Below are 507978 nucleotides of genomic sequence, written 5' to 3'. Positions count from 1 at the left end.
TAATTTTTTTTGTTGTTTGTTTTGTCGTATAAGTTGTTAAAATAGCTAAAATGACCCCTGTTTTGGCCCTGTAATATTTTTCAATGCAAAAATAGAAATCCATAATTTCTGCATCATTTTCGTGCTGTTGTCTTCAATATTTGATTCATGTTCAAAGTATTTTAGAATATGAGTTGGGTTTATGAAATATTAATCGTAATTTTTACATTTTTTATTTCGCCTTTTAAAGGTTGAATATGATTGTTGATGAGCTGAAAAATGACATGTCTGCTTTTCGACGGGGTATGTATTATTTCAAAATATGCTCTACTCCTTTCTACAGATATGAAGGATAGCATAGTTTTGTTATCTTGGACAGATTAAAAATGTCTCTGGGTTTTGCTTCAGGAAAGCACAAAGGCGATTTTTTTTGTTGTATTGATATGCCAGTCATGAATAATGGCCAACTCGTCAGGAAGCACATGCATCCTTCATGACTATAAGAGTGTCCTTTATTTTGTGGTGCACAAAAACTGACCCTCCCCAGTTTGCACCTGGCGATGGAGCCCAGATAATGTGGAAGCAAAGCTGCAGCGATGAGAATAAAAGGCAGGGGCAGAGACAGGGAAAGAGATAGTGATAGCTGGCGCTGGATGCACACAACAAGGAGAGAAAGTAATATCCTGCTTTCAGAAACAGTTTGCTAGATCAAACCAAAGATATCCTTAGCATTTTAAATTAAGCAATTTATCACACAGTATTTTCAAAAGATTACATTTCTCTAGCCTTAGTTAAGATACGGATTCATTTTTTTTTATTATTATTCAAATATTTGTTTGTTTATTTAACTGGGAGTCAACTTGGATAAAGAGAAAAAGACAACGGGGAAAGTATATGCAAGCATATGTATTTCCATATGTATGTGCTCGGAAATACTGCTGGATGAATCTGCATCACCCTAATAATTAAAGTTAAATCTCGGGAAAGCAAAGGTTGTTCTAGCCTGAGTTGGTTTAGTGAGAAGTCCATGGACAGGGACAGAGAGAACTAACCACCGACATGCCCATTAAAATACTAATAAAATAATGCATTTCTGTTTGAAAAACAGCGGATCCTCAGAATGACCTAGATAACAATTAGATTGTAGTATATTATAATAATAATGTCATGATTTAAGGTACATAGTTCAAGATTTACAATCCTGTGAAGGCGTATAGCAAAGGGTAAAAACTTGAAGATGCGGTCGATAAAATTATAGATCTAAGGAAATACGTTTAATTTTAATATTTACTGTGCTCTTTGAGCTTCTCAGTTAAGACACAACAAAGCAGGGGACGACTAATGTAATAACTGTGAAAGGGGCTCTGAGATCTTTAGCGAGAGAGCACCTCCTTCACATTTAAGGCCCTTTCAAAATCATGCACGCCTATGCAGTTAGCGCTGTTAGACGCTAGGACTGGGGGATTGGGCCAGGACTCTTCTAGCACCGGGATAGAACCGTACAGTGCCGTGGGAGGGGGGGGGGGCTTCGCAATCACCAGCTTTAGAGGGGTAAAGATCGGCTTCAATCAAATATTTCTTCTAAAAAGCAGCAAATCTGTGGGTACCCAGCACACAACGAGACCTCACTGGTTACACCTTTCATTGTAGGTGATCCACCACTTCTCTGGGTGAAGCTCTTTGGATTCCCCTCCCCCCCTAGATGATCAGACTGCAAAAAATGCTAAAAATCGAAAGACGTTTATCAATAGAATTGCAACCTAGCGAGATTCTGTTGAAATTCTGAAACAAAAAAATATATTGCACAAGAGGAGAAACTGATACACATCTTATACCTACCCTATATTTGCATGGCGTTTGAAAATAAAATATGGAGTCAATTATCTGGGGCAAAATTCCCTATTGTAAGGACAGCGATAACAAATCAATCAGGTATCCCGTGAACTGCAAAAAATGAGAGGGAAAGAAAATGGTACTGTAATTATTTCAGAAATCCTATAAAACATATATATTTTTCTTTTACAACTGTATCCTAAAGAGAATACTATCAAACAAAAAAACAACCAAACAATGGAAGCACACACGGACCAGACGAAATGTAGTCTGAGGTATATTTTGGAAATGTGTTATATGACCACCAGGACGAAGGATTTTCTTTTTAAAAAAGTGTCAGCTATTTCCATAGGTACTTAAAAGCAGGCCCTCCAGTTGACTACAAATCTTAATAACGTATCCTCTCATTTTGGCAAGCGTTCCTCATGCACAATTTCTTAAAGCCTTTTTCCTACCCAGGCCCTAATTACTCAGCTTTCCTTGCCATGGGCACACGATTGGAGAAAAGCCTCATGCCTCATTGGATGTAGAACCGTAAGAAATATTTGTCCTTTGACTTGAAAAGCAGGGTACCCCAGCTTCACGCTACTTTAGCTCACAACTGACCAGGCAGAAAAGCGGGGGAAAGAACTGAAGCGAATCGATGGACTGTGAACTGTAACTAGTCGGCTTCTTTTTTTTTACAGTTGAATCTCTGACATCAATAAAACCCAAATTTTGAGGAGGCGGAAACTTGCAGTACTAAACATTTATGTCTGGCTTAACTTCATTATCTTAAATTCATTTACTACAAGTCTTTTAAGTTGCATGTTAGGATACATAAAAGATCCATTATCCTATAAGAAAAAAAACGGCTAATGGGTGGGGAAGGAGAGAGGAATTTAGGATTCCAAATAAATGTGACAAAAATCGAATGCTGATTAATATTGATCACCTCACTACAAAATAAACAATATTCCGCATTTCTTCAAAGTGTGTGTTAGGCATTAATAGGTGTCGGTACACCAGAAACCATTCTATATTCTTCCAATAAGGGACACATTTTATATGGTGGGACGTCGTGATTATTAACATTGGGCAAACACTTTTTTTTAAACTGCGGGTGGCACATGGAAAATATATATTCAAATTTCCGTTTGGGAGAAAGTGCAGCTAATAATTTATATGACCAATTGACGTTTTAGAGAATAATTCATACCTTAATTTCATTTTTTCCAATACTGCTTATATACCTTTATAATTTGAAAAGAAAACTATAACTAGTGAGCTGTGGTGAAACGACTATAAGCAATGAATTGGATAAGAGCAAACAAATATTTGTTAAAAATATATAAACATCAGCCAATACCACAAAACCACTGCTGTTAAACTTCATAATTATTCTAATAAAAAAAACGATGGGCACCTTTTGACAATTACTTTAACTTACAAAATTAATGTCCTTATGCATTGCATGTGTTATAATATTCCTATATTGTTACTGCAATGCCAATATCTTACTGATTTACTGATATTTTTGTAATAATTGATGAAAAGTGCAAATTATATATATATATATATATATATATATATATATATATATATATATATATATATAACTTTTCATATTTAATACCTCCGTTTAATCAGTTCATTTCATGGCGACCTATTGACGAAGATATTGGAAGAATCTTTCCATGTTAGAAAAGCATTGATATTGAATAATTATACACAAAGTTAATGCTAATTACATGTTGTACCTTCATGTGGATTTTTAAAGATAAGTGTCTTCCCCCTTTCAGCACAGAAAATTGTTTAAAGGAATCTGATTGTTATGGAATTTTACCTAAATATTTTGGCAAGGGTTTCATAAATCTATCTTGTTTGATTTTTTTTCCCCTTGGCGATTTAATACTGAAGTCCTTTGTAGTTAATACAGAAACAATAAAGGTATGATTATTTAACTGCGGGATCAAGATAAAAGCTGTTTATATTTCAGAGTTCAATAATCTAAGCAAAAGCTTGAATTTTTACATTAATGTTTCATGATTTCCATTTTCAGGGCAATGGTTAAATTCTATTAGGAAGCTGTTTTTATTTAATGTTGTTAGATCACCATCAGTCACCACACAGAAGAATTATAATTATTTCCTTCACTTGCAAGTCAAATTAGAGTCTTTTACCAGTTAGGAAGGAACAGTATGAGCAGCTTCTAATAAAAACGCCTAATTGTACTATTATAATTAAAATTGAAAACGCCCACCTTTAAATCATCATACTCTTTCCAAAATTCATATTTATAGCTAGAATATTCATAATTTAGTTCATCTTTATTAGAAGGACTAGTTAGTGTGAAGTATATGTTACGGAAATACGCAAAAATATAGCTTAATGTCCCCACTCCTAGCCCATTTTATTACCCTTTTTAAGGAATAATTGTTGCTACACTTTATAGAATTCAACGTTTAAATAAAATACACAACATTACAAAATGATCAGAGGGTGGATGAATTACAAAAATGTTAAAATGCCATGCATACTCTTTAAAATCAGTATTTTACCACAACAATTTTACCAGAAAGAAGTGTCGTTACAAATACATTATTAAAAGATCCAAAAAACCTGGGGAGCATTTTTTTTTTCAGGGGGAATCTTGGAAGCAGGTTATTATCTATAAATGGTGCAACATTTCCTGTGCGTGTATGTATTAGTCCAGAATCTATTTTGCAAGGGTACCCCGTATAGCCGAATGCTTTGTATTGGACTTGGTCTAACATACTTGTGTTTAGACTGCCCTCTGCTGACCAAATTACAAGTTTGTTTTATTTTTGGAAAATAAAAGATCGACCAGCATAACGATATATAAAGCGATACCTTTTATTGAACCAATTTAATGCATTTCTTGACTAGTTCTGGGCAGTTAACACCGTTCCATAAAAGATTCCAATAAAAAAGTATATCACCTGCTAGGGATTTGGTTGGTTAACCTTTATTTTCCTACATTTAGGTGGACTAACATGGATATCACTCTAGGATTTTGTGTGTGTGTGGGGGGGGGGGGGGGGGTGGTGCAGGGGTATTTTAGTCTATATAAATTTCATTTTTCCTGATAGATTCTTGCACATTGAGTTAAAACTGAGGATAGCCTAGTGCATGTATTGAATTCGGCTCTGAAGATCTGAAATTCAGTGATTGCACCAAGACTAGAGGTGTCGGTTTGGTTTGCCAGTACTCTTTAGTTTGTATATTTCAAATAATCGATACAGTGGTCAGAAAGGAATCCCACAGGATACTTAACAAATGAAAAAGACAAAGACAAGGGCATGGATATAGCACTTACTAGCTTTCAACTTCACAGTGGGAGAGAGCGAGCAAAAGTGTTGAATGGAGTCTCAAAATGCAATGCAAAGTGTTGGAAATAGTTAATAGCATTTCATTTGTTATTTTAAAATATGTAGTCCCATTAGAATTTTTCCATACCTCAGAACTAGGAAACAAGAGTCATCTAGGTGAGCCTTAATTTGCCTAAAAAAGGATTGTCGTGGCTCAGTACGTTTTGGAGCAGTTTTTCTTAGTAAGGTATTGCAAATATGCATATTGAGAGAACATTTGAAAATACTGCCGGGCAAGAACGTTCTATAGGTTTCCTTCTTCCACCCACAGAGAGAAAGACGGAGCACATATGTACTAGAAATCAGAACGTGAGAATAGGTTTAACGTTTAATAATAAAAAAAATAGTAATATCTAATATAGTACCCCCTCAAAAAAAGCCCTGCTAATATATCAACCTAAGCGTTTATTGTACTTCTGTATAATGTACAAATTCTACAAATCTAAATTTTGTAACCGCCTTTTTAGCAATACAGTGGGGGAAATAAGTATTTGATCCCTTGCTGATTTTGTAAGTTTGCCCACTGACAAAGACATGAGCAGCCCATAATTGAAGGGTAGGTTATTGGTAACAGTGAGAGATAGCACATCACAAATTAAATCCGGAAAATCACATTGTGGAAAGTATATGAATTTATTTGCATTCTGCAGAGGGAAATAAGTATTTAATCCCTCTGGCAAACAAGACCTAATACTTGGTGGCAAAACCCTTGTTGGCAAGCACAGCGGTCAGACGTCTTCTGTAGTTGATGATGAGGTTTGCACACATGTCAGGAGGAATTTTGGTCCACTCCTCTTTGCAGATCATCTCTAAATCATTAAGAGTTCTGGGCTGTCGCTTGGCAACTCGCATCTTCAGCTCCCTCCATAAGTTTTCAATGGGATTAAGGTCTGGTGACTGGCTAGGCCACTCCATGACCCTAATGTGCTTCTTCCTGAGCCACTCCTTTGTTGCCTTGGCTGTATGTTTTGGGTCATTGTCGTGCTGGAAGACCCAGCCACGACCCATTTTTAAGGCCCTGGCGGAGGGAAGGAGGTTGTCACTCAGAATTGTATGGTACATGGCCCCATCCATTCTCCCATTGATGCGGTGAAGTAGTCCTGTGCCCTTAGCAGAGAAACACCCCCAAAACATAACATTTCCACCTCCATGCTTGACAGTGGGGACGGTGTTCTTTGGGTCATAGGCAGCATTTCTCTTCCTCCAAACACGGCGAGTTGAGTTCATGCCAAAGAGCTCAATTTTTGTCTCATCTGACCACAGCACCTTCTCCCAATCACTCTCGGCATCATCCAGGTGTTCACTGGCAAACTTCAGACGGGCCGTCACATGTGCCTTCCGGAGCAGGGGGACCTTGCGGGCACTGCAGGATTGCAATCCGTTATGTCGTAATGTGTTACCAATGGTTTTCGTGGTGACAGTGGTCCCAGCTGCCTTGAGATCATTGACAAGTTCCCCCCTTGTAGTTGTAGGCTGATTTCTAACCTTCCTCATGATCAAGGATACCCCACGAGGTGAGATTTTGCGTGGAGCCCCAGATCTTTGTCGATTGACAGTCATTTTGTACTTCTTCCATTTTCTTACTATGGCACCAACAGTTGTCTCCTTCTCGCCCAGCGTCTTACTGATGGTTTTGTAGCCCATTCCAGCCTTGTGCAGGTGTATGATCTTGTCCCTGACATCCTTAGACAGCTCCTTGCTCTTGGCCATTTTGTAGAGGTTAGAGTCTGACTGATTCACTGAGTCTGTGGACAGGTGTCTTTCATACAGGTGACCATTGCCGACAGCTGTCTGTCATGCAGGTAACGAGTTGATTTGGAGCATCTACCTGGTCTGTAGGGGCCAGATCTCTTACTGGTTGGTGGGGGATCAAATACTTATTTCCCTCTGCAGAATGCAAATAAATTCATATACTTTCCACAATGTGATTGTCCGTATTTAATTTGTGATGTGCTATCTCTCACTGTTACCAATAACCTACCCTTCAATTATGGGCTGCTCATGTCTTTGTCAGTGGGCAAACTTACAAAATCAGCAAGGGATCAAATACTTATTTCCCCCACTGTATGTAAGCCACATTGAACCTGTCATATGGTGGGAAAATGTGGGATACAAATGCAATAAATAAATAAATAAAAATAGTGCAAAACCCTTTACTCACCTGCTACAGTTTTTGTATTTCACAGTTTAGAATGTCTTTTCTACTTCAAGAGCATTTAGAAAAGTTCTCAAGGGGAAATTCTAAAATAGTGTATTTGACCAAATAGCTATCAACACATTTTTTAAAGTAGTCGGTAGATAGATGTGGGCGGGACAGTATGGGAGACTAAGGAATTTGTGAGCGCCCTCAGCACATGGTCTTACAGTTCTTTCATGGCCCTTTGTGACATGAATGTATTATTATTATTATTATTATTATTATCATCATCATTTGTGGTCACTTACAGGGACTCTGGATAGAGTGTGTTCCTCGGAGGCAAGGAATGAGTGCTCATTAATAAATAAATATTTATCACACGATCTGAGAGAGTGTTCAATCTTATTCAATCATTATCCCTTCATTTTTCTTGGTACAAAACAGACCAGGAACTTCTACCAGAGAACTGTCCATCTGTGTACCCATACAATAATGATTCTTCTCCCCCCCCCCCCCCCCCCAAGGCCTCAAGCCTGCACCTCTTTCTATGCTATTCTCTTGCCTAGCCAAGCCCTTTTTGCACAGATGCTAGTTGTTGTCCAGTGTCCAGTTCTGGTCAGTGTCAGGTGACATCTGATACAAGTGCACAAGTCACATCAAGCCCTTAACACTCCTTATATAGAGAGCACAGTAACTGGCTGACCTAAGAATCCTCATGCATAAAGGTAAATGGTGTGATCTGAGGTAATGACATATATACCCCCCCCCCCCTGATTCTATATAGCGCACTGAGATTTCCATGCAGAAATCAAAGCATATTCTATAATAATGTGCATAACTTAATTAATTAACAAGCTAATTGGATGTTAAGCAATTATCAGCACTAATTGGCATTAATTAGAATTTATGGGCACTACCCACTAAGCATATTCTGCAAAGCAGTCTAATGCGCACTGTTGAAAAGGGGGTGCAGCTGTGGGCATGGAATGGGTGGATCATGAGCATTCCGGAAAACTACACGCAGGGTTATAGAATACACCTGTTCTATGCCTAACTTAGGTGCTGGCATTTACACCAGGTTTTACTTGGCATAAATGGCCACGCTGCATATTCTAGACACTTTGCAGAAATTTAGGCTTATTCTATTAAATACACCTAAATTAAGGCGTACTTTACAGAATGTGTTTAGGCTAATTTCATTTTGGTACCGAATTTTTAGGCATGATATACAGAATCTAGTCCATAAAGGCTTTTGATATCCAGAAGTAGAAACAGAGTATAATATTTGATAAGGACCTTATGGCCCATGCAGTCCATTCACCTTCCCCAAGCAGTTGAACAGAGTGGGCCACTCACCAAAGCCAACAAATTTTTGCCCCTAGGTGAAGGTTAATTTGTTTAGTCTTGCCCAAGGTTGAAAGGGGCTCCACTGACTCTACCATCCATGTCAGCTGATATCAGCTTTCCCTTCACAACCAAGAAGACTGTTTGTCCCAGGTTTTCCTGCATTCCCTTTCTGATGTTTTCTCCATCTCCACCAGAAGGTTATTCCATGCACCAACCATCCATTCTTTTATGAAATGTTAGCCATCAGCATAATTCTGTTGAGCCTGCAATCGTGACCTTTTCCAGATTACTCATAAGTGTATATAAATTACATGCAATAATATCATTTGAATATTAACAAAGATGAGAATATGTCTAAGTGCAGATTCATGGAATTTTATTTGGATGCTAGATTCATTTTTCATCTGTTCCACAAATGAGCTCAAGGTGAGCTATGTTCAGGTACAAGTTATTTCCCTGACCAAAGGGCCTCATATTCTAAGCTGCAGCTGAAGCAATAGAATTATAGAGGGTGAAATGACTTCTCAAGGTCACAGAATGTGAGTAGAAGAAGCAAGACTTCAATCCTGGCTTTAAAATCTTCTTCTCTAACCACTAAGCTACTCCTCCACTCATAGTTTTCTAAAATAAATAGAGGGGAAAGCCAGCAAGTTCAAAAAGGGGTTGGTAATGTCACATGACCTGGCAGAAAACAACAGTAAAATCACATGCTTCAACTATTCATCAATTATAATTGCCTCTGTATTTATGTTCAAGATTGTTTTATTGGTAATTAAATGTAACAACTTGGTTCATAAATACAGAGAACAATATTAATATTTAATCCAATATCAATTAAAATATATGTTATGCAACTGACTTTAAAGATTGTATTACCTACTCTCTCTCTTCCTCCCCCCCCCCCCCCCCCCCGGTTCTCTCTCAAATTATATTGAAATTAATTGTCGGTGTAGAAAGAACTGTAAATATTAATAATCACCCTTCCACCTCCCTACCATCTTGGCAAATAAAAAAGGTAAGTTATAAAACATGTCACAAATTTGACAAGTCTCAGCTGTGTAATTGGCAATCATTACTACAATTATATGTTAATACATTGTCTTGAATACGTTTTTGGGAATTAAGTTAGTGCAATAAGGGGCCCTTTTACTAATCTGCGGTAAAAAGGGCCCTGCACTAGTGTGGGGGGGGGGGCATTTTTGCTGCATGCTGAGGCCCTTTTTACCACAGCAGGTAAAAAGGCTGGAAAAAAAACATGGCCATGGAGTAAGATTGCTCCTACCATGTGGCCATGTGGGGAGGGGGGAGCACTTATCGCCACACACTGAGGTGGCAGTGAGGGCTCCTACAATAACCCAGCTGTAACTGGATAGCACATGGTGCTGCCCAATTATCACCGAGTAACCCCTGCAGAAATATATTTTGAATATTTCCGCAACTGCCGGCAATGCTGCATACTGGGGTGGAACTACCAACAGTGCCCACATTGGGCCGGTGGCACCTCTGGAATGGCACACAGTAAGCCCGGAAACAAAACAAAAAGCACCAGGGGCCTTCAAAAAAAGTCTTTAATGATATACTATGATGAAACAATACTTGAATGGACCCGACACGGTCGGTGTTTCGGCGCACAGCACCTGCGTCAGGGGTCGAAAGAAATAGCTGACAACATGCGGCAGTATTGTGAAAGCAATACAGTTGTAAGGAGCAATATACTGCAACGCCGTGTGTTCCCCTTCACAAAAGATAAACAGAGAAATATTCTTGTGAACAAACGCAGTCCTTCAGTTGCGGACTCAATCAAAGTATATGATTAAAGACTTGACTTCCCCTTTTTTTGAAGGCCCCTGGTGCTTTTTGTTTTGTTTCTTGGCTTTTTGTTTGTGCTTTGCTCTCTCTCTCTCTGTTATAACACAGTAAGCCCGACCACCACTTAGTAAAAGGGCCCCTAAAAATATATTATGTTATATTTTTTGGTTAGTTGTGGTATTTATTTCCCTGCATTCAAGAGTACTAACATAACTAAAACACTATTTTATCAACAAATATATAATCAAGAAACTTGATTTTATGCTCAGAAAACCTCTACAGCTGATCTCTGCACCTAATATAAGTTTACACACCTTAATCAAAATTTACATCCATTTAAAAACAAATGTTACACATCTCTTGCATTTGTATGTTCAAAATCCTGCTTCTCTTCTAACCACTAAGAAACTGCCTCCTCAAAGATAATCTGAAATTTCTCTTCATATAGCATGAAATAATAGCAAATAATTAGAGTTTAAAATGGGAGTGGTTTAGAGGGGATTTTAGTAATTAGATGGGAGAAAATTGGGGTGTTATTTGCTGTTCTTTACATGATTGTTTCAGATGTTGTAAATCACTGCTTCTCAGCACTTTCCTGGAAGGACACCTACAGGTCCTTTTACCAAACTGCAGGAAAAGGGCCCAGCGGTAGTGGCAGAGGCCGTTTTTCCCGCACGCCATGGCTCTTATTACTGCAGCAGGTAAAAAGCCCCAAAACAAAATGGCCATGTGATAAGAAAACTGTTACCGTGTGGCCATGTGGCAGAGAGCCCTTACCACCACCCATTGAGGTGGCGGTAAGGGCTCCTGCGGTAACCCGGTGGTAACTGGGCAGCGAGCGGCGATGCCCGATTACCATCGGGTTACCATTGCACTAAACATTTCTGGGGGTTTTCCCCAAAAAATGGTGCGCGCTCAACTAAGAACTGCCATCAGCGGCCCCATTGGTAGTCCCGGAATAGCAAGCAGTAAGCCCCCATTGGGCTTGCCCACTGCTCTGTAAAAGTGCCTCCTAGCCAGCCCAAGAGACCAATTATATGCAAATCTATCTCATGCTTATTCATTGTGGAGATCTGGAGCTGTGCCTCCAGAAGAGGACTGAGAAACACTGTAGTAAATCACTTTCAGGCTCATTTTCGAAAGAGAAGGACGCCTATCTTTTGACACAAATAGGAAGATGGGTGTCCTTCTCACAGGGTCGCCCAAATTGGCATAATCGAAACCCGATTTTGGGTGTCCCCAACTGCTTTTCATCGCAGGGATGACCAAAGTTCACGTGGGCGTGTCAGAGGCATAGCGAAGGCGGGACTTGGGCGTGCCTAACACATGGGCGTCCTCGACACATAATGGAAAAAAAGAGCATCCCTGACAAGCACTTGGACGACTTTACCTGGTCCTGTTTTTCTTACGACCAAGCCACAAAAATGTGCCCAAACTGACCAGATGACCACCGGAGAGAATTGGAGATAACCTCCTCTTACTCCTCCAGTGGTCACTAACGCCCTCCCACCCTCAAAAAACATCTTTAAAAATATTTTGTGCTAGCCTCTATGCCAGCCTCAAATGTCATACTCAGGTCCATCACAACAGTATGCAGGTCCCTGGAGCAGTTTTAGTGGGTGCAGTGCACTTCAGGCAGGTGGACCCAGGCCCATCCCCCCCTACCTGTTACACTTGTGGTGGTAAATGTGAACCCTCCAAAACCCACCACAAACCCACTGTACCCATATCTAGGTGCCCCCTTCACCTGTAAGTGCTATAGTAGTGGTGTACAGTTGTGGGTAGTAGGTTTTTTTTTGGGGGGGGGGGGTTGGGGGGCTCAGCACATAAGGTAAGGAAGCTATGTACCTGGGAGCAATTTATGAAGTCCACTGCAGTGCCCCCTAGGGTGCCCGGTTGGTGTCCTGGCATGTCAGGGGGACCAGTGCACTACGAATGCTGGCGCCTCCCATGACCAAAGGGCTTGCATTTGGTCGTTTCTGAGATGGGCGTCCTTGGTTTTGATTATTGCCGAAAATCAGAAACGACCAAGTCTAGGGATGACCATCTCTAAGGACGACCTAAATTTCAAGATTTTGGCGTCCCCGACCATATTATCGAAACAAAAGATGGACGTCCATCATGTTTCGATAATACGGGTTTCCCCGCCCCTCCACCATGACATTTTGTGAGGACGTCCTCAGCAAAACCTGGGCATCCCTTTCAATTATGCCCCTCTTTGGGTCTGCCCATAGGGGCAGTACAGTGCTTCTCAACCCAGCTCTTAGAGCACACCTAGCCTGACAGGTTTTCAAGATTCCCACAATAAATATGCAGAAGGTAGATTTTTATAAAATAGAGGCAATGCATTATGGATATCCTGAAAACCCAACTGACTAAGGGGCCCTTTTACTAAGCCACGTAGACACCTACGCGCACCCAATCCCACCAATTTGGAGCTACCACCTGGCTACCATATGGCCCATGCAGTAATTTCATTTTTTATACGTGCCCACTATGCACGCCAGAAAATATATTTTATTTTCTGGCTCATGGCGAAAATTGGGCAGTAACTCTAACTTGACATGCACAGGCAATTACCGCACAGTTAAAGCGAAAAACCTTACCGCTAAGTCAATGGCTGATGGTAAGATCTCAGGTGCGTGACAATTTTTATTTTGCTGTACATCCATTTCAGCAAAATTTTTTAAAAAAAGGGATTTTTTGCAGGCACACTGAAAAATGGATCTGTGCATGCCCAAAACCTGTGCCTACACTACCACTAGCCATTTTTCAGCGCACCTTAATTAAAGGACCCCTGAGTGTGCCCCAAGGACTGGGATGAGAATCACTGATGAAACTAAATAAATACACACACACAAAGTTTCACTCATAAAATACAAACCCTTTGGGGTTGCTCTGTTGAAAATTTCTGCCAATATTTTCCCCCATTAAAATAAGAGAATTTTTGTATTTACATTTCCCCTCCCCTATGGTAAGGGGGGGGGGGGGAGGGGATAGATGAATCACAGTCATCTCCTAAGAATGTTGTCTAGAAACAGGATTCAGGTCTCATGATTGCAGGGCTCCAGAGGGAATTCTGTTGCATGGCCCATCCCAGGAGCATCATTGCAATGATTAGATTAAGTATTCTTGAGGAAGGGGAAAGGAATATAATAAAGGGGAAAATCCCTGCAAATTAAGGCTCCTGATGCCAGATATCAGCCCTGCTTCCCAATGAGCTGGACCTGAAAAGGGGCAGGAGGAAGTTTTGGGTCAAAACATGGAATATTTTTTCCTAATAGATCTATTGTAAGATTTATACTGGAGCAAGATTTGGTTAAATCTTGAATTAAACAGTCCCATTTAATGAATATTGCATCATCTGTGAACAGACTGGGAATATGCAGAATACACTTTGGAGTGAAAGGGAAATTAAAATATGGATTGAATTAGAGAGGTGTGGTAGCCAAGTTAGTCCACTTTTAAAGGTAATCAATAGAAATAAAACATGGAAAAGAAAATAAGATGATACCTTTCTTATTGGACATAACTTAATACATTTCTTGATTAAGAAAGCTTCGAAAGCTTTGAAAGCTAATCAGGAAATGTATTAAGTTATGTCCAATAAAAAAGGTATCATCTTATTTTCTTTTCCATGGATTGAATTAGAAATGTATAAACAACTTATGATGGGTATTGTTGGTAACAGATAACAGAACCTTTTATGGTCACATGATATTTATAGAAATTAGTGTTTCTGGATTCAAGATTTAGGGGTCCTTTTATCAAGGCATGGTAGGGCTACCACGAGAGTAGCATGTAGCAAAACAGCACTACCACAGGGAACGCCCAGGTGCCCTGTGGTAGTTCTGGGTTTGCCATATGCCGTTTCTCATGCTAGGTAATAGTTTCTAGTTTGGGCATTCCTGGCAGTAATCAGGCAGTGCAGACACATTGGCACACGCTGCCCAATTACTGCACGAGTAGGATGTGAGCCCTTATCACCTTCTAAATAGGAAGTGCTAAGGACTCATGCGGTAATAGCCATGTGCTAATCTGGAAATTAGTAAATGGCCGTTAATGGAAAAAAATTGATATTCAGACATTTTAGAGCCTCACTAACAAGTGGCCAGAGTGCACGGGAAACCCACATGCTAAAACTACCGCCGGCCATTTTTTAGCACGGCTTAGGAAAAGGACCACTTAAAGAGAAGTGTTATTTATTAAATTATGCAACCTTATAGACTGCCTATCTGGCAAACCCCCATCTAGACAGTTAGCAACAATACATACATAGCCAAAATAAGACAAACCTAAATTTAAAACAAAACATCACTACTACTACTTATCATTTCTATAGCACTACTAGAGCATCAAATGATACCTAAAAAAATAATGTTCGTCCCCTTTCATAAAATCCACCCAAACATTATCCATAAGCCAAATGGTCTTTCAAAAGTCTTCAAAATCTAAGGTAATATTTTTCAATTCACGGTGCCAGCAGTTAAGCATTCAACACTATAGGAACCGCAATTGAAAAAGCAGAAGTCCGAGGCCCAGATGCACAAAAATTAACGAGCCATCAACATGCATTTTTTACTAGCTGTAGCTGGTTAAGTGAGCACAGAGGTCAGCGAGACATGCGCAAAGGGGCTCTGCGGGCTGTTTTCCTGTCATGGTAGCAGCTAATAATAATTTCATGCTAAATTATTTAAATGAGCTACTTACCATGCAAATGTGCATTCTGAGTAATGCACAGCCATTTTCCTAGCGATGTACAAAAAGTACTGCCTCCCCTAATGATGAATTTTTAACGGGTGGTCAGGAGCTGCCGGTACTGCCTGGTGGCTGGCTGTGGAGAGCTGTCAGAGCTATGTCCTGCCAGGGAAACATTCTATCCTTGATCTCCCACTGCTGCCCCTGCTCCTGCCAGTACTATCCCCACCAAAAAAGTCACACAGATCATCAGTCCTTTAGTCAGCATCTGATAGGACATCTGAGTGACCCCTAAGCAGGGATGCACTGAAACATTGGGCTGGAGTTCCATGTATCTACTGAAACCATCACCCAAGGAATCCACTGGTCAAAGACTTCTGTTCATGGGCACCAGTACTGTTCTTGAAGCTGGTGAAGTGTGCTCAGAAGATCTCTGTTGATTTTATCTTGAGTTTGCAGAAGCGGAGCAAACTTGCTGGCTTTCCTCCTGATTATAATTCTGGGAGCTACTTCCCAAGATCTCTGACAGGGTGAATCTTACATCCCTCTCCTTAGCGTTTACTAAGTGTGGAATGAGGAAAACAAAAAAGGGCTACAAACTGCTTTCATACACGCAGATTGTAAGCATGTATGAAAGCCGTCTGCAGCAGCATGCGCAGAGCAGCCATGCTTAGCGACTGGCTGTTCTGCGTATGCTCAGTAGACCAATTTCGCTGTCTTTGCGAACAGCTCATTTTCATGCGACTTCCTTCATGCATGGCCATTTTTTTTCCAAATTGGTAAGCTGGATCGGAAAGGTACGGGCTTTTTGCCGGGAGTGTAATGCATCTCCCTGTAAGTCATAGTCAGCCTCCTGACCCATACAGAAGAGATAATAATCAAATTTATCCTAAATTATTCTAAAGAGTGTCAGATACTATAGGGAATCAGCTTCTTTCTTAAATAACAAGGACCATTATAATTTAGAGCCTTTAATACTACATAGCCAACATTAAAACTTAAATCGTACAGCCAACAAGTACAGTGAAAACAGCAGTGGAGTGACTTGGTTCCATATCCTACTACTACTATTTAGCATTTCTATAGCGCTACAAGGCATACACAGCGCTGCACAAACATAGAAGAAAGACAGTCCCTGCTCAAAGAGCTTACAATCTAATAGACAAAAAATAAAGTAAGCAAATCAAATCAATTAATGTGTACAGGAAGGAGGAGAGGAGGGTAGGTGGAGGCGAGTGGTTACAAGTGGTTACGAGTCAAAAGCAATGTTAAAAAGGTGGGCTTTCAGTCTAGATTTAAAGGTGGCCAAGGATGGGGCAAGACGTAGGGGCTCAGGAAGTTTATTCCAGGCGTAGGGTGCAGCGAGACAGAAGGTGCAAAGTCTGGAGTTGGCAGTAGTGGAGAAGGGGACAGATAAGAAGGATTTATCCATGGAGCGGAGTGCACAGGAAGGGGTGTAGGGAAGGACGAGTGTGGAGAGATACTGGGGAGCAGCAGAGTGAGTACGTTTATAGGTTAGTAGAAGAAGTTTGAACAGGATGCGAAAACGGATAGGGAGCCAGTGAAGCGACTTGAGGAGAGGGGTAGGATGAGTAAAGCGACCCTGGCGGAAGACGAGACGGGCAGCAGAGTTTTGAACTGACTGGAGAGGGGAGAGGTGACTAAGTGGGAGGCCAAGCAAGAAGCAGATTGCAGTAGTCTAACGAGAGGTGACAAGGGTGGGATGAGGGTTTTGGTAGAGTGCTCGGAAAGAAAGGGGTGGATTTTACAGATGTTGTAAAGAAAGAAACGACAGGTCTTGGTGATCTGCTGGATATGAGCAGAGAAGGAGAGAGAAGAGTCAAAGATGACCCCAAGGTTTCGAGCTGAGGAGACAGGGAGAATGAGAGAGCCATCAACAGAAATAGAAAACAGGGGGAGTGGGGAGGTGGGTTTGGGGGGAAAATGAGAAGCTCAGTTTTGGTCATGTTTAATTTCAGGTGGCGTTCAGACATCCAGACAGCAATGTCAGACAAGCACGCTGAAACTTTGGTTTGGATGCAAGGTGAGATATCAGGGGTAGAAAGGTAGATTTGGGAGTCATCAGCATACAGATGGTAGGAAAAGCCATGGGATGAGATTAATGAACCAAGGGAAGAAGTGTAGATAGAAAAGAGGAGGGGACCAAGAACAGAACCCTGAGGTATGCCGACAGGCAGAGGAATAGAAGTAGAAGAGGATCCACCAGAGTGAACACTGAAGGTGCGGAGGGAGAGGTAGGAAGAGAACCAGGAAAGGACAGAGCCTGGAATCCAAGTGAGGACATGGTATCGAGGAGTATGCTGTGATCGACAGTGTCAAAAGCAGCGGAAAGATCAAGAAGAATGAGGATGGAATAGAGACCTCTGGATTTAGCTAGTAATAGGTCATTGGAGACTTTAGTAGGCACAGTTTCGGTTGAGTGGAGAGGGCGAAAACCAGATTGTAGTGGGTCAAGAATAGCATGTGAGGAGAGAAAATCAAGGCAGCGGTGGTGAACAGCACGCTCAAGTAATTTGGAGAGAAAAGGGAGGAGGGAGATGGGTCGGTAATTAGAGGGACAAATAGGGTCGAGTGAAGGCTTCTTAAGGAGAGGTGTGACCACAGCATGTTTAAAGGCAGTAGGGACAGTTGCAGTGGAAAGTGAGAGGTTGAGAATGTGACAGATAAAAGGAATAAGAGCAGGTGAGATGGCATTATGAAGGTGGGTGGGAATGGGATCAGAGGAACAGGTGGTACATTTTGAGGAAGAAAGGAGAAGTGTTGTTTCCTCTATAGTAACTTCAGGAAAGGAGGAAAAGGAATGAGGGGAAGGAGAGAGAGGGGAACGGACTAGTGGAGGGAGAGGTGGCGAGGTAGAGAATTCAAGGTTTATCTTTTGAACCTTGTCATGAAAGAATTCAGCAAGGGTCTGAGGAGATAATGAAGGGTGAGTTGGGGGAGGGGCACCTTGAGGAGAGAGTTCAATGTGGTGAAGAGAAGTCGAGGGTTAGAGCCAAGAGAGTTGGTCAGTTGGATATAATAATCCTGTTTGGCGCGTAAAGGAGCAGATTGGAAGGAGGTCAGCATGAACTTAAAGTGTAAGAAATCAGCAAGGGCCCGAGATTTCCGCCAGAGGCATTCAGCGGAGCGGGTACAGAAACGCAGGTAGTGGATATTAGAAGTCAGCCAAGGTTGGGGTTTTGTACGCCTTATAGGGTGGGTCATCAAAGGTGCAAGAGATGAAGGGTCAATATTGTGAAGATTCCTAGATAAATTAGATAAGATAGGACGGGACTGGGAAGGAGGAGATTTAAGTGTGAAAGTTATAAGATGGTGATCAGTGAGGAGAAGATCAGAGGTAAGGAAACTAGAGGGTGAACAGACAAACAAGAGTTGCACAGAAGAATTCTGCACTAAGAGGTGGAGGAGTAGCCTAGTGGTTAGTGCAGTGGACTTTGATCCTGGGGAACTGAGTTCAATTCCCACTGCAGCTCCTTGTGACTCTGGGCAAGTCACTTAACCCTCCATTGCTCCAGATACAAAATAAGTAGCTGAATATATGTAAACCGCTTTGAATGTAGTTGCAAAAACCTCAGAAAAGGTGACATGTCAAGTCCCAGTTCCCTTTCCCTATTTGAGATTCTACATGGAATGTTGAAACTATTTGAAGATTCTACATGGAATGTTGCTATTCCACTAGCAACATTCCATGTAGAAGCCTGCCCTTGCAGATCAGCAACACGACCGCGCAGGCTTCTGTTTCTATGAGTCTGTCATCCTGCACATGCAGGACGTCAGACTCACAGAAACAGAAGCCTGCGCGGCCGTGTTGCTGATCTGCAAGGGCAGGCTTCTACATGGAATGTTGCTAGGTACAAATAAGTACCTGAATATATGTAAACCACTTTGAATGTAGTTGCAAAAACCTCAGAAAGGCAGTATATCAAGTCCCATTTCCCTTTTACTAAGCCATTGCAAAATATGGACTGCAGTAGTGTGGGCGCATGTTTTTGGCACTCGCCAGGCCAATTTTTTACAGTGTCTGGAGAAAAGTGCTTTTTTTCAAGGGGCCGCAAAAAGGGCCTATGGTAAAAAGGAAACCAGCGCACACCTATTTACGGCCTTAGCCCTTAAAGCCACCCACTGGTCTAGCAGAAAGAGCTCACACACTACATGCGCAAAGACAGGTCAGAATGTGCCAGCTGCTGATTAACGCCAGAAACATCGTATGCGGTAGGAAATAATTTGTCCCGGTGGTATGGGCATGTGCCAAATCTGAAAGTACTGCCAGAGGGGGGGGCGTGCTAGCCTGGTGGTAGTCTCGTTTTGGTGCACACTGCACATGCGTAGAGCCTACCATGCCTTTGTAAAAGGACCCCTAACTGCAGTGAATGCATCACATATGCAAGCAAACCTAAATCCAGAGCATTACAGTAATCTAATGCCGACAATGCAAACAACGGAAGCACCAAGCAAAAACAGCAGTGATGCGATCTGGTCCTTCATCCCACAGCCAAACAAGAGCCATGCAGCACAATTCTGGACTAAGGGGGTCCTTTCACTGAGCTGTGGTAAGCACTCAAGTGTGCTCACCACAGCAAGAAATGCCTTAGCACAGGGTACAATCAGGCATCCCACAGAAACTTTTGCATGTGCGCAAACTATCCATACGCTAAAAGATATATATATATTTTAGCATTGGGGGCAGCTCTGGAGATGGAAAAGTAGACATGTTGTTTGCTAATCGGTTAGCGCAGCTTGATTGCTGCATGCTAAACTGATTAGTTCGTGCTTAGAGCATGAGCCCTTACCACCCACATAATGGGTGGCAGTAGGGGGCTCATGCACTAACGGCCATGTTGCTAATGAGAGAATTAGCACCTAGCCATTAATGGGGGGAAAATTTAAAAAATCGGCCATTTTACCCCAATGTGGCCTTAGCATGTGGGAATAACCTGTGTAAGGACAAACTAAGGCCTCTTTTTTTTCCACAGTTTGGTAAAAGGGCCCCTAACTGCAGTGAACATATCACATACGCAGGCCAACCTAAAATACTGAGCATTACAGTAATCTACTGCATTCAGTATAAGCTATTAAAGCACCAGGTAAAATTATCTCGTGCAAGATAACACTGCAACAAAATAGGACTCTACTTACTAAGCTGCATGTATGCAAGTATTTATTTATAAGATTTGTATACTAGTATTATGAAAAAAACATATCCATTCAAAATGGTTTTAACAATAATCAGAAAAACAAATAAAGCAAAAATACCAGAAATACAGGAAGCGAGGCAGAAGGCATACAATATACATCAATCCAAGCCCCTATGGCCTTGAAGAAATAATATGGTTTTCAGTCCCTTCCTAAACAGATATTAATGACTGTTGAGTTTTCAGTTCCACGGTGAGTCAATTCCCAATTTCTGGGCTGTCCCCTAAAAACACATTTCTTCTATCGCACAAGTCTCATATCCTCCAGCTTGGCACCCTTGAAGATATGCCTAGCTTCTGATCCAAAGAGATCATGGTAGCAATAAGGTTTCAACACTTCCTTAAGATACAATGAGCAACATTTAAGAAAAGGAGAGACCAACTCAGAATATGGACACCAAGTCACAATGCCACAAATGGAAGTCCTTCTACATGTTCTTTAGAGTCAGAATATATTAGCCAGTTTCTAAAATACATGTGTGAGGAGCATCCATGTCCTGAAAAACGTCTAGCCTGAACATCCATTTTACAAACTAAAACATTCAAATTCAGAACGGGGAAAAACAAGGACATGGATGTGTGTGTGGCAGCATAGGAAAATCGATCTTAGAATGGCCACACAGATATCCATAGAGAACAGAGGGAGTAGCCTTACTGGTTAGAGCAGCACATTGAGATTCAGGGGATCCAGGCTCAAATCCTACTTTGGTTGTTTTGTGTGTGTATGTGTGGTGGGGGGGGGGGGGGGGGTAATCGTGAGCTCTCCAGGACCAGAAACATACCTACTGTATCTGAATGTACACCACTTCAATAGCCTTCAGTCTTGCAAGTATCTTATATATTCAGGTACAGTAGTATTTATCTATCCCTTGTGCTCTCACAATTAAAAAAAAAAAGAGCTAAAGAAGGTCTTGAACCTGGGTCCCTTGGTTCACAGTTCACTGCACTAACTGTTAGGTTACTCCTCATATCTGTATGCTGTGCTATTAAGAATATGCATAATAACTTGAAACTGCCATACAGCCTGGTATCTGTTGCCTGTTCACAGGGGAGAGGGAGGGGGGACAGCAACCACTGGGGGATTAAGGAGGTATTGTGCTTTATCCCTCCAGTCAACAGCTGCGTGGTCAAGCATTTTTCTGTAATTTGGACATGACAAGTTGCAGGTCTAAATATCAACTTCCACCCTTCCCCTTCTGTAATCAGTGTTAGATGTCCATATTTTGCACCCTCCCTAGCCCAATTCAGAACACCCTCAGACCATGCCCCCTTTCCATATGGATGTGCTGCAGTGTTCAACATCCGTGTCCTGCCTTTGAAAAATTGGGATTTGGACATCCATACAATATGGACATCAAAATGCCAGTTTTCAGTTGTCCAAAATAAGAATAGAGCTAAACATTATTGCCATAGGTTCAAACTGACAGCATTCCCATACGGGAAGCCAATGTAAACATACTAAGAAAGAATGAAAAATATCCCACCTATATAAAGTACACTGCAATTATCTAAAACACATGCAAAGTGATTATATGGCTATCCATTCAGCTACATCATCCAAATATGGTTAAATGAGGCACAACAATTTCAATTTATTTAGATTTTGCTCATACCTTTTTTCAGTAGTAGCTCAAGGTGAGTTACATTCAGGTACACTGGATATTTCTCTGTCCCAGGAGAGCTCACAATCTAAGTTTGTACCAGAGGCAATGGAGGGTTAAGTGACTTGCCCAAGATCACAAGGAGCAGGCAATGGGATTATGAACCAGCCACCTCTAGATTGCAAGACTGTGCTCTAACCACTAGACCACTCCTCCACTCCAATTAAACATAGCACCTCTGGTAACTCAGGAGCCTTTTTACTAAGCTGCAGCACCCTTAGGTCTTTCCTGTACACTAAAGTAATTTTTACCGTCGCATGAAAATGGCTGATTTATTCCATTAATGGCCACGTGCTAATTTCCCCATTAGCGCATGAGCCCCTACCTCCACCTATTGTAGGCAAGTAGGAAACTCATACGCTAAACCTGTGCTAATCGGTTAGTGCATGGCAATGCCAATGTACTAATTGATTTGCATAGATGTGCCCACCTCAGCCCCCAAACATGCTCCCTACACCAAAAAAATAAATGTTATTTTTTCAGCGTGTGGGTAGTGCATTTGTTGGGCAGCCTGGATGGACCGTTCAGGTCTTATCTGCCATCATTTACTATGTTACTATGTTACTGTGGAATGCTTGAGTGTGCCTCATGTTATGCCATTTTATGTTGCCAGTAAGCATGCGTTAGTGCTACCGCAGCTTAGTAAAAGGACCCCCATAGTTAAGCTATTCCTAGCCAATGCCATATTGCCTCAGCAACCCCCCCCCCCCCAGTCTTTTTATCTCAGAAACCCAGGAGATACTAACATCACCTAACCAAGAAAGTACAGTTAACTCAGTAGAAATTACCCCCCCCCCCCCACCCCACACACACACACACCACCACCTCTGCTAGTCCTAGAGGCATTGCTAACAACCCAATGCCAGCCAACGATGCCCTAACCTTAGAAAGTCAACCATTTAATGAACCTTATGATCACAACTCGATTTTCCTTCAGAGGAACTGCCATCTGAATACTATCAATGTAGGAGAATATGAAGACCATAGTTACAATTTACACCAATGGCTGCAGGTAGATGTTCAATAATAGTGATAGGTGCACTACTACCCAAAATGCACCTCAGGACAAACATTTCCCTCCCTCACAGAAATAAAGTGGTTCCTGCATAAAAGACCTCAACCTCTGTAAATCTTTACCCTGAATGTTAACACTCATAGGGATGTACATCTGTTAGAAACATTTTCTCTGTTTCATATCAGTTTTAGCTCAAATAATAGAGGAAAACCTGAAATGTTTTTTTTCTCTTTACTGTACATATTTTGCACTATTAGTGACTAGTGCACACCATAAAGAATGGAGACTATGTGGGAAGAGCATGAACTATTTCTTGATCATGCACCCATGTGCACTTTTTGAAAATAGTGTGCACTCTCTCCTAAGAGAGCACATTATCTATAAAGACAGTTTTCTATTGAAAAAGAGCATGCACTTTTCACAAACAGTACATACTCATCACTATTTATAATATTGCCCCTTGAAACAAAAATGTTTATACAAATTTCCATTTTGTTTTGTTTTTCAAATGACACAGGAAATAAAACAAAATGACATTTTTTGACCTGCACACCATTAAAATGCTCATTAATGCACATTAGGATGCATTAATTCAACTCAAGCACTTTGGGTGCCCAATTTTACCCTTATCCCCAAATTCTATATATAGCACCTTAAGTTGTGCATGCTAATGTGGCCACACGGCCAAACTGCACACACAACTTAATTAACAAGCCAAATGGTGCTGATAATTGGTACTTAACCAGTTGGTTTTAATTAGAATTTACATGCACAACTTTCTAGGAATATTCTATAACGCGGTGCGCATAAATTCTCATGTGCTCAGTTGAAAAGGGGGCATGGCCATGGGCATGGAATGGGCAGGTTGTGGGCATTTCAAAAACAATGCGCATTGTTATGGAATACACCCGATCTGCACCTAAGTTAGGCCAAGGTATTTAGGCCTGGTTTTAGGTGGTCTAAATGAATGTGCCTAAATTTTAGTCGAACAGTCAGCACATGTGCTTATTCTATAAACTACATGGAACTTTAGGCATAGTTTATGGAATCACGCTAACCAAGTGTTTTTTGGCACCGATTTTTAAGGTGTCATTTATAGAATTTGGCCCGTAGCAGGCACCCAGTTTATAGAATAAGGTCAATTGGGCACAAATCTTAATTTAATAATTGGCTGTTAGAGTTAATGGCCTATTATTGGCTTAAATTGGAGTAGAGGAGTGGCCTAATGGTTAGCGCTGCAGGCTTTGAAACTGGCAACCTGGGTTCAATTCCCACTGCAGTTCTTTGTGACCTTGGGCAAGTCATTTAACCTTCCACTGCCCCAGGTACAAAAATAAATTTATATTGTGAGCCCTCTAGGGACAGAGAAAGTACCTGCATATAATGTGTACAGTGCTGGGTACATCTAGTAGTACTATAGAAATGATTAGTAGGGAATTGGTGCCAATTAATGCCAATGGCCAATGCCAGGACAACTGACCTTAATCATTATTCTAGATCTGTTCATGCAATTGTCATGTGCAGCTTTTAGGAGGTGTGGCCATGGGAGATCATGGACAGGTTAGGGGGTGGCTGGAAGTTAATACTAGGGGCTACCGGACTAAGCTATCAACAGTGAGCACTTACACCAGCCTTTGACACAGTGCTTGTGCCTAAGGTTTTGAAACTATGAACTTACACTAGTATTCAATAAAGGCAGCTCCCTGCAGAACTGCCATTATAGAATTTGCAATCAGTACACATCACCCCCAGCACCTCAGTGCCCTGTGTGATCTTGGACAAATCTCTCCAATGCTCCAAACACAACTCAGAATATAAACCCACTTTGGGCAAGGAAATAACATGGCTACACCATTCTTACCTATTGACCCCAATGTTATTTGAAAGTAGTAACCTTTTCTTCTTTTTAAAATCGATAGATTATAATCAGACTTTCTGAGGTAGGGGAAAAGAAGGGAAGGGTTAGTGGGGTCTTTCAAATGATTATTTATGCAGTAAGCGATCAAGGAAGTATCACATTATGAAAGCTTAGTGGGTTCGGGCTTTTTAGAACAAGGGGTATTGGTACATTCCTTTGATGTCCGTGGCTGCCTCCTCCTGGCTGTCCTGAAGATTGTCACCTGAGCTTGTACTTAAACCGTGGCTCTGTAGGAGCAGCACATTGCCTGTGTGTGCATGTACGTCTTCGTTGTTTGAGAAAATATTCTTGTTTTTCTTTCAAAATTGTCTTGCTTGAGGTTGTGGGCTTTCTTAACCAGCGTAGACAACAAAAATAGAGGATATCTGATATCACAGATACAGCACACAAGAAAAAATATTTTTTTAAACAAAAACCCCGGTTGAATCTTTAGGTCTGTGTTTTAGTTAAAAGTTAGTTTACCTTCCAGTTTGCATTTTAAGGACTCCATATTAAAAACAAAACAAAACGAATAAAGGAGTACAAGTGGAGTAGGCATCTAAATTATTAGAAACGCTTTTAAAAAAGAAGGTGGCTTTATTTAAAGGGACAATTCAGTCTTTATTTATGTTTTAATAATTTGTGATGTCATGCCATTTTTATGTCTATTTATTGTCAAAGATAAGACAATTTAATATATTTACCTCTTCTATACCTCCCAAAGAGGGAATGATCGTTTCAGTTGAACTAAATATTCCATAAAATTGCAAAATTGCTGTAGCGATTATATCTGTTCTCTAGTAAGAAAGGCAATTAAAGTACTACTGTAGCCTAAAATCCATTAACCTTGGGAAATATGTTCTCCTTCTTCTAAATTAAATACATGCCATTATTCTCCATTTATTTTTTATTAACCACTGGTTATCACACCGGTATCAATGGTTAAAAGAAGCAGACGGATTACTGTAGTTCAATGTCCTGGCTTCCTGTCTATAAGAACTCTTTAATGAGATCGTTCTTTTCTTAATTAAGTCATTTGAGTTGCTGATTGCTTCTTTCTTTTTGTTTTTAATTACACTCTTCTCAGGATTGCTGGCAAAAAAAAATGGCACACACGTTTTGGACATTGTACACAAAATGCCAGGTGCAAGGCTAGAATTCTGCTATGCTGGGACAATGTTTATAAGAGTTTTTCCTAGTGAGAATCCTCGGGCGCTCCCAACTGCATGAACTTACCAGGAAACCGAATTCTGAACGTTCTGTCTTTCATCTGTTACTGGTAGGTGTGTGTAAAGCGTGTGAGATATGCGAACACGGGTATCTGCTGCTTATCTGTCACTGATTTGTTTTTGTTTTTTTTGTTCCCCTGTCATGCTTCCATTTCTCTTTGCAGGGCTCGATGGCAGCAAACCAGAAGGTTGAAATTTGCCGTGGGACTTTCCAAAGAGCACAGCGCTTCATGACCCTATCAAAGTTCGCTACAATATTAATGTAAATATTTGCAAGGAGCGCATTGGTTTCCAGCACAATTTCAGCCTGGAGAGATATATCCTGATTACAAGTAAATGAGACAGAGGAAAGGTACGTAAGATGGATCAAAGGGAATTTAACAATAAAAGTCTTTCAAGCTTATTGATTGTAATAAGCGTGCGTTTCAGAAAGTCGTCTGGTGATCTATGGATTCCAGATTAAAAACAGGATTCTGTTTTTTTTTTTTTTTTAAGGCGAGAAGTCTTCTGGTTTCAGCTCCAACAAGGAACAGGTGATTAAGAACTAATATAGTTTACTTGACTTTAGAGGCCGAAAATTGAAGAGACCTTATACCAAATTTTCAGTTAAATTATGATTTTCTTTTAAGCAAACAACGCTACTACTTAAGTTTGGGATCTACTCACTATAAAAGACGGCAACTTATTAGTGGTACAGTCAGGTATGGACACATATGTAATTTTAAGGAGGTTTACTCGGTTTCATAGCCAAATTAAGTAGTCCGAGAAGATTAAATCCACATTGATTTATGTCTGACTTTTTAACTCGAATAAGTTTAGTTTGAAGCAATAGAATATTATTCGAATACTAAAGTCAACATGCAAAACCCACACACGAGATCTGATTGTCTCTCCAAAAATGTGTATTTTCTAGCATCTTGCTAATTGTTGTCGCTTACATCTGGCAACCAAGTTTGCCTTTCAATACTAGCAATAGTCATGTGTGTTTTTAAAATTATTTAGCGCCTACAAGATAATCTAAGCGTAAACTTTGCTTTCACTGACTTTTAGCAGATATGTCTATTCATTCTAACTATACAAAGCTAAAAATAATTGGAATTTCTTCGAGAAAAATTTATTGGAATCCTATCCTCTGTATCATAGAAGGTGAAAAATGTTCATTAACAGATCATTTTAGCAGAAATCGTTTCCAGAGATACATTTTTAACAAGTAAACTAAAAGACTCATACGCACAACTGTTTCAGACACTAGCATTTGTTTAGAAGAGTCAGAACCGAAATCTTAACTTTTAAATGCTTTGTGGAGGTAATGACATTCAGCCAGTTATCCTCGTTAATGTATAACCAAGTCCTTATCAAACTATTACAATATATATATAGGGATTTGAGTCCTTCACGTGATAAAAATATGTTGTCTGTTATCATGTGTAGATTTTATTTTCCTCTGGAAAATAAAACTACACATTATAACAAAGACAAAGTATTTTTATCTCGTGACGGATAAAAACACAGGTAGAATCACAAATACATTTTCGGTGTTTACTTTGATTGCTATATTTATTTTAAAGATCGTTATTGTCAGTGCATGCGTATACTTATCAAGGAATTGCAGGTATATTGTTAATTTGTTTGCCTCACTATGAAGTCTTCTTATACATTTCCCGCTCGTTTGAGTGATGATAGTTTTAAGTCAGAACAACACAAAACCCATCTGTAATACAGGCATGAATGAGCTAAAGCCCAAACCCAACCCCTCTCCTCTCGCCCGATATCTTTTTTATGAGAGATAGATAGATGAGATAAAGGGGCATTTGGATTTTGGATTTAGCTCACGCCTGTATTACAGATGCTGTTGACTGAGATTTGAGCTGGAGATTAGCCCCTCTAACCAAAAAGATGTTCTGTCGCCCCTGCTTTGAGCCTTCCTGACATCACGATGTTGTTTGCTGCAGTTTGAAAAGTTTGAGCCTTTAAGCGTGACACATGGACAATGATCAATTAAAAGAAAAAGCGCAATTACTAAAAACATTCTGAATAATAAAAAGGTTAAGTATATTAGTGTAAACTATCAGCTCACCTACATCAGGAGTTCTTTTCTTCTCTTCAGCCTAACATTTTTATCCCATATAGGAAAAAAAATGTCGAGCATATTTACAGGATTTTTAAAGCTCAATCGGCCTTTTGTTATCCTGAATGTACATATTCTGCAGGAAAAGAGTGGAAAATACAGCCTTCCTTCCAAGTAACATAGTAACATAGTAGATGACGGCAGAAAAAGACCTGCATGGTCCATCCAGTCTGCCCAAGACAAACTCATATGTGTATACCTTACCTTGAATTGAATTTGTACCTGTCCTTTTCAGGGCACAGACCATATAAGTCTGCCCAGCAGTATTTCCCGCCTCCCATCACCGGCTCTGGCACAGACCGTATAAGTCTGCCCTCCCCTATCCTTGCTTCCCAACCACCACCCCCTCTTCCCCCCACCTGCTCCGCCACCCAATTTCAGCTAAGCTTCTGAGGATCCATTCCTTCTGCACAGGATTCCTCTATGCATATCCCACGCATGTGTATCGCCATAGGTCTCTTACACACCTACCAGCTAGGAAAATTTAACCACAGCAGCATTTCCTTTCGTTACTGTTTAAACACAAGACTCAGCTCTGTGAGGGCCGGAGGGTGCTGAGCACCCCAAATATGGAGCAAGCGTCTTCATTTTATCCAGGAAGCGGCCATCACTGTTTTGTTTAGCACCCCCAATCATTTTGAAATGTTAACACCTATGTATTTAAGTGGGGTGTTAAGTCATTACAGAATTTCTCTTAGGCCATTTTGAAATGAAAATTAAGTAAGGCCCGTCCCATTATGACAAGACTCAAAATAAAAAGCATGCTTGTAGGAATAAAATCTAGGGTTTTCCGCCTTACGTTTATGTTGTTTTTGTGCTTAGAATGTGTAGGTCAACATATGGGAGCCATCTTTTCAAAATGATTGAGGGTCATTGGATTTTCTTTTGTAAAATTTGCCGGTATGTCAAATAATTTGAACCCTCCCTGAATACACTCAAGGAGATTGCTTAATATTTGGGGTGCTCAAGTACCCACAGCACCGGCTCTCATGGGTCAGCATGATATTTGGCGTAGCATCAAGTAAGATATCAATTTATTGTTAAACGATTTTACTTTTGTAAGCTCCGACTCGAAAAATTAAACCACAACTTTTCCTGTTCACCGAGAAACTTCGGAATACGCACTCTCTCTTCTAACATCGGAATACCAAGTTCACCAACTGGATCACAGCTGAATTGGACCAGCCTGTTCTAGACGAATTAAGACGTGCTCGGTTTCAAGCTTTTGAGGGTGGTGTGATAACAGTTATTACACATAGCAAGAACAATTTAGCTTAACTTTTATTAGAAAGGAGAGTTTATTAGTACAATGTTCTGCAGGGTATAGATTTGCTAATTCCTGGATCAGGCACGTCTATCTGAGAAATGTGTTTTCAGAGTTTTCTTAGGGAAAAAAGTGAACTCTTCTGATTCCCATACCGTGAAACAGCTGACCTTTCTAAATAACTGTTTATTTAATAACATTAAAATAGTAATAGATTATAGCTTATCTTTTAGCATATGAGTTGTATAACCTGCTTCCCACAATAGAAAAAAATAATCTTTTCATAAAACTAAGAGCTTAAGGTTGCTTATAGGAGGCTGCATATTAGATGTCAGTCGTTGATTTCTGTGGGTAGCTGCTGTGGGCAACCTCCTAGTAATCCAGCAAAGCAGTGAGGGTTTCCTGTGAGGGTGAATACCGATTGCCAACAGATAGGTGCTTACATCATTTCAGAGATTTGCATGGTGTACTCCCAACATACATAGCTACGGTATGAATGTGATTTCAGTCATTATCCCCCAGAGTCTAGATATGGCACCCAAAATTTATTTATTTATTTGGACTTATTAACCGCCTTTATGAAGAGATTCACCCAAGGTGGTATATAACAGGTACAGTTTAACATAAAACTTACAATTTTGTTAACAGCACAACAATAGTAAAATAGCCAAGAATAAACTAAATATAATAAACTTGAAAACAGTAAATTGAAATTTACTAGAACTACTGTGAAACAGTATTAAAAATATACACATTTAACAGCACTTGAATTTAAATGCTAGAGATATAACTCAATGAGGGGCATTTTGGCTATGACGTCTAAGTCCAACTTTAATTCAAGTGGGGAATATAGCCATTTTCAAAACAGAAAACCATCTATCTTTTCTTTTCTTTTTCTTTGAAAATGGCTATTTACTAGATATTGTTGTGCTCTGTGCATTTATCTTTTTGGTCCATTTTTGAAAAACAAAATATCCAAGTGAAAAATGCACAAAATCAAGCCACTGGGATGTAGGAGGAGCCAGCATTTTTAGTAGACTGGCCACATAGACATCCAGGAGAGCAATGGGGTGCCCTAGGGAGCACTTCAGTGGACTTCAAATAAATGCTCAGGTATACATCTCACTGTTGCTCCCTTATCTTGTCTGCCGAGCCCGCCAAAACCCACTACCCTCAACTGTGTGCCACTACAGTAGCCCTTATGGGTGAAGGGAGCACCTATATGTGGGTACAGTGGGTTTCTGGTGAGTTTTGGAGGGCTCACAGTTTCCACCACAAGTGTAACAGGTAGGGGGAGGTATAGGCCGGGGTCCACCTGCTGGCTGTGCACTGCACCCATGACTAGACTACTCCAGGGATACTGGGCTCGATGGACCATTGGTCTGACCCAGTATGGCTGTTCTTATGTTCTTAAATTCCCACTATGGGGTCCCCAGCATGCGCTAGTGGTAATTAGGGACAAAATATTACCACAGAGGGTTACCCGGCGGTAATTGGGTAGTGCCACAAGCTGCCCAGTTAGCACCAGGTTAGTGCAGGAGCCCTTACCGTCACCTCAATGGGCGTCGGTAAGTGCTCTCTATGAAACGGCCACATGGCAAGTGCAAACTTACCTCACAGCCATTCATTTTTTTCCCAATTTTCACCCCCTGCAGTAAAAGGGTCCCCGACGCATGACAGAAACAGCCATCACCATTAGTGCAGGACCCCTTTTACCGCAGCTTGGTGAAAGGGCCCCTATATGAATAATGCCTGTGACATTTCTTTCTAAACTGCCCCCTCTCTCTCTCTGGATATTGTTGGGGCATTCTGGCTAACTGTATGGGTAGCCAATGCTATTCAGCCACTATCCATATAACTATGCAGTTTAATTTAAGACAACAGAAATTCTTTGCTAAATAAAATAGCATAGCTATATGCAGATGGCTAGATGTCACTGCTGCCCTTAAAGTGGGTGGCAGTCAGTGATCTATACATATATATTATCTGGATAGTGGCAGTGAATATATGTGGATTTTTTAAACACCAAAGCAAACATTTAAAAAAACACATACCAAGCTGGCTGAATATTATTATTATTATTATTATATGCCATGCAGGAATGGAACATCATAACTGTTGGGGTGAATAGTTATAAGAAGTCAACTATAATTGCTTTCTTTCTTTCTTTCATTCATTCTTTTTGTAGATGACAAACCCCAACATTAATATTTCAGTTGTTTGGCCAACATAAAGCCACAGAATAATCAATCAGACTCTATCAGCTCTATGGCTTCTTCCTGCTGCCTGCTTCCCAGGTTTTTATTTCCTCTCTCATTTGTCCTACTGTATTCTTCTTACAAGTTGGCACCTCAGGGAGAATGTAAGGTATGCACCTTGAATTATGGCTGTTTATGGTAGCTCTGATGATGAACAGTACAGAACCACCCAGATAGACTGACTTGGATTTATAAAGGCTGGCAGAGCATCTAATAATGAATTCTTCCTGGGGTGTGAATAAGATAAACCCAGGACTATCTACAGTATTTCCAAGTTTATTTCTAATCACAGTAATAGAAGAGGTTTACCAGATGGAGCTTTCAAAAATGCATAAACAGAAGAATCTTCTCAAAAGGACATTAATTTAATTTAATCATGTATTTATATCCTGTTTCTATCCAGTAAAGTTTGTGGTAGTTTACAATTAAAAAAAATGTCAATACATTAAAAATGCCTGGAAAATGCAATTTGACCTAATTTGAAAAAAATTCTAAAGTAGCAATTGAGTTGATCTCAGCCACCATCCTGTTTTTATAGAATCTTTATCCTTGCAACAGTCTTTAAAAATGTATAGTTCAAACAGCTGAAAATTGTGTTCCCTTAGCAAAATATATTCAATAATAATTTCCTTGTCCAATCTATTTGGTAAAACAGTCATGTGTTTAATTTTTTCTCTAAAAATATTACGATTCTTTTTTATTTTAATTATAGGAAGTTGTCTCCATACTTGGGCGTTTTTTTCTAACCAACGGCGTTTTTTCAAGAGTGTGGATTATAGCGTTTACTTCTCCTTGGGAGATACATCATTGCTGTTAGGATTTTGCTTTCCTACTTTGTGTGAACACTGTGACTTTGGACCCCTTAGGCAGTCCACTTCTAAATTCAATCCTTGAATCAGTGTTGAACTATAGGAGCTGATAGTACCCTGTTCTTAATACAGGACTTGTGTAGATTGTGTAGATGACATTCAATGGCATATTTTGGATCACATTCAGTTGGGGTGGGAGGGTGGTAATGCTGGATTTTTGTTAAATTATAAAGAACAGAGATGGAGTTTTCAGCTACATACGCTGCAACCTCAAGGATTGAATTTAGAAGTGGACTGGTGGTCATTGATTGGTAGTTGCAAGGATAGAGCAGCCCAATCAGGATGTGAGTTTTACAATCAGCTGTGACCTATTTAAAACAGAGCGGCTGTGGAGGACGCCGCAGACATTTTTTCTCTTTGTATGTAGGAACATACACAGTAATGGTAGGACCCAAAAACGTTTTTCTGGTTTAGATAACGATATGCTCTGATGGACAATTGTTTTACATGATATTGTACTTTTCTCTTCAGCATGCCTCTTCCCTGCAGAAGATTTTCGAAACCTGGCCAAGTTGGCGGAGGTTTGAACTGGGAGGAAAAGTGCTGCTGTAACACATTGAAAAGCTAAGTTTTAGTGTATAATTTATAATGAAATATGGATTTCAGAAGCATATTGGAGTTACAGTTATGAGAAGTTATAATGAAAATGTGAAAAGAAACAAAAAAAGTTTTTGTAGAAAAATAGAAAATCACGGGTTGATCGATGACGAAGTAAGCAACACCATAAAAACTACTGAGGCTTAGTCCCTGGATGGTGGAAGTACTTGAAATTCTGAAGATCCCCGTTTGATATAAGTTGATTATGAATTAGCGCATTGTGGGAATACCTTGTGAAATTGTGATATGACAGAGTGTTTGGGATAGTTTGGAGTCAATATTTAGTTGTTAGCAGCCAATTATTAGTGCCGATTGGCTTGTTAAGCAATTAAGTTGCACGTGCAAATCGGTTATGCGCACAGATTTGTATGCCCAATTTTCATCGCCATTTATAGAACCTGGGGGACAATATACAACAGAAATGAAAATACTGGTCCACTTTTTCCATTTTCATCCTAAACATGTAAAACGCTTTCTCCAAGGGGGCATAGCAATGCTTACTAGAGACTGACATGAGGACAGGGACCCGCAGTAACTGCGGGGATGGGGACGGGGACAGAGTCCACGGGGATGGGGTGAGATTGCACGGGGACAGGGTGGGGATGGCGAAAGAGCCCATGAGGATGGGAACAAACTTTGTCCCCATATCACTTTCTACTTTGAAGCCTGTTAATGAACTGGACTGTTATTTATGTTTGTTTGATGCAGACAACAATATTTTTATTTTTTTGGGAAAAACAAGCAAACATGCTGGCCAAAATTTGCACGGGGAATCTTATTATTCCTGCTACCAGCACATCTTCTAAGAAGACGTCTTCTATTCCAGGAAGGACTGTGTGGAAGATAGGAGAGCTAGATTGAATCCTGAGATTGTTGATGACTTCTTATTCATCCACAGATTAAAAAATCATAGCAGTGCTTCATAGGGCATATTTCTTCACACTAGGGCATATAGAATGGGTTGTATTTTGTATCCCTGGACATTCTAACAGGGTGGATTAGGATTCCTTGGGGTAGCAGAAGTCACCTATTGTTGGGGTTGGAAGGGTAGAGGGTGGTGGTGGTGGGAAGGAGGTTGTTATAGCTGCTCATTGTTATTATTGTTTTCTATTTGTAATTTATATACAACAGTTGCACAGCATATTGTTCCTTTTTATACTTTAATAAAAAGATTTAATTATAAAATCATAAGTGTTCAAGGCTTCTGCAGTTGAGAACAGAGCCCACGGGGATGGGGACAGAACCTGCGGGGACGGGGAGGGTACAGAGACAGGGGCTGTGGGGAAAGGATGGGGATGAAGATGGGACCTGAGGGGACGGAGACAAATTTTATCCCCGTGTCATTCTCTAATGCTTACAACTCAAGTGGGAGAGAATGGGCATCCTAGCTATCATGTTACAGTCACATCTATAGGCTAACTGAAAAATGCAGCTCTTTGGAAATTATAAAAACTGGGACAGGGAAGACAAAACCTTTTGTAGTCAGAAAAGCTGAGGAGCAATGTTGCAAAAGCAAACCCAAATCCTATAGCTCAGACAGCTGGTTTAATAAAACAGGGGTTCCTTTGCTCTGTCTTACACATTTCTCACTCCCCACTGTGCTGGAGGCTATATTTTTCTTAACACCTGTAGAGTAAACTAAAGCCATGTCATCCTAGGAGAAGCTAAAAAATGCATGCCCTCTAAAAGATTGCTTCTTTATAAAGGAGCCAATATGGTCTGGGGGCACAAAGGTTATCAAAAAGAACATGCAAGCTTCACCTCTAGCCTATTTCAGACAAAGACAGATTACATTCATTAACATAACCTGTACTTACAACATATTAGTCCTACTCCTTTCATGATAAAAGCACTTGAAGTAGATCACTGGCATTCCAATGTACTCTCCTGTGGAGGAGTAGCCTAGTGGTTAGTGCAGTGGACTCTGATCCTGGGGAACTGGGTTCAATTCCCACTGCAGCTCCTTGTGACCCTGGGCAAGTCACTTAACCCTCCATTGTCCCAGGTACAAAAAAGTACCTGTATATAATATGTAAACCACTTTGAATGTAGTTGGAAAAACCACAGAAAGGTGGTATATAAGTCCCTTTTCCCCTTTCCTTCACATGCTTTGCTAGAAAACATATTCTTCACAATTTAATTTTGTAGTTACATGGATTTATTTATTTTATTTTTGCTAATGGCAGAATTCAACTTTTGTCATTTAACCCTAGAATGCATGACGTTAAAAATATACATATTAACGTCATGGGGGCCTTTTAGGCCCCCATGCACATAATGTAGAAAAACACACTTAAATAACTTTCACAAGTTTATTTCAAAATTGCTCAATAAAATATGAATAGTGGACAACATTTTAATTATAATTTTTCACAGAAAACACCAAAAAATCTTTTTTTTCCCAAATTTCACGCAAAGACATGAAAACACACAAAAATGCATAGAAATCTATAGCAAATTAGCTGCAGCTACATTTTTATTCTAACTTTCTTTTCTATTATATTAGTCTTCCAAACAATTCTGACATGTTATTTTTTCAGAAGAGTGTTCTTTGCAAACAGTTTCCTTACAAGTGGAACAATATCGCTCAGTTTTCCTCTCTATGTTTCTTGGACACATGAAACAACGCTTTCGTTTTCTTTCTCCTGGCTCTGGAGTAATCTGAAACTGTACGCCACACCGTTTCATTGCTTCTTTAGTTTTCTTTGGCAAGCATTTCAAGTCGCTTCGCTCTATCATGTGAGGTATTACAAGTTCAATCCAAAGGTCCTTCAAGAATAAGCGTCTCCTGTCCTTCCTCTGTGCATGAAATTCAGGATGAGTTTCTGTATAAATAATGAATGAATTTAGGGCTGCTACATCAAGCATATTTGAAAATAGTACTACAGGCCATCGTTTTGTTTGCCTCTTACACGAATATTCTCCCACCATCTCATCCATTTTATCTACACCTCCTTTTGTTGCATTGTAATGCAGGATGATTTCTGGTTTCAATTTTTGGTTATTGCTGTCAACACTGCAATCGTGATGCATGGTACTGAGTAAAATTACAGATTTCTCCTTCTTTGCCTTGTAAGATACCAAAGTCGCTTTGTTATTGAATCCAAAGACACTCTCATAAAGTGCTCGCTGACGATTGTGTTTGAGTGCTGCTGGAATTTCTCGTCTGTTTTGCTTTATAGTACCAACAAGTGTAATAGCTTTTGCAAGCAGAAAATTGCCTAGTTCAACATTGGTGAAATAATTGTCCATGGTGATGTTTCTACCTGAATTGAATATTGGAACAGCAAGAGTTTTGACTATTTCAGACCCCAGATCCTTCTGTACTGGTGCACCAACCTCTTTGCCACAGTAGATTACGCCATTTATGCCATAATAATTTGCAGAATCACACATCCAGAAGATTTTTATACCGTACTTGGCTGGCTTGCTGGGCATGTATTGTATGAATTTGCAGCGTCCTCTGAACGGTACAAGTTGCTCATCTACAGTAACATTAGTACTAGGATTGTAAAGTTTTGTGCAATTTTTGATAAATATGTTCCAGATATAACTGATAGGGGCTAATTTGTCTGTTTCAAACCTCGCTGCACGAGTTCGCTTATCATCAAAGCGAATGATCCTTCTAATTTCCTCATATCTGCCCACTGACATTGTCGCCTTATAGTGTGGATCAGAAAGTGGGTCCAGAAATAATTCTCGTATTGGGACATCATACGATTTTTGACTCCCTGCCAGCAGGAAAAGTCCAATATATGCATAAAGTTCCTCTTTTGAGATATTTTTCCAGGACTTATTTTTTGCTGAAGTGATACATCTTCCTTCTAGGTTTGAACATAATAGGACCTCTTCTGCAATATTGTCAGAAAAATAAGTACAGAATACATCTTTAGGGGTAAAGTAACTGGGACTTCCCACAGCTCCTTGAGCCTGTCTCACAATATTGTGTATTGGAGTACGTCCGACTAATGTAGGATTACTGTCCCAAAAAACATTCGTTTTGGATGTTCTACTTATCACTTCTTGAGGATCCACAAGATTCACTTCTTCATCATCAGAAGAATCACTGGATAAGGATGTTTGATTAGCTGGTGGCAGATATTCTTCATCAGACAAAGATAGTTCACTTTCATCATCGCTTTGAAACATAATCGCTTCAATCTCTTGGTCAGTCAGACACTTGGAGGAAGACTGTGCCATTGCTGACTAGATGTTAGAAAATGAAACAGATTTCCTCTCAACAGCTTATCTTATCACAGGTCCTTCAGCAATTAGCTCACAGTGTATACTGTCCTCAGTGTTCAGAGGACCTGAGGTGATGTCATGGCCTTATCACTCCCTCCAAAAATCACATGACATCCTCACATGTTATTATCCACACCCTGGCCCCTCCACCAGCATTACTGAGTACAAATAAAGTAACTTGAGACACAAACACTTCTGAGAACATGATAAAAACAGCGGGGGCCTAAAAGGCCCCCAATTCGTACAGATGTAGTTTTCACCAAACAAGCATTGTTACACCATAATGCCTATGAAAAAAAATTATATGAACAACTGGATATTATCAACAATGACATACTTGAGGAATACCTTGAGTTTCAAAATTCTAACTAAAGTAATTTTGCAGATAATAGCAAAAATGTAAGCATGGGGGCCTAAAAGGCCCCCAATATGCATTCTAGGGTTAAGTAAATCTTAAATCAAAGGGCAAAGATCAAACAGGCATATGAAAATGATCTTCTCTTTCAGAAACATGACTGCCTACTATGATCCCAAGCAGTTATTTTTCCCTATTTTTAGTTGTTGTTGTTGCTTTGCTTTCTGCAAATATGTCACAAATTACATCACATGTCATGGTATGCAAAACATGGATGATGTAAACAGATTTTGGAAATCTTGTTCTACGCTGACCACCTGTGCTTACCGAATGCATACTATGCAGTTATAGAAACTACTTAGGATACACACATAGGGACCTTAGGAGCAGACTAAGTATTTCTCTCACTGGTATGGATCTTACCACCCTTGTATAAGACTCTGGTGGGACCAATTCGCAATGAGTCTGCAATGAGAGGTCTCGGAAGCCATTTTGCGAATTGGAACCAGCATGGGCAGGACCAAAAACCACTGACCATTTTAGAAACTGCCTTCTGAACCGCCTCTATTCTGTTTATATCTTTTTGAATGTACAGTCTCCAGAATTGTGCACAATATTCAAAATAAGACTCTGGTGAGACCAGGATACACTGGGCAGGGCTGGGCACCACCATTTTGCGGTGTCACAGGAAGAGGAGGGAGGCAGGCTACCCTCCCTCCTCCAACACACATGGTAGGGGGGTAGGGGGACTGGACCACCAGGGACCCCTTGCTGGGGACTAGGGGGGGCTGGAGACCCACCAGATCTCCAGTCCTCCCTGAACCTGGGAGGGGGGATCGTCAGGGGGAACCGGAGGTCCAGCGGACCTCCAGCCCCCCTGTCGCTGGGGGAGGGGTTGGTTGGTTGGTCGCCCACTAGGCCACCAGTGACCCTTTGCTGGGGGAGTTAGGGGGGGCTGGAGGCCCACCAGATCTCCAGCCCCCCTTTCGCTGGGGGGGGGTTGGTTGGTCACCCACTAGGCCACCAGGGACCTTTTGATGTGGGATTTAGGGGGGCTGGAGACCCACCGGATCTCCAGCCCTCCCTGAACCTGGGGGGGGGGATCATCGGGGGACCACAGATCCGCCGGACCTCCAGCCCCCTGTCGCTGGCAGGTTTGCTGTTGGGGGGAATGGGGGCTTGCCAGCATGCATATTCCTCCCCAATGATCTGCAAACCCTAACGCCGCAGCCAGCGACCCAGTCTTTGGTTCGCTGGCCGCTGATCATTGGGGTTGAATATGTTTAGCCCTGTTTAGCATGCATTTGCATGCTAGTTGCGTTCAGAACCCTTGAGCACATTGCTTCATGTGCTAGAGGGCTCTGATCATGGGGTGTTAGCAAATGCCAGTGCTAGTATGGCGTTAACAGCCTCTAGCACTGGCGTTTGCTTCTGATCATCCCCTTGCTTGTGACTCTGGGCAAGTCACTTAACTCTCCATTGCCCCAGATGCAAATAAATACCTGTATTTACTATGTAAACCACTTTGAATATAGCTGCAAAAACCTCAGAAAGGCAGTATATCAAGTCCTATTTTCCTTTCCAACTAGTGCCTAAATTTACATGCATAATTAATGCCAATAATTGCGTGTTAAAAAGTCAATTGGTGCTAATTAGCTCATTATTCAAATAAAATGTGCACACATGGCCAAATTTGCATGTGCCCTTTTTACAGAATTAGGGGGTATGTGCTTATAGTGTGCCACTCTTCAAGAAAAGTGTACACTGTTACCACCCTGTTTACTAAGCTGCGCTGATACAGTCAATTCAAAGTGAACGGGCTGTGTCGGCATTAGCATACTGCAGCCGCACTAGCAGCTTAGTAAACAGGGGGATTAATGACTTAAAAAGAAAAAAATGAAACAGAAATTTTCTGGCTACCCATCCCAACTGGGGTCCTCAGCATTTGAACTTGGAATGAAGAGGCACTTTATTGCTGAAATGAAGCTTTGCCAATAGGAGCGTCTACTTAACTTTTGACAACTTGCTAAGGACTCATTCTCTTCTGTCACAGTCCCTAGTGGAGCAAAAGACCATCTGGTAATGACTGGAGGCACAGAGAGGTATGCCAAAACAAAACCTACCTCCAAACAATATGGATTACTACTTTTTCCATTCACCTTGTTTTAACAGATACAGACATGCAGTATCAAAGAAAACAATATATTTTACCCACTGAGTAAATCGGTATGCATTTATAGAACTTTACTGTAACAAGTTCCAAAAATAGCAAAAAGGATCAATTTATTCTGACAATAAAGTAATGATATTTGAAGTTCAGAAGTGAAACCTGGGAATGATTGTTTTTATTATTATTTTTGTAAAACATAATTGAAGGATAGCGAAGTGAAGTCAGACCCAGATTGTTGGTAAACTCTGATCCTGAACCTTGATGTATAATGTTATTTCTCAATAACTTTTTTAAATAGTGTGCAATATGTTCCTAATATATTTGATTGTTGCCATAGGATGCAAGTTATGCTATCAGTACCATCTTCTCAATGCACAGAAAACGGCATTTCTCAAACGGAAGATCACCTGATTCTGATGGATTTTACCCTACTTTCTGAAATGAAGAAGGTTTATGAGACCTTCATGTCTTTGTATGTGTCCTTAAAAACCATTGTACTTGCTCTAATTTCCACACCAGATTTTCAGAACATATCAGAAAATCTGACAGAATCTTCACAGAGATGTTTTGGGGGAGGGGTGAAGGAGGAAGAGGAGATTAGAGAGATAGTATATCAAAAATGTGTGCAGGTGTGTATGTAGATAAAGTGGGGAGGGGGGGAAGATATATGAAGTACAGAACACATAAAAATAATAAGAATGAATAGCATAATGGTGATAGAACTGAAATGTATTAAATAAAATAAAAAGAAACAGCCTCAATTTTATTGACAGATTTTATTCCAAAAACAGATTTCACAGGGCAAAATACAACAATGCCATTTATCCAGAACCCAGATTGATACCTCCGCCTGATCCAGGGATGTGATGGCTAAGCTGCAAGAACTGCCACCCACTTCTGACCTGTCCAGTCATAAAACCAAACCATGTTCCATGAGAGCTACAAATTCTTCAAAGTTTTTGCAATCATTAAAATAACCAAACTGACTCCATATTGTTTCATTTAATGTCAAAGTGGCAACAGAAGCAAGGTCTGGTAATTCAGTGGTCAAGCAGATTATGTGGAAGGATCTGGATTTGATTTCTGGTGCAGTTCTTCTCTTACCTAGGTTGGCCAGTGTAAAGGATGCCTGCTAAGGCAGAAATCATAGTCACCCAATGCTGATACCTAGAGGACAATTCAGTAAAAAACGCCTATTTATTATTATTATTATTAACATTTGTATAGCGCTACCAGATGCAAGCAGCACTGAACACCTGACACAGAGAGATAGTCCCTGCTCAATAGAGCTTACAATCTAAAAAAGAACCTAGTCTGTCAATGTAAGTAGATGCCTATGGTTTCTTTTTGTGGCTAGCAGCTGGCTGCAGGACCTCACAAAATATAGCATACACAGGTTGCAGGTGTAACCATGGTCCCCTCCTGACATATCCTGGATGCCAGCTAAGCTCTTTGGGTAAGGATCCCCTGACCAAGACATATAAAACATAAAAACTCTTTTTGAGCTGGGCGCAGGCCGGGGCCAGGTTAAATCCTGGTAGGCTGTGTGGTTTTAAACCACCATTTCCTTTTCTGAATCATACTCCCAGGAAAAAAATGCTCTCTCACTCCAATGATGCTTTCAACTCAAGTAACTTTACTGAAAAACCTATAAATGGGCAAACATCAGAAATCTTGCAATAACACTCAAAATAACTGTCACTCTTAACATCACTCTCAAACAGGTAACTCCCAAAGAGCTGATGTGCCATCAAAATCCCCATTGGTCCACTATTTACAATGTCTAACCAGTCTGTTATTCTTCACCCATCCCATCCAACAGGACAATCTGGGGTTGTAGCTTGTCTGCTAATTTACTAGGCAAGCATCCTGCTGGGCTTTTCCCCAGCCGCCAGACTGCATCAGGACCGGACTTCTCTGTCTGTCCTTTATTTGCTCAGAGCTGCGGTTCCATTCACCCACCTCTGACCCAGAACAGGTTTTCCCCGGGAGGGATTTCCTCTTTCCTACTCCCAGAGCTCTTCACTCAGTCTCCGCTCTTATAACAGAGACTCCCGTCATACATCAGCTCCTGGTTTTAATGCCAGACAGGATACCCTCTCTCCTCATGGGTCCTGGTGGGGGGTGGGGGGTCAGGCAACCAAAAACCTCTTGCCCCCCAAACCAAGCACTTTTATTTCCTCCTTACTCCTCCCCCAAATGGAATCCTCTGTCAATCATTACAGCATTAACAATTCCCGCTCATATCTATCCACCCAGTTAGGTTAATTAAGCCACTCCCATTATTACTCCAAGCCCCTGGCTAGGAGCCAGACACATTTAGTAAGCCCCTGGGGGACTCACCCAGATTCAACTCTAACCTTGATATTCCAGGGGATTACACAGGTAAATTTCAAAACACTTATTTGGATTGGATTGGATTTATTACTTATAACCCGCCCTAATCCAGGGTGGCGAACAAAAATAAATATATAAAATCACACAAAACACCTTTATTTATGTACACAAAGGGACAGTAATTAGCTCTTTTTCCTCACAGCCTTGGTACATCTAATAAAGCACAGTCCCAGTTTCAGTAACCTGTCCTTGACATGGCTACACATTTTAATATGCAATAACTTCCTCTATCATAATCATTGTTCCAATAGCCAAGGGGCAATTGGTCTACCTTGGCTGTCTTCAGTTACCTGTCACAAAATCCCTGGAATCCCTGGAGGCATAGACTCGGGGCTTCTTATAACACAGGATGCAAGCGTCTGAGCTAGGACCACTGCTCTTCCCTGGAACTCGTCTCAACTACTGCAGCCAAGCCAGAATATTCTTAAAGGATCCTTGCTTGAGGCAGGGGCATAGCCAGAACTCAATTTGGAGGGGAGGGCCTGAGTCCAAAATGAGGGGCACATTTTGCCCCACCTCCCCACTGCTCTCTGCCCTGCCGCAACTCCACATACCTGGGCTGGCTCCGCCAGCAGAAACCTTCCTCCCATAGGTAGTCAGTGACTCGGATGTTTGGGGAAGCTAAAGTGGGGTGGGGCATGGCAGGACAAATTTCCATCTTTAGGGTCACAGCACCTGTACCTGTGGGGGCACTTTTAAACACAGCAGAGAAGGGCCCCTTCACTGCGTTGCTCTGGTGAAGTTGCACCAGCTGCCTCCGTAAACACCCCAGTTACTGATGGTAACATGAATGCTGAACATACTCCAGTGAATTATGTGCAACAAAAGTCAAAATAAAGCACCAAAATAGAACACTTTAGACAGAATAATAATTTGCAGCATTCAGAAAATACATGCTGGGACATTAGCACTCCCAATCCAGTATCTTCCTTTTGGCCAGGTGAACAGTGAAGTTACAAAGCACTGGACAGAAATCCAATGGTTACCGGCAATGACAAAATCAATTGCCCATTAATGTCTTTGTTTCCAAATGGCCACCAGGTTTCAGATCTGCTGCCCTTTAGTGCTGAGTTACTTACAAATAGGTGGGAAAATGTGGGATACAAATGTAACAAATAAAATAAATTATCTGTATTAGCTTTGCCTTTAGTTAGAGCAGCAAGCTGAGAACCAGGGAACAGTGGCGATCCTAGGTTGGCTGCCACCCGGGGCGGATCGCAGCTGCGCACACCCCCCCCCCCTCCCGGGGGTGAATTATGTGCATTAACTAAGTGGTGATAAATACCAGTAATTGGCATTAATAAGCACTAATTGGCACTAATTTGTCATTGCATGCATAACAGATTTATACCCCTATTCCATAAACAACGTGACTAACTTCTCTCGCATGCAAATGCAAGGGGGCTTTAATGTGGGAGGGGTGTTCTGACTATTCTTGAGTGCAATTGATAGAATAGTAGAAGATAATACAAAGAGGCAGATCTTGTAAAATCAACAGCAACAACAACAAAAAATCTTTCAAAATTATCAGCCTTTACTGTGGAAATATTTAAAGAAGAGCTGACAATCTGAGTCTCTGGAGGGCAGCCGTTCAAGTATAAAATGCTATGAGCTAAGGATTTCCAAAATACACTCCTATCTCTGTATCCTTCTACACAGAAGTGCAAACAAAATGTTGGACCAGATACATCAGCAATTCTATCTAAAAGTCTGAAAAGCTCAATACAGTACTTGCCTCATTTTTGGACCAGTCAAGGTGACATCTGCAATTTTACACCAGCTGGATATTTTGCCCCTGAAGCAGCCAGTGTCATTGACAAAACATGGCCATGTCGGGCACAGATGGTTGAAATCCTGGGAGCTTTTTACTGAATAAAGACTGCAAACTTTACATACTTGAGAGAAACTCCTGAGGCAGGCACAGTGGGGTGCCAAAATGCCATTAAGGCATTAAGGGGCCCTTTTACTAAGATGCATAGGTTCCTGTGTACGTCACACATGCGTCAAATTGGCACTACCACCTGGCTAATGCATGAACCGAGTGGTAATTCCATTTTTGGTGCGCACCCAAAACACATGGTAGAAAATGTTTTCTCTTTTCTACCGCAGGGCACTTACCCGGCAATAATTGGCAGTTGGCTCATGCTGGACACTTACCACCCAGTTAGCGTGTGAGACCTTACCGCTAAGTCAATGGGTGGCGTTAAGGTCTCAGATGGAAAATGGACACGCGCTGGTTTTCATTTTTCCACACATCCATTTTCTGTCACAATAAAAAAAATCCCTTTTTCCAGGCGCGCTCAGGAAATGGATCAGTGCGCATCCAAAACGGATGCCTACACCAGCGCAGGCCACTTTGGGGCATGTCTTAGTCAAAGGGTGCCTAAGGCTGTTGAGCCTGGCTTTTTGGCTGTGGGCATTGAGTGGTGTCCATTCCTGAAACAGGCAGTGGTTGTAGCATTGTTACGCTAAGTGCTGGTTTTTTAGATCGCTTGCATTTTTGGCATTTCCATGAGGAAGTCATTTAAATTGAGGAAGCAATTGTTTAAGAAACACGTTTCTCTATATTTCAAAAACTTTTAATGGTAATTTTCAAAAATTAAAAGAAGTTCAGACAGCACATTTAGAAGAATAAATGATTGAGGATAATGAGACCCAAGGTTGTGGCATGAAATGGGATGTCCCATAACAGACCCAATAATCTATTGTAAATCTAGTTTGGAATTCCGATACTCTTCAGGTACATGTAGATGAGAATTTGTAGGAGTAAGAGTGTTTTTTGGGATTTTTTTTTCTGTGAATGGCATTAGAGCCTGATGAGCTCAACCTTTTTTTCCCCCTTTTTTGGCATATGTATATGTAGTTGGCACTCCGACTTTGCATAAACAAGTGGATTTTGCATTTCAGGTGAATTATATTTAATTTGTGGTGTAACTTACTGTTCAATCATTATGGGTGGGTGATCTATAAACTTTTTTGAAGTTTGCATTTGATTTAAATTTTAAGAAGACATATAAATGTTTACATCCCATGCTTATGTATGTATGTATGTTACAAAGGGTTTTAGAAACATAGAAACATGATGGCAGATAAAGGCCATATGACCCATCCAGTCTGACCATCCTCTGTAACCCCTAATTCTTCCTGTTCCTAAGTGATCCCACATGCTTATCCCATGCCTTTTTAAATTCTGGAACAGTCCTCGACTCCACCACCTCTACCGGGAGGCCATTCCACACTTCCACCACCCTTTTTGCAAAATAATACTTCCTTAGGTTACTCCTAAGCCTAGTCCCTCTTAACTTTGTCATATGCCCCCCCCCCATTCCAGAGCTCTCCTTCATTTGAAAAAGGCTCTCTTCCTGTATATAAATGCCCTTGAGATATTTATGTTTCAACAATTTTTATTATGAAAATTCAACATAATTCAATAATAAATTCTGATGTAGGGTATAGGCAGAAATTTACAGCCTCCGTTATTCTGCTGTAAGACAAAGTCATCAATTAATATCCTTCTAATTGCTATTTACCCTCAATTATTTCATCATCTATCTATTAATTTCTCCCCCTTACCCTACCCCCCTAACCCTTCCATTCCTGCCTCCCATCTTTCCTATTCTCCGATTAACCCATATGACATGTATAACATTTCTATTATTATACAATATCTATAATTATACAATATCTTCTCATAAGGTATTAACAATAAGACTGCGTCCCTTCTGTGTCATTTTATCTAAGTAGCATCCCCATATTTTAAGAAATCAAGTTTTCCTTTTACAGTATCCTTTAGCATCCTTCGCCTCCCAAACCAACAATTGATGCACCTGATTACGCCAATGCCAAAAGGTCGGCGGATTGGTCGTAGTCCAGTGTTGCATAATGCATTTTTTCGCTATCAGGCATAATTTTCGACACAGCAGTGTTCTATCAGCAGTCAGTCTCAATTGTGGGTCTTTCACATCTAATATTAGCTGTAGAGGATTCATAGCTATTCCCTTGAGATATTTAAACGTTTCTATCATGTCTCCTCTCTCCCTCCTCTCTTCCAGCGTATACATGTTGAGGTACCCAAGCTTTTCCCTGTAATTTTTACATTCAAGACCGCTTACTAATTTTGTAGCCGCCCTCTGGACTGACTCCATCCTGTTTATATCTTTCTGTAGGTGCGGTCTCCAGAACTGCATGCAGTACTCCAAATGAGGCCTCACCAGAGACTTATACAATGGCACTATCACTTCCTTTTTCCTGCTGGTCATGCCTCTCTTTATGCACCCAAGCATCCTTCTGGCTTTGGCCGTCGCTTTTTCTACCTGTTTGAAAGCTTTGTAGTTGTCAGACACAATAACCCCCAAGTCCCGCTCTTCCTTCACACACTGAAGCACTACACCCCCTATACTGTACCGTTCCCTCAGAGTTTGGTGACCCAAGTACATGACCCTGCATTTTTGGGATTAAACCTTAGTTGCCAAATATCGGTCCATTCCTCTAGCTTTGCTAGGTCCTTCCTTATATCATTCACACCCTGTTGCAGAGTTTAGTATCATCCTCAAAGAGACAAACCTTACCAGACAGCCCTTCCACAAAGACGTTAAAAAGAGCCGGCCCCAGGACTCATCCCTGTGGTACTCCATTGACGACATCCTTTTCTTCAGAGCAAGCTCCATTTACCACCACTCTCTGTCTCCTACCATTCAACCAGTTTTTTACCCAGTCAGTTACTCTAGGTCCCACACTCAAATGGGGCATAGCTATGGGTGGGCCTGGGTGGGCACAGGCCCGCCCAATCTTGGCTCAGGCCCACCCAGTCTTTTGTGACCCTGCCCGGCCCGGAAGTTTACCTTAGAAGAGGCAGGACTGCTGGGCTGAACTTGCTAAAAGCACACTCTCGGCTTCTGGAAAGAATTGTTGCTGCCCTTCCCGCCCTTCCGTTGAACATTTTGTCCATTTTCAGTTTCCCTCTCGCATCCGCTCCTCCCTCCCTCAATCTCGTTCCCCCCCCCCCCCTCCGGAGTCCGGACCGGACCGGACCGAACCGTCGTACCTGCAGGCAGTGGGGAGAGGATGCCGGCGTCCGGGCGTCGGGGTCCTTCTGCTGCCTGCCACATCTCGCCTACTCTGATTCAACTTGCAAGACGTGGCGGCAGTCAAAGGACACCGTCTGTGACCGTTGGGAGACTCAGGAGTCGGGACCAAGCGATCTAATCCACGGTAAGCAAGGAAGCCAATTTTGTTAATCTCTGTTTTCACTCCCCTACATAGCTCTCATCTCCTCTAGTACACTCAAACCAAAGGATGCAAACCTATGAGCTGCTGCATCCACGTTGTCGTTCTTTACTGTTTGTCCATCTGTAATGTAACAAGTCTAAAGCTGTTTCAATTGGATATGTAGTGCCTTAAAAGGTAGAGGTCAAAAGTTTTTGGGGTTTTTTTACTTATTGGACAGCTTTTTAATTTATTTGAAAGCTTCCCATAAATATCATGAAATAACAATTGAATATCACTAAAACATCTTTAAAATTATTATAGCTGGTAGAAACTGCAATTTTAAACTCTGTATTTTGTGCTCATTTTTGTACACTAAAAAATAAAATAAATAAATACACTGTATACAATACAGATGGCCAAATTTCAGTGAGGATATCCTGTTTCCTGATGGGTTCATCTTAACTGTTGTTCTAATCTACCTTGGGAAGCCTGGTGTTATAAAGATGATGGAATATATATCAGGGCTTTTTTTGAGGGGGTACTTGGGGGTACTGAGTACCGGCACCTTTTTCATTGTCCGCTAAAATTGACCCATGGTCCCCAAGTTTTAATGAAAGAGCTAAGGCTCTGTATACCAATTCTGCCTTGTCATAGGTTCTGCGACTGGTTGCAGGGGGCCTGGCTATTGTGGGGTGGGTCCCTCAGTGATCACCTCACCCCTGAAGGGTGGCCTAGCATTTGAGTACCGGCACCTATTTTGCTAGAAAAAATGCAGGGTTAGATGGTGGGGAAGGGAAGGATAGAGCTGATGCTGGGCTGTGAGGATGGATGGGGGAAAAAAAGAAGGGAAGGGTAGGGCTGATGCTGCGCTATGGGGATGGATTTGGGGGTAGGGAAGGGCAGAGAAGGTCTGATGCCATGCTACAGGACAATTTTTAATTTTTGGTCCTCTTTTCTGTAATTGATGAGGGTTAGTATGTGTTCTGCATGTGACTGAGGTAAGAGATTCTGCTGGCATGTAGTTTGTGTGGTATGAATCTGACATCTGAATTTTCCAATGGAATGTATTGCTGCTATGTATATTCACCTCTGCCTTTATAAAAGTACTGTTGTTGATAAACGTGATCAGAATTGATGTTAAGAAGCTTCTTTGCAGCCTTTAGTATTACTTCACAAAGTACCTGGCAGTGAAGGGATTTTGTATTGCTATTATTGAGGTGCTACCAGAATTTGAATACATTTCTCCTATGTAATTATATTGCAGGATCATGCCATGTGTGTTGAGAAGTTTGCCGCTGTAGTAGACATGCATGGTCAATTTTAAGATATGGGATAATGTAATCATATTTAAAAATATCAAGTTTTCCATTAAATATGTATGTGGTTATGTTGATTTAGGGCAGCTGTTGGACAGACTACTTAGAAATCCATTATCAAGGGCATTCTAAGGCATTATTTTGTAGTATCACAAGAAACACTACTATACACACAGTGCCCACCCATATTAGCTCTGGGCCCACCCAAAATCTCAGGTCTGCTACGCCACTGCACTCAATATATTTATCATTCGCCTGTGCGGAACCGTGTCAAAGGCTTTGCTGAAATCCAAGTATACCACATCAAGCGCCCCTCCCACATCCAACTGTTTGGCCACCCAGTTGAAGAAAACAGTCAGATTCATCTGACACAACCTGCCACTAGTGAAGCCATGCTGCCTCGGGTCCCGCATTCCATGTAGTTCAAGAAATGTCACAATCCTCCTCTTTAGAAGCGTTTCCATTAGTTTACTCACCACTGAGGTCAGACTGACAGTTTTCTTGGATGTTTGATTGAATTCATAGATTAATGCACATTACATTGAGCCTGCCATGAGTGGGAAAGCGCGGGGTACAAATGTAACAAAAAAAATCACATTGATTTAGGGCATACTACATTTTTCGGGCATACCAACGAATGCACAAAATCAAAACAGTCTGGACCATTCTGAGCTGACTTCTATAAACTGAACAAGGAGAAAGTGAAGGGTCAGATTGAGAATTTAAAGAGCTGCATTTTCGAAAAAACATGCAAGTCAGAATTGGGATGTTCTCTTAAGAAGATGGTTCCTGATCCCTAGTAATATGCTGGGAACATTGAGAGGAGTCAAGCACTGGTATTTTTCAAAATGGCTGTCCCAGGGCAGCTAGAGCCAGGGAGAGGAGGAGGATTGGGGATTTGGGTTCAAACAGCAGGGTAGACACACTTATTTTTTTCAATTTGAGCACCAGTTTGAGGCTGGAAGTTACTAGTTCACCAGTTTGATGAGGCCAACAGGGGGAGCTTCTGACATAGGACCAGTGGCCCCTTTTAGACCTGCCATCGATGCAACCACACAAAAAGGACCCTGGGGCTACTAAAAAAAAAGATTCAATTCTTTACCCACAAAAAGGGGCTTTATAAAACTGCTTATATTTTATGCAGATAACGTTACCCCCCCCCCCCCCCCCCCCCGTATGCATGTAGGCAGATCCAAAAGTAGGGTGAGATAAAATTAGCATTTATGCTTGCACTTTTGAAAGTTCAAACACATGCCTTGTTTTAACCAAGTGAATAAGTGTGCTGGCACAGTTTTCCTGGGGTAATTTTCAATGCAGCAAATCATACTTTTTACCCATGCAGACAGTTATAAAATTACCTACTTAGAGGCGTTTAAAAACAGATAGCAAAAAATTAGTGAGGCATTACCTTAAGAATGGAATATTCTATGAGGAATGTAAATATAGAGAACCTCTTTGAAAAGTCATGAAATGTTTTCTTTCAATAAGTTGTAGGAGCATGACTTGATCTAAACAAAATATTGTCTCCCATCTACTACTGGGTGGGTCACATGCTTTCCTGAACCATTCAGTCCATGTCTATATGTATGGTTCCATTGTAGCTGTTCAGGAGATACTTCTCACTATACTCACATACAGTCTGTTTTCTGTGTAAATATTGCATCTGTATTAGCCATAACACTGCTGCCCTCATGTTACAAGAAAAATGTAACTTGATAGTATTAGATCCCTTTCTTTATACAGTAGATGGAACTCCTTTCCATTCAACTTTTCAACTCTCACAAAATGCATTTTGAGATCACTACACATGACTTTCACATAGAAGGCTGAACTGTACCCTTGAGTTCATAGACAACCATAATGGTATTAAGTGTCCACAAGTTCATTTCTTACCTGGGGTCACGTTCCCATTTCAAAATAATGAGCAAGAATGATGAGTTAGGCCCAATACTGTATTCGTATGGAGCACAGTCTGAGCTGAGATCTTTACCACAAAAGATCAGTAGTAAAATAATTGAGCATTTATAATTTCCTTCAATGCTATTCCTACAGAACCCATTTTCAGCACTTGCACAATATTCATTTACCCAGACTGATATACACTTAATCGGTACAATATTGAAACATTACATATGAGAGGTGTGCATCCAGATATTTTCTTTTTATTTATTGTCCCATGTGGTTTATGGGAATTTACTCTTCTCTCTCTTTGGATTTGGTTTTTTTTTTAAACAAAATATGTATTATGGCTCATGTTTTCACCAGACTCTTCCATGTTAGTTGAGTATGTTGGCTATAACCTAATGCAGTGTTCCCAAACCTGGTCCTGGAAGCACCCCAGCCAGTCAGAGTTTTGGGATATCCACAATGAGTATTCATGATAGATATTTGCATGCAGTGCCTCCACTGCATACAAATCTCTCTCATGAATATTCATTGTGGGTATCCCAAAAACCTGACTGGCTGGGGTGCCTCCAGGATCAGGTTTGGAAACTACTGATGTAATGAATTAAGGATAAAAATTCATGGGTCCTTTTACTAAGCTGTGGCAAAAGGGGGCTTTGACGTGCACTCATGCCCCCTTTTACCACAGAGTGTAAAAGGCTATTGTTTTTTAAGAAATGGCTGTGCGGCACTGCCCGATCACCACCTGGGTAAACGCCAGTGCTACAAAAATAAAAATATTTTTGTAGCGCCAGAAATGGTACTTGCTGGGGGTGGGAACTACCGCTGGGTTACTGTGGTAGCCCAGCAGTAATTCCTGTTTAGCGAGCGATAAGCACATGTTAGGCTTACCGCCGCTTAGTAAAAGACCCCCCCCCACACACACACACACATGCATTCAAGTGATTCTGATATGATCTAAATCAGTGTTTCCAATTCCAGTCCTGGAGTACCCTTTGCCAGTCATGTTTTCAGGATATCCACAATGAATATGCATGAACTTGATTTGCATACACTGCCTCCATTGTATGCAAACCTCTTCTTGCATACTCATTGTGGATATCCTGAAAACCCGACTGACAAGAGGTACTCCAGAGCCGGACTTGGGAAACACTGATCTAGATCAGTAGTTCTCAACCCAGTCTTACAGGATACCCAAAATAAATATAAACGAGACAGATTTACATACAATGGAGGTAGTGCATGCAAAATTTTCTCATGTATATTGATTGTGGATATCCTGAAAACTTAACTGGATGTGGCCCAAGGACTGAGTTGAGAACACTTGTTCTAGATGTATAAACAATGTAGAGCAGGGGTGGGCAATTGCGGTCCTTGAGGGCCACAACCCAGTCGGGTTTTCAGGTTTTCCCCCACTGAAAATGCATGAGATCTACTTGCATCCTGAAAACCCGACTGTGTTGCGGCCCTCGAGAACCAAGGTTGCCCACCCCTAATCTAGAGGTTCTTCTCATCTAAAATGACAATTATCTTTCAGTGGAAAAGTAGTTATACATAAAGGGTTCATGAGGTGAGGCCTTGGCAGCATTATGCAGTGTTGCAAATTACCCAGTTCCAAGAGAGATTTTAAGCCAGTCCTTGGTTTCTGTTAACTCTATTATGATGCATTATGGGATTTACAGTAGAATCAAAGACTATAAATACCACATACCTTTGGGGTGTAAGTTCAAAACTGGGATTGGGCAAAAAGTCTCCCTTCAGTTATTGGGTAACTCGGCAGCTCTGAACATAGGGGGCTGAATGGAATGGCCTCCCAGTGAAACAATGGGGACAAAAACATTGACAGAGTCAAGAAAGCCTAGAATAATCACAGAGTAGCAGGGAAAGCTAGAATAAAGATAAGGATTAAGTGTCATTTGTGGTATTGCACTGGGCAAGAAAAATGGACAAAGAAGATAGAACATAATGACAAATAATGATTGCAAGGACTCTCAGCCTAATATTCAGTGGAACTTCTCGGGTAGCAGGTGCTGATACCCAGATACCCCAGATTCTATATAGCAAAACTTAAGTTGCACACACTAATCCAGTCGTATTCTGGATTTGTGCATGCAACATAATTAGTTAACAAGCTAGTCGCCACCGATAATTGCCACTTTGCTTGACAATAATTGGCATTAATTAGAATTTATGCACAGATCTGTCTAAGCATATTCTGTAATGTGATGCACATAACTTCTAAGTCGCATAGTTGAAAAGGGGGCATGACTAATGTTGAATGGGTGGGTCATGGGCGTTTCTAAAATCTATGCATATTATTATAGAATACACCAGGTCCGCACATAATTTAGGCATCAGCCTTTACATCAAGTTTTACTTGGTGTAATTGCCCATGACTAAATTTATTCTCATGGATGGGGACTTGGTGTACCCTATAAACCACTTGAAAATTTAGACATACTTTATAGAATACACCTAGGCATATTTTGTTTTGGCACTGATTTTTTAGGCATGATATATAGAATTTAGTCCATAAAGGGCAATGATTGGGACCATCCCCAGCTTTTCAGAGTCATTAATCCGGATAATGCCACTGACCATCTCTATAGATCATGGATAATGTTGGTGTGGTCTGTAGGCAGAGCCTGGATGGAACTGGGGGTGAGTCCAGTGATATTCAGTGCTGGGTTATAAATGGTTAAAATAAAATAACCATCTGGAAAACATAGGTCAACAAAAGAGAGGTACGAAGTTATCCAAATGGTTCGTTGAGTGACATCACTGAATATAGCAGTTATACATGTAATTTCCAAAGCTGCCTATCATACCTACAGTAGATAATCAGCACTGGTCAATACCCAGATATTAGTGGTGAATATCCAGGTGCAACTTATCCAGAGTGGCTGGAATTTAGAAGAGTAGAGGCTGGCCAAAGGACAATCCAGCACAGAAGATGGTGCATTAAGAGATGCTTTATTCTCTGCTTGGACACAAAAGATCAGGCACGGTCTGTGTTTCAGCGTTAAGAAACACCTGCCTCAGGGGTCACAATAGTGTTCAGAAAAGGACACTAAGAAACCAACAAAGCCACAAGGCAATCAGCTCAGAAAAAATGCTGACAAATTTGCACACTCTCCTGAGCTGTGCTGGTTTGTCAGCATTTTTTCGGAGCTGATTGACTTGTGGCTTTGTTGGTTCCTTAGTGTCCTTTTCTGGATACTATTGTGACCCCTGAGGCAGGCGTTTCAGAATGCCGAAACACAGACTGTGTCAGGTCCTTTGTGTCCAAGCAGAGAATAAAGCATCTCTTAAAGCACCGCCTTCTGTGTTGGATTGTCCTTCGGCCAGCCTCTACTCCTTTACCCTTGTTCTGTACACATAGAGGTTCTTCCTGTTTGTTTGCTGTACCTGGAATTTAAAAGAAACACTGAGCACCATGGCTGAATATCAGACCATATGTTTCTATGTTCCACTGACTGTCTTCATACTGTCAGCAGATATAATCCTGTTTAACCCCAATTGTATTGTTGTTTCTTTTTGTTGTGGTTAATTTGACCTCATGTATTATTGTTATTGATTGATCTGCAATCTACCTTGCTCTGGCTTGCTGGCTACGTGGACTACATAGGGCTGTATTTACTAGAAAGTGCTACTGTATGCTAACACGCATTAAGGCATGTTATGCAATGAGACCTATTTATTGTTAATCAAATTAGCATGTGGTAACAAAATAATGCATATTAATAAATCCAGTCCTATAAGTACTATATTAAATTAAATTTTGAAACACCACCTACTGTAGTGAGCGTGTCTTTGTTTCAGGAGCCTCAAATAGTGTCCCAAGCTCCAAAGGCCTTTAAGCAAATCTTCTCTTCTATTAAAAGAAACTTCAGGAGCACCATGACTTGCATGACAACACAAAAGCTCACTTGACTTGTTCAGATGTAGAAGGGGGGGGGGGGGGGGAGAAGGAGAATGCAAATGTGTGATAAAATCAATAATATTGGATATACATTGGATCCATGATTGCCTGGTTCTGAAAAGGAGCTCAGGTGCACCCTGATTGAGAACTTTTGCTGCAATAACTGTACTAAAATAAATTGGCAGAAGGATATATATTAGGGGAGAAATGCAAGGGTCATTACAAACGAAGGCTCCAGATCCCAGCTTTAGCTCCCTATACCAGAATAACGAATGATGACTGCTGTTCTAATGCACAGAAAGGAGATGTATATATGCAAGACAGTAGACACAATATTTGCTAAGAAGATGAACCCTGTCCAAGGTAAAGCAGTCAACAAAAGATAATCATAAAGTTGGATGCTACCCTTAAACCACTTACAGAAATTCATGATTACAGCATGCGCTTAGGAGTTTCAACACCTACAAACCTGCCTGCAGTGCTAACCTTTGCTCTGAAGATAATGAAAAAATCTCAACAGTAAAAATTAGTTCTCTGCAGGTATGTCTTTAGAAATATGTGAACTCAAGAAAACAAATCCCATAGGCTTTTATAAACTTGTATTAGAGTCTCCTTTTGACCATTAGCAAGTTCCGGATTTGCAGAGGCTTGCTTCCAAGTGAACAAATTCCTCCTAAAGTGAGTGAGTACAACCTTGTAAAAATCCCATTTTTATCACATCCTAGGTCACGAACAAGCTTTGTTTGCCAGTCTACTACATAGAAAGATGGGGATATGATAAAAGTTTTATGGATTGGTTCACCCAAAGTCAGAACTTTGAAAAAGATCTTTAGGCTATAATATATTCCGAATTTGACATCAAAATGTTTTGCCAATTAAAGGCAAAAAAACCCTATAACTCCCTAACCCTTTCTGGCAGGGGTGTAGGGAGACTCTTTCAAGTTGGTGGTGCACTACAAAAATCTGGTGCCATGTAGCTGAAAGTCAAGAATTTTGAGATGTTCCTCTCCCAGCTTGATAAAACAAATGCACCACTGCGCTACACCCATACCTCTTGGTATTCAGGCTTTCAAACCATCCTCTGCTCTGTCTCATTAAATACATGAGCAGCTTCATTAGAAAATTCATAGCTTTCATTCTCCTCTTTTCAGAATGGCAGAAGTCATTTTACCTGTAACCAGGGCTTTTTGTTGAGGGGGCACATGGGGGTACTGAGTACCGGCACCTTTTCCGTTGTCTGCTAAAATTGACCTATGGACTCCAAGTTTTAATGAAAGCGCTCAGGCCCTACACACTAATTCTGCCTTGCATTGGTTCTGTGACTGATTGCAGGGGGCCTGGCTATTGTGGGGTGGGTCACCCCGCCCTTGAAGGGTGGCCTAGCATTTGAGTACCGGCACCTTTTTTGCTAGAAAAAACACACTGCCTGTACCAAAAGCCTGTGCTAATCTTGTTCTCACACTTATGTCATAATTAAAAAACTAGGGAGAAAAGACCTGAAAAGTCCCTAGTGCACAGTGGCTAAGCACAGACAATTTAGCACTAAATGGGCAGTGACTTAATCATAGATCAGAAAAACTTCCGTACTGCTTATGTCCATTTCATGCTTGCATTTTTTTTTAAATATAATTTTCAATTTTGCAATTAAAATATCCAAACATTCAATAGGTACTTAACTTCAGATACTTATCTTCAGGCACTTAACGTTGAGCACTTAACTTCATTCCAGTGCTCCCAATGGGGACCCATTTCGCCCTCCAGCTTTATCAAGGGAATTGCACTGTCTAACATGCCCACATGCCATTTGTCATGCTTAAACTGACAGTTCAATGCTGTGTAGCAGAAGTCATTTTACCGACATCGCCAATATTAGGTCACGATTATTAGGAAATCCATTGAGGCATTCCTGCTCAAAATGTAACCACTCAAGTTTAGAGTCTCAAAGCAAAAAAAAAAAAAAAAAATCCTGAAATACCAGGGTTTTAATGTACTGACGGGGGGGGGGGGGGGGGTCTTTCACGTAGGTGTGCTGGCATTTTTGGCACACGCTAGATGCTAAAGACTCCCATAGAAAAACATTGCATCTTTAGCATTTAGTGTGCACCTATTTTTAATGCAGGTTAAAAATGCCAGCACGTCTATGTAAAAGACCCCCTGAGGTTGAAAACCTGACACGATGTCTCCTCAGCTGGCAAGAAGAATTTCACATATTCTTGGAAACCAACTGGAATGAAAGTAAATTGTAAAACTCTACTGGTATATTTAACATCATGGGTCCAAAATTTCCAAAGCAAGTTTGAAAATTATCCAACAAAGATCACTACCAGTGTTTTGTATACCTAATTTGTAATCTAAACTCTTTTTTTTTTTTTTGCTATCTGGTTTTGCCGCAATGTTTGGCACGGCTTGTATTTCATTACCTCCTCTTCACACCTCTTGATCTACTTTCCTTATGTTCCTTTCTTGCATGTTTTTCTCTTGTCTTGTTTTGCAACATAATCTCTCTCTCTTTCTTATGAGAATAAAACAATTTTTTGTCCTTTTTGTAAGAAAGAGGATATTACAGTTGTAACTTTTTGTGCAGGAGAGCTCTGTAATGCATTTTGGATGGATGCTGTCCTAAAGACAGAGCTGGCCCCTCAAAGTCTGGCCTTGGAGTTGAATAAACACAGTCTGAAAAATATTAATGTTTTGAATGTCTGCTTCATTGCTGTTTTGTGGATAGATGATTTTGTTTTGAGAACTATTAATCCCCTAGGGCTTGAATCACCCAAATTTGGGACATAGAAAAAAATACCATCAGAAATATAGCTTGTTGAATTTAATGATAGAGGTGTGTATATAACAATTTTTCTTTTTGTTTTACTTTTTGTTGTTGTTTCAGGTTCTTTCATTAAAAACAAAAGAAATAGTGACTCGATGCATTAGGGTCATAAAATACCTCTGTTTCTAAACAGGCATCGAGTCACTATTTTATAGAAGGCGGGATATCTTCTTATTTGATTAGGGAGGAATTTTGATTGCTGTATATAACATTCATTTCCTGGAAGAGCTAAATTGACCCCTGATGCAGGCGCTGTGCGCTGAAACACGGCCCGTGTCGGGTCTACACTGGAATATCTATTTTTTCAATAAATAGAATTGTGTCCCATTTCTGAAGGTTCCTGTGCTTTTTTGCTGTACTTTGCAGTGTGTTTTGTACTTTGGACCCTCTCTGTACCGTTATTTCAAATCATTTTCAAAACATGATAGAAAAAATTGTTTGTTTTTTGTTGCCACCAATAGTGGGAGTTATTCTTACATATCATGTGCTAAATAGAGTAGCACAATTCCCATAATAAAAAGCATACTTGAAGCAAAACATTTCTTCAAAGAAAAGAAATGATATGAACAATGTAACAAAAATGTTTCCAGATCAAACCTCGAGGGTCCAGGGGGTCCATGAGGGAAGAATAGGGAAGAGCCTATGTGGCCAGAGTGGGTTTTATTATTTTTTTTTTTTTTATGGTGGCCAACATTTCATTTGCTTGTCTTTCATTTCAAAAATTAAACAAATTTAAATTAAAAAGAAAATTGGTGCTGACATTTCTTTTAATATTAGGCAGCAGCACACTCCTAGCCAATGAGTTGCATAAGTTGCATAAGTTGACCTCTGAAAATTGCCCTCCTTGGCCCCTACTAAATGTGCATGTGAGTTTCCATAGTGTGTGTAGCTCCATAGAATATTTGGACAGTGCCCCTTTAGATGGAATAATTTTAAAAATCAGCTCAGAGGCATGGCAATTATTTAAAGGGGAAAGGGTATGGGATTTGATATACTGCCTTTCTCTGGTTATAATTAAGGTAGTTTACATATTGCAAAGAACAAACCTTAAAGAAACTCCAGACCGCTCAAAGCACGGCAGCAAGACTCATCTTCGGAAAAACACGATTCGAAAGCGCAAAGCCCCTCCGCAAAAAACTACACTGGCTCCCAATCAAAGAACGCATTGCCTTCAAAATCTGCACTATGGTTCACAAAATTATATACGGTGATGCACCGGGCTACATGACAGACTTGATCGACCTACCTACTAGAAACACATCCGAATCAACAGAATGTACCTAAATCTCCACTACCCAAGCTGCAAAGGACTCAAATACAAATCAACTTACGATCCAGTTTTTCCTACATCAGCGCACAATTGTGGAACGCACTACCAAAAGACTTGAAAACTACATACGACCACTTACACTTCAGAAAATCACTTAAGACCCACCTGTTCAAAAAGGTATACCCTGACCCAACGTAAATGCCTGATCTCTGCGACAAAACTACACTAAAGTTGTACGATTCTTCACGTGGTCCTACCACATGAACCTTATTCTACCACAACATCACCTTGTATTTGTTTACTCTGGAGTCTGCAAACAGCTCTCCGGCACTATGTAAGCCACATTGAGCCAACAAATAGGTGGGAAAATGTGGGATACAAATGTAACAAATAAATAAATAAATTATATAGAGGTACTTATTTTTACCTGGGGCAGAGGAGAGTTAAGGGCTCCTTTTACAAAGCCACGGTAGTGATTTGTGGTGGGCCAAATGCGACAAAGCCTGTTCAATTTCTATGGGCTTTGTCACATTCGGCACACGGAAATCACTACCGCAGCATTGTAAATGAAGCCCTAAGTGGTTTGTCAAGAGTCACAAGGAGCTACGGTGGAAATCGAATCCAGTTCCCCTGGTTCTCAGGCCACTACAATAACCGTTAGGCTAATCCTCTGCTCCATTTAGTAGGGGAGCGGGGACTTTACTAGGGTTTCTAAAGCTTCCCTCACTTTGCCAAAAATGGGGCACTTTTTTCTAAGCCGTGTAAAAGTCTATGTGCGCCCAATGCATGCAAATTTGGAGTTAACACCCGGCTACCGCATGGCTCTTGTGGTAATTTCATTTATGGCTTGTATCCAATATACACATCTGAAAAATAATGTTTATTTTCTGGCGTGTGTCCGCTACACGCTTCAAGTGGCATACGTAGGTCATTACCGCTTGGTTAACACATGAGACCTTACCACTAAGTCAATGGCTGGCAGTAAGGTCTCAGAACCCAAAATGGACGCGCACCAATTTTTATTTTGCCGCACATCCATTTTCAGCAAAATTTTTAAAAAAGGCATTTTTTGCAGGCATGCTGAAAAATGGATCTGTGCACACCCAAAACACATGCCTACACTACTGCAGGACATTTTTCAGCACACCTTAGTAAAAGGACCCCAATATTACCTGTTTCAGCTTAATGGCAATATGCACAATCTTCCTTTCCCTTTCCCAATATGCAAAGTCACTCTGCTGACATCACTAACATCTGAAATTCAACAGAGAAAGAATACAGAGCGTGCTCCCACCACAGGGTCAATTTGAACTAAGTGGAAGAAGCGAAAAAAGTCACATCCACATAATTTGATCACTACATTGCCTCATTTCAGTTTGCTCAAAAACACTGAAGTGGCGCTATTCCACAGAAGATGAGGGACAAAGCACAGGGAAAAGGAAAAAAAAGCCTCCGCTATAAAGAGGGGCATTTTCTAAAGAAACGTCTAGGTTGGGATTTGGACATCTTTGTAAAACGTCCAAGTCCGGAGGCAGGGAAAAGCATATTTTTGAAAAAAGATGGATGTCCATCTTTCGTTTCGAAAATATCAAGGACGTCCTTAGATTTGGACGTCTGAGTTTCGACGAGTTTTGAAACCAAAGACGTCCAAGTCAAAAATGTCCAAATGTAAGCCATTTGGACTTGGGAGGAGCCAGCATTTCTAGTGCACTGGTCCCCTTGACATGCCGGGACAGCAATTGGGCACCCTATGCAGTGGACTTCATAAAATGCTCCCAGGTACATAGCTTCCTTACCTTGTGTGCTGAGCCCCCCAACCCCCCCAAAACCCACTACCCCCAACTGTACACCACTACCATAGCCCTTACGGGTGAAGGGGGGCACCTATATGTGGGTACAGAGGGTTTCAGGTGGGTTTTGGAGGGCTCGCTTTTTCCTCCACAAATGTAACAGATAGGGGGGCAAATTTTGAGTGCTGCCCCCCCCCACTGCCATGCCACACCTCGCCTCCTCGCCCCCCCCCCCCCCCACCACCTCTCCTCTTCGCCTCCTTGCCACTTCCCCTCACAAATACCTTCGCTGGCGGAGGTCCCCAACCCCCGCCAGCCGAAGTCTTTTTCAGCACGGTCTCTGGCGCAGCCGCGCTCGCTGCCTGCCCCCTGCTCTTCTTTCTTCTTGCTCATCAGTCACAGTAGAGCATCCCTGTCTGCAGCCGAGACCGTGCAGCCTGTTCACAGTCAGTTTCCTGAAGAAGCTACAGCGAAACAGGTCCGTTGGGACCAGACTGAGCAGATTTCTAACACTATTGCTGCTATGTGGGCACTATAGGATTCAGATAAATTCCCATTTTTTTGTGGGACATTGCTAAAAGGGGCTTTAGAGTGTGTAATTGTTATGAAGTATGAGAGCGATTTTGATATTGAATACAGAACATAATTGATTTATACAAGATTAATTTGCAAAAAAGTTTTTTTTTTTTTTTTTAAACCTCAAAAAATCTCTATTGGTAGGTTTTGGGGATTGGTGATTACTTTTTCATTGTGGTATGCTAAGAAATACAGTTTCCAGTTGCCACAATAGGATGAGATCCCTTTCCTCCTTCAAAAAAGAGTAGCCTTGAATCTTCACATGTGTTGTGTGAGTTTCCTCCTAATTATTGTGAAGTAGATCTGTGTGGGTGTTCTCCATACCCATTTCTCTTGACCAGTTTCACTATGTTAGGGGAGGGCAGTCAGGTTTTGTTTGGGTCTTGGTGGGGCACTCAAGCCAGGAGCCATTATGGGTGAAGATTGTATGCTTAGTTGACGTTTTGGGAATAAGTTGGTGGAAAAGAATTCATTTGGCATGGACTTGGCGGGCTCCAAGCCTATGGGTGTTCATATTTTGCAGATAGTATCATGCCATGAACTAGGTTCAGAGGGCTTGAGCTGCCATGGTGGGATACTGGGTGGCTGGAATGGTATATGACCACCTAGTTATTGATTTTGGGGTTGTGATACCTAAGGTTATGTATTGTTATAGCTCAGGCTTGTTGGTTTATCTGGAATAAAGTTGTGGCCAAGTTTAAAATCATGTTTTGTGTCTGTGCATTTTGCTGGGGTAAGCTGATGGAAGACTTGGGGAGGGGGAGGGAGAGGGATTGCATTCTGGAAGGAGTGATGCCAGTCACCTAGGTTAAGACCTGTTACGTCTGTGTTACCCACTTAGTGTGTGCTAATGTGAATGCGCTAGCTGGATAACACTTCCACACCCATTTTGCCCATGACATGCCCTGCCCCTTCCTGAAAAAATAATGCACGATTAGCGTATGCTGATGGACAAACTGCCGCAAAACACTTTAACGCATTTTGTGGTAAGCCTTTTTTCCCTGTGTTAAGCGCACATTAGCACTTAACATGGTTTAGGAAAGGGCCCCTGAGCTGGCTAACACTAATTTTAAGCATTATCCATTTGTTTTCCCTGTGCACATCCCTTTCTACAGCTTTAGCTGTCAATCAAACTTGTAGGCTTAGAATCATTTTAGTGGCAACCTAGCCTGCTACATGTAAGTCACCGCTAAGCATAATATTCAAAACTCATCTTTGAGGGTCCACATGATTTTTATTTGCTGCAGTAGACAGTCTCCTCTAAGTCCCTAGTTTGGGTGAATCCACCTCCAGAAGGTTTTAATTCTATAGGAAATGAAGAAGGCTCTCATCTCAGGAGCTGACTCTAGCCTCTGGTAACAGGAACTGGTTCCAAACAATGCAAAGCAATTCTCACTTAATCTTGTTTGCTTTTTGACAAGCTTTCTTTTCTCCTTCTCTTTGTGATTCTTGTCAAATCATGTACTCCTGCAATTATCTTCCATTTTAAAATGGTCCAAATTTATTGGCTGGAAATTACTGTAGTGTATCAAAAATAAAAAAAGACAGAACATGATCAAAGAGATCTTAGAAGCTAGTAGTAACTCCTCCTAGTGGGAAAATGCCCCCACGTTGAAGGTCTTGAATTTGTTTTTCCAAAAGTACATTCCTTTTCAACTCACATAATTGGAGTCATAGGCGACAGCTGTAAAAACAGTAAGGCACTTTTTTTTTTTATTTTATAGGTGAAGGAGTTTCTTAGCAGCACATTTCTGCCGAGATGGGGCACGAAATCATGTTCCAAACTTTTTCCACAATGGAGGTTATTTCACCTCAGGCATATGGGTTAAGTGGATCATGGTTCCAGATTGGATAAAAAAAAAAACAGCATATCCGTAATTAACATTCCAAGGCCTGAGATACCTATATATCTATTATCTTGATTTATAAATATATTATTTTTTTAGTGTAAGAATAACTTCATTTTTTTTAATGCGTATGATATCATAAAGTTATAAAATTCAGTGTCTTCCCAGCTGAAATTCTAAGAAAAGGCCTAAATTTTAAATTACAAGCACTAACGTATAGAAACTATTTTATAATCATTTACTCCAGGGGTGTCCAACCTTGGCCCTCGCCAGAACCGGTTTTCAGTATTTCCCCAATGAATATGCACGAGATCAATTTTCATACAAATGGAGCCAATGTATGCAAATAGATCTCATGCATATTTATAGGGGATATCCTGAATACCTGACTGGATTGTGGACTCGAGGACTGAGGTTGGACAACCATGATTTACTCTCACATCTAAGTTCAGAAATAAATATATTTTACTATCTCATTTCAATGTCATTAATTTTTTTTTTGTTACATTTGTACCCCGCGCTTTCCCACTCATGGCAGGCTCAATGCGGCTTAGATGGGGCAATGGAGGGTTAAATGACTTGCCCAGAGTCACAAGGAGCTGCCTGTGCATGAAGTGAGAATCGAACTCAGTTTCTTCAGTTCCCCAGAACCAAAGTCCACCACCCTAACCACTAGGCCACTCCTCCTTTGATCTGCATGTCATTAATTCAGTTGACCAGGGAATTCCCCAATGTGGTACAGTTTGTCACAGTGTCTTCTGTAGTAGCTAATCACTTTCTGAACTAAAGATCATTTGAAATTGGGCCCTGCCTGTCTGAAGTTTTAATTTAAGAGCAGGGCTTTGCAGTAGGGATGGGCAGTAATTTGCAATGGCATGGGAAATGTCAAACCACATATCTCATATTATTGCATGCCGTTAAATCCTGAAAATGGTGAGAAAAAAACATGGGGCTTGTTATTCAGCTGGTGGTGATCAGCATTAAACCCAAAATTTCAATGCCAGGCCTTTTCCAGGTACCTGCATTGAATTTCTTGGTTTCTGGAGCCAGCTAACACATAGCCAGTTCATGACATGTTCAGCACTTAACAGTGTACGTGGGTTTAAAAAACAGTTTGGACAAGTTCCTGGAGGAAAAGTCCATAATCTGTTATTGAGGTGGACATGAGGGAAGCCATTGCTTGCCCTGCGATTGGTAGCATGGAATGTTGCTACTAATTGGGTTTCTGCCAGGTACTTATGACCTGGATTGACCATAGCTGGAAGCAGAATACTGGGCTAGATGGATCATTGGTCTAGGCCAGTATGGCTATTCTTATCTTCTTATGCAGTATATAATTTATGTGTGCTAAGTAAGCAGTATTTATTTTTGTTGTATTTATTTTCTGGAGGGGGTGTGTTGGGGTGGAGAATGGGCATGGATGCATTATCCAGCTAGCATATCCATAACACAGGAGCTTAGGAAGTGTAAGTGCTCCCCCATCAATTTTTTTTCAGGTTACGCACCTAATGCAAACATTAGCATTTGTCTTGAAAGAGAAATATGAAAATTGCCCTATTTCCTGCTAGAAATGGGATTAGGGCCAAATTCTAAATATGGCGCCTAGATTCCGCACATGTAACTTAATGGGTGTAACAAGGTAATCAGCATTTTAACAGCACTAAACAAGCAATAAAGAGCACTAATCGGCAATTATCACAATTTATGCGCAGAAATCGCTAAGCTTATTCTATAAAAAAAAACTGCACCTAAATTGCAAAGTACGCAGGTCAAAATAAACGCATGTAGCTTAAAAGGGGCATGTTTATGAACATATTTATGGGGATTCCAAAATTTCCACATGGATTTACACCAGGTTTTTACTGGCATAAATGGGCATGCGTAGATTTAGGCGCTATGGTATTGACTAAGCATATTCTATACACTGCACCTAAATATTACAGAATATGCTTAGTTCCAAGTGGATTATTTAGGTGCCATATATAGAATCTGGGGGTTAGCGGGTGGGATAGTTCCGTGTTAGCACATGTGAAGCCCATTTACTAGCGCACTTTTAGTAGACATGCCCCAATATGTCTTTGCTCCCATGACAAAAAATGGCCAAACCAAAATGATCGAAATGCATATGGGAAACAACATGAACTTAATATTTTTTGGCAATCCCTCCATAATTTACAGACCTGTCTTGGTAATCCTTGAGCCAACTGGGTTTTTACCCTAACCACAATGAATGCACACGAGATCCAGCATATGAAAATTTATCTTATAGATATGCCTTTTGAGTAGCCTGAAATCTTGACTGGTTGTGAGGTCACCTAGGTACATTTGGGAAGTCTGTAAGATTTGATACTGGCTTAGTGGCTGTAAGCCAGGTCATCATTCATTCCTCCCTGCAGAAATTCTGCAACATGATGATCCTAGGAAAAATTAGGGCATCACACCTCTTGCTCAAGATCTAGACTTGCCAATGACTCATTTAAATTTAAATGTTCAAACACAATTTGTACAGAACAGCTTTGGAAAAAAAAAATCGTGTTTGCTTCTAAAAATCATGGCATTTGGCCAATCTACTGTCCCAAGCGTAGTGTTTTGCACAATCCTGTTCACATTCGTGTTTGTACAAGATTACCTGGGAATTAGCCAGCATGATGTCTGGGCCAACAGGGAGCTGGTGTATACCAGGATGGGCAGCCGATCTGTACTTTGAAGGCTGCAGCTGGGCATTTGCCTTTGATCCTCTAGGGGGTGCTACGTTTCTGTCCTTGCCTTGGCTGAATGAGTGCTTTCTTCCTGTCTTCTTTGCCTTTTGTGTGTATATGCTTGATTATATGGCCTTTGGGTGTTTGTTAATATGATAGGATTGTATATTAGGCTTACCTTGTTTTTCTTTATTCCTCATGTGTAAAGCCTTGTTATCACTGATTGTCTTTTATTATCTGTCTTATTTTTATTTTAACTTTATTTTATCAGTAACTGTAAACCGCCTAGATGTAATTTTTTTTAATGATTGGTGCTATATCAAGAAGCAAATAAACTGTAAACTGTCTAGCTCTGACTGGTCTGCTGCACAGCTGCCAAGGAGGCTAGCTTTTCCAGTGAGATTTTTAGGACATGCCTCCAGCCCACCCATAGATCTGCCCAAACACACCTCATTGATGCAACCGCAACACCAGCAGTCACCTCCTCTTCCAGTGGTCTTGATAAAACATCATTTCCTACTGCCACGGGACAAGTCCCACAGATCTCATTGATGCAACCGCAACACCAGCAGTCACCTCCTCTTCCAGCAGGCTTAAAAAAAACATCATTTCCTGCTGCCACGGGACCACAGCTCTTATCACGAGACTGGTCCCGTGGCAGCAGGAGATTATTAAGGCATCTCCTGCTGCAACTGGATGGGGAGGCTGCTCAGCAGGAGATCCCAGCTTACCAGCGGGAGATGACCTTCTCAATGCGAGAGACTTGGCAAATCTGCTGCTGGGTCCAGTTGAGAGAGCTGAATGCTTATCTACCCTGCTTCTGGACTGGTTCAGTGGTGCATCATTATTTGTGTTTGATGATGATGATGATGATCCATATTCTCCATGTTTCAGATTCTAGCTGGCCCTGTTCTGTTGTATTCCTACAGGCCTTCTCTTGCGATTCCAATTGGTTCCATTTGTTTTGTATTGTAGGATACCTCATCATAATGTACATCATGTTGCATGGATTCATGCTTCCTGCTTGTCGGATTAATAGTGTACTGCATGGGTGAGTGCAGTCAATGTGCCCGTTGAACCAAAGGTCAGTATTGTATTGAACCTGCTGTCTTGTTTAGGTCAGTGTGATTAAACTTGCCTTTAAATTGCACTGGGAGGCTGTTGTCATTGCTCATCTTTAAGAGAACCCCTTTCCAATGGTCAACCTCACGCTGACCAGGTTCACCCCATACATAACTTAGAAGCAAATATTATTCACTGTAAAGGGAAAAGTGATGACTCTTGAAAGAGAAAAAAAGGTCTTCAGTCGAGTTAACCTGAGTTTGGAAAATTCAGAAGTTGAACTAAGTAATGTTGCTCTATATCTTTCACATCCAGCAATATGATCACCTTGCCAAGTACGGAAATATGGAATTTTTCATTCTCAAAACCAAATTAAGCATACCTTTGAGGAACAGTGCTTTCAGTGTGCCACAAGAATTCTGAACTAAACGTATAGCTTATCCATATAGTAGTGGAGTATTCTCGCTATACAGATAAGGTTTGGTTGCGAACGATCCTCATTCCACTTTCCCCTACTGGGGCTGAGAAGACCCAGCTAGAGAAGTTATACAGTCACTGATAAAAATATAGGGGTCGATATTCAAAACAATTTAAGCAGACAGGAGTGGCTCCTGGCCAGTTAAATCACTTGTGCAGGGCTATCCACAAATATTCAGCAGCAGTTCACCAGTTAGTGGTCCATAGGTGGAGTTGGCATTTATGTGGTTAAGTGCCAATATTCAGCACTTAACTGCTTAAGGTAAACAGACAAAGCAGACTGCATAAATCTCAGTCCTATTTTTATCTGGTTTCACTTAGTGCTGAATATTGCACTTAACTAGATAAGAGATAGCCAGATACACAAACCCAGGTATTCAATGCCAGTGCTCAGACATGGCCCAGCATTGAACATCCAGGCATAACACTGCCAACAAAACTCTGACCACCATTCTCTGAATATCTACCCACCATTTCCTTTGGAGATTGATTCCATTATTATTAGCATTTTTATAATGCTACTAGGTGTCACACCCCTCAGCTGGTTCAGGATACAGCATTCTGTGAATCTTTACTTCTTGGTTGCTGCACTTCTCTTTTGTAGCCTAGATGGACCGCTGGCAGATGATCTCACTTCCTGTCTAAAGGATACTTAAGGAAGTGCTTTACACACTACCAGTGCTTCAGCAACAGGCTTCTAGAGTTGTGCTTACTCTAGTGTGTGTTGCCTTGCCAGTTCCTGTCTTCCAGCCCTGCTGTTCCAGCTCTCCAGCCTGGCCCATATCTACTTCCAGGCCAGCCCTGCCCGTTCTGGTGTTCCTGCCTTTCTTTGTTCCAGGTTTCCTGCCCTGTCCTGTTCCTGCGCTGCACTAAGCACTGCATAGGTAGCATTTACTCTGCTGCCCCCAAGGGCTCTTTTAAGACCCCCTCTAGACTGTTCCAGTCAAGTTCCAGTCAGTCTGCTAGGTGCTGCTTAGTCCTACACTTCAGCCAGTCCGAGTCCAGCTCAGCCTTCTCCAGCTGCTGGACTTTGTGGTGTAAGTGCAGTGCAGGTCCTCGTCAACAGTTGCTCATGGAACTGCCTGTCACAGACAGAGCCAACCTTGTCACAGTCCAAGAGCTGACCTTCCCCAACACCAGGTGTGAGGAGCTGCCAGCTGATTCTCAGTTCCTGATTTTTCCAAACATGTAAAGGAGGCATAAGTGCTTATCAACTTCAAGACTGGCTCTGGATCTCAACTGAGGCATGAGTGAACATCAGGCAGTCTGACTACTTCACTTATTATCAGGTGAAGGATCCTCAACCTGTTATTGTACAGTTTGCCAAGTGTCTAAGTATGAACCTGAGACTCCGGCTAATTTACAGACAACTGCTGCACCAAGAACCCCTTTTTGAGCTTCGTTTGAGCAAACCTGACGAAGTAGGTGCTGCACCAGAAGTAATACTAGAGGCTTTGCCAGGACCAGCACAATGCCAATATCACCTGCCTTGTCAGGAGTCAGTAGTGCAGGCACTGTAGAATGAGGACAAACACTCAGGCCATTGGGGGTGAGTAAGAGGGAGGTGGACTTATCTCCCCTGGAAAATCCCACTGTCTCTCTAGTTCTCAAAGAGTCCCCAGCTAAAGTAAACTGCAACAAATACAAGAATAGGTGCAGTGAGGGGATTGACTGTCCTCAAGAGAGGCCCCATTAGCAAGCTGCAATACACCTATCTAAAGGATGGCGAGGCCTAATGCCCTAGAGCCATCGAGGAAGGAGAGAAGCCACCAGACTAGAAATCTCAAGGTTTTTGCTCTTTTGTTAAATTTCTTTTGCAGTTTATTTCTTAAGTTTTAAAGAAACAAAACCAGGGCTTTTTTTGAGGAGGTACTTGGGGGTACTGAGTACCGGCACCTTTTCTACTGTCTGCTAAAATTGACCCATGGTCCCCAAGTTTTCATGAAAGAGGTCGGGCTCTACACACCAATTCTGCTTTGTCATAGATTATGTGACTGGTTGCAGGGGGCCTGGCTACTGTGGAGTAGGTCCCTCAGTGAGCACCCCACCCCTGAAGGGTGGCCTGGCATTTGAATACTGGCACCTTTTTTGCTAGAAAAAAACACACTGAACAAAACAAATAAAAAACCAAAACCAAACAAGTTGAAAAGTGCACACTTACAGGTTGACAAAATGGCACGTTACCCCTTTCTGCATTTGCAAACTAAACTGATGCATGCCTGTTTGTGGAGTGGGTGTGAAAAGACATGGTAAGTGTGTCTCATTAGGGTGACAGGGGCTCTGTATGACATAGGGGTGTTGCTTGGGCAATACATGTCTAATAATGTTCTGTACGCATCTTCAGATGACATTTGCAAAGACTAATCAGGTATCAACAAGGGCATTCCAAAACTTTATTTCTACTTCTACATGTTTCCATAGTACTATCAGCTGTACACAGCACTGTATAGACACAAGAGTCTCTGTACAACAGAGCTTACAGTCCTGCCATGGCAAACACACATGACCAAAATGATAAAAAGGATGGAACTCCTCTCATATGGGGTTCTTCAGCTTGAAAAAGAGTTGTCTGAGGGGGGGATATGATTGAGGTCTACAAAATCCTAAGCGGTATAGAACAGGTAAAAGTGAATCGATTTTCATGCTTTCAAACAGTACAAAGACCAGAGGACACTCATAACAAATAGGAGGAAATATTTTTTCACTCAAAGAACAGTTAAGCTCCTAAACTCATTGCCAGAGGATGTGGGAACAGCGGTTAGTGTATCTGGGTTTAAAAAATGTTTGAACAAGTTCCTGGAGGAAAAGCTCACAATCTGCTATTGTATGCCCTAGGTTTGGTACCATGGAATGTTGCTACTGTTTGGGTTTCTGCCAGATACTTGTGACCTGGATTGGCCACTGTTGGAAACAGGATACTGGGTTGAATGAACCATGGATCTGACCCAATATGGCTATTCTTATGTTCTAACCACAGAAAGTCTCCAGCTCCAATAGCCCTGAAGTAAGCCTTCCCTCTTTGCTGGATGAACACAAGGAGCCCTTTGGCTTGTATAACCAGCTCAGATGTGCTCCCTTGTCCTGTAAGGGACTGGGAGAGGGATGTTGTGAATAAAAGAGGGAATTATTCCCTTTTAAAGAACGGCTAAACAGGTTAGGGTTCTTTAGCTTGGAGGAAAAAAAAGACAACTGAGAGGAGATAGGACAGAACTAGCAGACTGAAAACAAATCTACTAAATAAGTTTTTTTTTTTTTTGGGGGGGGGGGGGTTGTGTTTTGTTTTTTGTTTGATTTTCCATGTAGCACATTAAGCTGTAGAATCTGTTAGTGGAGTACATAGTCAAGGCAATTAACAGATGAATTCAAAAGAGGTTTGGACAAGTTCCTGGAAGAAAAGTCTATTACAAATTATTAGCCAGGTAGACTTGTAAGATTCATTGCATATCACTGAAAATAAAATTTATAAGAACTAGATTTACTTTTTTGATATCTACTGGGCATTGGAGTTTATATTTTAAAATGATTGGGGTGCTAAATGAAATCCAAACGACCCTGCCCTGGACACAATGAAGGAGTATGCTCAATATTGGGGGCACTCAGCACCCACAGAGCTGGCACCTAAGCTGTGAGCTGGACTAGCCACTGTCAAAGCCGGGATACTGAGCTTAATGGTCCTTGGTCTGACAGCATAACTTTCCTTACATTCATACAGATAAACTAGAATAAAGCTGGCAAAAGCATATGGTATACAAATTAAAAAGCCACAGGTGACACTTTGGCTGCACCCACCCTATTTAGGAATAAAGTAAAGCAAAATTACTCCTTTGGTTAATCTTCTTTTGAACTCTCCTAAAACCCAAGCATTTCAAAGTAGCTGTATAGTATAGGAATTAGAGCTCATGGTCTAGAGTCTCTAGTAGTACATGATCAATCTTGTACATAATTGTATAATAGGATAATAAGTGTTACCCTTTCATCATCATGGTTGCAAGAAAAGGGGAATTCTTAAATGAAAAATTAGCAATCTGTCAAATGAATATAGATCATAAATTTGGATAAAAGACATATACATTTATGTGTCTTGCGGGTGATATATTAGAATAAACACAAGAACAGATTCTGGTTTGCAAATTAGTGCTTAGATCCTTGTATGTTGAGGTTTTTTTGTTCATCTTGCCCTCATCAGAATTACCGTTCTTTTGGTGTGGTCCATGTGGAGGTTTTTTTAAATTTAAATCTTCATTGTTTTATTTAATTGTAGGAACAGCAAGCCAGAATGCTATTCATTTAATCATGACAGAATGAAGTAGATTACAAAATGGCAGAACATCAATAAGACTTCATCAAGTGGCTGGGTAGTGCTACTACTAACCATTTCTAAAGTGCTACTAGACAAGTGCTGTACACATTATATGCAGGTACTTTCTCCATCCCTAGAGGGCTCACAATCAAAGGGGCCTTTTTACTAAGCCACGTAAGTGTCTACATGTCCCCCTCCCCCACAACATTATCTTTTACACATCTCTTTCCCCTTCCAGACATGCAGTTCATGTGGGGAGGCAATGCTCCCCAAACTAGGTTTTAACCTAATTCATGTTTAGTCTGGGATTTAAATGTCATAAATATGTAAATAAATAAATACAAAGTGCAGCTACACCTCCCCAAACTAGGTCCTTTGTGTACATCCACATGCTGCTCTAACCTCCTTGTTTCAGACGCCGTAAAAAAAGCACCACCAGGACTTATGCGACCCCATACAAGAAAGAAGCTACAGGCTACAGAGGGTGGGAAATATCCGGGGGGGGGGGGAGAGAGTCCTTGGGAATTGTCTCGGGGGGGGGGGGGGGGTAATTGGTGGGTGGGAACTCGCCTGATACTATTAGCATACATTGAGTGTTTCCCATATCCATTCCTAGAGTATCTCTTGCCAGTCACATTTTCAGGATATCCACAATGAATATGTATGAAGGAGATTTGCATATGATGAAGGCACTATATGCAAATCAAGTTCATGCATATTCATTGTAGATATCCTGAAAACCTGACTGGCAAGGGGGTACTCCAGGACTAGATTTGGGAAACACTAATGTAGTAGATAAAGATTGTTCTGTTGCATATTTATTTATGTATTTATTCATTTATTTATTGCATTTGTATCCCACATTTTCCCACCTTTTTGCAGGCTCAATGTGACTTACAATGTATCGATCTTGATGGAAATAGATTAGAAAATAGACAATTACTGTTACATAAAGACCTTGAATAACATAGTAGAAGATTTAAACAAGCAGATATATGAGAACAGTTCTAAATATAGATGTGTTACATTTACATTTGTTGATCTGTGTTGTATGCCTTATTAAAGAGGTGGGTCTTCAGAAATTTGCGAAAGTTAGTTCGTAAATCGTTTTTAAGTTACGCGGCAATGCGTTCCATAATATTCATTGTGAATATCCTAAAAGCCCAACTGTCTCAAGGGTCCCAAGGATATGTGTAAGAAAATAAGCTGCACAAATTCTCCTGACTATCCAGTTCCTGAAAGACTTGGCAGTTTCTTAGTTCAAGCACTATCATCCATGAAATTATGCTGCCATCTGATGGCCATTAGGTATAATGATAGTACACCATTGTAAGTATTTCCTAGCCGTGACAACATGTTTGTCTTAAACAAACAAAAAACAACAACTCCAAGCTGCTTTCATAGGGGAGCTTTTAACTGGGCATAATATGAGGAATCTGCACTTTACAAAGCTTGCCCAGCACCATGCACAACTTGAGTGAGATTAATTTTTTTTTTCATTTTGATTTTGGTGCTGATTGCTTAGTTCATCTGTCACCACTGATTTTTCTAGATGTGAAGATCCAGATTACAGTTGTTCTTCAATGTCACCTTAATTTAAAAGGTGCTAAGTAAATGAACTCATTTAAAGGTAGAGCTGGTAACATGTTTAAACAGAATATTAATAACACTCTAGGTTAATTAAAGCAAGTCACAATACCATTAATACTATCCTGAAACTCCTTAACGTGTGCTTCTGTCTCTTGGCACAACAAAATATCCATACAGAAAGGCCTGGCAGTAAATTACAATCAATATTAATGTTATCAGGCTACTAGAAGGATAATTAGGTGGGTCATTTGCAAAGTGCAATGTTCTAGGCCAATAAACTATATACTCTGTCCTCTCATGAAAAAGTACAGCCACCTTTGAAGAAATAGGAGGATGCTACATATTTTATATTAGAATAAAAACACTCTGCAAGGGACATGACTTAGAAAAAAAAGTGTTTCCACACTTTAGGAGGCAAAGAAAGGTACATTGCATGTGCTAGATGGTTGAATTCGTACAAGTTCCAGCGGTGGCCTCATGACCTCAGCTCTTGTTACAATGCCACTATTTAATAGCTCCATGACAAAAGCAATGCCAACAGGCATCAGTATGTGCCCCCAATGGTACTGTAGCAGTTCATATGCTGGGAAATAACCCTAGTAATTCACTGTTGACAGTCCAGCATAGGGATCAAAATGTTAGCCTGAGCATGAGAAAATCATGTTTATCTATCATAACGTTCTTGACCATTTTTATTGCTTATGTGTTGGTTAGTAGCAACCTTCTATGTGTAAGATTTTGAACCAACCCATGCCTCCAACGCCTCCACCACTTTAACTTTCCAAATCTTATTCTTTCGGGTGGGGGGGAGGTGAGACAATATGACCTTTCAGAGTAGCCACTTACATGTTTGTTTTCCTTTGGGGTTTGGATCAGCACTGATCTTGACATTCTGACTATTATTACGTGTGGGTCTGCAAGGGGTGAAACAATATTTTCTTTTGCTTGAGAAAAGGACAGAGTTCAGCCATTGTGCTTGGCCTGTTACGATCTTTATTTTTCTTTACAGTTTTTTTAAATCAGGCATGCCCCATGGTTATGTATACACCGGAATCTAGACTTAATATGGATGATGGACAAACCAGGGACACAGCATACACTTCATCACTGGTATTCTTTGTTTGAAATACCATTTGTAAATGAATACTCATTTTAATTCACATAGGGGGCAGAGGATTTAATCCAGCTAATTATGGACAGGTAAATCAGTCCTGATCTGTCCACTCATATATCAACATCTTGCATTTTTTTAAAGTAGCACTGAACTCCCAAAACACTTTGAAAGAGGAGTCAAAAATCACTCATGTACCGGTTTCTTACATAGATATAGAATAAAATACAGGAGTTGAAAAGCAACTAGTATTTTTTGACATAGAAAGTTATGAAAATAAAATATGTATTCTAAATACATAAAGAGTATTTCATTTACCTGTTTTCCAAACCAGCCAAAAGAATGCATTGTCAATGTACTATGTCATTTTGAAAACTTGGGAATGCCTAAATATGTAAACTGGAATAAGGAGGCTTGAAATAAAAAGTTTAGATTAAAACCTGAATCTGGATAGATGTTTTTTCTTCTGTCATGAAATACCTAGAGACAATTTCTACCAGATCCTTCCTCAAACTCCCTCCTCCCCCCCCCCCCCCCAAACATCAGAAAGAATGCATTTTCTATTTGGGGAGCAATAAACATGCACAATGCATAGAACCAAGGTTGAAATATGCATCTATTTCAACTTCTATGACTTTGCAGGGCCCCATTTACTGAAGTGTGTCAAGGAGTCACGTGTAATGGAAATTATTTATTTATTTAAAAAAACAAAAAGAAAATGACTTAAAATCAAAAACATAACTCAAAGTAAGGTGCATTAAGTGACAACCTCTGCGTTAACTTTTAGGGTGTTCCCAGTACTTTGGAGCAGTATGTGTAGAGAAATTATCACTAATGGGGGAGTGGAGGAGTAGTTTAGTGGTTAGAGCACTGGGCTTAACATCCAGGGGGGCTGAGTTTAAATCCCACTACTGCTCCTTGTGATCTTGGGCAACTCACCTACTCTTTCATTACATCAGGTACAAAATTAGATTGTGAGCCCTCCAGGGACAGGGAAATACCTAGAGGGGCATAATCGAAAGGGACACCCAAGTTTTGCTGAGGATGTTCTCGCAAAACGTTCCGATGAAGGGGCGGGGGAACCTGTATTAGCGAAACAAGATGGACATCCATCTTTAATTTCGATAATATGGTCGGGGATGCCCATCTCAGAAATGACCAAATGCAAGCCCTTTAGTCGTGGGAGGAGCCAGCATTCGTAGTACACTGGTCCCCCTGACATGCCAAGACACCAACCATGCACCCTGGGGGCACTGCAGTGGACTTCATAAATTACTTCTAAAAAAGGAAGCCATACGAAGTGTGGAGGTGCACTTAATCCCCACGAAACAATATAGAGAGAAAAAGAGAAGAGTGGGGGAAAATAGGCTCTTTCCAATCAATAGGGGAGACGTATATTTGAAAAAAGTATAATATTTATTGTAACAGGTTGACTCAACACAGCCGTGTTTTGGCACCGTAGCGCCTTCTTCAGGAGTCTTCCAACGGTATAGCGAGTGCTTGAATGATTAATACTCCAAGATAAACCAATTTCAAAGAAAATGCAGTTCCTTCTCTTCCAGAGCAGTGGCAGAGATGTATACAGCAAGCGTGGCCGCAGTAACACGTCGAAAAACAGTGGGTTTCTGGTGGGTTTTGGAGGGCTCACATTTACCACCACAAGTGTAACAGGTAGGGGGGGGGGGTGAGCCTGGGTCCAACTGCCTGAAGTGCACTGCACCCACTAAAACTGCTCCAGGGGCCTGCATACTGCTGTGATGGACCTGAGTATGACATTTGAGGCTGGCAAAGAGGCTGGCACAAAATATTTTTAAAGATATTTTTTGAGGGTGGGAGGGAGTTAGTGACCACTGGAGGAGTAACAGGAGGTCATTCCCGATTCTCTCCGGTGGTCATCTGGTCATTTCAGGCAACTTTTTGTGCCTTGGTCATAAGAAAAACAGGGCCAGGTAAAGTCGTCCAAGTGCTCATCAGGGACGGCCTTTTTATTTTTCCATTATGGGTTGAGGACATCCATGTGTTAGGCACGCCCAAGTCCCGCCTTCACTACACCTCCAAACCGTCCCATGAACTTTAGTCGTCCCTGCAACGGAAAGCAGTTGGGGATGCCCAAAATCAGCTTTCGATTATACCGATTTGGGCGACCCTGTGACAAGGACGCCCATCTTCCGATTTGTGTCGAAAGATGGGTGTCCTTCTCTTTCGAAAATGAGCCTGCTAGCATAGGCGGTCGGTGGCCCAACTGTTTGGGGAGGCTAAAGGGGGCGGGGTAGGGGCGGGGCCAGGGGTGGAGCTTAAATCCATAATTGTCTGATCACACACAGAAAAAAAAAATAAATGTCACAATTAATACCTTTTATTAAATTTAGATATTAGCTATGTATCATATGTCAAAGAATAAAGTGGTTGCTCAAAGCATATACTAACCACAATCGCTCAACTGCAAAACACTATGCACAACTTTGTGCAAAAACACACTCTGAACCTTACTGTTCCATAAATATTACACTGGGCAGAACCTAATACACCAATATACCACCCATACGGAAAATGTAGACCGTCAACAGTATTGAAACAAGGGATCATAATATCACAATTCTCATGTAGAGCCACAAAACATCCTAATTCATGTTTAATGTGGGATAAAATGTCATAAATAAGTAAATAAACTTTTAATGTTGAACACCTAATTCTCAAAGTGGACATATTCCAAACACTATAATGAAAATAAAATGATCTTTTCTACCTTTGTTGTCTGGTGACTTTGTTTTTCTGATTGTGCTGGCCCAGTATCCGATTCTGCTGCTATCTGTCCTCTTAACTCCGTTTCCAGGGCTTCCTTTCCATTTATTTGTTTACTTTCCGCCTTTCTTCTTCATTTCTTGTCCTACATCCGTAAGTAAAAGCTGGGTCCTCCGCAAACTTGACTGTCCAGTGGATCCAGCTTTTGCCTATTTTCTTCATCCATGTGCAGTTTTTCTAATCTCTTCCTTTTCTGTTATCTCATCTCCTTCCTTACTCCTCCCTCCCCCTCCATGTCCAGCAACCCTCCTCTCCCCCCCTACGCTCCCCTCCCCTCCATCCACCCATATCCAGCAACTCTCCTCTCCCTTGCCCTCTCCTCTCCCCTTCTTCCACCATGTCCAGCAACCCTCCTCTCCCCTTCCCTCCATCCAGCAACCCTCCTCTCCCCTGCCCTCCATCCAGCAATTCTCCTCTCTCCTTCTTCCACCATGTCCAGCAACCCTCCTCTCCCCTTCTTCCACCATGTCCAGCAACCCTCCTCTCCCCTTCCCTCCATCCAGTAACATTCCTCTCCCCTTCTTCCACCATGTCCAGCAACCCTCCTCTCCCATTTCCTCCATCCAGCAACCCTCCTCTCCCCTTCTTCCACCATGTCCAGCAACCCTCCTCTCCCCTTCCCTCCATCCAGCAACCCTCCTCTCCCCTTCTTCCACCATGTCCAGCAACCCTCCTCTCCCCTTCCCTCCATCCAGCAACCCTCCTCTCTCCTTCTTCCACCATGTCCAGCAACCCTCCTCTCCCCTTCTTCCACCATGTCCAGCAACCCTCCTCTCCCCTTCCCTCCATCCAGCAACCCTCCTCTCCCCTTCTTCCACCATGTGCAGCAACCCTCCTCTCCTCTCCCGTCTGCCCTGTTTCCTTCCTGCCCCCGCCCCCGCTCCCGCCGTACCTTTAAATATTATAGTTTTGCTGGAGTCGCGGGCAGCTGGCATTGAAGACATTGGCAGGCTTACGCCGGTTCCAGCAGCCTTCCCTTCCCTCGTTGCAAGTCGTATGATGGCTCCGCCCTCGTAGAAACAGGAAATATGTCAGAAGAGGGCGGAGCCATCATCCGACTTGCAACGAGGGAAGGGAAGGCTGCTGGAACCGGCGTAAGCCTGCCAATGTCTTCAATGCCGGCTGCCCGCGACTCCAGCAAAACTATAATATTTAAAGGTACGGCGGGGGGGCGGGGCGGGGCAGTGGCGGGCTGGGGAGGCTTAGCCTCCCCAAGTCTCTTATACGGGGCGCCTATGCCTGCTAGTGTACCTGAATGTAACTCATCTTGAGCTACTACTGAAAAAGGTGTGAGCAAACTCTAAACAAATATGTACGATAACTGATCAGCTCCTAATGCAGAAGGAAGTTTAGCTACCTTTAAGGCAAAATTTAATGAGTGGTTAACTGCAAAACCTCTGTGTTAACTGCTGGGGGTCTTTCTCACAGTTTGCCATTCTGTTCAGAGAAAATTTCTTCATCGTACCTCAGCTGAATGACAGATAAAGGGATGCCGTTAGCTATCTTCTTGAATTGATGTTAACTGCTCCACATTATCTGTTACATTAACCATGTTAACCAACTCCACGTTAACTGTAAGGCACATTCCCTACCTGCTCCATCCCTCTTCTATGTTAATTGTTAGCACAGGCCTGTACTGTTAGTAAACAGACCCCCTTAGTGGCCAGATCAGAAGCAAATGTGAGCGCTAGAGACCATTAGCGCCGGATTAGCGCCCGTGTTTGCCTGTGCCCCAGAATCAGAACCAGCCAGCTTGTGAAATAATGAGCTCACCGGCTCTGACCGCTAAATGAATGTAAATACATGCAGACAAGGGTCTCCCACATTCCTCCCTTATGATCAGGGGGCAGCGCCAACCAAGGGCACTGCTCCCGCTGCAAACCCTACACTAGCTTGGAGTTGGCGTTGGGGGTTTGCCAAGCAAGGGAGGAATGGGGAAGACCAGCAAAGGAAGTTTGATAGGTCCGGGATTTTCTCCCAGACCTGTAAAACTTAAGTCCGCTCCTCCCCAAACACAAGGCCTGGAGGTCCAATGGATCTCCAGGCCCCCCACCCCCCAAGTACTAAAAAGAACCTGGTGGTCCAATGGGACCACTAGCCCCCACCTCCAACAGTGAAGAGACACTGGTGGTCCAGTGGGACCGCTAGTCCTCCTCACCCCTCACTGGCACTATCTCATGGCCTGCCTACCTCTTAGTTGGAGGAAGGACTAACACTTCCTCCCTGCTCTGCAGGCTTAAATTTGCATGGTATTATCTTCAATCATAGGGGTGTTTCTCCACGTTGTTCCAGTGTTAATTTTAGAGTGCTATTCGGATCAGCGCAGGGGATTTGATCATCTAGTCCTTAATGCTATTAGCACATGTTAAAAGCTGAATTAAGCATCTAATGCAACTTAGTGAGTGAATAGGCTTCTATATCTTTTATATGGATGTAAGAGAGTCTACAAAGTCCCTCAGCCCCATTTCCCAGAACCTGATGTGGTGAACAGCAGCTCTGAAAGGTCAAAATCTTTGGCTATACATAAAACACATCCAGCACAATACTTTCAGACAAGATTCTGTATATGTCACTAAATAAGTTCTTTCACAGGAAATCAAAGAAATATACCACTAGACAGAATTTGGATGTTCCAACACTCTATGATTATTAATTAGGGAATTTCAATAGATCAATAGCAATGAGTCCCAGTCAAACAAAAGTTGAAGCAATTCATTCAATGCAAATTGCATTTACATACTTTGTTCTGAGTGGGATGCCTTACACATATTTTCCAAAGGAAACAACTGAAGTTGGCCCTGAAGTGACTACACAGGGCACCTCAAGAGAGTCAAATTCATGGTTTCAAACAGGGAAAATGTGCAACCTTGTTGGAGCATTACGAAAACGTTAAAGTGTCATCCTATGGTGTGAAGCAATATGATTCTGTGAGAACCCGGGCAAGGGTTATGGGGCAACCCTGGAATAACTCAGCCAGATAAGGTATATAAATGTGAAAGTAAATGTTTTTATTGAACTGAGCCCTGGGACCTGTTCCCTCACAGGACAGGAACATCAAATGCAACAGTTTCTCTTATTTAGTAACAGTCCTGAGTAGGCCTCTTGACTAGCAGGCCAAGCAGTCTGTGGCTGATGGGGCTGCCCCACCCCAAACACAGCCTGTAAGTTCTCAGGTCTTCTGAAACTTCAGTTTGGCCCCAGCCAGACCTCAACAAGGCATGCAAGTCTTAACAAGAAACAAAATTGGCTTACCTCAACCAGGTTACAGCAGTTAAACGCATTCAGTGAAGGTATAGACTTGGGCTTCAGTTCTACCTTCCCTGGCCTTCTCTAACCTTAGCCTGGCCCTGTCTTTTAAACTTCTAGGTATTGACTCCACCTCTCTTCCTCTTGGGGCAGGATCAGTGCTCTTAATGTGGCCTAATTAGAAAGGGACTTTTCTTAAGGGTAAGGGGCAGTGTTCTATAAATCCTGTCACAAACTTCTAAACACAAATGAAATGGGCAGAATGAGTGTGGATTAAGTGGTCCTTATCAGCTGACATTCATCTTTGAAAGATCTACAAAGGAATGTCATTTCAACCTATGGAAAAGAAAAAAATGCTATTACAATGTTTAGCAAGAGAAAGTTGTGCATCAATGCACCAGTTGCTCATTTTTTTATGATTCCAATTCCATTTGCAAGACTAAGCAGGTCTTTAGGATTTCTAAAAATCTGCCCTCACTCTCTCTCTCTCACTTTCATCTTTAAACCCCTCTCCAAGTGGCACCACTCTTTGCCACAAGGAGCATGCATTTAAGTAGGAACGCAGATTAAACAGTCAACGAGAAAGTGAGTTAAATAGATTTCTAAGAGGGGGTTGGGTAGGTGTACAATTATTGCAGCATAAGGAAAGCTTCAAGCCTTTCAATCAAAATTACTTAAAACAAATACGGTAAAATAGTTTTGACATGAAAAGAGATACAAGAATAAGTCTCTCATTTCTGCTTCAAGACTGCTGGACTGACACATTGTTGGCTTGTCACTACTTAAAGAATGTTTCACATAAGGACTTTATATCACATCTGAATTATGCTATAGGTAGGCTACATTTTTTTAAATAATAATTGAAGTTAATGATGAGAATTGTGTTTCTTTCATATTATTTGAAATGTACACATAAAAGATTGGGTTTCATTGTTTCACTAACTTTAATTTGCCTGAGCCATTCCACTGAGAACATGGCCAACGTAAGCCTACACCTCTGGGGGTCAGAAATTGCAACTCTATTAATGGTACAACAAGCAGGTGGGATCAAATCCAAATATTTTCCCCCATCCCCCAAAGATTTAGCAGTAGAGGAAAATTAATTTTCTCTAATTTGTATAATTATTACAGGTGCAGTTTTTTAATGGACTAGACCAGTCAGAAATGAGTCTGAGGGAGAGAAAAATCAGTGCAACCCTATAAGTTATGTACATATATTTTGTAATAGGATATCAGAATACGTGTAGTTAGAAAAATATCCAGGATAATTTCCGTTCAGGTTCTATGAAGTGTTTTGTTTGCGGATTTGTCAAAAATGGTGATTTTGTAATGTTTTCCTTTAAACTCACAATTATGTAATTCGTATACACACGTATGTGAAAATTACTTCATAACAGCTGTTCAAATGCTGTAGGCCATGAGACCTTTTCACCCTTAGGTGAATGGAGATTGAAAATGGAATTAATGTGAGTTCCAGTGTCCAATTATTTCTGGCTAAATCACAGCTCTCTGGTTAGTACTCACCAATAAAGTTAACAAGTTAATTGAAATTTCTTCTTTCCCTAGTTAAACTGCCATGAGGAAACATCAACCTATGGCAGGTTTAATCATGGTGATTCTTAACACCTTTATAATAACTGGAAGGCTCATTTTGTCTGGTCTGTAACTACTACAATGACATTGGATTTGATCTTTACTGCTTTTATTGAACAAGACAAATAAAATCTAGTAGCACTCCAAAATATGTCTAACAATTTTTCACTTCCAAACCAATCCACTTAAAGATGACCAAAGTCCAGTGGTAGTCACTTGAGAGGCTCGGATGGTTTGGGTTTTCATGTTGCTTCTTTTTTATGTTCAATATTTTTACAATACAAAACAGAAAACAAGTCAATACAACAATATTTCCTGTTTCTGGAAGGGTGGGACCAGAGGCAGAGCTGAGACAGATGGGAAGACAGTCTGAAGCACCGCTCGCCTTCACTGCTGAAGCCGGACTCTGAGGTAAGAATTTTTAAATTACAGCCAGCACGCAGGAAGGCGAGGGGCTGCTGGAGGACAGGTCGTGCTTGCACTCGGAGGGGAGAGAGAGAGAGGGAGGGAGGCGCGGGGACGTGGAACTCAGAGGGAGGGAGGGGGCGTCCTGCAACTGAAAGGGGAAGGGGGCGTCCTGCAACTGGAAGGGGAGGGTCCTGTAACTTGGAGGGGAGGAGAGGGAGGGAGGTAGGGGGCATGGAACTTGGAGGGGAGGGGGCTGGAACTCGGAGGACAAGGGGGAGGGAGGGGGCAATTCTCTACTCACCTCCAACATTCTGTGGCTGGCTGGTGCTGGCTTCCCTTCCTTCTCACTGATCCGCCCTCTAATGTCATCACCAGGGCGGACCAATGGGAAGTGTGTTACGAACCCAGGCATCCAGACGGAAGTGCAAATTATTATATAGGATGATTACTCTTTTAATTAAAGTGATGATTTGATTATGATTTGTAATACTTTTAAGGTTTTAGGAGCCAAATGTATTAGTTTTAATGTTACCCATTATTTATTCATGTTTTTATGTGTTAAGGAATGTTATATGAAGCTTACTATATATATGTTCTGATTTTTTATTTTGTAGTTCTTTTACCCCTGACACAGCCTGAGGACGAAATGTGGCCATGTCGGGTTGCTCTTTATTAAACCACTTCTTTTTATTTACTCGTTTTGATATTTTGTATGTGATCTGCTTTTACTTTGTTCATATCTCAGTAGGCAATCAGTGCCTCTTGTTTTTGTTTTTTATACCATCTGTAGAAGAGCATCGAAGTAAGAGCAATAAAAGGACAGAATGATTGACCAGTAATCCAACATGCAATGATTTTTTTATGATTCAGTATTAATCTATGACAAAAAAAAGATAGGACTCAATGCCATTCAAACAGGACTGAAGTGAAGTTAAATCCATATCAGATGGCAAAGGATAACAGATCAACAAAATCAGAAAGTACTGATCCTGAAACATTGAGTAAGAAGAGCTAACGGACTAAGGAATACATTAGATAGCATGGAAGAAGGAATAGAACCTTGGGGTATGCCACACTTACAAGGATAAGAAGATGAAACAAACGATGATATCACTACAGAAAAAGAACATCAATGAAAAATGAATCAAACCAATTAAGGACTGAATATGCTAGTTCAACATCTGATAAATGAGACAATAAAAGAGAGTGATCACCTATATCAAATGCTGTTGAGAGATCTATTGATACAGCAAGAGCCAGGCATCCTTGGTTCAATATTGAGTGGATTTCATTTAAGAATGGGCTAGGACGGTTTCAGTGCTAAACCCTGCATGAAATCCTGACTGACAGGGGTGAAGGACCGACATTAGTTCCACAAAGGAATGCAGTTGGTTAAATACTGTTTTCTCTGTTAACTTTGATAAGAAACAATTATTTAAGACAGGTCTGTAACTGGTGGGGTCTGAAGGGGTTAAGTGAAGAACCCTTCAAAATAGATGTACCATAGCACTCTTCCAAGAAGATGGAAAAGATCCAGAAGCTAGGCTTTAAACAATTAATAACAAAGCTGATGGAAGAAGAAGAGGGAATAGGATCTAAAGTACAGGTAGTCATTCCAATGTTAGAAATCAACTTGCCCAAGGACGTCAAAGAGAGTTTGAATGAATACCATGGAGCAGCAGTAGAACAACCAAAAATAGAAGTACTATTTGAAGGAAATTCCTCCACACCTGGTGGAATAGATGGTAAAAAAGGGGCACACTTTTCTATTTTAAAATATAAATGTTGTGCCAAATCTACAGCAACTGGTAAATTTTCCAAGGTATGAGTCAAATAAAAAAAAAATGTTTATTTAAAATTTGATATATTGCCTTTACATAACAATGGATCAAAGAGGTTAACAATATAAAATATTAACATAAAATCAAATCAGGAAAAAGGAATGCCATTATCAATAGGACAGAAAACAATCAGTCAAACAAAATAAAATAAAAAATGTAACAGTTAAAAGCCACTAGCTACAGTGTGTGCAATCCAAACAGGAACAGGCTAGGAAAAGCTTAGCAAGGACTGGGTTAAAAAGATGTGAAATAAATGAGTTTTGTTTTTCAAATTTTGTAAAAGAAATTTCAGACTTAATATCTAGGGATAAATTATTCCAAAGGGGTGGTGCTGAAAAATAAAATGCAGAATTTGGGGTCGACTCATATCAAGCCTGCTTAGGAGATGGTAATACCAAACGATTGGCATCAAGCAAATGAAAGGAATGGAATGGAGTATAAGGAATAATTAAGGAAAAAAATATATAGGACTACCAGAATATAAAGCCTTGAAAGTAAGAAGCAAAATTTTAAAACCAGATATGATCAGAAACTAGCCACTACTCAGTTGCCCTCCCCTTGTCCCTTCCTTCCTTCTCACCCTGTACTTCCTTCACCCGTAACTGTCTTGTCTGTCTGTATTATTTAGATTGTAAGCTCTTTTGAGCAGGGACTGTCTTCTTTGTGTCAGGTGTTCTATGCTGTGTGCTTCTGGTAGCGCTATACAAATGCTAATAATAATAATAATAAATGTTTTGCCTTATTAATATACAAATTGAGTCAAAATTGAGGAAGGCCTGCATAAACAGTATTGCAATAATCCAGATGAGAGATAACAAAAGCATAAAGTAATGTGTGTTTTGAGCTGAAATCTAGGTAATTTCTAATGAAATGCAAAAAAAAACAAAAAGCACCAAGGGCCTTCAAAGAAAGGGGATAAAGTCTTTAATTGTATATGTTGATGATTTTTGACGAAAATAATGGAACGCAAACGACATAACCAAAAGCAACCAGATTTTACAACCTCAGAAATGATATGAACTCCTAAAAAGTGAAATGACTCAACAGAAACAACTTGATGATCAAAAAATATCAATGGTATAGATGGCGTACAAAATGAAACCATTGTCTTTGCAGTATTGAGTACAAGTTTATTAGACGTTTCTTAGAAAAATTAGCAGAGGCATTAATAATATGAGTAAAATAGGATATTTTGCAATCTTTAAGTGATGTTTATAGAACTGCTGTGCCTTTCTACATACCGAGAGGTCAGACGTTTTGATATTATACCCATAACCCCTCAGCTCTTCAAGCCTATTGATTTCAAAGAGTACTTTATTTATTGGAACAAGGTTGTTTATGAACAGCAGATTGGGATTGGGAAGAGGAGGTTCCATGAAGCATCATTTATCTTAGTTTAGTTTACTTTCTTAATGCACCACCTTTCAGACTGGACAGTGTAGCAAAGCAGATTACAACACTAAATGAAAGCAAGAAAAGAGACACAGTATTCAAAGAGCAAGAAATATGAGTAAAAGAATGAGGACTAGAGGAAGGAAAGGAGATGATAAATCCATCCATCGGGAACCAGCAAGGGAAACCAGTGCAGACACTCATTGTAAACTGGTGAAAAGGTAGGTCTTTGTAGTACTCTAAAATCAGTCATGGTTTAATTCACCCAATAGTTCCGGAGGGAGGGGGGAGGGGGTTGGAAAGAAACTTCCGATACCCAAATTGTGGACAGAAGATGAGGGAAGAAATAGTTGATCAAGGTAAAATGACCATGTTGATCTTGAGGAAAAGACTGGAGTTAACATATTGGATAGGCATAGTGGGCAGTCTGTGCGATAGGCCTTTTGAACCAGGAGGATTTTGCATTGGACATTTATACCATAGACACTTTTATAAATCAAAATAATTTAAACTGAATGCGATTCTCCAGTCTCAGCCAATGTAAATTATTCAGGAGACGACTAACCAGAAAACCTACTCAGTTTAAAAATCAATCTAGCAGTAATATTCTGCAAAAGCTGTAGTCTTCTCATTTGTTGTTTATTTATACCACAGTATAAGGTATTACGATAATCCAAAAATGGCATCAAAATTGCCTGAGTGATAGTACGAAATCCATGAGGACTCAACAAATCCCTAATCGCTCTCAATTTCAGTAAGTTAAAGAAAAATTTCCTAACTCCCCTGTTTACAAAACCACGCGGCCATGCCAGCACAGTCCATGGCGTGTGGATTAGTAAACAGGAGTGTTATATCTTTTATTTGATATCCATAAGAGAACTTAGAATCCAGAATTATAATCAAATTTCAGAGAGGTGCCTGATGAAAGAACAATTGTTGATGAAGAGACCTTCTGCTGATCTCCAAATCATACTACTTTCGTCTTTTGTGTATTAAATTTAAGGAAATTAGCTGAAGCCCAATCCTTGGCTATCTTCAAAGTACCTTCCAAAGAATTCTGTTCAGGACATAGAACAAATATGCTGTCAACATATGATACCGAGAATATGTTTAAAGACTTTAGCTATCCACCCGGATAGCTCATATAAACATTGAACAATTGAGGTGATAGGGGAGACCCCTGAAGGACACCATAAGTCTATCTCCAACTCAATTAGTTTCCCCATTTTCAGAACCTTATATTGTATTTCCTAAAAATGCAGAGAACCATTTAGTAACTAGCCTCCCAATCCACAATTCATTTAGTCTAGTAAGTAATAGATCATGGGCGACAGCATCAAAAGCCGCCGAAATATTGAACTGTAAAAGAACAGCTTCCCTTCCCATAGCTAAGTAATGCTTTATTTCAGTTGCAAGAACAATCAGCATCATCTCCATACTATGGTTTGAGTTAAAACCATGTTGTAACAACATAGACTCTTCCAAATATAATGAAATTTGATTATTAACTACAAATTCCAAAAGTTTTGCTATCCAGGGAATGCTGGCTACTGGTCTAAAATTATCTACTTGGGTAAAGTCACCTTCCATATTTTTAGGTATCGAAGTAAGTGAAGTAGAAGAGATTTCATCAGGATAAACACCCTCCAATAACGCACCATTAACAAAAGTTATAAGCCAGTCTAAAACTTGAGTAGGAGTAAATACTAAAAATAAAAAGGACAAGTATCTAAGGGGCATTCCTTTTTTGCCACTCTGTTTAAGATTTTCTCAATTACAGTTACAGTAGAAGGAATAAGAGGGAATTTATTCTAAAGCCTGTTTATGTTTATTAGGTATTTGATAACTCGCCAATACTGAAACAGATCTCAGCAGTTTACAAACCAATTAAAAAAAAAGTAGAAAGAAAAGAATACTATAATAAATAGGGCAGAGTACACAACCATACAGTGCATATTCCAAGACTAAAACTAAAACAGGAACAAAGGACTAAATCCTAAATTCTAAACCTGACTGTTGATTGATGCCGAGCAGGTTCACTGAGCCCACCACAGACATGGTTGGTTGAATCCCCAATGCTAATTCGGGCACCCTAACATGGTAGTGCCTGTTACTAACTCGACCGTAGCAACTAGGAAGATGGCTTCTGCCATATAAGGATGGATGAAACCTTTAAAGATCCTGAAGAAGATACACACGTCATGATTCTAAACTGGATCCTTCATTTCAATGACAGCCAGTGTAACACTGGCTTTCAGTGAAGTGGAGATGGGCGTAATCCCATTTTCTATGGTGGCGGAGTATTTTAGAAGTGGTGCCCAAGCTTTTTAAAATGAAATGAAACACAAAATGTTGTTCTCTCTTCTTTCAACTCACTACTTGAGTTAGAGCAGCAGAATTTGTATTTCATATGTGCCTATGGTGTTACACAATAATAAATTACTAAATACAACTACAGGATATATAGAGAACTAAATTTAACAAATAACTATTAAAGATTCTCTATTAACACCAAGCAAATCACCAACTAATTGTTCTAATTTGAAAGAAGGAAAAGAATCTCAGAGACTCACTCAGAAATTCTAGCTGAGAACTAGAGGACATGAAATGAGATTGAAGGGGGGCAGACTCAAGAAAAATGTCAGGAAGTATTTTTTCATGGGGGGGTTGGGAGGCTCAGCACCCAAGGTAAGGGAGCTATGCACCTGGGATCAATTTGTGAAGTCCACTGCAGTGCCCCCTAGGGTGCCCGGTTGGTGTCCTGGCATGTAAGGGGGACCAGTGCACTACAAATGCTGGCTCCTCCCATGGATTTGGCCGGGTTTGAGATGGCCGCCATTATCAATGAACACCAATGGCGGCCATCTCTAATGCCGGTGATCTCTAAGGGCAGCCCAAATGTTGAGCCCCGACTGTATTATCGAAACGAAAGATGGCCAGCCATCTTGTTTTGATAATACAGTTGGGTACGCCACTTAACGGGGCCATCATTAGAGATGATCGCCCTTATAGATGTGCGCCCCCGTTCGATTATGCCCCTCTATGTTACTATATTCCCTGGGATTCTATATATGGCTCTTTAATTTCTACACAGAAATTGAAACGTGTTCTATAACAGTGTGCATATCTTAATTGGTTAACTAGCTAATCAGTACTGTCAATTGGATGTTAACAAGCAATTATCAGGACTAATTGGCAATAATTAAGATTTACACGCACAACTCATTAAGGGCCTTGTTTACTAAGGCGCATTATAGGAGCGTTAGCATCTTTAACGTGCATTAACCATGTACGCACCTGCAATATCCCTATAAACGCCTACACGGTTAACACATGCGCTAATTGTAGGCACGTTAAAAATGGTAATGTGTCTTATAAATCAGGGCCTTAAATGTATTCTGTAACGTGGCGACAAATTCTTAGTTGAAAAGGGGGCATAGCCATAGGCGGGGCATGGGTGTTTCTAAAATCTATGCATTTTGTTATAGAATACACCTTGCTCTGTGCATAATTTAGGTGTCAAGATTACCCCAAGTAAATTTTTCATCACTTGAAAAATCCATTTTTTAGGTTTTTTTTAGGATCAATGATTGAGACTTTGACCCAATATACACAGATAATCAGCTAGAATTTCTGTGTGGGTCTCTGAAATCCTTTTCTTCCTTTCAAATTAGAATTAATTGGTGATTTGTTTGGTGTTAATATAGAATCTTTAATAACTGTTCTATGATGTTACACCCCCAAATACAAATCACCAGTTTTGGAAGTCTAAGATCAGTCTGGCAAGCTGCTAGCACACTTTTTATGAGGAACAATTCCTTGCTCTCAACTAGATTTTGCCCTGCCCTGACTCAAATATATTTATGTGGAAGACCAAAGTACATTTCTCGTTATCGTCCCTGGTTGGAGCTGTCAAAAGTTGTTATGTTTGCTATGGAATTTGCCAGTGATTGATCATTCACAACTATTTGACGAAAGAGCTAGAGGAGACAAAGTCTATAAAACCTTCTTAAGCCTCATCTCTCAAAATCTCAAAAGAAGTCTGACCTTGATTGACTTAGAAGCTTGCCAACCACTGGAGGATGTTGATCTCACTTTTATTCTCGTTGTGTTAATTGCTTTCTTTGTTTAATCTCAACAGCACAGTACAAAATAGTCATGTATAGTCATGAGCATGGTACTGAGCATTACTCCATTCTCCACATTAAAGGATGTGCATGAGCAAATCGTTTGTGGTTTGTCTGGCTTTATTTCCTGATTTTCAGCCATTTCAATACATTTTACACATTCATTTTAACAATTTCCAAAATGTGCTTTAAAATGTTAAGGCATTTATATAATTGTATGCTCATTAAGTCATGGGTTAATGTACATTAAATTGATTTTGTATACAGTAAAGTTTTTAAGTCTTTCTAATGAACACACATCCTTACTCCATATGCTACATGCTCTGTAATTAATAATGAAGAAAAAATATTGCTGTCTGTACCATACGGAAATGTCTCCATCGATAGAAATACCATACACAAGTGTACTGCTCCACTCTTGTAACAAATGGTTTCTTACAGCAGAATTTGACAGCTATAACAATGTGCAAAATAATACAAAATATTTTAATGCCTCTGTATTGCTCCATGGTGTAACCACACCTTAAGTATTGGGTGCAATTCCGGTTGCCATATATTTAAAAAAGATATAGCAGAATTAGAAAAGGTTCAAAGAAAGGTGACCACAATAATTAAGGGGATGGAACTCCCCTCATATAAGGAAAGGCTAGAAAGATTAGGACTCTTTGACTTGGAAAAGAGACAGCCGAGGGGGGATTTTATAGAGGTCTACGAAATACTGAGTGGTGTACAATAAGCAAATGTGATCAATTTTTTTACTCTTTCAAAAATTACAAAGACTAGGGGACACTCAAGGAAGTTACATGGTACTACTTTTATAACGAACAGGAGGAAATATTTTTTCACTCAACGAATAGTTAAGCTCTGGAACTTGTTGCCAGAGGATGTGGTAACAGCAGTTAGTGTATCTAGATTTAACAAAGATTTGGACAAGTTCCTGGAGGAAAACTCCATAGTCTACTATTGAGGTACTACTACTACTACTACTTATTTCTAAAGCGCTACTAGACGTACACAGCGTTGTACACTTGAACATGAAGAGACAGTCCCTGCTCGACAGAGCTTACAATCTAATTAGGTCAGACAAACAGGACAAACAAGAGATAAGGAATATTAAAGTGAGGATGATAAAATAAGGGTTCTGAACAAGTGAATAAGGGTTAGGAGTTAAAAGCAGCATAAAAAAGGTGAGCTTTTAGCTTAGATTTGAAGACGGCCAGAGATGGAGCTTGACGTACCAGCTCAGGAAGTCTATTCCAGGCATATGGTGCAGCAAGATAAAAGGAACGGATTCTGGAGGAGAAGGGTGCAGATAAGAGAGATTTACCCAGTGAATGGAGGTAGACATGGGGAAAGTCACTGCTTGTCCCTGGGATCAGAAGCATAAATCTTGCTACTATTTGGGATTCTGTCAGTTACTTGTGACCTGAATTGGCCACTGTTGGAAGCAGAATACTGGACTAGATGGACTAGTGTTTTGACCCAGTATAGCTTTTCTTATGTTCTTATGTATGGAACAGTCTGATCTACCATTAGATGTTTCTACTATTTTAGAGTCTTCACAGGAAGAAGTCCAATCTAGATCTACTTGGTTAGTATCTTTTGTGTCTCTTCGAGGTAAAGTTGCTATATTGAAATCTAAACTGCAATAGGACTACCACATGGGTAGCATGTGCCAAATTGACCCTACTGCTGGGGAAGCGCAGGCACCTGGCGGTAGTTCTGAAGTTTCCCGCAGTAGAAAATAATTTTCTATTGCAGGGGTCGTTCCCAGCAGTGGCATACCAAAGGGGGGCGGTGGAGGCGGTCCTCTCTGGGTGCACGCCGCTGGGGGGGTGCCGCGCGCCTGTTGGCCGAGTCCGCACGTTCCCTCTCTGCTGTTCCCTCTGCGTGGAACAGGTTACTTTCTGTTCCAGGGCAGAGGGAGCAGCAGGGAATGAGCGGACTCGGAGCCGACAGGTGCGCGGCACCCCCCCCTCCCCCAGCAGGTGAAAATGCACCCGGGGGGGGTCGTGCTGCACCTGGGGGGGGTGTAATTTTGCCAGGGGGGGTTGTGCTGCACCCGGGGGGGGCGGATCGGCGATCTGCCCCGGGTGTCAGCCAGCCTAGGAACGCCACTGGTTCCCAGCAGTAATCAGCAGTGTGGCCACATCGCTGCATGCTGCCAGATTGCTGCACAAGTAGCATGTGAGCCCTTACCACCTTCTAAATAGGTGGCAGGGCTCAGGCAGTAAATAGCCATGTGCTAATTTTAATATTAGCACACATCCATTTACTGCCCCATTTTTAAAAAAGGTTTTTTTCCCACCAAGGAAAAAAAAAGGCCCAGCGTGTGCCAATTTCACATACCAAAACTAGCGTAGGCTAGTTTTTACCACAGCTTAGTAAAAGGGCCCCTTATTTATTGTGGGATAAAATTTAAGTTTTTCCTGATGTTTTTAAATGGATTCAACTTTCTTGAACTTTAGTAGGCAGCAATTTTTATTGGCGAGACTTATCAGTTGAGATTTCCTTGTAAGTGTGTAATATCCTTTCAGAATATTTATGATGTTTTCTATGATGTATCTCAACTAAGATTTTTTTTCTGGTTAAAGTTATGCTAGAGACTCTTAGGTCTCCTTTTACAAAGCCACACTAGCAATTCTGGTACGGCAAATGCAATAAAGCCCATTCAGTTCCTTATAGGCCCTTTTCCCACCATGGTAAAAAAAAGGCCCATTTGCCAATTTCACATACCAAAACTAGCATAGGCCAGTTTTTACTGCAGATTAATAAAAGGGCTTCTTATTGTCTATGGGATAAAATTCAAGTTTTTCCTGATTGTTCCAAATGGACTCAACTTACAAGAAAAAACTTCTTGAACTTTAGTACGCAGCGATTTTTATTGGCAGACTTATCAGTTGAGATTTCCTTATAAGTGTGTAATTTCCTTTCAGAATATTCATTATATTTTCTTTGATGTATCTCACCTAAGATTTTATTCTGGAAGGCAAGGGTGCCCAGTTTGGTTAAAGTTATCCTAGAAACACTTAGGTCTCCTTTTAAAAAAACACGCTAACAATTCTGGTACGGCAAATGCAATAAAGCCCATTCAGTTCCTATGGGCTTTGTCAAATTTGCCACAGAGGAATCGCTAGCCTGGCTTTGTAAAAGGAGCCCTTAGTTATTTTGGGATCTAATCTAATCTGAAATTTATAGGTCGCACTAGTTCCAGGATGAGGCTCAAGGCAGTTTACAACAAAAAAGACTCAAAACAGCAACAGAAAATACAAAATGAAAAAAAGAACAACCAGAATCTATCAAATAAAATGTCTTTTATTTTTTGTGCAATTGAATACTGAAAGGGAGCGCATTCCAAATCATAATAGCCCGAAAAAACCCATAGCCTCAAAATGACATTTCCATTGAACACCAGAAAATGAAGGAAATTTTAGTATAAAATTATCCCACAACCAAGAAGAAAAGAAAAATAAATCAGAAAAAGATGAAAACAACAACTCTGAGGTACTATCATTTAAAACATGAAAATTTAAGCAAATGGATTTAAAAATAATATGAGCCCTAATAGGAAGCCAATGTAATTTCTAACATATTGAGATACTCTGTCATATTTTTTCAACCAAAAAACCAAATGTACTGCAGTATGTTATCTCATCTGCAACTTATATAGCAATTTGGCACTCAACCCAACTTAAAGAGAATTACAGTACTCTACATGAGACAATACCATCATCTTGACCAATACTGAAAAATGTGACTCAGAAAAGTAGGGCCTAAGCAGTCACATACATTTTAAACTTGAGATTTATAAACAAGCAAAGAGTCTAGTATTACACCTAAAACCCGGGATTCAATTCTGTTCATTTCTGGTCGCCACATCTCAAAAAAGATATAGTGGAATTAGAAAAGGTGCAGAGAAGGGTGACGAAATTGATAAAGGGGATGGGATGACTTCCCTATGAGGAAAGGCTAAAGCGACTAAGGCTGTTCAGCTTGGAGAAAAGGCGGCTGAGGGGAGATATGACAGAGGTCTATAAAATAATGAGTGGAGTTGAATGGGTAGATGTGAAGCATCTGTTCACGCTTTCCAAAAACACTAGGACTAGGGGGCATGAGATGAAGCTACAATGTAGTAAATTTAAAACGAATTGGAGAAACTTTTTCTTCACTCAACGTGTAATTAAACTCTGGAATTCATTGCCAGAGAATGTGGTAAAGGCGGTTAGCTTAGCGGAGTTTTAAAAAGGTTTGGATGGCTTCCTAAAGGAAAAGTCCATAGACCGTTATTAAATGGACTTGGCGAAAATCCACTATTTCTGGGATAAGCAGTATAAAATGTTTTGTACATTTTTGGGATCTTGCCGGGTATTTGTGACCTGGATTGGCCACTGTTGGAAACAGGATGCTGGGCTCGATGGACCTTTGGTGTTTCTCAGTATGGCAATACTTATGTACTTATGATTCTCATTCCACCAAGTTTTTCCATCTGGCAATAGTACTATATAAGGAATAGTCAACAAAGAATTAGAAAACTGAGCACTTTAATTTTGGTGGGATTTCATTTAAGCATATTTCCCAGTGCCCAACGCTGAATTTTATCCATACAGCCTGAGACCTGGTCAAAATGTATCTTCGAAAGTATTACATACTGGTACCAACATCAATATGTCATCTTCATAGGAAAACAATTGTCCCCATTACTGAGAGAAATGGATCCAAGGCTACTCATAAAAAGGTTGTATAACAGATGATGGTAGAGAATCCTGGGGCACTCCACAATCTGAATGCCAGCGAATGGACCAAACACCGCTTGACCACAGTATGAAAGGTTACACAAAACTCATTAAATCAATTCAAAACAGAACCCACTAGGCCAAATTCACTCAATCTTATCTTATCATCAACAACCCATGAGCCACCGAATCAAAAGCAGCAGATATATCATATGGTAACAAAAGTAACTGCTTGCCCTTACATAAATAGCTACAAACATCTAATGTCAAGGTCAGTAAAAGAGATTTAGTGCTGTGACGGGTTCGAAAACCAAATTGTGATGAATATAAACATGAGTATGATTCAATATAGTATGGTAATTGCTTTTGTATGGAACAGTGGGCGGAGCTTGCTCCCACACCCTGCAATACAGTCCAGTTCAAACAGAACAAGCTGCCAACATTTCTGGCGCTAAGAACCAGATGATGCTTTTAAATACCCGCTGCTCAGAGATGGTAAGAAGGTGGGCAGAGCTTGCTCCCACACCCTGCAATAGAGTCCAGTTCAAACAGATGTTTAAAGAAAGAGAATGTAATGCTCTTTTGTCCTGATTTTTTTTCTCTTTGTGTGGTCATCTTACTAGGTTGTTTCTAGAAGACCTCTCCCCCCTTGTGGACTGAATAATGTGTACGTTGCTCTATTTGTTTTCCTCAAAGTTGTATCTTTGATGTATATTTGAAATGCATAATTAAAAAAATGTTTTCTGTTGCAACTGTATACAAGTATGGACAACACAGAACAGTCCACCAACATGATATCATAAGAAGCTGAAGAATGGGGAGAAGGTAAAACAGCTTTTCTTCATAGACTGGATAATAGATGAATGCAAGTGCCTTCCAAGGGAGCTGATGGAAGCAAAAGTAGTAACTGGTTTTAAAATAAGGCGTGGGGTAAACCAGGATAAATAAGGATTTGTGGCAGTGAGAGAGCCAGGAACAAAGCTGGAGATCAAATATGGACAGAGTATTCAAAAGAAGTTACACAGTTTATCACCAGTCAGTGAACACAATTTCTCCATCCATATATTTTAAAAACATAGGAGGTCTTTTACTAAAGCTTAGCTTGAGTTATCTGCAGCAGGGCCCATCTCAAGCTAAGCTTTAGTAAAAGACCCCCTTATATACCTACTGTACCTGAATGTAACTTGCCTTGAACTACGGAGAAATGTATGAGCTATATCCAAAACCAAGATCTCTCCCAGGAGATTGGAGATGCATAAGTAATACATAAATCATGAGAGATGTGGGTAGAATTATAGAAGTGCATCTTTAAACCATAGTCAAAAGTAGCTACATAATCCTCAAAAAAAAAAAAAAAAATCAACCATGTCCTGCCATAAAGGCTTAAAAGTTACAATATATATTGACTGTGGGCACAGTGCACCATCTAGAGGAAAGATCAAAAGTTGCAGTGCTATCATTTCTACTGTTAGTCCTCTGCTATCATGGCACAGACTTTGTGTTTCATATGGAAAGTTCTGAGCTGCTCACTGCATGTTCGGAGCACAAGATTTTAAAAGTACCAAAATAGAGGGAAAAATATTGAATGGCTGGCTAAAACACTCACATTGAAGTATGTTCTAGACTTAGTCTAGTCTGCCCACAGCCAATGAGTAAGTCGTGCTGGAATTTGATTTACAACACTGTTACAATGAAATTTTTTCTTTCCTTTAGAATCTCTCATAACATGTCAAAAAGACTCCCTCATGAGGTGAGAACTTAACAACAGTGGGATCTTGCTTGAGTGAGACATCTGAACTAGAACTATATACATAACTGTTCCTCATACAATGGTCAGTTAAAACACTTTTATTTTTAATCATATCAGTTGGAATGGCTGTGAATCTATGGCTAGCGGGGGTATGTTATAAAAAACTGTTTTTTTATCATTTATTTTCTTTTATATTTCTCTTATTTTAGTTCACTGTTTCAATTTTTGTTTTAGTATGCACTAAAATGATTTCACACACACAAAAACATTAAATAAAACAAACATTTCTGTTGTGAATTTTTCAATGGTCTTTTAAATAACACCACCTATTGGCTGGTGATAATCTTTGACGGACTAGGATAAGTCCTGGCACTGAAATCTCAATTTAGTCTTTTCTCAAAGGAAAAGCAGGACTCCTTGCACTTTATGATTCGAGGTATATGTGACACAGGACTGAGCCAGCTTTGACCATGCTGTCCCATTGTCTACATAAAGTGAGCAGAAGCATGACTTGACAAAGTATCTTTTCCATTTCTTTTGTGGAAACACACACATGCGCACAGATGTCAAGTGCACAGCAGAAAGAGGAAAAAAAAATCCTACCAGGAATGGTGACTGACCTAAGTTCTTCTTGTTCCAAACCAAATGCTTTTGAAGCTATTAGTCTAGGGCTTCTCAAACCTGCCTTGGGGATATCACAACCAGTCAGGTGATCAAGATATCCACAATAAATATTCATGAGATAAGTTTGCATACAATGAAGGCTCACCATGCTTCTGCCCACATGTTGGAACAAATCCGCAAACAAGCGGAGAACTCAAACGACCCACGGGAGAATACAGGTATAGGAGAAAGTGGGATGTTTGACCACGGAACACCAAAAACTGAATAGAATGATCTTACAAACACTTGTTTATTGGTGAAAAAAGACGACACAAACGTTGTGTTTCGGCCGTTAGGCCTGCATCAGGAGTCTCAGTCGATGGAGAACAGCTGATACAATTGTTTAAATCTATGTGGTACGGTGATCCATATAAAGGGTCTGTTGCTCAGTCACCGGAGAACAGCTGATGCAAACGTTGAAAGACACGTGGTGTGTTGATCTACGAGGTGGGTCTTTAAAAAGCTGGCACTCCAATTGTCAACGAGCAAGTTTCTTTGAAAAGGTCTTTTTAAAGACCCACCTCGTAGATCAACACACCACGTGTCTGTCAACGTTTGCATCAGCTGTTCTCCGGTGACTGAGCAACAGACCCTTTATATGGATCACCGTACCACATAAATTTAAACATTTGTATCAGCTGTTCTCCGTCGACTGAGACTCCTGATGCAGGTCCCTGGAGCAGTTTTAGTGGGTGCAGTGCACTTCAGCCAGGCGGACCCAGGCCCATCCCCCCTACCTGTTACACTTGTGGTGGTAAATGTGAGCCCTTCAAAACCCACTGTACCCACATGTAGGTGCCCCCCTTCACTCTTTAGGGCTATGGTAGTGGTGTACAGTTATGGGGAGTGGGTTTTGGAGGGCCCAGCACCCAAGGTAAGGGAGCTATGCACCTGAGAGCAATTTGTGAAGTCCACTGCAGTGCCCCTAGGGTGCCCGGTTGGTGTCCTGGCATGTCAGGGGGACCAGTGCACTACGAATTCTGGCTCCTCCCACGACCAAAGGGATAGGATTTGGTCATTTTTGAGATGGGCGTCCTCGGTTTCCATTATGGTCAAAAACTGGGGACGACCATCTCAACATTTAGGTCGTCCATCTCTAAGGTCGACCTAAATGTTGAGATTTGGGCGCCCCCGACCGTATTATCGAAACGAAAGATGGACACCCATCTTGTTTCGATAATACGAGTTTTCCTGCCCCTTCGCCGGGACGTCCTTAGAGATGGGCGCCCTTATAGATGGTCATCCCCGTTCAATTATGCCCCTCCATATGACCTAACTAGTCTGTCCATCCATGCCAACAACTCTCCCTTTCACTCCCATAAAGCTTCTTGAATTCATATACAGGTTTTGTCTCCACTACCTCCACCAGGAGGTCGTTCCATGAATTCACGACCCTTTCCATGAAGAAGTACTTCCTCATGTTACTTCTGAGTCTATCCCCCTAAGCCCCTTCATTCCAGAGCTTCCTTTCAATTGAAAGACTCCCCTATGCCACAGAGCTGTTTAAAGGTGTCTATCATATCTCCCCTCTCCTGCCTTTCTTCCAAAGTAAACATATTGAGATCCTTAAGTTTGTTTCCATATGCTTTATGATAAAGACCACTTCCCATTTTAGTAGCTGCTCTCTAGACTGTTTATATCTTTTTCAAGGCGTGGTCTCCAAAATTGTGCACAATATTCTAAATGAGGTCTCACCAGAGTCTTATACAGAGGCATCATCACCTCCTTTTTACTACTGGCCATTCCTCTCCCTGTGCACCCAAGCAACCTTTTAGCATTTGCCATTGCCTTTTCTACCTATTTGGCCATGTTAAGATCAATCCATAAGATCAGCACCCAAGTTCTGCCCCTCTTTTTTTAGCATTAAATCTTAGCTGCCAAATTCCAGACCATTCTTCAAGCTTTGCTAGATCCTTCCTCATATTATTCACACCAATAGGGGTGTCTACCCTATTGTAGATTTTGGTATCATCTGCAAAAAGGCAAACCTTACCAAGCAGCTCTTCAGTAATATCACTTACAAAAATGTTAAAAATAATCAGCTCAAGAACCAAACTTTGCAGTACAACACTGATAACATCCTTTTCCTCAGATTGAGCTCCATTTACCACTAAGCTCTGTCACATTCCACTCAACCAGTTCCTAACCCAATCAGTCACTTTAGGGCCCATACTGAGGGCACTCAGTTTATTTGTTGTCCATGTAGAACCATGTCAAAGGCTTTGCTGAAATCTAAATCTAAGGTGGAAAACTTTAGGCTTATATCCTCTCTCCCATTTCTGGCAAAAGTCATTGAAAAAGCTGTACTATCCCAGCTAGATGAATTTATGAATGATCATCAGGTGCTGGACCAATAGCAATTTGGTTTCAGGAATAAACATGACACTGAAACACTAATGCTATCCATGTGTGACCTTATCATTACAGGATTTGATAAATAAGAATCCTTCCTCTTAATCTCATTAGACATCTCCAGTGCATTTGACTCTATTAGCCATACGATCCTGCTGCAAAGGTTGCAAGAGATTGGGATTGCAAGAACACTTAGAAAATGGTTTTCCTCATTCCTAGATGGACGACACTATTGTGTGGTGCAAAGGAAAGACAGTTCTAAAACGATTGGTTTGACCACTGGGGTCCCCCTGGGGTCAGCTCTGTCTGCCACTTTGTTCAACATTTTCTCCTTATAATGTGTATTATTCTAACAGACTTATTCTTCTTTTAAGATAGAGAATTCAATGAATGAAATTATCCAGCGACTATGCTCCTACCTTAAAATAATTAAGCAATGGATGAAAGAAAACCAGCTTAGTATCAGTATGGAAAAACACAGGCCATCGTCTTATCTGGCTTGGCCCCAGTTAATGTCCCAGATTCTTTCCTAATAGATGAGATCAAGATTGTGCTCAACAAAAAAATTTGATCCCTGGATGTTCTGACAGACTCATCACTGACTACGAACGTGCAGGTTGTCAAGTTGATTAGTACTATCTTTTCCAAACTAAGACTTGTGAGATGGCTGAAGTACTATTTAACTTCCGAGAACTTTTCCTTAGTGATCAAAAGAATAGAATAAAAAAATGGAAAAAAAAAACGCCAAAACTCGGCACCTCTGGATTGAGCGATTTTGCACTGTGCCCAAGAGCACCTTTAATTCCAGACTTTAGGTGGGATATCTTTCAAGTTTGGTAAGACAGCATTACTCCTGGAGAACCTGGAATCTAATTTGAGGTTTCAACAGTGGTATCATTATAAGGACTATTGATACAGGACTTTCTTTTGCGACCCCCTAATGCAGGTGTTTGGTCGCTGAAACACGGCCTGTGTTGGGTCTTTGCAATAAAGTTTTCTTTGGCCTGTTCCTGGAGGCCCATTTGTGCTTTTTTGCTTGCTTTGGCTTTTGGGTGTACTTGGAACCCTCCCTTTTTTACTTTCTCACTCCACTTTGATTACTGCGATGCATTACTGTTAGGTTCACCAAAATACATCCTTTAATCATTACAATTTGTACAAAACACTGCAGCCCGTGTTCTTCTGGGACTGAACCGTTCTGAGCATATTATGCCCGCCCTTGTCTCTGCACTGGTTGCCCATTGCTCACAGAGTGCAATACAAGATTCTGCTGCCAGTGCTTAAGGTGATGACCAACAAACTCTCCCCGGTGATCTCAGCGAATCTGCATACACATCAGCTAGGTCCTTGAGGTCTGTATCCTCTAATCTGCTCGTTCCCTCTTTTAAGACTGTTTTTCTAGATAGATACAGGAATTTGATCTTCCATATTGCAGGACCTATTGTGTATCTGGATTTTCAGAAGGCATTTGACAAAGCACCTCATGAAAGACTCCAGAGGAAATTGAAGAGTGATGGGATAGGAGGTAGTGTTCTATTGTGGATTAAAAACTGGTTAAAAGATAGAAAACAGAGAGTAGGGTTAAATGGTCAGTATTCTCAATGGAGAAGGGTAGATAGTGGGGTTCCCCAGGGGTCTGTGCTAGGACCGCTGCTTTTTAACATATTTATAAATGACCTAGAGATGGGAGTAACTAGTGAGGTAATTAAATTTGCTGATGACACAAAGTTATTCAAAGTCATTAAATCGCAGGAGGATTGTGAAAAATTACAAGAGGACCTTACGAGACTGGGCGTCTAAATGGCAGATGGCATTTAATGTGAGCAAGTGCAAAGTGATGCATGTGGGAAACAGGAACCCAAATTATAGCTACATCATGCAAGGTTCTACGTTAGGAGTCACAGACCAAGAAAGGGATCTAGGTGTCGACATTGATAGGTCGAAACCTTCTGCTCAGTGTGCTGCTGCAGCTAGGAAAGCAAATAGAATGTTAGGTATTATTAGGAAAGGAATGGAAAACCAAAATGAGGACGCTATAATGCCTTTGTATCGCCCCATGGTACCACCGCACCTCGAATATTGTGCTCAATTCTGGTCGCCGCATCTAAAAAACGATATAGTGAAATTAGAAAAGGTGCAGAGAAGGGTGACGAAAATGATAAAGGGGATGGGACAACTTCCCTATGAGGAAAGGCTAAAGTGGCTAGGGCTCTTCAGCTTGGAGAAAAGGCGGCTGAGGGCAGATATGATAGAGATCTATAAAATAATGAGTGGAGTTGAATGAGTAGACGTGAAGCGTCTGTTTAGGCTTTCCAAAAATACTAGGACTAGGGGGCATGTGATGAAGCTACAAAGTAGTAAATTTAAAGCGAATCAGAGAAAAGCTTTCTTCACTCAACGTGTAATTAAACTCTGGTATTCGTTGCTAGACAATGTGGTAAAGGCGGTTAGCTTAGCAGAGTTTTAAAAAGGTTTGGACGCCTTCCTAAAGGAAAAGTCCATAGACCATTATTAAAGTCATGGAATCGGAGGTAGGGTATTATTATGGATTAAGAACTGGTTGAAAGATAGGAAGCAGAGAGTAGGATTGCGTGGCCAGTATTCTCAGTGGAGGAGGGTAGTTAGTGGGGTCCCGCAGGGGTCTGTGCTGGGTCCGTTGCTTTTTAATGTATTTATAAATGACCTAGAGATGGGAATAACTAGTGAGGTAATTAAATTCGCCGATGACACAAAATTATTCAGGGTCGTCAAGTCGCAGGAGGAATGTGAACGATTACAGGAGGACCTTGCGAGACTGGGAGAATGGGCGTGCAAGTGGCAGATGAAGTTCAATGTTGACAAGTGCAAAGTGATGCATGTGGGTAAGAGGAACCCGAATTATAGCTACGTCTTGCAAGGTTCCGCGTTAGGAGTTACGGATCAAGAAAGGGATCTGGGTGTCGTCGTCGATGATACGCTGAAACCTTCTGCTCAGTGTGCTGCTGCGGCTAGGAAAGCGAATAGAATGTTGGGTGTTATTAGGAAGGGTATGGAGTCCAGGTGTGCGGATGTTATAATGCCGTTGTATCGCTCCATGGTGCGACCGCACCTGGAGTATTGTGTTCAGTACTGGTCTCCGTATCTCAAAAAAGATATAGTAGAATTGGAAAAGGTACAGCGAAGGGCGACGAAAATGATAGTGGGGATGGGACGACTTTCCTATGAAGAGAGGCTGAGAGGGCTAGGGCTTTTCAGCTTGGAGAAGAGACGGCTGAGGGGAGATATGATAGAAGTGTATAAAATAATGAGTGGAATGGATCGGGTGGATGTGAAGCGACTGTTCACGCTATCCAAAAATACTAGGACTAGAGGGCATGAGTTGAAGCTACAGTGTGGTAAATTTAAAACGAATCGGAGAAAATTTTTCTTCACCCAACGTGTAATTAGACTCTGGAATTCATTGCCGGAGAACGTGGTACGGGCGGTTAGCTTGACGGAGTTTAAAAAGGGGTTAGATAGATTCCTAAAGGACAAGTCCATAGACCGCTATTAAATGGACTGGAAAAATTCCTCATTTTTAGGTATAACTTGTCTGGAATGTTTTTACGTTTGGGGAGCGTGCCAGGTGCCCTTGACCTGGATTGGCCACTGTCGGTGACAGGATGCTGGGCTAGATGGACCTTTGGTCTTTCCCAGTATGGCACTACTTATGTACTTATGTACATTATTAAAGTGGACTTGGGGAAAATCCACAATTTCTGGGATAACCATTATAAAATGTTTTGTACTTTTTTGGGATCTTGCCAGGTCTTTGTGACCTGGACTGGCCACTGTTGGAAACAGGATGCTGGGCTTGATGGACCCTTGGTCTGTCCCAGTATGGTAATACTTATGTACTTATGCCTGACCTGCTCCGATCCTTACACAACTTAGGCAAATTCAAAACAGCTCTAAAAACTGTTCTTTTCCAAAGATTCTTTGAAACTCCCTCAAGAGTATTCCTCGAACCTCTCAAACCTTCTGTACAATAATAATACTGACTTGATCACGATGTATGTCTGAAAAAAAATGTCTCGAAAACTGTGAATGTGTATTGTTCCCCACTCAGGATTGTAGATGTGCGTGCTATAAATGTTTAAAGGGTCCTTTTACTGAGCTGCAGCAAAAAGGGGCCTCTGCTGGTGTCAGTGCATGTTTTTGATGTTCGCTGAGGTTCCCTTTACCACAACAGGTAAAAGGCTGCTTTTTTTAAATGGCAGCACTTGCTGTGTGGCCATTTGAGAAGGGGAGCACCACCGCCACCCAATGATGTAACGGTAAGGGCTCCCACACTAACCCAGCAGCAGTGGCGTACCAAGGGGGCGGGCGGTAGGGGCGGTCTGCCCCAGGTGCACGCCGCTGGGGGGGGTGCCGCGGCGCGCGCCTGTCAGCTGAGTTGAGTTCGCTGACTTCGCTAACTTCGCTGCAGCTCCCTCTGCCCCGGAACAGGTTACTTCCTGTTCCGGCCGGGGCAGAGGGAGCTGCAGCGAAGTTAGTGAAGTCAGCGAACTCAGCTGACAGGCGCGCACCGTGGCACCCCCCCCCCCCAGCGGCATGCACCCGGGGGGGCGCATCAGCGCTCCACCCCGGGTATCATGCTGGCTAGGATCGCTACTGCCCAGCAGTAACCGGGCAGTGATTACCGCCAGGTAAACACTGGTGCTACAAAAATTAAAATATTTTTGTAGCACCGGAAATGGTGTGTGCTGGGGCTGGGAACTACAGCTGGGCTGCTGTGGTAGCCCGAGTGATAAGGCCGCATTGGGCTTACCATCGCTAAGTGAAAGACCTTCAAATAAATAAATACACCACATCTAGCACTCTCCCTCCCAGTACAGAGATAGGATAGAGGCAGTCCAGAGGATAGTAACCAAAATGATATATGAGATCAACGTCAAACCACATGAGATGAGACTTAAGGACCTACATATATGTATACTCTAAAAAATAAATGATAGGATATGACAGACTTCTAAAATACTTACTTCAAATTACCACTAATTGCTCAAACTGTTTGTTTAAAGATCACTGTTCAAAAATACAGTCAAGCTCCCGGAAACATTTGTTATGGTAAATGTAAAGACCTCAGATGTACCGTCAATGAAAGAACTTCTACACCAGCATCGTCATTGGTCCTTTTAATATCTCAGTTTGTATTTATGTTTAATTCTTATTAAATAAAATTAAATAAATTCTTATGCACTTACCTTAGTTGTCAGCTCAGGCGTATGTTGTCTGACATGATCCATGTTTCGCAACTGCTTTTTCAAGGATGAACTTCCTACAAAATCATAGAAACATGTTTAAACATCCCTATAAACTTATATCTAACTAAAAACCTATCTGCTAAATACTTGCATACAGTATGAGGAAGCTGCAGCTTCTAAACACAATCATCTATCCCAGATTTTTAAAGTTTGGGCTCCATTAGACTCATTTGTCGATCTATGTAAAAGGTGAAGCGAATTTCAGCTCTAACCTATAAATGCTCAGCTACAGTGTCTTATTCTTAATTGCTGACATTGCTGTTATTTGTTTTCTGTTTATCATAGTTACAGTGTGTTTTCCCATTTTCAGCTTGTTGTAACTCACTGTTCAAATTGTACTCTTGTTTGTATGTATTTTAAATTTCATAAAAATAAACTGGACAAAAATGCATAAAAAAAACAACCTTTCTTCACAAAAAAGCAACAGTAAAATGAAGAATCATGATATGAAGCTCCTGTGGAGAAAACTCAGAAACAAAGTCAGGAAATAACTTTTTCATGGAAAGGCTAATGGATGCCTGGATTGCCCTCCATTTCTGCTATCATTTCCTAGGTTACGTGTGAATTTTTTCTGAGGAACACAATGGAAACAGAGAAGCATGCCACAAGTTATATCATTACTATGGAAGCTTATGTCATCACATTTTTTGAAATTTAATAATTTAATGAAGATCAAGAGAAGATGTGTGAGAAAGAACATGGAGAAATCCATTCAGAATGTGGTTAACAAAATCTGCCCACAAGTTTTCCAGGATGGCTTTGACTAATTCTGTATTTTCCCTCCAATTTACTGCGCCAAAATAATAGCTGTAATTATACTCATCCTGCTTGATCTCTTCAGACAAGTGTAGCTAATCTAGTTGGTCATGCTTATTAGCATTGGCAGAATCCCAAATAGACTAAAGAGTTGTATCATTCAGCTACCATCCACAACAAAGAAAACTACAATTATACCTTCCCAGATGTCCAAAATCTCACAATTTATGGCACTTTTGTTAAGTTAGAACACTGTTCAATTGACATGTCCGACAACACGCATTGCAATACAGAGGCTGATATTCAAACCACTTATGAGGTCAACAGCAGATACCACCCACATAAATGGTTTATATCAAAAATGCTGCACTGGGACTACTTCAATTATAAATTTGCTACATGGCCAAAATTTATCCATATAAGTGAACAGAACTGTAGAGAGTTATGTGCAGGCAGTGCGGCCACACAGGGTGCAAGGAAGGCAGGAGGTCTAAAATTGCATCCTGTCCAGTGCCAGCTTGGGACAGTCTTGTAAGTGAAGATCAAGTTAGAGCCATTCCCAGGGGTGAGGCCTGTAAGTTTTCAGGATATCCACAATTAGTATTCATATAAAAATCAATCTCATGACTCTTCCAGAACAGGTTTGGGAAATCACTGGCTTAACATGTGCTACAACTAGGGTTGCCAACTAGATCCAAATTCACCCAATAGGATTAATCCAGTCCTGGATTTACCCCATTGCATGCAGAGACATGTAGCTCTGATTTCCCTAAAGCATTCTCTAAAAGCAAGAAGCATAAGTCCCTGGATGCAATAGGGTAAACCCAGGATAGGAACAACCTTGTTGGGAGAATCTGGATTCAGTTGGCAACCCTAGCTGAAACCCAAGTTAAATACTTACCAGCTGATATTCAGCCAGTAGCAATTAATGTTTTTTTGAACGCTGATCGTCGCAGGCTAACTTAGCCACCAATATTTACTATCGGGCCATGTCCAGGCACCGGCACTGAATACTGGGGGCTAAATGTGGGTGGGAAGGCTGCTGGATCTTATGTGGACCTGGCCAATATTTAGCTGGGGCCTGCATAACTTTTTTTTATCCCCCCAATCCCCTTACAAAGCCTCCCTCCCTCAGCTTGCTACAATAAATATGACCTCTCTCTCCCCTCCCCCACAGTATTTGAAGGCTCCTGGTCCTACCCTAAGCCCCTGGTGGTCTGTGGGGTCAATGGGGGCAGGAGCAAAGGTCACTGACTCCTGCCTCTCATGGCTGCTAAAAGAAAATGTTTACCGCAACCTCTCACAGCAGCCATTTTCTTTTAGCGGCCACAAGGGACAGGAGCGAGTGGCCTTTGCTCCTACCCCCTATGACCTCACGGACCACCGGGGACATAAGGTAGGCCTGGGGTGGCCTACCTATACCGTGGAGGGGGGAGGTGGAGACAGGTTGTACTCATTGCAGCAGGCTGCAGGAAGGAAAGTAGAGGGCTTTGTAAGGGGACTCTAAATTAGGGTGCTTAGCTAAGCGGGTGCCAGCATTGAATATTGTCAGCACCCGCATAACCCTGGGCTCCTCCCTAATGCTGCCCCTGACCTGCCCACTTTTTTTGTGGTGGTCAGAGGCGATATTCAGTGGCACTTGACAGTTTATGTCCACTGAATATCAGGGGTTAGGCGACCATAGGGGATTTACGTGGACAGGAGCCTCTCCTGTCTACTTAAATCCCTTTGAATATTGGGTGGCTAATGAATAGCCCCCTAATTGCAAAAATAACACAGGATGAGTTGTATCAGATTACAGTCTGATCCAAAAGGATATAGCAAAGTATATAGTCTAGTATAAAGAAATACAAAGGAGCATACCCATGTTATACCTTTGTGTTTCTTAATATACTTTCTACTGATATTTTCATATACCTCACCAGCTTTTAGGCAGGAAGTAGCTATGGGACATTCTCACCATGTCATCTTTTGGCATTGGTTCCTCCGTAAGTGCTAAGAGCATGGCTAAAGTTTGTTTTACTCCTGTTGGAAAAAAAAATATAACACTACAGGGAAAATCTCCAGCTAAACTCAACCAGTGCCGATAAACACAGTAAGCTCCACATTGTTCAAGTGTAGAGTGAGTGATAATCGTTTAAGAATAAAGACTGACATTTGGAAACAACATGATCCCAGTCTGATATTCCACCCACCAAGAAAACTGTGTCCCACAGTGTGGTTCATTTAATTCATATTTCATCAGTTACTCTGAGTTTCAACAACACCATCTCAAAGGTCATTAGCTCCACTGCATGCATCGTGCAAAACTCTTTGGTTAAATAGCCCGGGTGCTTTATATTACAAGAAAGCAGAGGAGGATCATAAAACAATATTAAAAAACATTAGTAACCTCATTTGAAGCTAGAAGAGGGTGTTATAAATGAGTTGCAAATGATTTGTAAGAAACGATACAAATCATTTGTAAGAAACGATACAGGAATCTGTGAAGCTATGGGTCCCAAATAGACAAAGAAGTAAATGGACTTTCTGTTTTTGGAACCCAGAAGACTCGCACTAATCCATGAGTTATGGCTTAGCTTTTTTTAGTTTGTTTAAAATAAACCCATCTTACTTGATGGATACTCATGTCACTTAAGGAGTCAGTGGAGAAAAGGAAGTGACCAAGCTGGCCAAGATTCATACTGACTCTCACTATGGTTATTCAAGAAACAAAGGTCATGTAAAGATGGAAATGGATCTAGTTGAACTGGATGAAACTAAACCAAAAACAAAACCACTTCAGATCAGCTTTCCTCCAGGTCAGTGGTTCCCAAACCTGGTCCTGGAGGCACCCCAGCCAGTCAGGTTTTCAGGGTATCCACAATGAATATTCATGAGAGAGATTTGCATGCACTGCCTCCACTGCAGGTAATTCTATCAAACAGGTACTGATGTTTTCATGCTGATTTTGCATATAAATGTTTAGAACAGTGGTTCCTCAGCCAATCAGGTTTACAGAATAAACACAGTGAATATTCATGAGAGGGAACTGCATGCACTGCCTCCACCTCATGCAAATCTATTTCATGAATATTCATTGTGGATATCCTGAAAACCTGACCAGCTGGAAAACCTCTGGTTTAAAATGACAACATATGCATGGATAAATACCAAGCACTATTCTGTAAACTTTGCATATCTTACTACATAGTGCATATTTTACAAATGGGCGGATTCTGGGTGGGGACCCATACTTATGGATGCAACATATAAAATACTACAAGTTGTGCGTATATCTCCTGCATTTGTGTGTGAATTCTTAAACAAACTCTATGGCTGGAGTTGGTGTTTGTGCCTAACTGCAGGCATGCATATATATACCCCGTTACTCTAGTATTCTATAAAGAAAAGTAGGTGTGTGACACATGAGCAGAGTTTCACAAGTCCAGTCCTGTAGTATCCCTTGTCAGTCAGGTTTTCAGGATATCCACAATGAATATGCATGGACTTGATTTGCATACACTGCCTATATTATATGCAAATCTCTTCATGCATATTCATTGTGGATATCCTAAAAACCCTGACTGGGAAGGGGTACTCAACAAGTCTGCTCAACAAGACATGACTGCAGTATAGGTAACATTCATTCTTAAATATCTAGGTGAAAACACGTCAGCAAAAAAAAAAAAAAAAATGCGTAAACAATCTGAAGCTGAAGATTGAACAATATTTGTACATCTTATAATCTATATATTACTCTCATCCATAAAATTGCAAAATTATCAAAGGAGAAAAAAAGACCTCAAATGTCCCAGCATGGCAGCAAGCTGTAAAATCTTTATGCCAGCATATTTCGGACTCCAATCATATCAATGGTCTAAAAAAAACCTCCTTGCAAAATATCTTGTTACCAATTTTTGTATGATTTCTATTATATACCGTGCACTCAATCTTTTTACAATCTTCTTGCAATATATCTTTATCGTATTCTATTTGAATATACAGAATTAAATATTAAATCAATTAGCTCTTCATTCTTTCACCAATGAGCATCTCCGTTTCACTTATTTATTTATTTATTTATTTTTATTTATTTGTAGCATTTGTATCCCACATTTTGCAAAAAGCCCATGATTTTGATTCCTTTAAATGTTTTTGATCAGATTCCTCTGAATATCAGGGGAGGTGATCGTGATAATGTTTTAATACAGTGTGAACAATGATGAATACATACCCTTCAATCCCTGGAACTGCGGGGATTGCACTCACATAGTGAATAGACAGCATTTTTTTGAGGAGAATGACACAAGTCCCTATCCCTCCCTGCGCTCCAGCATCTTCCTTTCCCTAATGCCCCCATAGACCATCATCTTACTTCCCCTCCCCAATCAAGTGGCATCTTCTCTCCTCTTCCCTATCTTCCCATCCCATGTCCAGTATCTCCTCCCACCCCTCTTGGTTGCTGCCCTACTTTTTCCCATAAACCCAGGCCAAAGTTGAAAGCAGATTCAGCACTAGTGTGGGACCTTTAAACATAGTCCCGTACTGAAGCTCTGCTGTGTCCTGTCCTCCTCAGACACAAGAGTGCCTGTTGGTGGGGAAGAGAGGGACAGAGGGACACGGCAGCGCTTGAATGCAGCCTGTGTTTAAAGGTCACATGCTGGTGCTCAGTCTGCTTTTAACTTCAGCCTGAGTCTGGGATTCACGTAAATATGACCATGTGACTCTTTTTAATGCAACTTTATTGGCTTCCAATTTTTTTTTTTATAGAATACAGCTTAAAGTTCTGGTACTTGACCATAAAGCACACTATTTTGGCCTGCCATCCCATCTGGCATCTTTTCTTACTCAATATCAGCCTTCCAGATTACCCCGTTCAACTTATGCTTGTTGCCTAGTGATCGCTTGGAACACAGACAGCTTACCCCACACTGAATTTCAAGTTTATTTTATAACAGTCTATTTAAAGACCACATCTCTTCATCAGCTTGTACCAATGTCAATTGACCTTTAGATGGTTTTACATATTTTATATAAATATAAGCAGGCCTACTGCTGAAACATAGTGCTGTGTCGAGTCTTTACAAATAAACGGTTTACCATCATTTGAAGTCTCTTCATTTGTCCCTGGTCAGCTATTTCCCACTCTGTTTGTTTTTCTGTTGCCTAGTGATGCCATCATTTTCTAAGGTTCACTTGGACTCATCTCGATCCATGGCATTTTGTTGTCTGGCTCTGATTTTGTGGAATCTACTCCCAATAGATATGATAAAATTTAAAGCAGTCGTTAAGACATGGCTTTTTCAACATGCCTTTTCCAATTCACTTTGACTGCCTCTTCTCTGACCATTTTGTTTGAACAGATATTTTTTTGTTCCTTATGTGTTCTGTTTAATAATCTATGGCTATTTATTGTTGGGCTCTGCATCCCTTGCCCTTATGTTTTAGTATTTTAATTAGTTGTGTGTTTTGTCGAGGTCAAAGTTTTGGTGGTTATTTATTCAGCTTTTTAAAATTCTCTAGTGTGCCCTACTTTGATGGACTTCTAAATGTGCAGGTTATAAATCTGGCAAATAAATATATAAAATAAAAAGGACAGGCAGCAGGGGTAAGGAATGTAAAGAGGTAGGGTAAGTAGTGGCATGGGGTTAGGAAAGGGAAGAAGAGATGCTGCTCTCCTGCAGTCCCCCATCCCCAAATGCTATTGCCCTCCTAGTCTGCCTAGTGGCAGGGTGACCCGGTCTATAGAAACAGAAACTAAAATGCATTTTCTCCTGTATTGTGCAACGTACAAAGATATCCGGGATGTACATTTCCCAAAAGTGAGAGAGAAAAACAAAGGTTCTCACAAAAGAATAAGGAGGGAAAACATTGTATAATTTTAAAGAGGAGAAATAGAAGCTGGAGCAGCAAAATAAGTTGTATCCTGCCACCAGGCAAGAAACGTGACCTGATCAGAGAAATAAACGGCCTGTTCACAAAAATGCAGTAAGCAGTTACAATGTGAATTAACAAGCAGTAAAAGGAATGCTCGGCAAAAGGATGTCTGGCACTAAAAATAGTGCTGTATCTGCTTACGGCAATAGGAGGCAGGAAAGGGGTGGAGAACGGATGGGTTATGGGTGTGGACAGTGTTTATAGTTACTATGGACTTTCAGTGCAGAAGATAGCGAGGTGCAATTAACGATTCCCTAAGAGGAGGTATTACATGCAGCCACACCTTAGGAAAGAAGTCAATATGCCTGTTGTGTTAAGAAAAAAAAAAACCTTCTATCTACATCCCTATCCATTGATGGCCTCCTCAATGATCCTTTGAACTTACCCTCCACCCCACATTCCATCAGCATCCTAATTCACCTCTCCCACCACCACCTTCAAATCCCTCCACCAAAAGCACTTTCCAAGGCTGTCACTGGTAGGTTAATAGCAGGGCAGGAGCAATGTCTGGACGCTCCTACACCCCATTGGCTGGTAACCAATTATTATCACTCGTTGGCAATTGGAATTTACACATGTTTCTTTTTAGGCATATTCTGAAAAGAAGTACATGTAAATTCTAATGTGTGTAGCTGAAAAGGGACACAGTCATGGGGGGAATGTGGGTGTGTCACTCAAATTTACGCCCACTATAGAATTCAGGGGGATGCGGGTATTTATGCCTATGCGTTATTCTACAAGCCGTGCCTAACTTTAGGCGCAGCTTATAGAATAGTGCTAAGTGCTTTTTTGGATGTGTCTAGATTTTAGACACCATTGACAGAATCTGTCCCTTAGTGTGTGTGTGTATGTACAAGTTATAGAATGGTGTAATAATTAACTGCTAATTCGCATCAGCGACCAGTTGTCTATAGTCAGTGTTAATTAGTGCTAATTTGCACTAATTAGATAATATGCAACTGTCCTTAGACAATGTGACAAAAGGGTTTTAAGCCTGTAAACTATTTCTTGAAATGTATTTCTTTAGTTTGGCCAGCAGGTGGTGCATGTTTATGTTTAAAGCTATTACAGAGAAAAGACTGTGCCTTCTTTAGTTAGTACACAGAGAAAAAGTAATTTGCAGTGATGTGGCCAGCTACTTTTAAAAAATGTTCTGGGCTCTGATTGGCCCAGGAGCTCAAATTCAGTCTGGAAATACTGAATTTTTCTCCAGTCTCAGATTGGGATGGAAGAGAGAAAGATCTCTCTTCATGGAGACCCTGTGAGCAGTTATATTCTACTAGTAAAAAAGGCCCGTTTCTGTTTTAAAGGAAATGGGCGCTAGCAAGGTTTTCCTCAGAGTGTGTGGTTGACAGGCAGTCTCGAGCGATTCCTATGCAGGGGGAGGAGTAGGCAAACACGCTCTGTGTGTTTCCCTACTCCTCCCCCTACCTGGGTCGTTGTTTGCTGCTGGCTGGGTCGGAGGAGTACCTACTCCTCCCCCTCCCACTGTACTCTCGCCGCAGCTGATTCGCTGCTCCCTGCATCGCAGCTCCTCCCCTCTCCCTGATGTCACTATTATAACTCCTCCCCCTCCCACTGTACACTCGCCGCAGCTGATTCGCTGCTCCCTGCATCGCAGCTCCTCCCCTCTCCCTGATGTCACTATTATAACTCCTCCCCCTCCCACTGTACACTCGCCGCAGCTGATTCGCTGCTCCCTGCATCACAGCTCCTCCCCTCTCCCTGATGTCACTATTATAACTCCTCCCCCTCCCATTGTACACTCGCTGCAGCCGATTCGCTGCTCCCTGCATCGTGGCTCCTCCCCTCTCCCTGACATCACTATTATCTACTCCATCTAACTCTGGCCGGAAACCACGGTTCCAGGCAACCTCAGAATGTTGGAGGTGAGAATTATTATATAGGATAACCTATGAGCAACTATATTTACTACTACTACTTTACATTTCTAAAGCACTACTAGGGTTACGCAACGCTGTACAGTTTAACAAAGAAGGACAGTCCCTGCTCAAGGAGCCTACAGTCTAAAGGACAAATGTACAGTTAAATAGGGCAGTCAAATTGGGGCAGTCTAGATTTCATGAATAGGTATAAAGGTTAGGTGCCGAAGGCAACATTGAAGAGGTGGGCTTTGAGCAAGGATTTGAAGATGGGTAGGGAGGGGGCTTGGCGCAAGGGCTCAGGAAGTTTATTCCAAGCATAGGGTGAGGCGAGGCAGAAAGGGCGGAGTCTGGAGTTGGCGGTGGTGGAGAAGGGTACTGAGAGGAGGGATTTGTCCTGTGAGCGGAGGTTTCGGGTGGGAACGTAAGGGGACATGAGGGTAGAGAGGTAATGAGGGGCTGCAGACTGAGTGCATTTGTAGGTAAGAAGGAGAAGCTTGAACTGTATGCAGTATCTGATTGGAACCCAGTGAAGTGACTTGAGGAGAGGGGTGATATGAGCATATTGGTCTAGGTGGAATATAAGACGTGCAGCAGATTTCTGAACGGATTGAAGGGGGATAGATGGTTAAGTGGGAGGCCAGTGAGGAGTAGGTTGCAGTAGTCAAGGCAAGAGGTAATGAGAGAGTGGATGAGAGTTCGGGTGCTGTGCTCATGTAATGGTATCAGTTTATTACTGAAATATGTAGCATATTTGCTGGATTATATATACACCAATATATTTGTGTATCTTTTAAAAATATATATTTGACACTGCAGCAGAGAAAATAGTCTCATTCCAAAAGCCCTCTTCCCTCTCCCTTTGGGGCCTCACCTTGCCTTTTCTCATTCCTCAAAACAAAAGACTTAAGACTGCTTTAAAGTTTTAAATTGACTCTATTCCTCTGATCAACACAACAAAGATTGGACCTAACCAGAGGATGCAAGGAGACAGAGAGTCTGGAGAACCCATTGAAGACAAAAGACTTCAGAGGGGAGACCATAAACAGGACATTTGCTTGTCAAAGGTATACCTGCCCCTCCGATCAGCTTTCAGACATGTGCAGAAAGGAAGGACTTATAATGTGGTCATGTGAACAGACTACATTAACCATAATGCCTTGCAAAATATCCAAGGCATGCACACACCATGCTTCTCTGCTAACATTATAAAAGGCCTGGAAACAGCCCAGCTCGCTCTCTTGGAACCTGCCTCCTCTTGGAACCTGCCTCCTCTTGGGACCTGCTGCTCTCTTTGGGGTCTGCTGATGCCTTGCTCCTGAAACATGTGCTCATCAATCAGCTGGACCACAGCATGCTTGTAACAAGGACTTGTAAGTTAACCTACCTGCTACTTTGTTCTATTTTAAGCACAGATTACCTGTAAAGATCTCTTAAAACCTACCTCTCGTGTGCAATTGTATATTAAATCAACCTTTTTGAAGCTAAAACTACGGTCTCTTTGTGTTCTGAGTATACTTAATTTATTTAATTTATTGCAATTATCACCTTTGGTGATTGGTGGAGAAATCAATATAAATACAGCACCTGCTCTTAAATTATAAGCAGTGGCGAGTTGCTCTAGAGCTATTTTCCCCAAAATAAATCATTTCTTGTAACATATTAATTGGTGCAGAACGTGGGCAGGTATTCTGTGCTAGTAGAATGAGGTAAATAGGTAAATTATATTTTTGTATTTTGCTGCTTTATAGAGAACTGAGTATCAGGTTTCATTAATTAAATTTCCGATTGATAAACTGATAAGGTTTTCAGGTATTCAGAATGCTGTGCTGGATGGATGTTTGGTCTTATTTAGGTACTTATGCACTCATGTACTTTATGTATCTCATAATCAAATCTTTAGGCATGCTCTGGCATAAAATAAAAAACAATTTTGCAGTTTCTTTTGAGGAGGACATAGATAACCCCACTTTGCCTAAGCAATGCGTAGAATCCTCTGGCCCTAATCCTTGGACCCATAATGTAACTGATGATATTTCCATCCCCTCTGATATTGAAACAAAATATGATTTATATTCAATTAAGGAAGGGAGCAAGAGGAATTCTGCCTGTCTTTGGTTAATGTGGACCATATATAAGAAAGCCTTAAGAGAACATGCAGAATTGAATGAGAAATTACTAGCCAAAGAGAGAGAATGTATGCAGATAGAGAAGGAAAAGGAGTTCTTAATCACAATGAGTAGTTGCTTAAGTTATCAAGTAGATTCTCTTAAACAGCAAGTCCAACAGCAGGTAGCCCAAGAAAATCAGATGCAGACCCAAATTTTAGCTTTAGAAATGCAGGCCAGCCAGGTTCCAGACTTGAAGCATTTAATCAGGGAATTAACACCGCAGACGCCACATATAGATGAGAACATTGATCATGTACAGGATTCACATTTGCAGGGGTCAGCCATTACGGGTCTCCCATGTGCTCCTCCAGACCCAAATACAGCTACAGCCATGCCTGTTTCAGCTGTGGTAACAGTATCACAGTCCACACCCGTAGCAGGAGGTTCAACTAGAACCACTAGTTCCCAGGCCCCCTCACAGCATCCAAAACCTCAGCACATATATGCACAACCTGTTCTGCAGTCTAATTTAAATGCTCATGATTCAGCTCCTCAGCACACTGGGCTGCATTCTGATCTAAGCTCCCATGGAAGGGAACCTCTAATAAAGAGATCAACTCCTCAGTATGTAGCTACTGAAAACCGCCAGCAAGCATGTGACATTTTAAACTCTCATGTAGCCTTGCAGATATTGCAGATAGCTAACAATAAAAAGAGAAATTTGCCACCAGATAAACAGAAACTTATAACTGCAAGTCCTGCTGGACCAGAAACTGACACTATTCTGTCAGCTCTTCCTGCAATTTAATTCCTAATAAACATGAGGAGACGCATCCAGCCTGGACTGGACTTTTCCACAGCATGACCCACTCTGCAGATGGCAGGGAAATCCAGGTGCTATTTTTAGAATAGGTGACAGGAAAATAGAAAAAGTTTATTGTTCTAAAGATTTAAAATGTAGCTTCTATTGTTCTTTCGAGTGTGTAAGATTTAGTAATGTCTCTTTGCAATAAGTCAGATTTAAAATGTCTCTCTGTGATAGCTTCTGTTGTAATTTGTTTTTGATATAATATTGTATAAGGATTTCAGAAATGTCTTTTTTTTCTGATGAGTGACTCCCACTGGAGTTGAAACTAAAATACTGGGTAAGAAGTTTTAAAAATGCCTCCTTTATAATAGGTAACTCCCGCTGGAGCTGAAACTTAATATTGTGCTTTAATGTGAATTAACAAGATATGCTATTTTTATAGAAAAGAAACTAAAGCTTAAGAAAATAAAGCCTGTCTGCACTGCACGCTGCTCGCATACAATGGTCTAAGATTATGGGAAGGAACTGTGAACAAGAGAGGGATCCAACACCAGAACCAGCCATGTGACCTGCTAAAATTAATGTGAAAGTGTCTTTCTGTCTTTTTCAGAGTTCGAGTTCTACGTACGAGATTAATATTTTTATGGTGCTAGTAATTTATATATATATATATATATATATATATATGGCTATCTCAGATACCTGTTCTACATTTTAAAATAGATCTATGCCTCTTCTACATTTTTAAATGAATAGATCTATGCTGTTCTACTTATGAGATAGTAAATGAAACTGCTGTGGTAATCCAAATGGATGCCGCAGATGATGCTTTTGTGCTTTATTAATTTTGCTAATTGTTGCTTAGTTCTAAATGAATGAAAATGCTTTGACAAATCCAAGATGGATGCCGCGTACGTTGCTTTTGTGTTCTTGTGCTTTATTTGCAGGTTAAGCTCAATCCTGGATCTGGAATGGACGATCGGAGACCTAAAGGCCTAATAGAGTTCTTTGTTTGTTTGTCATGTGGTCTCCATGTTACATGTTTGTGTTATGTTATGGGGTACCCAAGAAACTATACACAGACATTCATAGACCCTCCCTACTAACAGTCCAGTCCCTCCATTAGTTCACATTGTCCAAGAAAAAAAAAAAGAGACCATTTTCACTGGCAGGCGAGCTATAGAAAAGAAAACCATGTTCACTATTATTCAAGCTATGGCTCACATATAATAAGTCTACTAATTGCTATCTAAGGTTATATATTTACATGTGTATGTGAAATTATGAGCAAAGGTTTCTCTTTACATGATCTATCAGGTACAATCAGTACAGGGAATGTTTCTGACCTTTTTAGTTTCTTCTACATCCCAGCCAGTACGTGCAAAATGCTCTCTCTGGAATGAAATATTGGCTGTGTGCAAAGCACAATTAACATATCTTTTCTAAATTCTTTACAACATTAAACACATGAGTATTGTCTATTAATTTGCTACATTAAACACTGCTAAAGCAGATAAATATGGTAACATTTTACCACACTCATTACCCATAAAAGGTTTCTCTCTGAAAAATAAAAAGTTTCTCTCTGAAAGGTAGTTCATGGCACTATACCATGACTCTGTTTTTTTTAATTTGGTCAATGATTAAGTAAATATTATTGCATAGGATTGATAGAATAATTATTTTGTGTGTAATAGTAACCTAGGAAATTATTATAATTGCATACATATGTCTTTCTTGTTTCTAATGAAACAGTAGTATAATAGCTCCACATTTACACTCTTGCTTATGTATTAGGTCACTGATGTGAATACCTCAGTTAGCCTCTGAGATAGAGAATATAGGGAAACATTCATAGAATATTTTTCCTTGGAATGTCAAACGCTGAAAATATGACTGAATAGATTGTTCCACCCCATTGCGGTGGTAAATTGGTCAATTGTGCACTCTCATGCTATTGATCTGGCTAGCATACTGGGTAAGATATCCTGTGGCATAAACTTGGGAGCAGCCTATGCCCCTGAGCAGGTGACACAAAAAGAGGTGGTCTCTGGAAATAGAGCAAAATGACGCTTGTGTGGCTGAAGTCATATAAAGTGTACTTGCAATCCTATTTTAAACCAGAGCAAAGCCATACTCTGCCACCTGACTGAATGGAAGCCTAATGAAACTGACCACAGAAAACTTAACCCTAGCTACCTAAATGTAAGTCATGAGCAAACAAAAGTAATAATGATGAGTCTTTTTGCTTATAACAGTCATATTCCAGCTAAGGACATATTCCAAGATTCATAGTGATGTGACATAGTAGATGACGGCAGGAAAATACCTGCACGGTCCAGTCTGTTCAATGTCCATTATTAAAAGATTCACCTCTTCCAGTACACATGCCCATGTAAACAGTTCAGTACCTTTGCTATTGTTCTTTTGAAATTATGCTACTATACTAGGTTAGAGTTGTTTTTTTAATTTTAGCTTTTATAGTTCATTTTATGGCTCCTCATTCCAATATATTAAAAATTTATTTTCACTCGGAGCCAAGAGAGGGAATGTAATGGTATCAGTTTATTACTGAAATATGTAGCATATTTGCTGGATTATATATACACCAATATATTTGTGTATCTTTTAAAAATATATATTTGACACTGCAGCAGAGAAAATAGTCTCATTCCAAAAGCCCTCTTCCCTCTCCCTTTGGGGCCTCACCTTGCCTTTTCTCATTCCTCAAAACAAAAGACTTAAGACTGCTTTAAAGTTTTAAATTGACTCTATTCCTCTGATCAACACAACAAAGATTGGACCTAACCAGAGGATGCAAGGAGACAGAGAGTCTGGAGAACCCATTGAAGACAAAAGAATTCAGAGGGGAGACCATAAACAGGACATTTGCTTGTCAAAGGTATACCTGCCCCTCCCATCAGCTTTCAGACATGTGCAGAAAGGAAGGACTTATAATGTGGTCATGTGAACAGACTACATTAACCATAATGCCTTGCAAAATATCCAAGGCATGCACACACCATGCTTCTCTGCTAACATTATAAAAGGCCTGGAAACAGCCCAGCTCGCTCTCTTGGAACCTGCCTCCTCTTGGGACCTGCTGCTCTCTTTGGGGTCTGCTGATGCCTTGCTCCTGAAACATGTGCTCATCAATCAGCTGGACCACAGCATGCTTGTAACAAGGACTTGTAAGTTAACCTACCTGCTACTTTGTTCTATTTTAAGCACAGATTACCTGTAAAGATCTCTTAAAACCTACCTCTCGTGTGCAATTGTATATTAAATCAACCTTTTTGAAGCTAAAACTACGGTCTCTTTGTGTTCTGAGTATACTTAATTTATTTAATTTATTGCAATTATCACCTTTGGTGATTGGTGGAGAAATCAATATAAATACAGCACCTGCTCTTAAATTATAAGCAGTGGCGAGTTGCTCTAGAGCTATTTTCCCCAAAATAAATCATTTCTTGTAACACTCAGAGAGGAAAGTGCGAATTTTGCTGATGTTAAAGAGAAAGAAGCAACAGGTCTTGGCTATCTGCTGGATATGCACAGAGAAGGAGAGGGAGGAGTCGAAGATGACACCGAGGTTGCAGGCAGATGAGATGGGGAGGATGAGGCTGTTATCGACTGAGATAGAGAGTGGGGGAAGAGGAGAAGTGGGTTTAGGTGGAAAGATGATAAGCTCGGTCTTGGCCATGTTCAGTTTCAGATGGCGGTTGGACATCCAGGCAGCAATGTCAGATAAGTAGGCCGATACTTTGGCTTGGGTTTCCGCAGTGATGTCTGGTGTGGAGAGATAAAGCTGGGTGTCGTCAGCATAAAGATAATATTGGAAACCATGAGATGAGATCAGCGAGCCCAGGGAAGAGGTGTAGATTGAAAAAAGAAGGGGTCCAAGGACAGAGCCTTGGGGAACTCCAACAGAGAGCGGGATGGGGGTGGAGGAAGATCCATGAGAATGTACTCTGAAGGTAAGGTGGGAGAGATAAGAGGAGAACCAGGAGAGGACAGAGCCCTGGAACCCAAAAGAGGACAGTGTGGCAAGAAGTAAATCATGATTAACAGTGTCAAAAGCAGTGGATAAGTCAAGGAGGATGAGGATGGAGCACCTTTTTTGTTTCACTGTTCTAATTTTTCATGACAATAAATCTTTAGTTTATTGCCTCTGCTTGTCTGTAACTGACTAAGAATCCTGGTGGTTTGTGTGTTGGGTCTGTGAGTGCTTTCTAGGAACTGTGGGAGCACTGGGAGGGTGAACCCAGTAACCTAGAAATCACTGGGGAATACCTTGAGAGTGAAAGACTTGCCTAGAGATGGTTGGGACCCAGTTGGTGGGAGGAGGACGCTAGTGTAGAGCACATGCCCAGGTGCAGGCAGACCTGATCTGTGCTGGGGATAGACCCTCTAACTGGCTGCAGGGTTGACCCCAGGCGGCAGGGGCATAGCCACGGGTGGGCCTGGGTGGGCCCAGGCCCACCCACTTAAGCCCAAGGCCCACCCAGAAATAGTGCACCCCGACCACCCATGATCCCTTCCCTCCACTCCCACAGATCTGGCACTTCTTTTTTTTTCCTCCCTGTTTGCACGGTGCTTCCAACTTACAGGATTGGTGCTACTCAGCAGTGATTCAAACACACAGGCCGGCTCCGGTGTTCGCTCTGATGCGTTATGCCCTCACTGACACATCACACGGCACGCCCTCACTGACGCAACTTCCTATTAGGACGGGACGTGGCGGGAACTCCGGAGCTACTGCGAGGTGCGACTCGTGCGAGCCTGTGTGTGTAAATCGCTGCCGGGTAGTTCTAGTGCTGTAAGTTGCAGACACTGCATTAGAAGCAGGGAGAAAAAAAAGTACAGAGGTGCCAGAGCGGAGACTGGAGGCAGGGAAGGGAGAAAAGTGCTGGACCGGTTGGAGGAGGGGAAGGGGAGAAAAGTGCTGGACCGGGGAGGGGTGGAAGTGAGGAACAGCATGAATGCTGAATGGGTGGGTGGGTGGGTGGGGGAAGAGAGAAGTTGGCTCTGGGGGGGGTGGGTGGGTGGGTGGGGGAAGAGAGAAGTTGGCTCTGGGGTACAAGGGAGGGGGATAGAGAGATGTAGGACATGGGATTGGATGAGAGGCAGGAAGAGATGCACAGGTGGAGAGGGGGGGAGAGAAGAAGATGGATCCAGGAGCAGATGAAAATGATTTAGAGATGCCAGACAATGGGATTGAGGGAAGTGAGAAGGAGATATGCTGGACCATGGGGAACAGGACAGGAGGGAAGAGCGGGCAGGATATATCAGGCTACAAAGGTGGGGATGGAAGAAAGAGAGAGCAGATGCTGGGCTAGAAAGGTGGAGGGAGAAGGCGCTGGGAATGGTGGATGTGGGAGAGGCCAGGAGGGGAGGAGAAGAGTGGCAAGAAAATGGATGAGAGGATAATGATTACAGAGGGTAGAAATATGGTAATGGAGAATAGATTAAAGATGGAAGGGAATGGAAGCCTGGGGAAGGAGTGAGATGGGGAATGAGAGAGCTAGTGGGCGAAAGAAGAAGATAGAAATCTGATAGCTGAAAAGTAAAAAGGAGAAGGATGAGAAAGAGGGTGAAATTTGAGTTGACAGAGGTGGAAAAGAAAAAAATGAGAGGACAGAACTAAAAAGGAATGATCATTATATCAGAGGTAGGTGTAGGTGTAGTGAGGGAATAGACAGCAGAGAGAAGACATATGTACAGCAGCCGCTTGAAGGAGAATTAGTAGATGACAGACAGGAAATTGGAACCAACATAATGGAAAAATAAAACACCCAGGCAACAAAGGTAGAAAACAGTATTTTATTTTGAATGTTTTAAATGGAATATATTAGCTTTCGGAAATGTGCATAGCAATTGTCTTTGCATTGTGTTCAATAGAAGGCAATGCATTTCTGTTGTTATTTCTCCAGTGTTGTAGTACATGTTAAGTTTATCTTCTTGGGATTCTCAATTCAATTTTTGTGTAAATATTTTAATTTCTAATTTGTGATCCCTTGGCCTGTATTTGGTGAAGGTCTGTCAGTGTGATTAGTATTGGCAGGTGGGGAAATTGGAGGTGAGGCAGGGAGGAGAGGGGATCAGAGAAAGTGCCCTCCTTTATTTTCTGACCTGGGCCATAGCATGTCTAACACTGGCCCTGACCCTTGCTTTATAACTGGTGGGGAACCCCAAGCATCCCCAGCTGAGAACCTCCTCCAAAGGCAGCCAGAATTCCCTTCTACCAAACTCTCCAGTCAGTGACAGCATCCTTGAGCCACCGACTACTAAGCGTGCATGAGGTTCTGGCATTAGTGGCTTAGGGACATTGCTGCTGCCTGCCAAGCTTGGTAAAAGGGAGTTCTGGCTGCCTTCGGAGAAAGTCTTCAGCTAACAGAGCTTGAGGATCCTCATTAGCTAAAGTATTTATAAAGGGGGACGTGGACCCTGGAGGGGAATGGGTCAGGGGTGTCCAGCATTTACGCGCACATGTTATAGTTAGGCATGAGTAATTTACACTAGCCTTTGTGCTAGCGCCTATAGTTAAGCATGAAACTTCAGACTTACGCTAGTATTCAAATAATGCACAAAAAAAAACAGCACAAAGGGCTGTCAAGAATGGGATAAGCAAAAGTGCTTTATTATAAGACCTGACCCGGGCCGTGGTTCAGCGTCAAAATGCCTGCATCAATGGTAAAAAAAAAAAATCTGAAAAAAAAAAATCCAGAATATAATGCTTGAGTGTTTTTTTTCCAACACTTTATAATAAAGGACTTTTGCTTATCCCCACTCTAGACGGTCCTTTGTGCTGTTTTTTCTGCATTTGAACTGTGTACTCTGACCCTCTTTCTGCTGTACTGCAGTATTCAAATAACAGAAATTACATGTGTAATTGCTTATACAGAATTTGTGATTAGTGTGCATCATCCCAGTGCATAACTTTATGTGACCTTCTGAGAAGTACCCCCTTAGTGTATCTTCATTAATTTTAGAGTTTCATTCACCCTCCAGATATATTGGGATCAGGGCTGAGATGCTAGACCCATGAGCCTTCAAGTAGGCAGAGAATCCCCCCTCCCCCACTGGGTTGTGCATTCATTTTACAACAATAAAGCTGGTATTTAGTGCACATTATATACACATAGCTCTCAGAATACTTAAATTCTGTGCACCCTTGCCGCATTTAAGCAGGGCCGGTACTAGACATGATGGGGCCCCAAAACTTGCTTTCAGGCTCTCTTTCAACTTCAGGCAGGTTTTGGGCCCCCCCTTTAACATGGGGGCAGGGCAATTGCCCTGTTTGCCCACCTCTAACTCCGGTCCTGTATTTAAGTAATTGCAGTTACATCAAGTCTATGAGCTGGTTTAACCGCAGGCACATAAACATTAGGCTCAACAATGCTGGGCTAACGCTAGTATTCTACAATGAAATCTGAGTGCTCAGATACTGTTACAGAAAGAACCAGGCACACCCATTAAAGGGGGGCCGACCACAACCGGGCTGAAGGCCAGCGAAGACAGAAGTGTGGGGGAGGGTACAGGGAGGGCCTAGCTAGAGAGCAGAGGTAGTAGTGGGAGGGAAACAAGGGGTAGCAAGGGGAGGGGCAGGAAAGAAGGGGAGGAGCAAGGGAGGAGGAGAGAGGAATTTGAACTGCACAGGAAGTCCTTTTGAATTTGGAAGCAGAAGAAGAGCAACGCCCACCCACCCACCCACTTGAGAGGCAAGATTTGTCGCAGCGAGGCGTTAGACTACAATGTTTATGCACAGCCAGCAATGGGTACACAGCAGCTTGACACATAACAGTTACAAGTTTGGGGTAACTACTGCTGCAGAAAGAGTTGTGTGGAAAATTATCAAGTTGATGCAAATGGTAGGCTTGCATGTGAGCAGCCTTGTTATAAGGCAACAACGTGTATACAGCTTGTCTCCTGGCTTGGGCGGCCGGGAGGCCTAGAACGTCATTTTGTAAATGTGGTAGGTGCCTCCTTCAACGGGAAACAACGTGTATACAGCTTGTCTCCTGGCTTGGGCGGCCGGGAGGCCTAGAATGTCATTTTGTAAATGTGGTAGGTGCCTCCTTCAACGGGAGACACCAAGTGACGTCGGGTGCTTGGAAAACAGCACAGGGGGCCACAGGGGCTTGGTACGGCTTGGCCTGTGGCCCAGAATATGCAACTATGTGTAGAAGCTGTGTACCCGGGTAGAAATGCATGCTGGCATAATGATTAGTAGAAGATGTAATGTAATTTGTTTAAGTTGTAACAATTTTGATGTTCCTGGCTGCGGCCAAAATAAATCCAATTCTATCGAAGATACGGCTTGTAGTGTGGTATTGAAGGGGGCGGGGGTTGATACGTCTGAGTGTGTGCCGAATGCCCGAGTTGTAGGCTGTCACCACATGGTAGAATTGTTTCCCTAATATTAACATTAACAAAACAACTTGTATTCCGCTTATACCTTGCGATTCAAGGCGGATCCCAGTAACAAGAAGCTGGACATATCCAGGAATTACAAATTAAGATCAACAAAAAATATACATACTCATTTAAAAAACTGTTATTTGTTAGATTGGAGAACAAATTTCTGAAATAAGCAAGTTGTATGTCTTTCCAAAATCCGAACGTCCTTACTAAGACAAATAGCTTGAAAAGAAAAAAGGTTATCTAAAAATTGGAATTTTTTCACAATTTTTAAAGAAGGAAAAGTAAATAGGGCCATACATCTTGTAGCAAATGACCCAGAAGATACAATGGTGCTAGTCCATAGATTAAAAACAAGACAATAAAATTTAAATTGAATTTTAGCATGAATGGTAATCAGTGACTCTTTTGAAGAACTGAGATATATACTATCAGACTTTTTCAAATGAAGGGCAGTATTTTGCATAGTCTGTAATTGCTTGAGAAGTAATTTAGGAACACCCAAATAGATAATATTACAGTAGTCTAACATACTGAGAATGAAAGATTGCACAGGTTCATGATTGCTGTGTACAGTCTCTTATATACATGGCTCAGTGCAGCCTTGGGACTGAGTAAAATTGTCTCTTATATAGAGAAGTCCACTATAATCGAGTCCACTAGAACCAAACAGAGATGTCCTATTCTCTCAGCCAGGACTAAAAATTTAGTCCACTATATCCAAGTGTCCCTTATAACAAAATTCTACTATATTCTATTTTAGTGGATCTGTTCTATTTGTGTTTTTGTCTTGAGTGTAATATTTCAATGTTTTATTATTGTGACCTACTGAGCACTGTAAGATCAGTGGGATATAATAGGTTTTAAATAAATAAGTCAAACCTGAAACAAAAATGATTAAAACAAACTTTTATTCAACAAATTATATTAATAGTCTAATAACCACACAAAAGAACAGCCCTTTGTAAAATATGAGTTGTCTAGAATAAATAAAAAACATATCAAAAGATTAACATACATAAAACAAGAACCTCCAAAATGCATAGATAGCATCATAAAACAGTTTAAAACTGCATAAGTTATTTGTGTTCTTTCCTCCTATTACATTTGCAAGACCCCATAAACATTTCAGTCTTTCCATCTCAACTGAAATGGGAAAGGATGCTGAAAGTTAATTTCACAAGGCTCACCCTCCTACCTGCAAGTCAATTATACTTTCACAAGATTTGAAAAAGCAACCTCAGTGTGCGAAGAGGTTACCAGGAAAAGCTGTCGGCAGCTTTAACCATCTCCCACATTACTTTGTGGAAATCAAAAATCATGTTTTAGGAATGTGGTTCACACCTACTGATACACCACCTATTACACCAGTGGAGAACTACAGAAACATAAGCAAAAGGACTGAACTGTGCTTCAAGTTCAAAGCTTTTTATTTTCCAGTTTTGTTTTTCTCGCTCAGGATTTTGAGTGTGTACTGCAACAAAAGATGGGAGACAGTACTGAAAACAACCTAGAGTTTATGGGCCAGTTCTTCTCACTATATCCAGCAGAGATCAGGGTGTAGAAAATAACAGGGATCACACAAACCCCTGGATCCTGTATATGGCAACTAAAGTTGTGCACACAAATTTGGAAGTGCGGCCGTATTGCACGCACAATATAATTAAGAAGCCAATTGGCACTGATAATTGGCCAGCAAGCGGCAATTATCGGACTTAGAGTTTATGCACGCAACTTTTAAGCGTTTTCTGTAAAGTGGTGCTCTTAAATTCTAATGTATGAATCTCAAAAGGGGTGTGGCCATGGGAGGGTTGTAGGTGTTTCTAAAAATTATATGCAGTTATAGAATATGCCTGATTTGCATCTAAGTTAGGCATGGACATTTACACCAGGTTTTAGTTGGTGTAAAATGGTCACATCTAAATTCAGTTGTGAGTCTGGGCGCTACGCAAATTCTATAAACCATGCCTGCTAGGTGTGGTTTATAGAATAGTGCTAAATGTGTTGTTTTTCTGCGCCAATATTTTTGTTGCCATAGAATTTGGACCTATGAGGCCCTTTCACTAAGCAGCACAGGCATCTACATGCGTCCATGAGCCAATTCAGAACTACCACATGGCCCGGGCAGTAATTTCATTTTTTATGCATGCCCACTATGTGTGCCGGAAAAGATATTTTATTTTCCAGCACATAGCGCTAACTGGGAGGTAATAAGCACTGTATACATGCTGACGATTACCACCCGGTTAATGCATGAGACCTTACTGCTAAGTGAATGGGTAGTGGTAAGGTCTCAGTCCCAAAATGGACATGTGCCAATTTTCATTTTGCCAAGTATCACATTTGCCCAGTGTCATAATATGTGATGTCTTCACTTTACATTTGCATTTTGTATTTCTTAAAAAACTGAAAATCTTAAGGTTTTCCACAACTATACCAGGACAACTTCAATAATCTTAATTCACTAGTGGATCTCAGCAGCTCAATGTGTAGACTGGCAGCAATTCATTTGTCCAGAGACATAAGCTCCAAGCTCTTATTGTGCCATTGGCTCCTCGTTGGTCCTTCCATCAACCTTCCCCAAACCATATCTTTTTAATTTTTAACATATTAAATTAAAACTTAGCTTTCGAAGTAGCCTGACAGCAAATACTATTAATGGTGACAAAAACCGACATGTGGCATGTTTCGCAGGTGCTGCGTCAGGGTCGTCTATTTTAACACCACCATCATCCATTCCTAACTCTGCTGAGGTCCACTAGTAAATTAAGATTATTGAAGTTGTCCTGGTATGGTTGTGGAAAACCTTAAGATTTTCAGTTTTTTAAGAAATACAAAATGCAAATCTAAAATGTAAAGGGAAGACATCACATATTATTTCGCTGGGCAAATGTGATACTGAGTAGATGATTCTATAAAGCCCCCGTCGTTCATATGAGATTGCAAGCATTTTTGAGTCCATCAATTTGAATTTTCATTTTGCCACACATCCATTTTCGGCCAAAAAAGGCTTTTGCAGGTGCGCTATAAATGAACCTGCACGCGTCCAATACACATGTCTACACCAGCGCAAGCCACTATTTGGCGCACTTTAAAGGAACCCTTAATGTACGTATGGAAAACTCAGCACTGGATGGTGGAAACGATACGAAAACATGGACCACTCACAAATTCACCACGATCAGCCCGCACAGCTGACACCCTTGACAGCATGCCAGTGTCCACATTCTCTCTTCTATCATTCTGATACTCTGTAATGTCCCTATGAGCTAACCACTGTAAACTGAACTGAGCACTGTTCCAGGGAGTTTAGCAGTATGTAAGCCCTAATTTGATGAGACCAAAACTAAATTTTGCATATAAGTATTAGAAATTAAGGTGGAATTAAAAAAAAGGGTAACAATTTTTATAAAACCCGTGGTGTTTTTGTTAAATAATTGGATTAAACCAAAAATGAAAGACCTCGACCATGTTGCAGGAAATACAGCCAGCAGGTAAAAAAGCTCTAAACAAAATCATGTGCATTTGCTAGTGTGCATTCAGTTCACTGGTGCATATGAAATTGATTTAATCAACTGTACGTGCCTTAATTCTTCAGTTAGTGCACATTAAAATCAACTTAGCATACACTGAACATTCCCTATCAAAATTGATGCATGAAACTAACCGAAAAAACCCATCCAAAATTGAAAAAAAAACTGTGAAAAAAAGACACAAGAACCCAATTTTTCTTGCTGGCACACATCCCTATTACATAATAACTCCTTACTGGCTACTGATCAACCCACTAGGGCGCCAACTCAGTAGGAGAATGCTCCTTCAGAAACTATCTTCTTTGAAAAAAGTGCACAGCCAAAATGCTGAAATGAAAACTGATGTGTTAATGAACTAACTAAAATTCAAACAAAAAATAAATTTTACTTTGTATGTTATTAACGAATCTAATATTTTACAATCACAGCCTGTCATAATCGCACAAAAGATTTTTCACATTAACACAGAGCTAAGAGGAAAGTGAGGATGAGAAAAGGTGACGGAGAAATAAATTTCACATACCTATGTGATGTACCCTCCTTAGCAGGAACATCAACTGCTTTTACAATTAACGAAGAGCCAACACTGGGCACAGTGCTTACCGTCTACTGTATGCTCCAGCTCATTTTATTACTCATGCTTCTCTGCACAATCTGGACTTCTGTAATCTATGCAATTCTACTGCTTACAGGTCTTTCTTTCACTGTCAGTACTTCGGAGTGCAATTTGTTAAAACCAAACAGGTGACAGAAATTGCGCATCTGATATTTCATAACTCAAAAAAGAAAACCTCAAAAAGTAGAATATCAATTTCATGTAAGAAAGCTAGTTGAAGCATCCTGTGGACCAAACGCATCAGGACATCTTTAGAGGCCTTCAACATATTCTGTTAATTTTACAAAAAAAAAAAATGTATTTCCACACACAGGAATCATAATGGTTGTACCTACACTAATGAGCATCATTGTCAATTGAAGTCCTTACAAAATCAAATGACTCTGTGGCAAACACTAAGAGACCTTGGGGAGACAGAACACCTTACATTTTCTTGAACACACAGAAGGCTTAAATTTTTTTGAACATGCAGAAGGGTTGAACATGTTTATACAACAGGAAGCTTCAGGAATTATACCATCATGGAACAGAGAGGCCAAGGAGAAGACAAAAAGGTGCATGCATTTGAATTTAAGAAGCACATGTGATGCAAAGTGGTCTCAGGCCTATGTGAACCTCTGTTGAGGTAAAGGAGATAAATCCCATCAGAAATCTTCTCTAAAAATGTTCTTCAGAGAGACCGGAGACAAGATCCACTGATACAGAGATGCACTCTGTTACAGATCTGGCACATTGAGGTAATTCTGGATGCACATACATCTTACATGATAAAACTGTTAATTTTTAAGGTTGAATACAGCACTCATTTGATGTCATCCCTGTTCTGACCGACCACCACCCTTGTGATTCAACATTTTTCTATAGTACTATTACTAAAACCACACTGAAGTAGGAGAGAATTCTAACAGAATAAAATCTGAAAATCTATGGCCATAAAACTTGCTGTTATAGTGCAGACTATGAAAAAGTAGCAGATTCCTCTGGGTAACAGAAGGCCAAGTCTATGGAGACCACGGAAGGTGCCTCCAGAAATCTGCTAAGTGTTCAGCTATACTTTTATAGAAATGCAAAATAGTAATTTTCCTGAGAACTGTCAAGTCAACACTGTGCGTTGACAGATGAATGAAGACAGATAAAAAGAAACCACCTCGACCTTGTGTTAAGTCCTGTGGCTTCCAAATGGATCTTGACGGTTTCCATCTTGTCTTCTTGTAATCACCAGTCTCAAATAAGACATACATATTTGGAAAAAGTTCTTTATACAGCTTTAACACTCTATAAATACTAAAACCTAGATTTATTCTGTTGTTAGTAAGGTGCAAGTTAACCATTGTAAAACAGCTGTTGCATACAAATCACAGGCTCAAAACTGAGGCACAGGTTACAGAACTGGGTGTATAATATACATGCTCTATGGGGATAATTCACCTCCATTTAGGGGCCCCGAAGCTACACGTTACTAGCCTGTTCTACAACAGAACCAAGGCGCATAGATTCCATTACAGAATAACTTGGTATTGGTGCTACTAACATCTAAGCATCTGCACTTACGAAAACGTAGAGCTGGTATAAGTGCAAGCACCTAAACATGGCAGCGATGTACGTATTCTGTAAGTTATGCACCTAAATGGCAGCCTCGCCTAAACCCTGCCCAAGTGTACGCTCCCTTGCAAATAATTTGCTATGCAAGATAGATGCATATTTACAGAATACTGCTGATGTAGAATACTGGCATATATCTATGTATGTGAGCATGACTCACATGGATATGCTAGTATTCTAAACATCTATGTGCATAATGCGCATGTAAATGTTAGCACCTAGTTTTATAGAATTGCCCTTGCAGTAGCTAAAGAGGCAGATGGATGAACCAGGGACAGCTAAAACTTCACCAGACCTGGGATTCTGCCAAATAGTAGTGGAGTGGCCTAGTGGTTAGGGTGGCGGACTTTGGTCCTGGGGAACTGAGGAACTGAGTTCGATTCCCACTTCAGGCACAGGCAGCTCCTTGTAACTCTGGGCAAGTCACTTAACCCTCCATTGCCCCATGTAAGCCGCATTGAGCCTGCCATTAGTGGGACAGCGCGGGGTACAAATGTAACAAAAAAACAAAACAAAAAGTACTTGTGACCTGGATTGGCCATTGTTGGAAGCAGGATACTGGGCTAGATGGACCATCAATCTGACCCAGTATGGCTATTCTTCTGTCCTGAAGACATCGTCATCATCAGTCTACTGAAGACCTCATCCAAAAAAGGGGAGCCAGTGTGTGTGGAATTGCTTCTGTCAAGGCCGAATCAACGATAACCAAACAAGTTCTGAATCATAAGTTTAGCAGCACCCCTTTGGATGTCCACTGAAAACACCCTATGGGAACACACAATGATCCGGAAGCAGATAGCTTTCTGAACAAGCGATCACCCCTCCCCCCCCCCCCCATGTGCATGCTAACACAACACTGGATTTTATATCAAAATAAAAATTATTCAAATACTGTTGTCTTGAAAAAACTGTAAACTACAATCACTGAATTGTGCTTGGTAATGTTCCACTGCGGATATGACTGCCTAATGATCACTTTTTTTTACAGCAATAAAAGCTATCCAGATAGATGTGATTAGAAGCTGAGGTCTAGGACACCACTCAGCAGCCCCGATAGCTGATGGACTGGGGCTTGTTTTACTTGTGCTCAGAAACTACACGCTGCTTTTTTTTTTTTTTAAACTAATGACTAATATACATTATTGCCTAATGTATATTATCACACATTGTTTGTAAATGTTTTATCTTGTTTTACTGTAAACCCCTTTTAAACATTTGTAATAAGCAGAATATCAGCGTATGCTATCTGCCATTAACCCATAGGAATAAAATGGGCTTTGGAGACAGATGTGCTAATACATTAGTAGAAGAGGCTCTTAGTCAGCTCTCTCCTCTGTCCAAACCATGCCCAAAGAACACTTCCTTTAATAGAAGAGATATACTCACCCCATGAAAATGGGCAACTAGAGGCATCTTCAATTGAGAAGGAAAATTAAGTTTAGTAAAAGTCATCCACTTAACGCCTATCAAATGCTAAGTATTTGCTCTGCTGGTGTTCCACTTGCAATTTATTTAGACATTAATTCTCTTGCTGCAGGTTGCTTCCAAATATTTATTTGACCTTCAGGCACTGTGACTATTTAGTTTAAAAAAGAACCCTAAAGCTCTGATGAATATTGAAATAAACGACTAATGGTAAAAGCAATGAGTTGAAAATTAGGAAGCCCAGGTCAAATCCCACTGCTACTCCTCGTGATCTTGGGCAAGTCACTTAACCTTCCATTGCTTCATGTACAAACAAGATTATGAGCCCTCTGGACACAGAAATACTATACCAGAATGTAACTCAAACTACTGAGAAAAGCAGAAGCTAAATCCAAATTCCACAGAATAAGTTACCAACACCTATGTTACATCTAAGGAGGGTGGGAGACCATGGAGACGTCCTCCCGTCCATTGGGCAGTTTGCAGAGCAGCGGCGTGGGCCTTTCGGACTTCAGCAGGGACTGGCAGTTCGGGATGCATACCTTTCATGGTGGAGTGACCAGGGAATGCACTGGTAGGACCTGGTCCCTGTAATTTAGCATTTCAAGAGAGAAGGAAAATCTACGGATGTTCTTCTGATTCATCTTGATGGAAATGACATGTCTACTCTCACCTCAAAGCAACTTATCTATTTGATCAAGGACAACTTGAAAATTATCCTAGATTGGTCCCTCACATCACATCATCTTTTGTAGTCAAATATTATTCCCCATCCATGCTGTGCTACTGATAGGCATCGGACTAGAGGTGTAGCAAAAATTAATCATCAAGTTGGATGATCGCTTACTACCCATGGTGGTCATCAATCAAGCACTTGTGGGCCAATGTCACCTGCTTGGATTTATATGGACATGGCGGGGTCTATTTGTCTGCTGTGCGTTTGGAGCTTTTGTTAAATGATTTTCAAGTTATAGAACTTGTCCTGTGGCCTGCAGCTTTGTTTGGAGTGGAGGAGTAGCCTAGAAGTTAGTGCAGTGGCCTGAGAGCCAGGTTTGATTCCCATTTCAGCTCCTTGTGACTCTGGGTAAGTCACTTAACCCTCCATTGCCCCAGGTACAAAATAATTACCTAATATGTAAACTGCTTTGATTGTAACAATAGAAAGGCAGTATATCAAGTCCCATCCCTTTCCCTTTTCTGGTTGGGGGGCGGAAACTACCCTTCAGGGGTTCCCCCGAGTAGGGGGTACCCAAGCTAGCCTGTTCAGAAAGTCCTTCTGGACAGGCCCTCAATGTTTACTAGGAGGTGAGTATTAGGCCCAAGCTTAAATATAGGCATGGAGGTCCACGGCTATAACCTTACCCTTGCTGCTATGGCAGAAAAACATTTGTTTACATTATTTGACTTTAGTTGTACTTCAACGCCTTGCCGATATTGGCAGGTAGTCTGGTTACTGTTTGTAAAGAAATAGTTTTTCATTTGTGTTTGTTAGCTTGGGTTTAAAGCTTTCACCAATAAACAAAGCTGTGTTCCGTTTTTATGCCATCAAGTTCCCCAGTCATAATTGTTTACGCTGAACTAACTTGTTTCACAATTTATGGTTTGGTAAAGGAGAAAAGAGTGTGTGTGTGTGTGTGTGGGGGGGGGGGGGGGGGGGGTGATTAGTTTCGTATCCCTCCATGGTCTGTCCTGTGAAGGACTGCTGCAAACTAGAGATTACCTCAGAGGAGCAAGGAATGTGAACAGCAGAGAGGAAAATGTGCACTTGTCGCTGAAGTTTTAAGCGTTTTGAAAACTCTCAATTTCTTTGAATATATAGAGCTAAGTTGTGGAAAGCAGTGGAGTTTTTCCGTTGAGGAATTCTGCTGTTCGGTTCAGTTTTTCTTAAGTCATACAACTGCATTTCAATATTGTCGCCAAACATTTGGTATGGCCCAAAAGGCTGTCTGAATGCTGGTTCTGTTCAGATTAAAAAATGCTCCTGCAAAGTTTGGACAAACCGGTCAGTTTCAATTAACCAGCTTGAATTTCAGCCATTTGACCCAGTAGTTTCTAATCCTCTTCCAGTAGCACATCCTTAATGAGTGTTCACGACAGATCTGCATATGCGGGAGACCATAAGAGTGCAAATCTATCACATATAAACTGACCAATACAACCCACAACCCCCAGGGCCCATACCGTTCAAGTACCTGACAACAACACCAACAAATGTTTCTGCTAGAGATCAATATTCTCTTACAAAGTATTAAAAAGCGATGAAAAGCAATTGTGCCTTAACTGTCTAAAATCAATACATGACAAAGTTACAGCTACAGAAGCACCACCATGACAATTAAGTATTATGATACGCTTGGCCTTTCTACAAAATAATCATCCACAATTTAACACTTGCTTGAAAGAAGTGAAAATATGTGTGTGTGTGTATATATATATATATATATATATATATATATATATATATATATAGGGTGTTTTTTCAAAAATTTCCAGCCGAACTTGAAGCCGTATTGTACACAAACATACAAAACACATGTGGGAAAAATTTTTTTTTTTTTAAAGACCGCTCAAATTATAAACAGCTGGTTCAAGGATAAAGAAAAAGGTGGGGAGAATTATATGCTGGTCAAAATCAGAAACAAGCCAGCATTTCTATATGTGTCTTCTACTAATTCTATCATCATGCAATATGTACTTCAGGGCCCACCGCCCATAACGAATTGTGTCCTCTTGAAAACACCAGCAAACACACTGCTACAGTTCCTCCTCTCCTTTTCAGCCAGTAGATTACTGTAACTCCCTCCTTGTGGCATAGGAAGAGCCCTTTTGGAAAAAAAAAAAGTCCAGATGATTCAAAATTCAGCAGTGAAAACTTAGATATCGGGTAACAGGTTCAGCCATATCACATCTTTATTCTGAAGACAACACAAGCTCCCTGTCCATTTTAGACAAGTATTTAAAATTCTCTTGTAGACTCACTGTTCATTTTATACAAGGCAGCCTTAACATCCTGCCTTATTAATGTCCCCTCACATTTCTCTCTGGCCAATTAAATCGATGCATTACAGTTCTCTTCACCTTTGGCAATCTAATGTGGCATCACATATAAATCATCCTTTTCATACACGACTTCCTCGTTATGGAATTGGCTCTCCCCAAATATTACATGTGAACGCTGTTATTTGAAATTTTAAAATCATTTTAAAAACTCATCCTTCTACGATTATCCCTAATATCCACCTCCTTCTGTGCAGGACTGGTAAGCCAAGTTTATGTTGAACACTGACAGTGAGACCCCTGTGATCACCTTTTTGGTGGCAGGGAGATTTGGAGGTAGGATTTATAGTGAGCGCTCTTGCATTAGACATCCTATTGCATAAATACCCCTTCCCTTGATGTTTTAAAGTTATTTGCTTCAGTGCCGTACTAAAGACTATGTGAGCAATGCAGTCACACAAGATGCAAATACAGGAGTGAAAAACTTGTTTTCAGCCCACCGTCTCCTCTCATTGACGATGGTGGTGGGTAGGGTAGGAGGTGCAAACCATAGCTCACTATGGTCCTGATTGATTTAGAAGGATTCACTTTATTTTTTGGTATGAAATGCAATATATGAAATGCAATAAACCTCAACCCTTATTTATTGCTGAAAACCTGGCTGTTTTCTCCTTGTTCTCTTGGGCTTTCAGGGCTGGGATCTAGTGTCACGAGCCTTAATTATTTATTTGTTACATTTGTATCCCACATTTTCCCACCTATTTGTAGGCTCAATGTGGCTTACACAGTACCGGCGAGGCCTTTGCAGGCTCCAGTGTGAACAAATACAGTGTGATGTTGTGGTAAGATCAAGTTCATGTGGCACAGCCACATTAGGGAATCAGAGAACGGAAGAGTTGTGTTATGTCCATTACGTGCTTTAGTTTGGTTGTGTTGCAGAGATTAGGCATTTAAGTTGGATCGGTAGGGTATGCCTTTTTAAACAGGTTGGTTTTTAGTGATTTCCGGAAATTTAGGTGGTTGTACGTCATTTTCAAGGCTTTTGGTAATGCGTTCCATAGTTGTGTGCTTATGTAGGAAAAACTAGATGCGTAAGTTGTTTTGTATTTAAGTTCTTTGCAGCTTCAGTAGTCCAGATTTAGATAAGATTGTATTGATTCGGATGTATTTCTAATTGGTAAGTTGATCAAGTCTGTCATGTAACTCGGGGCTTCTCCGTAAATGATTTTGTGAACCATGGTGCAGATTTTGAAGGCGATTAGTGAACGGAGAATGACTAAAAAGGGAATTGTGAGACTGTGATTCACAACTTTTGGGGAATTTCAAATCCTCTTTAGAATTAACTTGCCACAAACACTGTGGCCACAATCCTCCAGATCTCCTTCCAGGATCCTGTACTAATGAGACCTAAATCTCACCACCAGGTGTTGCTGTTGTGCAGTAAATAGAACTTCTACAGGCTGTGAATGCTGCCCCTGCATTTCATCAGTCAGAGCTGAGCCAGGGTGCAAGAGTCGACCCAGGAAGTGCAGCTGAGTTGGCTTCCATTGTTAAACACATTTCTGATACTAAATCAGCCATTAGCTGACTTAGTAACAAAGTTGACCGTCTCAACATTAACTTAGTTTTTCAATAGATTACTCCTCTTGTGCTTATACCATCCTGGAAGTCTATCATCACCATCGTTCTTGCAGGAGTCTCGTATAGATATTCCAACTGTTTGGCATTTTATTTCTTTCACATAAACCCTGAGCAGCTGCTCAAGTAGCAGGTAGATCTTTGCTAATAAAATTACAGTAAACCACAAACCATGAGATCAAAGGGAAACTGGAGATGCCACAGGGGATGATGCTAAATAAGTGGATCTGGATTTTGTGTCTGTTTTCCAAACCCTAAGTCAAGAAGAGTCACATTTCAGATACTAAAAGAATTTCCCTGTCCCAGAGGGCTTACAATCTAAGGGGCCCTTTTACTAAAGGGGAGTAAAGATTACCCCAATTATCAAGTGGTAACCGCCAAGCATCTGCATTAACTGTTAGGGTTGTTCTCGGCATCTGCCTATGTTGTTAAATAGATGGAAAATACATCATACCATATAACAAGGTAGAATTAAGTGATCTGCGGTCTCTGCTAGGCTGGCAACTATTGCATAAGTTACTGCATATTAATTGCAAGGTGCAATCCAGAACCATTTCTTGCCCCAATCTTTGCTGTGCACTTAATACAGGAATTATCACATGCTATGTCAAGCCATATCACACACAAATTCCCACATTAAGTACATAACACTCTTTAATAAAAGACCCCCTCTGTCTTTAACCAAGGAAATGGAGGGTGAAGTGACTTGCTCAAGGTAAGAGGGAGTGCCAGTGGGATCTGAACCCTGGCTTCCCTGGTTGTCAGCCCACGGCTCTACTCACTGCTTATCAAATATTTATTTGTAATCACTAATAGATAGAATAATGGCCCTATAAGCAGACTCTGAGGACCGCAAAGGGCATTTCTCAGTTTCCCCTTTTCTAGAGAGTAACACTTAAGCAGCATGAGCTGGAATTACAAATGTAACACTGCAAATCATTAAAGTATCAGGCTCCACTGGGTGTCTCCAGTATACACCCTTACATTACAGTAGTCCAATACAAATTTCTATACACAGATTGAACTGGGACCAAATGATTTTTCTTTTGTATGGAGAAAGTTAAAAAAACAGTCGTTACCTTACCTCTGCCACCTTTCACTCACACAAGGTAAGCTGACATTAAATTTGTATGCAAAGCCTTACAGAGTAAGGTGTCAGACCCACAGAAAGGAAGAAATCATGCCATAATATCGGAGTGTCAGGAATCTATTTTTTGCCTTATTTTTCCCAGTGAGTGTCCTGATTTATAACCAGCTTTAGCGTCACTGTTAGGTTACAATAATCGCTAAGAACATCTTCTCTGACAGTCTCTTCTTCCTCCGCTCCACCAGCTCTGCCTCATTAGGAAGTCGCTGTGACAGCCACATAACAGAAATTCAAGGAGGGGGAACCCCCTCTCCCCCCCCCCCCAAAAAAAACTACCAAAAAAAATTCCCAGTGATACTACCTAAAACATCTAATGAATATACACAGGCCAAGGCAATACCTGGGGCTGATGACAGTTATTTTCATTACAACAGTACAGCACTCTAGAATCTCTTAACAACTCAGAGCAGCCTTCCATTTAAAATGTGGGCACTGTCTATGGCAGAACCAAAGAACGTGGCCAGGGTGGGGGGAAGGTAATAGCCAGAAGTGGAACATGTAATGTTTGGAAGGAAAAAAAAAAAAACCGAAGGAGACCCTTAGGTTCCATGGATAAAACCAGGAGATTTAAAAAATATGGTAGTTTATAGAGGAAAAAACATCTCCTTCCTCCCCCCCCCCATTGACTTTTCAAGGCTGAACACACTGCTTTTCTGACAGCTTGTTGAGACACAAGAACAAGGAGATTCTGGGAAAAATAAAGAGTAGTGCGTTAACACAACCTTATTGGTCAAATCGCCTGACAGAAGCAAAATGGGACTGTGCGTTATTTCCAGATGCCCCTTCAGGTCAAGATTTGAATCTCGTGTGTTGGGTTTTTATTGACAGCACTAGAAATTTCAGCTCATGAATTCAGTTTTGTGATCATTGGGAATTACAATTTGTAGCTTGGCTTGCGGTCATGAAGAAATGTTGGTGTCAACTTTTTACTGAGGAGCCAGAGTTATAATGTGTCATCGACATTTTGGGGGAAGGGGTGGGGAGAAACAGGGTTAAACCTGTCAGCCAAATTTTTTCAGAGGTTACCAATCCTGGCTGAATCAAAGTAACAGAGTATAAATTTAAGGCCACATGGGTGTGATTCAGCAAAATGTTCAGAGTCATCACAGACCAGACAGCTCAACACAGTTTGGACAAATCATTTTAGGGTGGGTGGGGCTAGGTTTGATTTTTTTTGTTTTTTTTTTTACTCTAATTCGAACACAAACACATCATAAGACTCCCAACGTTAACTGTGTTCTATATTTTTCTCTCAGTTTTTGCTATGCAACGCTTGTCAAAAGAATTAATTAAATACTGCAGTGAAGTTAAGTTTTGAGCCCTCCTTCTCTTCAACTGTCTTAACTTGGGGTTTTGGTTTTTTTTGTGTGTCATCTCTGTTCACAAATAAAAAGTTCAAAAATGCAGAATATGGGCAGATTTTTGTGAGGAAGAGGGGAGAAGTCTTCTTTCCTGGTAATGGACGTTAGCGACGCATCCAGTAACACAGATCCTCCTGGGCCGAACCACTACTCAGCAGCATGTATGTATGTCTCTGGTCTTCCTTCTCAAGACTGGGGAAGCTGCTGGCACCTGGTGGGGCTCGGGGGGAGTCTCGCTGCAGCACTCTGTTCTGTCCTGAAGCTATAATCATACTGGGTGGTAAAAGGAAACAAAAAGAAAAAAAAAACAGAGAATAAGTTACTTTCCTGACACAGACAGAATGACAAAAAGGTAAGGGGGGGCTGGTTGACTTCATGTTTATATTAGTCAATTCTGTTATGCAACTCAATTACTGACCTCTCTTCTCCTCTCCCTCATCCCTCACCCCCTCCAGCAGTCCCCTACCAACTTGTTCGGGACTACCCCTGCAGAAGAATGATTCTCCATTGGGATGTGAACATAGGTCCAACTTCAGTTGCTGGCCTCACAGAGGGGCCGATGCAAAGACATTTTTTAAAATTATTTTTATTTAATTTTTTTTTTATTTAAAAATGTCTTCTATCCCACCCATCTACAAATATAGGCAGTTCATAGAATCACACACATAATAATTGATTTCCAATATGTAATAAATTTTCCAAAATTTAAAATAAGCAGCTAAACAATGATACTTCAAAAATAAGTCTGCCAAAACAGAAATGTTTTTAAAGGTACACTAGGCATCTCGGCTTTAGCGCACAATTTTGAGGTGCTAAACGTATAAAAAAAAGTTTTGCACACGCTTGTGAAATATTAGCTATTCAGCACAGATGAAGACTAGTGCACAGAAGGCTGAGCATAACCCCGGGGTTCTAATGCAACCTTTGAGGAGGAGTAAACGGCTTCCTCATTCTGCAGAATTTTAAGCCCACCTTTTTACTTCAAGCAAACATTTTCTGGTTTCACCGAAGAAGAGGAGCTGAGGGGAAGTGTGCTGGACCAAAGAAATATCGGACTGGTGACAAAATTTGGTATTTGCAAAAATTGTTTATTAGAACCATGACTTGCATGTGAGTGCGCTGGCATATAGATCACAGTACTGCACAGCTGTACACAGAGAATAACATTCCAGCACATACAATGTCAGGTGCCGATACAGGGGTCCTTTTACTAAGGTGCGCTGAAAAATGGGCTGCGCTAGTGCAGGCGTGTGTTTTGGGAGTGTGTAGATTCATTTTTCAGCGTGCCTGTAAAAAAGGCCTTTTAAAATTTTTGCCGAAACTGAGTGTATGGCAAAATGAAAATTGGTGCGCATCCATTTTGGATCTGAGACCTTACTGCCAGCCATTGACTTAGCGGTAAGGTCTCACATGCTAACCGTATGGTAAACGTCTACATGCGCAGAACGACGATTACCACCCGGTTTCTGCCATGTGCCCGAAAATAAATTTATTTTTTTGCGCACGTAGCGGACGCACGTCAAAAATGAAATCACCGCCAAGGGCCACGCAGTAGCCAGGTGATAACTCCAAACTGCAACGCGTTGGGTGCACGTAGGCGCCTATGCAGCTTAGTAAAAAGGTCCCACAATTTTCTTGTTTGTCAAATATAGCAGCACACCTCTTCCTCAGCACCTCCTCTTCAGTGAAACCACAACATGTTATAGGCCGCTATGCTTGCGGTAGAGAGACAGGCAGAATATTCTCACTAGCATGGGCATATGAAAAGACCATTTGTATTTAGTTTAAAATTTATACCCAGCCTAAAACTAAGCAGCTTCCAATAAAACATACATCAAATAAGAATACCAAAAATACTGTATCTTCAACTAGCGATGGCTAGACTTGTAGCTGGGATTCCTAGGTCTGAACACATAACACCCGAGTTGAAGGGGCTGCATTGGCTGCCAGTGCTTTTTCAAATTCGCTTTAAGGCACTGGTTTTGATTAATCAAGCCTTGTATTCAGTGGTTACGCTTTATTTTACTCAAACTGTTCATATGACAATCATTGCGCTCAGAAAGCACAATGTGCTTATCTTTGGTTGCAGTAGCAAAAGTTCATTATGTTGATATGAGCTTATCTGTTTTCTCTATTGCTGGGGTTTGTTTATGGAACGTCCTCCCTGGACAACTTTGTTTATGTGGCGATGTGGTTCAGTTTAAGACATTGTTAAAAATGCAGCTGTTTGTCAAAGCTTTTATATAGGAGCAATCTGTAGTTTGTGGTTGATTTTGTGATAAGTGGTATGTTATGATTGTTTTAGGTTTTTTTTATTATGTATGTTTGATTTGTAAACAGCCTAGGTTACAGGTGATAAATACATTTTAAAAATTAATAAACATAACTCAGACAGACAGAATACAAGCTTTCTCTGATGTGTAAGATGCTGCTTTTCTACTTGCGTACTGTGGCAGGGAGCTATTTTCTTCTTTTAAGTATGTGTTATGAAACCCTGTGTGCTTTCTGCATTGGCTCTGTAGTAAGAGTCTACCTAGAGAAGACAGCAAGGTCCCAGGTCTGACAGTCAACAAATAAAAGCAGTGGATTGATGGAATAAGTGAGTGATTATCACTACAACTCAGATTCCACCTGAAATTACTTCAAAGAATAAACATCCATAGATGGATGTTCTGCTGCATCATTCTGGGGGGGGGGGGGGGGGGGGGGGCAACTTTAAAAGTCATTTATGCATTAACTGGTTTGTTCTAAAATTTAAGCGTCCCTTTTACTAAAGTGTTTCCATGCGGCAACCCAAAAGTACCATCGGCCCAACTCAGGAGCTGGCGGTAGTTCCACCCCCAACACGCGCCATTTCCAGCACTAGCACAAATATTAAAAAAATATTTCCACAAAGGGTTACCCAGCCTCACAATATATATATATATATATATATATATATATATATATATATATAAAGAGAGAGAGAGAGAGAGAGAGAGAGAGAGAGAGAGAACCAGGACCCCAAAGGATACACTTGTGTTCCCATTTTAGAAAGGGAATGCATGTCCGCTGAACTAAATCAATGTCAAGATTTACAGAACTTCACAGGAGGGATTCATGGAGGTCACCCCCTTAATTCCCCAGTGGCCTTCTTCGGGAGTCTACATAAATATGACTAAAAACATGTGAAAAACATATTGAATGTATATCAATAAAAAAAAAAGATAAGCACCTTTAATCTTACATATCTGCTTCTCAATAAGAGAAAGATTTTTTTCAATACCACTGGTTTCCACCCTTCATTTAAAATAATGTAACTGTCTAGATTTTAGAAGGAATGGTTCCCATGGAATCTTAGCGGAGATTGGGTGGCTGTTAATCTGTTCGTGAGCCCTTGAGCCTAGGCCAAGGCTTAAGAAGGATCTTGGCCAAACCTAGGGTGGACCAAACAGGCGCTATCAAATCCGCAGCCACAAAGCCCCGCACACTCAGGACAGTCAACCAGCACCAGCAGAAAAGGGAGATAGACCACTCAGGCGGGCCGAACAGCCACCCACTCGCACAGAGTCCAAGCATACGGGCCTCACGGCCGAACTGGAACCGAGTCACATACTAGGGAAGGGAAAAAGAACAACAAGGGGTCCCAGGAGAGACTGGAGCACATGCAACGCACACAGTGCTAGCAAGACACAAGTGAAGGGTGACAGACAAGAAGCTGGCAGGTGCAGGCTATGACCAGGGGAAGAGAAAGACAAGGACAGAATGGGACACAGACTCTATAGGAGCGAAGCTCCACAGCAACACTCTAGGTTGTACCATACAGCACACAAATACACTACGGAAAAGGGAAGCCCTGTGCTACACAGCACTCAAGGGTCACGGGAAACCACACACAAGGCTGTGCCACAGAGTCAAATAACAGACACTAGAGACAAAGGGAAAAGCAAGCAAACAGGGAAAGCTGCCTTTACATACACCCGAAAGATAAGGAGCAATGCTTCCAGGACTCAGGAGACAACCACAGCAGACAAAGAGTTAAAGCAGGCTAAAGGGAAGGGCTACTAACAACACTCACGTCAGAAAGCAGGGCTTACACTGTAGTCAAAGGTTTAAAGCTAACAAAGGAAAAAACACAAACAACGTTCCTACCAGAACTCAGCAGCACACAGAGACAGAGCACCCACAGGTGCAGGGAAGCCAGGTAATCAGGGAAAGCAGCTTAGCTAGGGAAACAAACAAGCATATGCTGGGAACAACCAGCACACAGAGAAACTATGAGCAATGAGAGGAGTAAACAACTCCCAAGAAAGCACGGTGTGCTACTAGCACAGAGAGAGGGTAACAGGCTTCAGCTGACCGGGATCGAACGCTAAAGCATAGATTGATGGGAGAGGCAGGCTTAAATAGATCTGACCTCTGCTGCCTCAGACGTCAGCTCAGGCCAATCAGAAGCAAGTCATCAATGTCATATCTCTATATCTATCTATCTATCTATCTATCTATCTATCTATACACACACACACATACATACATACACAGTGCACTCCATTTAAGTGCACACCATACTTTGGTCCCGTCTTTGGAGCAATCCATTTCTATAGGGACAAACCGGTTTAGCACACCACTGATAAGTGCAAGATTCACTTATATGCATGGTTTAAGACCGCTCCTCTGCAGGAAAGACTCCGAATTAGCGCACGCACGGAATATGGAAGCAGATTGGTGCGTGACAAAGGGACGGTAAATTTCAAATCTCGTTGGTTAACTGCCACAGGCAGAATAAGCGAAAGAATGTTGTTAGAGTGTACACTGGAGTCGTCGTCGTCATCGCGCAACTGCAAGACTTTAACACTGGCTGAACGAATAGAAGTTCTTTAAAAAATTAGAAAACAAAGTCAAGCATCTATTGCTAAAGAATATGGTGTCAATCCCAGTCAAATTTCACATTTCTTGAAGCAGAAAGACCAGCTTCTGGAAGACTGGCAAAACAATACAAATCCACTCCAGAAACCTAAACGGGCGGGAAAAGCTGAGGATGTAGAAGATGCTCTTCTTCAGTGGTTTTCTCAAGTCAGGAGTAGTTTCCTGTCAGTGGTCCACTGCTTATGGTGAAAGCTAATCAGCTAGCTGAAAGTCTTGGACTAACTGAATTCAAAGTCACTGTTGGATGGTTGGAAAGATGGAAGGAGAGGAACAACATAAAATTCAAAAAACAGCATGGTGAAAAACAAGACGCTGATGACTTTGGTGCTGAAAATTGGGTTGTTTCAGTTCTTTCTACCATCTTGAACGAGTTTGCACCTCGTGGCATTTTCAACGCAGATGAAAACGGTCTCTACTGGCATGCGATTCCTGATGGAACACTTGCATTCAAACAAGCCGAAATTACAGGAAGTAAAACATTGAAGGACCGACTGACGATCCTCCTTTGCTGCAATATGGATGGGAGTAAGAAGTTGGAACCACTCATCATTGGAATGAGCAAACAGCCCCGTTGCTTCAAGAATGTTAAGCGACTTCCTGTGTCATACGAGGCTAACGCAAATTCATGGATGACTGGGATAATTTGAAAGCAGTGGCTAAAGAAGTTGGACACTAGAATGCGGGCACAAAAGCGTCAGATTTTGTTGTTTTGTGATAATTGTGCTGCACACAGTGATGAGGTCAGGCTGTCTAACGTCAAGGTGGTCTTCCTGCCACCAAACACTACCTCTCTGATCCAACCTATGGATCAGGGCGTAATAGCCAATTTGAAACAACATTATCAGGCTCTTGTGCTACGTCGTCTGATGAGCGTTATGGATGACCAGACTCGCAAGGATAAACGTGCTGTTGAACTGGCTCGTAATATATCACTGTTGGATTTCCTACATATGCAGAAAGAAGCCTGGACTCATGTTACATAGGCAACCATTGTGAACTGCTACAAGCAGGCAAGCTTTGTTAGGGATGTGGAGAGGGACGAAATAGATGCAGCTGTTGCAAACGTGTCAGATGAACAGGTTATTGACATCCCAGCCAGTGTTACTGAAGAGGAGTTTCATCACTATGTAGCTGTTGATTACGATTTACAAACTGCTGACGACAGCACTGATGTCGAGATATATGCCTACACGCAGGCAACGGCTGATGATGAAACAGATGATGAAATGAGTAGCGAGGCACATGCTGACGAAATTCAACAACCTCCTGTCACTTTTGCAAGGGTGCTGGAGAGTCTCAACACAGTGCGGGCCTATCTGGAGGCCACTGGATGTCAGTGCTATGACAGTTACCGTCTAGCAGACGTAGTCTATGGAACTCACAGACACAAGAGTGTACAGAGGACTATGACTGATTACTTCAAGTAAGCCTAACATCAGTTAACGGAGACTGTATAACATCATTTAATGGAGACTGTATACGACATAGTAACATAGTAGATGACGGCAGAAAAAGACCTGCACGGTCCATCCAGTCTGCCCAACAAGATAACTCATATGTGCTACTTTTTGTGTATACCCTACTTTGATTTGTACCTGTGCTCTTCAGAGCACAGACCGTATAAGTCTGCCCAGCACTATCCCCGCCTCTGGCACAGACCGTATAAGTCTGTACATATGTTTATCAGATGTCAAGCTTCTTTGGGTCACAACGGTTAAGTGCACGCTCCGGTTAACTACTATTTCTTTGGTCCCAGACCCTTGCACTTACGCAGACTGCACTGTAAGCCCTTAATTTTCAATGTTTATGCTTTTATCTTTTTTACTGATATACATTCAATATACATGCTGCATGTTTATTGCTGCTGGCACTAATTCATGCTCACATGTTTGATACTTTTTGCCTATACAAATATCTTAGTGTGTATGTTTCACTTTGCGTGTTTATTAATTTTACATCTGCTAATGGTTGGTAGGTTCAGTTAACGGTTTATCAATGACCTAATTCATTTTATTGAATGTTGGGTAGATATTACTGCCCATATGCACTTTCTATATAGCACAATCATAACTTTGTTTCTCTTTGGGTCTTAAAAAGTGGTGTGGAGTTTTGATGCATTTTTTCTGACAATTTATTGTTTAATTCATTCATACTGTTTATGCATTTTGTATGGCCAATAATTTAATTTAAATTTATTTATATTATGATTTTTGGAACATAATTTGTTTTTGTGGTTTCTGGGTGCCAGGCATATGAGACTCTGGTACTTACTATTGTGGGACTTTGAGTGGAACGCTTTTGAGACCAGTAATTGCATGCTTATTATTTTCTTATGATCTGTGATTTGGTATTTTAAATATGATATCTATGCTGTAGCGCTGGCCGTATTGGGTCCCTTTAATAAAGGTGTTCCTTCTTGAGGCCGACTGCTTTTTTCCCTCTTCTGTTTATTCATCAGCATATGCACAAGTAATTCAATCCCCTGTGTAATCTGTTGAGCAGGATTTGGATTATTATTTTGTCAAATTATTTTTTATGAGGTTTTAGTAAATAGCGTCTTTATAAAAATGGGCACATTTTTATAGTGTTACTTCATAATGTACACACCTTTCATTACAGTCTAATCCTCTGTTTAAAAAAAAAAAACATCTTTTCCTCAACCCTCTTCCTCGTTTCAGTGCGAAGCCTGCATGAGCTCCTGATAAGTTTACACAGTAGTAACCCACCCTCGCTCCTAGGTTTACTGATGCTGTAAATGGATTGGATTTTAATTTTAGATTTGATGAGTCAAGGCAATTTCCAATTGGGTATGGCATGCAATTATTTCCCTGCTGTAACTTTGCATGTATGGTTGAAAACATGTGTTCTTCTATAAACTTTCCCCTGCACAGGAACAAGCAAATTTTCATCGTAACAAAAGTACTATCACCCCTGGGAATGTAAGGTCTTATATTTACACCTGCTCTTTTCCATGTACACATCATCTAAGTTAATTTATGTACATATTCTTTATAAACATGTATATAAAAGCAAACTCTTTCCTAACCCAGCTCCAAGAAATACCTCCGCATGTATAGGGCTGCCTGCATATAACATTACATGAATATCAGATACAGAATTTTCCACGTATCTGCTTCCGTTGCTTTACTTAGAACTGTCATCTGAGTTAGTGCCTGAAGAAATATACCTAAAGCCACAAGGAGCAACAGTGGAAGAAACAGAATTTGAGCCCTGCCTCTCTTGGTTCACAGCCTGCTGCTCATCACTAGGTTACTCCTCCATTCTGATGACAGAAGCGTTCAGAAGCCTTAAGCCAACTGTATCATATTTAACTAAATCTCGCTAGTGCCAATACTAGACCTATTCTGGACAATGATTTCTCAAAGGTGGAACTGAATCAATTTGTAGAGCAACACTGCCACCCAGTGGAAGCAACTGGAAATCTTTTTAACAAATAGAATTCCAATATATTTAATTAAATTTCTTCTTATTGCATAGTAACATTGTGGATGACAGCAAGACCAAAGTGCTCTACCTAGCCTACCCAGTAGGGCTTCCATGGCAGGGCCTGTCATATAGTGCAGGTTACTTTCTCCATGCTGTCTTTTTTTTTTTTTGGGGTGGGGGGTGGGGGGGGGGGGGGGGGGAGAGGAGGTTGTACCCAATGAACAGTGGAAGTTATTTTAGCAGTTAAGGTAACTGATTGTGAAACTCCTGAAGGCATGGCAGGTCAGAAGTGGGTAGAAAAAAAAAAAAAGAGCTAAAAGAAATTATCCGAATATGTACCGTAGTCCTTTAGTCATTACACTACCTGCTCAACTCACGAAATTCCTTAAACAGTAAAAGCCACAGGTGGCTCTCTCATGTGATGCAGAGAAAGCACAAGGTAAGACTCAAAATCATATATCACCTAACATTTGCATATCATCAGAACACAGAATTCTTCCCCATGTTCACAGAACACCTTGACTCAACGCTAGTTTACAATTCTCAGTAATAAAAATGCTGCTTTGGGCATTCAAATTAGATCTATCTTGGACCCAGACATGGTTCTGTGTGTGCACATCTCATCAGAGGAATTAGCCAAACTATTAACAGATACTACTGAAGAATTCAATTCATTAAAATGTTACAAAATTATAACAGCTGCATTAAATCGCAGATCCAGGACACAAATTAATTGGCATCAACCCAAACATATAGGGGTCCTTTTACTAAACCACGGCAAGAACTTTACATGCATTTTACCATGTGGCAACTGCTAGAAGAGCAGCGTTATGGGGTTTAATGGTATTTTGCCAGTTAGTGTGTGGGTTGTGTACTTTGTGTCACTGGGCATAGCATGGGTGGAGAGTGGACATGGACAGCGTTTGGTAGTTACTGTGCTGTGCTCATCACCCACTGAATAACATGGAATGAACATGGAACCTCTTACCACTTTCTATACAGAAGGCACTAACCTCCTAGTTCTATCAACTTGTGAACTCAAATTTCCGACGAATGCCCAAACGTGCAGGGTCTGTGTAGGACAAGAGCGAGGATCTAGGGCCTTGCTGTCACACCAGACGGCAAACCTCCTCCATAGAAAGAAGTAACTCCTCTTAGTGGAATCTTTCCTGGAAGCAAGCAAGATGCGGGAGACACCCTCTGACAGACCCAAAGAGGCAAAGTCTACGCTCTCAACGAGGACATAACTGAGATTGACCTAAAAAATTTACCAACTAACTGAGAGTGCAGCCTGGAACAGAACAAACAGGGCCCTCGGGGGGTGGAGTTGGATCCTAAAGCCCAAACAGGTTCTGAAGAACTGACTGCCCGAACCGACTGTCGCGTCGGGTATCCTGCTGCAGGCAGTAATGAGATGTGAATGTGTGGACAGATGACCACGTCGCAGCTTTGCAAATTTCTTCAATAGAGGCTGACTTCAAGTGGGCTACCGACGCAGCCATGGCTCTAACATTATGAGCCGTGACATGACCCTCAAGAGCCAGCCCCGCCTGGGAGTAAGTGAAGGAAATGCAATCTGCTAGCCAATTGGATATGGTGCGTTTCCCCACAGCCACTCCCCTCCTATTGGGATCAAAAGAAACAAACAATTGGGCGGACTGTCTGTTGGGCTGTGTCCGCTCCAGATAGAAGGCCAATGCTCTCTTGCAGTCCAAAGTGTGCAGCTGACGTTCAGCAGGGCAGGAATGAGGACGGGGAAAGAATGTTGGCAAGACAATTGACTGGTTCAGATGGAACTCCGACACGACCTTTGGCAAGAACTTAGGGTGAGTGCGGAGGACTACTCTGTTATGATGAAATTTGGTGTAAGGGGCCTGGGCTACCAGGGCCTGAAGCTCACTGACTCTACGAGCTGAAGTAACTGCCACCAAGAAAATGACCTTCCAGGTCAAGTACTTCAGATGGCAGGAATTCAGTGGCTCAAAAGGAGGTTTCATCAGCTGGGTGAGAACGACATTAAGATCCCATGACACTGTAGGAGGCTTGACAGGGGGCTTTGACAAAAGCAAACCTCTCATGAAGCGAACAACTAAAGGCTGTCCCGAGATCGGCTTACCTTCCACACGGTAATGGTATGCACTGATTGCACTAAGGTGAACCCTTACAGAGTTGGTCTTGAGACCAGACTCAGACAAGTGCAGAAGGTATTCAAGCAGGGTCTGTGTAGGACAAGAGCGAGGATCTAGGGCCTTGCTGTCACACCAGACGGCAAACCTCCTCCATAGAAAGAAGTAACTCCTCTTAGTGGAATCTTTCCTGGAAGCAAGCAAGATGCGGGAGACACCCTCTGACAGACCCAAAGAGGCAAAGTCTACGCTCTCAACATCCAGGCCGTGAGAGCCAGGGACCGGAGGCTGGGATGCAGAAGAGCCCCTTCATCCTGCGTGATGAGGGTCGGAAAACACTCCAATCTCCACGGTTCTTCGGAGGATAACTCCAGAAGAAGAGGGAACCAGATCTGACGCGGCCAAAAAGGAGCAATCAGAATCATGGTGTCTCGGTCTTGCTTGAGTTTCAACAAAGTCTTCCCCACCAGGGGAATGGGAGGATAAGCATACAGCAGACCCTCCCCCCAATCCAGGAGGAAGGCATCCGATGCCAGTCTGCCGTGGGCCTGAAGCCTGGAACAGAACTGAGGGACTTTGTGGTTGGCTCGAGATGCGAAGAGATCCACCAAGGGGGTGCCCCACGCTTGGAAGATCTGGCGCACCACTCGGGAGTTGAGCGACCACTCGTGAGGTTGCATAATCCTGCTCAGTCTGTCGGCCAGACTGTTGTTTACGCCTGCCAGGTATGTGGCTTGGAGCACCATGCCGTGACGGCGAGCCCAGAGCCACATGCTGACGGCTTCCTGACACAGGGGGCGAGATCCGGTGCCCCCCTGCTTGTTGACGTAGTACATGGCAACCTGGTTGTCTGTCTGAATTTGGATAATTTGGTGGGACAGCCGATCTCTGAAAGCCTTCAGAGCGTTCCAGATCGCTCGCAACTCCAGAAGATTGATCTGTAGATCGCGTTCCTGGAGGGACCAGCTTCCTTGGGTGTGAAGCCCATCGACATGAGCTCCCCATCCGTGGTCAGCACTTTTTGTGGCTGAGGAATTTGGAAAGGACGTCCCAGAGTCAAATTGGACCAAATCGTCCACCAGTACAGGGATTTGAGAAAACTCGTGGACAGGTGGATCACGTCTTCTAGATCCCCAGCAGCCTGAAACCACTGGGAAGCTAGGGTCCATTGAGCAGATCTCATGTGAAGGCGGGCCATGGGAGTCACATGAACTGTGGAGGCCATGTGGCCCAGCAATCTCAACATCTGCCGAGCTGTGATCTGCTGGGACGCTCGCACCCACGAGACGAGGGACAATAAGTTGTTGGCTCTCGCCTCCGGGAGATAGGCGCGAGCCGTCCGAGAATCCAGCAGAGCTCCTATGAATTCGAGTCTCTGCGCCGGGAGAAGATGGGACTTTGGGTAATTTATCACAAACCCCAGTAGCTCCAGAAGGCGAATAGTCATCTGCATGGACTGCAGGGCTCCTGTCTCGGACGTGTTCTTCACCAGCCAATCGTCGAGATATGGAAACACGTGCACCCCCAGCCTGCGAAGTGCTGCTGCTACTACAGCCAAGCACTTTGTGAACACCCTGGGCGCAGAGGCGAGCCCAAAGGGTAGCACACAGTACTGGAAGTGACGTGTGCCCAGCTGAAATCGCAGATACTGTCTGTGAGCTGGCAGTATCGGGATGTGTGTGTAGGCATCCTTCAAGTCCAGAGAGCATAGCCAATCGTTTTCCTGAATCATGGGAAGTAGGGTGCCCAGGGAAAGCATCCTGAACTTTTCTTTGACCAGATATTTGTTCAGGGCCCTTAGGTCTAGGATGGGACGCATCCCCCCTGTTTTCTTTTCCACAAGGAAGTACCTGGAATAGAATCCCAGCCCTTCTTGCCCGGATGGCACGGGCTCGACCGCATTGGCGCTGAGAAGGGCGGAGAGTTCCTCTGCAAGTACCTGCTTGTGCTGGAAGCTTTAAGACTGAGCTCCCGGTGGACAATTTGGAGGTTCTGAGGCCAAATTGAGGGTGTATCCTTGCCGGACTATTTGGAGAACCCACTGATCGGAGGTTATGAGAGGCCACCTTTGGTGAAAAGCTTTCAACCTCCCTCCGACTGGTAGGTCGCCCGGCACTGACACTTGGATGTCGGCTATGCTCTGCTGGAGCCAGTCAAAAGCTCGTCCCTTGCTTTTGCTGGGGAGCCGAGGGGCCTTGCTGAGTCGCACGCTGCTGACGAGAGCGAGCGCGCTGGGGATTAGCCTGGGCCGCAGGCTGTCGAGAAGGAGGATTGTACCTACGCTTGCCAGAAGAGTAGGGAACAGTCTTCCTTCCCCCGAAAAATCGTCTACCTGTAGAGGTAGAAGCTGAAGGCTGCCGGCGGGAGAATTTGTCGAATGCGGTGTCCCGCTGGTGGAGCTGCTCTACCACCTGTTCGACTTTCTCTCCAAAAATGTTATCCACACGGCAAGGCGAGTCCGCAATCCGCTGCTGGATTCTATTCTCTAGGTCGGAGGCACGCAGCCATGAGAGTCTGCGCATCACCACACCTTGAGCAGCGGCCCTGGATGCAACATCAAAGGTGTCATACACCCCTCTGGCCAGGAATTTTCTGCACGCCTTCAGCTGCCTGACCACCTCCTGAAAAGGCTTGGCTTGCTCAGGGGGGAGAGCATCAACCAAGCCCGCCAACTGCCGCACATTGTTCCGCATGTGTATGCTCGTGTAGAGCTGGTAAGACTGAATTTTGGCCACGAGCATAGAAGAATGGTAGGCCTTCCTCCCAAAGGAGTCTAAGGTTCTAGAGTCCTTGCCCGGGGGCGCCGAAGCATGCTCCCTAGAACTCTTAGCCTTCTTTAGGGCCAGATCCACAACTCCAGAATCATGAGGCAACTGGGTGCGCATCAGATCTGGGTCCCCATGGATCCGGTACTGGGACTCGATCTTCTTGGGGATGTGGGGATTAGTTAAACGTTTTGTCCAGTTCGCAAGCAATGTCTTTTTTAGGACATGGTGCAAGGGAACAGTGGACGCTTCCTTAGGTGGAGAAGGATAGTCCAGGAGCTCAAACATTTCAGCCCTGGGCTCGTCCTCCACAACCACCGGGAAGGGGATGGCCGTAGACATCTCCCGGACAAAGGAAGCGAAAGACAGACTCTCAGGAGGAGAAAGCTGTCTTTCAGGAGAGGGAGTGGGATCGGAAGGAAGACCCTCAGACTCCTCGTCAGAGAAATATCTGGGGTCTTCTTCCTCTTCCCACGAGGCCTCACCCTCGGTGTCAGACACAAGTTCACGGACCTGTGTCTGCAACCGTGCCCGACTCGACTCCGTGGAGCCACGTCCACGATGGGGGCGTCGAGAGGTAGACTCCCTCGCCCGCATCGGCGAAGCTCCCTCCGCCGACTTAGTCGGGGAGCCTTCCTGGGAGGCGACGGCAGCCGGCACCGCACGCGGCACCGACGCCGGAGACCTCACCTCGGGCGATGGGCCAGCCGGCGCCACGCTCGACGGTACCGGTGGCGCAAGCACCGCCGGTACCGGAGGGGTAGGGCGCAACAGCTCTCCCAGAATCTCTGGGAGAACGGCCCGGAGGCTCTCGTTCAGAGCGGCTGCAGAGAAAGGCATGGAAGTCGATGCAGGCGTCGACGTCAGAACCTGTTCTGGGCGTGGAGGCTGTTCCGGGCTGTCCAGAGTGCAGCGCATCGACACCTCCTGAACAGAGGGTGAGCGGTCCTCTCGGTGCCGATGCCTGCTGGGTGCCGACTCCCTCGGCGACCCAGAGCTCTTGGTACCAACACGGGAAGGGGACCGGTGACGATGCTTCTTCAACTTCTTGTAACGAAGCATGTCACCGGAGCTTCCCGGTACCGACGAGGACGACGTAGAATCCAGCCGTTGCTTCCTCGGGGCCGAGGCCGAAGGAGGTCGGTCTCGGGGGGGCTGTACCGCAGGAGCCCTCAGGGTAGGAGGAGACCCACCCGAAGGCTCACCGCCACCAGCAGGGGAATGGACAGCCCTCACCTGCACTCCCGACGATGCACCACCGTCCGACGACATCAGCAGACGAGGTCCCGGTACCACCGACGTCGATGCAGCTATCCGATGTCTCGGCGCCGATGCAGAGGGCCGATGCCTCGATGCACTCGATGCACTGGCAGCCGAGGATGAAGCTCTGGACGCTGAAGACGTCGATGCACTCGATACCCCCGGTGCCGATGCCGACGAAGAGCCCGAGAACAAAACGTTCCACTGGGCCAATCTCGCTACCTGAGTCCGCCTTTGCAAAAGGGAACACATACTACAGGCCTGAGGGCGGTGCTCGGCCCCCAGACACTGAAGACACGACGCGTGCCTGTCAGTGAGCGAGATTACCCGGGCGCACTGGGTGCACTTCTTGAAGCCGCTGGAAGGCTTCGATGTCATGGGCGGAAAAATCACGCCGGCGAAATCAAAATCCGAAATGGCGAAATGAGCACCAAAACTTTGAGGGAGAAAAATCTCGACCGAGGCCGAAAAGAGGCCTACCCCGACAACGAAAGAAAACTTACCGGGGCAAAATCTGAAAATACGGGAAGGGGCAAACGAAACCCGAGGGGGCTTCCGGAACACTTCCCGAACAGTTTTAAAGGATTTTCCGAAGAAAAAACACGTCGAAAAAGGACGCGCGAGGTCGACTTTCCGGGGCTCGACACGGCGAAAACACGACCGTACCGAGTGCGGACGAAAGAAGACTGGCCGGCTCGAGCCGGTTTCGGGCAGGAAGACGGCCGCGCATGCGCGGTGCGCGTGAGGACTAGCAAAGGACTTTGCTAGTGAAGATTCCGATTGGAGGGGCTGCCGTGGACGTCACCCATCAGTGAGAACAAGCAGCCTGCTTGTCCTCGGAGAATTAGTAGTTACGCTCGCAACTACCCTTGGTCACTACAACTTGCACGCTCAAATTCCAGTGCACACAACTTCAAGGGAGGGGAATGGATGGCTTAGGGGCACCTCAGGCAGTTACGTACGAGCATTTATGCCAGCCATTGAGCTACCTAAGTGCTCAGGACTAAAGACTGGCCCTGTAAATGCAGACTTACACTAATATTCTAGAACAGCGACTGCATGCACAGAACTATCATCCCGATGCCTAAATTTCAATGACCTTTTCAGACTTTACCCCCACATGTTTCCAGTTAAATGAGAGCAGGAACAATACATTAATCTGGCATTAATACATTAATTGGCATCAACCCAAACAGATAGGGGTCCTTTTACTAAACCACGGCAAGAACTTTACATGCATTTTACCATGTGGCAACTGCTAGCAAGAGCAGCGTTACGGGGTTTAATGGTATTAATGTGAAAAATTACAAGAGGACCTTACGAGACTGGGAGACTGGGCGGCTAAATGGCAGATGACGTTTAATGTGAGCAAGTGCAAGGTGATGCATGTGGGAAAAAAGAACCCGAATTATAGCTACGTCATGCAAGGTTCCACGTTAGGAGTTACGGACCAAGAAAGGGAGCTGGGTGTCGTCGTCGATAACACGCTGAAACCTTCTGCTCAGTGTGCTGCTGCAGCTAGGAAAGCGAATTGAATGTTGGGTATTATTAGGAAAGGTATGGAACACAGGTGTGAGGATGTTATAATGCCGTTGTATCGCTCCATGGTGCGACCGTACCTTGAGTATTGTGTTCAATTCTGGTCGCCGCATCTCAAGAAAGATATAGTAGAATTGGAAAAGGTGCAACGAAGGGCGACTAAAATGATAGCGGGGATGGGACGACTTCCCAATGAAGAAAGACTAAGGAGGCTAGGGCTATTCAGCTTGGAGAAGAGACGGCTGAGGGGAGACATGATAGAGGTATATAAAATAATGAGTGGAGTGGAACAGGTAGATGTGAAGAGTCTGTTCACGCTTTCCAAAAATACTAGGACTTTGGGGCATGCGATTAAACTACAGTGTAGTAAATTTAAAACAAATCGGAGAAAAATTTTCTTCACCAAACGTGTAATTAAACTCTGGAATTCATTGCCGGAAAATGTGGTGAAGGCGGTTAGCTTAGCAGAGTTTAAAAAGGGGTTGGACGGTTTCCTAAAGGACAAGTCCATAAACCGCTACTAAACGGACTTGGAAAAATCCAAAATCCCAGGAATAACATGTATAGAATGTTTGTACGTTTGGGAAGCTTGCCAGGTGCCCTTGGCCTGGATTGGCCGCTGTCATGGACAAGATGCTGGGCTCGATGGACCCTTGGTCTTTTCCCAGTATGGCATTACTTATGTACTTATGTACTTAATGCATAGCTTGCAATAGAAAATTGTGTTATATCAATCGTCCAGCAATCTACTCTCTCAATCAAAATTGTATTGGTTTTAATGGAGGAAAAGACTTCAGAAGCTCAACCAGCTAACTTCGCCTGGCTGATACCAAATTATCCTATGTTCAAGGAACTTCCTTGTATTTAAAAGATATATGGATTAGCTCTTCATTAGTCTCAAAAACCTCCCATACAGACTTTACTGTTATATCAATATATCTTAGTTGCACTTATCTGAGTAATGGAACCCTTAACACTGTTACTTCCACCCAAGTTCTCTCAATGGTTACAGCTACTACTATTTAGCATTTCTATAGCGCTACAAGGTGTACGCAGCGCTGCACAAACATAGAAGAAAGACAGTTTCTGCTCAAAGAGCTTACAATCTAATAGACAAAAAATAAATAAAGTAAGCAAATCAAATCAATTAATGTGAACGGGAAGGAAGAGAGGAGGGTAGGTGGAGGCGAGTGGTTACGAGTCAAAAGCAATGTTAAAGAGGTGGGCTTTCAGTCTAGATTTAAAGGTGGCCAAGGATGGGGCAAGACGTAGGGGCTCAGGAAGTTTATTCCAGGCGTAGGGTGCAGCGAGACAGAAGGCGCGAAGTCTGGAGTTGGCAGTAGTGGAGAAGGGAACAGATAAGAAGGATTTATCCATGGAGCGGAGTGCACAGGAAGGGGTGTAGGGAAGGACGAGTGTGGAGAGATACTGGGGAGAAGCAGAGTGAGTACATTTATAGGTTAGTAGAAGAAGTTTGAACAGGATGCGAAAACGGATAGGGAGCCAGTGAAGGGTCTTGAGGAGAGGGGTAGTATGAGTAAAGCGACCCTGGCGGAAGACGAGACGGGCAGCAGAGTATATCTTTCTAGAGCTCGGAGAAAGGCGGAGGCTAGCGCTCCTAAAGAAGCACCAAGCGAAACAGAAGCTAACTGTAGAGCGTCCCCGACCTGATTAATGCTCAGATAAGTGCAACTAAGATATATTGATATAATAGTAAAGTCTGTATGGGAGGTTTTTGAGACTAATGAAGAGCTTAATCCATATATCCTTTAAATACAAGGAGGTACCTTGAACATAGGATAATTTGGTATCAACCAGGCGAAGTTAGCTGGTTGAGCTTCTGAAGTCTTTTTCTCCATTAAAACCAATACAATTTTGATTGAGAGAGTAGATTGCTGGACTATTGACATAAGTTATTTAGCAATCATCCATCAAGTATTTGAATTATACAAATAGAAAATTGTGGAAATGCCCCCATTAAGTGCTGTGTTACAAGATACAGCTATTGCACAATAAATAAACAAAGCCACGGAACCGGAGGAGGAAGCAATCTTATTGTTGGGGAATGGCCCCTTAAGAGACTTGGCCCATGGAGGCAGTGATTAAATAGCTCGTTTCTCCCCTGTATTCACGCTTTTGAAGCAGTGCTCTGGTGTCGCTATGGTGCGATGAGCACTAGGAAGCACCTGGATAAATTTAAATACGTCCCGGAGGAGGAGGATTGCTGCCAGTTGTATGCAGATCGGGCAAATGTGTCAGCAGGCAAGATGGCGCTGTAGTGCTCTGACTCCAAGGAAAACAATGTGCTCTTCCCTCCTGACAATGAAGAAGAGATCACCACAAAGGACCTTGTCCAGTGACTTAAGGCGCTGCAGGCAGCGATGAAGGAGGTAAGAGGCGATGTCCAGGCAGCTCTGGCTGAGATGCGGCACAAATGTGCATAAGACCGGGGGTTGACTTGAAATGGCCGAGGAGAGATTGGATGAGCTGGAGGGCCATTTGCAGGGTCTACAGATGGCAGTGCAGCAGCATCGGTGTGAGCACAGCATCATTCGGGATCTTGTGAAAGATCCTGAAAACTGGTCTCAACTGTGAAATTTAAGATTTAAAAGGGATCCCTAAAACTACAAATTTGAGTGGCCACCTGCCCACAGTCTTGGTATTGCTCAATTTGTTTTGCTGGACAGGCCCAGTATTGGTGAGGGAGTGTCGGGATCCTGTGTGGCGACATTGGACAGGGCGCATCAGAGTCTGGGCATGCGGTGAGACTCTGTGCCTAGGGATATCAGTGTTTTTTCACGACTACTCTCTCAACGAGATTTTGAGAAAAGCCCACTCTCAGAAGGACATAGTGTGGAACAATTGCAAGATAGCTGTGTTTCAGGACTTGGTGGGCACTGCTCTGGCCAAGCGGCATGAAATATGGGAGGTCACCCACTTTGTGCAGTCTGCTAATTATCAGTACCGGTGGCTTTTTCCTTTTGGCCTGGTGTTCACAGTGGCCGGCAAGTCCAAGGTGGTGCACAACCATGCAGTGGCCTGGAAGGATCTTGAGGTGTTGGGCTGTAATAATCTTCCCTTCTCTGAATCGGTTATGAACACGAGTTGGCATAGAGTCCCGGGGACCCATTCTAAGACCCTGCGGAGAGTGGACAGTAACAATACCTGACTGTTTCATTTTCTTGCTGGGCTGTAATTATTTGCACTTTACCAACCGCAGCTTTGTATTTGGTCTTTAGAGTTTTTCTATTTTGCATGTGATACTGGGGATATCTGCAGCACTTAGCTTGTGTGGATGTTCTTTGCTGGTTGTGAATGATATATGTGTGTGAATGGTGTGGCAAAAGAGGGTTGGGTAGTTTTTTTTCAACTGGGGGGGGGTGGGGGGGTGGGTTGGTGGTCAAATAGTGTGGGGTAGGGGGGAGATGAGTGGTAGTGTGACAGTGGGTCTTGTTCCCTGGCAGTAGGTGGCATCCTCCAAGGGAAGGAAGGGCTGGCGGGTCAGGAGAGATGCCAGCGTATGTCTCGGGGTAGGGGGAGGGGAAGGAGAGGTGGGATTGGGCAAGAAGAGTATAATGTATGTTGATTTAAACGGTTACATTGGGATAAAGTCTTATTACAGGAAACTCACTTGTGGGACTGGGACCAACATTTATTACATTTTAAGAATTTTGAGAGTTCTCTTACTCATGGGCCCCAGGGTGGGGGGGCTGCTATGTTTATCCACTCTCGATGTGCTTTTCAGATGGGGGAAGTTTTCTGAGACCACACAGGGAGGTGCTTAGCAGTGACGGGGTCACAATTGTTAATATTTATGCACCCAATGTTCAACAGGCAAAATGCTTTACAGGTCTCCAGCCCTTTTTTCTGACTAGGGTGAGGGGTGCACTTCTGTTAAGTGTCTGATTCCCCGTTAGATCATTCCAAAGGTCTTAATGAGGGGAGGGGATCCCAACGATGGGCTTTTTGAAACTGATGGGGGCTTTAGATTTGCTCAATGTCAGGTGTTTGTATCATCCCACTCAGTAGACTTCTATACTCATCCTCAACGTACTTACAGCCGACTTGTTTTGTCTGGTGTCATAGGTCACTTTGAGGAAACCTTCAGGAGGCCCACATTGAGAAGGGCATTTTCGAAAGAAACGTCCAAGTTGGGATTTGGGCGTCTTTGTAAAACATCCAAATCCGGGGGCAGGGAAAAACGTATTTTCGAAAAAAACATGGACGTCCATCTTTTATTTCGAAAATGCCAAGGACGTCCTTGGATTTGGATGTCCTTAGATATGGACGTCTTTGACTTTCAGCGATCTTCGAAACCAAAGACATCCATGTCTAAAACGTCCAAATGCAAGCCATTTGGACGTGGGAGGAGTCAACATTTGTAGTGCACTGCAATGACATTCCAGGACACCAACCAGGCACCCTAGGGGGCACTGTAGTGGACTTCATAAATTGCAACCAAGTACATAGCTCCCTTACCGTGTGTGCTGAGCCCCCCAACCCCCCCCCCCCAAAACCCACTACCCCCAACTGTACACCACTACCATAGCCCTTACGGGTGAAGGGGGGCACCTAGATGTGGGTACAGTGGGATGGTGGTTGGTTTTGGAGGGCTTGCTGTTTCCTCCACAAACATAACAGGTAGGGAGGAGTACGGGCCTGGGTCCGCCTGTCTGAAGTGCACTGCACCCACTAAAACTGCTCCAGGGACCTGCATGCGCTGTCATGGACCAGAGTATGACATCTGAGGCTGGCACAGAGGCTGGCAATCAATATTTTTAATGATGTTTTTTGAGGGTAGGAGGGGGTTATTTATCTCTCCAGTATGGATTTTGTAGTTGTCTTTTATGTTTCTCATTTTGTTTGGTGGGGAGGGGGGAATTTCTGATCTGTATACGAGTGCTGGGTGGGGGGTTGTTGTTCTACACTTTTTACAATAAAAACTTATTGAAACAACCAAAAATAAAAAGGTCACACAACCTAAACATTTTACTGCAGTTTAAAATAAGAGGTCATCTGGTCATTTTGGGCACCTTTTTGTGCCTTATTCATTAAAAAAAACACATCCAAGTGAAAACGTCCAAGTTTTACTTTAGGACGTCCCTGCATTTTTCGATTATGGGTCAAAGACGTTCAAGTGTTGGCACGCCCAAAATCTACCTTCAACCACGCCTCCAACATGCGCCCTTGAAATTTGGACGTCCTTGCAACAGACTTCAGTTAGAGACGTCCAAAATCGGGTTTCAATTATACCAATTTGGACTTCTCTGGGAGATGGACGTCCATGTTCCAATTTATGTCGGAAGATGGATGTCCATCTCTTTTCGAAAATGAGCCTGTAAGTCTACTAACATTTATGATCATGCTATCATACAGGTGGAGTTGGAGGGATTAGAGGGGGGAACCCTGCCAGAGATTTTGGAGGCTCAATGAACATCATCTTGGGGATCAACCAGTATACGAGAAACATAAGCAGTCCTTTCATGACGCATCTGCTACGTCTCTGGGATAGGATCAGGACCAAGTATAGTCCTGGAGTTCCATCTCCGGCTCCAGGGGCGAGAGCAGAGTCTTTGGTAGATGGGAGGGTCAGGGGTTGGTACGTTTTCAAGAATTTTTAGATGTGGGAGAAATCAGCTCTTTTGAGGATTTACGGGAATTGTATGATCTGTCTGGCAGTGATCCTTTCCTCTATTTGCAGGTTAAGCGATTATGGTTTGCCCTGGGGAAGTTAAAGGGCTGTATTTCTCTGCTATGTAAGTTCTTTCTGGGGAAGGAGTTTGTGAAATATAAATTTATGTCCCAAAGGGAACAGGATTTGGGGTGGGAATTGACTCAAGATGAATAGAAGAGGGTATTTGGTGAAGTCAAGAAGTCGTCTGTTTGCATACTGATTAAAGAAAATGCTTATAAAGTATTAACTCGCTGGTATTATACTCCAGTGCGGCTGCAAGCTATGGTTCCTCAGAGTTCCATGGATATTTGCTGGCGATGCTTGGAGGAGCAAAGGACCTTTTATCATATCTGGTGGGCCTGTGGGCGAATGAAAAAAACTTTTTGGACTACAGTTATCACCTTTTTGGGATGCAGTTTGGGGACTCATTTTCCTTTGGACCCACCAGCTTGTCTGTTGGGCCTTAGTAATAAGAGAGGACCAGAAGGCGGCGGCCAAGTGCGTTATTGCGGCCAAGTGGAAACAATTTGTGGGTCTCACTGCGCAGGATTTGCTTTTGAGGGTCAAGGTTGGGCAGGACCTCACAGACATAGCCTTTTCGATCCATCACAAGACGGACTCATTTGGCAGGATTGTTTGATCGGGGGGGGGGGGGGGGGGGGGGGGGGTTAGTTTGGCGGGTGTTTGTTGAAGACCCTTTACTGTTAGTTTGTTAAGGGGGAGGTGTTGCTGATTTGTTATTTATCTCTCCAGTATGGATTTTGTAGTTGTCTTTTGTGTTTCTCATTTTGTTTGGTGGTGGGGGGGGGGGGGGGGGGGGGGGGGGGGGGGGGGGGGCAGGGCGGGTTCTGATCTGTATATGAGTGCTGGGTGGGGGGTTGTTGTTCTACACTTTTTACAATAAAAACTTATTGAAACAAAAAAAAAAAAAAAAAGTCACACAACCTAAAATTTTTACTGCAGTTTAAAATAAGAACCCTATAATGCAGGGGATAAATATCTCACTAAGAGGTAATTGCCTATTAATTCAAAAACGCTATTTGGGTGTGTGACGTGATCTTATTCTCTTGTGTCACAACATGCATGTAACACAAAAATTCTTCCATTTCTTCTTCCCATTGAAGTAGCAGCAGTCAGGCCACAAAGCATATGGCCAGAAGAGTCAAAATTTCTTTTTAAACACATATATGTGCTGCCCCGATTGCTATATCATGTAAGAACATGAGTAGGGCTATGCTGAATCAGGACAATGGTTCATTAAGCCCACCATCCTGTCTTACAGTGGCTAACCCTGGAAATTCCAAAATATCAGCTTCTATTAGAACAGGAGTGAGCACCCATGGTCCTCAAGGGCTACAACCTAGTCAGGTTTTCAAAATTTCCACAATAAATATACACGAGATTGATTTGCATGTGGGTTGTGGCCTTTCAGGACCCTGGTTGCCCACTCCCAGAAGTGAAAGGTGGTGATGCCCACATCAACATGTGTTTCTAATTTATATTTGCCTTTTCTCCCTTTTTATCTAGTATTAAGTCACCCCTCACCAGGATGCATACCTAGCTGATTTTTTTTAAACCTTGCTAAATTAGGGGCAACCAACCACAGCCTCTCATCCCTCTGTGGTGCACTCATACTTAGGCTTGCACAGGCATGATAGGTAATATAGAGGCATATTTTCAAAGCACTTAGCCTTCCAAAGTTCCATAGGTTTCTATGGAACTTTGGAAGGCTAAGTGCTTTGAAAACGAGCCCCATTGTAACATATAGTAAATAACGGCAGATAAAGACCTGTACAATCCATCCAGTCTGCCCAACAAGATAAACTCATTTTACATGATATGTGATACTTTATATGGATACCCGAGTTTGATTTGTTCTTGCCTTTCTCAGGGCTCAGGGCACAGACCGCAGAAGTCTACCCAGCATTGTTCTTGTACTAAGTTTTAGAGCTAAAGTTGAAGCCCCTTAAAATTTACACTCCAGCACATCCCTATCTATGCAGTCACAATCAGGGCATAGACCGTAGAAGTACAGGTACAGAATCTGAACCCATATCCCTTGCTCTGGTATAAATCATTCCTTTATTCCTCTTATCTCATTTAAAAGTGAGATGTGATGTTACCCTGACAAGTGCACAAGGCGGAGGGGGGTTCAGTGTCTGATAGAGGCTAAGAATTTTCCAGCATACAACAAAATGCACCATTTAATATTTCACTCTGGGAGCAAAGAAACTCTTTAGGTACAGTACAAAATATTGACACTAGATGGTGCCATACTACTACTGTTTTTAAACTCTTAAAAATAAGAAAAGGGAAAAGTTATATAATAAATATTTTTTCCTTCTCCCTACCGATAAAAAGAAAAGATTGTTGAAAGCACACAAAAGATACACTCCAAACATACAGTAGTTGAGATATTATGGAAAAAGTTTGTTTCCTTGTACTTCAAAAAAAATTTACACAGCTGGATGAAAATCCACAAAAAAATCATTTTCCTGAATTTGCATTCTTTCTTTCTTTTAAGTTTTGCAGTGGGTGGGGGTTATGTTCATTAATTTTTCTTCAATATCGTGATGTCACCAGTACCAGGAGGTGCTTCCAGTGAAAAATGCAATATACATTCATTTTTCAGCACACACACACATAAAGATGTCAGCTCAGACTGTTTACCAATTAACACTTAAAAAGACACAAATTAGAAATGCGTGGCTATGAGCAATTATAATCAAGACGAATTTCTCTACTCATTTGGGAGCTATGGGAAGGGAGGGGGAAAAATACCTCAAGCTTAATTGCTGGAACCAGTATTTTAAAAAGCGAAACCTTGCCAGTTAGAAAATCATTTTTAAATCTTTTTTTAATGTGACTGCACTACAAGGGCAAGGAAACTAACTTGGTCAAAAATTAAAATTTTAGACTGGCTTTCACATGTATAGCTTCAGTAAAATTCTCTGCTGTTAAAACTCGTTGTAGCAATTAAGTGGTTAAATGGCCTTCCAGGCTGGTCTCTGTACGGGCAGTGATTAATATTGGATGCTCAATTTACTAAGCAGGATCTCGCCAGACTTTGAAGATGAAAAGCAGGAAGAAACCCACTCCCATTTGAAGGGAAATATGCACACAATTTAACATTTGTTCAGCCTCATCAAAATACAACTTGAAAACGCTTCTCCTACCTATGTTAAGTGGATGAATTTAGGCTGGGGGAGGGGGAGGAGTACGCATTGTGACATCATTATAAATAGCTCGTATATTGTTCGACATGTACTTGTATCTGCTCCTATATATGTGCAAATTACACAAGAAAACCACCTGCTCAGTGCATGTGCCTCAATTTTCAAAGGGAAATTGTTCTTGGGTGAGGGGAGGGACAGAGTTGCTTTGGATTGTCCCCTCCCAACACCCATTAGCAGAAAACCTCCAGGATGAAATGCGCCTGCTTTGAGGTCGAATTGTTTCTATATGCCTACTGGGCATCAGATACCAGCCTCAGTAGAAGGACCAGGGATTCCATCAGCGAAGAGGCAAACTTCATCTTTGGCCTCCACACTGAGTAAACATATGGCTCAAACCACATCTGCCCCCTGGTGTACAAGACAAGGAAGCATTGCTTCCCAGCAGGGCTGGCTTAACCATTAGGAAAGACTAGGCAGTTACCCAGGGCAGCAGATTCAGTTAAGACAAACCAATAGATCCTGTGAATGCAGACTTACTCCTAGAGAGAGAGAGAGAGAGAGAGAGAGAGTGTGTGTGTGTGTGTTACACATACGCGCACACAACAAAGTTTAATATTTAAAAGCATATCGTCTTTGGAGAGGTGTGTGGGGAGTCAAAACTGAAGATTCACTTAGGATGCCCAGTACCTGTTGCACTTGTCCGGTTTCTCAGGGCTGCTATCTGCCAACTTTCACAAGTTAAAAAAAATATATAATTTAAACAAACATAAAAAATAAATCTCTTTTATGAATCCCTTTTTGACACTAGAACATTAGTAATATTTATGGGCGACAGGCACCGGAAGAGCATACATAAGAGAGGTATGCTCTTTCGGTGCCATTCCTGCTAAAAACTGAAGTAATTCCCCTGTACGATCCCACCTGTCAAGCTGGGGAAAAGTTTTCACCAGACACACTCTGCTAGACAAGGACATGGAGTAAAATAATAAACTCTCACCACTGAACAGGACCCCCCCCCCCCCCCCCCCCCCCAACTGCAGACCAAGCAGACAACACTCACCTCTTTCTCAATTTCGGCCAGAGATTTGATTGTAATTCCCAGGAGCTCAGCTTCTTGCATCTGGAAAGCAAAAGAAAACCCTCAGCCCACCTTAACATAGAGCAATTCAGTGTAAGTCAGGAATTTACTTTTCTGCTGTAAAGAAAGGGAATTCCTTTAACTCAACAAATGGAAAACAAAAAGCAAAAAAAAAAAGAAAAGATAAGTATGTAAATCCCAAATGGAATGTCTTCCTTAAAACGGTGCTTAGTAAGACTCCTTATTTTAACCCAGTACCTAGTCATGATTAAAAAGAGTTAGAATTTCTCAACTAAAAAACAAACAGCACATATGAGCTTTAAAACAGTAACTTTTTAGTTTGTAACAGTTTACCCCTGCCTAAGCCATTCACTTCCTTTTTTCAAGAATTTCAGCAGCATTAAGAACAGAAAAACACTTTGGGGGTATAAGGATTTGGGTAAGTGTTTTAAATATGACTGCCAGTATGTCACCCCTCCCCCCCAATTAATTCTCAGTCTCTAACCACACCCTTTTGTGCTGTATCATGCCACTAGGGTCCTGATGCTCAGAAGCTAATGGCCTCTAGCACCCATATTTGCTCCTGCTGAATGCTCAGAGCCAGCCAGCGTGTGGAATAATGAGCTTGCCTGCACTGGGCGCAAAAAGCATGCAAATATATGCTAATGAGGGCCTCCCACATTCCTCCCCAATGCTCAGTGGGGCAGTGCGCTGCTCCCACAGCAAACCCTACGCCAGCTCGGAGCTAGAGCTGGGTTCTAACAAGGAAGGAATAGAGAGACCAGCCTTCAAAGCCCTGGTGATACAGTGGATCCCAGACCGCCCCCCCCCCCCCCAAGGGCTAGCCCTAGTGGTCTAGCGGTGTCCTTCCAATCCCCTCCTAACTTGAAAGGAGGAGGAGGAATTCTCCTTCCCACCCCGCCCTCTCAGATCTCACCTAGGCCCAGATACTCAAATCTCCGGCGCTGTTCCAAACAGCGCACCTGAGCAGCACCCTCATGCTCAATGCTAATGACATGCAAATTTAAGCGTGGTCGTAGTGTTCAGCATGAGAGACACAACTGCAGGCGGATTGTGCCTGGGCAAACAAAGCCCTGATCTGTCAAAAGCTAAAGCCCTGGTAGTCCGGTACACCCCAGACCCCCTACCCCCCAAAGACATGACGGCCTGGTGGTCCAGTGGACCCCAGCCCCCCCTCACCAAAAGACTCCATCCCCAGAGGCCCTGTGGACCCCAGACCCCCCCCCCCCCCCCACGAAGATGTGAAGGCCTGGTGGTCCAGTGGACCCTAGGCCCCTCCAAAATTAAACAACACCCTGGTGGTCCAGTGGGTCCCCAAAGATGGAGGAAGAACTAGGACTCCCTCCTCCTGCTGGGCACCTCCTCAAAATGGCAGTGCCCTGTCCTACACATCCTGGGATGCCCTGGGTGGGGCTTAACTACCATATAAGTGAATTTTTCCCCTATACAGTAGTCAAGTCCAGCCCAATGCATCCCAGGATGTGCTGGGCAGGAAACCTCCATTTTGAGGAGGTGCCCAGCAGGAGAAGGGAGTCCTAGTTCCTCCTCCATCTTCGGGGTCCAACTGGATCACCAGGCCCTCACAACTTTGGGGGGGGGGGGGGGGGGGGGGTAGAGGGACGGGGGTCCACTGGATTACCGGGGCTTTGTCTAGACACAGCTCTTGAGGTTATGCCCAGGCACAATCCGCCTGCAGTTGCCCCTCATGCTCAACACTATGACAGTGCTTAAATCTGTATGTCATTAGCATTGAGCATGAGGGTGCTGCTCAGATGTGCCGATTGGGCGGTATTTCTCTGGCGCTGTTCGGAACAGCGTTAGAGTTTTGAGCATCTGGACCTAGGTGAGATGTGAGAGGGCAGGGTGGGAAGGAGATTCCAGAATACTTGTGGTGTACATTCTACCCATGCAGCCCTCTGGTACATGGTTGGGGAGGGGGGCAACTTATGGCTGCCCTCATATCTTCTGAGGTGGATCCCTTCCCCCTGCTCTGTGGGCCCTTAGTAATATTTTGCTTGGGCGTCGTCCATCATAGGTTTTGCCACTGAAGAATTGTACCTGGGTGTCACAAATACTAGGTCCACATTAGAGCAAGATATACCACCGAGATTTTATTAGCCATGCAGTAGTATATCAAATCACAAATAAACTAAACTTAGGGTCAAGTTTCTCTGGAACATGAGGACACTAAGGGAATGGGGGATACGCATGGAAATTAGACAACAAAAACACAACATTTTCAGAGGGCACAAAGATTCACATTTTTATGGAATGTGATAGTGGAAGTCACCAAAGTATTACTCTTTTTAGCTAATTTAAAAGAAAGTAAATGTTTGTGCACTTTTTAACATGTCAGTAGGGCTCCACATTTCTTGTGCTTCCGGGTTGCAATGTAACATCCAGTGTGCTTGGGCCTTCTCTCCACTGCTCCAGATAAGCCCCCCAAGACCAGCTTTTGATGTTAAGAACTGGGATGAGTCCTTTCTCCCTTTCCCATGAGGAGCAGATACGCCCAATCCCTTAAAAACATGTCAAGAAGAAGACATATCCAAGCCCTCAAACGTTCTTATTCATGAGTCACCGTCACAGCATAAAAGCAGCTTCCTTGGGCAAACATCTCTGTCAAAATGACAAGACTGGAACATCTCTGCAATTTAAGAAGTCGTGTACTGTGAAATGATTAACTTTCTGTGCATTGCTTTCAATAGGCCTATTAGATATTTTCTGAAAATGACATAAAACGTTTTACACAAACTTCAAGTACATTCTGGCTGTGTATGCTACTTTACTGAAAAGGAAAGAGTGTGAATACAAGGGGAGTGTGCAGGTCAGTTGTGTGTTTTCAGTACATGCTATTTGGCAAACCGAGCAGGGAAATCCCTATCTTTTATTTAGGAGGGCAAAACAGTTTTATTTAAGAAATACGTATTATAGGCCTGATGTTACTCTCTTTCTGTTTCACGTAATTCCCAGAGAATTGTTCTAGTTTTCTTGGTGGTTATGACCTGCTTAGAACCGAAAGGTGGTAGCGGGATACAAGTCATGATGTTAATATTAAATCAAGGACAATGTTTTTCTAGCTGTGTTTTGCTACACGCCGCAAACATGGCAGCTACTGTTTGATATGGCTGCAACTCCCTTGCTAAACTTTCTAGGGTGGCACTACGAGAGAGTGGTACCTTCAATGCAAACAAAATAATACAAATTAGTAATAATTATTCTTCCTTTGTTTATCCCAGGATTAGTGGGCACTACAAAGATACAGAAGTAAATGAACTTTGGAGTCAATCATTTCATTTGTACTCTAAGTGCAATTCTACCAATATTCCAGCCAGGACCAATTGAACAGCCCCTGTGCTGTTCTAAACATTTTGGCTCCTTAAAATCACTACTTACTTTTTTTTTGTTAAACTTACCCAATTACTGCACATTCGAAGCATAGGACATTTCCTCTAAGAATCAGCTGACATGCAAGATGGACTGTTCTATAAGCTGCTGATAGCCACTCTGAAAGGGTTACTTGCCATGTTTTGTGTGTCCATTAAAAGCACTCAATGGCCAGCTTAAGACTCCAAACCACACAGCACACAAATTTTCAACCTCCGCACTCTGTATCTATTGGTTTTTGCACCTGAGCAAACCAATGGGTCCCTACCGCCTTAAGAGAGAAGCCTCTATATCAGGGGTTATCAACCCAGTCCTAGGGACACACCCAACTAATAAGGAAATCAGGATATCCACAGTGCATGAGATAAATTTGCATTCAATGGATGCAGTGCAGGCAAATCCACCTCATCTGTACTCACTGTGGATATTCTGAAAACCGGATTGGCTGGATGTGTCCCAAGGACTAGGCTGAAAACCACTCATCTATATGAAAGGCACTATTATTTGGGTTACCTTTTTTTTGGGTCCTGCATGGCTTCCACATGAGCTCACTGATGGATGCTTTTGAGAGGTCCAGGAGTCAATCCTGATACGAACATGACTGGAAATTTTTAAATCAAATCAAATAAACCCAATGCTGTTATACAGTACTGGTTTGATATGAGCTATTTAGTAAGGAGCCCTTTTATTAAGCTGTGGTAGGAACTACGTGTGCCTACCACGTGGTAAAAAAACACTGCTGCGGGATGTGCTGAGGCATCCCGCGGTAGTCTGGTCATCAGTGCACGTTACTCCTGCGTTAAAAAATATATATTTTATTTTTTGGCACGGGAAGCGTGCCTGGAAGCAGACAGCAGGCGTGCCCTAAGCTAATCAGGTAGTGCGGGACATTACCGCATGCTGTCCGATTAGCGCAGGAGTAGCATGGAAGCCCTTACCGCCTTCTAAACTGGTGGCAGTAAGGGCCACATGCTAATTGATAATTAGCACGTGGCCATTACAAAAAAAATATGGAAAGGCGGCCTATTTACCACCACGCTACAAGTGGCCACAGTGCGTGAAAAACCTAAATGCTGACACCAGCGCTAGGCACTTTTTAGCGTGGCTTGGTAAGAGGACCCCTTAGTTAGGGTACATCCAATATGCACCCACAAAAGTACACAGCAGGGCGTTCTGAAGTTAAGGAAAACAAACAAGTCACCAACAAGTAGTCACTTGAGGCCAATGTTCTGCTGGCCTTCAGAAGATAAATTGAATTGGATGCCTGAGCTGAATTTATCAGCTGGCAGATTTGAGCTACCCAGGTAACCTTGGCAGGCCTGCAATAAATATCAGTGCTGGCTGTTCAAAGTTAAAAACGATGCTCTGGGATGCTCTCTGCCTTCCTACTTTTTGGCTGGCAAAATTGTATGTGACCCCAATTTGCCAGTGGAGAAATTTCAGAGAGCAAGGTCTGTATGGCTACTTTTCACCATTAGCTAGACAAACCCAGTCAGTATGACCTCTTAACGGCTGGCGGCCTCCACTTTACTACCAAAGAGAGACCTTGTTGGAATTGGGTTGCCTACAACCCCAAACTTTTAGAAACTTCTGGAATAAGACGTTACTTACAGCTTCAGTGGCACAAGCAAACTTCTCAGATATCATGAAAGGTACTCCATCCATTGCTGAAAGACAAGAATATTCAAGGGTTGACATAAGAACTGAGGCATTTCCAGCATAAGCCACAGCTGAAAATATATATCTGTGACAGGACACTTCTGGTGTATTTAATGAGAAACATTTACAAAGCAATTCTATAAAATATTAATTGCAAGGGTGGTGTACACCTGGACAGAGCATGGGAGGGACATGGTTGTGTAGTCCACCAACATGACCAACTTATAGAATTCTATAAGTTGCACAAACACATCATGGCACACTTAGAAGTACCAACTTATGCCTATCATAGACCGGGTATAAGTGGGCAAACTTAAATGTAGGAATGTGAAGGCCATCTTAAGCTAGAGTTCAATAATGGAATCTTGTGGTTATAGAATCAGTACTCAGTGTGTGGCATCAAGGCACCAAGTTATAGAATTGGCCCCATACAGTTCATAGCTGGGCCTACAAGTGCATTTCAGTATCCTAGACACTTCTGGTTGTCATGGGAGATGTGCCATTTTTTTCTGAGTGGCATTGCTTTTGTTGTGCAAATAAGACTTCTGACCATGAGGAAGCCTCAAGTTTCTAAAAGTTTATCAGATGTAGTAATGCTTCATAATAGAGGGTGACCAAAACAATTTTTTTCCGTTTCAGATGAAACCAAATCTGCAACAAAAGTTCATTGTATGGTTTTGGCTGAAGCTGAATCAGCACCCCCCCCCCCCCAAACAAATGTGGGCCCCATTTTGGCCTCACTCTGTTCCCCCCCCCCCCCCCCACCAAAACAACAACAAGTCCCAACCTATAGACCCCTCCTGGTGGTCTAGTGGCCTCCTTGGGGTAAAAGCAAGCCTAAATCGCTCCTGCCCATGCCGGCTCTGAAGTCAAAATGGCTGCCAAGACTCCTGTGGCAGTCTCACGAGTCTGCTACGGAGGCTGTGGCAGCAATTTTGAGATTGGAGCTGGCATATGAAGGAGCGATCTGTTGCTTCTGCATATTTCAGCTCCAACTTTAAAATGGCTGCTGTGACATCCTGTGGCTGCCATTTTGACCCTGGAGTCAGTACGGGCAGCAGCGACACGGGATTGTTCTTGCCCTGACGAGGCCACTAGGCCACCAGGGTTTGTAAGACAGGCCTGTGAGGGGCCTACAGGTTGGGGCTCGTTTTTGTCTGGGAGAGAGTAGAGTGAGGCCAGAGTGGAGCCTGCTTTTGGCTGTGGGGGGGGGGGGGGGGGGGTATGTTTCAGTTTCCGCCAAAAATACACCACCATTTTTGCCCACAACCAAAATAAAGCTGAATTTGATTTTAAGGCTGGTTTCAGTGCTGAAGCTGAAACTCAGTTGGCCTCTGTTTCATAGGAATGTTTACAGCTTTCTCCATATCACACTTCACAGGAAAACAAATTCCAGGATAATGTTATCAAAAGAAAGCTGGTCCCTCCTAAACAAAAAGGGTTTAAATTGAATGTGGTCTCCATTTGTTAACTGAAAAAAATAAAATAAACTATTTGCTTTTTTTTTTCTTTTTCCGGTCAATATTCAGCCCACGTGGTGAGTGACTTACAAGCTGCCTCTAGCTATGGGATGCTTAAACTAAGATATTGAATGCCAGGACATAAATGCCTCCCAGCATCGAATATGCAGGTATAAGCATCGATCCCAAAGTTAAATGGGCATCAGTAGATATTCAGACGGGTGCCTGGTTAAGTGCTGCTGAATATCCCCAGATATCCCAGCAACTGTGATTTATGGCCAGCAGCCCTCCTGGCCATTTAAATTACTTTGAATATAGAATTACCCACAAGGCCATCAAGAAAAAAAAAAAAATCAAACAAAAATACATTAATGATGCTAAAAGGAAAAAAGGTAATTAAACAAAAATAAAGTCGACAAACATACATACCATGTTGAAGATAAGACTACTACTACTACTACTATTTAGCATTTCTATAGCAGGCTCTTTTACTAAGCTGCGGTAAAAGGGGTCCTGGCTAGCAGCGGCCATTTTTGCCTGTGCCAGGGCCCCTTTTTACCGCAGCGAGTAAAAAGGCTAAAAAATGAAATGGCCATGCGGTAAGTTTGCACTTGCCATACAACCATTTCTGGAGGTGCACTTACTGACAACCATTGAAATGGAGGTAAGGACTCCTGCGGTAACCAGGCAGCGATTACAATCGGGTAATAGAAATATTTTAAAAGTATTTTCTCTAGAGCCGGAAATGGCACACGCTGGGGGTGGAACTACTGCCGGCATCCATGTTGGCCCGGCGGTAGTTCTGGGTTGCCATGCGGCAACCCTTTAGTAAAAGAGTCCCCAGATGCCAAACCAGCAATGATAAGAGATCACTGTGACAGCATTGGGAACATAACCAATTCTGTTTCTGTGATATAACCAATTATGTGCTGGCTTTCTGAACATCTATTTTTTTTTTAAATGGATGTTTAGGATGCATGCACCAAATGCATGAATTTTAGAACAAGACTCCAAGTTGATAGATTCTGTTCTAAAATGCAGGTATCTAAAATGGCATTCTATATAAATTACCAAAATATGGGCAACAAGCACCACCACAAAGCAATCTAAAATACAGTTTTCAGAGCAACCTGTCCCAAGCTCTAATCCTCTACAAACCACTTTAATGGCAGTTAATTGGAAGGTGCCATGCAGTTTCTTCCTAATGATTAACAACATATAGGGGACTGAATCCAAGGAAAAGCAACCTTTGTGCATCAGACCACCATAAAAGTTACAACAGTTGCTAAAAGTAACATACAAACAAGAGACATTCTTCCAAGCACATTCCTTGGCTTCAGAGAAATTTAGTTTATTCTCATGTGTTTGAGGACCGCTTCTTTTTTTTTCTTTTTCCCCTTCGGCAAGTCCCACTGAAGCATTACACAAAAGCAAGAAGACAATGAGCTCGTTTTTCCACGGCCAGCCCCTAACAGTCAAAGCAGATGATACAGAAAACGAAGGGCGTTTCAATAACGGCACTGAATGGAGCCTATTTTTCTACCCCTCTGTCTCTCTCTTTTTTTTTTTCTTTTAAGTCTTTCACGCAATCATAATATCCAAAGAAAGCGTCTGTCACCGCATTTCATCAATCTTTGCGATACCAATAGTTCTGACAAAGTGCTGATACACGGCGCAGAGCGGGCGGACAAAAACAAGGATGTGCCAGGGGCTCAGTAGTGTAATTAGCATTCTCCTAAACAAACGAGCTTCAACAGAGCTGTAATTAAGCAGGCTTGTAATTAAGTATATGCCCTTTATCATAACGATCATGCTTAAAAGTGGCATGATGCATGGAACTGTGTTATTAATGTTGCAACCCCAAACTGAAGCAAGCTTACATTGAAATCAGCGTGTCAAGCTTGTCAGGAACCTGTTTGTAAAATATATTAAAGGATTGGGGAGGGGGGGAAGAGGGTGGAGAAATCATAAAACAATGAGCTTATTCAACTGTTCTTTGAACAATCAGGATCTAGAAGTCAAGAGGATTTTAACTGGTTACGGGATTTTTAAATTCTAAATAAATAGAACTTGATATGAAGCTGTTAGACAATATTCTCTCCCTTCATCCCCCAGATCATTTCTGCTTTCCATGACAAGAGCTTCAACATGGGTGGTCAATGGTTCATTTCATCTGCCTTCTATAAGCAAAAAGGTTTTCTTAAAATTGTGCTCAAGCCTAGGGCTAAGAATTGCTTTGGCTCCTAATTTTTTATATCAAACACAGCACAGTCATCCTTTAACTCTATGGCAATAGGAGAGTTTCAAATGCATGGACCCTACCGCCTTTCAGAAGAGCAGCTTTGTATCTGGAGAATTGGTGTAATGAAATTTGAAATGTATTTTGTGAGAAATTTAGATGTGAACTCACATTGTAGACATCCGACCCATTAAGGTGCCGTCCACGCCTCATGTATACCAACTTCCAACCTCATGGTTTTCAATCTGCTGGTAAGTTTAATGAGTGGAAGAGGTGGAGTAAAAGGTGGAGGTGGTGGTATTCTTTAGGATTCTGCTCTCCTCTAAGAGGTGGAAGATAATGTTCCCACTCCCACCACCCCAACTTCTTCATCCTTGTCATATTCTCCTGGTAAAGACACTCCCCTCAGTTGCACAATTATGGGCCTGCAGAATGTGGCACATAATTAATGAGCGTGTGCATAAAATGCATAATTCCCTGAAACAAATACAAACATGTGCAGAAGATACCTGCATCCTTCAGTCATGCAGTAGGAACAGCAAACATAGGCCTGGAAGAGGAGGAAGAGGCAAGCTGGTCCTGCTGCTTGCCTCCCTTTTCACCTATTACTACTCAGTCCTCTGGGATATGCTGCATCAATCCAACACATGCTAGCAAATAACCTCCCAACACCAAAAAATATCTGTAGGCATTGTTGACATCCAAGACAGCCTTCTGGCCAAGTACCAAATGATCCACCAGGGTCCTTTACTGTGTAACCTTAGCAACAAGGGTGCTTTGGTGCTGTAACCTGTCCTACCAGTTCAGGTGGGAGTTGGTATGTGCAGGGCCACTGCTCCATGGTTGGGCCTGGTTCTGCATGGTTTTGGTCTAATGGGATAAGGAGGAAAAATCAGTTATAAGATAATCTGGCTGTGCCTAAGACAGAAGAACAAATGACCTGGTGAAGGGGAGGGTGTGAGAGGGAATAACCTGGAAAAGACACTTAATGGGAGACCAGCAGCAGCAGGATGAAGGGAAAAGAGGGGCAGCTGCAAAGAAGCAAAAACAAGGAACAAAGAAAAATTTATCTGCCAAAACATTTTGCTCACTGCGACACAAGGTTTTATTCTCAGGCTGCAGCGAGTGTGTCAAGGCAATATGCTGGATACATAATTGTTATAGCAGCCACTCATGCGCATGTGTGTGTTCTTGAAAACACAAATGAGGCGAATAGGGTATAAGTGGCCTGAGGCACTAGCTCCCGGAAGTACTTGGAATTAAATGTTTATGAAAAGATCTGCTATACCACTTACTCAATAAAATAGATCAAAGTAATTTACAATCAAGTTAAAGTAACATAAAATCAAGATAAGGAAAGGAACACCAAAATTTCAGTGGGAAAGATACACATCCACACCTTGCATAACAGACAGTAAACAAAGTAGGCCTACAAGAGATAGTGCTGGGCAGACTTATACGGTCTGTGCCCTGAAAAAGACAGGTACAAATCAAGGTAAGGTATACACAAAAATGGCACATGTGAATTTATCTTGTTGGGCAGACTGGATGGACCGTGCAGGTCTTTTTCTGCCGTCATCTACTATGTTACTATGTAAATCAATTTGAAAAAAGGTGTTATGTAAGTATTTATAAACATTATTACATTGTTGTAAGGTATTTAAAATACCTGTACGTCTCTAACGCCTGTGTTTACAAAGGCATGCTATAGGCACGTTAGCATTTAAACGCTAACGCGCATCAAATGCTAATACGCCTATAGGAATGTATTGGTGCATTAGCGTTTAACACACCTTAACTTTATAGGCATGTTAAAAATGCTAACGAACCATAGTAAACATACCCCTAAGAATGGTGAAATACTGGGCCACCAGGGAGATCTTTGTAGGTCCTGGGGTGATCAGGGAGTTGGGAGGGAGAGGCAAGCTGTTGAGGGCAGGGCTGCATTTCCTGGGGGGAACAAATTAGAAGGGGGAGGAACCGGAGTTGCTACAGTGAGGGGGTGGGATTGGGCCTCTAAAGTGACCTGTTGGGGGTGTCAGGAGGAGACTGGCCTATGTGGAGTCGGTTGGGGGTGTCAGGCCTAAGTTGTGACAGGTTAGGAATGTCAGGAGGAGATGAGGCCTCTGTGGAGCCTGTTTGGGGTGCCAAGAGAGGAGACTGGATGTGCAGCCGAGCATCTAATTTGACAGCTCACTGCACTACTAGATTGCCAGTAGCACAGCAGTAGTTACCGCTTCCTCTTAAGGTGGGAGTGAGTTCAACTGTGTTACAGCAGTTGACAGCTAGCATACAGTACAAACCCATGCACAGCCCTGAATTAACCATTAAGCAAAATGGGGCACCACAGAGTTTGTTTCCCTAGCCATCACGCCCACTATCTAACATGAATTTCAGTGCTTTTCTAATCTTAAATATATATGATGTTTTGTTTCGTACAATAATGATATTTCTCAGCACTTATTAAGTCTTAACGTCTTGTCAGTTAAGCAATGGAAGGGTCAAGGGTCACCATTGTTGGGCTGTACTTAGGACATCAGTGGGCCTTCATCCAGCCCTGCCCATGCCAGCCACACCTGCACCCATGCATGTCATGCTCAGGCCCCATATTAGGCAGCTAATGCAGAAGTCTTAATGCAAAGGCTCTTTTTTATTGCAGTTGACAGTAGCACAGGCCTGCGTTCCTCGTGTTTTTAACACAGCTTAGTAAAAGGGACCCTAAGCCAGGTGCCTAGTGCTGAAAATCAAGCTAAGTGCTCAACATTTTACATACCTAAATTCAAGGATACACCAAAAATCATCCCTAGACAATTTTCAAAAGGGGCACTTTGGCATCAATCTCCCAGAGTTAGTGACCTCGACCCTTCAGAAAGCGATCCCTTTCTGTTCTCATTTTTTGGTTTGCTAAATTAATTTTCTAATAACTTTACCTGATTTTAATGGTACACTTAATCTTAACTAACCTAGATTCTGTGACCATGTCTGTTTATGAATGCAGTTCATGCATCTCTGGAGCAATTTATATCCGTTTGATTTGATTGGTATTTTGAGGAGTTTGGTCTAGCACACCTTCATTAAAGGCTTTTTCCTATCTCTGTGCTTCTTTAAATAATTTAGTTCCTATTAACCGCTGCTGCTTTAACCACATCCAAGATAAGAGCTAGCAGTATCTTTAGCTGATCCAGGTATCTCCCTGTACCCAGAAGGTTTGCAATCTAAGTTTGAACCCAAGCCAATGAAGGGTTACGTGACTTGTCAAAAGTCACAAAGGTTTGCAATCTAAGTTTGAACCTAAGGCAAAGAAGGGTTACGGGACTTGTCAAAAAGTCACAAGGAGCTGTAGTGAACCCTGGCTTCCCTACATCTTGCTCCATCCTTGACCATCTTTAAATCTAGATTGAAAGCCCACCTCTTTAACATTGCTTTTGACTCGTAACCACTTGTATCCACTCGCCTCCACCTATCCTCCTCTCCTCTTTCCTCTACACATTAATTGATTTGTTTGCTTTGTAAGCTCTTTGAGCAGGGACTGTCTTTCTATGTTTGTGCAGCACTATAGAAATGCTAAATAGTAGTAGTAGTAGTTCTCAGTCTGCACTTTAACCATACCTGAAGGGAACACAAACAGGATGGTTCATCCTATAGGCTGGGAACAGAGCCAGTCGGTGGCTCTAATGGTACAGTATTGCTATTTTGAAAATGGTATGCCAAACTCTCTTAACACATCCTAAAAGATGAAGCAGAATTGCTCTGCTGTGAATCTGCAGAAATCTCTCCTACACACACACACGAAAGCACTATGGTTCATACCCACCACTGCTAGCTGAACCTTCATCCTTCATACAAAGGTAATCAAATGGACATGCCTGAAGATTCAATTACTTCTACATCTGAAGGCTGAATGTGAGCGCAGAGAGCGGGACTGAGAAAATTAAATTGTATTTTCAGCAAAATAAAGAAAAAAAAAACACACACAGTTGCAAGACATGGTCTGTCTTTGTAAAAAGCAATAAACAAACATAACATTCCGTTTAACGACCGATTTAAGAAATGGAGGAGGAAGACGGGATTCAGAGAACAGTGCCTAGTGCTTAAATATCAAGAGACCTGGGGATGTCACTCCCAGCCAAGAACTGTCCACATCTGAATACTCACCATTACTAGTCGTATCTTTAGCAGCCTAGTGGGCAGTCACATCCATCAGTGACCAGAGCACAGGGAATAAGTGATCTTTTCATAGCTAGAAATATTTACTTTCAGAACAAAGTTAAGGTAATAAAAGTTCCTCTTACAGATTCTATGGCAGTTTCAACTGTAACTCAGCCATCTGTTAACAGGTGAGGAGAAAAAAAAGCAATGAGAGAAAGCTGACCATTTTCGACATTGCTAAAATCCATCCCTTCCTTTCTGAGCACGCTGCCAAAATGCTCACTCCCTCTCTCATTATCTCCTGCTCAGACTACAACTGACTCCTCGCTGGTCTCCTGCAGAATCATCTTGCTTCACAACAATCTGTTCAAAATGCAGTTGCACAACTTTTCTTCTTTCCTTGTCTCTACAGTTATGTAACCTCTCTTCTCAAGTCAATACATTGGCTCCCCATCCACTTCCATCGCTCACCTACAGCTCCTCATGACTTATTTTCCCTCTCTGTTCGTCTGGCAAGTCTCTTATTTGTGCCCCTTTCATCCACTGAAAACTCATCTGTCACCTTTCAACTCTGCTGCTCTGTTTGCCTGGAACAGACTTCTTGAGTCCATGTGTCATGCTGCACCTCTGAGCAATATTCAAATTCAGACAGAAAAACAAACTCATCTTTTTGAGGTTTCTTTTATACCTTGGCCGCTTCTCTATAATACATTCTCCCAAATTCTCTTATTTGTTGTACATGTTTGTTCTGACCACACTAAACTCTACAGAACAAGAATCACCACTCTCGTGCGTCTCTGTACAATGCTGCACAGGTCTGGTAGCACAAGATTCATTTTCACATGCAGCTCATCTGGACTAACAGAAACAAAATGATCTACTAGCACCCTAGCCCTGGGCGCACACATTGCCTCTGGTGTTTTTTTTTCCTTGTGCTATAGAAGGGCAAGCCTATTTGGTTTGGTCTTCAACGTCTATCTGCTAAATAGATTGTAAGGCCCATGGAGAAAGGACTCTTACTTCTGCGAACATACATAGTACTGCATATTTTGTAGTAATAGCTAAGTGTGTAATAGTTCCAGCAGTACTAGTATCTACCTGAACAGTAAGGGTTTTTTTTTGGACAAATGAATGAAATGCATTTCCAAGGCAGTACGCAATCTGGTTTCTGGAATCAATGTCAAAATTGCCCTTCCGGAGGGGGAGGAGAGTGAAGGAAGGCAGAGGGAGGAAGAATTAAAACTAAAAGAGTGCTCCATTTTTCTTCATACACGTTTATAGCCAGTGAATGCACCGTTCATGTTGACTTGGGCTCCATCAGCTTTTGTTTCTGCTGATCAATGTCATATGCACTCAAAATAATAATGCAAGATGATCCTAAGAGTAATAACCACCTGTGCGTCAGGCACGAGGCAGTCATTCTGTCAGAGGGCTCTGCTGAATCCATAAACAACCCAAGCGAAGACCTGGCAGATTATAAGTGTCAGCAGAACCCCTAGAATGAATTAACGCCCAACGTCGCCTGGATAATTACTAGAATATATAACGCTGGGTAGTTCAAACACTAAGGAGAGAGACTTTAGAGATCCTGTTTTCTTGCGTGTTCTCCTTTGGAAGTTCTGAAGCTACAGAGAATGGCATGACAAAGAGATGAAAGACGCTTAACCAATTTTCTAGATAATGCTCATTTTAAAATGAATATATGCAAAATAATGCCTCACAGACTCCATGCAGATCTAGTATCTGGCTACAGAGTGCCTTAAAGGGCCAACAGATGGAGAAATGTTTACTTAAGGCCACAGCTACATAAGAAGGAAGTATTCCAAAGCCCCCTACATGCCTTTACATATAGCTACAATGAAAACTGCCACGTGACAGAAACTAGCCTCTTCACCTGATGCAATACCCGTATGTACCAGGAAAACATTACTACAGCACGCTAAAGGGGCAGCCAGTTTGCTCTTAGTTCATAAGCAAAACAAATCCTTAATTCTTCTAATAAAATGGCTCTCAAACTTAGACGGGGAAGGGGCCATAAAAGAACCACAAATGACCAGTTGGATGACAATTTGCAAAAAGCTCTTATACATACACATGGCTGATGTGCGTCAGACTTAATTCATAATGACCAGAAAGCAAGGTTGTACTGAACTATAGTTGCAACCTGTGTGGCTCGTCCGCATCCTGCTCGCTTCATGCCAATAAGAGAGGACAGTAGGTTGGGAGCAGTTTTTGTCCTCCTTCATATCTGCACCCTGTGCGCATAACACTTGCTGTGGTGCTATCAGAAGGTGCAGTTTCAGAGCATTTCTGGCAAACTGGGAGAACGTTGGTGATCAATATGAACATTCACAGTTATGTTTTCTTTGCCTGTCTGATCTGATGGTTTTGTTGTATGTGGTGTACAACTGGCTCTCAAAGAACACACAATACTAATTTTTAAAAAAATAAAAGACATGATATATAAAGGGGTTTCTATTATGATTTGCTACCAGGGAAGAAGGGAGAAATACTTTATACATGCAATTCACGTTGCTTGCACAAAGCCGTGTCACATGATACTATTAAGTAATGTCTGAGTGGTTTTCAGTACATCTATGAACATCACCTTCTATAACACAAACTACTCCAAGAGCCACCCAAGTCGTTGGTCTCTGGCAGAACAGTCTGGACAAGTCACTTCACACTGTTGCCTCAGGTAAAAAAAAAAAAAAAACTTAGGGGTCCTTTTACAAAGCTGCGGGAAAAGGAGGCCTGCGCTAGTGTCAGCACGTTGTTTTTGACACGCGCTGAGGCCTCCTTTGATCGCAATGAGTAAAAGGCTGCCTTTTCTCTCAAAAAAAAAAATGGCCGTGCAGTAAGTGAAACACTTGCTGCGCGGCTATTTCAGGGGTAGGGAGGGGGTGGGAAGTACTTACCACCACACAATGAGGTGGCGGTAAGGGCTCCCGTGCTAACCCAGCGGTAACCGGGCAGAGCTACCCGATTACCTCCAGGAAAGCACCGACACTACAATAATGGTAGTTCCGGATTGGCATGCGGCAAGCCTGTTGCCACGCGCCAACCCTTTAGTAAAAGGGCCCCTTAGTGTGCCATTTACTACTCACAAATGTGGTTTGTGCGCTTTTCCCCCACATTCTATAACGGGCGTGGAAAAAAAATTAACGGGCTCCAATGATTTAATTATTGGAGTTAACAAGTGGCTAGCCTAGTGGTTAGTGCAGCGGACTTTGATCCTGGGGAACTGGGTTCGATTCCCACTGCAGCTCCTTGTGACTGTGGGCAAGTCATTAAACCCTCCATTGCCCCAGGTACAAAATAAGTACCTGTATATACTACCCCTCTCCTCAAGTCGCTTCACTGGCTCCCTATCCGTTTTCGCATCCTGTTCAAGCTTCTTCTACTAATCTATAAATGTACTCACTCTGCTGCTCCCCAGTATCTCTCTACACTCGTCCTTCCCTACACCCCTTCCTGTGCACTCCGCTCCATGGATAAATCCTTCTTACCTGTTCCTTTCTCCACTACTGCCAACTATAGACTTCGTGCCTTCTGTCTCGCTGCACCCTACGCCTGGAATAAACTTCCTGAGCCCCTATGTCTTGCCCCATCCTTGGCCACCTTTAAATCTAGACTGAAAGCCCACCTCTTTAACATTGCTTTTGACTCGTAACCACTCGCCTCCACCTACCCTCCTCTCCTCCTTCCTGTACACATTAATTGATTTGATTACTTTATTTCTTGTCTATTAGATTGTAAGCTCTTTGAGCAGGGACTGTCTTTCTTCTATGTTTGTGCAGCACTGCGTACGCCTTGTAGCGCTATAGAAATGCTAAATAGTGGAGTCCGATCCAAGATGGCCGCAACTCGCTAAGTAGCTGCGAGTCTCGATATCCTTTGTAAAAAAAATGCCTAAACGGAGAGGGAGATTAGCGGTTCGAGCTTCCCCGCTAACTCCCTCCTTACCTGATCCCATCGATCGCTGAGGCCGCAGGGAGTTCTTCATTAAGGTGGAACGCCACCAGTGGAAGACGCCGGCGAGTTGGAGATTTCAGCGTTCCCTGGCCTCGACGTCACCTTGAGCCCCGCCGAGTGCACTCCCCCTCCTCAACCGCTAGGCGCCAGCTCCTACCTCGAGGATTCGACGGGGTCCACCCCGGAAGAGGGCAGGGGCCCAGAAGATCGTCGAATGGAAGCTTTTATTACATCAAAGGTCGGACTGGAGGGCAGTTTGCCCATGGAAACGCTGCAGACTGAGGAGAGAGGAGCTGAGGAGCAGAGTGCGATTTGTGAGCAGACTGTAAGGTTTGAAATTGCCATAGAATTTGTGGTCAAACCAAAAGAAGTCACATTAGATGCTTTGTGGGATTTGATCTCTAAACTAGGACAGATTTTCTTAAAACAAACTAATGAGGTATTGCCTAAATTACAAACCTTGGAAAATGACTTACAAAAGAAAGAAGAGCAGATTAAGGATTTGAGTGATAAAGTTGTTAAAATGGACCAAAGAATTGTGAAGTTTGAAACAGTACAACCTACTATGATTAAAGATTTGACGAACCTAAGGGTTAAAATGGAAATTTTTGACAATTACACTACAAATCATAACCTTAGATTTGTCAACTTTCCTAGACTTCGAAATGTTGCTCCCTTGGAGATGTTGAAGCGCTATATGCGTGAAATATTATTAATTCCTGAACAAAACATACCACCAATGACTATGGCTTATTATATTCCTGGGAAAGATCTGGATCAACCTGAAGTTCCGATAGATGTTTCTCTTCTTTTGGAGACCACGGATACGGACTTAGCGACTGCAGCCACATTAGTGGCAACAGTCGCACTATTACCAGATAAGAGTTGGATCTTTCGTCTCTTTTTCCGCGATAAGGATAAACCCTTCTTAGGTTTCAAAGTATTATTATTTCCGGACAAGACGACGGAGGAAACATTTCCTGCTCCTTAGACCTGAAATCCTGCACTTGGGGGGGCACCTTTTTTTTTTTTTAAGATACCCCTGCAAGTGCATAATAAAGTTTAGGGATAAAAAATATGTATATACAGAACCCGCTCACGTCTCGACGCTTATAGCCTCAGCGAAAGTGGATAAGCGCTAATTATAAGAATTAACTCCACTTAGCAGAATTTGCATTATCTTGTAATTTTTTTCTTCTTTTTTCCTTGTAATATTTTTCTCCCATAGATTCCTGAAATCTTGGATCTGAATTTATGGACTCGAGTATTGTTTTCTTATGAAAATGTGAAGAATTTTGTTTTTCACCTTTTCTCTTTCTTTATTATTATGTTTGAATATGCTATGGATTAATGGATACTTTCTTAAACAAGAAGTTTTCTTGTAATAAGTTCAATAATATGAATAAAAATAAAAATTAAAAAAAAAAGAAATGCTAAATAGTAGTAGTAGTAGTTGTATATATGTAAACCGCTTTGAATGTAGTTGTATAATACCACAGAAAGGCAATATATCAAGTCCCATTTCCCTTCCCTTAATTGGCACTAATTATGATTTGGGTGTCAATCTGGTTACGCACTATTATGCAAACATGGCCGTCTAAAATGGATTATGCACAACTCAAAAGGGGGCGTGACCATGGGAGGGGCAAGGGAAGGTCAGGGTCGTTCACAAAAGATGCACTCAGTGTTACAGAATAGCGGGGATCTGCACCTAATGCAGGTGGTAGGATTTACACCACTTTTCAGCTGCCTTAAGTCCTTGCACTCAATGCTATTCTATAAAGACCGCCATCCCTGAGTGCCCCTTATAGTACAACGTTAAGTGCTGATGTTTTGGGTAAACTCAGTGGTATTTATAGAATTTTTCCCCCTTAGTAACTAGGCTCCCTGACAATCAAAAGGCTTGTAGGTTAACACAGGTCAGTAATCAGGCCTGAGACTAATCCCTCAGGGCAATGGAAATATATACTAGGTGATCAGTTCGATAACAGACCTTAAAAAGTTTAGTGTACACAAATCAATGTAGCACGCATTATGCTACAAATTGCACAAGTCAAAATATTCTAATGTGAAAATGTGTGGAATAAATACATAGGAATCCTGTTTAGAAGGAATCAGTCCAAAGAAGCTTAGCGGAGACTGGGTCTCAATACTGGTAATTGGAAAGCAAAGCCAGTACTAGGTGGACTTCTGCGGTCTGTACCCTGATTGTGGCTGCATAGATTTGGATGGGCTGGAATGGAACTTTTCAAGGGCTTCGATGACAACTTCAGATGTTTTAGAAGAAGGACAGTGTTGGATAGACTTCTACGGTCTAAGCCCTGAAAATAGCATAGATAAATCAAGATCAGGTATGCATATGTTCTATCACCTCATACCTTATGTAATAAGTTTAACTTCTCAGGCTGACTGGATGGACTGTACAAGACTTTATCTGCCATCATCTACTATATTACTATCAAGCTCATTTTCGAAAGAGATGGACGTCCATCTTTCGACATAAATCAGAACATGGACGTCCATCTCCCAGGGACGTCCAAATCGGTATAATCAAAACCCAATTTTGGACATCTCCAACTGCAGCCCGCCAGAACGACGTCCAAATCTCAAGGGGGCGTGCCAGGGGTGTGTTCAAGGTGGGACTTGGGCTTTCCTAAGACATGGACATGGACGTCTTTCAGCGATAATGGAACAAAACAAAGACGTCCAAGACTAAAACTTTAGACATTTTGAGCTAGACCTGTTTTTATAATGAATAGCTGCAGTGGGAATTGAATCCACTTCCCCAGGATCAAAGTCTGCAAAACTAACCACTAGGCTACTCCTCTACTCCACACAAGAGGTGCCCCAAATGACCACTGGAGGGAATTGGGGATCACCTCCCCTTACTCCCCCAAATCACAAAACACTTTTCCAAACAGCACTTTTAAAAGGAAAAGATAGACTTTTATTTTGTAGAAAATTACCTTTCCTGTTCTGATTTTGGACGTTTTACAAAAAACGTCCAAATTCAGACTTAGATGTCATATCCAAAAATACCCCTTGTGAATTTCACTTGCTCAAAGTCACAAGGAGCAGCAGTGGGAATTGAATCCATGTTGCCAGGATCAAAGCCCGCTGCACTAACCATTAAGCCACTCCTCATCTGTTTTGGACATCTTGCATTTGGACGTTTTTTTGTTCGAAAATGAACCAAGAACAAAGATGTCCTTGGTATTTTCAAAATAAAAGATGGATGCCCATCTTTTTTCGAAAATGACCTTCTCCCTGTCTCCGAATTTGGGCGTCTTTGTAAAACATCCAAATTCCGACTTAGACGTTTCTTTCGAAAATGCCCCTCCAAGTACATTAAAAATGAAGTATCAAACAATCCCCCAAAATGCCCAAAAATCAAAAAGGAAAAGCCAAATGAAATGAAACTGTTTGGCCTGTGCTCATCTCCATACCTACACGACCTGAATGCAACTTGCACTGAGTTACCACTGAGAAGGCATGAGCTAAATCCAAGTAAATAAGGCTTATTGAAGTCTTTCTTGCAGGTCTGTGCCACAACTATTAAAGACCAGAAGAAACCGTTAAAAAAAGAAAAGCAAATGAGCCTGAACAGAAAAAACAAAGGATATTTTCCTGTCATGCCCTCAGTACCACTAAACGTCTTCAGCTAGCCACTTACGCTGATATGCATGCATTTTACTTTCTACAAAAGAAAATCATTTCCAGCTACTACAATCTCTTTGTTGAGAGAAGCACCCCTTGGTTTCCTGGTGTTGGTGTTACACTGAAATACCACCCTGAAAACTCTTCATTCCCTACATGGAATCCATACATGGAAGTATGGTTCACCATGGAAGAAATGCTGTTATTTTTTTAAAAAGGCAACAAGGACATGGACGTGTTCTGGTTTATATCTTAAAGAGGCTGAAGGATGCAAACTCAATTAAAAATATTTCCAAAGCCCAATTTGATGACAAAAATTGGCGTGTGTGTTTGTAAATCTCCCTCTGACCTCAGGAAGAACTTGCCTTCCAGGTGGACCCTCATGTTTACTTCTAGCATACTATTCCCCTCTGAAAATGATTTTGCTATCACAAAGAAGCCAGTGTGTGTCTTACGGTAATCCAATGGAGTTGCAAGGCAGTTTATCTTGGATAAAGGTTTCAGGTAACATAAGTGTTTCTCATGCACACAGAGCACTGATGAGTCATTCTCAAATCTGTATTCACTAAAAGTCCTCGTTCAAACAGAAATTATTTAAAGTTCATTTTTGTGTTTCAGCATTTGGAGAATCTCTCCTCATTGGTTAGCGCTGCAGTGTTGTCAGGCACCTATATTTTGAATGGATATGGATGAAAGTGTTGCTTTTCTATCTTATAATGGAGCTCTCTATTTTAATTTCTTTTATATTTGGTATTGTACACCGCTGAGCTCTTTCTTGTAAAATTAAGAATAGCAAATTTTAAATAAACAGATGCACTCAAAGTACTTTCTTCCTTTGTGACCGCAGTCTGCAGTGAGGTAAAAGTGGTGTCTGGAGGAAAGGGTTGGAAATGGGATAACGTAAACCCAATGAAAGAGTTGCATTAAACAGAGTTTTTTCTAACGTTTTGAGTTTTCAATGATTGCATGGAATTTCCTATGGAAAATTACAACAAAAGGCTCAGTATTTTAACATGCTCGTTTTAAAGCAGCTTTAGCCATTCCAATGAAATAACCTAGGTTTTGGCCATTTCCGCTAGACACCTTGTACTTGTAGATGTTCATTGTTGAACCTGAATTTGTACGGTTGTCATGGTTGAGCAGTACCGCTACACATTCGAGAAAAATCTATTGATTTATAAAGCTTTATATATCCTCTTCTTGGCAAACAAATTGCCATTCAAGATGGTAAACAATACAATGAAATAATAAAAGTACATAAATAAAGCATGTAAAATCAAACATTTAAGATCTGGGAAACAAGTTTTTAGTGCCTTCCTCAGGCCAAACACAATGCTATTTTCCTAATCTCAGATGGTAGCCTATTCCATTCTTCAACAGCCATTGTCAGAAAGCCTTCATTCCCCATCTTTTCCTATTAAAAAAACTGATCAAACAGTTCTGATCCATAAACCATAATCTACGATTCAGGACATACTTTTCAATGAAAGGAAAAAGCTATTATGGGGTATGTGAATACAAAATCTGATAAATAACGTTCCGTAAGGGAAACCAATAATTTTGTTTTATCAACAGAGGGCATACTATTGCTTCCTTTTTAGTTTTCATTAAAAAAAACTAGCTATTGTATTCTGCGCTATCTGAAGTTTCCTCAATAGGGTTCAGGGTAGATATATAGTCAACGGATGAAACAATAAAAGCCTGTACTACTTTCCTAAACAAATCAGTGGTTAAGAAAATGTCACCTTCTTCCATCCAATGCTTTTTAATGTGCTATTAATTCAGGGGGGTCTTTTATAAGCTGCACTAGTGTTTTTAGTGTATGCTAATGATTAGATTGTAAGGTCTTTTATCAGGGACTGTCTTTCTTCTATGTTTGTGCAGCGCTGCGTACGCCTTGTAGCGCTATAGAAATGCTAAATAGTAGTAGTAGTAGATTAGTGCATGCTAAATGCTAAGAAAGCCCATAAGAATATATGGGTGTTTCTAGCGTTGTCATGTCCCCTACCTCAACGCATGCCGCGTCCTCGGGCTGCACAGGATCCCGTCAACACAAACACTTGACTGGCACTGCCTGAGCCATGTGTGTAGTTCTTCTCTGGCTGCAGGCTCCTTGACTGCTTTGCTTCCATGCACTTGGCTCTGCTCTCTCTCTGCCTAGCTTCCAGGCTCCTTGATTGCTTTGCTTCCACCCACCTGGGTCTGCTCTTCCTCTACCTAGCTTCCCTTGCTTCTCTCCTATTGGGTCTTCCGGTTCCTCCTTCCCCTGCTCTTGTCATTTGGCTGTGCTCCTTCTCCCTGCTGATGTCAGACGCCAGCACTTTATCAGCTGAGCTCTCCCTAGACTCATTGCTTCGGCTTCTACTTTGGTAGGTGTTACTTGCTCAGTAGTGTGCTTCTCCTCTACTCTGTTCTTCGTTGCTGACTCTGCCTGTACCTGGATTACTCTCGTGTCTGCTGCCTGCCTACTGACTCTGCCTGTACCTGGATTACTCTTGTGTCTGCTGCCTGCCTACTGACTCTGCCTGTACCTGGATTACTCTCTTGACCTTCTGCCTGCCTACTGACTCTGCCTGTACCTTGATCACTCTCTTGCCTGCTGCCTGTCTGGACATCACGTTCATCACCCCGCTTCCTGCTCCATCTCTTAAGCCCTGCAGGCTGCCCGCACCTAGGGGCTCAACCTCTGGGGAACAGCGGTCAGCGCAGGTGAAACCCGGGGTTGTCCGGCCACCAAGCAGAACCTGGTCCGAGTACCGGGCTCGGCAGCGCTCTACTTGGTACAAAAACTCACAGGTCTGACAAGCATCTAGCACATGCTTATTTTTTGTGCACGCTAAAAATACTAGCACACTTTTGTAAAAGGGGCCCTCAATAAAATTCGGACTGGGTTAAATAAGCTAAATTCCAATTCTGCATGCAATTTAATGCTGCCCTCCTAACCCCTAGAAAAGTTTGGCACTACTTTTCTGTAAAACCCAAAAGTTTGTGGAAAAAAAAGGGCAAGGAAACAGTCCCTTGTTAATAATATGTACAACAAAGACGACTCCTCACACTAGCTGTTCACATTCTGTAATTAGCTTACCTAATAAGAGGAGATTAACAGAGATAATGAAGATCTGTATGATTGCTCATTAAGATCATCAGCAACCAAATGTCGTTTTTAGGGTACTCATTACTGAAGAAATACAGAGCAAGATGCAAATAATTACATTTTCTACTATGTTCGGAAAACACAGGAGCATTATACATGCCAACAAGGCACCAAACTGGTCATTTCAAGTGGAGAGGTGCCTTCCATTTTAACCCCTCTCACTGAATCCTATAAGAACACCAGGATGTTCTGAATTTGATGTATGTGCCACGGAGGTTCAAAGCACCAAGTCCAACCTGTTATTTATTCAAATAATTAATTACTCTTGTATCCTTCTAGCAGTTCGTCATGACACATTAATGACTTGATAGACTTCTATGAACTAGTGAGCATGGAACAGCGGAGCGTTTTTATCGTCGTTTAATTTAAAAACGATCCTGTGTGAAATTATCTAGTCGTGAGTGATGGAAGTATAAAGAACAGACTCAGCAAAGCTCCTTTTGGATCATTGCTTTATTAATGGTAACGTCAGGGAAATGAAAAATGCTAACATTGTCATATTTAGCTCCTGGGTATAGATGAATGGCTGCTTCAAGGCTGGAGAGTTCAGCTTGCACACTGCGGCGAGCACTAATCCTTCACACTACTACTGTTGGAAGTGCCGGCATGCAAGGGGTTTATGCACCTCTGAGTTACAGTAAAAGTGCATCAAGGTTTGCATTCTAAATGAAGGCACTGGCATGCATAGACCAAATTTCTCTTCTGTTTTCTTGAATGCTATTTTGGAACTGAATCTGCAGAAATCAACTAACAGTCTACATTCTCTGTCACCTGGAATTTTCTCAGTTATTAGGTCAACGGTAAAACAAATTACAGAAATCACAGATGCTCTTGAACGAAATAAGATCAGAGAGACAGAATGCCATGCTTGCAAAATATTCTTTCCTTTCTTTGAAACAAAAACGTTGTTGTATTTTATTAGAATGGAAAGAACCCTGTCAAAACCATTACTTACTAAACTCTAGCACTGTGACTACAAGCTGAAAGATTCAATGTGATTCTCTCTGGTGAACCTGCTTCTTGATATTAAGTACACTTGTAAACAGAAAAGCCTGTTATGAACTCTTAAGAAGTGTCAGCTTTCTTATCCTATAAATACACACATACATACATATGACTTATTTATACTATGGATAGAGGGATATCAACTGCGTAATCAAGTTGTGAAAAAAACTGTATAGTCCCATTCTACTGACCATATAAGCACACAAAACTTTCAAAAATGAAAATGTCCAAATTTACCCCTCCAAACTTTTATAGCCTTTATCTCTGTTATTTGTAAACCTCACTTTTGGTAACTTTTCACTCAGCAGGTCACACATACACAGAGATATAAAAAGAGCCTTAACCAATTATATTAATCCTTACAGATTAAATAAATAGGCCGCCATTTTTCAGAGATTCATGGAGGGGACACCTGAAGTGAACTTAGCACATTCAAATTCTTTAAATATTTTTAACCTTATTATATTGTTCTCTTTGCAAAATCTGGGGTATTTTCAGACTGCAACACCTTACACTTGATTAGCATAGAGCAGCGGTTCCCAAACTGTGTGCCGCGGCACCCTGGTGCACCACAGTGAACTCTTAGGGGTGTGAAGGCAAATCCTGACCTCCCTCCCGCCGCCACAATCCAGCATCGTTCCCTACTTTCTCCTCCAGCAGGTCTAGAATCTGCCACTTCCTCCTTCTTTCCCCACCCCCGCTGCACTATTTGCAGCTTACAGTTTTGGGCCATCCGCTTTTCCCACAGGCACTGCGGAGACTTCCCTCTGCTGCGCCCGGCCCTTGCAACAGGAAGTTGCATCAGAGAGGGCTGGACGCAACAGAGGGAAGGCTCCGGAGTGCCTGTGTTAATCGTGGACAGCCGAAAATGTATGCTGCAAGCAATGCAGTGGCGGCAGAAGAAGGAAAAGGAAGCAGCAGCGATCCTGGACCTGCAGGAAGGAAGGTAGCGAGCAATGCTGCATTTGGGGAAGGCAGAGGTGTGGACTTATGGGAGGAGGGGGGCTTCAGGGAATGGTGTGCTGGACTTTCTGGGAGGCGGGGGTCTGCAGGGAATGGAGAGGTGTGCTGGATTTATGGGAGGACTGGTGCTGTAGGGAATGGTGTGCTGGACTATCTAGGAGAGATGGGGCTGCAGGGAATGGCAAGGTGTGCTGGAGTAAGAGGAGGGGGCTGCAGTGAAAGGGAGACCTATGTGGCCAGGTGTGTGCATGGAGACCTATGTGGCCGAGGGGGGAGGGTGCTGCAAAAAATTGCTCAAACACTAAGGGTGCTGTGAACTGAAAGCAATTGGGAACCACTGGTGTAGTTTCTCCTGGAGGGTCCCTTGGTCAACTGATTTTCCAGGCATCCATAAAAGTGAATATGCAAGAGAAACTTGTATTCTTTCAGAACCAGTACATGCAAATTTCTCCTATGTATATTTGTCGTGGATATTTTGAAAACCCAAGTGACAGCTGGAGATACTAGGACATGTCTGGAGAGGCTTGCACTTGCATAAGAATTATCCAAAGATAACATCTGCAATCTTTCAAAACCACGTATTCTTTCCCTAGATGTTTTCTGAAAAGTTCACATACATCATCGTCCTTATATAAAACTAGTAAAAAAGGCCCGTTTCTGAAACCAATGAAACGGGCGCTAGCATGTGGTTTTTGTGTGTGTGTGTGTGTGTGTGTGTGTGTATATGTCCATTTCAGGCCGGCTGCAGGGGAATGCTGGAACATGCGCTGCGGGAAGCTGCGCCGTCTTTTCCCGGGTGCTCGGGGAATCCCCGAGGTGGGAGACGGCTTGCCTGAGGCTGGGGATGGTTGGGCACTGCCGCTTTGGCAAAAGGGGAAGAGGAAGGGGGTGGGGAGTTACCTGTAGTTGCGTGAGAAAACGGGTATTCTTTGTTTTGTTTTATTAGTTTACATTTCTGTTGAAGAAAGAGTGGATGCCTTTTGAATGATGGAGGTGGTGTGTCGGTGTGCGGTTGTTTCGTTAGTTTGGCAGGCAGTCTCCAGCAATTCCTAGGCTCCGCGTGTTTCCCTACTCCTCCCCCTTCCTTGGTCGCTGTTTGCTGCTGGCTGGGTCGTAGGTAATCCTTCCAGCTGGGCCGCAGCTTGTCCTGTTCGCCCACGTCCCAGATGGTGACGGGCACGTTGTTTTCCGGCTCCTCTGACTCCATGTCAAGCAATCCCAAATATAGTCTTTGCTATGGGCCCTCTGGCACTCTTCAGTAATGGCATTAGGCATTTAAAAATTTCTCCCCCCCCCCCCCCCCCCCGGTCTATTTTTGCACATACCCACAGCAGGAATATTCTTCTCTCGTTCCAGCGGTGGTTCTGTGCTCTCCATGCTGCACAGATAATGAGCCATTCTGCTGGGGAATGCTCCTCCCTTATTGTCACGTAGTTTCCTCTGATTGGTCCGTCTTACGTTGCCTAGTGTTGCCTGGGAATGGTGTTGTGATGGTCCTTTGTGTTTCAGAATGTTGAGGGTGTTTTTTCTGATTGGTCCGTCATGCGAGGGCGGGGCAGAGAGACATGGTCAGTGTTGTGGCTTCACCACCATGAATCCATGAACCCTTCAGGGAGTGACTGAGTGACTTCAGAACGTTGTCTTCAGAACGTTGAGGGTGAGTTTTATTATAGTAGATTTTAGTGTTGGCTCACTACATGGTTTCACAGTCTGCACAGAATCCGTCATACTCGAAGACCAATATGGCTGCCAAACCTCTGAGGTATATGTGTTCAACTGCTTCATTACTTTTCATCTTCCAATACTGAATTCAATAACTGAAATGTAATGAAATTAATTTTGCAGCTTTGCCACCACGTCTTCTATGTTATGCCCAGAGTGGAAGAGTAGTCTAATGGTTAGAGAAATGAGCTCAGAAGCAAGGAAACCAGGATTCAAAACTTATGCTGTTCCTTGTGTCCCTGGGCATGTAAGTTAACCCTCCATTGCTTCAGGCACAATCATGGATGGTAAGCCCTCCAGGGACAGGAAAATATCTACTGTACTCATCTGAGGTACTACATGAAAAGGTGGAGGAAGCAGCCTAGTGATTACAGTAATGGGTTTAAGAACCAGGGAAGTCAAGGTTTGACTTGCTCTTCTGCAACTGACACTCCTTGTCACCTTGGGCAATTCACCATCTTCCATTTCCTCAGGCACCCACCACATTTGGTACCTGACTACCTGTCACCAGCCTACAGTGCTGCCCATATTCAGCAGTACTATAAGTACCGCCTTGAAATACAGCTAAAGCAAAGTCAAACAACAAAACGGTGACAAAAATGCCCTGGCTAGGTGCTGTAGGCAAAAAAAAAATAAAGCTAGAGAGAGGGAGAGATACATTAAAAAAAAAAAAAAGAATGAATGTAGAAACCAGTGAAAAACTTAAGAGCTAACAGGAGAACACTCAATGTCACGACAGTGAACGGTCTTATAAACTTTATCACGAAAAGGTTAAGGCTGTATGAGAAACAGGTCTGATTGGCTCCACTGTAAAGAACAGACTGTGGTCGTCCTGTGCCACATCAGCAAATAAGAACAGGTATGCATGCACGATGAGTGGCCCAAAAGCTTCTAAAAAAGTTCCCGAGATATAGTTTCCTGTGCCAGGCTTTGTCAGTAACATCACCCATGCATGAGGATTCAATGTCCTGTTTGTCCTCAGAGAAATACATTTTACTATATGTGGCAGAACTCATCTTAACAAATATACCTGATGCATCAGATCCTAGAGTGGAGATATGAAATTTGAAAATTCAAAATTTGGGCACAGTTATATTATGTCCCACACGAGTCTTGTATCAAAGTCTATAGACCTAGAAATAGAATGCTTCAAGGTCAAAAAATACATGCCAAAAATGACACCGGAAAATTCATACACCTCTAGTAACAACAGCTCTAATGCATATCCCGTCACTGTCACATGAATAAATGTAAGTAACTCTTATTACCATTCGGCACGAAAACTGAAAATGCAAGCATGGCATGCAAACAAATTGGATGAGAAGACCTACTGTTAAGTGTTGCCTAGCAATATAACACATAGCCTGAATGACAGGAGAATGCTACGAGGGAATTGGATTTACACCTGTATGAGGAAATATTTATTTAATAAGGCAAATAAAAAGAAAAGAAACGTCAGTGATGGAGTCTAAAGCAACAAAATACAGTGCAGACCCTGGGTTTTCCCATGCTCTGATCCCTGCTCACCTTCTTCTCCAACCCACCTCCAAGTGTACCATGAACTGAACTCTCCCTCTCTCTTCAGCTATGAATTTTTTATACTTATAAAATTCTATATTTATCTCTACTGAAAGGCAAGGAATCAAGACATATCACTCAACTGGGTTGACACCATCCATCTATGCATCTGTATGGTGCTCCTCTTTCTGCACTGCTTGTATCACTGTCATTGCTTAATAAGGCCATGCCTTGATTTATTTTCTCTGCACTGTCGTGCAAATTATAGGGAATGCCATCGAAACTGCATTAGTAGTAGCAGCTTTTTCTGTTTGGTTATTTATTTTGTTATTGGAGTAGGTTTTTGTTGTTTTAGTTTATTTGTGTGTGTGTGTTTATCAATTAAATTAATGGCCACATGGTGCAGCAAACACTTAAAAAAAGTCTCTCACCTAGCATGACAGATGGATGTGTGTCAGAGGTGGAGTGCATGGATGGATGGATGGGTGTGTCCCTTAATAAATAATTCAGTGATATTTAAATCTCTGCGGGTTAAGGGTTAATGAGACACAAAATATGCAAATGCATGCTTTGCATCTCATTACTATGCAAATACCCTAATGCGACTTGCTGTGACACCCCACAAGTCGCATTAGGGCCCAAAAATCATGGTAAAATAACCCAGCATCGGGTCACAAAGCTACATCCTGATGCTCACGGGACACCAGAGCAGTGTACCCAGCCTCCACGCCTCCCCTCAAACACAAGACCCACCCATACCCCAGCTTAAAGGTAGCCCTTGCACCTTAGGACTACCTTAAAATCACTGGTGGTCTGGGGGGGTCCTTAGGCAGAAGTGATACCTAGTTGCTCCTGCCCAGTCTGATGTCGGATCCAACATGGCATGATTACCACCAAGGGTCATATGTCCACATAAGAAAACAATTCCTTTATATTGACAAATGACCCCTATCAGTAGCTGTGTGAAACTATTGAAGTGGCCCCATTTCGGATTAGATGCTGTACTGGGAAGGAGTGACTGGACATTGCTCCTGCTCGAAGACCCTGGAGGACCCCCTCAGGCCACCAATTATGCTACGGTACCCCTTAGAGGGGGCATGGGCTTCCTTTAAGGTGGGAGGTGTGAAGAGGCCCCAGAAGCCAGGGGAAACTGGACATATTCTGGTGTCCCAGGAGCACTGGGACGTGGCTTTGTGGCCTGATGCTCCCAGGCGCATACTTGTGACAAACCTGCCAATTCTCCCGCTTCTGTGAGTCATCTCCTGCTGAGTAACCTCCCCGTCCAGCGGCAGCAGGAAACGCCTTCATAAAAGCACCATGGAGCAATGGGCGGAGCTGGGGGCAGAGTGGGGTGGGCCCTTTATCTCCTGCTGAATGGGGAGGGCCCCTTGGCAGCTCTGTTGCCAGGTGGCTCTCAAACAGTACTATTCCTCTACCACAGGATTCAACAACCAGTACCAGGATCTTACAGGTTGCTGAATCATGCAGGGAGTGAACATGCAGTAAAGGGCAAAGTTTTCCACACCTTAATGAGTTCCCCTGTAACACTAAGACTGTGACACTTTTGTTCTTAAACTGGCAAAAATCTAATAAAGGTAAATGAAAATATCAGGAGTTTACTAATTCTAATTCTCAGCTCATCATATCAGCCTTATTAACATCCATTTCCTTTCCAAAGGTGTTCGGAGGTCATCTTTTAACCTTTATTTATTTGAATTTATTTCCCGCCTTCTTGAAGGGATTCACTCAAGGCGGTGTACAGTAAGAATAAATCAAACATGAGCAAAAGACAATTACAGCTGTAAAAATATTCAAATAATACAAAGTACGGCATAGGATACTACTTACAATGCCAACACAATATGTAATAGAACATTTTAATTGACAGTGTAGGGTATAAGCAAAGACGGAACATACAGATAGTTAGAGTAAAAGAGGAGTCAGAAAGTAAGGTCACTAATTTAAAGAAAGTTGAACAAGAGGTCAGAGAGATGGTTAACATATAGATAGGTAAGAGAGTAAGAGGAGTTAGAAAATAAGGTGGCCAATTTAAAGAAAGGTGCACATGAGGTCAGAGATATGGTTAAATATTTTCCCAACTAGAGTAGTGGATAAATATGTCCTGCTGCACTTTATGCAGCCCATGTCACTCCTTGTGTGAGACTAACAAGTTAGTACTTCTTCCATTAAAGGCCTGGTTGAAGAACCAAACTTTCACATGCTTCCTAAAGTGTCTTGTGTGCCTTTCAGAGAGTGCATTCCAGAGTGTAGGGGCTATTCTGGAGAAGGCTTGCTTGCAGGTATCACATTGTAAAGTCTTTTGGAGAAGGTGTGGTTAGTGATAATCCTTGAGAGAACCTTAGTGTCCTTGGAGGTGTGTAGAGGATCACCCTATTCTTCAGGTATTCAGTGCCATTTCCTTTAAGGGCCTTGAAGGTCAGACAGTTTTAAATTTAGCCCTGTACTATATTGGTATATTGGTATATTGAGGACGTAATGGGGCAGTTTGGCAAACTGAAGAGTAGCAACTCTCCTGGACCGGATGGTATTCATCCTAGAGTACTGATAGAACTGAAAAACGAGCTTGCGGAGCTACTGCTAGTGATATGCAACTTATCCTTAAAATCGAGCATGGTACCGGAAGATTGGAGGGTGGCCAATGTAACGCCCATTTTTAAAAAAGGCTCCAGGGGAGATCCGGGAAATTATAGACCGGTGAGTCTGACGTCGGTGCCGGGGAAAATGGTAGAGGCTATTATCAAAAACAAAATTACAGAGCACATCCGAGGACATGGATTACTGAGACCAAGACTGCATGGCTTTTGTGTGGGGAAATCTTGCCTAACCAATTTACTTCAATTCTTTGAAGGAGTGAACAAACATGTGGACAAAGGGGAGTCGGTTGATATTGTGTATCTGGATTTTCAAAAGGCGTTTGACAAGGTACCTCATGAAAGGCTACAGAGGAAATTGGAGGGTCATGGGATAGGAGGAAATGTCCTATTGTGGATTAAAAACTGGTTGAAGGATAGGAAACAGAGAGTGGGGTTAAATGGGCAGTATTCACAATGGAGAAGGGTAGTTAGTGGGGTTCCTCAGGGGTCCGTGCTAGGACCGCTGCTTTTTAATATATTTATAAATGATTTAGAGATGGGAGTAACTAGCGAGGTAATTAAATTTGCTGATGACACAAAGTTATTCAAAGTCGTTAAAACGCGACAGGATTGTGAAAAATTACAAGAGGACCTTACGAGACTGGGAGACTGGGCGGCTAAATGGCAGATGTTTAATGTGAGCAAGTGCAAGGTGATGCATGTGGGAAAAAAGAACCAGAATTATAGCTACGTCATGCAAGGTTCCACGTTAGGAGTTACGGACCAAGAAAGGGATCTGGGTGTCGTCGATAACACACTGAAACCTTCTGCTCAGTGTGCTGCTGCGGCTAAGAAAGCAAATAAAATGTTGGGTATTATCAGGAAAGGTATGGAAAACAGGTGTGAGGATGTTATAATGCCGTTGTATCGCTCCATGGTGCGACCGCACCTTGAGTATTGTGTTCAATTCTGGTCGCCGCATCTCAAGAAAGATATAGTAGAATTGGAAAAGGTGCAGCGAAGGGCGACTAAAATGATAGCGGGGATGGGACGACTTCCCTATGAAGAAAGACTAAGGAGGCTAGGGCTATACAGCTTGGAGAAGAGACGGCTGAGGGGAGACATGATAGAGGTATATAAAATAATGAGTGGAGTGGAACAGGTGGATGTGAAGCGTCTGTTCACACTTTCCAAAAATACTAGGACTAGGGGGTATGCGATGAAACTACAGTGTAGTAAATTTAAAACAAATCAGAGAAAATTTTTCTTCACCCAACGTGTAATTAAACTCTGGAATTCGTTGCCGGAGAAAGTGGTGAAGGCAGTTAGCTTAGCAGAGTTTAAAAAGGGGTTGGACGGTTTCCTAAAGGACAAGTCCATAAACCGCTACTAAACGGACTTGGAAAACTCCAAAATTCCAGGAATAACATGTATAGAATGTTTGTACGTTTGGGAAGCTTGCCAGGTGCCTTTGGCCTGGATTGGCCGCTGTCGTGGACAGGATGCTGGGCTCGATGGACCCTTGGTCTTTTCCCAGTATGGCATTACTTATGTACTTATGGTAGCCAGTGAAGTTTTTGCAAAAATGATGGTGATGTGGTCAAGTCAATTGCAACCTTCTATTTGTCCTGATGCAGCATTCTGAGTCAACTGGAGCTGGTGCAGGCCCTTTGTAGTGAGACCACTGTAGAGTGCATTATAATAATCCAGTCTTGATGTTATCATGGCATGCACAGCTGGGATAAGATTTACCTTCTTGATGTAAGGAGAGAGGCACCATAGCTATCGCAAATAGTAGAAACAGCTCTGGAAGGTTGCTTGGATTTGGGGAATCAGAGTAAGTGTTGAATCTAACTGTATTCCAAGGTTCCTGACTAGTGATTTGAGAGGGGAGTTCATACTTCCCAAAAGAGATTTTGATGCCGGGCATGTATCCACTTGTGTTAGGGACCCAGAGAAGCTCAGTTTTACTTGGATTCTGCCAACGTTTGTTGTGTTTAGCCCATTCTTGAGTTGATGTTAGGTAATCAGTTTATTCAGGACTGTAGGTAAGTCAGGTTCAATGGGTAGAAGTAGCTGTACATCATCCACACAGATGTAGAACTGAGTGTCCATTGATCAAATTAGCTCAGCTAGTGGCTTGAGGTAGATACTGAACAGAATAGGTGACAGTATCAAACCTTGTGGTACCCCGCAGGTCAGTGCCCATGGTGGTGATGAGTTGCTGCCAAACATTATGAATTGTTGCCTGCTGATAGGATCTGAACCAAGCAAGTACTGTTTCATTGATACCTGTTTCTGTCAGTCGTGCTAGCATATCATGATCCAGTGTCAAAAGCTGCTGAGAAATCTAGCAGTACTAACACTGAGGCGAACCCCGTCTCGGTTTCTGTGAAGATCATCAAGTAGGGATACAAAGACACTTTCTGCTCCATAGCCTGGTCTGAACCCAGATTGACATGGATCTAGCCAGTTTCTCTCTTCTAGCCAATCACTGAGTTGAACAGACTGCTGGTTCTATAAGTTTCCCTAGAAATGGGATGTTGGATACTGGCCAGTAACTTTCAAGTTTGTCTTGGTCAAGGTTGTTTTTCTTAAGGAAAGGGTGAACTACTGCCCTTTTTAATGCTGTTGGAAGTTGCCCATTAGAAACAGAGACGTTCATAATTTTTGTGGCACCTTCTATAAGGTCCATACTTGCCTGCTGCACTATCTTTGATGGGCAGGGGTCAAGGGAGCATGTAGTTGGTCGAAGGTCTGTTGGGATTTTGTCAAGGCTCTCCTCTGTCATTGGGTTAAAAGTGTCCTATCTGTTTCTGTCAGGAGGGGGCGAGTTTGTACACTCCTGATTGATTGGAGGCTGGGTGGGATTACCTATAAATCTTGACAGAGACTTAATTTTGTTGGCAAAGTATGCAGCACAATCATTACAGTTCAGTTTAGACTGGGCAGGCTGGTTCTATTGTGGGGGTTGCAGTAGGCTGTTTACTATACTGAACAACTGTTTGGTTGAATTGGCAGTCTGTGCAATGCATTGAGAGAAATATTGTTTTTTGGTTGCTGTTAAGGTTTGGCAGTACTTTGTCCTGTGCTTCCTACAGTTTAGCCTGTCTTCATCATATGAACTAAATTAACTAACAGCATTTTTACCTCATGAGATGGAATTCTCAGAGAACAGAAACAGAGAGATATAATTGCTTCTGACTCATTCAAACAAGCATGAGTACAATTTAACATAAAAAAACATTCAAATCCACATTTTCTTAAAGAGAACCTCATTTTTTTCAAAGTATTCATTTATTATTCTATCAAGAGACGTTAAGAAGCCATAGGACAAATCATTTCTTAAGCTGGGTGATGGAAATGGCTGCTCCCTAACCCAACTGGCTCCCAATGACATGTTATAGCCAGAGACACTTTCTGATACGCTACCATCTGTGCTTTTCCAAGAGGCCTTCTTCCCCGGCAGCATAGAGATCATTAGAAAAAGACCACCAGCCCCTGAATAGCTCTGCATCTTGAGTCAATCATTATTTAAACTACCTAATGAGAGGATAAAGATTACTCCTCTCACCCCCTACAAAGGCATACTGGGAGCTGTAAGAGCCTGTGACCCATGTTAGGGTACAGGACTGGGAGCCATTAGTGTCTGGTACTTTTTGGCAGTCCTCTGGTTGGGAGCTGCAGTAAGCTAGGCACTTCTTTATAGTGATAATCACACAGAGCTTTGCAACTGGATAGGCGATGAACTGATGAGAGAAAATCAGTAAGGGACTTTGCTCTGAAACACAATAATGAGCAGGTAACCTCCTCTATATAATTCAATACCAGAAATGCATAGTAAATATAGTAAGTGATGGCAGATAAAGGCCAGCATGGCCATCCATCTGCCCAGGAAGATAGCCAGGGCTGTACCTGTGGCTGACTCCCCCTTCCCCCACCTTTCCCCCATTGTCTTTACAGTTGTTACTAACACTCAATGCAGTCTATCCTTCTTCTTTGTCTTTTTAAAAAATGTTCTTTACAGTGTGAAAGTTATTTACATTTTACTGTGAGTGGAAATGCCCTATACTGTTATTCCATCTTCTATGTTTATGCCATGCCTAATTGGATTCCATCACTGTTTTTGTCCCCACCACCTCCCACAGAAGACCATTCCAGGCATCTATCATCATCTCTGTGAAAAAGTAAAAGTATTTCCTGAAGTTGCTTTCAAGTTTCCCTCCTTGCAACTTCATTTCATCTCCTCTAGTTCTAGAGCCTCTTCATTTCTGAAACATTTCTTAGTATCTTTCAACAATTGTAATATCTGTATCATAGCTCCCCTGTCTTTCCTATTCTCCTGGGTACATATATTCAAATCTTCAAGTCTCTTCTCATACATCTACTGCATTATGGTCACTTCTCTCTGAACAGTTTAGAGCCTTTTTACCTTGTTTTCTATATATGGAGAAGTGGATTAATGGTTAGTGTAGAGGGTTGCGGACCTGGGGAACTGGGCTCAATTCCCGCTGCTGCCTGATGGTCGACAGTGGGTTGAGATCCTGAGGAACCCTCTGCAGCTCAGTGTGACCCTGGACAAGTCACTTAACCCTCCGTTGCCCCAGGTACAACAGTAGTACAATGTACTATCTAAACTGTGAACCCAACAGGGACAGACCCTGTACCTGTAAAATGAAATTGTAAACCGCTTAGGTCTAAGCGGTATATAAATACACACACACACACACACACACACAATGTCCGGAAAAAAGTGAGCCCCCTAACATTTTGAGATAACAACCTCGAACCTGCACTGAAAATTTCACATGCACAAAGTGACATTTATTTGCATCACCAACGCCAAATTTATAAACTGTGGTCACAAATCTCAGTTTCCGACATGACTTAATTACTTACTTGCTGACATCACCTGTGATGTCATTGCACATCAAAAAAATGTTTTCAAAAGAAGATTGAGTTTTAATTAAAATACTCGGAGTTGAAAAAGGATACAGCGCTAAAAGATCAGATTTAAACATTTGAACTGTTCAAATTGACATTATCTGTGTTTGAAACTCTCTAAAGTTTGGGTAGTGTTATTTAAAATTTGACATCTCAGTAACGTTAAGGTGGATTTTTACAAAACCACACAACATTGTTTGAAATAAATGTCACTTTGTAAATGTAAAATTTTAATTAATTCGGTGCTCTGTTTCAAAGCACACAGACTTACAAAGTTACACAGAGGGGCATCTTCGATATGTCATCTAAGTCCAATTTTTGACGTTTTGCACAAAACATCCAAAATCTGAACCCGGGGGGGGGGGGGGGACATGCCTCACAGCTCACCCCCCCCCAAAAAAAAAAAAATGACTCATGCACATCAACATCAGAAACCGCAAAAAAAAAAAAAACTTGCCTCACAGCTGCCCCCCCCCCAAATGACTCGCGCACGTCAACATCAGAACCCGTGAAAACACACACACAAAAATAGCTTAACAGCTGATCCACCCCCCCCCCCCAAACTGACTTGCACACATTTGAACCAGCAAATAAAAAAAAGCCATGAGCCTGCCTGATGCCACTGACGCGCTCAACAGTCACCCTCCCGAAACAACCAACAGGTTGACAGCAAAAAAAAAAAAAACCCCGGCACGAGCCAGCCTAACGCCACTGACCCGCGCAACAGCCTCCCTCCGGACTTCCCGCTGTGGCTCAAGCCTGCCTGCCTGGCGAATTAGCCGCCCTCGCAGTTAATGACTGAGCACAAACGAAAGCGAAAAGCAACAAAGAATGAAAAAAAACTTCAACGAAGCCCTTCTACGCTGCCACAAGTGTTGGACAAGGTACAGTTTACACACAAAAAAATCTACGTCCATATCACACAGTGAATCTAAATGTGTCTTTCAAACAAAAAATGTGACTTACTCTGACACTCCACCTCTCTCACATACACAGTCAGTCACTCTCGAACACACAATATCTCTCTCATACACTGTGACACACTCTGACACAGTCACACTCTCTCTCTCTCTCTCCACACATACCAGCAATAGGAAAAAAAAAACAGTTCTGAAAGCACCTGTGCCACCATAAAGACTGACTCCCCTATAAAGAAACAGAAGGTACAGCTTAATTTAACTAAAAAAAAAAAATGAAAAGATGCCCTCACTCTCAATGTCTGTATCACTGACACCCCAGACAATAAAACATTCACTCTATTTGTCACAGACACAGAGTCTAACACTCATACACACTGTCTCTCTTTCTCTGACACACAAGCCCAACACCACTCCCTCCAACTTCACCATCCATGCCTCCACCCCCCCCCCCCCCAGGGAGTTCCCAAAAAAACACCTCTATCACTAACACACACAGACACTCATTCAAACGCCCCTCCCAACCCCCCTCCCGCCACAAAACAAAACACACAAAAAAAACTGTCACACACTCGCACACACACTCTCTCTCTCTCACACAGAGTCTCTCTCACAAACACTCTCTCAAACATACATACTCCAAGGAAAACCTTGCTAGTGGGATTTTACAAGGGTCTGGACGGCTTCCTAAAGGAAAAGTCCATAGACCATTATTAAATTGACTTGGGTAAAATTCACTGTTTATTTCTGGGATAAGCAGCATGAAATGTATTGAGCTTTTCTGGGATCTTGCCAGGTATTTGTGACCTGGATTGGCCACTGTTGGAAACAGGATGCTGGGATGATGGACCTTTGGTCTGTCCCAGTGTGGCAATACTTATGTACTCCAGGGACCTGCATGCTGCTCTAACAGACCTACCTTTAACATCTGAGGCTGTCAGAGGCTGGTAAGTTATATTTGTATCTACATTTTTGGGGCGTGGGAAGGGGTCAGTGACCACTGGGGGGGGGGGGGGGGTACCCTTGATTCCTTCCAGTGATCATCTGGTCATTTAAGGTACCTTTTTGTGCCTTATTCATTCTGAAAACAGGTCTAGACCAAAATGTCTTAGTTTTAGTCCTGTTTTGTTCCCTTATGGCTGTAAAACGTCCAAGTGTTAGGCACACCCCCACTCTGCCTTTGAAATGTCCCCGACATGCCCCCATGTGCAGAAGAATTGCATAGATAAATGTCTGAAAAACAGGTTTTTAAAATATCAGTTTGGTGCTTCATGACACTTTTTGGATGTTTTTCTCTTTTGAAAATGAGCTCTGTAGTAACATATGCAACTATATGATTTGAAAATATGCCTCAATATGTACTAGTCTTTATAAAAAGCCCACGTTTACTGGCAATGTTTCAGGAAGGAAAAGTTCTGTTTTGAAACAAGGTACCATGGGGTGCAGTTCTGAATTCACTCAGCAGATGTCCTCATAGGGTAATACCATCCAAATAAGAAAGGCAACTTCTGAAAAGCATAGGAAGGAGAAACAGAGCACAGGCAGAACTGGCCACTGAGGTTCTCTTAGCACCAGAAATGGGCCGTTTCTTAATTATATACCCTGTGTGCTCACGTTTAGTAGAGGTGTTCCTGAGGCAGTGTTAAGGTAGAAATTGAAACAACTGAAACAACGCGCATAGTTCTCGATTTTGCTAGGTACATGCATTTTCTTCACTGAAAAATATACTCATACAAAGGAGCTGCATGTTTCCCTTCAGCAGTTTTAAAAATGGAAGTGCACATACATTTTTACTTTGCATCTACCCATGCAGTGTGCAAACTGACTGTATATATTCCTGGATTGATGTTCAAAGTACATACACAGTTCCCATTGGAAATGGAATACTCTTGCCCATACGAACTGAAACAAGGCCAAATTTTACCCATTTAAGTAGAGAAAGTGTAAAGGATGTTCTGGGGCAGGGCCAACAATTAAGAATATAGCAGCAATATAAATCTACCATCTAGATAACTATCCATTTATGTAGGTCACATAAAAAGCTGTACAAACTAAAAGAAAACAAAAAAAAAAAAACAACAATTTATCCATTTAAGTCTAAAAAAGGAAAGGTTTTCCCTGTATGAAAGTACTAAGTCATGAATAACTTATAGGGGCCACCACTTGGCAGACTATTAGCACAATGGTTTCCCATTGCCTTTCCCAGTTATTATCCCTGGCTAAGGCCAGACACTCATTTGCCAATTGAAAGTAGATCAGAGGCTGGCTACTAAACAGAAATCCACTTATGGGCACAGTAGGCAAGCGGCCTGCCGATTGTACCATGAGACCTGCAAATTTAAAGGAAAATGTATCCATTTACGTTTAAAACAGGATAATCATCATTCAACCACAAACATGAAAAAAATAGGTTGGATGAAATAATCAAAGATATCTGGGTATCTTTATATAGTGGTTACAAAACTACACAGCTGTTGACTTAATACTGGTGATAGGTCTAATAAAGGAAGCAATTCTGAAGAACAGAATAGTGTAACACCTCGACGCTAACTGACCACACAATCACAGAAAAAATGGCTTCACCATGAAAAAAAAATCCTTTAAAACAAATGTGATTGAATTCTTTGAGGAAATAACCAGAATAGTGGATCAGGGAAGTGCAGTAGACAATCCTTTGACATGGTTTCAAATAGAAGACTGCTAAGAAAGTTAGCCAATCTGGGGGATGAAAAAAAATATGAACTAGGTGAGAAGCTGGTTGAACAACAGAACTTGGGAGAGTGTTAGTTAACGGGGTCTACTCTAGTCAAAGTAAAGTAACCAGTGGAAAGCCACCGAGATCAGTGCTAGGCCCAGCTCTCTCCAATATGTAACCTAATATAAAATGATACTTTTAATCCACTTATTCCCTATAAAGATCTGAAGCGGCTTACATCTAAAAGCGCCTAATATATCATTTACAATTGACTAAAAATACAAATCAATAAATGTATCTATTCGGGCACCCAAGTGAACATGCTTTTTAAAAAGAAAGGTTTTCAAATCTCTACAAAATACTGAATAAGAAGATTGAAATTTCACAGAAGCTGGCAAAGAATTCCACACTTGAACAGCTCGATATGAAAAGGAATTTTGCAAAATCTTTTGATATCTAACTCCTTTAATGGAAGGACTAACCAGATCCATTTAATGTTAATGACTGTGTAGTACCTAGTCTGGTTCAATAAGAAACCAAGTGAAGAACCTGCTCTGATGTTAAACCATACCAGATTTTAACAATTATACAGGATTTAAAAAGTATTTGTGCCTGAATAGGTAGCCAGTGTAACTCCCTCAACAAAGGAAATACATGGTCAAATTTATTCAACCTAAAAATCATACGGGCTGCAGTATTCTGTAACAATTGTAAATGGTCTAATTTAACTGAAATGCCCAGTATAACACATTACAATAGTCCAATTGTGCTAAAATAAGACCTTGAACTAGCAACCAAAATGATGTTCATGAAAATAAGAATGAATAATTCCTATCTCAATTTCAGAGAAATCTTCCTAAATATCTTCAAGTGATATTGGTGGATGTAAAAAAAATTGAAGTGGTGCAAAGAAAAGCTACGAGATTAGTATGGGATTTGCGTTCCAAGACGTATGAGGAGAGGCTTGCTGACCTGAACATGTATATCCTGAAGGAAAGGAGCAACAGGGGTGATATGATACAGACGTTCAAATATTTGAAAGGTATAAATCCGCAAACGAACTTTTTCCGGAGATGGGAAGGCGGTAAAACGAGAGAACATGAAATGAGATTGAAGGGGGGCAGACTCAAGAAATATGTCAGGAAGTATTTTTTCATGGAGAGAGTGGTGGATGCTTGTAATGCCCTCCCGCGGGAATCCTGTGCAGAAGGAATGGATCCTCAGGAGCTTAGCTGAAATTGGGTGGCGGAGCCGGTGGGGGGAAGAGAGGTTGGTGGTTGGGAGGCGAGGATACTTATACGGTCTGTGCCAGAGCCAGTGGTGGGAGGCGGGGAATAGTGCTGGGCAGACTTATACGGTCTGTGCCCTGAAAAAGACAGGTACAAATCAAGGTAAGGTATACACATATGAGTTTATCTTGTTGGCCAGACTGGATGGACCGTGCAGGTCTTTTTCTGCCGTCACCTACTATGTTACTATGATTAGAAAACCATGAAAATCTTTCCAATCTCCCTAAAATGTTCATGAAAATAAGAATGAATAATTCATAACCGTCTCAATTTCAGAAAAATCTTCCTAAATATCTTCAAATGACATTGATGGACGATAATAAAACCATGAAAATCTTTCCAAACCTCCTAAAATGTTCATGAAATATGAATGAATAATTCATAACCGTCTCAATTTCAGAAAAATCTTCCTAAATATCTTCAAGAGATATTGGTGGACAATTAGGAAACCATGAAAATCTTTCCAAACCTGTCCAACTGAGCCCACAACCAAGTGGATAATGCATGAGATAAACTGTCATATAGTGGGATTGAAAATGAATGTGTTATTTCTCAGGCTTATTCATTATGGATATCCTGACAGTCTGAACAATAACTTACATGAAGCTTCCTCAACAGAATAAGAGCCTCTCTGACAATCCATCAAGAGAAAGTGAAGGATAGACCATTGCATTGTTAGGATCTATCACATCTGCTACAGAACTATGTTTCTCTAGAGATAAAACTTTGGCACCATAATTGTTAATTCCTGATGACAATCGTCGGCTTCTATCTTAACTACTTAAAAATATACTAGCCAAGAATGGTCATAAAGTGAGCTCCTAATCCCTACAAAGAGAATAAATATGGCACCCAGCCACTCATCTCTCTCCACCCCCCACCCCCACCTTTCTAGTCTCCTTTTGATCTGGAAGTCCGACATGGGGGAGGGGTGTCCCTGGTGGGCTGATATAATGTGTTAGGTGTACCATGGCCAGAAGAATATTTTCTGAAGTAGCCTGTAGGAAATATGCTCCCTCTATCAATTTAGAGTCTTCTATTACTTTCTAAAATTTTCACTCGGATTATGGAAACATGGCTCATGCAGGTTTCAAGACACACTGAGGCTCCACTAGACATCCTTCAGTGGTTTGGATGTGTCTTGGATTCAATCTGATGGGCAATATTGGTCCTTGAGAACCACTGACAGGTCTACTTTCAGGATCTCTATGTTGAATATTGTATTAGATCTCTCTGCATACAGTTGGTCAGAGCCCAACACACACATATATTGATTATACTGGAAACCAGATTTCTCTGTGGCCCCCTGAAGGTGAGATCTCCTCTACCACAGACAACCAATTAGCAGAGGAAAAATCGAAGGATGAATGCTCCTAGCACATCTTGTTGGTCACAGCAATTAATAGTCTGGTACATTTCTATTATGTAAGCTTGATCTGCATATGCAAATCACACCTAATTGCTGTGTCCCATTAAACGGTAACACTAATCACATAACCCAAATAATAGCCATGAAAATCCACACAGATCAACTGTATAGTTTTGTAGCTATTAAGGAAATTATGCTTTGTAATTAAGATAATATTCATTTCCAGATGCTAATTAAACTATGCAATAATTAGTCCCATTTGCTAAAACAAATTAATGGGTTTTTTTTCCTCCATACCAGTAAAGGACTTACTTCTCACCAGTTAAATACCCAAGAAACTCAAAACCTAAGATGTGTATTCCCCTCTTTTAAAAAGGTTAAAGGCCCAGTCATCGTTTCCAGTCTCATTTGTGAATGCAAATTAGCTTTGATTAATCAATTCAGAGATAAAATGCGCTACTTTAATGTCAGAAAAAACGGACTGCAGACTGCTTTCTCTCAGTCTCTCTGTCCCTCTCCTCCCACCCAACACAGAACAAACCATTTTATTTTGCAGTATTAAGAGCTAATGTCAGGCAGGGTACAATAATTTTGCCTGCAGGCAAAACGACACACATTAGCTTCTTCTGTGCCAGATGTATTTAGTGCAACCTCCAAGCATCACATGGAGATTTCTCAAAACACTGGTATAATTACGGTAGCAACAAAGCAGTACTCCTAGCTAGGAGGAAGAAAATAGTGCTCTTGAGCTAATGCTTTTGGGGGGGGGGGGGGGGGGGGGGGCGGGTTGAAGAGGGAAAAAAAAGACCATATTTGCTTGCATTATTGAGATTTCTATGCTCCAAATATTAGCGAATGCAAAGTGACACTCGCATGGTGACTAATGAAGTCTACCAGGGCAAGAATGGAATTGCTGACAGCCAGCGAGGTCTAGTCAGCAAGAGCCACCTTGGGCCTGAACACATTTATCATCCACAAAACCAATCCACCAATTCTGTACCACCATTTATCATTAATTATGGTAATCAGTGCACCATTACTTTCTCAAAATGACACCGTCTTCGTTATTAGCTAGTTATGGCTTTTCAAATCCAAAAAAACTTATTGTGTATGCAAGGATTCTGCATACATTAGCCTGCAGGGAAGAAATGGCCAATTATAAAAACAGAAGAAATTCGCTATTATCTTCTTCTAACAAACCAATTTAGCAATTATAAAAGTCTCTAAACTCATAAGGGGTTTCACATATACATAAAAAAAAGGTTTATGACAAAGTAGATCCTTTTGCCAGTATGATTCATGTAAACAGCTCCAAATATCATAGCATGTTGACAAAGGTCACTTGGAGATGTTGGAATGACTAATATACATACATATATACCCTAACTCCTTGTGTTTAGAATAAAAGAGAAGAGAATGATGAGGCACTTCCTCCCCATACCTGAAATCTCAGACAATAACCTTAATTAATTTTATAACTTTTGATATGTGGGTAAAAGGAGAAAATAAAGACTAAGAACATAACTGCCATACTGGGTCAAACAAAAGGTCTGCCAAGCTCAGTATCCTGTTAACAACAGTGGCCAATCCAGGTCACACAGACCTGGCAATATCCAAAAATATAGCAAACTTCCACAGTGCTTATGCTCAAGGATAAGCAAAGGCTCTTTCCCAGGTCTATTTGGTTAATAACAGTTTATAGACTTTTCCTCCAGGAACTTGTCTTAACCTTTATAACAGTTTATAGACTTTTCCTCCAGGAACTTGTCTTAACCTTTATAACACAAGTACACCAGCTGCTTTTATCTATAAAAACTAGTCACAAAAACATATTAGTTCCACTTATGACAAGTATCGTTTCCTTATGTCTGCTTCAAAATACAAATGCAGTTAGATTTCATGAGCAAGATGAACTTGTGTAACAATTAACTTGGTGTGGGAAGTCTTTCAACTAAAATCCTCACACTTATCCCCTCAAAAAAAAAAATAACAAAAAGAAACAAGGGAGGAGAGAAGAGCTGAAAAAAAATATACATCAAGAGGAGTGACACACTAATGCATATTAGTGTAGATGTAAGGTACAAGCAACCATTACATCTTTTGAAAGCAGGGGCATGTGGAAAGACTCATCACAGGGCCTCATTTGCATAAGTCACTAGGGGCAAAAAAGCAGGACCATGTTAATCAATGGTAGGGCCGGCCTCATTAGAAATAAGAAGGAACGCTTTTAAAAGGGATCAATGTGCCACTACTCAATTAAAACCATGGAACCTATGAAGAGGCTTGGGAAGGAGGGGAAAATCAACACACATCCACAGTCTGCAGCTGTACATGTAAAAACACTTAAGATATGAGATGCACAACAGAGCATTCTGCACCAAACAAACCAGTTAAATTCCAGTTAGTGTTTATAATAGGGACGGGCTGTCATTTGAAACAAATGTCTGCTGATAGCACACACTATATGCGGCGGCACTCATAGGCTGCCTGTGGCCTGCACCGTCCTGCCCTTCACAGAACAGGAAGTTGTGTCAGAAGAGGCGGGTCGGTTCAGGGAGGAAGTCCCAGTATAGGCTGCAGGCAGCCTATGAGTGCCACTGCTTATGCCCGGGTGAAGACTGCAGCAGAGCTAGGCAGCACTTCTGGGTCAGTACTTAAACTGTATATTCAGTGCTGGACAGCAGCAGCTGGTGATTTGCCTAAATGCTGTCTACTGTTAAATACTGGGCAGACGGGTTTTTTGGGGTTTTTTTTTTTTTTTTTACAAGAGTGTGTGCCTCCTCTGTTGCTATAACTTTATTACATTATAGCCTACAGATGGAGCTCCGGCTAAACTGTTTTTTGTTTTTTTAAATTCCATAAAGAAATGAAAAGATGTTATTTTCTATCTCCTATCATTCAAACATTCTTTTATCATCCACTCAAACAGTGGATGATAAAGAATATTTAAAGGCAGGGAAACTATTTTGCCATACTGTATTGCATAAGCATTTATTTTGTTGGCTTGGCCTCTACATAGAAGAATTCAGAGAGAACAACCACACCACTTTACAGAGAGAGCAACCAAATTTCAAAATTGGAGATGTTTGATAACCTTAAATCTATATCCTCTGAAAAATTCATACTGTTGAATAGAAATAGAAAATTACTTTAACAGGAGTGCCTTTATTAATTCTCCCTAAATATTAGTCCTCCAATCCACTGCAAAATTAATTTGAGTAGAAGGCTTTGCTTCCATTAAAATGGATCGACCTTGGGTTAGTATCTAAATCTCTACATCATTAAACAACCCGAGAAAAGCCCTTCAGTAAATGATGTACAACACGAAAATACAATGAAACAGTATTGATGAGGATTGATTATTGTAATTCATTATATTTGGGGATGTCAGCTGCAAGGTTTCAGGCTCTGCAGGTCATCCCGAATGTGGCAGAACGTCCGATTGTGAGAGTGCCAAGATGTGCTCATATTACTCCAGTTCTGAAAGAGCTTCGCTGGTTACCAGTAATGTATAGCATTATGTTTAAGGTTTTATCTTTGATTCATCAGTGAATCTAAGCTAATGTACCAGTGTATTTTTCTAATATTCTGAACATATCACCCAAGGCGATCTTCTGTGATCTGAAGCAGCAAAACAATTGTGTCATCCAGCAATTTCAATATATCGCCTAGATGAGACTTGTACACATGCTTTTACAATTGAAGGACCTACTATGTGGAATAAACTTCCAGGGCATTTGAGATTTTATGGGAATGTCCAAGAGTTTAAAATATATTTTAAAACTCACTGTTTTGTGAAGGCTTTTCTGGAAAGATAATTTTAGACTGGACTCAAAATTTACCCCTGCCTTGCTGGATGTATAGATGAAGGTTGGAAACATGAACTTATCTGGTCTTGTATGTATGTTTGATTGTAACTCGCTTTAAAGTAGGTTATAAATGTGGAAAAGAAAATAAAAGCACAGAGTCCAAGGCTAAGCTCTTAGGGGATGTTAATATGACTCATAGGCGAGCCCATCATTTTAATTCTTAAACCACGAAACATACCAACGACAGTGAACAAAACCTGGATAACTAAGTCTTACTTCTAAAGCTCAGTATGTATTACACAATCATTAATATCACCGGAGTAAATGGGCCTATTAAAACATCTTTAAGCCACATCTGAACATAAATCTCCCTAAACCATATTTAATGACTGTACTTAAGATACATTATATGCAAGTCTCTTAATGAGAGATTAAATAGCATTTTTGAAGATGAAAATGAGAGAATCTAATGCAAGACTTTGCCTTCAACCTAGCCTTAAGCTACACTGATGGAAAACATTATCACCAAATTTGGAGTGCATTAAAATAAATGTTTCCTAACCATTTCTTGAGTTATTCTGTTATTCCAGCATATAACAGTAAACATACAACCTTTTATGCTTCCATGCAAAATATGTGAAAATCTGAGTCTTATTAGCTAAGTAAATTAATTATGCGCTCTTCGACACTAGATGTTTACTATTGAATTGACAGAATGCTTACTGTGTTCAAATTCAACCCAGGGTGTTAATGTAGCTATTTCACTTGCCACACACTCCCCAAAATATCTGAGCTGGTTAAGCAAAATAAAATATCCTGATTTGATAACATTTCTACTTATTGAGAGCACTGGGTATTTTACAGAAAAAAAATGCATGCAGACCAAATTCTCCACTGCAGTCCAAGAAATGTTGAGATGGCAATTAGAGGTGTAGGTCTCAACGTAGGCTACTGTTAAACCAGATTATTTTGCCACTCACTTGTGCTATTTTAACACAGGTCCCATTTTATGCAGTGAGATCATTAATTAATTGGAGTTAACAATAAAATAACACATCATACTGGTACAGTCATGATGATAACGTCCCCTACTTGCTAATAACTAGGGTTAACAGTAAAATAACAGGTCTTAAAAGTAGCCCACGTTGATAACTTTCTCTCTTAGGGGTTGATGTAGAACAGTGTTTCCCAAGTAGGTCCTGGAGTACCCCCCTCTTGCCAGTCAGGTTTTCAGGATACTCACACTAAATATGCATGAGATAGATTGCATACACTGCCTCCAATGTATGCAAATCACTTTCATGCATACTCAGTGTGGATATCCTGAATATTTGACTGGCAAGGTTTTACTCCAAGACCGACTTGGAAAACACTGATATAGAAAACATTTTACCGGAGTTTTACTGGTCAAGCGATGCAGAAAGTGTTTCAGCTCAGGTGTTAACTCGCATGGAAACCCTGACTGCACACCACATTAAAATTAATCTTAATGCAGTGCCCATTCCACAGCCATGCAAGGGATAAAAAAATAAAGTTTTGGACACATGGCTAATGTGGGAATATTTTTGCCAGGTCTGGAGCAACACAGAAATTTTTCCCTTATATGGCAGACTGGCCCTGCCTAGTACATCCCCAGGAATCACTGTGTAGGGTAGCACACTGCCATTTTTGAAGACAGTGGCCCCAGAGGCAAGAGCAAGCAGGCATAGCTCCTGTCTCCTATTTAAAGGTACTGCAGGTCAGCTCAGGTGAGCCTGGGGAAGGGTAGATGGCAGGGATACAATTTTTTTTCAGTCAGGGAAAAGAGAGGCCACTAGACTACCAAGGAAAAGGTGTTGAAGTGAGGACTGGGGGTGGGGGGTTCAGTGTGGTTCAAGATAGGCCAGCTGGGGGGGGGGGGGGGGGGATGGACCAATGCAAACCTCTAGCAAGGTGAGGGGGGTTGTATGTCACCCTTCCTGTCACTACCTGAGCTAATCACTACTCAGGCACTACAGGAAGGGTGACATTTTGCAATGAGCTGCAGATTACTGCCATGTTTTTAATGTAGCAGTATTTTGCATGTTCATTGCATATAGCATACCAGCAGCATTTGTTTTCTTCATTAATTCTGAGCTTGCTCTTCCGTGTTTCTTTCTGCATTGGATCCTGAATACGTAAAGAGAAGGTGCAAAGGTCCAGGATACAGAACAAGAATTGAGATCTAATTATAAACTGCTCAGAAGAGGCCACGACTTACTATGATAGAGGCAATTGGATAAACCAACCACCAATATTTACATATTTGTAATGTTTAGAATGCTAACATACATGCACATATGCAAGCATGCCACCTAAGTGCTATTCTGCAAATACTTAACTTATATAGCACACACTGTGTGTGTGTGTGTGGGGGGGGGGGTAACACAGGGATGGAGCTTGGTGGGAAATAGGTGGAGCTCCCACTTACAATAGTCACTTACACAATACTTGAAGTTACACAGTATCTGCTGCACTCAGCTCTATGGCTGGCTTACGTGCCTGCTCCTAAATGTTAAATCATATATATATACCCAGTTACACTAGTACCGTATAAAGGAAAGTGAGTGCCTATGCTCCTTTAAGCAGGGGTTCCCAAACTTATTCTGGGAGAACCCCAGCCAGTCCTGTTTTCAGGATATCCACCATGAATTTGCATACCAAGGAGGCAGTGTATACAAACACATGTCATGAATATTCATGGTGGATATCCTGAAAACCTGACTGGTTGGGCTCCCTCAGTAAGTGTTTGGGAATCACTGTTTATAGTTCAACATGTTTATTGATGGTACAACCAAAAAAAGGTTTTGTACTTTTTTGGGATCTTGCCAGGTATTTGTGACCTAGATTGGCCACTGTTGGAAACAGGATGCTGGGCTTGATGGACCTTTAGTCTGTCCCAGTACGGCAATACTTATGTACTGGTGTTAGACTACAGCGTAAATGTATGGTTTGTGACCAGCCAACCAAACAAAAAAAAAAATTAATATATGTCAGAATTTGTTTTTTAGTAACTATTTCGTTATTGAAGCAAATGTATTGCACTGATATCACTAATATCTGTTTCAGATCACACACATATATCCTTACAACTAAATGGTATTGTAGATATTAAGAAAGTGACGTGGTGTTTCAACTCACCACTATTACAAGAACAAGGATTTCAAGATTACATAAATAAAGCTATTGTCGAATATTTGGAATTTAATGAGATAGAGGGTACAGGATGCATATGTCTTTGGGATGCTGTTAAAGCACATGTGAGAGGTGTAATAATTTCTTATTCCGCTAAGATAAAGAAAAAATTAATGCAGATTTAGTGGAAATAGAAACTAACATCAAGAACCTAGAATCTTTACACCTAGCTACCTCATCTAATAGAAAAATTCTTCAACAATTAAGTATACACAGGTATATTTATAATAACTTTTTTAGGGGTCCTTTAGTACACACTAAAAATAAGTGTGTGCAGGGCTGCTGAGAGACTGAGCCGGGCCCGGGGCAAGGCCACTGGGTCCCCCAACCCCCCAGGATTGTCACAGGGCCCCCCCCCCCCCAAATCGTCACCGCTGCCAGGCCTCCCCCAAGGATTATCATCATCATCACCGCCGGGCCCCCCAAGGATCCGCCACCCCATCCTCCCTCATCGCTCCTGCCGCCCACCCTGGGTACCTTGGCTGGCGGGGATCCCAAGGCCCCGCCAGCAGAAGAGTTTTCCAGTGCTGCTCTTCTTCCTTCTGCAGAATGGCCTTCCCCTGTAGCTGCTTTCCCCTCAGGTCCCCTTTGGAGGCCCGGGCCTGGGGAATTTTGCCCTCCCCCCTCGGCGGCCCTGAGCGTATGCTAAATGCTAGAGACACTCATATATTCCTATAAGCGTCTCTAGTGTTTAGTGCATGATAAAAACGCTACCGCACCTTTTGTAAAAGAGCAGGAAAAACTCTTTATGCAGACTACAACTTATTATGCAGAGAAGTTAAAATCAGGGCATTTACTGGCCAATTACTTAGGGGCCCTTTTACTAAGCCGCGGTAGGGCTACCACGTGGATAATGAACACCAAATTGACCCTACCGTCGGGACAGCACAGGCACCTAACGGTATTTTCAAAGTTGGCACGTGCAGTTTCCCACGGCAAAAAATAATTTTCTATTTTTTACCACAAGGGTGTTCCCGGTTGTAATTGGCAGCGTGGTCACATTGCCGCGCGCTGTCTGATTATCTCGTAAGTAGCAAGTGAGCCCTTACTGGCTTCTAAATAGGTACGGTAAAAGCTCAGGCAATAAATAGCCGCACGCTAATTTTAATATTAGTGCACAGCCATTTACTGCCCCATTTTAAAAAAGGCTTTTTTCTCGCAGCGGTAAGAAATGGCCCAGCGTGCGCCAATTTCACGTGTCAAAACTAGCACAGGCCATCTTTTATTGCAGCTTAGTAAAAGGGCCCCTTAAAAACTAAATCTGAAAGAATAAACATATCTGCCATAATGAAATCATCTAAAAGTCACTGCAGATTTTAAAATTGTGAATGTTTCCATAGCTATTACAATAAATTATATACGACTCAATTTAATAATCCTAAATTAAGTTTCTCCTTTTTACAAAATGTATCACATTCTACTACTACTATGAAAGACAATGCGAAATTCATCAATGTGATTACTGAAGATGGCGAAACAAAACACACTCGGTCCTGACAGTCTTCCAGTTGAATTCTACTTGGCTTTTAAATCAATATTATTACCTAAAAAGACATCTTTTCATAGATATTTGATTAACTCTAAAACAGTTAGTGGAAGAACAAATCTCCGCGTATAGCCATCAAAAAATTGAAAGCACGGAAGAATATGGAAGTGTCAACTTCCCCAGTTTTTACGAAACAAAACACGCTATGGTTTAATGATTTTGATGAATCCTGTCTTCCAACTTGGTTACATTTCGAATCTGAAAGATGGAATAAGTAACTCTCTCCGTCTCATTCTTTTTTCAACCTTTACAGATCAATGTATGAAGGATAATATACTGAAAGATGCTACACAAGCTATTAAACCGCCACCTGAAACTGAACATGTCCAAGACAGAGCTTATTGTCTTTCCACCCAAACCCACCTCTCCCCTCCCTCCACTCTCTATCTCAGTAAATGGCACCCTCATCCTTCCAATCTCATCTGCCCGCAACCTCGGAGTCATCTTTGACTCCTCCCTCTCCTTCTCCGCACATATCCAGCAGATAGCCAAGACCTGTCGCTTCTCTCTCTATAAAATCAGCAAAATTCGCCCTTTCCTCTCTGAGCACACCACCCGAACCTCTCGTCCACGCTCTCGTTACCTCTCGCCTTGACTACTGCAATCTACTCCTCACTGGCCTCCCACTTAGCCATCTATCCCCCCTTCAATCCGTTCAGAACTCTGCTGCGCGTCTTATCTTCTGCCTAGACTGATATACTCATATCACCCCTCTCCTCAAGTCACTTCACTGGCTTCCGATCAGGTACCGCATACAGTTCAAGCTTCTCCTACTAACCTACAAATGCACTCAATCTGCTGCCCCCCCACTACCTCTCTACCCTTATCTCCCCGTACGCTCCTACTCGAAACCTCCGCTCACAGGACTAATCCCTCCTCTCTGTCCCCTTCTCCACCATCGCCAACTCCAGGCTCCGCCCTTTCTGCCTTGCCTCTCCCTATGCTTGGAATAAACTTCCTCAGCCCATATGCCAAGCCCCCTCCCTGCCCATCTTTAAATCCTTGCTTAAAGCCCATCTCTTCAATGTCACCTTCAGCACCTAACCATTTCAACTCTACCCAGGAATCTAGACAGCCCCAATTTGTCTGTCAACACATACTGTCCATTAGACTGTAAGCTGACTTCACATGTTGTCCATTAGATTGTAAGCTCCTTTGAGCAGGGACTGTCCTTCTTTGTTAATTGTACAGCGCTGCGTAACCCTAGTAGCGCTTTAGAAATGTTAAATAGTAGTAGTAGTAGTAGTAGTAAAGAGGTCGAAGACTATGTGCAACTTAAATAGTCTCAAATCAACACCGATATGGAATAATACTAATTCTAAAATTCAAGTTAGTTCTATTAACTAGAGAGACAGGCAAAAAGCCGGCATATGGACCGTAAGCCAATTAAAAGAAAATGGGTCTTGGATTATATATGATAAACTTCAAAAAAGTTATGATCTACCTTCCAATCAATATTATAGACGGTTGCAGCTGATTCATTGTCTCTGTATGTCTAATAAATATCTGACTCCACTCCAAGTACTATTATCTACTTTAACCAGATAGCCACAAAGGAATGGTGTCTAAATGATATAAGATTGGTACCTAGAATGCCCTCCCATGGCAGGTGGTGGAGATGAAATCAGTAATGGAATTTAAAAAATGTGTGGGATAAACACAAAGCAATCCCGATATAGAAGGCATGGAACCAAACAATCTTAGCTGTAATTAGATGGCGATACAAGGAATTGGGAAGCAAAGCCAATGCGGGGCAGACTTCTAAGGTCTGTGCCCTGATCAAGGCTGGACAGATAAGGTCTGTGCCCTGATCAAGGCTAGACAGATTCAACTTCAGTAACTACAGAACAAGGCCAGTGCCAGGCAGACTTCTATAGTCTGTGCCCTGAAAATGGTAAGAACAAATCAAAATCAAATATACATATGTTATTATCACATCATACCTTATACATGAGTTTATCTTATTAGGCAGACTGGATGGACCATGCCTGTCTTTATCTGCCATCACCTACTAAGTTACTATAAGATATTACAGTCATTCAAATATCGGAGACCTACTGGTACTGAAGGCACTTGGGGAAATAGATTCGAATACAAAATTGACGATCAATGAGAAAGAAAGACTTTGGACAACTCTTCAAATCTTCACATTCAGTTGTCATCACACAATCCATGTATTTTCTTATGCATAGAGCGACAAGGACACACTTAAAGCTTTTCAAGTTCAACAACAATGAATGTGGTAAATGCTGGTCTTGTAATACTGAAATGGGAACACATCTATTATTTTCATGCACACAACTCCGAACCTTCTGGCTGCACATATGGCTTTTTACCATCATTTCAATTCTGAAAATAAATGAGAAGTTAACATGCAACATTATACTTTTGGATGCTAATGGCCTATCTAATAGAATATCTAAAAAAAATGAAACTGTTAAAGATATTATTAAATCTAGACACTAAGATGATATTACAGAAATGGAAGGATACCTCTTTTGTAGACTATAACGCTTGGTGGAATACTGTATGTATTACATGTAAATATGAACAATAGCTACCGAAATAAATAAAAGTGTGATTTCATACAAAAAGATTTAGGAACCACTTTGAGAATTCAGAATCTTGCCCTATTGAATTACAATCAGTTTGTCATTCAAATTTGTATAGAGGATTAAATAAGTTGTGTATGATTGTCACTTGATAAACTGCAAAAGGTCTGGTGCATTCATGCTTTCCTTTCTTTTCATTGTTCATTGATTATCAAATTATATCATTCCAATGGTAGAGAGCTAGGCTTCATATTTACATTTTATCAATTTACTTTATTATTTATATTAAGTTTTGTTCAATACCTTTACGTTATTTTTGTTTTACTAGTGATGGAACCATTTTTATTATCACTCAACAAAACATATCAAACTAAAAAAAAAAATTCCCAACTTATTGGCAAGAATAACGGATTGTGCCTAATTGTTGACAAACAGTTTAACATAACCTTTACAACATAACCTTTATAAAGTATATGGTATATGATCAGCGGAAGACTCAACTCGGTGGCCTGGATGGGCCAATCTAGGGGGTAAATTTTAAAAAGACAGTTCCGTGCAGAAAAATCTGCTTACAAAACTGCCTAAATTTACTCGACCTGAGTTGAGGCATTCCTGGGGACCAGAACGGGAAGGGATTAAAATTTACATGCACGCTTTATAAAGCTGTGAAAATTGTGTCTAATAAATAGCAAATATAAATGTGTGTAGGTATTTTTTCATAGGGTCATTTTCAAATGGACAGTATGCACACCCCCCCTATTCTATAGCCTTGCATGCACTTGTCAAAGTGCTATGGATTAAGGTGGCTGCATTAAAAAAAATAAAGTGCACTTAGCCTACACTCCATTACAGATCCCATCCTTTCCTTCCAATGTGAGGATGGCTTAGTCTAGACCAGCTGTTCTCAACACAGTCATCGGGGCATACCTAGTCCCACTGGGTTTTCAGGATATCCACAATAAATATTCAAGAGATAGATTTGCATGCAACTCTGTCTAATGCATATTCATTGTGGATATCCTGAAAACCCGATGGGACTAGGTTGGGAATGGCTGGTTTCATCAGTTCAGAGAATAAAGGGATCAGCTTGTAACAAGTTAGCATCCTCAGATATGCGTATTACGCATTCCCAACAAATAGCAGGCAAGCTCTCTGCTGCACAAGTGTTTCATGTTGGCGGTACAGTTCTAAACAATGAGAAATGTGTTCTATTATTCTTTGCCAAATCGAGTGGTGATGAGTGGAGAATGATGATGGTAGAAAAAAAAGATTTCCAGCACTGTAAAACTTATGCCCATCAATGAAACATAGTGAGCTGAATTCAACTTCTGTGCAAAAGACAAAAAAAATTTAAGATATAAAACAGCATGATAAGGCTATACATTTTTTTATATAGCTCTAAACTACATCACACACACAAAAAAAAAACAGTGTGAAAAGTAATTTTGCATAATCAGTACACGCCATCTGGAACAATTAACCAATTTCTATAGCGCTTTGAGGATCAGTCATATCTGCTTATTAAAGATCAGAAATTATACAAGTAATAAATCCTTGAAAAAAAAATAGGCACACTCGGGCTGTCATTGCTATTTTAACTTCAAATACCGAAGAAAGCCTGATAAAGCTGAAAGAAGAGATTAATATATGCAAATTACATCCAGTATTTAAAATCCCTAACAACTGTCTCCGGCTTTCTGTCCCTTAATGCTGCCTTTATGTTTTATTCATACGTCGACTCACCTGTCACTTCATGGGCTATAATATTATGGGGGTATTATTAAACGGCATAAAGCCGTGCTTTAATTGGAAAGCTTCATTGCATTTTCCAATTATTTGGAGTAAATTAAAAGCAGATGCACATAGTTTAATAAGGAATCTAATATCAGTTCCGGGAAATCAAAATTCCTTGTCACTGCTCCGCCACAGCAGCAAAGAAAAAAAAAGGCTCTACTCAGTTTCGAAGGTTTTCGAAAGAAACTGTCTGGGCAATTTGATGGTTGTCGTTCAATTAATAAGTAGCATTTTCCTTGTGTAAAAAACAAAACAAAAAAAATATTTAATTAAATTATACACACGTTTAACTGTGGTGTACGTACAGTATATTAAAAAGCCACACTTTGGCTTTTTAATACATTGTACATACAGCCACATCATTTCAGCTGAAGTGTATTAAAAGTTAAAATGAACATTTTGTCAAATATATATATTTAGCAGAGTTGAACATGGTGGAGGAGAATTCCAGAGCCAGCCCATCCTTCAGAAAGGCATTCATGCTAGGGAGTGAACCGTAGAGGCAAAAGACATTACTGACACCAGGAACCAGCTTCCCCAAGCAAGGCTTGTCCTTTGTGAACACGGCGGACCCTGCTCATTAAACTGAATCACAGTCAAAGGGCAGAAGGTGGTGAAATGTAAGCTTTGCTCAGGACATGATCGTTTAAAGTCCCTGTTGCATGCGAACTGGGTCTATAAGCTGCACTTTTTATGAACTGTACATCCAGGGCAAATTTTCTGGGGGAAGCGAACCGGAATGCAGTTCCTATACTTCTGTATGGACTCCAGAACAGCAGAGATGTTTTGTTCCAGCCCCTCCCATCCAGGCAGCCTGCAGGGAAGAGGAGGGGAGGGGATGAACCTGGAGCAGAGCAGGGCACAATCACTTTACTTCCTAGTTTGTTCCATTATAAGTCATGTGACCATCAAAGTTTTTAAGCTCAAATATGGAGTTATAAGAAAACATTTTGAAAAAGTGCCAGAATCATTCTGGACCTTTTCCCCTGTTTTGGAGTCTTTATCTTCCGCAAGGGTTGTAAACTGTTTGCAAGTTACCCCAGTGTACTCTTGGAAGCCAAACCAGCAAGTTGCCTTCTGCAAGGCTGGGCTGGGTAGGGCATGCTTATTTTAGGCAAGGCATGTGAATGAAGGCATGTGAATGAATGCTTAAACCACCCCAGGTACATATTTTTCCATGGTACCTCCGTATTATTACAACTGCTTTGACTTATTACACATCATTCCAAATAGCTCAAGGCATGGAACAAACTTCAAAACCAGAAACCATCCAAAATAAAGCATGCAATAAGCTCTACAGGTAGCAGAAAGGTGCTCAACATGGCAATCTACATAATCTTTATTCTTTTCCTCCCATTGACATTATATATAGACTACTTTAAACCAGCTTGCAATTTAAAATTCTCAGTTTGCAGGTTTTAGTAGTAGGCTACCTCCATGCCAGGTAAGGCTCATTAGATGCCCACAGAACTGCCTGAAAAGCAAAATGCCACTTATTAACTGAAGTGACACAGCATATTAAGGCATATCCTATTAGCCATGCCTACAAGACTGTTTGCGCTCCCAGCTCTTTCCATTTCAGAAAAAAGGGTTAAATCTTATTATTAGCATATAATTTACTGGCCCTTTTCTCTCCCAGGAAAGGAATAATGCACAGCAAATGCCACATTCATTTTAATAATACAAGTTACAGTCTGTGCCCAACATCTGCACAAAGGTAAAACAGACAGATTCCTTGACATGTTCCACTCTGCCATCCAAACACAGGCTTTTTTGTTTCTTAAGTGACGGAAGGTTTAATCAAGAAAGCAGGCAATTCATCAATCGAAACAAGGCTGCATGCGCAGGGCTGACAGCGCACACATGGTTTTATACAGAGTGAACCTGGCCACCTGTCAACAGCACCTTTTACATCAGGATATATAAATACTCCACACGATCAATTTCTGCATCCCTTCCCGTGCGTTTCTTTGCATGCTTATTACACTTTTTCTTCTCTCTGCACCAACTCCGCTGTCACTTTTTGACTACAGATGGATAGATGAAAACAAACAACCCACCCTCCCTCTCACTCTCATCCCCATTTGAATGCAATAAAATTGTGGATGATTCTACAGTGGCTAACCTCAACCCATCCCCTTTCCCCAAAGTAGTACCCAAGGAGGGTACAAATACCCGAAACAGGAAACATCATGGCGTCAACACCTCTTCAGGAACATTTCAAGGAGCTAAGAAATTTTGCTAAGCAGGGAACATGAATCAAATATTTACCACCACACATAGTATTTAGCACCATGCTACCTTTTCCTTTGCTCCACATTTCACGTAAAATGTAAATCAAAATCACAGTTCACCCACGTAACTGTGTTTATCAAGCTAATAAAAAAAAAAAAAAACAATAAACAAAGCAAAGAATATGACTATCATTTTTTTCAAATTTGAGACAAACATCATTATTGTCATGTTTGAACCTGCATTGTAGGCTTTTACACAAGGGAATGGAATGGCCTAATGCTAGAGGAATAAGCTGCAAACCAGGAAAGGGATAGTAAATAAGACCAGGAATACTATAATACCTCTGTATTGCTTCATGATGTGACCTCACCTTGAGCACTGCATTCAATTCTGGTCACTGTATCTCAAAGATGGAATGGAATTAGAAAAGGATCAAAGAAGAGCGACCAAAATGATAAAGGGGATAGAACTCCTCTCATACGAGGAAAGGCTAAAGAGGTTAGGGCTCATCAGTCAGGAAAAGAGACGGCTGAGGGCAGAAGAATAGCCAGGTTGAAGGCGCCGGGGGGGGGGGGGGGGGGGAGGAGACAGTGGACTACTGACGGTGAAGTTGCGTGTTTTAAACATGACGGATTGTGTAAAAAATAGTCGCTGGCACCATTGGAAGTTGGTTTGGGGGAGCGGCCGCTCCCCTGAAGCCCCTCCCCCTTAGCTATGCCACTGGCCAAGGGGAGATATGATTAAGGTCTACAAAATCCTGAGTGGTGTACAATGAGTAGAGGTGAATCAATTTTTTCACTCCTTCAAAAAGTACAAAGACTAGGAGACATTCAAGCGAATGCTACATACCTGTAGAAGGTATTCTCCGAGGACAGCAGGCTGATTGTTCTCACTGATGGGTGACGTCCACGGCAGCCCCTCCAATCGGAAACTTCACTAGCAAAGTCCTTTGCTAGCCCTCGCGCGCCCGCGCGCACCGCGCATGCGCGGCCGTCTTCCCGCCCGAAACCGGCTCGAGCCGGCCAGTCCAGTATGTAGCAAGACAATACACTTCAAGGGAAGACACAACTCCAAAGGGGAGGCGGGCGGGTTTGTGAGAACAATCAGCCTGCTGTCCTCGGAGAATACCTTCTACAGGTATGTAGCATTCGCTTTCTCCGAGGACAAGCAGGCTGCTTGTTCTCACTGATGGGGTATCCCTAGCCCCCAGGCTCACTCAAAACAACAACATTGGTCAATTGGGCCTCGCAACGGCGAGGACATAACTGAGATTGACCTAAAAAATTTACCAACTAACTGAGAGTGTAGCCTGGAACAGAACAAACAGGGCCCTCGGGGGGTGGAGTTGGATCCTAAAGCCCAAACAGGTTCTGAAGAACTGACTGCCCGAACCGACTGTCACGTCGGGTATCCTGCTGCAGGCAGTAATGAGATGTGAATGTGTGGACAGATGACCACGTCGCAGCTTTGCAAATTTCCTCCATGGTGGCTGACTTCAAGTGGGCTACCGACGCTGCCATGGCTCTAACATTATGAGCCGTGACATGACCCTCAAGAGCCAGCCCAGCCTGGGCGTAAGTGAAGGAAATGCAATCTGCTAGCCAATTGGATATGGTGCGTTTCCCTACAGCCACTCCCCTCTTGTTGGGATCAAAAGAAACAAACAATTGGGCGGACTGTCTGTGGGGCTGTGTCCGCTCCAGATAGAAGGCCAATGCTCTCTTGCAGTCCAATGTGTGCAGCTGACGTTCAGCAGGGCAGGAATGAGGACGGGGAAAGAATGTTGGCAAGACAATTGACTGGTTCAGATGGAACTCCGACACAACCTTTGGCAGAAACTTAGGGTGAGTGCGGAGGACTACTCTGTTGTGATGAAATTTGGTGTAAGGGGCCTGGGCTACCAGGGCCTGAAGCTCACTGACTCTACGAGCCGAGGTAACTGCCACCAAGAAAATGACCTTCCAGGTCAAGTACTTCGGATGGCAGGAATTCAGTGGCTCGAAAGGAGGTTTCATCAGCTGGGTGAGAACGACATTGAGATCCCATGACACTGTAGGAGGCTTGACAGGGGGCTTTGACAAAAGCAAACCTCTCATGAAGCGAACAACTAAAGGCTGTCCTGAGATCGGCTTACCTTCCACTTGGTAATGGTATGCACTGATTGCACTAAGGTGAACCCTTACGGAGTTGGTCTTCAGACCAGACTCAGACAAGTGGAGAAGGTATTCAAGCAGGGTCTGTGTAGGACAAGAGCGAGGATCTAGGGCCTTGCTGTCACACCAGACGGCAAACCTCCTCCAATGAAAGAAGTAACTTCTCTTAGTGGAGTCTTTCCTGGAAGCAAGCAAGATGCGGGAGACACCCTCTGGCAGACCCAAAGAGGCAAAGTCTACGCCCTCAACATCCAGGCCGTGAGAGCCAGGGACTGGAGGTTGGGATGCAGAAGAGCCCCTTCGTCCTGCGTGATGAGGGTCGGAAAACACTCCAATCTCCACGGTTCTTCGGAGGATAACTCCAGAAGAAGAGGGAACCAGATCTGACGCGGCCAAAAGGGAGCAATCAGAATCATGGTGCCTCGGTCTTGCTTGAGTTTCAACAAAGTCTTCCCCACCAGAGGAATGGGAGGATAAGCATACAGCAGACCTTCCCCCCAATCCAGGAGGAAGGCATCCGACGCCAGTCTGCCGTGGGCCTGAAGCCTGGAACAGAACTGAGGGACCTTGTGGTTCACTTGAGATGCGAAGAGATCCACCAGGGGGGTGCCCCACGCCTGGAAGATCTGTCGCACCACACGGGAATTGAGCGACCACTCGTGAGGTTGCATAATCCTGCTCAACCTGTCGGCCAGACTGTTGTTTACGCCTGCCAGATATGTGGCTTGGAGCACCATGCCTTGACGGCGAGCCCAGAGCCACATGCTGACGGCTTCCTGACACAGGGGGCGAGATCCGGTGCCCCCCTGCTTGTTGACATAGTACATGGCAACCTGATTGTCTGTCTGAATTTGGATAATTTGGTGGGACAGCCGATCTCTGAAAGCCTTCAGAGCGTTCCAGATCGCTCGCAACTCCAGAAGATTGATCTGTAGATCGCTTTCTTGGAGGGACCACCTTCCTTGGGTGTGAAGCCCATCGACATGAGCTCCCCATCCCAGGAGAGACGCATCCGTGGTCAGCACTTTTTGAGGCTGAGGAATTTGGAAGGGACGTCCCAGAGTCAAATTGGAGCAAATCGTCCACCAATACAGGGATTCGAGAAAACTCGTGGACAGGTGGATCACGTCCTCTAGACCCCCGGCGGCCTGATACCACTGGGAGGCTAGGGTCCATTGAGCAGATCTCATGTGAAGGCGGGCCATGGGAGTCACATGAACTGTGGAAGCCATGTGGCCCAGCAATCTCAACATCTGCCGAGCTGTGATCTGCTGGGACGCTCGCACCCGCGAGACGAGGGACAACAAGTTGTTGGCCCTCGCCTCTGGGAGATAGGCGCGAGCCGTCCGAGAATCCAGCAGGGCTCCGATGAATTCGAGTTTCTGCACTGGGAGAAGATGGGACTTTGGGTAATTTATCACAAACCCCAGTAGCTCCAGGAGGCGAATAGTCATCTGCATGGACTGCAGGGCTCCTGCCTCGGATGTGTTCTTCACCAGCCAATCGTCGAGATATGGGAACACGTGCACCCCCAGCCTGCGAAGCGCCGCTGCTACCACAGCTAGGCACTTTGTGAACACCCTGGGCGCAGAGGCGAGCCCAAAGGGTAGCACACAGTACTGGAAGTGGCGTGCGCCCAGCTGAAATCGCAGATACTGTCTGTGAGCTGGCAGTATCGGGATGTGTGTGTAGGCATCCTTCAAGTCCAGAGAGCATAGCCAATCGTTTTGCTGAATCATGGGGAGAAGGGTGCCCAGGGAAAGCATCCTGAACTTTTCTTTTACGAGATATTTGTTCAGGGCCCTTAGGTCTAGGATGGGACGCATCCCCCCTGTTTTCTTTTCCACAAGGAAGTACCTGGAATAGAACCCCAGCCCTTCTTGCCCGGATGGCACGGGCTCGACCGCATTGGCGCTGAGAAGGGCGGAGAGTTCCTCTGCAAGTACCTGCTTGTGCTGGAAGCTGTAGGACTGAGCTCCCGGTGGACAATTTGGAGGTTGTGAGGCCAAATTGAGGGTGTATCCTTGCCGGACTATTTGGAGAACCCACTGATCGGAGGTTATGAGAGGCCACCTTTGGTGAAAAGCTTTCAACCTCCCTCCGACAGGCAGGTCGCCCGGCACTGACACTTGGATGTCGGCTATGCTCTGCTGGAGCCAGTCAAAAGCTCGCCCCTTGCTTTTGCTGGGGAGCCGCGGGGCCTTGCTGATTCGCACGCTGCTGACGAGAGCGAGCGCGCTGGGGCTTAGCCTGGGCCGCAGGCTGTCGGGAAGGAGGATTGTACCTACGCTTGCCAGAAGTATAGGGAACAGTCTTCCTTCCCCCGAAAAATCGTCTACCTGTAGAGGTAGAAGCTGAAGGCTGCCGGCGGGCGAACTTGTCGAATGCGGTGTCCCGCTGGTGGAGAGACTCTACCACCTGCTCGACTTTTTCGCCAAAAATGTTATCCGCACGGCAAGGCGAGTCCGCAATCCGCTGCTGGATTCTATTCTCCAGGTCGGCGGCACGCAGCCATGAGAGCCTGCGCATCACCACACCTTGAGCAGCGGCCCTGGACGCAACATCAAAAGTGTCATAAACTCCTCTGGCCAGGAATTTTCTGCACGCCTTCAGCTGCCTGACCACCTCCTGAAAAGGCTTGGCTTGCTCAGGGGGAAGAGCATCAACCAAGCCCGCCAACTGCCGCACATTATTCCGCATGTGTATGCTCGTGTAGAGCTGGTAAGACTGGATCTTGGACACGAGCATAGAGGAATGGTAGGCCTTCCTCCCAAAGGAGTCTAAGGTTCTAGCGTCCTTGCCCGGGGGCGCCGAAGCATGTTCCCTAGAACTCTTAGCCTTCTTTAGGGCCAAATCCACAACTCCAGAGTCATGAGGCAACTGAGTGCGCATCAGCTCTGGGTCCCCATGGATCCGGTACTGGGACTCGATCTTCTTGGGAATGTGGGGATTAGTTAATGGCTTGGTCCAGTTCGCAAGCAATGTCTTCTTCAGGACATGGTGCAAGGGAACAGTGGACGCTTCCTTAGGTGGAGAAGGATAGTCCAGGAGCTCAAACATTTCAGCCCTGGGCTCGTCCTCCACAACCACCGGGAAGGGGATGGCCGTAGACATCTCCCGGACAAAGGAGGCAAAAGACAGACTCTCGGGAGGAGAAAGCTGTCTCTCAGGAGAGGGAGTGGGATCAGACGGAAGACCCTCAGACTCCTCGTCAGAGAAATATCTGGGATCTTCCTCTTCCTCCCACGAGGCCTCACCCTCGGTGTCAGACACAAGTTCACGGACCTGTGTCTGCAACCTCGCCCTGCTCGACTCCGTGGAACCCCGTCCACGATGGGGGCGTCGAGAGGTAGACTCCCTCGCCCGCATCGGCGAAGCTCCCTCCGCCGACGTAGTCGGGGAGCCTTCCTGGGAGGTGGCCGCGGTCGGTACCGCACGCGGTACCGACGTCGGGGACCTCAACCTGGGCGATGGGCCAGCCGGCGCCACGCTCGACGGTACCGGTGGCGCAAGCACCGCCGGTACCGGAGGGGTAGGGCGCAACAGCTCTCCCAGAATCTCTGGGAGAACGGCCCGGAGGCTCTCGTTTAGAGCGGCTGCAGAGAAAGGCTGAGAGGTCGATGCAGGCGTCGACGTCAGTACCTGTTCCGGGCGTGGAGGCTGTTCCGGGCTGTCCAGAGCGGAGCGCATCGACACCTCCTGAACAGAGGGTGAGCGGTCCTCTCGGTGCCGATGCCTGCTGGGTGCCGAATCCCTCGGCGACCCAGAGCTCTCGGTGCCGACACGGGGGGGAGACCGGTGTCGATGCTTCTTCGATTTCTTCCGAAGCATGTCACCGGAGCTCCCCGGCACCGACGAGGAGGACGTCGAATCCATCCGTCGCTTCCTCGGGGCCGAGACTGAAGAAGGTCGATCTCGGGGGGGCTGTACCGCAGGAGCCCTCAGGGTAGGCGGAGACCCACCCGAGGGCTCACCGCCACCAGCAGGGGAATGGACAGCCCTCACCTGCACTCCACCCGATGCACCACCGTCCGACGACATCAGCAGACGAGGTCCTGGTACCACCGACGTCGATGCAGCTATCCGATGTCTCGGCGCCGATGCAGAGGCCCGATGCCTCGATGCACTCGATGCAGGGGCGGCCGAGGAAGATGGTCTGGACGCTGACGACGTCGATGCACTCGAAGATCCCGGTGCCGATGCCGACGAAGAGCCCGAGAACAACACGTTCCACTGGGCTAGTCTCGCTACCTGAGTCCGCCTTTGAAGCAGGGAACACAGACTGCAGTTCTGAGGGCGGTGCTCGGCCCCCAGACACTGAAGACACGACGAGTGTCGATCAGTGAGCGAGATAACCCGGGCGCACTGGGTGCACTTCTTGAAGCCGCTGGAAGGCTTCGATGTCATGGGCGGAAAAATCACGCCGGCGAAATCAAAAGCCGAAATGGCGAAATTTGAAGCACCAAATTTAGAGGGAGAAAAAAAAATCTCGACCGAGGCCGAAAAGAGGCCTACCCCGACGACGAAAGAAAACTTACCGGGGCAAAAAAGCTGGAAGTACGGGGAGGATTTACACGAAACCCGGCGGGGGGTTTCCGGAGCACTTCCCGACTAGGACAAAGCTTTCCCGAAGGAAAAAAAACACGTTCAAAACAAATTGGACGCGCGAGGTCGACTTTCCGGGGCTCGACACGGCGAAAACACGACCGTACCGAGTGCGGACAAAAGAAGACTGGCCGGCTCGAGCCGGTTTCGGGCGGGAAGACGGCCGCGCATGCGCGGTGCGCGCGGGCGCGCGAGGGCTAGCAAAGGACTTTGCTAGTGAAGTTTCCGATTGGAGGGGCTGCCGTGGACGTCACCCATCAGTGAGAACAAGCAGCCTGCTTGTCCTCGGAGAAATGAAATTACATGGAAATACTTTTAAAACAAACAAATAGGAGGAAATACTTTTTTCACTCAAATGAATAATCATGCTATGGAACTCGTTGCCAGAGGATGTGGTAATAGCGGTTTGCAAAGCTGAGTTTAAAAAAGGTTTGGACAAGTTTCTGGAGGAAAAGTTCATAGTCTGCTATTGCAATAGATATTGGGAAGCCATTGTTTGCCCTAGGATCAGTAGAATGGAATGTTGCTACTTTATGGGTTTCTACCAGGTACTTGTGACCTAGATTGGCCACTGTTAGAAGCAAGATATTGGGGCTAGATGGACCATTGGTCTGACCCAGTATGGCTATTCTTATGTTGGTATTTCTCCCACCTACACTGCTTCTGATCTTATTCAAGTCACTTTCTTCTCTTGTCTCAGGTATCTACTTAGAGGCCGATGCAGAAAGCTTCCCACATGGTTACCGCGGGTTCAACATAGGTTTACTGTGGGATAGAAATGCAGAAAGGGTTTCAGCATGGGTGTTAACTCGTGAGGAAACCCTTACCACAACTGCAGTGAAATGAATGCAAACGCGGTGCATTTACTATCCCGTGGCATGCAATTATTATTATTTTTTTTTAAACTTTGCCTATGTAACTACAGCAGGAAAAATAATGCCAGGGTCTGGGACAGCACAGAAAGGCTGGTTGAGAGTAGGCGTGGCTGTCTATCAGCAACCCCTCTCTCCCAAGATGACTACCCTGCCCCAGATACATGCATCGGCACCCCCCTCCTCAATAACCCGACCCAGACACCCCTCCCCCCACAGTTCCAAAGATCTCCCTGGATTTCCAGTGGACCCCCCCCCCACACACACACACTTAAATTTCTCTGGTAGTCTAGTGGCCCCCCTCCCTCTGGACTCAACATACTTTACAGGAAACAGAAAAGACAGGAGTGATACTCACTTGCACCTGCCTCTGGCGCCATCTTGAAAAATGTTGATGTCCTGATCTGCGCAGTGCATCCTGTGGATGCACCGGGCAGGGCCTGCAGCCATGTAAGGGAATTTTCCCTTCTATGGCAACAGGCCTCACACAATGCATCCCCAGAATGCACTGTGAAGGGCAGATGGTGGTGGCAGAAGCAGGAGTAAGGAGGCATTGCTCCTGCCTCTCCTGCAAGGTACGTCAGGTGGGCTCGGGAGTGGGAAGGTGCAAATAGATACTAGGGATTTAAATTTTTGTTTTAGGAAAGAGGTATGGGGCTGGGGCTGGAGGGGTGGGCCACGACTACCAGAAAAAAGTTGTTAGTGTGAGTGTAGGTGGGTTGGCACTAGAGTACCAGGGAAATTTTTTAACTGTGGGTGGAGTGGTCAGATTAGGTTGGGGAGACAGGAGGGCCCAGTCTACAAAGGATTGTGTTAGGGAGGGAGGGAGGGAGGGAGGGAGGACATGCCAGTATATTTTATGTTTTGCTTTTTTTTAAGTCACCCTCTTTGTCAGTGCCTGAGTCAATCACCGCTCAGGTACTGACAGGAAAGGTAACATTTTATCAATGAACTGCACACTACTGCCACGATTTTAACATGGCAAGAATTTGCATGTTCACTGGTAATAAGATGCCGCTGTACTTTTTTTTTTTTGTGCAGTATTTTGCAGTAAAGGCTTCCTGCATCTCTCCCTTAGAGTGTAAACTAATTTGAGAAAAAAGGGTTTATTGTACCAGAAAAAAAAAGTGTAAAATACTTAGAAAGGTAGCCTAGAAATCCTAGAACTTAAAGTAATAATTTAATTAGGATCTCAGCACAGCTTTGAGCTGGACTCACTCCCTGTTTGGAGTGCACATTAATTGCTACATTAAATAATATCCTCTGAGATGCAACTTTCACTACCAGATTAGGTATTCTAGGACTAATTCCAGATTTTAAATATGTCCCTGAACTTTAGCAGCCTTTTCCATAAATGTGTTTCAAAGACAGCAATCACTGCACATAAAAATCCTAAAATTAGCTTCATAGTGCAAAGGGAGCAGAGGCAAAACTGTTTAATCCAGAGCTGAATACAGCATTAATCAATCCAGGTGCACATGTGTGAAAACAGAATCAGCTACATGGTAAAAAGAGCAGAAAACAAATTTTTAGCAACACCTTTTTTTTTTAACGGATAAACACTGCTGACAGCTAATCACAAGTGGAATTAGTTCAACAGAAACGTCTCATCTACTGCTCATTCACCTTTTGTTTCTAGACATTTGAAATGAAATCATTAACTATTTCTTCCTTCATCAGGATGAATGGAGTACTGATACCCCCAAACCCTACAGTGAACTTCCAAAATTTAAAGAGTAGATAGCTTCACCACTTAATCACCAGCCTAGGAGCAGTTCTGTGGGTGCTTGAGCACTACAGTATAAAAGAAACCAAATCTGTGACCGAAATTAGCCACTCGGTTCCGGTCAAAGTCAAAACTAGCCCTGCCACGGCCCCCCAAACAGCACCCCCCCTCCCCCGGTCAGTAAAGAGCCCCCCCTCCCAGACCATCGGTGCCAGCCTAACGTATAGTTGGCAACTATACGGAGTGGGCTAGTGTGGGTATAACGATTTTGGTGGAAAATAAGTCGAGCTGCAGAATTTTGGACAGACTGGAGAGGAGAGAGATGGCTGAGAGGAAGACCAGTGAGAAGTAAATTGCAATAATCCAAAGGAGAGATGACAAGGGTTTGAACAAGGGTTCTGGTAGCGTATTCAGAAAGGAAGGGGCGGATTTTGCTAATGTTGTAGATAAAGAAACGACAGGTTTTGGTGATCTGTTGAATATGGGCAGAGAAGGACCCACACTGGCTCTTGTGTCAAAATGGCTTCAGGGTCTCAGAAGCTATTTTGACGCAGGAACCAGCATAGGCAGGAGCAAGTGTGGATCCTTCTCTGCCCATATTCAACAGATCGCCAAAACCTGTCGTTTCTTTATCTACAACATTAGCAAAATCCGCCCCTTCCTTTCTGAATACACTACCAGAACCCTTGTTCAAACCCTTGTCACCTCTCCTTTGGATTATTGCAATTTACTTCTCACTGGTCTTCCTCTCAGCCATCTCTCTCCTCTCCAGTCTGTCCAAAATTCTGCAGCTCGACTTATTTTCCGCCAAAATCGTTATACCCACACTAGCCCACTCCTCAAGTCACTTCACTGGCTTCCTGTCCGCTTCCGCATACAATTTAAACTCCTCATACTGACCTTTAAATGCATCCATTCTACAGCTCCCCATTACCTCGCCACTCTCATCTCTCCCTACATTCCTCCCCATGAACTCCGCTCACTGGACAAATCTCTCTTGTCGTCCCCCTTCTCCTCCACCGCTAACTTCAGGCTTCGTTCTTTTTCTCTCGTGGCAACTTATGCCTGGAATAGACTTCCTGCGCCTGTACGTCTAGTTCCATCTCTACCTGTTTTCAAATCTATGCTGACGACCCACCTTTTCACCACTGCTTTTAGCTCCTAGCTACTACTCAATTGTCTCCCCTTGTTCCTTCTCACCCAATACTTCCCTCGCCCTTAATCGTCTTGTCTGTCTGTATTTTTAGACTGTAAGCTCTGTTGAGCAGGGACTGTCTCTCTCTATGTCATGTGTTCAGTGCTGCGTGCGTCTGGTAGCGCTATACAAATGTTAATAATAATCATTCCTTCCCCCACTAGCGACCAATGATGTGATAGGGTCTGGGAGCTGCACATTAATCACCAATCACATCAGCAAACATGTAAAAGTGACCACGACCAAGACTGAGCTTCTTATCTTTCCCCCTAAACCAACCTCTCCTCCTCCCCCATTCTCTATTTCTGTGGATAACACTCTCATCCTTCCTGTCTCATCAGCTCGTAACCTTGGGGTCATCTTCGACTCCTCCCTCTCCTTCTCTGCACATATTCAACAGACTGCTAAAACCTGTCGTTTCTTTCTCTATACTATCAGCAAAATTCGCCTTTCCTTTCTGAGCACACTACCAGAACCCTCATCCACACTCTTATCACCTCTCGCTTAGACTATTGCAACTTGCTTCTCACAGGTCTCCCACTTAGCCATCTCTCTACTCTTCAATCTGTTCAAAATTCTGCTGCACGACTAATATTCCGCCAGGGTCGTTATGCTCATATTAGCCCTCTCCTCAAGTCACTTCACTGGCTTCCTATCCGTTTCTGCATACAGTTCAAACTCCTCTTATTGACCTATAAGTGCATTCACTCTGCAGCTCCTCAGTACCTATCCACTCTCATCTCTCCCTACATTCCTCCCCGGGAACTCCGTTCACTGGGTAAATCTCTCTTATCTGCACCCTTTTCCTCCACCGCTAACTCCAGACTCCGTTCCTTTTATCTTGCTGCACCATATGCCTGGAATAGACTTCCTGAGCTGGTACATCAAGCTCCATCTCTGGCCTTCTTCAAATCTAAGCTAAAAGTCCACCTTTTTGATGCTGGTTTTAACTCCTAACCCTTATTCACTTGTTCAGAACCCTTATTTCATCATCCTCACCTTAATATTCCCTTATCTCTTGTTTGTCCTGTTTGTCTGTCCTAATTAGATTGTAAGCTCTGTCGAGCAGGGACTGTCTCTTTATGTCAAGTGTACAGCACTACGTACGTCTAGTAGCACTATAGAAATGATAAGTAGTAAGTAGTAGTAGTAGCCTTTCCCATTCCCTTCAGCTTCTGTGACAGTCATGTGTATGTTGGCCACCCTACTAAAGAAATGAGCGTCTTTAATGACCTGGAACCCCTCTTGCTGCTACCCAGTTGTTAAATGGGCACCAGCCAATATTCAGACCAATGCCCGGTTAACTCTGTAGCTAAAGTTAGGACAACTATTTTGTTAGCGATCTAAATATGGCCGTTAGCTGATTAAGTTCTGGCTCCTCTCAAGCTCCCCCCAGGCCCATCCCAGCACTAACCGAACATTGCAGAGGTGTCTGTGGTGATATTCAGCTGCACTCTCTGCTTAAGTGCTGCTGAATATCAGGACTTAGGCATTTACAGGTGATTTAACCGGACAGGAGCCTCTTCTGCCCAATTAAATTGCTTTGAATACTGGGCAGTACTTTTTGAATTAAGCACATTCTATTTTCCATGGAAAACACACAACAGACCAAGCATTTTTGGTTCGTTTGGCCTGTTTCCTCATGATTTTTTAGTTTTACTCCAGTTTATTTCACATATTTGTTTCCAGCTTTAAGATGCGCTAATCAAGTTAATGCAATATAATTCGTCAGTGTGCACTAAAACAGTGTTTCCCAAGTCGGGTCCTGAGACACCCCTTGCCAGTCAGGTTTTCAGGATATCTACAATGAATATTCATGAGAGAGATTTGCATAAACTGCCTCCATTATAAGCAAATCTCTTTTATGTATATTCATTGTGGATATCCTGAAAACCTGACTAGCAAGGAGTACTCCAGGACCAAACTGGGGAAACACTGCATTAAAAGAATGCACATTCCCTACTTCCCATACAATAAGCAGTTACAAAATTCTAAGTCAAAAGATATGCCTACTTTACTTTTGAAAAACTGGTCCAAAGCTCCGATGTGCAGAAACAGTTTCTTACCAGTGCAAAGGCCATTTCACACTGCAAAAACTTTTCACTTTAATCTGCCCTCAGTGCTTCCTTTAGAGTCTAACGCAGTAGGAGGAGCATTTATTTTCCCTAACATCTTAGAATACTGATGGGAATTTGCTCGTATACCATAAATGGGACCCTTCAACTAACTATCTTTGCCAATCAAACTTTCTAAGGCCGCAGATTCTTCCATGGTCCAGGTCATTAAAAACATTTATTTCTTAGCAGGGTAGCCAACACATACATGATTGGGGGTAGTCATTTTGGGGCAACATAAATCACATCAGCAAGTATGTAAGGGTAGCCTTACCCATCCCCTTCTGCTTTTGTGACAATCAGAATGACATCGCATGGGCTTTTTTTACATGAGCATGTCTATAATTGGCAACAAGCCAGGGCCGATATGTCCATTTGCCAATAAGCTCTTTAAAAAGTCAACAGGCAGTGGCAGCATTTTTAAACAAGAGCTGTATGTAAACAAAATCAAGCGGTCCAATTGACTGAATGCTCTCTGATGCAATATATATGCCCAAGGAGATGCACAAACTGTGTTCATCTGCATTTACACTACTATTGCTTTAAAAAGAGGCATGGGATCTTTATGCACGCCATGCTCGGGAGCAGTCGCTGTTAGTGGGAGCTCCAGGGCCCAACTGCTCTGCTCTAACTCCCCTCAAGTGTTGCATTTCCCAGCTTCAATTAATGCCTGCTACTCAGAGAAGTGATTTGAATCTGGACTGAGGAGTTTGGCTGAGAAAATCAGCTTCATGGCCTCAAAGGGACCACACAAGAAGGAATACCTTAAGATCACAGATACAAAGATGGTGGATCCACACAGCCCACCGTCACTGTTGGTAAGCTCATCGACTGCCAAAATTGTAACCAAGGTCAAAGCCGCTATGGAGCCTGTGGTAACTAATCAGCTTAAACACATCGCAGATAAGCTTGATATGGTGTCTGAGTGTATGGAAGAGCTGAGGCGGGAATTTAGTGCAACCCAAAACCGCATGGAGGCCTTGGAGACCACGGTACAGTAGTTAGACATGACGTCCCAGCGCAATACGAACAGACTCGCCCAACTTGATAAATTTGAGGCTCTTAAAAATAGATCAAGGCTCAACAATCTGTGCCTTACATCACCAATAAGTTTGATAAGGTGTCTGAGTATATGGAAGAGCTGAGCAGGAATTCATTGTGACCCAGAACCACATGGAGGCTTTGGAAACCACGGTACAGTAGCTAGACACGACATCACAGTGCAATACGAATAGACTCGCCCAACTTGATAAACCTGAGGACCTTGAAAATAGATCAAGGCGCAACAATCTGCACCTCATTGGTTTCCCTGAGACTATCTTGGAGAGTGATTTGCAGGGCTTCTTGGAGACCTTGCAGCTGCAGAATCATGCAGGCCCACTCTGTATTGACTGAGTGCATCACCTGGGCCCTAGACACAATGCTGGTTTGAGACCCAGAGCAGTGATTTTTCATTTGTTGAACTTCTGCCATAAACAAGAGATCCTATGGGCATTGCAGGCAGGCAAGGCGCTGCCGTATGAGGGCCGTCAAATCCTGTGCTTCCAGGATTACTCGATCCGTGTGACGGCACACAGAAAGGAATTTAACCCCTTATGCAAGGTGTTATTTGAGCAGAAGATTCGATTTGCGCTGCTTTACCCAGCACGGTTACAGGTCAGGTATGAAAGCATCACATAGTTTTTGTACTCTGTACAAGTGGCAAAGATCTTTTGGCCTGGATTGCAGGGCCTCAAAGCAACTCTGGAACTCGACTATTGTCTGATGGATTCTATGTGTGTTGGCTGGCTGAGGGCTTTTGGCTTTACTGACATGGATGGTGTGGGCCCTGAGAGGCTCTGGTATCAAGAGTGTGTGCTTTGGGTACGGCACTTATCTGCAGACCATCTTTCCTTCCCTCCTGAGGCTCTTTCTTTATTGATAGTTGAAATGTTATTTGCAAGGAGACTACAGCACCGCATTGGCATGGAGATATGCTATGACTCATTCTTTTCTTGTCTACCTCTCTAGAATCCTATGATTAAAGTACATGAGGCACAGAAAACAACATGGACCTAATGGAAAGTAACTCTACTGTGCTGTTTCTCATATATATATATATATATTTTTTTTTTTTCTCCTTTCTTTCTCTTTTTCTCTCTGTTTTTGTTTTGTTTCTCCATTTATTTGATTTCAGGGAACTTGGTCTCCAGTTGGATGGCCACTTGTTTGGTGGTTTAAGATCGTGTTGCATATTTGGCTTGTTGTTTTAAAGCTTTTATTTATGAACTTGCTGTTACGATCCCTCTTGATGTTATCTCTGCCTGGAAGGTACTTTTTTCCTTCACTTCTCATTTACAAACCTCCCATGATGGCTAATGGGGAAATAATCCATCCTGTGAATTGCTGAGAGCGGTGGGCTGAATCTAGGCTAATGCTTGCTGCTGCCCCCCATATATACTCTAACCATCGGGTTCTACTGTAATCTCTGTTGCTGTAGGTTATCAGGGTTTGGGGAGTTTCTTGGCTTTTGGGTTTTTTCAAAGATTTTATATTGTTGTCCACTTTTTTAAGTGGTTATGTATACTTCTTTATGTTGCTGGCAAGAGTGGGAAGGGACAGGGAACTTTGCTTGGGGGAGGGGAATGAGCAGTTCAGGTGGTGTTGTTTAGTGAGCAGTGCCCCTTAAGGAGAGGGGTTAAGATGGGAATGGAGTGGAAGGAGCGGATAGGTTATTTTGTTTTCAATTTTGGTCTTCTTCATAGGTATATGGAGACAACTTGGGGTGGGGGAAGGGCTGAAGGAGGGTTAGGAAGAGGGAGTGAGGTTTGTGGGTTGCATATAGGATGTGACCAGGTAATCTAAAAAAAATGAGAGGGGTGGCTTGCTGGGAGAGCCCTCTTCAACATATTTGTCTTGCTTTCTCTATTGGCACTCTCAATGTCCCGTTGTAAAATCACATAGTGAATATTTTCTCTTGGAATGTGGGAGGCATTTCCACTCCGGTTAAGAGAACAAAGATTTTACAAGCCTTAAATAGGAAACGGGCGAATGTCGCTCTTCTACAGAGAACTCATTTATCTGGAATACAACAGTGCAAACTTCAAAGATGGTAGGTGGAGATTCAATATGGGGCCCCTGAGGTGGCTAAGAAGGATGGAGTAGTCATTTTTATCTGTAAGGGGCCCCCTATACTTTGCAATGCCTAATGGCTGATCCTTTCGGCAGATTTGTGATAGCATATGTCACTTTGAATGACAATTTGCAATGTTTATAGACCCAATAATTATGATAAACATTTTGTCTGCACTTTGACAACTCACTTAGTCCAATTTGATGGGCTCCCGATAATCTTGGGTGATGACTTCAAGACAGTAGTTGATCCAGCTTTAGATTGGTCTGGAGGAATGAGATTGGGGGGGGGGGGGGGGGGGGGGGGGTTAACAAAATTTCTAATCACACTAGAATTTGGATTAAACTATCTTTCGGGGTTGGCACCACCTGGGGAGCAGGTTGGAAATTTCCAACTGAATTGTATCATAACAGTGCCTCGGGGGGGATTATTAGTTACTAAAGTCACAAATGAAAAACACGTGATAAAGAGATTCTGAAACTGGAAGGCCAAATTTGATCTGAGATTGGCCTTAAGATCTTTCTTTGTAATGCAGTATTAGTGGGAGAAAGGTATATACTCCAGCAGTGGCTTCAGTTTTCTGCTGTGGGAGGCTAGGGAAGCTCACTTTACTAGTAAGCGCTCAAGGTGCTTTTTAGCAATTTAGAGTGCTTATATTCATTCTCTTACCCTGAGGATTGGGAACCTGATTTTGAAATTAAAAAAACGAACTTCATCCCAGTCAGCAAAATAAGCTTCAGTTGCTGAATACTCACACAGCCTTGAATGAATTACTACAGAGCTAAGAAATCTAAAAAATATTTTAAATACCAAAATGTATAAGCATGGGAACAAAAATTGGAAATTGCTAGCCAGGATGCTCAACATTGGGAGGAGTCTACCAAAATTCTGCAGATGAAAAACAGCACAACTGCTCGTAAAAACATTGAAAAAGTTTGCAGCTGTCCCCATCAGACTGAACCAACCTTTCATCACTAAGCCACCAGAGATTGGACTGGAAGGGGAGAGCTATTTGTCCAGTTTAGACTTGTCTCGGATAACTGCAGTGGATGGGAAAGTTTTGGGTACCGCAGTTAGTTTGGAGGAGGTTGAGTAGGCAATTCAGAAGAGCAAGCTTTATAAAGCACTGGGCCTGGATGAGCTACAAGCAGAGTTTTATAAAATACTGCAAGGGAGCATTTCAACATTTTTAGCTAGCGCATTTAATCATATCATAGACAATCAAACAGTGCCAGATCGCTTGACAATGGCCAAATCATAGTCCTCCCAAATCTGGGGAAAGATTTGTTATTTCCTGAATCCTATCGTGCCATCTCCCTCCTATCTGTGGAAATTAAATTAATGGCAAATACCTCGACTAATCAATTAGCTTGGGTACTACCATCCCTTTTATTGGATTCTCAGGCGGGACTTGTTAGTGATCACTATGCAGTCAAAAATGACAGGAAAATACCAGCGTAGTTGGAAGGTGTACATAAGAAACAAATCCAAAGGTCACTACTCCATCCTCATCCTCCTTGACCTATCCGCCGCTTTTGACACTGTCAATCATAATTTACTTCTTGCTGCACTGTCCTCATTTGGGTTCCAGGGCTCTGTCCTCTCCTGGTTCTCCTCTTATCTCTCTCACCGTACCTTCAGAGTACATTCTCATGGATCTTCCTCCACCCCCATCCCGCTCTCTGTTGGAGTTCCTCATGGATCTGTCCTTGGACCCCTTCTTTTTTCAATCTGCACCTCTTCCCTGGGCTCGCTGATCTTATCTCATGGTTTCCAATATCATCTCTATGCTGACGACACCCAGCTTTATCTCTCCACACCAGACATCACTGCGGAAACCCAGGCCAAAGTATCGGCCTGCTTATCCGACATTGCTGCCTGGATGTCCAACCGCCACCTGAAACTGAACATGGCCAAGACAGAGCTTATTGTCTTTCCACCCAAACCCACTTCTCCTCTTCCTCCACTCTCTATCTCAGTCAATGGCACCCTCATCCTCCCCATCTCATCTGCCCGCAACCTTGGAGTCATCTTCGACTCCTCCCTCTCCTTCTCTGCGCATATCCAGCAGATAGCCAAGACCTGTCGCTTCTTTCTCTATAGCATCAGCAAAATTCGCCCTTTCCTCTCTGAGCACACCACCCGAACTCTCGTCCACTCTCTCATTACCTCTCGCCTTGATTACTGCAACCTACTCCTCGCTGGTCTCCCACTTAGCCATCTATCCCCCCTTCAATCTGTTCAGAACTCTGCTGCACATCTTATCATCCGCCTGGACCGATATGCTCATATCACCCCTCTCCTCAAGTCACTTCACTGGCTTCCGATCAGGTACCGCATACAGTTCAAGCTTCTCCTACTAACCTACAAATGCACTCAATCTGCAGCCCCTAATTACCTCTCTACCCTTATCTCCACGTACGCTCCCACCCGAAACCTCCGCTCACAGGACAAATCCCTCCTCTCTGTACCTTTCTCCACCACCGCCAATTCCAGGCTCCGCCCTTTCTGCCTCGCCTCTCCCTATGCTTGGAATAAACTTCCTGAGCCCATACGCCAAGCCCCCTCCCTGCCCATCTTCAAATCCTTGCTCAAAGCCCACCTCTTCAATGTCGCTTTCAGCACCTAACCATTATACCTCTATTCAGGAAATCTAGACTGCCCCAATTTGTTTGACTGCACGTTTTTGTCCATTAGACTGTAAGCTCCTTGAGCAGGGACTGTCCTTCTTTGTTAAACTGTACAGTGCTGCGTAACCCATGTAGCGCTTTAGAAGTGTTAAGTAGTAGTAGTCCTCCCTCTTAATCAGCTTTGATGTGGAAAAAGCATTCGATAGGATTAGATGGGATTTTATGTTTAGTGTGTTGGAACATTATGATATAGGACATCATTTTGGCCTGGCTGTTTGAGTGCTATATGCAGAACCAAAAGCTAGGGTTATGGTTAACGGGGTCTTAACGGACAACTTTGTTATCAGCAGGGGCACTAGACAAGGATGCCCATTATCTTCACTTTTGTTGGTGTTAACTTTAGACTCCTTTTTGCGGGAAGTCCAAGAGAATCCAGGAATTCAAGGAGTTCAGATGGACACTCAGGTTTTTAAAATAGCAGCGTTTGCCAACTATTTTAGTCCAGATCAGAGGTGCATGAGTCTTGGCCCACTGGATTCACACTAAATTACCAAAAATCAGAGGTGACAGCCATAGGGGAGTGCTCAAAGCATTAGCTGGGGGCGTCCTTTCCTTTACGATGGGCTAAAGATTAGTTCCAATATTTAGCGGTCCTACTGCTGCCCTCTGATCTGTGTAGTGTGCACTCATTGAACATCTAGTATCTGCTGCGAGATACTAAGACGTATTTGACTATGTGGTCAAACCTACCATTGTCTTTAAATGATCATATTAGTCTCTATCAGATGACCATTTTTCCCAAGTGACTATATGTTTTGCAGATTCTCCCTATTAGACTGTTACAGAAAGGTTTAAGAAAACTGAATAGTTTGGGTTGGAACGTTTTGTTGAGGCGGTAGGAAGCTTAAGTTGAAGTTATCCTTCATTTATGGAAATAGGAAAAGCGGGGGCTTAAGGTTACCTGATATGCGGCAGTATAATCAAGCTTCTTTGGCCAGGCACTTGAAAGACTGGATAATGGGAACCCAAGATTATACTCCCCTAGAGGTACAGAAAGTGTTCACTATTTACTCCATGCCCCCACATGGTTGGCTGATTGGGGCTGATGATCGCAGTTGCCTTTTGCGTCCTTTAAAGGAGCTCTGGGAGGAGCTAGTGAGCATATGGGGTGGCCAATCTGTATGCACTGTTTTACTGCCAATTCGTTTTAACAGTGAATTTACCCTGGGACTGGAACGGGAGTATTTTTGTTAAATGGGAGCAAGGAGGGTTTTATCTTCTAGAACATTTTTTTGACACAGGAGGGGTTGTTCCTACCTTTTGGGGACTTTCCAGTCTTGCTATGAGAGTGTGCTGGGGTTCAGTTTGCTTTTGGTCAGCTAATGTACAGTACTACATGAGATTATTGGGCCTCCCTACTTTGCAATTTCCAATAAGTACACACCTGCACACTTTTTTCACAGAAGCCCCTGATGATAGGGTGACCATTTCGTGACTCCATAAATCTTTCCAAACTCTGGATCCCTCTCAGAATTATGGACTATTACAGCAGGGGTGAGAGTGAAAGGCAGAGTTTAATTAATTTCCCGTGGCTGGTGAAAGGGTTTCCCGGGAAAGCCCACAATGCAGAGTACCATGAATATCAATTCAGGCTTATTCATAGGGCCTACTTTTCTCTAGTATGAGCATCTAAAGCTAAGCTCATAAACTCACTGGTTTGTGCAAAGTGCAGGGAATCCAAAGGCACTTTGTTTCATGTCCTGTTGGCATGCCCTAAGATATATACTTTTTAGGAAGAGATGGTCGACTATTTAAGTCACTTGTTAGGTTCATGCATCCAGCGTTGTTTTGCAGTGTGGATTTTGAACAGTGAAGCAGATTGCGGCATATATGGTAAAGGCCTTAAGATCTTTCTTTGTAACTGCCAATGGAGAAATCAATTACATAGTTTTCTGCTTAGGAAGGTCATGTTACTAGTAAACACAAAGTGCGTTTTAGCAATTTGGAATGCTTATAATTATTCTCTTACCAAGAGGATTGGGAGTAGACAGCTGCACGGGAACGGGGTTTGCGGGAATCTCGTGGAACCCGCGGGATCCCCGCAGGGACGGAAGCAGTTCTGTGGGGTTCCCGTGGGGATGGAAGCAGTTCTGTGGGATTCCCGTGGAAATGTAAGCTACACCTGCACCGGCCTCTCATCTACCGAGTACCAAGTTCTTTGACTCCTGTCTCCTCCTCCTCTTCCTCCTTGCTTTAACAGCACAAATGTGGAAAATTTTCCATTAAGGAGGTGGTACAGACACAAATGATGATGGAATTCAAAAAGGCGTGGGATGAACACAGAGGATCTCTAATTAGAAAATGGAAGTTATAAAAAACCTAACCTTAAATGGCTGCATGTGTGTGGATGTGTGAAGTAATGCTTAGATGGCGAATCTGGCTGTGTGTACCATTAAATTCTTACAGTGATGGGTGGGGACGGGTTGGATGGGTCACATTTTTGCAGGATGGATGGGTAAGATTCCAGCAGGGACGGGCGGGGATGGGTAAGATTTCTGTCCCCTTGCAACTCTCTAATTTGGAGCCCGATTTTCAATAATATGCAGCCTTACGTCTCCATGATGCACATCCCTAGATGTACTCACATGGGGGGGGGGGGGGGGCTCAGAAAGTAGGGGGAAGTAGGTGGTAATAAGGGGTAAAAGGGGTTTGAAGGGCGAGGGGGATGATCTGTGTTTATGGGTCATTTGTGGGGAGGCTTTAAGAGACCAGGCCTCTTGCCTTGAGAGAGAGGGTGTAGCTCATACTGGCACACATTGTTACTGTTCTGGGTGGGTGAGGGGAGGTAAGAGGGGATTGTGTTGGGGGGGGGGGGGGACGACAGGATACATATTGTTGGGTGAGGAAGGGCGGGGGAATGTTAAGTTTTGTGGGGGGTAAAATAAAACATTGTTGAACTGTTTGCAGTATGATGTTTGTACTATTCTGTACTGTTATATTCAATAAGAATTGTTTAAAACTAAAAAGGGGCATACTTTGAAGCATTCTGAGACTGGGTGAAACATCTGTTTAAGCAGCAATGTTCAGTCACTTCCATTATTTATTTGAATTGTACTACACAAATAATTGTTCCTAATTAAACTGACATCTTATCCATTTAATCTTATCGATGGATTTTGAGTGTACCACTTAAAATGGACTGCACTGCTGAAACTCCCCATAAATGTAAACAGGTAAGATATCCATTTAAATTTTACGTGTTTGGTTTTCTGCTGATAACTGTCTTCAGTGTGGGCACCTGGGAATTGGTAAGTACACACTATATTCGGTCAACCATCAATGGGGAAAGATATGACCAACTTTTTCTTACGACTGAGCTGCCACTCCTTCACTCTATAATTCTCTATTCATAGTTTCATTGTACCAAATGTTAAGGACTTAAAGTTCTGCCCTGTTGACTGCAAGGTCTATTAAGGCAATCACAGTTGAGTATCTTCAAACCCATCTGGTGCTTATATCTCACCATATTATAACGAGAAATGTAGCGAACGTGGAACCTCTCTAATTCTCAATTCTTTCAAATTTTACAAGTCAGAGACTATTACAACTCTGTGGCGCGATCCGTGGGTGCACGGGTGGGGTGGCCTTTACCAAGTTAGACAATGTGTTTTTAAGCATACCTGCTTCTTCCAATAAAACTTTCATAATGGTACCGCCTAATAGGTGATCATAGATCTGCCCCTCATTTGGAGGGGCTGGCCTCGTGTTGGAGCACAGAATTGGGTGAGACAATTTCCCAGGACCTTATAAGAGGGGTGTTTGCGATCACACCTAGGATCACAGCGAATGTTGCACTTCAGGTTATTCAATATAAAATCCTGCATAGAGTGTATATAACTAAACAGCGGGGAAAAATTTTGGGATTACGGGATGATGATTTATGCATAAAATGACACTCAGCCACGGGCAGTCCTCTTCATTCATTCCTGGAGTGCTCGATGCTCTCGCAGCTATGGTCTTGGTCTCTAGCGGTCATTGAGGGAACTTTGGGGCGCTCGTTTGAATGGTCATATAACGCTATTTTACTGCATGATGAGGGACAACTTAAAAGTGAGGGCCTCAATGAAGTACAATGTCAGTTTATTTTGACAGCCATCCTGTTAGTTAAAACATGTATTTTTGCAACAATGGGCAGACCTCATTCCCCCATCAGCAATTAGATGGCATAAACTCATGAAGGAAATGGCACAGTGGATGTCTATGCAATATTCTTTCTCGATGTCTGGGAGGCATAAGATATACCAAGAGATTTGGGGAAGGTATTCCAGTTTATATCTGAGGAAAGGTGATGCAGAGTCTAAGGCACCTTAGAGGATCGGAGACCTGGGTGGGTGGGAGGGAGGGTGAAGGGTCTTGTGGGTGGGAGGTTATTAAGAAAAATGTCAAGGGGGCAGTGTGGAGTGTTTTGTCTCTAACAGTTTTTTCTTTATGACCACAAGTTAGAGGCGACTTTACAGTTGCCTTCTGTATGTATTTCAATTTTTTTGCCCTTTTCTCATTATTGGTGTTGGATATTTGCCTTTGTAATTGTTCCTCCTACCATTGACTCAAAGATATTGTAAAAAAAAAAACGAGAAATGTAAATATGGGAATTTAAACCATAGCTGCTGAATTAAAACAGTGGATATTGTAATATAAAATAAGATGGCAGAAAAAGAAGCTTAAAGATCATCTGTTCTGTCCAATTTCATGTCTGGTGAAATGCCATAGATTCCGGTTGATTTTTGATGCTCCTCTCACATTTTCACAAACAGGACCCTGTTTTATTTTTTAATTTATTTTATTTTTTCCTTACTCTCATATCCATGGCACACTTAAATCAAAGAACATGTTTTTACTCCCTCCCTCCCCCCTTTATCACCTTTCCAAACCTATTAGGACATAAAAGCAGGAAGAAAAACCATTGCTGACAAGAACTATACCATTGTTATATTTCATCTATTTGGCCAAGTGTCCTCAAATCAAATTTTCTAGCTGGAAATCACATTTCAAATAACACTTCCATTATGCTACGTAAATTAATAACACGTTTCCACCTCAGAAGCGTCACTTAACATTATTGTAAAGCAATTGCAAAACGTTAAAAGCTCAACAATTATTGCCTCTCTCTTTCTAATGTAAGGTAGCTTTCAAGGAATTCACAAATCCAAATGTAAAGCAGCCAAGCCAAAAGGAGCTCAGATTAAATGCACTTGTGACTGGCATAATAGAGACTTCTTGTGCTGTTGTGACATAACAATTACCATCGGAATCAAGTTCAGGAACTGAAGTTGATGGCAGAACAGAAAAAGACATACCAAGAGAGACAGAGAGAAGGGAGGGGACAACATATTCCTATTTGGTGGCCAATAAAAAATGCCACAAGTAGAACGAAAATAGTGGGCACCGAAGTTCACAACTGGCAGTGTGATTGGTGGAAATTTGTTCAACTGCCTACATTTTAGCATTTTTGATGGCCCCATTAGTATGCTAGTGTGTACCTTTGTTTCATCTGTTTTTTCTGGAAGAGTATAGAAATTCTATTTTTTTTATATAAGGGGCCAAGCTGTAGAATGCACTCCCTGATGAAATTTGTCTACTGCGTGATTTGAAGACATTTAAAGTTAAGTTGCAAATCTTCTTAGTTCAAGAAGCCTTCGGTATGTGTGTTATATAATTTGGGAAGGCTTGCTGGTGGTAACCAGGAGTGATATTACCAAATGACCTGCAAGACTGTGGATTGTTCAGTGGCTGATGATAATATTGTATTGTTGCATTTGTTTTATCTTTTGTTGATGTTTTTAATTATTGTGTATGTAATATTGTACTCCACTTAGAATTTGTAAGATAGTGCAGATTATAAATGTAGAAATAGAATTCCAATTCTATGGGACTAACCACTGGCTGCTACGTGAAGTGACATCACTCCCTTCCTTCTAAAATGTGGCGCTCATTTATCTTCTCATCTCTCTCCTCTGCTATCAATATGATTACATTTTCTTACCCATAGCCTGTTTTCAACCGTACTCAGGTTTATGTCCCATCACTTCGTACACAATCATTTTTATAAACAGCCTAGCCCAGCTTGGTTCAACATCTGACATACAGAGCACGACGGTAGAAAAAGACCATATGGCCTATCCAGTCTGCCCATCCAAATTTTTACAATCCCTTTATTGTTCTCAGAGATCTTTGATGCTTCTTCACCCATACTTTCTTGAATTTTTGCTGCAGCAAAAACGTGCCATTTTCCAGCAATGGTCTCTCAATTTTTTTAGATAGACTACCTTTTCTTCCCCCTTGAAGAAAAGGCCATGTTTTAAAATGTCTGTCATCTTGTGTTCTCACCCAAAATGCAAAGAGTCCCCAATACCACAAGACTACAAACAGAGCAAGATAGTGAAAAGTGTTTCTTGCAACGTTCAGAAAACAGAGAGCTTAAAATAAAAATTATATTTAACCTTTGGCTTTTCACTGGAACAACACAGCTAGAAATTTTCTAAACAACTTTTATGGCTGTCAAAATGTAGGAATGCATCTGTAACAGACGAATGTTGCTCTGGCTTGATTTTGGATTGCAAAGATCCTGTATTTGTAAAATTTTAATGTGTTTTACTTGCACTAGCTAAATGACCTATAGCTAATGGGCCATATTAATGTGTACATTGCACTGTCATACATCCTACTGGTTATCCCTCTGTTATATTCATTTCAGGTCTTATCTTTAAGGACACCCAAATGAAGAAAACTACTGGTTATCCCTCTGTTACATTCATTTCAGGTCTTATCTTTAAGGACACCCAAATGAAGAAAACCGAATCATGGTCAGTTTATAATTGTGTATGTTATTAATTTTTGTTTTAATTTAAGAAAATCAAGATGAGATACAAATTAACCTGAACTGTGCTCCCAGTAATCACTTTTCAGGAAGGAGGGAGGGGGGGAGGGGGGTCTGCATGTCTATCTTTGCCCTCATTGATAACTAAAGGCAATCTCAAAATCCATTTTTAAGACTGCTGTCTTTACATATTTTTCCTGGTGAGACACAGCCGGTCATAGAATATCTTAGAGCACCCTTGGATAATTACAGCTTGTTCTCTCTACATCAGGTCACCTTCGAGACACACAAAAAGACCTGTCAAGATCATCTCAACATAGAAATCTATTAGAGACGAAAAATGTGAATCCAAGATCCTTACCGCACCCGAAAGTAAATTTAATTGTATCCCAGGAAAAACTATAAAAACTGGATCTTAGCTTGAATCACAGCTGTCTACCAAATACTGATTAGATTTAAGACAGCAGAGATAAGGGTCATGCTGTATGAAGAGTAGTGGGCTGATTATCAGGAAATTCGGGTTTTAAATTCCACTGATGCTGCTTGTGACCTTGGTTAAGTCACTTAACCTTCCATTGCCTCAGATACAAACAGATTGTGAGCCCTCTTGAGACTGTGCCCATATATTTGCCTTGAGAAGATACTGAAATAGCACAAATTAAATCCAAACAAAGAAAGAAGCTATTGGAAAGAGCAATTATCTTTCTCTTCTTTTTTTTTCCATAAGAAAAAAAAAAATACAAACATATAATGTCCATATCTCATAAGTACATAAGTATTTCCACACTGGGACAGACCAAAGGTCCATCAAGCCCAGCATCATGTTTCCAACAGTGGCCAATCCAGGTCACAAATACCTGGCAAGATCCCAAAAAAGCTCAATACATTTTATGCTGCTTATCCCAGAAATAACAACCAAATAAATGGCTACGTTCCACCTCACACTCTTGGAAAAATATACAACAATTATTAGGTGGTAAAAAACAGCCTGCTGTGAAGACTTACTATTGAAAAGGGGATGTCTCATATATGTCGGCACAAAATATCACGCTGTTAGTGAACTTCTCATTTAGTGCCGATTTTTATAATCATTGACTACCCCCAACCTCTGATAGTACATTAGACTTGCTGAACCTTTGTGTCTATAATATCTATATGTGTCAGTGCCATAATGGTTGCATAGTCTGTTGCTGACGTATACACGAGTTTCCCTAGATAAAGCGAATAGACGCGAAACAGGCTCCTGTCGGGAGTATATGTATACCTAAGTTGAAGTTCAATGCAGTCGAGAGACATCTCAGATAGGACGGAGTGATGTTCAATACATTATAACCGTATGAAACTGCAGCCTTTAGCAGTGCAAAGATAAGTACAAAACCTTCCTTTTTTGCACTGACTGTAGCTTAAGTGTAGACTACTATAGTAGACTACTATAGAGAGATCGTATGTGTATATTATTGGATAGTACATTGTGAAAAATTAAAAGAAAAAGAAGAAAATTGAATCTATGGACATATGAAAAGGTGGCACTGACACATACAAATATTATAGACACAAAGGTTCAGCAAGTCTAATGTACTATCGGAGGTTGGGGGTAGTCAATGATTATAAAAACCGACACTAAATGAGAAGTTCGCTAACAGCGTGATATTTTGTGCCGACAGATTTATATGACACATCCCCTTTTCAATAGTAAGACTTCACAGCAAGCTGTTTTTTACCACCTAATAATTGTTGTTGTAAATTATCCCTGAAATAAGCTGTGGATTTTCCACAAGTCCTTTTTAATAATGGTCTATGGACTTCTCCTTTAGAAAGCCGTCCAAACCTTTTTAAAACCCCGCTAAGCTAACTGCCTTTACCACATTCTCTGGCAACGAATTCCAGAGTTTAACTACACGTTGAGTGAACAAACATTTTCTACGATTTCTTTTAAATTTACTACTTTGTAGCTTCATTGCATTCCCCCTAGTCCTAGTATTTTTGGAAAAAGTAAATGATTCACGTCTACCCATTCTACTCCACTCATTATTTTATAGACCTCTATCATCTCCCTCAGCCATCTTTTCTCCAAGCTGAAGAGCCCTAGCCACTTTAGCCTTTCCTCATAGGGAAGTTGTCCCATCCCCTTTATCATTTTCGTCGCCCTTCTCTGTACCTTTTCTAATTGCATTATATCTTTTTTGAGATGCGGCGACCAGAAGTGAACACAATATTCAAGGTGTGGTCACACCATGGAGCGATAAAAAGGCATTATAATGTCCTCATTTTTGTTTTCCACTCCTTTCCTAATAATACCTAACATTCTATTTGCTTTCTTAATCGCCGCAGCACACTAAGCAGAGGGTTTCAAAGTATCATCAACAATGATTCCTAGATCCTTTTCCTGGTCGGTGACTCCTAACATGGAACCTTGCATTATGTAGCTATAATTCGGGTTCCTCTTTCCCACATGCATCACTTTGCACTTGCTCACATTAAACGTCATCTGCCATTTAGACGCCCAGGCTCCTAGTCTCGTAAGGTCCTCTTGTAATTTCTCACAATCCTCTTGCGATTTAACAACTTTGAATAACTATGTGTCGTCAGCAAATTTAATTACCTCACTAGTTACTCCCATCTCTAGATCATTTATAAATATGTTAAAAAGCAGCGGTCCCAGATGACAAGAGCAACCAACATCATCCATCCAAACATCAACCCACGCGGCTAAATAATCACACTAACCAAATTAAAGACTGTGGAGTTCTATCATGCGCCTTCTTATCTTGTAAGGTCCTCTTGTAATTTCTCACAATCCTCTTGCGATTTAACTTTGAATAACTATGTGTCGTCAGCAAATTTAATTACCTCACTAGTTACTCCCATCTCTAGATCATTTATAAATATGTTAAAAAGCAGCGGTCCCAGATGACAAGAGCATCCAACACCACTCCAAGCGGCTAAATAATCACACTAAGCAAATCAAAGACTGTGGAGTTCTATCATGCGCCTTCTTATCAAAAGTTCAACCCTTGAACCCAATAACCAAATCAGAGGATCCCACTGGTACTCCGACCACCCCCCACCATGAATCTAAGTAATTCTAAACCCATTTTATATATGAAACCATGCATCTTGAAATTTATCAATAACCATAAGCTTACTGAGAGGACACCATCCTTAGCCTCGCTTTTAATTGACTGACATGGAAGATCACTTTTCATCCAAGCTCTACAAATCTCACAGCCACCAAACAGACACTCAAAAATCCCACCCTGAAGGAATGTAATGAAGCAAGCAAGCAAGCATATCTTGGGATCATTCTCAATCCAAACCCCCGCCTCTGCCACTTTGGAGATAAAATTCAGGCCCTCAACCCAATCTCTTTGTACTGTAGGGCAAAATCACCATACATTAGACACGGAGCTCACATGCTCTCCAGTAACTTGGGGGGGGTGGGGGTGCGACTGAGGGATACATCCTATTCAGTCTTTCTGATGTATAGTACTAATAGTACAATACTTTACAGCCATTTATTTTCCACCAGGGAGGCTGAGATTGACACACTGTATATTCTCAAAGGTCTTACTCAACCCTTTCTCAGATAGAGACCTACCTCAATGTCTTTCCCATTCCAAAATATGCCTGGGCTTGTGCTGTATCTCTACTAAGCCTTTCAATTCTCCTTTCCCATCAAAGGAGCTCTCTAATGGGAAGATCTCCATCCCTAGATCCTGCTTCACTTTTTTGCCCTAATATAGTGGCACACATGTACATAAGTATAAAAACTGCTGCTGTTTGGAAGGTGTGCTGCTCCTGTAAATTGTCAGACACACAGCTTACCATTCTCTAAGACTTATCCTAATTTATTTTATTTAAATATTTTGCTCTCATTCCTTAAAGGCCACCTATTCCATACCAGGGACAAACTGATAATTATATCCTATAGGAGTGGAATGGTAGTATATTTTACCTCCAACTAATGTATTTCATTGGCGCCACCAAATCGTCAAGAGTGTGTACGGTATACATTTTCTCAACCATTATCAGCCCTGGGGCGGAGAGATGAGAGGCCAACAGTCTCCTCTCTTCTAGCCACTATTCAATTTGGCTCCTTTGCTTGTTGCAACACCTGTACCACTCCACTACTACACCTGGTTAGGAGGGTACACAAATATCTCAAACTCAGGGACTCCCAGTCCCCCTTGAGCTTTGGGCCAATACAACATTGTTGTGGAAATCCTTATCACATAAATCTGAACAGTAAGACCCAAACTTCTTGACCTGGGACCTCAATTGGCAATAGAAAAATAGAGTCGGAGTTAAAGATCTGGTATACTGACTCCACAGCCCTGGCAATAGATGAGCTCCTGTTCTCTAACACAGCAGAATCTGAAGGTATTTAAACAAAGTGAATGACACATACCTGTAGCAGGTGTTCTCCGAGGACAGCAGGCTGATTGTTCTCACGGCAGCCCCCACCAACCGGAAAAAAACTTCGCGGGCGGTCCCGCACACAGGGCACGCCCACCGCGCATGCGCGACCGTCTTCCCGCCTGTGCGTGACCGTTCCCGCTCAGTTGAATGACAAGCAAAGGAATGAGTAAAAACGCAACTCCAAAGGGGAGGAGGGAGGGTAGGTGAGAACAATCAGCCTGCTGTCCTCGGAGAACACCTGCTACAGGTATGTATCATTCGCTTTCTCCGAGGACAAGCAGGCTGCTTGTTCTCATGACTGGGGTATCCCTAGCTCTCAAGCTCACTCAAAACAAGAACCCAGGTCAATTTAACCTCACAACGGCGAGGGCATAACAGAAATTGACCTACGAAGAACAACTAACAGAGTGCAGCCTGAACAGAATAAAATCGGGTCCTGGAGGGTGGAGTTGGATTAAAACTCTAAAACAGATTCTGCAGCACCGACTGCCCGAACCGACTGTCGCGTCGGGTATCTTGCTGAAGGCAGTAATGTGATACGAATGTGTGGACAGATGACCACGTCGCAGCCCTGCAAATCTCTTCAATAGTGGCTGACTTCAAGTGGGCCACTGACGCTGCCATGGCTCTAACACTATGAGCCGTGACATGACCCTCAAGAGCCAGCCCATCCTGCTAGCCATTTGGAGATGGTGCGTTTCCCGACAGCGACCCCCTTCCTATAGGGGTCGAAAGAAATAAACAATTGGGCGGACTGTCTGTGGGGCTGTGTCCACTCCAGATAGAAGGCCAACGCTCGCTTGCAGTCCAATGTGTGCAACTGGCGTTCAGCAGGGCGGGTATGTGGTCTGGGAAAGAATGTTGGCAAGACAATTGACTGGTTAAGATGGAACTCCGACACCACCTTTGGCAGGAACTTAGGGTGAGTGCGGAGGACTACTCTGTTATGATGAAATTTGGTATAAGGAGCATGAGCTATCAGGGCTTGAAGCTCACTGACTCTACGAGCTGAAGTAACTGCCACCAAGAAAATGACCTTCCAGGTCAAGTACTTCAGATGGCATGAATTCAGTGGCTCAAAAGGAGGTTTCATCAGCTGGGTGAGGACGACGTTGACATCCCATGACACTGCAGGAGGCTTGACAGGGGGCTTTGACAAAAGCAAGCCTCTCATGAATCGAACGACTAAAGGCTCTCCAGAGATGGCTTTACCCTCTACACGATAATGGTAAGCACTAATCGCACTAAGGTGATTCCTTACTGAGTTGGTCTTGAGACCAGACTCTGATAAGTGCAGAAGGTATTCAAGCAGGTTCTGTGCAGGGCAAGAACGAGGTTCTAGGGCCTTGCTCTCACACCAGACGACAAACCTCCTCCACTTGAAAAAGTAACTCTTTTTAGTGGAATCCTTTCTAGAGGCAAGTAAGACATGGGAGACACCCTCAGACAAACCCCAACGAAGCAAAATCTACGCCCTCAACATCCAGGCCGTGAGAGCCAGAGACTGAAGGTTGGGGTGCAGAAGCGCTCCGTCGTTCTGCGAAATGAGAGTTGGAAAACACTCCAATCTCCACGGTTCTTCGGAAGACAACTCCAGAAGTAGAGGGAACCAAATCTGACGGGGCCAAAACGGCGCTATCAGAATCATGGTGCCGTGGTCTTGCTTGAGCTTCAGCAAGGTCTTCCCCACCAAAGGTATGGGAGGATAAGCATACAGGAGGCCGGTCCCCCAATGGAGGAGAAAGGCATCCGACGCCAGTCTGCTGTGTGCCTGTAGTCTGGAACAGAACAGAGGCAGCTTCTCCACCACCGCTAACTCCAGACTCCGCCCCTTCTGCCTCGCCTCACCTTATGCCTGGAACAGACTTCCTGAGCCCATACGCCGTGCGCCCTCCCTGCCCATTTTCAAGTCCTTACTCAAGGCTCATCTCTTCTCCCTTGCTTTTGGCGCCTAACCACCTTCCCCATTCCAGATACCTACACTGACTACATAGCTTATTACCTTTAGATTGTAAGCTCTCTTGAGCAGGGACTGTCCTTCCCCTTGTCTAAACTTGTACAGCGCTGCGTAACCCTGGCAGCTCTATAGAAATGCTAAGTAGTAGTAGTAGCTTGTGGTTGGTCTGAGAGGCGAAAAGTTCCACCGAGGGGGTGCCCCACTCTCAGAAGATCTTGCGTACCATTCTGGAATGGAGCGACCACTCGTGCGGTTGCATGACTCTGCTCAGCCTGTCGGCCAGACTGTTGTTTACGCCCACCAGGTATGTGGCCTGGAGAAGCATGCCGAACTGGCAAGCCCAACGCCACATCCTGACGGCTTCCTGCCACAGGGGGCAAGATCCGGTGCCCCCCTGCTTGTTGATATAATACATAGCAACCTGATTGTCTGTCCAAATTTGGATGATTTGGTAGGAGAGCCGATCCCTGAAGGCCTTCAGTGCGTTCCAGACTGCTCGGAGCTCCAGGAGGTTGATCTGAAGATCTTGTTCCTGGAGGGACCACACCCCTTGGGTGTGGAGCCCATTGACATGAGCTCCCTCACCCCAGGCGAGAGGCATCAGTCGTCAGCACCTTCGTGGGCTGCGGAATTTGGAATGGACGTCCCAGGGTCAGATTGGTCCGAATCGTCCACCAGTGCAGCGAATTGCGGCAATTGACGGACAGGCGGATGAGATCTTCTAGATTCCTGGTGGCATGGCACCACTGGGAAGCTAGGGTCCATTGAGCAGATCTCATGTGAAGACGAGCCATGGGAGTCACATGGACCGTAGAGGCCATATGGCCCAGGAGTCTCAACATCTGCCGAGCTGTGATCTGCTGAGACGCTCTGGTCTGGGAAGCGAGAGACAGAAGATTCTGAGCTCTCGCCTCGGGAAGAAAGGCCTGAGCCGTCTGAGAATTCAGCAGAGCTCCTATGAATTCCAGAGATTGGACTGGTTGGAGATGGGACTTCGGGTAATTTATCACAAACCCCAGCAGCTCTAGAAGGTGAATAGTGCACTGCATGGACCGAAGAGCTCCTGCCTCTGAGGTGCTCTTGACCAGCCAATCGTCAAGATACGGGAACACGTGCACCCCCAGCTTGCATAGATACGCCGCAACCACCACGAGACACTTCGTGAACACCCGTGGTGCAGAGGCAAGCCCAAAGGGCAGCACACAATACTGAACGTGCCGTGACCCCAGACGGAATCGGAGATACTGTCTGTGAGCTGGCAGTATCGGGATGTGAGTGTAAGCGTCCTTTAAATCCAGGGAACATAGCCAATCATCTTTCTGAATCATGGGTAGAAGGGTGCCCAAGGAAAGCATCCTGAACTTTTCTCGGACCAGATATTTGTTCAGGCTTCTCAGGTCTAGGATGGGGCGCATCCCCCCTGTTTTCTTTTCCACAAGTACCTGGAATAGAATCCCTGCCCTTCCTGCCCGGGTGGCACGGGCTCGACCACATTGGCACTGAGAAGGGCGGAGAGTTCCTCTGCAAGTACCTGCTTGTGATGGGAGCTGAAGGATTGGGCTCCCGGTGGGCAATTTGGCGGAGTGGAGACCAAATTCAGGGTGTATCCGCACCGCACTATTTGGAGAACCCACTGGTCGGAGGTTATGAGAGGCCACCTTTGGTGAAAAACTTTCAACCTCCCCCCCCCCCCCCCGACTGGCAGGTCGTCCGGTACGGAGACTTTGATGGCGGCTATGTTCCCATGGATCCAGTCAAAAGCCCGTCCCCTGCTTTTGCTGTGGAGGCGCAGGGGGCTGCTTAGGCGCACGCTGTTGACGGGAACGAGGGCGCTGGGACTGTCCCTGTGCCTGAGGCCTTCGGGCCGGCTGGGTGTACCTGCGCTTGCTGTAGGCGTAGGGTGCAGTCTGCCAGGCCCGGGAAAAACGTCCACCTGCAGAGGTGGATGCTGAAGGCGCCCGGTGGGAGAGCTTGTCGAGAGCGGTTTCCCGCTGGTGCAGTTGGTCCACCAACTGCTCGACCTTCTCGCCGAAAATGTTATCCCCCCGGCAAGGGACATCCGCCAGTCGCTGCTGGGTGCAGTTGTCCACGTCAGAGGCACGCAGCCATGAGAGTCTGCGCATCACTATACCTTGGGCCGCAGCTCGAGATGCCACATCACAGGTATCATAGATACCCCTGGACAGGAACTTTCTGCACGCCTTCAGCTGCCTGACCACCTCCTGAAAAGGCTTGGACTGCTCCGGGGGGAGCTTGTCGACCAGGTCCGCCAGCTGCCTCACATTGTTCCGCATGTGAATGCTCGTGTAGAGCTGGTATGATTGGATGCAGGTCACGAGCATGGAAGATTGGTAGGCCTTCCTCCCAAACGAGTCCAGAGTGCAAGACTCCCGCCCAGGGGGCGCCAAGGCGGTATCTCTCGAACTCCGTGCTCTCTTGAGAGCAGAGTCCACGACTGCCGAGTCATGAGGCAATTGAGGCTGCATCAACTCTGGGTCTGAGTGGATCCTGTATTGGGACTCCGCTTTCTTGGGGATGGTGGGATTAGATAGTGTCTTCAGCCAGTTCCGAAGCAGTGTCTCCTTAAGGACATTGTGCAACGGCACCGTGGAAGACTCTCTAGGTGGTGATGGATAGTCAAGGACTTCGAGCATCTCCGCCCTCGGATCATCCACAGTAACCACGGAAAAGGGAATGCAGATAGACATATCCCTGACAAAGGAGGCAAAGGAGAGGCTCTCAGGAGGCGAGAGCTTCCTCTCCGGTGAAGGTGTAGGGTCAGAGGGAAGGCCCACAGACTCCTCTGAGGAGAAATATCTGGGGTCCTCCTCCTCCCCCCAGGAGGCTTCCTCCTCGGTGTCGGACATGAGCTCTCTCAGCTCAGACCTCAACCGGGCCCGTCTCGGCTGCGAGGAACCACGTCCTCGATGATGGCACCGAGCGGTGGACTCCCGCGCCGGCGGGGACGAAGCTTCCCCCATCGACGTCGACTCCACGTGCGTGGCGGTCGACACCGGTGCCGCAAGCGGCGTCAACATCGGAGGCCTCGGCATCGGGCCAGAGCACACCGGCGCCTCCATCAACGGCGCCGGGGCGCAAGCACCCCCAGTACCAGCAGAGCCTGGCACATCAGCCCTTCCAGGTTTCCGGGTAAGATGGCTCGGAGGCACCCGTCAAGGCCCGCTGTCGGGAAAGGCAGGGGGGCCGGTGTGGGTGCCGGTGCCGGAAGCTGCTCGGGTCCAGGAGACGGTACAGGGTATGATACATACCTGTAGCAGTTGTTCTCCGAGGACAGCAGGCTGATTGTTCTCACGACTGGGTGACGTCCGCGGCAGCCCCCACCAACCGGAAATAAGCTTCGCGGGACGGTCAGCACGCAGGGCACGCCCACCGCGCATGCGCGGCCGTCTTCCCGCCCGTGCGCGACCGCTCCCGCCAGTTGAATGACTAGCAAAAAATATGAAACACACAACTCCAAAGGGGAGGAGGGAGGGAAGGTGAGAACAATCAGCCTGCTGTCCTCGGAGAACAACTGCTACAGGTATGTATCATACCCTTTCTCCGAGGACAAGCAGGCTGCTTGTTCTCACGACTGGGGTATCCCTAGCTCTCAGGCTCACTCAAAACAAGAACCCAGGTCAATTGAACCTCGCAACGGCGAGGGTATAACAGAAATTGACCTACGAAGAACAACTAACTGAGAGTGCAGCCTGACCAGAATAAATTCGGGTCCTGGAGGGTGGAGTTGGATTTACACCCCAAACAGATTCTGCAGCACCGACTGCCCGAACCGACTGTCGCGTCGGGTATCCTGCTGGAGGCAGTAATGAGATGTGAATGTGTGGACAGATGACCACGTCGCAGCCTTGCAGATCTCTTCAATAGTGGCTGACTTCAAGTGGGCCACCGACGCTGCCATGGCTCTGACACTATGAGCCGTGACATGACCCTCAAGAGTCAGCCCAGCCTGGGCGTAAGTGAAGGAAATGCAATCTGCTAGCCAATTAGAGATGGTGCGTTTCCCGACAGCGACCCCTAGCCTGTTAGGGTCGAAAGAAACAAACAATTGGGCGGACTGTCTGTTGGGCTGTGTCCGCTCCAAGTAGAAGGCCAATGCTCTCTTGCAGTCCAATGTGTGCAACTGACGTTCAGCAGGGCGGGTATGCGGCCTGGGGAAGAATGTTGGCAAGACAATTGACTGGTTAAGATGGAACTCCGACACCACCTTCGGCAGGAACTTTGGGTGGGTGCGGAGCACTACTCTGTTGTGATGAAATTTGGTATATGGAGCATGAGCTACTAGGGCTTGAAGCTCACTGACCCTACGAGCTGAAGTAATTGCCACCAAGAAAATGACCTTCCAGGTCAAGTACTTCAGATGGCAGGTATTCAGTGGCTCAAAAGGAGGTTTCATCAGCTGGGTGAGGACGACGTTGAGATCCCATGACACAACAGGAGGCTTGATAGGGGGCTTTGACAAAAGCAAGCCTCTCATGAATCGAACGACTAAAGGCTCTCCAGAGATGGCTTTTCCTTCCACACGATAATGGTAAGCACTAATCGCACTAAGGTGATTCCTTACTGAGTTGGTCTTGAGGCCAGACTCTGATAAGTGCAGAAGGTATTCAAGCAGGTTCTGTGCAGGGCAAGAACGAGGTTCTAGGGCCATGCTCTCACACCACACGACAAACCTCCTCCACTTGAAAAAGTAACTCTTTTTAGTGGAATCCTTCCTAGAGGCAAGCAAGACCCGGGAGACACCCTCAGACAGACCCAACGCAGCGAAGTCTACGCCCTCAACATCCAGGCCGTGAGAGCCAGGGATTGAAGGTTGGGGTGCAGCAACGCTCCGTCGTTCTGCGAAATGAGAGTCGGAAAACACTCCAATCTCCACGGTTCTTCGGAGGACAACTCCAGAAGAAGAGGGAACCAGATCTGACGGGGCCAAAAGGGCGCGATCAGAATCATGGTGCCGCGGTCTTGCTTGAGCTTCAGTAAGGTCTTCCCCACCAAAGGTATGGGAGGATAAGCATACAGGAGGCCGGTCCCCCAATGGAGGAGAAAGGCATCCGACGCTAGCCTGCCGTGTGCCTGAAGTCTGGAACAGAACAGAGGCAGCTTGTGGTTGGTCTGAGAGGCGAAAAGGTCCACCGAGGGGGTGCCCCACGCTCGGAAGATCTTGCGTACCACTCTGGCATGGAGCGACCACTCGTGCGGTTGCATGACTCTGCTCAGTCTGTCGGCCAGACTGTTGTTTACGCCTGCCAGGTACGTGGCTTGGAGGAGCATGCCGAACCGACACGCCCAACGCCACATCCCGACGGCCTCCTGGCACAGGGGGCGAGATCCGGTGCCCCCCTGCTTGTTGACGTAATACATTGCAACCTGATTGTCTGTCCGAATTTGGATAATTTGACAGGACAGCCGATCTCTGAAAGCCTTCAGTGCGTTCCAGATCGCCCGGAGCTCCAGGAGGTTGATCTGCAGATCCTTTTCCTGGAGGGACCACAGGCCCTGAGTGTGGAGCCCATCGACATGGGCTCCCCACCCCAGGCGAGATGCATCCGTCGTCAGCACTTTCGTGGGCTGCGGAATTTGGAATGGGCGTCCCAGGATCAAATTGGTCCGGATGGTCCACCAGAGCAGTGAAGTGCGGCAACTGGTGGAGAGGCGGATGACATCTTCTAGATTCCCGGTGGCCTGGAACCACTGGGAAGCTAGGGTCCATTGAGCAGATCTCATGTGAAGACGAGCCATGGGAGTCACATGAACTGTGGAGGCCATATGACCCAGAAGTCTCAACATCTGCCGAGCTGTGATCTGCTGAGACGCTCTGGTCTGCGAAGCCAGGGTCAAGAGATTGGTGGCCCTCGCTTCGGGAAGGTAGGCCTGAGCTGTCTGGGAATTCAGCAGCGCTCCTATGAATTCCAGAGACTGAGTTGGCTGGAGATGGGACTTTGGGTAATTTATCACAAACCCCAGCAGCTCCAGAAGTTGGATAGTGCACTGCATGGACCGGAGGGCTCCTGCCTCCGAGGTGTTCTTGACCAGCCAATCGTCGAGATATGGGAACACGTGCACTCCCAGCTTGCGTAGATAGGCCGCTACCACCACGAGGCACTTGGTAAACACTCGTGGGGCAGAGGCGAGCCCAAAGGGCAGCACACAATACTGAAAGTGCCGTGCGCCCAGTCGGAATCTGAGATACTGCCTGTGAGCTGGCAGTATCGGGATGTGAGTGTATGCGTCCTTTAAATCCAGGGAACATAGCCAATCGTTTTTCTGAATCATTGGCAGAAGGGTGCCCAAGGAAAGCATCCTGAACTTTTCTTTGACCAGGAATTTGTTCAGGCCTCTCAGGTCTAGGATGGGACGCATCCCCCCTGTTTTCTTTTCCACAAGGAAGTACCTGGAATAGAATCCCTGCCCTTCCTGCCCGGGTGGTACGGGCTCGACCGCATTGGCGCTGAGAAGGGCGGAGAGTTCCTCTGCAAGTACCTGCTTGTGGTGGGAGCTGAAAGACTGAGCTCCCGGAGGACAATTTGGAGGCAGGGATGCCAAATTCAGGGCGTATCCGCACCGCACTATTTGGAGAACCCACTGGTCGGAGGTTATGAGAGGCCACCTTTGGTGAAAAAATTTTAACCTCCCTCCGACCGGCAGATCGTCCGGTACGGACACTTGTAGGGCGGCTATGTTCCCGTGGATCCAGTCAAAAGCCCGTCCCCGGCTTTTGCTGTGGAGGCGCAGGGGGCTGCTTAGGCGCACGCTGTTGACGAGAACGAGCGCGCTGGGGCTGTCCCTGTGCCTGACGAGGCCTTCGGGCCGGCTGGTTGTACCTACGCTTTGCAAAAGAATAGGGTGCAGCCTGCCGTGCCCGGGAAAAACGCCCACCCGTGGGGGCGGGTGCTGAAGGCGCCCGGTGGGAGAGCTTGTCGAGAGCGGTTTCCCGCTGATGCAGTTGGTCCACCATCTGCTCGACCTTCTCACCGAAAATGTTATCCCCCCGGCAAGGGACGTCAGCCAGTCTCTGCTGGGTGCGGATGTCCAGGTCAGAGGCACGCAGCCATGAGAGCCTGCGCATCACTATACCTTGGGCCGCAGCACGAGATGCCACGTCACAGGTGTCAAAAATCCCCCTGGACAGGAACTTTCTGCACGCCTTCAGCTGCCTGACCACCTCCTGATAAGGCCTGGACTGCTCCGGCGGGAGCTTATCGACCAGGTCCGCCAGCTGTTGCACATTGGTCCGCATGTGGATGCTCATATAGAGCAGGTAAGATTGGATGCGGGTCACGAGCATGGAGGATTGGTAGGCCTTCCTCCCAAATGAGTCCAGAGTGCGAGACTCCCGCCCCGGGGGCGCCGAGGCGGTATCCCTCGAACTCCGTGCCCTCTTGAGAGCAGAATCCACGACCGCTGAGTCATGGGGCAACTGGGGCCGCATGAGCTCTGGGTCAGAGTGGATCCTGTACTGGGACTCTGCTTTCTTGGGAATGGTGGGATTAGTTAGTGGTCGCACCCAGTTCCGGAGCAGCGTCTCCTTCAGGACATTGTGCAGCGGTACCGTGGAGGACTCTCTAGGTGGTGATGGATAGTCGAGGACCTCGAGCATCTCGGCCCTCGGCTCTTCCACAGAGACCACGGGAAAGGGAATGCTTATAGACATATCCCGCACAAAGGAGGCAAAGGAGAGACTCTCAGGAGGTGAGAGCTTCCTCTCCGGTGACGGCGTGGGGTCCGAGGGAAGGCCTGTAGACTCCTCGGAGGAGAAATATCTCGGGTCCTCCTCTTCCCCCCACGAGTCCTCGTCCTCGGTATCGGACATTAGCTCATGTAGCTGAGTCCGGTACCGGGCCCGGCTCGACGTCGAGGCACCAAGGTCTCGGTGTCGTCGAGCGGTGGACTCCCGCGCCGGCGGGGACGGAGCTCCCTCCATCGACGTCGACGGGGACTCCACCTGCGTGGCTGTCGAGACCGGCACCGCAAGCGGCGGCGGTGTCGACTGCCCCGGCGCCGGGCTAGAGCTCGCCGGCGCCACAGTCATCGGCGCCGAGGGCGCAAGCACCCCCGGCGCCGGCACAGCCTGGCGCATCAGCCCTTCCAGGATCCCCGGAAGGATGGCTCTGAGGCACTCGTCCAGGCCCGCTGCCGGGAAAGGCGGTGGGGCCGGTAAGGGTGTCGGTGCCGGAAGCTGCTGGGGGCCAGGAGATGGCACCGAGGTGCCGGAACCCCGACGCGTCGGTACCTCCACCACCGACGGAGATCTCTCCTCTCTGCGATGACGCTTCGGCGTCGACTCCTCTGCAGGGTGCACCGAGGGCTCCCGGTGACGGCGCTTCTTGTCTTTTTTCCGGTGCACGTCACCGGTGCCGGAGGGCATGGAGGAGGAGGAGGTCGATCCCCCTCGGTCTCGGGGTACCGGGTCCGACAGGGTTCGGTCCCGTGGCTCACGAGTTGAGGGAGTGACCGGGGCCGACTGCCCACGCGGTCTCTCTACCCCACTCTCGCCGGCGGACCGGCGGGCCGACGGGACCTGTTCTCCTGGGGTCGCTGCCATCGGTGCCGATGTCTCGGGCATCGATACCGGTACCGAAGAACCGGTCTTCGATACCGATGCCGTCGAGGTCGACGTCGAGGGGCCGGCGCAAGTTCCAAAAAGACGGTCCCGCAGAACTTGCCTCGCAACCTGAGTCCGTTTCCGGAGACCGAGACACAAAACGCACGACTTGAGATTGTGCTCCGGCCCGAGGCACTGGAGGCACCAAGCGTGGGTGTCGGTCTGCGAGATCGGCCGGCCGCAGCGACCACACTTTTTAAATCCACTCGGGACCTTCGAGGACATCGACGGAAAAATCGCGTCGGCGAAGTCAAAGTCGGCAATGGTGGCTAAAATCACACCACGAAAATTGTAACCGACCGAGCGGCCACTAGGCCGCAACGAGGCGTCCCCGCTAGAAAGCGAGGGAAAAGAAGGAGCGCGTGCTCCACACGCGCAAAATTCTTTTTTTTTTTTTTTTTTTTTTAATAAAAGAGAAAGAAGAAAAAGAAGAGGCCGAACAGGCCAAAAGCGACGATCCGCGTAAACGCGGTCGAAAAAATCCGGCGGCTGAAACGAGAGAGAGGGGAAAACACAACTCTCTCAGTCGCGGAAAAAAAGTAACTGGCGGGAGCGGTCGCGCACGGGCGGGAAGACGGCCGCGCATGCGCGGTGGGCGTGCCCTGCGTGCTGACCGTCCCGCGAAGCTTATTTCCGGTTGGTGGGGGCTGCCGCGGACGTCACCCAGTCGTGAGAACAAGCAGCCTGCTTGTCCTCGGAGAACGAGGTAACCGCGGACTGACGCAGCGACACCTCTTCAACCGAGGGGGAACGCTCCTCCCAGCACTGCTGCTTCCTGGGCGTCGAGTCGTCCCTCGAAGTACCGGAGCTGGCAGTCCCGTGCGCCGTGGGCGACCGATGACGGTGCTTCTTTGCTTTCTTTCGATGTCCGTCTCGGCGCTCGGCGGAAGAGACGAGGAGGAGGTGGAACCCCCAGCCTCGAGGAATCGGATCCGACAAGGTTCGGTCCCGATGGCCCTGGGCAGAGGGAATGGCCGCGGCAGACTGCCCGCGCGGCCGCTCACCCCCGCTGTCACCGGCGGGCTAAAGGTACCTGTACTCCTAGGGTCGGTGCCAGAGTCAGCGCCGATTTCGTCGACATCGGTACCGGTACCGAAGACCCGGCCGTCTACACCGATGCAGTCGAGGTCGACGTCGAAGTGCCGACGCAAGTTCCAAAAAGACGGTCCCGTAGAACTTGCCTCTCCACCTTTGTCCGCTTCCTTAAGCCGAGACACAAGGTGCACATCTTAGAATTATGCTCTGGGCCGAGGCACTGGAGACACCAAGCGTGGGTATCGGTCTGCGAGATCTGCTGGCCGCACCGACCACACTTTTTGAATCCGCTCGGGACCTTCGAGGACATCGACGGAAAAATCGCATCAGTGAGGTCAAAATCGTCGATGGTGGCGGTGAAAAGCACACCTGAAAAAGAAACGACCGCGCAGCCACAAGGCCGCGACGAAGCACCCTCGAGGCTAAGAACGAGGACAACTCCTTTTTTTTTTTCCGAAGAAAAAACACGCGAACGCGTACGCGAAAAAGAAAAACCGCGGCTAGGCCGCAATCCGGTTTCCAGGGCTGACAAAGAAAGAGATGGGTAACACGTCTCTCTCCAGCACGGAATAGAAAAAAAGAGCGGGAATGGTCATGGCCGGGAAGACGGCAGCGCATGTGCGGTGGGCGTGCCCTGCATGCGGGACCGCCCACGAAGTTTTCTTACGGTTGGTGGGGGCTGCCGTGGACGTCATCCCCAGTCGTGAGAACAAGCAGCCTGCTTGTCCTCGGAGAAATACTGGTAAATCCAGGACTTAAAATGAGTAATATATTTTCTTCCACAACATGAAAATCAAGGGGTCCTTTTACTAAGCTACTACTACTACTAATCATTTCTATAGCGCCACTAGACATACGCAGCACTGTACACATTATATGAAAGTACTCTTTCCGTCCCTAGAGGGCTCACAATCTAAGTTTTTGTACCTGGGACAAAGGAGGGCCAAGTGGGAGCTGCAGTGGGATCGAACCAGTTTGCAAGTATCAAAGCCCACGCACTAACCATTAGTCTACTCCTCCACTCATAAGCTGCGGTAAGCACTAATGCGTGTTTACCACAGGTTAAAATGCACTACCTCAGAGCGTGCTTAGGCATCCCATGGTAGTTTTTGTATATGCATGCACGACAGTTTTAAATTGTATTTATTTATTTATTTATTTAATACTGGGGGTATGTTTGTGGGCAAAGAGTAGGTGGTCTGGCATTGAATTGCTCTCCCTCCTCTCTCCACCGCCCTTTCCTGTGGTCTGGCATTGCATCGCTCTCCCTCTTCTCTCCACCCCCCTTTTCCCCTTCCCCTGTGGTCTAGCATCACTCTCCCTCCTCCCCACCCCCTTCCCCTTTGGTCTGACATCGCATTGTCCTCTCTCCACCACTCTTTCCGTTTCTCTGTGGTCTGGCATCGCTTTCCCTCCTCTCGCCACCCCCCTTCCCCTTCAGTCTGGCACTGCATCGTCCTCTCTCCACCCCTCTTTACCTTTCCCTGTGGTCTAGCATCACTTTCCCTCCTCTCTCCACCCCCCGGCTCTGCAGGCTTCCAAGCGTGCCGGTAGCATCAGCAATGTTTAGGCGGGACGCTATACAGAGAAGGCTTCCAAGGATGGCCGAAAGCAGCGCTTACATAACTGATGCTGATAGAGGCCTGGAAGTTTAAAGGCCTGCAGCGGGCAAGGGGGGGGGGGGGATGAAGAAAGAAGGAAGAGTGATACCGCACTAATCGGTGGGATAGGGACACCCATGGCAGCACTGCACTAGTTGAGGGGGAGATATCTAAAGTACCACCCCCTTATGATCTGCACCCAGGGTGGGCCGTCCCCACGGCCCTGCCCTCGGTACGCCACTGAAATCAGCTACATTTAACCATACAATGCCCTATCAGGACCCTGGTCAATGAAGTAAAACGTTCTTCACAGAGTATAGGAAAGCAAGAGTCAATTGCTAAAAAATAACTTTTGTTTTGTTTTGGGCACAATGCCCAAACACACAATTTCTAAATAATTATTTTTTACATCCCACAAACAGCACCATAAAGAGAATCAACCAGGAGGTAGTATGTCATCACAAACGACCCCCAACAGGCTGTACTGCTTTCAGGGATGGCAGTAACGTTAAGCGGTTGCTCTTTCAGTCCACTTGGATATGTTTAAAACTTCCTCACTTTTTACTCCTACCTGGAGGCGCAAAAAAAAAAAAATGACAATGTGCATAAAAGTGAATGAGTGTGGGTTGGCATGGCAAAAGCCAGAAAGTAAGTGTTCAAATTTAGCAGGAATATAGTGTTTATCAGCTAGGTCAGACAGGATTATTTCTGCTAGCCCATAACACGAAAGGAAGTTCCGCAAATGTGGATTTTATTTTTTAAATTATGAGGGTAATTTGGCACCTCCAATTAGAAAATTAGTGCTTAGCGCACCTAACATCTGTATGTCAAAATGCCTATTATAGAATACTTAATGTAAACCTACATTTCCGAACCTAAATTTAGATGCAACCATTTACGCCAGGTCCTTTCACTTACTTAATAAGGCTCTTATGTGCTCCGTTATAGAACGGTTCAAAATACACCTGTGTTCAAATGCCCTTTGTGTCTCTTCAGAAAGTCTGTCTGTAGAATCTCATCGATAAGTATTCTAGTATTACTACTACTAATCAGTTCTACAGGGTTGCTAGACATACACAGCACTGTGCACTAAATACATTCTAAAATGTACTGGAATCTCCAACTGGTTTATTAAAATCTTATGGCTATGTTTTTGTTCTCTGCTTTAAACAACTGAAGCAAATCAGTAGAGAAAGAATAAAGTCTAGTTTACAGATCTCCATTTTTACAAATTAAAAAAAAAAAAAAAAGCCACCACCACCCAGCCCTATTCTTAAACTTTTCTAAACTTCTGATCTAAGGCAGCAATCAGTGCAGCTATGATCCAGCAAACTCCATGAGTAAGCTTTACTAGCCCGGAGCACTTACCACCTCTTACTTATGGAGTAGTAAGGGCTCCTGTGTAAAGTCTACATTATTCTGTTACTGCACTGACATTAGCTTGCACTGAATAGTACATCCACACCCACTGTCGAAAGATGTTTTTAAAAACTAATTATTACATGGTTAGCGTGTGTACATGGCAAAACTAGCATAGAACTTTAGAACATCCTGCGTAGACATTTTTACTGTGCTAGATGTGCGTTAGCGCCTAACACAGCTTAGTAAAAGGGCCTCAAAGTTTTGTATAAAAAAAATTAAAAAAAAAACTAAAGTTTGTTTGCTCCACCCAATCCCTGTTCCCAGAACACCATTTGTCATAGGCAGCCAACTCTGGAACGCCATACCTCGACACATCCGAAAAACCACTGAACACCTACCCTTCCGAAAACTGCTGAAGACTTACCTCTTCAAACAAGCCTACCCAAATGACCCACACTTCAAACCCTTCCCCACATCTCTTACTATTGTCTTACTCTATGTAACTATGTCATCTCTACGACACTTTGTTCCATACTTTGCATCATCCCTGCGATACTTTGTACCATACTTTGTAAGCTGCACTGAACCTACTCTATATAATTATGTCATCTTGTGATACATTGTTCCCAAACCTGTATTATCTCCGTGATACGTTGTACCACACTTTGTAAGCCGCACTGAACCTGCTACTGAGCAGGAAAGAGCGGGGTATAAATGCCACAAATAAATAAATACATAAATAAATAAAAATCCCCTGTCCATGGTTAAAAGCATGGGCATTGTTTAAGAATGCACATTCATCTCTACCCACAGACAAAAGGGAGACGGGAGGGAAGGGGAGTGATAATGAAATTTCCACAGGCACAAATGCTATTTTATCTGTGATATCTTACATTTTCAGCACTTTTCCTTTTAAACAGAATGTAGGGAGGCTCAACTTACCAGATATAGCGTACAAATTCGAATGCTGGTGTTCAAAATCAGGTCGGGTATTATTTCTACCTCGAAAGCTGGCAGGGAGGGTTAGCGAGATATGCCTACGTAAAAAAGTAAAAATAAAAATAATGCATATATATATATAAAAAATAAATTAAAATGCATGTTTTTTAAATTTATTTTAAAGAGTTTCTCCAAATTATTCCCTCAACTAAAATAAAATAAAAATTGCATACTCACACATATTATATATATATATATATATATATATATATATACTAGGAAAAAATGCCCGTTTCTGAGTGCAATGAAACGGGCGCTAGCAAGGGGCCCCCTCCCTCCGTCCCTCGGAGCTACTTGTGTTACTTGTTCGGGGTTCGCTTTCGCCTCGCGTTTCGGCCCTCGAGTGTTATAGCTCCGCCCTCGACGTCATGATGTTTTGACGCGAGGGCGGTGCAGACACTCCAGGGCACACCGGATATCTCGGGCGCCTCAACTTCCGTGGAGGCTTCAGAACGTTGGGGTTGCCTTTTATATAGATATAGATATATAGATATAGATATAGATATATATAATGAATCCAGGTGGTGTCGACTTTGCCCAGCCACAAAACATGAATCCACATCAAACAGTTGTATCGTAAAACTAATAAGCAGTGTTTTCATTAGAATTAGCTCAGGAAAACATTTGCTAGAAATAAAGATGAGTTAAGAATGAAAATAATTCATCCACGCATGTGCTGGATGATAACCAGGCAAGGTTCTGCCACTTTCATAACGTTGAAACATTACTGGGGTCCCTACTGGATGACATACATAAGATGCTAGATAGTAGTCAATGGGGTGTCTTGTTGATTTTGGATGTACCTGCAGAATTTGACACATTGAACCAAGGACTGTCAGAGCAATGACTCCTCAAAGTGGGTATCACTGGGGGGGTGGTACTGCAGTAGTTTGAGCCAAATTTGAGGAGCAGTACTCAGATGGTACGAGTAGGGTATGCCTCTTCTAGTGCTTGTCCCTTGGCTCAGAATGCACATCAGGGGTCAGTTCTGCCCCCTTACCTGCTAAACCTGTACCTCCTACAAGTCTGTTTAGCCTTATATTAAGGCAGGGCTGCACCCTTCTGTATATGCTGATGATGTGCAAGTTGGGCCAGGTAGACCTGGCTTTGCGGAAGAAACTGGATGTGTCACGGCACTAGTTCCACACTATGCAGTTGAAATCATTACAAAAACTAGGAGGGATTATCTGACCAGGTGAAGGGGCCTCCTCCCCTTCTTGGGAATGGATCTGACTGCCCCTAATGAGCCCTACTGTCATCTGGTTGCATTCAGGTTTACAGTTGAGGGGCAGTATCTCAAGAGAGGTGCAGGGGTCCTTTTTTGGTTCTGCAACTTATCTGTCAGTTACAAATCATCTCTCTTAGAACAGAATCTGGTACCGGTTACGAGTGCGTTATTAATTCCACAGTTGGACTACTGTAATTGTTTTAATGGGGCTGCTATAAAAGAATGTGCAGTGGGTGCAAATGGTGCAGCAAATGGTGCAGAATATGGTAGCAAAATTGATTGAGAGATCACGGAATTCACACCACGTCTTGCTGGCTTTGAGCCCGATTCATTGGCTACCCATTAAATTCTGCATACAATATAAAATTCTTATGTTGGTATTCAAGGTGTTGAAAGGCTTAGTGCTCAGCTGACAGGCTGACACACTATACCCCAGGAAGAAGGTTGCGCTGACACAACAATGGAAGGTTAAGTGTACCAAGTGTATATGTCACAGCCTTGGCTGTGTCTCTCCGTACTCTGCCTCATCTGGATCCATGGGTGGGTGTTGGAATCAGATATCTAGGCATCCCCAGGTGCCTCTGGCTGCTTTCTTGACGCAGCAGTGGCCAACACTGCCATCCCCCATGCCTTGAGGCCCTCGTGGCTTGGACGTCTCTCTCTCTCTTCCTCCACCGGCCATCGTCGACACTCCTAGGCATGCCTGTGCACAGAGGGACTTGCTCTTTAGGGCCAGCAGTGAAGCACCCCTTGATGACATCACAGATCTGGGCCCTTATAGGAAGTTGGGAAGCACTTCCCCCCTGTCTCACAACAGGTCTCCTGCCATGTCAGGTGTGTGTTGCTGCCTGAAGTTCCAGCCAATTCTCCTCTTGCTCCTGTCTTGTCATCTTCCTCCTGCTCCAGCCAATCTCCGCTTCAGCTCTAGTCACCCTCCTGCTCTAGCCCAGCTCCAAGCTCGTCATTCTCCAGGCCCAGCCTTGTTCCAGAATCTTCAGCCTTGTTCCAGTGTTTTAACCTTGTCTCCTGACTTCAACTTAGTTGGGTCCGCACCCAAGGGTTCTTCTATAGCTATCATGTGGCCTTGCTCCGCCAGGGCAACTCACCAGCTGCCAGCTTTGACCTGCTTAGCCTCCAGGCTTGGTGGGTAGCACAAATCGACTGCAACATAAGAACTCACCTATCTCGAGTGTGACAGTATATTTTATGAAAGGCATCATCAGGATAGATTTTTTTTTCTGTTCAAGCACCACAGTGGTAGAATGTGATTCCTGGTACACAGAGGAATTAAAAGCAACTGGTAATTTTAAGAGAGCCTTAAAGCTTAATTGATTTAAATGCACATTTAAGGGGGAGAGTGAGTCAGGGTGTACTATCTATTTATTTTTATTTATTTACTTATTACATTTGTATCACACCTTTTCCCACTTATTAGTAGGCTCAAAGTGGCTTACATAGTTCCGGAGAGGTGGTTACAGACACCAGTGTGAACAAATACAGTATAGGGGAACTATTACAATGACAAGTACAGTAAAGTTGTATTGGTCTACTGTGCTGTTACTATTGTGAGGCTGAATCTTGCTAAGGACATACAAAGACTTGATGCTTTTCAGAGGAAGGCAACAAAAATGGTACAGAGTTTGTGCCAAAAGACATACGAGAAGAGATTTGAAGACCTGAATATGTATACCCTAGCGCAGGGACTGGCAACCACGGTCCTTCAAAGCCACAATCCATCCAGGTTTTCAAGTACTTGAAGGTTATTAATATAGAAACAGATCTTTTTTTCAGAGGCAGGGAAGTGGTAGATCTAGAGGACATGAACTGAGGTTGCAGGGTGGTAGACTCAAGAGTAACATCAGAAAATAACTTTTCACAGGGAGGGTGGTGGATGCCTGGAATGCTATCCCAGTGGAGGTAGTGTGAACGAAAACAGTAACAGAATTCCAAAAGGCATGGTATAAACACAGAGGATCTCTATACAGAAAGAGGATGGACAATGCTCAGAAGCATACGCGGGCCCTAGAAACCATTAGTGCCAGACTAGAGCCCACATTAATGAGTGCAGAATGCTCAGAGGCTCTAGCGCAAGAAGCAAGCGTGCCAAAGATTTGCACAAATAGCATGCTAATGTAGTCAAATGGATGTTAATGAGGTCATTTCCTATTCTCTCCCAATACTCAAAGGACAGCACACAAAACAATGCCAAATAACGCCAGATCAGAGCAGGCGTTAGGGTGTTTGAAGAGAGGATTTCTCATGATTCTCTGTAAAATCTGTGGGTTTTTCTTTAATTTTGAAGCAGAAGGAAGCCCCTGCAAGCCCCTAAGAACCAGCAGTGAGAAACAAATGTGTGCAAGTCCAAACAAACCTGAAAATAAAATCATACATTGATGCCCACTTCCTGTGCTTAAATATAAGCCTTCCAAGTAATAAATAAATACTTGAAAAACTTATATTTAAAGGCACAGAAAACAGACGCCAATGTGTGCTTCACGTTCAGGTTTGCCTGGCGCATGTGCACAGTAGCTGGGCTTTCCACGAAACTCTTCTGCACATGTGTGAAGTACGCCCCCTCCTTGTTTTCGTTTTAACAGCGTGCGATCTACCATCATTTGCTATGCTAATGCTTTTTTGTGTACCCTATAGGGAAGCTTTGGATAAATGTGGTAAATAAATAAATAAATACCAAGTGGGCAATCATTAACACTAGAAACCTTCATTTGTTTTTGCTGCGGTGAATGTCATCATTTTTGCCCAAATGTATTAAAACGTTCCCCACTACAATGAGAGAGGTACTTGAAGTCCAAAGAGGTGAACTTTGTGCGCTGAAGGAGGAGGACACTGAGCAGTATAGTAATGCAAAGCCCCATCCGCTAGTTTGATCCCAGCAATCCAGAAATCTGTGAGGAAGTGATACTGAACCAGAATAAGAATACTGATTCATCCATTATCTGATTTTACAAGAAGCTTTGTACACAAGTGTAAGGGTCAGACTATAAATAGTGCCTATGACAGCTGGTCATGACTCACTCAGGAACCTGTAGAAAATGTACAATTAGAGCCTGGGATTCCGCCTGGAGACAGAGAAAACTCTTGAGGCCCTTTCCAAACATCTGGTTCTCCTGAATCCTAATCAAAACCACCACTAGATCCCAAATTCTCTTTTTAACAAGTTATATTTTAAAAAATGAACTAATTCCTATTGACTTTTCTTCCATCTAGAGCTGTCTATATGTTTCAGGCCAAACAAGACAATGATAAGGCTGCAAATTCACTGAGGCTAGTAGCTTAACTGAGGTTACTGATGTGGTCCCCTTTTCTGGGTTTCATAGAACTGTACTCTAGCCACGGACTCGCAAATGTCCCGCTCCACTCCTAAAAAGCAATGGCTCTAAGCTGGCACCACCATACACGGCAAATGAAACACAATCTGGATCTCGCCGCAGCCAACTTGTACTCCTTTGAGTGATGTGTGGATACCTAAAACATGATTACATACCATATGTGGTGCTTTGTTTGTTTCTATGTTCACCTTAAATATGTCTTTCCCTGGTTGCTCAAACCTCTTGAGGTGTAGGGGCGGGGGCCACCATCTTGAAATTCAGTGCTGCACAACGCCTCTGTTACAGAAGCATTTCAGTATAGTCAGGTGGCAGAACCCCAGAGAGTTCTACAGAAAATGACAACTTTGCAGGCTGGCAGGAGAGAGGCAGCTTGCCAGGATTTGCAATCTGACGATTCTTACATTGATATTCTGCAAAATATTCAACCCAAACTTTCTTTAGGAACACACCATGTGAAAGAGTAAATGTAGCAAATGTTATGATTTCTACTGCTCAATTATACTTACACATAATGAACTGAATTTTAAACCACTTGAAGAAAAATGAGTGTCATCAGCTCTCTAAAAACTGTACCTCATTTTCCAGTGCTTGCTACGTGACTGTGGTAGTGCTGCATGTGTAACTGTCACAAGGGGTGGACAAGAAGTTCAACCTTGCTAGGACTCAAGCTACCTTTCCCTGTCTCAGTTTCTAAGCAGGTGAGATCAAAAGGGAAAGAGGAGAAGCTGTTTTGTCCTAGATTTGATTCCCAGGCCAGTCATTTTATCAGGGCAGGTTTCATAGCTCTGAGGTGAAAGTATCAGTCATGACTCAATGGTGACACCCAAAGGCCGGGTTGATGGTTTACATTAATTGAATTTCAGAAGGAATGAAAATTTGTGGATCCTGGCTAGGTACATTGTTGGGGGTGGGAGCAGGGATATAAAATAAGGGAAAATAATCTTTGGGTGCTTGAGTGGAGAATCCCAAACCTAGTTTCAGCTGAGCAGAAAGCCAAATGGACCAGGAAAAAACTGATGAGACAACAGAATTCAGTCATTCCTGTGACAGTCTCGCAGTGCATATAATTTCCCCATGGAGGGTATTTTATTTTTTATTTTTTTGTTTTTTTTGTTACATTTGTACCCCGCGCTTTCCCACTCATGGCAGGCTCAATGCGGCTTACATATTGTATACAGGTACTTATTTGTACCTGGGGCAATGGAGGGTTAAGTGACTTGCCCAGAGTCACAAGGAGCTGCCTGTGCCTGAAGTGGGAATTGAACTCAGTTCCTCAGTTCTCCAGGACCAAAGTCCGCCACCTTAACCACTAGGCTACTCCTCCACTCACAAGTACAAGCTAGGCAGTAAATCGTTTTAGATTTTGAGACTCCTGAAGCAGGCGATGTTTGCCGAAACACAGTTCTGGGTCAAGTTCACTGTTCTGTAATAGTGCTCTATTATTGTCCACCTGGTGATAAATTGTGGATTTACAGTGTCCTTTTTGTGTCCTACATTATTATCATATTTTTAAATATATCTCAACCTTCTGGTGCCTTTCATTTGTTTTTGCTGGAAGGTCTGTGTGCCAACCCTACTTTTGCCTTTTGTATATTGTATCACATGCAGGTGTTTTGTTTTTTTTTTCCTCCCTCTTTGTGTTTTTCCTTTTTGAACAGAATTCCATGGACATTAGAGGCCCTTGTAGAACTGGGTGCCTCCATTCAGGCACCCTGAGGCCACATGATAGGGCCTACTCTAGAACATAATCTAGACACAGCCCAGTTAGTATCAGCGCAACTAATCTTTAGAGGGTGAATTATACATATGGAGCTGAAAAAAGCGCTATTCTATAAGTCATGCTTAAAGTTAAGTGTGATTTATAGCATAGCGTTTATGCCCAGGAATCATGCCTAACTTTAGGAGTGGCCATTTGCACTGACTGAAATGTGGTGAAAATGTACATTCCTAAATTGGGCACATATTCCCCTTATGCGTAAATGCTAGGAACTCCCCAGTTCCGTCCATTACCCTCCCATTTTTGCACCCTTTTTTTTTACTCGTGATTTTTAAGCTATAAATCCCCCTTCCCTCACAAGGGCATTGCTAGTGCTCAGACCAGTGCCACGGCGCTTAAACCTTACCGCAATAGGATTGGAAGCCGCTCGCCGGAATCCAATCAATCACGAGTGCAAGAGGACAAGATGGCAACACCCCGTAAACCCACGGGATCCTGGTGTGGGTTGCAGAGGTAGCGGCAGAAGTGGCAACGGTTATGGAGACGATGTTAGATGAGCGATTTCAGCCACTCGAAGACAAACTGGGAAAAGTCCAAGAGTCACTGGAGGAGCTACTACTACTACTTATCATTTCTATAGCGCTACAAGGCATACGCAGCGCTGTACACCCTACACAAAAAAAGACAGTCCCTGCTCAAAGAGCTCACAATCTAGATAAGACAGGCAGACAGACAGAACAATTAAGGGTAAGGGAATAAAGAGGTGAGGATAAAAGGACAGAGCAGTGGTTAGGAGTCAGAAGCAGTGGTAAAGAGGTGGGCTTTAAGTTTGGACTTGAAAACGACCAAACAGGGGGCTAGACGTACAGGCTCGGGAAGTTTATTCCAGGTGTGAGGTGCAGCAAGATAAAAGGAACGGAGTCTGGAATTAGCAGTAGAGGAGAAGGGGGCAGATAAGAGAGATTTATCAACTGAACGGAGTACCCGAGGGGGGGGGGGGGCGTAGGGAGAGACAAGAGTGGAGAGGTACTGTGGAGCGGCAGAGTGAATGCACTTATAGGTCAATAAGAGAAGTTTGAATTGAATGCGAAAACGGATAGGGAGCCAGTGAAGTGACTTGAGGGCTAATGTGAGCATAGCGACTTTGGCGGAAAATGAGTCGCGCAGCAGAGTTTTGGACTGATTGAAGAGGAAAGAGATGGCTAAGAGGGAGGCCGGTAAGAAGCAGGTTACAATAATCAAGGCGAGAGGCGATAAGGGTGTGGATAAAGGTTCTGGTAGAGTGCTCAGAGATGAAGGGACGGATTTTGCTAATGTTATAGAAAAACAACAGGTTTTGGCAATCTGCTGAATGTGAGCAGAGAAGGAGAGAGAGAAGTCAAAGATGACCCCAAGGTTACGAGCAGATGAGACAGGGAGAATGAGAGTGCCATCCACAGAAATAGAGAAAGGGGGGAGAGGAGAGGTAGGTTTAGGAGGAACGATGAGAAGCTCGGTTTTGGCCATGTTAAGTTTCAGATGATGTTATCCAGGCAGCGATATCAGATAGACAGGCTGAAACTTTGGTCTGGATGCTGGATGAGATTTCAGGGGTAGAGAGGTAGATTTGGGAGTCATCAGCATAGAGATGGTATTGAAAGCCATGGGACACAGCTGCTTGTGTCTCTTTTGGCATGAGAATGTTTAAGGCTGAAAGTGCAGTTATCCAACAGGATAAGAATGAGAGTACTGAAGATTATGTTAGAAAATCAATACTATTACTAGTGATGACTGGACTAGCTGATGGAGAGATACGAGAGGGCATCCACCAAAAGATCTTTTAGATGTGCACACAGGTACTGAGGATCTCAGGGAAATTTGTCAGGGCATGCATCCTGCTATTGCAAGAGCTTTATGTTCATGGGCACCAGTTCTCTCAATATCAGCACCAGATAGAAGAATTGGATCAAGCCTTGAAGTTGGAGGACACCTAGGATCAGCTGCAGAAGGCTTTGACAGCCTGCCAAGTCACTTAACCCTCCACTGCCTCATGTAAGCTGCATTGAGCCTGCCATGAGTGGGAAAGCGCGGGGTATAAATGTAACAAAAAAAAAAGACTGCGGATCTGGAGAATCGCTCCTGGAGAAGCAATCTTGGTCTAGGACAGTGAGCTAATTGGTTTCATGGAGGTTCGCTCCTGCGTGATTTGGCGTTCCCTATACACTACAGGCCCTTGCGAGTGGCAAGGACACACAGATTGGGATATCAAAAGCTTGTTAATGGATGCCCTAGGGTGGTGATAATCAAACTATTGAACTTTGCACATAAACCCGCCATCCTACAAGCACTGCTCAGTGGCAAAACAAAAAATATTGTGTTTCCAAGATTACTCAGCGGGGGTGGCTTCCAAGTGTCACGATTTCGCGCCCATTTGCTCTTCTGTATGCTGCTCATTTGAGTGAAATCATCAAAAGTACTTATAGAACTATTATTAGTAATATGTAATTTATCTTGAGGGAATGGTAGGCTGGGACAGCCCTCCTTGTACACTCATGACTAATATTTCCATGTTGTCAGTACTCATTGGAAGGGAGTTAGCGTGAAAGTAGTAGATTAAGAGACCAAAAATCTTGCACCGACTCCAAAGGTGCAGGGCTGATATTGCTTTAATACAGGAAACGCATCTTACAACACAGGAAAGCGCAAAATTGAAGCAGTGGTAGGTGGGGAATGTATTGCAGCCCCAGCTAGGTGGAAAGAAGGGGGAGTAGCCATTTAATTCTGAAAGGGGTAGTGGATAAGGTCCAGACTCTTGCTTCAGAACCCAACAGGCATTATTTAATTGGCCAGATGTCTATAGCGCAACAAGAGCTGATATTGTGCAGTATCTATGCCCCCAACCAGTTTGATTGGGCTTTTTACAGGAAGGTAACCACATTACTACTCACTCCTTGCTGAAAGTCCCCCCCCCCCCCCCCCCAGCTGTTTCTCTGCCCCTCTAAAGTTGTTCTCTGCTCTTTGACAAATTTTGTAATTGAAAAATGAAAGCAGACTATTCCTTCCAAAGTCTTCCTCACACGACAGTTCCAGACTTGACGGAAAATGTTGCACGTTAAAGGTAGTCGCTCCTTTCTGTGCATCACTCAGAAATGTCTGTGCATCGTTCAGAATGCTAATTTTAATACTAATGAGCTCTTTGTAATACATTTTCATAGGATTATTGTTAGCTGCTACCGCAAACTGTAAAAATCATGCAGAACCCCTTTGTGCATTAGACACTGAACAGCGTGATTGCTAGACTCACTAGAACCAGTTTGAATCATCAGATTCTGCTAGCATAGTAAGCTTTGAGCATCAGCCCCACAGTCCAAGAAGTGGATCATTTCAGATGAGATCTGACATCTTTTTCAGGAATACTATCAGATGCTTTATGCTGCTCCAAAGGATAAGGAGCTTCCTAGCCATATGTACTTAGAGAGCCTCACCTTACCTCAGTTAGACAGTGTGAAAGTGGAACGACTGAACTCCCCTATCCATTCTGATGAAGTGTTATATGTTATTCAGCAAAGCCCCTTAATAAAAGTCCCAGGGAAGATGGCACAAGGATGGAATTTTACAAAATGTTAGAGGACAAGGTGGTGGAACCACTAAAGTCTAACTTTATGATGGAGGCCAAGACAATACTGCCAGATTTAAATACAGTGCAAGTAGTGGTGCTACCAAAGCCTGGGAAGGACCCATCACTACCTGGATCATATCAGTCAATTTCACTCAAATGCTGAGCTCAAAATTCTGGCCAAGATTATGACAAACAGGCTGACCAGGATTTTGCTTGATTTGATCCAAGACAATCCTGACATCCTTGGAACAATGCAGGAGAGCGTGCCTGTCTTCTTCATTAATAAGCTTTGATGTGGAGAAGACTTTGATTGGGTGCATTGGGATTTTCTCTTTGCCACCTTGACTGCCTATGGGTTCTCTGGGAGATTTGTGTCTGCAGTGAAATCCTTGTACTCTTCGCCTCATGCTAAAATCCTAGTAAATGGGCTGGAATTTGTGTATTTTCCCATATTACGGGGCACGAGGCAGGGTTGCCCTCTATCCCTTCTGTTATTTATCCTGACTTCAGACCCCGTTACGTAATATAGAGGGGGTCCCCAGATGTACATGGTGTGTAGATCGGTTCCCATAGTTTCATGGTGACATTGCAGATGATATTTTGGTCCATCTTATTACTCCTGAATGATCATTAGACGCTTTGTTGGAAATAATTAAGGAGTATGGTGACTACGCAGGTCTCTGTCATAATTTAGAGGTCATTCCATCTTTGGCGTGTATTCAGCTCTCATGGGAATCTAGGTTCCCCCTGCAGTGAGCTGATACACACTTTAAATACTTAGGTATACAACTGGCAATGGAGGTGTTCTCCCTCTATCACCTCAATGTCCATCAATTACTGGTGGATACTCAGAGATGTTTGGAGGGATGGAGAGATCTGCCTTTGTCTCTGCTCGGGAGAACTAGCCTTGTTCACATGGTCCTCTTGCCTTGGTGGCTTTACCTTCTTCAGACTCTCCTGCTTTACTTGCTATGAAGAGACTTGGATAGGTTAAATAAACTCTTTGCAAACTTTTGTTGGGCTCAGAAAAAAAATTGAAATTTTCTTTGTTAGTGAGGAATTGGGGGTCAGGGAGGGTTGAAGGATACCTAATCTACAGGTGTACAATCAGGCATGCTCATTACCCTACATCAGGGAATGGATGTACAGGAAAGCCCACTTTATACCCATTGAGATTGAACAGGCTTATTATGCACCATACCACCCTCCTTTCCCTACTGCACAATCCTAGCTCCCTAGTTCCTTGGCAGTTAAGGAGGGGCCTGTTGCTCCTCTCTTTGCGAGCAGTTTGGAAGGTCTTTATTAGGAGTCTAGGAGGCAACGCATGGGTAACAGACCAGATCACGTTGCGAGGGAATGTGGTTTTCGAACCGGGCCTGGCTAATGTTTTTGTGATCTGGGAGCAACAGGGGCTGTCCAGACTGGAACATCTTTTGGATGGTAGCAGCATATTATCTCCTTTGAAGCACTCTAGCAGAAAACAGGGGTGGGCTGGGGTACTAATTTTGCATACTGCCAAGTCAAACACTATGTGCCCTCATTAGATGTAATTCTGCTTCGATTCCACATGGGGATAAAATTAGAGCTTTTTTTTAATGCCATTTTGAAGAGAGAAATTAGTGTCTCAAGGGCTTTAGTTAACTTAGAACCATCTAAGGATCTATAGGCCATACAGGAATGCTGAGCACGAGACTTGGGGAGGGACCTGTCTGACTTGGACTTGCAGGTCAATATTAGGGGGATCCCTGCTCTTACTAAATGTGCTTGGTTGCAAGAGATTTATCATAGGATACTCAGAGCTTATTGTGCCCAAATGCAGCTTTAACGGGTGGGGGGAGTATCTCTGTCTCTTTGTATTAAGTGCACTGGGGCGGATAACACCTTTATTCATGCACTTTGGCAATACCCAATGATCAAGCTGCTTTGGGGTGAGCTGGGGAACTACTTTACCACTAGCTTGGGCCTAGATGGAACGGGTTCCTTAGACCAAACGTTATTAGATAAACCTGGGGCCTTTCAGGGACATTCTAGGGGTCTGTTACTTAGAAAGTTCTGCCTGGTGGCCCAGCAGTCCATTATACAATACTGGACATCATGAGAGCCACCAAAGTTTTGGCATTGGAGAAAACATATATTTCCTGGCTACATGGGAGGCCCAGGATGCTAAAGGGTCCCCAAAAATATTTACAAATTTGGGAGCTCTAGTTGCACACTCTGCATCCCTGTGGCCGTAGTCTGATAATGAACACTCTTAAGAAAGTTTGATGATCTCAGAGCATAGCATTTTCAGGCAGAACAGTTAGCTTAGGGAATACTTTTCTCTATTGTCCCATGACCTTGACATGGGTAGGACAGCCTTCCCATACTACAAGTGGGGAGAGTACAAGACAGGCTCTCTGCACAGATTTGGCATGACTTTGTTGGCAATTTGGGGAAGGCTTTGCCTGCCTTTCCGCTGGTTTGGATACAGCACACCGGGGGGAATGGGTTGATTACTTGTTATACACATAAAAGAAAAATGCTTTGGTTTATGATTCTCTGTATGCATTGTTTCTGCTCAATAATTAGCTCATTATTCAATTAAATTGTGCACACTTCCAAATTTACACACACGCAATTTTTTGCTACTTTTACAGAATTAGGGAGTAGGCACCTGCACTTACACTAGCTATAGAGCTAATGGGCACCTAAATGTGGCAGGGATGTGAATAAATTACTGTATTGTTAATTATGCACCTAAATGGAAGCCCTGCCTATGTCCCGCCCATTCTCTGTCCTAACGTGTGCCTCCCGTTGGGGATACACACTCCATTCCAGATATTAATCTAGCACTTACACTAGTGTGTGTGTTTATATGCGCTAAGTGCTAGCATTCTAAATATCATACACATGGGCACCTAGGTTATAAAAATGCCTTTCGCAACCGTAATTTTAGAACTGGTCAAATTGAGAGGGCAGTATGATGCGCTGTAGCTTATTTTACCGTGTCTTCAAGAAACAGATCTTTTACAATGAAAGATCCGTTGGTAATGTACTACTACTACTATAAATCACTTCTATAGCAGTAGTAGTAGTAGTAGTAGTACAAGCACTGGTGTCCCTGACGAAGGAGTTTTGAAACAGGGATTTCTGTTGGACATATTGAACATTAAGAGAAGTTCGCTCCTATCTGTACTTGGAAATACCAGTACTGTTATTGTGTCAGTGTATGGACATTTTTTTTTTTTACATTTTTTTCAGCCAATGGATATTATGTCATTTTGTTTATACAGATTCCTAGTGAACTTTTTCATAATCTTTGATAAAAAAATATAAAATATGTGGTTGATCTAAAAAAGAAACAAAAATAAGGGGAAACATTTAGGAGTACTAATGATGTATAGAGCTTTTTACGTGAGCCGATTATATTAAGCTCGGCTGTGGATACATCCTATACTGAATTCTCCTTTGTTCCTTTTTAAAACAAAGTTTCAACATGGTGACATAGTTCCCAAGGCATCTGATATAAGTTTGTATTGTTGGATTGACTGTTTTTTTTATTTCAAAAAAAACAGCAGCACAAATTCTGCAGAAATTGTACCTATAAATGAAGCTGTGGCTATTTAACTCCACCCAAAGCCCACCCATGAACATGCCTACACCTGGGTCAAATAAAAGCATGCACATCCTGTCATCATTAATACTTTATTCAGGGGCTAATTTTATAAGCATCATTTTACATACATATACTGTCATGTATATGTCATGTCGCCTTGACTACTGCAACCTACTCCTCACTGGCCTCCCACTTTGCCATCTATCCCACCTACAGTCCGTTCGGAACTCTGCCGCACGCCTTATCTCCCGCCTGGACCGATATACTCATATCACTCCTCTCCTCAAGTTACTTCACTGGTTTCCAATCAGGTACCGCATACAATTCAAGCTTCTCCTATTAACCTACAAATGCACTCGATCTGCAGCCCCTCCTTACCTCTCTACTCTCATCTCCCCTTACGTTCCTTCCGTAACCTCCGCTCTCAAGACAAATCCCTACTTTCAGTACCCTTCTCCACTACCGCCAACTCCAGGCTCCGCCCTTTCTGCCTCGCCTCACCCCATGCCTGAAATAAACTCCCTGAGCCCATATGCCAGGCCCCCTCCCTGCCCATCTTCAAAGCCTTGCTCAAAGCCCACCTCTTCAATGTCGCCTTCGGCACCTAACCACCATACTTCTATTCAGGAAATCTAGACTGCTCCAACTTGACATTTCGCCCATTAGACTGTAAACTCTTTTGAGCAGGGACTGTCCTTTTTTGTTAAACTGTACAGTGCTGCGTAACCCTAGTAGCGCTCTAGAAATGTTAAGTAGTAGTAGTAGTATGTACATGCAAAAATGCCTTTATACAATTTCCACCCTGTTCTGCAAACAGCCTTGCCCAACTTGCAACCAGAATTCCACTACCACCACAAACCCATATACACTTATCTGTTCCTCTAAAAACAGAAAGCTTAGGCCCTTTCCCATCTTGTTTCCCCCAAAAATGCAAAGTTATGGTATTTGCATAGAGATCTGAAAGATACAAACTACCAATGGTCTGTACAATTTATCACTTTGAAAAAAGTGTGGGTATTCAGCCAGCTCTGCAGTGTTCCCATTTAGGAACTGATTTCTGGCATCTGGCCCACATGACAGCTTCCAAGTGAGAAGGAACAACGCTAGCCAGCTGGGTAAAGCGATCCAGAAAGCAAAAAAGTGACTTGACCAGGGTAGCCTGTGGCTGCTAATACAAGAGGTAGCAGAACCTAATCATTCAATATTTGTTTTTATAAGTATCTGATATATCTGCCACCTTAGCTATCTTAAAACAAAGAGATGCAGTTCTGACAAGCGGTAAGAGGCTGACTTAACAGCTGACCTAAAATAACTTAAGCATTTTACTGTGAGCCTAGTCCTCAGGAGCACACAGAGCCTGATTTACATGCTATGTATAACAAATATTCATGGGTTGTCTGTGCACACAAACAATGTTAGAACTCACACAAATATTTATTAGGGTTTAGCTCATAACTTTGTGATGGTACCTTATCACACCATAATTATTTGAGGCAAATAACATTTAGATATGGTATTTCCCTATTCTCAGTGGGTTTAAAATCTAGGGGTTTGATTTTCTATTGTGACTTAGTATTTTAATAGGTTGGGACTAGAGGAGTAGTTTAACCGTTAGAGCAACAGGCCAAGAACCAGGAAAGCTCCTTCTGAACTTGGGCAAATAACTTAACCTTCCATTACTTCAAATACAAACTTGGATTACAAGTCCCCCAGGGAAAGGAAGCTATCTTCTATACCTGAACATAACTCGCCTCAAAGTACTACTAAGAAAGACGTGAACTCAAACCATAATTATTTCTTTTCTCAGCCAAAGCCCCATTATTGTACTGCTCTACCCAGCAGATTATTTCTCCATTCCATATATTATGTATCTTCATTACAAACAGCCTAAAAATCAGGCTGACCAGGAAAGGACCCCCAAAGGTTTGCATTCGGAACCAATTCCGTGTACCAACACAATTGAAATTCCATCCACGAGGTCAGACACGTTTAGTTTTCAGGATAGGTAATCAGAAATATTCAAGACATATTTAGCCCCAAAATGAGGTTACCTTATAATTTCTCAAAACCAGACCTGTCTGGAAGACTCCTGACTTTCAATTTGAAATCCATGTTCTCAACACAAGTATCTGTCTTGAAAGGTCATTCTGATCCATTAGGGTGATCACAAACAAAAGTTGGGGGGAATAATCTACATAAATGCCAAATGGATATATTTTCTCTCTTTCAGAGATGGTTTGCCTGCCTGATTTGCTTTCTCTGGTAGGATTGGCTTTTCCTTATTAATTTACATCTCCTTTTTTGTTTTGTTTTGTTTTTTTATTTTCTGAGGATGGTCTGAATTTTTCAAAAGGTTAGTGTCAATCTTACAGAGCGTGCAGCCACATCTAATGAAGATGTGAGCTTGTACGACAAGGGCATATTCTGTCATGGAGGAACAAAGCGTCTCTCCACATTACACAGCCCAAGAGGTTTAAAAAAAAAAAATTAACAATATTTCTCACAAGACTGAGCAGTAATAAAGAGGAGAAAGGGAGGAAAAAAATAGTGAGTTTAAAAAAAAAAAGTAGCTTTAAGAAAAAAATAAAAAGAATATTCTCTAGCCTATGAACCAATTTCTAGGGGCTCTCTTTCACAGATTCACTTTAGCAGAAAACCTTTACTATCTAGTATTTAAGTCCCAATTATAGCCAGGATTCATAAATCATAAAAAAATAAATTGTAGAATTTGCTACCCGTAATGCATAGTAAGGGAAGACAACAACATATGAGTACTGTTTGCAATTCTGGTTGCCTGAGTAGAGTAGAACAGGTAGACAGCGAATGCTACATACCTGTAGAGGGTATTCTCTGAGGACAGCAGGCTGATTGTTCTCACTGATGGGTGACGTCCACGGCAGCCCCTCCAATCGGAACTTTACTAGCAAAGGCCTTTGCTAGTCCTCGCGTGGCCGTCTTCCCTTCGTCAGTCCCATATGTAGCAAAACAAAGACAAAGGAAGACAACTCCAAAGGGGAGGCGGGCGGGTATGTGAGAACAATCAGCCTGCTGTCCTCGGAGAATACCTTCTACAGGTATGTAGCATTCGCTTTCTCCGAGGACAAGCAGGCTACTTGTTCTCATTGATGGGGTATCCCTAGCCCCCAGGCTCACTCAAAACAACAAACATGGTCAACTGGGCCTCGCAACGGCGAGGACATAACTGTGATTGACCTAACAATTTTTCCAACTAACTGAGAGTGTAGCCTGGAACAGAATAAACATGGGCCTAGGGGGGTGGAGTTGGATTCTAAACCCCGAACAGATTCTGAAGTACTGACTGCCCGAACCGACTGTCGCGTCGGGTATCCTGCTGCAGGCAGTAATGAGATGTGAATGTGTGGACAGATAACCACGTCGCAGCTTTGCAGATCTCTTCAATAGAGGCTGACTTCAAGTGGGCTACCGACGCTGCCATGACTCTAACATTATGAGCCGTGACATGACCCTCAAGAGCCAGCCCAGCCTGGGCGTAAGTGAAGGAAATGCAATCTGCTAGTCAATTGGATATGGTGCGTTTCCCCACAGCCACTCCCCTCCTGTTGGGATCAAAAGAAACAAACAATTGGGCGGACTGTCTGTTGGGCTGTGTCCGCTCCAGATAGAAGGCCAATGCTCTTTTGCAGTCCAATGTGTGCAGCTGACGTTCAGCAGGGCAGGAATGAGGACGGGGAAAGAATGTTGGCAAGACAATTGACTGGTTCAGGTGGAACTCCGACACAACCTTTGGCAAGAACTTAGGGTGAGTGCGGAGGACTACTCTGTTATGATGAAATTTGGTGTAAGGGGCCTGGGCTACCAGGGCCTGAAGCTCACTGACTCTACGAGCTGAAGTAACTGCCACCAAGAAAATGACCTTCCAGGTCAAGTACTTCAGATGGCAGGAGTTCAGTGGCTCAAAAGGAGGTTTCATCAGCTGGGTGAGAACGACATTGAGATCCCATGACACTGTAGGAGGTTTGACAAAAGCAAACCTCTCATGAAGCGAACAACTAAAGGCTGTCCTGAGATCGGCTTACCTTCCACATGGTAATGGTATGCACTGATTGCGCTAAGGTGAACCCTTACAGAGTTGGTCTTGAGATCAGACTCAGACAAGTGCAGAAGGTATTCAAGCAGGGACTGTGTAGGACAAGAGCGAGGATCTAGGGCCTTGCTGTCACACCAGACGGCAAACCTCCTCCACAGAAAGAAGTAACTCCTCTTAGTGGAATCTTTCCTGGAAGCAAGCAAGATGCGGGAGACACCCTCTGACAGACCCAAAGAGGCAAAGTCTACGCTCTCAACATCCAGGCCGTGAGAGCCAGAGACTGGAGGTTGGGATGCAGAAGCGCCCCTTCGTCCTGTGTGATGAGGGTCGGAAAACACTCCAATCTCCACGGTTCTTCGGAGGACAACTCCAAAAAAAGAGGGAACCAGATCTGACGCGGCCAAAAAGGAGCAATCAGAATCATGGTGCCTCGGTCTTGCTTGAGTTTCAACAAAGTCTTCCCCACCAGAGGTATGGGAGGATAAGCATACAGCAGACCTTCCCCCAGTCCAGGAGGAAGGCATCCGATGCCAGTCTGCCATGGGCCTGAAGCCTGGAACAGAACGGAGGGACTTTGTGGTTGGCTCGAGATGCAAAGAGATCTACCAAGGGGGTGCCCCACACCTGGAAGATCTGGCGCACTATTCGGGAATTGAGCGACCACTCGTGAGGTTGCATAATCCTGCTCAACCTGTCGGCCAGACTGTTGTTTACACCTGCCAGATATGTGGCTTGGAGCAACATGCCGTGACGGCGAGCCCACAGCCACATGCTGACGGCTTCCTGACACAGGGGGCGAGATCCGGTGCCCCCCTGCTTGTTGATGTAATACATAGCAACCTGGTTGTCTGTCTGAATTTGGATAATTTGGTGGGACAGCCGATCTCTGAAAGCCTTCAGAGCGTTCCAGACCGCTCGTAACTCCAGAAGATTGATCTGCAGATCGCGTTCCTGGAGGGACCAGCTTCCCTGGGTGTGAAGCCCATCGACATGAGCTCCCCACCCCAGGAGAGACGCATCCGTCATCAGCACTTTTTGTGGCTGAGAAATTTGGAAAGGACATCCCAGAGTCAAATTGGACCAAATCGTCCACCAATACAGGGATTTGAGAAAACTCGTGGACAGGTGGATCACGTCTTCTAGATCCCCAGCAGCCTGAAACCACTGGGAAGCTAGGGTCCATTAAGCAGATCGCATGTGAAGGCGGGCCATGGGAGTCACATGAACTGTGGAGGCCATGTGGCCCAACAATCTGAACATCTGCCGAGCTGTGATCTGCTGGGACGCTCGCACCCGCGAGATGAGGGACAAGAAGTTGTTGGCTCTCGCCTCTGGGAGATAGGCACGAGCCGTCCGAGAATCCAGCAGAGCTCCTATGAATTTGAGTCTCTGTACTGGGAGAAGATGGGACTTTGGGTAATTTATCACAAATCCCAGTAGCTCCAGGAGGCGAATAGTCATCTGCATGGACTGTAGAGCTCCTGCCTCGGATGTGTTCTTCACCAGCCAATCGTCGAGATAGGAGAACATGTGTACTCCCAGCCTGCGAAGCGCCGCTGCTACTACAGCCAAGCACTTCGTGAACACTCTGGGCGCAGAGGCGAACCCAAAGGGTAGCACACAGTACTGGAAGTGACGTGTGCCCAGCTGAAATCGCAGATACTGTCTGTGAGCTGGCAGTATCGGGATGTGTGTGTAGGCGTCCTTCAAGTCCAGAGAGCATAGCCAATCGTTTTCCTGAATCATGGGGAGAAGGGTGCCCAGGGAAAGCATCCTGAACTTTTCCTTGACCAGATATTTGTTCAGGGCCCTTAGGTCTAGGATGGGACGCATCCCCCCTGTTTTCTTTTCCACAAGGAAGTACCTGGAATAGAATCCCAGCCCTTCTTGCCCGGATGGCACGGGCTCGACCGCATTGGCGCTGAGAAGGGCGGAGAGTTCCTCTGCAAGTACCTGCTTGTGCTGGAAGCTGTAAGACTGAGCTCCCGGTGGGCAATTTGGAGGTTTGGAGGCCAAATTGAGGGTGTATCCTTGCCGGACTATTTGGAGAACCCACTGGTCGGAGGTTATGAGAGGCCACCTTTGGTGAAAAACTTTCAACCTCCCCCCGACCGGCAGGTCGCCCGGCACTGACACGTTGATGTCAGCTATGCTCTGCTGGAGCCAGTCAAAAGCTCGCCCCTTGCTTTTGCTGGGGAGCCGAGGGGCCTTGCTGAGGCGCACGCTGCTGACGAGAGCAAGCGCGCTGGGGCTTAGCCTGGACCGCAGGCTGTCGAGGAGGATTCTACCTACGCTTACCAGAAGAGTAGGGAACAGTCTTCCTTCCCCCATAAAAACGTCTACCTGTGGAGGTAGAAGCTGAAGGCTGCCTGCGGGAGAACTTGTCGAAAGCAGTATCCCGCTGCTCTACCACCTGTTCGACCTTCTCTCCAAAAATATTGTCCGCACAGCAAGGCGAGTCCGCAATCCGCTGCTGGATCCTATTCTCCAGGTCGGAGGCACGCAGCCATGAGAGTCTGCGCATCACCACACCTTGAGCAGCGGCCCTGGACGCAACATCAAAGGTATCATATACCCCTCTGGCCAGGAATTTTCTGCACGCCTTCAGCTGCCTGACCACCTCCTGAAATGGCTTGGCTTGCTCAGAAGGGAGCTTGTCCACCAAGCCCGCCAACTGCCGCACATTGTTCCGCATGTGTATGCTCATGTAGAGCTGGTAAGACTGAATTTTGGCCACGAGCATAGAGGAATGGTAGGCCTTCCTCCCAAAGGAGTCTAAGGTTCTAGAGTCTTTGCCCGGGGGCGCCGAAGCATGCTCCCTAGAACTCTTAGCCTTCTTAAGGGCCAAATCCAGAGTCGTGAGGCAACTGAGTACGCATCAGCTCTGGGTCCCCATGGATCCAGTACTGGGACTCGATCTTCTTGGGAATGTGGGGATTACTTAGAGGCTTGGTCCAGTTTGCCAGCAATGTCTTTTTTAGGACATGATGCATGGGTACTGTGGACGCTTCCTTAGGTGGAGAAGAATAGTCCAGGAGCTCAAACATTTCAGCCCTAGGCTCGTCCTCCACAACCACCGGGAAGGGGATGGCCGTAGACATCTCCCGGACAAAGGCCGCAAAAGACAGACTCTCGGTAGGAGAAAGCTGCCTTTCAGGGGAGGGAGTGGGATCAGAAGGAAGGCCATCAGACTCCTCTTCAGAGAAATATCTGATGTCCTCCTCCTCCTCCCACGAGGCCTCACCATCGGTATCAGACAAGTTCATGAACCTGTGTCTGAAGCCGTGCCCGGCTCGACTCCTTGGAAACACGACCAAGGTGTGAGCGTCGAGAGGTAGACTCCCTCGCCCGCACCGGCGAAGCTCCCTCCGCCGACATCGTCGGGGAGCCTTCCTGGGAGGCGACCGCAGTCTGTACCGCAAGCGGCACCGATGTCGGTGACCTCACCCCAGGCAAGGGGCCAGCCGGCGCCTCACTCGACGGTACCGGTGGCGCAAGCACCCCCGGTACCGGAGGGGAAGGGCGCAACAGCTCACCCAGGATCTCTGGGAGAACGGCCCGGAGACTCTCGTGCAAGGCGGCTGTGGAGAAAGACATGGAAGCCGATGCAGGTGTCGAAGTCAGAGTCTGTTCCGGGTTGTCCAAGGTGGAGCGCATCGACACCTCCTGAACAAAGGGTGAGCGGTCCTCCCGGTGCCGATGCCTACTGGGTGCCAACTCCCTCGGCGACCCAGAGCTCTCGGTACCGACGCGGGAAGGAGACCGGTGTCGATGCTTCTTTGACTTTTTCAAATGAAGCATGTCACCGGAGCTTCCCAGTACCGATGAGGAGGATGTAGAATCCAGCCATTGCTTCCTCGGGGCCGAGGCCGAAGAAGGTCGGTCTCGGGGGGGCTGTACCGCAGGAGCCCTCAGGGTAGGGGGAGACCCACCCGAAGGCTCACCGCCACCAGCAGTGGAATGGACAGCCCTCACCTGCACTCCAGTCGAAGCACCACCATCCGACGACATCAGCACTAGTGGAGGTCCCGGTACCACCGACGCCGACGCAGCCTTCCGATGTCTCGGCCCCGACGATGCAGAGGGTCGATGCCTCGATGCAATCGATACAGTCGCGGCCGAGGGCGGAGGTCTTGACGCTGTCGACGTCGACGCACTCGATACTCCCGGTGCAGATGCCGACAAAGAGCCCGAGAACAACACGTTCCACTGGGCCAATCTCGCTACCTGAGTCTTTTTTTGTAAAAGGGCGCAAAGACTACAGGCCTGCGGGCGGTGCCCAGCCCCCAGACACTGAAGACACGACGCGTGCCTATCAGTGAGCGAGATTACCCGGGCGCACTGGGTGCACTTCTTGAAGCCGCTGGGAGACTTCGATGACATGGGCGGAAAAATCACGCCGGCGAAATCAAAACTCGTAATTGCGGTAAAGCACCAAAAAGAGGGGGAGAAAAAACTCGACGCAAGGCCTCAAAAGGGCCTACCCCGAAAACGAAAAAACTTAACGGGGCAAAAAACTGGAAATACGGGAAGGGGAAAAAGACCAAAAGGCCCTTCTCCGAAATCCCTTTTTTTTCTTTTTTTTTTTTTTTTTAGAAGCGAAAGTCAAAAAGACGCGCGAAGGTCAACTTAAGGGGCACGAACGGCGCAAACACGACCGTACCGAGCGCGGACAAAAGAAGACTGACGAACACGAGCCGGTTCGGGCGGAAAGACGGCCGCGCATGCGCGGTGCGCATGGGCGCGCGAGGACTAGCAAAGGCCTTTGCTAGTAAAGTTCCGATTGGAGGGGCTGCCGTGGATGTCACCCATCAGTGAGAACAAGCAGCCTGCTTGTCCTCGGAGAAATTATTTTTTACTCTTTCAAAGACTATGGGACACGTTACACTGTAATACTTTTAAAACAAATATGAAAAAATATTTTTTCACTCAATGAATAGTTAATCTCTGGAACTTGTTACCATAGAATGGGGTAAAGGCAGTTAATGTATCTGGATTTTAAAAAGATTTGTATAAGTTCCTGGAGGAAAGTCCATAATCTGTTATTACAGGGCAACCATTTTGACTGCAGAGCAGGCATGGGTAGGATCAACTGAGGATCACTCCTACCCTGAAGAGGCCACTAAACAGATGGATAATGGGAGGACAGAGCTCGTCATTGGGGCGGGGGGGGGGGGGGGGGGAGGCAGAGAATGGTTGAATTTTGGTCAAGGGGAGCAAAGTTTCAATTCAGCCAAAAATGCACTGCCATTTTCGGCCAAGCCCACATTTTGGTTCAGTTTCAGTGCCAAAGACGAAATACATTCTGCCTCTATTATGATAGACATGGAGAAAGCCACTATTTATTCCTGCAGATCAGTAGCATGGAATATTGCTACTATTTAGAATTCTGCCAGGTACCACTGTTGGAAGCAGGATACTGGGCTAGCTGCACCATTGGTCTAATCCAGTAAAGCCGTTTTTATATTTATTAAAATTCTTATATACCATTATACAATACAAATAAATAATTCATCTAAGTGGTTTACAAGTTAACAGATCTGACCTATTTACTCAGTAGCTGAAGCTGTTTTGTATTGGATTTACATTTGTTATGTTTCAGCCTAAGTTGTTTTTACTGTGATTGTATTGTTTTTTTATGAATCTTTTGATGGAATTCACCTACAGACTGTGAATCAGAGACAAAACATCAACTATAAGAATAAACTACACTCATACTGTGAATGGCACTGGGTTTTAGGTGATTGAGAGGCTTATTTTCAAAGCACTTAGCCTCCCAAAGTTCCATAGAAACCTATGGAACTTAGCCTCCCAAAGTGCTTTGAAAATATGCCTCATAGTGAATGATACATACCTGTAGCAGATGTTCTCCGAGGACAGCAGGCTGATTGTTCTCATGACTGGGTGACGTCCGCGGCAGCCCCCACCAACCGGAAGAAGCTTTGTGGGCGGTCTGCACGCAGGGCACGCCCACCGCGCATGCGCGGCCGTCTTCCCGCCCGTGCGCGACCGTTCCCGCCAGTTGAATGACAAGCAAAAATGATGAAAACGCAACTCCAAAGGGGAGGAGGGAGGGTAGGTGAGAACAATCAGCCTGCTGTCCTCGGAGAACATCTGCTACAGGTATGTATCATTCACTTTCTCCGAGGACAAGCAGGCTGCTTGTTCTCACGACTGGGGTATCCCTAGCTCTCAGGCTCACTCAAAACAAGAACCCAGGTCAATTGAACCTCGCAACGGCGAGGATACAACAGAAAATTGACCTACGAAGAACAACTAACTGAGAGTGCAGCCTGACCAGAATAAATGCGGGTCCTGGAGGGTGGAGTTGGATTTACACCCCAAACAGATTCTGCAGCACCGACTGCCCGAACCGACTGTCGCGTCGGGTATCCTGCTGGAGGCAGTAATGTGATGTGAATGTGTGGACCGATGACCACGTCGCAGCCTTGCAAATCTCTTCAATAGTGGCTGACTTCAAGTGGGCCACTGACGCTGCCATGGCTCTAACACTATGAGCCGTGACATGACCCTCAAGAGCCAGCCCAGCCTGGGCATAAGTGAAGGAAATGCAATCTGCTAGCCAATTGGAGATGGTGCGTTTCCCGACAGCGACCCCTAGCCTGTTAGGGTCAAAAGAAACAAACAATTGGGCGGACTGTCTGTGGGGCTGTGTCCGCTCCAAGTAGAAGGCCAATGCTCTCTTGCAGTCCAATGTGTGCAACTGACGTTCAGCAGGGCGGGTATGCGGCCTGGGGAAGAATGTTGGCAAGACAATTGACTGGTTAAGATGGAACTCCGACACCACCTTCGGCAGGAACTTTGGGTGGGTGCGGAGCACTACTCTGTTATGATGAAATTTGGTAAATGGAGCATGAGCTACCAGGGCTTGAAGCTCACTGACCCTACGAGCTGAAGTAACTGCCACCAAGAAAATGACCTTCCAGGTCAAGTACTTCAGATGGCAGGTATTCAGTGGCTCAAAAGGAGGTTTCATCAGCTGGGTGAGGACGACGTTGAGATCCCATGACACTGCAGGAGGCTTGATAGGGGGCTTTGACAGAAGCAAGCCTCTCATGAATCGAACGACTAAAGGCTCTCCAGAGATGGCTTTACCTTCCACACGATAATGGTAAGCACTAATCGCACTAAGGTGATTCCTTACTGAGTTGGTCCTGAGGCCAGACTCTGATAAGTGCAGAAGGTATTCAAGCAGGTTCTGTGCAGGGCAAGAACGAGGTTCTAGGGCCTTGCTCTCACACCAAACGACAAACCTCCTCCACTTGAAAAGGTAACTCTTTTTAGTGGAATCCTTCCTAGAGGCAAGCAAGACACGGGAGACACCCTCCGACAGACCCAACGCAGCGAAGTCTACGCCCTCAACATCCAGGCCGTGAGAGCCAGAGACTGAAGGTTGGGGTGCAGAAGCGCTCCGTTGTTCTGCGAAATGAGAGTCGGAAAACACTCCAATCTCCACGGTTCTTCTGAGGACAACTCAAGAAGAAGAGGGAACCAGATCTGACGGGGCCAAAAGGGCGCTATCAGAATCATGGTGCCGCGGACTTGCTTGAGCTTCAGCAAGGTCTTCCCCACCCAAGGCATGGAAGGATAAGCATACAGGAGGCCGGTCCCCCAATGAAGGAGAAAGGCATCCGACGCTAGCCTGCCGTGTGCCTGAAGTCTGGAACAAAACAGAGGCAGCTTGTGGTTGGTCTGAGAGGCGAAAAGGTCCACCGAGAGGGTGCCCCACTCTCGGAAGATCTTGCGTACCACTCTGGAATGAAGCGACCACTCGTGCGGTTGCATGACTCTGCTCAGTCTGTCGGCCAGACTGTTGTTTACACCTGCCAGGTATGTGGCTTGGAGGAGCATCCCGAACTGGCAAGCCCAACGCCACATCCCGACGGCTTCCTGACACAAGGGGCGAGATTCGGTGCCCCCCTGCTTGTTGGTGTAATACATTGCAACCTGATTGTCTGTCCGAATTTGGATAATTTGGCAGGACAGCCGATCTCTGAAAGCCTTCAGTGCGTTCCAGATCGCTCGGAGCTCCAGGAGGTTGATCTGCAGATCCTTTTCCTGGAGGGACCACAGACCCTGGGTGTGAAGCCCATCGACATGAGCTCCCCACCCCAGGCGAGATGCATCCGTCGTCAGCACTTTCGTGGGCTGCGGAATTTGGAATGGACGTCCCAGGGTCAAATTGGTCCGAATGGTCCACCAGAGCAGTGAAGTGCGGCAACTGGTGGAGAGGCGGATGACATCTTCTAGATTCCCGGTGGCTTGGAACCACTGGGAAGGTAGGGTCCATTGAGCAGATCTCATGTGAAGACGAGCCATGGGAGTCACATGGACTGTGGAGGCCATATGACCCAGAAGTCTCAACATCTGCCGAGCTGTGACCTGCTGAGACGCTCTGGTCTGCGAAGCCAGGAACAGGAGGTTGTTGGCCCTCGCTTCGGGAAGGAAGGCCTGAGCCGTCTGGGTATTCAGCAGAGCTCCTATGAAGTCCAGAGACTGGGTTGGCTGGAGATGGGACTTTGGGTAATTTATCACAAACCCCAGTAGCTCCAGGAGTTGAATAGTGCACTGCATGGACCGGAGGGCTCCTGCCTCCGAGGTGTTCTTGACCAGCCAATCGTCGAGATATGGGAACACGTGCACTCCCAGCTTGCGTAGATACGCAGCTACCACCACGAGGCACTTTGTAAACACTCGTGGGGCAGAGGCGAGCCCAAAGGGCAGCACACAATACTGAAAGTGCCGTGCGCCCAGGCGGAATCTGAGATACTGTCTGTGAGCTGGCAGTATCGGGATGTGAGTGTATGTGTCCTTTAAAACCAGGGAACATAGCCAATCGTTTTTCTGAATCATTGGCAGAAGGGTGCCCAAGGAAAGCATCCTGAACTTCTCTTTGACCAGGAATTTGTTCAGGCCTCTCAGGTCTAGGATGGGACGCATCCCCCCTGTTTTCTTTTCCACAAGGAAGTACCTGGAATAGAATCCCTGCCCTTCCTGCCCGGGTGGTACGGGCTCGACCGCATTGGCGCTGAGAAGGGCGGAGAGTTCCTCTGCAAGTACCTGCTTGTGATGGGAGCTGAAGGATTGAGCTCCCGGAAGACAATTTGGTGGCAGGGAGGCCAAATTCAGGGCGTATCCGCACCGCACTATTTGGAGAACCCACTGGTCGGAGGTTATGAGAGGCCACCTTTGGTGAAAAAATTTTAACCTCCCTCCGACCGGCAGATCGTCTGGTACGGACACTTTGAGGGCGGCTATGTTCCCGTGGATCCAGTCAAAAGCCCGTCCCCGGCTTTTGCTGTGGAGGCACAGGGGGCTGCTTAGGCGCACGCTGTTGACGAGAACGAGCGTGCTGGGGCTGTCCCTGTGCCTGACGAGGCCTTCGGGCCGGCTGGGTGTACCTACGCTTGGCAAAAGAATAGGGCACAGCCTGCCGGGCCCGGGGAAAACGTCCACCTGCTGAGGTGGATGCTGAAGGCGCCCGGTGGGAGAGCTTGTCGAGGGCGGTTTCCCGCTGATGCAGTTGGTCCACCAGCTGCTCGACCTTCTCACCAAAGATATTATACCCCCGGCAAGGGACGTCGGCCAGTCTCTGCTAGGTGCGGTTGTCCAGGTCAGAGGTACGCAGCCATGAGAGCCTGCGCATCACTATACCTTGGGCCGCAGCACGAGATGCCACGTCACAGGTGTCATAGATACCCCTGGACAGGAACTTTCTACACGCCTTCAGATGCCTGACCACCTCCTGAAAAGGCCTGGACTGCTCCGGCGGGAGCTTATCAACCAGGTCCGCCAGTTGCTTCACATTGTTCCGCATGTGGATGCTCGTGTAGAGCTGGTAAGATTGGATGCGGGTCACGAGCATGGAAGATTGGTAGGCCTTCCTCCCAAACGAGTCCAGAGTGCGAGACTCCCGCCCCGGGGGCGCCGAGGCGGTATCCCTCGAACTCCGTGCCCTCTTGAGAGCAGAATCCACGACCGCCGAGTCATGAGGCAATTGGGGCCGCATTAACTCTGGGTCCGAGTGAATTCTGTACTGGGACTCTGCTTTCTTGGGGATGGTGGGATTAGATAACGGTCGCATCCAGTTCCGAAGCAGTGTCTCCTTAAGGACATTATGCAACGGCACCGTGGAGGACTCTCTAGGTGGTGATGGATAGTCGAGGACCTCGAGCATCTCAGCCCTCGGCTCATCCACAGAGACCACGGGGAAGGGAATGCAAATAGACATGTCCCTGACAAAGGAGGCAAAGGAGAGGCTCTCAGGAGGTGAGAGCTTCCTCTCCGGTGAAGGCGTGGGGTCAGAGGGGAGGCCCACAGACTCCTCTGAGGAGAAATATCTGGGGTCCTCCTCTTCCCCCCACGAGGCCTCTTCCTCGGTATCGGACATAAGCTCATGTAGCTGAGTCCTTAACCGGGCCCGGCTCGACGTCAAGGCACCGAGGCCTCAGTGTCGTCGAGCGGTGGACTCCCGCGCCGGCGGGGACGAAGCTCCCTCCATCGACGTCGATGGGGACTCCACCTGCGTGGCGGTCGAGACTGGCGCCGCAAGCGGCGGCGGTGTCGAAGGCCTCGGCACTGGGCTAAAGCTCGCCGGCGCCACAGTCAACGGCGCCGAGGGCGCAAGCACCCCCGGCGCCGGCACAGCCTGGCTCATCAGCCCTTCCAGGATCCCCGGAAGGATGGCTCGGAGGCACTCGTCCAGGCCCGCTGTCGGGAAAGACGGGGGGGGGGGGCCGGTAGAGGCGTCAGTGCCGGAAGCTGCTCGGGTCCAGGAGACTGCACCGAAGTGCTGGGACCCTGACGTGTCGGTACCTCCACTACCGAGGGGGACCTTTCCTCTCGACGTGGACGCTTTGGCGTCGACTCCTCTCCGGCACCGAGGGCCGGGTGCACCGATGGGGACCGATGACGGTGCTTCTTCTGTTTTTTGCGGTGCCCGTCATCGGCGCCAGGTGGAACGGAGGAGGAGGAGGTCGATCCCCCTCGGTCTCGAGGGGCCGGGTCGGACAGGGTTCGGTCCCGAGGGCCATGAGCAGAGGGAGTGACCGGGGCCGATTGCCCACGCGGCCTCTCACCCCTACCGTCACCGGAGGACCGGCGGGCCGACGGGACCTGTACTCCTGGGGTCGATGCCATCGGTGCCGATTTCGCGGACATCGATACCGGTACCGAAGAACCGGCCGTCGATACCGATGCCGTCGAGGTCGACGTCGAGGGGCTGGCGCAAGTTCCAAAAAGACGGTCCCGAAGAACTTGCCTCGCAACCTGAGTCCGTTTCCGGAGACCAAGACACAAAGAACACGACTTGATATTGTGCTCCGGCCCGAGGCACTGGAGGCACCAAGCGTGGGTGTCGGTCTGCGAGATAGGCCGGCCGCACCGACCACACTTCTTAAATCCACTCGGGACCTTCGAGGACATCGATGGAAAAATCGCGTCGGCGAAGTTAAAGTCGTCGATGGTGGCGGTAAATCACACCTCGAAAAATAAATCGACCGCGCAAGGCCGCAACGCGACGCCCCCGCTAGAAAACGAGGGAAAAATTCAGCGCGTTCTCTTTTTTTTTTTTTTTTTTTAAAAAGGAAAAAAGGTTTGAAGCGCGCAGCAACAAGAAACAGAAAATTAGCGAATTCGCGGACAACGCGACGGTTTTCCAGGGCTGACTAAGAGAGAGCGGCGACGCACGACTCTCTCCAGCGCGGAAAAGAAAAGATTGGCGGGAACGGTCGCGCACGGGCGGGAAGATGGCCGCGCATGCGCGGTGGGCGTGCCCTGCGTGCGGACCGCCCGCGAAGCTTCTTCCGGTTGGTGGGGGCTGCCGCGGACGTCACCCAGTCGTGAGAACAAGCAGCCTGCTTGTCCTCTGAGAAAAAATAAATACAGGCCTAAAGCCTAGTTCTACATGTCTCAGTTTAAATGACTGTTGGGCAGATTGACATTTCGATTAACTTGGATACCAGATGCAACTGGGGATACTGGCTCACTGAAGTCAGACACCCTCCACTGATACTTACTATAGACCAATTTTACAGAATTCCTTGTCAAACAAGCATGTTTGATAAGCTGCATACCAAAGATGTCATGTACAGCTTGTGACCACAGCAGTGCGGGAAAGTAAGTGCCAGCAAAGTTGCCAAGTCCCCAGTGGACGAGGCAGAAGACTTGGAAGAAGAAGTAGAGCAGAGGCTGATGGGGAGGTGAAAAGTGAAGGGAATGGAGAAAATATGAGAGGGGAAGTAAAGGGATAGAGGAAAGGTAGAGAAGGGAGGGGGGATGGACGGACCCAAACCCTCCAGTAGTGTCAAATCATCCACACCTCACATTTGCTTAAAAATGTTTACCTTGCACCCCTCAACTCATACTCCCCATTCACCCTGTCCTTCACTCAACCCCACTACCACTCAAAACCCCTCATTCACTGAGCCCCCTCCACAACTCATACCTCCCATTCACCATGATCTTCATTCAACTCCACTGTCACAACTCATACCCCGTCACTTTCTCAACCCCACTGCTACTCATAACCAAGAACACTGAGTCCCTCCATCACTCATAACACATCATTCACTCACTGAGACCCTCCACAGCTCATACCCCCACCCACTGTGACTCACTCAACCCCATTTGCTCAGTGGGACTCTCATCTCTTACAATCCCCCATTCACTCACTGGGCATCCCCTCCACCTGTCATAATCCCCCAATGCACTCACTCACCCAGCTCCCTATGTATTTATACAACACTCCCTGCAGTCATTTGGCCTCCTGATATGCTTCACCTCTCATTTAGTCTCCTACCACTGATGTGACCCACATCCACCACCTCTCAGCCCCCTGCTCACTCAAACTCCCTCCAGCTACTCATCCAGTCTCACACACAGATTCGCTCCAAAAGTGAAACACACCTTTGTGCAACCCATAGCATGCATTGTTTTTTTAACTGTGCTTTTTAAAAAAAAATATTACTACCACCACTGCAGGAAAATCCTTGCAGCTAAAGCAAATTGTTTTAAACAGAGAGAACAGTTTCCCAACACAGGAACCTTAGGGGCCCGTTTACTAAGCTGCGTTATGCACTAATGTGTGCCTAGTGAAGCAAAGAATGGAGTACCAAGGGCTGTGCTACAGGGTCACGTGATAGCGTAGGCACATTTCAAAACTGCACACTAGTCTTTTTTTTTTTTTTTTGAGACAGCATTTCAGGGGCATTTCTGCATTAACTAGGTAGCACATCTATACTACCATGTACTAACTGGTTAGCGTACAGATAATGCAGGAGCCCTTACCATCTACAAAACAGAAGGTGATAAGTTCTCCTGCAGTAAATTTTTAATAATGGCTATGCACTAACAGCAGCAGTAGTGCATAGCAGCAGGAGAAATACTCACAAAGGGTGAGGGAACAGCTGACCCTATGACTATAGTAGAATCAAAGAGTAGGGCAGAGAAAGCACTTCCAAGAAGCAAGAGGAAAACGCAAAGAATGGTAGCGGATAAACAGTTTACTTTCAAGATTATCCTGTTTTTAGCCGAGAATTTTCTCTGTGATTCAAAGTTTTGTCTGCGGTTCAGAAGTGATTTTATCTTTACCTTCCAGATTGATCAGATTCCTGAGGGAGGCGCACAGCCGCTGTGTAGAGTCCTTTCTGGTTGATTGAAAATAAACTTTATCTGCTACCAACTGTAGTGCATATCATTAATGCAAAAAAAAAAAAAAAAAAAAAAGGGAACTGGCCATTTATGGCTGTGGTAAAAAGGGCCTTAGTGCACAAGAAAGACCCATGTAAGGGCATGCTAAGGCCACTTTGTTCCGCAGCTTGGTAAAAGGAGCCCTTAGTTTGCCTTTATAGAGAGATCTGTTATGGACAACCTTCAACAATGATTTTTAAGTATGCAAAAAATGAACACCCCTCCCCCCCCCCCCCCCCCCCCCCCCCAATTCCTGAGTATGCACACATGGACCAAATATGACCTCCTCCCCCCCCCCCCCCCCCCAAAAAAAAAAAAAAAAAAATCACTGCTGATTTAAAACAGCAGCAAAAGTGGAGGTACACTTTAAATTGGGGCATCCCAGTTCCCTTCTGAACATAAAACTACTACTACTACTTGACATTTCTAAAGCGCTACTAGGGTTACGCAGCGCTGTACAATTTAACATAGAAGGGCAGTCCATGCTCAAAGGAGCTTACAATCTAAAACAAATCCATACAGACAGAAACGTGAATTATAGACAGTGCCTTTCATATGGAAACCCTAGAACTGCTTAAGGCATGCTAGGTAGGGAAAGCATGTCAGCCTGGATCAAGTTAAAAGAAAATGGCAAAAAAAAAAAAAACAACCTACATGTCTGTGCAAATGTTAGAAAACCTTATACTGAAAATGTAAGATAATATACAAACAGGACTATTCACTAAAAGCACTCTACCATATCACTGCACATTAACATACTTAAGTAAATAAGGTCTATTTGCTAAAAAATAAATTGTGATAATATCTGCTGTTACGCATGTTGCAGCAGACAATTTTTACTGCATCCTAGTGAATTAACTGTGTACCTTACAAGGAGATCGCTCATTAGCAAAATAGTTTCATGCCACCCCTTTCAGATTGAACTTTGCCATTTATATCATTTTTCGAAACTTTCATGGATATTGTTATCCTTAATCCTGTATTATTCCAAACAACGGCTTAGAACTGTGGGATCGGTTCAAAGTACTGTGCTTGGTTTTTAAAAGTGTTGCATGAGGAAAGACTTTTACTATTAGTGTTATATATTATTGCCACATATTCCTGAAAGAGCACTGGATTCCTCACAGCAACCCATATAGCAAGTTGTACTGGATCAAACAAGATTTAATCGTATCAGGCTGCGAACACTGGCATCTTGTGGGCCTCTTCTATGAAGTTCTCTGCCTTTTAGATTCAAAAAAGGAAATTACCTGACATTCAGCAAAGAAGAAAATGTAGTTGTTTAAACTGGCATAATAAACAGAGCAGGAATACAGAGGGGTAGAGTTAGGGTAATTAACATATAGCGCGCTGTGGAATTTGTAAGTTAGTTACTTTGTACACTGTGCTACATCATGAATTGAAGCTGAATTCTAATGGTATCTTTGCCAGTTCCTGAAAGCTGAAAATTAATTGGAGAACACAGAACGTTTTCTTAATTTATTTTACTTAGTTTAAGCAAAACATTTGGTCAGGTTAACTTTAAAGTGCATTCGCCTACCTAGCCACAAAGCACTGGCCTGTACAGCAAACTGCCAGCAAAAAACTTTAGACAACCACAAATTACCAACTCCCAAAGTTCCTAAACACATATCTTTAAACTATGTGCAGCACTGTAGCATATGGCAAATCAATTACTTGATCAAAATTCAAAACATAAAAAAGTCAAGTCTATTGCAGAGCTAATCAAGAACAACAGTTTGGTTTGGATTATAGCGGCCACTGGAGTTTTGAATACAATTAATCATCATTCCAAGCAATGGGAAGCCATATTGACACTTATTCCTAATTTGAATATTTAATTAGGGTGAAGTTCTTCATCAAATTAGCACAGAACTAGGAGGAAAGCCTGCAAGATTTGAACAACTGCAGGCTTAACCCATTAAACCGCCTCCAGCCTATGTTCAGGATTACAGAGTGAAATATGCTTGGTGAAAAACACATTGGGGTTTCTATTTTCTTAAAAATACAGGGTAGGGAGATTGCCTCCAAAGACATTTATTTTAGCTGTGTAATATATTGCACGAAACTTATTTCCAGAATTTTCTTACAAAGAGGAGATTTAACATAAGGCTGTGAGCAGTCACATCAGTCAGCAATGCTTCAGTCCAGACTCTTATACAGACGAGACATTAGTTAGAGAGGAATGTTAGAAAAATGGTAGTAAGGCCATGTCAGACTTGTGAGTTCTTGTACCAAGTAGAGAGCAGCTGAGCCCGGTAATCGGACCAGGTTCTGCTTGACGGCTGGACAACCTCAGGTTTCACCTGCGCTGACCGCCATTCCCCAGAGGTTGAGCCCCTAGGTACAGGCAGCCTGCAGGACTTACGGGACAGAGCTGGAAGCGGGGTGATGAATGTATTGGCCAGGCAGGCAGCATGCAGAAGGGTAATCCAGGTACAGGCAAAATCATCAACGAGGGACCAGTAGATAAGAAGCAGACTACAGCGTTAGAAACACCTACTAAAGTAGAAGCCGAAACATGGAGTCCAGGGAGAGCTCAGCTGATAAAGTGCTGGCGTCTGACTTCAGCAGGGAGAAGGGGCACAGCCATAGGACAAGAGCAGGGGAAGGAGGAACCGGAAGACCAATAGGAGAGAAGCAAGGGAAGCCAGGCAGAGAGAGAGCGCAGAAACAGGTGCATGGAAGCAAAGCAATTAAGGAGCCTGCAACCACCGCTCTCTGAACAAACACAGAGAGGACTACACACACATGGCTCAGGCAGTGCCAGTCAAGTGTGCGTGTCAACGGGACCCCGCGCAGCCCGAGAACGCCGCTTGCGTTGAGGTAGGGGACATGATAGCAGTGGTGTAGCCACAGGTGGGCCTGAGTCCACACATTTAGGGCTCAGGCCCACCCAACAGTAGCACAGGTTTAGTGGTAGCTGGTGGGATCCCAAGCTCGGCCAGCTTAAGAATGCGAATGTTCAGTTTTCAGCGCATGACTGCTGCAGACTGCCAAGGTGGAAAGAAGCGTTTTCCCACCAGCTGAGATATTTTTTGGGTGGTGGTTGGGGGGTGGGGGAACAATTGGTGCCCACCTACTTCTTCCCTTTGCCCACCCCAAATCTGTTGTCTGGCTACGCCCCTGCATGATAGGCCACCAGGCACCCCAATTACAAAGGTTGCAGGAGGGCAAAAGACATGGTTCCTGCAATACAAGCCAATGGCCACCAAATGTGCTATGTAAAGAAGTTACTGTTTTTCCCTCTGTGTTTCAAATAACCCAATGAGAACAAAAGAAGTCTTCATCCCTCAGCATAACTGTTATGCCTTGTGCCTATGCCTACCCTGGGAAGTGGTTTCATGTCGGTTTCTTAAGTGCAACGCGCAGCGGGATCCTGTCTGTACGAATGACACCTTATTATAATAGCAGTAATTAAAACAAAAAGCAAATAAAAAAGTAAACATCATTGTTTGGCTTTCCTGCCACCTGGTATTCAACTTTCATGCATGAGCCTGAATGTTCTTCTAAAAATGTGATTAACAGGCTTGGAATTAATTGCTACAGTGCATAATTACTATGCTAAGCTATTTCCGTCACACTTTCTAAAATTGCGTTTACTCAATTCTCTCTCTCTGCAACATTTTCTCTCCCACCCCCTAACCCCCTGCTCCTTCCAAAATGCCCAGCACAATCATATTCTGGTTGCTTCATCACATTAAGAAAAGAAGGAGAGACCAAAATTAATTTCTTTGCATTGGTCAACACGTGAAAACTCGAGTGGAACTTCCCCAAACACGCATTGCATTAAACTGATTATGAAAACTTGCTTCTAATGAGGAGCAATATACTTGCAAGCTCTCCAGAGCCATAATTAGAGGAAACTAATTGAAGTTGTGTTTTGACACACTTTCCAAATTCACGGGTACTAGATGACATATTCACAACACTACTGCTGTACAACCATGAAGATGGCAAAATCGTTAGGCTAATGAAGCTTATTTGCATTCCTTGCATGCAACAGCAGCACGTCTTTAAATACTGTATTGGCCACTGCTCCTTTACGGAAAGTTTCCACTGAATATTAACAGTCATTATTAAAAATACTTTGATGGACGTCCTAATTCTAAAGGGTAATAGTCAGATTTTCATACCATAAATCCCTTTTTCGTTCACTATTAAACTGCAGGCTTTGTATTTTATTTTATATACATGTAATCTTTTCACACTTCCCTTAACACTAACAGGACAAGACAAGTTTTCAACTCTTACATACACAAAGAACTGCTTAACAATTCCCTTGCTTCTGAAGTTAACAGAATTTCTGCATTATACCAAATTCAAAAGTCTTAATGAAATTCAAATTAATAGAATTACTGTCAAGGGGTGAGCAGAGAAAGCCGTGAATAGATTTAACAAGAAAGGCAACAAGAAGTATCCCACACAACCCTGGTGAGAAGCTAAAAACAGTACAGGTATGGGTCTACTTCATTCTTTTTTATTTTTCCCAATTAAACTATGATTTCATTCCGTCATGTGATGAGTCCTGACTTTGTGGAGGAAAATTATAACACAGTAAATAATAGCAGATAAAGATCAATACGGTCCATTTAGGCTGCCCAGTAAGGTGAGCAAAGTTGTACCTGTTGTTTCCTTGTTTGGGGTTACATCTGTGGCTCCATGTGGGTTACACATTTAATTTATAAACTGCAGTTTCACTACCTTATTTTTGCTTTCATTACTCACCTACCTAAAAAAGTACACCTGTAACCAATTTTCACTTGTCATTCTAGAAAGTTATTGGCTAACAGGACTGAGGAAACCAGCTGGCTTCCATGGTGATGACCTACAAGGAGGTGACTAGCCTTAAATATTTTCACATAAGGGTTAAGAGAGACTTTGAAATGTCTGCTGCTTCCCCCTCATTGCTGACTTCATTTCATCACTGCTCTAGGATAGCTCTTCTGGCTGTCTGTCCTGATTTGTCCATCTCCGTCAGAAGTCATTTTGCAAGGTCAACGAGTCAACCATAAATATCGCTAGCCTGTCACTGATGTTAAGACTAACATGGTGTTAAATCATAGGTAGCATGAAAACTTTAGAAGTTGAAGGGAGATGAGAGATGCCATAAGGCAGACTCCACATGCTGTACCGCTGGACTGATGTACAGAAAAATATCTGGCGTAGAAATATGACTTCACTAAAGTTGATCTGAATGCAATCAACTATCTGCTCAAGACAGCAACTAAAATGTGTTTCTGACACCAGTAGACTGAAGGATTTTTCCAATTCCCAAGTCTACAGTGGCAACAATTGTCAAACCGTTCCCACAGGGCAAAGTCTACTGGTGCTTTTTAATGGCAGTCTCTACACCATCTTTCAATGAAAGAGTATCTGCATTTTCTCTTTAAATTATGCCTCAGATATGAAGCAGCTGCAGACTTTTTCCCAATGTTTTGCCTTGTTTTCTACAGAAAATAATGCATAGGACTTGTCCAAACTACATTTTTTTAAATTTGATTTTTGTTACATTTGTATCCCGCGCTTTCCCACTCATGGCAGGCTCAATGCGGCTTACATGGGGCAATGGAGGGTTAAGTGACTTGCCCAGAGTCACAAGGAGCTGCCTGTGCTGGGAATCGAACTCAGTTCCTCAGTTCCCCAGGACCAAAGTCCACCACCCTAACCACTAGGCCACTCCCATGCCATGCAGTTAAAAATCTACGAAGTGTGGAGTTGCACACGTTTTTAGCTCGTTTGAAGGAGACAAACTTTCAAACAAGCTATTTTTACCCAGGTAAATCTGTGCAACAAACATCCTTCCCATTTGTAAACTGCAAAATTGAAAATACTCTCCTCTGTGGTCAGGACTACTATGCAGTATGAATATGAAAAACAAAAGACGTTTGCTTTGTGTATTTATTTTGACATTTATATCAAACATTTTCCTAAACAATGCTTAGGTTCAATGTGGCTTACAGATACAAATATTTAGAAAAATACATACTGTATAGTGTAGTTGACTTCAATTAAGCATAATGTATCTCTATGTATATAAAACGCACCTCCAACATTCTAATGAAGCCTCCATAAGTCCCAACATTCTAAATCTGTGGTGGTGTAGATCAAAGTTTGCCCAGCCCTCGCCTTTAAGGGAAGGGATGCTACTTTAGCTATCATAAGAGGGGGGGAGAGGGGGGGGGGCAAAGGGGAAGAGAGTAGGAGGGGGGGAACACACTCACTCTCACACTCACTGTCTCACATAAGCACTCGCACACAGTCATTCTGAAACACACACACTCACTCACAGATACACAACCACACAGACACAATCTCTCTCTGACACACAATCGCACAGTCACTCTCTCTCACACAGTCACTCTCACACACACACTCACTCAAACATACAAACTACGAGGAAAACCTGGCTAGCGCCCGTTTCATTTGTTTCAGAAACGGGCCTTTTTTACTAGTTTTATAATAAATCTTATAAGGTTATTATTACTACTACTACCTATCATTTCTAAAGCGCTACTAGACGTATGCAGCGCTGTACACTTGAACATGAAGAGACAGTCCCTGCTCGACAGAGCTTACAATCTAATATTCCCTTATCGCTTGTTTGTCCTATTTGTCTGTCCTAATTAAAGTGATGATAAAATAAGGGTTAGGAGTTAAAAGCAGCATCAAAAAGGTGGGCTTTTAGCTTAGATTTGAAGACGGCCAGAGATGGAGCTTGATGTACCAGCTCAGGAAGTCTATTCCAGGCATATGGTGCAGCAAGATAAAAGGAACAGAGTCTGGAGTTACCAGTGGAGGAGAAGGGTGCAGATAGAGATTTACCCAGTGAACGGAGTTCCCGGGGAGGAATATAGGGAGCATTGAGAGTGGAGAGGTACTAAGGAGCTACAGAGTGAATGAACATATAGGTCAATAAGAGGAGTCTGAACTGTATGCGGAAACAGATAGGAAGCCAGTGAAGTGACTTGAGGAGAGGGCTAATATGAGCATAACGACACTGGCGGAATATTAGTCGTGCAGCAGAATTTTGAACAGATTGAAGAGGAGAGAGATGGCTAAGTGGGAGACCTGTGAGAAGCAAGTTGCAAAAGTCTAAGCGAGAGGTGATAAGAGTGTGGATGAGGGTTCTGGTAGTGTGCTCACAAAGGAAATGGCAAATTTTGGTGATATTATAGAGAAAGAAACGACAGGTTTTAGCAGTCTGCTGAATATGTGCAGAAGAGGAGAGGGAGGAGTCGAAGATGACCCCAAGGTTATGAGCTGATGAGACAGGAAGGATGAGTGTTAGCTACAGAAATAGAGAATGGGGGAGGAGGAGAGGTTGGTTTAGGGGGAAAGAGAAGAAGCTCAGTCTTGGTCATGTTTAGTTTCAGATGGCGCTGAGACATCCAGGCAGCAATGTCAGACAGGCAGGCTGATACTTTGGCCTGGATTTCGTCTGAGACTTCTGGTGTGGCGAGGTAGATCTGGGAGTCATAATTGTAACGATGATACTGAAAACTATGGGATGAGATCAGAGTACCAAGGAAAGAAGTATAGATGGAGAAAAGAAGAGGCCCCAGGACAAATCCCAGAGGTACACCAACTGACAGTGGGATAGAAATAGAAGAGGATCCACTAGAGTATACACTAAAGGTACGCTGGGAGAGATAAGAAGAAAACCAGGAAAGAACAGAGCCCTGAAATCCAAGTGAGGACAGCGTATTAAGGAGTAGGCTGTGATCAACAGTGTCAAAAGCAGCAGATAGAGAAGGATGAGGATAGAATATTAACATAAAAACAGCCATGCTGGTCAGACCAATGGTCCATCTAGCCCAGTATCCTGCTCCCAGCAGTGGCCAATACAGGTCACAAGTGCCTGGCAGAAACCCAATTAGCAGCACCATTCTATGCTATCAATCCCAGGGCAAGCAGTGGCTTCCCCCATGTCCATCTCAATATAGAACATGAACTTTTCCTCCAGGAACTTGTCCAAACCTTTTTTCAACCCAGATACGCAAACCGCTGTTACCATATCCTCCATCAGTGAGTTCCAAAGCCTTTTTTGCAGGCGCGCTAAAAAATGGACCTGCACGCATCCAATACACGCGTCTACAACAGCACAGGACCCCTAGATGAGGCAGCCAAACATTTTTAACAATGTAATGTAAAATATCAATTTTCAATTAGCAAGAATATGAATTATAGGCAAAAAGAGAGGCCAAGATTAGCAAGGTGCCATTACCTGATTAAACAGTTGTCTGGAAAATGTGCTAAATTCAGTTCTCTCATGTAAGCAAAGGTAACAATGAGGAGCATAATCGAACAGGGCACCCAAGTTTTCATGAGGGCGTCCCTGCAGGATGGCCCCGCGAAGGGGCAGAAAAACCCGTATTATCGAAACAAGATGGCCATCCATCTTTCGTTTTGATAATACAGTCGGGGACATCCAAATCTCAACATTTAGGTCGATCTTAGAGATGGTTGTCCCCGGTTTTCGGCCATAATGGAAACTGAGGACGCCCATCTCAAAAACGACCAAATACAAGCCCTTTGGTAGTGGGAGCAGCCAGAATTCATAGTGCACTGGTCCCCCTCACATACCAGGACACCAACTGAGCACCCTAGGGGGCACTGCAGTGGACTTCAGAAATTGCTCCCAGGTGCATAGCTCCCTTACCTTCGGTGCTGAGCCCCCCAAAACCCACTCCCCACAACTATACACCATTACCATAGCCCTAAGGTGGGAGGGGAGTTGGTGACCACTGAGGGAGTAAGGGGAGGTCATCTCCGATTCTCTCCGGTGGTCATCTGGTCAGTTCGGGCACCTTTTTGAAGCTTGGTCGTAAGAAAAAATGGACCAAGTAAAGTCGGCCAAGTGCTCGTCAGGGGCACCCTTCTTTTTTCCATTATCGGCTGAGGACGCCCATCTCTTAATCATGCCCCAGTCCCGCCTTCGCTACAGTGCCGACATGCCCCATGAACTTTGATCGTCCCCGCGACAACAGTTGAGGACGCCCATCTCCTGATTTGTGTTGGAAGATGGGCGCCCTTCTCTTTCGTGAATCCATGTGGGTGTCACAGAAAGGACTTATTTCATCCTGTTTGTATGGCACAGATGCATATTAGTGAAAATGTTAATTCATAATGTAGGTTTGTTAATGGATTCAGAGTTATCTTTTAATGCACAGGTTTCAGTGAAGTCCATGTTTTGTGCCTATTCGTTTTTTCAAATGAACAGGTTACAACTATTACAAAACATGGTGGCACGAATTCTGACTACATCCAGGGGATGGGATCATGCGTCAGTTTTATCAGCAGTCACCAGAAGAGAGTCCACTTTCAGGTATCATATTTATTTTTTTTATATCTATTGTGATGAGGTTCTCTCCCACAATGATAGAAAAATACTCCTGGCTTTAAGCAGTAAGCAAAGAAGTCCACACCATGGGTTGATTCCCCCATCTGAGGTCTTTGTTTTAAAAATATTTCAATCTAAGCTGAGAACAGAAAATATAATTCAATTCACCACAATCTGGGATTTAAGCACAAAACTCGATGTGCTCCTTGCACTACTTTAGCATTACCCAGTTCTCTCCTTCTTTCAACCCTTGTATAAGACCTTGTATAAGACCCAAAAAAAGGGATCCAACCAAGTGCCTCTGAAGCTTTATGCAAATGAGCCCTTCCGTAGCATTTTCTTCCACTGCCTTTCAGATGAAGGTCACTTTTAAACAACCTAATGTCTCTTCCTTTCTCTGGAAAGCAGTTTATCAGGAATACAGTCTGTAGCTTAGTCTTTAAACAAATTTACTGCTTCACAAACAAACAGTCTCAATCCATGAAAGTCCTGATGCAAACAAAATTGCTCAGCACCAAAATGTCCATTCTCTATTTTCTGTTTGGCTCCTCTTACTAGCCCAGGGGGGGCAAAACTCCCTTGCATAATTACTCATAATAGAGAAGGCCTGACCTCTATTATACCGTCCCCAATCTGCAAAATTAAATCAAGGGGTATAATCACTGGGGGAAACAGTCACATAACTTCTACCTCAAAAACCCACATTGTAATAACTCATGAATCAATATACTGTAAAAATGTCACAAAACTTTTTATCAAAAACTATGTATACAGATATATGTTCATAGATAATAGAAGGACCATCATAAATCCCCCAAAATTCTCTTTAATCCCAACAGGGAGCGTCTCTCATGAGCTTTAATTAATTTATTATTACATTTGTACCCCACGCTTTCCCACTCAAAGCAGGTTCAATGCGGCTTACATAGTAATAGGGATTACAGATTATTGATCGTGAAACGTGATAGGGAATTTTATATAAGTTAAGTATAGCAGAATAATAAAAGATACAGGTGGGTAGAGATGTGCAAGTGTTGGGTAAATGGGTTCATAGGATTAGCTTGGTTCATTTGGGTAGGCTTGCTTGAACAGATGGTTTTTTGTGATTTCCGGAAGGGTACATAGTTCCTGATTGATCGGATAGGTCTGGGAAGGGCATTCCAGAGTTGGCTGCCTAAGAAGGAGAAGTTGGATCCATAGTAGGTTTTGTACTTGAGTCCTTCGCAATTAATCACTGCACATATCTGCTAGCGGTGTTAAAAAAACAAAACAAAACGCTACTTCAAAAGCAGGCAGCTTGGTTAACTACCCACTTTCATTTGTCTATGGGTAGTATAGGGACCCACCTGCTGGATATAGAGCACAAGCCTTTAAGTCCACCTTGTCAGGGAACTGTCGGGGGGAGTCCAAACATTTCTTTTCCATCCAGTCCATTGGCCAGGGTTTCTGGCTGGTGGGCGGGCTTGCCTTCTCCCCCACCTTCCCCCCGAGCCCACTGTAGCGCACCCTGGGGGTCTAAGTGGTCTCTTTGGAGCAGGAAAGAACTCTATTCTTTCATGCCTACTGCTGCTGACCTCCCCTCTACCGCCACTTCTTGAAAATAGCTGCCGAGACTTCACGCGGAAGTCTTGCGAGGCTAGTGCTTGAAGTCTCGGCAGTCATTTTCAAGAAGCGGTGGCAGCAAGGAGGTCAGTGTTAGCAGGCAGGAAACGGAGGGATTCTTTCCTGCTCTGAAGAAGCCACTAGACCACCAGGACTGCAAGGCAGGTCCGGCAGGGGGAGGGGACAATCTGCTCATGGATGGGAGGGAGAGAAGAGGGCAAGCTGCATGTGCATGGGAGGAGGACATGCTGTACGTGGAAGGGAGGGAAGAGAAGGGGGAAGGGTGAATTGCAGCATATGGAAAGAAGGGGAATGGAGAGGAGAGTGAGACATGTTGCTCATGGATGGGGGGGAAAGGGGAACATGCTGCTCAAGGAAGTTTGCTTTTTTGGAAATGTACATCTTTTCTAATTTTGTATTTGGACTACAGAAGAAAATGTATTTGTTACTTTTACCAGTATTTTCACTGCTTATATAATCTGACTTTCTTGGGGGAATGAAGGTGACTGTGCGGTGGGGGCAGGGCCAGGGGCAGGCTGACATTTATTCTGTGTGTCCTCTATTTTGTCTCCACAAATATGGTAAACCTACTTTAGGGTCAGTTTCCTAACTCCATCTCTTTACAATCCTCAGAAGTTATAGTTGCTAGGCCTTCTAACTGCATGAGTTCCTCTCTTGCTTTCCCAGGAGTATCAGTGATTTCAACTTCTATGGGTTGAGGGAAGAGACTCTTCCTCCCCCTCAATTTCCAGGTTCTAAGAGTTTTAAAGCCCCCCCCCCCCCCACAAAAACACACACTTTAGCGAGCAGTTCCTTCCCAACCTACGTGGGTAATCAGGATTTTCCCTGCACCTTCTTCCACTTTCGCTGGATGCCTAGCAACCCTTTACTCCAAGACTGTGGCAGCCAGACTCTTAAAGTTCCCCTCTTCCTTCTTCCTGACGCTGTCCATTAATAGGGCTACCATATTTGCCCTAAGAAAAAAAAAAAAAGGGACACATGCCCCGTCCCCTGTTCCACCACACCCTGTCACTTTGACCCCCCCCCCCAAAAGAAAGACTGATTCCCTCTCTCCCCCCCATGTAGATCTCCTCCACAATTTTCAAGCCTCCCTCCACCCACATGACGCCATTACTATCCCTTCCCTCCTTTACCTTAGTGTGGTGCCCTGGTGGTCTAGTGACCTCTTCAGGCCAGCAGACTGTCTTTCTCCTAGCACCGATTCAAAATGACTACCAAGAGTTCAAACAGTGACCTTGCAAAGACTTCTGCGGAAGTCTTGCGAGACTGCCACTTGAACTCTCAGCAACCACAGGACACCACGCAAAGACTTCTGCGGAAGTCTCGCGAGACTGCCGCTTGAACTCTCAGCAGCCACAGGACACCACACTAAGGTAAAGCAAGGGAGGTGAGGATAGGATGCCCACCTGCCCATCCACCCACCAGCCTGCCCGGCCGTGTCCTCAAAAAGAGGACATGTCCAAGTAAAACCGGACATATGATAACCCTATCCATGGACTAGATCCAAATTATTTCAGTAGGTTGTTTACTGAATGTTCCCCAGTGAGATTGCTGGATTTGGTCCAATTAGATTATTTGGTGATGATCTCCTCTACGATAAAACTGGAATGAACGAGTTGGGTCTCTTTTACATATTAAAGGTCCAAAGTTATACCCACTGATGTTACAAATGGAAGGGATTGGGAGGGTTTTATAAATTGTATATGGATATATGCTCACATTGTGAATCTATATTTATTGTTTGCTTCAAGGGTTTTTTTCTGTGACAACATAAGCTGTAATCAAATCACATAATAAAGTAAAATGAGGACAAACAAAAACAAAGCAACATGTACTTGAGTTGTGGGGCAAGAAGGGCATAGTGCTATAGGAAAGACAAAGGCTAGAGCGCTCTATATATCGACTTCTATGTGTATAAATGAGTGCCCTGCCAAGATCCCACCCATGTCAAATACACACTACATAAAGTGTGGAGTAGATGTCAAGGTTCCATCCTGGTTAAAGGGTTTTTTAATGAATCGATATTCAGTTAAAAAGGATGGAATTCTGTCTACAAAATGGAGAGCAGGCTGGCATTTTATTCTGTGTGTCCTCTTTTTTTGTCTCTGCAAATATGGTAACCCTACTGTAATTATTTGTTACCAAGTTACTTAGACTTAGTTACCTTTAGTTACCTAATTTCCTTTACTCAGTTACATATACTTAGTTACTTATTTATACTTATACTTAGTTACCTAATCACCTAGTTATACTTAGTTACCTAATCACCTAGTTATACTTGGAGGCGTATTTTCAAAGCACTTAGACTTACAAAGTTACATTGTAATCTATGGAATTTTGTAAGGCTAGGTGCTTTGAAAATGAGCCCCTTGGTTACCTAGTAATACTTGGCTACCTAGTTACTTCTACTTACCTAAGTTTCTCAGTTACATAACATATACGTACTTACTTATTTATACTTACTTATACTTACTTAGTTACCTAATCACCTAGTTATACTTGGTTCCTTTACTTATACTTGGTTACCTAGTTACTTATACTTACCTATTAGTTTCTCAGTTACATTACATAAACATATTTATACGCACTTTTGTTATACTCTGAGGCATCTAGTTACCTTTACCAGTTACCTATTACTGTTATGTTACCTATATTTAATTGTTTACTTATACTTTGTTACCTAGTTACTTACACTTTATTTAATTACCTACACTTGTACTTAGTTATTTAGTTACGTACAATTATTTAGTTATTTTATTTATTTGTGACATTTATATCCCACATTATCCCAAACAAGTTTGAGGTCAATGTGGCTTACAACAAACAGTATAGGATACATAAAGAATAATGCATAAGAAAAGTAATTTGTTGTAAGAATCCAATTTTACAATACAATATCATAAACATACTAGCTATCGATGTTTAACATTTAGAAAATCTATTATGAATGAGAAATTGTACATGAAGCAAAGAGAAAGTTAATGGTAAATAGAGTAATAACCAATTCAGGTATTGATTAATTGTTTGAGATATAGTCGTTCTTTGTGAGAGTTTGTTTGAATAGGAATGATTTGAAGATTTTGCGGAATCTAGCACAGTGTAAGTAACTAAGTATAAGTAACTAGGTATAAGTATCACTTATTTACTCTTTCCAAAAATACTAGGTCTAGGGGGCACACAATGAAGCTACAAAATAGTAAATATAAAACCCTTCACTCAGCGTGTAATTAAACTCTGGAATTTGTTGCCAGAGAATGTGATAAAAGCAGTTAGCTTAGAGAGGTTTAAAAAAAGGTTAGGATATCTTTCTAAAAGAAAAGTCTATAAGCCATTATGAAGATGGACTTTCAGGTGTTTTCAGAACAGTAAGTGTCACAAAACACCTAGCCACCTGCAGCCACTCAGAGGGTCTATCCCCAACACAGCTCAGGTCCGCCTGCACTTAGACAGGTGCTCTACACTAGAATCCTCCTCCCACCCTGGGTCCCAACTGCCTCTGGGCAAGTATCCCGCTCTCTAGGTATGCCCCGATGATTTCTGGGGCACTGGAGCCACACTCCCAGTGGTCCCACAGGTCCTAGAAAGCACCCACAAACCCAAAAACACAAAGCACCAGAATTCTTAGTCAGTCCAGACATGCAGAGGCAATAAACTAAAAATGTTTATTGTCATGAAAAATTAAAACAATGAACAGAAAAGGTGCAATCAGTAAACTACTACTTACTAGATGTACACAGCGCTGTACACTTGAACATGAAGAGACAGTTCCTGCTCGACAGAGCTTACAATCTAATTAGGACAAACAGGACAAATAAGAGATAAGGGAATATTAAGGTGAGGATGATAAAATAAGGATACTGAACAGGAGTTAAAGGCAGCATCAAAAACAATAATGGGTAACTGAAATATGGATCAACTGTAACACTATCTAAACATCTGCCTGGAGAGTACAAGAAATATAGCTGCTCACAGGTTAACTCTTTTCCCTCCCAAACTGAGACTAGAGAAAATCCAGTATTTCCAAACAAAATTTGAGCTCCTGGGCCAATCAGAGCCCAGAACAGCATTTTCTTTAAAGTAGCTGGCCACATCACTGCAAGTTACTTTTTTGTATATATGATTTACATTTTATGTATATTTACCTCTTCACATTACAAAGTACCTCATAATGTTCACTGTATATATGTTTTATACTTTAAATTCTTTGTTGTCATAGATATTTCAGATCATAGAAAACCGACTGAAAGACAATTGGTCTAGCAAAGAGTTTTTGTATCAAAAATCACTAGGTATGTTCCTTCATATAGATGTTTATTATATTATATTTTAGTTTAGTTTATTCTATTTGATTTCATTTCATTGTTGACATTTATCTACAATGCTTTTAATTCTTTTAAAATATATTATATATTCTTATATATGTTTTTTGCTTATTTTGTTGTATTCACTTATAGACCCCTGACGCAGGCCGTTAAGGCCGGAACACGACTTGTGTCGGGTCGTTTTTTATTGATTTGAATAAAGACCTTGTTCAATAACACCATCTGAGAGAGGAGCTTTTTGGATCCACTGTTTGTTCGCTTGGCTTTCGTTTTTCTTGTGGAGAGGTCACCTTCTGTAGGTGTTGGCTTAATATTGTACATGGGACATGAGCACAGAGGCCTGGAATGTCTTCCTCCCAAAAAAGATCCTAGCTTCTCTGCCTGGGGGAACACAAAGACAGTCTCTAGAACTCCTGGTTCTTTTGAGGGCGGATTCCACCACCATGGAATGATGAGGAAACTGGGATTTATCAAATACAGGTGTGTGTGGATCCGGTACGTTGTGTTGATCTTCTTGGGCTGGACAGGGACCGACAGAGGGGACTCCCAATTCCAAACGATAACTTCCTGGAGTACCTCATGGAGACAATCACAGCCTCCCTAGGAGACTACTCATAGTCCAGGACCTCGAACATCTTAAAAACTTAAAACTTCGGTAACCACGCACTCACTGCTGGCGGGAAGGCACCAGCGCATGCGCATTGGTGCATGTTTCGTGCGCCACAAAGCTCTTGTGAAGCTTGTCATAAGCTCCAGACCAGGCAATATGGGACCGAGTTACCCAATTGTGAGAATTATGGCCTGCTTATCCTCGGAGAAATAGTATTATCTACGCAAAAAATTACCTACAGAATCTGATTTTGATTTTTAATGGCACCAATTTTTGGATCTTTGGTTTGCAATTTCCCCCTTTTCATCTTTGATAGTTTGTGTCAATCTTAGGATTTTTCAGTCCACCAAAAACTCAGTTTGATAACAAACCCGGAAGGCTTAAAAATTTGCACAATACCTGCCATTCCATACACATCCAGCATTTTTTAAATTTTATTTTACATTTTTGAACAAAACGTTCAGCAAATTGAGTTTGGACCCTTCCAGATTTCCCATTAATGAAGTGCACTGTATTTTCTACTTACGCAATGTGCATTGCCACTAGATTTCTTTCATCCTCTTCATATCAACCACCACAGGTGGCATGGCACAGAAGTCTGACATACAAAATCTTGATCAAAAGCGAGGTTGGGAATGGTGAAGCGGACAATAAGCATCCAAGGTTGAGTAGATGGTACAAACCCCTGACTCACAAAACTATTAAGAATGAAACCTAATTCTTGACTTTTCCTGCAAAACAGATCAAAGCATGAAACTTACCAATAGTAATATATATGATCTGTTAAGCCTGAATTGAAATGTAGTGCTCTTCACACTATAGGACTAGCTGCCCAGGAGGTATTGCTGCATTGCTATAACAAAGTGTTTTACTGGGGGGAGGGGGGGAGAAATCACACATTGGGGGTCAATATTTAAAAAGACCAAGGCACCTAGACATGGCCAGCCCTACCATTAAGCAAGTCTAAGCAGTCACCTAGGGCAGCAGCTGCTTTGGAGTATAAAAAAAGAGAAAAAAAACAACCACAGCTGGGTGTCAATGCAACACAAAACAATACTTCCCAACAACCACACAAACTCAAAAGAACTATCAGCACACACATTAACCTGCAATTTTATAGGATATTTGTGAAATGATCATGATTGCCGAGTTTCATCAGGGATGCTACAGGCTAGGGGCCTGAATGCTCGCCTAGAGTGCCCATCACCTTTGCACCCAGGGCTATGGAGTCAGAGTCGGAAGCAGTTATAGGTGGAGTCAGAGTCAATAAAAATGTAACAACTCCAGCTTCAAAATAAAAACTTAAGATATTATAATATATGGTAAACACCTGAAAGCCCACCTCTTCAGAAAGGTTTTCTTTCCTCAATGAACCCACCCGTTACGCCTAAACAACAACCAACACGTCCAGATGCATGACTACTAACAGACTATGAACAAAGCTCCTGACTACTGCAAACAGCACTGTAACTGATATACATAGGATTACCATATGTCCTCTTAAAAGGACATGTCCTCTTTTTGGACATCTTCAGATAGGTCCTACAGGATTTTTAATTTTTAGTGAAATGTCCTCTTTTTCTTTTATGTGCCTATGACCAACACACCTAGCCACATAATGAGAGAAACCATCTCTGGCTTATTAGTCAGTCAGTCTGGACACATGGGGGTGCTAAAGAGAGAAAAAGGCATTGCTGATACCCTCTCTGCTCCCCTGCTGGTTGAATCTATCAAAGGAATTTGTTTCATGCAACACGATTTTAAGCATATTTCATTCAAAGACTTTCACATGTAACATAGTAACATACATAGTAGATGACAGCAGAAAAAGACCCGCACGGTTCATCCAGTCTGCCCAACAAGACAAACTCATGTGTATACCTTACCTTGATTTGTACCTGTCTTTTTCAGGGCACAGACCGTATAAGTCTGGCCAGCACTATCCCCTCCTCCCAACCACCAGCCCCGCCTCCCACCACTGGCTCTGGCACAGACCGTATAAGTCTGCCCAGCACTATTCCCCGCCTCCCAACCACCAGTCCCGCCTCCCACCACCGGATCTGGAACAGACCGTATAAGTCTGCCCACCACTATTTTCGCCTCCCCACCACCAACCCCTCTTCCCCCCACTGGCTCCACCACCCAATTTCGGCTAAACTTCTGAGGATCCATTCCTTCTGCACAGGATTCCTTTATGTATATCCCACGCATGTTTGAATTCCGTTACTGTTTTCTTCTCCACAAAAGAGATATGTGCTCTTCTGATAAGTACGCTTAGGCTCAGACTCAGTCAAACTGAAATCTAGAAATTCTTGAAAAGTAGAATGTCTACTGCTATAATGTAAGTAAGTCACTGTTTGACGTGTGTTCATTAACTACAATTAAATATTCCTTTAGTAAAGGTAGCAACCATTTTTATTTTTTCTGTCCTCTTTTTTGTCCCTACATATACAAGTAGTAATCTGTAAGCCACATTGAACCAACAACTAGATTGGAAAATGAAGGGTACAAATGCAGAAATAAATTTAAAAAATACAATAAATTGTCACTTTATACTTACATTTACCAGTACTTTAGATCCAGAACAAAAAATGTATAAGTTATATCTTAAAATTGTTAGATGTTGTCCTGGTGGTTACTGCTTTGCCATTACCCAAGTTAGTGCTGAAAGTTTGTTGTAAACTCAGAATAATTAGATCAGATTTGAGAGCATCCATGAAACAGGATCAGACTAAGGTGATTCTAATTCTGAGGACAAATTCATCCTATATAATAATTCTCACCTCCGTTCTAATGTGCCTGGGACCGTGCCTCCCTCAGAGGTGGTCTGCTAGGCAGGCATGCACTGACGTCAGCTGTCAGTGCGCCGCTCCCTGCCACTTCGGCGCAAGTGGCAGGGAGCGGGGCAACACAGACCCCCCCCCCCCCTCACCGTATCACAAAACCACCACCCCCACCCGACGAACAAGCCTAACCCAAAAAGTTTCGCTTAGCACCTGATCATATGGAGCAGAAAGCGCTTCCTTTCCCCACAACCTCCCTCCCACCCCTCCTTTTCAGCAATGCTTCACAAATCTTTCCTGAAGACCCCACAGCCAAGCAAGATTTCTGTTACCCACAATTAACCCCATCTCAGAGAAGGTTTTGGAACACCGCCCCACCCTTACACAAATCGGGAGACCACCAGTGACTGTGCAGAGGCGCGCATGCTCTCTCCTCACTAATAGAAGCCCTTTTTCCCCTCCCTCTCGATATTGTGCCTGCTGTCCCACGCGCTCCTCCCCTCCGGGCCCGCATCTCGAAGCATGATTGCTTGGAGTTCAGAATTTCAACGCGCCGGTTAGGGAACACAATTAACTGTTCCATCGATCGGTAAGAGGCGGCATTCGTCGCTACCAGACCGAGATCGGTAGGCTAAAACAACGCGGAAGATGGACAGACGGATCACAGCCGGACGGGAAATTAGCTAGGGAAAGAAAGAAAACCCGGAGCCACAGGTCTGGGGAACATATCAAAAAAAACAAAAAAAACAAAGAAAATACTGATTCAAGAAGGGAGGTACAAACACAATAAAATTCCAGAAAGAAACAGGAAGAGGAGGCGAAAAAAAAAAAAAAAAAGAAATCCATCAGACACACATACAGGAAGAGAGAAATCCAACAAAGAGAGTGAGATTGGGAAGGAAAGGAGTGAGAGAGCAATCCAGGAAATACAAACATCGATTCAGGGAGGGAGAAATCCAGGAAACACATCAAAGGGGAGAGCAAAATCCAGGAAGGGACTTGGCCAAAGATAAATCCGGGGGAAGCTGGAGATCCAGATAACAGAAAGGGCACAAAAAGCTCTGGAAGAGGGAGAGAGCGGAGGAAGTGGGGAGTATTGGGAAAGAAGAGCAGGAAGAGACACTCACTCTTGACAACAGATACATAAACGTTTATGCTATCATAGCAGTAAAGATCCAGTTGCAGGGAGGGTGCCATTAACCCATTCTTGGGTGTTAATTGCCCATGACCCAGTAGTGTGAGGGTTCAAATGGGTGAGAAATGCCACTAACAAAGTAACCTATTATCAGACGGGCCCAATAACTGAGGTGTAGGTGACCCTCACACACACACACACTTGCATCTGGGAGGGAGGGAGGGAAGTGGGCCACCCTGGGGGAGGGGGCCCAAAACCCCCCCTTAAAAAAAAAACCAAAAAACACACACACACTGATCCACAACATGGACAGATGGACACTCACTCTCTCCCCCACCACACCCTCACAGTTGAACACCCCCGCCATCCCCCAACCCCCTCCCCCCCCCAAAAAAAACCAAACATTTACAACAACAACCACACTACAACACACACTAATACAAGCCAACAACAACACAACCAACCCCCCACCACTTAAAAAATAATATTGCACATAATACACAAATGTCAATTCTTCATTACCAACACAAAAAAAATTATCCAAAAAATCCCTTTCTAAACATTCATTGCACAAAACAAATATCTTGCTAGCGACCGTTTCATTGCTCTCTGAAACAGGCCTTTTTTACTAGTAATATTATAAAATTAGTCATACTGGGTCAGACCAATTGTCCGTCTAGCCCAGTGTCCCGATTCCAGCAGTGGCCAATTCAAGTCAGAAGTACCTGACAGAATCCCAACTAGTATCAAGATTCATGCTACTGATCCCAAGGACAAGCAGTGGCTTTCTCCATGGTTATCTCAATAGCAATCTATGTACTTTTTCTCCAGGAACTTGCCCAAGCCTTTTTAAATCCAGGTACACTAACCACTGATACCACATCCTCTAACATGAACTTCCAGAGCTTAACTATTGTTAAGTGAAAAAATATTTCTTCTTGTTGGTTTTAATAGGCAGTAACATGTAACTTCCTTGAGTGTATTTGCACTTTTTGAAAAAAAAAAAAAAAAAAAAGTTAAAAAAAATTTACATTTACTCAGTCTACACCACTAAGTACTTTATAGACTTCTATCATATCCCCCCTCAACCGTGCCTTTTCCAAGCTGAAGAGTCCTAACCTTTTAAGCCTTTCCTCATATGAGAGGAGTTCCATCCCCTTAATCTTTCTGGTCACCCTTCTTTGAACCTTTTCTAATTCTGCTATACCTTTTTTTTAACATACAGTGACCAGAATTGCACACAATAGTCAAAGTGTGATCGAACCATGGAGCAACACAGAGACATTATAATATTTTTTGTCTTATTTTCTATCCCTTTCTTAATTCCCTGCTTTCCGTTTGCTTTTTTGGCCACCATCACACACTGGACAGAAGATTTCAGCAAATTGTCTATGATGTCACCTAGATCTTTTTCTTTGGTGCTGACTCCTAAGGTGGATCTTAGCATCAAATAACTATGATTCGGATTATTCTCCCCAATGTGCATCACTTTGCATTTCTCCACATTAAATTTCATCTGTCATTTGGATGCCCCGTCTTCCACATCCTATGGTCTTTCTGAAATTTTTCACAATCTGCATGCATTCTAACAACTCTTATCGTCTGCAGATGTAATCACCTCATCATTCCCATTTCCAGATCATTAATAAATATGTTAAATAGCAGCGGTCCCAGTAAAGATCCTTGGGGCACTCCACTATATTCACCCTCCTCCACTGACACAATTGGCTATTTAACCCTACCCTCTGTTTGCTATCCATCAATCAATCAATCAATCCCTAATCCACAACAAAACATTGTCTCCTATCCCATGAGTCTAATTTTATCAAGAGTCTTGCATGAGGGACCTTGTCAAACGCTTTCTAAAAATCTAGGTACACTACATCAACCGCTCACCTTTATCCATATGTTTATTTACATATTCAAAGAAATGAAGCAAATTGGTAGGGCAAGACTTCCCTCGGCTCTCACAGCATGACATCAGGGCACTTAAAAGTAGGAGCCCACTTACAGAATTGCCCCCTAGGTATCTGAGCTGTGTGCAGGGGGGGGGGGGTCCAGGATGTGGAAAGTAAGTCTGATTTCCAGTACTAGGTGCTTAACCTAGATAAAGATACAGCAGGCCCAAATTTATAGATCTTATTTTTAAGCGTCTGTTCACACTTTCCAAAAATACTAGGACTAGGGGGCATGCAATGAAGTTACAATGTAGTAAATTTAAAACGAATCGGAGAAAATTTTCTTCACTCGACGTGTAATTAAACTCTGGAATTAGTTGCTAGACAATGTGGTAAAGGCGGTTAGCTTAGCTGAGTTTTAAAAAGGTTTGGACGGCTTCCTAAAGGAAAAGTCCATACACCGTTATTAAATGGACTTGGGGAAAATCCACTATTTCTGGGATAAGCAGTATAAAATGTTTTGTACATTTTTGGGATCTTGCCGGGTATTGTGACCTGGATTGGCCACTGTTGGAAACAGGATGCTGGGCTCGATGGACCTTTGGTCTTTCCCAGTATGGCAATACTTATGTACTATGTACCTAAAGCTTAGGCCCTTTTTTCCATATTTAAGGAGTAGTCTCATGGTTAGTGCACTGGCCTGAGAACCAGGGGAACTGCGTTCAAGTCCACTGTAGCTCCTTCTGACTCTGGACAAGTTAACTAACCCTCTCTGACCCAGGTACAAAATAAATACCTGTATATAATACTTGATAGTAATTGCATGAAAATAATTTTAAAATAAATAGGAGAAACATTTTTCCACTCAAAGAATAGTTAAGCTCTGAAACTCGTTTCCGAACGATGTGGTAACGGCGGTTAGCGTATTTGTGTTTAAAAAAAGATTTGGACAAATTTTTGGAGGAAAAGTCCATAGTCTGTTATTGAGATGGGTATGAGGGAAGTCACTGCTTGCCCTAGGATTGGTAGCATGGAATTGTGCTACTAGTTCGGTTTCTGCCAGGTAATTGTGACCTGGATTGGCTACTGTTGGAAGCAGGATACTGGGCTAGATGAACCATTGGTCTGACCCAGTATGGCTATTCTTATGTTCTTAACACCCCCTTTCCCCCCTTACAAATCAGGCGTATGGTCCAGCTCTCAGCATCCTTTCAAAAACAGCATTTCAACACAGCTAACCAAACCCCGTCTATGCCAGCAAGCAGTGTTCAATGTATAGCAAGCTATAATATTTTGCTTAACACTAACACGATATGCTTGCATCAGGTAAGAGTAATAACATGAGGAGGTATTATATTTTGTAATTTAGTCTCTGTTCTAATGTTCCCCACTAACCTTCCGAGCTCCCTACCTGGTCCGATCGAGCAATTGCTCCCTGAACACACGCCCTCCCGGATGAGGTCCACAAGAAATCATAGAGCAGCGGTCTAGTCTTTAATGAATGTTGCAAGCCCTTAACTATGGAAGGAAGGAAGAACTGAGAGACAGAATTACATAAACTTCAGACAGTTGAAGTTTACCTCATTTTGACTGCTGCTTAACACCACCTTGTTTAATTAAAAAAAACTCCCTGAAGAATCTTGCTTTATTGAGAAATAAATGCTGGAAGTTGGACGCTTCACAGGAAGCAGAAAGTTTCTAATGCCGCAACCTTTCACAGGATAATCACAGCCAGAGAACACACAGCATCTGAATGGTTCCCTCAGACAATAAGGGAGTATGGGTTATGACTATTTTATGAAGGCAAAACAATAAAAACATCCAGACTCTGGATATATAATTAGCTTTTGATATACCAGTCCACTGGTTGGTCACCTGTGCCTCATAAATTGTTATCATCATCAAAATAATAATTAAGAATAAATTGCACCGCCTACTACACCCCCCCTCCCCGAAAAGGAATATATTTTCCTATTGTTTGCAAAGATTGTGTGAGGGGTTCAGCTTTAATGGAAAATTGGGATAAACACAGGGAAGGTGAAGAGCAGGGCACAGTGTACGGCTGTCAGAATCAAAGCTAAGGATAGCAACTGAGTGGAAACAAACATTCAGAGAGGAATGAGAGCTAGAAACAGCTGTTCACATTAAACACAAAAGGAAAAAAATGAGCTCTTGTTTGCCCATCTGAGCAGTTTTTCAGACAAATATAGCACTTATTTTCTGACAAGTCATTGACCTTTCTGAACTGCTTCCTTTACCCTATTGCTAGGTGTATGCGTTCGTTTGAAACATTTCCCACATCAATTCATTTGTTTCTAACCAGAAATAACAGGAAAAAGCCCTGGAATTTCTGTTTTGGTCCAGTGCAGTCAACAGTTGTCAGGCATGAGCCAGTCTTGAACCAGTGTCCCTTGGAATGTATCTGGATCTAGCAATCACATTACTAGTTATGATTTGTATCTCTGGTATTCTTAATTCCTGTTTCCTGATTGGCCAGAGAGTAACAGCCCAGTGCAGGCTAATCCTGGGGTTCTCAGCAACGGCCACAAACAGTTCTGATTTTCAGGATATCCCCAATGAGCATTCACTGCAAAAGTATACATGATGACCATAACACACACACTATTATGTGACCCGCGCAAGTCTGAATAGTTCTGCTCAACCTCTGGAGTTCACTGCTGACTCAGTGCATTTGGTTTCTTTTTTTTTTTTTGTCTTGTTTCTTGATGGCTCAGGATTCCAGCTTCTTGTCAGGCTCTTTGCTTTCAGTAATCCTTGTTTGTCTTTTTTTTGTGTTGCATGCACTTCGTGGAGGTACAGCAACATTAAAATTTATTTATTTTGCACATTTATACCCCACGTTTTTCCCACAGTTTTGCAGGCTCAACGTGGCTTACAATGTACTGATAGGCTATCCCCAGATCAGCGGTGATACGGTTACAATTAAATTAGATAGAATAGAATAAACAGGGAAAGAAGAAAGTAGGGAAAGGAGAAGAGACTTGTGAAATCATAAGCTCTTCTCTAATATTTTGGATTTTGTGCCACTCCTGACTTTCTGACAACTCTATCAAGATGTATTATGGGACTTGCAACACAGATGTCAATAGGCAGAATTCCACACAGTTTGGGGTATAAGCTTGAAACCTGGAACTAAGCTACAACGTGTCTCCCTCCTGGAACTGGATAACCTCGCTTCTCCAAATTAAAGAGTTTCCTTATGAAGTGCTTCCAGCAATTCCTGGAACATCCACAGGAGTTCCTTACAAAGGCAGCTCAGAGAGACTTTACTTGACGTTTCCTCAAAGGAAAAACCTTAGGATGGGTTACTCTCCCTGCTAGATAAGAAAAGCCTACTTCTGTGCAATCTGAAAGACTTTATCACTGCCATTACCCTCAAGCTTGGGATACCCTCACTACCTCCAAAGATTCCTAAGTATACAGTTTCAAAGGCACCTGTTTCCAAGACTCCAGCTCCTAGCACTCCAGTCCAGGTTACTTCTACCATTATATGAGTGTTCCCTGCTTTCAAGGAGCTCCTGCGTAAGTAGGGTTACTGTGAGCTGCTGAAAGCACAGCCTGTGTTGATCTTTTTCCATGGCACACCCAATAACAACTGAAAGCACATTGGTTGGAAAATACTGGTCTAATCATCCTAGGGTGAGTGGGACTCTAGACCAGCTGAGTGGTACTTTTTATGAAGTCAATTTTTTTTTCATATTTACATTTTCAATGTCCTTTAGTGTACTGTATGATAGATGACATGTAACCATAAAGCACCACGTGTAGTTAGGTGGAATTTACTAAATGAAAGCTTTGCAGTAGTTCTCATCCCTGCCCCTGAGACACACCTAGCCAATCAGGTTTTCAAGATACCAACAATGAACATATCTGCATACAACAGAGGTAGTGCATGCAAATTTATCTTGGGTGTGGCCCAAGGATGGGGTTGAGAACCCTTGTGTTAGTCTGAACTTTTTCTGAAAAGTCTGAGCTTTCATACTGGTAAAACTGGTGGCTGGGTAGAAGAAAGAACGACTTTAATATTGGGGTGGTCAGGGCACAAAATCCAAATAGCACTGGGCATTCTGAAGAGAAAATGAATCATGGAGATATTCAACAGCACTGAACAGGATTCAATCACAAGAAAAACAGAGAAAGGTTGAAATTGTATGGATTCAAGTGTTTTACTCATCTGACAGAGGAAGTAACTAGGAGGGGCTTCAGAGAGTATTACACACACTTATTTCATGTTATGAATAAAAGAAAATGATAACCTTAATTCCGAAAGTCCTTAGAAGGCTTGTGTGCCTTTTAAGTCTGTAAAGCACCAACATACATAGAAAGCTATTTTAGGAAGTCACTATTTCCATCCATATGCATGCAGAACGCACAGTTTCTAGAGGGATTTAAATGTCAGCTGCTTGTTTGGACCTGCAGTTTGTAACACTGATTGAGAGGCAACTATGTTTACTCCTGTTGTGTTCAAAATCACCTCAAAAATTCCCAAAATGTGTTTCACTTGGTCCAATTGGCTCTTCCAGAATGTCCAGTTTTACAAAATTCAGCTCTTGAGCGTTTAAGTGATACAGCTTTTTTATTTAGCTATTTCCTTTCTAAAATGGCTGCTACCCACAGAACGTGTTGAAAGTTGTGTTATTACCCAATGTCCTTATAGGTGGTTTACAAAAGGCTCTGTCTTCAGCAAAACCTTCTGTAAAATATTCTGAGAACTGTACACATACTGACCTGGATGCTCTGATTACTAAGCACCCTATGCAAAAATTGGGCTTTACATCTGCTTCCATAGCTGATTAAAATCAGTTATTTATTACTCATATAAACTGCCTTCCAAAAGAACTCAAAGCTGTACAATTAACACTATAAGAGAGAAAGTTAACATAAAAAGCAATAAAAATGCATAATAAATGTTAAACAATAACCCAGCCCAGACAATGTAAAAATAGTTTTTGTTACTTCTACAGATTTGAAAAAGCGCATTTCAGTAAACATTCCTTTCAAATGTATGCTTCTGTAAAGTTACCAAGGAATCAAACCTACGGCCTTGTGGGTTAAGGACTGGGAACTTGTGGCTCACAGAATCTGACCACCAGGGGCAGAAAGAGAAGCCCACCAGACCAGCAAGAGGTGTGTCTTATCAATGGCAGTACAAGTCCAACCACACACACCTTTGCTGGTTCCACTGTTTTCACTCAGCCTCACCGGCGTCTTCTGCAATCACAGCTCCCTGCACTGCTTCATCACAAAATTCTTCTCTACTTGCTTCATGCTCGATACTGCACTACTTTTTGGTTCCTGTCTCAGGCCCGATTCCTGCACCCTGGTTGGCTCCTGCTCTATCTATGGTCCTGTCCCGCATTTAATTCTTGCTTCTGCTTGGCTTCCACCTTGATTTACTCTGCCCCGGACCTAACCTAAACAGGGGAAGTCCTAAAGTCTCCACTTTTTAGCCCGCGAGGCCACAGCCTTGATTCCTGGGAAACCATTATACCTATTAAGCAATTGTGATGCCCCAATTCTGTCCTTTGACCAATGGATTTTTATAAAGCCCCTTGTATAGCATTTACAAGCCAGCCCAGTGTAGAAGATCAAGATTTATGTAATAAAACCAAGAACCTTACCTTGGAAGGTTGGGGGCTGGAGTAGAAGATGCAGGAGAAGTTTGGGAAGAAGGTGATGTGGGCTGAGATGATTCCTGTGCTCGAGGGACCCTTCCCATTCGATACCAGATTCCCATATTGTTCATCTCCCTTTATAAAAAGCAAAAAAATGATCAGTGCTGCTGAGCAAACAGAGCAAATTTCATTTCAAAGTTTAAAACTATTGCTGAGCGTTGCCTTGAATTCTGTTACTGTTTCAGATTTCAAGAAAACCATAACATTAAGTACAGAGAACCCCAGACGACCAAGGGAAAAAACAGATAATCAGTCGGGGGGTCCTATAGCCCTCACCTGTCATCATCATACTCTATATTTCTCTGTTTAAATGCATTAGCATCAGCAAGATAATTAACCTGTAGGTAAAATTAGTACATAAAACAGGCATTGTTCCTAAGGCAATCACAGCAGGGTATTCCAGAGTATTATGGAAGAAGACCAGCGAAGACCACCTCCAGGGAATACATGTACAGACTTTTGCGCATGGTATGTCCCAAAGCCTCTGTAAAAAGGGAGGGAAGGTTGCACTGGAGTGGAAGGAAACAGAGGTGGATTCTGGTTTCACTATTTTGTATAGAGAACATAGTCAAGTACTATAAAATGAGAAACTTTTTAAACTTTTACAGTGCCTTTGTATTTTTTGAAACCTTGTGCATTACAGGTTTTGATTTTTTAAAAGCTGCTCCGAGTCGCTTTCAGGACAGTGAGATATAAATTAAACAAGAATATGTCACACTTTCTCATGCCAGAGTATCACCGAGATGGAAAGTGACAGAGGTACTCTGTGGCAAGATGCACAAGCTCATTGCAAAATGCTTAGTGCCTCAGTGCTCAGAAGACTGCACAGGTCCCCCGAACTTACCACCTTATCCTAAAATCAGTAATACAGAGCACCACAGGAAAGTAAAAAAAAGGATTAACTATGAACTGCAAGCAGGCATTTCTTCATTTGCTCGATTTACAGCAAATGCTTTCCAAATCCCTGCATTACTGAAACTGTAATGTTATTTTATAATTGAGAACAGTATGTATGCATCTTTGGGTCATCTACTCTACTAGCTCGGGTCCCTCTTCACTGCAGCTCTACCTTCACATTAAAACGTTCACTGTCAGTCTTACTCTGAGGGTCTTGTAACAGAGAGGCTGCTATTTCACAGGATTCTCACCTTCAGTTACTTCCTGACAGCTACTACCACTACAGTTTAATGGGGTCAATATTCAGCGGGGTAAAGGGACAGGAGAGGCTCCTGCCCACATAAACCTCACTATGACCCCGAAGCTCGAAAGTAAACACAGGCGCTAGAGGTCATTAGTGCCGTACTAGCCCCCGCATTTACCTGTGCAGAATGTTCAGAAAGGTCTAAGAACATAAGAATAGCCATACTGGGTCAGACCAATGGTCCATCTAGTCCAGTACCCCGATTCCAAAAGTGGCCAATCCAGGTCACAAGTAATTTGGTCTAGCATGGGAAACGAGCGCGCCAGGAACTAACGCAGATAGCATGCAAATGTAGTCAAGCTCATCTTAATGAGGTCATGTTGTATTCCTCCCCAATGCTCAGAAAAAAGTGCCCGAAACAAAACTGCCTTACTACTCCAAAAAATAACACCAGGTTGGAGCAAGCATTAGGGTGTTGGAAGATAGGATCCCTCATGATTTTCATGCTTCTCTCATGAATCTTTCTGCAAACCTGCTGGTTTTGATTACTTTGGGAAGCAGAAGGAAGCCTGTGCAAGACCTTAAATGCTGGTCGTGAGAAACAGAAGACCAAGTGAAAGCACACATTGGCGTCCACTTCCCGCCTCTAAATTTAAAGTGCCCTTGCTAAAAAAAAACAACAACATTTTAACGCACAAAGTGAAAACACACATAGGCGTCTCTTTCCTGCGTCTAAATATAAGCATCCAAGCTAAAAGAAACTTAAAACTCTTAAATTTATGCCACGGAAAACAGACGCCAATGTGTGCTTCACGTTCGAGTTTTACCGGGTGCATGAGCACAGGAGCCGAACTTAGAGGACTTTTAAAAAGGGTTGGACGGCTTACTGGAGGAAAAGGTCATAGAATGTTATTGAATGGACGTGGGAATAATCCACTATTTCTGGGATGGGCGGGACAAATTGTTTGTTCTTTTGGCCACTGTCAGAAACAGGGTGCTGGGCTCGATGGACCTTTGGTCTGTCCCAGCATGGCGATGCTTATGTACTTATGTACCTCGGAACTCTTCTGCGCATGCATCAAGCACACTCTTCCTGTGCCAAAGCACAATCCTCCCACCGAACTCCATAATGTCCAATGCTATGAGCGCACCTATATCTGCATCTCACTAGTGTTGAGCATTAGGGCATTATTCTGTGCTGTTCTGGAGGTATTTTTTACAACACTATTTGGAGCATTGAGGTCTTAAAAACCATCTACCAATATTCAGTGGCACTTAACTGGGCAGCGCTACTGAATATTGACTGACTGTTGCAGCACTGCATGGATGGTGCCAGGTCAGTCCACAAGCAGAATTGGGGAGGAATAGCGAATGCTACATACCTGTAGAAGGTATTCTCCGAGGACAGCAGGCTGATTGTTCTCACTGATGGGTTGAAGTCCTCGGCAGCCCCCTCCATCGGAAAGTTTACTAGCAAAGGCCTTTGCTAGTCCTCGCGCGCCCATGCGCACCGCGCATGCGCGGCCGTCTTCCCGCCCGAAACCGGCTCGAGCCGGCCAGTCCAGTATGTAGCAAGACAATACACTTCAAGGGAAGACTCAACTCCAAAGGGGAGGCGGGCGGGTTTGTGAGAACAATCAGCCTGCTGTCCTCGGAGAATACCTTCTACAGGTATGTAGCATTCGCTTTCTCCGAGGACAAGCAGGCTGCTTGTTCTCACTGATGGGGTATCCCTAGCCCCCAGGCTCACTCAAAACAACAACCATGGTCAATTGGGCCTCGCAACGGCGAGGACATAACTGAGATTGACCTAAAAAATTTACCAACTAACTGAGAGTGCAGCCTGGAACAGAACAAACAGGGCCCTCGGGGGGTGGAGTTGGATCCTAAAGCCCAAACAGGTTCTGAAGAACTGACTGCCCGAACAGACTGTCGCGTCGGGTATCCTGCTGCAGGCAGTAATGAGATGTGAATGTGTGGACAGATGACCACGTCGCAGCTTTGCAAATTTCTTCAATGGAGGCTGACTTCAAGTGGGCTACCGACGCAGCCATGGCTCTAACATTATGAGCCGTGACATGACCCTCAAGAGCCAGCCCCGCCTGGGCGTAAGTGAAGGAAATGCAATCTGCTAGCCAATTGGATATGGTGCGTTTCCCTACAGCCACTCCCCTCCTATTGGGATCAAAAGAAACAAACAATTGGGCGGACTGTCTGTGGGGCTGTGTCCGCTCCAGGTAGAAGGCCAATGCTCTCTTGCAGTCCAATGTGTGCAGCTGACGTTCAGCAGGGCAGGAATGAGGACGGGGAAAGAATGTTGGCAAGACAATTGACTGGTTCAGATGGAACTCCGACACGACCTTTGGCAAGAACTTAGGGTGAGTGCGGAGGACTACTCTGTTATGATGAAATTTGGTGTAAGGGGCCTGGGCTACCAGGGCCTGAAGCTCACTGACTCTACGAGCTGAAGTAACTGCCACCAGGAAAATGACCTTCCAGGTCAAGTACTTCAGATGGCAGGAATTCAGTGGCTCAAAAGGAGGTTTCATCAGCTGGGTGAGAACGACATTGATATCCCATGACACTGTAGGAGGCTTGACAGGGGGCTTTGACAAAAGCAAACCTCTCATGAAGCGAACAACTAAAGGCTGTCCTGAGATCGGCTTACCTTCCACACGGTAATGGTATGCACTGATTGCACTAAGGTGAACCCTTACAGAGTTGGTCTTGAGACCAGACTCAGACAAGTGCAGAAGGTATTCAAGCAGGGTCTGTGTAGGACAAGAGCGAGGATCTAGGGCCTTGCTGTCACACCAGACGGCAAACCTCCTCCAATGGAAGAAGTAACTTCTCTTAGTGGAGTCTTTCCTGGAAGCAAGCAAGATACGGGAGACACCCTCTGACAGACCCAAAGAGGCAAAGTCTACGCCCTCAACATCCAGGCCGTGAGAGCCAGAGACTGGAGGTTGGGATGCAGAAGCGCCCCCTCGTCCTGTGTGATGAGGGTCGGAAAACACTCCAATCTCCACGGTTCTTCGGAGGATAACTCCAGAAGAAGGGGGAACCAGATCTGACGCGGCCAAAAAGGAGCAATCAGAATCATGGTCTTGCTTGAGTTTCAACAAAGTCCTCCCCACCAGAGGGATGGGAGGATAAGCATACAGCAGGCCCTCCCCCCAATCCAGGAGGAAGGCATCCGATGCTAGTCTGCCGGGGGCCTGAAGCCTGGAACAGAACTGAGGGACTTTGTGGTTCACTCGAGATGCGAAGAGATCCACCAAGGGGGTGCCCCACGCTTGGAAGATCTGGCGCACCACTCTGGAGTTGAGCGACCACTCGTGAGGTTGCATAATCCGGCTCAGTCTGTCGGCCAGACTGTTGTTTACGCCTGCCAGATATGTGGCTTGGAGCACCATGCCGAGACGGCGGGCCCAGAGCCACATGCTGACGGCTTCCTGACACAGGGGGCGAGATCCGGTGCCCCCCTGCTTGTTGACATAGTACATGGCAACCTGGTTGTCTGTCTGAATTTGGATAATTTGGTGGGACAGCCGATCTCTGAAAGCCTTCAGAGCGTTCCAGATCGCTCGCAACTCCAGAAGATTGATCTGTAGATCGCGTTCTTGGAGGGACCAACTTCCTTGGGTGTGAAGCCCATCGACATGAGCTCCCCATCCCAGGAGAGACGCATCCGTGGTCAGCACTTTTTGTGGCTGAGGAATTTGGAAGGGACGTCCCAGAGTCAAATTGGAGCAAATCGTCCACCAATACAGGGATTTGAGAAAACTCGTGGACAGGTGGATCACGTCCTCTAGACCCCCAGCGGCCTGATACCACTGGGAGGCTAGGGTCCATTGAGCAGATCTCATGTGGAGGCGGGCCATGGGAGTCACATGAACTGTGGAGGCCATGTGGCCCAGCAATCTCAACATCTGCCGAGCTGTGATCTGCTGGGACGCACGCACCCGCGAGACGAGGGACAACAAGTTGTTGGCTCTCGCCTCTGGAAGATAGGCGCGAGCTGTCCGAGAATCCAGCAGGGCTCCTATGAATTCGAGTTTCTGCACAGGGAGAAGATGGGACTTTGGGTAATTTATCACAAACCCCAGTAGCTCCAGGAGGCGAATAGTCATCTGCATGGACTGCAGGGCTCCTGCCTCGGATGTGTTCTTCACCAGCCAATCGTCGAGATATGGGAACACGTGCACCCCCAGCCTGCGAAGTGCCGCTGCTACCACAGCTAGGCACTTTGTGAACACCCTGGGCGCAGAGGCGAGTCCAAAGGGTAGCACACAGTACTGGAAGTGGCGTGTGCCCAACTGAAATCGCAGATACTGTCTGTGAGCTGGCAGTATCGGGATGTGTGTGTAGGCATCCCAAGTCCAGAGAGCATAGCCAATCGTTTTGCTGAATCATGAGGAGAAGGGTGCCCAGGGAAAGCATCCTGAACTTTTCTTTTACGAGATATTTGTTCAGGGCCCTTAGGTCTAGGATGGGACGCATCCCCCCTGTTTTCTTTTCCACAAGGAAGTACCTGGAATAGAATCCCAGCCCTTCTTGCCCGGATGGCACGGGCTCGACCGCATTGGCGCTGAGAAGGGCGGAGAGTTCCTCTGCAAGTACCTGCTTGTGCTGGAAGCTGTAAGACTGAGCTCCCGGTGGACAATTTGGAGGTTTTGAGGCCAAATTGAGGGTGTATCCCTGCCGGACTATTTGGAGAACCCACTGATCGGAGGTTATGAGAGGCCACCTTTGGTGAAAAGCTTTCAACCTCCCCCCGACCGGCAGGTCGCCCGGCACTGACACTTGGATGTCGGCTATGCTCTGCTGGAGCCAGTCAAAAGCTCGCCCCTTGCTTTTGCTGGGGAGCCGCGGGGCCTTGCTGAGGCGCACGCTGCTGACGAGAGCGAGCGCGCTGGGGCTTAGCCTGGGCCGCAGGCTGTCGGGAAGGAGGATTGTATCTACGCTTACCAGAAGCATAGGGACCAGTCTTCCTTCCCCCGAAAAATCGTCTACCTGTAGAGGTAGAGGCTGAAGGCTGCCGGCGGGAGAACTTGTCGAATGCGGTGTCCCGCTGGTGGAGAGACTCTACCACCTGCTCGACTTTTTCTCCAAAAATGTTGTCCGCACGGCAAGGCGAGTCCGCAATCCGCTGCTGGAGTCTATTCTCCAGGTCGGCGGCACGCAGCCATGAGAGCCTGCGCATCACCACACCTTGAGCAGCGGCCCTGGACGCAACATCAAAAGTGTCATAAACTCCTCTGGCCAGGAATTTTCTGCACGCCTTCAGCTGCCTGACCACCTCCTGAAAAGGCTTGGCTTGCTCAGGGGGAAGAGCATCAACCAAGCCCGCCAACTGCCGCACATTGTTCCGCATGTGTATGCTCGTGTAGAGCTGGTAAGACTGGATCTTGGCCACAAGCATAGAAGAATGGTAGGCCTTCCTCCCAAAGGAGTCTAAGGTTCTAGGGTCTTTGCCCGGGGGCGCCGAAGCATGCTCCCTAGAACTCTTAGCCTTCTTTAGGGCCAGATCCACAACTCCAGAGTCATGAGGCAACTGAGTGCGCATCAGCTCTGGGTCCCCATGGATCCGGTACTGGGACTCAATCTTCTTGGGAATGTGGGGATTACTTAGTGGCTTGGTCCAGTTCGCAAGCAATGTCTTTTTTAGGACATGGTGCAAGGGAACAGTGGACGCTTCCTTAGGTGGAGAAGGATAGTCCAGGAGCTCAAACATTTCAGCCCTGGGCTCGTCCTCCACAACCACCGAGAAGGGGATGGCCGTAGACATCTCCCGGACAAAGGAAGCAAAAGACAGACTCTCGGGAGGAGAAAGCTGTCTCTCAGGAGAGGGAGTGGGATCAGAAGGAAGACCCTCAGACTCCTCGTCAGAGAAATATCTGGGGTCCTCCTCTTCCTCCCACGAGGCCTCACCCTCGGTGTCAGACACAAGTTCACGAACCTGCGTCTGCAACCTCGCCCTGCTCGACTCGGTGGAACCCCGTCCACGGTGGGGGCGTCGAGAGGTAGACTCCCTCGCCCGCATCGGCGAAGCTCCCTCCGCCGACGTAGTCGGGGAGCCTTCCTGGGAGGTGGCCGCTGTCGGCACCGCACGCGGTACCGACGTCGGGGACCTCAACCTGGGCGATGGGCCAGCCGGCGCCACGCTCGACGGTACCGGAGGCGCAAGCACCGCCGGTACCGGAGGGGTAGGGCGCAACAGCTCTCCCAGAATCTCTGGGAGAACGGCCCGGAGGCTCTCGTTTGGAGCGGCTGCAGAGAAAGGCTGAGAGGTCGATGCAGGCGTCGACGTCAGAACCTGTTCCGGGCGAGGAGGCTGTTCCGGGCTGTCCAGAGTGGAGCGCATCGACACCTCCTGAACAGAGGGTGAGCGGTCCTCTCGGTGCCGATGCCTGCTGGGTGCCGAATCCCTCGGCGACCCAGAGCTCTCGGTGCCGACATGGGGAGGAGACCGGTGTCGATGCTTCTTCGACTTCTTCCGAAACATGTCACCGGAGCTCCCCGGCACCGACGAGGAGGACGTAGAATCCATCCGTCGCTTCCTCGGGGCCGAGACCGAAGAGGGTCGATCCCGGGGGGGCTGTACCGCAGGAGCCCTCAGGGTAGGAGGAGACCCACCCGAAGGCTCACCGCCACCAGCAGGGGAATGGACAGCCCTCACCTGCACTCCTGACGATGCACCTCCGTCCGACGACATCAGCAGACGAAGTCTCGGTACCACCGACGTCGATGCAGTCGCCCGATGCCTCGGCGCCGATGCAGAGGTCCGATGCCTCGATGCAGTCGATGGAGCGGCAGCCAAGGAAGATGGTCCGGACGCTGACGACGTCGATGCACTCGATGCCTCCGGTGCCAATGCCGACGAAGAGCCCGAGAACAAAACGTTCCACTGGGCTAATCTCGCTACCTGAGTCCGCCTTTGTAACAGGGAACACAGACTGCAGTTCTGAGGGCGGTGCTGGGCCCCTAGACACTGAAGACACGCAGAGTGCCTATCAGTGAGCGAGATTACCCGGGCGCACTGGGTGCACTTCTTGAAGCCGCTGGAAGGCTTCGATGTCATGGGCGGAAAAATCACGCCGAAATGGCGAAAATTGAAGCACCAAAATTTAGAGGGAGAAAAATCTCGACCGAGGCCAAAAGAGGCCTACCCCGACAACGAAAGAAAACTTACGGGGCAAAAACTGAGAAATACGGGAAGGGCAGAAAACCCGAAAGGGTCTTCCGGAACAGTACCGGAGCGCTTCCCGAACTTTTTCAAGGAAAAAAACAGCAAAAAACACGTCGAAAAGGACGCGCGAGGTCGACTCTCTGGGGCACGAACGGCGTAACACGACCGTACCGAGCGCGGACGAAAGAAGACTGGCCGGCTCGAGCCGGTTTCGGGCGGGAAGACGGCCGCGCATGGGCGCGCGAGGACTAGCAAAGGCCTTTGCTAGTAAACTTTCCGATGGAGGGGGCTGCCGAGGACGTCAACCCATCAGTGAGAACGAGCAGCCTGCTTGTCCTCGGAGAATGATAGTTATGCAGGCAACTGCCAGATTCAGAGCCGATACACGAATAGCTAAGTGGACAGATAAGAAAGCAGATAAGGCAGTCCCATCTCAGACTAAATGGTACACATGATTCTCTAATGAGAAAATCTGATCACGAACTGGCTGGGCCAGTCTTAGGCAAGAGTGGCATGAGTAGCCACACCACTCCCAGGGGCCCCATGGCCCACCCCAAACCTACCTTAACACAACTTACACTGGTGGTCAAAAATGGTTGCCACTTGAAGTCTCGTTAGCCATTTTGAAAAAACAGCAGCAGCGATCAGAGTAGCAGTAGCGGCCAGAGAACAGTGGGGTTCTTTCCTGCCCTGAAGAGGCCATTAGACCACCAGAGTGCATTGCATTAATGTAGGTTTGAGGAGGGCACCCTGAGGATTGGTGGGGAAGGGAGGGCATGGCACCCTGAGGCTCGGGGAATGGGAGAAGGCAGGGCCCTGGAGGCTGGGGAGGGGGGGGACCCTGGCACTGCACGTACGTAAAAAAGAAAAAAAAAATTAAACATCTTGTGAAAAATGGGTGGAGCTAGGCAAGGAGCCAGGGGTCTGCACAGAACTCCACAATTGTTAAGACCAGCCCTGCACACGGTCATCTCATGCAAAACACCCATGGTTAAGTCCATAGAGCAGATACCTGTGATCAGCTGCAGGCCACTTACAGCACATTTCAGCCGATTTCAAGCACTTACCCTATAAATGTGTACTGAGGAGGAGCCTGCTTGGATCTGCCCAAGATTCGAATGTCACAAATAGCAGCTTCTGTTGAATCTCTGGGAATGAATTTAATGCAAAGCCGTCTCTTCCTGAATGCTATTTCTTCTGTTAAAAAAAAAAAAATTCTAAAAGTCATGTTCAACACCTGTACCAGCATCAGTTTTTCACACTTTGAAGCCAGTTGGCAATCATCAGAGTGCCAGTTGTGACCCTGTTCACCAACGTGGTTATCCAGTGACCCAGATGCAAATTTCTAGCAGAAATTTTGTAATATGAAAAAACACACCCATACATGTGAAACCATATTGACAATGACTATGTCCAAGCAAGACTGAACACTGACCCCGGATTCCACAAAAGACGCTCAAATTTGCATGTAACTAAATTGGGTAATGAGCCAAATAACGTCAATAAATTGGATTTGTTCATTCCTTTTGCTACGCACTTTTCTATAAAACTGCACACACAAATCTCAGTGTGCAACCCAAAAGGGAATGGCCATGTCAGGGGTATTCTGGAAATTTGAACATACTGTGGATACGTTCCCAAATTGGGTGCCAGGAATTACACCTGGTATCAGCAGGCTTAACATCTGGTGCCCACTGTGGGAACGGGAATCAGTTCTACGTGCTATTCTCTAAAGGGCATTCAACCTGGAAATCCTGTTATAGAATAATGCTGGGCATCGATTTTTTTCTGGCATCCAAATTTGAGCACCATTTACTGGATCTGGTCCTTAGTGTGTACTTGTATAAAGCTTTTTCCATGGGTAAACTCCATTTTACTTGTGCAAAAGGTTGTTTATAAGATTACCCCACATGTACGTTAAATATGTGCAGTGACAAGAAGGCATGTACTTTTATGTATGTTCAGAGGCCTAGTTTCAAGTTTATTTGACCTTGATACGTGGAATATCAAGTATATCTATGCAGTTTACAGTTATGTCCCAAAATGGCCAAGAAAGACCTGGATCAAGTATTTTTATACCTCATTCATTGTTGGTTCAATCATGAATTGCTAATGAGTGTGACTGTCGGGCAGACTGGATAGACTGTTGAGGTCTTTATCTGCCATCACCTACTACGTTACTATTAAAATTGTCATTTTATCATAATAGGATAGACAGACTAACAGTTCTGCAGCCCTATGCATTGCAGTCCAAGCATCGCTGCCACCCCACATAGCTAGGGAACTATATTACATCCTATTTTACATCTATGGGCCACATGGCATTTGGCGCACGCTAATATCCATTAATGCACACTAAGCTTTAGTAAAAGTGCCCCTGAAATCTATTGTTTTGAAAAGGCATTTCAAGACCTGCCTTAAATTTTTGCTAAGAATTTGGGTAGTGTCACAAATACATGCATAGTTTATGAAACACACAGGTATGTCACTCACATACATTTACTTCTATTCCTGAGCAGATGTCAATCTATATGGGTGCATTTTAAAGGCGCTTCTGCTTTAAAATAGTTCCAAACTAGGTGCCTACTAATTTATAAGATTACCCTCTAAAATGGCAATCCTCTAACAGGACGTCTACATTTATACACCACTCGTATGCATATGTTTACAGAATACTAGCATTTTTATGAGTAAGGGTAAACTTATACATTTACGTGCTAGCCAGACACTGAGTTCTATTCTGTAAGGGCGCATGAATGCATGAGGGCATACACATGCATGGAGCTCCTAGTTACACACGCCAGAGGCATAGCTAGGTGGGTCACCAGGAGAGTGGCTGCTCCCCCAAACGAACTTCCAATGGCACCGGTGCCTATTTTTCACACGATCTGTCGCATTTAAAATACGAGTCGGCAGCAGTCCACTCCCCCCGCGCCTTCAACCTGGCTACACTTCTAACACACGCCCTTACCACATTTATGCATCTGCAGTTACACTAGGTCTATGGCTAGTCTAAATGCAGGTGTGTACATTTAGGCGTGCCAATGCTGGGTTACGCTAGTATTCTAACACGGAATTCAGGCACCAAGATGCCACGATAGAATAGGCCTTCACATTGCGGCACTGGTATGCTTAAAAGGAGATGCCCACTTACAGAACTGCTTCCTTAAAGCAAGGGTCAGAGGCTTCAGTAAAGAGGCCTGGGATTTACTTATTCACCCCAACCTTAAATACAACAGACTGGATTTAGGTGGGTTTTTTGACATTACAATATCCAGATCCAAAACAGGTGTACAAAAATGCTTTTGCTGGTACATTTGCATATTTAGCAGCTAGCCACTGGAATGTATTACCAGTTGATCTTAGAATGCAATCTAATTATTTGGTTTTCTGGAAATTACTGAAAACTTTATTTTTTAGAAAAGTTTTAAATGTGAATTAGGTGAGTTTTAATTGTAGTCAGTTGACTACTGGTATGTACCATTCCTGGAGCTTTTGTTAGCCACACTGAATTATGATGGTACATGTGGGATAAAAGTGTCATGCATTATTATTATACCCTCACTGATAGGGCATTTTTATTTTTAGCGCACTCATCTTTGGGTGAAACTTTGCAAAACATGGAGTACCGTAGTGGATCCGAAGAAAGAATAAACTAGGTCACCCTCGATTCTTACGCCATGTTGAGCAAAGGAGGAAAAGGCAAGATTCTGTCAATGGGTCTAAAATCTTCTCTCTCTCAACAAACCCATCAATAAAGAGAGAGGGGGTGGGGGGAACTGGCCTATTATCACTCCATTATTGCGTTTCTCTGCAAGCTCATTTTCACAGCAGATTAAATCACCCTACTGAATTTCATAACACTTAGCATAATTGAAGTTGAAACATAATACATGCAGCGAAACCTCACATCCACGTTCTAAAGATGGTTTTTAATTTGAGCAATGTTACCAGTGAAATAAATTTCCCAAGTGCTTCACATTCACGATCCCATCCTGGCATTAGAGGTATGCTCAATTACACTAATTCACACTAACCCAAATGTTTTCTAGACCTACAGATGGACTCTGTTGCAAGTTTTTCCTATTTAAGAGGCCAATGTAGAAAGCCACAGAGTAGGGCTGCGTGCCAATGGATGAGCGTGCAGCTTCTACTGCTAGATCAATTAAAAAATATTCCGTGGCAATGCAGTAAACAAATGAGACGTAAAACAGAGTAGAACTCGCACACTAATCAAGGAAAGCCCACCAGGCACATGCGCAGAAAAGGTTCTGAAGTAAGGGTGCCTTCATAGTTTGCACATCCGAAGAAATCAAAGTGCCAGCACATATCCGCACATGTTATTCTGCGCATAAATATTAGCCTCACAAATTTTTGCAAAGCTGATATCTATGGGCCAAACAACATTTCAGCTGATATGCAGATGTGCACTGGTACTTGCTTTTTTGAGCACACACACAGAACTGTTACCTTCTACTCTGTCTTTTTAAAGTTGCAGGTACTTATTATGGTCTCAGATATACAAAAAAAAAGTGGCAGTAAATGCACAAACAAGCACTGAATCCTCTCAAATAACCCTTCTATAATGCTTCTGACCTGGCAGTGAATTTCTTGCTTTGTGAGAGCATTAAAATCCTCCATTTACTTCTGTGCATTGTGGAAGACCACCTAATGGCCTCATTACCATTCATTTTAATATACTGTTCGCTCATGTGTACTGCATGAATTAATCTCTGCGCTGAAGCCCTTTGTGTATCGTACGCCCAGTAAGGTGGCATACACCCCACAGTAACAGCATACTTCTGCTCATGATAGCTTTCTGCATTGGCCTCCAAGTCTGTAGTGCATATGCTGCTATAAACATTTAAGTCGGGGTTGCAGGATTTCTGCAATAGAACCCGATCAAGACAGAGGAGCATTCACAGATTATGGTTGGGGGGAATATAATACAATACAATATTGATCCTTGTATATCACCAGGACCCAAATAATTAGTTCAAGGCAGTCTTACAAAAAAAGAAGAACTAGCACAACGGTAGGAATTACAATAGTAACATTATAAAACCTACATTTCTAAATCATCAAAACCAAATTCAACTAATCTCAAATTTCAACCAAATATTACTTAACCTTTCACAGAAAAGAAAACAAAAAACAATGAAACAATAAAATACAGGACATACTCTTAGCTAAACAACTTTCAAAAGAGGGAAGTTTTTAATCTATTTCAAAATATTATAATTTGATCAGATTCTGACTTCCAGTGGGAGAGAATTCCAAACAAAACATAATAACATAGTAACATAGTAGATGATGGCAGAAAAAGACCTGCACGGTCCATCCAGTCTGCCCAACAAGATAAACTCATGTGTGCTACTTTTTGTGTATACCTTGATTTGTACCTGTCCTCTTCAGGGCACAGACTGTATATAAAGTCCGCCCAGCACTATCCCCGCCTCCCAACCACCAGTCCTGGCACAGACCGTATAAGTCTGCCCAGCACTATCCCCGCCTCCCAACCACCAGCCCTGCCTCCCACCACCGGCTCTGCCACCCAATCTCGGCTAAGCTCCTGAGGATCCATTCCTTCTGAACAGGATTCCTTTATGTTTATCCCACGCATGTTTGAATTCTGTTACCGTTTTCTTTTCCACCACCTCCCGCGGGAGGGCATTCCAAGCATCCACTACTCTCTCCGTGAAAAAATACTTCCTGACGTTTTTCTTGAGTCTGCCCCCCTTCAATCTCATTTCATGTCCTATCGTTCTACCACCTTTGCATCTCCGGAAAAGGTTCGTTTGTGGATTAATACCTTTCAAATATTTGAACGTCTGTATCATATCACCCGTTTCTCCTTTCCTCCAGAGTATACATGTTTAAGTCAGGAAGTCTCTCCTCATACGTCTTGTAACGCAAATCCCATACCATTCACGTAGCTTTTCTTTGCACCACTTCAATTCTTTTTACATCCTTTGCAAGATACGGCCTCCAAAACTGAACACAATACTCCAGGTGGGGCCTCACCAACGACTTATACAGGGGCATCAACACCCCCTTTCTTCTGCTGGTCACACCTCTCTCTATACAGCCTAACAACCTTCTAGCTATGGCCACTGCCTTGTCACACTGTTTCAACGCCTTCAAATCCTCAGATACTATCACCCCAAGATCCCTCTCCCCGTCAGTAGCTATCAGACTCTCACCGCCAAACACATACGTCTCCCGTGGATTTCTACTCCCTAAGTGCATCACTTTGCATTTCTTCGCATTGAATTTTAATTGCCAAACCTTAGATCATTCTTCTAGCTTCCTCAGATCATTTTCCATGTTTTCCACTCCCTCCCGGATGTCCACTTTGTTACAGATCTTAGTATCATCCGCAAATAGGCAAACTTTACCTTCTAACCCTTCGGCAATGTCACTCACAAATATATTGAACAGAATTGGTCCCAGCACTGATCCTTGAGGCACTCCACTACTTACCTTTCCCTCCTCCAAGCAAATTCCATTAACCACCACCCTCTGGCATCTGTCCGTCAACCAGTTCCTAATCCAGTTCACCACTTCGGGTCCTATCTTCAGCCCATCCAGTTTATTTAAGAGCCTCCTGTGGGGAACCGTGTCAAAAGCTTTGCTGAAATCTAAGTAGATTGCGTCTATAGCTCGACCCTGATTCAATTCTCCTGTCACCCAATCAAAGAATTCAATGAGATTCGTTTGGCACGATTTCCCTTTGGTAAAACCATGTTGTCTGTGATCTTGCAACTTATTGTCTTCCAGGAAAAGCTGCCTGATACAGAACAGTTAGAGTGCATTTTGCTAAATTTAACTTTAACCAAATCAAAATGATCCTGCTAACGTAAACATTTTCTTAAAATGGGAAATAACAAATAATCCATATATGCCAAAGCTAGCCCGTGAAAAATCCAGAAAATAAAAGTACCTAATTTAATAGGCATGCCAATGAACCAATGAAGTTTAATTAAGGGGGGAGGAGATCACCATCAACTTTGCTTGTCTGACAGATTACACATGCTGCAGCATTTTGCAATGATTGCAATCTCTTTACCAATCTACCAGAAATCCCTAACAAAGAGAACATGGGAAATTATCAAAGCATGAACCCAAAAAGTTTTAAACTGATCATACACAAAATATTTCTGAACACCAAGTATTCTCAATTAAAAAAAAATACTTTATAACTTTAAACCAAAGGCATCCTCATGTTCAAAGTACCAGATCAGAATCCTACATCCAACAGAGGTGCTAAATAATTTCAGAAAGATTTTCTAAATGTAAAACCTGTTTTTGCAGATTGAAGGTGAATTATTCAAACTTTGCCATCATATGCACATATAAAAGTATATGTATGGCACAATTCCATATATTCTTTTATATGTGAAGAATTTGGGGTTTCAATCCGAAGGCTGAGCAACGCCGAGTGGATAATATAAGCAGCACTTACCACGATCCCAGTTTCCCCTGATGAAGCCATTGTTGATGATACAGGACCCCATTAGGATCGGGGCCTGGACTGAGCAATTTTGAAAGCTGAGCGATGAGAACGGATATGGACAAGCACCGCCAAAGCTAAGCGACGTTTAGGATATAAACATTCTCATTGGTGTTGTGTGGCTGAAAGAAAGTTGTTACAAGAGAAGATGCTGAGGAGACGTGAAGTCATTGAAGGTTTAATATAATTAAAAATCAAAAATTTTAAAAATTCAAGAAATTCAGGAGGTTTTTGCCAATGATTGGTCCCAGTCGATGGGCAGCTGTGGTCCTCCTCAGGGCAAGTTTAAATGATATATGAATTCCACAGCTAGGAGCCATTGACTGCCGAGGATTTTTTTCCTTCTGTGGGTACACTGATGAAAAGTTTTTAAAAATTGTATTTTGGAAGTGAGCAAATCGGTTTGATTTGTTATTTTGCAGGTGGATTGAAATTTTGGCTTGGAAGCTGAGTCTTACACATTGTTTTGTTTTGGGATTTGGGATTCTCAATAGAAGGGAGATACGATAGAGACATTTAAATACCTATCAGGCTTATTTTCGAAAGTGATTGCCGGCCATCTTCCAACATAAATCAGGAGATGGCCGGCGATCTCGCAAAAGCGGTGAAAATCGGTATAATCGAAAGCAGCGTTTTTGACAGCATCACTGCTTTCCCTTAGCCGCGCCGGCGAAAGTTCAAGGGGGCGTGTCAGCAGCAAAGCAAAGGCGGGACATGGACGGGCATGGGCATGGCTACCAGATGGCCGGCATTTGCGGATAATGGAAAAAAAAAAGCGGAGTTATTCAGTATTTCGCCAGGTTTACTTGGTCCTTTTATTTTCACGACCAAGCCTCAAAAAGGTGCCCCAATTGACCAGATGAGCACCGGAGGGAATGGAGGATGACCTCCCCGTAGTCCCCCAGTGGTCACCAACCCCCTCCCACACTAAAAAAATAAAAATAAAAACCTTTTTTTACCAGCCTGTATGCCAGCCTCAAATGTCATACCCAGCTCCCTGACAGCAGTATGCAAGTCCCTGGAGCAGTTTTTAATGGGTGCAGTGCACTTCAGGCAGGCAGACCCAGGTCCATCCCCCCACTACCTGTTACACTTGTGGTGCTAAGTGTTGAGCCCTCCAAACCCCCCCCCCCCAAAACCCTCTGTACCCACATGTAGGTGCCCCCCTTCACCCGTAAGGGCTATGGTAATGGTGTAGAGTTGTGGGGAGTGGGTTTGGGGGGGATTTCGGGGGCTCAGCACCCAAAGTAAGGGAGCTATGCACCTGGGAGCTAAAATAAGTACCTGAATATATGTAAACCGCTTTGAATGTAGTTGCAAAAACCTCAGAAAGGCGGTATATCAAGTCCCATTTCCCTTTCCCTTCCCTTGTGTATTTTTTAAAAAAATTTTAGAAGTGCCCCCTAGGGTGCCCGGTTGGTGTCCCAGCATGTGAGGGGGACCAGTGCACTACAAATGTTGGCTCCTCCCATGACCAAATGCCTTTTTTGCCGGGTTTGAGATCGCCGGCATTTTTTTCCATTATCGCTGAAAAACAAAAGCGGCCATCTCAAACCCGGCGAACTCTGGCATTTGGCCGGGCTAAACCGTATTATCGAAAAAAAAAAAAAAAAAAAGATGGCTGGCCATCTTTTCCGATAATACGGTTCAGGCCAGCTGTTGCGCCGCCCGCCAAAATAGATCGCAGGCGAAATAGATCGATTATGCCCCTCCATGTGGCAAAAATGCACAGGAGGCGAGTCTCTTTCAATTTAAAGGAAGCTCTGGAATGAGGGGACATAGCATGAAGGCGAAAGAGAATAGACTGAAAAGTAACCTGAGGAAATACTTCTTCATGGAAAGGGTGATGAATTCATACAACAGCCTCCCGGTGGAGGTGTTGGAGACAAAAACTATATCTGAATTCAAGAGAGCTTGGGACAAGTACACAGGATATCTAAGATAGTGAAAGAGAGAGTAGATGGCATGGATGGGCAGACTGAGGGTGGTAGTGTCTGAGGATCTCAAAGGGACAACACAATGTGACAATGCAGTGGCTATAGCCAGAAGAATGCTAGGCTGCAAAGAGAGAGGTATATCCAATAAAGGAAAGGAGGTGTTAATGCCCTTATACAATTTGTTGGTGAGGCGCCACTGGGATTATTATGTTCAGTTTTGGAGGCCTTACCTCACTAAGGCCCCGATACTCAAAAGTAAATGCAGGAGCTAGAGACCATTAGAGCTGTACTAGCACCCACATCTACCAGTGCAGAATGTTTCGAGGCCTGGAGTGAAGAAACAAACGAGTGTGCAGATGAACAACACAAGTAGCATGCTAATGTAGTCAAGCTCAGAAGTAGCTTGGAGGAGTACCAGATCAGTGGCTGGAGGCACACCGCCAACTTCTTCGCTCCTAAAGCATGGAGGAAGGGGGCAACTGAGGAAACAGATTTCTTCAGGTTCAGCTACCCCACCAGCCACTGAAGAGGTACTGCAGCTTTGGAGGGTGACAGATCCCCAAGGTCACCCCCCCCCCCCCCAGTTAACACCACCGATTAAATCTCCTTTTCTTCCTCCTTCCTTCCTCTTTTCTGCATTTCTCCCTTTTTCTGTCTTCCCCCAGACCCCCCCCTCCATTTAGGATCTGGGATCTCTTCCTTCCCACAAAGCTCTCACAATTCCCTCCCTCCCTCAGCCCCCCCCCCCCTTTTACAGTCCAGTCTCTCTCCCTTCCACCTTAAAATCTAGTCTTTCCCTGGGCAGTGGTACCAGCACTCATAGGCTGCCTGCGGCTGCAGAGGGACTTTTTCTCCAAACAATCCCACCCCTTCTGATGCAACTTCCTGTTTTCTGAATGGCAAAACGGTTCAGAGAAAAAGCCCCGGTGCAGGTCACAGGCTGCCTATGAGTGTACGAGTGTCGTTACCACTAGAACTGCTCAGATAAAGACAGGATTTTTTTCTTAAGGTACTGTGGGTGAGGGAAGGAATTGCAAGAGTTCTGCGGGGCTGGGAAGGGAAAGGAGTGATGCCAGACCATGCACGGAGGGCAGGAGAGAAATGCAGCAAGGCACTATTAATTCTTAATCACAATTAAATTAACGTGTTTATTGTGATTAACATGCAGCCTATACACACATATATTATATAGATAGATGGATAAAAAACACACACACACACATACACAGTGCATTTTTTCTAGCAAAAAAAAAAAAAGGGTACTGGTACTCAAATGCCATTCAATCCTTCAGTCACTGAGGGATTCACCACACAATAGCCCAGGCCAAGGAGGTTTAATAAGACAGGAGATGGCATGAGATCATAAAGTTGAAGCCATCTCCATGCAAAGCCGCCATCTAGGTAATACTGAAACAAAGCAAACAAACTCTCAGCTGCTGTATCCATGTTGTCACTGTTCATTGTTATTTTATCTCAGTTATAGTTAAAAACATGACAAACTTGTGCAGCATATGGATGTACAAAAATGAACTATCACAACGGAATAACCTTTCATCAGTTAGAGTAGTCTTTCGCTTTATCGTAAGACAAAATCCTCAAGACGTGAAAAGAGTTTCTAGCACAGCCTGCTCCACTGGCACCGGAGGAGCTAGCGAGATTGAGTCACTCATCTCCTCCCAGGTAGCAGAACCACCCTCCTGCAACATTAACACAAAGATCAATGGAAGCTGCATCCCACTGGTCCAAGGCCCCAACTCTGCGGCTGCTTTAACACATTTTCTGCCTAAGCAAGAAGTGCACCAAACAACCATTAATAAGCACCACACAACATACAAGCAACCAACTAGAACAGCCTTAGACTTTTAAAGATGTACCACATGTGGGCAGTTGTAAATGTTTGCTATTGTTTTTACATAGAAATATCTTTATTGTTATCATAAACAAAAATAAAGGCATATAACAGCACTGAAATCCACAATACAGCATTGGAAATAAAAGCAAGCTCTGGAACAAGGTCAAAAACATTTTGAATGAAACCCTCCCCCTTTCACAGACCCCAAGAAAACTCCCCAAACCCACCCCCTCGATCCCCTCATAATAGGAGAGAATGCAAAACCTAGGAGGTTTAATAAAACAATATAAATCTCTATTTGGTATTGTTGTGGACTAACCAATATGGCGGCAAGCTCCACTGGCTTCAGCCCAGAAAATGGGCCAGATGCAACTCCTGTCATTAAACTCCTTGAGCTAGCCCCCTACAGCCTGCAACAAAATCTATGGTAAGGCAGAATTGGTTTGCAGAGCCTGGGCTCTTTCATTAATACCTGGAGACCATAGTTCCAATTTTAGCAGGCAATTGAAAAAGGTGCCAGTAACTCAGTACCCCCTGAAAAAAAAAAGCCCTGTATGTATACACCCTGAAGGAAAGGAGGGACAGCTGAGATTTGACACAGAGATATACATATTTGAAAAGTTACCAATAAACAAACCAATTTTTTCAGAGATGGGGGAAGTGGTAGAACTAGTGGTAAACTGAAGTTGAAGGGTGGAAGCCTTAGGAATAACATCATAAAATACTTTTTCATGAAGAGGGTGGTGGATGCTCTAGTTCTGAGTACCTGCTTGACCTTTTTTCACTCCCTTCTCATACTAGATCTTCTCAAGTCAAAGATTCTCGCTTTTTCTATTTCCCCATCTTTCTCTGAATTTCAATTTAAGATGATGTTGGAAAGTTCAATCTGTTAACAGGCAGTCCGATTCTGGAAGTCTTCAGAAGATTTGAGAACCGAGTTCCTAGTATCTTTTTCAGAAACATTTAAAGACTTGTTTGTTTAAAACATTTTGTCATAATTTCCTGTTATTTGTATTTTATTTTTGTTATCCGCTTTCAACCATTTTTGAGAGTTGGCAGAATACAAAAGCCACATTACATTAAAGCTTGGAAAAGTGGCTCATTTGTGGGACTTGTGCTCTAAACATCAGAGAGAGACTTCTACTGACTGCATATATACAATTACAACATTCTGGAAAAGAATCAGAATGTTAGCAGCTTTCAGGTATTTTTTTTAAAGTGCAGCTCTGATAACCAGACATAGTATAGAGTTGATAACGGCACACTGTTATATATGTTGAGGACAATTTCTCCAAGTGGATTAGTTTCGCGCATACCATGACAGGACCGGACCTCACTCCTAAGCCAGGGTATGTGGAATATGATCTGTCTCTCAAATTTACTGCTAACTTTCACCATAGTACCTGCATTGTGCCAAAGACAGCTTCTTTCTGGACTTCATAAGATGGAACATGTATAGGCAACTTATCCAGGTGTTCTTGGAAGTTCTTTATCAAGCCTGTGGCACCCAGAACAATGGGAAATTTCTGTATTGTTTCACATTTTCTTGGTCTCAGACTGCATTTCTTCGTACTCGAGGATCTTCCCCCTCTCCCCGCAATTCGTCGAGTAATCGCTTGGGACTGACACCTCTATAAATCAATGATGTTTCTCTCTTTTACCACTATATCCTGTTTCCTTGCATCCAGCTTTTTATCAGTCGGGATAGGGATGTCCCAGATGATCATAAACTCTTTGTTTGCGACTTTATACAACATTGTATGATTAAGCTATGAAGTCAAATTATTGGGCAGACTGGATTGACCATACAGGTCTTTATCCACTGTCATTTACTAAGTAACTACTCATACTTATAGGTGGGTGTACACATAGATGGAGTATTGGCACTGTTAGTGATATTAAACAAGAATCAGTCAAACACACTTGATCCTGCTCCTGATGCACACGGAACCAGGCTGCACTCATGCATGTGCAAACGCAGGGTATCATTCCTAAGTTGACAAAGCATGGTTTTATTACAAAGATGTTTCAACTGTCCTTCAGGGCTGTCAAACAGTCAGAGTTTCCAGATGGTCAAATATGTAAATGGACTGTAATCTAAAACCCCTGGCAGCATATAAATCTCATGAATATTCATGGTGGACAGGCTGAAAATCAGACCTCTTTTAACAGCCCTGTCGGACAGAGCAGGACACAGCAGTGTATGAACATGGGCCTGTGTTTAAAGGCCCCGTCTCAGTGCTGCATGTACTTGGAACTTGGGCCAGGGAACAGGTAGGGCAACAGCAGCAGTGCAGAGTTGGGAAATGCTGAATACAGGACAGAGGAGTGGGAAAGGGGAGGGGAGATGCTGTTCGTCTGCTACCTCCAAATGTTGCCTCCCCATACAAATGCACTCGCACAATAGATTGAAAAGACTGCATTTCTACAGTGGTGTGAAAACGTCCTGCATCACCTGTTCAGAAAATTATGTTTTTGTGTATTTCTCTTTCTGCTATGAGTTAATGAAACCAAATTTATATACAGTATTAAGTTCATAAGCAAGTTGTAAATTCAATTTTGCATGTACTTAGCATTGAAATTTTTTATTTAGCGCCATCTATCCTATTTTTTGAGCCATGTATAATATGATGCTAAGTGTATTATGTATATCACAAGTTCAAGAGTAGCACTGTTAAATTTATTTTTACTTTAATAATTATTTTTTTTATTAATTCTGTGGCCCTGAAAAGAACCGTTTGAAACAATTTATCAACTTTAATACTTAGCTAAAAGCTAGTCAGAAAACTCTCAACGCCATTGGTTCATTTCGATCTGAAAATGCATCAAGTTTAGAAGCTTCTAATGGAACACCAATGGGCGGGATAAAAACCATTACAGGCACCGAAAAATATCAGAAAAACACATACAACTGATGTCAACTTGAATTCTGAAAATGGCATATGATATGCAATATTTTCCACCTTACATCTGGCCAGAAAGCTGGTCAGAGTTGAAAGTTATCATCGCACAGGTGATGCAGACTTCTTCACACCCAGTGGCGTTCCTAGGGGGGGCGGTGGGTGCGGTCCGCCCCGGGTGCATGCCGCGGGGGGGTGGGGGGGTGCTGCGCGCGCCTGTCCGTCATTCATTCCATGCTCCCTCTGCCCGGGGGGGGGGTCCTTTCGCCAGGGGTCGCTGCACCCGGGGGGCGGGGCCCATCGGCGATCCGCCCCGGGTGTCAGCCCCCCTAGGAACGCCACTGTTCACACCACTGTAGGCCTACAGAAGAACGGTGGAAAGAGTTAACATTTCTGTTTCTATTATGTACCTTAACTGCTAAAATTGAAAAGGAAAGAGGAACAAGTTGTGAAAACCAGTGTTCCCTCTAAGCTGAGAGTATGTGTGCACGCGTACACGAGTCAGCAAGGGAGCACACACGCCTAGCAACTACACACACACACAAGTTTTTGCTGGGTTTCTTTCTTGTGAACATAAATTATTCCACACATGGGTCGAAGCTGAAAACTTCTGCACAAAGTGTTTTTCATGCGCATATGGGCCAGCAAAAATTAGACAGACCACTGGTGGACACCTGTACAAGATGTTATGATAAGTAAGTGGCATGTATAGATAAAGAGAGGTAGAATTGTTTATTTTTGTACATAACAAAATTAGGGAAAACTTGGGCCAGAAGCAGAGAAGCAGCTTAGGAGTGGGGATTCAAGGCAACTTGTTAAGGTTGAAGTTTAAGCTATTCAGTGGAAAGCCTTAAATTTATTGTTTTGTTTAAACAAAAATACAAAATGTGTGAAGATGGCTTTAAAAATTGCACTCGACAATTTTGATATGTGAAAAACGGACTTCCAAAAAGCAAAAAATGTAACAGGGCCCATCTTTCACCCATCTGGATACTGATGGAAGGTGTGGTACTATCTAATTTAAAAATTTCCTTAATAAGTTTGGGTTCTCAGCATTATTTCAATATTCTCAAAATACCTCAAGCCTGCTCTGGCTCTGGATGTATGGATGCATTTTCCAACGTATCCAAATTCTTTCCTAGGCCCGATTCTGAAACTCTCAGGCATGTGCTTGAAAACTCCATCCTGGCAGCATCCCTATCTTTAACATGTGTAGCCATGGCCTATGCATCTAACTCAAATATTTACTGAAGAAAATCAAAGCGCTGTAATAATGCAACCTTGAAAAGTGTTTAATGCACTGTAGAATTATTTATTCAGAATCGCTGCTGCTAAAGCAGATTACATTTTAACCTACAGGGCAAAGTAGTAAGCATGATATGACTACAGTAGATGGTTTGAAGACACCATTATTACATGTGATACTATCAGTGAAATGTGGCAGCAATAACTTTCCCTTAAATAAAACCAGTCGGCATGTCAATTTGAAGAATAAAATCCAGATGTTTTATTTGCTATCAGTGCTGCTGCTCCTATTCTGCATTTTGTGCTCTTCTCCCATCTGCAACAAAGCAGGGCTTAAGTACTCAGTCACTAATTACACATGCTTAAGCAGTGTTAATTTTAAGTGAATGCACTGCCAAAAAAAAGTCCATAGAAATGCTAAAGAAAGTAGAGAAAACAAAATAGCTCTACTTCACCAACACCAGGTTTCTCCTAATACTGCATGGAATGCAACACTTCAGTTTAAAATTAAGGCCTCTCCAGCTTTTCTTCCTCTTATTCATCACCCCCACCTCCCTTCTCTAAATTTATAGGATAGCACCATAACATAGAAATGAGATGGCTAGTAACGAGTTACATTTAAGCTGTACTTTTGTACTTAGTAAAAGTACAAATTTGGAAAGTAGTTTTCAAAAAAAAAAAGTATTTTCCATCCTTCTGTTTCTCCCCCACTACAGGCTTTCCAAATGATGTCAGCCGCAGCTTGCAGCTGATTAGACCTGAACTTCTGATCCCATAAACAGCTGAGCTGAGACCTGAAGTTCAGGCCCAATCAGATGCAAGCCAGGATCTGACATCACCAGGAAACCCTAGTTCCTGCTCTCTACACCTGCCCAGAATAGCTGTTGATTGGCTATTACTTTGTTGCTGTCAGGCTCAGATGACTCCCCAGTCTGAACTGCATCTTCACTGCATGCAGGGCCCGCTCCCTCTCCCCTCCCATCCACCATGCCCTGAAGCAGTCTTGCTCCCTCCCTCCCACTGCACCTCTACTGGGCTCACACTAATATACTACCATGGGAGACATGCGGGACCAGACTCTCTGCAGCGCCGCTAGTACTTCCTGTGCGAGGCCCGCCTCATCTGATGTAAACTTCTGTAGGAAGCACTAGCAGTGCTGCAGAAAGCCAGGTCCCGTGCGTTTTCCGTGGTAATTTATTAGTGCGGGCCCAATGGAGTTGCATGGGAGAGGGAGCAAGCAAGACTGTGCTGCAAGGCTGCAGTGGATGGGTAGGGCGAGAGAGAGAGATTAGCCAAGACTGGATGGATGGAGAGTATGACTTCTCAGGGGTTCAGTTTAATTTTTGTCTACATATTCCTATTTTTAGTTTGGGGTTATTTTTTCTATACTTCACGAGGGTCTACCTGTGATCATTTGTGGAAAAAAGCCAGGTATTCTGTTAGCATCAAGTGTCTGTAGGACTGATCTGAAGTAAACCAGCTTCTTTTGTTTTCCAATAGGTGTATTAATGTTCTGCTGCCCACTGCAATGTTCAGGGTGGGTTTTTTTTTTTTTCTAGGAAGGACCTTGTATGACCCTCTGGAGATTTGATTGTAAATATAACTAGATTCTGTGGTCCAACTTGTTAAGAATACTTTTTATTTTGTAGTAAAAAAGTAGTTTTTAAGAGCTGTACTTTATTACTTTTACTTGAGTACTGTTTTTTGGGTTTTTTTGGGGATAAGTCTTTCTACTTTTACTTCACTACTTTTGAAGCCAGTACTTCTAATTTTTACTTAAGTACTTTTAAAAAGTAACGAACCAATCTCTGATAGAAATGTAGGCTATTTGGAACCAAAGCCCCGATGCTCAAAACTCTGGAGCTATACTGAAGAACGGCAGAACACCTTCCTAAATGCTCAACACTAATGACATTTATTTATTTACTAGTAAAAAAGGCCCATTTCTGTAGGCAAGGAAACGGGCCTTAGGCAGGCAATTCCCCCCCCCCCCCCGTGCTACGGCCCCCTCAAACCCCCCCCCTTCCGCGAACCTGTCGTTCCCCCCCCCCCCCCCCCGTGCCAGCGAAAACTGCCGCCGCCGTTGTTGTGCTACCTGTGCTTACAGCTGAAGTGTTGTTCTTCCCTTCCCGTAGGTTCTTCAATCATCTTGTCTGGACGTTCCTCTGCGTGCGTCTGACGTCAGACGCACGGAGTTAAACTTTCTGAGAAGATGATTGAGGAACCCACCTGAAGGTAGTGCACAACAGCAGCGGGAGGGGGGTGCGGTTTTCGGCGTTCTGGGGGGGGGGGGGGGGGGGAATCGACAGGTTCGTGGGAGGGGGTGGGTTTCAAGGGGGCTGTAGCGCGGGGGGGCGTGACAGCTGATTCCGAGGCAGTAGGAGGAGTAGGGAAACTACTCCTCCCCTTGCTTTGGAATCAGCTGTGTTCACGTCAGTGACGTCCGTGCGTGTCTGCCTCGTAGACCACTTGCAGCCAGGGAGCCACGGTCCCAAGCATAGAACGTTGGAGGTGAGAATTATTATATAGGATTACATTTGTACCCTGCTCTTTCCCACATACAGCAGGTCCAGTGCGGCTTACATAGTAAAAGAAAGCATCTTACATGGTAAAGAAAACAGTAAAAACAAGGAAATGTAGGAAAAGTATTATAAATTGTGATGATCATAACTACTTACATTATGAAAGGCATTACAAAGGACATGTGAAAAGAAGGTAATGAACTAGAATATGGAAGGTAGACAAGGATATGATAGGTGAAAGGGAAGGAGAATGGGAGGGAAATGGTAAAGAATGGAGAGAAGAAGATGAGGGATTGAGTATAACATTGGGGTCAGAGTAAGCGTCGACGTCTTAGCAGAAGTATCGTAGGTGATCTGGTGGAATTAAGCTGGTCCATTAGGGTAAACTTGCTTGAAAAAATGGGACTTTAACATTTTCCTGAAGGTAAATATAGACACGATGTTAGTGTTGAGCATTAGCGAGTTGTTCTGGCTTATGCACTCAAGAGTTGCACATCAAGCATAGATCTTGTTCGCATGTGCCTGCGCTGAGTCGCACACTTGGAGCAAACTGGGGGAGGAATAGAAATGAGCCGTGAGACATTGCAGACATCACTGGAAGTAGTAGTGAAATCACAATTTATTGGACTGGATGATTCATCATCCTGTCCCTCTCACAAGGTAGCAAACACTGGCCTGTCAACTGCCACACCAGATCTGGAAAACATGCCTAAGTCATACTTTAAAAAAAAAAAAAAACCCACACACACATTTTCCTTACCTAACTTACAGGTACTATCTAACCTCCAGCAGTGTCAAGGTTACTCTTTGGTGAAACCTGCAGTAGATGAGGCCGTTTCCTTTAATTCCTGGACCCCTAACGCCATCTCTGATCTGATGTAAGACTTTCAGCGGTAGGGGATCCTTTTTTCCCCCCCATGCTGTTCTCTCAGCATTACAGAGAACAGCAAATTAACTAAATTTGACTATATTTGAATGCTTATCACACTATCCTTTGGCATGCTCGTTGTTCTCCATGGTTGAGCCCTCTGATCATTCAGCACTAGCAAATGTGAGTGGTACTCTGGTGCTAACAGCCTTTAACGCATGCATTCTCAGCATCGGGGAATCAGTGCTTTGCACCTCTGAGGAAACAAGAAATTATATCAGAGGCAGGAGGCCTGCAGTAGGGAGGAGCCTATGGGAGTCACTACCTCCGCCTTCATTTGAAAAACAAGAGAAGAATAGAAAAGGCAATTTCGGGGAAGGGGGATGGGGAGGAAGAAAAGGGCGGGGGGGGGGGGGGGGCAACGGCGAGGGAGCCGGGGTGGCAGCTCATTTTCTGCCTCAGGCAGCAGATGGTCTGGGGCTGCACCTGCGTATCAGTCTGGAAAAAAAACACTTCTTTATCCATAGTGGTCTGCCTTTTTTAAGTTTCAAGTTTCATTTTATTTGTCATACTACTCATGGGCAACAAATCCAAGCGGTTTACTGCATAAAGCGAATGCTACATACCTGTAGAAGGTATTCTCCGAGAACAGCAGGCTGATTGTTCACACTGATGGGTGACGTCCACGGCAGCCCCCTCCAATCGGAATCTTCACTAGCAAAGGCCTTTGCTAGCCCTCGCGCGCCCATGCACACCGCGCATGCGCGACCGTCTTCCCGCCCGAACCGGCTCGTGTTCGTCAGTCCCGTATATAGCAAGACAAGGGAAGACAACTCCAAAGGGGAGGCGGGCGGGTTTGTGAGAACAATCAGGCTGCTGTCCTCGGAGAATACCTTCTACAGGTATGTAGCATTCGCTTTCTCCGAGGACAAGCAGGCTGCTTGTTCTCACTGATGGGGTATCCCTAGCCCCCAGGCTCACTCAAAACAACAAACATGGTCAATTGGGCCTCGCAACGGCGAGGACATAACTGAGATTGACCTAACAACTTATCCAACTAACTGAGAGTGTAGCCTGGAACAGAATAAACATGGGCCTAGGGGGGTGGAGCTGGATTCTAAACCCCGAACAGATTCTGAAGCACTGACTGCCCGAACCGACTGTCGCGTCGGGTATCCTGCTGCAGGCAGTAATGAGATGTGAATGTGTGGACAGATGACCACGTCGCAGCCTTGCAAATCTCTTCAATAGTGGCTGACCAAGTGGGCCACTGACGCTGCCATGGCTCTAACATTATGAGCCGTGACATGACCCTCAAGAGCCAGCCCAGCCTGGGCGTAAGTGAAGGAAATGCAATCTGCTAGCCAACTGGAAATGGTGCGTCTTCAGGCGGCTGAAGACGTGCAGAAAATTCCTGGCCAGAGGGGTATATGATACCTTTGATGTCACACCAGACGGCAAACCTCCTCCATAAAAAGAAGTAACTCCTCTTAGTGGAATCTTTCCTGGAAGCAAGCAAGACACGGGAGACACCCTCCGACAGACCCAAAGAGGCAAAGTCTACGCTCTCAACATCCAGGCCGTGAGAGCCAGAGACTGGAGGTTGGGATGCAGAAGCGCCCCTTCGTCCTGATTGATGAAGGTCGGAAAACACTCCAATCTCCAGGGTTCTTCGGAGGACAACTCCAGAAGGAGAGGGAACCAGATCTGACGCGGCCAAAAAGGAGCAATCAGAATCATGGTGCCTCGGTCTTGCTTGAGTTTCAACAAAGTCTTCCCCACCAGAGGTATGGGAGGAAAAGCATACAGCAGGCCTTCCCCCCAATCCAGGAGGAAGGCATCCGATGCCAGTCGGCCGTGGGCCTGAAGTCTGGAACAGAACTGAGGGACCTTGTGGTTGGCTCAAGATGCAAAGAGATCTACCAAGGGGGTGCCCCACACCTGGAAGATCCGGCGCACTACTCTAGAGTTGAGCGACCACTCGTGAGGTTGCATAATTCTGCTCAACCTGTCGGCCAGACTGTTGTTTACGCCTGCCAGATATGTGGCTTGGAGCAACATGCCATAACGGCGAGCCCACAGCCACATGCTGACGGCTTCCTGACACAGAGGGCGAAATCCGGTGCCCCCCCTGCTTGTTGATGTAATACATGGCAACCTGGTTGTCTGTCTGAATTTGGATAATTTGGTGGGACAGCCATCTCTGAAAGCCTTCAGAGCGTTCCAGACCGCTCGTAACTCCAGGAGATTGATCTGCAGATCGCATTCCTGGAGGGACCAGCTTCCCTGGGTGTGAAGCCCATCGACATGAGCTCCCCACCCCAGGAGAGACGCATCCGTAGTCAGCACTTTTTGTGGCTGAGGAATTTGGAAAGGGCGTCCCAGAGTCAAATTGGACCAAATCGTCCACCAGTACAGGGATTTGAGAAAACTTGTGGACAGGTGGATCACGTCTTCTAGATCCCCAGCAGCCTGAAACCACTGGGAAGCTAGGGTCCATTGAGCAGATCGCATGTGACGACGAGCCATGGGAGTCACATGAACTGTGGAGGCCATGTGGCCAAGCAATCTCAACATCTGCCGAGCTGTGATCTGCTGGGATGCTCGTACCCGGGAGACAAGGGACAGCAGATTGTTGGCCCTTGTCTCCGGAAGATAGGCACGAGCCGTCCGAGAATCCAGCAGAGCTCCTATGAATTCGAGTCCCTGTACTGGGAGAAGATGGGACTTTGGATAATTTATCACAAACCCCAGTAACTCCAGGAGTCGAATAGTCATCTGCATGGACTGTAGAGCTCCTGCCTCGGAATTGTTCTTCACCAGCCAATCGTCGAGATAAGGGAACACGTGCACTCCCAGCCTGTGAAGCGCTGCTGCTACTACAGCCAGGCACTTCGTGAACACCCTGGGCGCAGAGGCGAGCCCAAAGGGTAGCATACAGTACTGGAAGTGACGTGTGCCCAGACGAAATCGCAGATACTGCCTGTGAGCTGGCAATATCGGGATGTGCGTGTAGGCGTCCTTTAAGTCTAGAGAGCATAGCCAATCGTTTTCCTGAATCATGGGAAGAAGGGTGCCCAGGGAAAGCATCCTGAACTTTTCCTTGACCAGATATTTGTTCAGGGCCCTTAGGTCTAGGATGGGACGCATCCCCCCTGTTTTCTTTTCCACAAGGAAGTACCTGGAATCCCAGCCCTTCTTGCCCGGATGGCATGGGCTCGACCGCATTGGCGCTGAGAAGGGCGGAGAGTTCCTCTGCAAGTACCTGCTTGTGCTGGAAGCTGTAGGACTGAGCTCCCGGTGGGCAATTTGGAGGTTTTGAGGCCAAATTGAGGGTGTACCCTTGCCGGACTATTTGAAGAACCCAACGGTCGGAGGTTATAAGAGGCCACCTTTGGTGAAAAACTTTCAACCTCCCTCCGACTGGCAGATCGCCCGGCACGGACACGTTGATGTCGGCTATGCTCTGCTGGAGCCAGTCAAAAGCTCGTCCCCTGATTTTGCTGGGGAGCCGTGGGGCCTTGCTGAGGCGCATGCTGCTGACGAGAGCGAGCGCGCTGGGGCTTAGCCTGGGCCGCAGGCTGGCGAGAGGGAAGATTGTACCTACGCTTACCAGAAGAGTAGGGAACAGCCCTCCTTCCCCCATAAAAACGTCTACCTGATGAGGTAGATGCTGAAGGCTGCCGGCGGGAGAATTTGTCGAAAGCGTTATCCCGCTGGTGGAGCTGTTCTACCACCTGTTCGAACTTTTCTCCAAAAATGTTGTCCGCTCGGCAAGGGGAGTCCGCAATCCGCTGCTGGATCCTATTCTCCAGGTCGGAGGCACGCAGCCATGAGAGTCTGCGCATCACCACACCTTGAGCAGCGGCCCTGGACGCAACATCAAAGGTATCATATACCCCTCTGGCCAGGAATTTTCTGCACGCCTTCGGCTGCCTGACCACCTCCTGAAATGGCTTGGCTTGCTCAGGAGGGAGCTTGTCCACCAAGCCCGCCAACTGCCGCACATTGTTCCGCATGTGTATGCTCGTGTAGAGCTGGTAAGACTGAATTTTGGCCACGAGCATAGAGGAATGGTAGGCCTTCCTCCCAAAGGAGTCTAAGGTTCTAGAGTCTTTGCCCGGGGGCGCCGAAGCATGCTCCCTAGAACTCTTAGCCTTCTTAAGGGCCAAATCCACAACTCCAGAGTCGTGAGGCAACTGAGTGCGCATCAGCTCTGGGTCCCCATGGATCCGGTACTGGGACTCGATCTTCTTGGGAATGTGGGGATTACTTAGAGGCTTGGTCCAGTTTGCCAGCAATGTCTTTTTTAGGACATGATGCATGGGTACTGTGGATGCTTCCTTAGGTGGAGAAGAATAGTCCAGGAGCTCAAACATTTCAGCCCTAGGCTCGTCCTCCACAACCACCGGGAAGGGGATGGCCGTAGACATCTCCCGGACAAAGGCCGCAAAAGACAGACTCTCGGGAGGAGAAAGCTGCCTTTCAGGAGAGAGTGTGGGATCAGAAGGAAGGCCATCAGACTCCTCTTCAGAGAAATATCTGATGTCCTCCTCCTCCTCCCACGAGGCCTCACCATCGGTATCAGACACAAGTTCATGAACCTGTGTCTGAAGCCGTGCCCGGCTCGACTCCGTGGAAACACGGCCAAGGTGTGAGCGTCGAGAGGTAGACTCCCTCGCCCGTACCGGCGAAGCTCCCTCCGCCGACATCGTCGGGGAGCCTTCCTGGGAGGCGACCGCAGTCTGTACCGCAAGCGGCACCAATGTCGGAGACCTCATCCCGGGCAAGGGGCCAGCCGGCGCCTCACTCGACGGTACCGGTGGCGCAAGCACCCCTGGTACCGGAGGGGAAGGGCGCAACAGCTCTCCCAGGATCTCTGGGAGAACGGCCCGGAGACTCTCGTGCAAGGCGGCTGTGGAGAAAGACATGGAAGCCGATGCAGGTGTCGAAGTCAGAGTCTGTTCCGGGCGTGGAGGCTGTTCCGGGCTGTCCAAGGTGGAGCGCATCGACACCTCCTGAACAAAGGGTGAGCGGTCCTCCCGGTGCCGATGCCTACTGGGTGCCGACTCCCTCGGCGACCCAGAGCTCTCAGTACCGACGCAGGAAGGAGACCGGTGTCGATGCTTCTTTGACTTTTTCAAATGAAGCATGTCACCGGAGCTTCCCGGTACCGATGAGGAGGACACGAAAGACAGACTCTCGGGAGGAGAAAGCTGCCTTTCAGGGGAGGGAGTGGGGTCAGAAGGAAGGCCATCAGACTCCTCGTCAGAGAAATATCTGATGTCCTCCTCCTCCTTCCACGAGGCCTCACCATCGGTATCAGACAAGTTCACGAACCTGCATCTGAAGCCGTGCCCGACTCCACTCCGTGGAAACACGGCCACGGTAGGAGCGTCGAGAGGTGGACTCCCTCGCCAGCACCGGCGAAGCTCCCTCCGCCGCCGACGTCGTCGGGGAGTCTGCCTGGGAGGCGGCCGTAGCCGGTACCGCTTGGAGACCTCACCTCGGGCAAAGGGCCAGCCGTCGCCTCACCCGATGGTACCGGTGGCGCAAGCACCCCCGGTACTGGAGGAGAAGGGCGCAACAGCTCTCCCAGAATCTCTGGAAGAACGGCCCGGAGACTCTCGTGCAGAGCAGCTGTGGAGAAAGACTGAGAAGCCGATGCAGGCGTCGAGGCGGTTCCGGGCTGTCCAAGGGGGAGCGCATCGACACCTCCTGAATCGAGGGTGAGCGGTCCTCCCAGTGCCGATGCCTACTGGGTGCCGACTCCCTCGGCGACCCAGAGCTCTCGGTACCGAGACGGGAAGGAGACCGGTGTCGATGCTTCTTCGACTTCAAGCGAAGCATGTCACCGGAGCTTCCCAGTACCGACGAGGAGGACGTAGAATCCAACCGTCGCTTCCTCGGGGCCAAGGCCGAAGAAGGTTGATCTCGGGGGGGGGGTTGTACCGCAGGAGCCCTCAGGGCAGGAGGAGACCCACCCGAAGGCTCACCGCCACCAGCAGGGGAATGGACAGCCCTCACCTGCACTCCAGACGAAGCACCACCATCCGACGACATCAGCAATAGCGGAGGTCCCGGTACCACCGACGTCGACGCAGCCTTCCGATGTCTCGGTACCGACGATGCAGAGGTCGAAGACTTCGATGCTGTCGCCGTCGATGCACTCGACGAGTCCCATGCTGTTGTCGAAGAGCCCGGGAACAACACGTTCCACTGGGCCAATCTCGCTACCTGAGTCCTCTTTTTCAAAAGAGCACAAAGACTACAGGCCTGCGGGCGGTGCCCAGTTCCCAGACACTGAAGACACGAAGAGTGCCTATCAGTGAGCACTGGGTGCACTTCTTGAAGCCACTGGAAGACTTCGATGACATGGGCGGAAAAATCACGCCGGCGAAATCAAAATTCGCGATGATGACGAAAGGCACCAAAAGGAAGGGAGAAAAAAACCCGTACCGAGGCCAAATAGGCCGGTCCCAAAAGCGAAAGGAAACTTACGCGGGGAAAAAGCTGGAAACACGGGAAAGGGGTAAAGACCTGATCGGTCTCTTTTTTTTTTTTTAAAGCGAAAATCACGAAGACGCGCGAGGTCAACTTGAGGGGCACGAAACGGCGCAAAACACGACCGTCCCGAGCGCGGGCAAAAGAAGACTGACGAACACGAGCCAGTTCGGGCGGGAAGACTGTTGCGCATGCGCGGTGCGCATGGGCACGTGAGGGCTAGCAAAGGCCTTTGCTAGTGAAGATTCCGATTGGAGGGGGCTGCCGTGGACGTCACCCATCAGTGAGAACAAGCAGCCTGCTTGTCCTCGGAGAAAATATATTAAAATAGCATTAAAGCAGAAACACAAATACAATAACAGGACAGAAAGTAAGAAAAGCAAAAACAATGTCCCTGCACCATCAATCCTAGAACTGAAAAGCAGGAATCAACCACCATAAACTTCACACAAGAAGGTTCTAAAAGAAGGGTCAAAGGAAGTTTATTCCAGAGTTGTATGAAAGAATACATGGATTTCCTCTTCCTGTAAACTTCTTATGCACACACACACACACGTATGTCTCTCTTTCTATAGATTTACACACATATTGAAAAGCAAAAGCATATACATATTCTGTGTGCTACTTACGTGTATCCACAGTTTCTTGAATTGGAATGAAACCCACTGGTAATGTGTCCTTTATATCAATTAACTTCATATCGACTAGCACATTACCTAAATGGCTCTGAACATAAGGCAGACAGAAAAAAAAAATGGGACTTTGCATCTAAATAAGTCACATCTTCATTCTACACGATAAATCAACATATATACACAACTGAGCTACCTTCACACTACTGCATTCTCCTGCTTAAAAATAAATAAATCATTCTGAAAGCAAACCAGACCTAAAGCATAACCCAAGTGAAATTCATGGAATTGGCCATCTCCATAAACCTTTGGGTGTTTAGAAGCCGAAGCATTTTACATTTCAAACCAACACCCTCTGATGACAGCTTGCTCATTTTAACCCGTTTTCTAAGACCTCCCATTTGTCCTATCTCATACCTAGACTATAAGCTGCATGCCAACATGAAGTAGAACCAGGAATGTGCATTCGTTAGTGCCCGTTTGATTTGTTAGTGTGCCTTAGTTTGGTGGTTAGTATGTGTCAAATCAGTTCAGAATGCAGTAAAACTTCTAACGCACGTTAAATTGACTGGTGCACGTCAATAATGGTAAGTAAAATAAGTATGTGAAAGAAATTGAAACACACCCAAAAATCAGGGGGAAAAAGCCAAATGATTTGAAAATTTCTGACTTGTGCACACATCCCCATATTAATATCTGTCCAGTGCTGCAGTTATCTAATGGGGCAGCTCTCAGATCAAAGCTTTAACAGGCTAAGTGGGGCAAAAACATATACAGAAGTTTCTCTACTTACTGCCAAGTTCCCTGTGGGTTAAAGTTATATGGACCTCAATTGAAAGAGGAGCTGGGAACACGTTTCTAGGGATGCCCTCGTACTCATCCACCCTACTTCCTGTTTTTCCTACACACATTTCCATGCAATGGTTTCTGCTTTAAACAATCACATCTAATGAGATGTTTTTAAAAAAAATTTCCATGATTCTACTCAATTATTTGTCTTGATTAGATTGGAAACTGTACAGAGCAGAGACCACTCAAGTGTACCAATACAGAGCTCCATACACCTCACAGAGCTATACGGTTCTGTTTTAGCTAGATTACAGAAATATCTAATGGCTGTAGTCAAGTTTTGTACTATGACCTGTTTGTACCCTGCAATTTCTAGAACAAGGAGAGGGCTCTCCTGACCAGTGTGGTAATGGTAGGAGGAGACTCATTTTTAAAGGAAACTTGGACTGGTATAAAACCACAACCCACTGTAATCTGTCTTTGGTTCCCCAGCCACAGTACCATTGGGCAAGGGGAAAGGAGAAATTAGATCTTACCTGCTAATTTGCTTTCCTTTAATCCCTCCGGACCGGACCAGGATTGGACTGATGGTTTGTGCTCGCCTACCAGCAGGTGGAGACTGAGAAAAAACTCTGACTCTAGAGAGCCAATAGGAGCCCTGGCCATGTGACCTTAGCCTCAGTATTTGAATAACAAAGCAGGAAAGAAAGAAAGACCTTCTGTGCCGTATGGAATCCTAGCAGCCACAAAGCACTCGGCAATGCCAAGTATCAGAGCTCACCAGCAACTCTCACCAGAGAAGTGGTATGGCCCGATATGTATTACAGCTCACCAGCAACTCTCACTAGAGAAGTGGTATGGCTCACTTGTACTATAGCTCACCAGCAACTCTCACCAGAGAAGCGATATGGCTCACATGTAATATAGCTCACCAGCAACTCTCCCCAGAGAAGTGGTATGGCTCACGTATAATATAGCTCACCCGCAACTCTCACCAGAGAAGTGGTATGGCTCACTTGTCTTATAGCTCACCAGCAACTCTCACCAGAGAAGTGGTATGGCCCACTTAAGATTTTATATATATTCCATCAACTGAGCTTACCAGCAACTCTCACCAGAAAAGTGGTAAATCATATTTAAGGTTTTATAGATATTCCAGCAACTGAGCTCAGCCACAACTCTCACCAGAGAAGTGGTATGGCGTATTTAAGGTTTTATAGATAGATTCCAGCAATTGAGCTCACCAGCAACCACCAGAGAAGTGGTATAGACCACGTAAAGTTCTGTATATATATAGTATTGTTCCACGAATCGTAAAGGAATGAATACACTTCCTACTGAATACACTTCCTACTTAATAAAAGAAGCTAAAGAGTAGAGAGAACATGGGAGGGGCCTGGTCCGGTCCGGAGGGACTAAAGGAAAGCAAATTAGCAGGTAAGATCTAATTTCTCCTTCCTTAGCGTCCCTCCGGACCGGACCAGGATTGGACTGATGGGAAGTACCAAAGCAGTAATCTGAAGGGAGGGACACTATGAAAACTGCAGAGAAATGTTCATGCTGCATAGGCCACCTGGCGACAACTAACATGTAGTGTGTCCCAATGAGCAAAATAAAATGAAACTAGGACTAAGTTGCCAACTTACCAATGTGCACCGAGAGCACCAAAAATCGCCATAGTAAGAATAGAGCCCGCTTCTGAAGTTGTGGAATATGTTGTAATACGCTGTGGAACTGCCCTCTCAGCGAGAAGAGAAATAGACATTCTCATTTCCTTGATCCTTCGCGATATAGCGGGTTAGAAACAATGAAAAACTTTTACGCCTACTGGCTAGAAGGACAAAACCAATAAGAAAAAACCGATTGGGAAAGGTGAAAACTTTAAACTACAGCAGACCGAAAAGAAGTTACCAACCGTAGAAGTATTCCACACATAGATCTACTTGCTGCAATGGCTACTGGGAAACACTGCTTGAAGAGGAAAACTTTATAGAAAAAGTTATGGCTACTAGAAAACAGAACTTTAAGAGTCTGTTCACCTAGTTCACCTAGCTGGTGGACGAAGCGGGAGGTACAGGTTCAGGACTCCTTTAAGAAACCGCTTTGACAGTGGATGCTGCATAAGCGTGCGGTTGTCAACAGTATCATGCATCACTGATAGAGCTGCCAAATGAACTCTAATGGATGAGTAAGACAGACAAGATTTCACAAGATGCAGAAGATATTCCAAAACATGCAAAATGGATACTGTTTGTGGAATGAAGTGGTGAGAGGAGTACCACAGAGTGAACCGTCGCCACTTTGATTCATAGGACTTTAATGTAGATTTCTGTCTGGAAGCAATTAAAACTTGAAGTACTTCCTGCGAAAATATCAAAGATGTTGCAGACCCAGTAACCACGCCATAAGTTTGAGTGACTGGGGGTCCGGATGTAGAAGGGTGCCTTGGTTCTGCGTAAACACCTAGTGAGATGATGGAAGAAACGCATAAAGAAGGCTGAAAAACCCCTGCTGGACATTGGCATCTGTCCCTGTCTCCGTCAAGACTGTTGCTGAACGGAAGAAGCAAGAAATGTTTGTGAGCCTGAAGGCAAAAAGAGATAGCCCTGAAGTGTCGCAGTGAGGAAGTAAGACTGAAAAAATGAGAGTCCATTCACCTAAATGCAGGGTGACACAACTAAGAAAAAATGAGTACAAACTCAAGAGTATACTCTTAACTCCTCCTTGGCGGATGACATAACCCATTGCCATGGCAAGGACCAACATAGCTCTCTCCGCCTTGTTTGTCAGTAGGGAAAACAAAATTCACCCGAAGGTAAAACGAATTGCTGAGGTCCCCCAGAAAAAAAAAAATATATACAAACAAACTTCTGCCAAAAAGTGTACTGCACGAAGCATCCCAATGACAGAACTAAGGTTCTTGAGATAACTAGATGACACTTAAATAGTGCGATTGATGACCCTGAGATTCGCAATAGGATGAAGGAAAATTCCTTCTTGGGCATTAGAAAGTAAAATTGCATTCTGCAGAATAGAGCGAGGAAATGGCCAAAGGCCCAAGGTCACCAAGAAAAATATAAACTGGGATGTTTGCAGAGGAGACAAAAGACTGTGCGCCAACCTGACTAAACAAAGAGAAAATCAGAGATATCTGATGAGAGATCAAATGAGAGGCCTGGCTACAATCACCACCCAACCTAGAGACTGTAAGAAATGCAACACCCGGTGCGTGACCTGAGAACTCTGCTGATAAGACTTTCTCCAATTAGGCAGTCGTCTAGGTAAGAATGAAATGACCCTAAGAGCGCAATGAACATCCTCTTAGATCTATAAAAGAACGGAAGAGAGAGTACTGCTGAAAATGACCGGTTAATGCATAAGCAAAAAACTAGCCATTCTCTGGATCCTGAGGAGAAGAGGAAGGGTGACCAAGGACACCAGTTAAATAGGGCTACAAACTCCAACCCTATCTCTATGGCGTTCCATAGTTGGGTAAGTTCTGAATATAGAAAGTTCTGAATATAGGAGTCCACCAGCTATGGTAGTACGCTCCAGACAGAAAAAAATTGTCCCAGTATGAACGTCTGATTCACCGGCCTGTAATTTCTTGGATCTCCCTAATCCACATACCACTAATCCACGTACCACGGTCATGCGTCCTCCCTCACTGAGATGTAGATTGTAAGCTCCTTTGAGCAGGGAACGTCCTTCTTTGTTAATTTGTACAGCGCTGCGTAACCCTAGTAGCGCTCTAGAAATGTTAAGTAGTAGTAGTAGTACCAGACTCACACCCAATAGATATGAATGTTGAGCTTGTTTCAGGTTAAAACACCGAACCTAGGCCCAGGGTCCCCGGTGTTTCTAGTGGTGAACAGCCATGGCAAATATTGTATGAGTTAGTTTGCAGAATTACTGCAAAGCCTTGCTTTTGGAGCAGAGATTTCTGTTCGATACTCTCGTGAGAGGGTTTTTTTTTTTTTTTTTTTTTTTTTTTTTCTTTTCTTTAATGCTGTTCTGGCTGTAGAAAGGTGGACATTTGAGCTTCCCCAGAATGGCAAAACTTATGTACCTATGCCCATTAGATATGAATGCTGGACTTGATGGACTTTAGGCCTTACCCAGCATAACCATACTTATGTACCTATGGTATAAATACACAGGAAGTGAGTGAATCCCCTTCCAATTGAAAGAACACTCTGGAGTGAAGGCGCATAGAATGAAAATGAAAAAGGACAAACTTGGAAATTACCTGTAACGAAAAAAGTGAAGTTGTGCCACAGCCACTTGGTGAAGGCAGTGTAGACAAGACTGTATCTGAATTCAAGAAAGCTTGATATAACATCAGGTCTCTAAGGAAGAGGAAGAGATAGCAGATGGTATGTATAGGCATACTGGACCAAACCAGGATGTTTATAATCTGCCAATGCTGAACTGATAGAGTAGAGACAAACACGAGTAGATGGTTTGAGGACCGTCCACTATCTTTAAGTGAAAGGATGACTTTATTCTCTAAGTGACCATCAGGCTCATTTTCAAAGCACTTAGCCTCCCAAAGTTCCATAGAAACCTATGGAACTTAGCCTCCCAAAGTGCTTTGAAAATATGCCTCCATATGTCCTGTAAAAACCAGAAGAAAGCTAAAATGAAAAATGAGAGGCTTCAAGGCAGTTGGAAAAGAAGGGAAGACATGAATAAAGCATGCCTGCTAAGGCAGCTGAGTGACTGGGAGCTTGGTAGACAGGACTGTCCCTCAGAGAATATGAAAGAGCTGATATATCCCCATGGCATCTGAACAATATACTGTATGCCACTAGAGAAGGCTTCTTAAAGTCGGAAAAAGAAAACACTGTATAACACTACAGCCATTGAGAGTGTCTGTTAAGTTCTTAAAACACTATATAACATCATACGCATGGAGTAAAATGCTTGAAAGGAACTAAGATATTATGGTCAGAATTGCAAAGTACCAATCAATTGACTCTTAGACAATGTAGTTCTATTCACCAGGGAATGAGAAAGACAGAAATTTACTCTATGCCTATAGAGAAAGTTTCTAAAGTTCTTAAAACACTGTATAATACTACAGCTATTGAGGAAAATGCTTGAAATGAATTATGATATTATGATAAGATGTAGATTTTCCACCAGGCAATGAAAAATGACTGAGCACCAGAAAAAACTAGTGTTAACAGCCCCGTGATACATAGAAATTTAAAAGAAGAAAAGCTTGTTATATATCCATATATGAAAGGAGCCCCCTTTCAACCAAATATTGCCTGCTGATGTGAAGAGCCTTTTAGAATACGCTGTTCAGCACATACAAAAGTGTACACATCTTGGAGCCGAACTGCTCTATGAACTGCAGCCTTACCTTCAGCAGAGAGATCCCCGACTGATAAGATGGAGGGAGAAACAAAATGGCCGCCGTTCACTCCACTGGCCCTGTGGCGATCGTCGACAGCGCGCCCGACACCTCCGAACAAGCGGAGCCCAGTGGAACGGCGAAGAAACAACAGCCGGCGAAAAAGGCCCCGAAAAAACTGGAGGCAGCACCGGACCCGAAGAAACCTTGAAGGGAGAGCAAAATTTACACGTTCCGGCTGCGTGAACTGCGCGACGCTGACCGACAGCAGCTGTTTGAACTTTTAAGCCATATCGGAAAAAACAGGTGGCCGCGCTTACGCGGTTCGCACCTTTCTTTTTTTTTTTTTTTTGTTCATTTGTTTAAACTGCCGCCGCCAAAACGCAAGAAAATGGAGGAAATTAAATCTGACGAGAAAAATCGCTGTTTAAAGTCACAGATACTGAATTATTTTCTTCTGTTTGTTTTTTTTTTTTTTTTTTTTATAACCCCTCAATCATATTAAAAACACTGGAGCTGCCTGCTCGTTAGAAGTCTGGGGAAAGAAAGGCTGCTTCTTTGAATTTACTTTTATTTGATTTAATTCTTTTAAAGCAGCTACCTGTTAAAAGTGGCTGCCTCTCCCAAAGACGGTACACCTTTCCAGAGAAAGGGACGGCCCTTCCCTGCTAAGCCAGGGAGATGGGGAGGAAGGGGGGTGGACTCGAGACACTCGAGTTTAACACCCCCGAGGCTGTCAAAGAAAGAAGAGAAAGGAAACCCTGTCAAGCCTCTAAATAAGATTCCAGGCACAGAAGAATTATCACAAATATCTGTAATATCTAAAGAGAAAAGGAGAGAGACTAATGGGCTCACTTCCTACCTGCTGGGAGACTGAGAAAATACTGAGGCTAAGGTCACATGGCCAGGGCTCCTATTGGCTCTCTAGAGTCAGAGTTTTTTCTCAGTCTCCACCTGCTGGTAGGCGAGCACAACCCATCAGTCCAATCCTGGTCCGGTCCGGAGGGACGCTAAGGAAAGGACCTTTGGCAGAGCAAGCCACTGACCCACAGTGCTTGGAAAAATTCTAGTGCAGCAGGAAGCCACTGATCACGCAAAAGAAAAAGGAGAGAATATTGCAGATGTCTCCTCGATCTGAACAAGGAGGGCCAGGCAGCCAGTAGGAACTGCATCTGTGACCACAACCAAGTCCAACCAGCTCAAACACATTTAAAAGGAAAAAAAAAAGAGGAGTCTGGGGACTAGAAAGACCTAGGAGAGTTAAGTGACCATGAGGCTCATTTTCACTATGTGCTTTGAAACTAGTGCATTACAACTTTAACTGTCATTTTATTATTGATCCCGTTATAACTAATGCTTTATCTCATTTGTTACATATATTCTTCTGTAATTATTAATTGCATCTTCACTCTGCTATGGCAATAACCAGGGCGGAATATTGTACGCCACATTGAGCCTGCAAATAGGTGGGAAAATGTGGGATACAAATGCAACAAATAAATAAATAAATAAAATCAGTGCCTGCCTAAGTGTCTGAATTTTCACTCCATGCTTGACCAGATACTGTTCTGATACTGGAACCCTGGGAGCAGCCACTGGACTTGACCACGCTGTGTGGCCACAGCCAAAAGAGTGGAGAGCAAGGCCAGGGACCACGAAGTACCATCAGCTTAACCTACCACTTACTGAAGTTGGAGAAAAATACTGGATTGTTCCAGGGAGCACCTCAGCTTATGCTGGTGATGCCACTGGCAGAATTCAAATTTCTGTACCTCCACCTGCTGGTAGGAACGGATAATACTTGTTTGTGTAAAACTGTGGAGCTGACACAAATGGTCTTCTTTTACAAAACTACGCTAGCAGTTCCCAGTGAAGCAAATCCACCGCAGCCCATTCAGTTTGAATGGACTGCGTCACATTTGCCACGCAGAAACTGCTCACGCGGTTTAGTAAAAAAGAGGCCCTAAGAAAGTTCAAATTATTTGTTATACTGTCCGTACATGCAAAATCTAAGCAGGGGTTACAACTTTTGCACATCTGCGTCACTGGTCCAAATAAAAAATAAAGTGTTTTTAGCTGGGATATAAGTTTAAAATTTATCAAAAGAAATTTCAAGCCCGAGATAGAGGAGACGACTATACCAGAGGGTGGGAACAAGTATAACCATATTGAAGTAGGAGGGTCCTGATGGTGTCTAAGTGAATGTAATAGAATGAAGAGACAGAAGAAACTGCTGTGATGAACGAAGGGTCCTCATTGAAAAGTAGGGTATGACGAGTCTAACCAGAAACCAGGAAAGGCCCAAGGAACACTAAGAGAAGAAACTATTTGATTTAGAAAGCATCTTAAGACTATTTCAAGACTTATGTATTATGAGTGGTATTTTAATTGTTTATATTATTAAACGCTTCTTTTACAGAGTTTCTATTGTAATCCACTTTGATTTTCAAATGGTGGAACAAGAAGTTAATACATCAAACCCTCTGCTCAGTGTGCTGCGGCGGCTAAGAAAACAAATAGAACATTAGGTATTAGGAAAGGAATGGAAAACAAAAGTGAAGACATTATAATGCCTTTGTATCGGTCCATGGTGCGACTGCACCTCGAAAATTGTGTTCAATTCTGTTTACCACATCTCAAAAAAAGATGTAGTGGAATTAGAAAAAGAACAGAGAAGGACGATGAAAATGATAATGGGGATGGGACGACTTCCCTATGAGGAAAGGCTGAAGCAGATAGGGCTCTTCAGCTTGGAGAAAAGACGGCTGAGGGGAGATATGATAGAGGTCTATAAAATAATGTGTGGAGTGGAACAAATAGACATGACTCGTTTACTCTTTCCAAAAATACTAGAACTAGGGCAATGAACTACAAAGTAGTAAATTTAAAACAAATTGGAGAAAATGTTTCTTCACTCAACGTGTAATTAAACTCTGGAATTCGTTGCCAGAGAATGTGGTAAAGGTGGTTAGCTTAGCAGGGTTTAAAAAAGGTTTGCCCGGCTTCCTAAAGGAAAAGTCCATCAACCATTATTAAGATGACTTGGTGAAAATCCACTGCATATTTCTGGGATAAGCAACATAAAATGTATTTAACTTTTTGGGGATCTTGCCAGGTATTTGCGACTTGGATTGGCCACTGTCGGAAACAGGATGCTGGGCTTGATGGTCCTTTGAAGTGTCCCAGTGTGGCAATACTTATGAACTTCTGTAAATCAAATCTGGCGCTCTCTTCTGTAGCATGGCAACACCCTCCTGTACCAGGAAGAGCGCAGTGGCCTCATGCTGCAGCTCTTTTACTGCTCAGTCAAAATGATTCAAAAAAGGAACAAACAATTTTCATATTGTTCCCCAGCAAGGATATTTGTTGGGTGTAGAATGTACTTCTATATTTATTTATTTATACAGGCACTCTTGTATTCCACTGTTACCAAGTTTCGGTTCAAAGTGGCTTACAATTTACATTTTGGTTGACAGTTACGTTAGTATTTAACCATTATAACATGGAGAGAATATCGATCGTCTTTAGAATTTTCTAAGGGGCTGTTTTGAAGGAGGTACAACTACAGTTTATATCCTCTGCCATAAAATTTGATGGGGAGGAGGGTTTTTCTTTTAATGTTATAAAAAAGAGATAGAAATGCTCAAAATTGTCCCCTGCAGGAGAACAGTTTGAAAACTGCTTGCAAGCTGGAATTGTATGATGAATTTCAACACTTTCTGCCTTTCCCATGGAATTTTTGACAGTGAATATATTGAGGAGATTTTGTGGACCACTGAGAAACTCGTTCATAAAAAGGAAAATAAATAACAGTACTTTTTTCCGTATGCCTTACTCAGCAATAAAAGGGCATCCAAACAGAGTAGAGTAGTGGGCTGAAAAACAGGGAAGCCTTGTTCAAATCCTACTGCAGCGACTTGTGATCTTGGGTAAGCCACTTAGGGGGTCTTTTAGAAAGGTGTGGTAGAGATTTTAGCGCACGCTAAATGCTAGAGACGCCCATGCATTTAGCGCATGCTTATTTTTAGAGCGCACTAAAAACGCTAGCGTGCCTTTGTAAAAGGCTTTTAGCTCTCCATTGCCTCAGGTACAAACTCAAGACTGTGAGAGCCATGTACCTGAATGTAACACACCTTGAGCAAAAAATGGAAAAAAAAGGTATCTAATTTAAATCTAAATAAAATAAACATAGCCAACATAAACAAAACATGGCCAGTGTATAATACTCCAGACACCCGAAACAGAAGCACTTCAATATATCTGTTTTTTTTTTTGTTTGTTTGTTTGTTTGCTTTTGGGGGGGGGGGGATGGGGAGGGTGGTATTTTTTTTAACATTTACTAAAACTTAAATAACCTCTTTATGGCACAAGCTTCAGTGTCTACACTGAAAAATGAATGTAAACACCTTTGGCTTATATGGAAGTCATGCTCTACTTCTATCACCTTTGTTAAACAAACACAGGCAATTCTTGCTCAAATGACTTTTTTCTTTTTTCTTTTGCCAATACTTATTATAAACAAGGATTTCAACAGCTGCTGGAGCAAGAATGCATTTCTTACAGGAAAAAACAAGGACTCCTGAAATTTCACTCCTTTCCTACATCTGAGCTTTCAGACAGACGTTCGTCTTTCCAGTTCTATGTAAGCAAGTTCATTCATGTGCCACTAAAGGGCTACCGAGAGATTCCCTAGTCACTAGAGAGAGAGGCGGAAAACAGTTTAATAACTTCAAGTATTACAAATTTCTGATCCATGAAGACTTTTCTATTGCTTTTACTCTCAGACTAATTTTTACCTAATACTGGAAACTATTTCTGGGTGCAGTACACCTTATAGAAAAACTGTTCCACATTGTGCCTGTTGGTGTCAGTAGTGGGATATTAAGCCTACACATTCAGGTTTTTATTTTTACTCTCCCTTTTCTGTTCTCCCAAAACCTTCCAACCTCACCTTCACTGAATTTGCAGTTAAGTAGACAACAGATGATTTTCAAATGGAATTATTTTTTAAACATGTCTGATACCCACTGAAAACACATCCTGCCTCTTGTATGCATATACTCGTCTAACCTCTCCCCACACTTCTTTCAATTACACAACTGCTTTTCTGTGGAAATACTACCTCTAGATCTAGACGTGACCACAGAATGTCAGTGATTTTTGGCAGAGCTGTTCGCAACTGTACACTAAAAAGTTATTTCAGTAGCCACAGCTGTATTCGAGTGCAGGGGAGGTGGGCACACAAGGTTTTACAGCAGCTGATGAATCTAATGCCCTATAACAAACTGTGTTAAACCATCAAAAAATCAGTGAGACTGAAAATTTTTATAAACAATAGAGCAGCAAGTAAAAAGAAACATGCTTCTCAAGACTTTTTGTATTCCAAAGAAAAATATATATATATTAAAAAAAAAAAAACTAGACTTACGTTTTCTTTTGAAAATGATCTGGTGAAACAAAGGTATCTAGTAACCTTAGATTTAAATAAGCCATCTTTCCAGAGGTCAGCATCCAGACCATCTGTTGTTTGAGAAACCTGTACAAAAAAAAAAAAAAAAAAAAGACAGAGGAGAGAGACATGCGTGAGCCCCTGAGTTAATATATGTGCAGCAAAAAAATCCTCTTTTGTAGACATCCTAATTAACTCTCACGGCATCTCATTAGTTCATTATACAGGCACCTTCCTCCCTCCCAAAGAAAAAAAAATTCCACACTTCTAAAAATATTATCTCTAGGGATGGGATTGATTAAAGATGTCCTGACAAAACCTGTTTTAACAAGGAAACCAAAACTTTTGCTGTTCTGTGCAGTGGAGATTTTTACACAGTCAGCATATTATGGTAGTCGTTATCGCTTGCAAGGCAGGATCTACATGGCATTTGTGAACACTCCAGCCGGCATAAAACTCTGATGAGACATGAAATTCTAGTAGGGTAAAGGAAAAGCAAAGCTACACTGTCAAATCTGCAAGGTGCCATATAAGAGAGAAAAAAAAAATTTAAGCGGCAAAGTGCTGTTCTCTTAACACTGCATGACCATAACGTCTAATTTCTGTGGTATCCCGCGTAATGTCTAATTTGCCATACTCGGTTAGACTAAAGTTCCATAAATCCTAGTATCCTGCTCTCACTAGTGGCCGATCCAGACCACTTGTACTTGGCAAGATCCCAAAAGGTAGAGATTCCATACTGCTTAGCCTCACAAAAAGCAGTGGATTTCCCCAAGTCCACCTTAAAAACTTTTCTTCCAGGAACTTGCTTGAGTCTTTTAAAGTCCATCTACACCAACAGCTTTTACTGCACCCTTTAGCAACACACTCCAGAGCTTAATTATACCTTCTCCAATTTGTTTCAAATGGACTACTTAGTAATTTCATGGCGAGTGCCATAATTTTTGTGCTTTCTGAAATATGGTAAAATTGTGTCTCACCTGATAATTTTCTTTCCTTTAATGAAGCAGATGAATCCAGAAACTGATGGGCTATGTCCACCTACCAGTAGGTGGAGATAAGAGATCAATGAACTGAACTTAGCCTTATAAGATGGTCAGCTCCTCCCTCGGTCAGTATGTCTCATACCAAAGCAGAAGAAAGGACCATGTAACCCTGGCAACCTTCCTCACAGATATACCGAATCCAGTACACCAAAATGTTTGTACTATCTAGAAGATACCCAAGAAGCAAAAAAAAAAAAAAAAAAGGCAGTACCAGGGTGGCATCCAGGATTCATCTGCTGTACTAAAGGACAGAAAATCAGGTAAGACAATTTTACTTTCCTTAGCATAGCAGTAGATGAATCCAGAAACTAATGGGACATATGACAGCAGGTCCTAACGAGGGAGGGAAGCTGGACAGCCACCCCAAAACTGGCATCCAACCGTGCTGCCATGCCCAAACAGTAAAACCTAGAGAAGGTATGCAGGGATGCCCAAGTAGCCACCCTACAGATCTCTTCTGGAAGAAAGCCCGGACCGCCACCCAGGAAGTCACCAATGCAGAATGCATCCATAGTGACACTGAAGAACTACGCCCCACCAGAAGATATACCAAGGCAATCGCATCCTGAAACCACCTTGCAATTGTGGCCTTTGACATAACGTTGCCACTATTAGGCCCCGACAGAAGCACAAAAAGATGATCCAACTACCGGAAATCATTGGTCAGCCGAAGGTAGCAAAGCAGAGTTCTGCGATCATCCAAAAACCGCAGGACCCCAAAGTCCACTGGGTGGTCCTCCTCCCAAAAGGAAGACAAAAAGATAGGCTGATTGACATGAAACACCGAGCCAACCTTTGGCAAAAAGGATGGCACCATCCATACCATAACCCTCGATTCCAGGAACCGAAGAAAAGGCTCCCAACATAATAAGGTCTGCAATTCTGAGACCCTCCAAGCCAGCGCCACAGCCACCAGAAATATCGCCTTCAGAGTGAGATCCTTTTCCTAGGCAAGGAACTTGAGCCCTGCATTCAGAGTGGTCCTGCATTCAGAGTGGTCCACTGATCCATAGTAAGCTTTCTTGAATGAACAGGAAAGGCCCTAGAGGTCTTATTAGCCATCTTCAGGTTCATTAGCAAGGAAACCTGGGCCTCCGGATCCACAATATTGACAGCCTTAGAAATCAGGGAAGGTAACTCCTCCGGGACAAAAAATACAGACTGAGGACAGGTCATCTGGCTCCTCTAAAACCAGCTCGCTCTTCTCCAACTCATCCATCCAATAAGGACACAGGAATGCCCCCCCCCCCCCCCCCAACAGGGCCTCCAAGCGAATGGGGGATGGGGCCTCAACGACCCCCACCCATCACTTCTGTGTGGGGTCTACGGCGGCCAGTGCCCCTGAAAGATCCAGGCTCCCCTTGCCCCTTCCCCCCCCCCCCCCAGTGCATAGTCCCAGGTCTCTGTCCCAGATACGGATCCTGCTCAAGGGAAGACTCCTAAGCCATCCTCCCAGGCTCAGCTGCCCCCAACAAGGTGCCAACCTGCTTCAATTGCTCTGTTTGTTTTTTTAGGATCCTTTACTATTTTAAACAAATATGCGTGGAAGGGTCCAGGCACAAAACAGGCAATGGGCACTGGGTGAAGAGGAACATGGGGTGGAGTAGGGAACTGGGCCCACCAGATATACTCCCAAAGATGGCTCTGCTCAGCCAATCACCCCCAGGCTCAACTGAAACAGCAAAGCCAGGCCAGGAGCACCCCATGATGAAGAATCCAGGAGCTGAAAAGAAGTGACCACCAGCTGCTAGAAATAGAGATATAATGAATGAGGGAGGAGCTGACCGTCTTGTAAGGCTTAGTTCAGTGATCTCTACCTCCACCTGCTGAAAGGTGGACATAAGTCCTTAGTTTCTGGATTCATCTGCTGCAGTTATGTCCACCTATCAGCAGGTGGAGATAGAGATCACTGAACTGAACTATGCCTTACAAGACGGTTAGCTCCTCCCTCATTCATTATATCTCTATTTCTAGCACTTAAAGGGAGCTGCTCAAACTAGTGTCTTATAACAGCAATAGCAAAGTACTCAAATGGAAATGCACTCCAGAGGGCCAGCCAAATATCTCGTGCCAGGATTTGAATTTGAGGCCCTGTGGAGCCTAAGTCTTCTGCTCTATGGGTTCGTGAGGGCTCTGAAGTGATACTTGTGGCACATGGTTGGGGAAGTGGGGTGCCAGGCCTTAACTAAACTAAGATGGACAAGGACAAAAGTCCAGGAGTAGCTGTGAATCCAGGCCCAAAGTGCCAAATCGTAGCCTTGGTTTCATTTGAACTGGAAACCCAAAGGAAAAGAAAACTGCTTGGTGAAAAATAAACCTCCCTCCCCCCCTCCTTATACACTTGGCAAAGAGGACAGGAAACCCCCTTTCTCTGACAAACTGGATTCCTGACAGGCTGCAGCACTCATTACAGCAAAAAAACAGGGATCCAAAGCCAAAGAAGTGCATGAGCTGTCAGGAACCACACAAAACTCTTTGTGACTCATTCTGAAAAGAGATCTGTCCAATTCCAAAATTTATACACTGCAAACCATTTTGATTACTTTTGATAACACCAGTATCGTAGCCACTTTCAAAATATTTCTCTTTTTTTTTTTTTTTATTTAATTTTATCAGCTCCATGCTAAACAAGAACCAGCTCCTCCCTCTGCTATGGTCAGGGAAATTGTCTGCTTTCAACACAAGCCCTTATCAAGAACCTAGGAGGGAGGGGGAGGGCGTTGGCGTACCACCAGAGTGAACAAAAAAGTCTTTCTGTAATCTAATTCACAAACCAGACCCAAAGGATACAAGAATATTGATCCTCACAAACAACTGAATCATCTGCTTGAAAAAAAAAAAAAAAAGGTATGGAAAATTCCTCCACATACTCAATTTTTACCATTCATAAGATGGTACTCAACTATACATGCCCCTTTTAAAAAAAAAAAAAAAAAGCAAGCTTGTGGAAAATAAATTTAGCAATTTTTTCTAGAAAATAAGTAAAACAATGTTCATGCAAAATGCTAAATCCAACATAAAATGTAATAGTTTTAGAAAAAATGTTGTTAAACTGTTGGGAAAATAAAGACCTGTGGTTTACATTAAAATGCAAAATTCATAACGTATATTAATTACTCTCCCCTTCTCAGGGTGTTTGAAACACTGTTTTAACATAAATGCACCTTTAGGGTATTATTTACACTTAGCTCACATTTTGTACTATTTCATAGTTATTAGCCATTCTGAGTATCTTCTCCTACTACCCCCTCCCCCCTTCTACATGCTGCCAGTGGCCAGAACCAATGCCAAAATCATTAGTGAACACAGTAGGGTGACACTGTGGAGGGATGAGTTAGCATAGGAGATAGCTGTGCCAAAGCAAATACCTGTCAAAAGGTAAACTGAAGACTGGAAAGCTGCCGAAGCAAGGTCATACAAAGACATCAAAAGAACCTCCTGGGCTGTCGTGTCAGTTTTTATATCCCCCACCCCAAACAAGAAATTTGATACATTTACAATCAGCCTGTAAAATCAAACCCTGTCTATGAAGTGGATATAAATGGTGGAGAGAGGAGGGTTTTTGGGCTGGGTTTTGTTTTTTTTTTTTTTTTTAAACAGAAGCCATTTTAACATTTCCCAACACAGCATTTACTTGAGCATTTAAAAATACCTGGAAGGAAACAGAAAAATACTTCCCAACAACTCACTTTTGGACTAGGAAAGTAAAGCCACACAAGGTCTAAAACGATGACCAAAGCAAAAAGGACAGCGCCAGTGCAAAAGGGACCAGCTGACTTTCAGTACTGCAAACTAGCACCAGCCTTGCTCCAACCTTTAAAGTTAGTTTTCAACCATCACAATGGCCACGATACTAAAGATTCAATTGTGGAACTCGAACACCACTATTCAGCAAGCAGTTCCAGAAACGAGATGAAACAGACCTTTGCCACTTCTGCTTTGCCTTATTGAGCTCTGTTAGCAAAGTCTTGAGGAACTGCCTATGCCTTCCCCATCCCCAAGCACTCGGGGGGGGGGGGGGGGGAGGGGGGGACAAAAAAAAAAGTTCAAAATGTGAAGAAAGATGCTGCCCAAAGGAAGATGAATTGTGTTACTATTCATTCAGTGCATTTCTCTGGCAACATCCTGCTCACCATCAGTGAAAAAGATCCTCTGGTCTATGCCCTAGTGAACTAGCTAATAACAAAGAGCCCATCACGGGGTATACCAGAGATGAATTAAGATAGCAGGATGAAATCAAAGGAGCAATTCCGGTTGGGGATGTGCATGTGTTAGCACATATGTTCAGATGATCAAAAGCCCCCCCCCCCCCCCCCCCGCTGTTCCAAACAGCGCTCTAAAAATAGAGCTGGAACAGCGGCGGCCTTTACCGCCACATTAAGGCGGCGCTGGAAGAGAAGGGAGTGTACTACTACACTCCCTCCTCCACCATTAAGGTACCAAGGGCGGGCCACTAGACCACCAGGTTTTGGGGGGGGGGGGGGGGGGTGCTTCAGTTTGTGGCCTCTGGGCCACCGGGCATTTTTTAAGGGGGTGAAATTGTGCCGGGGGGGAGGTCTGGGGGCTAGAGGTCCGCCGGACCTCCAGCCCCCATGTCACCAGCTTAGGGTGGGGGGGACCTGTTAGCGTGCAAATGCATGCTGGACAGGCCTCTCCATTCCTCCCCAATATTCGTAAACCCTAACGACAGCTCCGAGCTGGCGTAGGGTTTGCTACATGCAGCATGCTGCCCGATGATCATTGGGGAGGAATATGTTTAGTATGCATTTTTATGGTACTTGCGCTAAGAGCCCTGTTTACCATGCATTTACCTGCTACTTGCGGTCAGAGCCCACGAGCACATATTTTCACGCGCTCAGGGGCTCTGATCATGGGGCATAGCAAATGTGGGTGCTAGTATGGCGCTAATAGCCTCTAGCGCCCGCATTTGCTTCTGATCATCAGCCCATTACTGGGTTAGTATACCTGTACTGTGCACTGAAAATCAAATGAACATGGGTAACATTTTTTATTTAAATTTTTTGTGAAACGGACTGGAAAAAGTTCATATTTGGCCATCTGACCCTTAGTGCTGGTACTACGAGACTACAGCTGAAGGCTGCCAAAGCCAGAGCAATTGAGACATGCATCTAACCACTAGACCCTAGGAATAAGATCAAACATGCCAAGAGTGGGGGCCAACAATTTTTTTTTAATGAAAAGATTGGGAATGGGCAGTTGGTCCATGGTACCACCTGCATTAAAAAAATAAATAAATAAATAAAGAGGATCGAGAGAGGGACAGATTGGCCCAGAGACGTGCTTTTTTTTTTTTTTTTTTTTAAAGAGATTAAATGTTTGGAAATATTCCCCTCACCACTCAAGTTTGCTATTAATTAAATTTAAAAAAAAAATAAGACGCCTGATGCTGCAAATGGAGCATATATTATTTCTGGCTGCAACCAATGCAAAATTAAAGTCACTATGGATTAGTGAATCCCATGGTAAATTTTCCTGTGGTAGCACTTTGTGTGCTGGACTACCACAGGAAACACACCATTTTTGTTTATTTAGATTTTGCTCACACCTTTTTCAGTAGTAGCTCAAGGTGAGTTACATTCAGGTACATTGGATATTTTTCTGTCCCAGGACGGGAGGGGACAAGGGTGGGCAGTGAGTTCCTGAGGTAGACAGTGGAAGGGGAGGGGGGAAGAGGTTAGGAAGGGACAGGGCGATGAAGAGAATGTGTATAGGGGCCTTATATAGGGGCTAAGGTGGATGCGGGTAGATGTGAAGTGGCTAAGGAGATAGGAGTAGAGGAGGAAGGCAGGAAGGCTAGGACAGGGACAGCAGGCAGCAGCTAAGGCATAGGGAGTGATAGTGTTTAAAGGAATCCTAGCCAAAAAGCACCTGGAGACTCTGTGCACTTGGAGCGAGGGCCCTGGGAAGCTCGGGGTGGACCTGGAGTCACCCCGGATACAGCTGTGAGGAAATGCAGAAGGGCTGCAAGTCCTCCACAGCACCTGGTGGGAGTGCTGGGCACCTAGAGCGGAGGCCCTGGGTGGATCGGAGTGGACCTGGGTGTCACCCCAGAGAAGGCTGTAAGGATATGCAGATGAGCTGCAAGTCCTCCACAGCACCTGAAAGGCAGCCGGTGGTAGAGCTGGGCACCTCTCAACTGAGGAAAGGCTTACCAGGGGTTAGGCCGAAGCCAGCATTCCTCCCCCTGAGGGTCGTCTGTATATTGCTTTACAGAGTAGTTGCAATTTAAAGAACTTACAGGAGAAAAAAAAAAACCCACACAAAGCAAAGATTCCTGGCTTGCCAACTGGAACACATACGACTATGAAAAGATTTATAGGCACACACGCTTGCAGCACTCCAATAATGAACCAGCTGTTTCATGGAAACTTAGCTTCCTTCCAGAGGGGGAAATTGTATTTTATTTTTAAATGAATCTCTCTCTCTGCTTATTATAAAAGCTGAACAAACTGGCAACATTTAGAAGTGCTCAGCAACATTGGGAGAGGAGGAACAGCTGAGGGAAAAAGACCCATTAAAAGCAAGATAGACACTGCCTTGATGTGTCAGCAGTGCTAAAGGTCACGCAATCCTGTTCCCATATAGGCCAGCATGAACCTGAACAAAGAGTTGCAAGAGCCACTAGCTGTCCCTCAACCCTAAGAAGCCAATCCAGTTCTCATTTCACCACATCAAACTTATCAGCCTATATTTTAAATAACCTGAAAGGAAACAATCCAGACCTGAATTTATCAAGTGGTAGCCAAAAGGCATTGTGGAAGAAAACAGGATGGTGTTGAAGGATTGTATCCCCCCTTCCCTTCAAGAAACCTCATTCACCATCACTTCTGTATCAATGGTGTCCCTCCACAGCAGCAGCAACTTCAGAAACAAAATTCAGCGGTCATGCTATCCCTCACGTGTTGACAGACCCTACAGCTGCTTTGTCCTTGTACAGGCTTCCTGTTACCATGGAAACCCATGCAAGGCCCACAATGACTGCCAGGACCTGGGCTGAATTTTGTTTGAGGATTTCAAGGAGGTTAGATTGAGAACAGGAGACGGTACAAGGCTATCTAGTCCATTATATGGGTTGAAGCCAGTAGGCATAGTTTGCTGGCAGTAGGCAGAGTCACGAGTACACCCAAAACAATAGCATACGCTATTGAAAGCAAAAGTAAAAGATTATTAGAAACTAGTAAAAGAAGCCCGTTTCAGAGCAAATGAAACGGGCGCTAGCAAGGTTTTTATCGCCAACACCCCCCCTCCCTCCCTGGCCAACCCCTTCGTTGTTCTGGCATTGCTCCGCCCCCAATGTCATGACGTTAGACGCGAGGGCGGGGCCCGGAGCGATTTCCCACCCCGCCGCCTCCCTCCCTGCCAACCCCTTTGTTGCTCTGCCATTGCTCCGCCCTTGAGGGCGGGGCCCGGAGCGATTTCCCACCCCCCCCCCGCCTCCCTGCCTCCCTCCCTGCCAACCCCTTCATTGTTCTGCCATTGCTCCACCCTCGAGGTCGGGGCCCGGAGCGATTTCCCACCCCCCCCCCGCCTCCATCCCTGCCAACCCCTTTGTTGCTCTGCCATTGCTCCGCCCTTGAGGTCGGGGCCCGGAGCGATTTCCCCACCCCCCCACCCCCGCCTCCCTCCCTGCCAACCCCTTCATTGTTCTGCCATTGCTCCGCCCTCGAGGGCGGGGCCCGGAGCGATTTTGGTGGCTTCACCACCAAGAACCTTCGAACCTTTTTGAAGGAAGTCAGAGCTTGGCTTCACTGACATCAGTGTCCTCAGAACGTTGAGGGTGAGTTTTATTATAGTAGATAATGGACTGACTGTGTGTGGTCCATCTGTAAAAAGTCAAAAGCTGTTTCAGTTGGATAGGCAGTGCCTTGAAAGATGGAAGACAAAAGATTTTTGTATTTTTACTTGTTTGACAATTTTGAATTTAAAAGTGTCCCATAAGTAGATATAAATAGTATGAAATCCAAACTGAATATCATTAAAACAGCTTCAAAAATGATTGTAGCTGGTGGAGCCAGCACTACTAAAAAGATGTATTTTGTGCTCATTTTTCTACACTGTTCTATACAATACAATAATACAGGGCCACATTTCAGAGAGGATATCCTGTTTACTGATGGGTTCATCTTAACTGCTGTTGTAATCTGCCTTGGGAAGCCTGGTGTTATTGGAGCACATGGAATCACATCTTCACTTCATCTCTTTTGTAAAAATGGATTATTCTGTTTTGAGCATGTTTCAGGGACAACTGGATTTTATAAATCAAAATAATAAAAACAAATATTTTCTTTCATGGAGATCTCTCATTTGTTTAAACATAACTAAATGGGCTATAAGCCCCTAATACAGTCCATTAGTTTTCTTATATTTTGTCCTTGTGATGACTTATACTGTGCCAAAACTGGAAATACTGTGAGACAGAATAATAGAATTCAGTAACATCCAAAACTTATTAACTAACATTATAATTGTGTTCGCATTTGGATAATATCTGAGCAAATGCTGTTGAAAACTAACAAACAAATGATCACAGAATTGAAAAATGTTGGCACATTTTCACTAACTCTGGACTTCTGCATGAATGTATCTCTGCTCTCATTAATTAATCTATTTCTTTAAATAGTAGTAATAAACAATATTAAGTGCATTTTTTAAATATACCACTGCATTCCACAAAACAAAAGGAGCAAGTTCCCACAAACCATCTTTCTCTTTTGATCTAGGCATTGGGGGGGGGGGGGGGGGGAACAAAAAAAAAAAAAAAAAAAAAAAACACACAGATTTTAAATGCTCCCAGGTTTCAACCTAATTCATGTTTAAAGCGAATGCTACATACCTGTAGAAGGTATTCTCAGAGGACAACAGGCTGATTGTTCTCACAAATGGGTGACGTCCACGGCAGCCCCTCCGATCGGAGATCTTCCTAGCAACAGAGTTTGCTAGTTCTCGTGCGCGCCCGCGATGCGCGGCCGTCTTCCCGCCCGAAATCGCTCGTGTTTGCTAGTCCCTTACCAAGCAAAAACAAGAGAAGGGAAGACACAATTCCAAAGGGGAGGCGGATGGGTAGGTGAGAACAATCAGCCTGCTGTCCTCAGAGAACACCTTCTACAAGTATGTAGCATTCGCTTTCTCTGAGGACAAGCAGGCTGCTTGTTCTCACAAATGGGGTATCCCTAGCCCCCAGGCTCACTCAAAACAACAAACATGGTCAATAGGGCCTCGCAACGGCGAGGACATAACTGAGATTGACCTAAACTTTTCAAACTAACTGAGAGTGCAGCCTGGAACAGAATAAAAATGGGTCTAGGGGGTGGAGTTGGATCCTAAACCCCAAACAGATTCTGCAGCACCGACTGCCCGAACCGACTGTCGCATCGGGAATCCTGCTGAAGGCAGTAGTGAGATGTGAATGTGTGGACAGATGACCACGTGGCAGCCTTGCAAATCTCTTCAATAGTGGCTGACTTCAAGTGGGCCACTGACGCCGTCATGGCTCGAACACTATGAGCCGTGACATGACCCTCAAGAGTCAGCACAGCCTGGGCGTAAGTGAAGGAAATGCAATCTGCTAGCCAATTTGAAATGGTGCGTTTCCCCACAGCCACTCCCCTCCTGTTGGGATCAAAAGAAACAAAAAGTTGGGCGGACTGTCTGTGTGGGCTTGTCCGCTCCAAATAGAAGGCCAATGCTCTTTTGCAGTCCAATGAGTGCAGTTGACGTTCAGCAGGGCGGGTATGAGGACGGGGGAAGAATGTTGGCAAGACAATTGACTGGTTCAGATGGAACTCCGACACCACCTTCGGCAAGAACTTAGGGTGAGTGGACTACTCTGTTATGATGAAATTTGGTATAAGGAGCATGAGCTACCAAGGCTTGCAGCTCACTGACTCTGCGAGCTGAAGTAACTGCCACCAAGAAAATGACCTTCCAGGTCAAGTACTTCAGATGGCAGGAATTCAGTGGCTCAAAAGGAGGTTTCATCAGCTGGGTGAGAACGACATTGAGATCCCATGACACTGTAGGAGGTTTGACTGGGGGCTTCGACAAAAGCAAACCTCTCATGAAGCGAACAACTAAAGGCTGTCCCGAGATCGACTTACCTTCCACATGGTAATGGTATGCACTAATCGCACTAAGATGAACCCTTACAGAGTTGGTTTTAAGACCAGACTCCGATAAATGTAGAAGGTATTCAAGCAGGGTCTGTGTAGGACAAGAACGAAGGTCTAAGGCCTTGCCATCACACCACACAGCAAACCGTCGCCAGAGGAAAAAATAACTCCTCTTGGTAGAATCTTTCCTGGAAGCAAGCAAGACTCGGGAGACACCCTCTGACAGACCCATGGAGGCGAAGTCTACGCTCTCAACATCCAGGCTGTGAGGGCCAGAGACCGAAGGTTGGGATGGAGGAGCGCCCCCTCGTTCTGTGTGATGAGGATTGGAAAGCAGTCCAATCTCCACGGTTCTTTGGAAGACAATTCCAGAAGAAGAGGGAACCAGATCTGACAAGGCCAAAAAGGAGCAATGAGAATCATGGTTCCCCTGTCTTGCTTGAGTTTCAGCAAAGTCCTCCCTATCAAAGGAATGGGAGGATACGCGTACAGGAGACCTTCCCCCCAAAACAGAAGGAAAGCATCCGACGCTAGTCTGCCATGGGCCTGCAGCCTGGAACAGAACTGAGGGACTTTGTGATTGGTCTGAGTGGCAAAGAGGTCCACCAAGGGGGTGCCCCACACTTGGAAGATCTCGAGAACCACTCTGAAACTGAGCGACCACTCGTGCGGTTGCATGATCCTGCTCAATCTGTCGGCCAGACTGTTGTTTACGCCTGCCAGATACGTGGCCTGGAGCCAAATGCCGAACCGGCGTGCCCAGTGCCACAAGCTGACGGCTTCCTGACACAGGGGGCGAGATCCTGTGCCCCCCTGCTTGTTGATGTAATACATAGCAACCTGGTTGTGTGTCTGAATTTAGATAGTTTGATGGGACAGCCGATCTCTGAAAGGCTTCAGAGCGTTCCATACTGCTCGCAACTCCAGGAGGTTGATCTGTAGACCTTGTACCTGGACGGACCAAGTCCCCTGGGTGTGGAGCCCATCGACATGCGCTCCCCACCCCAGGAGTGACGCGTCCATGGTCAGCACATTTTGCGGCTGAGGAATCTGGAAGGGACGTCCCAATTGGATCGAATTGTCCACCAATGAAGGGAGAGGAGAAACCTCGTGGACAGATGGACCACGTCCTCCAGGCTCCCAGCAGCTTGGCACCACTGAGAGACTAGGATCCATTGAGCAGATCTCATAAAAAGGCGGGCCATGGGAGTCACGTGAACCATGGAGGCCATGTGGCCGAGCAATCTCAACATCTGCCGAGCTGTGATCTGCTGCGACGCCCGCACCGAGGAGACAAGGGTCAGCAGATTGTCGGCCCTGGTCTCTGGGAGGTAGGCACGGGCCGTCTGGGAATCCAGCAGAGCTCCTATGAATTTGAGTTTCTGAACTGGAAGAAGGTGGGACTTTGGATAATGTATCACAAACCCTAGCAGCTCCAGGAGTCGAATAGTCACCTGCATGGACTGCTGAGCTCCTGCCTCGGAGGTGTTCTTTACCAGCCAATCGTCGAGGTAAGGGAACACATGCACTCCCAGCCTGCGCAGAGAAGCCGCTACTACGGCTAGGCATTTGGTGAATACCCTGGGCGCGGAGGCGAGCCCAAAGGGTAGCACACAGTACTGAAAATGCCGTGTTCCCAGACGAAATCGAAGATACTGCCTGTGAGCTGGCAGAATCGGGATGTGCGTACAGTCATCCTTTAAGTCCAGAAAGCATAGCCAATAGTCCTGTTGAATCATGGGAAGAAAGGTGCCCAGGGAAAGCATCCTGAACTTTTCCTTGACCAGATATTTGTTCAGGGCCCTTAGGTCTAGGATGGGACGCAAGCCCCCCTGTTTTCTTTTCCACAAGGAAGTACCTGGAATAGAATCCCAGCCCTGAGGGGGTCCCATGATGCAACGCGGCTGATCGGACGCACGCGATCTAGCTCCGCTCCCGACGCCCCTGAAAATCTGCAAATTTAACCGCACAAAGCTCTTTTAAATTACAAAAAACGGAGTCGCGTACAGCGGAAGAGCGGGGCAACGCATCGGCGCCCTAATCAACAGCCTTACGAGGACGAGAGACGGGTATGCCCGCTAAGACCCAGCGGCCTAAAAAGACCCGCGAGGTGGAAGCGCGCGCCAAAATGGCGACGATAAACATGGCCGCGGGGGAGGTCAGCCAGCCAGCAGATGCCTTTAAAGACTTGATTCAACAAGTTACCGCAATTCTGGAAGAAAAACTATCCAAGTTCCAGACATCAGTGGAACAAATCAGAGAGGCTGTGGAGCGGCAGGGCGCGAGGCTGCAACAAGCAGAGGAAAGAATCTCCAGACAGGAGGACAGGGCAGAGGCAGCAGACACGAGGTTGGTGGCACTTGAACAGAAATGCGGGAAACTGGAGCAGCAACTAGACGATCTGGAGAATAGGAGCAGAAGAAACAATGTGAGAGTAGTGGGACTTCCAGAAACAGTAAAAGAGAAAGATTTATGGCATTTCATGGAGTCATGGCTACCGGAAAAGCTGGGATTAAAGGAGCCTGAGAATGGATTGAAGGTTGAGCGGGTACACAGACTCGGTGCTCTGAAAGAGGGAAATGCACGCCCTAGGACGGTTATTGCCAGAATCCTAAATTATGCTGATAAGGAAAAACTTCTATTAGCATTCCGGAAAGGAAAAGAGGGCCTGGAATACGAGGGGCATAAAATCTTACTGTTTCAGGATTACTCTGCCGCAGTAACTGAACAGCGTCGAAAGATGGGACAGCATTGCAAGAGGCTGTATGAGAAAGGAGTGAAGTTTGCATTGCTTTTCCCCGCTAAAGTTCGTATCATGCAGGATAACAAAGTACTGTTCTTTACAGAACCTAAAGATTTGGAGAACTATGTGGAACGTATGCAGTTTTGAAAGTATGTTTTTCAGTTTACAGTTACCAATTTTCTTATTTTACAAATTCTGAGACAAAGCAGATATGGCCGCAGCCCTGATGGCAAATGTTAGTTGACAATGGGCAGAGCCCCACAGCAAGTTCAGCAAGGGGAAGGAGGCTCTCGACATGTGTTGGACGCTTGCAGGCTACTGGATCAGATTAACAAACGCTGCCTGCTAGAGAAGGATGCGCGTGGAGTTGGGAGGAGCAGGATCACGCCAAGCAATGTGCCGACACCTTTTCTGGTCTGGCAGCAAAGAGAGCCTCCTCACAGTTCTTATTGTATCTCAGTTTGCCCAAGCTGTGGGGCACGAGATGAGAAAAGTGGCAGTGCCTGAGGAGTTCTACACTCAGATATGACCTGCAAAGATTGTGAGCCTCTCAACTTGCAATTGATTATCTGTACTAGTTTAGTTATGTTTACGTTTTACATGCTATGGTTAACATGTTCCAAATGTTATAAGCTCCTTTAGTAGGTGGTCTGCTGACTGGTCTATGTAAAGAGACTTAAGTTTAAAGGCATTACGTTTAACAATGTAACACATGATACAAGCAGGGCACCATGGAGCAGAATCAGGACAGGCTCAAAGAAGGTTATAAGAGATTATCTTGTAGGGGGGGAGGGTAAGCTCAAGGGAACGGGGAGAGTTAGTGTTAGGGGGATGAATGACGTGAAGGACTGGTTGTGTGTGGAGGGGAGTATGATTGGGTTGAATGGGCGGGAGAGCTTGGAAGGCAAGGGGGGGTATCCTTCCACGGGAGGGGGGCAGGGAGTGAAGAGAAGGGGGGAGGGAGCGGGGAAGAAGTTGCTCAATGCACAAATGAAGAAGCTAACTAACACACTGTATGCTGGTACTAGAACTTCCTGGGGGGTTTGGCTGGGAGGCCCCCTTGGTATGAACCTCATGATATTTACTGAAAACTTTCGGCTATGGAGATTGCTTTTATATGGCTAGTTTGAGAGTGATATCACTAAATGTGGATGGAGTCCACTCACCAGTCAAGCGCTTTAAAATTTTACAGACATTACGGAAACAACAAGCTGACATCGCCTTATTGCAGGAAACACACTTGGGGAACGCTGAGCATATCAAATTGCGTAGAGATTGGGTGGGGGAAGTATACTACGCCTCTTACAATAATAGGCAGAGAGGTGTGACAATCCTATTAAAAAAGAACTTGGCATTTGAGCTGCACAGATTATATCAGGATCCGGAGGGCCGGTATGTAATCATAGCAGGCCTTTTGCAGGGACAGAAAGTAGCTATATGTAGTATATATGCACCTAATATATATTCACAGAAGTTCTTTACCCTGTTGGCTGCAAAGCTCACCACCTTCGATAACTACCCGTTTATACTGGGGGGAGACCTTAATATAACCAGTGACCCCTCGATAGACAGGAAACCCGCTAAGATAGTCAGCAAAGACCATGATGGGAGGGGGGTGAACTTCCTTATCAATGAATTGGGAGTAATTGATATTTGGAGATTATTACACCTAGAAGAGAGAGAGTTTACTTTTTTTTCTCACCCACACGGAGTCCATGCACGCCTTGACTATGTGCTGATAAGTCAATCTTTAGTGAGATTGACTGAGAAAGCAGAAATTGGCGAGGCGGTCGTATCTGATCATGCCCCAGTGTGGGTCCAACTGAGGTGGGGTGGAAAGGAAAAGATGAACCGTTGGCGAATGAACCCGGCAATGTACCAGGACCAGGCCTTCTGCAAATATCTAAAGCAGGTGTGGAAAGAATATGTAGAAGACAACTCAAAGCAGCCAGTAAATAGCAGAATCTTTTGGGAAGCAGCAAAGGCGGTAATCCACGGAAAGATTCTGGCGTATACCGCTGCACTCAATAGGAAAAGGGATGCGGAGCTTCACGCACTTATAGCCCAGGTGCAGGGAGCAAGGAGAGAGCTTGTCCTCGCGCCCTCAGAGGTTAAAAGGTTGGAATACGCAGCAGCCAGAAAGAGATTACAGACAGCGCTAGATGCCAGAGCATTGTATGATATCCGTCTATATAAATACCGCATGCACAGATGGGGCAATAAAACGGGGAAACTGCTAGCAACCCTGGTGCGGCAAAGAAGTGGGAAAAGTTTCATAGGAAAAATTAAGGATAGTCTAGGTAAAATTCAAACGGGGAGGACAGAGATTCAACAAGATTTTGTTCAATTTTATTCCTCACTCTATGCAAAGGGTTCTTTCTCAGAGGCCAGTTGTGAGAGTTTTTTTGCAGGGCTGAGACTGCCATCCCTTGCAGAGACTCAGGTGGCTAGTCTGAATAGACCAATTGAGGGGCAGGAGGTACTGAATGTCATAAAACAATTGAAACTGGCAAAGGCCCCTGGACCTGATGGCCTGGGAACAGAGTTCTATAAAATTCTGCAGGGTGAGTTAGTCCCTTCATTTGTGGCTATGTGTGAGGAGGTACGTGATTCTGGTGATATGGGTACTGTTCTGAACCATGTACATATCACGGTATTACCAAAACCCGGTAAAGATGTGGAGCTTGTAGGTTCTTACCGCCCTATATCCCTGCTGAACCAGGACATTAAGATCTTGGCAGCAGTCTTAGCAGCGCGTCTGGGCACAGTGGTCCCACATCTAGTGCATCAAGACCAAGTGGGCTTTGTAAAGGGCAGATTCGCCTCAGCCAACATACTGAAGGTCAGCCGCATTCTGTTGGAGGGCAGGAAAAAAGCAGGGGACAAGATCATGGCAAGCCTAGATGCCGAAAAGGCTTTCGACAAAGTAGTGTGGGAATACCTATTCTGGGTACTCCGCAAATTTGGTATTACAGGCGAGTTCCTGAAGTGGGTTCAGGCACTATATAGCAATCCCACTGCTCAAATTATAATAAATGACATGTTGACTCCTGTGGTGCGCTTGGGGGGAGGCACCAGACAGGGGTGCCCCTTGTCGCCCCTTCTGTTTATCCTCACCCTCGAGCCATTAGCGGCAAAAATCAGACAAGAGCCGACATTGAAAGGGGTTCAGGTAGGAGGTCGGGAATACCGCATAAATATGTTCGCTGACGACATGTTGTTACTGGTGGATGATGCATCCACAGGCATCTTCCAAGTGATGGACCTTATTAAAAAGTTTGGCCAATTTTCGGGTTTGTGCATCAACTTTGGGAAGTCGGAGGCACTTCCAATTAGTAACCCCTGTGCATGTGCCCAGATGTCAGATTTTCCGTTGGGATGGGCCAGTGAAGGGATCAAATATCTGGGAGTGTATTTAAGTGCAAGGGTAGACTGGGTGTACAAAAAAAATGTAGTGGAAAGACTGGAAGCCATTAAAAAGTTATGCAACAAATGGAAAGACCTCCCAGTCAGTTTTATGGGGCGAGTGGCTCTAGTAAAAATGGTCCTGCTACCGAAAATATTGTATCCCTTACAGATGGTGCCATTATGGATCTGTAAAAAGGAAGAGAGCCAATATCGCAGCATAATTACTTCATTCATTTGGCACGCGAAAAGACCCAGAATCTCATTTGCTAAATTGGTGCTAGATAAAACACAGGGAGGCCTCCGGCTCCCCGACCTTAGAGCATACAACGTGGCAGCACTGATGCGCTGGATACATGAGTTATACTCCGGGGGATCGACTTTCTCCCCGGATGATTTTTGGGAGAGTTGGTGTGCTCCTCTAAACCCATTCGTACTTATAGACAAGGCTCAGACTAGTGGTCTTGGCAAGGTAAAAATCAGCCCATACTTGCTTGCACTGCGGAGGGCCTGGAAATGGTGGAAAGAGCTTGGTGGCACTAGGGGAGGAGTGAGTCCTTTTGTCACGTTGACGGGGAACCCAGACTTCCCAGCAGGTCTTGGAAACACGGTATTTCAATCTTGGAAAGCAAGGGGGTGTAGATACATTGGGGAATTCCGTCAGGTGGGAGAACAGAATTTCCCGTCTTTCGAGCAGCTCAAGCGTGCATGGAACTTCCCTAATACCCAGTTTTATGCTTTTTTGCAAGCCAGGGACTATGTACTGTCAATAGAACGTAAAAACGGGGGCCCGGTAACCTTTAGTAAACTGGATTTAGTGCTTATGCAAGTGCCACCTATTTTAAACAAGTTGTCTATGTGGCATAAGATTATCAGGGACAATAGAAAGACTACATACCTGACACAACTAGCACATACGTGGAGTAAAGAAATTGGGGGCACAGTAACCGAGGAAGAATTAGGGACGGCCTTTGGAGAGCTTTGCAAAGTTACACCCAACGCTGCTTTGCAGGAGATACAATTTCGCATTTTGCACAGGGTTCACATCTCCAGGGCAAAAGGGAAAGCATTAGGGCTGTGGACAGATGATCAATGTGTGAGATGCAGGGCGCATGTGGGGACTCTGCTGCACTCTTTTATGGAATGCCCCAAACTGGATAAGCTCTGGCAGGGCGCTCTTACTCATATAGAACGTCTGGTACAAGCGGAATTTGACTGGTCCTACTCAGTTGTATACATGGGTAGCTCGATAAATCTGAGAGAGCAAGGGCTGAATGAGGCCCAATGTAAGTTCATTATAGTGGCCACCATACTAGTGAAAAAGTGTATCCTGATGTCTTGGATAGACAATGTCCCTCCCCAGCTCAATGTGTGGACGGGTCTTATGAGAGAAATGGCTAGCTGGGTACTGAAGACAATACAACCCCAGGCATCTACAGGTTTGCAGCAATATCGACTGATTTGGGGTAGAATCCCAGAGGCTGAAACCTTGCTAATAGATCCCTCAGCAGAGAGCAATTGAGGGCTAATTGATTGATTCTAAGCTAATACACGGAAAAGAGAGTGAAAGACATCTCCAAGCAGAAATCAAGGAGATTTGGAAGTGTCGGGTTAATAGCAGTGGGCAACAGGGGGGGGGGGGGGGGGGAGGGGGGATGGGAGGGATGGGAAGTTTAACCACAAAAAAGTCTAAGGTGTTCTACAAAATTACAAGACATAGTCATGTAGCCTTTCTTGTGATATACCTGTGTACTGGTTATCAACATGTTTGTTGCTGTATCAGAGGAAGTCCCCCTATAGGGACATGTTTATGTACTTCATGTCTGTACTTTTTCCCTGACAATACTGTACACCAAAGACACAATAAAGATATTTTCAAAAAAAAAAAGAATCCCAGCCCTTCTTGCCCCAGTGGCACGGGCTCGACCGCATTGGCGCTGAGAAGGGCGGAGAGTTCCTCTGCAAGTACCTGCCTGTGCTGGAAGCTGAGGGATTGAGCTCCCGGTGGGCAATTTGGAGGCACGGAGGTCAAATTCAGAGAGTACCCTAGCCGGACTATTTTGAGAACCCACTGATCGGAGGTTACAAGAGGCCACCTTTGGTGAAAAAATGTTAACCTCCCCCCGACCGGTAGGCTGTCCGGCACAGGCACTGGAACGTCGGCTATGCACTGCAGGAGCCAGTCAAAAGCCCGCCCCTGACTTTTGCTGGGGAGCCGCAGGGGCCTGAGGCGCGCGCTGCTGACGAGAGCGAGCGCGCTGGGGTTTAGCCTGAGCAGCAGGCTGGCGGGAAGGAGGATTGTACCTACGCTTGCCGGAAGAATAGGGAACCGTCCTCCTTCCCCCATAAAAACGTCTACCTGAAGAGGTAGAGGCTGAAGGCGGCCGGTGGGAGAACTTGTCGAAAGTGGTATCCCGCTGGTGGAGCTGTTCAACCACCTGTTCGACCTTGTCCCCAAAAACATTGTCCCCCCGGCAAGGGGCATCCGCAATCCGCTGCTGGATTCGATTTTCCAGGTTGGAGGCACGCAGCCATGAGAGCCTGCGCATCACCACACCCTGTGCAGCGGCCCTGGATGCAACATCAAAAGAGTCAAAGACCCCCCTGGCCAGGAATTTCCTACACGCCTTCAGCTGCCTGACCACCTGCTGAAAAGGCTTGGCCTGCTCAGAAGGGAGCTTGTCGACCAAGTCCGCCAACTGTCGCACATTGTTCCGCATGTGTATGCTCGTGTAGAGCTAGTAGGACAATCTTGGCGATGAGCATTGCAGAATGGTAGGCTTTCCGCCTAAAAGAGTCCAAGGTTCTAGAGTCTTTGCCCGGGGGCGCCGAAGCATACTCTCTAGAGATCTTGGCCTTCTTGAGGGCCAGATCCACCACACCAGAGTCGTGTGGCAACTGAGTCCGCAACAACTCCGGGTCCCCATGGATCCGATATTGAGATTCGATCTTCTTGGGGATGTGGGGCGTAGTTAAAGTTTCGCCCAGTTCGCCAGCAACGTCTTTTTGAAGACATGATGCATGGGTATTGTGGACGATTCTTTAGGTGGCGAAGGACAGTCCAAGAGCTCCAGCATCTCAGCTCTCGGCTCATCCTCCGTGACCACGGGAAAGGGAATTGCCGTAAACATTTCCCGGACAAAGGCCGCGAAAGAGAGGCTCTCCGGAGGAGAAAGCTGTCTTTTAGGCGAGGGAGTAGGATCAGAAGGAAGACCGTCAGACTCCTCGTCAGAGAAATATCTGACGTCTTCCTCTGCTTCCCACGAGGCCTCCTCATCAGTATCGGACACCAGCTGGTGGACTTCGGTCCGAAGCTGCGCCCGCCTCGACTCCGTGGAAACACGGCCACGGTGGGAGCGTCGAGAAGAGGACTCCCGAGGCGGGGGCGACGGAGCTCCCTCCATCAACGTCGCCGGGGAGCCCTCCTGGGAGGCGGCCGGCACCGCAAGCGGTACAGGGCGGGCGCCCTCACCGCAGACGAGGGCCCAGCCATCGCCTCACTCGACGGCACCGGCGGCGCAAGCACCCCCGGTACCGGAGAAGGGCGAAACAACTCTTCCAGGATCCCCGGAAGGACGGCCCTGAGGTTCTCGTTCAGAGAGGCTGTGGAGAAAGGCGGAGGGGGCCGGTACCGGCGTCGAGCTGCGAACCTGTTCCGGGGATGGAGGCGGTACCGGGCTGTCCACAGGGGAACGCATCGACACCTCCTGAATGAAGGGTGAGCGGTCCTCCCGATGTCGACGCTTGGGTGCCAGTGGTACCGGCGACCCAGAGCTCTCGGTACCACGCTAGGAGGGTGACCGATGCGCATGGCATCGGTACCGAAGAGGAAGACGTCGAATCCAAACGCTTCCGCGGGTCCGGGTCCGAAGAGGGTCGATCCCGGGGGGGCTGTACCGCGGGAGCCCTCGAAACAGGCGGAGACCTGCTCATGGGCTCACCGCCACCAGCAGGGGAATGGACAGCCCTCACCTGCACTCCAGACATCGAAGCACCCTCCGACGACATCCTCAGGAGGAATGATCCCGGTCTCGTAGCTGCACCCGACGATGACCTCGATACCGAAGGCCTCGATGTCGATGCTGGTACCGATGGACGCGGTACCGAAGGCTCCGATTCCGAGGACCGCGGGACTGAGGATGTCGACGCGCCGGATGAAGCCCCGAACAAACTGTTCCACTGGGCTAATCTCGCCGCCTGAGTTCTCCTCTTCAAAAGAAGACAGAGATTACAGGCCTGAGGACGGTGCCCAGCCCCCAGACACTGAAGGCAAGAAGCGTGCCTATCAGTGAGAGAGATTATCCGGCCGCACTGGGTGCACGGTTTGAAGCCGCTGGAAGGCTTCGATGACATGGGCGGAAAAATCTCGCCGGAAAAATCGAAGTCCGCGATGGCGAAAAAAGGGGCACCAAAAGCTCACCAAAAAACGAACAAGCAGCGAAAAAAGCCGCAATCGACCACAAAAGAAAACTTACGGGCCAACACTAGAGATAAAGGAAAAAGTTAGAAATTTTTTAGGAAAAAACCGCGAATCGCGAGGGATCTCCAGGGGGCACGGAGCGACCGAAAAAACAGCAGTCCCGAGCCGCGGAAAAAAGGAGACTAGCGAACATGAGCGATTTCGGGCAGGAAGACGGGCGCGCGCGAGAACTAGCAAACTCTGTTGCTAGGAAGATCTCCGATCGGAGGGGCTGCCGTGGACGTCACCCATTTGTGAGAACAAGCAGCCTGCTTGTCCTCGGAGAATGTAGGATATAACTGCCATAAGTAAATAAATGTTGTTCAGCACCTGATTCTCATAACATGATGTCTGTTTTACTAGCCTTTTAGCAAGAGAAAAAAAAAATCTCTGCACGAATATAACACGTGCTAGGGTGTCCCTATAACCAGCCCCTCCAAATGACACAGATTACAGTTTATAACAAATTACTACTCTACCTATGAAAAGTTATTCCGTTATTATACTTCCTCTGTGTGCATTCGTATGTTACACAAGCTGGCATGTTTAAAAATATAAGCGACATTAAATAAAAATGCTACCAACAAAGAACAACATGGATTCAGGAGCTCATAGATTTGTTTACTTGTTTTGAGTGTACACAGAACGATGGCTACGCTGGGAAGTGGAAACACAGACTAACCTAAGTGGCTTCAACTTTGATGTCATGCCGTCTCCTGTTCTCAATCAAACCTCCTAGGAGTTGCCCCACTACAAAAAACAATCCAGAAAGCAGCCCTGTGTGGCAGCTCTAAACCACCATTTATGATGAATTAGAGGTTGTCTGTGCCAAAATCCAGACCTGAAGTTGACCTATAAGGCCATTCATTGGCTAGGGATGGATAATATATTTTCATATTATTATGAAATAATTCAGATAGACCACTGAATTTTGTATAGGTCACCCAATGTTGAATGCACAATTTTGGGTGCAGATCCTAGACCCACATGTAAACTAATTAGCTAACTAGATGATATTGGATTTAACAAGCACTTATTGGCAGTAATTGGGAGTTGTGAATTGATCTGCCCTATGCCCTATAACATGTGCACCTAAATTTCATAGCGCAAAGGGAGCATGACCATGGGAAAGGTATGGGTGTTCCTAGAAATCAGGCGTCATGTTACAGAATATCTGCATTTGCATGCCTAACTGCAATCAGTTGGTCACGAGCATTTACACCAGCCTTAAACAGGCATCAACGCTTGCGCCCAAAGTAGACGTGAAATGCGTGCTAAGCTAGTAAAGATCATTCCATGCAGAGTGCCCTTTACTACTACTACTACTATTTAGCATTTCTATAGCGCTACAAGGCATACGCAGCGCTGCACAAACATAGAAGAAAGACAGTCCCTGCTCAAAGAGCTTACAATCTAATAGACAAAAAATAAATAAAGTAAGCAAATCAAATCAATTAATGTGAACGGGAAGGAAGAGAGGAGGGTAGGTGGAGGCGAGTGGTTACGAGTCAAAAGCAATGTTAAAGAGGTGGGCTTTCAGTCTAGATTTAAAGGTGGCCAAGGATGGGGCAAGACGTAGGGGCTCAGGAAGTTTATTCCAGGCGTAGGGTGCAGCGAGACAGAAGGCGCGAAGTCTGGAGTTTAGAGAGTACTAGCTTAGCCCAGATCATCCCAGTGCCTAACATACCTAACCTTCTATAAAATCTAAAGACAAAAAGATATAGACTCTATAAACTAAGCAATCAGAATTAAAGCCACAGGGTCTCATACCCCTCCTACAAATTCTTTAGTCAGAAGTGTGATTAGGGAGTGGGGGGTGCAGGACTTGAGAGCTTTTTTTGAATGCTACTGATAACTCTAAATTACCATCACTGTTATGCACCAGTACCCAATTATCCTCTGAGGGCTAGGTAAAATTTCATGCATTGATGAAAACAATGCTGCTAGAAAAACGTCATGAGAAAATCTAACTAAAGAAATTTTGTGGTCTCCCAGGGATAGGCCGGACATCATTTAAATCAACTTGTTCCACATCCTGCAACAGCAAATGTGAGGCTCAGATACTTCATAGATTATTTGACATGGAAGACCAGGGACCAGCAGGCCCTGTAACCGGGGATCACGAATCAGTGGGAGAGGCAGCCGTCAACACATACACTCAAGACTGGCAGGGCCTCACTCCTCAGAAAAGCTCATGGGAAGTTACTTAGATTATGACTGGTTTCACATGCTAGGCTGGAAAATCCTGTCTCTATTTCACCCTTCATTGCTAAGTACCAAAGACAGCGTACCCAAAAAAAGTGAGGTTATAGCGAATGCTACATACCTGTAGAAGGTATTCTCCGAGGACAGCAGGCTGATTGTTCTCACTGATGGGTGACGTCCACGGCAGCCCCTCCAATCGGAACACTTCCTAGCAAAGTCCTTTGCTAGTCCTCGCGCGCCGATGCGCACCGCGCATGCGCGGCCGTCTTCCCGCCCGAACCGGCTCGTGCCGGCCAGTCTCATATGTAGCAAGACAAGAGAAGGGAAGACACAAATCCAAAGGGGAGGCGGGCGGGTTTGTGAGAACAATCAGCCTGCTGTCCTCGGAGAATACCTTCTACAGGTATGTAGCATTCGCTTTCTCCGAGGACAAGCAGGCTGCTTGTTCTCACTGATGGGGTATCCCTAGCCCCCAGGCTCACTCAAAACAACAACCATGGTCAATTGGGCCTCGCAATGGCGAGGACATAACTGAGATTGACCTAAAAAATTTACCAACTAACTGAGAGTGCAGCCTGGAACAGAACAAACATGGGCCTAGGGGGGTGGAGTTGGATTCTAAACCCCGAACAGATTCTGAAGCACTGACTGCCCGAACCGACTGTCGCGTCGGGTATCCTGCTGCAGGCAGTAATGAAATGTGAATGTGTGGACAGATGACCACGTCGCAGCTTTGCAAATCTCTTCAATAGTGGCTGACTTCAAGTGGGCTACCGACGCTGCCATGGCTCTAACATTATGAGCCGTGACATGACCCTCAAGAGCCAGCCCAGCCTGGGCGTAAGTGAAGGAAATGCAATCTGCTAGCCAATTGGATATGGTGCGTTTTCCCACAGCCACTCCCCTTCTGTTGGAATCAAAAGAAACAAACAATTGGGCGGACTGTCTGTTGGGCTGTGTCCGCTCCAGGTAGAAGGCCAATGCTCTCTTGCAGTCCAATGTGTGCAGCTGACGTTCAGCAGGGCAGGAATGAGGACAGGGAAAGAATGTTGGCAAGACAATTGACTGGTTCAGATGGAACTCCGACACAACCTTTGGCAAGAACTTAGGGTGAGTGCGGAGGACTACTCTGTTATGATGAAATTTGGTGTAAGGGGCCTGGGCTACCAGGGCCTGAAGCTCACTGACTCTACGAGCTGAAGTAACTGCCACCAAGAAAATGACCTTCCAGGTCAAGTACTTCAGATGGCAGGAATTCAGTGGCTCAAAAGGAGGTTTCATCAGCTGGGTGAGAACGACATTGAGATCCTATGACACTGTAGGAGGCTTGACAGGGGGCTTTGACAAAAGCAAACCTCTCATGAAGCGAACAACTAAAGGCTGTCCTGAGATCGGCTTACCTTCCACACGGTAATGGTATGCACTGATTGCACTAAGGTGAACCCTTACAGAGTTGGTTTTGAGACCAGACTCAGACAAGTGCAGAAGGTAGTCAAGCAGGGTCTGTATAGGACAAGAGCGAGGATCTAGGGCCTTGCTGTCACACCAGACGGCAAACCTCCTCCATAGAAAGAAGTAACTCCTCTTAGTGGAATCTTTCCTGGAAGCAAGCAAGATAAGGGAGACACCCTCTGACAGACCCAAAGAGGCAAAGTCTACGCTCTCAACATCCAGGCCGTGAGAGCCAGGGACCGGAGGTTGGGATGCAGAAGCGCCCCTTCGTCCTGTGTGATGAGGGTCGGAAAACACTCCAATCTCCACGGTTCCTCGGAGGACAACTCCAGAAGAAGAGGGAACCAGATCTGACGCGGCCAAAAAGGAGCAATCAGAATCATGGTGCCTCGGTCTTGCTTGAGTTTCAACAAAGTCTTCCCCACCAGAGGTATGGGAGGATAAGCATACAGCAGACCCTCCCCCCAGTCCAGGAGGAAGGCATCCGATGCCAGTCTGCCGTGGGCCTGAAGCCTGGAACAGAACTGAGGGACTTTGTGGTTGGCTCGGGAAGCGAAGAGATCTACCAAGGGGGTGCCCCACACCTGGAAGATCTGTCACACCACACGGGAATTGAGCGACCACTCGTGAGGTTGCATAATCCTGCTCAACCTGTCGGCCAGACTGTTGTTTACGCCTGCCAGATATGTGGCTTGGAGCACCATGCCGTGACGGCGAACCCAGAGCCACATGCTGACGGCTTCCTGACACAGGGGGCGAGATCCGGTGCCCCCCTGCTTGTTGACGTAATACATGGCAACCTGGTTGTCTGTCTGAATTTGGATAATTTGGTGGGACAGCCGATCTCTGAAAGCCTTCAGAGCGTTCCAGATCGCTCGTAACTCCAGAAGATTGATCTGTAGATCGCGTTCCTGGAGGGACCAGCTTCCTTGGGTGTGAAGCCCATCGACATGAGCTCCCCATCCCAGGAGAGACGCAACCGTGGTCAGCACTTTTTGTGGCTGAGGAATTTGGAAAGGACGTCCCAGAGTTAAATTGGACCAAATCGTCCACCAATACAGGGATTCGAGAAAACTTGTGGACAGGTGGATCACGTCTTCTAGATCCCCAGCAGCCTGAAACCACCGGGAAGCTAGGGTCCATTGGGCAGATCTCATGTGAAGGCGGGCCATGGGAGTCACATGAACTGTGGAGGCCATGTGGCCTAGCAATCTCAACATCTGCCGAGCTGTGGTCTGCTGTGACGCTCGCACCCGCGAGACGAGGGACAACGAGTTGTTGGCTCTCGTCTCTGGTAGATAGGCGCGAGCCGTCCGAGAATCCAGCAGAGCTCCTATGAATTCGAGTTTCTGCACTGGGAGAAGATGGGACTTTGGATAATTTATCACAAACCCCAGTAACTCCAGGAGGCGAATAGTCATCTGCATGGACCGCAGGGGCTCCTGCCTCGGATGTGTTCTTCACCAGCCAATCGTCGAGATATGGGAACACGTGCACCCCCAGCCTGCGAAGTGCTGCTGCTACTACAGCCAAGCACTTTGTGAACACCCTGGGCGCAGAGGCGAGCCCAAAGGGTAGCACTCAGTACTGGAAGTGACGTGTGCCCAGCTGAAATCGCAGATACTGTCTGTGAGCTGGCAGTATCAGGATGTGCGTGTAGGCGTCCTTCAAGTCCAGAGAGCATAGCCAATCGTTTTCCTGAATCATGGGGAGAAGGGTGCCCAGGGAAAGCATCCTGAACTTTTCTTTGACCAGATATTTGTTCAGGGCCCTTAGGTCTAGGATGGGACGCATCCCCCCTGTTTTCTTTTCCACAAGGAAGTACCTGGAATAGAATCCCAGCCCTTCCTGCCCGGATGGCACGGGCTCGACCGCATTGGCGCTGAGAAGGGCGGAGAGTTCCCCTGCAAGTACCTGCTTGTGCTGGAAGCTGTAAGACTGAGCTCCCGGTGGACAATTTGGAGGTTTTGAGGCCAAATTGAGGGTGTATCCTTGCCGGACTATTTGAAGAACCCACTGATCGGAGGTTATGAGAAGCCACCTTTGGTGAAAAGCTTTCAACCTCCCTCCGACTGGCAGGTCGCCCGGCACTGACACTTGGATGTCGGCTATGCTCTGCTGGAGCCAGTCAAAAGCTCGTCCCTTGCTTTTGCTGGGGAGCCCAGGGGCCTTGCTGAGGCGCACGCTGCTGACGAGAGCGAGCGCGCTGGGGCTTAGCCTGGGCCGCAGGCTGTCGAGAAGGAGGATTGTACCTACGCTTACCAAAAGAGTAGGGAATAGTCTTCCTTCTCCCAAAAAATCTTCTACCTGTAGAGGTAGAGGCTGAAGGCTGCCGGCGGGAGAACTTGTCGAATGCGGTGTCCCGCTGGTGGAGTTGCTCTACCACTTGTTCGACTTTTTCTCCAAAAATATTGTCTGCAAGGCAAGGCGAGTCCGCAATCCGCTGCTGGATTCTATTCTCCAGGTCGGAGGCACGCAGCCATGAGAGTCTGCGCATCACCACACCTTGAGCAGCGGCCCTGGACGCAACATCAAAGGTGTCATACACCTCTCTGGCCAGGAATTTTCTGCACGCCTTCAGCTGCCTGACCACCTCCTGAAATGGCTTGGCTTGCTCACGGGGGAGCTTGTCCATCAAGCCCGTCAACTGCCTCACATTGTTCCGCATGTGTATGCTCGTGTAGAGCTGGTACGACTGAATTTTGGCCACGAGCATAGAGGAATGGTAGGCCTTCCTCCCAAAGGAGTCCAAGGTTCTAGAGTCCTTGCCCGGGGGCGCCGAAGCATGTTCCCTAGAACTCTTGGCCTTCTTTAGGGCCAAATCCACAACTCCAGAGTCATGAGGCAACTGAGTGCGCATCAGCTCTGGGTCCCCATGGATTCGGTACTGGGACTCAATCTTCTTGGGGATGTGGGGATTACTTAATGGCTTGGTCCAGTTCGCCAGCAATGTCTTTTTGAGGACATGATGCATGGGTACTGTGGACGCTTCCTTAGGTGGAGAAGGATAGTCCAGGAGCACAAACATTTCAGCCCTGGGCTCGTCCTCCACAACCACCGGGAAGGGGATGGCCGTAGACATCTCCCGGACAAAGGAAGCGAAAGACAGACTCTCGGGAGGAGAAAGCTGCCTTTCAGGAGAGGGAGTGGGATCAGAAGGAAGACCCTCAGACTCCTCGTCAGAGAAATATCTGATGTCTTCCTCTTCTTCCCACGAGGCCTCACCCTCGGTGTCAGACACAAGTTCACGGACCTGTGTCTGCAACCGTGCCCGGCTCGACTCCGTGGAACCAAGGCCACGGTGGAAGCGTCGAGAGGTAGACTCCCTCGTCCGCACCGGCGAAGCTCCCTCCGCCGACGTAGTCGGGGAGCCTTCCTGGGAGGCGACCGCAGTCGGAGACCTCACCCCGGGCAATGGGCCAGCCGGCGCCTCACTCAACAGTACCGGTGGCGCAAGCACCCCCGGTACCAGAGGGGTAGGGCGCAACAGCTCTCCCAGGATCTCTGGGAGAATGGCCCGGAGGCTCTCGTTCAGAGCGGCTGCAGAAAAAGGCATGGAAGTCGATGCAGGCGTCGATGTCAGAGTCTGTTCCGGGCGTGGAGGCTGTTCCGGGCTGTCCAAAGGGGAGCGCATCGACACCTCTTGAACAGAGGGCGAGCGGTCCTCTCGGTGCCGATGCCTACTGGGTGCCGACTCCCTCGGCGACACAGGGCTCTCGGTGCCGACACGGGAAGGAGACCGGTGACGATGCTTCTTCGACTTCTTGGAACGAAGCATGTCACCGGAGCTTCCCGGCACCGACGAGGACGACGTAGAATCCAGCCGTCTCTTCCTCGGGGGCAGAGGCCGAAGGAGGTCGGTCTCGGGGGGGCTGTACCGCAGGAGCCCTCAGGGTGGGGTGAGACCCACCCGAAGGCTCACCGCCACCAGCAGGGGAATGGACAGCCCTCACCTGCACTCCAGACGAAGCACCACCGTCTGACGACATCAGCAGACGAGGAGGTCTCGATACCACCGACGCCGACGCAGCCTTCCGATGACGCCCCGATGCAGAGGGCCGATGCCTCGATGCACTCGATGCACTCGGGGACGAAGATGAAGGTCCAGGCGCCGACGACGTCGATGCAGTCGATACTCCCTGTGCCGATGCCGACGAAGAGCCCGAGAACAAAACGTTCCACTGGGCTAATCTCGCTACCTGAGTCCGCTTTTGTAAAAGGGAACACAGACTACAGGCCTGCGGGCGGTGCCCAGCCTCCAGACACTGAAGACACGATGCGTGCCTGTCAGTGAGCGAGATTACCCGGGCGCACTGGGTGCACTTCTTGAAGCCGCTGGAAGACTTCGATGTCATGGGCGGAAAAATCGCGCCGGCGAGATCAAAACTCGAAATGGCGAAAAAGGCACCGCAAAAATTAGGGGGAAGAAAAACTTCGACAGAGGCCTAAATAGGGCCTACCCCGACTACGAAAGAAAACTTACCGGGGCAAAAACTGGAAGTATGGGAAGGGAGAAGACCATAAAGGTCTCCTTCCGACACCTTTGTTTTTTTTTTTTTTTGAAGAACGAAGTCGATAAACGACGCGCGAGGTCAACCTTGGGGCGCGAACGGCGAAACACGACCGTACCGAGCGCGGACAAAAGAAGACTGGCCGGCACGAGCCGGTCCGGGCGGGAAGACGGACGCGCATGCGCGAGGACCAGCAAAGGACTTTGCTAGGAAGTGTTCCGATTGGAGGGGCTGCCGTGGACGTCACCCATCAGTGAGAACAAGCAGCCTGCTTGTCCTCGGAGAAACAACTGTTAACAAAATGGCTTTTCACAGTTAAAATTAACAGTAATATGTCCTTTTTCTTCAGGATGAAGATTCCTTCCTATGTAACCAGTTAACCTCCTTAACATTTTCTCCCCTTTAATTTTTTTTTTTTTTTACTTCAAAAGCACTTTAATAGGATGCAATGACATCTTTTACCCATATACACAAAACTTTTTATTGCCAGATGCCCGACAGGTTTATTACTATAAATTTTTAAATGACACATAACACGCTGAGGGATGAGAAACAGATGCTAAAATCAGATTAAATAATAAAATACATAATAAACAGAGATCATACATGTACAGCAGGAAAAATATGAGTTCCTGCCTCCATGAACTAAGGGAGATGGTTTCAGACTGCAGTTGTAGTCTGCAGGAAACTCTCCACCCACTATGCACAACATTAAGTTCTGCGAGTCTGTTCAGCAAGCATTTAATACCCTTGAAATTAATTTACCCCTCCACAAACACACAAATTATATTACATACGACAAGCAAGTGTCATGTGGCAGACATGTCATGTGCTCATGTGTCAGAGATAACATCACAGATATAAGCAGCATGCTCCAATCAGACATGCAGAGAAACCCATGGCAGCTCCCCAAGTTTAAGATGAAGGCAGGGGGATAATTTTATTTAAAAAATAAAATCAGGCTAATGTTTTTAGCAATTACGAGGCTCCTGCTATTACTTGCCAGGTGCGGGTATGTGATATTGTCCTCTCGAATGTCAAAAAAGAAGGTACTGCTCAGTTCCATATCAGCAAAACCCAAAGGGAAAACCCTGTAATCTATCCGTGGGACAAAATTTCTCTCCAAAAACACCTTGGGGTCAATATTGAGGTGGCGATGATCAGCATTTTGCCGACCACTATAGGCACTAAACCTGGGAAAAAAAATCAATGCCGAGCCGTGTCTGGGCACCAGCACCAAATTTCCAGGTTAACGGAGTCAGCTAACACATAGTTTAGTAAAAGGACCCCTTTATGCAGTAACCCAGAGCCTGCAAAAATCACAACTGGCTGTGGTAAAAGAGGAGTCCAGTATAAATGCTTAATCAAATAATCAACACGATGTATTTAAAATTCCAGTCTTCCTTTATTTTCATACAGCGTTCTTAGCTGTTGAACAGATTAGTGTTCAACAGCTAAGAACGCTGTATGGAAGAATTAAGACTTGATAAGATGCAGTGTGATCACAAGAATATGTGATCCCTTCTTGTTAGAGGCTATAAGAAAGTTGATGCACGGTTCCTGATGAAGCATGTATAGTGAAACGGGTTTGGCCACCTTCGAGCCATAGCTAAGTGCTCAACAATTGTTTGTTACATAAAAAGAAGAGCATGTTTGAAAATAAAGTAAGATTGGAATTTTAAATACATCATGTTGATAATTTGATTAAGCATTTATACTGGACTCTTCTCTTGTTGTTGTTTGATTATCTGAGTTAGAGCCACAGTAGCCTTCTTTTTGTTGCTACTATGTGGTAAAAAAGGGCCAGCACTAGCATTAGCACGTACTTTTGATGCACATTGAGGTCACTTTTTTTCTGCAGTGGATAAAGCTGCCTTTTTTTCCTGAAAAAATAATGGTCGTGCGGTAAGTGAACCACTTGCCACATTGCCATTTCATGGGGGAAGCACTTACCGTCACCCACTGAGGTGGTGGTAAGGGCTCCCACTCTAACCTGGCAGTAACCAGGCAGCACCGATTACCACCGGGTAAGAACCGGCGGCACTACCAAAGTAGAAATTATTTTTGAAGCGCCGGAAATGGTGCTCGCTGGGGATGGGAACTACCACCGGGCTCCTTCCGAATTGGTACATAGTAACATAGTAGATGACAGCAGAAAAAGACCTGCACGGTCCATCCAGTCTGCCCAACAACAAACTCATATGTGCGACTTTTTGTGCATACCCTACTACATCCTGTATTGCGAGAGAGACCATTAATTGCCTATTAAAGGGGTAAAACCATAGGTGAAATGTCTTAGAATAGAATATTTACATAATCAGGAGGAACTGACAGAGATGGGTCTAGCTCCCACTGCACACCTGGGATGGGGGCTACACGCACGGGGACAGAGACTAGAAGAGAGACTGGGGAAAAACCCATTAATAACAGCAGCTAGGGCGGCCTGGAAGTGGCTCTGCAAGAGGCACAACTTCGACTGGAAAGCGACTCCCTTCCTGCCGTTGCTTCACAACCTGGACTTTCCAGAGGGGTCCACCTCGGTAGCCTTTGCCCGATGGTGGAAGAATGGAATCCAATACATTTACCAACAGTAACCCTTTAGTAAAAGGGCCCCAAAGATAGGACCACATAAAAGTCAGTCTTATTTATGCGATTAACTTAGCTAGTTAAGTTCTAAATATCAACACTTAACAGTCCAAGTGCTGACTCTGGAATGGCCCCAAAATAGCTGGTTTTGAGTTTGGCACTAAATGGTTATTTTCAGTAACTGTATTAACGGTTTTATTTAATTAATTGTAAGTCACATTGAACTTCACAGCTAATGTGGGACAGAAATGTCACTTAATATAATGTAATGCTAACCGGTTAACCCTGAACAGGTGATTTAACTGGCCAGGAGCAATTTCTGGCTGGTTAAATTACCTTATCAACCTCCTTGTCACCAAAATTCTCTCCTAATTTTAAACTCCTTAGTGCTAAAAAGTCAGAAGGACGTTTTGTTTTTAGCGTTATTTTAAATATTAATCTTAACTGTTTTCATTGGCTGAACATGTGGCTGTTTTGACAGCTATGACAAAGGAGTTGGGACAGGATGGGAGGAAACACCCAAACAGCAGCAGAAGAAAGATTTCACTTAGGTTTCAAAACCTTCGATCCTGCGCAAGGGGCTGTGTCAAACTGAACTCAGTGAAAATTGTTATAAAAACAAAACAGGAAAGAATTTTGCAGATATTAAGCACTTATTTATTTAAACTTATTAAATTGCCTAACTTTAAAGCCCCAGGCAATATACAACCAACCTAACAAGCTAGCAGAGCTAGCCAATACAATATTACACAGAAGTAAAAAACAACCCACCTTGACCCACGATAAAAACAAACAATTACCCTAACATAATTCAAATCATCATCCTTAACCAGAGTCACAAAACAGCACAAATGCACTGAAAGGAAGGCCAAGGTTAACAAATGAGCTTTCAGTAGTTTCCAAAAATGTAGAATTCCTTTTCAAATAGATTTGGGAAGCACTGGAGATCCACTGGCAAAAAGATGGACAGGACTTGTGCACAACTGAATCCTGAACTGTGAAGATGAAAAGGAAAAAAAAAATCATTGTCTGATCTAAGTGCAAAATTCTTTTGGTAGGATCTGTTTTAATCATGGTTACGCACACAAACATCCCATTATTTCTTCCCTCCAACAAGTAGCTACCAGTCAGCTTCTAAGCATTTCAAGTTCGAAGCAAGGCCAATTCCACTAAACACAAGAACCTCCTCATTCACCCAATAAATGGCAGGTTACAAAACTCCAACCTGCGTAAAAGTACATTGATATGACGGCACATACTTTAAGATGACATGTATAGAGGCAGAGTTTGCAGGTACATGCATAGATAATACACTAATATACACATGAACTTTTAACAGGGGATATGAAACTACCCTTGCCAACTCGATATCTACTTAAGACTTGTACCACATACTGAAATAAGATACACTTCTAATCCTGTCCCTACAAACCAACTGACCTATGGAACAGGGGCTTAGCGAGACCTCGAAGTGGGAGGGGGCCAGAGACCAAGCTGGGGGGGGGGGGGCACATTTTGGTTGCTAAACTGGAAACCTGAATAATTATGCATGCCTCCACAACAGAGTTTAAGAACCACTGATCTAAACAGCCACCAAAATTAATGAAGTGGTGTCAAACTCTTAACTCCTGTGCTCCCTTGACATTTGTGGACCAAACCCAGCCACCACCAACCTGCAGGCAACAACCTAGTTGGTTTCTGGAGAACAGCAGCCATTTGGTTCCAACCAGCTAACCCAAAGCAGAAATGAATACATCACCATTGCCATCACGGAGGAGATGGGGAAAGGGCCTTGCAAACTGCTTCCATTAGTCAGGCAACTAATCTCCACTGAACACTCAAAGCAGTCTTCTGAAAAAAGATCAAGTAAAATAGACCAATACATTTTTTTTAAAAAGTCACATGCAGATATAAATTCACCTTACCAACACGTGTGGCTTAGCAAGGTCACCCCACATTACCCAATCCAAAAAAGCAAAACGGATAAACGAGAGAGTAGCCCAGCCACCGGTAATAAACATATGCAAGCATATGCTTAACTGGTCAGACTGTGCAAAAATTATCCTCTTTCCTCATTATTTTAAGTCTTAACACCAATAATTCCCCCACTAAAACTTTAACAATGCAGGATCATCAGTTCCTGCTGCCCCTTCCACTTCAGCAGCAAGGAGACATTTGCACTACTATTACTATTTAACATTTCTACTACTATTTAATATTTCTAAAGCGCTACCAGGGTTGCGCAGCGCTGTACAATTAACAAAGAAGGACAGTCCCTGCTCAAAGGAGCTTACAATCTAAAGGGCAAAAAGTGCAGTCAATCAAGATTGAGGCAGTCTAGATTTCCTGGATAGAAGTACAATGGTTAGGTACCGAAAGTGACATTGAAGAGGTGGGCTTTGAGCAAGGATTTGAAGATGGGTAGGGAGGGGGCTTGGCGTATGGGCTCAGGGAGTTTATTCCAAGCATAGGGTGAGGCGAGGCAGAAAGGGCGGAGTTACAATCATTAGATTGTAAGCTCTCAGAGCAGGGACTGTCCTTCTATGTTATATTGTACAGCGCTGCGTAACCCTAGTAACGCTTTAGAAATGTCAAATAGTCGTAGTAGTAGTCTGGAGTTGGCGGTGGTGGAGAATGGTACTGAGAGGAGGGATTTGTCCTGTGAGCGGAGGTTACGGATAGGAGCATAAGAGGAGATGAGGGTAGAGAGGTAGTGAGGGGCTACAGATTGAGTGCATTTGTAGGTTAGTAGGAGAAGCTTGAACTGTATGCGGTACCTGATCGGAAGCCAGTGAAGTGACTTGAGGGGTGATATGAGCATATCGGTCTAGGCGGAAGATAAGACGCGCAGCAGAATTCTGAACGGATTGAAGGGGGGATAGATGGTTAAGTGGGAGGCCAGTGAGGAGTTGGTTGCAGTAGTCAAGGTGAGAGGTAATGAGAGAGTGGATGAGAGTTCGGGTGGTGTGCTCAGAGAGGAAAGGGTGAATTTTGCTGATGTTATAGAGAAAGAAGTGACAGGTCTTTGCTGTCTGCTGGATATGGGTAGAGAAGTTGAGGGAGGAGTCAAAGATGACTCCGAGGTTGCGGGCAGATGAGACGGGGAGGATGAGGGTGTTATCGACTGAAATAGAGAGTGGAAGGAGAGGAGAAGTGGGTTTGGGTGGAAAGACAATGAGCTTGGTCTTGGCCATGTTCAGTTTCAGGTGGCGGTTGGACATCCAGGCAGCAATGTCGGATAAGCAGGCCGATACTTTGGCCTGGGTTTCCGCAGTGATGTCTGGTGTGGAGAGATAAAGCTGGGTGTTGTCAGCACTATACCAATTACTACAAACTATCTGAAGAATTGAGCACCATACGGTGATAGGTCAGGGCAGTATCATCCCCCGGATTCTAGCGTGCCTAGAGATCCACGTCGAAATCCAAGCATATTCTAGAACAACGCACATAACTTAATTGGCTTAACAAGCTAGTCAGCATTGGTAACAGCTCTTAACAAGCAATAATGAGCACCAATTGGTAATAATTAGAATTTACATGAACAACTTGCTAAGCGCATTCTGTAATGCTGTAAGCCTAACTTCTTAATACGCGTAGGCAAAAAGGGGCATGTTATGGGCAGGGAAATGGGTGTTTCGTGGGCATGCTGAAATTTACATACATAGTTATAGACTATGACCCAGTGCACCTAAATCTAGGCACGGGGATTTACGCCAAGTTTTCACTGGTGTAAACGAAAGCGCATAGTTTTAAGTGCAGAGATATCAATATACTGCGCCTACATCTAGGCACTGCTTATAGAATACGCTTAGTCAGTGCTGATTTCCACATATATATATATACATATATATATATATATATATATATATATATATACACGCACGCACACACAGTGCAATCCGCTTAAGTGCAAGGGTCTGGGACCAAAGCAATACATGCAGTTAACCGGAGCGTGCACTTAACCGTTGTGACCCAAAGAAGCTTGACACCTGATAAACATATGTACAGTACTGTTTATTATACGTACAGTACACAGTCTCCGTTAACTGACGTTAGGCTTACTTGAAGTAATCAGTCATAGTCCTCTGTACACTCTTGTGTCTGAGTTCCATAGACTACGACTGCCAGACAGTAAAAACTGTCATACCACTGACATCCAGTGGCCTCCAGATAGGCCCGCACGGTGTTGAGACTCTCCAGCACTCTTGCAAAAGTGACAGGAAGTTGTTGAATTTCGTCAGCATGAGCCTCGCTGCTCATTTCATCATCTGTTTCATCATCAGCCGTTGTTGCTTGAATGTAGGTGCATATCTCGACATCAGTGCTGTCATCAGCTGTTTGTAGATCGTAATCAACATCTACGTAGTGATGAAACTCCTCTTCAGTAACACCGGCTGGGATGTCAATAGCCTGTTCATCTGACACGTTTGCAACCGCTGCATCTGTTTTGTCCCTCTCCACATCCCTAACAAAGCTTGCCCGCTTGTAGCAGTTTACAATGGTTGCCTGTGTAACATGATTCCAGGCTTCTTTCTGCATATGTAGGGAATCCAACAGTGATAGATTACGAGCCAGTTCAACAGCACGTTTATCCTTGCCAATCTGGTCATCCATAACGCTCATCAGACGACTTGGCACAAGAGCCCGATAATGTTGTTTCAAATTGGCTATTATGCTCTGATCCATAGGTTGAATCAGAGAGGTAGTGTTTGGTGGCAGAAGACCACCTTGACGTTAGACAGCCTGACATCATCACCGTATGCAGCACAATTATCACAAAGCAACAAAATCTGACGCTTTTGTGCCCGCATTCTAGTGTCTAACTTCTTTAGCCACTGCTTCCAAATTTCCCCAGGCATCCATGAATTTGCGTTAGCCTCGTATGACACAGGAAGTCAATTAACTTTCTTGAAGCAACGGGGCTGTTTGCTCTTTCCAATGATGAGTGGTTCCAACTTCTCACTCCCATCCATACTGCAGCAAAGGAGGATCATCAGTCGGTCCTTCGATGTTTTACTTCCTGTAGTTTCGGCTTGTTTGAATGCAAGTGTTCCATCAGGAATCGCTCGCCAGTAGAGACCGTTTTCATCAGCACTGAAAATGTCATGAGGTGCAAACTCGTTCAATATGGTAGGAAGAACTGAAACAACCCAATTTTCAGCACCAAAAAGTCATCAGCGTCTTGTTTTTCACCATGCTGTTTCTTTAATTTTATGTTGTTCCTCTCCTTCCATCTTTCAAACCATCCAACAGTGGCTTTGAATTCAGTTAGTCCATGATTTTCAGCTAGCTGATTAGCTTTCTCCATAAGCAGTGGACCACTGACAGGAAACTGCCTGCTCCTGACTTGAGAAAACCACCGAAGAAGAGCATCTTCTACATCCTCAGCTTTTCCTGCCCGTTTACGTTTCTGGTGTGGATTTGTATTGTTTTGCCAGTCTTCCAGAAGTTGGTCTTTCTGCTTCAAGATACGTGAAATTTGACGGGGATTGACACCATCTTCATTAGCAATAGATGCTTGACTTTGTTTTCTAATTTTTTAAGAACTTTTATTAAAGTCTTACAGTTGCACAACGATGACTCCAGTGTACACTCTAACAACATTCTTTCGCTTTTTCTGCCTTTGGCAGTTAACCAACGAGATTTCAAATTTACCGGCCCTTTGTCATGCACTAATCGGTTTCCATATTCTGTGCTTGCGCTTATGCGGAGTCTTTCCTATATATATATACACATACATACACACACACTCCCCCATATGACCTCATCTAAATATGCACAGAACAAGAGGCACTAACCAGTAACAAGGGAACAGGAACAGTTATTATAAATGCACAGACACATAAGATGGACAGTGACAGATACCATTAAAGTGTACTGCATCTCCAGTGAAACTTCCAAGTCAGTTCAAAGAGAGGGAAAAACAGATATACAGGGGGAAAAAAAGAACATTAAAAAAATGTTTTAATTAAAACTTTCCTACCATCTCACAAGCCAAAATAGTAGGGGATCTTTTTTGGCCCAATATTTATAGAGCCATAAACACTTCAGATGCATTCTCTTGGTACAAAGTTGTTCTCATCCTTGGGTCTCATACTTTGGATTGCACCACATCAAATGAAAACATCCCAACAGTATCTCCCAACCTTGTCTTTAACACAACCAACCAATCTGGTTTTCTGCACAGTTAAAATGAATATAGCTGATTTCTATACAGCAAATTCCCAGTGTGTGCAAATGTCTGGTCATTCAAGTACAAGGATCCCCATGTATAATGCTCTGTTCACTGCCATGAGTCACTCTACTAAGGTTTTTACCAGCAAGTCGAGAGTGAGAAAAAAAAGTAGTGTCTACTTACTACATCATAACCTGTTGGTGCTCGATTTCGAGATGCAACCACCCCAACTCCTGTAATTGGATCCATTGACAGATCAGGCAACGCATCAGAAAGATCTTTAACTTCAGGCATCACGGACTGATCCTAAAACAGAGGAGCAGCCAAACAAGGTTAAAAAAAAAAAAAAAAAAAAGTCACACATTCCACCAAATAACAAATAAGAAAACACCAAGACAAGTCCAACAAATTATTTCCATATAATCACTAACACTTCAAGGAAAGTTTGCTTTACATAAGAAATATATCCAGTTGCTACAAGTTCACTGGGGCTCATTTTCAAAGCACTTAGCCTTCCAAAGTTCCATAGAAACCTATGGAACTTTGGAAGGCTAAGTGCTTTGAAAATATGCCTGTGTATAGCTCTGGAATTTCCGGAAGATAAATTTTCCTGTTGCTAACACATGTAAATATTCTATTAATAAAAAGCACTTTAATCTATAAAGGTTTCCGGTTTGTGCAAACTACCTACATTTACTGACTACGGCTCCATGTGGTGTCAAACGATTGGAATGGCTGGGAACTCTCGGCCAATCTATTTGCTCTTTGGATCTCTCACTGTATTCTTTCTCGAGGTTTCTAGAAAACCTTCTCTCCTCCTGCCTCCCCCCTTCTTGAATTGAGTAAAGTGGTGTGGTAGGCATGTTAGTCTACTTTTAAAGGTAATTGAAACGTAGATGATACCTAAATGTATCATCTTATTTTTTTTTCTCTGTTTCGATTTCTCTTTAATACCTTGAATTAAAGTTAAAAGTAAAGCATACAGATCTACCAAAGCTTTTGTGCTTCAAGGAGGGTTCAAACTTTTATGTCTTTGAACTAATGGTTACACAATGATTAATCTGCTCTCTCCACCATGTTTAAAAACCAGACAACCACTATACACGGTCACAGGGCTATCATTAACATATACAGGGTGAGGCAAAAAAAAAAGTAACCCCTCCAAATGTTTTGCAGTTTTCTCAACAACTGCTTTGAATTTTGACGAGAAATTTTACGTACTTCATCATACTTAAATGTTAAGCTATGTTGATGTTACTGACATTTTAGCATTACTACCTAGCAAATTTTGTGCATTAAAAATAAAACAGTAAAATAACATTCAAATATACAATTAACAATATATTTTAATTGTGTATGTTGATTTTGTTACCCACCTAGTTGTGGGGGGGGGGGGGGGGGGTGGACATTTTGAGCTTTCACAGTGTCTGTGGCTTTGGGTGGAGCTTCTGATAGGTCTCCAAAACTACTCCCAAGACAAAAGTCTACATCACTGTTATATCATTAACAATAAAGCTAGTACCCCAGGTTTTGTTTTGTTTTTCAACTAATGGTAATTTTACAGTGAAAACATTTTTGAGCGTGCAAAAATCGCTGGGTGGTCATGCTAAAAAGCCTAACTTCGCCGTGTTTAAAGTTAATCTTATTACACTTAGCACATAAACACAGATAGTAAACAACAAATAAAGCTGTAAAATTCCATACTGAAATTCCAAGTGGTTGCTGAGAAAACAACAACAACAAAAAAATCTAGGGGGGGGGGTTACTTTTCTTTTGCCTCATCCTGTAGATCAATATTCAGCTACCAAGATAGTGGCTGGTGCTGTGTATCTGAGTACCACAGTCAACACTGGAAATTAACCAGATAGCGGATAGAATATCATCACTATCGGGGAAAAGTTCCATGGCAGTCCTGGCTCTGCCCTATTATATCTACAGAGCTGAGGCAGCCTGTAAGAATATTCAGAGGCATTATCCAGATAGCGCCCGCCTATCCTGGTTGGTGGTGCTATCCAGATAAGAGCTTTTAAATATTGACCAGGTAGAATTCTGCAAAAACGTTTGGTAGATCCACCAGTTCTAGACCACTTCCTCATTCAGACATTATCAGTGACATGTACCCTGCATCAGAAGGTGTAAACTGCTGTGAAATCTTCACTGCAACTTAAACTTTTCATTTCCTTCTTTTACACATCACTTGAGCATGTCACTGTGCAATATACGATTTTGCCTTTACGGCAGATGTCACTATTTTTGGTAGTGTAAGCACAGTGTGTGATTTGGTGCAATGTATGTCTCATTGTCTTATCCACATTATCTGATGATATTTTACCCTCCCCCCACTAACACAGCTTCAGCTACAGGTCTTTGTGGCTCATTCCTTGTGTCCTAAACTTTGATATCATCAGGCACAGTGTCAGAGCCTCCTGCCTACCCTAACGTTATCACCAATGGCCAAAAATGTGCACCTTCGATTAAGATGCGTGTGTCAACAGATGGACATTTGCAAGTTTTGTTGGTGATCTTCCAGGACAGCCAAGGTAAAGAGCACTCCCACCTCCCCCTCCCCCCCCCCCCCCCCCCCCCACAAAGCACAGCTGAAGGGATGAGCTGTCAAGTAGGGAGGCGACATGGAAGTTGGCTGTTGCCAGGCCTTTCCTTCCACTTCTGGCTAGGCAGGGATAGTAGACTACTGCAGTTTATAGGGGTCCACCTTCTCAAACCCTCTGACCCCCAACCAGCCCACCCACTCCAGTTCTAGCTCCCTATCTAGTCCACTGCCAAAATGTTTGCTCACTTTTGGTGTAGGATTTTACTATAAATTTTCTCCAGTTCCGATTTAGCATGGATTTGAGGAATTTAAAAGTTCCGATGTTTCTGTTTTCACAAAGTCAAAAAGTAGAGACAAGGTAGGATTAAACCTTTGGTGGGCTCTAGGCAAACAAGTATATTGGGACCCATCTTAATAGAAGCACATTTTTAAACTCCCTCATCTCTCTACCATTGTCCTAGTATAATCACTTTCATCACCCCTTACTTGATCCCTTCCAGCAGATGGAGAGCAGCTTAACCGCTGCTGCCCCCTCTGTGATCAGAACTATGTGGCCAGCAGTCTTATTCCTCTATATAAAAGGCAACCCCAACGTTCTGAAGCCTCCACGGAAGTTGAGGCGCCCGAGATATCCGGTGTGCCCTGGAGTGTCTGCACCGCCCTCGCGTCAAAACGTCATGACGTCGAGGGCGGAGCTATGACACTCTAGGGCCGAAACCAAAACGCCACTGCGAACAACTAACAAGGCAAGTAGCTCGGAGGGACGGAGGGAGGGGGCCCCTTGCTAGCGCCCGTTTCATTGCCCTCAGAAACGGGCATTTTTTCCTAGTTTATTTATATTTTGCTCACACCTTTTTCAGTAGTAGCTCAAGATGAGTTACATTCAGGTACACTGGATATTTCTCTGTCCCAGGAGGGCTCACAATCTAAGTTTGTACCTGAGGCAATGGAGGGTTGAGCGACTTGCCCAAGATCACAAGCAGCAGCAGCAGCGAGATTTTTAACCGGCCACCTCTGGATTGCAAGACCGGTGCTGTAACAACTAGGCCACTCCTCCACTCCACTATAAGCCCTTCAAGATTTTGACTACAAAGGACAGCCAGTAGAGGAGGTGGAGATTTGAAACATGCTGCTGTTGACTCCTACTGGCTAGAGAATATTGTACAGTGAGTGGGGAGGACAGAGAATTCTGCAGTTGACAGCCACTCTAGCCTGCTCTCTGAGCTCAAGAAACATGGCCATTTGGCCATATTTCAGAAGACACAAGAGAAGAGGGGTGGAGAGAAAACAGGAAATGCTGGGGGGGGGGGTTGTTGCCCCCCCCCCCCTCATTTGATAGTGTGTTTCTAGTTACTTGCTTTTGACACCAAAATACTTAATTCTTGTTGGATTATTTGTAGTAAATAATTAGCAGATTTTAGTACACACAGCTTCAGCTTTAGAAATGTTAATTTCTTTCTTCATCTCTCTCTCATTCACCCCTGAATAATTCACTGCTGAGTCACTTTAAAGTTGAAGTAACAAAACATCTGTTTACTCACAGTTTGTAGTTAGATTATAATCAGACAGGCTTATATATACATATTATTATACATTTGTATTATCAGCTCCTTCCATGTGCTTAGATGGTAATGGATGCTCACACCACCATAGATCCTCTCAGGTTAGGAGAGATCATGAGCTCCATGTGCTCCATGTGCTGCATCTGCTCCCCCACAGGAAGTTGCATAGCTATGTGACCTCTCTAAGTAATTCACATCAGAGGTCACAGAGTAATCACAGAGAAATAATAGGTGACAGGCAATGCATGTAAAATACAATACATTCCAACAAACCCCTTCTCATGCATAACTGTCATGCAATTATTTATTCATACAAAGTCCAAGCTTTATACGCAGATTCACAAAATGTTCTCTGGGTAACGGTTTGGTCATGATGTCAGCTGTCATCTCACTGGTGTGACAATAGTGTAGACTGATGACCCCTTCTTTCGCCAACTCTCGCACGTTGTGGTATTTCGTTGCGATGTGCTTGGTGCGTGACTGAACCTTGTCATTCTGTGACAGTCGGATGCAGCTCTGATTATCTTCCATTAACTGGATTGGTCTCTTTTCAGCTATTCCAAAATCCAGCAAAAGTTTTTCAATCCACATCAGTTCTCTGCACGCTTCCGATACGGCCACGTATTCAGCTTCTGTAGAAGACAAACTCACAATACTTTGTTTATGACTGGCCCATGAAATTTGTACATTTCCATACATAAACACATATCCACTTGTGGATTTATAATCAGAATGATCCCCTGCCCAATCTGAATCACAGTAACATATTAGTTTTGGATTACTATTGGCTGAAATCTTTAATTTACAATCAATGGTACCCTTTAAATACCTTACCATCCTTTTAACTGCAGTCCAATCTGATTTGGTAGGTGAGCTGACCCTTCTGCTCAAAATTCCTACTGCATTTGCTATATCAGCCCTGTATGTGGTAGCTAGATATAAAAGCTTACCTATGGCTGATCTATATTGGATGTTATCTGGTAAAGGTTCTCTTACTGTTTCATCCTTCAGAAAATCAGTGATCATGGGAGTGCTTACAACTTGGGCATCTTGCATACCTAAACTTTCAATAAGCTCATTTATTTTCTGCTTCTGGCTTAGAAGATAAGAACCATCATTTTGTTTCTCAATTTCTATACCAAGATAGTATGACACATTACCCAGTTCTTTTATCTCAACATTGAGGTTTAAACACTTTACAATGTCCTTGTACTCTTGCTCACTTTTGCTTGCAATGAGCAGATCATCAACAAAAGCTAAAATGTATGCATATTGTCCATTTGTGCACCTAGTGTACAAGCATTTATCTGCTTCACCTTGCTTAAATCCTAAATTTGTCAATATTTCATGCAATTTATCATTCCAACATTTTGCACTTTGCTTTAATCCATAAAGACCTTTGTTTAATTTACACACTAGCTGTCTTTGTTTTGTATTTATGAAACCTGTTGGCTGTTCCATGTACAAGTCTTCAGTTATATCTCCATGAAGAAACGCTGTTTTCACATCAACGTGGTTGACTTGCATGCCTTTTGAGACTGCAATGCTCAGAAGTGTTCTAATTGTCGTGTGTTTCACTACAGGTGCAAACACTTCATCAAAATCTTCTCCATATTTTTGAAGATATCCCTTTGCCACTAATCTGGCTTTATACCTTTCCACTTTTCCTTGTGCATTCCTTTTTAACTTGAATACCCATTTGCATCCTATAGCTTTCTTGCCAGGAGGTAATTTTGTAAGAATCCAAGTATTATTTTTATCCAATGCATCAATTTCTTCTTGTGCAGCTTTACGCCATTCAGCAGCTTCTTCTGCTGGCATTTTCTCAATCTCATCCCATGTTAAGGGCTCTTGAGCTTCTGCTGACTTTGTTAGGTAAGACAGTCTTGGGGGTGGAACACCTTTATTTTCCCTGGATGAGCGTCTGACAACAGGTTGGTCTGACCTTTCTGCATCCTCTAAATCTGAGAGTCCTTCTCCAATTGATTCCCCTTCTCCAACTGTACTGTCTTCTTCAATGATCCTTTCTGTGTCTGCTTCCTCTGCCTGTTCCTCGTTAGATACAGGTGAGTTGCTTTCAGACATCTGCCTTGGTATGGCATTTATATACACTGGCATGTCTATTATGGTTCTAGTTTCATATTCTGGATGATAAGGCTCATCTGGGATAATCCAGCCTTTATCAACCCTTTTGTTTTCATCAAAATATGTAACATGTCTTATGCCAACAATGCCAGTTTTCAGATTCAAAATTCTATATCCTTTGTGTCCTGGAGTATAGCCAACTAAAATGCCCCTTTCTGTTGTGGAATCCAGCTTATGCCTTCTTTGCTTTGGTATATGAGCATATGCTGTACTTCCAAATGTTCTTATGTGTGACAGGTTTGGCTTCCTACCATGCCATGTCTCATGTGGTGTGCGCTCAGCGCCTTTAGTTGGCATTCTGTTTTGTAGGTACACTGCTGTGAGAATGGCTTCCCCCCATAGTCTTTTAGGGAGATTGCTATCTGACAGCATACATCTGGTCATTTCCACAAGTGACCTAAATTTTCTCTCTGCAACAGAATTTTGCTCTGGTGTATAAGCTACTGTTGTGATATGCTGAATGCCTTCTTGTTCTAGAAATGTGCGCATGCTTTGTGAAGTGAACTCACCACCATTGTCGGTCTGAAGAACCTTTGGTTTTCTTTCAAATTTATTGCTCACCATGGCTACGTATTTCTTCAGCATGTCTGTGACTTGACTTTTCTCTTTCAGCAAATAGGCCACACAATATCTAGAGAAATCATCCAAGAATATTAGCACAAATCTGTTATTTCCCAATGATGGGATATTAAACGGTCCACATAAGTCACTGTGTATTAAGTCCAGCACTTTATTACTCCTATTTCCTGTGTATGCAGGAAATGAGGGTCTCACACCTTTTTGAGTAACACAGTCTATGCATTTCTCCATTTTACCAGCATCTGCACTTATCTGAATGCCGGTGGCCAGTTGCTTACTGTAAAGATCCTGGATCACCTTAGAATCACGATGTCCCAGGCGGCGGTGCCAGATTTCCAGACTACATTTACCATCATTCTTCCTTACTTGCGCCATATGTGAGGCTTCACCTGAAATGTTCAGCTTATAAACATCATTATGCATAAAAGCTTCAGCATACACTTCATCATTTTTAGAGATTGTGCACTTACTGTTTTCAAAATGAATCACAAATCCCTTCTTATCTAATGTAGATACACTAAGCATATTGCAAACTGCTTGGGGAATATACAAGACATCACTTACAGGAATTTCTTTAACTTCATTAGACACTTTGCATTTTAAGAATCCAATACCTTTTGCTTGGATCTTAGCAGTCCCTGCGTTTGCAGTTTTAAGAATACCTTCCTCTGGACACATTTCCTGAAAGAAATCCTTACAATTGGTTAAATGGCATGTGCTCCCCGAATCCAAAATCCAAGTACTTTCATTTGAATTATTATTTACCATAGTCAAAGATTTTTCTGCCATTAGAAAGCCCTTGTGTTTATCTTTGTCCTTCATACATTTCCTGGTTTGAAAATTCTTTTCTTCCATTGGCTTAGGTGAGCTAGAGGGAGTGTTTTGTGTTTCCTTACACCATTTAGATACATGTCCCTCCTTTCCACATGAGTAGCAAATCAGCTTGCCCTTGGGTGGAGTTTTCCCATAGCTCCGCCTTCCTCTGTTCTTTGCCAAGAAATTTGTTTCATTTCTCTCTGACTGACTTTGAGAACACATCTCCTCAGAATCATTTATTATGCATTCCTGCCTTAGTTTTGATGTTGCCTGTTCAAAAGATTGCCCTTCAATGGCCTCATTTACAGACCTAAAAACATCAAACTTCTTTGATAGTGAGGTAAAAAGAAATGCTCTTTTCAATGCATCACACATGGGAATTCCTGAAAGTTCTAGCTTTTGAAATGAAGACATAAGATACATAATGTGATCTTTACATTTACTTTTATCCCTTAATTTGGTTTCATTCAACTCTGCCAGCCAAATTGGTTGCTGCTTTGCATATGTAGTTGCATACATAGTTCTCAGTTTATATAAAATGTCCTTTGGTGTATCTTTTCCCTCCACTAATATGGCTTGTTTCTCTGAGAGAGCTTCCAAAAGCATGCACTTCACATAATAGTTTGCATTGTCCCATTCAGCCATATTTTCAGCTGTTCTGTCTTGATCTAAGCATATATTTAATCTTTTTGCTCGAAGGAGACATATGAATCTTAGTTCCCACTGCTGATAATTAAACTCAGTTAATTTAGGCACCTTGAGAGAATAGAAAAATGGTGAATTTCCTCCCTCAGCCATTTTCTTAGCCTTCTGTCTGCTGTGTGGGGGGAGAGAGAGACAGACTGAATCTTTCCTTTAAAACTTAAGAGAAAAATGTGGCCTTTTTTTCTGCCTGGTAATATTTCTCTTCTTTTTCAATTCCTGGCCCTGGGCCCATAACCCTTTTGTTGGATTATTTGTAGTAAATAATTAGCAGATTTTAGTACACACAGCTTCAGCTTTAGAAATGTTAATTTCTTTCTTCATCTCTCTCTCATTCACCCCTGAATAATTCACTGCTGAGTCACTTTAAAGTTGAAGTAACAAAACATCTGTTTACTCACAGTTTGTAGTTAGATTATAATCAGACAGGCTTATATATACATATTATTATACATTTGTATTATCAGCTCCTTCCATGTGCTTAGATGGTAATGGATGCTCACACCACCATAGATCCTCTCAGGTTAGGAGAGATCATGAGCTCCATGTGCTGCATCTGCTCCCCCACAGGAAGTTGCATAGCTATGTGACCTCTCTAAGTAATTCACATCAGAGGTCACAGAGTAATCACAGAGAAATAATAGGTGACAGGCAATGCATGTAAAATACAATACATTCCAACAATTCTGGCATTGCCAGCCCTCTTAATTCTCTCATAAGAGCATAATAGCTACACTGGGTCACCAATGGTCCATCTAGCCCAGTATCCTGCTTCCAACAGTGGCCAATCTGGCTGACACCCAATTAGTAAAGTTCCACACTACCAATCCCAAGGCAAGCAGTAGCTTCCCCCATGTCCATCTCAATAACAGACTACAGTCATTTCCTCCAGGAACTTGTCCAAACATTTAAACCTAGATATGCTGACCGCTATTACCACATCCTCCGGCAGCGAGTTCCACAGCTTAACTATTCTTTGAGTGAAAAAATATTTTCTCCTATTTGTTTTAAAAGCATTTCCATGTAATTTTATTGCGTGTCCCCTGGTCTTTCTACTTTTTGAAAGAATGAAAAATCGATTCACTTTTTACCCATGCTACACCATTCAGGATTTTATAGACTTCAATCATACCCCCCCCCCCCGCCCCTCAGAAGTCTCTTTTCCAAGCTGAAGAGCCTGACCTCTTTAACCTTTCCTCATATGGGGGGGGTTCCATCCTCTATCATTTTGGTCACTCTTTGAATCTTTTCTAACTTCACTATATCTTTTTTGATACGGCGACCAGAATTGAATGCAATACTCAAAGTGAGGCCGCACCATGGAGTGATACAGAGGCATTATAATATTCTTGGTCTTATGTTGCATCCCTTTCCTAATAATTCCTAGCATCCTGTTTTCTTTTTTGGCCATCACAGCACACTGGGCAGAAGATTTCAGCATATTGTCTATAATGACAACACCTACAACTTTCTCTTGAGTGTTAACTCCAGATGGACCCCTAGCGTCAGGTAACTGTAATTTTATTCTTTATAATAGTGTCCACTATTTTGAATGGCACTAAAGACAGGCTTACCAGTCTGTAATTTCCCAGATCACCCCTGTAATCCTTTTTTTTTTTTTTTTTTTTTTAATAAATCGGCATTACATTAGCCAACCTCCAATGTTCAGGTTATATGGACGATTCTAACAACAGGTTACAGATCACTAACTGCAGATCAGCAATTTCATGTTTCAGTTCTTTCAGTTCCCTAGCGTGTATACCATCTGGTCCAGGTGATTTATAACTACTTAACTTATTGATCTGGCTCAGCACGTCTTCCAGGTCCACAAAGATGTTTTTCAGTTCCTCCACATCGTCACCCTTGAAAACCATTTCCGGTACAGGTTGATCTCTTACATCTGACTTACTGGGGTTAAACACCTGCCAATACACCTGATCATATGACTCAGCAAATATGACAGAGCCCTCCCAAATTTGGGGGCCTTAGGCATGTGCCTAATTTGCCTATTTTAATCCTACCCTTATGGGGGAGGGGACAGATGACACAGAGAAATGAAAAAAGGAACTAAACTGCTCTGCTTCAGATTTAAAAAAAAAAATGCCCCCAGCAGAATTTTTCCAAGACTTTTGGCAATTAGTGCTGCAAGCTGCCATCGTGTGACAGATAAGCATAACATTACACAACTTATTCTGGTAAGGTACAGTTTTTACAGAATTAGATGTATCCATTACAACATATCCAGTGCAACCTTTTCCCACTCTGTCTCCTACACAATCTAACAATCTTTCCATGCCTACTGCATTCAAAAGAGCACAGTTGAGTGCAGCTTTAAGTCGACTACTTCTCAACCCTAGTCCTTGGCATACAAAGCTGTCCTTGTTTTCACAGTATCCACAGTGAATATGCATGAAATAGATTTACATACAAACCTCACACATGCTCACTGTGGACAGAATGGAATCTCAAATGTCTAGGTGAATCCCAAGGACTGGGCCAAGAACCACCGGTAGCTATCAGTGAAATCAAACAAATGCCCAGCCATTTTTTTTATTTTTTGTCTTGATTTTTAAAAGGACATGGGAAATAAGGAAAAGAGCTGACCCAAGGACAAATGCGGGATTATGGCCACTCTTCCCTCTAAAGAGCGAACTCCTCTAACTGAATTGCTGCCAGTGGGGGGAAGGGGGGAGTGCTGTTGCTTCAATACTGTATTTTCAACTGCTAAGGACAGGCAGGATCCCTAGAGTCCTGCAAAGCTTGCCCGCCAGTCACTACTGAAAATGTGAAAGTGAAACAGCACCCACACCCCCCCACTGGCAAGACTCTAGGTGGACTGCCTCTTAGCTTAGAGGAAATGGCATCTCCAAGCACTATTTAAACAAATTTCTTGCAAGGAGCTGCCTCTTGCAAAACAGCCCCCTCCCACTTCTTGTCTTTCAAACTTGTGCAAAATTAAACTCTTTATTGTGTAAGAGGCAGATAACGCTGGACTAATTTTTAAATAATGATTTTAAAATATAATATTTATAGCTCTGATATGTTTGGGTTATACAACTCCCAGAGCTTTTTTAGATGGATGGTATAAAACTGAAGGTATAAAGAAAAGACATTATCACCATAATCTTAATAAAAGCAGCCTATACAGATAAAAGCAAGTAGACAAGTCAGTGGAGAGATATATAGAAAAGTGTTCTATGTATAACCTGGCATGCGATTGCAATCTCTAAGTGGCAGTTAAGCAGGCTCTGGCTGAGAGCATATGGTCTCAAGGAGGGAGGGGGTGTCCAACATGATGTTCTGACTGCGTAAACTATGCGTGCAGGCCGCCGCCTTACTTATCGCCCTTGTTGTCTCTCCTTGTTCACCTCAGGCTACAAGACAGGTTGCAACCAGTCTCCTGCTTTCTGCCCTGACCTCCAGAGTAGAAAAGATACCATGGAGAATGTAAAAGAACCATGAAAAATATAAAACCTGGTATTGCAGATTTAATGCCAAAAGACAACATCTGCTGCCTCCATAGGAAAAGCTACTGTGACAATGCATTACTGTGCTTTCCATGGAAGAGCGGAAGCCAACATCCTATCTATCTGGACAGCCACTGCAATTGGAGCATTATTTTTGGTTACAAAACTACTGAGCCTTCATTTGCAAATATAATTTGAATGTGGTGGGGAGGCAAAAGGGAAGTTACCTCTAATCTACATTCCCTCCAGCATAGCCATTGAGGCCACAGTCCCTGGAAGGTAGGGTGCTGATTCAGCCAAAGGGTGTTATGATGGACTTAAGCTACCCTTCTTCCCCATAGCCCCATCATAGCAGCACTGCCCCTGAACTGCTGGATTCTCCAGCCTTGGCCTTTAATTTAATTTTAAAACAAACCCAAAAATTTACAGAACTAGGAGCTACTTCCTAATCCATTCCGTTATTAAAAATGCCCATTATTAATATCCACCACCCTGCTGAAAGACTTTAACATTAAGCATATCCTTACTTCATTGCTTCACCCTCTCTGGTAAGATTTCAGTTTTTGAGAAGCTCGGACACCATTCACAAGCATTCGAAGAGACAAGAATGTAGCCAAAATATCACTGTCCCTGCTACACTCAGCAGTTTCCCCTTATTAGATATCCTCGGAGAGAACAGTTCAAGTAATAAGGACCAGCCTGGAATGTCAGGACCCCCATTCGTCCTTGGAAGAGCCTGGGAAAAGGAGGTGGGGGAAAACTGAACCCTGCCTCTTTGCAGTTGCCAACTGCAAGCGCCACACAACACAAGGATGTTTTTGTTTCTGTTTGACAGCCAGTATGGGGAGGGGTCACTGAATCCTTCCTTTGATAGATGCAACAGAAACCCTTTGTAAAGAGCGCAGCTAGGAGACTGTAGTCCAAGACATGAAGTTATCATATTTCCCAGCACACTGACGGTACTGTACTTCAGAGGGTTCAGGAGAAGCTGGTCCTCGAATTGAAGAGCCCTTAAGAGCAAAATGGCTATTAGGGGCCTGACCTATTGTATTTTGCTGCTAAGCAAAATTAAGTCTGAACTGACTTCAAGATTAATGCTGGAATAATGAGTTCAGAAATGTAAGCTGGGGCACTCGAAGTTAAAATGCATGATGCACTCATTCTAGTTTCAACTCAAGGGCAAGGGCTCCCTCCTGAGCACCTGAGCTGCCCTGATTCACAGGGACCAGGGATGCGGAAGAGGGGTTCCAAGTGAAGATCGGAAGGAAGTTTCTATTAAGTATTAGGTTGGCAAGGAAGAGAAAAATAGGAGATCCTTGGAGGAAGGATAGACCCCTCCCCCCCCCCACCCCAACTGGAGGGTGTAGCTTGAAATTCCTGTGGCATGAAAAATCCTCTACTTTTTGGTTGTCTGGTGGGGAGAAGAGAGGAAAGCCACTTTAGACCAGCACCCTGAGGTCCAGGCCGGTTCCTGTTGCGTAGAGGCGGCATCCTCACCCTCTCTTTTTTAAAATACTTTTCAAACAGTATTGCAAAGAGGGTGCATAGTTCCCCCCCCCCCCCCCCCACCCCCCACTTATTTTTTTCCTTTACCATTTGTTAGGAGAAATCTGGGTTGTCACAGCTGGCAGTCACTCAAACTATTTTGGCTCGGGGGGGGGGGGGGGGGGGCCGACAGATTTAAGTTGAGATCGTTAACATTGATCAGTTTGGGTTCAAGTTCTGTTATATGCAAATTGTTCTCACCTTCAGCTTGGGTGTCTGTGCATCATCTCGCCATGATGTTCTTTTAAACAAACAAAGCTGCAACCAATTTATTCTATATTGGTTTAGTGTATTTTGTTGATATCAAATTGTTAACTGGCTTTGGTTCTGGGGATTTTGTTGGGGGAGGGAAGAGGGGTTTGATGCTAGTTCCCATTTCTCTGAGCTTGGATAGTTTTTACACTGGAGATAAAAAAAATTGTATCAAAAATATCATTATTTGGTCCTCTTTTCATTTTCTGAAACTTAAACACAGATATGATCAAAATTCTCTGGTTTAGTCCTGTTGCTGATGGCACTCCTAATTTTATCCCAATAAATAATAGGTTCCATTACCAGTGGAAAGAGTATCTAAGATTTGGGGAATTTTGCTAGATTCTTCCCCAACTATGGAACCCCAAAATCAATGATATAATAAGAAAAAAACTTTTTACGCTCAAGCAACTTCAACTTATTCAAACATGTTTCTATGATGCTCATTTCACAATGGTAGTCATGTTGTTGATTCTCTCACAACTGGATTACTGTGATTCTCTTTATTCAGGAATTTCATTTAAACTTATTTTTTAAAAACGCCAATTAATTCAGAATACAGAGAATCGTTTGTTATTTAAAAAGAGGTATGCCAAGCTCACCCAATCCCAGGGCAGATTGAAGTCATCCTACAGGTGATTCAAGTTGTTTATAATTTATTGCATTTGTATCCCACATTCCCCCACCTATTTGCAGGCTCAATGTGGCTTACATAGATTTGTTAACATTATCATTTCAGGATATCAGATACAGTTAGTAATGTGTAGCGATCAGGGAAGGGAAGAGAGAGGAAGGAAGAGAGTGAATGGGGTAGTTGTAGAAGTTGGGCGTTCATAATTGAGTGGGTTGATGAGGTGACTTAGTGAGGTGGTAGGCTCTCATTGTAGGCCTTGTTGAAGAAGAATGTTAATAATAAGAATGTCAGACCTTTGATATGATCCATTTGTAGTTAATTGTAAGACATATAGGGCTGAGGGAAGAAAGGGATGGGGTTTCTATGAAAAACATGAAACAGGCATTTAAATTTTGCCGATTTTTGATTATAGCACTTTACTATGAACAGTTCAATTTTTAAGCTTTGTTGACTGCTTACATTGCCTAATAAAATGTTTGACACTAAAATAAGAATTATGATCATGTATTAAATTGTGAAGCACTGCGTACGACTAGTAGCGCTATAGAAATGATTTATAGTAGTAGTACCATCTTTGTTGGTACAACTTCTCTGGATGCCAGATGCAGCCTAGATTGCTTTTTGGTTTATAAAATCCTAGAAGGTTGCTCTTCAGAAACTGACTAGTTTTGGGGGGATACGTTCTTTGGGTTGCATTTGGCGAATCCAGGATTGTTTTCTGTTGTGCTTCCCTTAAGTAAAAGGGTCTGAAGCTCAAAGGTTTTCAGAGAGATGATTTTTAGTTTGTACAAATTTGGAACTCTTTGCCTCAAACAGTACATTTAATTCCTTCTTATACTAGTTTTTGAAAGCAACAGAGAACTTATTTATTCTGTTAAGAACCTCATGTAAAAATGATGAATAGTGAAATGTTAATATTTCTTTTTTATTATCCTGATTTTGCTTCTTTAATTAATCAGCTTCTGAACCTCTTTGGGATAAAGCGGGTTGTAAAAACCAAGGATAAGGTACACAGGGCATCCGAGGAAGGGCAGTGTCAGCTCCTCATGTTACATATATAGTCTGTAATATTGCCTCCTATTCAAATGGAAATACCCATATTTTCAATAGGATGGAGGAGAACACCCAAGTGGAGCACTTCTTTAAAATCCAGATCTTAGAAATCTACCTCTTTGTAATAATTTTAAGTTATCGCAAAGTGCAGAAAATGGTGAGCGGACAAATCACATAACAGCATAGCCGCCGAGAGGGGGGCCCAGCGCCGCAGTCCCACCCGCCCTCCGTCGTCGACCATCTGCCATCGGGCCGGGCTGCCCTGCTGCCTGCAACACTTTCACAGGAAGGTGAGAGGAGCTGTGATTTCAATGCAGGGGGCCCGGCCCAGTGACGGACAGAGGGGGGAGCAGCGGGGACGGGCCCCCAGGGGCGGCCTTGTCCCGGGCCCAGCCCAGTCTCTCGGCGGCCTTGCACAACAGGCCCCACATTCTTCAAATGCACTAGCAAAAGGCCTTCTTGAATTCATGCAACTGATAGGCTAACATATATCAAAGAAGCCAGACCAAAGAGGAATTCTGGAGCTGGCTATGCTGTTGACAAGTGGATTTTTAAGTAATAAATTATCTTGGCCAGCTTGAGACCTGAATTATTGGTTTAAAAGCCCATTAGCAGCATTTCTGTATTTGCTGTGTGGGATTCTCTAATGTCAAATGCCAGTCCCCTTAGTTTTCTCAGTATGCCAAGTAAATATTTTTCTGATCTGTACAAAGGTCAGACCCAAGTTCCTGGGAACGTTTACAAACTCTCTTGCCTCCTCTTCCACTCCACCCTACCCTTGTTCCCTGGTGGGTATATTAGGAATTATTTTCCACTACTAAACACACAAGTCTCAAGTTTTAATCCTTTCCAACCTATTTCCACCTCATCAAAAGCCACTGTAGTACAGAAACATAACTGCCAAACAAAATAATTTTAGCCATATTGTATTACGCCAACAACTTGGAGGGGCCATGTACAGAGCAGTAGCATAGCCAGAGTTTAATTTTTAGATGGGTCTGGAGGTGGACTAGGTGGGCACAGGCCTCGCATTTCCTCTCCACCCGCTACCACCCTCCCACCTGCCCGCCCGCCGCATTTCCTCTCCACCTGCTACCTCCCCCCTCGCGACAGCCCCCTGAACATGGTCAGTTCTGGTCATTTTTACTGACCTGAAGCACCGTTCTCCCTCCAGCACCGGCGATTCCCATAGCCAGCCTTCTGCCAGCGCGCGTCGTCGGAGCCTCTTCTCAGGCGCGTCCCGCATACTCTGCAACTTCCTGTTTTCCGCAAAGGTGGGACGCAGGAAGTTGCAGAGTAGGCGGGACGTGCCTGAGAAGAGGCCCCGACGACGCGCGCTGGCAGAAGGCTGGCTATGGGAATCGCCGGTGCTGGAGGGAGAACAGCGCTTCAGGGCAGTAAAAGTGAGCAGACCACGCAGACGGGGAGAGCGGGCAGAAGAGGCTGGGCGGGCTTGGAGCAAAAGCGGCTGGGCCTGGGCCCGTCCAGGCCCACCCGTGGCTACGCCCCTGGTACAGAGCCAAAGGTTACATGGACAGAAGCTGTATATCACTACTATCTGCAAAATTTATCTGTTATAGTCTGAATGCTGAAACAGCAGTCTGAACTTTAAACAGGTAACTTGACAACATATTGAGTGGTTTCCCTTGTACAGACGTAGTCTGATTGAAAAAAATCTGCATAAAATGAATATGTGGGTAACATTCTTTAAGCAGCAACCGCCCCCCACTAGATTTTGACCATGTGTTCACTAATGTAACAAGACAGTACTGTTACTGTCATGGAGCATCAGGAAGCACCATGACCTACAAAAGAATCCATTTTTTCCTGCATTAACATGGCATTGACAACTCTACACGATAAAGAACAGAAAACTGGTGTAGGTTCAGGGGGATATTTATTAATTATAGAATGTACTTTAAATCACCCTGCTTTGTCAAGGGTTGTAACATAATAACCTACCTAATGGGTTCAGATGGCAGGGCCAATACTCTTTGAATTACTCAGGTGCTCAAGGACCAAGAAGGCACCATCCTCAGCTCATATAGCTCAGACAGCCAAATATAGGATGGCAAAGGCCAACGTCCTCTCTCTGGTGTCCAGCTTGGAGCAGAAGCACAATGTTGCTTTAACCGACCTTTATTTATTTAGATTTTGCTCACACTTTTTCAATAGCAGGTCAAAGTGAGTTTCACTCAGGTACACATACAGTACATACCTTGGCAATGGCTCACAACCCAGAGTGCCTATCCACTGTTGTAAAGGACTATGGTTCCATAACAGACAGTTATTTTCGGACAGGATTTTTTTAAAAAGAGGCCTGCTTTGCAACAGCCAACTCAAATTACACATTAGGGACAGACATTTGGAATGGAAACCTATGTCACAGATGGGCTATTCAGACTGATTTCTTCCCCATCCAACAGCAGGTCTGACCACTCCATTTTTTCTTATTTTTTTTTTAATGCTGGTTATGTAAAGATTGCCATGGCATTTTGTTTTACATCATACTGTGTCAGGCAAGGCTATGCAATCTGCTTCCTATTTAAAAAAGAGCCAAGCACTTGTCTTCGGTGTTTTGGAATTTCACCACAGGAACTGATTTTGAACAAGAAATGCTCTTTGCTCAGCAAGACAACAGAATGTGATAGAAAATTTTCTTTCCATTTGAAAACCTCTGAACTCACATGAGTGAAAGGTGTCCTATCCACCCTCCAAAAGATGATGTATACAAATTTGTTTAACCATCCTTCAGAATTAAAAAAAAAAAGTTAATTTTTTATCTCAAGGTGATTAATAACTTCTCCTCACCCACCGAACAATTTTATACCCAGGATCTCAAGTTCAACCAAAAGGTCAAGCTAGGCCCATCCTCCTCTCTTGAATTTGAACCTTAGGCAAAAAGCCCCCCCCCCCCCCTTTTGTAAAATAGTTTCATGTTTAAGTTTGAGGGTTTGCATTTAGGCAGCTTACATAGTTTAAAAAAAAAAAAAAAGAAGAGGTAGAGGAAACTAGAAGACAGGAAACTGGACGTGATACAAAAAGAAAAGGGGGAAGAACTACAATATTGATAGGACAGCAGAGGGAGGCACAAAAGGAGAGTACTGTTTGTACATATTAAAAGCATACGCCTACCCCAGTGTGTTTTCATCCACTGTCTTTTATATCACAGTGACCAACATGTACAAATTTGAAGCAATTTCACCTTTGGGCAGTCCAATCAGAAATACCCAGGCATGCTTCAGAACTGTTAGAACATACATCGTATTTCTGACTTAGATCGTGTCTACCCAATTGCACTAGCTAGAAAGCAGGTAGCAATGAGGCGATGCCAATGTTTGGCTATCCACAGATTTCCAAACAGTACACACCACACTACATAAGATGGAGATTAGATAAATCTCCATCTTATGTAGTGTGGTGTGTACTGTTTGGAAATTAATTAGATAAATTAATGCAAACTGTTATAGGGTATGCAGAGGGTAACCTTGGTGAACCAAACAATTTCATGAGGCTGTTAAAGGTATTGTTAATAACTTTTTGACTCAATGTACTTAAAAAAAAATCGGTATGTATGATATGTAGGGTAACTGTTGGTGTTTTGTAGAAGGTCTCCTGAGGAAGAATATGAAACACGGCCAGTGTTGAGATCGGATGTATGTTTGAAAAGTGTCTGAGAAGAATGATTTACGTCCAGACAAGTCTCTGTGTAGAAAGGAGATGTAAGCAGTGAAGATTTCACATCTGTTGTTGTTCAAGATTAAGTTTTCAACATTTGAACTGAATTGATTTGACCAGACATTGGATTAGAAGTTTGGGATACAGTGTGTGGGCATTAAATACACTGAAGATCATACCACTACAACAACCAGGGTGGTTGTAGCAGAGAAGATTTGCTGTGAACTACATGTGATGTGGGACATTTATGTATTTTTACAGTTCATATGTTTGAACACTTTAAGGGACTTGATGGTATAATGTGAGATCAATTGTTTATGAGTAATAATGTGATGAGTAATAAAGAGTAGTTATATTTTGATATATACATTTATAGTAGTTGAGTTGATGGGTATATATACATGGCGAGTATCCTGAAAACCTGACTGGGTGTGTGTGTCCTGAAGACTGGGTTGAGAACCACTGCACTAGTTTGATAATAAAAAGGTAGCAACTTAAACGATGCCTTAAGAACAGATGTGTCAAGGATTATCTTCTCAATGAGAATCTAAGCTTCCAGTAAATGAAGATCTCAGAGTTCACATAAAGCTAAAACTTACATGTAATACAAGGTCTCTCATAGATCTTGGTGCATGTCTGAGCTGGCCTGTGCAAAACATTATCAGGCCGCTTGTACCGTTCAGATAATCTTTCAAAAATTTAAGAGGATATCAAAATGAAATCATGTTTAGATGACTCCTTCTGTTGCTCAACAAGCCCTGGTGATTCTTTACTTATAGCATTGCAATAGGATCTACCTTGATTAACTAGGAAGACAGCCACATTGCTTGCAAAAACTTCACAATGTTGCAGCCCAAGTAGTGAAGGGTGCTTTGAGATGGACATGAGCTTTGCTGCTGCTGCTGCTGCTGCAGTCCCTGCATTGCTTATCTCTAAAAGCTTGTGTTCACTTTGCTACCATCTTGTCTTTACTCTTCCAGGCCAAGCATGGGAACGGCCCATAGTACTCACAGAATAGGCCACAGTGGTATACCAAGCAGGCCCTTACACTCCAGTCAGAGGGCGATAATGGTTTTCCCCTGAAAAAGGAATAGGAAGAGAGCATGCTTTGAGATCAGAATTTCAGTTGCAGCCCCTAAATTGTGGGACAGACTCCCCAAGACGCTCAGACATGAGGGGAATGATAAAGGTTTCTGTAAGAAGTTAAAGATCTGGTTCTTCCCAAGACGGTTGGGCCAAGCTAAAGGTGTACTCAAATGTGTTGTACAAGAATTATAATGTACATACAATATCTAGTTCTGTGTATTTTATATTATATGGCTCCAAACAGTTAATTGAAATGAAGAGGCAGTCAGTCCCATATGACATCAGTTTCAGGCAGGTCTATTCTTAACAGTTGTCACTGGGTCAGACCAAAAATCCATCTAACCCAGTATCCTGCTTCCAACAGAGGCCAATCCAGATCACAGAACCTGGCAGGATCCCAGGACATAAGTAGTGGCTTTCTCCAGGTCTACCATAACTGTTTATGAACTTGTCCAAAGCCTTTTTAATCCCAGCTATGCTTACTGATTTACCTCATCCTCTGGCAACAAGTTCCAGAGCTTAACTATGCAATTAAGTGAAAAAAATATTTTCTCTTATTTGGTTGAAATATATTACTTAGCAACTTTATGGTATGAGCCCTAATCAGTGGATCACAGGACTTCCTCTCAGAAGCAAGTTTTGGCTGCTCAGCACTGATCTCTCGGCACCACTAGCAAGAAATCTCTCTCCTGTGCCAGCTGTGCTTGGCTCAGGTATCTGCTTGCATCTTTAAGCTCCTCTTAGTCATTTGAGCTTAGTTAAATTGTAATCACTACCACCAAACTTGAAGTCTGAGATGCCTCCATCCTTCTCAGGTTACCACCCTACTCCAGGACACAAGAACAAGAAATCATTCAGTCCTCCCTACTGAACACCTGGAGTTGCAGCGCTGAAATTTTCTTCTTTCATTTTTTAGAGACATGGAGAAGCACTAAAATGGGGCGAACTCAGGTATCCCGTGGTCGTTTTTGGATTTGCACTCTTTCAATGCACTAAAAATTATTTTTTTAGAACTGGGGACGTATTTGTGGGTGGAGAGTAGGCATGTCCAGAACTATTGAGTTAGCACAGCTACATCACTGTGCGATAACTGATCAGCGTGTGGTTAAAGTGGGAACCCTTACCACATAGAAAATAGGTGTCTGTACTTAGGGAAATTAGCATGTGGCCATTAATTAAGGAAATAGAAAATGTGGCCATTTTACAGCAGCGCTAAAAGTGGCCTGTGTACAGGAAACCTACACGCTAGTCATAGAGCAGGCCACTTTTTCACGTAGCTTAGTAAAATGGCCCCCATGTATGCAGTGGGACCAAAAGCAGGACCAATGCCGCCTGTTCGGTTGATTTGGAATGAGGTAGCAACCTTACCCTAATTGCAGACACCAAACACTTAAACGTACATCAGGTTTTGATTGCAATAAATCAAGGCAAGAATATACTCAATAAGGAACAGGATGTAGAGATGCCCATTTCACACTTCATTCCAATAAAGGAGATATAGGATGCGGCACGATCAACATCAGCAAGAACCAAATCATATTTAAAGGTCACCCTGCATTAAATACAAAATGACAAAAAGTTCCATAAAACAAAAAAGAAGGGGGGTCATGTGGTGCCATGCTGAGGAGCGCCTGCTGAAAAATGAAGTTCCTGCACGTCCCTCTAATCTAACTCTATAATCCAGCTGTATAGCACTTTTACTGACACTGCAGCCTTGGTGCAGTTACCATAAAGGAACAGGCAAGTGTTGACGACAATATCACTAGCGCCTAGCCACGATATGGCAGCTAAATTGCAGAGGAGAAATAAGGAGAGAGGAAAAGCTAATGAAAACAAAATGGCAGCCGTGCAGGTAGGGGGGGATGGGCCTGGGTCCGCCTGCCTGAAGTGCACTGCACCCACGAAAACTGCTCCACAGACCTGCATACTGCTGCAATGGACCTGGGTATGACATTTGAGGCTGGCATAGAGGCTGGCACAAAATATTTTTAAAGTTCTTTTTTTGAGGGTGGGAGGGGGTTAGTGACCACTGGGGGAGTAAGGGGAGGTCATCTGGTCAGTTCAGGCACCTTTTTGTGCCTTGGTCGTAAGAAAGAGTGGACCAGGTAAAGTTGTCCAAATGCTCGTCAGGGACGCCCTTTTTTCCCATTATGGGTCGAGGGTGCCCATGTGTTAGGCACGCCCAATTCCCACCTTCGCTATACCTCCGACACGCCCCCGGGAACTTTGGTCGTCCCCATGACGGAAAGCAGTCGGGGACGCCCAAAAATCGGCTTTCGATTATGCTGATTTGGGTGACCCTGTGAGAAGGACGCCAATCTTCCGATTTGTGTCGAAAGATGGGCGTCCTTCTCTTTTGAAAATAAGTCTGATAGTGAACCAACAGGTGTATATGCGGCCCGAGGGAATTCTTCTGGGAAGATTAACTTCTGTAGAGAGCTTGTTTCCTTATAGCCCTCCACACTAAACCCCAATGTCCCAAACCCCCCAAACAAACCCCCTCTATCCCGAATCCCCCCTCCTACTCCCATAGGATCCCTCCTGTAATCCCTTCCCCACCTCCCATCCCACTCCATAACAGAAACTCCAAAATCCTTAGGGCGATCCACGGGGAAGCCACTCTACCCTCCACCCCATAAAGTTCTTATCGAGTGTTAGAAAGAGCTCCGAGATGATTAAGAATGTGACTCCGCGCCCAGTGTGCCAAGCTATTGATGTAGCATTCCCATGTCAAGTAGAATTAACGGTGCGTCTTAAAGTTAATTTGAGAATCTCTAAGTTCCATCATCAGCAAAGCATGAAGTCTATTGCGCCATTGCCAATATGAGGGAGCGCTCTGCGTGGTCCAATTGACAAGTACACATTTCCTACCCACTAAACAGGCCTTATGAATAAAGAGGTTTTGGTGAACACACCCAGCCCCCAAGTGTCGAGCTGAGCAATAGCAGTGAATCAGAGACAGGAATAACCTCCAGCATACCCTGGCATAGGAGCAAGGCTCATTTCTGTTATGGCATGCACAAAATTAACCCACTTGAAGATATTACCCCACCCTTCAACACCAGTATACATGCTGCTGGGAAAGCAGAATAAGCCAAACTGCTTTAGAGCCCTACACAGAAACTACTTGCTGGCAGATCTTAATTTCAGTCACACACACACACACAAAACAGACAGATGTTCACAGAAAAAAAAATAATAGAAGCCCAATATTTGCAGCCATTATCCAAACAAATGGCTCAGTCATAGCTATGTCTCAATATTCAGCGGCATTATACGGACAATCCTGCTGAACATTCTTAGACTGCCTCGACACTGTTTGGATAGTACTAGAATAGTGCATGGCCAGATCAGGAAGTTTATCTAATAAGCAGAACTATCGAGACACTACCCAGACAAAGTTAAATACAGAAAAATTGATGTGTCAACTTTACTGGAGAGTAAAGAACTAAATATCTGTAATTTAAATGCCTCGGCCGGTATGCAAAAATGACGACAGCAGAGTTTAAATATTGACCTGCAGACAACAGATGCGCATAGCATATTTTTCTCCCCTACTATATCCTAAAGATACAGACAGAAGAGAAATTTTAAGTTTTCAAAATATAAGTAAACATCTACATTTTTATGCAAATCTATATTTCTATTTAGTGAGGTATTTTATCATTTGTGATGCTTTATATAAGTTATAAACTTTTGTTGAGTTATTATTTCTGATGTTTTAGGGTAATATGCTGAGCATTTTGGGGATTAGCACAAAGCGAATGCTACATACCTGTAGAAGGTATTCTCCGAGGACAGCAGGCTGATTGTTCTCACTGATGGGTGACGTCCACGGCAGCCCCTCCAATCGGAATCTTCACTAGCAAAGTCCTTTGCTAGTCCCCGCGCGCCCGCGCGCACCGCGCATGCGCGGCCGTCTTCCCGCCCGAAACCGGCTCGAGCCGGCCAGTCCAGTATGTAGCAAGACAATACAAGGGAAGACACAACTCCAAAGGGGAGGCGGGCGGGTTTGTGAGAACAATCAGCCTGCTGTCCTCGGAGAATACCTTCTACAGGTATGTAGCATTCGCTTTCTCCGAGGACAAGCAGGCTGCTTGTTCTCACTGATGGGGTATCCCTAGCCCCCAGGCTCACTCAAAACAACAACCATGGTCAATTGGGCCTCGCAACGGCGAGGACATAACTGAGATTGACCTAAAAAATTTACCAACTAACTGAGAGTGCAGCCTGGAACAGAACAAACAGGGCCCTCGGGGGGTGGATTGGATCCTAAAGCCCAAACAGGTTCTGAAGAACTGACTGCCCGAACCGACTGTCGCGTCGGGTATCCTGCTGCAGGCAGTAATGAGATGTGAATGTGTGGACAGATGACCACGTCGCAGCTTTGCAAATTTCTTCAATAGAGGCTGACTTCAAGTGGGCTACCGACGCAGCCATGGCTCTAACATTATGAGCCGTGACATGACCCTCAAGAGCCAGCCCCGCCTGGGCATAAGTGAAGGAAATGCAATCTGCTAGCCAATTGGATATGGTGCGTTTCCCCACAGCCACTCCCCTCCTATTGGGATCAAAAGAAACAAACAATTGGGCGGACTGTCTGTTGGGCTGTGTCCGCTCCAAATAGAAGGCCAATGCTCTCTTGCAGTCCAATGTGTGCAGCTGACGTTCAGCAGGGCAGGAATGAGGACGGGGAAAGAATGTTGGCAAGACAATTGACTGGTTCAGATGGAACTCCGACACGACCTTTGGCAAGAACTTAGGGTGAGTGCGGAGGACTACTCTGTTATGATGAAATTTGGTGTAAGGGGCCTGGGCTACCAGGGCCTGAAGCTCACTGACTCTACGAGCTGAAGTAACTGCCACCAAGAAAATGACCTTCCAGGTCAAGTACTTCAGATGGCAGGAATTCAGTGGCTCAAAAGGAGGTTTCATCAGCTGGGTGAGAACGACATTGAGATCCCATGACACTGTAGGAGGCTTGACAGGGGGCTTTGACAAAAGCAATCCTCTCATGAAGCGAACAACTAAAGGCTGTCCTGAGATCGGCTTACCTTCCACACGGTAATGGTATGCACTGATTGCACTAAGGTGAACCCTTACAGAGTTGGTCTCTGTACCGGAGGGGTAGGGCGCAACAGCTCTCCCAGAATCTCTGGGAGAACGGCCCGGAGGCTCTCGTTCAGAGCGGCTGCAGAGAAAGGCATGGAGGTCGATGCAGGCGTCGACGTCAGAACCTGTTCCGGGCGTGGAGGCTGTTCCGGGCTGTCCAGAGTGGAGCGCATCGACACCTCCTGAACAGAGGGTGAGCGGTCCTCTCGGTGCCGATGCCTGCTGGGTGCCGACTCCCTCGGCGACCCAGAGCTCTCGGTGCCGACGCGGGGAGGAGACCGGTGTCGATGCTTCTTCGACTTCTTCCGAAGCATGTCACCGGAGCTCCCCGGCACCGACGAGGAGGACGTAGAATCCAGCCGTCGCTTCCTCGGGGCCGAGGTCGAAGGAGGTCGATCTCGGGGGGGCTGTACCGCAGGAGCCCTCAGGGTAGGGGGAGACCCACCCGAAGGCTCACCGCCACCAGCAGGGGAATGGACAGCCCTCACCTGCACTCCTGACGATGCACCACCGTCCGACGACATCAGCAGACGAGGTCCCGGTACCACCGACGTCGATGCAGCTATCCGATGTCTCGGCGCCGATGCAGAGGGCCGATGCCTCGATGCACTGGCGGCCGAGGATGAAGGTCTGGACGCTGACGACGTCGATGCACTCGATGACCTTGGTGTCGATGCCGACGAAAAGGCCCGAGAACAAAACGTTCCACTGGGCCAATCTCGCTACCTGAGTCCGCCTTTGTAACAGGGAACACAGACTACAGTTCTGAGGACGGTGCTCGGCCCCCAGACACTGAAGACACGACGAGTGCCTATCAGTGAGCGAGATTACCCGGGCGCACTGGGTGCACTTCTTGAAGCCGCTGGAAGGCTTCGATGTCATGGGCGGAAAAATCACGCCGGCGAAATCAAAATCCGAAATGGCGAATTTGAGCACCAAAAAGTTTTAGGGAGAAAATCTCGACCGAGGCCGAAAAGAGGCCTACCCCGACGACGAAAGAAAACTTACCGGGGCAAAGACTGAAAAATACGGGAAGGGACAAACGAAGCCCGGGGGGCTTCCGGAGCACTTCCCAACAATTTTTTTAAGATTTTCCGAAGAAAACACACGTCAACGAAAAAAGGACGCGCGAGGTCGACTTTCCGGGGCTCGACACGGCGAAAACACGACCGTACCGAGTGCGGACAAAAGAAGACTGGCCGGCTTGAGCCGGTTTCGGGCGGGAAGACGGCCGCGCATGCGCGGTGCGCGCGGGCGCGCGAGGACTAGCAAAGGACTTTGCTAGTGAAGATTCCGATTGGAGGGGCTGCCGTGGACGTCACCCATCAGTGAGAACAAGCAGCCTGCTTGTCCTCGGAGAAAATATTTTAAATACAGAATAAGTGACCACAAATTAGAAACAGAAATATGTAATGCAGTTGTAAACTAGATTCTGCATGCTGTGCAACACAAAAGAAATATTCTTCTCCTTGTACTGAGCAAAATATAAAAGACAGATAGCTAATATATTCCAATTACCAATATAATAATAGCTTTACTTTCCTCCTTTCCAGGGTCTCCTGCTCATTTGCCATTTCTTCTCTCCTGTCTCCTTCACTTATTCCCCTATATTTCTTAGCATTTATCTTTCCCTTTCAGCACTTTCTTCCATTTCTCTTCTGTTTCTATCCACTCAAGTTTCATCACTCCTTTCCCATTCATCCTCCAGTCCTCCAAATTTCTACCTTTTACCTAATTACTAGCTCTTTCTCTTCACCCCTTTCACAACCCACTCCCTCTTACCCTTTCCCCACCCCCACCCCATACCTTGATCTCCTACTCCTTTCTCAGCCTCTTGTTCCCGTGTATTTCATGCATTTCTTAATAACCCTCTGTCTCCAGCCTTCAGTCACTTTCCTTTCAGCTTTAAGCTGATCATGTTCTTAGTACCAGCTTGTGACCAAGCAGATTCTGATTTTCCACCCAGCATAAGCCTGGACAACTTCTTTCTTAAGAAACACAAATTGAAAGAAGCCCAGGCAAGCACGTAGGTAGAAAACCAGGATGGGTCTAGCTGATAACCATAAATCTGTGGTGGCATGTAATGAAAGCCCTGTGGTCACACTCCTGGTTGCTGGTCTCTTAAACCCTGTAATTCCAGTGTTATGCTCTATTTGTTATGGCATGTCCTACAAACTTTTCAACCCTCACCAACACCATAATTAAAATGTTTCAGTCTTGTAAAGACAAGATGACTGAGATCACAGCGAGTTTCATCCTAAACCGAATACAAGGCCATTCAGGACTCAAGATTGTCCAGGAGTATCTGTCAATCAATTCCCCCCCCCCCCCCCCCCCCCCCCAACTGCAATATATAGAAACAGGCTTACTCTCACTAATCAGCTATTTTAGTACCATCCCAGACTGGCTGACAACCTTTTTCTACAAATTAACTTTTTATTTTTCCTTACAAACCTATGGAATGTTTTCTTTCAGTTTTTTTTATGACGAAGGCCTTGGTACAGTGGTTGCTGCTAGTAAGACCCACAGCTGAGTTTTCCTACCTCAGACTATAATTAAAGTGTCCAAATTTATTTGGATTTGATACACATGGCACCTAAGAGGTGTTTCAGAGTGGTTCCCAATAAGGGGAGAGGAATATAGAAAAGAACTACAATAATAGATAGGCAGGGAAGGAGGGAGAAGGAGACTATCAATGTATGTAAACCATCAATGTATTTACAAATGGTAGTATATTAAATATTTGTAAACAAATTGCCTGTCCCTTACCCTCTCCAGATTAGAGGCCTACACAGAGGCAAAAGAGATATATAAGCAGAGGAGCTGGGAAGATTTCAGGAGTCATGCTCTACATGCTTTCCCCATTTGTTTAATCTCACCAACAATGCAGGTTGCTTGCTCTTGCTCGCAGGTCTTTCCTTCCAAAGGAAGGAAGGAAGGAATAACTTTGGCTACTGTGTCCTGCAGTTGCTCAATTAATATGGCTCCCTCCAACCAACAGCAATGATCCCTCTGCAATACAGCTGACCTAGAATCCAACACAAATACCACTGTGTGTATATTATTTTATTTTTATTTGTTACATTTGTATCTCACATTTTCCCACCTATTCATTACTGGATTCAGGAAAAGGGACTGGGAAGATCAGTAAGTGTATCCTTCATCCAAAATCTGCCAGATAACTTCTAGTGATACAGAAGCCCCAGCCGACTGTCCTTCTAGCCCCCATCCACACATGCCCTTAGAACACTTCCTCCCTTCACAAAAACAATACCCTGTTACCTACATCAGAATCCAAGCCTTGGTAACACACAAGTGTCACCTAAAACATTTAAAAATTGATTTAGTAGATTCCCAAAGAACGTGAGCCTTAATAAGCAATAGCAAATGACAAAACCTGGCATCAAAGTGGGGCATATTAACCTGTAAACATATTGCAATATCAGAAAAAAAAACATTCAGAAAACACAATAGTGAACATAAACACATGAAAGGAGGAAGACCACACTTGCAAAAGAACTGACATTTTTATATATACTGCCCATCAGGACTTGTCTGTGGCCTCTAGGCCCCCCTTCCTTGCATTTCCCTGTTTAAATTTTAGGGTCTGGGGGGGAGTTTTGAGTAAAAGGTTTCCTATGAATGAAACCTTAAACTGTTCCCCACATTACCTCACCTCTCTGCACCACACAGAAGCTGCTTTTTAGTGCCAGTGAAGAGCAGGGTGGGGGTAAAGCTTCAGATATCTGTCTGCTGTGGCCCGACCACTGCAAAGCAAGGGAAAAAGACAACTCCCTTCCTAGCACATGAAGCAGACAGCTACAAAAAATCATCCCGTACCATCAATGACTTACTAAAAAAAAGCATCAACCAGGAAACAGACTCGGTTCCAATATTCATCTTAGAATCTTGTTACTATCATGCAAAATTTCTGATGCCTAGAGAGCAGTATGATCTGCACAGCTTTCCTGCCCCACATCCCCTGGGTCAACGTGAGTAGCATTAGACTTAGGCCATGAATCCATGTCTTTCTCCAGGCAAAACACTGCACTAACACAGAGCATATATACTGTAACAGATACATGTCATTAGTACATACAGGATGTATCTAAATTCCACTTTTGTTTCCTAGGGTTTCTACCACTGCTTTCTTAACCATTCTTTGGGATAAATAATGTTACACGCAATTAAAATCCCTCACTAGCAAAACATCTTCACTTTTATGCTTATAGTAAGTGACAGCAGAAAAACACCAGTATAGTCCATGCAGTCTGCCCATCAAAGCAGCCAGAGTTGTTCTGCTGTTTCATGCAGGTTACACCCCCCATGCTCTGTTTCTAAGCAGGGATCTTCTGTATACATCCCAGGCATTTTTGAAATCCATCACCGTTTTTATCCCCAGCATTGAAGGGTCAATTTCTCTCTACTACTGGGGAGGCACAGCAATCTGCAATACTGATTGTCTTCTATGCCAGCTTAAAGAATCAATACCAGGAATTGAGTATGCATGCCTAACAAACTACTATGTTGGAAATGTTCACCATAAGCAATTATGGTGAAAACGCACAGAAGATAAAAATAAAAACTGAAAACACGTTCATCCCTATACATCTTAAACCTCACAGTAAAATCTACTAAGAGTCGGATTAGATCCGCAGACAAAAAGTAGGCCAAAAATTATAAACTCCCAGAGGTACTACTTTGCTTCCACAATTCTTGACAGTGGCACACCCTTTTCCTTCGGGGCCTAATTTCCTACAGTTCCAAGAGAAGAAAAAAAAAAAAAAAAAAACTTTGCTTAAAATAAGATTAAATGCAAAATATTCATGGACTTTTGCCCCCAAAAGTACTACATTTTAAAACAAACGTGCAAAGTCACGGGCCCGATATTCAGCCAGCAGCGATCAATTTTGTTGACTGCCGCCAGCTTAATGCCAGGCTATTTCTAGGTACCAGCACTGAATTTCTGGGTTTGCAGAGACAGCTAATGCATAGCTGGTTAAGTGCAATATTCAGCACTCAAGAGGGTCTTTTACTAAGGTGTGCTAGCGTTTTTAGCTCGTGCTAAAAATCAGCTGGCGCAAAACGCCAAGATGGTCATCCTATATAATATTTCTCACTACCAACGTTCTAATGAGGGACTGCCTGTGTCCGTGACTCCTAGAGTTGCTGAGCTAGGCTCCTTAGCCAGGATGACGTCACTAACAGCCGATTCCCAGGCAGGGGGAGGAGTAGGGAAACACCTGGGAATCAGCTGTCAGAGCAAGTGGCAGGGAGCGGCGCATCAAAAAAATACAAGCGCGGCACCACAGAACCCCCCCCCCGGCGCATCACCCAATCCCCCCCAATCCCTCCCCCCAAGCACATCAACACCCCCCTGGCGCATCAAACCCCATCACCACCCGCAGGTGACAGTAGTAATGCTGTCTGGCCGCTGCTGCTTCTCCTGTTGAGCAGCAGCGGCCACTACAAAAAGAAAAGAAGCGAAAAATGTTTTTAAACCCAGCCCAAATCATTCGCAAATGCCCGAGTCTTACAACGCAGTCTCTGCAGCCGCTCCTCCTCTCGCCTTCACGTCACTGCCCCTGGAGTATGACCCCGGAGGAGCGCAGTGACGTGACAGGTTATGTTTTCAAACAGCAACATAAACACGTATGTGACAGAATATAGACATTTATCTTAGTTTAGAAACACAAATAGGTACTTGCCCGACACCGTTACAGAGACCAATATCCCTTCCCAGTTTGGACGGCTGGGGGGAGGGGTAACAAAAACCACTGGGGGATTAAGGGAGCAACTCCCCTAATCCCTCCAGTGGAGCTCTTCAGTCAGAGCAGTTTGCCAAAATCCAAAGCTTGTTAGCAGGTGTAAATCCTGACGTCAATCTATTAGGACCAACATTTATTCCTCTTCTGAAATGGGGAATAAAAGCTCCACCCAAACACGCCCAGACCACATCCCCTTGACATCTACATACACTGGATTTTTGAAGTGCATATCCAGCTTTTCAGAATGGGAACAAACATTTTTTCTTGCATAAACATCTTAAGTATTGGTTTATGCATATCTCAAATGTGACTAATCCTTCTTAAAATGTCCACTTATATCTGCCTGAACAGGCTGTCTTAAGTACATAAGTGTTGCCATACTGGGGCAGATCAAATGTCCATCAAGCCCAGTATCCTGTTTCTAACAGTGGCCAATCCAGGTCACATAGTAAAACAGATTTTATGCTGCTTATTCTAGAAACAAGAAGTAGATTTTTCAATGTCCATCATAATTTATTTATAGCATTTGTATCCCACACTTTCCCACCTATTTGCAGGCTCAATGTGGCTTACGTTATGCCGTGATGGCGATCGCCATTTCCGGGTACAGGATTACAAATGGTATTACACTAAGGTGCATACATACATGGTTAAGAAGAGTGCATTGTGGTATTGCATAGTGGTTTCTGAGTGACCTCCTTTTCCTTTTATAATGGCTTATAGACTTTTCTTTCAGGAAATTATCCAAACTTTTCTTAAACTCTGCTAAGCTAACTGCATTTACCTCATTCTCTGGCAATGAATTTAATTATACTCTGAATGAAGAAACATTTTGTCCAGTTTGTTTTAGATTTACTTCTTAGTAGCTTCATTGTGCCCTCCCCCCAGTCCTAGTATTTTTGGAAAAAGTAAACAATCGATACATGTCTACCCGTTCCACTCCACTCATTATTTTATAGACCTCTATCCTATCTCCCCTTAGCCATCTTTTCACCAAGCTGAACAGCCCTAGCCGCTTTAGCCTTTCCTCATAGGGAAGTCATCCCATCCCCTTTATCATTTTCGTCACCCGTCTCTGTACCTTTTCTAATACCACTATATCTTTTTTGAGATGCGGTGACCAGAATTGCACTCAGTATTCAAGGAGCGGTCGCACCATGGAGCAACACAAAGGAATTATAACATTCTCATTTCTTTTTTCCATGCCTAATAATTCCTATCATTCTATTTGCTTTCTTAGCCACCACTGTACACTGACCAGAGGGTTTCAATGTATCAACGATGGCACCTCGACCCTTTTCCTGGGCGGCGACTCCTAATGTGGAACCTTGCATCACATAACTATAGTTCGGGTTCCACTTTCCCACATGCATCACTTTGTACTTGCTCACATTAATCATCATCTGCCATTTGAATGTCCAGTCTCCCAGTTTCGTAAGGTCCTCTTGCAATTTTTCACCACTGTATTGTGATTTAATAACTTTAAATAACTTTATGTCATCAGCAAATTTAATTACCTCACTAGTTATTCCCATCTCTATTTATAAACATGTTAAAAAGCAGCGGTCCCAGCACAGACTCCTCTGGAATCCCGCATCTACCCTTCTCCATTGAGAATACTGATCACTTAACCCTACTCTGTTTTCTAGCTTTTAACCAGTTTTTAACCCAGAATAGGACATTACCTCCTATCCCATAACTTTCTAGTTTCCTCAGGAGTATTTCATGAAGTACTTTGTCAAACGACTTTGGAAAATCCAGACACAATATCGATCGGCTCATCTTTATCTACATGCTTATTCACTGCTTCAAAGAAATGTAGTAGATTGGTGAGGCAAGATTTCCCTTGACTAAATCCATGTTGGCTTTGTCTCATTAATCCATGCTTATGTATATGCCGTATAATTTTGTTCTTTATAATAGTCTCTACCATTTTGCCTGGCAATGACATCAGGCTCACCAGTCTATAATTTCCCAGATCACTTCTGGAACCTCTAAAAAAAAAATGCCCATCCTCCAATCTTCCAGTACCATGCTTGATTTTAAAGATAAATTACTAATTACTAACAATAGCTCTGCAAGTTCATTTTTCAATTCTATCAGTACTCTGGGATGTATACCATCCGGTCCAGGCAATATGCTACTCTTCAATTTGTTACATTGCCCCATTACATCTTCCAGGTTTACGGAGATTTGTTTCAGTTTCTCTGACTCATCAGCATTGAAAACCATTTCTGGCACTGGTATCTCCCACACATCTTCTTCATTGAAAACCAAAGCAAATAATTAATTTAATCTCTCTGCTATGGCCTCATCTTCCCTAAGTGCCCCTTTTACCTCTCAGTCATCTAGCGGTCCAACTGATTCTTTTACCAGCTTCTTGCTTCTAATATTACTAAAAACCTTTTTTCTAGGTGTTTTTGTCTCCAATGCAATCTTCTTTTCAAAGTCTCTCTGCCTTCCTCATCAGAGATTTGGATTTGACTTGCCATTCCTTATGCTGTTAACTATTATTTTTAGTCGGATTCTTCTTTCATTTTCTGAAGGATTTTCTATTAGCTCTAATAGCTTCTTTCACCTCACTTTTTAACCATGCCAGCTGTCATTTGGCCTTTCTTCCTCCTTTTTTAATACACGGAATATATATAGTATGGGTTTTCAGGATTTTATTTTCAAATTTTATTTGTAAATTTTCAAAACCCACCATGTGAAAATGAAGTGTTATACAACCATGATAACAGATTGATAATCTAAATGCTCCTCTAAGTTTGGTAAAATACAAACATTTTCCTCATTTTATCATAGTCTTTTTTAAGTTAAAAAATTTTTTTGTTACATTTGTACCCCGCGCTTTCCCACTCATGGCAGGCTCAATGCAGCTTACATGGGGCAATGGAGGGTTAAGTGACTTGCCCAGAGTCACAAGGAGCTGCTTGTGCCTGAAGTGGGAATTGAACTCAGTTCCTCAGGACTAAAGTCCACCACCCTAACCACTAGGCCGCTCCTCCACTTTTTAACATATTTGATTTTGTGTGTATACTTAATCCAGAGGTTATATCAAATCTGATCATGTCATTATTATCAATGGCGCCTAGGCCACTTACCTCCTGCACCAGATTATGCGCTCCACTAAGGTCTAGGTCTACAATTGTTCCCCTTCTTGTTGGTTCCTGAACCAGCTGCTCCATAAAGCAGTCATTGATTTCATCAAGGAATTTTACCTCCCTGGCATACCCTGATGTTACATTTACCCAGTCAATATTATTCTGTTGCCCAGTTTGTTAGCCTCCCTCATTTCTAGGTGGGTGGTAGTACTCACCTATCACTATCCTTTTCTCCTCTACACATGGAATTTCTATCCAAAGGGATTCCAAAATGTTTTTTGTGTCCTGCAGAATTTTTAGTCTATTCTATTCAAGGCCCACCTTAACATAAAATGCTACCCCTCCACCAATTCATTCCCCTCTATCACTACAATATAATTTGTACCCTGGTACAACAGTGTCCCATTAGTTACCTTCCACCTTCTCTACAAAACCAAATCCATCTATTTTTCTTTGGAGTTTATTTTTAACAATACAATGAGATATTCAACCAAATAAATTGCTAGATTAGCTGACATACCAATGTGGTGTTTATGTCAGCTGATCTAGCAATATAAGTGGGGTACCCTACCCTTTCTCCTTCCATCAACCCTCCCTCCCCCACCTCTGTTTCCAAACTAGAAGGCTATTACATTGTGGATAGTAGAAAAATGCTTCCCAATTATATATTTTAGCTTTTTTTAAATCACATATCACCTTCAAATGTGAAGTTAATTGTTCCTTCACAATAAGATTTTATGTCTTATGCAAGTATGGTTTATTTGCTTTTAGTTCACAACTTTTCAGCAGTAGCTCTCAAGTTGAGTTACATTTAGGGGCATTAGGTATTTCAGTGTCCTCAGTGGAATTCAAACCTGGCTTTCCTGGTTGTCAGCCAAGTGCTCTATTCACTAAAGCACTCCTCCACTCCTCAGCCAATCCTTGTTTTCAATTTATGGGTGTAACTAGAATGGGATGAGTCCGTCAGGGCTAACCTGGATGGGGGCAACTTTATGTACATGAGTTCAGCTTACTAAGCACTTGTACTACTACCATCGCTGTTGCACTAGGATTTAGCTCACCTTTTCTCAATAATTCAAGATGAGTTACATTCCGGTACAGTAGATATCTTCCTGAAGCTAGAGAGCATCCAATCTGAGTTTGTACCAGAAACGCAGCCAAGTTGAGGGCATGGGGGAAGCAGAGGGTGCCGGTGCGCATTTTAAACATGACAGATCATGTGAAAAATAGGCGCCGATACCGTCCGGCCCGTTTGGGGGCGTGGCCGCTCCCCTGGCGACCCACCCAGCTACAAAGTGACGTACCCAACATCACAAGGAGCAACAGTAGGATCTGAACCTGGCTTCCCTGGTTCTCAGCCTGGTGCTCTAACCATTAGGCTACTTTTCCACTTCTGCCAAACTTACACACATTAACCTTCCTGTGAACTACGAGACACCTCCTTCAAGGCACCTAGACTTAACAAGAACACTGGTCATGATGCCATGAGCCACCATAGTCAGAAGTGTTCTGAAAACATTTCATGGTAATTTTTTCAATTGGGATCCCAGATAGCAACATTCACACATATTCTACATCCCTCAGAAAGCCAGCCATTTCACAAAACACAAAGGAATCCAGCACGCATCATGTCCTGAAGACACTAAGCTCTTCATTCGGCTAAAACTACATACATATATGTGCTGAACAAAGGTGTAAGCTGTGTGTGAAGACATACCTATTATACGGTGGGTATGCTCAGTCCTTGAGGGCCGCAACCCAGTCAGGTTTCCAGGATTTCCTCATGCATGAGATCTATTTGCATGCACTGCCTCCATTATAGGCAAATAGATCTTATGCATATTAAGGAAATCCTGAAAACCCGACTGGGTTGTGGTCCTGAGGACTGACGCTGCCCATCCCTGTACAACAGGTGTACATTTTTGAAAATGAAATACAGGAACAGTTTCCAATCATGCTTATCCCCCCCCCCCCAAACCCCTTACATACATACAATTTAAAGGTGGCTTGTCCAAGTTCAGTCCTCAAGGGCTGCAAGCAGACCAGGCTATTAGATTGTAAGCTCTTTGAGCAGGGACTGTCTTTCTTCTGTGTTTGTACAGCGCTGCATACACTTTGTAGCGCTCTAGAAATGTTAAATAGTAGTAGTAGTAGTTTTCAGAATATCCCTAATGAATATGCACGAGAGAGCTCTGCATACAATGGATACAACAGGAATGCAAATTTCTCTCATGCATTTTTAGTAGGGATACCCTGAAAACCTAGCCTGTTTGCAGCCCTTGAGGATTGAACTTGGGCAAGCCTGATTTAAAACAACTGAAAATTCACTTCAACGGATTCAGTTGATCTATCTTCATATAAAGCCTTGTACATCATGACTAAGCCTTTGATAACAACACTTATTTAGTTTGAGGGGAGGAAGAGAAGTCAGAAAATAATTTAGCAATGCCATTTTTCTATGTGAATTAAATTATATTCTACAAGAGCGAAAGGGGGGAGCAGAGAGGGAGGATCAGCCAACAGGTTCATCAGTGGCAGGGGAAGGTTTGTTTACATCCACAGGTGGTGTGAGAGGAAGGATGAACAGACAGTTACACTGGGGCCATACCATATGGCTCCAGGAAAAAAAGAGGCCAGATTCAGCCAGTCCAGATTTTACTTCCATTAAAATCAATGGAAGTAAAACCCAGGCTGGCTCAATCTGTCCTCCTTTTTCTGGAGTCATATGGTAACCCACAGGGGCAGTAAAAGGTTTCCCTGGATAGCTATGCTTTCTGGTACTACCTCCACCTGCCAGAAGACCCAAAACTACTGCCACAGTAAAAGCCCTCAAGAGATGAGAGACCCAGGGGTGCAGGGGAGAGAGTACAGACAGCATATATCAAGCAGATGTAATGTGTTCTTTCCATCCCCCCCCCCCACTCCTACATACATGATAAATATCTAGTAATCTGGCCCCATGGAGTTTTTTTTTATACAAGTTTTGCTCTGTTTATATAATCCATTTCTTTGTGCCACTTATAAAATAGTGAACAGGCCTAATAATGAGATAATATATATTTTTATGTCATTTTATCATGTTAGGGAGCTCCTGGCTTCGTACTAATGGATTTAGAGCGATTATGTCCTGACCATTAGTGATTAAACCCTAGATATATATTACAGAGGCAACAGAACATCTTTTCAGTTGAAAAAAACCAAGCAAACCAAACGCCAGCCCTACCCTCAAACCCTTTCGTTGGTAATACTGTTTTTTCAATGAAAATGCTGATGGGGCCATGGCGTCTGCGGCCCACCTTATTCCATTGCCTATTATACAGTCAGCCTCACAAAATTAAGACAAAGGACCCTGAACAACTCTGAGCTACCTTTCACGATAAAATAACAAAATTTAAAAAAAAAACTCGCCCCTCCCCGAACCCTGCCATCAAAACAAGAAAAAAAAATTAAAATTAAAGGCCATTCTTGTCACATTGTGCATTGTAAAAAAAACAATGCAACTTAAAAAAAAAAAATCCACCCTGTGTCCCTTTATCTGCCCGAATTAACAATTCTCAAAGGGGGTGAAACCTCTCCTGTTAATGAAGTTGAGGTAATATTGAAAAAGAGAGCAGCATTTAGTTTAATTGCAGCCCCAGCCCTGCCAGGCCTCCCCCGTCCTCTCACACAGGTTCACTAGTTTATTAACACACACCGGCTGTGGGCTTCAGACTGCCATTATTCTTTCTAAAGCAAAGGGAGAGAAAAAAAAATATGGCTTTCAGGAGTCAGACTTAACTGTTCCCCGCGGCACCTCGTCCCTCCGTTTCATGCAAAAGCAGCTTTTCATGGCCGGAGAGGAGAAGGGTGGAGGAGAAGCCTCGGACTTGCCTAAGCCGCTGCAAGAGAGAGAGAGAGAGAAGCAGCCGGGTAGGAGGAAGAGGAGGTGGTGGTGGTGGAGGAGGAATGGGGGAGGCAGCGGCAGCGGCAGCGGCAGCAGCAGCGCCCCGCTAGCAGAGCCGAACAAGCAGCAGCTGGAGAAGCGAAGTCAGCGCCATCGATGCCCTTACCGAGGATGCATCAACGCTCTTAGACAAAACCGGGGCTCTTAGGCTCGCGCTCGCTCCCTCTGGCCTTTTATTGTTTTCCTCACTCTCCCGGCCTTTGCTATTGTTGTTGTTATTGTTTCAAAAATAAATAAACAAAAGGCGCACCGGGAATTAGAACTTTCACCGTGCAACTGCAGAGCCGCACGGCCTCTCTCCCTGCAGCCTAATACAAGGACAGGGCTGCCCTGAGACCCCTCTGGCCAAAAGAGGCAACTACAGCTCGAAGCTCTGTAAGAAAGACGTTGGAGTCAGCCGCGGTAGCAGACAGGTTTTGGGGGTGGGGGTCCTTTTACTAATCCGCGTAAGCGTCTACGCGCGCCAAAAAATGGAGCTACCACCCGAATAACGCGTGGCTCATGCGGTAATTTCATCTTTGGCTCACGTCTGAAAAATATTTTTTTATTTTCTGGCGCGATTAACAGACGCAAGCAAAGTGGCATTTGGCATGCGTAGGTTATTACCCCCCCCCCCCCCCCCCCGGTTACCGCTTGAGGCTTTACCACTAGCTTAATGGCTGGCGGTAAGGTCTCAGACCCAAAATGGACACGCAACAATTTTCATTTTGCCGCATGCCATCTTTGGCAAAAAAAAAGGCCTTTTTATAGGTGCGCCGAAAACCCGTGCCTACACTACCGCAAGCCATTTTTCAGCGCACCTTTATAAAAGGACCCCTTTGGGGGTTTTGGGGGAGTAGCCTAGTGGTTAGTACATAGAACCTTGATCCTGGGGAACTAGGCTTGATTTCCACTGCAGCTCCTCGTGACTCTGGGCAAGTCACCTAACCTTCCATTGGCCTAGGTGCAAATAAGTACCTGTATATACTATGTAAACCACCTTGAGGGGCCCTTTTACTAAGACATGGCAAAAAATGACCTGCGCTGGGGTAGGCGCATGTTTTGGATGCACGCAGGTCCATTTTTTGGTCTATTTTTCAGCACACCTTCAAAAAAGTCCATATTTTATTTCGATAATACGGTCGGGGACGCCCAAATCTTTAAATTTAGGTCATCCCTAGAGATAGTCGTCCCTAGACTTGGTCGTTTCTGATTTTCAGCAATAATGGAAACCAAGGACGCCCGTCTCAGAAATTACCAAATGCAAGCCCTTTGGTCTTGGGAGGAGCCAGCATTCGTAGTGCACTGGTCCCCCTCACAAGCCAGGACACCAACTAGGGGGCACTGCAGTGGACTTCATAAATTGCTCCCAGGTGCATAGCTCCCTTACCTTGTGTGCTGAGTCTCCAACCCCCCCCACAAAACCCACTACCCACAACTGTACACCACTACCATAGCCCTTATGGGTGAAGGGGGGCACCTAGATGTGGGTATAGTGGGTTTCTGGTGGGTTTTGGAGGGCTCACATTTACCACCACAAGTGTAACAGGTGGGGGGGATGGGCCTGGGTTCGCCTGCCTGAAGTGCACTGCACCCACTAAAACAGAAAAAGGAGGACACATTGATCCAGTCCAGGTTATGATTCCATTGAAAGCAATGGAAGTAAAACCCAGATTGGCTCAATCTGTCCTCCTTTTTCTGGAGCCATATGGTAACCCTATCAAGTGCCCGCAGTCCTGAACATGCCTATTCCAGAGTCGAGTACAAGTACGTGAATTATAGTCATCATACGTACTTGTACTGTCATATATATGTGGCAATGCCTTTATAAAATTTATTTATTTAATTAGGATTTATTTACCACCTTTTTGAAGGAATTCACTCAAGGTGGTGTACAGTAAGAATAGATCAAACACGAGCAATAGGCAATTACAGCAATGAAAGTATTCAAATAACAATACAAAGTGTGGCATAGTGTACTACTTACAATGTCAACACAATACGTAATAGAACATTTTAATTGACAGTGAAGGGTAAAGCAAAGATGTAACATATAGATAGGTAAGAGAGTAAGAAGAGTTAGAATGTAAGGTGACTGATTTAAAGAAAGTTGCACATGAGGTCAGAGAGGTGGCTGAATATTATTTCAGCTAGGGTAGGGGTGGATAAACATTATCCCTAAAGTTACTAAATAGACCCTACTGAGAATAATAGGGCTTTCATTATTTAACATGGGTTAAATCACAATAACAACAGATTAGATAATGAAGGCCTATTAGATTAAAAAGTGGTATTGGGCGTTATGGAAGTGTATCCCCTGTATTTTGCATAATTCATTGGTTGCCAATGCAAAAACGTATCCATTTCAACATTCTTTGTTTAATATTTAAATCAATATTTGGTTTGAGCTCTGGGGGTTTGAGCAAACTTGGTATTTCCATCAGCTGTTAGAAAACTTGTTTTTTTGAGAACTTTGAATCTAGGTTTTCCATTGGTAAAAAAATATTCATTTAGGGGTCCTTTTACTAAGGTGTGCCGAAAAGTGGCCTGCGCTGGTGTAGATGCGTGTATTGGATATGCGCAGGTTCATTTTTCAGTGCACCTGCAAAAAAGGCCTTTTTTGGACCGAAAATGGACGTGCGGCAAAATGAAAATTGGCACATGTCCATTTTGGGCCTGAGGCCTTACCGCCACCCATTGACTTAGCAGTAAGGTCTCGTGCGTTAACCGGATAGTAATTGTCAGTGCATGTACAATGCCAATTACCGACCGGTTAGCACTGCACACTGGAAATTTTCTGGCACGCGTATTGAGTGTACGTAAAAAATGAAATTACAGCCTGGGCCATGTGGTAACCGGGCAGTAGTTCCCAATTGGCGCATGTTGGGGGTGAGTAGGCACCTATGCGGCTTAGTAAAAGGGCCCCCTGAAGTCTGTTTTGGAAGCTTCTTTTCTTTTTTGGGGGGGGAGGGGATAAATATATGGAATTCACTTCCTTTGAAGTTGAAATATGTATTTTCTTATCTTTCATTTAGGAAATTGCTAAAGACATACCTATTAGAAATAATTCCATTTTGACTTGTATTGTGGATTTTGTTTTTAATTTTATTATGTGTAATTAATTCGGGTAATATGCAATTTTGAATTGTAAGTTTCTCGTTTCTGTCAGTTTTCTTTTATTGTAAACCGCTTTGAATACTTTTTGGAATATTGGCGGTATATAAAACTCTGATAGTATAGTGAGGTATTTAATGGTACAAAACATATCTAAAAACTACCATCCATTAAGAATAGTTTTGCACCTGACTAAATGCTGGGGTGCTCTTTTCCGTTATTCTTAAAATTATCCCTTCTGTGTTTATATTTTGTGAGTATGGTTGTCTGTTTGCCATACAATAACTGCCCTGCTGTCAGTCATCTGCTTTGTGTTGACTTTCTGTTTCATAAAGTCTCTGTTCCCATGCATCTGATGTTCGCTACTGCTTTTAAAGCCAGAGGTGCAACTGTAGCTTTCGTGCATGTGTGGGCAGAGAAGTCAGGAATTACTGGCAGATTCCACAAATGAAACAGAGTGGAAAGTCCGAGATTTAAAAAGAAGAAACATAAAAACAAGAAAAAACAATGCTGAGGAAAGAGCTGCAAGATCCTACGAAGGGCTAATGGAATGCACAGCTTTAAGTCACCAGAATCTGCCGTTATTGGAAGGCAGCCTCAGAAGGCTACCTCAAAAGCAATATGGTAATCAATCAGTGTCAACCCAGCAGAATAGAGGTGCAGAAAGTCCCTCCTGCAGAAGGAGAACCACAGGATGGGGATACAGTTATCGGCAGCAATGCTGTCATCTTGCTGCTTCTCAGAGGACCTCAGCCTCTAATCTTGATAGCCCTCAAAATTGGATTATCTTTTTATTCTCCTTTGATAAAGTGACTATATTCTCAGTTGCCCTGTTTTTCACCCACATTTCTCTTCTTTTCTGCAAGCTATCGGTTTTCACACTACATTACCAATAGGTTGGTCAATTGACGACCTTTGCAGAAAACATCATAATTGACATATTTTCCTCTTTCTTTCCTGGCTTCCCTTCCCCCCACCACATATTAATGTCAATTGAAATTTAAGAACTAAGAATTTCCTGTGCCTTTCTAATCATGTTTTTCCCATATAGGCAGCAGCATCATATTTGCATTTTTAAAATTATAAAACTGTGTCAGAAAACCTCAGTTTCACCAGAAAGGAGAAATTCCTCACAGAGGCATCATTGTTATACATGTTATTGTATGAAACCTATGTGTTAGAAACAAACTCAGGTGTCACCTGTGATAGCAGTTTCTTTTTGACCTTTCCAATACCAAGTTTGACAGCATAAAACATTATTTCCCCAGTTAGAAGTGAATAATAATCTACAGGGGTTTTGGGGGGGGGGGGGGTTGTGAAATTTGGCCACAGATTTGTAATAGTGGTGCATTTTGGTCAGAAGATTATTCAAGGAGAAGGCAATTTTTGCTTTTTTTAAAATTTGCCTGCTCCTCTTCACCTTCCAGCTCGTTTGGAATTGGCCTCTGCAAGGCTCTAGAACCTTCACTTGCAGCCACTTGGTAGGTCTCCACATCCCTCTCAATTTATCCCAGTCAGCACAACAGTCCTTGGCCGGGGCCACAGTTCATTGGTCCTTTTGGAAGCCAATTCTCACGTACCCTGAGTCTGACCATTAGATGTCACTGTTAAGCAAAAGGTTTGATTCTCCAATCATAGAGATAAGGCCGGGGCCAGGGGCACTTTGGGGCCCATTTTCAAAGCACTTATACTTACAAAGTTCCATAGGTTACTATCACGTAACTTTGTAAGTCTAAGGGCTTTGAAAATATGCCTCCATGCCATCTCAAATTTGCTAAAATGTTTTAAGGGATACATATGCTTGCCTCAGAATCTTAAATGTCTTAAACTTATGCTTGTTGGGTCAAATTCTATAAATTGCGCCTTAAAAATCAGCTCCAAAACAACACGCACTTAGGGGTCCTTTTACTAAGCTGCGGGAAAAAGGGCCCTGCAGTAGCAGCAGGGGTCATTTTTCCCCGCACACTAGGGCCATTTTTTTTTGTTACATTTGTACCCTGCGCTATCCCACTCATGGCAGGCTCAATGTGGCTTACATGGGGCAATGGAGGGTTAAGTGACTTGCCAGAGTCACAAGGAGCTGCCTGTGCCGGGAATCGAACTCAGTTCCTCAATTCCCCAGGACCAAAGTCCACCACCCTAACCACTAGGCCACTCCTCCACTCCATTTTCACCACAGAGGGTAAAAAGCACCCCACCCCAAAAATGGTCATGCGGTAAGATAACCTTTACTGTTTGGCCATGTGGTAGGAAGCACTTACCGCCACCCATTGAGGTGGCGGTAAGGGCTCCTGCAGTAACCCAGTGGTAACTGGGCAGTGCATGGTGATTCCCAATTACCACCGGGATAGCACCGTGCTAGACAAAAAAAAATCTCCAGTGCCAGAAATGAAACATGCTCCAGTCGGAACTACCACCAGTGGCCGCATGGGCCGGCAGTAACTCCGGATTAGCGAGCGGTAAACCCATGTTGGGATTACCTCCACTTCGTAAGTCGGAGCCCTGCCTATGTCCCACCTATACTCCACCCCTGTGTACGGCCACCTTGCAAATGCACAGTTTCCCGCTGATTTTACAAACGGGGCCAGATTCCATATATGGCACCCAAAAAATCAGTGCCTAAAAAATCCCATGCTAAACACTATTCTATAAACCTCACCTAAACTTAGGCATAGTTTATAGAATGCGCGTAACAGCCATCCTGCAACTAAAATTTAGGTGCAACCATTTACGTGAACTAAAACCTGGTGTAAATGTCTTATTTAGGCATGGATCGGGCATATTCTGTAACAGCACACCTAATTTTCAGAAACACCTATGACTCACCCATACTCCTCTCATGGCCATGCCCCCTTTTTTGATCCACGCATTAGAATTTATGTGGACCATTTACAGAATATGCTTAGAAAGTTGCAAGCATAAATTCTAATTAGTGTCAATAATTGCCTGTTATTGGCCAATTATATTGGCTCTGATTAGCTTGTTAAACAATTAAGTTGTGTGCACAGATTGACTATGCAGTCTGATATGCGCACACAACTTTAGTCACCATTTATAGAATCTAGGGGATGGGCCTAAAGTTAGGCACAGTTATAGAATAGGGTTAGTTATGCATAATTAGTCAACTGGCACTAAATTGGCATTTATTTGTAGATATGTAACAATAATTGATGTTAAGCTGTAATTGGCACTAATTAGCTGTTGCGTGCATAACTGACTTACGCCCCTGATCTGTATGCTGAGCGCCTAAGCTCCATATCACGCAGCTGCAAAGGGGCTATTAATGTGGGAGGATCATGGGAGTGTCAGGGCTGTTCTGACTATTCCTGAGCACACTTCTCTACTATAATAAAAAGCACCTCCAACATTCTGAAGCTGACTCCGTGGCTTCACTGAAGTGAAGGGTTCGTAAGGTTCGTCAGATTTGTCAGTCTGTCACCATCTCTCTCGGCCCCGCCCTCACGTCAAAACGTGATGACGTCGAGGGCGGCGGACCTATCACAGGCGCGAGGGCGGGGCCGAGAGAGATGTTGACAGACTGAAGAATCTGACGAACCTTACAAACCCTTCACTTCAATGAAGCCATGGAGTCAGCTTCACAACGTTGCAGGTGCGTTTTATTACACTACACAGCTCCCTAATTTTGCAGTTAAACATCGCAGGGTGGCTGGAGGGGGGGGGGAGGGGGGGCAACTACACTGGAACTGGGAGGGAGGGATTAAATTTTCACTTAGCTTAAATTTCCAGGTGCTGGTATTGCCCCGACAGGTGCCTGTTTCGCTTGACGTGGCTTTCTCAAGGGATCAATAGCACTCTGGTCAGCAGGAGAAAGAGCCATATATATAAAAAGAGAAAGAAAAAAAGAAACAAAATATTTAAAGAAAATACATAACAAAACAGGGGTTATATAGAATCCAGGGGATAGCATGTAAATTCTAGCCGGCTGATATTCAAAATAATTTAACAACCAGAAATGGTCACTGACCAGTTAAATCACTTGTTTATAGCTTTCTGATCATTTTTAGCTGTACTGGTTATCTTCGCTGAAAATGACCGGTTAGCGCCGAACTCAAAAGTGTCTAACTTGTGCACGTTCCAAGGGCAGAGTCAGGTTAAGTGCCAATATTCAGCCCCTCATGTCATTAGTAAACTGTTTAAATCAGGCCGCATAAATAGCAGTCCTGTCTTTAAGTGATTTGGCTTATGCGGGCATTGACTTAGCTGGCTCAAAAAAAAAAAAGAATATTCAATGCCAAAGCCCAGATAGAGCCCGACATTGAATATCTGAGAATAACGCCAGCAATGGGCAGCAAACCTCTCACCACTGTTGGCTGAATATTTGGGGTAGTAGTCTAAACATTTTTGCACATGAAGCACATGGAAACGAGAGTGCCTGGGTTATAGAATTACGCTTCAATGTGCCTTATTATTCTCAGAGTTCTATTTTAGCATATTTTTGTGCACCTGAGAAAGATCCAATATATGGGTATTTTTATTCTAATCTTTACCAGTCTCCTTCAGTTATTTTTCCTGTGTGGGGTTTGTGTGTCTGTCCTGTGACTACATAGCCACCTCATTGGGATCCTGTTCTGAGTGATTGGTGAGAAGGTTTTGGAGAAGATTTTGATTGTATAGCCACAGACTCCAAAAATAACTACCCACCCTGGGGTCACCCTCAGCCCAGCCCCCCCCCCCCCCCCCCCCTCCCACACACACACTAGTAAAGCACTTTCTAGGGATATGCACAGGCAAGAAATATTTGGTTAGTTTTCTTTTCTTTTTTTTTCACCAACTTTTCCTGATGTTCAGATGTTTATTCAGTTAGGAGTTTCATATATTTGTTTGAATAGGGAATTTATAGGGCACTAACTGATGAATTAAGGTGTATGTGATACTGTGAGCGAGTATTGAGGGTGGGCCTTCACAATAACACAGCCAGACAAGGTTGTAAACATGAAATAAGTGCTTTATTAAACTTCAGTCTGAGGCATATTACTTCACAGGCCTAGGAACAAAGGTAAAGTCTCTTCAGAGAACAAAGTCTTAAACAGAGTTGTGGCTGATAGGGCCCAAAACACAGTCTGTAGCTTCTGATTGCCACGCCCCAAACACAGTCTGTAAGTTTTTGCTCTCTCTTTCTCCAGGTCTGGCCCCAGCCAGACCTCAGAACAAGGCTTACAAGTCTTCAAATCAGGTCACAGTAGCTAGACATATATCATAAAGGCATATGGTGGTGCTTCAGTTCTTTGTTCCTTGGGCCTTCTTAACCGTACTCTGCCCTACCTGGTTCCTGTCCTTTCGGTTCCACCCCTCCTATCTCACTTCCTCCCTGGGCGGGACTAGTGGTTTTAAGGTGGCTCAGACTACCTGAGGGACTATTAAGGGTAAGGGGCCATGTTCAATAAACCCCCCTTATAGAGCATTAATGGAGGAAGTTATCAACATGGGTTACTGTTAGGTCATTTTACCACAGGGTTTCATTGCATAAAATGGGGCCCTGTGCTAAAATGACCCAATTTGTGGTAAAATAACCTGACTTAACAGTAGCTCACATTGACAACTTCCCTCCAAGTCAATTAGGGGAGAGTTTATCAATGTGGGTTACCGTTAATACAAGTTATTTTACTGTTAACTCCATTTATTAGTAACTAGGTTTCATTGCATAAAATGGGACCTGTGGTAAAATAACATATCTTAACAGAAGCCCATGTTGATCATTATGCCCCTTAGTATATATTAAATCAATTTAGTGCACATTATATTTTTTAAGGCTCACTAATGAACTGAATGCTGACTAAGGAATGCTCAGTAACCTCTAATGCTTTGTTGACTTGCAGGGTCAACATGGAACACAACAATGGAGTGCAACTGTAGACCCAAGGAACAGAAAGTGGAAAATCAGTACAGGTTGTTTTCTACAGCTAGGATCAACCCTTCTCCATTTTAAAGCATATGAGACAGCCCACATGCAGTCCATACCTGGTTATCAGATTTATTAACCCTTAAGCACCTAGCACAGTCAGTACTACATGCAGCTATTACATCTAAAACACAAAAACAGAAGTGCAGATGTACAGCCTCAAAATTTATGTGCACTATGGCTCATAATGCTTGCATGACCTGGCAATAACCCTCTAGCAAGTTTAAACTGACAGTATGAATGGTGCCCTGCACATTCTAACAGCTGTCCATAAAACACATTTATGAATTGTTCATAAATCCACTGGCAGATCTTCACAAGCTGCCACACTGGAACCTGAACAGCAGGCCACTGCTCCTTTGAAATTATGCTACTCTTCCAAAAAGAAGTTCTTCTTTTCTTCAATTTTTTGGTTGTTCATGCACACTAAAAGTCGATGTTAACGGAAAGCTGTCTCTAGGTGTTGCTTGCCTTGACCCTCTAATTGGGATGACAAGTATGCCAAAGATTACTGCAAAACAAAACAAAAAAAACACACACTACTCCAAATAGAGATTTCAGATCCTTGTAGTTTATTTCTTGGCTGTTGCTTCTCCAGCTGACTCACCTTGAGTGTGCTTGCCAACTTGCTTATAGCTACCAAACCCCTCTGTTATCACATTTTGTGCCCATCGTTAAAAGTTTGAGACCAATCGGGCTATGTATGTCTGTCTATAATCTGGCTTTTTGTGCTATCAATAATTCCGTCTAAATTTATTGGTTAAGTTGTTTCTGAGTCAATCTAGTTGTAATTTACCCATGAGACTTCCAAATCTCTTTTTTACATTGTTGTCTGAGATTCATGTTTTCACTCCTCTCCTTTTCTTGTTTCCCATTTTCCTTCTATTGCATCTTCATTTGTATTTTTTTTTATCACTGCTCTCCTGTGCAATTACATTTCACCCTTACTCTTTCTCTTCTAGCTATAGTTTTTTTTTATGTAAGCCATTCTGAACAAGAGTAAGGAAAATACTGAACCAAGTACAGATGCTATCAAAATGGACTTTTATGCAATGAGACCCTTTGCTAAAATAACCTGACTTATGGTAAAGTGGAATGGATTTTGATATATTGCCTTTCTGTGGTTTACTTTTATTACATGCAGGTATTTTCTCTGTCCCTAGTGGGTTCACTATCTAACTCTCCTTTTTACAAAGCAGCACTAGTGGCTGCTGCACAGTAATGCCAACACAGCCCATTCAAATGGGCTGTCGCATTACAGCACCAGTAGCCAATAGCGCAGCTGTGGAGCTGAGTGGCCTAGTGGTTAAAGCACCAGTCTTGCAATCCAGAGGTAGCTGGTTCAAATCCCACTGCTGTTCCTTGTGATCTTGGGCAAGTCACTTAATCCTCCATTGCCTCGGGTACAAACTTAGATTATGAGCCCTCCTGGGACAGACAAATATCAAATGTACCTCATCTTGAGCTACTACTTAAAAAGGTATGAGCAAATCTAAATAAAAGGGAGGTAAGATTTTATACCTGGGACAATGGAGAAGTCACAAGGAGCTGCTGTGGGAATTGAAGCCAGTTCCTCAGGTTATCAGCCCACTGCACTAACCATTAAGTTACTCCTCCACCCAATTGAACAGTAGACCATGTTGATAACTTCCCTCCTAAGTGATATTCAGTGGTGATTATGGGTAATACTATGATTTTGGCTGATGCAGTCTCTATTGTATTCATTTGCTAGAAGCATAATATGTCACTTGACTAGAACAGGCTATACATATACCATTCTTGAAAGGTGCTCCTGGATAATGTTCTGTGTTTTTAGGGTGCTCAGAGTTGTAGAAATTAAAGAAACTGGAATGACCAAAGATTCATTATATCATGAGTATGGCCATGGGTTGGCCTGGGCTGGCCTGTTCCTTTCCACTTTTGCCTCAGGTCTACCCAGCATCTTGTCCTACCAATTGAAGAAATGCAGAGCCTGCCCCTAGTCAGAGCAGTGCAGCCGTCAGCAGCATCAGCTGTTGATGCCAGCATTGCAAGCTTGCTCAGCTTTCATGGGCCATCTAAGCAAGGTAGAACCTTAGAGGTCTCTACAATTTTGGTGTCTTTGCCTTTTGATAGGTAACAGCAAATGATCCATCCAGTCTGTTCAACTGTTTTGGTCCTTAGAAGCCTGAGCTCTTGTCAGATTAGCTCTGTGACTAATTTTCAGTGGAAGAGTGAATATTCTGGGTACCCCTCCATGTTATGCTTTCTAATATATATCTTTTAGGGGTCTGCTTTGGGTTTTGTGAACAAGGAATTGGGAGAGGGGGAGGGGGAAGATCCACTCAGGAGGGAAATTTTTGGGACCCAGCTAAAATGTCTAACATTTCAAAGATGCTGTAGCATCCATAGAATCCATAGTACACAGTAACATATCTGCACCACAAACTTAAAAAAATAGAGCATCTCAAAATTCTTGTTTTTCAGTTATATAGACGTAGCAAATGTTTTTCACACACTACCAATTTAATCAGTCACCCTACACCTCTTCAAAGCTAATTACAACTATATCCTCTAGCAGCCTTTGTCTTTTTATATGTCCTTCCTACTACAATTTGACTGGCTTGGGTCAGTGGTGTAAAAATCTAGATTTGTTTAGGGTTTAGAAGGATGTGGATTTGGGGGATGATGAAGATAGCTGAGATGGATGGTTTTATGTTATTTGTATTTTTTTTTTATTTGTACAGGTATATTTTGTTTGTGTTGGACAGAATATTATTCTGTAAACTGTTTTGGACCAGTCTTTTGAATTGGAAAGGTGGTCTATAAAACCTTTCAATAAATAAATCAATAGGAGGCAAGTAACTTGGCTCCTTGATTTAGGTGCTACAATAGGGTGTGCTTAGCGCCAATAACTGCACTTAGGCCCAACTAAGTAAACCCACATTGGTAAGACAAAACTTAGGTGCTACCCTTTACATCATGGTCTAAATGTACAAAGAGACATGTGTAACTGATAGTATTCTATAAGTTACACACATTACTTGGCACCACGCCCATGGTGCACAATCACAGCAAAGATGCCAATAAATAGAGAGAGGACACTGTAAAGTCCAATTCTTTATTGCATCCACTGACTCAACATGGGCCTTTGTTTTGGCCAAAGGCCTGCATCAGGAGTCTCTATTGGATGTGTGGAACAACAGTGTCAAAACCCATGCTTCTCCCATGTTTATGCTCACCTTGAAATTATGCACTATGGGATCCTTTTACTAAAGGGTTGCCGTGCGGCAACCCAGAACTACCACCGGCCCAACATGGCCACCTGTGGTAGTTCCGCCTCGAGTGTGTGCCATTTCTGGTGCTACTGAAAATTTTCCATAATTATTAGTGTGGCACTAGCCTGGTGGTAATTGGGCAGCACTGTGCACTGTCCTTACTGCCATCTCAATAGGTGATGGTAAGTGCTTCCCCCCCCCCCCCCCGTATCGCCACACAGCAAATGCCATTTTACCACATGATCATGTTGATTTTCAGCCTTAATTTTACCTGCTGTGGTAAAAGGGCCGTGGTGTACAGCAAAAATGGCCACCACCGTTAATGCAGGGCCCTTTTACTGCAGCTTGGTAAAAGGGCCCCTATAGCACTTAGGTACCTAATGCACTTCAGGGCATAGCTATGTGGGGCCACGGGAGCCTGGGTCCCCATAGATTTGGCCCTGGACCCCCCTGCCGATGACCCTCTCGACCCCCCCTCCTGCTGCCAACCCGCCATCGCCTACCTTTGCTGGCGGGGGACCCCAACCCCCGCCAGCCGAGGTCCTCTTCTTCCTTCGTTCTGTTTCTGAGTCTGACGTCCTGCCCAGACTTCACAGAAACAGAACGAAGCCCTGCAGATCGCGAAGCTTCGTTCTGTTTCTGTGCAGGACATCAGACTCAGAAACAGAACAAAGGAAGAAGAGGACCTCGGCTGGCAGGGGTTGGGGTCCCCCACCAGCAAAGGTAGGCGATGGCGACAGTGGGTTGGCGGCCGGAGGGGGGGGGGGTCGAGAGGGTCGTTGGCAGGGGGGGGGGTCAAAGTTGTTGGTGGTGGCGGGGGCGGCGATGCTGGGGGGGGCTAAAATGTGCCCCCTCACCTCGGGCTCTGGACCCCCCTCCCCCAAAGTCTGTCTATGCCCCTGATGCACTTAACACAAAAACGTTAAAGGTGCCTACAATGCATGTAAGTGGCTCAAGCTTATAGAATATCCCCAACAGTGGTTACATTGATCATAGGAGCAACCTTTTTTTAAATTATTGGGGGTGCTCAGCCCAATGGAAATGACCCCTCCCTGGACACATACAAGGAATTTTCTCAATATTGGGGGTGCTCAAGCACCCACAGCACCCACAGAGTCGGCTCCAATGACATTGATCCTAAAGAACTGATTCTTTTGAAGTGGAGTAGCCTAATGGCTGGAACACCAGGCTGAGAACTAGAGAAACCTGATTCAAATCCTGCTGCTTCCCCTTGTGATCTTGGGCAAGTCACCATTGCCTCAGGTACAAACCTCAATTGTAAGCCTTCCAGGGACAAGAAAATACTTCCTAAACCTGACTGTAATTCGCCTTGAATTTCTGAGAAAGACATAAGCTAAATCCAATTCCCTTAAACAGGCAGGTCCTAGGCAGGGGCATAGTCAGACCTCACGGTGGGAGGGTGCCAAAGCCCGAGGTGGGGGGCACATTTTGGTGTGCCGCCTCACTGCTCCATCGCTTCCCACCGTCCTGCCGCTACAAATACCTTGGGTGGCGGGGATCCCCAACCCCCGCCAGCTGAAGCCTTCGTCCAGCGCCGGTCTTCGGCACCACCATGTTGCCTGCCCTGCTCTCTCTTCCCCTCACATCCTGCACACTCCTTTTAGTGAAATTGAGCATTGAGCAATGAAAAAATGAGTCTGACTGCAGTATTTTGTAAAAATTGTAGTCTACAAATTATTTGTTTAGAGGCACCCAAATATATCAAATTACAATAATCTAGTATAACTAAAAACAGTGCTTGCACCAGTAACCTAAACTGATCAAAGTGAAAGAACTTTCCTGATTTGTCTCAAATTCCTTAGAAGGAAAAAAAGCACTTTAATTAGGGTTTTAAGTTATGGTTCTAAAGAAAGAGTTTGGTCTATATGAACCCCCAATATTTTAACTTCTGGAGATAATGCATATCTTGTTCCATTTAAAATGATATGGTCTAATTATGGGTCAGGGTTGTTGTCCAGTAATAAAAATTTGGGGTTTTTAACTTCAGTCTAATAATGTAACATCCAGGAACTTATTAGAGTTAGACAAAAGGCACTATTTGAGTTATAGAGGAATTGTCATGGGTTCAGGGATGGTGAACCCTTGGACTGCAGCCGGGGCTATGGCAGACAAGTCCTCTGGGATGGCACAGGGCAGAAGTAACAACAAAAAAGACAAGGACCGGATCCAGATGAGGCAAGGCAAAGGGGCTAGAACTGGAACCCAGGCAGAATAAGGCAAGACTCGGAACTAGATTAAAACTGGATCCAGAACCCAGGCAGAACAAGGCAAGATACGAAACTAGGTTATAACTGGGTCCAGAAAAGGCAAGACAAGGACAAGACAAGAACTGGATCCAGACAGGACTGGACAAGACAAGGCCAGGGTAGGAACAACTGGACAAAGCAGACAGGCAAGACAAGAGCTGGATCCATATAAGGCAGGGAGGGCAAGACAAAAGCTGGATCCAGACGAGGCAAGGGAAGCAAGGCAAAGGGCCTAGAACTGGAACCCAGGCAGAACAAAGCAAGACTCAGAACTAGATTAAAACTGGGCACAGAACCCAGGCAGAACAAGAACACAAAACTAGGTTACAACTGGGTCCAGAAAAGACAAGGACAAGACAAGAACTGGATCCAGACAGGACTGGACAAGACAAGGCCAGGCTACGAACAACTGGACAAAGCAGACAGGCAAGACAAGAGCTGGGTCCATATGAGGCAGGGAGAGCAAGACAACAGGGTTAGAACTGAACCCAGACAGGAACAAGGCAAAACACAAAAACAAGGCTAGAACTGGGTTAGGCAAGGCTAGGCAGGGCAAGAACTGGATCCAGACATGAGAAAGAGCAGAACAAGACAAGGTACAAGACACAGCAGACAAAGCAGGGCTTGAGCTAGGCAGAAACAGGACAGGGCTGGAGTAGGCAACAGAAACAAACAGAAGCAAGACTAAAGACAAGGCAGAAACAGAGCTTGGCTGTGGAGGGAAACAAGAACAGATATATCAGGAGCCAGGAATGGAGTTTAACTGTAGTAGAATGGCATGTCCCCTACCTCAAACCAAGCGGCGTCCTTGGGCTGTGCAGGGTCCCGTCGACACGCACACTTGACTGGCACAGCCCTGAGCCATGTGTATGTAGTTTTTCTCTGGCTGCAGGCTCCTTGATTGCTTTGCTTCCATGCACCTGGCTCTGCTCTCTCTCTCTGCCTGGCTTCCAGGCTCCTTGATTGCTTTGCTTCCACACACCTGAGTCTGCTCACTCTCTGCCTGGCTTCCCTTGCTTCTCTCCTATTGGTCTTCCGGTTCCTCCTTCCCCTGCTCTTGTCCTATGGCTGTGGTCCTTCTCCCTGCTGATGTCAGATGCTAGCACTTTATCAGCTGAGCTCTTCCTGGACACCATGCTTCGGTTTCTACTTTGGTAGGTGTTACTTGCTCAGTAGTGTGCTTCTTCTCTACTTTGTCCCTCATTGCTGACTTTGCCTGTCCTGGATTACTCTCTTGACCTGCTGCCTGCCTGCCTACTGACTTCGCCCATACCTGGATTGCTCTCTTTACCTGCTGCCTGCCTATTGACTTTACCTGTACCTGGATTACTCTCTTGCCTGTTGTTTGCTTATTGACATTGCCTGTACCTGGATCACTTCCCTGCCTGCTGCTTGCCTGTTGACATTGCCTGTTCCTGGATTACTCCCTTGCCTGCTGCCTGTCTGGCCATTACGTTCACCACCCCGCTCCCTGCTCCGTCTTGTAAGCCCTGCAGGCCGCCCGCACCTAGGGGCTCAACCTCTGGCGAACGGCGGTCAGCGCAGGTGAAACCCGGGGTTGTCCAGCCGCCAAGCAGAACCTGGTCTGAGTACCAGGCTCAGCAGCGCTCTACTTGGTACAAGAACTCACGAGTCTGACACAGAAACAGAGCTTGGTTGTAGCAGGAACCAGGAACAGAACTTGGCTGTAGCAGTGACTAGGAAGAGAGCATGGCTGTAGCAGGAACCAGGAACAGAGCTTGACTGTAACAGAAACAAAGGGCTTGGCTGTGGCAGGAACTAGGAACAGGACTTGGCTGTAGCAGGAACTAGGAACACAACTTGGCTGTGGCAGGAACTAGGAACAGGACTTGGCTGTAGCAGAAACCAGGAACAGAATTTGGCTGTAACAGGAGCCAAGAGTGGGGGTTGGCTAAAGCAGGAGCCAGGAACAGAGCTACACTGTAGCAGAAGCCAAGAACAAGGTTTAACTAGCAAGAGGCAGGAGCAGAGTAAGGCTGTAGCACATCTAACTTTATGCGCGTTGGTAGCAATTAAATCTAATTAGTGCCAATAATTGTTAAAAAGCCAATTATTGACACTAATTGGTTCATTATTCTATTAAATTGCACACACAAATTGGGAACATACCTAAATTTGTGTGTGCAATTTTTGGCAACTTGGTTACTGTTCCATAGGAAGTAGGATGGGGTGGCCACTGGAGCTAGAGCGACCAATATTTTGCCCAATACTGCATGAACAACTAGAGAGCTCGAGGGCAAGCCTAGAGATAGGTATTCTGTTCCCCTCCCCTGCGTTTCCAGACACAGGCAAAAATTCACATCATGATGTTTGTACAGAGACTTTCCCCCTTGTTTACTAAAGCTTAGCTTGACTTATCTGCAGCAGGGCCTATTTTATTACTATGGGCCCTGCTGTAGATAACTCCAGCTAAGCTTTAGTAAACAGCCCTCTATTTTTGCTTAGTTGTCTAATGCAAAATATTTAGACAATTTGACCCTCTATCTAGTGATCACACAAACCGGGATTAGGTGTGACCTTCCCTCAAAAGGCTGACTTGTGATATGTCTCTTCTCCAAATACTAGCGTACTTCTTTTTATTTTGTTGCTGTTTTACATATTTGTGGTAAAGTCATCATGCTTCCTCCTGCATTAATCTTCAGGACACCAGTTCTCTGCCAAGTTGTGGCATGTTGAGGAAAAGGCTTCACTTCTAAAGCTTTTCTCAAACAATATAAAAAAAAGCACATCGAACAAGGAGAACATTCTGTAAAGCTTTATCTTTGGCAACTTCTTTCTCAAATTCCATATCCTTTGCTTTCATGTGGTCATCATATGGAATGTGAAACATGGCTTCCATGGGGCTTTCATAAAATAGCAAAAGGGTTTGGGCTCTCTTTCTTTGTACATTCACATTTTTAAAAAATATTTGAAATTAGAAAGAGAGAGAGAGAGATTGAAAATATTCTTAAAAACCCGAATGAAATGCAGCAGCAGTGCTGCTCAGTTCAAGGCTAATGAAAAACATCATATAACTCTTGAGAAATCCCTAATAAGAATTCCATTTACTCCACCTAATTTTTTTTATAGCATTTTGAAAAAAAAAGAGGAAGCCACAATATAATCCCAAATTTAATTCTGAGCCTGTTTAGTTACTCTTTTAATCTACCAGAATTCCATGCTTAGGGGCCCTTTTACTAAGGTGCGTGACAGGCACCTACATGCTTCCAATGCACGTCAAATTAGAACTACCACCCGGCTACTGCATGCCCCAGGCAGTAATTCTATTTTTCTATTTTCTACCACGTGGCGCTAACCGGGTGGTAATCGACAGTGTACGCATGCTGATGATTACCGCTCGGTTAACACGTGAGACCTTACCGCTAAGTCAATGGGTGGCGGTAAAGTCTCAGGTCCAAAATGGATGTGCGCTCATTTTAATTTTGTCGCATGTCCATTTTTGGCCACGAAAGAGGCCTTTTTTACAGGTGCACTGAAAAATGGACCTGCATGTGTCCAATACACGCACCTACACCGGCGCAGGCCATTTTTCGGTGCCCTTTGGTAAAAGGGCTCCTTAGTTCATTGTGCAGTGACCTGAGGAAAACTACCACAAGAAGATTCATTCAACAGGAAGCTATTGCCCAAAACTTATTCACCGACTTTTAGTTCAACCTGTTAAGAACTAGAGAGAAAGAACAGAAATGTAAATCTCTCTGTGGCAATGCTTGACTACCTCTTATAAATAAGGGATGATTTATCCAATGTTTTTTCTCCAGAGCAAAGCCAAAGAAAAGTAAAAACCTTCTACTTTTCTTTATCAAATACTAGCCCACATGGCCTTAAAAGCAGTAAATATAAGGCGTGATCACTACAATCATAGTTTAAAATTAAATATAGAAAAAAATTAAATTTTTATTTACTGGTCAACGTGATAACATTTGGAATGATACCAGTCTTAAAAAAATGAGTCCCAATTTCACTTTTGAAGACAATTTCAAAATATTAGGAATTACACTGTCAGGTATATTGAAGCTGGACTCTCAGGTTAGATTAGTTGTAAGGAAATCATTTCTAATTCTGAAAAAACTCAGAAGAATCCGCAGTCTTCTGGAGGTAATTGCTTTCCATACAGTAGTCCAAAGTCTTCGTCTCTCTTTGTTAGACTGTTGTGACATTATTTACGCAGAAATTTCTAAACTACAGCTTAAGAAACTACAACTTATTCAGAATACTGCGGCTCATCTGATTTTTTCAGCTCATAAATTCAATAACATGACTCCTTTACTGAGGGGTCTCTTTTACTAAGCTGTATATGCGTCTACTCACGCCCAACTTGCACCAAAATGGAGTTACCGCCCAGTTACCATGTGGCTTTTGCAGTAATTTCATTTTTGGCGCATGTTTGATACGCGCGTCCGAAAAATAATTTTTATTTTCGGACACGCGTATCGGGCACGCACCAAGTGGCACTTGACACTCATAGGCCATTACTGCCCAGTCTTTACCGCAGGTCAATGGCTGGCGGTAAGGTCTCAGACCCAAAATGGATGTGCGGCAATTTTGATTTTGCCGCACATCCATTTTCAGCAAAAAATTTAAAAAGGCCGTTTTTACAGGCGCACTGAAAAATGGATCGATACACACCCAAAACCTATTTTCTACTGCGGGGGCGGTCCCGGCGGTAATTGGCAGTTGGAGTGCGCTGGATGATTACTGCTTGGGTACTGCATGAGCCCTTACCGCTAAGTCAGTGGGTGGTGTTAAGGGCTCGGGCCGTAAATAGATGCATGCTGGTTTTAATTTTGCTGCATGTCCATTTCCTGGCCCCTCCCCCCAAACGTTTTTCCAGATGTGGTGGAGAAATGGTTCAGTGCACGTCCAATACACACGCCCACAATACTGCAGGACATTTTTTGGTACGCCGTTGTAAAAAGACCCCACTGTTTGTTATTCTCCAGATATTACTGGATCTCTTATTATGCAATCCGCATAAAATCCGATTGGGTATTTGTGGGATATAAGAATGCATGTAATGTAATATAATACTCATACCAGCCCTATAGCAGGTATAAATGTTCGCACCTAGGTGTGTGATAGAATGCATATAAATTTCAATCTATATAACAATTTCCAACTCCAACGTTCTGAAGCTGACTCCCCGTGGCACTGGAGGGTTCGTAAGGTCCGTGCGGTTCGTGGGGTTCATGCTGCCTGTAACCATCTGTCTCACTGTCCCGCCCTCACGTCAAAACGTTATGATGTCGAGGGCTGAACACTGAGAGGGAAGGGGACGCAGCATAATTGCCAGGGAAAGCACTCCCGAGTCGCCGCTGGAACCCGTCCCCTGCACAGAGCCCAACTCACTCACCCTCCTCCCCGATGGACACTCCCCGCAGCTGCACGCAAGCCATCCCGCCGACCTCCCTCTCCTCAACCTGTGCCCAACCCTAAGCCCCCCTCACCCACCCTCCTCCCCGATGGACACTCCCTGCAGCCGCACGCAAGCCATCCCGCCGACCTCGCTCTCCTCTCCCAGTTCGGACACCCGCCCTCCCCCTCCTCCCCGAACAACTCCCCCCCCGATTGGCCGTTGGACCCCCCCATCCTTTCACCCCTCCCGTCCCGATCCGAGTCACCGCTGGACCCGCTGCTCTCTCCCTCCCTCCTCCCGAGTCGCCACTGGACCCTGACCCTCGCCCAGAGCCCCCCTCACCCACCCTCCTCCACGATGGACACTCGCCCCCAGACACAATCTCTATCACACACATACACACAGACACTCGCCCCCACCCTCGCTCACTTTCAAACACACATACACGATCTCTCTCTGTGACAACACACACACACACACACACACACACACACACACACACTCTGTGTCATGCCCATTTGATTTCTTGCAGAACACTGGACACAGAGATTACAACCAGGGTGCCACCAAATGCACAAGGTACCAGGAAACGCACCTCACAACTGAAAGGGCTGACACTGTGAACCAGAATACGGAGATCAACCAAACTAAAACACACTATTGAAAGGTATGGTGCATGGTCTTAGGAAATGGAGGGGAAAGTGACACGGCCCATGACTGTGGACCTGGACCCCACCGTCTCCCCTCTCACTCCCGAGTCACCGCTGGACCCGCTGTTCTCTCCCTCGCCCCTCCCAAGTCGCCGCTGGAACCCGTCCCCCGCCCAGAGCCCAAATCACTCACCCTCCTCCCCGATGGACACTTCCCGCAGCCGCATGCAAGCTGTCCCGCCAACCTCCCTGTCCTCAACCTGTCTCCCGCCCACAACCCCCCTCAACCACCCTCCTCCCCGATGGACACTCCTCGCAGCTGCACGCAAGCCATCCCGCCAACCTCCCTCTCCTCTCCCAGTTCTGACCCCCGCCCTCCCCCTCCTCCCTGAATGACTCCTTCCCGAGTCGCCGTTGGAGCCCCCATCCTCTCACCCCTCCCGTCCCAACTCACATCGCCGCTGGACCTGGAGGATCCCCCCTCTCCCCCCCCCCCCGCTCGCTCCCGAGTCGCTGCTGGACCCGCTGCTCTCTCCCTCCCCCCATATTGTTTATAAAGAAATCTTACTAATGTAAACAAAAATTATATTCAAAATACAACTGTTGAAACATTAATGGGAGAAAGTCATTACCTTGCTAGCGCCCGTTTCATTGGTTTCAGAAACGGGCCTTTTTTACTAGTATTCTATAATTTATGCACATACCTGTGCACTCCACCCATACTGCCTAACTGTGGCCATGCACATGCCCACTGGCAAAATAAATGCCATCAAATCATAACATGTACTGGGGCTGTACCAAATAGTCATATTTGATTTGGACCAGAATACATTATTCGTATTTGGCTGAATAGTGATTTAAATACAACTACGAATAATCTGGGGCTCTACTGTGCTAAACATTACTGAAATAAACACTTTATCTCTGATTTTATATTGCTTCTTTTATTATTTATTATGTTAAAGCTCAATGCACATTATTCATATTCAGTATTCATATTCAGCCAAATAATATTTTTCATTATTCGTATTTGGCCGAATAGTAAAATATGCTATTTGTACAGCTCTAGTATATATGTTTCTGCTAGTCGGTCTTCTATAAGAGGTTGGTTACATGTGTAAGTGACTAGTATACTGCCATTTATGTGCCTTCTGGCCTCCTATAACTTGGCGAATCCTTTTAGAATTATTGTCAATGGTTTTTGTTTTGTTTGTTTTTTTTTATATCTTTTTACATGTATTATGTATTTACTAGTAAAAAAGGCCAGTTTCTGACACAAATGAAACGGGCGCTAGCAAAGTTTTCCTTGGAGTGTGTATGTTTGAGAGAGTGTATGTGAGAGTGACTGTGTGTGAGAGAGAGAGTGAATGTGTGAGTGTGTGTGTGTGTGAGAGAGAGAGAGAGAATGAGTCTGGGTGCGAGTGTGTCTGTGAGAGAGAGTGTGTGTGTGAGAATGAGAGTGTGTGCAAGTGCGTATGTGAGACACAGTGTGAGAGAGAGAGTGTGTTTCACACAGATACAGTGTGTGCGAGAGAGAGAGTGTGTGTGAGACACAGACTCTCTGTGAGACTGAGTGTATGAGACCAAGAGAGTGTGTGAGTGACTGTGTGACACATAGAGAGTGAATGTGATACGGTGTGAGACATAGAGTTTGTGAGAGTGAGAGAGAGAAAGAAAGAAAGAAAGACATTTACTGTGAGAGAGAGAGTGTGAGAGAGAGAGTGTGTGTGTGTGTGACAGAGATACCTCCCCCCCTCTGGTGTCAGGCCCCCCCCTCTCTCTCTGGTGTCTGAGCGTTACTGTGCAGGACGCTGAGCTCTGGCTGTGCTTCAAGGAACTGACTAATCCTATTTAATAGAATGCACCTCCAACATTCTGAAGCCGAGTAACCTCGTGTGGTTGGTCACTTCTGCTTGTGACGAACCTGGAAGTATGTGATGTCAATTCAGGAGATGGATACAGAGAGCAGGAATGCCTCAGCCATGCAGTCAGCTTCAGAATGTTGGAGGTGCGTTTTATTATATAGGATTTCATTTGATGAATTCTCAGACTACTAACCCTCTCTGTATTACACTAATAAAGCAGAATATCAAATCAAGTTGAATAGACAAATCAATAAATGGTGGAATTGCACAGAGTAGTATTTTGCCTCTCTTCTGACTCTGATAAGGATCCACATCAAAACATAATAACATAGTAGATGACGGCAGAAAAAGACCTGCACGGTCCATCTAGTCTGCCCAACAAGATAAACTCATATGTGCTACTTCTTGTGAATACCTTACCTTGATTTGTATTTGCCATTTTCAGGACACAGACCCTAGAAGTCTTGCCCAGAACTAGCCCCATTTTCAGGACACAGACCAGAGAAGTCTTGCCCAGAACTAGCTCCACCACCCAAACACCAGCCTCGCCTCCCAATCTCGGCTAAACTTCTGAGGATCTATTCCTTCTGCACAGGATTCCTTTATGTTTATCCCTCGCATGCTTGAATTCCGTTACCGTTTTCATCTCCACCACCTCCGGCGGGAGGGCATTCCAAGTATCTACCACTCTCTCCGTGAAAAAATACTTCCTGACATTTTTCTTATTTAGGACTTTTCATCCTAGTACTACTACTACTTATTATTTCTATAGCGCTACAAAGCAGCTTGACATTTGATGGTAAGTCAACATGTGGCAGAGTTCCAGACTTAGTCAGGTTATAATCTTCTCTTGGCAAGTACAGTAGGACTCTGATTATCCAGATTAGCCTCTTGCAGGGGTGGTCTGGATAATCATAAATCGGGATAATTGGACATTCCTTTTTGAAAAGAGAATATACTTTCAGAGTTACATTATGAGCATTATTTTTTGTTTTCAATTATAAATGAGAAAAATATCAAGCTATTTGTGATGTTATAACACTTTTTACTGTGTATCAGGCATAATGTGATAACTATGAAACAGAGATTATGATTAAAAAAATGGAAAAGATAAGGAACAGAAGCAATCCAGATAATTGGACATCTGGATAATCAGAGTTCGGATAATCGGCGTTCTATTGTAAATGATAAATTTATTTAATGGAAAATGTGATATACTGCCTTTCTAGAGATAGTCAGCAGTATACAAAGGCATCTAGAAAAATACAACACAGAACTACTCCCATACCACCCCATTCAAATCACTGAAAAATATAAACAGCAGCAAACCTAAAACAATATACAATATATAACAAAATAAAACCACTTGAAAATAAATAGTAACAGAAATGAAACAATAAGTAACAAAATAAAATGAGTTGCCATCCATACTTTCCAGGGTGTCAGCTGGGATACTTGTGTACAGGACACAATTTTTCAAACTTGTCTTGGTGATCCCAGAGCTAGAAAAATTTTCAGGATATTCCCAATGAATATACATGAGGGAGAGCTACAATATACAAATTTATGTAATATATTCATTGTGGATATCCTGAAAACCTGAGGTCATTAGGGCTTTTCATCAGAAAAGGTTGAACTAGGACTGGTTTTAATCTCATTGCGTTGGATTTAGGCATAGGCAGCATAGCCATGTTCCTAGGGTGCCAAATTCAGAAGGTGATCAAAAGCTGGGGCTTGGGATCACCCATTCTCCCCACTAATCTTCTGCCTATGGGTGCCATAATCATAAATCCTGCCCTGATTAGATAGAAATACAGGCCCACCCTGCATCAGATTCTCCCTACAGGCATGGATAACATAACCCTAACCCTGTCATATCTAAGTGGCTGGTACCACATTGGTGCCATGCACCTCACCTGACCACCCAGAGATTTGTAAAAGAGGGTCTGATTTATGATTTCCTTTGCTCAGACCTGTTCTGCAAGATTTCTCCTTTTCTGCTTCAGGCAATAAACTGAACTAGTGGTATAAATACTCCTTTCATGAAGAAATACTATAGGACAAATCCTGTTTGCCTTTGCAAGGAATTTGCCTTTATTTACAAATTTGCTCCTCAAAGATGCTGCATCAATGCCTGGTGCTCTAGAAAACCTTAAATGACAATTAGTAGAAGAATGATATATAATTATAAAACAATGTTTTAACAGAGTTGAACAGAGTAATTGTGCTGCATTTTGGGCTAGATTCTACATATGGTGCCTGAAAAATCTGTGCAGAATAAATTTCCGCTTAAGCGCATTCTATAAGCAACGCCTAGATTTAGGCGCAATATATAGAATGTGCTTATTTGATATCTCAGTGCCTAAAACTACATGCATCCATTTACACCAAGGGACATGTGGTGTAAATACTGGTGCGTAGATTTAAGCACAGAGGGGCATATTGCATAACAGTGCATGTAAAATTTGGAATACCTACAAAATACCCTTTTCCCTGCCTATAACCATGCCCCTTTTGGCTCTGTGCATTAGAATTTGGGCGCTGTGCATTACAGAATACCCACAGTGAGTTATGCACATAAATTCTAATTATTGCCAATTAGTGCTCATTATTGCTTGTTAAGTGCCCTTAAAAACACTGGCTTGTTAAGTCAATTAAGTTACACGCCTTGTTATAGAATACCCTTGGATTTCAGTGCGGAACACTAGGTGTGATATATAGAATCTGGCAGTCAATGCATAATTTAATATCTACAAAAGTGTATCCAAAAACAGAGAAATAAATTATCCTTCTGTTGATGCTAACAGTAAAGCCAGACAGTCATTTGTTTAGTTAATTTCATACATTTTTGCATAAACAGTACATGGAGCCTCATACACAAGAGACTCAAACTATCATTCCTGTCCTTGAAAGCAAGAAAAGCTCAGAAGAAGAAAAATTCAAAAAACTTGTAAAATAAACTTGAATCCCAAGGCAAGTCTATGCATTCATGTAGACAATATGGGTACCAAATGTGGCTCCCCTACAAACCAAACCCTGGTCTGGCCCTCGAGGGACTAGAACTGCAGCTTCCTCGCCTAGGTGCCCTTTACTAAGCTGCGAAGGTACCTACACATGCCCAACGCACGTCAATTTTGAGTTACCGCCTGGCTACTGCATGGCCCTTGTGGGAAGTTCATTTTTGACGCAAGTCCGCTACGCACGCCAGAAAATATTTTTATTTTCCAGCGCGCAGGCAGTAATTGGGTGGTAATCATCATTCTAAGCATGTAGGCCATTACCGCCCAGTTACCGCATGAGACCTTATCACTAGGTCAATGGCTGGCTATAAGGTCTCAGACCCAAAATGGGTGCATAGCAATTTTCATTTTGCTGCACGTCCATTTTCGTCAAAAATAAAAAAAGACATTTTTTACAGGTGCACTGAAAAATGATTCTGTGTGCACCCAAAACACGTGTCTACACTACCGCAGGCTATTTTTCAGCATGCCTTTGTAAAAGGCCCCCATGTTAATCCCATCACAGTTTCTTCTACAGATTTCAAAATTAATTACAAAGCCAAAAAAAGGAGATGATGGTAGTTTGGTGATGTAATGTTATGTTTAGAATAAACTGGAAAGGAGACAAGAGGAGGAAAAAAGCTGACATTTATTTAGGGGGAAAAATTATATGATATTTTTTTAAGCAAGGACCACTGTATGCTTCTATTATTTAATTCTGGGGGAAGGGGGAACATGAAAGATGACTGGAACCTACAGAGAGGAATTTACATTATGATTAACTAATTGGTTAATTACAGACGTGACTGATTAATGAGGAGCTGTGTTAAAAATAAAAACAAGTTTCAGCCAATTATAATATGGTTCCCTGATGTTTTTATTTATTTATTGTTAGGATTTGATAGACTGATAATCTAGCATGACATCATAGTGGTATGCAAAACTGGAGAGAGTAAGCAGGCAATCAACATCTTATAAGACAAAACATTTAAAAAAACACTAAGAGACAAGACAAAGGTACCTGTGTTGGAAAACTTATCATGCACTAATAGTAAAACAAATGATATGAACAAAATGAGAGACAGACGGAAAAGAAAAATGACACAAATGGAATTTTAAACAAAAAATGAGAGCTTTTTTCTTACTATACACGCCACTAATATCTGAAAGTAGACTTATGCACCATAGAAAGTTTCACTGAACACTAAGGGGTCCTTTTACTAAGCCGCAATAGGCTCTACGCACATGCAGCATGCACCCAAATGAGACTAACGCCAAGCCAGTGCACCCTCCTGGCGGTAATGTCAGATTTGTTGCATGCCCATAACATGTGGATGAATTATGTATTTCCTCCTATGCTTGCCGGTTCCAGCGGTAATCGGCACTTGGCGCATGCCAACCGGTCACTGTGCATGTAGCGTGTGAGCCTTTACTGCAAGATCAATGGATGGCGTTAAGGGCTGAAGCCGGTTTTGGGCATGCGCTGGTTTCATTTTTACAGCAGGCCCTTTTCCCCATCCCATTAAAAAAAGCCATTTTTTGTAGATGTGGTAAAAACTGGACCGGCGTGCACCCAATACACGCGTCTATACTACCGCAGGCCACTTTTTACCACAGCTTAGTAAAAGAACCCCTAAAAAACAATAAGAGACAAGACAAAGGTGCCTGTGTTGGAAAACCAATCATGCACTAACAGTAAAACAAATGATATGAACAAAATGAGAGACAGATGGAAACGAAAAATGACAGAAATTCTTTTTTGTTACATATGTACCCCGCGCTTTCCCACTCATGACAGGCTCAATGCGGCAGGCAATGGAGGGTTAAGTGACTTGCCCAGAGTCACAAGGAGCTGCCTGTGCTGGGAATTGAACTCAGTTCCTCAGTTCCCCAGGACCAAAGTCCACCACCTAAACAAAAAATGAGAGCATTTTTCTTTCTATACACGCCACTAATATCTGAAAGTAGACTGATGCACCATAGAGAGCTTCACTGAACACTAAGGGGGTCTTTTACTAAGGCGTGCTCACGTCTTTGGCTCGCACTAAAATTGAGTGTGTGCTAAACATTAGAGATACCAATGCATTCCTATGAGCGTCTCTAATGTTTAGCGCACGCCCAATTTTAGTGCGCGCCAAAAACGTGAGCGCATCTTAGTAAAAGACCCCTTAAGAGCCCTGTTTACTAAGCTGCGCTGTAGGCACGCTAATGTTTTTAGTGCATGCTAAAAATTAGCATGCGCTAATGCTAGAGACACCATCCAGCTCATTTTCGAAAGACATCCCCGGCCATCTTCTGACACAAATTGGGAGATGGCCGGCGATCTCCTGAAACCGGCCAAATCGGTATAATAGAAAGCCGATTTTGGCCGGGTTCAACTGCTTTCTGTCACGGAGCTGGCCAAACTTCAAGGGGGCGTGTCGGTAGGGTAGTGAAGGCGGGACGGGGCGGGATGGGGGCGTGCTCACGAGATGGCCGGCTTCGCCCGATAATGGAAAAAAAAAGTCAGGGTTGACGAGCATTTCGTCGGCTTTACTTGGTCCCTTTTTTTCACGACCAAGCTTCACAAAGGAGCCCCAACTGACCAAATGACCACCGGAGGGAATCAGGGATCACCTCTCCTTACTCCCCCAGTGGTCATCAACCCCCTCCCACCCAAAAAAAAATCTTTTTTGCCAGCCTCTATGCCAGCCTCAATTGTCATACCCAGCTCCCTGACAGCAGTATGCAAGTCCCTGGAGCAGTTTTTAGTGGGTGCTGTGCACTTCAGGCAGGTGGACCCGGGCCCATCCCCCCCCACCTGTTACATTTGTGGTGGAAAATGGGAGCCCTCCAAAACCCTCCTGAAACCCACTGTACCCACATGTAGGTGCCCCCTTCACCCCTTAGGGCTATGGTAGTGTTGTACAGTTGTGGGTAGTGGGTTTTGGGGGGGGATTTGGGGGGCTCAGCACCCAAGGTAAGGGAGCTATGCACCTGGGAGCTATTTTTATTTTTATTTTTTAATTTTTAGAAGTGCCCCCTAGGGTGCCCGGTTGGTGTCTTGGCATGTGAGGGAGGCCAGTGCACTACAAATACTGGCTCCTTCCACGACCAAATGCCTTGCATTTCACCGGGTTTCAGATGGCCGGGCCCGGTTTCCATTATGGCTGAAAAATGAAGCCGGCCATCTCCTCTACACCCGGCGATCGATTTAGCCAGCCCCAACCGTATTTCAAAAATACGGTTGGCTCCGCCCCCTTGCGGTGCCGGCCCCGAAGATGGCTGGCCATCTATTTGGCCGGCGCCGTTCGAGTATGCCCCTCCATGTCTATTTTTAGCATGCACTAAAAACACTAGCACACCTTAGTAAAGAGGGCCCTTAGCGTAAAGCTACCAACTGGATCCAGATTTGCAGGACAGGGTTCAACCAGTCCTGAGTTTACCCCACTGCATGCAAGGACTTGTTGTTCTGACTTCCCCATTGTATTTTGTAAGAACAGCAAGACTGCAAGTCCCAGCATGCACTGGGTTAAACCCAGGACTGGATCAGTCCTGTCCTATGAATCTGGATCCAGTTGGCAGCCTTAACTAAGTGGGCAATTCTACAACAAGGTGGGCACCTCCATTTAAGTACCTAGTAATGTGGGGTGAAAGCCTATTCTGTAAGGACACTTGGGTGCCAAGGGTCCATATACAATACTAGTGCACATTTGAGTGCCCAATATTAGGGTACATTTAAGCACCTCCATTTATACCTGCCCGGCATAAATGAGGGCACTGGGCAACTTACAGTATCCTATAAGCTGCCCATAAAAATGTCTTTCCTGTCTATGCTCCATCCATGTGAATACCCCCATGCTCCATCCATGTGAATACCCCCTTATAAATATGTACTATGCCATTTGAGCACCTATTCATAAAATACCATTTAGGCACCCAAATTACATTTTTGCATGTTAGTGTACCCATAGGCACCTTAAAGTCAGTATTCTATACATTTAGACACATAGTTGGCATGTACATGATGGCGACTTGTTATAGAATTGACCGTCACAGAGGGACAGAGATTGTTTTTGTGTGTGTCTGGAAATCAGCAAGAATAGCTTATGTTTTCTTGAGCAACCTTCCCTGTCAGCACCCCCCACCCCCCCTTTAGAATCATGGTCTAGGAATCATGCAACCCATGAATCACGGGACAAAAATATGGGGAGTTAATTGATGACAAGTTATGGATCACAAAGCTGGTTAAAAGAAAAGCAAGACAGCAATCAGATTTTTTGCATGGTTTTAATTGGTATGTGCTACAAAGGGAAAGGATTCTAATTGCATTGCAATAAATACGGAGAGAAACATGCCTGCAGTAGTTACATTCACTTTGTTATTTATACTCATTTCATTAAGGGGGCTGGAACACAGTATTGAAAGTTAATACCTCTATTATTTCCTTCACTGTCTGCTATACTGATAGCCCAGGGAGATATCATTCTCTACAATCAAGCTGCAAAGAACAATCCAGTAGTCTAGCTTTTTCTAAAATATGGGTGGCTGAATAATGTAATATTGATAATTGGCAGAGCTTTGTTTGCTGAGGTGTAAATGTGGATGGATGAGGTTCTACAAAGGTATTTGCTGGAGCACAGATGGATTTTTTAACTTCAAAGATGTCTCCCATTCTCCCCTCAGCTCCCAAGTACTGTCCATATACTGCAATTCTAAGCAGCATGAGATCTTTTCATCTCTTGTTAGGTCTTAAGTCACCTAGCTTTCTATTGAGTTAATATGCTCACATTTAGAGACTCATTGCAGTTTCTATAGTGTACATTTGCCTATGGAGAATCATATCAGCGCCAGGCATTTTGTCTTTGATATAATGGTGTTCTTAAGAGGGAAGTGACAGTTCCTTCAGAAGGTTGTGCAGTGCTAGTAATATTTTTAAGTGATAATTCAGTCAGTGGAGCACAATCATTAGGACTGGTCTTTTTTGCTTTGGTTTTTATTTCATTTCTAAGAAGGACTAGTGTGTTTGGGATTGTAAGAACCCTTGCTGTTTGTCTGGTCTTGCTGGAACAGAGTAGAGAATGACATGGGGATGGGGACCCATAGTAACTGCGGGGATGGGGATGGGGACAGAGCTTGCAGGGACGGGGCGGAGATGGGGACAGAGCCCACGAGGATAGGGACAAACTTTGTCCTTGTGTCATTTTCTACTTTGAAGCATGATAATGAACTGGACTGTTATATATGTTTGAGTGATGCAGACAACAGTATTTAGATTTTTTGGAAAAACAAGCAAACATGCTGAACACAACTAGCAAAATTTGCATGGGGGATCCTGTGCATAAGAAGACATCTTCTATTGCAAGAAGGACTGTGGAAGACAGGAGAGCTAGACTCAATCCTGAGATTGTTGATTACTTCTTATTCATCCACAGATTAAAAAATCATAACAGTGCTTCATAGGGCATATTTCTCCCCTCTATGGCATACAGAATGGGTTGTATTTTGTACCCCTGGAGAATTTAACAGGGTGGATTATTATTCCTTGGTGTAGTAGAAATCAGCTTTTGTTGGGGTTGGAAGGGTTGAGGGTGGTGGTGAGGAGGGTTGTTATAGCTGCTAGTTGTTATTATTGTTTTCTATTTGTAATTTATACACAATAGTTATCTAATATAATAAAACGCACCGTGAACGTTCTGAAGACAACGTTCTCAAGTCACTCAAACACTCCCTGAAGGGTTCGCGGAGCGTGCTTCCCTACTCCTCCCCCTGCCGACCCACCCGCAGAAAGGGAAAACACCTCCAAAGCTCCGGAGTCCACAGTCCCAACATCCAACACCCCCCCCGCCCGCACACCAAACGTCAAAAACTAGAAGCCCCACCCACATAATGGTAGATCCGCCCACCTCTGCCCCGACCTGACCCCCCCCCCCAAAGCTGCAGGTCAAAAGAAGGAGGTCCAACACCCCCCCGCAACAACCCCCTACTAAGCCACCCACCTTCGCGTTGCTTTGCCGGCGGGGGACCCGAAATCCCGCCAGCACAAGTCCTGTCTGCTGACTACGGCGTCATCTTCGGCGTTGCTAGCCTGTGCAGGCAGCCAGGGCTTCTGTGCATCTGACGTCCTGCACGTGCAGGACGTCAGTCGCAAAGAACCCCGCCCTGCACAGGCTAGCAACGCCGAAGATCGCTGGAGGAGTCTGACTCACTCAGCACACACACAAGACTTCTGCTGGCGGGATTTTGGGTGTCCCCGCCAGCAAAACTACGCGATGGTGGGTGTGATGGCCACGGTGGGTGGGATGGCGGCGACCGGGTGCATCGCTGTGGGTGGGATGGTGGCGGGAGGGGGGGCATCGTGCGGAGGACACGCTTCATTACTTCTTCTTCTAAAAAGCAGGATCCTCCCTCCCCCCCAAAAACTGAACCATACAACACACAGACACACACTCTCATCCTCATCTGGCACCGCTTCCTTACCCACCCCCCACACTTACTCACTCACTCTCATTTGGCCACACTTCCTCAACGCCCCCCCCCCCCCAACACACACACACTCTCATCTGCCAGCGCTTCCTGAAACCCCTGCCCCCCCCCACACTCACTCATCTGGCTGTGTTTTCTGACCCCCCCCCCAAAAAAAAAAAAACCACACACTCACTCTCATTTGGCCACACTTCAACGCCCCCCCCCCAACACACACACACTCAGTCTCTCTCTCTCTCTCTCATCTAGCAGTGCTTCCTGAAATCCCTGCCCCCCACATACACACTCACTCACTCATGTGGCAACCCCCCCCACCACACACACACACACACACACTCAGTCTCTCATATCGCACCGCTTCCTGAACCCCCCCCCCACACACATACTCTCGCTCATCTGGCAGCGCTTCCTGAAGCCCCCCACCACACACACACACTCTCATGTGGAAACACTTGATAAACCGCCCCCCCAACACACTCACTCACTCATCTCGCAGCACTTACAGACACCCCCACACACCCCTCCTCTTCCAAGCTGAAACCCCCAACACACACCCCCCACACACACCCCTCCAACACACACACACACACACACACACTCTTTCTCACTCTCATCTGCCAGCACTTCCTGAACCCCCCTCCCCCCACATACACTCTCTCTCTCTCATCTGCCAGCGCTTCCGGAAACCCCGTACACACACACACACAGACACTCACTCTCTCTCATCTGGCACCGCTTCCTTACCCCCCCCCCCCCCAAACTTACTCATTCACTCTCATTTGGCCACACTTCCTCAATGCCCCCCCCCAACACACACACACTCTCATCTGCCAGCGCTTCCTGAAACCCCTGCCCCCCCCCCACACTCACTCATCTGGCTGTGTTTTCTGACCCCCCCCCCCAAACACACACACTCACTCTCATTTGGCCACACTTCAACGCCCCCCCCCCCAACACACACACACTCAGTCTCTCTCTCTCTCTCATCTGGCAGCGCTTCCTGAAATCCCTGCCCCCCACATACACACTCACTCACTCATGTGGCAACCCCCCCCACCACACACACACACACACACATACTCAGTCTCTCATATCGCACCGCTTCCTGAACCCCCCCCCCCCCACACACACTCTCATGTGGAAACACTTGATAAACCGCCCCCCCCACACACTCACTCACTCATCTCGCAGCACTTACAGACACCCCCACACACCCCTCCTCTTCCAAGCTGAAACCCCCAACACACACACCCCACACACACCCCTCCAACACACACACACACACACACACACACACACACACACTCTTTCTCACTCTCATCTGCCAGCGCTTCCTGAACCCCCCTCCCCCCACATACACTCTCTCTCTCATCTGCCAGCGCTTCCGGAAACCCCGTACACACACACACAGACACTCACTCTCTCTCATCTGGCAGCGCTTCCTGAACCCCCCCCCCCCCCCCCACACACACACACTCTCACTCATCTCGCAGCGCTTCCTGAAACCCCATACACACACACTCACTCTCTCTCTCTCATCTGCCAGCGCTTCCTGAACCCACTGCCCTCCCCCCCACACACACACTCAGTCATCTGGCATCGCTTCCTGAACCCCCCCCCCACACACACACACTCTCTCACTCGCATCTGGTAGCGCTTCCTGAACCCCCGCACCCCTCTTCTTCCAACCTGAACCCCCCCAACACATCACCCCTCCCCCTCCTCCAGCACACCAATTGCTTGGGTGCAGTGGCGGGAATCTCAGACACCACAGACAGAGGGGAGGGGGCCTGACACCAGAGAGACACAGGAAGGGAGGTATCTCTGTCACACACACACTCTCTCTCTCATATACAATGTCTTTCTGACTCTCACTCTCACACACTCTGTCTCACACTGTCTCACATTCACTCTCTATGTGCCACACAGTCACTCACACACTCGCTTGGTCTCATACACTCACTCTCACAGAGAATCTGTGTCTCACACACACTCTCTCTCTCGCACACACACACACACACACTCTCTCACACTGTGTCTCACATACACACTTGCACACACTCTCATTCTCACACACACACTCTCTCACAAACACACTCACACCCAGACTCACTCTCTCTCACACACACACACTCACACTTTCACTCTGTCTCTCACACAGTCACTCTCACATACACTCTCCCAAACATACACACTCCGAGGAAAACCTTGCTAGCGCCTGTTTCATTTGTGTCAGAAACGGGCCTTTTTTACTAGTATAGCATATTGTTCCTTTTTATACTTTAATAAAAAGATTTAAATATGAAATCATAATTGTTCGAGGCTTCTGCAGATGAGGACAGAGCCCATAGGGATGGAGCGGGGATGGGGCGGGGACGGGGACAGAACCTGTGGGAACGGGCCAGAGACGGAGAAAGGGCCTGCGGGGACAGGGCAGGGATGGAGAAGGAACCTGCAGGGACGGGGCGGGGATGGAGACAGAGCCCATGGGGACGGGGACAAATTTTGTCCCAGTGTTATTCTCTACTACAGAGCAGGTAGGTCAGGGCACAGCTGTGCTGATTGGTAGTCAGAAGCCCATAGTATGGATATAAACTATTAGACTAGAAAATAATTTCTTTTCTTCTATTTTTCCTTAAAGAAGGAAAATACTGTGTGCTCAAGCCTAAATCAATCATAAACTAGTGGCCACCAGATTCATCATCACACACAGAAAAATCTCCTCTATGCTGGTATGCAGTGTTTTTTCTAGAGTTCAATAAATGTGAATCACCAAGTCTCCAATAAATCCACAATTCAAAACTGTAGAACAACAAAATATAGGGCAACAACCCCCCCACCCCTGTCTTATCTTTCTCCAATGCAATGCTGTGTTTCGCTGTACTCAGCTTACTCAGGGAATATCAAACTAGTTGCTCTCTTATTAATACATTTAAAATAACAAAATCATAATTACAGTGGAACAGTGATTATGCGTGCACCATTAATGTGCATGATCGCTTTTTATGTGGTAATAATTCGCCTCTCAGAATTATTAAATTAATGTGTGGTACTCGATAATATGCAATTGGCTGCACCGGAAATGACCTGGCAATTGCAAAAGCAAACATCCTTTCCAGTCCAAGGGCCCTGTTTACTAAGCCACACTAAAGGCGTATTAGCATTTTTAGCGCATGCTAAACATTAGCACACGCTAACCATGTAGACGCCCATAATATTCCTATGGGCATCTACATGGTTAGAATGCGCTAATTTTTAGCATGTGCTAAAAATGCTAGCTCACCTTAGTAAGCAGGGCCCCAAGTGTGACAGAAGTGAGACATATTTCTGCCTAATTGTGCTTAATTCTTAATATTTTAAATTTAAGATGGAAATAAGCGAAAGCGCTGCTACTCAGTCGAGGAAAAATTATTAGCTGTGGATAGAGTACACAAAGGACCTAAAAATTTCTGAATCAGCACTCAGAGTGACTTCATTAAAAACATTGAAACTTCAGAAGGACTCAAATGAAAGTGTGTGCTTTATGCGGCCAAACACGAGCTTGATAAAGCATCACACACTTGGGTTGCTCAAGAGCAAGATAAAGTAACACTTCTTAGTGGCCCAATACTCTAAGCTGAAAAATTTGGACATTGGATTGGGCATGAATTTTATGCTAGTAGAGGTTATATAAATAGATTCAAGAAACACCATGGAATTTCATAAGTGTTGATTTTGGGGAGAGCCAATTGGCAGATGAAGCAGCTGCCAGTATGTTCCCCAGCGAGTTGAAGGCTGTACTTGAAAATGGCAGCTATACAGAAGATCAAGTATATAATTGTGATGAAACGGCCTTGTTCACAAAAATGTTACCAGATAAAACTTTGGTGTTTAAACATGAGCCCAATAAAGCAGCAGGCTATAAGAAAATAAAAGAGCGTGTCACTCTGCTTTTCTGCACAAATAAAACAGGCAGTCACAAGCTACCTCCGTTGCTGGTTGGCCAATTTGAAAATCCATGATGCTTCAGTCACCTAAATAAATCAAAATTGCCTGTGATTTATAAAAGCAGCAAAAATGAATGGATGACCAATGCTTTGTCTGATGAATAGTTTTACCCAGGGCTTTTTTTGAGGGGGTACTTGGGGGTACTGAGTACTGGCACCTTTTCCATTGTCTGCTAAAATTGACCCATGGACCCCAAGTTTTAATGAAAGAGCTCAGGCTCTATATACAAATTCTGCCTTGTCATAGATTCTGTGACTGGTTGCAGGGGGCCTGGCTATTGTGGGATGGGTCCATCAGTGATCACCCCACCCCCTGAAGGGTGGCTTGGCATTTGAGTACCGGCACCTTTTTCGCTAGAAAATATGCACTGGTTTTACCGGTCATTTGTTCCTTCTGTTCAAAGACATATGCGTTCGAAAAGCTTAAAGAAAAGGCACTCCTGTTGCTTCATAACTGCCCTGAGCTCTCTCCATCAGTCTTTGATCTCTAGGAATGGGAAAATTAGAGTTCTTTACCTTCCCTTGAACACCACATCCAAAGTCCAACCAGCAGACCAAGGCATAATCAAGAACTTCAAACACAATTACAGGTGAGAAGTAATTTCTGCCCTTGTTTCACCAGAAAATTCTAGCATTCCTAAATTTATGAAAAAGTTGAATCTGAAAGAAATTATTTATATCATTAAGAGGCATGGGATGATATAAAACAACCATCCATTGAAAACTGTTGGATGAGAGGCTTGGGCCATGCCTTTGCCGAAAGCAGTTCTTCCAGTGAATCTGGGTGCGAGTCTGATTTTGAAGGCTTCACTGAAACAGAATGCATCAACATGTTTAACCAAATGAGCAAAAAGCTGCCTGTATCTACAATATGCTAAAGGACTTTGGTACAGAAACGTCTGGTTAGAGTGGAAAGAAAATAAAGGTGCAGGTGTTCCTAATATGGAATTTCTGTCAGAGGAGGACATTATACAGGCTGTTCAACCACAGCATGATATCCCAGAGAACAACACCAGTGACAACGAGGATGATGATGATGATGTGTCAACTATGAAAATTTTGTCTGTTGAAGCAATCACTGCTTTTGATAAAGTTATCAGATTTATGGAGGAATATGGGGCAGAACCTTTAGAAATCATGCACCTTAGGCGAATGACAGGTTTTGTGACAAAATAAATGGATCGCTAACCTAAAACAACTAAAGATTACTCCGCCAGATATTTTAAACAAAAAGGCCGCTAAAACGACACTTAAGTGTCTATCCGATGCTGAATATCACCGCATAGTGGCTTAAAGATAGCCAGTTATATTGCGCGATATCCCTCAATTTTTAAAACCTGACTGGCCAAGTTTGGCAGCCATATTTGGCCGCCACAATAGAATAACTTTGGCCGGTCTCACTTTAAGCAGCCAGCGCTGAAATCGGACCGGCCAAAGTTAAACCGGATATTCAATGCCGGTCACCGGAAATGGACCAGCATTGAATATTCGTGTTTAGTGCCTACCACGGGAGACAGCCTGGCTATCTCCCGCGGTCTGAATATCAGGGCCTACTGACTTTCAAAAATCAGCAATGGATGAACAGTACAGTACTTTTACTTTAATTTTTGTTTTGTTTTGTAAATGATTGGTGCAAAATACTGTATATCGTCTCTGTGAATACATGCAGCACTATAAATAAAATGTTTAAACACTTAGTCTTTAATGCTATTTTATTATAATTCCAATTATAAGCACCCCATTTCAAATTAAGTCTCTGCCAAGATTTACAGGGAATCCCACCCAGTCTTCAATCAGTTAACCAGGAGTACACAAACTTGCCCCCTCCTGACAGAGACAGATGGGACACTTTTAACCCAATGATAGAGGAGAGCCTAGACAAAATCCTAAGAGACCGTCGACCAACTACCTGCTCCCTTGATCCCTGTCCATCAAAGATAGTGCAGCAGGCAAGCATGGGCCTCATAGAAAGCGCCACAAAAATTGTGAATGCCTCTCTTTCTAATGGGCAACTACCAACAGCATTAAAAAGGGCAGTGGTTCACCCTTTGCTAAAGAAAAACAAACTTGACCAGGACAAACTTGAAAAGTACCAGCCAGTATCCAACATCCTATTTCTAGGAAAACTTATAGAACAAACAGTCTGTGTTCAACTAAATGATTGGCTAGAAGAGAGAAACTGGCTAGATCCATGTCAATCTGGATTCAGACCCAGTTATGAAACAGAAACCGTCCTCGTATCCCTACTAGATGATCTTCACAGAAACCGAGACAGGGGATTTGCTTTGGTGTTAGTACTGCTAGATTTCTCAGCAGCTTTTGACACTGTAGATTATGATATCATGCTAACACGACTGATAGAAACAGGTATCAATAGAACAGCACTTGCCTGGTTCAGATCCTATCTGACAGGCAACAATCCATAATGTTTGGCAGTAATTCATCGCCACCATTGGCACTGACCTGTGGAGTACCATAAGGATCGATACTGTCACCTATTCTGTTCAATATCTACCTCAAGCCAGTAGCTGAGCTGATTCGGTTAATGGGCACTCAGTTCTACATCTACGTGGATGATGTGCAGCTACTCATACCCACTGAGCCTGACTTACCTACAGCCTTGAATAAACTGATTACCTAACATCAATTCAAGAATGGGCTAAATGCAACAAACTTTGCAGGAACCCAAGTAAAACCAAGCTTCTTTGGGTCCCTAACACAAGTGGATACATACCTGACATCAAAATCTCTTTTGGGAAGTGTGAACTCCCCCTCAAATCACAAGTCAGTAACCTTGGAATACAATTAGATTCAACACTTACTCTGATTCTCCAAAACCAAGCAACCTTCAATAGCTGCTTCTACTATTTGTGACAGCTACGCTGCCTTTCTCCTTACATTGAGAAGGTAAATCTTATCCCAGTTGTGCATGCTATGATAACATCGACTAGATTACTGCAATGCACTACAGAACAGTCTGACTACAAAGGGCCTGCACCAGCTTTCAGAAAAATGCTGCAGCAAGACTCGTTGAAGGTTGCAAGCGACGTGACCACATCACACCATTCTTACAAAGACTTCATTGGCTACCAGTACAATGCAGGGCTAAATTTAAAACTCTATGTCTGATCTTCAAGCCCTTAAAGGAAATGGCTCCGAGTACTTGAAGAACAGGATGACCCTCTACACACCGCCAAGGACACTAGGGTCCTCTCAAGGACTATCACTAACCACACTCACTCCAAAAGACATTACACGATGTGATAGTCTCACACGCACACACAAGGAGTGACACATGCAGCACATACTGCAGCAGTACATGTTTATCCACTCCTACCCTAGCTGAGATAATATTTAACCATCTCTCTGACCTCATGTGCACCGTTCGTTAAATTAGTCACCTTATTTTCTAATTCCTCTTACTCTCTTACCTATCTATATGTCAACCATCTCTCTGACATCATGGGCAACTTTCTTTAAATTAGTCACCTTACTTTCTAACTCTTCTTACTCTACCTATCTATATGTTCCATCTTTGCTTTACCCTTCATTATCAATTAAAAAGTTCTATTACTTATTGTGTTGACATTGTAAGCAGTATACTATGCCATACTTTGTATTGTTATTTGAATATTTTTACTGCTGTAATTGACTATTGCTCATGTTTGATTTATTCTTACTGTACACCGCCTTGAATGAATTCCTTCAAAAAGGTGGTAAATAAATCCTAATAACTAACTAACTAACTAACTAACTAAATAAATCAATAAATCAATAAAAATACTGTTAGAACTAGATTGTGCCTATATTGTTAGGCACTAACAATCAATTATGGGAGTTAATAAGCACTTAATTGGCAGTCATTAGTAGTTATGCGTGGATCTGCCCTATGCTCTATTCTATAACATATGTGCCTAAATTTCATAGTGTGCAACTCCAATGGAGGAGGGGCATGGGCATATCAGGGGCGTTCCCAGAATTTAGGTGCAATGCTATAGAATACCTGGATTTGCATGCCTAACTAGGATCAGTTGGGCACCAGCATTTACACCCGCCTTTCACAGGCACAAGTGCTCATGCCCTAAGTTAGGCGCAAAGGTGTATTCTATAAACTACAGCTAAAGTTAGGTGTGGTTTATAGAATACGCCTAGTGGCGGTCCGCCTTAGTCGCGGGTATTTACGCCAAGTAAAACTTGGCGTAAATGCCGGCGACTAAGTTAGGTGCGGACTAGGTGTATTCTATAACAGTGCACATAGATTTTTGAACTGCCATGAACTGTCCATTCCTTGCCCTTGGCCATGCCCCTTTTCAGTTCTGTGTCTTAGAATTTACATGCATCTCTTTACAGAATATGCTTAGCAAGTTATGTGTGTAAATTCTAATTAATGCCAATTAGTGTCAATAATTGCTTGTTAAGTGTGAATTATCAGCACTGATTGGCTTGAGATAATTAAATTGCACATTAAAATCAGAATATGACCTGATTTGCATGCACAATTCCAGTTGCACTATATAGAATCCGTAGAATTCTATAAAGGATGCTCAGGGCAGAACGCTTTTTACAAAATATTAGCTTGGCACTGATCATCCCAGTGCCTAATTTGGGCTCCATTTATTGAATCTAGCCCAAATACCTAGCCCCACATGCTCTTTGACCCATGCCATTACACTTTAAAACAGAGCACCCCTCACCTCAGCTTTTTTTTTTTTTTTTTACTTAAAGTTTTTTTAATTTAACACTGCAAAAACATAAGTCTGCATATCAGTAGCCTATAGGCTATACAACTCATTGTTCCGAATCAAACTGAACTTCAACAACTATACAGAATTATATATTCACCTGGGCTTCTTGTCCCTCCTCCCACAACTTTTAGGCTCTCCTCTTTAAGCTTAGCAATCTAAGGGGCCGTTTTATCAAGCTGCATTAGGCGTAATGGCATACTGCAGGATTCGCTCAGGCATCCGGTGGTAAATGCCAAATATGCATGTGCTAAATTTAACATTTTTTTTGAGGGAGTGTGTCTGGGATAGAGAATGGGTGTTCTTGTGCTAATCAATGCAGCTAATTACCACACACTACCTGGTTAGTGCAGGAATAGCGCATGAGCACTTACTGCCTATAAAATGGGTCACGGTAAGTGCACATGAACTAATTACTTGTAATGGCCGCACACTAAAGGCAGCATTAGTGCATGTACACAAAATGGAGAGGCTCTTCAGATCTGCACAATGAGTAGATACAACAAGCAGTGAATCTAGCTTACTTAGGAGTCCTTTTACTAAGCCAAAGTAAAAAGTGACCTCTGGTACTGTGGGCATGTGGTTTTGGCAAGGGCTGAGTCATTTTGTACCGTGGCTGGGAAAAACGGCATTTTTCAATGGGCCGGGAAAAAGGCATGCACTAAAATGATAAGTAGCGAGTGCCTATTTATGGCCCGAGACCTTACCGCCAGCCATTGGCCTGGCGGTAAAGGCTCATGCGCTACTCGTGCGGTAATCATGCAGCACATGCCAATGTGGGCATGCTGCCAATCACCACCGGGATTGCCCTCTGCAGTAGAAAATAGAAAACTATTTTCTATTGCGGGAACCATTTAAACAAATGATTGCAACCGGCACCAATATACTCCTCTTACAATTTGACATGTCAAGTGCCTTTGATATGGTAGATCACGGAATCCTATTACACATTCTCGAATATTTTGGCATCGGAGGCAATGTCCTAAACTGGTTCAAGGGGTTCTTAACCTTATGCTCATATCAAGTCACATCAAACTCAACTACGTCTGCTGCATGGACACCTGATTGTGGAGTACCGCAAGGATCCCCCCTCTCTCCAACTATTTTCAATCTAATGATGACCCCCCTGGCAAAACTTCTATCAAACCAGAACCTTAACCCATACATATATGCCGATGATGTAACGATATACATTCCATTCAAAAAAGACATTAATGAAATCTCTAACGAAATTAACCAAAGTCTACACATCATGAACACCTGGGCAGATGCATTCCGACTGAAACTGAACGCAGAAAAAACTCAATGCCTCATACTTACCTCCCAATACAACACGAATAAGTTTACCGCCATTAACACACCTAAACTAAATTCCTTGGAGTCACTATTGACCGCCACCTAACACTCGAGACTCATGTGAACAACACAACAAAAAAAATGTTCTACTCCATGTGGAAACTGAAAAGAATTAGTCCATTCTTTCCATGATCTGTCTTCCGCAGTCTAGTGCAATCACTCGTACTCAGTCACTTGGATTATTGCAACTCATTATACGCAGGATGCAAGGAACAAATACTGAGGAAACTTCAAACAGCCCAGAATACAGCAGCCAGACTCATCTTTGGAAAACCAAAATACGAAAGTGCTAAACCCTTACGGGAGAAACTACACTGGCTACCACTCAAGGAACGCATCACTTTCAAAGTATGCACCTTAGTCCATAAAATCATTCACGGTGAAACCCCTGCATACATGTCTGATTTAATAGACCTACCACCCAGAAACGCTAAAAGATCTTCCCGAACCTTCCTCAATCTCCATTTTCCTAAGTGCAAAGGAATAAAATACAAAGCATTGCACGGATTGACCTTTGCATACATGAGCACACAACTCTGGAATACACTACCACGCAATCTGAAAACGATCTATAAACTGACCGACTTCCGCAAACTACTGAAAACGTATCTCTTTGAGAAAATCTACGGCAAGGATCAAAACACATGAAGTCCATACAAACTAACAGATACGCACCAAAACACTCTATCCTGAAGTCTCTTCTCCCGTATCCTCACCACTCTTAAAACCCTACCCACAAATAAAAATGTTAGACCTTTATGTTCCCTCGATATTGTTTGTCCCCCTCTCAACTCACCACTGTTATCTTCTGATGTTCTATTCCCAAATGATATCCTGAATTTACTCTGTCTTCTATAACTCATCATAATGTAATCCATAATCGTACTGTAACCAATTGTACTTCCATCATTCTCAAAGTATTGTAAGCCACACTGAGCCCGCAAATAGGTGGGAAAATGTGGGATACAAATGCAAATAAATAAATAAATAAACCAGTGTATGCCAATGTCGGAATTACCGCTGGGCGCCTGCACTACCCTGGTAGTAGTGCCAATTTGGCAAGCACTACCCTTGCATTTCCCTACCACTGCTTTGTACAAGGGCCTCTTAATAAAAAAGTTTCTTTATTGAACTATCACCCGATGTAGTCCATATTTCATCCGCACAAGGGCAGCTTCAGGTGTACAGCAAAATGGGACAGGCAGCACATTCAGTTCAGAGTTGTAACACAATTGCTCCAATATATATGGGAGTAGCTTATAAAGTACCCGTAACAACGTGGTAGAAGTATGCCATGCACTATCCTTTCAAGGGCTATTGTTGCACTCCGAACTCAAAGTGCTGAGTGTCCCATTTTGCCCTGGTTGTACTGTACCCCTGAAACAGCCCCTATGTGGGCAAAACATGGACCACGTCGGGTGATCCTATATAATAAAACTCACCCTCAACGTTCTGAAGACACTGACGTCAGTGTAGCCAAGCCACTAACGTCACTTCCTTCAAAACGGGTTCAAAGGGTTCGTGGTGGTGAAGCCACTGAAATTGCCAACTCTCGGGGCCCCGCCCTCGCGTCAACATGATGACGTCGAGGGCGGAGCAATGGTGTCACACACCGAGGGTGGAGCAATGGCGTACGGTGCGTTCAGGAGGTGCGGAGTAATGGCATCAGAACGACGAAGGGGTTGGCAGGTAGGTAGATAGGGAGGGAGGGAGAAGGGGGGGAGGGGTGTTGGGGAGGAAAACCTTGCTAGCGCCCGTTTCATTTGCTCCAGAAATGGGCCTCTTTTACTAGTATTTTAATAAAGATACTTTTTTAAAACATTAGTGCGTGGCCATTAATACAAAAAATTGAAAAGGACCATTTTATGACTGCAATAAAAATGGCTTTAGTGCACTGGAAAAATTTGCACAAGGGCATGCTAAGGCCATTTTTTACTGTAGCTTGGTAAAAGGATTCCTAAGTTTTTTAAGGGGGGCAGGAGAGAACCTCGATCTTTTCTGGCCTGCTGGTGCCAAACTTCAAAATGATGCTGACTCACCCCTGAACTAGGAAGATGTTGGGGGGAAAGAAGAGAAGCCTAGGTATTTTGGTTTTAAGGTTTAGTGGTGCTGATTAATTACTGGAGGGAGGGGAGACACTAACTTCTTGATGTTATTCAAAACAAAAACTGAATGCAGTGGCGTACCAAGGGGGTGGGGCGGTGGGTGCAGTCAACCCCGGGTGCACGCCACTGGGGGGGTGCCGCGCGCCTGTCCGCTATGTTCGTTCTGTGCTCCCTTTGCCCCGGAACAGGTTTCTTCCTGTTCCGGGGCACAGGGAGCATGGAAACGAATGAAGCGGATAGGCGCGCGGCACCCCCCCCAGCGGCGTGCACCCGGGGGGGGGTTCTTTCACTGGGGGGGTGTCCTTTCGCCAGGGGGAGGGTCACGCTGCACCCAGGAGGGCAGGGCGCTGCACCCGGGAGGCGGGGCGCATTGGCGATCCGCCCCTGGTGTCAGCCCCCCTAGGAACGCCACTGACTGAATGAAGAGGGCCCCTACCAGTGAAAGAAAATGAAAAAAAACAAAATCCTCTTCACACTTACTGGCACTGTTCCCTCTAAGCTGAGTGGGGAGTCCTCCAACTGCACTGCTGCCAGTAGCGGGGGGAGGGGGGGGCGGGGGGCTTCATTATTGTGTTTTCAGTCACTAGGGACAGGCAGGAGTCCTGCACAGCTTGTCTGTCCTTGATAGTGAAACAGTAACCCCCCCCCCACCCCACACATATACACACTGGCAGCACTGTAGGTGGAGAGGAGGCAAAGTTGCCAATTCCGTGTGTTTCCCGTGGAATTGGGCGGGTTTTGAGCCCTGGCCATGGGATTTTTTAAAAGTCGTGGGTCGCAGGACATTGGGCTGTTTTTCCCACTGTGGTCACGGGTTGGGTGTTTTTTCTGCAGGACTTCTATGGTCCATTAGGCATTTGAAAGAAGCCTGCAGCCCGCCTCCGTGGGGCTTCTATTGGTCCAATTGGAGTCCAATTGGACCAATAGAAGCCCCGCGGAGGCGGGCTGCAGGCTTCCTTTAAATGCCTACAGCGTGTAGCGCGGCGTGTCCAAAGTTGCTAATTACATGGGTTTCCCGTGGAATTGGGCGATTTTCATGCCCCTGCTGTGGGATTTTTTTAAATGAGGCAGGTCGCGGGACATTTTTTTTTTGTTACATTTGTACCCCGCACTTTCCCACTCATGGCAGGCTCAATGCGGCTTACATGGGGCAATGGAGGGTTAAGTGACTTGCCCAGAGTCACAAGGAGCTGCCTGTGCCTGAAGTGGGAATAGAACTCAGTTCCTCAGTTCCCCAGGACCAAAGTCCACCACCCTAACCACTAGGCCGCTCCTCCACTTTTTTCCCGCCGCGGTCACGGGTTGGGTGGTTTTTCTTCGGGACTTCTATGGTTCATTAGGCATTTGAAAGAAGCCTAGAGCCCGCCTCCATGGGGCTTCTATTGTTCCAATTGGAATTGGACCAATAGAAGCCCCACGGAGGCGAGCTGCAGGCTTCCTTTAAATGCCTGCAACGCACAGCGTGGTGTGAGGAGGAGGACTCTCAACATAGCTTAAAGGGAACAGTGCGTACTGGATATTTCCTTTTCCTGCAATGCCTTTCTGTTTGGAAGGCATCTATACATAAGAGCTGCTAGAGAATGACTTCTGCTTTGTGCTTTCAGGGTAAAGGGAAAGCATCAAAACATCAAGAGCATCAACTCAATCCACCAAAAAACAAATGTAGCAGAGTGAAGATCATCCCTAAGCTGTCGTTTTGCACTTAAGAGTTTTAAATTATTTACCAGCATGCTGGTCATGCCTCGGTGTTCTGACCTGGATATCATTTCCTCATTATAAATGGTCTCAATAAACCGGGAAGACAGAAAGCTCCAAAATGTCACATTTGTTAAACTATTCATGAAGTTAATGTAAAGAAGTATGAAATGTTCTGTTAGTCAGCCCTCATGCACATTTGCTTATGTCATTTCCACTACGGGAAACCATATTATTCAGACATACTTTATTACATTTCTACTTAGTGTTAGGGAAAACATAGGCATAATGCTGACAATTCATGAGATTAAGCAGATATTTTTTTTGCATGTGTTACCAAGTAGAACTCCTGCTATTTGAATATTTTTTTCCAGCTTAATGAGAATAACACTTAAAAAATGTCCTATATATAATCATTTACAATTAAACAGGTGCATATTGGTATGGTAGTAGAAATGGAAGAAAAGTGACCAACAATAGGAAGAGGTAGGAAACGTTAAGTAAGTTAGGCATACAAGTATAATCTGCTCATTGACCCACAAGATAATCTATGGGGAAGCCCCTGCATACATGCAAGATTTGATAGATCTACCCTCCAGAAATGCTTCCATGACTGCTCGATCCTACCTTAACTTACATTATCCAAGCTGCAAGTCTGTTAAATATAAATTACTCTTTTCCTCTTCCTTCTCTTACGTCAGCCCAAAGTCTTGGAACGGTCTACCTAGATATCTAAAAGAGATTGACAACCACCAGCTTTTCAAGAAATCCTTAAAAACATTTTTATTCGAGAAAGCTTATCCCAACAATAGCAAACAGCCCTCACCTTCCTCCTCGTGACTGCACCAGTTTCACCACCGACTGCATCAACCTCGTCCTGCATCCGTTTTTCTGTCTTTTTGTATCACTACCCTCATTGAATTGTAACCTTATGTAACCCTGTAAGCCGCGTTGTGCCCGCACTAGTGGGAAAATGCGGGGTATAAATGTACTAGAAATAAATAAATAATCACGAGTTAATCAGTCCACTGTCTTTTGTACAGTGAAGTTCTTAATCTGCAATAACTCACAGGATTAGAAACCTTTGAATCACATCTTTAAACCATTTAACTGGCCAGGAATGGCACCTATCCAGTTAAATGATACTTAGCTGGCTATCTTGGGTGTATATTAGTGTTTAGCAGCTAGCTGGTCAGCACCGATATTCAGCCGAGATAGCTGTCAATAGGTGCAATATCATTGGCCGGTTCCAACTTAATCACCAATGCTGAATATTGGGTGGGTCATTTTTAGAGGTGGGTTATTTGTATTGTATTTGTTTTTATAATATTGTATTTTCTCTTTTGTAATTCCCAGGAGTATGTCCTGGTATTTCTTGGATTTGTGAACTGCTTAGAACAATGCAGTAGTAGCAGTATACAAGTACCAATGCTATGTTATGTTGTTGTTATGTTTATTTATTTGGATTTTGCTGACAACCTTTTCAGTAGTAGCTCAAGGTGAATTCCATTCAGGTACACTATTAGTGAGAATACTTCACCTATCATTAGCATACTTTATCAGTTTCATAGAAAGTGTAGAAAAATTCCCTTCACAGAGAAATGACTTTCTGATGCATTTGCAGAAATTGCTTTCCCTTATTCTGTGTCACTTTACAAACAGGAAATAATTACTGTTGTGGCTGTCCAGGTCTTTGCCATGTCTGAGTACGCATATCCTGAAGAAAGCCACAGCACGATGGCTGAAAAAACATTGGTTCCAATTACTCAGACATGGCAAGACCTGGACAACTGCAACAATCATGACGCCAGCCATGGAAGCCTAAGAGAACATCAGGAAATAATCACAGCTTCTGACTCATCATCAAACATATAAATGGCAAGTGACCGACTCACCTGCAAATGCGCAGTAGAGACTTCCCTCTCTGTCCCACCCTCGTGTCAAGACATGATGACATCAGAGGGAGGAACAGAGAGGGAAACGGAGTCGGACTGTCGGACGCTGATGCTGCCACTGGAGCCTGGAAACGAACATCGCGCGCACCAACCTCCACCCTCCCCCCATCCCCGCCGCCGCCGCTCCACGGAGGTGAGAGGCGCTGTCAGGTTAGTGCAGGGGGCCCGGCATGGAGGGGGCGGGAGCAGCGGCGAGGAGGGTAGCTGGACATGGGGGGAGGGCAGGGGGGAGAGGGCATGGTTGCTGGACATGGGATGAGAGCAGGGCGGAGAGGAGGGTTGCTGGACATGGGGGGAGGGCAGGGTTGGTGGACGGGGGGGGGGGAGGCCAAGGGAAAGAGGAGGGTTGCTGGATATGGGGGGGGAGGATCGGTGGACGGGCTGAGGCCAGGGGAGAGAGGAGGGCTGCTGGACATGGAGGGGAGGGCAGGGGAGAGAGCAGGGGAGAGAGGATGGTTGCTGGACAGGGGGGGGGGGAGGCCAGCGGATACAGGACGGCTGCTGGACATGGAGGGGAGGGCAGGGCAGAGAGAGGAGGGTTGCTGGAGATGGGGGGAGGGCAGGGTTGGTGGACAGGGGAAAGAGGAGGGTTACTGCATATGGGGGGGGGGAGGATCGGTGGACGGGGTGAGGCCAGGGGAGAGAGGGGGGCTGCTGGACATGGGTGGAGGGCAGGGGAGAGAGCAGGGGAGAGAGCAGGGGAGAGAGGGTGGTTGCTGGATGGGGGGGAGGCCAGGGGATACAGGACGGCTGCTGGACATGGGGGGGAGGGCAGGGGAGAGAGCAGGGTTGCTGGACATGGATCGGGGGAGGGCAGGGCAGAGAGGAGGGTTGCTGGACATGGGGGGAGGGCAGGGTTGGTGGACGGGGGAGGGGGGAGGCCAAGGGAAAGAGGAGGGTTACTGGATATGGGGGGGAGGATTGGTGGACGGGGTGAGGCCAGGGGAGAGAGGAGGGCTGCTGGACATGGGGGGAGCGCAGGGGAGAGAGCAGGGGAGAGAGGATGGTTGCTGGACGGGGGGGAAGGCCAGGGGATACAAAACGGCTGCTGGACATGGGGGGAGGGCAGGGGAGAGAGCAGGGTTGCTGGACATGGATCGGGGGAGGGGAGGGCAGGGGAGAGAGGAGGTTTGCTGCACATGGATGGATGGAGGTGAGAATTATTACATTTTGCAAAACACAAATATCGCCAGTTTTAATGGGTTTAACGGCTAGTGTTAACATAATTGAGGACCTTAATCATTAAGTTAATGGGAACCCATGAAAAGATAGATGCCATTCCCCCACCAGATGCCTTCTTCAGATGTGTGGAAACCCACAAAATGGTGGGTGACAAATTTGCCCCAACTCACGTGTTACAACATCATATTTTTGTTGACCATTTATGATTACTTAAACTCTGAAATAGTCTTGCTTATATTCTACTACTGTCCTGAAGGCACACCCAACCAGCATTGTTCTTTCTCCTTCACCTACAGTCCTGCCAGTGGGAGGGGGGAGGGGGAGGGGGAGGGGGAAGGGAGGGGATAGGGTGCTATTTCACTATCACATTTTCAGTAGTGAGGGACAGGCAAGCTCTGCAGATCTCAGGGGAACCTATCTGTCCATAGCGTTTTGAAAACACAATATTGAAGCCCCCTACTGGCCGCAATGCAGTTGGAGGACTCATGCTCAGCTTGGAACAGTGCCAACCAGCCAGGTGTCAGGAGATTCACAATGAATATGCATAAGATATACAGCATTTGCATGTTTTGGAGATCCAGCACATGTAAGGTTTTCTCATGCATATTCTCAGTCATATTCTGGATTTGTGCATGCAACTTAATTAGTTAACAAGCCAATCAGCACCAATAATTGCCAATTAACAAGCAACTGACACTAATTGGCATTAATTAGAATTTATGTGCATCGCATATTGTATAATATGATGCACATAAATTCTAAGGTGCATAGTTGAAAGTGGGGGGTGACCATGGGAGTGGAATGGGTGGGTCGTGGGTGTTTCTAAAGTCTATGCGCGTTATTATAGAATACACCAAGTCCACACCTAATTTAGGGATTGGCACTAACACCAAGTTTTACTTGGCGTAACTGATCACGACTAAATTTAGTTACCCGGATGGGCGCTTAGCGTATTCTATAAACCGCGTGGAAATGTAGGCTCCAGTTTTTTAGGCCTGATATATAGAATCTAGTCCAAAATGTGTACAGCGCTATTTCTAGTAACACTATAGAAATTATAAGTAGCAGTATTAGTAAGAAAGTAGACTACCAGTTACTGTAATTTGTCAACCACAACCAAATCACTCTGGACCACTATTTAGTGAGAGAGATTTTAACTGTGAAGTAGTATCTCACAGCCTCCCACAAAAGTGTGATGTTCCTCAGGAGGTGCTCATAAGTTTTTAATCAGTGCGTTCTTTCTAGCAAAAAAGGTGCCGGTACTCAAATGCTAGGCCACCCTTCAGGGGTGGGGTGATCACTGAGGGATCCACCCCACAATAGCCAGGCCCCCGTGCAACCAGTCACAGAATCTATGACAAGGCAGAATTGGTGTGTAGAGCCTGAGCTCTTTCATTAAAACTTGGGGTCCATGGGCCAATTTTAGCAGACAATGGAAAAGGTGCCGGTACTCAGTACCCCCTCAAAAAAAGCCCTGGTTTTAATGATTTTTGCTAGAATCTACTGTTGTAGCTCATTTCTGCCACTTTGTTACAGGAAAGCAAGTTATCAAACAAAAAACAACTTAAGACTCTGTAAACAATCATACAAGCAAGCTGATACAATTTTAAATTTCTGATTCAATATTCTCCCTCTACTAATCATTTCTATGGTGCTACTAGGTGTACACAGTGCTGTACACATTATATGCAGGTACTTTTGCTGTCCCTAGAGGGCTCACATTCTAAGCTTTTTGTACCTGGGGCAATGGAGGGTTAAGTGACTTGCCCAAGGTCACAAGGAGCTGCAGTGGGACTTGAACCTAAGTTGCCAGGGTCAAAGCCCACTACACTAACCATTAGGCCACTCCTCCACTCCTGCTCCCCTCTCAGCCCTGCTCTGATGCAGTCAGAAGACATCAGCTAAAGGTAAAGCAACAGCCCAGCACAGTGGGGTTCCTTGCACCAGAACCAGGGATTTAGGAATTGGTAAACTCCAAAATTAACACCCGGCGGTATTATGGCCGCACATTGAAGATCCAACTATGAGTCCTATGTGGGGGTAAAATGACCTATTTTTCTTTTTTCCCCATTAATGACCATGTGTTAATTTTCCCATTAGCGTGTGAGCCCTTACCGCCACCCATTATGCCGGCAGTAAGGGCTCACATGCTAACCACATGATATTCGATTAGCATACGGCAATGTAGCTGCTCCAATTGATTAGTGTAGAACACGCCCACTCTCTGCTCCCAGACCCACCCCCCAGCAGTAAAAAATAAGGGGCCCTTTTACTAAAGGGTTGGTGTGCTGCAGGGGCGTATCTGCGTGGGGCCTCAGGGGCCTGGGCCCCCGCAGATTTCGCCCTGGACCCCCCTACCGCTTCCAACCCTCCCCCTCCGTTGCTGTTGCCTACCTTCGCTGGCGGGGAACCCCAACCCCCGCCAGCCGAGGTCCGCGTCCTCCTGCCGCTGCCGGCTGCCGTTAAAAGAATTCCGTCAGCTGGCGGGGGAACCCCAACCCCCGCCAGCCAAGCCGAGGTCCTTTCATTTCTTCTTCCACTAAAGCTGGCGCCGAAAGTTTCTTCTGAGTCTGACGTCGCTGCACGTTGTACGTGCAGGACGTCAGACTCAGAAAAAGAATGAGCTTCATTATGTGGAAGAGAAAGGGGAAACCAGGATTTACCCTCCTGATCTGGGTCAGACTCCAGCAAAGAGGCAACTTACATTAGAAGCCTTTTGGTCTGCTCCCTCTACAATGGTGGAATCTCCTTCAGCAGCGTAGGCTTCAGTGTGCAGCAGTGAAGGGGCATCTTTCAGCCCAGGAGTGAGAGCAGCTCTTGCACAACCCGGCCGTGTGACCCACAGTATTGAAGTGCATATGGCTGACAACAAGGGGACTCAATTGACGCATGTACTGTTGGAGGGGTTCCCCATGGTGACATCCACCCCTGTAAGAGGTGAGGGATGTGGTGCCTCTGCACCCAGAACATCGATTAGAGAAGGTCAAGCTGAAGGAGGAGAAAATAGAGGGAAGGCTCAGCTTGTTGTGCAGGTGTTAACAAAGACCAACTGCAGTGACAATGGAGTCTCTCATAAGTACATAAGTATTGCCATACTAGGACAGACCGAAGGTCCATCAAGCCCAGCATCCTGTTCCAACAGTGGCCAATCCAGGTCACAAGCACCCAGCAAGATCCCAAAACAGTACAATATATTTTATGCTGCTTATTCTACAAATAAGCAGTCGATTTTCCTCAACTTCATTTTAATAATGGTCTATGGACTTTTCCTTTAGGAAGCCATCCAAACCTTTTTTAAACCTAGCTAAGCTAACTGCTTTTATCACATTCTCTGGCAACGAATTCCAGAGTTTAATTACACGTTGAGTGAAGAAATATTTTCTAAGATTCATTTTAAATTTACTACCTTGAAGCTTAATTGCGTGCCCCATAGTTCTAGTATTTTTGGGAAACTGCAGGGGGTAAGAGCATATCTATCAACTGTAGTTTCCAAGCTGGTGGATGATATTCATGGAATTTCTCAATTTTCATCAGAACAAGCTCAGAATTTGGAGTGCCCGATCCAGTAGGTTGGAGGTACTACAGACTAAAATACAGGCTCTTCAGGAGGGAAGTATGACATTTATTAAAGACTACATTTTTTTCACTTTAAAGTAGAATATTTGGAGAACCAGCTTAGGAGGAATAATTTAAGATTTCTAAATTTTCCACGATACCCTTTGATTTGTGCTTTAGATAAGGTGCTTAAATATTTGAAGGAAGTGCCAGTATGCCAGTAGAATCGCTACCTCCACAATATGTTCCACTACCAGCAAAGACTAGATCAGATGTGTCTGCTCCCCCTGAGGAAGAACCTCAATCATTGGATTTAACAGCATTTTTAGAGTAATCATTGGAGGTGGTTAAGGAAAGGATAACTTTATTGGTGGCTTTTGTGCTTGAGCCCGATCAAAATACTGTTCTACGTTTATACTTCAGTCATTTGAATGATCAGTTTATGGGGGCTAAGATTCGTGTATTTCCTGATCTGTCAGGAGCTACACCGAAGAAGGGACAGAACTTTTTGGGTTTTAAACCACAGGTCCTGGCTCTCGGTGCTAGCGCTTTGCTTAAATATCCTTGTTTGTGTGTTGTATATTTGGGGAGTAATTCTTTTATGTTTTTTTAACCCCAAACAACTCAGTGACTTTCTAAGGACTAAAGTATTCCTTCTGTTAGCATATCTTCTCAGGTTTAGGGTGCACTGTTTGACTTGCTGCAGTTAGCACTTGTTTATTTCTCTGCTTTGGAATTGGGTATTACCTTTAATTATATGTGATTAGTTCTTTTGAATTTATAGTGGATGAATTGTCTTAAATTGAATTCCTGGACTATTTTCCCTTTTTTATATATATATATTCTCTTTTTTTTCTTAATCACTGTTGTTATGCGATAAATTATTAAAATGTAAAATAATAATAAGAAATGCTGCATTTTTCTGGTAAGAGAAAATAATTTTTTCCTTGTTGCACTTTGTATTCTGTATGATGAGTGGATTCACTTCCCCTCTGAAACACACACATTCTTTCTTATTTCATCCCAGTGTGTCCTCTGGGTGCAGAAGGCATGATTTTAGTTCAGCTGGCCCTGGTACACAATGGACCAGACACTCAGCTGTTGCCTTTGTAGTTCAGATACTGGCATAATTACACTGTTGGGCTGACAGTCATCCAGCCCCACATTCTGTGAAGGAAATAAGTAGCCAGCCTCCCTTCTACAGGTGCCAAATCTGCAGTTTGTTCTTAGTGCATAATTACCACTGCGGGCCTGGAAAGGGTGTGGCCTGGCATAGCTTTGCTTGCCACAGCAAGCAAAATTATAGTGATAAAGTCGGAAATGAATCCAGTTCATTGAGGAAGGCACACAAAGGAATCCCACTCTGTTGGATTCTGATTTTAGGAAAAGGATACCAGTGATTGACTGCTTTCTTGCTCTTCTTTGTATTTTTCTTAAAGCTGATGTTTTATGGTGAATTGTTAACTGCAGAGGTAGACCGATAGTGTCATGGGGGAGATTGGAGATAATGACCCACAAAGTGTTCTCTCTACTAAGTACTGTGAACTTTCAAAACTGTGCTTCCGTGAATTACTGTTGTCATGAGTAAAATGTCTTACCTGATTCATAGCTCTTGGAATTATTAGAAGAAATGTTTCCAATGCCACTCTAGAGAATTGCAATGCTTACTTACCTAAACCATGTCATGAGCTTTGAATCCAGTCCTTTCTTTTTTTGGTCATGCACTTGCCTCTAAGTACTCTGAGACAACCATAGGCCCTGATTTTTGTTTTTAACTCATCTCAATATCCATCTGTTACTGGTCATCCATCTCAGAGGCAAATACCAGAATGTACTGGGCTAGAAGAGAAGAAATCAATCTTATGATTTCTCTTCACGAAATATCATACATTCCGTATCCATGAGGCTATTGCCTGACATTCTCTTTGCTTAAAGGTCTTGATTTTATAACAAAGTATCTATGAAGCTTATTTTATAAGGGCAATTCTTATAACCTCCCCAAAATACCAACAGGGACATAGCTTAAACAAACACAGACCTGTCTGGATTTACATGGGCTTCAGCAGATAGATATTAAATATCAGATAATTCTGAGGAGTTGTCTGTTATTAAGTAACCAACATTGTTTTTGAATGATAAGATCTCTCTTGATAGATGTGCTATAACTCTGAACTAATGCTTTTTAGATCTCATGCATTTAATAATTGAGACAACTCAAGAAATGTCACAAGTGATACAAAATGATGTGGACAAGGTCACCACTTGCAGTCTTTTGTGGAAACTTTGAAATTTGATAAGGTTATAGATTCTTGTAAAAGGCTTAAAAACTTAATGAAACAGACTATGGTAAAGAAATTTCACACAGATGTCACAGATTAAGCTCCTTTTTATAATTGATTGGACAATAGCAAATTGACATCACAACAAGAGGTTTGCTTTGAATATAGCATAGATGAGACCTTCAGTGTAGAAGAAAGTATGGAATCTGCTTCTTTTGACAATTTTTTTAAGGTTGGAGAGAGGCATCCTGCAAAGAAGGCACAGATCCTGAGGTTATAGAAGGAGGGGAAGGCCTCACCATGTAACAAAAGAGTAGCACAAATCTTCCATGAGATCAAGGTGTTCCATGAATCTGTAGTTATAAATCTGTTGGTTGAGTACATAGGAGCCAACATTTCAAAATGATTGGAGGTGCTAATCACATTACAATTATCCCTTCCTGGACACATTGAAGGAGCTTGCTGAACACTGGGGATGCTCAGCATCCATTAACACCCATAGAACTTGCCCCTAAGTTTGGGCAGAATACTGTGTGTTGATTATATATATATATATATATATATATATATATATATATATATATATATATATATATATATATATATATACTAGTAAAAAAGGCCCGTTTCTGACACAAATGAAACTGGTGCTAGCAAGGTTTTCCTCGGCTCCGCTACAGCCACCCATGTCCAGCATCCCTCCTCTCCCCCTGCAGCCACCCATGTCCAGCGACCCTCCTCTCTCCCCTGTCCCCCTGCAGCCACCCATGTCCAGCGACCCTCCTCTCTCCCCTGCCCCCCTACTGCCACCCATGTCCAGTGACCCTCCTCTCTCCCCTGTCCCCCTGCAGCCACCCATGTCCAGCGACCCTCCTCTCTCCCCTGCCCACTCCAGTCACCCATATCCAGCGACCCTCCTCTCTCCCCTGCCCCCCCTCCAGCCACCCATGTCCAGCGACCCTCCTCTGGACATGGATCAGCTGTGAGGCATGGTTTTTTCCCCTGGGTTCTGAAGTTGACATCATAATGGCTACGGTGATGTCAGCCTGATCTACGGAGCCTAGCAGACCAACTCGGAATGAGCCACGGTCCCAGGCAAGTCAGAACGTTGGAGGTGAGAATTATTATATAGGATGTCATAAATGTAAACTGCTTTGATTGTACCACAGAAAGTCTAAAATAAAAGTCTACTCTATCTTATATACTGCACCCTTTCAAGTGTGGAGTTGACCTTGTCTGCATCATTAGGTTTTTACAATCCATCTAGAAGCAGCCAAGATATTTCTATCATAAGACCTAAATCTCACAGGTTGCCACCTGGAGCAATGAATGAACGCATAGCCACATTTAAGAAACGGGTTCAAAGGGACATCCAAAATTTGGAGAATCAACAGCATATTAAATAGCACACCAATTTGTCACCAGAAGAGAGGAGAGGCCTCAGGCAGTTAGCAGATGATTCTAACCTGCCCATAAAGCCTGCTGACAGGTAGGGGGTGGGGGAGCAGCTCCACAGATGTTCAGCAGAAGGCCCAATATATGGATGAGGCTAACAGACAGTCATTGAATGAAGATCATTATTTATGGTTAAATGAAGATCCCACATAAACACTGATGGAATCCAAGCACAGCTGGTTGATGAGGTTTTTTCATAAAAGCTTTCTTACATGGGTATTGGATGAGTTTTTGAAGAGTCACCACCCTAAAATTCTAGCATTTTACATTATACCAAATATTCACAAACCTTTACAATCACTGCCTGGGAGATCTATCATCTCCATACAAGGCACAATACTGAAACCTGTCCCAGTTTGTGGATAGTTTTTAAAAACCACTTGTAGTAAGTTTAAGGTCTTATATAAAAGATACAGCACGCTTACTTTGGAAGTTACAATGAATACATGAGATTTCAGCATCTACAATTTTGGTGACAATGGATCTTGATGCACTGTATACTGACATCCTTTGAGAATAGTTGACACATTACAGACTGGACCACAGTCTAGCCATGTCTGTACTTCATTTCTGATGTCACTAACAAAATACAAGAACTACATCTTATTTGAGAAGTATATGAGAACATTTCTTTGCAAATAGAGATCTGCTATTGAAAGATAAACAGAAAGACCCTATGGAAAAATTGGTATGTGCATTGGGATATTTGAACTTAGCTCCAAATATTACATGGATATTACACAGACATTGGCAAGCGGTAGTTATTCATGCTATTTATTCATCAGAGTCATGTATAGCATACACCAAGGGTCAAGACATACAGTGGTCCACTCATATTTGCCCTTAATAGATCACACGTCAGGGCAGAAGGGACATTTAGCATGTGGCAGAGTGGGCTCAGAACATGGGTTCAATTCCCACTGCAGCTCATTGTGACCCTGGGCAAATCAACCTCTATTACCCAAGGTACAAAATGTAAACTGCTTTGATTATACCACAGAAAGGCAGTATATCAAATCCACACACCCTCATCCCCCCCTTGCTGTCTGAAGTGAGGGACAAATCCGATCAAACCACATGTATATCATCTTCTGGTCATCTATATCAAATGCCCTTGTGATAAATTTATGTTGACAGGAATACAAGGCCAATGAAGTTATGGCTGGCAGAGCATAAAAGCTGGATACGTGTCAATATTGTTACAGTACCTTTAATTTCACATTGCAGTAAAATGTCAAATGGTTTTAAGGATTTATAATGGTTTATAATAGACCAAATCTCTAACAGGAAGAGAGTGAGGATATGCTGGCTATTCAGACCTGGCATCAGCAGTACCAGATATTTGAATGTAAGTCCATGAAATCCTTTTGTTTTAGGGCCATAGCAAGCTATAATTGCACCCCATGCGACTTGCTCATCATGGCGCTCCATCCCTTCATGCGCTGGCCCCGCCCTCCCCCCATGATACATCAGATTTTCTGTTTTCTGTTTTGTACTTTATTCAAATAGTATTTCCAACTTCACATAGGCCTATTAGCTAATACAACCATGTAAAACACTGGTAGGTAGCAACCTGCAAAGAGTGTAACTTATATAAGTGTCATTTTAATTCAAAAATCTAGCTGCTCATAAAAGTAAAATTAATGATAAGTTGTTGGTAAATATTTCTCTTAATATTACACAGGTTTAGAACACAGTTCACCAGCCAAAAGGAAGGAACAAGAGCACAAATACAACAATCTGATTATTTCAAAGTTACTCCACCTCGGCAGTCTGTACCAACTCCTTGAGCCACCAACATCAGCACATTCTTAGGGTCAAAGAGGATTACAGGAATATCACTAGGCACGCCTCTGATGTACAGTTACATATAAGTGTTAAAATCAAATTTTCTTCAACCCGTATTCTTAAAAATATACTATTATGGTTTTAAGTATGTATTAAATTAAACATCTTTATACTTGACTGCTTAATCTACTCTGTCAATCATGAACTTTAGTGTAATACCATTTGTATCTCTCACTCCGGAAATGGCGATCGCCATGACGGAACAATGTAAGTCACATTGAGCCTGCAAATTGGTGGGAAAATGTGGGAAACAAATGCAACAAATAAATAAATAAATAAATAAATAAATAAATAAATAAATAAATAAATAAACGGAACCCCCAAGAAGCCAGCCTTTCTCTCCCCATAAAAAGGTTCTCAGCATTTTATCCTACTTTTTAAATTTGGCCTTAGGGATAGCCATAGGCAGTCGGTGGCCCAACTGTTTGGGGAGGCTAAAGGGGGCAGGGTTAGGGGTGGGGCCAGGGGTGGAGCTTAAATCCATAATTGTCTGATAACACACAGAAAAAATAAATAAATAAAAATACAAGACACAATTAATACCTTTTATTAAATTTAGATATTAGATATGTATCATATGTCAAAGAATAAAGTGGTTGCTCAAAGCATATACTATCCACAATTGCTCAACTACAAAACACTATGCACAACTTTGTGCAAAAACACACTCAGAACCTTACTGTACCATAAATATTACACTTGGCAGAACCTAATACACCACTATACCATCCATACGGAAAATGCAGACTG

At 44.0% G+C, this 507978-nt stretch overlaps 1 protein-coding gene across 4 annotated transcripts; it reads right to left on the bottom strand.

Annotated features, from left to right (window-relative positions):
* Nucleotides 1-136338: 136338 nt before the first annotated feature.
* On the bottom strand, nt 136339-449516 carry MVB12B (multivesicular body subunit 12B). 4 transcript variants are annotated; one of them, XM_030207471.1, is made up of 10 exons: nt 449287-449516; nt 411367-411489; nt 372451-372558; nt 360869-360965; nt 335966-336095; nt 326512-326640; nt 267835-267929; nt 169768-169823; nt 164731-164790; nt 136339-139051 (listed from the first exon to the last, which is right to left on the bottom strand). In XM_030207471.1, exons 2-10 carry the CDS (start codon nt 411475-411477, stop codon nt 138965-138967), a joined length of 873 nt encoding a protein of 290 aa, XP_030063331.1. In that variant the 5' UTR covers nt 411478-411489; nt 449287-449516; the 3' UTR covers nt 136339-138964. The 4 variants fall into 4 exon arrangements, with proteins under 4 accessions (XP_030063331.1, XP_030063329.1, XP_030063332.1 ...); XM_030207469.1 differs by lacking the exon at nt 449287-449516 and adding an exon at nt 449016-449156; XM_030207472.1 differs by lacking the exon at nt 449287-449516 and adding an exon at nt 439245-439365.
* Nucleotides 449517-507978: the final 58462 nt, after the last annotated feature.

The sequence above is a fragment of the Microcaecilia unicolor genome, chromosome 6 (assembly GCF_901765095.1).
Source record: "Microcaecilia unicolor chromosome 6, aMicUni1.1, whole genome shotgun sequence".
Taxonomy (NCBI): Eukaryota; Metazoa; Chordata; class Amphibia; order Gymnophiona; family Siphonopidae; genus Microcaecilia; species Microcaecilia unicolor.
Note: the sequence above shows the minus strand (reverse complement) of the source record. Positions and strands in the feature narration are given on the sequence as shown.

Coding starts and splice junctions, on each gene's coding strand:
- MVB12B (XM_030207469.1), bottom strand. CDS start 449,066: ATGAAAAGCTGCTTTTGCATGAAACGGAGGGACGAGGTGCCGCGGGGA. Junction 411,490..449,015: donor ACGAGGTGCCGCGGGGAACA/GTTAAGTCTGAC, acceptor CCTCTGTTTTAG/GATCAGTCCGTGATGCCTGA. Junction 169,824..267,834: donor GAATTTGTACGCTATATCTG/GTAAGTTGAGCC, acceptor CTTGTCTTTCAG/CAATGGATGGAGTACCTTTC.